The sequence below is a fragment of the Rhinolophus hipposideros genome (genome assembly GCF_964194185.1).
Source record: "Rhinolophus hipposideros genome assembly, chromosome: 20".
NCBI classification, from domain to species: Eukaryota; Metazoa; Chordata; class Mammalia; order Chiroptera; family Rhinolophidae; genus Rhinolophus; species Rhinolophus hipposideros.
This window is the reverse complement of record NC_138066.1, coordinates 42,803,492-43,380,207: the sequence shown is the minus strand read 5'-3', so window position 1 is coordinate 43,380,207 and position 576,716 is coordinate 42,803,492. Positions and strand designations below refer to the sequence as shown.

The 576,716-nt window shown below is 40.7% G+C and overlaps 2 protein-coding genes and 1 pseudogene across 9 annotated transcripts; 1 reads left to right on the top strand and 2 right to left on the bottom strand.

Moving 5' to 3' along the window:
* Window positions 1-155,741: 155,741 nt before the first annotated feature.
* Window positions 155,742-186,058, bottom strand: AXIN2 (axin 2). 3 transcript variants are annotated; one of them, XM_081028165.1, is made up of 11 exons: window positions 185,919-186,058; window positions 182,919-183,854; window positions 175,018-175,158; window positions 167,057-167,159; window positions 164,526-164,666; window positions 163,923-164,428; window positions 163,519-163,698; window positions 162,978-163,211; window positions 162,284-162,379; window positions 160,878-161,045; window positions 155,742-157,402 (listed from the first exon to the last, which is right to left on the bottom strand). In XM_081028165.1, the coding sequence occupies exons 2-11, from the start codon at window positions 183,731-183,733 to the stop codon at window positions 157,276-157,278; spliced, it is 2,511 nt and encodes an 836-aa protein (XP_080884291.1). In that variant the 5' UTR covers window positions 183,734-183,854; window positions 185,919-186,058; the 3' UTR covers window positions 155,742-157,275. The 3 variants fall into 3 exon arrangements, with proteins under 3 accessions (XP_080884291.1, XP_080884292.1, XP_080884293.1); XM_081028166.1 differs by lacking the exon at window positions 185,919-186,058 and adding an exon at window positions 185,087-185,219; XM_081028167.1 differs by lacking the exon at window positions 162,284-162,379.
* A 45,454-nt stretch (window positions 186,059-231,512) lies between these two features.
* Window positions 231,513-575,471, bottom strand: CEP112 (centrosomal protein 112). Of its 5 annotated transcripts, XM_081028160.1 has the most exons (28): window positions 575,293-575,471; window positions 568,735-568,848; window positions 566,019-566,209; window positions 564,046-564,218; window positions 540,631-540,721; window positions 538,654-538,731; window positions 528,028-528,075; window positions 527,682-527,759; window positions 511,962-512,048; window positions 510,677-510,742; window positions 507,833-507,932; window positions 504,897-505,015; window positions 499,040-499,183; window positions 489,371-489,525; window positions 488,932-489,061; window positions 488,018-488,110; window positions 486,787-486,846; window positions 479,529-479,608; window positions 443,563-443,698; window positions 429,570-429,677; window positions 413,252-413,434; window positions 370,284-370,514; window positions 319,648-319,710; window positions 313,191-313,340; window positions 273,956-274,045; window positions 236,650-236,751; window positions 232,956-233,020; window positions 231,513-232,129 (listed from the first exon to the last, which is right to left on the bottom strand). In XM_081028160.1, the coding sequence occupies exons 2-28, from the start codon at window positions 568,838-568,840 to the stop codon at window positions 232,126-232,128; spliced, it is 2,931 nt and encodes a 976-aa protein (XP_080884286.1). In that variant the 5' UTR covers window positions 568,841-568,848; window positions 575,293-575,471; the 3' UTR covers window positions 231,513-232,125. The 5 variants fall into 5 exon arrangements, with proteins under 5 accessions (XP_080884286.1, XP_080884287.1, XP_080884289.1 ...); XM_081028161.1 differs by lacking the exon at window positions 510,677-510,742; XM_081028163.1 differs by lacking the exon at window positions 510,677-510,742 and having other exon boundaries at window positions 568,778-568,848; window positions 575,293-575,361.
* LOC308489259 (heterogeneous nuclear ribonucleoprotein A1-like) lies at window positions 508,561-509,530 on the top strand (annotated as a pseudogene). The gene has a single exon. The product of its transcript is annotated as a heterogeneous nuclear ribonucleoprotein A1-like (transcript).
* Window positions 575,472-576,716: the final 1,245 nt, after the last annotated feature.

The window sequence follows — 576,716 nt, the reverse complement described above, 5'->3', positions numbered from 1 at the left end:
TGCCCAGCTGTCCTCTGAGAACGTGGATTCCATGTTCAAGCAGAGAAATGGTTCTGAATCCTTCAGGATTTGTAGACTTCATAGGGGGAAGAGTGACACGCAATGGGATGTGTGTGGAGGGGGAAAGGCAGGGTCTTGGGGACACTCTTCTATTCATCAAAAGACATTGAGCTCCTCCTAGGTGCTTGGGATTGTTCTAGGCCCTAGAGAGACACTGGGGAACAAAACAGGGGTCCTTGCCCTCAAGAGCTTACACCCCAGCAGGAGAGAAGCGATAGTTAAATGCACACACGTGTATGTGGACTACCATCCATTTCAATTAATTTATATAAAACGACAAATGGTGACAGTGCCACAAAAGAAAGAACTAGCGTGCCATAAGAGCTACACAGGGAGGGTCAGGGAGTGATTCTTTACCATGGTCTCAAAGGCTTTCAGCTTCTGTCTCCCCTCCACCCCGGACCTAAGGGAGCATGAGCTTGGAGAAGCTGGGAAGGGAGTATGAACCACTGTCATGTACTGTAGACATTATTAGAAAAGAAAAAAGCTACTTTATAAGACACAAACCCTCACCAGGGACCATCTCCCTGCCATGTCTATCTGATCTTGTTTCTTTCTTTGCTTTGGCTACTAGAAATCTCAAGCAAAAGCATGGTTCGCCTCCAGCAACAACCATGAAGGGCTTCATGATATGTCTCTTGTGAAGTAATCTCGCTCCCAGCTTTAGTTTTCTTTGCTTCTCTCATATTTCCTCTGTTTCATTTCTTTCACCTGAAATTTTAAATGTGTATTTTATCTCATTAAATATTTGTGCCCTTTTTGGTATGCTGTTTGAAATCCTTTCTGAAACCAAGTGGGGAGCATAAATACAAAACAGTGTGGACATCGATGGGGTTCAGATAAGACCTAAAAATTGACCTTGCTTTCAGTGATTCTAGCTGGGTCATGATCCAGAAGAAAAAAACGTTGCTATAAAGGACATTATTAGGATAATGGATGAGATTGGAATATAGACTGTAGATTAGATAAAAGCATTGTCTTAAATGGTACTTTCATAAATTTGATAATTTACTGTGGTTATGTAAGAGAATGTTCTTGCTCTTAGAAAATGCATGCTAAAAGAGATAAAGAGTTATGATATCTGCAAAATGGTCCAGAATTAGAGAGGAACAAATGTGTATACATGTATTATAAAATGAGAGAGAGAACAGGAAAAGAGGAAAGACTGCAATCTCAAATTTCAAAAATGAAAGCACTTGACTGTCCAAGAGATTTGCCTTGCGGTTTTGATGACAGTGGATGTCCTTTTAAAAGGGAATCAGAAATCGATTGTTTTTTGCCTTCAACGCTCTCTCTTCTTGCTTTCCATCTCCTGCACTCTCCCCCAAAGACTCCCACTCCAACAGGAATGCTAAAAGAAGACTGAAATTTGGAGTGGTTCCGAGAAGTGTTTTCGGATAATGAGGCATGGTCTGCACTTGCCTCTGGCATTGGTGTAGGTACAAAAATTTCATTTGGGTCATCAGCAAGTGTTTAAGCTTTTAAGCATTTTCTTTTGGAAGCTTTTATTAATCCACTGGAGAAACATCTCAACGTTTCTCTCCCAGCCCTGACTTCTTGTCATTTGCAATCCAACCACGTTGGACTTCTGAAGAGAGTGTTGCCACAGGAACAATCGCAGACTTTCTAGAACTGGAAATAAGCACTTTCCACTGGACCCACTGCAGCCTCTGCTTGGCTGGAAGTCATCTCCAGTGAGAGTCTTCACATCTCACTCGCACCCATGTCAGGATAGGCTTGGGTGGACAGCTCTGGAAAAGACTGGTGAGTGCCAACCTGTGACTGTTTACAAGAAAACTTGAGCAGGGTGCTCCAGATATTCTCTCCACTCTGCACTTCTATTCCTGAGGCGTCAAGATGACAAGACAAGGAAACAACCCCACTAAGAAGAGCCTTTCGTTCTGGCAATGTTCCCACTCCTTTCTCCAGAGGAACCACTGCCTTCGGACCATAAGGAAAACACCCAGTGCCTCACGGGTGGGTTCCAGTCCACTTGAAAGGACTTAGGGCTGCTTCTGGCCAAAAGAAAATGCTGCAATTGACCATACCAGCCTCTGTTGGTAGCAAGGACTCAGGGGCCTTCTTATAAGTCTGACAATTCAGTTCACAAACTTGTTGCAACACTGTTGTTAATCTTTTTTGATATCAGAGGGATTATTCATTATGAATTTGTACCAACTGGACAAACAGTTAACCAAGTTTACTATTTGGAAGTGCTGAAAACGCTGCGTGAAAAAGTTAGCTGAAAATGACCCAAACTTTTCGCCAACAATTCATGGCTCTTGCATCACGACAATGCACCAGCTCACACAGCACAGTCTGTGAGGGAGTTTTTAGCCAGTAAACAAATAACTGTATTGGAACACCCTCCCTACTCACCTGATCTGGCCCCAATGACTTCTTTGTTTACCTGAATATAAAGGAAAGATTGAAAGGAAGACATTTTGATGACATTTAGGACATCAAGGGTAATACGATGACAGCTCTGATGGCCATTCCAGAAAAAGAGTTCCAAAATTGCTTTGAAGGGTGGACTAGGCACTGGCATTGGTGCATAGATTCCCAAGGGGAGTCCTTCGAAGGTGACGGTAGTGATATTCAGCAATGAGGTACGTAGCACTTTTTCTAGCATGAGTTCGCGAACTTCATTGTCCGACCTCATATTTATCTGCCTTTCTCTTACCACTGTCCTGTTTACCTGCACTTGCTGAGTGAATAGTAGAGGTGATTCTTGGATTGTCTCTTTCTCTGTGTCTCCATGTCACAGAAAAGGCTACTGAACCTGACTTGTTTGATTGTGGGGGGTGGTCCATGGAGAAGCTGCACCATTCAATCTGCATGTCTGTGGGGAGGAGGGAGAGAGAAAACGTGGTAATTGCAGAAAGGCCTCTCCTGAATTAAAGGGTGATGTGAGTTCAGAGAAGTGACTTTCTTCATAGCACCCAGAAGTGGCACTTTGTCCCCAGAGGCCATTATTTTGCTTTTTTCCACCTCTCTTTTTTGAACCCTCTCATTCACACAGTTCAAAGTAGTTTTCGAACTGAGCTCTTTAATCCCAGCAATCACCATGTGAGGCAGCAGATGATGACAGTGATTAGCCTGGGAGTGGGGGGAAGCCAAGCCCCAGCAAAACATGGGGATTTAGCCTGGGACACACTGAGCTGAACTTGGTGCATCACTCCCCAGGTGCTCCTGGGACGCCTGGTTGGAGCAGGGCTTCCAGGGCAGCTGGAGGCACTGGAAGTGGGTAGCATGGCCCAACTGGGGCGCCAGAATCTCTCCAGTCAGGTCCAGTGATGACCATGGTCCAAAGTCAAGACTGAAAAATGGATGCCTTTCATCTTGAACTCTGCTCCATCTCCCAGCACAGTGCTTGGCTCTGCCCCTTCCCTTCCCACCCTGTCCTGATCCCCTCTTGCTGCTCTCAAACTGCCCAGGCCCTCCAGCAGGAGATACTGTGTGTGGGCCGGAGGCCCAGGGTCAAGCCCCATCCTAACACCTCCCAACTTTGATGTCTCTGGGGAGTCAAGGTATCTGACCTCTGAAAGGTGGTCCATCCTTGAACTGGACAATCTTGTTCCTCCCTTACTTTTAAACAAATCTGTGTGTACTTTCCCTGGAGTCCTTCTGTTCTCAGGCTACAAAGTAGACGTTGTGAAAGTATACAGAGGGCTAAGAGAATGACAATTGGCATTTAGGGAGGTGGTTGAAGGGATGTGTTTGGACAATCTCCCTCCCCACCCCATAACAACAACAACAGTGACCAGAACACTGGAGCAATTACGTTTACTGAGTGCTTACTCCGGGCCGGTGCCATGCTGCTCCTTCCCAAACCGTTTTAAGATAGGCTGGTGTTGTCCCATCCTACGCATCTCAATTCCCCAAATCTGCCCAAACCCTCCATCCTGAGTGAAAGGCACTTCAAAGAGCTCCCACAAAATCGTCCAGGGGCAGCTTTGTATCCATTGATTTAAAAATGTATATGTACATTTGCCAACATGTGCCTTGTTTTGTCCTGGACATTGGGAAAAAGAGGCCTGTCAGACAGACCAAGCTTCTGTGGAGTTTAGAGTGTGGATGAGGTCGTACAGATTATCTTCAATTCAGAGTGAAGAGACAGGACCCCCTGTGGGTCAGCGCGTCTGGGAGGGCTCCACTGAGGAGCTGACATTTGGGCTGAGATCTGCAAGGTCAAAGAAGCTGGGAGAAGCAGAATCCAGGTGGAGAGTACCACCAGGGCAAAGGCCCAGAGGCAGGGCACCGCCCGGCAAGTTGGAGGACCCGAAATGGGCTCAGGCCAGAGAGGCCGCATCCAGAGCTCTTGGCAGGTCGTGCAAGTTGTTGGGAGTTGTAGTTTTTTAGGGATTCTATCAGGGAGCAGAATGTTCTGGTTCACACTCTAAACGGGTGGCTCTGGCTGCTTTTGAGGGGTGTACCGCAGGGGGTGAATGGAAGCTGGTAGGCCCCTCAGGAGGATTAGGGAGGAAGCCAGTGCATCTGACACTGGGGAGAACAGAGTGTGGGGCCACAGGCTTATGGCAGAATAAATAGTAAAACCCCAGTGCGGTACTGATGCTTTGCCGAGGCCAGAGGCAGCTGACACAGGAAGGGTGAACTGCAGGAAGCCTGCTGGGATGGGACGCATCCTACCTGCATGTAACGTGATGATAAGGCCATCATCGTAGGCCCTACCCAAAGGGGTCAGCATGGACTCTGGTGTCTACCCCAGAGTCACCACCAGAAGCAGCCCCTCCAGGAGCCCAAAGACCCCCTGGACAGACGAAATAGCCAAAGGTGCCCCCTTCCTGGAGCTGCTGCAGAGTGAGACATCCCTGATTCGGCCCTGACTTGGGCCCCTGAGCTGGAGGCCTTTCTCAGTTCCTGCCCTGTGTTGGAAGGTGATTAAACCTCTCACAGAGGGGCACCACCCAAGGGGCAGAATAATGACAGCTATCAGTCGTACAGAGCTTACCACGTACCAGGTACTCTTCTAACTAAGCCCATCACACATATTTGCTCTGGTCTCATCCTCACACAACCCTATGAGGTAGGCACTATTATTACTCCCACTTTGCATTGAGGAAAATGAGGCACAGCGTGGCTAGGCCAACTTCTCCCAGGTCTGAGAGAGAGAGAGAGAGTGTCAGGGGTCCAGCCAGCATCCCACCCCACAAGGTGGGGCTGTGACATTCCTGCTGTTAAGTCGGACCCTAATCTGCCTCTCAGAAAGCTTCCTGAGGTGCCAGGAGCTCGCAGATCCTCCAAGCTCGAAGCTCTCAACAGCACTTGACAGCAGCCCAACCCTTCTCTGAACCAGGAGACCCTAGGGGCAATTCGTCCTCCAAAAATACATCGACCAGAAAATGAAGAAACTGAAAAGAGAAAAGAAAAGGCTGTGAATTCTGAGAAACCCGTAAAGCGCAATGTGCTTAACCAGGGTCCTGTGAGCATCAGAAGAGAAATGCCCGCCTCCCTAAGGGCGGGGCGGGGCCTGGCTTCCCTGGGAAGGAGGACGGCTGGGCTCTGGCTTTCGGAGGGAACCCCCCTGGTGCTTAGTGGCTGGTGCGGAGAAAGCCAAGCCCTTCTGTGGGAAAATCAAGGACGGCAGTGACCGTTCCCCTTGCCACAACAAACCTATACTTAAACATGATTAAATATGCTCTCTGCAAAGGAAATACCCCACGGTTTAGCCAAACATGGGGGCACCCTCTCTCTCCCAAGCGCTGTTATGGTGGTTTGTGTGGCGTATTGTGTTCTGAACCAGGACCAAGCCTATTAGGCCAAATTCCAAACGTTTTTTTTTCTTTTTTTCCTAGCAGCTTGGGCCTCACTGATGCCAAGGAGAAGGCCAGATGTAGAGGCTTCCTTCTTGAGCCACGCTCAACACTCAGCGCTTGGGGTGATGGTGCGCATGCCATGAACATACCTGGGGGTACGTTGTGCTGACCTCCCAGCTGGCCTTTCTGGGTCTTGGAAACATTCAAGTTCACTTCTCCAGGGAGAAACATTGAGGGGAACAGAACCTTCCCAAGTGAGAAAAGAAGAGATGTTTGTCCCTTCTTCATGTCAGGCAACTAAAAGAATTAGTAGGTGATTTGGTTAAACCAACCCCCCTGCCCCTGTGCCCCAATCCCAAGTCAGCTCAGAAAGACAACAGTTTCCAAAATGACCATTTTCCCTCTGCAGTGCAGTCGGTGCAAAGGCATTTCATTCTCTTAATTATATGGACACCCACTCACATACATAAACACCCACACATGAGATGATCTGTGTGTGTTTGCACACCCTCACACATCTGCTCCCAGAATCCTGTAATTAGTACCCCGTAAAGAACAATTCTCCATATTAGAAAACACCAGCCTAGATGCTGGGTGACTGACAAGCCAGAAAACTTAATTTCCCTCTTTGTAGGAGAGATCTTTTAAGCTACTGTTTGATCGCCTCAGCAGATTAGGCTGGCTGGCTCCGCACTGCTTTGGAGAAAAGCGTTCCTTCGACCAACACCCTCCCCTCTGACTCTCCCTACCCACCCCTTAACCGATAAGGCATCTGTAAACACTGTGAAACTCTTTCTCCAGCCTTCTTGGGTATGCCACTTTGAAGTAGAACTGCAGGAAGACCTCCGTACGAGATGAAAATGTCTTGCAAACTGATAAAGAAGCGCGGATCCAGCTGAAATCCACTCAGTAATAGGGATGAGTGAACCTGAGAAGGTTTGTTTGGATGGAAGACGGCGCTGGAAAAATGTGAGATTTGAATTCAATCAAAATGAACCTGAGCCCCAGTCTCCTACCCTCCACCCCCATCCCACAGACGGGGGTGCCCAGCCAGATACTGGGAGTGCACCCAGCCTCAGTTTCCTAGTCTTTCAATCTGATAGGACTTTTCCTCTACGTGTGGTTCTCAAACTTCCTCAGGTGCACAAATCACCTGAGAAGCCTGTCAAACGCAGACCCTGGGGTTCCACTGCCACACAGTCTTATTGGCACGGTCTCAGGTGGGACTGAGGGAACTGAATTTTCCGTAAGACCCCAGGGGTTTCTATGGCAGGTGATTAAGACCAGACTCTTAAATACACTGTTCCAGAAGCAGCAGCTGACAGTGGTGAATACCACATACGCAGGGTTGTGGTCTGGTGGTTTGTACTAGCACTGCTGGTGAAAAGATTGAACTACTGGGGTAATAGGTTGATAAATAGCCACAGCCTCTAGTTCTCTGAGTGCTGCCTTCTGCCCCAATTCCCCTCCTGGGACCTGCTGGACTCCCCTACAATTCACAAACGAAGAGTGAATGCCTGGCATGGTAGAGGGTCTCTGAGACCCTGAACCTATTGCTAAGGCCCAGTGTCTGCTCTGCTTGGCCAGGCTCTGATGGGTTGCTAAGTATCTTCACCGTTCCCATGGACAGAGGATTGCCTGGCAGGGGAAACCCAGCTCTCCGGGCTCGGTGCTCATTTCTCCTGGCTGACCACGTCCTGGACATCACTCTCTCCTGTTCGCAGCATTTTTTCCTACCCCTTTCTTGGTGTCCCTCCTATCTGCTCCTTTTCCTTGGCTGCTCCCTTGCTTTGTTCCTCCCTCCATGTTTGGTCTCCTTGTCTTGCCCAGCCCTAAATACCACCTACAGGTCAAGGGTTGCCTACGTATAGTAACCGCTCTGAAACTCCAGGCATATCCCATTGTCAACTGACATCTCCCCATGGATGTCCAAGGAGCACCCCAAACTTCACGAGGATGACACAGAGCCCCTGATGCCCTATATTCTCCCCAGCCCACCCGTCTCTTGGAACACCCCAAGCTCATTCCTGCCTCAGGACCTTTGCACTAGCTGTCTCTGTAGGTGGTCCTTTCTAAACTAATTTGCTCAAGCCAAAAGTCTAGGCGCTTTTCCCGAATTCCTCTTTTTCTCATTAACCACATCCAATCCATCAGCAAGTTCTGCCAGCCCACCTGCTAACTACCTCTATCAGTACCACGAGAGTCCAGTTCCATTGCTTGCCTACTTATTGACCTCCCTTTTCTCACACTTGCCCCCCTTGCAATTCATTGTCTATTTCCTTGCAAGGTGGTCTTATTAAAACATAATCAGATCATGTTGCCATCTTGCTTAAAGCTCTCCAATGGCTTCCGCTTGTGTTTAGAATAAGACCCAAATTCTCATCGTGGCATATGAGGCACTTACTGCTCATACCCTGGCGTGATAGCACACCGTTCTTCCTCTGGGCTGTCACAGTCCAGACTCTCTGCCCTTCCTTCCCTGCCTTGGAACACCCCAAGCTCATTCCTGCCTCAGGACCTTTGCACTAGCTGTACTGGAGGCCCAGAATGTTATTTCCCTGTGGTGAGTTTCTTCTTGTTCAGATTATAGCTTAAACATACCTTTCCTGACCTTGCAAACTAAAGTAGCTACCCAGCCACTCTTTATCACTCTGTATTGTGCTTGCCACTAGTGGATGTTTTCATTGTTTACTTGTTCACGCAGTTGTTTATTGTCTGTCTACGCACCTCTTCCTAATGAGGATGTCAGCCCGAGTGCTTTGCTTTGGGAATTTGTATCTACTGCTGTGGCTTGTTTTTTCTTTCCCAGCAGATTTTCTGACTCCTCCCTTTCTATTGAACGCTGCCACTTTCTGCTGTAGTCAAGACTCCCGTCACTATCAGCCACCCTACTGTTAATACATCCTGAGTTAGGAAAGCGGTAGGCACGCTCATAGCAACTGTGCGCAAAGTAAAAGTTAATAATTCTGAGCAAGGCAGAGACTCTAAAAATCAGAGGATGCCCATGGTTCAGTGTGATGGTTCCTAGACGCCCACTTCTGGACCAACTACATCCGAATTACTTGGGGAACATCTGAATGACACAGAATCCCACACTCTCTCCCTGGAGAACCCGTTGCACTGGGCATGGAGTGGGGTCTGAGAATCTCTATTGGTCATAAAGCAGCCCACGGCGTCCTCACACTTTGCAAGTTTGGTAACCACTAGCTTAGTGCACAGACAGGGCGTGCCTAATACATACAGACATGCAGGCCTTTACTGCCTCTTCTAGACCAGGGTTTCTTAGCCTTATCACTGCTGATATTTTGGGTTGGATAATTCTATGCTGTGAGAGGCTGGCCTGTGCAGCCCAAGATCTTTAGCAGCATTCCTGGCCTCTACGCTCTAGATGCCACAGCACCTCTTTTCCAGCTGTGACAATGAAAAATGTCCCCAGATGTTGTACAATTTTTCCTGGGTGGCAAAATCACCCCTAGTTAAGATCTACAGCTCTAGGGTTTCAGCTATGTTCCGGATAGCCAATAGGAGACTTCTGTACTCAATGGTCTAGAACATTCAGTGGCCCAAAATATACAACAACATATGTGGCCACCCGTAAGGCCAACTTCTGTTATGCCAAACGATTGTCTAAAGTAATAAGTGCACATGTGCTGGCTAATTGTGTACATAGAAACCCAGAATCGTTCTTAACTAATCAAAAAGAGATATCCTGGTCAAAGCTTATTTGAAGACCGCCATGTTTTAAAACTTGACATGACTTAACACAAAATCCTATGAGTTCCTTTGCTAAAATACTTTCAGGATATATTAGGTATAACAATAGTTTGCTACATGAAAATGCCTTTGAAAATCTTAAAAGCGTTTTAAAAGAAAGGGGACTTTTTTTTTTTTTTGCAAGGCATTAAATTGGATGTGAATATGACAGATTTCAAAGACTGTCAAAATAACGAATTTACATCATAAATGCATTGGTTTTCTTTTAAAAGGCTTTTCCACCACTCAGGAAGGCATTTAATGGTGAGCAGGTTCAAAATGTCGCCAACTCCCACTGGTACAAAAGGGAGGCAATCTCCACTAGAGTTCCTGGGCTTCAGATAATGTCTCTGCCTCTTTTCAAGTTAATAAACTGCACTCCTGTCAAATTGCAGATAAATGAAAGAGACGGCACCATTGTTTTCTCCCACATCTTGCTAAGAAAGATATCTCCCAATATTTCGGGAGGACCGGTATGCCAAAAAATAAACTTGAAATAAATCCACCCTGCCGTGACTTTACCGGATCAAAGACAATGGAATTTCCACAGAAGCACTTTTCTGAAGTTTGCAGGGGTTTAGTTCAGATAGCGGCTCATTAAGAAGCTTCTAATGCATTTGATTGTTTCAAAGTTAGCCATCTAAATTTTTAATCATGTGTGAGTTCAAGATAGTCATGGGGTTGTACCCAAACACTGCAAAGCCTTTGTATCCTAAAGAGTCATGTCAATATAATATTTTCCTGAATAATCAGCAGGTAGGCTTGGGGAGGGGGTGGCTTCAAACAGCTCCACTCTTTGATGGAGCGGTGGACAGGTTTCTGAAGTTGCCTTTTGAAAGAGAAATAAGTCTGAGCATTTTGAAACCTGGATTCCTTTCTTTTTGAGGGAGTAAGGGTGCCGCTCTCTTTTCTACTCTTTCTTTCTTTCAACAGAGATGGAAGTACTATTAATAATAGAGGGGGAAATAGAGCTTAACTGGGACCCCAGCCTCTTTAACTGGGGTCTCTTGGATGAGATGCACACTCACTTATTCAGCATGCTGGGGTTAAATTTCTTCCAATACTAACCACAGGTCAGTTTTTGTTGTTTCCTGTTCTTTGAGGACAGTCTGCTTTTCTCTCTCAAGAAACTAATATTTCATTGGGAACATGGAATGGCACGGGAGCCAGCTACACACAGTTTTGTAGTGCTCGTATAGTCCCACGGTATCAATCAGCTCCTTCCTGCTGATGGGGGGTGGGAGTTGCACTTACAATGGGCAAAAGATGAAGGAGAGGAAGGGGCTTGGTGAGACCTTGCTGCAACCATCCTGTAGAAGATAAGGCACAGCTCATCTGGATTGGAAGGTTCTTGGGAGGCCATGAAATCCATGCCTTGGCCTTGAGATAGCTTAGTCCATTCCCTATTTATTGAGCAGTTATTCTGCGCCGGTCACTATTCTAATCTCTTTAGTTGGTTTAGCACATTTAATCGTCACAACAACCCTGAGTGGAAGGTTCTTTTATTATCCCCATTTTACAGGTGAAGAAACTGAGGCACAGAGCACGTGAGTTGCAAAGCCAGGGTTGGAACCTAGGTACTCAGGCTCCAGAGCCCATGCTATAAGTATGTTCCTTGTAGCTCTATTTATAAGGGTGAAAATTTTGAAATGACTTAAAAGTCCAGAAATTAGAATATTGTTTGAACAACTTGTAGCAGACCCACGCTAAACATTTTATAACCATTACACATGACATGTGAAACAATAATTAATGACACAGAACACAATTCATACTATATAATTAAGGTAAGAAAGAAACTTAGAAAATCATATACACAAAATAAGATTTTATATTTTGGTAAATAAAAATAAACATTTGCAGAGAAACATGGGTACGGGGACTATATTAACCAACTTGGGCTGCCATAACCAAATACTACAAGACTGGGTGGCTTAAACTGTAGAAACTTATTTGCTCACAGTTCTGGAGGCTGCGAGTCCAAAATCAAGGTGCCAGCTGATTTGGTTCCTAGTGAGAACCCTCTTCTTAGATTGCAAATGTCTGCCTTCTTTCTTATTGTGCCCTCACATGGTCTTTCCTCAGAGCATATATATGGAGAGAAGGGGAGAGGGGGAGGATGGGGAAGAGAGAAAGAGCGAGGGAGGGAGGGAGAGAGGGAGAGAGGAAGAGAGGGAGGTAGGGAGGGAGACAGAGAGAGAGAGAGAGAGAGAGAGAGAGAGAGAGAGAGAGAGAGAGAGAGAAATCGATCTTCTAAGGCCACCAGTCCTATTGGATAAGTACACCATCCTTAACGATTTCTTTCTTTTTAATTTTTTAAAAATTTTCAATTATGGTTGACATTCAGTATTATTTTATATTAGTTTCAGGTATACAGCATAGTGGTTAGACATTTATATAATTCATGAAGTGATCCCCCTGACTTGTAGTACCCACCTGGCACCATACATAGTTATCACAGTATTATTGACTATATTCCCTGTGCTTTACTTTACACTCTCATGACTATTTTGTAACTACCTATTTGTATTTCTTAATCCCTTCACCTTTTTCATCCAACCCCCCCCCCCAACTCCTTTCCTATCTAGTGACCATCAGTTTGTTCTCTGTATCTATGGGTCTGTTTCGGTTTTGTTTGTTTTATTCTCTTTGGTTTCCACGTGTAAGTGAGATCATATGGTATTTGTCTTTCTCCGTCTGACCTATTCCACTTAGCATAATACCCTCTAGGTCCATCCATGCTATGGCAAATGGTAGGATTTCCTTTTTTTATGGCTGAGTAATATTCCACTATGTATATGTACCACTTCTTTAGCCAATCGTCTGATGATGAGCACTTAGGTTGCTTCCATATCTTGGCTGTTGTAAATAGCACTGCAATAAACATAGGGGTGCATATATATTTTTGAATTAGTATGTTGGATTTCTTCAGATAAATACCCAGAAGTGGAATTGCTGAGTCATACAATAGTTCTATTTGTAACTTTTTGAAGAAACTGCAAGGTGTTTTCCATAGTGGCTGCACCAATTTGCAATCCCAGCAACAGTGCACGAGGGTTCCCTTTTTTCCATTTCCTCACCAACACTCATTGTTTTCTGATTTATTGATGGTAACCACTTGGACAGGTTTATCATTGCTAAATTGGGTTTGCTAATATTTCGTTGAGGATTTTTGCATCTATGCTCATCAGGGATATCAGCCCATAATTTTCTTTTTTTGTAATGTCTTTGTCTGGTTTTGGAATCAGGGTAATGGTGGCCTTGTAGAATGAGGTTGAGAGCCTTCCTTCCTCTTGAATTTTTTGGAATAATTTGAAAAGAATAGGTGTTAATTCTTCTTTGAATATTTGGTAAAGTTCACTTGCAAGGCCGTCTGGTGCAGGACTCTAGTTTGTCGGGAGTTTATTGATTACTGATTCGATTTCATTAATAGCAATCAGTCAGTTCAGATTTACAGTTTCTTCTTTATTAGGTCTTGGAAGATTGTATATTTCTGGGAATTTATCCATTTCTTCAGATTGTCCAATTTATTGGCATATAATTGCTCATAGTATTTTCTTATAATCCTTTATATTTGTGTGGTGTCAGTTATCACTTCTCCCATTTGATTTCTGATTTTATTTATTTGGATCCTTTCTCTTTTTTTTTAAATGAGTGTGGTTATCAGTTTTGTTTATCTTTTCAAAGAACCAGCTCTTGGTTTCATTGATCTTTTGCATTTTTTTTAGACTCTGTTTTGTTTATTTCCACTGTGATCTTTATTATTTCCTTCCTTCTACTTACTTTGGGCTTTGCTTGATGTTCTTTTTTGAGTTCTTTTAAGTGTAGGGTTAGATTGTTTACTTGAGATTTTTCTTGCTTCTTGAGATAGGCCGGTATTGCTATGAATTTCCCTCTTAAGACTGTTTCCACTGTGTCCCACAGATTTTTGGTTGTGTTTTTATTTTCATTTGTCTCCAAGTATCTTTTTGTTTCTTCTTTGATCTCATTGTTAACCCATTCATTGTTTAGTAGCATGTTGTTTAGCCTTCATGGCTTTGTGTATTTTTCATGGTTTTTTCTGCAATTGATTTCCAGTTTCATACCATCGTGATCAGAAAAGATGCTTGATATGATTTCAATCTTCTTAAATTTATTGAGATTTGTTTTGTGGCTTAAAATGTAGTCTATCTTGGAAAATGTTCCATGTGCCCTTGAAAAGAATGTATATTCTGCTCGTCTGGGTTGAAATGCTCTAAACATATCAATTAAATCTATTTGGTCTAGTGCGTCCTTTAAGGCTGCTGTTTCCTTGTTGATTTTCTGTCTGGAAGATCAGTCCATTGGTATAAATGAGGTGTTCAAGTCCCCTACTATATGACTGCATTACTGTTGGTGTCTCCCTTTATGTTGGTCAATATTGGCTTTATGTATTTGGTGCTCCTATGTTGAGTACATAGATGTTTACTGGGGTTATATCTTCTTGTTGAATTGATCCCTTTATAATTATGTAATGTCTTTCTTTGTCTCTTGTTATAGCTTTTGTTTTAAAGTCTATTTTGTCTGGTGAAAGTACTGCTACCCCAGCTTTTTTGTTTGTTTCCATTTGCATGAAATATCTTTTTTCATCCCTTTACTTTCTGTGTGTGTGTGTTTTTTTTTAAATATAAATTCTCTTTTTTTTCTTTTTTTATGATTATCATTTTTTTTTAATTGGGGAAGGGGAACAGGACTTTATTGGGGAACAGTGTGTACTTCTAGGACTTTTTTCCAAGTCAAGTTGTTGTCCTTTCAGTCTCAGTTGTGGAGGGCACAGCTCAGCTCCAGGTCCAGTTGCCGTTGCTAGTTGCAGGGGGCACAGCCCACCGTCCCTTGCGGGACTCGAGGAATTGAACCGGCAACCTTGTGGTTGAGAGCCCACTGGCCCATGTGGGAATCGAACCGGCAGCCTCCGGAGTTAGGAGCATGGAGCTCCAACCGCCTGAGCCACTGGGCCGGCCCCCTGTGTGTGTCTTTTGATCTGAAGCGTGTCTCTTGTAGACAGCATATGCATGCATCTTGTTTTCTTATCCATTCATCTACCCATTCATGCTCCTTTTGATTGGAGCATTTAATCCATTTACATTTAAAGTGATTATTGATAGGTGCATAGCTATTGCCATTTTATTATTTATATTTTTGATCTTCTTTTGTTTGTTTTCCCCCTTCTTCTTCTTAAAGAACTCCTTTTGACATTTCTTGTAATACTGGTGTGGTAGTGATGAATTCCTTCTGGGAAGCTCTTTATCTCTCCTTCAAATTTAAATGATAGCCTTGCTGGGTAGAGTAATCTTGGTTGTAAGTCTTGCTTTTCATCACTTTGAATATTTTGTGCCAATCCCTTCTGGCCTGTAAAGTTTCTTTTGAAAAATCAGCTGACAATCTTATGGGAGCTCCCTTGTAAGTAACTACTGTGTTTTCCCCAAAATAAGACCCAACTGGAAAATAAGCCTTAGCATGATTTTAGTGCATCTTTTGGAGCAAAAATTAATATAAGACCCACTCTTATTACAGAAATTAATATAAGACCCAGTCGTATTTTTGGGGAAACATGCTAGTTGCTTTTCTCTTGCTGCTTTTAGGATTTTTTGTCTTTAACCTTTGATATTTTAATTATAATGTACCTTGGTGTGGGCCTGTTTGGAATCATTTTGTTTGGGACTCTGAACTTCATGGACTTGTATGTCTATTTCCTTCACCCCTTATGATTTCAATTAACATTAATTACCTCCTAAAGGCCCCATCTCTAAATACAGTCACACTGGGGGCTATGGCTTCAACAAATGAGTTTTCTAGGGGGTACAATTCAGTCCACAGCAGAGACCAAAGCGGTAAGCATAACTATATGCAAATGATGATGGTAGATGTGATTTTTAGTTTCTTTAATGTCAAAACATTTTATAATTTTTCAACTGAATTTGCTTGGTGTAATAAGATAAAAAGTATCCATAACCTTCAGACTTTTGGTTCAAGGTGGTTTTAATCCATTCTATACAGATTAGTTTTGAAGGCCTTACCTACAGCAAACAGGTTGGCCCCATCTCTCCATGTCTGGGGTTATTTTATGACAATACACAGCCTCTCTCTCTGCCCTGGAGCAACCTGAGAAGGGCCCCGATTGGAGTGCCTCCCATGACTGGCTCTCATGCAGGCCTGTGTGTGTAACTGACATTATCACTGGCCTGGGGAAAACCTGGCAGGAGCTGCACGGTGGCCAAAACCAACATAGATGGTGTCTTTTCTGCATCTCCGTTGCTTAGAAGCAGAACCAAAGTATATTAGGTAAGTGGTAACTTGAGAAACAAAGCCCAAACTAAATGTTTGGGGCTTCTTCAGAAGGACGCCAGTGAATCTACAGCATAAATATCTGGGAGGAGAAATTCACCAGACTGGAACAGCCCGAGCTTTGGGGCCAAACCGTGAGGTGTGATTTCCACACAGGAGGCCCTAGATAGAGAGTCCTCATTTACTGGTCAGTCTCCATTACCCTCACACAGAGAAGTAAGGTGTAACACAGTACCAAGGATAACCTAACACCTAACACCGTACCAAGGATAAGGTCTAGGTTTCCACATTTCTTAAAGTGTTTCTTTCTAAAGTTTAGTTTCTTCCTGATGCCAGACCTGCAGACTTGGGTTAATTTGCACAAATGAGCAGGAAGCATAAAAGCAAACTCAGGAAGGTGCCATTCATTGTCACCACAGTGCAAAGCATGATCTGAGTCAGGGGACCTGTACCCTAGTTCTCACCTGCTAGTGACTAGAGGTGCAACTTCAGGCAGGCTGTTTGGCACAACTTTCGAATGGGAATTAAAATATATGCCCTGCCTATCTTGTGGGATTATTTTGAATGCAATGTCTCTCTTGCTCACCATCGTATCCCTTGTGGCTTGTGTAGCACCGGGCAACAGGATAAATTTTTGGGGAAAGAGTCCATGGTGGTTCAGATGTGGATAGCACATCTGGCCTGCCAGATGTGGCCTGCCAAATGTGGATAGCAGTATGGGTAGCATGGCAGGAGCAAACTCTCATCAGCTCAGACACAGGGGTCCCTAAGGGTGGGCAAACACGTAAGCATAGAAGCACCTGTGACTGCTTCTGGGGAAACAAGGGGGTATGGAAGACCCCTCACGTCTTAAATTCTTTAGCACACAGTGAGTGCTCAACAAATACATTCTGAGTGATTGAATAAAGAAAAATACGAGTTAATATCTACAAAGTGGTTTTCAAAGTAGAAGGAAACTTACATGTTGTGGTAGAAACTGACCAGCATCCTACAGATGCTTTTCCACCCTGGGCCCACAGCTGGACAACCTTTCCCAGACTCTTTTGTAGGTGTGGCAATGCAGAAGCAAGAGCACCATGCCTGGCCATCAAAACAGCTGGGAATCCAGGTGTTGAAGACGCTGCAGTGATAAGATGGAAGGAGATTGGGTCCCTGCATCAGAGGAGAGCCTGTGCCCAATTAGGCAAACCTGTGTTGACTCTATGTAAGTGAGTAATACACATCTATTTTACTTGAGTCATTCAATGTTTTGGGGGTTATTTAGCATCCGGTGTTATCTTAACTAAGATACAGTCCTTGGTATAATTCACATCATCAACCTGAGAGGCTCCTAGAAGCCAAGTGATGTTGGGGAGAGAGCCCAGGTATGGTTCTGGAGTCTTGTATGCAATCCCATAGCAGAGCTGGAAGCTCACAAAAACGGAGCTCTGACACTGCAGTTCCAAATGGTCCCAATGAGGAAGCAAAGTGGGGTACGCCTAAAGAGACTAGCTGCAAAGGGGATGTCAAGAGAGCTGAGGTCCTAACGGAACACATACACCAAGATGGAAAGAAGTTTCCAAAGACAACGATATCAGAGTAGTCCAGAATTCGAAGCATAATGTCTGCCAGCTGAGACTTCTGAAAAAAAAAAAAATAGGCTGACTATGCCAGTGAATGCAAGGTTAGCCACTGAAACCAATAAAGCACATTTCAGTGGCATAACATAATGAAAGTTTGTTTCTCACTCGTGAAACAGTTCGATGAGGTGGCCTTCCACATCATGATGCTGGGATTCATGGTTTTTCCACCTTGTATCTCCACCTACAGCCAAGGGTTTGGAGCTCTCTGCTCTCAGCAGGTGGAGGTGAAGACCACTCATGTCCTGAGCTCTTTAGTCCAAAAGTGATGCTCTTCACTTCTTACACATTCCGTTGGAAAGACCTAGTCACATGGCATCCCCAAGATGCAAAGGGGGCAGGAAATGCAGTCCCTGGCAGGGCCACCCTGGCCAGATACAACCCTACACTATGAAAGGAAAGCATAAAACGTTGGTGGGTATCTTGCTGTCTCTGCGACAACATATAAAGGGCTTTTCTTGTTTTAAGTGATAGTTAAGACAAGGAGCTCAATAAAGGGGTACACAGCTGCTTTTTTAGTCAAATGATACAGTAGTTACGATGGAAAAGGGAAATAAGCCTCCTCATCTCCTCTTGCTTCTGTCTGGGAAGAGAAAAATCAGACTGAGCAGAGTAGAACAGACACTGGTAGAAAGGAATTGAAGTCCTACTTGGAACAGTTACTGACTCCAGATGGATTGACTCTCCTGGCCTAGATAGTTCTATTCCAGAGATCACAGAGGATTTGTGAAAACAATGCCAAACCAGACTTCACAGAGAGCAACAAAAGTATCTGAAACTAAAGATGAGTAAGTGTACTCCTAGTTGTCATAAAGGACAAGGTGTCTTCTACATGCTTGCTTAGGTGGATGGATTCCCAATTTCAGGTTAAGTACTAAAAAGTTTTAAAGTCAATGTTTTAGACAATTGATATGCTCTTAGAAAGGCACATAGTGATGGTTAAGAGTCAGAACAGTTTTCTGAGACCAACATAGGCCAAGCTAATCTCAATTTCATCTTCTGCAGTCTTAATCTGGTAAATCAAGGAGATGCAGTGAATTGAGTTTTATACAGCATTTGACAAGATCTCTCATAAAATCCAGGACAGACTATATGACCTGGGAGACTGTACAGTTAGGTGGATTTACAACAATTTGACAGATTATATTCAGAGGGTGTCGAAAAATATGGAGCAGGGGCTGCTAACTCAGTGCCTTGGGGAGTGAGACAGGTATATCATCAATGAGTAAGAATGGGCCAGGGGCTTGGTATTAGGGAGTAGTGGGGACAGAGACAAAATGGATAGTCTATGTCTTGCCTACTGGCTGTCATCAGTATACACATCCGGGTGGGATGTGCAGTGCACAACCTACACAACTGCACACAGCAGTTTTGGCCACACTAGCTGGTTGTTGCCATGCTGGATTGTGGACCCAGTGTTAAGATATCTTTAATCCATTAGGAGAAGCTACAAATCCAGATGTTAGCCACTGATTTAAGTTAGAAAAGAGAAAATACTATGCAGGTCAAACCAAACACATCTGCAGGCTACATTTGGCAATGTGTGACCTCTGACCGCAAGAAAGATTTCTAGTAGCACAAGCCTGTGTCCCTGGTCTGATTCTATTCTACATTTTTTTTAAAAAGATTTTATTGGGGAAGGGGAACAGGACTTTATTGGGGTAATTCCAGGACTTTTCTTCCAAGTCAAGTTGTTGTCCTTTCAGTCTTAGTTGTGGAGGGCACAGCTCAGCTCCAGGTCCAGTTGTCGTTGCTAGTTGCAGGGGGCGCAGCCCACCATCCCTTGCGGGAGTCGAACCAGCAACCTTGTGGTTGAGAGGATGCGCCCCAACCAACTGAACCATCCGGGAGGCAGCTCAGCTCAAGGTGCCGTGTTCTATCTTAGTTGCAGAGGGCGGAGCCCACCATCTCTTGCGGGACTCGAGGAGTTGAACTGGCAGCCTTGTGGTTGAGAGCTCACTGGCCCATGTGGGAATCGAACCAGCAGCCTTCGAAGTTAGGAGCATGGAGCTCTAACCGCCTGAGCCACCAGGCCGGCCCTCTATTCTACATTTTTATCAATGACTTGGACAAAGCTCTAGAAAGCATGCAGATCAAATTGGTGGTTGACCCAAAGCCAGAGGGACAGCTGGGTGACCAACTTGGGATTCTGAATAACCATAACAGATTAGGATGGGTTCTGAACTAAACAAGAAAGAGCTCTCGGAGAGACAAATGTAAGATCATGTATTTGGGTCCAAAAACTCTGCCGTACAAGTACAGGATGGCTTAATAAGAACACATGTAAGGAGAAAAAAATGCTGTAGAGTGTTAGTTGCCTGTAAATCAATACGAGGTGACAGTGTGATGTGGTTGCCAGAAAGCAGAGGCAATCTCAGATTGCATCAAAGGAAGCAAATTCTGCACAGCTCAGGCCAGTTTCATCTGGAGCTCCACCTTCAGTTCTGGGAAACAGTTGAGGAGGGGCGTGGAGAAACTAGAGCACACTTGAAGGATGTCAGCCTGGATGGTGGAAGGATTGGAAACTATTCAAACGAAGAATAGCCAAAGATGTTAGGGCTACTTCGCTTACAGAAGAGGAGGCTAGGAGATACATAATGCTGGCTTCCAACATTTGGGAAGTAGTTATGTGGATGGGGAATGATACTTGTTCCTTATGTCTAGACTAATGCCAAGGGGGAAATGGTTCAGGGAGCCAGAGTTCAGTTCCATATTCAAATATGTTCCAAACACATCTCTAGTGAGGGGAAGGACTGTCCAGAAAGGAAATTAGTCCTCCACTCACTCCACCCTTAAAGATGGAAATGTAGAAGCAGACGGTGGGAAATCTCTGGGCAGGAATAGGATGGAGGGAATTTGACCATTAATGGGTGGCCATTAGAACAGTAATAGGCACACTGAGATGGAATGCAGATAGAGGCCAGTAGGATTTAGGGTTTTCTTAGCTACTGCTGAAAATAAACAGCCACACAATAAACTTCTCTGATAGAGAGACTGGCAAGGAATAGAAAAGAAACTTACTGGGGTGGTGATGGGGGAGTCAAGGACAGTAGTGGTTTAGGAGAAATCTAAGTATTGGAGTCATTACAAAGCATAGTCTCAGCAGGACAATTCATGGTACATGGTACTGTGCTTGAAGATAGCACATGAGTGTCACAGGGGGACATGGGAACTGAATGTTAAGGTGAATTTTTAGTAATGGTTGAGAAAATACTGGGTCCCCTCTTGGTGGGTATTGTGTATCATAAACCGAGCCACTATTCCTAGATCAAAGCTTCCTTGAATTCTTAAGCCAGAACCCTCATGGATAAACTAGTTCAACCTCTTTGCTCTACAAATTGGGAAATAGATTCCCACAAAGGGAAGTGACTTGTCTAGGGTAATATAGGTGATAAATGACAAAGGCGAAACTTAAACCAGGTCTCCTCACAAGCTGTTTCCATGACTGTCATACTCAGTTTAGAAAACTTTACCCCAGCATCAACCCCACTTCGGTGACTAAAAAAGTGGTCTTGGTAGTAATTATATTAGTCTCCAGACGTGAAGTCCTCGAGAGTCTGAGAGGTTCCTATTTATTTTTCCCTTGCGTAGGTTGGTTCCAACATTTCATCATATTCTTTTTATGTCATAGATAACTCCTATCTGTGGTTGCTATGACATCTTCTTGCCAAAATGCAGGTCCAATAGGGTCCCTGGGCAGAAACTGAAACCTTCTCGGTCCATCTCTGGAGGCCAGCTCCCAAATCCCCTTTCATATTCCTTCTCTGATGGCCAGCTGGCATGACAAGGTAGGCACGCGCTGCCCAGGCTATCCACCAGCCCGTGCCTGAACACAGTCCACTGCTACAGATGCTGCCTGAGCTCTTCACTGGGCCCATAATGCATCTTGATCTCCTCAGAAGCACTGCTGAGCTGCCTTCTGAGAGAGATGCAGAGGGCAACATCCTGAGGGGAAAGGCTTACTCCATATTGAGGTACTGTTGCAGTTCACCAATTCCCCTTCAGTTTCCTTTCAGTGGCAGGAAAGGGTGATGGAGCAAAGCTCCACTGGAGAGTCTATATACCACCAGACCAAGCTCCACTACACAGAACCCTTCTCTTGGGGTCTTGGAGCTTTTATTCTGCTGAGGTAAGGCTTCCTGCAGTAGACTTGAAGTAACATCCACAGGGTTTTCCTAGCACCTCAGCAGAGATCTCATTTCCCTCCACTGCCTTTCCCCTCTGTCTCACAGCTGCTCAGGGATTTCACACTTTGATAGTTGTGGTTTTCTGAACAAGTTCTTAAGAGAACTTTCTCCATTCCAAGTTTTGGAATGTAAGCAACTCGTTCCCTTCCAGAATAGGCTTGGTCTGGGCTGTTGAGGTTCTTGGGAATACCAGGCAAGCCTAACTGAAAACACAAAGCCTGAGGGATCAACTGTCTCCCAGTGACTGGAGGAAATGGACATTTCATTGTTGCTGAAGGAGGAAGAGAACCCCTGGAGCCCAGAGTCATTCTCTATACTGTGGATCTGAGGCTGTGCTGGGAAGGATATGAGCACCTCCCAGAGCAAGAAGTGAGATGGCCTCTTGGGAGTTAGGGAACCTGAGCTACAGACTAACATCCTGCTCCTCTGCTGTGTCATCTCTCTTCTTATACCAATTGTCTTCTGGTAGAACAAAATGGGCTTCCATTGAAGACTGACTTGGTATAGACCATGACCCTAAACCTTGGTCTATCCATCAGGAACAGCCTTGGTGACCAGTGCAGTGATGCTGGCTTACAGTGAACAAGGGTGTCCCCAGGCTGAGACCAATCTCCTTTGGCCACACTTTGAAGGTGACCTTAACCTAGAGCTTGAGCATCGGAAGGGTACATCTACACCACACTCATTTTCCACACTCATGCGAGACATCTCCTTTGATTTCTATCCTTAGCACTTGGCCTGGCTCATCACTCTGTGGTTCCTGAAGTATCCCCATCTTCTGGTATTCACGGCCTTGTGCATACCAAACAGCTCACCTGAATAGAGTTGAGCCACTGCAGACATGATAGCAAGTGTGACTACTCATGTTAGTTCAAAAAAAATATATTATTGCTTGCTCTTCCCTCTAGGGGAAGCCAGCTGCCGTTCTGTGACGACCCTCAAGCAGCCTTATGGAAGGGTCCACATGGCAAGGAATGGGGGCCTTGTGCTCACATGTGAGTGAATGAGCCACTTGGAACCAGATCCTGCAGATACTGTCAAGTCTTCAGATGACTGCAGCCCCAGCCAACCTCATGAGGGAGCCTGAACCGGGTCCACCCAACTAAGCTGCTCTTGAATTCCAGACTCACAGAAATTATGAGATAATGCAGAGTCATTATTGTTTACACTGATGCATTTTGAGGTAATTTGTTATATAGCAGTAAACAACTGACACTCTATAAATGCTTGGTACGAATGAGTGAATAATGAATGGATAAATCTGACAATGCCTAGACATGACCTGATGGTCACTGCTGCCCACTTCTTCCTAAAAGAGGCAAAATGGCCATATCTTACCACAAAAACGCCTCAATCTACACAGGAAGAGGACAACCTAACATGAGTCCAACTCTACGAAAAGAATCTCATTTCCCACTAAACCCCATCAGGTAAGGGATGCTTTAGTCCTCAAAGATCACCCTAGATGCTGAAAGCCTATTCCTTCACCCCTCTGTACCACTGCACAGGACGGCTCTTTACCCCAACGGGGAAGTCCTTTCCTAATTCTTCTTCCTGATAATTTCTACTCTTATCTCATAAAATGAGAATACAAAAAAAAAATAATAATCCCAGATTGAATTTGCTTCCCTGTGAACCCCAGTTCAAGAAACCCAGAACAAAAATAAATAAATAAATAAATAAATAAATAAATAAATAAATAAATAAAAGAAAAAAAAGAAAAAAGAAAGAAAGAAAAAAAAGAAACCCAGAACAATGGAATGCCCCTGGGAAGGAATAATATACAGTCATTCAAAGGGATGTTGTAGAAGAGTAATTCACGACCAGGAGAGATGTTTATAATACACTGTTAACTGAAGAACAGCTTACAAAACAGCAAGCTAAGAGCAAACCTATTATGTAATATTTATTTTTACTCATATCAGTAAGATGCGTTATATAGTTGTATGCATACATTATATGAATAATAAAACACATTTCCATGTAACTTGGATTGAGAGAGAATACACATGAAATGCTGATGGTTCTCCTCTTTGGGTGGAGCATGATGAATAACTTCAATTTAATTTTTAAATGATCTGTATTATCCGAATTTCTACATTGATCATCTGTGCATTCCTTATAACTAGAAAACAATGAGCTTTTTGTTTTAAAAGGGAGAAGAGAGGGCACCCCTGACTTGGGGTTGACTCCTCCAGCTTGGGGAGAGACCCTGCTGGTGGGGGCTAGAAGAACAAAGGGACGCCACCACGCACAGATCCCTGGGGACCTCCTGCAGACACAGGGTGAGGGGAGCTCAGGCCTGGCCAGGCTCCCACCAGCGTGAGGAGCCTTGAGTGGCCCAAGGGCCATCATCTGGGCAGGAAGGTTAGTATCTTTTCCTTCCAACACAGCAGGACTGGGATGAAGGAGTTGTTGGGAGAGCAGGAATAAAGAGCTGGGATGAGAAAACAGGTCACAGGAAATAAACAAAGCGTTCCTGTGAAGGGGAGGCTTGCTTTGATCCTGGGATGGGCATGGGAAGGACTGGCTCTGGGAAGAATGACAGGGTTTCTGCAACATCCTCAGCCCACCATGTGCTGACACAATTACAGTCTCACTACAGCACAAATGGACAGGGGAAAGGACGCAGGAGTCCACCCACCAGCCTCACCCCAACCCACTTCCCCGCCGGACACACCACAGCTCTGTAGTGGGCTTCTAGCAATTGCACTCCACTCAGATCTTCATGGGGCTCCCACCTGACACCCCACCTTTGCACATGCTGATCCCTCTGCCTAGATTACTCTTCTCCCTCCTTTAAAAGTTACTTCAAGCACAGATATGGGAAATAAAGGAAGGTAAGTTAAAAAAAAAAGTGCAGCTCTCCATTATTCCGAGCAGAATTATCTGTTACATTTCTTTCTTTTTCTTCTTCTTCATTTTTAAATATTGTCATAAAATATACATAAAATTTATCATCTTAATTTTTTTTAAGTGTACCAAGTACATGCACGTTGCTTTGCAATTATCAGCCACATCCATTTCCAAAACTCTTTTCATTTTGCAAATCTGAAACTCTGTCCCCATTAAACACTAATTCCCGTTTGCCCTCCCCTCAGCCTCTGGCTACCACAGTTCTACTTTCTATTTCTATAAATTTGACCACTCTAGGAACCTCGTATAAGTGGAATTATACGGTGTTTTTCCTTTGTGACTGGCATATTTCACTGAGCCTAATGTCTTCAAGGTTCATCCACGTTGGAGCAGGTGTTAGAATTTCCTTCCTTTTTAAGGCTGAATAACATTCCATTGTATGTGTATTTGTTTATCTGTTCATCTGTTAATGGACATTTGGGTTGCTTCTACCTTTTAGATATGAACAAGGGTGAACTACTGTGTTACATTTTGCAGCAAATCTTACTTTGTAGTTTGTTGACATCCAGCATCCACCCCTAGCTTCATTACTAGCTTCGAACTTCGGTATTTACTCATATTTAGCATACTGGCTTCCTTTCCACAAGAGGCCTTCTCTCTTATCCAAGAGAAGTTTCGAGAAAGAGTCACTCTTAGACTTGTACCTTGCATTGACCTAAAATACACATCCCATTACAGATGTGATTAAGTTAAGGATCTAGAAATAGAGAGGTTACCCTGGATTATTTTGGAATGCCCTAAATGTAACACAGAGTCTTTATAAGAGGGAGGGAGGACTACTGGAATCAGAGAAAGAGATGGGTTGACAGAAGCAGAGGTCCAAGTGGTGTGAGGAAGGGGCCAAGGAATGCAGGTGGCCTCTAGATGCTAGTAAAGATAAGAAAATGGATTATTCCTATAGAGCCTCCAGAAGGAACCTAGACTTGCTGACACCTTGATTTTAGGATTTCTATCCTCCAGAATTATATGTTGCCATTAAGTGGTGGTAACTCGTTACAGCAGCAATAGGAAACTAATATACTTACTATATGCCAAGATTGTTCTAAGTATGCCACTCACATTTTTCCCCCTTTAATCTCTCACCACCCCAGGAGATAAGTGGTATCATTGTCCCTGTTATATAGATAGGAAATTTAAGCAGGGGTGTTAGGTGACTTACCCTAAGTCTTCTGGTTATTGCTTTAGCTAGCCAGAATCTCTCCCTTCTCCTTTTGGTAAAGTGCCCGAGGTTCTCTGAGGCAGATGATTTCTGTCCTTCACATGTACTCTCAGTGAGGTCAAGGTGTGGTCATGTGACATCAACCAGGCCAATCGCACGATATGACTCTTGAGCCAAGTGACCTAAGGACAGAGTGGTTGGAACAGAGGCATTCCAGCAGAAGCATTTTCAGAGCTGTGTCCACTGCTTCCGGCCCACCAACCCCCAATCCCACTGCAGGATGGCCCTGACTCTTGTCCCTTTTCCAAGACAGAGATAGTTTCTGTTGCCATGTACAAGGTACCATGCATCAAGACACATCTACCACATGGTATGTAACAGGCAGCTGGAGTGAGGTGCTTATATTACACTCTAGATTCCCAAATCACTGTCACAGTCAAACACAGTGGATTTTAGAGGGTGCTACCTCTTTGGCCTGATTCTGCTCTCCTGGCCTCAGCACTGATGGCCAAGGGTTAACCACATGGTCATACATGCACTTCCTCACCCCTTTTGACCAAGCAAACCCAGAGGTGACAACTAGGAAGGCCTTAAGGAGAAGCCTCAAAACTTGCTCTCCCACCCAGGCGCCAACAGAAGCCACCTGACCCCGAAAAGCCTGTAGACTTCTTTAATCCTAAGAGGTTCCATAGAGCCCTAAGCTGCGTCCTTGTCCTGGCCACACTGCATTGCACTGATGTCGTTTATCCGTCTGTTTTCCCTAGTGCACTACTGAGACACTCCTTATTCTGTTTGTGTCCCCAGCACCTAGCAGAGTGCCGAGTATGGCATCCATGCTTCCTTCATTGTAAGAGAATGAGTGAACAACTCCGGGAAGGGGATACAGTGCTTGGCTAGATATAACTGATTTCCACCCCACTCCAAGACTTCGGACCTACCTGGCTTTGCTTGGTGTTCATTGCAGCTTGTCCCAGGGAGTCGAGGTTATTCTGACCTCCAGCATTTTCCCCATGTTAGGCAGAGCTGCAAGTGGGGAGAAAATGCAAACTAACATATAGAAAGCAGACCAGCAATTGCTGGGGACAGCCAGAGAAGTGGGGTAGAGAAGCAAAAAGGATAAAATATGAAGGAGCGTGAGAAAACTTTTGGAGGTAATGGATATGTTTATTATCTTGATTGTAGTGATGATTTCACAGGTATACATTATGTTAGTGCAAAAGTCATTGCAGTATAAAAGATTGAAAATAATTGCAAAAACTGCAATTACTTTTGCACCAACCTAATATGTATGTCAAGACTTATCAAACTGTTCACTTTAAATGTGTGCAATGTATTGTATGTCAATTATACTTGAATAAGGTTCTAGGAATACTTTTATTATAATAAAAAATAAAAGAATTGCCATGGATAGTACAAAATAATAGCATATCATATCCAGAAACACATTAAAAAATAACAATAAAGACTAAATAGTAAGCCTTACTTGGCAAAAGAGTATCCTAGGCATATGTTTCTAATTATCATTAGAAAAACCTAGGTATGTAAATCAACACATTAACAGATTAAAATAGAACCATATGACCATCTCAGTATATGCAAAATAAAACATTTAATAAACACTTTAACAAACCAGAAATATAAAGGAATTCTTTTACCTAATAACCTCAAAAAATTTCATATCTAATGTAGAAACATTACAAGCTTCCCTTTAAAGTTAGAAACAACATAAAGATGGTCCCTATTACTGCTTCATGTATCTGCTTGACATTACACAGGTCATCCTAGCCAATGAAATAAGACAAGAAAAATGAATGAGAGAACAAGTTTGAAACAGAACAAAGATATAATTTTCCACATTGACAATTCATAAAAACTATTAAGGTAATTTTTAAAAGTTGATTATTTGAGTAGAAATTGCATGCTGAGTCAGATTCAGGCATCCTGGGCTGCAAACAACCCAGAGAAATAGATCTAGTTAATTTTCCGGCCACTCAGTAAAATAAGAGCAGTCGTACTAGTAACAGCTACTATTTATTAAGGGTCTACTATACCAAAAATTCTACACTCACTATTTTTAAACAAATTACATTTTATTAATCATATCATCTACCTACAATTGAACACGAAGTATGAAATATATGTAGAAGACATTTATTTAGCCTATTCACAGTACCTGAAGCTCAAACATGAAGATGTTGAAATAATTCCACCACTAAGAGTTGTCTGCAGCTAACAGGTTGGGATGCCACAGAGGATTGTAACCTTTGTAGTTATATAGGCCAAGCATTGCTCTCTTAAATATCTTTTTTTTTCTGCGTCAGAGTGTGTCTTCTTTCTTTGCATCTAATAGTGAGGGAACAAAAGCTTTCTTTAGACCTAGGAGAGTCACACTGCTTATCTCTTGGATGAGGTGTGTGATGGGTGGCAAATGCGTTAGATGGGGAAAGGCAGAGTCTTTAGAGGACAGATATTGTTTTTCATATTGACAACACTTTTGTGAGGCGTGTACTGTTATTATCTACATATTGCAGTTAAGGAAACTGAGGAACAGAGAGGATAAGTCAACGTGCCCACGGTCACACAGATGCTAAGGGATGAAAGCCAGATTTAAGCCAGGCCTGTGAGACCCTGTCCTCCAAGTTCTTTTCACCGTGCCACGCTGCATCACTACAAAAAGATGGTTACATTGCTTTAAAAAAAAAAAGACCTTCAGGTTACCATACTACACAGAGAACAGTCAGGCAGGTAATTCAAATTGGCAGATAATAAAAACTCAGTGGCTTTTGAGTCTGGCAAGATTTGAATCCTTGCTCTGCCATTTTCTACCTTTCTACGTTTAGCAAGTTTCTTAGCCTCCCTGACCCTGTTACTTCATTTATAAAGTGATAATAACAGTGATGACAATTTTACAGTGTGGTTCTGAAGATTATTCACTCATTAATTTGTTCAACAAATTCTTGTTGAACGCCTGCTGCATGACAGGTACCATAGTACTTGGGATTCATCAATGAACAGACGAGACAAACATCCTGCTGTTTTGGGGGGCCTGGATGCAATGACACCTCAGTATCAGTGAGCACACCAGCACCCAGATATTGGGTTCTAATAGTCTCCAATAAAAGGAACCAGGGAACTGTGGGAAAATGGATCTTTCTAGGGCTTGGACAGGTATTGTACAAGATGAGCCTGGTGCAGCTCGTATTGCCAGAAAGTGAAGAAGTGTTCACAAACCAAAATGATGGAAGGAAGCCTCAGGCACAGTTGGTGGGATTGCAAATTAGTGCAGCCATTATGGAAAACAATAGGGAGGTCCCTCAAACAATTAAAAATAGAACTACCTACCATATGACCTGGTAATTTCACTGCTGGGTATTTGTCTGAAGAAACCCAAAACACCAATTTGAAAAGATATATGCACCCCTATGTTCACTGCAGCATTATTTACAATAGCAAAGACAGGGAAGCAACCTAAGTGTCCATCAACAGACAAATGTTTAAAGAAGGTGTGGTCCATATATACAATATTACTCAGCTGTAAAAAAATGAAAACTTGCTATTTGCGACAACATGGGTGGACCCAGAGGGTATTATGCTAGGAGACATAAGTCAGACACAGAAAGACCAATACCATATGATTTCACTTATATATAGAAACTATAATAAACAAACAAAACAGAAACAATTCATAGGTACAGAGAACAAATTGGTGGTTGCCAAATAGGAGGGGAGTTAGGGACCTGTATGAAAAAGGTGAAGGGATAAAAAACATCTCCTGGGAAAGAAAAGAACTAAACAAAATGGAGACAAGATTTCAGACTCAGAGTTCAAAACACTGGTTATAAGGATGCTCAGTGATCTCAGGGAGAACTTCAACAAAGAGGTAGGAAACATGAAAATGGAGATAGAAAACATAAAAAAGAACCAGTCAGAAATAAAGAATACAATAACTGAAATAAAGAATACATTAGAGGGAATCAACAGTAGATTATATGAAGCAGAGGATTCTATCAGCGATTTGGAAGATAAGGTAGCAGAAAACACCAGATCAGAACAGCCAAAAGAATCCAAAAAACAAAAACAAAAACAAAAAATTAGGACAGTTGAAGGGGCCTCTGGGATAACATCAAGATGAGCCCAAAGAGGCCCACACCAAGACACATCATAATTAAAATACCAAAAGTTAAAGACAAAGAAAGACTCTTAAAAGTAGCAAGAGAAAAGCAATTAGTTACTTACAAGGGAGCTTCCATAAGACTGTCAACTGATTTCTCAACAGAAACTTTGCAGGCCAAAAGAGGTTGGTACAGAATATTCCAAGTGATGAAACGCAAGAACCTACAACCAAGATTACACTACCCAGCAAAGTTACCATTTAGAATTGAAGGGCAGATAAAGAGCTTCCCAGATAAGAAAAACATAAAGGAGTTTATCATCACCAAACAAGTATTACAAGGAATGTTAGAGGGACTTCTTTAAGATGAAAAAAAAGAGATAAAAATATGAATAATAAATGACAATAACTACATATCTATCAACAATTACTTTACATGTAAATGGATTAAATGCTCCAATCAAAAGACACAGGGTGGTTGAATAAGAAAACAAGACCCATATATATGCTACCTGTAAGAGACTCATTTCATATTAAAAGAACTTATGACTGACAAAGATGGAAAAAGATATTTCATGAAAATGGAAACAAATAAAAAACCTGGGGTAGCAATACTTACACCAGACAAAATAGACTTTAAAACAAAGGCTATAACAAGAGACAAAGAAGGACCTAGTAAGCCCACTTCTGGGTATTTATCTGAAAAAACCGAAAACTCTACTTTGAGGGGCTATGTGTATTCATATGTTCATTGTAGCATTGTTTACAATGCCTGAGATATAAAAGCAACCTGGGTGTCCCTGAATGAATGAATGGATAAAGAGGAGGTGGTACATATATACAATGGAGTATTACTTAGCCATAAATATGAATGAAATATAGCCATCTGCAACAACATGGATGGACCTAGAGGGTATTGTGCTGAGTGGAGTAAGTCAGATAGAGAAAGACAAATACCATATGATTTCACTTATAAGTGGAATCTAAAGAACAGAATGAACAAAGAAAGCAGAAACAAACTCATAGATACATGGAACATTTTGATGGTTGCCATATGGGAGGGGGTTGGTGGTGGGTGAAAAACGGGAAGGGATTAAGACGTACAAATTGGTTGTTACAAAGTAGTCATGGATGTAGAGTATAGCACAAGGAATATAGTCAATAATATTGTAATAACTATGTATGGTGTCACATGGGTGATGGGAAGGGGTTGGGGGCAGGGTGGAAAAGGTCAGGGGACTAAGAAGTACAATTTGGTAGTTAAAAAATAGTCATGGGGATATAAAGCAAAGCATAGGAATATTGTCAATAATATGGTAATAACTGTATACTGCTTAGGTGGGTACTGGACTGGTCAGGGGAATCACTTCTTAATTATATAAATGTCTAACCACTACACTGTACACATGACACTAATATAAAATTATATTGAATATCAACTGTAAAATATTAGAAAAGAGGGGAAAAGGTGAAGGGGAATAAGACGTTCAAATTTCCAGCTATAAAACAAGTCATGGGGATGTAATGTACAGCATGGGGAATATAGTCAATAATAGTGTGATAGCATGGTATGGTGACAGATGGTTGCTGGACTTATCACGGTGATCACTTCTTTAGGTATAGAAATGTTGAATAACGATGGTGTATACCTGAAACAAATATAATATTGTGTGTTAGGTATAGTTTAATAAAAATCTTAAAAAAAAAAAAAATCTCCTGTGAAAGAGGCTTATAAAAGCCCATTCCATTAGATCAGAAGGTTTGAGAAGTTCTATTTTAACGCTCCCGTTATCCAAGATAATTTTTTTTTTTAAAAAAAAAAGAATAACAACTACTTATGGAGTCCTCTTTGACATGCAGGTTGGGCATCATAATCCTCAGGAAAATCCTGCAAAGGAGATTATACTATACCCATTTTACAGGTAAAGAAACTGAGTTTCAGAGTGCTTAAGAAACTTGCTCAAAGTCACAGAACTTAGCATTAGTGCCACCAAAATCCTCCAGAGCACGAGGCAATGTCAGTCCATTTGGTTTGTTCTTAGTAGCCAAGGAGGCCCAGTGCCCCACTCTCCCTTGAAATAGGTTGGCCAGGTGCCCCCACCCCACCCCATTCCACCATATGCCAAAGAACCAAAAAGCCTCCATTTATGTGGTCCCACAGGAGGCCCGTGTTGAAAGCAAACACACACAGAGCTGATGATGGTGACTCACAACTTCTAATCCTCCTCCTAACCAGTTGCATAAACTTTTCCAACGTATTGAAGTCTTGTAGAAATAGCACTTCATGGGAAGATATCAAGGAAAATGTTCCAGAAGCTAACCGGCAGGCCTGACTCCGAGTACTCCGCCCCTTTTTGAGGTTTCTCTCTTTTTTTTTCCTTCAGCAATTCCTTTCAAAAAAAAAATTTTTTTTTTTCTCCTCACCATTGACCTTGTTAGAATTGCTAGTACTTTTTCCCCTTATACTGTAACACTTCTGTAAATGTTTTGTTCTTTGTTGTACTTCCTACACTCTTTGAGCTTGGCTGTGATGTCTGTTCAGTGGGGCTTTTCTGATCCAATTGCCCCTTGCCTGTACGTCCTCTCCCCAGGTATCAAAAAGAAGGGCAGTGGGGCCTGGAGGCCCCTCATTAGAGGGAGGCGGCTCTGCTCTCCCACCCATCACAGGCAGAGAGGGCTGAGCCGACTCTACGAATGACCAGTATTGAAAAAAAAGCTCCTGGGGTGAGAGAGAGACACAGACTGGCAGAGTCAGAAGCAGAAGGTTAAAAAAGACAAGAAAAGAAAAAAAAAAGAAAGGAAAGAAAGAAAAACTCCACAAAAGCCTTCTTTCTGACTGCCTAAGTGCCTCCCTTTCAGAACCTGGGGCTTTCCAGAAAAATGTCCTATGAAGAATAGACCATTTCATGCTGCAAAATCTTCCCTCTCAGGGCAACACCTCGGGTACTTGTTGGGTATTCGTGCCGAGAGTTCTTGGCCAAACTCAACTCTCCACTCTGGAGATGAGAGACGTCTTTTATCTCAGCAATCTCTGCCATAGTGACAAGGGGGTGGGTTGGTGGCCAGCTCCAACAGGAGCAGATCCCAGGAATTTCCCTGGGATCCACATGAGTCAGCCTCCTTGGAGAGAAGAGGGTGGGGTAGAGGGACCCTGGAGAGCGCCAGGGTGGGTCCAGGGAGTGCAGAGTTCTGGGCATAGAACTGTGGTGGTCGGTGGGGGCGCTGGCTGTCCATAAGCTCATGAGGGCTGGAACTCTACAAGGGGCATGCTTATTCTGAGTAGTGCAAGCAGCTCTGGCCTTGGGCAACAGAAGACCTGGCTCTGAGCCTCGATGACCCAGAGTGACTTTGAGCAAGCCATCCCAACTCTGTGAGCTTTATTTCCTTTTCTGTAAAATGGTGACAATTCCTTGTCTTCATTCGGCATTGAATGCATGCTTTCTTGAGCACCTCCTATGTGCTGGCTGCTAGAAATAGATATCAAGATGACAAGGTACCTACCTACAAAGACCACTCCCTCCATAGGGGAAGATAGACGCATGAACTGATAATTAAAACCCAGTGTGATGAGTGCAATAAGAAAGGTATGTATTGGGTGAGGGAATAACATGGGGCAAGCAGCGATTATTTCTTTCTTGGGAAGTCACAAAAGCTGACTGTAATCTTGAAAGCTAATTTAGGAGTTTCATAGGCAGATGGGAGAGAAAGAGAAAATGGCACTACAGGCAGAGGATATACGAGGTAGCAAAGATTACAGTCCAAATTTGAATAATCACAATAGGAATTAGATTAAGGATGCCATATTGCTCATGTTTCATTTGCTTGTAGAAACAAACGAAAATTCTCTCTGGGAGAAGATAACCATGCAAACATGAAACAAAAGAAAGATTGTATAGTTATGTTAAAACAAAGTAGATTTTAAAGGGAAAAGAACATTACTAGAGACAAAAATTTCGAATATTGAAAAAGTTTCAATTCATAAACAAATCCTATAATAATTCTAAATTTTCATGGAACAAACAGAATAACCAAAATACATAAAGTGACAATTTTCAAAACTACAAGAAAATTGGATGTTTATAGTCATAGAGGGAGATTTTCAACATATCGCTGAAGTTTACAATAAAACAGACAAATAATCAATAAGTATATAACAGATTTAAACAACATGAATAACAAATTTGACTTAATGGATAAAATGTTGGAATCAACAATTTTAATCACGTATTCTTTTCAAACATTCATTATAAAAGGGATTTAAAAATGACTGTATGCTGGGTCATAAAATAAGTCTCAATAAATTTCAAAGTATTGAAATCATATATAATAAATTCACTGACTGCAATACACTTAAGCTAGAAATCAACAACAAAACAGTAAGCAGAAAATCCACGTGTTTTTAAATTAAGCAAGATATACTTCTACGTAACCCAGAGATAAAAGAATAAATTATAATGGAAGCAAGAAAATGTTTTTAACTGAATGATAATGAAATATAATATAAAATTTGTGTCATGTAGCTGAACTGATACTTAGAGGAAGCTATATAGCCTTTGTTTTATATAATAAAAGGATGCCTGAAAATCAGTGAGCTAAGTACTAAAATTAAGAAGTTACATAAAGAACAATAAATTAACCCCCCCAAAGTAGAAGTTAATGAAACATATAGCTAAGAGCAGAAATTAATGAAATAGAAAACAAACATAAAACAGTCTCAATAAAGCCAAAAACTGATTTTTTAAAATGACTAATAAAATTGATAATTCCCTCATAAGATTAATCACATAAAAAAGAGAAGGCACAAATAACTAACATCAGGAATCAAATTTGAAGAGAACATCCTAAAGGCACTGAAGCTATAACAAAAGAAGATATTATAAAGAATTTTACACCAATAAATTTAAATGTAATGGACACAATTTTAGAAAAATTTAATTTACCAAAACTGACACTAGAAGAATTGAGAAGTGTGAATAGTCCTAACTCTACATTTTTAAAAAAATGAATTTTTTTGGTAAAAGGTTTCCACACTGAAAGATCCAGGTCTAGATGTCTTCACTAGCAAATTCTTTCAAACATTTAAGGAAGGAATAACACCAATTTGACATAGACTCCTTCAGCAAATAGGAACAATGAGATGCTTTTCAACTCAACTTATGAAGACAGAATAACCTTGATACCAAAACCTGACAAAATCTCTACAGGAAAGGAAAATTGCAGGTCATGTACCCAATGAATAAAAATGCAAATTCTAAAAACAAGGTTGGCAGACCAAATCCTGAGGCTTAAAAGGAGAATATGTCACAGTCAAGTTGAGTTTATTCCAGTAGTGTAAAGTTCAGTTAACTTTAGAAAATTAATCACGGTAATTCACAATATTAGCAGAATAAATAAGAAAAATTTTATTATTGTCTCAGTAAATGCAGAAAATGTATTTGATAAAATTTTGCAACCACTGATGGTTAAAAATAATGAAAGTCTTCATAAACTAGGATTAAAAGAGAACTCCTTATGTAAATTTACTAACAATTGTCACCCCAATAAATTTATTAAAAAAAAAAAGAAAAAGAGAACTCTTTAACCTGATAAGAAGCATTTACAAAAATCAAAACAAAACAGAACCAAAAGACCCTGTAATTTATCACAAATATCATATTTAATGGTGAAATGCTAAAATCACTCGAGTTAAAAAAAAATGGGTTCCCAGTATCAATACTTCTAGTTAAGATTATACTGGGAAACCTAAGCTGTGAAATATAACAGTATAAGGATTATTATTCACAGACAACAAAACTGTGCACGTGGAAAATCTTGAAAACTATTGATAATTTTTGCTGAAATAAATACTAAGAAAATTTAGAAAATTCTTTGACTATATAAATTCAACATACAAAAACAATTGTATTTGGTATGAACATCTACCAATTAGAAAATAAAAATTTTAAAAACAGCATTTATAATAACATATGCAATCATTAAATATTTAGGTTGGACTAAAACTAGTAAAGGAATTCAAGGTTCCTATTAGAAAGTTACAGAAGATTGTTGAGGGAAACTAAGGAGGACGTAATACATGGAGAATATACTAATTCACATATTGAAAAAGTCAACATTATAAAAATGTCAATTCTCCCCAAACTTACCACTAAATTCAATGCAATCTCAATCAAAATCTCAACAGATTTTTTTTGTGTGTGTATGTGTATATTGACAAATGTGTATGTTGACAAAATGATCCTAAATTTTATATAAACATGTGAATAGCCAAGACAATCTTGAAAAAGAATGACAAAGTGAAAATTCTTGCTCTATTTGATAAGAAGATACTAACTGTTATAATTAAGACACTGTGGTAATGTTGCAATGTTAGATAAATAGACCCAAATAACAAAATAGAGAGTCCAGAAACAGAAACAGATGACTGCATATATAAAAACTTGATTTATTATAAAGGTGACACTACAGAACAATGCAGAAAGGACAATCTTCTTGATAGAATAAAATTAATTTTGATCCTTCTTCATGCCATGTACAAAAATCAGTTTCATGAAGCTGGGCCCTTATCTTACACCATATACAAAAATAACTCAAATAGATTAAAGACCTAAACGTAAGATCTAAAACTATTAAACTTCTAGAAGAAAATGGAGAAAAGACTTCCTGACTTTGATTTGGTAGTGATTTCTTGGATATGACGCCAGAAGCACACGGAACAAAACAAAACACAAATGAGACTACCTCAAACTCAAAAACTTTTGCGCATCAAAGGAAACCATCACCAGAGTGAACAGGCAACTTAGAAATAGAGAAAAATATTTGCAAATCATATACCTGATAAATGGTTAATATCCAGAATAGAAAAACAAACAAACAAACAAACAAACAAACAAAATGACAACTCAACAACAAAAGAACAAATAACTTAATTTAAAAATAGGCAAAGGCCTTGAGAAGACACTTTTCCAAAGAAGAGAAAACAAATAGCCAACAAGCATATGAAAAGATGCTCAACATCATTAATCATTAGAAAAATGCAAATCAAAACTACAGTGAGAGATCACCTCCCACCCAGTAGGATGGTTACTGTAAAAATGAACAAACAAACAAACAAACACCAGAAAATAAATGTTGGCCAGGATGTGGAGAAACTGGAATCCTTATGCCTTGTTGGTGGGAATGTAAAACGGTGCAGCTGCTAGGAAAACAGTATGGTGATTCCTCAAAAATATTAAAAATAGAATTACCACATGATCTAGCAATTCTACTTCTGGGTATATCCAAAAGAATTCAAAGTGTGATCTCAAGGACATATTTGCATTCTCATGGTCATTACAGCATTATTCACAATAGCCATGAGATAAAAACATGTGTCCATAACACATGAATGGATGAACAAAATGTATACACACACACAATGGAATATTATTCAGCCTTAAGAAAGAAGGAAATCCTGTCACATGTTACAACATGGAAGATTAAAAAAACTATTTTTGGCCTCTAGAGTGCCTAGCTAAGTCGCTAACTAGCTAAGCAGGCCTCCTGATACATTTCTGCTCCTGTCTGCGTTGGTGACAGGTGACAGACATTTCCCAGTCCAGCCCTTTCTCTGTTCCTGAGTGATGCTGAGGACAGAGGCACCACCTCCTTCCTTCCCAGGAAGCAGGCAGGACTCCCTGAGTGAACAGTGGGGCATTCTTCTGAGGAGCCTATGTGAAAACCTGGGCTTTGGGGGGCCTGTTTTCGAGGGCCTGTGTGTGTGTGTCTGTGTGCGTGTTGGGGGACAGAGATGGAGGGGTCAGGAGGAAGCACAGTGACCTGGGCTCTGCTGTCCTTGGTGGATGGGCCGCTACATCCCACAGCCACAGAAATGAGGCCAGGTTCAGCTTCCAGCTGTCCCAGAATTTCTCAAGTGTGTAACTCCCAGACAGTATGTCTGCATGGCTGATGGGGAGGGGTCTCCACTACCATGGAGACCTCAGAGACCAGCTGAGTACCCACCCCCACTGCACATTTGGAACTGGGGGCAGGGGCATTTTTATTGTCTCATGCTTGGGAAGACTCTAACATCTGACAGAAAGAGGCGGAGAATGCTGGGTGCCCTGCACGGTGCTCGTCTGTCCTGTCTGATACCCAGTAGAGGGTGGGGCCTGGTGTCTCCTCCTACAAATGTCCTCACTGCATGCTGGGCCCTGGCCTCTGCTTTTGGGGATTTTTTTTTTTTAAATTAAAGTTTATTGGGGAGACAATTGTTAGTAAAGTTGTATAGATTTCAGGTGTACAATTCTGTGTTACATCATCTATAAATCCCGTTGTGTGTTCACCACCCAGGAGGATTTTAAACTACATCAGCAACAAGACACGCAGTGAACCCACCAGCCCCCATTTGCTGTCTCAAGGTGCAAACACAAACAGACCTGGGGCGGTCAGGCTTGTGCCCAGCTCCCACCTTTCCGCCCTGTCTCACATGCGTCTTCCAGGAACCAAGATGACATTAAAGAGGGGAGGGCATTGGCCCAGGAGGGAGGAAAACAAGGCCTTTCCTTCAAAGGGGCCGTCCCTCCCCTCTGAGATGAGCAAGTTCTTCCTGAAGGGAATCACCCCCAGAGTGATAAGGCCTCTCTGAAGGGGGGCCAGCCCCCAGTTACACTCCATCTTTGATGCTGACTCCCAGTGCTGGGAGGGCTTTGAGGCCTTCACAGGACACCCCAGCCCCAGGGTGGGAAAGTCTTTGAAGTGTCTGGTGAGGCTGAGCTTCTATGCATCAGACTTAAACATGTGGAGAGGGGAGGATGGCCCTCAGATGGGGGAGGGGCGGGGAGGAAGGAGAGACTGACAGCTCCTTGTCTGAGGCTGAGCAAGAGCCAAAGTGAACAAGGAGGCCAGAGAACCCTCTTGCAGGTCCTGGTCCCCACCTGTCACCTGCTGGGCTGAATGCCCTGACAGCTGATCCCCAAGAGCCTGGGGAGACTGAGGCTATGCTGCAGCTTCTAACCACGCCCCTTCTGCAGTCAGGGATGGAACCTGTCCCTGGGGCCCCCTGATCCCCAAAGCAGCCAGGTCTGGGCCAGGCACTGAGCATCCCTGTCTTATGAAAGAGAAAACCACTGAAGAGCTCCTTCCCAGGCCAGCCCTGACACTCAGAGTGGGAGCCAGCAGCACCGGCTCCACTTGGGCGCTGGTCAGAAATGCAGCTCACAGGCTGCTCCCCAGGCTTGCTGAGTCAGAAGGACCATTTTAACGAGATCCCCAGGGATTCAAGTGCACAGTGAAGTTTGAGGAAGGCTGTTCCACAGAAAAAATAACCAATAACCCCCTTGCCCCTCTCTGAGAAGAATAAACAATCCCTCACTGGAATAAAAATGGAGTGGGGAAGGGGGGTGATCAAAGGTGGCATTTATCACAGGACAAACACTTTCTATTTTACAAGATGCCTCAGTCCTCATAATTGTTGGTGAGTATCTTAATATGAGTGTTATGGTTTTGCAGACAAGGAAATTCATCTGAGCTTGTGTAGGGGGAGGTTTACAGATGGATAAACGAAGGCATCAGCAAGGTTATGAGACCTAATAAAGCAACAGAGATATAGGACTGGAATAGGACTGGAGCTCTTGCCTCCTCAAAGCCGAGTATGTCACCTTTCTACCTGGATGACCATTTAGTGGCCTGGCTCAGGAGAAGGACCCTGGACAGGATGGGGAGTCCAGAATCCTGAAGCTGATCTCAGTTCTGCCGGACTTGGCTGTGTCCCCTTGGGCAGGTGATTTAACCTCTCTGGGCAAGGCCAACCACAGGGTCTCACACTTTCTGCTCCCGAAATGCAGTGCCTCTTCCCTCCCCAGAAAAGTTCACCAGAGAACATTCTCTTCGTATGTTTTAGAAGGTATTCAACTTATCAAAATGCTGTTTACATCCATTCATTACGTAAAACAAGGCACTTTTTTTTTTATGGAAATGGGGATTACACTTAGGTTTTGAGTGTCATTAACAGGGAGATGACCAGCGCTAAATGCTCAAAGTAAGGTCACTCAGGAAAGGAAAGAAGTTTGGCAGGTAACCCCAGGTTTCAGCGAATGTCCTCTGACAATTAACTGCAAAATAAACAGGGAAGGGAGGGCCAAAGCCATCCTGGCTTACAGCTCCTCTTCCTCCTGCTTCTGTGACTTTGGTCTCTGTTCTGTTTTAAAATTTTAAATTTATAGACTTTATTCTGCAGAGCAGTTTTAGTTTCACGAAAAAGTGAGTGGAAACGACAAAGAATTCCCATAATACCCTCCCCCAAGTTTGCCCTATGATTGACATCTTGCACATAATGTGGTACATATGTTACAACTGATGAGCCCATATTGATAGGCTATTATTAACTAATGTCCATAGTTTCCATCAGGGTTCACTCTTGGTGGTGGACATTCTATGGGTTTGGACAAATGTATAGTTCCAGTTGGAACTGTACAGTGTGACCTCTTTTCCTCAGCAATCTACGTTTAAGATTCTCCCATGTCTTTTTGGAGCTTACTAAGCTCCTTTTTTTTTTTAGCACTGGTCCTGTGACCATCTGGTGTTGGGTAGAAGATCCTGCACGTTGGGCCAGAACCTTCCTGGGAGGCCCCCCCAGGGCCTGGCCGCACACAGCTGGACATTGCCAAGTGGGGTAAGGTGGAAGGGACAGAACAGCAGAAAGGGGGGCCAAGCTATTGCTAAAGCTCACTCAAAATGGGTAGAAGGAACTCTTGGGAGAGCCCTTTAGATGAGCTCTGGTCTCCTTCGATATGCCGCTCCCCTCCCCTCAGGTGACACTAGCCATCAGTTGAATAGATGCTGGGTGGTGACAAGGTGACCCCTTGACACCTCACTGCGCAGCCTGCTCTATTCCCTCAACTGGGCAAGGAAGGAGATTTCTAGAAGGAGAATATCTAACCTCCAACCCATCTTAAATACAGGCAGGAAAAGCCGACTGGCTGTTTCCCACTCCCTCCAACGGTAGGTTTCCCAGAGGGGCCAGACAGCCTCCTGAACACACCCAATATGTGCAGACACGGCTTGATTTCATCTGTCTACCTCCCTCGTCGGCCAGGACAAAAGTGTCACTCTGTGTCTGACACCACAGCCCGAACTGCTCTCACCCTGGCCGTCCACCGTCAGTTACTCCCAACCGTCTCGGCCTCATTTCTGGCTTTATTTTTTGCCTGGCATTATTTACCACTGCAAAATGAACAGAGTAACAAGCTTTTCACTCAGGAACAACACTCTACTGGAAGAATTCATGCGAAGTTTTGCAAAACTTGGCCACCACTGAGGTCTTGCCTCCTGAATCCTGGTGAACTTGGGCAGGGCTGGGGCTCAAAGCATTTCTACCTGATCAACTGAGGGTAGGGTATGGGGGCTGGAGAAGAAACCCAGAAGACACGGACTATCCCAAAAGAAAAAGAAGCCCTTTAAACACCATCAGATAACTCCTCCATAAAGGGGATCGTGGAGTTGTTTTTAAAGTTTACACTTAACAGTACGGTGTACCCCAGGCCTTTGTGTCTCAGGCCTCGTGTCTCTGAAGCAAAAACTACAAAGGTCTCTGATGTTTCTTCTTCCAGACTTTCCCCTCCACGATACGAACTTCTTTTAAGGCCCCCACTTTCACTGAACCCTTTCCTCTGTCTCTTTTTCTTGCTGAAGCTGCAGACATACATTACGGTAGTGTGAAAAAAGCTAATTAAACTGCAGAGCCTCGGCGGGAGGCAGGCAAGACCCCGCCAAGCACAGGGATGATTGATTTGCACTGTCACACGGCTCTGCTGGGTGTCATAACTTAGTGACAAATCAAGGATTACAGTGGCCCTGAGTAACTCTCTCCCTTTGTTGTTCGGCAGACATCAAAGCAGCCAAGCATATTAGTGTTTTTAATAAGTAGTTAAGTCAGGAGTAGCTTACAGTTTAGAATTACTTTGTGTACAACTAAAGGTGTTGGGGGACGTAATAGAAGGTAGGAAAACACCAAAAACTATTAGTTGGATAAAAAAAATAAAAGAAAATAAAACAAAAGAAAATGAAATGGAGCCTGTGCAGCAGGAGCAAGTTCTTTGCAGGGGTTTTCGGAGATATTGCTTTATTTGTCTAAGCCACACAGAGGCCTGCTGGGGCGAGGCACATCGGCTGGAAATTAGGTTTTCCCAGGTGTGCGTGTTGGGGAGCCCGGGCGTGTGGGGGGAGAGAGGTGATGACTATAAATGCTATAGTTCTGGGGGCTTTATAAACAAATGTTTCATTTTAATCAGCGCAGAAGGAGGCTGGAAAGGTCACGTAATGTGTTTGAGGATGCATGTCCTGTTCCCCAACAATTAGCATCATAAAATTGTTGGGCAACTCACCTTATCTTGAAGGTACGCATAGCTCCGAAGACAGCTGCCAGTTGACGCCCATTTTTTCTCAGGATATTTACCTTCAACAACAGAGCACAGATATGAAAATCAGAGCAAGGTGAAAAGCTGTAATTTGTTCTCACTACAATGCCACTACCACCACAGTAATGCTGATGGTTTCTCTAAGGGTAGGACTGAGCCCCTTGGAGGACACTGTTAGGGCCAGGGCTTCAATGAAACAGGATGGTCATTACACTCTGTGGGGTCTCAGTTCCCGTGGAGTGACTCCAAGCAGGTAGAGACCCCTGTATGGGAAGGAACGCTGCCATAATTGCATAGGGACTCCTACAGTGCATACGTCTCCATCAATGATGCGGTGACCCAGCCCAAGCAATATTAGAGAGGAACAAAGTCATGGCTAAGCTGTATGACTCTGAGCAAGTCTGTCCACCTCTCTGGGCCTCAGTTTCTTCATCCTGCATAACTGAAAATAATCCTTTCTTCCTCACGCACTGGGTTGTGAACACCTAATACAAGGCTGATGGGAATCGCTCACAAATTCCTAAGCGTTATGCAAACCAAACAGAAAATGGAAGCATGGAATGAAGCCATCTTCCCACATGTGTCCTTAGTTGACCTGGGTGAAGGAAGGCTGTCATGGAATCACCCAGGTGTACCCCATGACAGAAGCGCTCTCACTGAAATTCACTTTGGTCTACGTTGTGTATAAAATCCATTTTCTTTTGTGTGTGTGCATGAATCTGTGTATTCCTATTTCCATCTTCATGAGTAAAAACAAGAGAAATCATCGTAGTCGATTCGGTTTTTATTGTTATGAACTAACATGATGGAATTAGTGAGCTGGCCTGCACTGTAGGTGAGAGGGTGAGGGAGAGGGAGGTGGACATCTGCACACAGGTGGTCCCAGCGGGCAGCTGATGGAGCAGTACTCGTGGTTTGCCATGCCCCTCTGGCCGGGTTTTAGCCTGGGGAAACTGAGGAGGCTTGGAGAAACTGATGGTCTCTCAAGAAAATTCACACTGTTTGGGGAGTCAGGGTATCTATCTTGCAAGGAGGCTGTTCCTTTGGAAGACTGGACCCCAGGCCCCAGCTCTCACTTAGTGCTATGGGCAGCCCCAATGATAAGTCAGTATTTCCTTTCTTTTTAGATTGCAGGTCGTCTCCCTCCTTTTCTTTGGCGTTATCTCGGACACATTGCAATGAAGCGCATCCCAGGTTAATCTACTTGGAGTGTTCCACTCTATGATAGAAGAAGGACCACATCTTAATAAATACATCCTTCAGAGTGGGCTCCTTCTACACAGGCCCAAGTGCCTCATGTTATGTTGACTCTTATTTGTTAAAATGGCAGAATTGCTTTTTAAAAACTGATCACTTCCTTTGTAATGATTACAAAAGATGCTTTTGAGCCCACCTAGGCCTGTGTTCCCCTTCTCCAACGCCAGAGTTTCCTTCGAATAAAATCTCCTATGGAAAAGAGCTGTCTTATCTAGTAATGTTGAATCTGCTCTTAGCACTCTATACCAGCGATTTCACTCCTCCATCTACCGTGTGTCCCCGAAAATAAGACCTAGCCAGACAATCAACTCTAATGCGTCTTTTGGAGCAAAAATTAATAGAAGACCCGGTCTTATTTGACTCTAATATAAGACCAGGTCTTATATAATATATGACCCAGTCCATAATATAATATAATATAATATAATATAATATAATACTGGGTCTTCTATTAAATTTTGCTCCAAAAGATGCATTAGAGCTGATTGTCTGGCTAGGTCTTATTTTCGGGGAAACACGATATATCTGGGAGATACACTCACACGTGGACAAGATTGTTCATACAGTCCATTCACAATAGTAAAAACTGGAAAACTACTGAAATGTCCACCAGCAGCAGAAGAGACAAACAAATGGTGGCATTTTAATATAAAAAAAAAATGACACTAATCAGAGAAAATGACTGAACAACAGGTGTGGACCTGAACAAGAATTAATCTCAAAAACATAAAATATGATCAACAGCGAAATGCAAATCATAGACACAACAGCATGCATGTGGTTTGTTAATATGAAGGACAGAAACAGGCCACGATAAAGAGTACATTCGGTATATATATGTATATATGTCTGTATATACCTACAAGAAGCGGAGCACAGCATTAGGAATAGAGACAGTGGAAACGTAATGGCTCGGTGCGACGTCAGAGGGATAGTGGATGGGGGGAGGGGGATCCACACAGTGTGAGGGATATAAATGATATAAACGTCTAAGTATTACTTTGTCTTGTGCACCTGAAACTAATAAAAAAAAGAAAAAGAAAAAAGAAAAGAATACATTCGGGAGGAAGGTTGGCTCAGTTGGTTAGAGCACATGCCCTTAACAAGGTTGCTGGTTTGATTCCCATATGGGATGGTGGGCTGCGCCCCCTGCAATTAAAGATTGAAAACAGCGACTGGACTTGGAGCTGAGCTGCGCCCTCCACAACCAGACTGAAGGACAACGACTTGGAGCTCATGGGCCCTGGAGAAACACACTGTTCCCCAATAAAATTAAAGAAAAAAAATTGATACATTTATAAGTGGTTAAACTATGAAGAGAAGGAAAGAGGAGACAAGTAGGAAGGGAGGAGAGAGGGAGGAAGGACTGGAAGGAAGAGAGAATGGCGTTATTTCTGGACGGGGTTGTGTCCTCCTGGCTCAGGGAGACTCAGAGTTAGTCTGCTGTGAAAGGATGTGAAGTTTATCCAGGATCTCAGGAGTTCCTTTCTTAGCATGATCAGATGATATTTAGACATATGATTAGTAGGTACCAACACTTTACTATTGGCATATTTCTTCTATCGTCCTCTGGAGAAACAAAAGAAGGCAAAGGTAATTCACACCGGGGCTGTATTAGCTGGGGTCTTAGCTCTGACACCAGGAATGGGATGGGAGAGGACAGCAGGTGACTCAGAGGGTGGCTGGTCTGTGGCTGCCCCTCTGATGGTTAATGTGTGAATGCCAGCGTGTGACTGTGTACGTGAGAGAAGAAACACACCTGGCATCAGGGCAATTCTGAACATGAGGTCCTGGTAGATTCTATAAAGCTGACAAAGAGAGAAGAGATTCACTCGTTATTCATATTGTTCACCTTAAAAGCCACCTCCTCAGAGAGAGACTGGGGCTGGCCACCCAGTCACTCCCCAACACATCGCTCTATTTTAATTCTCTGCACTCATTAGTCTCGCATGTTTGTAGGAACTGTTTGTGTGTTTGTTTATTGCTAGTCTCTGCCACCCTGGTTCCTCACTGCTGTCCCTGCCACTGGGATATAGCTGAGTTCCCTTAACACTGAGTTAGAGTAGCCTCCTTTAAAGGCTCCCTCCATTAGGATAATATTCAGATAGCCAACATTTCAAGGTCATACTGATGAAACAACAACAACAACTTTTTCAGTTACCCAGTAAGGATGCCTAACACGTTGGTAACAGTAGTTGCCATTTGAGAAAGGGAACTAAGGAACTGAGAGACTGTATACTTTTTGTACTAGTCGAATATTTCACCAAGCACCTGTACTTCCTATACTAAAAGTTTATTTTAATTAACATTTCAGTCTCTCTCTTTCTTAATTTCCCAGAACGGCCATTTCAAACTGCCTCGCTTGAAGTCCCTGGGGCCTGACTAATGATATTTCAAGGGTTTACTTCCAAGTGTCTCTTGTGCACTTGGCATTTTGACAAAATACAGGGATGTTTTCTTGGATTTTCTTTTAATCCTCTTCATCTTCCTTTTCTCTGGTGGAGTCGGGAGAAATTCCCAGAAGAATCTTAAGAAATGATCTGTTGGTCTGTGCGCCACCAAAAGTGATAGCTGGACTTATGTTTCTGAGAACCTGTTTGCTAAAATGTTGGGGCTGACCACAGAAAGATGCACAAAACCTTTCTTCTCTGACTGCTGATGTCCTTCTGGGTTGGACCTCTGTCTCAGGGCATCCCAGCACCAGCCACCCCAGAGGGCATGAACCTTCTCCTGTCTGAACCAGGAAGAGCTTCACTCTCACAGAAGGAACCAAGTAGAGGAGATTGTCCATCATTTGTGCCAGTTGGCAGAGTTCCTCTATCAGCTAAACCAGGAAGCTCATAAAAAGACTTTATCTCTGGGTAACCCATGCCTCCCCAGTTTCCACCCGCCTGGCGCCTGGGGAAGGACAACAAAGGGGTGTCGAGAACAATGCCCGTCTGTGAAGCTGAGCCTGCACCAGCAGAGTCATGGGAACCCCAGGGGCTCAGTCCCTCCCCTCCCTTGACTTGGTGCCCAGGTGGTCAGGCGTCTTTTCTGGGGGACCAGGTGGCCCTGGTGGCCATTTGTACTCCCCTGCTTGTGATTTTACCCACATCCTTTCTAAAGTGTTACGACTCTTCTAAAAGAGCCTGATAAGTAGCCTAGTTTTCTCCTTTTATTTCTTAGACTACGCCTAGTGTCACAACGCTAGAATAACTATGCCAGTTTGTTTCTTAACATCCTTTCCCTGGACTGGGCTGAACACAATGTAATATGTGTTCATCCTATAATATGTGACATCCCGGGGTCCCTCACCTCAATCATTCTTCCCAGGGCCCCTGACCTGGGTTGAGTTCTGACTACTCTGACTACTGAGACCATTGCCCTAGAGGTAGGAGGTGGCCACATTCCCGTCTGCCCTGCCTGAGCCTCATGGCTCCTTGTAAACACCAATACTATTCAGTCATTGGTCCCACGAGAGATGGGCCTGCCAGACCCTCCAGGCAGGTGCTGTGCCCCTCTGAGCCTCCTGCCCCCTGCCCCACCACCAAGGCTCTCACTACTAGCTGAATAATTTGATATTCTTTTCTTTGCATTTCCCCATCTGCCTTTTCTTTGGTGCTTTGTCACAAACCTGAGAAATACATAGGTAACTATTTTTATTTCTCCTTTATGGATAAATTAACAGGTCCACATTTGTCTATGGTCATTATTAGTTACTAGCTGAGAGAGGACTCAAAACTTTTGACTCCTAACCTAAGGCTTTTCCTATTGTATTATCTCAGAAATACTGCATCAGGGTTTTGGTCCTATTCCATGTTACTATTTACATCACAGACTATTAGAGCTGAAAAGGACTTACGGTGTACTCATGTCCTATCCCCTCACAAGGAAAGTCAGCTCCAGGAAAGGAAGGGATTCTCAAGAATATATAGTGATGGGTGGCCAAGTTGGGATGAGTGGCTGGGCTAGTCCCCAACCTGGTCTCATTCCAGACCTTCTCTCCGTCCCCAGACCCCTGGTGCTGGGGGTCAAAGCCCTTTGTCCCTAATTTCTTTCCTTCCTTTCCTTTCTGCCTGGGTGACCAGGCAGTCCGTGGCCTCCTGGCCCTCACTTCTTTCTGCCAGGCCTTTGAAGCTGAGGAGGGTAGGCCACAGGAAGAGAGCTATAGTGCATATAGGATGGACAGACAGGATGGACATAGGAAAGAAAGAATGAGATGGGAGAGGAGGTAAGAAAAAGGGCAAGAGTCTCAGGCTCTAAGGACACAGGACCTAAGGAAAAACCCCTTGCCATTTATGCTGAGGGTGGGTTCAGTCTGGGAGAACCAATAAAAGGTGAAAAGCAAAAAAAAAAGAAAAAAAAAAGGTGCTGGTTCTGTAACATCACCACAAATTAGAACTGTGTAAGCAGAATGCTGTCACCTGGCTCTGACTACCACAGGGCTCCATGACAACACTGCATGTCATCAAGAATGTCAGACAGACCTTGTTGCACGTTATGTTTTCTGAGGACAGTTATCCATCTTCTGCCTGCACAGTCTAAGCAATATGGCCAGAGCTTCCGGGTTAGGGGGGATTTGAAAAGACCCCTATTTAAAACAAAACTAAACCCAAAACTAAAACGAACAAACAACCCCCCCCGACCACCACCACAAAACAACTGTGTCCCTGAGTTCTGCCTGTGGGTCCTTCCATTTCTGGTTTCTAATATTATTAGGTCATGCCAAGTAGCAGCCACTTCACTGAGTGAAGTTCTAAAGAAGCTGGAGCAAGGAATGAGCTGCTTACTTTAGTTCCAGACTGAGAACTGTGAGTCTCCCTAAACTGGAGGCACTGGGGACAGGGACACTGCCCAGCTGGGACAACAATGCTGCTGAACTTCTAGCTTTGGGCCTGGAGGTTGTAGGTTTAGTGGAAATATGGGCCTGGGACTTTCTGACCGCCACCCCCCTTTGATGGTGGGCGTGAAGTTAACATCCTTCCCACCTCCAGCAGCTCGTTCCCAAAGCCACCCAAGTTATTATACCGCCGAGTAAACACACAAGCTTGTTTTGCAAACACAGCTTCTAAACTGAACCTCCAGCTGTCCCTTGCCTCAGACCGAGGCCTGTAAGTTCTTCCCGAGGGAAAATCAGGAGCCACCCCATAAGCAGCCAAGTCTACTTCCCCATAGAGGGAAAAACAATGGCAACAACCTATGCATTAATAGTATACATGACATGTATATTATAAACACGCACACACATGGAGCCAAAAAATGTGTACATATTTTAAGAAAGGAAAACTGTATTAAAATTGTAATACTCGATATATACCGATACCAAAAGATGAACACAAGTCACGTTTGACTTCTGCCATGACAAGAGGTGCTCTGAGTGGTTACCATCAGCGTCCAGACACTTCTGATTATGGCGAACTGCTGCTTGAGCAACGCTGATCAAACTGCCCACTTGTATACATTTTTTAGCACCCCCAGTGTGTATGTATGTGTATATATCTATATATGTACCTATCTCAGATGAAAACACCTTAACTATTAACAGTGGCTATTTGGGGTTGATGAGACAAAACCTAATTATTTTTCTCTCTACTGTTCTTCAACTTCCAAATGTTCTATGATACATACATAGCCATTTTATGCTAAAAAAATTATGAACTAAAAATTCAGAGATGTTAAAGCCCTCAAAAGCAAATGAATTCAACCATCCTCCACAAGGACTGAGTGCGTCCTCCCTGTGCAGACAGGGTCCCTGGATGGAAGTCCTTCTCCCATGGAGGGCAGGCTCCTGCACTACCCCTGACCCAGCAACTCCACTCCTAGTTATGAACAGATGTCCTCCACTATCCAAAGTAGAACGTTCCTATAAAACCTTTTGTAAGCCGAAAAGGTGTAAAGCAAAGAAGCAATTACATTGATGTATATGGGAAAATTTCGAATGTTCCCTGCCCCCAAATTCAATGCATGCACAATGTCTGTATTCGTTCACCACGATGGAGACACTTAATTACATCCAGTTTTATGCTAAGTGTGACACCCTTATGAGCTCTCTTAGGCTTTTCTCATACTTTACGACACGTCTTACTAATGGAGATAAAGCCCAGATGGTCACAAACACAGTTCAAAGCTATGGAACTTGATGCTGAGATGCTAAGTACGGTTCCTGGGGAAGGAGCTTGGTGGGGCCACTCTCCATGCTTGGGGTGCCCACTGCCTTTGTAAGGGCTCGCCACAAAACAGACACTCAACACTGTTTTTGCAAAAGTGAAAATCCTCTTTGGATTTCTTTCAGTTAGCCAAAACAGGGACTAATGTAGGCCTTTCATAAAAGTGAAGTGATATAACGGGAACTTATGAAAAATGGGGATACCTGTACCTAAGAGACTTGAAAACCTACATCCACATAAAAGTTTGTACATGAATGCGTCTAGAACCATTATTTATGAGTCAAAAGCTGGAAACAACCTACATGCCCATCAACTGATGAATGGATAAACAAAATGTGGCCTATCCACACAAGGGGATATTATTCAGCCATAAAAAGGAATGAAGTTCTGATACATGCTACAACATGCATGAACCTGGAAACCATGAAGCTAAGCAAAAGAATCCAGACACAAAAGACCATATAACATAGGATCCATTCATACAAAATGTTCAGAATAGGGAAATGTATAGAGACAGAGAATAGGGTAGTGCTTGCCAGAAGCTGGGGGGCTGGGGATCAGGAAGATGATAGCTCAAAGTACAAGGTTTCTTTTTGAGGTGCTGAAATGTCCTCTAATGAACTGTGGCGACAATTGCACAATTGAGGATAAACTAAACGTCACTGAATTGTATACTTTAAGTGAGTGAACTGTGTGGTATATGAATGATGACTCAAGGGAGCTGTTTTTAAAAAGCTTTCGCTGCTTTATTCATAAATCAATCGATAAGTCACACTCACACACAGTCACATACAGGTGGTGTAGCAGCTCTGCGCTGGGGCAAGGGAGGAATTCAAGGTTGAACCCAGTCGCCAGGCGGCCAGGTCCACGCTCCACGCGGGAAGCAAACATCCGGCTGAGGAGTGCAGGAGTCCAGGGAGGTGTGCCAGGAAGTGGGAGCAGGCACAGGAGGTCTCTGCTGACCTCAGCAACAACCACTCAGTCAGGTGCAGGGGAAATGGCGTGGGGGAGGGGCAGGCACTCAGAGTAAACCAGAGGTTCCCACAGGTGCTGGATTCTCTTCCCACGAGAAAACAGCTCTGTTCCCTGGAGCTGTGCTGGCCCATCTTTTCTCCCTGAACTTGCCTCACCCCATGGCAGCCTGCTCTGGGGTCGTGCTCTGTGCCCTAGTTTTCTGGTGGCCTGGCTGGCTTCCCTTCGCCTTGGTTTGCTGATACAGGAAGAAGGTGAAACCCTTTGATCACCTGGATGGAGTTTTGTCTGCAAGGGTTTGCTTTATGGATTTTGAGCCCTTTACTTCGGGACATTTTAGTCCTTGAACTAAATCATAAGTCAGGGACATGAAGTCCTTTGTACCAGCAAGAAGCTGATCTTGACATGTCCTATTTTCCATTAGAGAAAAGGAACAGACGCCCTGAGCAGTGTCACTCCTGCACATGAAACCACCTCTGCACAAAGGCAGCTACCATGCGGCAAAAAGCCAAGAGTTAGAATAAAGGCAAAAACCGCTTCCTATATTCTTCATCAAATATTAACTTCTTGGAACTCCTGGTCACCTCATGAGCCTCAGTTTGCTCATCTGTATAGTGGAAACTAGCCTCCAATCTACAAGCTATTTGAAAAAGTTAAGTGAGGTGACATATAAGTAAGTTCCCAAACTCTTAATGCATCAGAAACCTCTAGTCTTACCATCATGACCCTTCTTTTGTAAGACATTTTAGATACTGTAAGCGTGCTCTCATTTGACCCTGGCTGGAAGGTATTATTGTCCCCATTTTAAAGATGAGAAACTGAAGTCAAGTCACCTACCCATAACTGTAAAGTAAATTAATAGACCTTGGGGTTAGAACCTCCTGACCTAGTGTCTCTCCCATTACGATGGGGCTTAGAGTCCAGACTGAACCATTTGAACACTCATCAGAACCAGAGTGGCAGGACCTACCCCAGACATTTCCCAGGGTGGAGCCCAAACCCGTGCCTTTTTAAGTCTCCTCTAGGTGATTCGGGTGCACACTGGAGTTTGCACATCTCTACACTCAATCAAGAAGAACTTGGAAAAAGTAAACCTAAAGGGAAAAAAAGGAAGTAACCATAAAAACTAGAGGATAAAGAAAAAAACTAGAAAACACAATCTGCTTATATCTTTTACTTATAGCTGACTTTCATGGAGTGCTTACTTTGTGTGGGGTACTGTGTTAAATGCTTTTTGTACTTTATGTTTACTTATTTGAGTCTCAGAGCCACACTGTGAGGTAGGGACCATTGTTATCCCCATTTTACAGATAAGAGAATTGAGGCTCAGGTAATTTAAATTGTTTGGCCAAAGTCACACACCTAGTCAAGAGAGCCAGGAGAGAATCTGAACCACTTTATTATGCCTTTAGAGAGGGAAATGGGCTAGGCAGGGACAGTGAAAAAGAAAAAAGGGCAAGAAAAAAAGCACCATGGAAAATCAACATGAAAAATCAACATGGAAAATCCTGCCTGGGGTGCTGGTATCACAGAAACCCATCTGGGGACTTGGCGAGTTAGAGAATGGGACTTGGGCATCTGTAAGAAAGCTCACAGTCTGTTGGTGGCAAAGCCAGCCCAAATGGTTCCCTGACAAGTGAGAGGGCACCACACACTGGATACAATGGGTTGAATGGTGCCCCCCCCCCCCCCAAAAAAAAGATATGTCCCTGTCCTAATCCCTGGAAACTGTCAATGTGACCTTATTTGGAAAAAGGGCCTTTGCAGATGTAATCAAGTTACGGATCTTGATTTGAGATCATCCTGGATGACCCAGATGGGCCCTGAATCTAACGACATGTCCTTATAAGAGAAGGACAGGACACACAGACAGGCTGGAGATGAGGCCATGTGAAGCTAGAGGCAGAGATTGGAGTGAGCAGCCACCGGCCAAGGAATGCTGACAGTCATCAGAAGCTGGAAGAGGCAAGGAAAGGAACCTCTCTTGGAGCCTCTGAAGGGAGTGTGGCCCTGCTAACACCTTGATTTTGGACTTCCGTCCTCCAGAACTGTGAGAGAATTCATTTTTGCTGTTTTAAGCCACCTGGTTTGTGGTAATTTGTTATGGTCACCTTGCGAAACCAAACATCAGGGAATTGATAGCCGATTTAATGGACACTGCTGTGTAGGTTTGCCCAGCTTCCCTTTTTCCTTTAGTTAGGTTCCATCTCCTCCCTTCCTTTAGAGACTTGCTTCCCCAACCTTCTGTTATGCACTCTGGTAACCCAATGGAAAGGCCTGTCATCCAGAACTGGCCAATCGGAGAGCCCTATCCTCTTGGCTACAGTGATTGGTCCAGGAGTGACTCATGGCACAAGCTTTCCCAATCAGAGTCCTTCCCTAGATTTTTGTATTACTGAGCAGGTGAGGGATATACTTCTCTATCCATTCGGACTAGTAAAATGGTGCACAAGGAAGCCAGGCCACTGTGGGACATGTTCCTGCTGTGCGGAGGAAGCTCATTGGAGGTAGGAATAAGGCTAACATCAGAGAGGAAATAGAAGCATGAGGCGAAGTGTGAGCGTGAGGGCATCCCGACAGTGTTTACATTTCTGGGTCCAGTTGACCCTGGGGCCAGCTCCACCATTCCTATGGTTTGTTACATGAAACAATGTTCCTGCCCAGCCCAGCTGAAGTTGAGTTCTGGCCCTCGCAACAGACAGAGCTTGGACTAACACAACAAATTTAGAGCAACTGACATTTCCCTCGGGTGGACAGGGGCATCTGGGAACAAACTTTACTGCTTTCCTTGCATCTCTTCCCTTTGGGGGAAGGTTTGAGGACAGATCAAGGAATATCGACATCACGTGTTGAAGAAAAGAAGAGAAAGAAACATGCTTGAGAAAATGGGTCTCCTTGATTCATAAACATCAGTCAGAATGTCCAAAAGACTCAATGGAGATCATTTCCAAGCAGGAGAATGTGTGTCTCTGTTTATCAGAGCCTGGAGAAGAGAAGAAAAAGTGAAGATTCAGAAAGGGAGCCAAGTTGGGGTCGGCACACGAAGCCACCTATCTGTTCAAACACTGGCCCCAGGATCACAATAACATCTGAAACTTCTTTCAGGCATTTCCTTCCCTTTCAGGTCTCTTTGGGTTTCTCAGCCCATATGTTGCTAATTGTCCATCTTTTCAAAGCTCTCCATTGCATTTAAAATCCAAATGCATCCTATTCATCACTTCTGAATTCGAGGGGGAGGAAATCACAGAGGTCAGCAGGCCTTTTAATATAGAAAATAAATGAGCAAAGCTGTGCTCAAGTGTGTGAGAGCATGTGAGCACACACATAGCTTGTTATTTCCTGCTTCGATCCACTTTTCCGCTCCCCTGTGCAAGATCACAGGAGAGACTTGGGCAGTACCTCTTAGGAAGGCTCCTCACATCTCCTTCAGGAAAGAACCTCTTCCCAAAAGTTGCCTTTTGTAGTTTACTGGGTCTGCAGACCTCAACCAAGCTAATTACTGGTCAGCACATGGTCACTTTCAACTGGTCACACCCCAGAGACCCTCTGAGGATCTGTTTTACTAGGTGTCTGTTTTTGTATGTTGCCTATTATGGTTACTTGTGTTGTGTTAGTCTCACTTGAGGCAGAGCAGACAGGAGCCCTTCCAATTAAAGCAGTGACAAAGACAAGGAGGAAGTCTGGGACACACATTCCTCTGATGGGGCTCAACAGTAAAAGGGCTCATGGAGAAACTACATTTGGTGGCTGTTATTCATCTAAAGGAAAAACGGATTTAGAGAAAGAGAGAGCATGTGGAATGAGGGTGAGCCATTGGTTTCCTTCCAGCGGAACCACTAAATTTCCAACCCGTTCCTGGTCACCTGCAGAGTTCCCAATGCAGCGGTGCATAGGCTTGGAAATACACATGGATCCTATTCCAAAAAGGTAGCTAGGAAAACAGAAAGGGTGCAAAGGTCACCGTTTCGCTAAGTAGGGCTTCTAAAAAAGAGCAAAAGAGAAAAAAATGGTGAAAACCAAAGAGTTGATGGTACTCGTCACCAAGCTAACAAATTTATTATAAACACGACTTTAATTTCAGAACCAAAAATGGGGACAAGTGGTCTTATGACTAGGAGTATACATAAAAACTGTGGGATAGAATATCTTAAATTTGACTCTCTCAGAAATTATAGTGCAGTCGTTCTCAACTGGAGGCAATTTTGCCCCCTCCCCATGCCCCCAGGGAAAGTTGGCAATGGAGACAATTTTTTATTGTCATGATTTGGGGTGGGGGAGGGGAGTGAGAGGGAGAATATGGTACTGACATCTATTAGTTAAAGGCCAGAGATACATCCTACAAAGTACAGAACAGGCTCCAACAACAAAGAATTACTCACTCTTAAGTGCCAACACGCTACTGTTGAAAAGCCCCAAATATAGGTTATATAATTGGCATACCCATCAGAACCATCCCAGGCCACTTTAACCTGTAGGCAGTATATTCCTCTTCCCTAAATTATGACTGCATTTCTCACTAAAGGTTGTGGATGCCTCCTCTCCTAATAGTAATATTTCCCCCTACAAAGTCTCCTCTCTGAAGTGACATTTCAATGATAATTCATCTCTATCTCAGCTACATCTTATTGGACCAGAGGTAGATGACTAACCCAAGAGAGGCCACTCAGATTCTTCTCCCAATAATTTATAAACAGGAGACACTCTATCAGTCAGGAAAGGATGGGACATGCCACAGTAATAAATAACTCTAAAGTCTTAGTGGATTAAAAAAAAGTTTTAATTTCTTGCTCATGGCTCATTCCTGGTATTACATGACAGCGTGGGTTGTCAGGGGTGGGGTGGGACAGAGAGTTCTCTGTTCCACAGAATCCCTCAGGCCCCAGGCTGACAGAAGTTCACCCATCTTATGACAGGTTCACTGTGATCTCCACAGGAAGTTTCAGGGTTCACCAGGCAGAAGAAACCCCAGAAGGGGTTTGCACTGGCTTTCAAATGCTTTGACTGGAAAGTGACATCTGCTCCCTTCTTCTCACAGCCCATTGGCCAGAACCAGTCATATGGCCCTACCTGATAGCAATGGTGTAGAAATGTGCAATCTACCCAGAAGAGCCCAGAAGAAGAGGAGAACCAGATATGTGTGTGCCCTAGAAACCTCACAGCCCATGCTGAGAAGCAGGGCTGAAGACCATGGAATATCAGGTCTCAGGTGAGCTCTAGAAGGACCCAGAGCTGAAGTTAGGGCAAAGCAGATCTCAGGAGAAAACAGACAAGGTCAGTGAAGAGAGTGGGTCAGGTGTGCAGAAAGAAACCAAGAGCAGGAAGCTCCTGAGGGATGTAGAAAGTAGGTGCCTTGGTCTTGGGAAACTCCCTACACCCCAAGCGACCCAGCTGTGCTCTGTTTTCATGAGAACTCTAGGTCAGTACACCAAAGCCTTGCTTGGAACTGGAGTGAATAGATTTCTGTGCCTCGCCTACCAAAAAGCTTTGACTCATGCTTGCCAGTTGTACTTGAATACGTAATTCCCTGTGAAGGTTGTGGAAGAAAGCTGGACTCTCAAATGGAGCGGCCCCAAAGATGACAAATCTCCTGGGGTGAGCATTTTAGAAGAGCCCAACTTTCCACCAGCCCTGACCTAACCTAGCCAATGACGCAGACAAGGCCCAGACAGGCAGTGGCTATTGATGTAACTTATGAGACTCACAAAGCCCATCCCTCTGTGTATGTCACCCAGTGATGCTGATGGAGGGGTTCTGAACTGTTTTGTGTCACGGAGTCCCTCTCAAAATAATGCCTTTAAATGACTTAAATATTTTTAAATGCAGAAAGTGAACTACATAGAAAGAAAACCAATTACATTGAAAAACAGTTACCAAATATTTTTAAATTGAGACTTCGTATTTACTCTATGTACTTATTATTAGTAGTACAGTAAGAAACTCTACTGACAGGTTTAATACTGACCATAATTTCTGAGTAGTGATGAACATAAATCACGCTGAAAGGTAACTGCCACAACTATAACATGATATAAAAATATCTGTTCACTTTGTAGGTAACAAAGTAACAGATACCACTAATACAACTATGGTTTGCTGCTTCCATTTATTAAAACTGAAGGATGTGCCAAATTTCCACGAGAGGTTTGTGAAAAGATATATTTTATTGTTTAGTAAAAATAAATACAACACTTTAATGTTAATGGAAATAAAAACATGTTTTTCCTAGTCAATTCTAAGACCTCTTGGTGGTTCATGAACCACAAATTGAGAGTCTCTGACCACAAGGCCCCAGACAGAACCCAACCAGGTTTTCTGAGCAGGAAAAACAGCCAGCGAAGAGGAAGCAGAAATATTTTATTATTATAGTTATTATTTTGTTATCTAAGGCTGAGTAACGAACAATGATTAATTCCCAAGGCAAATTAACTTGTCAGCTTAGTTCTTCTTACTTAGTATCACCCTGAGCATCAACAGAACAGGCAAGTTTTAAGGAAGAACTTTCAGTCTAAGAGCATACTGAATCAGGAAACAGGAGTTTGGCCCACTGGAGTGGAACAGCCAGTGCCTGAGAAAGGAGCAAGCTGGCCTCAGGAATATGGACGCATCGGAAGTGCTTCCAGAGCAAAGGGAGAAATGTCTGCCACTGCCCACTTGAGAAAAAGATCCAAAATGGTGACCACAGATGAAACTGAGGTCTGAAAAGAGGGAAAACGGAAGCCATGGTGGATGGAATTCAATGCATGGAACAAAACTCGTGGGACGGAGCCTAGGGCTACAGTCAAATCCAAGTCCTAGACTTTTTCTGTGGCTGAAGGTGCCTGAGAAAATAAAGGCTGCATATGTTTGGAGCAGAACCAAAACCATTCTGAACACGCTGCAACAGAAGAAGCAGTAGACTAAGAATGAGAAGACCTGGGTTCTGTTCTTCATTTCGCCTCTCTGACCTGCTGGGGCACACCAGCCAAGCCCTTTTATCTCTCAGAGCTTCATTTTCTCATCTCTAAAATGAGAGAGTTGGTCTCAATCAACTCATAGGCAAGCCTTTTACAATGTCAAGATCAGCCATGAGTACTCCAGTCCTATGATTCCCCATCCTGACTGCCCAGTGAAATCTCCTAGAGAGCTTTTTAAAAATGTCGATGCCTCGGTTCTATCCCCAGAGCTCAGATTTCATTGGTCTGATATGGCCTGAGCATTCTGATTTTTAAAGAGCTCCCCAAGTGATTCTAATAGGCATCCAAGGTAGAGGACTATTGTTCTAGCAAAAATGAGCTTATCAGATTGATAGGCTGGGTAGAGGACAAAGGTCAGACACCTGAGATAGAGAAAAGGAGATCTGGTTCAATAGGACCCAAGAACAAAAAGTAAGAGAGCCACATCAGGACATGGGAGGATCCAGGGAAGGCAGTAGACAAGGGGTAGGTGTGAGCAGGGAATGAGGACGTTTGGCCTGCAGCATAAGGACCAGCTCTGTCCTACTAGCTGGGTGAACTTGGGCCAGTCATTTCCCCTTTCTGAACCACATTTGTAAAATGAGCCCCACATAAATGAAAGGGAAAGAAAACCAACATGTGTAGTGAATATTCCTTCATGACACGTACTGTGCTAGGTTCCATACATATGTAATCCAACTTCCTCCTCCCACTATACTTGACAAATGAGGACACTGCCATTAGAGAGGTTAACCTCTCTATCTCTACCTCATTGAGTTACTGCAGGGCCCAAATGAGATCATGTGTCTGAGATAGGGCTGCCAGCTTTATCAGATAAAAATACAGGATGCCCAATTAAATTTGAATTTTAGATAAACAATGAATACGTTTTTCAGTGTAAGTCTGCCCCAAGTATTATTTTGACTGACAATCCATGTTTGAAACTACTTTATCAACCATGACGCCAGATACACATGTACAGTTTTATTGGGCTGTTTGGCTTCTTATTAGTAAGAAATTTTCTTTATTAGGGATATTAACCCTCTGACATGTGTCCGAAATATTTTTCCTATTTGTGTGTGTGTGTGTGTGTGTTTAACTTTGTTTATGGTGTTTGTTGTACAGAAGTTTTTAATTTGTATGTTGTCACATGTTCCAATCTTTTCCCTTATTGTTTATGGCATTTGTGCCATGCCTAGAAGTTTCCATCCAAAGATTATACAAATATGCATCCACGCTTTCTTCTAGTACTTTTATGCTTTATTTTTTATATTTAAAACATCTGGAATTTATTTGAGGGCGATGATGGGTTGTTGTTTTTTTTTCCAAGTAGCTAGCCAGTTGTCCCAATAACATTAAAAAAAATTATCTTTTTTTCTCACTCATTTGAAAATATCGTATACTGAATGCTGAGATCTACATGTGTATATTTCTGGAACCTCTAATCTGTTCCACTAGTCTTTTCTTTTCCTATGACGTGGTTTAAATCACTAATTTTATAACGTGCTTTATTTTCTGGGAAGGCTAGTTCCCCCTTGGCTTCCTTCCTTTTAAGGATTTCCTGGTTATTCTCATCTTTCTCTTCTTCCTAATGAATTTTAAGGTATTTTATCAAGTACCCAAAACTTTTGTTGAGATTTTAATTAGTGTTTTCAGAATAATTTAAAGAGAAAGGACCTCTTAATATTGTATCTGCTTATCCATAAACAAAGGATGTCTCTCCATTCAGTCACCCTCTTTATGTTCTTCAATAGAGGGTATGCAGTTTCTGCATGTAAGTTCTGCATAATTTTTATTAAACTTATTCCTGGTATTTTATTGTCCGTTGATATCAATTATATTTTCTATTTGATGATTATAGGAGTAGCAGAGAAGGAGCGAGAGATAAAGACAAATTTGATCACTGTCATAGTTTTCCCAGAGTCTGTCTTTCTGAGAGAGTGCAGAGAAGATTCAGTTCATTATGGTGATATCCGTACAGAAAATATATGTGTGCAGAGACACCAGTTTAAAAATTGGAGAGACACAAGAACCAGATACAGTTCTCCCCCACCATTCTAATTGTTTTTTTTTTTTCAGGTAATATGAGACCTGGAGCAAAAGGACCACCGCCTGTTTTCAGGAACTTTCCTATCTTGACCCCAGCAAGACCAGGCATCCCATTGGCTCTCAGGGCAAGCCCCGCCCCCTTCCTACTGATGCCTCCACTTCGGGTGTGAGGGGTCAGTGCTGTTTGGAAATTCCCTTTTTCCTCTCTGGGTGCCTTTCATGATCATCTGATTCTCTGAAGGGAGTCTGGCATCTCCCTGACACACACGTTTGCTGAAAGATCCACACTTTCAATTTTCTTGCCCATTTTCTGACTGCATACATAAAAGAGAATTGTAAATGTTTAGAAAAATCAAAGTTCTTCTTAGACACCTGCAGTGCCATCAAGTTAGTGTTCACTAATTCATGCAAAGAAGTTGATGAAATAAGGTGGAATAACCTGACCATTTTCTTGCTGAAGTTTTCCAAACTCTATTTCCTCTCATTCTTGGAATAGCTTCAAGTTCTCAAGGCAATTTGGAAGCTTGTCTGGCTAGCTTCCTGCTTTACCTGGCCTGAGGTAGAGCAGGGAGCCCACTCTGGACTCACCCCAGGTAGATGCAGGTTAGGCAAGGAAAGGCAAGGACAGCAGCCACTGCTGAGACTAGCACAGGCCAATGCTGGGGCCTGGTGCTGAGCATTTAACCAGATATGCCATCCCACCACACCACCCAACACAGGCCTTCTTGTTAGATCCTGCCTCTATTCCGCCATCCTTCTCTGCTTGTTCCCTTTCTTTAATTTAGAACCTATGGGTTCTAAACCATAGCTCTGGGTTCTAAGCCACAACTCTTCATAGTACATTCAGGGCTGAGGAGGCTTCCAGCTCTTGACAAATAGCAAACATTTAAGTGTTAATTCACACTCAGAAAATCATGAGCTGCCCTGTCATTTCCATTTTTGCAGATGGGAAAAAATAAGTGCAAGTAATCTCAAGACTATCCTAAAATAAGATACGAAAGTAGAGTTCACTTAATGATCACAAGTAGGGTCCGTCCTAGACTCATGCTCTTGGCCCTTCAGAAGGGACACTTGTTGAGTGATATGTGAAGTCTAGGACTTTAGGGTTGTGATGCCTGTCTGTGGTCCACTGGGGACCAAAAGCCATAGATTCACATTAGCTGATTGCATAATTCTCTACATGTTCTTTGGCCACTGACTTTCAAATCACCCTAAGCCAGACTGCTAGGAGAGTGGCACAGACTTCTTTGAATGCTACAAAGAATACCTTTGCCAGAAATACCTTTCCAAGAACTGAATTCAAACCTCGATTCCACATACTCTAAGAAACTGCTGGCATCCTCAACTGTAGTCTTTATTGAACATTGCTTCTGGAGACAATTATCAAGCTTTGACTGTGTGAGAATTGGGTTGGGCAGTTTGGAATATATAACAAGATCTCACCAGGACAGTAAGTTTAGAAACAGGAAAGTTAGAGAGGAGGAAATTCTGGACAAGGACTCAGCTCTCAGCTTTGGGATAATTCACCGTGCTCTTCCCTTTTTGGTCTACTTACACACCGTGCATGGATCCCAATTAAATGCAAGCTTCTTACCCTTCGACCCAGCCTATAAAAACAAGAACATCTGGGAATTCCAAGGCAGGGTGGCAGGGGAAACAACTTCATGGGCCCTCTCCCTTTCCCAACCTCGTAACCTTTTATTGCTTCACAGTTCATTGTCTCACTCTTTCCTCCACCTCCCACCACCATCCTTTTGCTCACACAGGTCCTGTGGGAAACTTCATCTGGGGAGGCATTCACGTTCTTCTGGTATGGCCACTAGACAGTGATGGTCTTAACGAAATATTAGTCCCCTATCCCCTATTCGCACCCTTCAACGTTCCCTCCTATGGCTCAATATGGAGCAATTCTGAGGCTCACCACAGCTAGAGTTTGGGCGTCCTCCCTTGATTTCTGCTTCTCATCTACTGTATATTCCCCAGAACAGTCTGAGGATGGGAGCCAGGTAGCAACAATGCAACAAGACTCTGAGACGAAAAGATAATTGAAAAATCCCAGTAAGTCCATTCCCTTTGGCCCTAAATTCACATATGGTCAGCATATTGGAAACCTTGTCCAAAAGACAAGCTTGGGACACAGGGTGGAGGTGATTTCTGCCATTAACTCAGACTACCTTTGCCCAAATAATCAGGCAGTCAGGGCGCTGCGAACCTCAGGTTCGTTACAGGTTTGACCATGTCACTAGTTTTAACCTAACCTGATGTCCCTTCCAGAAATGGTCCATACTCTAGGAGATAAAGGAGCTGTCTTCATGAGTGATTGCTTCCAGACCCAACAAAAAGAAACTCATGTGTTTGAAATGCCTGCCATTCTTCTCCATTTCACCATAAAGTAGCCAATTTAATTTTGCACAATACTGTTTGATAACAACCATGTGTGTGTGTTCTGTATTTATATACTCAGGAAAGGGACCTACTTGGTCATTGCAAGATAATTTCACAAGAAAAATGGAACCAGATGTGACTCCTTTTTATTTGGCTCTTCAAACTCAAGCAATCTAATTCCCAGGGTCAGTCTTTAGTTGGGTTTTCAGTTACCTTCCAGAAGAGGATCCTTTTACACTACAATGTGTGCTTTTCTGAGGTACTTGACAAGCAAGAGGAGGCAAAAGATTTTAGGGAGTTGGTTCTCAGCTTAGCACTTTCCAATGTTTCCAGGTAGAGATTCAGTGGAATAGAAGTTCCCTCTTTTGGAATGGAACATATCTGTCCAATAGTAGGCTTACCCACTTCAATTAAACCATTCTTCCAACTACCCAGAATATACAAGCACTTTGGGCCTGAAACACAAGGTCAAATCCTGCTCAGATGACTCATTCAAAACTCCAAAGCAAAGAAATTGGGCGGGACTGACATCAGAGAAGGGCAGACTTTTTTCTCTTTTCATCTTATTTCTTCTTTTACTTTTATTTCCATCCCAACTTGTGCCAGTAAGCCTGCCATGTACTGTGGTACAGTTTGCGCACTGCACAAAAGTGCTCGGCTAAGGGGGAGAATTGGGGCTGAAATTCAGCCCATGCCATGCTTGTTAAGCCATGTACCCTAGCATGGGGTATAGTTACCCGGAGGAAGAGACGCCTTTTTTTTTTTTTTTCTCCACAGAGGGACTAACTGCTCACCAAGTTGGCATCCCTGGGGCTGCAAAACAAACCAGAAGAGGTTTGTTTTCCTAAGAAGCTGTGTGTGCTAGTGATGCCCTCACCCTTGATAATAGCCTGAGATATGAGTATGCAGATTAGAGTATGTGTTGTCTACTCCTACCTGTGTACATTAGCACTTTTCAACAGGCCACATTCCTGTATTCTGCCCTGCCTTTGGGGGGGCCCCATGGTAAGTTTTCAGGAGAGGCTTTAGACCCAAGACAGTAGCTATGTGGCACATGTGCCATTACACTTCCCATGGCAGACATCACTATTCAATCCTGGAGTTCTTTCACACGGAGCCCAAATTGATCACACAATCCTTCTTCCCCCCAGTGGAGTTCTCTCCTCAATCTCTATCAATTGAATAAAGTTTACACACCAGAGGAAAGCCATCTGCCTCAGTTGGCTATTGCCACAATAATGTTGCATAACAAATCACCCCAGAACTCAATGGCTTAAAACAAGAATCATTTATTCTTATTCACCCTCTAAGAGGCAGCTGGGGTTTGGCTGATCTGGAGTGAATCAGGCTAGGAGTGCTTTGTTTCAAACTGTGGTCCAGCTGGGCCTGACTTCTTGCTGTGGGTTGGCTCAGGTCTGCTCAGTGTGTGTCCATTTGGGGCCCGTGCTGAAGGGTCAGTAGCTAGTTGCCCAGTGGACTCTTCTCATGTCAGGAGCAGAGCCACAAAAGGGCAAGACCAGCCACACAAGCACTTTGTTAGTCTGTGCTTGTGTCACAACCACTAACATTTCACTGGCCTAAGCAAGTAACGTGGCCAAGCCCAATGTCAAGGGGCAGAAAGGATGCTATTCCCACTCTAAGACCAAGGTGAAGAGTTGTGACCAGCATTGAAGCTACCACACCATCTCTGTCCTAAGCCAAGGGGCAAGGGTAGTGTCAAACCACAATTGGTGTGAGGTCCCCTACTTGGCTGGTGCCCCTTTAAACCACCTTCTCTAGTCAGACAATCAACCTCTAGGCTTAGGTGGGTGGATGACAGAGAGGGCTAAACTTCAGAGCCCAAAATGTGGGAATAGGGTGGTTCTTTATATAGCCTGGCCAGTGAACCTTGTGGTTAATGGTAATGAAGATGGATCTGAGACAGGTGCTTGTTCTAGGAAATATGTACACATAAACCAATGAGAGCGTCAGGTGAATTCAGGGAGCCATGGTTTCAAGGTGTGTGATTTGGAAGGAACAAGAAAGTAAAGTAGAAAGAGCAGAAGTGGTGGCAGCTTAGGACAGAAGTACTGGAAGTGAGCACGGGTGTGGAGACCTCTGCTGATCCTCAGAGGGCTTTTCATTTTCACTCATCAAAATCAAAGCCTCCCTTTAGGCCATGCCACCTTATCACCATCATCAAAGGTTTACTCAGAAAATTACAGAGCCAAGGTCCTTCCTTCTAGGAGTTCACAATCTGAGACACAGAGACAACAACTCTAGGGAGTAAAATATAAACAAAGATCCGAGACAGTGTGAAATCACACAGGTGGCAAAGGACGTTCCAACTGTAGATAAAGAAAAGCAGGGATCAATCCAGGCAGACTCCCTGGAGGAATGGGCATTCAGAAGCTCTTTATGGAAGGGAGTGCTGTCATCCTAGAACAATGGCATGACTTAATAGAGGCCATGGAAATAGACTTGGAGTATGGAGAGAGAGGGTACTGACTGCAGGATAAACTGAGGTGAGGGGAGTGGAGAGTAGGGGGGCTGCATGGAAAGGTCTGTGAGCAGTCAGTTTCATATGGCTCAATTGATGATCAATCAAGAGCTTTGCACCAATCTGACAAGAAGGCTTTAGAAGGGCTTGTAAGGATTTCTCTTTAGAAAAGTCTACCTGCCCCCACCGTTTTTAAAACTTACAATGGTGGGTGTAGAAAGAAAAGGGGTGATAGGAAGGTTTGTGACCTGAATTTACAACACACAGCCTCATCACCTCATTGCTAAGAGTGGTCACTTGCTTTAAAGACTGAGTCACTTCAGTCAGTCCCAGCCAACAATTCTAGGATTCGTTTGCCAATCAGACTATGAAGGTTTCAGCCATCCAGAAAACTGACATGGCTTCATTTTTCCACATTGTACCCGAGAGCATGTGTCCTAAAGAAACCAAGACCCTGGGGAATGCAAAGTCCCCTCCATACTGCAAGGTCCTGGCATGTTTTCTTTTGGAGAGAAGTAAAGTGTTAGTGGCAGCCAAGGGGAGGCTGAAAGAAATGTGCTCTTCCCTTTCAAGCCAGGTTAACCGAGTGTGGCTTGTAGGCAGGTCAGGCATTGATTTTTCTCTCTTCTCCAGAGAGCACTGCCATAGTTACATGGATAAAAGCCAAGGAATAAAGACAGAATTGAATGGTCCAGGTTGAAAGAAAACTTTTGAAACAGGTTAGAAGACTCCAGTCAGGGGTTGGTTTGTAGTGTGAAATGTCTGCTACCAGAGCAAGATGCCCAATGTTGTTTAGATGTGGTTGCGAGGGAGGGGGAAGTTGTATAATTATCATTCCTTCCAAAAGCTGAAAGGAAACCATTTGCTTTTGTCTTCCTTGTTTGTTCCTTGCCGCATGTACCCGCTATTCTGCAAGTCTGACTTTGAGCTTGGATTTTCTAAAGGCATTTATCGTTTTGCTTCTTGTAATGTCAAGCTCAACACAACCCACACTCAAATTTTATTGATGCTAAGGCTCCAGTCTTGCAAAGAACGGGCTCGAAATCATCACAGAGGGCCTGTCAAGGCTAGGACAGGTTGATGGCAAGAAAGCTGTGCTATCTGAATGTGTGGCAAAGAGGGTTCTACTCTGGGGGCCCCTGGGGACCATTCCTGGCAGAACTGTCTCCCAGTAGAGATCAGTCCAGCACTTCAGGGAAGGGAAATCATCTTTGGTAAAAAGAAAGTCGAGGAAAATGGTGGGATTGCCAAATAAGAAACAGTAACTGACATGCACAAATACTCTTGGAGGGCCTGTAATGCCAGGAAGCATGCTAACTAATGCGAAGAACTATATCTGATTTAGTCACTTTTCATAAGAACCCCAAGAAATAATCTTAGCAAAAGTGGGATAGGCACACTGGGTTCTCTCTCCAGGCCAAAGGACTAAGGGCTTTTAATGGGAATCAATTAGAGAAAGCGAATTCTAAGTACAAAACTTTGTGACAGCTGACACAAGCATCCCGCGTGACTTCTGGAAGAGACTTTCCAGTTACCTGGAATAGTCAAGATAAAGATCATTCTTGGACCCACCATCAATAGAGCACAGAGAGGAGGTGGTTTTCCAAAATGGCAATGGGTTGAACTGAACCACCCATGCTTCTCTATTCAGTTTGTCTCATGATAAACAGCAGCTATTTGCAAGACGAGAGATCAAGTTTAGAGATTCAGTCTGAGCAAAACTATTTGGTCCGTTTGGGTCAAGGGAACCCCTGAATGTTGGCCTCACTATCACTGTTCTCATTTGTTAACCAGCCCAGAAGCCGTTGACTCACTGCTTTAGTTTTCTTCTTCAAGGTTTTTTACTACACAAAAGGACTTCCACTTCTAGTTCTTTCGCACCAAGCTCTGTTGAGATCCCCTTTTGGAAAATGACCACTCCTTCTCAGCCCTGACTTAGTTGGAGAGACTCAGAGATCTGTACTAAGTCATGCAGGTCCCTGAATCTCAGTGTCAAGACCACCTCACCCCACAGGTCCAGCCAAGTTTTGGGGGCAAGTGAAAATTAGAGCAATGTGAGTAGCCAAATGTGAGGGGTTTGCGCTCTGAGATATACCCCTCCGGGCCACCCGCTTGGTGTGAAAAGAAAGTCATCTGTGCTCTGCAGATGCAATGTCCACATCTGCTATGTGTGTGCACCTTTCACCTGTGGCAGAAGTTGCTAAAAGCCTCTGTCCCCTGCATCCTCAGGAATAGGACCCTCGCCCCACCCCCATCCTATTTTAAGCTGGTCATGTGGCCTGAAGACTACATTGACCATCCTTCCTTGCAGTTGGCTAGGCATTAGTCAATGAGGTACAGAGAGTGGTCTGCACTAATGCTGGGGACATTCTCAAAGAAAGGAAGTATCCACTTATTTCCCCCTTTTTCTCCTTTGTGCTGGCTGGAATGCAGTACACGATGGCCAGAACTCGAGCAACACTTTTGGTCCATGAGGACAAGGGCCACACCACAGAGCAGTGGTCCTTAAAGTTTTTTATTTCAGGACCCCTTTTACACTCTTAAACATTCTTGAAGATCATCAAAAAGCTTTTACTTGTATAGGTTATACTTATTGAGATTTACAGTATTAGAAATTGAAACAGAAATACTTAAAATACAAGTGCACACAAACACATATCCCCTTAGCCTTCAGAATAGCAACATCATCACACATCACGGAACCTTGAACACTCTACTGTGTACTCACCCGTCAGAGAGAGAATGAAAAGGCAACTAGCATCTTACTATTATATAAAAAACATTTTTGATCTCACAAATCTCCTGAAAAGATCTAGGGGACCCCAAGGTCCCTAATGGATAGCAGAGCAGTGAATTACAAGGTGTTGAAGCCTTGGAAGAATTTGTGGAGCGAGTAAACACTCTATCCGACATCGACAGTCAACCTGCAGACTTTTCACGTGAGAAAAATAAAATTAAGCTTCTCCATGGTTGAAGAAGCTATTTGGGGTCTTTTGTCCCTTGTGGAGAAACCTAATCCCAAATAACACACTCTCCTTGGGGGGTTAGTGGGATGTACTCTGGGACTGCGGTCCTATTCCTCTGATTTTCCTCTCCCTCGAGGCTAAAACTAACACATGCTTTCTCAGGCAATTTGAGCGATTTTTTTTCCTTTTTCTGTGTTTTAAACTTTTATTTACTTAAGTGTGTTTTTCCAGGACCCATCAGCTCCAAGTCAAGTAGTTGTTTCAATCTAGTTGTGGAGGGCAAAGCTCACAGTGGCCCATGTGGGGACTGAACTGGCAAGCTTGTTGTTAAGAGCAGCTCTAACCAACTGAGCTAGCAACCACACCCTTGAGTGATTTTTTTTTTTTTAAAGCAACAATTTTCAGGAAGGCATTCCTCTTTCTCCTTTGTCAGTTCTTAAGCCAAAATATCATCTTCCCTTTAACCAACACAAGGAGGGGAGACATAAATGAAAAGTCTGAACCGCGGGATTCGTTTTGATTTGCAGTTGCCCTGCACTGTCAACATTGCTCCTGAATATAAAAGCACAAAGCAGGTCAGAGTTAACATTCATCGTCCCAACACCCCAGTGACACATGTATCATTATCCCCATTCTGCAGATGGGGAAGGTGAAACATGGAGGAGCTTGCCAATTATGATAATATAGTGTTTTCCATTTTCAAAGCATGCCTGTTCATTAATTGGCACATGCATTCAATAAGCCTATAAGGTATGTGTAAGTGCACTTCGTAGTCACATCCAAGCGTCCCTGAGTCCTTCATGGATCCTGAACTCCTTGACATTCTTCCATCAGCCCCTGAAGTTTGTGTCCATGGAAGAGAGAGGAGCAGGCATATGGAGACAGGGAACGGCTTCCTCAAATGAGATTGTCCAGCTGGAACCCTCTTCTCCCACTCCTGTGAGCAGCTCCTCTCTCAGAGTCTGATGTCAATTATATTCAGGGCATCTATCTCTTCCAGGATGTGTCTTACATAAAGACCCATGAATCACAGCTGCCAGGCCCAGCAAGCTTCCAGCTTCATTCTATGTCCCAGTAGAAGCCCCTTTTGAAGAAGTACTAAGATCATTCAATGGCCCATCAACCTCTCAGAAGGCACTTTAACTAGATTTGAAGGAGACTAAGAGAGGAAGAGCTATCAAGCTATTTTTACTCCTCTAATGCTGCAGGTGGTTGGGAAAATGACAATACAGTCAATTTAGGGCCCATAAAAGGGTGTCCAGAAATTGTGAGTGGCTGGAGATATGGTACCCAGTGTCATTCTCCACACTCCCTCCTCAGCCCCCGCTCTTGCCTCTGGCTCTTCTAATAAGCCAAGTTGGAATCAAACATCCAAGAGAAAAATATGCTAAACCACAATTCAAGAACAATATGTCCGTAATTAAGAAAAGATTTTTGATCCTTAAACTGAAAATCCAACACATGTTAAATGCATGGAGAAACAGACAAAAGAAAGCTGAACACTTGAAACATTTCATTTTTAAAAGTATGCAGATTTCTAAGAAAATGTCCCTGCTGTGGGTGTCTTAAATATTTGCTTCATGTTAATTGACAGTCATGTCAATGTGAGAAAAATGGTAGGAGGAATATTTCTTTGGCCAGAGCGCTCCATGCTGCTTTGTTCTTTAATACTTTTCAGTAATCATGAAAGAACAGTGACGTGTCTCTTAGTATTGAAGCATAATGGAAAGAATCAAAATTCACCAATTGCCTTACAGGCATAAGTTTGGACACAGTTCTGCTTAGAAATGGGAATGACCCAGAAGATAGTAGCAGTTTCCTTCGAATTTTAAACTCCCAGAATAGCTAACTTTAAATTAAAGATGTTCATTGACTGACGCACATAGGCGTAATTAAAAATGCTTTTCTTAAATGTCCTTTGAATTTGAGTTAAATTTTGCCAGAGCCTTTCCCTTGAACCATTTACCAACAGTACAACTTTCCTTTCCTCCCTTCTTCCTTTTCTCTTTCCTTCTCTTCTACCTTTTCTTTCTTTTTTTCCTTTTCTTTATTTCCTCTCTTCCTTCCTACATTCCTTCCTTCCTTCCTCTCTTTGCTTTCTTCTTTCCTTTTTTCTCTCTCTGTCGCTCTCCTCCCTGTCTTCCCTTTTTAAATCTTTCTCATTTTCCTTTGTCCTTCTCTCTTTGTTTCTATTATTTCTTTCTCTTCCTTTTTAAGTTTCCGTCTTTGTTTCTCTTTTCTTGCTTAATTTTCTTTAAAAAAAATTCTAGGTATGTGGGCAAAACTCTTTCCCCAAATTGGCTCCATGCAGTACTTATTCATTAACTCCAAGCTAAGAAAACAAAAAGCTTACGATCATTTTTTATTTCCAAGGCAAGAAAACGTCTTGATAGAACAAAACTTAGTAAAAATGTTAAACTTACCCCCTACTAGTGCTTTCCTTGCAAAACTGTTCTGTGCAAGTTTCCTCAAAAATCTCAGAAGCATTAAATCCTCATTAATAAAAGCCCAGTGTATTTATGGTGTCAAAGTATGTTTTAAAAAAGCCAAAAGCAACTGTTACACAAGTTGCCTCATTATCAATAATCTAGCATCATGCCTTTTATGTGTCATTTCTTTACACAATATACTATCATTGATGACTTTTAGCAAATACATTACGGTAAAGGATTACTCTCATCAGAGGCAGGCTTTGAAAAGGATATGCTAATTTCTAGGGAGCAAGAAAACATCAAAACAGTGCCAGCAAATAGCCAAGGGACTTTTATGTCTTAATATCCTTCAGAAGTGCTTTATCTTCTAGTGCAACGTGTATCATCGTATAAACAGGAAATGAAAAAGCCACAGCATCAAAGAAGCACTGGCCATGGCTGTAATTTCAGGTCAGGCTTAATAAAGGTTATCTGCAGTAAGCTAATCAAACAAAAGGGTGCATGTTTCAAACAGCCATTTGATAATTCCCATTTAAGGTGCTCTATCAAAGAGATCCCAACAATGTCTTAGGACTGTGGCTGAATCTCTGCATCTCTTTCCACCGTGACTCCCCTTCGCTGGTTGCAAGGCTGTTTTGATGTCCTCATTTTTTAGGTGATGTATGTGGAGGTGATCAGCTTATCTGAAGTTGGCCTCCTTTTATGCAGGCCTTGATTTCAAATGTACATGTATGAACACAAGAATCAAAAATGGAAGTCTGGAAAAGCACCCAGTCATTATATCCAGATCCACAGCCAAGCAAAGGCACGTTTCCCTGTCGGTAAAAATATCTGGTGCCTCCAATAGGGGAAGCCTGATCTAAGTAGAGGGTGGTTCCATTCATGACTTTGCACCAGAGTGTGAACTTGGGAGCAACCCCCAGAAATAGCCCTTCCTCTTCTTATTAGTAAGTAGTAAAGCCTTTTGAGGTTCTGGTCTAGGTGCCAAAAAATGGCTCTCAGTATTCCTGAGTTGGCAGATGACCGAGGAAAGGAATCCAATCTTGTCTCTGCTCCATACTGAACAGCCTGGTGACACGCGGACAGATGCTGCATGGGCAGACTCAGGCCCGTCCTGGGAGCCATTCTGTTGACTTAGGTGACACAGCACTACACTCTGACCCATCACCCCCACACTGACCACTCCCTCATCCAGCGCTGACTCCACCTCACACCCATCTGGGATGGGAACACTCTCAGTGTTTGCAAGTCAAATATGCCCATTCAGCTCCTCCCAGCCAGGACCATGCAGGTGCCAGATGGGCCACCTGACAAGCAGTCTGTGCGTCTTTGCCCCAGGGGAGAAGGAGTCAAGAAGGCAAAGGGCATTAGGTCTGGCTCCCCCAAGTAAGTCACTTGGATAATTCCGCCCTTCAGGCATTTCCAACAAAATTCAACATCCCATGAGTAGTTTGTCAGTTTAGTTGGCTCCATGAGGGAGTGGGGGGTGGGGGTGGGGGGTGGCGTGAGCAGGGGAGTTTCTGGCTAGAGATACTCAGTTCTGAGTGGGCCGCCCCCAGCCCATAACATCTTAGTTTCCCAGCTTTCAGCCTCACCAGCGAGGAATGCCTGCTTTTCCCAGGCCTTGACCCCAGCTCCTCTGCAGACCCCAGGGAAAAGGGAAGGGACCCTCTGGCACACTGCCTGCAACCCATCCATCTCAGCCCGTCAGCATGGCTGGGGCTGTGTCTCCCCCCGGACCCCAGCTGTTGCCATGACAGGCTGTGCAGTGGGGATCCAGGCAAGCCAGACACTGGTGGCCAGGGTGAGGAGGGTCAGTCAGCGCCATGGCTGGGGCGGTGCCATATGCCAAGGCCCACAGCTCAGGGCTGAATCAGCCAACAGTTGCCCATCGAGACCGCTACAGCTCATTGTCGAAGCAGCTGGGGGGCGGAGGGCATGTCATGCTTTCTTGAGAGATATTCTGCCTTTTTCATCTCTTCCCTAGTCCTCCGGCCCCCAACAGAGGTCTAACTATGCCCGGCCAGAGCACACCACATGGCGAGGAGCCAGGGCTACGTGAGAGCCATGTCAATGGGCTGGAGTCACAGAGTTGAGTCTCTCTGGCTCCCACAATGGTCCCACACCTGCCCCCTCCCAGGCCCAGAATCCGGACCCCACCAGCAAAACTCAAACTTGACAAATTCCCACAACACAGGCAACCCCACCCATCTGAATTCCACACCCGCCCTGTAATCTCTCCACCCTTACATTCTGTGTGTAGGAATCTGATAAAACAAAAACCCAATCACTCCCACAAACAATGCAGGCTACACCATCCATTCAGAGTAACATCAAAGGCACTAAGGACAGACAGAGCCATAAACATCAATCTCAAACCCCCAAGACCTTTATCCCTCGATCTGAACCCCCACCCATGACCAGGGAGTTCATACACATGTAGAGTGGAGATGCTGGGATGACATTCAGGACAAATGTAATTCCTATCTGTGAAAGCCAGCCATGGGAAAAGTTCAAGGGAAAACAAACTTGTCAAAGTCAATTTTTAAAGGCTTGCTTGTAACTGGAGTCAAGCTTTTAGGTTTTTTCTTTCTTACAACTTAACTTTTAACCCATAGGGAAGTTGCCTGGTTAACAGGCACGTTTGCCAGGGTTCAAGCCGCAGTACGATTATTTTTAATTTCCTTTACTCAGTGAGTATTCATGGAGGGATTTCTTTTCACACAAGCACAGAGGGATACCTAATAGAGTTTGGAACCCACCCTCTTTTACATGAATATAATACTGTCCCCCTCAAAGTGTCGTAATGGCTGTTCATCATTCTTTATGCTATATTGATTGCCACGTCAGATTTCTTTGGGGAATCAAAGTGACTCACAAGAACTTCGATAGACCAGGATTTTGGTCCAGTTCGGCCGTGTATTAGCTGTGGGAGGTTTGATTTCCTCTTCTGCTAACCTTATAGGATTGCTCTGAGGATGAAGTTATTGAGAATTATAATGGCAAGTTCATTGAGTCCTTAGTATGGACCAGGCATGGTACGAGGCGCATGAACTTTCCTTGTTTCATCCTCTCAAACATACTATAAGGTAGGTACTATTATTCCATTTTACAGATAAAGACAGTAAGGCACAGAAAGGTCAAGTACGTTGCCCAAGGTCACAGAGCTACTTAATGATGCAACTGAGATTCGAACCCAGACAACCATGCATAACTATCAAATCGTAATGTGGAAGTGAAAGTAGAAAATCTAAGCTTGCACTGTCCCATACAGTAGCCACAAGCCACATGTGTCCAGCAGACAACATTTCTGCCATTGCAGAAGTTCTGTTGGACAGTGCTGGTTAAATAGCAGTTGTCACACATTTTTAGCAGTAGAAGTTTTTTTCTAGTAACATCTTTGCATGAAACCTCAATGTATCAAGTAAACAAAAGTGCCATTTTAATGAAATGGTATTAATGTCTTTTATAGTCTAATTAATAACATTTGCTAATTACAGAGTAAGAACCATAATGTTTTATATGGTTGATTTATATGTCATTTACTTTCAAACACTTTCTTTTTTTAAGATTTTCATTAAAATACAGCTAACATACAATATTGTGTTAGTTTTCAGCATACACCATAGTTATTCAACATTTCTATACCTAAAGGAGTGACCACCATGGTAAGTCCAGCAACCATCTGACACCGTACCATGCTATCACAATATTATTGACTCTATTCCCCATGCTGTACATTACATCCCCATGACTTATTTGTGTTATACCTGGAAATTTAAACCTCTTATTCCCCTCATCTTTTTCCTCCCTTTTTAATTATTCAATTACAATTGACATTCAATATTATTTTATATTAATTTCAGGTATACAGCATAGTGGTTAGACATTTATATAATTTAAGAAGTGATCCCCCTGAGTAGTCTAGTACCCACCTGGCGGTACATATAGATATTACCACATTGTTGACTATATTCCCTATGCTTACTTTACATCCCCATAAGTATTTTGTAACTACCATGTACTTCTGAATCCCTTTACTTTTTTCATCCTGCCCCCACCCCCCTCCCATCTATCACCCTGATAAATCTAGTACCCATCTGACACCATACATAGATACTACAGTATTATTGACTTTATTCTTTATGCTATACCCTACATCCCCATGACGACTTTGTAATAATTGATTTGTACTTCTTAATCCTTTCTCCCTTTTCACCCACCCCAACCTCCCTCCCTTCTGGCAACCATCAAAATGTTCTCTGTATCTATGAGTTTATTTGTTTTGTGTTGTTCTTTAGATTCCACATATAAGCAAAATCACATTGCATCTGTCTGTCTCTGTCTGATATACTCCACTCAGGAAAAGACCCTCCAGGTCCATCCATGTCCCGCAGTTGCCAAGAACCCATTCCCTTCCTGGCCCCTGCTCTGGGCACTGCTCTGGGAATTAGGGATTATGGTAAACCAGATAGAGCTCCCCGCCCTCGGGAAGTTATATTCTGGCTTGACTATGATGGCTGCAAATGCTCTGATGGAGATTGCTTAGATTACTCCTCGTCTTCAGAAGGACGCCACACCTAGGATCTTACAAGAATTGTGTTTTCCATACCGTTGGCCCTGCATCATTCCCTCTCCCCAGCATTCTTGTCACTGAGCTCACAGAGATATCTTTTGTGCCTCAACTGAAAGCCTCGTGGCAAAGAGCCCTGCTCTCAAAGATGAGATCAAAGTCTCCAGGTAACCAAGGCAACCTGTGAGAGGAACTCTGGGATGCTGGCCTCCCCTTCTGAATCATTCTGGCTGGAGCCCAGCTGTGTGTTTCCCAAGTGGAGCCAGAATACGCCGAAGAACCTACAGAACCTTCCACTTCCCTCTTGTGACAACAGGAGGACGTATGAATACTAATAACACTTAAGCTTTTCGTGTCTCAATCATGTGGACCTCTCAAAGTGCTGGCAGATAGTAGGGGTTCTAGAATATTCTAGTGGGGCGAAGAAGCCAGGTTGCAATTGGGAAGCATCTCTCTGTAAGCATTTCGGATAAAATTGTGTTTTTTAAATGATTTGTATCTCTTAAAGAGGAACTCCCTGAGAATCCCCACGCCGCATAACACCTGTGTTTGACACTACCTGGGGGTCTCTAGAAAGAGGTAGATGTTCTCCCCATAAGAATGTGGTCCAGGGGAAGGACAAGACCATGCAGCAACGAGGCTTTAGCTACATTCTTACTACAGACAATTGGGGTGAGTCTGGGTGAATCCTTTCACTTCTCTGGACCATCATCTTTTAAAAGGGGTGGGTGGGCTGGCTTCTCTAAGGTCCTCACATGTGATTTCTACAGCACTACCTCCAAACCAGCAGATTCCACGATAGCTCTTGATAAATGTCCTATACTTCATTCATCAGAAAATGAATTAAAATGTGCACCTTTCTCACAGAAATTATATGAGTGAAAGTTGCTAATGCCCACCAAAATGCCCCTGTGGAAGTTTCTAGATACACAACATCTCAGCTGAACAAGTCAAGGACATTTTAGTTTGGTGACCTCAGAAAATTTCATATGAAAGAGGTGTTGCTGGTTCTGAACCTTGCAAGCATTAGTTGATTTTAGAATTTAATGCAAAAAAAAATAAAATAAAATACATTCACTTAGATAAATAGGTAGATAAATTCCTGTTTAACAGGAATAATATTTTTGGATATAAGTGACAGAAAACTCATATCAAGCCAGCCTAAACACCAAGCGAATTTATTTGTTCTTGTAATGAAAAGTGCAAAGGCAGTGTGGGCTTCAGGAGTGGTTTGATCCAGACATTCAAAACTCTATAAGGACTCCATTGCTTTTGTCTCAAATGTGTTTTCTCTTCTCTTTCTAATATGTTTCTGTCTTAGTTTAGGTGCCCTGAGAAGAAGACCCTAAGGCCAGAATTCTAGTGCAAATGGGAGGTTTATTTGGGAGGTGATTCCAGGAAACCCTAGTGGAAGTGTGGGGAAGTAAGAGAGAAAAGGGAAGGCAGCTACTACAGGGGGTTATCAAGCAAGTGATCGCTAAGAGCAACTGGAGCTTACTCCCACTGGAGAACTGTGGGAGGCAGTATAGAGCGCACATCTTCAAATCATCCCGCCTCAGGGGCAGGCAGGAGGGTCTGGATTCCCCTATTCCTATCAGCAGCTGCAATGGACCAAACTTCTGTGTCCTGCCTCCCTAATTCACATGTTGAAGTCCCAACCCCAGGATATAATTAGGTCATGAGAATGGAGCCCTCAAGAATGGGATTAGTGCTCTTATAAAAGGGACCCCAGAGAGCTCTCCAGCCCTCTTTCCTTTATGTGAAGACAAGAGCAGAAGTTGGCAGTCCACATCCCGAAGGACGACCTCACCTGAACCTGATTATGCCAGCGCCCTGATCTCGGACTGCCAGCCACCAGAATAGTGAGAAACACCTTTCTGTGGTTTATATTACCAGTCTATGGTAATTTGTGATAGCAGCCCAAACTGACAAGACAGGAATCACTGGTGGGGGGTAGGATTCCTTCGTGGTAAGAAAAATTCCAGAGCAGTGAAAGGCTTTGCATTCACCACCTCCTGCCCCCAGAGGAAGGGTACACCTCTGTCCCAGCATCCCTGCTACACCCGAGAGTCACTCTGATGCACTGATGGAGCTCACGCACCCAGCCCTGAACCAGCTGTGAGCCCAGGGGACGGGATGTGCCGATTGGCTTAGCCCTGTGTAGTGCTGCCCCAGCCCCCTCCGCGGTGTGGTTTTCAAACACAGGCCAAGGACTTTCAGGAAGGCACAATAATGACATAGTGCTCTGGATTAATTAGCAAACACTTGACTATTAAGCTCAAAAGCACCAGAGGTCTCCTACAGGGGTCACAAAGCAAAATGCTTGGGTGTTAGGCAGTAATGTCAGGGGTGGTAGTGGGCCAGCAAGAGGCCGCTGTGTTCCCAGGGTGCATGCCCAGCCAGAGCAACCAGACCTTATTCTCAGCCTGGGCAAGGGCTGCCATGAGAGAATGCAGGCCCAGGGATGCCAGATTTTCTGATATTTTAAGAGTAGCCAGAAATCTGGATTTTTATGTGAAATCTTCCCATCTGAAATATTGGAAACAAATTCAAAATGTTTTGCATACTGCATGGGCCAAATAATACACATCTGTGGGCCAGCTGCAACCCTGGAGTACTGGTTTGCAACCTCTGATGTGGATCCACCTCATAATTTTACAGAAGGGGAAATTGAACTGTTTCAGAGATGGTCAGTGACTTACCCAAAGTAACGCAGCTGGTCAGCGGTACAGCTGGGACGGGCACCCCGTCTTGCCACTGTGGTCTGTTATATTTTCCAACTGATTGCACTCAGGAAAGATCCACTCAGTGGCCAAGCCAAGGACGGCAAACTACAGCCAACGGGGCAAGTCTGGCTGCCTGTCTCTTTGTATAAATAAAGTTTTATTGGAATACAGCCTCACACATTTGTTTACATATTGTCCAGCTGCTTTCCATTACAATGGTAGAACTGAGCATTTGGGATGGAGACCACATGGCCCACACATCTGAAAAGATTTACTATCTGATTTTTACTGAAAAAGTTTGCTGATTCTTGCTCTGCTCTAAACCCTTGATATTTATAGATGTCATATTTCTTGTTTCAACCACTCATAAGATAGCTCAATGGTTTGAGATATCATTAAGTAATCATTAAGTAACACATCTGAATCCTACTGGCAGTGTAGCAGGTCTGGGGGTGCAGGTCCTTGGGGAGCTAGTGAGTGAGCCCAGCAGCTGAAGCTTGTCTCCTCTTGTGTGAGCTATTCCCATTAGATGATGGAAAAGGAAGACAATACCACCAGCACCATCACCAGCAGCAGCACCACCCCCACGGCCATGAGCACCTCCATCAACTTGTCTTTGTGGGTGGGACATAGTCCTGAAAGAAGAATTACGTGCAACGAAGAGGCCTAAGAATGTGAAGTTTCTCACAAGGAAATAGGAATTTTAGATAAATGGTAGCATGTTGTTGACAGCAGTGGACACACACACACCCACGCACATGCGTGCACATACACTGCTCTTTGGAAACAAGAAAATATGAAAATATGATTTGTGAAGCAATGTCACAGATCAACCCAGGCAGCACAAAATTGCACATCCAATGAATGAGACGGCGCTGATGTAGATGGAAAGGCTGCTAACCCGCAGGAGACAGCCAGGAATCCTGACTCATGCAGGAAATGTGATCTCAGGAATAGCTAAGGGCCTCTGTCAGAGGAGCCCCCATCCCCCTACTTCCATGCTTCCACCAGCATCACGCCCCAGCTTCTCTCCTCCTCGCATCTCCTCCCGGTGAGCAGGGCTGGCTGGTCTGATTAGTGAGGCTGACCGGAGGAACTGGGCGTGCTCAGTTCAGCCTCCTGGTCTCACCATGGCCACAGAGTGGCAGTGGCAGTGCATTCACACCCCTTTTCTGCCATGTGCAGGGCTCTCTGCCATGACAGGACGGGCCCAAAGCTTTGCCAGAGTCAAGATAGGTAGGAATGTCCAACTCAAGTTTGAACTGCTAGGAAGATCCTTGTGGCCGTATGCCTAGACCACTCCTTTGCGTCCAGTTTCATCATGAATGATCTCCAGCTATCTGACTTCCTCCCTCTCTCCCTCTCTCTCTTTATTTGAAACTTGGAAAAGGGAAAGAATTGTTATTTATTTGAAGCAACTGGTGGCAAAGTAGCAGTGCAGCTCTTCTTTTGTAATGCATGTCATTGGGGAATTATCTGCTATGGCTGAAGTCACATACTTGGGGATTTTGATATTTCCCACTCACATGGCAAGAAATTCCTCTTCTCACTTGGGCCCTCGCACTGTTCTAAGGAGCCGTTTAGCTAGGAAAGCAGAATAAAACGCTTGGCCCACAAGCTGCTTATCATCTACCCAAAAGTCAGTACCTGATCACTAAGTGTTCATCTAATGGATATACATTAAATAAATTATTGAACAAAACCCAGCAAAATTGTTTGGTACACTGTGGAATACGGGCTAATGTGCATAATCTCTTAAATTAAGTGGATTATGTGTCTGGCATTTGTTGTACGTGATTGAAACCCCGATGGAGCTCCTGCTACATGTCCTTTCATCAAATATTTATGTAAATAAAAGTTCTTGGGAACAAAGGAAAAGGTTCTTGGGTCCCACCAACCAAGAATTAAGACCGTCTTGCCTCCAAGGATAGGCAAAAAGGTGAACAACTAGAACATAAGACACGCTAAAAGACCCATATGTGCCTTGGACATCGCATTCTCTCCTGTTTCCAAAGGGTCGTTCTTCACTTAGCAACAAATTGCGAAAGCTCTAAGAATCCACCAGAATGCATGGGAAATATGAAGGTGAAGGTCATCCGAAGAGTTATTTCTTCTGGCCTTTCCCACTCTACACCCACCCAAGAGATAACCATTAGTCTGACCTTTATCGCCATGCATTTATTTTACCTATTCTCGAACTCCATATCAATGGAATCAAACAGTATGGAGTCTGTGTTTGGCTTTTTTCTCTCAATTGGATTCATCTATATTTTGGTGTGTAGCTGTAGTCGTTTTGTTTGTTTTGCTTATTGTGGTGTAGTGTCCCATTGTATGAATGTAGCACATTGTTTAACTTTTTCTACTATTGATGGACATTTGGGTTACTTCCAGTTTGGGGTTATTATGAGTAAAGCTGCTATGACTGTTCTTATATGTCTTTTGGTGGACGGAGCAATTTCGGTATTGGTACGGGCTGAGTTGTGCTCCACCCCAAAAATTCAAATGTTGAAGTTCTAACCCCTAGACCCTCAGGATGTGACCATATTTGGAGACAGGGTATTTATAGAGGTAATTAAGTTAAAAAGAAGTCATTATGGTCGATCCTAATCCAATATAACTGCTGCCCTTATAACAAGAGGAAATGTGAATACAGACATGAACAGAGGGTAGACAACGTGGAGATACAGGGAGAAGATAGCCATCTATAAACCAAGAAGAGAGGCCTGGAACAGATCCTTCTTTCATGGCTCTTAGAAGGAACCAAGCCAGCCAACCTTGACCTCAGACTTCTAGCTTTCAGAACTCTGAAAAAATAAATTTCTGTTGTTTAAGCCACTCAGTCTGTACTTTGTTATAGCAGTCTTTGCAAACTAAGATTGGCAGGTATCTAAAAATTGAATTGTTGGGTCATAGGCAAAAAAAAAAAAAAATATATATATATATATATATATATACATATATACATATATGTATATATATATATATGAATGATGAGCTCTGCTAAATACACACAAGTTAAATATAAAATTTAGGAGAAATTAAACACACTTTATGTTTTCCATTTTGTGTATATGTGGTTATAAATATATAGATATTTCCAGAAAGAAATAAAGGCGAATATAAATATATGATAGAAGGAAATTGATCAGAAAGTTAACAGGTTTTTCTTCTTGTTGTTTAGTTTTTAATAATTAACAGAGCTTACTTATGTAATATAGAAATATTATAGTTATTACAATTTTAATAGAGGTCATTCTGGGCAGTGGGATTATCAGTGACTTTATTTCATATTACACTGGGTTTTGTATTTTCTGATTTTTCTGCAGTAGGCAGAAGTTTCTTTTATAAGAAAAAGGAAATGTTCTGAATAATGAAAGAAGAAAAGCCTGGAAGGAAATACAGAATCATGCTATTGGCATTGAGCTCGGAAACTGGCAAATGCTACCGAGCATGGCTGGATTTATTGCTCTCTGGACTGTCTAGATTTAAGGAAGTGATGGAAAAAATGTTCATAAAGCAGGTTAAACTTAAGAGTTTGTTATTTCTATAATGGTTACCTTGTGAGTAGCATACACACACAAAATTGGGAGTTAGTATTATTGTTGCATTTTAATTTTCTGCATTTTCCACACAATAGAGTGACCATATACTACTGTTGTGGTGGGAGTGGAGGATAAAAGTTCCTTCTAAAAAATTAGCAGAAAATAAACCATAAAGCCATAAAGTTCTAGTAGAATGAGTGGCGATACCGTGTTTCCACAATGGTTGACGTATGACAGACAACAACTGATGACACACTATTTTATGTACCAGTGAGAAGGAAACACTTCCAATTGAACTCTGACCTTTCATCAGTTGTAAGATGTATGCAGATTTCAGGGATGTTCAAATTTGAAAAAAAAATGCCTCTTAGAACTGATAACATTCATGGGTAGCATCGTGCACGCTATGAAAGAAGCAGAGTGGTTTCAAAGACATGGTCCTGTGCAGGCCTGACTACCAGACTGCAGAAGAGAGGACCAGGGCTGGGAATGCAAACGCCCAGCTCAAGAGAAGGTAGCAGCTGGAAGAGTTGCTAGCTCTGACCCCCCACTCCCGGGTGGCCAAGGGGTTCCCTCTCTAGAGGACAGACACTCACTGGGCTGGGAACTGTGACGTTTAATTGGCCGATGTCTGGAGAACACTTTGAAGATGAAAAGTACCAGGTGGGTATCATCACCATACACTTCTTAAGATGATGCATGGAATAATAATAAAGGTCTCCCCACTGGGCCTTTCATCCATGGATTTCAAAGCACTTAGTGAACCTTAATTAACTCTCCCAGCACCTCTGTGAAGTAGGCATTAATAGCCTCTTGTCTTAGATGGAGAGAGAGGAAGGTAAGTGACTGGCCCAGGTCCTTGGAGAGTTAGAGACAAGTCATTCTGAAAGCATTCATTCATTAGACCCAACATGTGTTTGGTGCCTGCTCTGTGTTAGGCCTCGTGCTAAGCTTAGGGACACCCCAGCTAAAGCTGGCCAGTACTGGCTCGCAAGTGCCTCTTGTTAAATTTTCCGGAATTTTGCAAATCAGTTGTGAAACAAAGTCATTATTTAAAATTAAATTATATAAACTTATAAATAAATAAATTTGAAAACAAAGGTAAGAAAAATTCAAAACACATCACTCCTAATCATTTTACTACATTTTCCTATTATCTGTGTTCTTGAGGTTATTTACACCTATAGTATCTATAGGGTAGAAACGATACGTAATGGTGTGTGGTACTATGCTTTACCCCCAACTCCATGCTCAGTGATGTTCTCATTGGTCCCTTGAAATCGGCCTTGGTGGGAGTATTTACACCACGGCAGTTGACAACTACTACAGCCCGAGGTTTGATTGATTCTTTTCTTAACTCTCCAGACTTAAGGAAGTGGTGAAGGAAATGTTCATAATGCAGGTTAAAGTTAATAGTGTGTCATCTCTGTAACCACTGCATTGTGAATAGCACACATGCAATACATTGAGGAAATACTCTTCCAGCATTCAAAAACCCATTATCCAATTCAGCAAAGAAGTCACTCGCATCACGGACAAATGAGTGAAATTCCTACCCTATTTCCTGGAAAATAAGACCTATCTGGAAAACAAGCCCTACCATGATTTTTAAGGATGACATCCCCTGAACATAAATTTTAATGCGTCTTTTGAAGCAAAAATTAATATAAGACCTGGTCTTATTTGGGGGGAAACACATGGTACATACATCTTCATTATTTCACATTCATGTTAGTAGTTACTAACTGAAAATATCAGTCCACTTTCATGTCAGAACTACACTTTCTTCAACTGCTACTATAGGTTGGCTACAGATACAAGCTTGAAAGAAATCAATGAGAGCACTCTATGAGAATCAGTTGGCTATATAGAAAGCACAGTAAAAAGAATCTATGTCTTATTTGTAAACTGTGTGCTGCATATCAGCATAGTTTATTATTATATGTGCTTTTTTTTCCCCTGGAGATCATATTGTTAAACATTTACTAGCACACCACTGGTAGACCCATGGATGGGCAAGGCACAATCCCCAGCCTGATGGAGCTGCCAGGCAAACTGGTACTTTCAGGGTGAAGGGCTATGATGGAGTCAGAGGCTGTACTAATTTACAACCCCACCAACAGTGTATGAGGGTTTCCTTTTCTCCACATCCTTGTCAGCACTTGTTATTTGTTGATTTATTGATGATTATAATGTGTTTTTCCCCAACATTTTTTGACTCTATACTTTGTAAACCACAATTAATTTTAGATAGTAAAAAAGCATTAGAAGCATTTATTTGAGCAAAAGGAGCTGCATGCAGCCTGGGGGGACACAGATTCAGGTAGCAAATTAAACTGAGATCCACTGAGACAAAGTATGAAGTTAAGCTTCTGGACCCATCACTTATATGATAGGGGCCCTACTACTGTGTTCACATGGTCAAACATTTTGTAGAATTTACAAAGTAACATGTTTCAAGAGTAATTATAAGACGACTGCCTCTTTCCATTCTGACTTGTCCTCCATTTTACTACCCTTCATCTCCGTGAGCATTGGAGCGACCTTGGCGTTCTGGGGATCCAGACAAGAATTTGAACTGGGGATACATTTAGTTTGGGTTCTGTGGGATGTATTTATGTAGTTTGAAATCACCTCCACATATAACGAAGTCAACATTAGTTATTATAGTGGAGCGATGGTCTCCAACAAAAGGCCTACCATCCTTTGTGCCAATCCACCCAGCGTGATGAGTAGAAGTTGTGGATAGTGGAGAAGTAAGGTTTGAAATATATGGAGCGAGAAACAAGTCTATGGAAAATTCTTCCAATCATCAAATGTGTAAAATTTAAGTGGAGACTCTGATTCTCCTCAAACAGAAGCCCTCTATTTTGACTTCAGTGTCAGTCCAGTGATGTAGCTTATACAATTACAAATGCTTTTGTGTTGTTTTTTGATGGGAATTGTATGAACTAGAATGTATCAGATCCTGAGTGTGTAGGGCACGATCCTGTGGCATTACCACAAACAGGAAGTATGTGTAATTGCATGTTCGATTTGTTCCAACATTAAATAATAATCTCATTTCAATCAACCTAACAGAAAAATCCCATTATCTTTCTAATTCCTCTATTGAAAATGACATTACAAATTCATTGTAATATGAAGAAGCAATCAAAGAGTTGTGGACCCCGAGAAAAGTCATTTGATGTGAGAAGGAGTTTATCTGCTGAGCTGGACACCCCATGGTCAGTCAATGTTCCAAATTTTATGAATAATAAGAGCCATTTGCTGAAAGGGGCTCCTCACGTACTCTGTATTCTGGGAAGGACCTCAGACTGACCTTTTGGCTTCCCGAACTATGCCTCCTCTTGTTTATGCCCTCTGAGTCAACCACTGCAAAGAAAACCTGGTTTTGTCTTCCTACTAGTAGTATGAGACCTGCCCTCTCCAATCAGAACTGCACAATTTAGAGACCCCATTTACATAAAATGGACCAAATTGGGAACCTGGGTGGGAACTTTGACTGCAAATGGTGACCTCCCCTTTGTCTCAGCAGAACTCAATTTAGGTTGCTACCTGAATCTGTGTCCCCCAAGCTAAAGCTCCTTTTGCTCAAATAAATGCTTTTAATACTTTATTACAGTTTAAAATTAATTTTGTTTCACAGAGTACAGAGTCAAAATGTAGAGGGATAAAACGTTATAATCCTCAATAAATCAACAAATAGCACGTGCTGACAAGGATGTGGAGAAAAGGGAACCCTCGTACACTGTTGGCGGGGTTGTAAATTAGTGCAGCCACTATGGAAAACCGTGTGGAGGTCCTCAAAACGTTAAAAATAGAGCTGCCATATGATCTAGCAATTCCACTTCTGGGTATTTACCGAAGAAGAAGAAAAAAACACAGACACTAATTTGAAAAGATATAAGCACCCACTAAGTTCAATGCAGCATTACTAGTACTATCCAAAATATGGAAGCAAACTAGATGTGTATCAATAGATGAATGGGTAAAGAAGATGTGATACATACATACAATGGAACGTTATTCAGCAGTGAAAAAAAGAATGAAATCTTGCCATTTACGACAACATGGATGGACCTAGGCAGTATTAAGCTAAGTAAGTCAGACAGAGAAAGACAAATACCATACGATCTTATTTATATGTGGAATCTTTTAAAAAATGAATAAACGAAACAGAAACAGACCCATAGATATAGAGAACAAGCTGATAATTGCCAAAGGGGAAAGGGTGGCGGGTAGGAAAAAAAAAACCCAAACATAGAGGTTCGGTAGGGGAATTAGTTAATTTAAAAATCTGTAGTATTTGGCAGCTTTCAAAAATTTATAAATTTTTAAATTTATTTAATTCTTCTAAGTAAACATGCAGTTTTATACCTAATTTTATAGTCAGAACTTGGATTCTTTTTCTTAAAGAAGATCTCCCCAAATATGTATAAATATTAGGCACCACAACCCCCCCCAGCGCCCCCTGCTGGGGTAAACATAGGGGTCTTTTATGGGTAATGATGAGGGGTGGCTATTCCAAAGAAAACTTCTTGGGGAAGATGCTACCTACCTACCTGACCCGGAAACATTACGGATGAATGGGAATTATACAGGTAAAGAGGGAAATGAAACAACGCATTGCTGACCTGTGTCTATTTCCTCTGCGTTTCTTCGCCTCCACTTCCTTTGTTCCTCTGGTCTTCCCTGGAGGATAGGTAGGCAGACGGCGTGGTTCAACTTTTCCCGCCTGCCACAAGCCCTGCAATGCAAAGGGGGATGGTCAGTGAGTTTGCCAAGGCCAGCCAGAGACAAAAGTCAAGACCTGATTCACTAGGCAGGGCTCTCAGACACAAGGACATGCCCCACTGTGAAAACATCCCCTTAGCCTGGAAACAGAAGAATGATACCCCCACCCCCACACTGCACTCTCCATCCCCTACCCAAGTCTCTTGTTTGGGCCCCAGATTTTCTGTGATTCCCCTATTAGGAAAGCAGCATGCTGTTGAAATGTAAGGATTGCAGACCTTTACAGAAGTGCAAAGGAAGTGTGAAGAGAGCATCATGATTTTAAAAATTTCATTACGATTAAAATATACATAAATATATATATGTATGTTACATGATATATATATATACATACACGTACACATACACACACACACACACACACACACACACATATATATATATATACACACATATACAAACATAAATATTTTGTAAAACATATTCCAGATAGATTTCAGGGTACAAGTATGTGAACACAGCCCCACATCCTGACAAGCTCAACTGAGAGTTGACCTCACCAAGACCTCCTTCCAAAGACTTTCCAGAAAACTTTGTCTTCAAAGTGAAGGAGTGGAATTTTAACTTTTCAAGGAGAATAAAGCCCTCCTATGTCAGGAAAATCCCAGCTCCAACCCTGACTCATGAAAACAAGCAGCATCTCAGATAACTTCTTGCCATCCGGCCCCTTCCTGAGGCCTTGGCCACAACCCCTTCCACACACATGTCTGCATTACAGCACAGTCTTTTGGCCTTTGAGTGGGACGATAGCGTTAATCCACTGGGTCAGCCTGATTCTCCGACACCAGCTCATTTGTCAGAAGACAGACCTGTCAAGGCAGTAGTTGAAGTGGTTCAGAATGCCCCAGAAGCAGCTTTCATCTTAGAAAGCCTATTTAAAAGAAGATTTCACTCCTAACAAAGAATTCCCCACCTTAGAGCCCACCCACATCCAAGGAACACACACCACCAGTCCCAACCAGCAGAACCAAACGTCAAGCAAGAGAGGTCCAAGATCTGTGCGTTGGACAGTACACATACCTACCCAATCCTGCTTCCTCATCCTGTCACCTCCATCCCCATTCCTGCCATCCCCTTCCTCTCATAGGACTATCTTAGAAGCAACCATTTTAGATAGCATAAACTTGCTGCCTTCCTGGTCACATTTGATTGGTCAAAAGCAGGGGCCCGGTCCAGGCTGGGCTAATCACAGTCCATTCCTGAGAAATGTGACACTATGGCTGAGAAAGACAGCCAGGCTTTCTGGCGGGTGAAATTGCATATCAGCCTATGGAGCTGGGGTGGCTGCGTTGCATGTAGTCCACCATATGGGGGAAGCCAATGCGGGCGGAGAAGGATTAATGGGACCAAGACGGAAAGATGCAGGTAAGAGATATCTCAACAACATTTTCATTCTGGTTCCCGGTGGCCCTTGAGACTCATCTGCTTTCCTTCCCCTCTTGCCAGTTGGAGCTCAACTTTTATTTGGATTCCATATTATTCCCTAGCATTCTTTTAGCAAAGTTTCCTGTTTTGCTAAGCTAGTAGGGTTTTAGAAACTTAAATTACAATAGTCCAAACCATAATATCTACAGAGGATGATAAGCTGATTTTTTTTCAAAAAGCTTTACCAGGCTTCTACTTAAATGTATGGTGTGACATACACATTGTGAACACACAATTCTTGAACACTGAAGGCTAACGAGCTAGAATAGAGATCAGAATGATACGTGCACCCCAAAGACAGATAATCAGATAAAACCGAAGTACAAACCCAAAGTAAAAGGATAATTTCACACAGAGTCAGAATGATAAGTGAACTTTTAAGGCTGCCTAATCCAGCTTCCATCTGACACATTTCTACTTCCCAAAGGATTTCAATTCATTTTCAGAGCCTTATTACTATAAAAAAAAAAACTTTCTAGGTTGAACCAAAATCTGTTTTCCTGTAACTTCTAACCACTGGTCTTAATTATATACCCTGAAGCTATACAAAATAGATCAGAGTCTTCCACATGATAGCACTTGAAATATTTAACGTCAAAATACTATTATTATTATTGCTCCCATTTATTGAGCAATTACTACATGCCAACACATGGTTATCACTTTTAATCCCCACCACATACTGAGAAGGTGACAGCATTCAGAGCCTCATTTTACAAATGAGGACTCTGAGACTATGTGGGATCGAGCTGAAGGTGAAACATGAAGGGGGGACAGGTCATGAGCCAGGGTCTGATTGTCCTATGTCACTACCTTCTAGCAAGGAATCCCTAGGAGCCCAAGAATCTGAACTTATAGGCCTTCTAGGTTGTTCTGAACTTATATATGTCTTGATAGGAGGATGGAACATACCTAACAGTTTGTTGGCTTAATTTATTACTTTTAACATCTAATTATTTAGCTCCTTTGCTGTGATGTTTGGATATGTTTTCCTGTGGCTTGCACTAGCAACAACAGAGATGTTTTGCATGCCATATTGTGTAACATTTTGTAATAAGTTTTTTATGTCATCAATGCCATTAGATCTTAATTTATCTATGCTTAAATCTAATTGATGACACCTAGTATGTTTTGAGTATTTTTTGCTAAAATTCAAAATAATGGTAAATGTATTACCATATAACAGAAGTTTAAAATAAAAATAATGTCATTTATGTACAAAGCAGCTCAAAATGTTATTAAATGGTTAAATGGTCAAAACATCAGCTTTTTATTTTTTGTGGATTTTTGACATGTGGGGGGAAAAACTGGAAATCAATTAACGCAATGAAAGAGTTAGACATGTAGTACGTGGGCCTCCATTTGTACTCCTGTCCCAAGTCCTGTGAATGTTAGGAGCAAGCCTGGTGGGAAGAGTCTAAGAAGGACCATCTCTAGGTGAACAACAGCGAAACATTCTTTTCTACCTCAGACCCTTACTGTTTACTCTTCACAGTTCTATTGCCTCCAATTTCCTGTCCAGGGGTCTTTGCTTTTTATTCACATTTCCATCCCACTGTCACTGCCTTTTGCCCCTTCACTCTTGGATGCTGTAGGCCAGCATGGTTGAACTCCCAGGTCTACATGTGGGGAACCTATCAGTTTCCTACATAACAAACCACCCCAAAACATACTGGCATAAAACAACCACAATATTATCCTGACAGGATTTTGGGGCAGCAATTTGGAAATGGCACAGTGTGATGAGCTTGTCTCTACTCTCCACAAGGTCTCATGCCTCAGGTGGGAAGACTTGAAGGCCAGACATAGCTTGACTACCAGGGGCTGGAATCTTCTGAAGGAATCATCACTCACACATCTGATGGTTGATGCCTGCTGTCAGCTGGACCTCAGCTGGGCTGTTAGCCTACATGGCCTCTCTGTGTGGTCTTTCCACACGGACTAGTTTGAGCTTCCTCACAGAAAGGAGGCTGGGTTTCAAGAGTCCAAAGAGTGAGTGTTCCAAGAGAGCAAGGTGGACATACATGCATTTTTATGTACTAACCTCAGAAATCACATAGCATCACTTCTGTCACACTCTATTCCTTGAGGCAGTCACAGAGGTATTCCCAGGTTTAAGGGAGAAGACATGGGCCCCACTACTCAATGGGAGAATTGTCACAGAATAAGAAGAAAGAGCATATGGGATGGGAGATAATATTGTGATCATTTTGGGAAAGAACAATTTGCCACAGGAAAGAAAAGTAGGGTGGACAGGAAGAATACTTAAAGAGACCCTATTCTGTATCAGATACTCTCTACCAAGAGCCCCACTGACCCTACCCCATGGAAGTCCCTGTTCTGATTTTGCAGGTGAGGAAACTAAGGCTCAGAAAGGTTCAGGTGTTGGTCCAAGACCACAGAGAGAGTGATAATATACGCCTGTGGTACTCAAACTCTAGTATCATTGCTGGACACCACCCATGGAGATTTTGATTCTGTAAGTCTGGGATGGGATCTAAGAATTTGCAGCTCTAACAAGTTCCCAGACTGTACGGATGATGCTGATCCAGGGACCACACTTGGAGAACTATTGGCATATAGTTTTTGAACGCATATCTGTGTGAACTTCTATCTCATCATACAGCTTGTGGAAGAGAGCAAAGATGTTCCTCAACCCAGATAATTATTTATAAGCATCACATCTTTAAAAATTCTAAGAGAAAATGTTGCATATGCATCAAGGTAAGATTTTCTTTACTCACCCCCCCACCCCGCCACCCTTTTTTCTCTCCCTAGTCTACTCCCCGTTGGAGGTTTTTAGTAAAACAGTATAAAAGAACACAGCCCTTAGCAGCAAAAGGACCTACAAAAGGTATGCCATCAATAATAGCATAAGAAAGACACATCTAAGTTGAAGATGCTTCACTCTGAAAAACTAAAGGTGTCCTCTTCCATTAATGCTAAAGATTGGAGGTAAGAGATGTGTCTAAAACCTAAAGGATCTGATCTTGAGCCTCCTTCATGGAATGGGAAACCATGAAGAAAATCGAGAGACCCAAATAGAGAAGAGAATCCTGGAAGCAGGAGAAAAAGAAGGGGTGGTAAGTAGTCTTACAAGCTTTACCTTATTATTGCACATCTAACATTGTATTTTCTGGCCCCCTTGTTGTTGGGTGGAACCAGGTAGCTAGTTCTTGCTAATTAATCCAAGAAGAAGTGATGGGTGTTACTTCCATGCTGGAGCATTTGATTGCCAATGAGAGATCCTTCAGAGCTCTCTTTTTCCTCAGCCACAGTGTCTGATATATTCATGATGGTGGCTTCTGTATCATCGTGGAAAGCGGAACACCTGCCATCCTGTGATGGATGTGTGGAGTAAGACAGAAACATTTGCTATTTTAAGCCCCTGAGACTTAAGGGGGTGTTTGTTACTGCAGCATAAACTAGCCTTTCCTGACTGATACAGGAGAAAAGATGGAGAAGGAACACCCAGGCATCTCTCCAAGAAGCATTATGCATAGGCCAAAATGAGACTGATTAGAGAAAAAATAAGTAAATGTTTTTACCATCATCTGGCCTCTGTGAAATTTGTGACTTTCTTATAGTAAGATTCTTCTGCATTTCTTCCAGGTTTTTTGAGGCTGATCTAAGGGCTTTTGGGCTGGGTGTCCTTCTCATTCCCTACCCCCACTACCTGACTTTAACCCATTTCAGTCAGATCTGTTCCCTCTCACACGGATCTTGTCTGAAATATAACTTCGATACAAAGGTCTGTAGCCAGATTCAAGATTTAGCTTCAGGGCTGGCCCAGTGGCTCAGGCGGTTGGAGCTCCATGCTCCTGACTCCGAAGGCTGCCGATTCCCACGTGGGCCAGTGGGCTCTCAACCACAAGGTTGCCGGTTCAACTGCCGCAAGGGATGGTGGGCTGCACCCCTGGCAACTGGCAACGGCATCTGGACCTGGAGCTGAGCTGTGCCCTCCACAACTAAGACTGAAAGGACAACAACTTGGAAAAAATCCTGGAAATACACACTGTTCCCCAATAAAGTCCTGTTCCCCTTCCCCAATAAAATCTTAAAAAAAAAAAAAAAAAGAAAAAGACTCCGCTTCGAAGACTCCCTCCCCTCACTCACAACCAGCTCTGGGTCCACTCAGCAAAATACTGTCTTCTGCAGGTTGGTGTTGATGCCAGAGCGTTGTCTGTGCAATGCACTCAATATTCCCCCTCCATCACTCACTGAACATCCTTTGGAAGATGCCCGGGCCTGACAGCAGCCAGCATTCATGGCATTCCTGGAAAGTATGCCCTGCCAGGTGGGAAGAAGGGGCAGCTTTATGCTGCTTGGTTCCCAGCTCCCAGCACCACACCAGTGACCAAGGGGTTTGGTTCAGACCATTGTCTTGCCTGCTGCAAACAGAGGGCCTGAGTTCTGGCAGAAGCTGCTGATATCTAAGCCAGGATGGCAGGGGGTGGGCTGGAGCTCTCCTAGCCCTCCCTTCCCCCCATCCTACCATCTGCTTCTCAGGGCTTTGACTGATGTCTAATTTTTTAAAATGAGTTCAACAGGAAAAACAAAGCAAATTGGTGAAAAATAATGTCAAGGGTTGAAATAATTTATATTTAGAGTAATTTTTAAAAAGTATATTTTCACTATCTCTAGCTCCATGGTCCTACGTTTTTCATCAAACTTTAAAAAGAGAACAACAACAGAAGCAAACCATGACATGCCCTTAGTGCACTTGGGGTCACTCTGAGAGTCTTGTTTAGCCCCTCTACACCTTCCTATCATCATCCCAAACCCCACCCCAGGCTCCTGACAGACCTGAAGCTTCCTGTGTGAACAGTAGTCTTTGTTTTTCTTTTTAGCCTGGCTTTGAGTACGTGCCCTATGTTTGGGTTATTTCCCCTTTAAAGTTCTGCATCTTCCCAAGTTAGAAGATAGAAACTCACTTTCCCATCCTTCCCAGCAGCAAAAGTATGGTCATGTGCTCAGGTTCAGCCAATGAGAAACACCTCTATGGGACATGGTTTCAGGAGTCACTCCGAGAATCAGGCACAGCACTGAATCCACTTAACAAAGCATGTTTGTGTAAACACCTGGCTTCCAGTGGCAGAGGCTGTGTCTGCAGTAGGGTTGCAGGTTCTGCTGGCGTTGTCCTGAGGAGTGGCCAGGGTGTCCCCTAGAGCAGTGTGCCTAAGGTCATTTGGGCATTGTGTCAGGTTCCAGAGCCTCTGAATATCCTCTAGTAAATTTATTTTCTGTTCAAATGTTCCAGAGTGAGTTTTGTTGTTTGCAACTATGAATATTGATTAATATGATAGCTGACATCCAAAACGCATGCTTCCCCTTATATTGTAAGTTTCATAGCAATGAGTAAGACGTTTTTCCAGGGCTGGCCAGTTAGCTCAGTTGGTTAGAGTGTGGTGCTAATAACACCACAGTTGCCAATTCAATCCCTGCATAGGCCACTGCGAGCTGTGCCCTCCTTAAAAAAGAGAAGGAAAAAAAAGATTTGGAGAAAGACCTTTTTCCAAGGCTCTCCTGTCCTTTCCCATTTAAACAATCAAACAAACTAATGTAAACCTGCAGCTGTAGCAAGTGCTACAAAGGGGAGAAAAACAGAGTAAACAGGTGCCTTGACTTGGGAAATTTGACCCCATCAGTGAGATAGCAAAAGGCTTACTTGAGGAAATGACACTTGAGATAAAAACAATGCTACGTTGTCATCAGACTTACATTTTCCTCCTGGATACCTAAGACTACATTTCCCAAACTCTCTTGCATCGAGGTGGACCCAGGTGACTAGGTTTTGGCCAATAAAATAAAGGCAGAAATGAAGTAAGCTGTTTCTAGGCCTGGCCATCAAACATCCCCCATGCAATCTTCTACACTCTTACTTCCCCAACGGATGCCAGAGCCAGACAATGGGAAGATCCCGGATCCCTTAGTGACTGCTTCGAGGAATGACCAGGGAGAACTGATGGAAACACATCTGACTTGAATGGCAGTAAGAAACCGACTTTTATTGTGTTATGCCGCTGAGTTTTCCAGGGCTATTTGTTACTGCAGCTTAACTCATCCTACCCTAACTGATATGCAGCTGGGCAGAGAGCTGAAGAATGAATAGGGGTTAAATACATAAAGAGAGAGGAGGTGAAAGAATTCTAGGCAGAGAAAACAGGCCTATGCAAGGGCTTTGTGGTGTGTAGGAAAAGGGCAAAGAGGAGGAATTGGAAAAGGCCGATGAGGCTGGACAGAGTGAGAGGCAGGGGGTTAAGGTAAGGTGCTGAAGGCTGGCAGAGCCTACACTGTGAGTGCTACGTATCAGTCAGGTGAAGGAATTACGTCTGCAAGATTCATATTTGCTCACATTCCCACTGCCCAAATACTCTGGCTGAAGTCCTGTCTGTTTGTTTTCCAGCCAGAGACCCTGGAGTTCCTCACTGTCTGCCTTCCTCACTCCCAGATGCCGAGGGCCTTGAGAAGAAGCCGTACTTTTCCATTCTCCAGTAAGCTGTCCACATCAAAGCCCAAGAAGCCACAGGCATTTGGGGAGTCGTGGGTCAGATATTTAATTATTCTAATCTAGAAGTCTATTCTCCCCACACTGCCAAGAACAGAAAGTTCTTTTTGAAAAATAGGGTAGTTCATTGGAAGGGTTGAATCTCATCCTTGAGCCACAAAGTACTGCACTCACCTCAAGACCTCCAAAGCTTGAGAACACACAGACACCTTCCCTCACTCACAATGATGGACAAAGCAGGAGGTCTGTAGCGTTTGCTGTAGAGAGAGGTGAGGGTGGTGTTAGGTGTAAGCTATTTTTATTTTTTAAGAAAAGCCACCTTTAAAATGAGGAGATGCGAGTGGACATATATTTTTAAACAACTTTGTTGATCCGATAAAATCAGATAAAGAAATGGCTATAAAAATATTGCCTCATCTACAAAGCTCAGGATATTTTTTTCCCTTTCGCTCTTTTTTTTTTTTTTTTTTTTTTTTTTTTATCTTTGAGAAAGATAATGAAAGAGGAAGCTTGAAACCCTATTTCTATTGATGTTCGAATACACAACTGCTGGATTTAAGAACCAGAAGAGATCAAAGGGAACTGGTCCCATTTTGATAAAATTATAGCCACGCTGGCAGAGGGGGTGGGGCACATTTAGGAACTCAGAGGCAAAGAGTTGTTAACCCACCTTCATTTGCGCCAAGGACAGAAGGAAAAATGCCTGAGATTCCGAGGGATTAATTAGGAGTGTGGTTAATAACATCACAGCAGCTGTACACACACTCGGCTGATGTCTTTCTCTCGACAAAACCTTCAAGTCTCCAGTATGAGACCCATTCAAAGGAGCAATGGAAGGTGATGACTAGGTCCTAGTTCCAAAGGACAGTTCTCTGGAAATTCACCTGGCCTAGGATCATCAGATCTGTTCTTACTGGGATCTGGGGTGAGAGCTTGGGAGAATCAAATAGAGCTGGAAATACAGTGGCAGGTTAAGAAACAACACATTTCATATCAGCTTTGACCAAATCTCTTACCTGTTTTCCTCTTCAAATGGATATTTCAGTGGATTTCCCTCCTCCCTCCACCCACCAATCCAGGCAGGGGCTCCTTGCCCGACACCTGACTATCCAGTGACAAAGCTGTTGGGCAGGTATGACAAGGCAGGTGGCAACTTTTAGGAAAAACACACCTGAGTGGTCCTTGTAAATAAAAACAATCAAGGGCTACAAAAATCTAGTGCGGATATTAAGAACTAATTCTGTGTATTAAAGAGTAGAGACATAAACATTCCAGGGTGCTGCCTTAATCCTTTACTCCTGAGTCCATCCCAATCGAAAGAGCTGGAAGTTGAAAAGCCTCACCGACCATTTTCATCCTAAACTAGTCTTTGCAAGTGAAAATAAACACTTTAGATGCCACCGTTGACAATCACTTGAAGTGGATTCCACAAACACCCAATGATGTTAGCATTAGCTTAATTCAAATGTAACAAGGAAGGTGAATTAATTTCCAAAAGACTAAAAGCATAACTTAAAGCATAACTTACCCCTGTTTCTCCTCTTTAAGGGAGAGAGCAATTAAATTGTTAATAGCTCGAACTTACTTGGCTACTAAGAAATCTGTACTTTGTGCCATAGATACAGTACGCCATTTAAGTCTTATAACAACTCGGTGAAGACAGTACTTTATTATGGCCATTTTACCAATGAGGAAAACAAGCCTCAAAGAGGCTAAGTAATTGTACATAATCACTTGGCCAGTGAGGGGTAGAGCTGAGATCAGAGCTCCAGTCTGTGTGACTGCCCAACCCTGGCCTTACTCCAATCAGCAGCCCACCTTGCCTTTCAGCAATGTTACCTGCACCAATAGAAATGCCTTCCTTATACTGATGTAATCGTTCCCCTTCCTTTCTCATAAATACCCATTGCCTTTGCCTCCTAATTGGAACACTATTTGGGTGGCTGCCTGAATCAGTGCGTTCTGAATAGCTATTCTTTGATTTCAAATAAATGCTTGTTGTCTCTCACTTTGAAAGGCCTTCTAGTTTTAGGTTGACAAGAGGTAATCTAGTTTCCAATAATAGAGATACTAGTGATCCATCAGTTGGGGGAGGAGGGCAGAGTTGGCAGATGATTCTACCGTGTGTGACCTAATTCAGACCTTGAAAGTGAAACTTCACTTAAAAAAAAAAAGCCATCTTGCCCCTCATACTTAGGTTGGTCTACCTGCAGTCAAATGAATCAATGCGGAAAGCATGATTTCTAAAGCAGCAGCATATATTAGCCCAAATGTTAAACAAAACAAGCACACTCTCCTAGTGTTCTTCAAATATTGGAAAAGCATTAATAGCAAAACGTTATTTAGTGCGGTGTGTTAATAATGATAGTATTATGTGGTGACCATGCATTGTGTGCCTGCTAAATTAAATGATAGACACTGAGCTGAGTATTGTACATGTCTTCTCATCTAATCCTCACAACAACCCCACGAGGTATGCACTTTCATCCCATTTTTCAGATAAAGAATCTAAGAATCAGAAATGTGAGATCATTTGCAGAGTTCATACAACTTCTGAGCGGTAGCGTTGGGATTTGAACCCACAACATTCCAGGTTGTTTCCTCTTTACTACGACTACAGCTGCAGCTCCCATTACAGCCAGCTTCCACCCCAGTGGTTCCTCCTCCAATCCCAGTCTCGTGCACAGAATCACCATCCAGGCACCCTACCCAGAGATCGGAAAGTCTTGTCTTCTCAGCATTTGGTCCCACCCACATCTAACCCATCACCAAACCCAATCAACTCCAATTCCATTATCTCTCAGATGTGTCCCCTCCTCTCCAACCCCAATGCCTATGTTTGGATCTCCTAATAACAGATTGAAGGAATGTAAAAGAAATCTCCTACCAGTGCATTAGAGATGTTAAAACAGCATTTGTAAATGAAAAACACTTGAAGCATAGCCAGAGGATTGCCACGGGCTTAAAATCCTCTATTACAGGCAGGAGGAAGAAAAAAGGACGAATAAACTTGATTTTGGAAAGTTTAAGTCTTACCCCTACCCTCATTAAAACATACTCATACATCTCTTACGACCATGAAAATTGATACAACCATTTTGGAAAATAATTTGGTCACATATATCAAGAGCCATAAAAATGTTCATCTCCTTTGACCCAGTAATCCCACTCCGGGAATCTACCCGAGGGAAATAATTCAAAATAAGAAGAAAAAAAAGAGGTGGGGGGGAGTGCGCTAGTTATATGCAGATGTTTATTACCTCTTTGTAATATCAAGAATCTAAAAGCAAAAGAAATGTCAAATTGCAGTTGAATTGGACTGTAACTTTCAGTGTAATTAACTCAATGGTATATTAGACAGTTGCAAAAATAGTAAATGTGAGCACTGGGTAGGACCTTGGAAAAATATATAAGAAATAATGCTGAAGGAAACATATATGCTGCCTAATTACAACTACATAAGACATAAGACATTTTTACAGATGAAAAACGAAAGGGGCATTGGAGAAATGTAAATAATGTATACGATTGATTAGTAGGATTATAGATATGGCTTCTTTGATGCTTTAGAGTTGGATGAAAATATTTTCAAGCCCCTTTGAAGCAGCCTAATGAAGGGAGTGTCTCTGACTGTGTGTGAGGGACTCTAGCCCCAGACCTGTGGGGGGAGGGTTTCCTGCTGCTTTCTGTACTGCAGAAGGGAAGTGGGCCAGCTCCTCAGGCAGGGCCACTGCTGTCCCATGTCAGGGACAGCTTGCAGAGAGTGCTCGAAAGCCTCCCCATCCCGGAGATAGAACCAACTCCTATCCCCCTTAGGCAGGCAGCCCTGTGCTCTGGTCACTGAGTGCAGCCAGGTTAGGCATTGGGTAAAAAATAGAGCTTGTCCAAGGTCCAAAGAGCAAGTCACGGCTCCAGCTAAGGAGAAGAACTCAGGTCAGGGTCCTGGGGAGGCAGGTGGAGGAATAGAGAGGTGTAGCAAAGCCCCCAATGATGGCATGCAAACCTAGAAGCCATTGGGCTTGGCCTCACTGCCCACTGCCTGTCTGTAGTGGCTCAAGTTGTGATTCCAACCTTACGTGCCCAGCCAGTCAACCCCTCTGCTGAGCCCGCGCTGCCACCCTGCATGGCATGGCCCCCTTTCTTCTTTCTTTTATACCTCTCTCCTCTTTTCTCCCCTCTTGGCACCAAGGCTGTCCATGACACCCACGGGCACATCCCTCAGTGGTTCCCAGTGCTGACTGACGGTTGACTCACTAGGATGAGTCCTTACAGATGCTTTGTTGGCTCCCTCACTCTTGTCCCTAGTGAGCCATTCCGTTGGCTGGAGGCTGGACAAGACTCTCCACAGTGCCATCCACTTCATCACACACAGAATGCCCAGCGCTGCTTTCTTCTCACTGCTCACAGAAGGGACAGAGGACCAGGGCTTTGGCTGATCAGAACACAACGGGCGGGAAACCAGCCAGAGCTGCACGGTCCCTCTCTACCATCTAGGACGTCTCCCCCAAGCAACTGCCTTAGATTTTTAAACAGCATTTGTTCAGGGGACATAGGTTTTTGCCAAGGCTGGCACTGGACTCAAAGGAGTTTGAAACTGAGCAGCCCAGCATCACAATGATGGCTCATAGCCTTTCCTCTCTTGGCAGGTGTCCTCTGTGTCCACGAGATGGGCAAATCCCACCTACAGAGAAGCTCACAGAGAGGAGGCCACATTTAATTAGTAAGAAGATGGTGTTATAAACAACATTGTCTTAAGAAATGCTCTCATTACTTTCCAGCCCAAGGTAAATCAAATCAGGTCAATCCAGGATAGACTGGTAAGAACTCGCTTTAAGAAAGACCGAAATATTATGTGTACCATCACATCGTACATCAGTAGGTCCACCTAAATTCCTCAGAGCCTTCAGAAACTCAAAAGCAATTTTAAATATTCCATTTGCACTCTTCGTATAGTTGCCAGTGTTTCGGTGTTCTTCTTGTTGTTGTTGATTTAGGGCAGGATGTCGTAACCTGGGCACTGCTGCCATTTGGGGTGGCTCATTCTTTGCTGTGGGGGACTGTCCTGTGCATTGTAGGATGTTTAGCAGCACCCCTGGCCTCTACGCAATAGATGCCAGTAGCACCCCTTCAACTGTCACAACCAAAAATGTCTCCAGACATTGCCAAATGTCCCCTAGGGTGCCCAAACCATCACCCTAACGTTTGAAAACCACTGATTTAGGGAGAAGGAGAGATAAAGGAAGAGGAGGATGTTGACTAATTCAAAGTAAACTCCTGCACAGATGTTCACTTCTTCATAGAGAAACACCTTTAGGAATGGATATTGCTGGGCTTTATGTTGGAACTTAAAGTTTCCAGTGCTATAATATTGGGAAAGGAGAATGCACTCGAAAAGGCATGCGATTGGTGGTCACACAGCACATCCAAAATGTCCCTGCTTTTAACGTGTCACTTGTGGGAGCAGGGGTGCTCACACACTCGCACAGCAGACAAAGTAAGGACAATTTTTCTTTTAAGAGGAAAGAGTCATCTCATGGTTCCTTGAAATGAAGCCCCTCAGAACATTTCCATTTGTGTTTGGTGTTATTAACTTGACAGACTGCCTGGGCTGTGGAGAGGCTTAGAAGATTAATCGGAAATGAAGAAAGCATTTCTGAAATTCTTATGTATGTCAATTTTGTGTAAAGTGATACCCACCCAAATTGTTTTACCCGTGGCTTTTTCAGCTACACCTTCTGGTGAAAACACGGTTCCTAAACAAGTGATGGTGAACAATCTGAATCCTTCCCCCAGGGAATTTGGAAAATGGGCTACAATCTTCTATTTACCATGACTACAAGTCATGTCCTATTTATTTGCTATGTCCCAAGCACTGCCCTAGTGGTTTATAAATAAAAATTCATTTAATATTCATAACAATTCTATGAAATAAATACTATTGCTGTCCCCCATTTTACAGGTGGGAACACGAGAGGCATAGATAAGTTAGGTAACTTGCTCAAGTACACACAGCGCTAGGGTCAGACTCACAATACCATGTTGCTTTGGGGAATTTAAAAAACAAAACAAAACAGATGAAAAGCTATAATCAGGCTTCTTGTCCCATTTCTGTCACTTTTGATTTGCCCTTATACGGTTTGCTTAGCTTTGCTGGTCCCAGTTTCCCCGTCTATAAAAGGATGAAATTAGATCAGTGTTTCCCAAAGGATGGTGTGACTACGGGTGAAAAGAGAGATTATTTTAGGTAATATACGAATAAATAATTTTTTCAGTTATATATTTATTTTCATGTCTACGAGGTCTGACAAATTCGCGAACTTGTTGCAACGATGTTGCTACCCATTTTTGATATCAGAGGGGTTATTCATTACAAATTTGTACCAACTGGAGAAACAGTTAACCAAGTTTACTATTTGGAGGTGCTGAAAAGGCTGCGTGAAAAAGTTAGACGACCTGAACTTATGCCAACAATTCATGGCTCTTGTATCACGACAATGCACCAGCTCACACAGCACTGTCTGTGAGGGAGCTTTTAGCGAGTAAACAAATAACCATATTGGAGCACCCTCCCTACTCACCTGATCTGGCCCCCAATGACTTCTTTCTTTACCTGAAGATAAAGAAAATATTGAAAGGAAGACATTTTGATGACATTCAGGACATCAAGGGTAATATGACTACAGCTCTGATGACCATTCCAGAAAAAGAGTTCCAAAACTGCTTTGAAGGATGGACTAGGCACTGGTGTCAGTGCATAGCTTCCCAAGGGGAGTACTTCGAAGGTGACCGTAGTGATATTTAGCAATGAGATGTGTAGCACTTTTTCTAAGATGAGTTCGCGAACTTGTCACACCTCGTATTATTAAAATATATACATAATAGATGATTAACAGATGATAGATAGATAGATAGAGATATAGATGCCCCAAACCTGCAATGTAGCAGGTGGTATGGCTTGGGATGAGAACAAAGCGGATAGTAGCCCCATAGTTTAGAACCAAGTTCGGGAAATGTAATCACAAAGCTGACAAGGTAGGTCCTTGACACTCACACAGGTCCCCACCCTGCCTGAGTCAATGTGGTTGGGTGGACATGACTTGATTCCTCCATGCTAAGGTGGACTTATGACCCAGGCCTGGCCACACTGACTGTCCTGCAGATGGGCACATGAGCCAAGAGTGCCAGCAAGGCCTCCCTGTGGCTCTGATGGAACAATGGGACAGCCTGGGCAGGGCCACAGGCATCTTGCCACCACCTAATGAGGATGGAGTCAGGACAGAGACCCAGGGGGCCAGGAGATGCAACATCTGAGACTCGGAGCTGGCTGGGCAGACCCAGGTCTACCCCTGGATATTTCCGTTACCTAAGGCACATGTTTCTGCCTAGTTTGTATTTGGTTCCTGGCCCCTGAGGAGTTTCAATTACCGCAGGTATGAAACGTACTCTTGGGACTCTGTGAGCAGCTGCTATTTCCTAGTACCAGGTGGTGACAGCACTGTTTTAAAAGCCACAGCAGCTTTGGTGGGGAGAAAGGAGAGACACAGCCATTACATCTACTTCTCTCCTGGAAGTGACAGTTATATGTCTCTCTGCTTTGTGTCAAGCATCATGGGGGAGAGAAGAGAGGCAAACTTTGGTATTGACTTTCCTGAGCCTCTGTTTTCTCATCTGTAAGATGGGAAATAATATCTTCTTGGTAGTGTTGTCCTAAGGCTAAATGGCACAACACAAGCAACCTATCTGATGAAGTGTCCTGACCCAGCAAACGGTAGCGATTCCTATATTGTGCCAGTGTTTTATATAAATTATTGCATTCAATGTGATCCTTACAACAATCCTCTACTTTAAAATCATCATCCCTATTTTGCTCCAGAGAAACTGGGATTCAGAGAGGCTTGTTCATGACTAAGCGGCCAATAAGGAACAGAGCCATCACTCAAGCCAGGTCCGATACACCCAATCTAAGGCCTGGGTGCTTTGAAGGGACATTACAAGATCTGGAAGCAAGATCCCAAGGAGCCAGCCATTAGAGACACAGAGGTGAGAAGACCACCAATGGTGGCAGAGAAGGAAGACAAGATAACAAAGCAAATTCCCCCCAGAGCTTTTCTTACATCCTGCCCACCTTGGAAAGTTCCTTGGAAAATCCTAGGGCTAAGGCTTGGAGGGAAATCAGCTTTGTGGAACAAAGGTGTAGAATAATCCGGCAAAGCACCCATTCCTGCTGCATCAAGAGGAGCTGACATTAATACACGACCACAGATCCCAGATGTTGTTATGGTTGGATTACACGGACTTGGAAAGTTCGGGCATGAAATGCCTGAACGATAACAATAGAAAACAGATCAAAAGCCCAAAGAAAGAAATCAGGAGAAATGAAAAACAGAAGGAACAGCAGGGGAAGATGAAAGTGGAGAACTACAATTTGACACCAAAGTGCAGTCAGTGTTTAAGGTTTTGCTGGCAGCTGACCCATATCCAGATGAGATTTTTGCAGCATTATTGGAGGTATGAAATTACCATCTTTGAGCTGTTTTGTAGACTTCTGGGCCCTCAGGGTCAAAAGAGTTCCCTGACAGTCTCTTAGGCTCACCCTTCACTTTCAATTATCTTGGGGTAACCAATGCCAGGATCTGCACAGACCCTGTCATAGTCAGCTCCTCCGTAAAGATCAGGGAGGTTTGCAAGGTATAAGAGGGATTGAAGATACAATTCCCCTGGCCATGGTCTCATGAGTCTCATTGCCCCAAGGATCAGAACACTCCCAGTCTCTCAGTTCAGATAACAGAGAACCCAGTTAACACTGACTTTAGCAGAAGAGGGAATGTATTGGCTCAGATAACTGAAAAGTTAAAAGGTGTCTAGCTTCAGGTATGGTTTGATCCAGGAGTTCAAAAGATCACCAGGACTGTCTCTCTGTTCTACTCCATATTTGCTTTACTATCAAGCTTCATGTGGAGACACAATGGCAAATTTTAAGCCTATATCCTCCCAGGTTTGAGTTCAAAAAACATCTCTCCCAATAAGTCTCAGGAAAAAACACATAAGGACCCACTGTCTTTAATCAGGTCATATGCCCATCCTAGTGGCAAGAAGAATACGATATTCTCATTGGCCAGGCCTGAGTCACATGACTATGCATGGAATAGGGCAGCCCGGGGCCTCAGGTGGTGGAGCGCCCTGCTCCTAATGATGAAGTCCACCAGTTCGATTCCCATACTGCCGTGAGCTGCCGACCAATTACCAATGGCCGGCGACTGACTGCTTTAGCTGGGTGGAGCACAAGGCTCATAATATCAGCATGGGCTACGGAGCTGTACCCTACAACTAGACTGAGAAACAATGGCTTAAAAACCAGGGGGGTGGGGCCAATAAAAAAGGTAGTACAGTCAACTCCACCCCCGAAACGAGATTAAGAACTGAGACAAGTGTTTCCCCTGAAAAAGAGGGATCCCATCATTAGGAGAAGGTAAATGGATGCTGGAAATCAAAACCAATGGGTGTCCACTATTCCCCATCCCAGTTCTGTCCCTTGAATATGACTCCCCTTTGCCATTTTGTCCCCTCCTGTCAAACAGGAGGAAATGAGAGCATTATTACCTGGTCCCTAAATATCAATGCCATGTATCACCCACATAAGAACCACTCATTGACACCTACTTTCCCCATACAATGTCCCAGGCGGTGGGACACACAAACAGAATCCACGACCTTGTTCTGATAACCGAGAAACCCACACTCCAGTAAGGTTTAGGGGGAACACTGGCCTGCATGGAGAAATTAATCTGAAATTTCTCATGAAACAGTTGGGTTCTTTAGTTAAGTCTCTTGGGATGAGACCTGCCCTGCCCTCACCACACACCCCAAATTTTAACCAATGACTTTACTGTTAGCAACACACTTTTACATTCCTTTTTGTATTTGAGACTCCTAATAGCTCTAGGAGCTATTCCTATTTGGCATTTTATGGACACAGGAGAAAAGTGCAGAGAGGTGGTTTGACTCGCATGGTGTCTCACAGCTAATAGGTTATTATACCCAAACTTCCAATCTGCTTCCTCACCCCTATCCCGAGCCACATGAACCTACCAGATGTCAAAAACTTTGTCATTCATGCTAGATACAAAGGAAGTCAGAGGCCCAACAAGAGATTGGCCCAGGACAGAAGAGTCAGGAGCCATTTGAGGCCCATGTTGCTGTCTTGTGTTCTGTACTACTCAAGCCACATGTGAAGGCAGGAGAGAATAACTGTCGAGAAATGCACAGCCAGTTCTGGGAGCTCAGAGGAGGACACCTGGGAAGGCTTCAGGAAGGAGGCCCAGGAGAGAGAATGTGGGGTCTGTCAGGTATCAGAGTTGGGAATGGAAAAGAATGTTTCAGTGAACGGGAAGTGGAAAGTAAGGGAGTTGGGGAGGTGAGGCTGACGATTCTGAAAAGGCTGAAATGGGTGCAAAGGAGATTGGCCACTGAACCCTCTGGCTGCAGTGTAGCCGACCAGCTGTTTGCAAGTAGAGAGAGCTGTTAGGAAGCTGTAGGAGTTATCCCGGTGAAAATGGTGGTCCCTGGAGCTAAAACAGTACCACTGGAGATGAGGAGAGATACTCAGGTTGAAAACAGGTTCGGGCAGAAGATGTGCTAGGGCTGGGCTGCAGGAGGAGGGGCCAGAGAGTGGAGAGTCAGGGGTGGCATGGAGGTCCTGGCGTCAACAGATCCACTATGAGGGATGGAGAGAGGGTAGAAATGATTAGCCAATGGTCCAACCTCCGAGCTTTTAGGAGTATATTCTGAAGGGGAGTGGGGTGGGGGGGATGAAGGATGGAAACCACTGAAAGGGACCACTGGCAGCAGCAATCACCCTGTTGGTGATAATAACAAGAGCTAACGTTTATTGAGCTCTTTGGTCTGACATTGTGCTAAAGGCTTTACATGAGCTACCTAGCTCCGCAGTCCAAACAGCAGCTTATGACATAGTTATCAGGACTGTCACCTCCATTTTGGAGATGATGAGGACACATTAAGGTCAAATAACCTGTCCAAGGTGGCACAGCCGGCAGAGGGCAGAACGAGGACAGAAGCCCAGATTTGTCTGGCTCAAGGCCAGCACTTGGAAAGTTGCTTGGAAAATCCCGGGGCTAAGGCTTGGAGGATATAACACTTTATTACCATAAAGGTATTAACCCAGTTGCATTTATTAACAACTTCTTTTCGGCATTTTTGATTACCTACATATGTTTCTGTTCTTTAGAGTCTCCTTTGAACAGGTTATAACATCTTACTAGAGGTCTCTCATTAATTAATGAACAGAATATAATCTTTGACATGTCCATTTTCTATTTGCTTGACTGTCACGATTTTACCCTTTTGAAAATTATCCTTTAACAGTTGGCATGGAAAGATGTTTATGCTACAGATCGAGGATTGGCAAGCTATGGATTGTAAGCCAAATCTGGCCTGTTGCCTGTTTTTGTAAATAAAGTTTTTTGGAACACAGACAAGGCAATGGCAGAGTTGGGTAGTTGCAACAGAAACCGTATCGCGTGCAAAGCAAAATATACTTACTCTCTGGCCCTTTACAGAAAAAGTTTGCACTGATCTCTGCAATAAATGAAAAAATATCACCAGTAGAATTCAAAAAACATATTACACGTACACATATACATCGACAAAAGTCTAGGGGGCTATACAACCAAATGTGATCTAGGAATCCTTCTTGATTTCAACATCTTACCTTCATTCCCAACCAAAAATGTTTTGTATTAAAGGGAAGTCCAACCCCAGAAGGATTGTCCTAAGATATTTAATACATTATTCATTCAAAAGGTATTCATGAAGGCTACATGGTATGGTGGACTGGGAACAGGGAGACCGATTTGTCATGGTTCGCCCAGGACAGTCTCAGTTTTAAATCTGAAAGCCCCAAGAACACCCTCAGTCCCAGGAAACTGGGACAACTGGTCACCCTAACTGGAAACCAGACTTTCCTGGCTTGGATTTTAGATCTGCTGCTATGGATCACTTGGGCACCCATGAGAAGGCCATTGGCCATTGACCCTCTCTAAGCCTCACTTAGTTCAACTTCAAACATATATCGTTCCCGTTCTACAGAAGTCATTACGAGGATGAAGTGAAGTCAGCATACGAACATCTGCTAAGTAAACCATGACAGTCAACACAGAGGGTTATTATCACTTTGTCCCCAAAATAACATTACCCATTGGCTAGACTTTGTGTGATGAGATAACATAAATAGGATGAGAGAACAATTATCTAGATGGCGGTCATATAATTATAAGGTGACTACACACTTTATTGTCCACACCAGGATGGTGACTATTTTATTGTCTAAATCAGGATAGTGTTGAATGTGAAAGGGAACCTCTTAATTACAATGAGATAAAGTAGAAAAGGCAGGACTGTTCTAGGTAAACCAGCACATAGGGTCATCAGATCGAGGACCGCAAAATGACTTGGGAGCAGGGCTTCATGCGTGTGCAAACTGTGACCCCCAGAGAGCCACGTGCAAGGTTTAAGGCTCTCGTAGTCACCGTCTTAAAATTCTTAATAGCTTTTGAACAAGGGGCGCCACATTTTCATTTTGCACTGGGCCCTAGGAAATATGCAACTGGTCTTGGGAAAATCCTTCTGTGCAGCAGAGAGAAATGGTGTGACCTCCAAAACCCCTTCGAAGAGAAGGCAGCTGAGCTTCTGGGCCCCTTAGGACAAAGTTCCAGTTTCACCCCCAGCTGGTTCGGATCCCCTGGACTTAAAAATAGCGGCACTTAATGAGGTAAAGGATGGAGCCTGGGGTTCCTGAGCTGCCAAATTACCCCACTCTGCCCTACTCTGAGCAGGTGCTGGCCTGCAGCGAGGAGCCAGCCAGCACGGGCTCGGACGGAGGTGTTCCCCGGGAATGACCTCACTCCTTTTTGAACTCTGGTTTTGTCCTGGGCCAACATTTCTACATCCTGGCAGAGGCTTGGGCAACTGAACAGCTGGATGAACCCTAGAGGGTATTTGAGTGTTAGTCATGCCGCGAAGTTAAATCTACTGATCTGGCAACCCCCGGTCCCACTAATGGCTGCGAATGCCATTGACTGGGCTTTCAAGAGCTAGAACTGTAAAATCCAGTTCACTGTCGTAACAAACCAGAACAAAGCCCACTGGTGTGGCCAGAGGAGGGCAGCTGCTCAAACAGTAAATAAGAAGTGGATCCGAAACTCTGGGGTGAAAAGACAGCAAGAAGCCACCCAAAGGACAAACTGCTCTAGCCTGATTTTGGAGCTGGGGGGTGAGGGGGTTGGGGGTGGTGGAGCAATGGAGACCATCATTTTCGGGTTATACCTCCCAGGGACCCACCATTCCCATCAGTGATGACAGAGTTTCTCAACACTGGCAACGATGACAGTGGGGACTGGATGATTCTTTGTTGGGGTGACTGGTCCTATGCACTATAGGACGTTTAGCAGCCTCCCTGAGCTCTACCCACTAGATGCCAGTAGCACCCCTCCCTTCGCAGTTGTGAAAACCCCACAGTGTCCCTTGGGGAGCAAAATTACCTCCAATTGAGAAACCCTGGTTTATGGCATCAACACGTGTCTACATTAAAGGGTGACTGTGAGGCCTAGATGAGTTTATAATTGTCACTGAACCTAGAGCATGAGTATTTGCTAAACAAATGAAATCGCTGTGGCCCTGCTCAGACACTGCCCCCATGGGGACAGTGTCAGCCACGCTGCACTGCAATTACACCACGTGCCCCCGTGCCTGCGCAGCCCCCCACCTCAGCAACTCGTTCACACCTCCATTTATGGCTCTGCCACTTGCTACTAGGGCAAATGTCTTAACCTCTCTGTGTTTCGGTGTCCCTAGCTAAAAACGGAGGATAATCGTTGTATTCATCTCATGGGTTGTTTTGAAAATCAAATGTGGTCATGTAGGAAAGGCACCTGCAACAGAGGCTACCAAACAGTAAATGCTCCAGGACTAGCTAACAGGAATTATTATTACCTCCTAAAGTGCCTGGCAGGTGTTGTAAAAAACAAACAAACGTGCACACCGTGCATGGACCTGGGTGGGGTGTGTGTGAGTGTGTGTGTGTGTGTGTGTGTGTGTGTGTCTGGAAACTAGGCACTGGCCTCCAAAAACCAATCAGGAATTTTTCTCTCCTCTCCTCTCCTCCCCCCTCCTCTCCTCTCCCCTCTCCCACCCTCTCTAAATGCAGGTAGTAAGAGGATGGAAGAGCTGGGTCCTACTCTAAAATGCCTAACTCATCTTACTCTAGATGTTGCAAAGGTGACCTTGGGTGTCTTGAAGCCTCCTCTGCAGCAGATCTGCACCCCCCACCTTCATGAGGGTGGGGAGTGTGTGGGGGGGTGCCTGATAGTAGGGGGAGCAAATGTCCAGATTTTCCCAGGGGATTCTGGGAGGCAAAAATCCAGAAAGTCCTGGGCCAATCAGGATGACTTCGTCACCCTAGCTAAGAGTATGAAATTCTCTTTAGACTTCTGTCAGGAGTACAGCCCTGCCAACTAATGATTCTTCATTGTCTGAAACCCTGTTCCCAGAGGGAGACATAAAGTGGGAGACAGAGAGACCCCCGCCCTGCCATTCCCCAACTCCACTGAGAGCAAGCCCTGGTTCCCCCAGCTTCTGCAGTGAAGTGAGAACCATTCCCTGCTCCTATCCTGCTCTGCTCTGTCCCTTCCTTGTGCCATGGGGTCTGGCAGTGGTACTCTCCCCTAACTGAGGCCAGAGCCTTTCCTGGAAGGGCTGCTGCCCCAACCGCAGCCACAGCACAGGCCCTTCTGGCCCCCATGGGTGCCAAGGTTCCCTATGCTCGCTCTCTCTTCTTGAAAAGAAGTGCTGGAACCAAACCTCGGGAACTTATCAGTGTTCTTTCACCTTCTTCCAAACCTTTCAGAGAGCACAGCTGTGGCTGAGAGCAGCAATTCACATTATAATCCATGAAGGATCAGAAAGAAAACCCAATGGCGATGGTGAATCATCAGAGCCATAACCACTTCAGACCTTTGAGGGTTTGATTGCTTTTCTCTGGTCCAGAGGGGGTGTGGACCTTGGAAATCACATAGCCCTGAAATTAGCCCTGGAGGACAAACCTGGGCAAGGACACCACGTAGGATGGACCCCAAGCAATCCCCAGGGAGGCAGAGGTGAGGAAAGAGACTGAGGGACCTCTCCACAGAAGACTGTAATAAGCCTAGAATTTTACCTCATGGCACTGATACCGTGCCAAGTCTCACCCTTCCCGCTCCCCCCCACCACCCCCCCGCCGCAAAAAAAAAAAAAAAAAAAAGGGAAAGAAACCACGTCCCTTCCCAACACGCCCAGCCAGTCAGCCTAGTAAAATGATCGGGGAAGAAAACTAGACGGAGGTGGAAAGGCTGCCCAGAAATGGCTGCTTTTGTCAACTTGAATTTCTTTCCAGGTGAACACAATGTTGATAGAAAGCAAGTCTGTCTGTTCCAAGAGGGGATCCCCATAGAAGCCAGTTCCCAAATGCAGACTCTTCTACAGACAGGACTACCCAGCACCCCATCCCCAGTCTTGCAATAATTCCACAGGATAATATTTCTAACACCATCGGTGCTCACCTTCTTAAGAGAGGCTGGCTGTTTAAAAATGGCTCATTAGGCTCTTCCTGGAGGTAATTTACATCTTGTTTGAGCCTCTGCTTTTCAGGCATTTTTCTGCAGCCGCTCTGGGCTTTCTCTCTCTCTCTCTCTTTTTGTTTAACTAAATCTATTTAATACTCATCCTTATTCTCCAAAATGCCTCAGATCAGTGACTAAAACTTGAAACTAGTTTCGCCCCACCCCCTCCCCATGAAGAAATTACCTGGCCCTGATCCCTACTGATCTTTCTTGCTCTCCTCTAGTTGAAAGGTGCCTTGTGTGGGAGAATTTTAAAAATAATTACCGCCAAATACTTCAAGTGGAATTCAGATTGGAGCCCGTTGCACATTTCATGCTTTCGTGACATTCTTGTTCAGGAATCTTTTATGAAAGGTCTATTTTAAGTTGCACCTTCCAGAACCTTATTTTTGTCTCAGAAAGGAAAAGGCAGAGGCAGGAGCTGAAGTCGTCCGATTTGCCGTGAGCTTAACTTGGCTCTGGGTGAAGGCGGTGGGCTCGGAGCAGAGGGGATGCTGGCTCGGCACTGAGGCCCCACCGTTTTTTCAATTAGGCCATTTTATTCCACTAAAAACAAACCCCTGAGGATTTAAGCACACTTTCTCTCGCTCTTCCCTAGAGGTGGAGAATCTCATTTGACCTCAGGCACCAACTGCTGACCAGTCAGATTTCTCACCTTTGCCTGGGAACAGCGCTTTTGAATTCCCAACACCTCTCTGGGCCTGGAGGCTGATTCTGGGAGGCGGAGTTGTTTTTCCAGGTGTGGGGGAGGGTTTCCACGGAGCCTTTCCCACCCACTCTTGTCTGTTCATTCCACAGATTTTTTACTAACTTCTGTGAAGAAGCAGTACCCAAAACTTGGAAATAAGGCAAAGAGATTACTTCGTGCCCTTTCAAAGTCATACTGGAGCATTGTTTAAGACGCCGTCCTGTCCTAGGCTACTCCTGGACATGGACTCCGAGACAGGGAGGTGTGTGCACAGGTTTACTGGGGGTGCTCCCAGGTCACACACCTGTAAGGTGGTAAGGAAGGGAGAACTGAGCAAGGGCAAGGCTGATCTGCAGTGTGGTCCCCACTGAGGCCTCAGCCATCGCACGGAAAGCTCGGGACATGGGGTGGCCCTTCAGTGTTGTCCCAAATAGAGGCAAAGGGACCAGGTTTTATAACACCTGGGCAAGACTGCCCAGGGTAGAAAAGGGAGGATGTGTAACCTTGGGGGGGACAGTTCCTTCCATCTCAGGAATTCCCAGTGAGGGACAGAGCTGGTATCACAGTGGCTGAGGGACAGAGCTGGGCCCTGAAGAAGGAATCTGGGCAAGACCAGAGGGTGGTTCCATATGAAGTCATTTTGATGTATTTATTGTTAACCAGACTTTCGATGTTAACTTCCAGGAAACTGATAAGTTGCCAAGGAGGTTGTCTGGTAGAAAATATAGTCCCAAAAGGTTACGGTCTTATTGCCCTGTAGGACAGTAACCAGTTTTGAATTTAACTTAGCAAAGTCATTTCCAGCATTTTTTCCTTCAATGACGACATATCATTTAATCTCTCGGAGTTCACTCCTGTGACTCAGCTTTACCATCCCGCTGATTCCCTGGCTCATGAAATAAATATATCTTTGACCCACACAGGGCTGGGAGTAAGGGCTGGCAGGAGGAGCTCCTAGGGAGCCATCTTTGCCTCACCCTAGGCCTGGCCCTGCATCCATGCTCACTGTACTAATCTGAGCCATTGTTTTAATATTTTGAAAGTTAAACTCTGACACCTCTGAACACCTCCTATGCAGACAATGTTACTTCAGCCACACTCGGGGGAGCTCTGGTTATTTGTTGGGGGTCCTTACCTCACTCCAGAGTGGTTGAAGGCAAACAAGTATGTACTGTGTTCAAGGCAGTGCCTGAGACACAGCGATGAAGCTGGGAGGCTGTATGGTGAGACAGATAGGATCTAAAGCCCTGGGTTCAAATCCACTACTTACTGTATTAGCCATGTGGTCCTGGGCAATGGCTGAACCTCTCCAAGCCTCAGTTCCCACATCCTTACAATGGGCCCAGTAGCAATGACTTCCTCCGGGAGCTAACGCAGGTAAGGGGTTCTGCCCAGGAACTACCACATAATAAGGATTCAACAAACGGCAGATACTGTTACTAGCCATTCTTTTTTTTATCATGGTAAAATACACATTTATCATTTTAGCTATTTTTAAGTGGGCAGGTCTGTGGCATTAAGTACATTCACATTGTTGTACAACCATCACCACCATCCATTTCCAGAACTCTTTCATCATCCCACACTGAAACTCTGTGCCCATTAAACTTACTAACTCCCATTTCCCTCCCCTCAGCCTTTGACAATCACTGCTTTACTTCCTGTCCTCTCTGAATCTGACTACTCTAGGGACCTCATATAAGTGGATTCATATAATATTCATTCCTTTGTATCTGACTTATGTCACTTAGCCTAATGTCTCCAAGGTCCATCCATGTTGTAGCATGTGTCAGTTTTATTCCTTTTAAGGCTGAATAATACTCCACTGTACATAAAGACCACAAAAAAAGGTGTTTCCACATTTTGACTATTGTGACTTATGCTGCTATAAACACAGGTATAAATACCTGTTTGAGTCTCTGCTTTCAATTCTTTGGGGTATATATCTAGAAATAGAATCACTGGATCATATGGTAATTCAATGTTTAATTTTTTGAGGACCCGCCATACTGTTTTTCCATAGTGGCTATACCATTTTACATTCCCAAAAGCAATGCATAGGAGTTCTAAATTCTCCACGACCTCATCAACATTTGTTATTTTCTGGGGGTTTTGTTTGTTTGTTTGTTTGTTTCTATAATAGCCACCCTAATAGATATAAAGTGGTATCTCATTGTGGTTTTGATTTGCATTTCCATAATGGTTAGTTATGTTGAGTAGCTCTTCACATTCTTACTGGTCACTTGTATATCTTCTTTGGAGAAATATCTATTTGAGTCCTTTGCCTAGTTTTTAATCGGGTTGTTTGTTTTTTTGTTGTTGGGTTGCAGGAGTACTAGCTATTTTTAAGAAGAGGAAATCGAATCTGTGTCCTCCCAGCACACCTACACATTCCAGACCATGCAAAGGAGTTGGGGTGATGGGACAGATCTGAAACACGAAGCAAAAAAGTGCCATAGCAAGGCACAGACTTGCCTGGAAACCACCCCCTTGGGTAGGAGTGCAGGCCGCACTCGTAGGCAGGGTGCTCCAAACAGCCCTGAGCACATCGGGACAATGGCTTCATGAGTGCACAACACTCTAACCCAGTGAGACAAGTGGCCCCAGATGAAGCAACTCAAATACCAAGACAACTTGGCTCAGCAATGCCCACCAGAAAACGGCTTGGTCTTTGTACACCAGCCTCTGTACTGGGCTCATTGATCTTGTCTGGCAGAGAGGTTGAACTAATTGAGGCCTGCCCTCCTCACTCTACCCAGTGCCAAGGCACTGAGGGAGCCAGAGGCCAGGAATGTCTGCGCTTAAAATAGAGAAGCGGCCAAGTGCCGTGACCAAGGCTTTCCTTTGTGTTAAGTGTAGTCCCCTGATTTCTTCTAAGCCTGATGTCTTTGCGTCATGCATCTAGCTCAGTGCCTAGAACATTAGGAGGGATTCAGTAAAAGTTGTGTTGCAATTGATGGCCCTGGATGAAACCTAAGAACAGCCCAGAGTAAAGGGCTTCTGTCTTTTCTTTATAAGGGAAATCAAGGTAACCCCTTGCTGAGAATCTGATACATCTTTACAGATACCTAAAATAATTTTTTTGATGAAGCCGTGGACAAAATATTGCATCTGTTTTAGTTTGCCAGAGCTGCCATAACAAAGGATGAAGGACTGGGTGGCTTACACACTAGAAATTTATCATCTCACTGTTCTGGAGACCAGAAATCTAAGATCAATGTGTCCGCATGGTTGATTCCTTCTGAGAGCTGTGATGGAGAAATCTATTCCATATCTCTCTCTTCTGGTGATTTACTGGTAATCTTTGGCATTCCTTGGCTTCTGCTGTATCACCCTGATCTCTGCCTTCACCCTGACGTGGTGTTCTCCCTATATCTCTATGTCTTTGCATAGCCATTTCTTTGAAGGATACCAGTCATATACTCGTAGGACTAGGGGGGCCCATTCTACTCTAGTATGCCTCATCCCAACTTAATTAGTTATACTTGCAAGGACCCTATTTCCAAATAAGGTCACATTCTAAAGTACTGGAGAGTTAAGACTTCTACATATAAATTTGGGGGGACATATTTAGCCCATAATAACATCAGAGATCTACATCAGTCACCTCCTGACATTCTGAAAAGCCGCAAACTAGCAATGGTATCATTTCTTAAATAATGTTGGGAAGAGAAGGCATCCTATCATCTGGAGTAACCCAAACCTCTAGTACAGGCCTTATGGAAAAGGCAGCAGTACAGGTTTGAGGGTCAGAAAGGCCTTTCGTTAAAGCCCAGCTTTACAATTTTCTTCCTAAGTGACCTAGAACTTGTTCCTTAATCTCTCTGATGACCATTTTTCTCATTTATATAAAGGGTATGAAATGAGTCAAATGGCAGAGTTATTGAGACAAAGGAGACAAAATGTTGCTCCTAGTCTATAATAAAAGCTTAAGCACATTAGTGCAGCATAATGCTGATGGCCACCTTTTTCCATAGTAATAGAGACTCCAATTTTTAGCTGGGCATATGGCCACCCAACTTCCCCTTGCTGCTACATAAGTGTGGTCATGTGGCCAAGTTTGGAAAATGGCATCTAGGCACAAGTATCATGTTGACAGCTTTCAGGAATTATCATTAAGGGGCCCCTGGTGCATACCCTTTGCTTTTCGTCTTCATCTCATCCACCTTCCTGCTGATGATGGACATGAGGGCTGGAGCTGACCACTCAGACCATCAGGTGACATTGGGAATGGAGAGTATGCATCTGGATCAACAGGATGGAAGAGCCTAGGTCCATCAGGGCTTCCTAAAGCACAGCTCCCAGACCAGCCCTGGACCATCTGCCTCTGGAATTTTATAAGAGGGAGGAAGTAAAGGGCACTTGTTTAAGCTGCTACTACTTGAAGTCTCTTTACCTGCCACTGAATCCAATCCCAACTGAGACAGTTGGGTCTCTTCCCTGGCTCAGAATAAGTGACTGTTACATACTGGACTGAAATACATCTGTGCTGATGCTGAGAGTCCTAAGACATTCATTCATATTCACAAACTTTCACTGCTAGATTCTTCCTAGCCTCCAGGGTTGCGTGTTCCACTAGTGGACCGCAGAGGGGCTGGAACCCCTTTCTTAGAACCCATATCCCTGTGTAGGTAGTGACAAATCTGTGACGCAGAAAAAAAAACCCTTGTTACCATCTGAGCACAGCAGAACATGTTACTAAAGACCCATGGGGTAGTTTGTTCCTTTGTAGCACACTGATGGTGGGTGAGAAGTATGAAGGGAAGAAAGTAGAGAAAAAGCAAAGTGGTTTCCTGAGCCCCTGCTCATTTTGCTTTCTCTTCCAATCTCTCTGGAATAATAGGGCTATTATTCTCGAACACAGTTTATATGCATGATTAGCAATCCTGCAAGCTAGGGACACTTCTCTCACGTGGCAGATATCATTTGATGGTGTGTTCAAGGCTCACAGCTATTGGAGGAGCCACAGGGCCAGGATTTAAGTCTGCCGGGTCCTAAAGCCTAAGCTCTCCGCAAACGCCTATTCAACTGCCCAGATCCCTGTGTCCACCTTGCTGGTGGAAAAATTGTGCCACCCCAGGCCTACACTCAAGTTATTCTTTGTTGCTGTGTATGCAAGAGCCCATCACAACCCAGGGCACACGATGATTGGGGAGGTGGAGGTACAAATCCCTGCTCCCCCTCTGGGCAGCTCAGTGACCTTGGATACATTCCTTGGCCTCCTGATATTCATTTCTTCCACTTTAAACAGTAAAAACACCCATCTCAAGAGTTTCCCAAGAGGACTAAATTGGAACCAATGTGATAAGTTATGTAAAGTGTCTGGAAAATGAAGGAGCTCAACAAATATAAATAGTAACTCTCTTCTGATTAGCTTTATCTAGAAATCCTGCCTAGTAAGGAATGTGGGGACAGATATGGGGCACATTTAAAGTATCCTTCCAAATCATCACCACGCCCTTTCTGTCTCTTGCCTGGCAGCCTGGTAGAATCAATGGAGATGAGTCAGACAATCAGAAGATGAGGAGCCAGCCCTGCCTCGGCCACTTACTAACTAACCGGGTGACCTTGGGCCAAGACACATGACCTCTCTGAAGACCCAATGAGATCACACACATGAAAGAATTTTATACATTATAAAGATGGGCAAACAAAGATGGCGGCACAATGCTCAGATGCAGTCTGAGGAGAGAAGCCATCACTCCACATGTTTTCTTTTCAGAGGACAGCTGGACAAAGGCCGCCCCTCCACAAAAGACTGGGGAAGGCAGTTTGGTTAATGGTCCTTCACCCAGAGGCCAAAAGGTGAAAGGTCACGGTGGGGCCTTGTCTACCAGGGGGATTCCTGCTGCGGGGCCTGGGGGCTGGCTGCCCCTGTGAGGCCCAGAGCTACTGGCTCTCTAACCAAAGAAAGGGACACTTTGTTTTCAAGATTCTGGGGAAGCTGGGAGAGCAAGAGGAGGGTGCAAGGCTGAGGCTGCCAGTGTTTCCCTCTTGCTTTCTGACCAAATGCTGGATACTCAGCTGGAAACCCAGTTGCTCTTTCAATGACGTTTGTCGTTATGATCATTAGTTAACTTCTGCTCGAGGCTGTTTAAGTCCCAGGAGCGGGCTAGGGAAGCTTCTCACAGAATCCTCGCAACCACCTGATGTCGGTTGAACTACCAGTACATCCCCATTCAACGGATCTGGTGACTGATGTTCGAGGCGTAACCTTGCATGACTCCAGAGTCACACACAGCAATTTGTCTGAAGGTCACAAGGTTTAAAGCCAGGGCTGCCTGGTTCCACAGTCCATGCCCATACCCACCACATCACAGCCAAGGAGTGATTTCCAGAGTGGACAAAGGAAGGGTGCTCTGGGTACAGGTGTACTGCCCCTCACACCAGCCCCTCCACGTAGAGTCCTACTGGTTGGGGAGCAATGGCACATAAAGATACCGAGCTGGATGCCTGACTCGGGAGGCCTGAGGGCTGGCCACAAGCTGGCAGCAGCTAGCTGAGCACCTCATTCCTTATTTGCTGAGGACTTGTGGGGAGGAAAGGGGTCATCATCGTTTTTGGGAGCCCCCAACTTAGACCAGTGGCCACGGTAAGTCCCAGCCTTCAGAGATTCCTCCCGTCCTGGGAACCACCCAGGAGGCCAGCTCTTCTCATCCAAATGTGCCCACCAACATCCCAGGTTGCCACCTTTTCCAGGCAGAGCCACCCCCAGGCTGGGCTCAGCTGCCTTCCTAGGGGCCTGGAATTCGGCCTCTTTCCACTTCATTGCCAGTTGCCCTCTGCCTGGCAGGGCTCTTGCTCCCTCCAGGAAGGGCCTAAGAACCACCCTGAACCGAATGCTCCCAGCTGTCTTTCTCCTGAGCCGTTCAGCATTCCGGGCAGTGCAGGATCGCCAAAGCGCCCTGGCTCGCTTTGAAAGCGCTTGGGGAGCTTTTGATCCCCACCAAAAAAATTTTAAAAAGGCGTTTATTATCAGAAACTGTTTGTTCCAGGTTATACTGTCCTCAAGAGACAAAGTGAATTCTCTCTGCAGTTGAAGGGTCTTCAAAATAGAAAATCAGAGGGTAGGAGGTAGGCGCCAGCCAGAAAGCAACATCTATCACCCAGAAGGGAAGGGGGGACAATAAACCTCATGGTGGCTTCAGGGGGCCAAGAGGCCTGGTGTCAGGCACAGTGCAGAGGGTCCCCCTAATCCCAAACAAGAGGTGACAATGAGGAAGGCAGAGCCCCGTGGGCACCTCAGCCCTCCCTCCCCCTTCAGCTTTGGTGGCCATGGCTGGTCTATCCATGGTCTCCTGTTTTCACCCTTCCCCTCTCTGTCCAGCAACCTATAAGGATCTTCTCTTCGCATTTGTTTGGGGACAGGACAAGGAGACATTGCTTGTTTTCCCCTCACATTGTAAATAGAGAGAAACTGAGGGGCTTTGGAACCAAACAGACTTGGGGTTAAATTCTGCCTCTGTCACTTCGTGGAAACCTCTGGATGACCTGGGACAAGTTCCTGGTGTCCTTTGCCTCAGAGTGGTGTTGGTCACAGTAGAGTGACCAATGCAAGGCCCAGCACTGGGATAGAAGTTCAAAAGCAATGGCTGTAATTTGGGTAAGGATGATACTGCTTTTCACAGATGAAGAAACTAAAGCTCACAGAGGGTGTGACAATCCCAAGGTCACAGAGCACATTGGATGCAGAGCCCAGACCAGGCTCCAGGCTCTAGATCCCTAACCAACTTGCCAATTATTTCTTTCAACCAGCTAGACACCTCCTGTCCCCACCTGTAAAATGGGGATACAGATACTATCAATCTGCAGGGTATCTGTAGAGACACACAAGAGCAGTGTAGGTAGTGGTTGAATGTGTGAATTCAAATCCTGGGTTTAAATCCTGGCTCTCCATTTATCAACTCTGTGGTCTTGGGTAAGCTATCAACATCTGAGGGCCTGAGTTCTCCCATCTGTGAACTGAAGCTAATAAGGACACACCTCATAGGCTTGATGGGAGGATTAAATGGGATAATAGTCAATAGACATTGCTCAGTAAGCAAAACCATTATGTGTATTCTGACATCACACTGCCTAGTGGTGCCCATGCCACACAGATTTAGGCTAACCAAGCACAGGACAGATTTCCGGGAGATAGAAGGAGCTGGCTGCAGAGCGTCCCCCATCCTGACTTCACAGAAGGCTTGGTGAGATGAGGACAGGCTCTGCTGCTGGTCATTGACCAGATTGGGCTGGGAAGGGAAGGCTGAAGGGACTGGAGACTAGCCCTCCAAATCCCCTGCCACCATCAGCCAGGCATTACCGAGAAATGCCCCCTCTGCAGCTCAGTGGACTGGCAGACACACAGGCCAAGCTCTTGGGTAACCTGGTTTTGAGCAATTCTCCAAAAGGAGCGCCAAGTCCCAAAAAAGAGCCTGTCGGCTGTCTTGTTACATCCTCCGAGCTTGATCTCTGTTTTAGACATTCATTAATCATCCTCACTCTATTTTTAGACAACTCATGCCTAGCCATTAGCCAGACTCTGGACCCTCTCCAAGGCTGGACTTTGTTTTCTGATTATTTTTTTTTAAACCGTCTTTAAAAAAAAGAACTGAAGCAATTTCTTAACGCTCCCTTCAGGAGGAGGAGATATACAGAAGTCACTTCTTGGCATATCAGCAGCTTGCAAACTATGGAAAATTAGAGCTAGTTCTCTTGCTAAATTAAAACAAAATGAGTTGTCCTGATAACAGTGTGTTCATCCATCTCGATTTTGGGAGTTTTCACCCTGTTTTCTGACTGTTTGTTCAGGAGTCGGCTTTCTCTGTCAGATTGGGAAGGAACAGGGTCTTTCTTTCTTGCTATTGTCATGACTTCTGCATTTGTGTCCTGGCAACTAACATGGTGCCTGGCACCAAAGGTCTCCCTGAATGTTTATGGGGTGAATGCTCATTCTTGCCATCCCCACCCATCTTTCCTTCAGCAAGTCATGTGGCACATTGGGGTGGGCTGTGGGGGATAGAGGTTTGCCACCTCAAGTTGCTCTCTCTTCCCTCTTCTAATACAGACATCTTCTTTCCATCAGGGACCTATCCTATGGGGTTCTGATGAGGTAAACCTTGCTCAGAGTCAGACATGTGACCCAGACCCAGACAGAGTTCCCAATCTCCATGAAGATGGTTGGCGCAGGCCTGGAACTCAGAAGAGCCAGTCAGAGCACCCCCAAGACAGTGAGATAGCTGTCCAATACAATAGCCACTAGCCACATGTAGCTATTGGAATTTAAATTAATTAAAACTAAATAAAATTTAAAATTCAGTTGCTCTATCACACTGGCCACCACATTTCAAGTATTCAGCAGCCATACATGGCTAGGAGCTACTGTACTATATAGCACAGATATAAAACTGCTCTGGTATCATAGAAAGTTCTATTAGACAACACCGATTTAGATATGGCCGTGCCTGAACCAGACTCCAACAGATTGATTGATTTTGCTTAAGTTTGTTTCAGTTGAGTTTCTATCATAGAGAACCTAAACAGTCTTGACCAACACAACATAGGACTACCGTGTTTCCACGAAAACAAGACCTAGCCAGACCATCAGCTCTAATGCATCTTTTGGAGCAAAAATTAATATAAGACACAGTCTTATTTTAATATCAGACCGGGTATTATATAATATAACATAACATAACATATACAATATAATATAATACCGGGTCTTATGTTAATTTTTACTTCGAAAGACACATTAGAGCTGATGGTCCCGCTAGGACTTCTTTTCGGGGAAACACAGTGGTTATAATTCATCAAGTATTCAAAGGTGCTGAAGTTCATTCAGATGAGATTATTTATCTACCCATAGAATCATCCTGTTTCCAGACAAGCCCACATCAGTGGATCACAGAATACTGGATCTAGCAGAATCAACTAGTTTAGACTCTTGCCTTTAACAAAGCAAATCAAATCTCATTCTCATCTGCCAATTAAGTTGTTTCTATTTGTACAACAAAAGCCTAACTGCCTTCTATATGTCCTCTGGCAAGGATCCCAGGCTCACTTCTGGGGGAGTCAAATAAGAGGGACTTACTTTAAGGAACTTGAGTCAGTGAGAAGGAGAACTCCCACAAGAATCTTAAAACAGCCCCAAGTGCAAGCTTTCAAGAGACTGATGTAATAAAAATAAGAGGACCAGGACCCAAGATAACTTAAGCAACCAAGTAAGTTGTTATCTTCTGCAGGACTTTTAATGCGACTCTACCCCCATTACTAACTACCTGACTCTCAATTTCTATATCTCCAGTTCAAATGCAAAAGAAAGACAATCTGAGGGACCTAATTTAATCATCATTATCCCCGTTGGGAAAGTTCCATGCCACATCTCCCCATAGGCTACCAGCCAGCCAATGAATTTGGCTGTTCTTGGATCAGGTGCTTCCCTCTGGTCCGAGCAACTAACTGGAAGGGGTCACATGATATCAGAACAACTGACAATTCTGATCTCTCAGCAGACTGAACAGGGTAGTCGTTCTAAATGCCTAGTGTTATAATAGAAAAGAACCAGTGGTTTCAAGGTTAAACATATAGACTGTGAGGCCAGACTGGGTTCAAATTTTTGTTTTCCTGTTCATTAGCTGTTTCCTTAGACAAGCTATTTCAACTCTCAGCAGTTGGAGGTATCGTGTTTCTCCAAAAATAAGACCTAGCTGGACCATCAGCTCTAATGCATATTTTGGAGCAAAAATTAATATAAGACCTGGTCATATTTTACTGTAATATAAGACCGGGTCTTTAATATAATAATATAATATAATATAATATAATATAATATAATATAATATAATATAATATAATATAATATAATAAATATAATAAATATAATAAATATAATATAATATAATATAATATAATATAATATAATATAATATAATATAATATAATATATAATACTGGGTCTTATACTAATTTTTGCTCCAAAAGATACATTAGAGCTGATGATCTGGCTAGGTCTTATTTTCGGGGAAACATGGTAATGATAATACCTGCCTCCCTAGGTGGATTATCAGAAAGCCTGATTGCAGTAAGCACATAGTCTTTCTTAGCTATTTTCATTTCTTGCATTATATTGTTAGCTTGTTCAAGATATCGAGAGAGTTGTCCATATAGGGAAAAATATATCAAGAAGCAAGACAGCTTGTTTTCTGTTCCCCTTCTCAGTCACTAGCTAATGATAGTTCTTCAGTCTTCACATCTGGGAATTTAATGATTTTACCTGACTGAAGTTAGAAAGGTTAGACCAGATGGTCTCACCCGGATCCATCAGATTCGAGTCAGAGATTGTTTTATTTTAATTCATCCCATTTCTTCCTGTTTGATCTCCCAAGCACAGAGAAGAACCACATAAGCTCTGCACATAAAAACCTCCATTCCTGCTCCAAGCTCAGCAAACCACTCCTTCACTGGTTATCCTAGGAAGGTCAGCCCCACTATCCAAAGAGCCTGCTGCCATGTCCTGCTCACAAGTCATTGTGACAAGACCCTGTGGTAGACAGTCATCAAAATCTCTGCTCATTTCCACAGAGATACTCATAACATGCCTTATTTCTGGTTCATGACAATGACCCTGGCCGTGCTGATTGATCTAGGAATAGACATGTGACCTGACTGGGCCAATGAGGCTCCCTCTACTGGGAACTACAAATAAGAGAGAGTTTATCTCAGCAAAAACTGGAACTGGAACACAAATACTCATAAGTTAGGAGGCCGTCAGGCCCTGCCATGGAGACTAAAGAACAGACATGGCCGGTCTGTACAGAGAAAAGGGAATGAAATCAATGTCCAAGAAAAATGGAACCAGAGACCAGAGAGAAAATGAGCCTTCCCCTTCCCATTTCCAGAGCCGTTCTGAGGCATGATGAAGGTGGTAGGTTGTATTTTTCAGAATGTTTACAATGTTTCCCACCCCATCCATGCTGTCAGAACCTTGGCACTCCACCAAGAGAGTGTGTCTGTGTGAGCTTTTGTGACTGCCTCTACTACTAGAATATGGCAGAAGTGACCCGTGTGATTTGAGGCTAGGTCAGAAAAGGCAATACAGGCTTCACATGGCTCTATCTCGGGGGACACTCATCGATGGAACCCAGACACCACGCTGTGAAACACAGACCACATGAAAAGGCCCATGAGTCCTCAGCTCTGGCTGAGCAACCAGGTGATAGCCAGCTTCAATCTGCCAACCACATGAGTGCGCCATCTTGTAAGCAGATCCTCCAGGCCCTGATAAAACCAAGCCAGGTGACACCACATGAGCCAGAGATCAGACTTCCCCACTGAGCCCGATCTAAATTGCAGATTCAAGAGCAATAAATGATTATTGTTTGAAGCCACTAAGTTTTGTGGTGATTTGTTATACAGCAATAGATCACTAGAACAATGATGGTCTGTCTTCGATTTACAAAAGATACCCCTATATCCTGAGAGCAAAGCCCTCATCCTGGCTTAAGCTTGTTCATATGGGTTTGTTTGACTTGAAACTCAAGAATGAAAACGATTGACGTCCTCTTTTCCCATTTTAGACAGGCGTGTTGAAGGAATATTAATTAAGGCTGCCTCTCTGGTCTGCACCCCTCCATATGCATTCACCTAAGAGTCCTGAGTCTTTTCCATATGGATGTGTGTATTTGTGCAGCATGAATCTCGAGCTTTTTCACCCCCTTAGGAACTAGTTGAGGGACTCTGCACATAATGGACACGCCACCCCAGACATGACCCTCAGCCACACAGTAGACACAGAAGGGAAAGACTGCTTCGGTGGAGAACAATACGCCTTCTTGGCACAGGCTGCTCCCTCCAGCAGTCACTGTACAAAACTGCAGGTGCTACTCTCTAGCCACCCATCAGAAGACAAAACAAAGATCTAAAGTCTGGATGGCTTGGCTGCCTGCACCCTTAAGAGGTTAAATTCTGAACCACTGCCAGGACACTCAAGACTCCTAGGTGCCCTAAGGTTGAACTGGGTTTTCAGCCACATTAGTGACCCATCATCAGGACAGAGGTGAGAAGGGGCCAGAAAATGTTGCGGCCCATTAAGAAGTTTAAGCCTGTTGAGATGTACCCATCACATATGGTCACCACAAACCCCAGCACAACAAAACTTCTATGTCATGTAAAGACTTCCAAGCCCTGGCAAGAGCCAACATACTGCCTTCCAGTACAATCAAGGAATTTCAACAGGGACTTAATATATGTGCAGTAAGACTTGATACAGTGTCATTTCCAGGGACAAAGAAGTGTTGGCAGCAAAGAGGGAAGAATATACAGTCCTTGCTATGCATTTCTCACCAGGCTGTGGAGTAAAGACTAAAATTAAGGCCCAACATCATGTGCTGCTTTGACATCTGGGGAAACTGGGAAGGTGTTGAACAGCTTAACTGGAAGTTCCCTTCCTCACACTGCTCCCACCAATAAGGTCCCCTAGCGAAACAGCCCTCCTCCTTGAGGGGACCAGGTACAGTTCTTGCTTATTCCTGAGTAATGGGTTTCAGTTCCCTGCCAACCCCTGGAATTATTCAGATAAACCAGCCATATCCTCCCATGGGACCCAGAGCGCACCCCACCCTCTTGATACTACAAAGCTGGCCTGCCTTTCACAGACCTGGTTATTCACTCTGTGCCCAAGTGCAACCCCCACGTCGCCCTGCATAGCGTGTAGTCTCCTCCTCGGGTATGTGAGTATATGTGATAATAAGCTGCAGTTGATCTCATCTGTCAGGTGTCATGTATTCTGCCCCCGCCATAAGCCTAGGGAAAACGTCCCTCCCTCACTAATGGGATGAATAGGAGGCAATTAAAACACTGGCCTTTAAAACATGGTTCTGGGGTCTCCTCACCAGCAGCTTCGGTGGTGTTGGGAGGATCAGCTCATCTGCTTTGTTTGTCTTGGCCCTGGGCTCCAGATGCCTTGTCCTCAGTGCCCTCGTGGACAGCCCGGCCTCCACTCTTCAGAGAGCTCCACATACACCGTCACTTGCTTTCCCAGTAACTCAGGGGGTCAGGTAGGGAAATGTAATCATCAAACTTTAAATCACCTGGGGATCTTCTTAAAATGCTGGTTCTGTCTCAGTGAACCTGTGGTGGGACTAAGAGTCTGCATCTCTGCCAACTCCCGGGTGAGGCATTGGCTGGTCCTTGGACCACACTTTGAGTGGCCAGGGAGTAGGTGCATAATGATGACTCCTTCCATCATCATGATAGCTACCAGGGTTATGTAATCTTATTTAACCCCTCCAGCAACCTTATATGGTTGGCATGATTAGCCCCATTTTACAGGTTAAAAAACTGAGTCTCAGCCAGTGTAAGTAAACCGCCCAAGGTCGTACCACTAGTACATAGCAGAGCCAAAATTTGAACCCAGGTCTATCTGTCTCTAAATTCTTTGCTCTTAACTCCATCCTAAAATGCCTTATAAGCCTTTCCCATCCCTTGTCACCAAGGCAGATGGAACCGTCCCCCTCTTAGGCCCCCAGGCCAAGAACTATTTTCAAATCACCTTTTTCATCACAATTATTTGTTCACACATTGTCTTCCATGTCTTCGACTCCCCAGCACTTAGACAAATCTTGGTACATATTAGGTACTCAACCAATGTTTGAGTGACTGGGTTTCTCTTGCTCCCTCCCCACCCCCCAGGTGAGCACCGCTCTTTAAACTCAGTCTGAGACGGGTCTTACCTTCTTAAGTCAACAGGTGACCCCCTTGAGAAAAGCCGTACAAGGCTGAGCAGGAGAGTCCAGGTACAATGCCTGTGGGGTTGGGGTCGGGGGCTCTTTAATCCAGCAGGTGGCCCCCAGCCTGACTCCCCAGGGAGCCCCACCCTCTGGGAGACGTGAATGGGAGGCCATCTGGCCCAGCCCGTGCCTGCAAGCTAAAGGTAATTGTGTCTCTCAGCTGAGAACCAGTTCCCTGTTCTTTGCCAACCATTCACGGGGGAGAAATGATTAAAAAGCTGGAGAGACTGACTCATAAGGAAATGTGAAAAAAGCACGACAGTCACCAAATACGTTTAGCTTGGCTCCTACACAAAGAGGGCAATGTGATAAGGGCTCCAAGTTAGAAAGTGGCAACATGGAGGCTGGAGAATTGTGAGAGCGGGTGGCAGGGAGGGACCCCACTGGCGGGAAGGCGAAAGAGGGATGGAGGGAGATAAAACGTGGATCTGAGCTATAGAAAAAACAGTTCCTGGAGCTCAGGAGCAGCTAGCCACAGGGAGGACAGAGTTTTTAAACACGCCCCCTCACCTCTGGCTACTCCTGGTTTTGCCACCAGGAATCTGACTAAAGGTTTGTTCCCTCAGCAAACACTCCAGTGCTCACCCTGGGCCAGGCAGACATCGTAACCAGGCTTGAGCGTCACTCAGTGAAGAAAACAAAGTCCCTGCTCTCAGGCGGCTTATATTCTGTCAAGAAGAAGCAGTCCCTGCAGACTTTGCCCTGCGTATTTTCTCTTTCTAGAATGTTCTTCCTCCAGTGAACTCACTGCCGTCGTTTTATTTGGATGATACCTTCTCCATGAGGCTTCCCTTTATTATAATGTTTTTACTGACCATCTTTTTCAACATGGTCACCCACATGAAGCCCCCCGCCCACCACCACCACTATACTCCCGCTCCCTCATTCTGCTCCATTTGTTCTGTTTTCCAGAGCACTTCGCACTTTCTCACATACTATGTAATTATTTATTTGGTCTATTGTTTATAGCCTGTCTCTTCCCCTTGGAAAGGCGCAAGGCTCCCTGTTACCTGAAGCCAGGACATCTGCATAGCCACCAAGAGGACAGGACCAACCTGGAGCAAACGCTGCCTTCGTCCCCTGGCTTCAGGGCTCCTGTGTGAGAGCTGAAACACCTCTTCCTATGTTTTCCCTCCTGAGTCACCTCCTTTGGGTCTCCTTTCCTCTGGCTGTCTGTGAGCCGGGCTGGGTCCCCCACAATTGTAAGAAATAATAAATAATCGTCAGGCTAATGAGGATGGAGATGTTGTGTGGGAACTCCCTGCCACATGACAAACAACGGACTGTTGATTTATTGTGGGAAAGATGTAAACACTGGTCTCTCCCCTGAGGAGGAACACATGTTCTTAGTCATGTAGTAGCTGCTGAAAATGCCCATTGGGGGTGTTCACCCTCTACTGAGGGGCAGAGGAGGCTGAGAGGCCCAAGCTACACTGGGAGTAAGTGGTGGTTTACAAAAGGGTCCATTTCTCTTAGCCCATGAACCTAGCTACCAACGAAATGAGTCTGAATAATGAGTAGGGGTTATGTGTGAGGTCTCGGTCAAAAACTGAGGGGACTTAAATCCCAGCTGCCACTCAGTACTGCAGGAACTTAGTTAAGCTGTTTAACAATGCCAAGCCTCAGTATTCTCATGTGAAAATGGGTGAATGATCGATCATACCTTCCTCGTGGGACTGCTGTGAAGATCAGGAATGAATGTCAGTGGCTCAGCACAGAATGGGCACTTAATAAATATTGGCCGCTGCTTTTTTGCAGCACAGTTTTATGTTAGCGGCTGTGAAGGAAAGGGAAAGTGAGAACTAGAGGCTCTACCATCAGAGACTTGGAATCTGGTTGGGCAGATGAGATGGGGCCACACGGACGTGGGGAGTGCCCGGCCATGGGATCATGCTATCCCCACATCCTGATTTGGTCTTTGAGTCAGTCGGCGGCCTTCTTCAGCCGACAGTGCACGTTCCTACCACCTCAACCTCGTTTCACCCCTTGTCTGTCTTTCTCGCTCCTCTGGCGCCAGAACCACATTTGACTCACGGATTCCCCCCCTCCTGATCCAAAACTCTCACAGTGCTTTGTACTCAGCAGATCCCAACACATGTTGGTTAATGTGGAATGAGATTCCGTGGGCAGTTCATAAAAGTCACCTCAGCAAAGTGCTTCATTCTGAGGCCCCTGTAGGTGAGGGGCTTCTCCCAGCACCACGCAACTGTTTATCAGCAGAGCCAGCCCTGGCATAAGAGCCCCCTGGGGCCAGGCTTCAGCCTCTCAACCAACCTTTGAGGTCCTCAACCATGAGAGATTCCCTGTTCCTTCCTTGGCACCCAGCAACCCAAGAATGGAGGAACAAGGAGGATGGAGGGACAAGGCTTACCGTGAATGAGACCAAAGCTCAGTGGGAGAAGAACCATTGTTGTCTGAACAGAAGAGGGAATTCTAGAGAACTCCAGAAGTTCAGAGCAAGAATGAGACATTCATATCTTGTTAAATGCTAGGTTTGGCCACCCGGGCCAGGGGCTTTCCAGGGGCAAGTGGGGGCAGGGAAAGGAGACAGGAGTGTGTCTGAGAGAGGAGGCCCCAGGGGGGAGGGCTCCAGGTTCGTTCCACCCGCACTCTGTCTTTGATCTGAGAGCTCTGCCTTTATCGGTTTTATTTGTGTATTTTTCTGGGTACAATTTCCTTTGAACAAAGGGATCTGTGACTAAAAGAATGTTTGAAAGCTGCGTACTATTTCCAGTACAAGATCAAGGCAAGGAGAAATTGGGAATGGCTGGGAAAGACAGGGCAGGCTTCCAGGAGGGACAGTTAGGATTTGGACAGGGCGAGGCAGACAATAGGAATGGAGTGAGCCCCAGCCAGGTGCCTTGTGACAGCCAGGGGCCTTCTCAGATAAGGGCAGGAATCATGTTGACAATAGGGAGGATTAGGCTGGAGAGGGGACGAGATGAAATGGACCTTACACCCTTCTCCAGAAGCTGCCCAGGGTCTATTATTTGTGAAGTCCCCTGTGTAGAAGGCCCAGGCTTTAAGGTCTAGGAGAGCGATTCCCAAGACCTGGCTCTAGAACATTCTAGGTATCTCCCACCATCTTCCCCAAGTCTAGATGTAATCTGAGAAGTCACAGCAGAATCTACTGCTCAGAAATATCTTTCCTACCCCGCTGTGTCTGAGCTCCTTGCTTTAGAAATTCACGCCCCAAGGTTTCAAAGGCGTTCACCACTGTTAACATACAAACATCCACCCCAGCCGTTGTACTCTGGGGCATTCATCCCAGAGAAATGAAACTTAAGTTCATCCAAAAACCTATACCTGAATGTTCGTAGTCGATTTACTTAGTTCCAAACTGGAAACAACCCACCTGTCCTTCAGTGGGTGAACGGTTAACTGCAGTGGGTCCGTAGCGTGGAATACTACAGTGATAAAAAGGAATGACCTACTGATATGCACAACTTGGATGGATTTCAAGGCAACAAATCCAGAGTGAAAACCCCAAATCTCAAAAGGTTATATACTGTCTGGTTCCATTTATATGTCACTCTTGACATAACAAAATTATAGAGATGGAGAACAGATTACTAGTAGCCAGGAGTGGGGGGGATGGAGGGAAGGATGACAGAACAGTGCTGAATCTTGGTCGAGGGGGTCATACCCATCAACAGGTGATAAAACTGCGTCGAGCTGTGCACATACACGAATGACTGCCTGCAAAGCTGGTGAAATCTGCGTAAGCTTTACGGACTGCCCCGATGTCAATTTATTGATTTTGATATTGTCCTATAATTATGCAAGATGTTGATTGGGGAAAACCGGGGAAGGGTACACAGCACCGATGGTGGGTGTTTTGGTTTTTTTTTCCAATTTCCTCTGGGCCTATAATTATTTCAAAATATAAACTTAAACAAACACCCCCAAATATCTGCAGGAGAGGTAACAGTTGTGCTTCAATGAAGACCTTGTACATTGGTCAAATCTTTGGCAGACAGCAGAGGCAACTGGCAAGGAAAGTCCCCAGAAACTCCGCCAGTGTCTCAGCTCTGTGGGGTATGTGCCTTGGCAACAAAGCTAGAGGAATGTTACAAATTTAAAGCAAAACAAAATACCAGCAGGTTGTATTGTTAGGGTACTTTTGAAAAAGAGTGGTCCAGTGGTGTGCTGAAGCAGATGATAGCATGTCTTTTCAACTTTCTGTTTGGTGAATCATGCTGTAGCTTAAAAATCAGCCAGTGGGAGTATTTACACCACAGAAATTGGCAAATGTTACGAATCAGGTTTGTTTGTTTTCTTAATTCAGAAAGCCAGTTATGAACTATTTGCCAGCAAGGCATTGAGACTATTTGACCAGAATTCTCTTGGACATTAAGGGTGGTTATCAGTATCTAAAAAGAGGTCCTCAGGCAGGGTGTCCCAGGACTAGTTTGTGTGATACACTGAATAATGGCCCTCCAAATACATTCACATCCTAATCTCTAAAACCTGTGAATGTTACACTATATGGCAAAAAGAACTTTGCAGATATGATTAAATTAAAGAATTGTGAGATGGAGAAGTTATCCTGGATTACCTCGTGGGACTGGTGTAGTCACAAAGATCTTTATGAGGGACGTAGATGGCATCAGAATCAGAAGAGAAAGCACTGTGGTGACAGAAGCAGGTGGCAGTGATGCACTGGATGATGAAAGAAGGGTCCACCCGCCAAGAAGTGTGTGTGTGTGTCTGGTGGGGCGGGGGGGTATGAACCAAAATAGGCAAGGAAATGGATTCTTCCCTCAGAGGAACAAGAAGGAACGAGCGCTGCTAATATTGTGACTTTAGCCCATTCAATCAATTTCAGAATTTGGAACTTTTAAACCATAAGAGAATACAATGTGTCATGTTAAGCCACTGAATTTGCGGTAATTTTTTATAACAGCAATAAGAAATTAATATAGTTAGGAATGTGGTTTGCTAGTATACCAGGTCTTCTTAATCAGCATTTTTCCTAGCGATTCCCTCATAGTCACAAAATAGTTGCTGTAGCTCCAAGTGTCACACATCCTCACATAACCACACCCCAAGGTCCCTAACCTATCACCTTTATTAAGAGGGGAAAAAAGCTATCCCAGTAGCCCTCAACAAACTTTAGACATGTTTGTGTCTGAAGCCATCATTGGCAAAGGAAATAGAATTGTTGGGTTTGGCTCAACCTAATCAATATTTATCCTTTGTCCTGAGAAGGGGTTTGTGAAACAAGCATATGCCCAGTTAGGAATAGCACTGGGTCTTGGAGAGAAAGATCGGGAGACAGCCACACAGCTCAGTGATCCCTGGATGTTGTGGGGTGTTCAGGTATATGGACAGTCTTCCCCCCCAGACATAGCTTCTATCTATCCAGCACACCAAATGTGGGGTCAGGTTAGGAGAAGGTGGAGGCAGAAGGAATAACATTTACCAAGTGTGTACTGAGTGCCGGGTGCCTTCCATACCTTTTTCCGTTGTATTTTCCCTGTATCACAGAAACTCAGGGACTCAGAAAGTTCTAGCAGTTTTCCCAAGCATATACAGCCAGTCAGAAACTAAGCTGGGATCGAAACTCAGACTTTTCCAACTATCAAGTGCATAGGCTTTGCAATGACCGTGGCTTCCCACATAGGCATAAGCCTCACTGCATCTTTGCCCCGTTCCCCCCTCTCTCCCCACATTCCCACCTCCTTCCCATTGCTTCCCATCCTAAGACCTGACTTGAAGCAAGCCCCAATCTTCACCAGACTTTACCGCTTGTTGTAGAATTCCGTGACTGTGGATGCGTATGGAGCCTGCCGCTTCAAATACTTGCCCTGAACAATGGCTCCCAGTGTGGCTCATCGGCCCTCCCAACAAACCCTCACGCCCTTCCCCATCACATGTTCCTAGTACCACCTTCTAGCTGCCAATCAGAATTTGGAGGATACCTTTGTTTCTCCAGCCGAGGTTGCCCGAGCCACTCCTCACCCCGTCTCAGCTCTACTACCTGCCAAGCTGTGTATACCTTGTCAAGTGACATAACCTCTCTGAGTCTCAGGTTCTCATGCGCAAACTGGAGTGATGGGGTTATTATGAGAATTCTGAGACAAGTCAGATTGCTCATACTAAAGTATGGGATTAAGGAATGCTCAGTAAATGAAAACTCTCCCTAAATCTTAGGCATTTGCCAATAGAAAACTTTGGGAAACCAAGTTCAGCTTATGGAAAATTGTAGATAAGCACCTAAAGCCCTGAGAAAGGGCAGGCCTAGTGTGCCCACAGCACACGAGGATCTACCTCCTAGGGTCCTTCATGTACCTTACAGTCACAGGCTCCGAGAAATGGTTCTATTGTCCTCAGGCCCTGAGGAAGGGAGCAAACACAAGCTCCATGGAGAAGTGAGCCCTGAACACACACTCACAGTGATGGAATCGCCGAGGACCTAGCCCTGTCTCCCTTAGACAGGGAGCTCCACTTAATGCATCTTCATTGCGACAAAATGTCAGGTGAATTTGCTGGTGTCACGCCGTCCCTGATGGTGTTTCCCAAGGATGCTTGCTAAGGTGACTTGTGCTGGGACCCGTGGAAGGTCTGTATCTCCAACAGCTGCTTTTCATTGGATACAGCAGGTTCTCGAATAATGTCATTTCATTCAACATCATTTCATTATAGCGTTGATGTGATGCCATAGGAATTTAACTCTTGTTTATACCCACTAGCCCATGGTAAAAATCGGTCCCATATTGGCGACGGGATGTGAAGATTTATTGTCCTGTGATACCATCACCAGCAAGAAGCTTCCTACTTTGAACTACTGTCGTCCTCAAGGGTTTAACTGATGGCTGCTGCCTATTTTGTGATAAGGTACCTGCCCCTTCAGTGCTTATAAGTTAGAGGCACTGGACTGGAGCCCACACAACTACCACTTGTTAGCTATATGAACTGGCACTGGACACTAAATCCCCTGAGCCTCAGTTTCCCTTTCTGATCTGGTGCTGACACTGACTGCTCTGCCTGACTCTGGTTTACCGGAATGAGGGAAAAAGTGTCAAAATGAAAGGATTTTGTGAGCAGTCAGGCTCTGCTCCAAACTAGACCATCATCATCAGATGGTCTGCCGATCCCACACAACTGATGTTTTTACGAGTATGTTCCTGAGGATTAAGGGCAGGGGCAGAGTACACCCTTCTGATATTTTAAAAGCCACCCTCCGGAGAGACTGGTTACAAACTTAACAGGGAGACCTCAACACAGGTATAACCTGTGTGATCTAGGCATCACGTGGTCCTGGCAAATTGCTTCATGTCTCCAGACCTCAGTTTCCCCCCATGCAAAATAAAAGGGTTGGATGGGTGACCTAGTTTGTGGCTCCGACTTTCCATGACTACTGATAGACGGAGGATTTCGAGAGGCACAAACTATGACCCCAGTCTGAGCACAAGTGACTTATCCCAGCAAGCACTGTACTCCCCCTTTTGCATGTTTCAGCTCAAATATCCCGACAAGCACCTATTTTATAGGCGAAGAAAGCACTTAACTTTCCCAAGGCCACAGTTAATAAAGGACAAGGGCCAGAACTTGGGCCTGCTTGCCCCAACACCTATGCCACTTTCACTTTTGCCAAGTAACACAGATTTTCCAAATTTGCAATGAAATATTTTCATGCTGTTTTGTAGAGAAGCTAGATATAGTTTTAAAACCCTTTAGAAGGTCAAGACTGAAGTCATTGTACAGGGCGAATGGTTAATCCCCCCAACAAACAACACTCTCTATAAACTTCACCCAGAATTCAAACCTTTGGTGATAGAGGAGGAGGGGGCTTGGGGAGCACGGAACGCCCAGTGGCATCTGCCAGGTCTATGAAAGACGAAAGAGGTTGAAGAAGAAAGAATAGGGAAAAGCTTTCTTCCCCACCCCCCACCTCAAGTTAGAAAGCAGGCAGAGAGAGAGAGAGATCAAAAACTACTAAAGGTCCCTCGTGTCAACCTCTCCCTGTTTTAATTAAGCAGCGAGTCCACACACCCACCCCTACTCCTTCAAAAATGCTTTGCACACAGCAAGAGCTGCTGCACAGCGCGTTGCAGTTAAGCCTTCAAAGAACCAGCAGCCTCAGGAAATGCCAGCAGCCCACAGGTGCGGATGCGGCGGGCCCCTCCCCCTCCCCAGCACCCAGGCACAAGAGTCACAAGAGTCACAGGAGGGACCAAGAAGCGGCTAGGACACTCCCTGGATCCTCCTCCACGGGGCTGTGACCCACGGACGACTCACGGCAGACAGCGTGCGCTTTCCCTGCAGACCCAGCGACACCTGCATGCATCCATACATAGAAAACTCAAATTTCACAAAACAACACTTACCACTATTACGCGAAACGCATTCGCATTTTCTTTTTTTTTCTTCTTTTTTTTATTTATTTATTGGGGTGACAATTGTTAATGAAATTACATAATTTCAGGTGTACGATTCTGTGTTACATCATCTATAAATCCCATTGTGTGTTCACCACCCAGAGTCAGTTCTCCTTCCATCACCATATATTTGACCCCCTTTACCCTCATCACCCACCCCCCACCCCCTTACCCTCTGGTAACCACTAAACTGTTGTCTGTGTCTATGAGTTTTTGTTTCTCATTTGTTTGTCTTGTTCTTTTGTTGTTTTTGGTTTATATACCACATATCAGTGAAATCATAGGGTTCTCTGCTTTTTCTGTCTGACTTATTTCGCTTAGCATTATACTCTCAAGATCCATCCATGTTGTCACAAATGTTCCTATATTATCTTTCCTTAACGCCGAATAGTATTCCATTGTGTATATGTACCACCACTTCTTTATCCACTCATCTATCGAAGGACATGTTGGTTGTTTCCATGTCTTGGCCACCGTAAACAAAGCTGCAATGAACATTGGAGCACACGTGTCTTTATGTATAAATGATTTCAAATTCTTTGGGTAGATACCCAGAAGAGGGATTGCTGGGTCATATGGTAATTCTATTTGTAATTTTTTGAGGAACCTCCACACTGCCTTCCATAGGCATTCGCATTTTCGACTCTTTTCTTTTAAATGCGGGTTGCAGTCTTCTACATTAATTTCACCACTTAGTGATGGATTTCGAACCTCATTGTGAAAACCGAGCCCTCAGGGTGGACGCACCAGGTCCTCCAAACGAGGTCTTGGCTGCGTCTCCCGTACTCTCTCTTCTCTTTTCTCCCAAGGTCCCACGCGCCAGCAAACTCCTGAGTTTGGTGAAGTTCTTCCACCCCTCCAGGGTTTGCCCAGGCTCCTTGTTTAGCCTGGATGCCTGTGCTTCTGTCTGCTGATGTTTCCTATAATTGTGATCACCTCTCTGAAGTCTTTCCTGGATTTCTGATTCGTACCACTTGCGGTTTGCAAGTGCTTCTGTTCTCCACTGATCCCGCTAGGTGTGGTCATCTTATGGGAACCAGGTGTTAGCCCTCCACGACCTGTTCCACCTGCATGGCTATCATCCTACAAATCAGTTCCTTCAACCACATTTCTAAAAGGAAAAAAGCAAGTAGAGAGGGTGGGCAGGAGGAAGCAGCACTGGGACCTCCCCCAGGGGAGGTCCAGGTCCTAAGGAAGGAAAGTAGCATTTATTGGGTGTTATTCTTGTATCCAGGACCTTCCATGCTTACTAGGAAGAAAACAATGGTTTTCAAACCCAGCACTGACTGCAACCACCTCTGTCTCCAGGATTCATTGTGGAGGAAAGATGTTTAAGAAAACCCTAGAGCTGTCTGGATGGGCCTTCTTGGAAGAGAAAAGCAAGACCCCTCGGGTTTAAGTCAGGAAGGCAGGAATAAGGTGGAGACGTAGAAAATGGGGAGGTGTGAGGAGGAGCCAGGAGAAAGAAGAGAGGGAGGACCTGTTTCTAGGGCAGGGATATCTGACCTTGAATTTATAGAGTCCACCCAACCCCATAACCCCGACCTTCAGTAACTTGGTCAGTGACCCTTCAAGGGACAGAAGGAAGAAGGAAGATAGAGCTTCCCCGCTGTAACATGGGGATAATAATAGGACCTTTCTCATAGGGTTCTTTGAAGACACAATGGGTTAATATAAGTAAAGCACTTACGACATGACCTGTTACAGAAAAAACGTTCCATTTGTTTTATTTAACTGTCACATCAACTCTCCAAAATGATTATTATCCCCATTGCACAGATGAGAAAACGAAGGCTCAGTGGCCTCCAGAAGAATCCACTCAAAGAGAATTAGCCTTGTAGAACCCACTCAATAAAGAATGTTTTCTGAGCACCTATCACTATGGGTTTCAAAGGAGACTAAAGGTCCATCCTGTCCTGAAGACATTGATGTTTCTGGTTGGGCTGCTGAATAGAAGTTCCAAAATGGGCTTTCTAAATTCAAAAGGCAGAGAAAACCCTGGGAGAAGGAAAGTAGGAAAGGGAAAAGGAGGCTTAGGATGGTCAGGGAAAGCTTTGCTGGAGGAACCAGGTCTTGAAAGTTCTAACCAGGGTTTGTGATTAGGTGGAGAGAGAAAACTATCCAGAGCTCAGAGGCAGGGAGATGCTTGATTTACACACGCTTCCTCCACCCTCAGGCTCTGGACTAGCTGGTACTGATTACAGAAAAAAATTGCTCTGGGTCAGAGAAGGCCAAGGGACTCCTTTATCAAGAGCCTCAGATATGGACTTTTGATCTCCCAATGAGGTTACATGACCCGTCTTTGCCAGGGTGGAAAGAGGTACCCACCCCTCCATGATCAGCATTAAACATAAACATGTGAAATATACCACAGTTGGAAGCCAGTGGCCCTCAGCCTTGGTGGCACAGGAGAATCCCTGGGGAGTCCCACCTCTCCCAATCAAGTCCAAATTTTTGAGGTGGGAGCCAGGCCTGTAAATTTTAAAGCTTCTAGAGCTGCTGTGTGGTGAACACCAAATGCAAGCTTGAAACTCTGTTTCTTCGTTTGAAAAAAAAAAAAAAAAAAAAAAGAAGGAAGTGGACAGAGCCTCTCTCCAGGCAAGGAACAGAAAGCAGGAAAGAGCTGGCTTCTCCTTGTGATCTTGGTCCAAACCTCTTTTTCTCTCAGTGAGGGATTCTCCCAGCAACCTCCAAGCAACCAGCCAAGAGACGCTGCCCTGAATTCTGGGTCCTCAGCTATAGAACAAAGAACTCTTTGAGGTTTAATGAGAGGTTGCTCAGTTCTCTGTCCCCTGGGCGACTAAGATCTAGAGTGAGAGTCTGGGCTGCCCCATGTAGAACGAGCCTCAGAGTAGGGCTGCCGGGCGGGAGGAAACTAAAGGCAGCATGTCTGCTACCTCCTGCCCACACCCTGGCCCCTGAGAGAGGGCTCCGCAAAGCGAGATGCTGCAGGGAGGAAAAGCCAGCAGCTCACCCCACAGAGCTCCTGCACTTTTAGGATCTCACAGAGAACCACAGCCCTCCATCTTCATCCCTCCCTCCACTGCGGGGAAACCAGCTTAAATTTGGTTAGTGGGAATCCTTCTGTTTGTTAATGTCAAGATCTCCCAAGCCTCCTATTCCTTAACTCTGTTCCCTGGGGATGCTCTTTCAAGCAGGCAGAAATCAGCATGTCTGAAGTGGTCCTGAATCCACTTGTGATGGGGGTTTGGGAAGATAGGAAGTGAGTACTTGAAACGGTCTAGGGTCATGGGAATGAAGTGAGGGGTGATGGAGGCATTGTGCTCCACCTTTTTCACTCTGTCCAGCCTTCAGTGGCAGGAAGTGTTGAGTGGCAGTCAAGAAAAAGCTAACTCCTGTGAGCCTTAGTTTGGGACACTGTCAGTCATCTCTTCTCATTCCTGCAGTTTTAATGGCTCTCTCTTAACTGGGTTCTCTGTGTTAGCCACTGGGTATGTTCTTGTCTTTTCAGGGCCACCCTCCCTCCCCTGAACCCTACCTCTTCTCCTGCCTCCCTGGCTCTTTCAGAGTCCTTACCTCCTGCTCATGCCCTAGTCCTTCCACTCGGTTCTATCTGATGACTTCCCAGACCCAAATTGCACGGACATTTCTCCTCTTGCTCAGTATGCCAGCAGCCTTGGACAGTGCATCCACCCACAGCGTAGTTGCGGTTGTAGGGTTAAAAATGATGTTGCTTGTATGTGTACATCTGGTGCCAGTGCTCAAAGCATGTTGCTTCTCTTTCTCCCACCCCTGCTAACCCCTCTCTAGAGTTTATGGTGTTGGGTGTACCTGGGAGCCTGGCGCTGTGTGGTTCAGCAGTATCTGGAAAGGGCTAGAGGGAGAAGTGCCAGGGAGGACAAATCAACTTCTAGTCACTGGATTGAGGCCTGATGGAAGTGGCCATCCCTGACCTTCAAGGACTGCCTTCTTGGAAGACCATCATCCCTGGGTGGAGAAAGATAGAGAGTGTCCCTTCTTCATCTTTCCATAGAAGCAGTACCACCAGAAGTCGGGATGGGTAGGTCTTGAGATAGAAGTGACTTATTATGCCCCAGTTTTCCCAGTGATTACTTTAATAAGAAGGCAATCTTTTCTTTTCTTTGTCCTTTGAAGATTTTCGTTTAATTTGCAAGGGAGCTAGTAGGTCAGTTTTTCAGTTTTAAGGACATACAGCCCTGGAGGTTAGACACCCATTGAGAAAATGGACCCCCTAAAACAGGCAGGCAAAGGAAAGAGAATAACTAAATTTATCATTTGGGGAAATTTGGTAAGAGAAGCAGAAAACATATTAGTAAATAGTTATGATGAGCTCAGGTGGGGAAACATTTCTAAGCAGACACATATTAAGAACATATAGTGAGTGACAGATCTGAAGATATTTCTAATGTTAAATTTCTCTGTGAAAGAAAATAATCTCTATAGATAAAAAAATGTTGTATTTAATTACATAGGTTAAAAAAAACAGAACTTCAAAATACATAAAGCATAAACTGACAAAATTAAAGAACAAATAAAAGAAACCCACAATTAGAGATTTAAAACCTCTTTTCTCAGAATTGATAGAGCAAATAGAAAATCAGGAAAGATATAGAAAACTCAAACAATACTGTCAACCAAATTGACTTGACATTAATAAAACACTTCATTTACCATTAGTAGAATACACCTTATTTTCAAATGCACATAGAGCATTCATCATTAAGATAGATCATTTGCTATACCATAAGATAGCTATCAGTTCATATAAAAGGATTAAAACTATAGATATTTGCTGACAATAACAGAATAAAATTAAAAAAACAAATTAGAGAAAAATATCTAGAAAATCTTGAAATATTAGGAAACTAGACAACATATTTTCTAAATAGTATATGAATCAAAAAAGAAGTCAAAAGAGAAATTAGAAAACATTTTGAATTGAATAAAAACACAACATATCAAAATCGGGAAGATGTATCAAAAGCAGTGCTTAGATGCAAATGTATGGCTTTAAATGCTTATGATAGAAGAGAAGACCTAAAATCACCTTTGAAGCTCCTAACTTAAGAAACTAGCAAAAGAAGAGCAAATTACGGGCAGGCCCGGTAGCTCAGGCGGTTGGAGCTCTGTGCTCCTAACTCCGAAGGCTGCCGGTTCGATTCCCACATGGGCCAGTGGGCTCTCAACCACAAGGTTGCCAGTTCAATTCCTCGAGTCCCACTAGGGATGGTGGGCAGCGCCCCCTACAACTAAGACTGAACATGGAACCTTGAGCTGAGCTGCCGCTGAGCTCCCGGATGGCTCAGTTGGTTGGAGCACGTCCTCTCAACCACAAGGTTGCCGGTTTGACTCCCAAAAGGGATGGTGGGCTGCGCCCCCTGCAACTAGTAACACAACTGGACCTGGAGCTGAGCTGCGCCCTCCACAACTAAGACTGAAAGGACAACAACTTGAAGCTGAACGGCACTCCACAGCTAGGATTGAAAGGACAACAGCTTGACTTGGAAAAAAAATAAAAGTCCTGGAAGTACACACAGTTCCCCAGTAAAGTTCTGTTCCCCTTCCCCAATAAAATCTTAAAAAAAAAAAAGAGCAAATTAAGCAGAAGGAAATAGTGAAAATAAGAGCAGAAATCAAAGAAACAGAAAATAGACTTACAGAAAAAACTAATGAAAAAGTCAGTGAAACCAAAAACTAAATCTTAGAAAATATCAACAAAATTGTAACCCTCTAGGCAGACTAATCAAAAAAGAGAGAGAAGGGAGATCCAAGATGGCGAAGTAAACACTGTGCCTGCGTCCTTCCATGAGCACATCAAAATTACGACTAAATTATAGAACAATCAAACTAGAGAACCACCTGAAGTCTAGCTGACCAGAAGTCCTATAACCAAAAATATAAAGAAGAAGCCACATCAAGACTGGTAGGAGGGGTGGAGACCTGAAATGGGCCACAAACTTCCATGTGGCAGTTGAGAATCAGGAGGGATATCTTGGCTGTGGAGGTTCCCCCCCAGAGAACCCCATAGCCCCCCACACTAGACTCCGCAGCCTGTAGTACTGCTGCTTGGAAGAAGAGCCCCCACAACATCTGGCTGTGAAAAACAGTGGGGATTCCAACTGTTCAGCTAGGATGGAAGGCTGCAGGAAACCCAGATGTCCTCCTGAATGGCCTATGCACAGGCTCACTTGCTCGCAGGCACTCATCTTGGGATCCAGCAGAGGGATGGTGACTCGGGGGCTTCAGAGACAAGGGGGGTGGGGGAGGGAGACCGAGGAGTGCAGCTTCAGGGGGAAGATGAGAGAAAAGTCAGCATTTTCCCAGTGAGAAGTCTTTCTCCCATGCAGCTGATACGCAGGTGCCATCTTTCCTATGTTGAGCCCTCCCCCATAGGCCAAATCTGAATCTGATTGGCCTGGTGAGCTCCACTGCTCTACCCTGTTGACTCACTGAGACCCCCCCCCCACCCAACTTTTGAACCACTGGAGGCACTTTCTCCATGAGCAGCCAGCCCCTCCCAAACTGCACTCTTTCTTGGAAAATTATCAGAATCCCTGCGCCCCAGGTGGGCAGTCACTGGCTTGGGTGTGATCTGAGACTTTTGTTGAGTTGCTCCAGACTCAGCACTGGCACCAAACCAGAGTCTACATTAACCTGGTGACCACAACTCTTCCCACTAATAGTGACTCCCTGAGACCCTGCCTCACCCAACTTTCATGCCACAAAAGGATTAATCAGTGGCTGAACCTTAAGGGAACTGGCAGGTGGCAGCAAGCCTCAGGGTGTCCTTGTTTTTTTGCAGAGTTACCCCAGGCCCAGTACTGGTAGCAGCTGTTCTTGATTTGCAGCGTGGCCTCTCCCACACACCTCCAGGTTTAGCACAGGGAGCAAACAACTGTGAATAGCTTTGTAGTTCCTACCAGATAGCCCCTGGCCAGTCACAGGCACTGGAGCCCCTCCCAGGAGGCCCCAGAACCAACATACTTAGAGGTTAGCTTCAGACCACAGCAGAGCACTGTCCAATTAGCCCCACAAGTGTCACACAAAAAGGGTGGTCTCAACAAGCCCTAGAGCCTGCTGGGGCAAATCCCACTCAGTGGGGTATGCCTCTCACATAGCAGTCCATAAGCTGTGGATATGGTCAAACCCCACAGCCTGAGGGTCAGTCCCACCCACTGATGTGCCAATAGCCGTCAACGTTTAACTACTGTGTTTCCCCAAAAATAAGACCTAACTGGAAAATAAGCACTAGCATGGTTTTTCAGGATGACATCCCCTGAACATAAGCCCTAATGTATCTTTTGGAGCAAAAATTAATATAAGACCTGGTCTTATTTTCAGGGAAATACGGTATAACAGAAGAACACACACAACCCACATAAGGGACACTCCTGGAGCACCCGGCACAGGTGACCAGGGAGACTGTGCTACTGGGCCCCACAGGGCACCTACTTACATAAGGCCACCTGGCCAAGACTGGGAGACATGGCAGATCTACCTAATATATAGAAAGAAACACAGAGAGGAAACCAAAATGAGGTAACAAAGAATTGCATCCCAAATGAAAGAACAGGAGGAAAATCCAGAAAAAGAACTAAATAAAATGGAGGCAAGCAACCACCCAGAGACAGAGTTCAAAACAATGGTTGTAATGAAGCTCAAGGAACTTAGTGAGAAATTCAACAAAGAGATAGCAAGCATAGAAAAGAACCAGTCAGAAGTGGAGAATGCAATAACTGAAACGAAGAATTCACCAGAAGGAATCACCAGCAGACTAGATGAAGCAGAGGATTGAATCAGTGATTTGGAAGACAAAGTAGAAGAAAACACCCAATCGAAACAGCAAAAAGAAAAAATAATTTTAAAAAGTGAGGATAGTTTAAGAGACCTCTGAGACAACACCAAGTCTAACAAAATTTGCATCATAGGGGTACCAGAAGGAGAAGAGAGAAAGCAAGAGATTGAGAACTTATTTGAAGAAATAGAGACTGAAAACGTTCCTAACCTGGCAAAGGAAATACACATACAAGTCCAGGAAGAACAGGAAGTCCCAAACAGGATAAACCCAAACAGGCCCACACCTAGACACATTATAATTAAAATGGCACAGGTTACAGTCAAAGAGAGAATCCTAAAAATAGCAAGTTAAAGGCACTAATAGTAACTTATAAGGGAGCTCCCGTAAGACTGTCAGATGATTTATGAACAAAAGCTTTTCAGGCCAGAAAGGGTTGGCAGGAAATATTCAATGTGATAAAAAGCAAGGACCTACAACCAAGATTACTCTACCCAGCCAGGCTACCATTTAAATTTGAAGGATAGATAAAGAGCTCCCCAGACAAGAAAAAGCTAAAGGAGTTCATCACCACCAACCCAGTATTACCAGGAATGTTAGAGGGACTTCTTTAAGATGAAAAAAATGAATCAAAATTATAAATAATAAAATAGCAATAGCTACATATCTATCAACAATTACTTTCAATATAAATGGATTAAATGCTCTACTCAAAAGATATAGGAGGGCTGAATGGATAAGAAAACAAAAGTCTTACATATGCTGCCTACAAGAGACCCACTTCAGATTGAAAGAAACACACAGACAGAAAGTAAAGGGATAGAAAAAGATATTTCATGAAAATGGAAATGAAAAAAAAAAAAGCTGGGGGAGCAATATTTATACCAGAAAAAAATAGACTTTAAAACAAAAGCTATAAGAAGAGACAATGAAGGACCCAGTAATCCCACTTCAGGGTATTTATCTGAAGAAACCCAAAACGCTACTTCAAGGCGATGTGTGTGTCTATATGTTCATTGCAGCATTGTTTACAATGACCAAGATATGGAGGCAGCTTGGGTGTCTGTTGATGGAAGAATGGATAAAGAGGAGGTGGTACATATATACAATGGAATATTGCTCGGCCATGGACAGGAATGGGTTCTTGTCATCTGTGGTGGCATGGCTGGACCTGGAGGGTGTTGTGCTGAGTGGAGAATATCAGATAGAGAAAGACAGGTGAATCTGATTTCATTTGTATGTGGACTCTAACAAACAAAACAGAAACAAACTCATAGATACAGAAAACATTTTGATGGTTGCCACATGGGAGGGGAGTTGTGGATGTGGTGAAAGATGGGGAAGGGATTAAGAGGTAAAACTTGGTTGTTACAAAGTAGTTATGGGGATGTAGGGTAGAGCATAATACTGTTATAACTATGTATGGTGTCAGATGGGTACTAGATTTATTGAGGGGATAGATGGGAGTTACACTATCTGACTTCAAGGTTTATTATAAAGCTACAGTAATCAAGACGGTGTGATATTGTCATGAAGATAAATTTATCAATGGAATAGACTAAAAGTCCGGAAATAGACCCACACATATATGATCTGTTGATTTTTAAATGAGGGCAGAGCAATAATTCAACAGGGAAAGAATAGCATTTTTAAAAATGGTGCTGGAAAAACTGGATATTTATAAGAGAAAAAAAGTGAGCCTTAAATCTTACCTCACACCATAGACAAAAATGAATGCAACATCAATCATAGAGCTAAACTTTATAAAAGCTCTACATAAAAAAAAAAAATTGGAGGAAAAATAGAAAAAAAATCTTTTTGACCTTGATGTAAGCAAAGAATTTTTAGAAAAGACACAACACACTATGAAAAAAAGAAATGAATAAATTGGACTTCATCAAAATCAAAAATATCTGCTGTTCAAAGGCATCCTTAAAGAACTGAAGAAGAAAGCCACAGACTGGTAGAAAACATTTGAAATGCAAATATCTGACAACGAAGTTGTATCCGGAACATACAAAGAACACTTGTGACTCAATAATAAGAAAACAAGTGACCCCGTTTTGAAAAGAGGTAAAAGATGTGATCAAATGTTTCCCAAAACAAGAGATAGTAATGACTCACCTTTTTGTGAGCACCCAAAAAGGTGATCAAGGTCATTAGTTGTGAAAGACGTGCAGTGAGCTCTCCTACTCGGGCAGTGGAACGTTTAGAATTAAAAAGACTAATCAGACCAACTTTAGAGGTGATGTGGAATGACTGGAGCTCGCATACATTTTCATACGTTGTTAGTGGAAATATAAAATGATAAAACCACTTCGGAAAACAGTTTGGCAGTTTCTTCCAAAGTTAAAAATATACGTACATACAACCCAATGATTTCACTCCTTCAGAGAAGTGAAAACATGTGTCCATACACACTGGTAAATGGATGTTCATAACAGACTTATTCACAATGTTCCAAAAGTGAAAACAACCCACATGCCCATCCACAGGTGAATGGATAAACAAGTCACCCTGCATTCATCCAATGGATTACGACTCAGCAGTAGAAAGCAACAAACGATGTAGACACACAGCCACAGAGATGGATTCCCCCAAACTACACTGAGCGAAAGAAGCCAAACACAAAAGAGTATATACTGTGTGATTCATTTGTGTGCTATTCTGGAGTTCGCGAATGTGGCTGACTTTGCCCCCAGGGGACACTAGGAAATAGCCGTTCACATTTTAGGTTTGTCCCAAGTTGGCTTATGCCACTGGCATCTAGTGAATACAGGCTGAGATGCTGCTCAGTGTCCCACAATGCACAAATCAGCCCCCAAATCAAAGAAGTATCTGACCCCAAATGTCCATAGTGTCCACGAAGAGAAACCTGGGCTAAACTATAGTGACAGAAAGCATTACCGGTGATTGCTGCTGGCACGGGGTTGGAAAAGTGAGAGCTGATTTCAAAGGAGCACAGAAGTCAAAAAAATGTTTTATATCTTGATTGTGGTAAAAGGACGCATTTTATTTTATGCAAATTATACCTCAATAAAATTGATTTCTTTTTTAAAAATGACTCTGAATGCTACCTTGACGTTTTCATTCCCATTCATCAGGTAACTGCAAATGCATGGTTCTCACCGTAAATTATCCTGAATAAATTTCTTAGTACTGAAGATATGAGACCTGAGATACAGCAATTGGGAAACCCCTCCCATTCTACAAAATTGAGTCCATGTTTTCTAATTATAGGTTGGTGCAAAAGTAATTGCGGTTTTTGCAATCTTTAACCTTTTAAACCGCAATCACTTTTGCACCAACCTAATAGAATTTGAAGAGGGTGGAACCAGATGGAGAGCAAGAACAAAGAAGTCCCCTGGTCAGTCAGTAGTATTATAGTATTACATTACTACATGCATACATATGTGTGTATATGGACACAGACACACAGCCATTTGCCTATATGCAATTTGCATGGTGCCTGACACAAAGAAAGTATATAATAAGTGTTAAGAATCTTTGGCCCAAACCCACATCCACTGACGTTCTCATAAAGCCAAAGGGCTCTTACCTAGGGTGCAGTCTTTTGGAATCGGGAAGGGAAGGTAGCTTCTATGGGGGTCATCTCAGAAACTCTACCATTTTGGAGCCCTTTTCAGTGGTGTCCTGGAGTTAGCTCACCCCGGCTTGTGACAGCTGACCTCAGGTTTCAGTTTGAAATCAACCATAGTGGGAGCATTTACACCCTGGAAATTGGCAAATGCTATAGATCAGGGCCTGTTCCCTGGAGAGCTGGTTGTTAAACATTTGCCAGCACATTGCTGCCTCTGACTCAGAAAGAAAGGAAATTCATACTGAAAAGAGAATGCATATGGGTGTGAACATGGATGTTATGGTTTGGAATTTATGGTGTTTCCTCTTATGTCATAAAGATAGTTGCAACTGACCTGAATATCCCTCTTCTCATAAAACCAGGGGGGAAGGGCGGAGCCTGGATACATTCCATACGGTGGTGTAAAGAAAGTCATAATTGGTGGCAATGGGGCTTCAGCTTAAGCAAAACAAAATGTTTGCTTTAAAAACCTGTACCTTGTATTGGAATAAAGCTGCATGGGAGCATAGAGTGGGGTGAGATTTCAGCTGTGTCCTCAGAGTCGAGAAACTAATTTAGGGAGAGCCCGGCCACCGCCTGTGTGCCACGTGCTTTCTGATAGTTCAGGAGCCCAGGAAACAGATGTGCTAGGTGGGGGATGAGGGCTGGAGGGGGGGTGCACCCCCAAAGTGAGCTCCAGGCAGAACTGAAACATCTTGTAGGGCCTCTGGCACCTTGGCTACTTTTCTAAGTGACTAAGGCCAGGACAGAAGGAAGGAAAGGATCCCCAGACCAGAGTTTCTGGTGAGAGGTCTCTCACTTTCTGGGTGCCAGAGTGGCCCCAGAGGCAAAGTTCATTTCCTCCTGGCATGGGGAACACACAATGAGACTGACCCAGTATCCTAAGTATGGTTCCATCAATATCAGGAAAACTGAAGTCTTGGAGGTAGGAGCCATAGAGTTATGACCAGAGAGTTCTCCTAGAATTTATTTAAATCACCTTTAATCTTTTTTTCTCATTAAGGAACGGTATACGGTCACTACACAATACTGGCCCATGTTCCTGGGATTGGAAATCAGACCTGGACAGCCGAAGGCCCCTGCTGATCCCTTCTGAGGGCGATGCCAGTGACAGGCCCTTCTCCAATGAAAGGAGGAGGAAGAGAGGGAGGTGAGAACCCCACTTCCAGCAGCCAGGGCCAGACCTGGGCTCAGAATCGAGGCTACCTCCCTTGAACTCTCAGTTCCTGGGGCTCCCATGGGCCACGGGCAGGGGGTGTCATCAGCTCAGCCTCCCAGCAGAACCGGGCTGGGGGTGGTGGCGGTGGGCAACCTGCCCCCCTGGGCAGAACTAAGGGAGAAGACCTCTCTCTCTGCTGCCATCTCCCTCTGATAGTGGGATTTAAAACACTTGATCAAAAACGAAAGAAAAGGAAAGAAAGAAAGCACAAAAGCGCAAGGTGGGGGGTGTGAAACAGTAGGTAGAAATCAATGAAGCCTTTACATCTTCCACACTGAAAAAAGTCTGCATTTCTCTGTTGTCTTTGGGAACCCGCTGAATGGCTGGGAAACTGTTTTTAATAAACAAGAGTTCAAACGCGCAGGCTCCATAGCCAACAGTCACGCCTTAAACTCTAAACTTTACATGAAAACTCTCCCAGTCCCTTTGAACTCGCCTTCCCTCTCCGCCAGAGCAGTCCAGTGTTTATGCATTTTTTGAGATTGCTGGCAGGATCACGAGGCGCTTTGAATACTTTCCCTCTCTTTAGCAATCTCCTGCCTTCAGAACCCATTAATGCCCCACTCAGCAACATCAAGGTATTGCTTTGAAGTCCCTTCTGGCTACAGGCCTCTCACACTCTTTGGTTACTGTGCAATCAAATAATTAAATGGATTCTCAGGAAAAAAAAAATCATTCTTTTCCTTGGTAATTAAACACTCCAGGTTGGACAGGAGTGCTGGGTTGCCAAGGGAGAGAGGATCTATAAAGGCTCTGAGCCCAGAAGCCTTTGCTCGTGGCCCCCAGGGGAGAAAAATAATAACAAGAGAGTCAGCTCTGTCCTCACTTCCCTGATGCTCTGGCAGCTTCTCTCCCTGCTCTCCTATCTCAGGAACTCCCTTCCAGGGGGGATGGGGGCATCCCAGCCATTAGGGCCCCTTTGGGGGCAGAGGCAGGGAGGTGGGGGATACTGAGGTTGTGGGAGGGGCATCTTGGCCAAAATAAGCCTGTGAGAGGTTATAGCTGCTGGAGGGCAAGGACCAGGGCTGTCTCAATCCCAGCGTGATGATGGCCCTAATTCTGCTGGTAGGGGGAGAAGGAAGAGGACAAGTGTGTGGAGAGGATGGGGGTGGACAGAAAGGGGAGGAAAAGAGGTAGGAGGAAGGAGAAAGAAGGGGAAAAAGAGGGATGAGAAAGAAGAGGAAGAGACTGAGGCAAGGGGGAATGGAAGGAGAGGAGGATGGGGGAGAGGAGAAGAAGGGGGGCAGGAGAGACCTGAGGACTGCTTAGGCGGTGGCTGCTGGGTCAGGGCCCCCCCCCCCTTCGCATTCCATGTCTCCTCCAGGATTAGCTTCTCCCAGAACAGTCGACTCCCACCCTTAATTGGGATACAGCCCCACCTGGAAGAGGCTAAGGTCCCCTTCGCCACTTGCCCTACTTTATAGCCTCTACACTCACCTCTTCTTTCCCACCTTCTTGCCTTGGCCACAGCGGTTCCCTCCCCCAGGATTGCCCTTCCACTATTCTCCTAATGAATTCCAGAGACCCTTTCCTTCTCAGCCCAGAGTGACTTTCCTCTAGGGAGCCCAAGCAAGGTGGCCGTCCTCTGGTCTGCAGACAAGCTTTATTCAGGAAGCTTCCCACACTGAATTATAATGTCTCAACCAGTGCTTCTCTTGGGTGGGGGCCCTGTCTTCACCATCTGTGCCCCCCCAACCCCCCCATACAGGCACATAGTAGCTCTCAGTAGGTACTGGTAACATTGGTGATGAGGACATTCAGTAGAGAAGAATGAAAGTGGACTTAGGTCTTAAGAGTCACTTTGAATAAAGGCCATTATATGCCCTAAGCCTTTGGTTGTGAGAAGCTAAACATGGCATCCTCCATAACTTGAACTTGAAGCAACTCTTCATCACTCCACAGCCAGTTTCCCTCCTTAACTCTCTCCCCATTTCAGACCATGTGATGTGTGTACCTGAACATCCAGGAACTTAAGCTCTCTGACATCCAAACTGGCCTCGAGAACAGCTCTCTTCCACCCTACCCAGGGACAGGAGCTGTATTATTAGTCAGAATTCTTTTGGTTGAGTGTAACAAAAACCCAAGTCAATTTGACTTAAGGTAAAAAGACATGACAGGATTTATTGACTCAAAAGGCTGGGCTTTTGGGCAGTTGAATCTAAGGATCCAAGTGATGGCATCAGAACTTGGTCAATCTTTCTCTCTGCCCCTGTGGCTCTGAATTTTTCTTTGTTGTCTTCAACCCCAGGTGAGTGCTGTCCATGTGGTAGCCTTCAGAAGCTCCAGGATTTAGCCTACCATTTTAGAAGCCACAATAGAAAGAGAGCACCTCATTCTCAGAATTCCTAACAAAGTCCCAGGGCTAACTCTCATTGGACCAACTTAAGTCACATGCTCATCCCTGAACCAATCATGGTAGCCAAAGGTAATTGGCCAGATCATGTGCCATTTTTATAGCGGAGGGGTGTTCTCCAAAGGAAAACCAAGATGCTACTATGAGATGCTATTATCCCATGATGGGCCAGATGACCACTGCAGAAACAAACCTAACTGGTGTCATTAATGGAGGTTTTCAGGAAGATATTGCATTGTGGGGACAAAGGGTGGCGATAAACCAGGACAAGTAATGAGACCTCATTAGATGTACAAAGGTGGGTGGTGAGAAAAAAATGGAACCAGGCCAGCAGCAGACGAATCAAGAGGTAGTACCTCCTAATAGGCAGGGGACAGGAAAGAGCAGGGCAAGAATTCCAAGCCATTTCTTCTCAGTCCGGAAGTGTACTGTACAGTTCCTGGGGGAGGCAGGAGCCTATTCTGGGTCTAGCCTGTCTCCAAGGAGGAGAAGTGTGCTATGCCTCCTGTGGGAAAAAGAGATACAGGTGGAGGAATTGAGGCAGGTCTACACAGTGACCAGGGCGGTTGGCCAAAATGGCCACAAAGTCTGCTTGAGACAGTGAAAGTCTTCACACTGGTAGGGATTTATCCTCAAAATTATGAGATGCTTAGAGTATGAGCAAGAGAGTATGCTATATACTGGAAGGAAATATATCAAAATATTGTCCATTGGTATCTTTGGGTAGTAGGATGACAGGTTGGTGTCCTTGCTTTTCGTGTAATTCTATGTATTTTTCAAATTTTTTTTCATGACTCTTTTGTGGTCAGGAAAAAAATACCAATTAAAGATGAAATAAACTTCTATGTGCTCATGTCAAACACTTTACAAGACAGCCTTTTACTATCATAATCCACTCTTTCATTTAATTCATTTTCTCACCATCTCTCTGTCCCTTATTCTGGAGACCTGGCTATCCCTCAGTCTGGATAATTGGCCTCTGGCCAACTGGGAAGCAGGTGGTTGAAGCTGTCCTGCCCTTTAAAGCGAGTCTGGGAGGGGTCTCTGCCTCTCATGGCAGTGGGCGGCTGGTCTGGAAGCTGAAGCCATGGTTCCCCCTGAGCCTGGCACTGCTGAGGGAATAGGGCTCAGATGGATAGCAGCTGTGCCCCTCCCCCAGCTTGTGCCCCTCCCCCTCCTTTTACCCTCTGAGCTTTTTTGGGCAGGATGAATAAACAACAAAGGCCTGTGGCCATCTCAGGCATGCCAAGAAGTGGGTGTCATCTGGAGGACACTTTAGTCCAAAACTTTTATGTGGACAAACCATGTTGATCAGAAGACTAATTGCTTCTTGCTGTCTTCAGTCTGCCAAGGGCTTGACGATTCACAAATCATTTGTTTATACAATTGATTATTGCAAAAGACTTTACCCTTGTGGAAATCAATATCCAGGTACCCACTCCACGGCCTGGTTAGGGGTGGGAGCTGAGATTCGCTTTACTAATGAAGGTCCCTGCAAGGACAGAAATCCTTCCCTGAAAGTCAGTAAGACAGCACCACGCCAGGTGACCAGGTGGCTGATTCTTTCCCTTGGGAAAACATGGTGGAATTACCCTCACTGGCCTGTGCCAAACTCAGAATCTTAGACAGGAAGAGATTTGGACAATTCATCTGGTCAAGGATGCAGCCTCTGGGCCAGAAGACATCTCAAAACTACCGGAGGTACACTGGCTTTATATTCTCCACCTGGAAATCTTTGGAGACAGTAATTCCAGAATTTTGCCCAATAACATATTTCAGGGTTTTATGTCTTGGTAGCCAAGATAGCTTTTGAAGAGACAACTGCATGTCCTGCTTTCCACCTGTTTTACCTGCAGCCTAGAGAAAAAGGCTCAGATCCCACTTCTTCTTCAGGTGGGCAAAAACTTAGCGAACTTGGATTTTCCAGTTTGCCCCAGACTGAGTGGAAAGGAAAAGCAGAGGTGTGTGTAGTAGGGAGGACGGGATGTGCCCATGAAAAGCTGGCTTAGTCCCTCAGGTCTGTAGAGGGAGGCAGGCAGGGAGGATGTCATCACTGGTGGGCAGGGGAGTGTAGAGGTCTCATACGTGGACATGGCAAGTTTCTCCTTGAGGTGACACTTGAAGATTTTCTCTTGGAAACGTCTGTGCTTTTCTTTTTGTGTTAGGACAAACAAAATGATAGGTGCCACAATTTAACAGTCAGTAGAGAGACGCCACTCTAGTCATCTATTATAGGTGGAATCGTGTCCCCCAAAACATTAAGGTAGAGTCCTAACACCGAGTACCTTATTTGGAAATAGGGTCTTGGCAGATGTAACAAGGTTAAAATGAGGTCATTACGATGGTCCCTAATCCCATATGACTGATGTCCTTATGAAGAAACATGGGCACAGTCACAGACATGTACAAAGGAGACTGTGTGAAAAGACACCTTGTGAAGGTTGGAATCATGCCGTCAAAAGCCTAGGAATCTGGGGCCACCAGATGCTGGAAGAGGCAAGGAAGGCTCTTCCCTCTACAAGTTCCAGAGGGAGCACGCCCTGCCGATATCTTGGGTTTGGACTTCCAGCCTCCAGAATTGTGAGACAATACATTTCTGCTGTTCTAAACTCTCCTATCTGTGGGGCTTCACTATAGCTTCTCTCAAACTAACACAGAAATTGAATTAGTACAGGCTATGAGATTAGAAATTTGTTTAAGGAGTTAACAAATGGAATCGATTGAGCCTTTGGACATGACTTCCGAAAGCCTGCAGAGCTCACCTGCCGAAGGAGTGTTTGTGGGTAATGCTGCCTTAGGCATGACCCTGTTTTCAGGAAGCAGCCACCGTCACTGCATATCCATGAGCAGAGGCTGGACTCTGCAGTGGGGTGTCTGGCCATCGCTCCCAGCTCCCCACCCCTTGGTACCCAGGGAGCTGGGGACAGATGCCCATGTGGCTGTCATAAGCCCTGTTATCTCCTTGAATTTTCTGGTCCATAGACAAGAGCCAAAGGAAGACACCTCTGCCTCTCAGTGAGCAAGCCTACACGGTGGGACCCGCTTTGCATCTAGACATAAAGCAGTCTGGAGAATGTGGTGTTTAGATGTCCAGTCTCTGCCGTACAAGAAAGCACAAGTTAGAAGGGAAGAAAAGGAAGGTTGAATGGGCAATTCACAGCATACACCATAACTAGAGTGGCCAGAATAAATGTCAGATGCCCAGTGAAGTTTGAATTTCAAATACGCAGACATTTTTCTAGTAAAAGTATGGCCCAACTATTGCATGGGACAGCCTTATAATAAAAATATTATTCATTGTTTATCTGAAATTTCAATTTCACTGAGCATCCTGTATTTTAATTTGCTAAATCTGGCAACCCTAGTGGGAGAGGGTAGGAGAGAAAGCCAGCTTTCCACCCCCATGGCCATCGGGTCATTCCTCATCCTCACCATGTACAATGTCTGATACAAACAGTATGAGAGGCTCAGCGACAGGGGTTCCTAACAACATAACTTGGGCCAAAGTCCAGTTTGGGAAGAAGGAGCAAAGTCAGATGTTGGGTTAAGGACGGTGGTGTGGTCACAGGATATCTGGATGAATTTTACCTGGCACGCTCTGGATCACTCAGGGTGACTCTCTGTAAAGCTCATATACATCAAGTTCTGAGCCACAGGCCTTGTTCTCAACGTGGCTTACTCCTCAGGGGAGCAAAAAGAAAAAAAAACAGTGTAAGGGAGCATAGGCTGAGCGCCCGAGAAAGCCAGAGTCCACTGGGGTTCTGAGCAGAAAGCCTGGGGAAAGGGAGGGAGAAGCATGGGGTAAGTGTGGCTTTGCATGACACAGGTGAGAGAAAGGAGGGAGAAAGGCTGAGCAAAGTCAGGCATGAAGACTACCTGGCGGGATTGGTGGCGATAATAGCAGCTGACAAGTACAAGGCTCTTCTCATGGGCCAGGCTCTATTCTAAGAACTGTGCACACCTTAGCGACTTTCATCAGCCCAGTGAAGGACATTTATGACTATCCTCATCTTACAAAGAGGCAAACCCAGGTAGAGGGAAATTCATTGCTCAAGGCTACCCAGCTTGTAAGTGGAAATAATACCAGAAAGGCAGGCTTGGCTCAGACGGGGGAAGAGCCTTGAATATACAGGATTGAGATTTAAATGGATGGCACAGCCATGGCCTGGGTGTCAACCATGTGCAATAAGCCACTGCCAGACAGTCTGGCAGCATGTGGCCAAAGCCCTAAAAAGGACCGTGACCCAGCAAGTCTACATGAAATACCTTCCTCCTAATAATTAAAGACTCTTTAGCTTTGAATACTGACGAGGTGTTTAGCTTTAAAGATTTCATTACAATGTGACTTTAATTGCAGAATTTGGAAACTATAGAAATGTCCAACCATAACTAATCAGTTAAATAAATAATAGTTTAGCCATACATTTAAGTCATGGTGTAGAAGGATACAGAAAATATTTATTGATATTGAAATATGCCAATGACAGACATGTTATTGAGTAAAAAAAATGCAGATTGCGAAATTGTGTATACCATATGGTCCTGTGTATGTGTGTGTGTATTTTAATCTAGAAGAGTGCTGCAAAGCGTTAATAGTGGTTATCTTAATTTTAGGTAATGCTGCTATGGATAATTTTTATTTTATTTTGCTTCAAGTCCATAAATATTGAGTGACTACCAGGTGCCAACCACTATGCTGGGTGCCAACCATTATACGCAATGGTGAATAAAAGCATATTTACTCCCTGCCTCATGGAAGAATAAGTGTGCAATTAAGTAATTATTGTATGGCTACAAATTAGAATTAGCTGTAAAAGAATGGAGAAAGTTCTGTGATGGAGGTGGAGAGATTTAGGTGAGGATACCTGTGGACCTAGCTGTCAAGGAAGAACTGACATTTAAGTCACAACCTGAAGGCTGAAAAGGAGACAACCTTAGCAAGGGCTGTGGAGGGGGTGTGCCCAGCACAGGGAACAACATGTGCAAAGGCTCTGGGCAGCAGAGCACTTTAGGGGAACTAACAGGTCAGTGTGGATGGACCACAGATTATTTGTGTTTTCATAACTGGGTACTGTGGACGTGAAGGACCTCGTGCTCAGGGAACTGTTCTTTCTGTGGCAGATCCTTTCTAAAGCACTGCTCTCCCAACACACACACACACACACACACACACACACACACACACACACACACAAGTCTCTGGTTAACAGCCACATTCACCAAAATGCCTTCAAAAACTTTTGTGGTTTTGAAGTTTTTGAAGGCATTTTGGGGTGTGTGTGTGTGTGTGTGTGTGTGTGTGTGTGTGTTTAAACCAAGTCACTGCCACCCACTTTCTAGGACAAGTCATTGAGCACAGTAGAGGCTCACTCTCATATCAGATTTTTAGAAAGTGTGGTTGATAAAGTGAAATAATAGTTAAGGAAAGTGTAAATCACTTCTTTGACCCATCTAAGTAATTTGGGGAGTTTCTGTACAACCAAATACTTTGCTAATGGTAAGAAAAGAGGGACATTTTTCTTTACCAAAACAACAAGAAAAAACAACAACAATCTTACCTAATAATGCAAATAGACTAGAACATTTTCTTTGGGGTAATTGCCAATTTCCTTTGACAGCATGATTATAGTCCCAACATGTTCTGGGGTGCAGGGAGAGTAAAACAGGACCCTTTTTCTGAAACCCCACATTTCAAGCCCTTGCACCCGAACTGTCACCTTAGGTGAGAGTCCACATAGAATTTCCAAGTATTCTACAAGGACTTAATAAAGAAAAACGTAAGACATTTCGGGGCCAAAGATCAACTCTAGCTAAAGCTCTGTTTCCAGATCAAGCAGCCTGCCAGGTTGTTTGCCCACCATCTTCTTGATTCTATACCCGGAGCAAGAGAAGCAGGATACCAGAGCCCAGGTGTTGCAACAAAAAAGGGGGTGTGTGTGCGGCATTTCCACAGGCCGAGCTAGTAATACAGGTAGTGAGGATGGAGCCGTAAGCAGTCCTGAGACCCTGGCTCAGGTGCTAAGCCACCTCACTTCACCATCACGGCAATCCTCGAAAGTAAGCACCTTTTTTTATCCTCAATAGATGAGCAAACTGTGGCTCCCCAACAAGACACAGCCTGAAGTGAAATCTGAAGTGAACCCAGTCTGACTGGCTGGTTAACAGAGAAATAAGGCCAGAGCACGTGGAGTGCCTAGGAGATGAGGGCTAAGTAGGTGAATCCAATTTGAAGCTGGGGTTTACAAGGAGGAGGATTGAGGAGGACTAGGGCAGTGAGATACGCTGACGTGCACAGGTGTCACCAGGAGAGGCTGGAACTGCACAGGTCCTGGCCAGTCTGGGGGTCTGGGGTGGGTAGCTACGTCTCACCAGCTTCCAGTTGAGACCCAAGGGACTGGAGGGAGGGGAGGGTTTCTGGAAGAGCTGGGTCTTAAGTGATTTGGGCACAGGGAAGAAAGCACTCACAGTGCAGGCCATGTTTTAGCTTTCTTTTGAATCATAGATCCCTTTAAGACTCTAATAAAACTATAGTACCTCTGCTCCAAGGTGGCACAAGTGATTCCACAATGTAGGGACCGCATCCCAACAGCCCACCCACACGCCAGGTGAAGAGCACCTGATTGCTAAAACGAGAGCGGCAGAGAAACAGGCCCCCTTAGAAGAGGCACCAACACGAGTGGTCACCAGCCCAGCTTTCTCTCACAGCTGCCCACAGCACACCCCCCACCCCTGAAAGTAGTGGCACGCAGGGATTGAGCCCAGGTCTGTCTGTGCCCCAAGTCCTTGTTTCACCTCATTCTTCTCACTGGATGAATCAAAAGGTTTGAACATTAAAAGCCATTAACCTCCCATCCCCACCACACAAACACAGCAGGTCGCATCCTTTTGGATTGGAACAGTTTTGCATTCTGGAAATGGGTTTGGGATAGCCCCTGCTGTGAGCCCCCCCGTACCCCAGCCGGGAGAGGAAGGGTGCAGCAAGCTGCATCATGAGCACCAACATCAAGGAATTTTGCAGCCTGGTGTCTGACTCCCACATACCCTTACCTACTCCCCCAGCAGCCTCCCCAGATGCCTCATGACACTGCCACATTGAGACTGTCAACTTCAAGCCAGCCCCTACCCCACACAGCTAGGACGTGGCCTTAACTTTTTAACCTGTCAGCCTCACGCCAGTTTGCAGCAGGAACAAAAAGCCAACCAGATCCGCTTCACGCCCCATCTCAGGAAAACTCAGCACAAAAGAAGTCCAAGTGCCATCACAGACCCTTTATTTCTAAAACCGGTTCACCATACGACTCCTTCAAAAATGGACCTGCTCTCCCAGGTCTGAAATACAGCCTGGCACCGAGTGCTCCAGCACACGGGGAGGGTGCATTTTTATTGAGAACTACTCACCAACTTCCGAGGCCACAGGTATCAAACTGTCTACAGCTTGGCGCAGAAACCCCTTTTGTGCCCCCTTCCTGAACCACCTATCTGTTCCTGCCACCTTTCCAGCCCAGGCCCTCACTGAAGTCGCCCACTGAGGGCCAGCCAGCCACTGGGACGGTGGCTGCTTAGCACCGAGCTCGGGTTCATTGGCCTCACTGGACAGTCCAGATCCACCATGTTCTGAGAGGCTTTTCGCCCCTGAGACGCCGACTGAAACGCAAATACTCCTGGGAGGACCCCATATCAGCCCCTTATCACCTGTCCTTACCTGGCCGGATGGGAGATTCCTGCCTGGGAGGAAGAGGCTGACTGCAGATGGTAGAAAGAGGACATCAGAGGGAATGTTCCACTACAAGAAAATCCTCAGCCAGCGTCCAGGTGAAATCGTTTATTCAAAACCCCAGGCCTGGCCCATACTGGGTAAGAAGAGCTCCAGGCCCATCACAGGTGTGCTCGAGCAGGTGGGAAAGCAAACACAGGTGTTCACATACGAAAGGCTGCCTCTGCCCTGCCCCCACCCCGGAGATTCGAATACGAGGCCAAGGTTTTGAAAAATATAAAATTTTAATAAAGGCTACATCTCTTAATTACAATAATTATTGTACCAAGTAATTTTCCTTAAATGAACTCTTTATAATGCATAATTTACAGTATAAGTAGAACAAAATGCCATGGCAAAAGTCATTGAGTACAAGACTTGTAATAAAAAGGCATAAAATAGATTTATACATAAACCCCTTTCAAAAAACAAGGGAAAGCTTGAGCCCTCAATATAGGGCGACACACGGAGTGGGACACCGTGCAGGTACAGGTACTGTACTGATTCAAAGTCAAGCACTAGAGATAGTGGATTAATACTCTTTTGTCGTACGATATATACAGACATATAGTACAAGTAACAACGGCAAACAGAATGTACAGCTTAACTTAACACAAAAACCCGAACGTCAAGATGAAGGTGTCTGGAGGAAAGGGTGCTGCTAGGTCTTCCCACCACTGTTCGCTTCTTTGCAGGGCAGGGGGGTAGTTTCCAGAATGGTTCGGGTCCAAAGACTAATTTAAAAAAACACAAACAACAACTCCGAGGAATTACTTCAATCAATCACACTTTGAACCACAAGGTTCTAGGAAGCCCCGGCCTTGGTGAAGAGCTACAAGGAGATGGACAGGATGGATCTGGGGCCCCAGGGAACCCTCCTCTGCTCTGCAGTGGATCACCCCATCCAACATGATGACCCCCAAATGGCGGTGATGTTGCAACTTAAGTCAAACCTCAAGACCTTTGTGACAAAATAGAGCAGCATAGGAAAAAAAAATGCACCAATTTTTGCATGTGTCAATGGTAGGGCACCATTTGAAATAGTCTATCTTCACTTGGAGAAATGCAGGGCAGAGCATACTTCCTCTTTTAATGGAGAAAGCATTAATGCACTCTGAAGCTCAACTCCTAAGTTTAGATAGAACAATGAAAACTTCCTCTCCCCCCTTCTGTGTTTAAAGCAGCATATCCATAAACTGGGGATAGGGATAATCAATTGTTCAATAAATATCAGTAAGGATTCCTGTTCAGGTAAGCTATACACAGTTTCTCTTAGTTTATGGATTTCAGATCCCTAGGAAGTCATATATTATGTATGGCAGTCTCTCAAATAGTCAGCTTCTTCAATAGCCAAGAGTGGTCATGTTTTCAATAAATAGTTCAGGCTTTTCTTATCTCAGTACCCAGCTTGTGATTAATGAAAACCAACCTCCCCCCACCCTCCCCAAGGCCCAGTGGCCAATTCTTCCCTCGACTTTGTCTTCACTGTTGTTTTTTTCCTTCAAAAATGTTTCATCGCGGTTGCTCTCGTCTGAGATTGTTTGTGCAGGCTTCAGCCCCACAGTTCACCAAAGCCAGACCCACAAGGCTCAGTCGATCCTCTCCACTTTCCCCAGAATCCTGCCTTCATACATGGGGAGCACCGTCTCATCGTCCCAGATCTCCTCAAAAACCGCTCCACAGGCGAACTCATCGCTTGCTTTTTTGAAGTAATACCTTAAAAGGAAAACACAAAAAGCATCTTGGTAAACATGCATTTTCTACTTTAAAAGAAACTGAAGTCAACACTCAGGACTGCGGTATCTTGACAATTCTACTACAGCAGGTGTGCAGTCAACTTCCACCCTTATCGGATTCAGATGGCTACCGGGGTGGGCCGAAGGGCACAAACGTGCGGGTCGTGTGTCACTCCAGAGGAGAGCAGAGCACCCTGTGAGCTGCAGCCTGGGCGGGCTCCCCCTGCAAACAGCTCTGAGGCTGCGGTCATCAGCCCAGAACTGCAGTCACCAACACACATATCGTAAAAAGCACACTTTGCAGACCAGAGCTGCTTCTCTCGCCCGTTTCCTTTGGGGGATGGGCGGGAAGGGCAAAGCTAGCCTGGAGTTCATTTGTAGCAGCCACCGAGAAGAGGGTCCCTCAGAGAGACCCCGGACTCAGCCAGCCTGAACCTGGAGAAGCCCATGGAAGGCAGACTTCAGTTAGTTCATCCGTCTGGATGGAGGCTGACACCTCTTGTCCTTCTCACCCTCCAGGGCCCAAGTGCCAGCTCTTTCAGCGGGTCTCTGGCACAGCCATGGACCAGCCTCCGCAGGCGGCAGGCCGGCCCAATCCTGCTTCCCAGGGTGGCAGACAGCACCAGCCCCTCTTCTCCCCAGACCCCGCCTCCTCTCTCATCCACCCCCCCAGGGTCAAACACTAAGGGCCCTTCCATTATGCCTGTTGATTAAAGGGTCCTTTTATCCCACCCCAGCCTTCTTTCTTCTAAGGCTGTTTAATTGTATGGACTCAAATGACCAGTTTCTCTGACAGGCTTCTCTCAGGAGAGTCCCATTGGGAAACAATGGCTGTCCTCCCGGGCCCCTCCCAAGGAAATGAAGCGAAGTCCTCTTCCTTCCCTGTCCCCAGCAAGGAGACCCCTTGGTCAAATTAAACTTGCCCCTGCAAGCTATCATCTTCAACCAATAAAGGCCATTCACAATCCCCTAGGGGGAGAGGGACAGCCTCTTTAAAACATTTAATTGTGTCTCAGGGTTATGGTTATTTTTTCCGTTTTTTTCTTTAAAAAAAAAAAAAATTCCCCTTGGTTAGAGTTATATTTTTTTCTTTAATGAAGGCAAGCCAAATACTTTCATAGGAGATAAGGCTAAATAAAGTGAAACAGCTGGGTTTAGTCAAGGTTCTTTGTTTTTAGCATTCCTGGTCGAGCTAAAGATTCGGGGTGAATAGTGCGGCTCTAAAAGGTCAGTGGTGAAAACGCTTCATATGGAAGGGGTCAGAATATCTGAGGGAGCCTGGAGGAGATGGTGAGAAAGTGGGTAGGGGCACTGGGCACAGGAGACCCCGGATAGCAGGAAAAAGTTACATTTCCAAGTAAGAGGCTCCAATTCTGATGCCCCCTCAGTCATGCCCCTCAGTCGGGGTCACCAAGTTGGGCTTTCATGGCAAACACACAGTGACCGTTTACATAATTGCAACCTCTTCCAGAGAGGAGAGAGGCAACATTCCCTTGGTCCCACTCCCAAGACTTCAAAAGTGCTCACTGCCCTCATTTTCTCCAAGAGACGGGCTTTTCCACTGCAACGTGCTTTATGTGGCAAACTTTTCTTTCTTCTGACATCTGGCACCAATAGCGTCTGGCACGTCTGGAGGGGCTGTTCTCTTTCTGAACCCCTGCCATGGTGAGATTACTCAATGCAGCCCAGGTCCCCCATCCACAGCCCCATCCTTGCTGGGTTTTTTTTTTTTTTTACCATGGGGGGTGAGGGGGTACGAACTAAATGTTGGAGCATCACCCCTGCTGGGGGTGGGCCAGGCATGGCACCCTGTGCCCCCACCACCCAGGAGGGCTCTGGCCCCAGGGCTAGTAGAGAGAGATAAGGGGCTGGGAAGGGCTTGGCCGCAGCCTGATCCAATCAGTAAAGAATTTGAGTGTCGACCATTTGTGCAAGTCTTTATGCATTAAAGGGGAGGCCGGGGCTTCAAAGCTGGGCTTATTAAGTGTGCTGTAGAAAAAAACTCAGCCAGATGTGGCCGGAGTGGCTGAATACAGAGACACCCCTGCAGCCCCTCTGCTCAGTGCTCTGTGGCCCTTCGCCCCTGAAGGTCACCTGCAGTTCCACTCAAAGTCCAGCCAAGTCAAAGCTGAGGTCAAAATGAATCCCCGGAGGGGCACATTTGTGTAATTAGTTTCACCTTGTGTCTGTTCACGATTTTTAAAAAAGAAGGCAGCCCTGTTTCCCAATTCTTTTCATACATTTTCAGAATTGTCTCTGCCCAGGTGTAAACCAGGAAGATCTAAGCCCAGCTCCACGCCCTGCTTGTCATTCACCTACAGGGCCCCTGCCCCAGTACTTCCCCTGACACCGGAATCAGCTCCCAGGTGGAGGTGGCTGCTCAGGAAGGAACGGGTCTTGGGCCCCCGAGGTGGACTTGCCTGGGTGCCCACCATGCTAAGGGCCATTTGAGGTCTCCACTCCCATCTCCAGCTCAAGGCAGCAAAGGGTTGGTACCTTCTGGGCACGTACTGTGCTCCTCCTTAAAGTGTGCCCGGGTACCTTACTTGCCTCTCCCTTGCCCCAGCCCTGCATACTGCACCCAGGATATGGCTGGGAAGAACCCACATAGTCCCTTGGGGTGAAAGCCATCGATTGAGTAGGGAGGGGCAAGGGAACAACAAACGGCCCAGGGCTGACGCTCAGTTCTTTAATCCTCTCCAGGGCCCTGGAAGGCCAGGGCGAGCATCTCCATTGTGCGGACTAGAGGGGGACAAGTTCCCTTCCCAAGGTCCTGGCAGGAAGAGCAGCCAGCCCTGTCCACCTGGTGCCCAGCCACAGGTCCTGCCATCTCTCTGTTATGGACGAAAGAGCATTCCTTCCCATGACACATAAGACAGACTGAGGCAGAAAAGCTGAGTGAGGAGAATGCTGCCTACATTTCCAGGCAATGATCTTTACCCTTCCCTTTGCCTGCATGTGGACAGTCTCTCCTATACCCAAGCCAGAAGAGCCATCTTTCGGTCTCCTAATTGGGGGTAGGGAATGGGGTGGGGTGTTGGGGTGTGTGTATGTGTGTGTGTGTGTGCGTGCCTTTTCCTCCCCTCTCCCCATCCTCCACTCCTCTCCCTTTTAGGCACAAGATGGCCCAAGCCCAGCTCTTCTTCTGGCAAAGGCAACTGCCCCCTTTCTCCTCAGTGTCTTGTTCACCTGGAAGAAAAAGTCCGTCCAGGTCCCCACAGAGCCCTCCCTGCTGCTGCTGCCGCTGCTGCTGTTATTTCTGGTAGCGGTGAGGGGAGAGAGGAAATGAGAAGGAACCGAAGCGTCCGAGAGCCCACCCCCACGGCCTCCCCGAGAGCTTCCTAAGCCCCCTCCCGCCTGGCCCCTCCCAGGTCTGGCCAGGCCAGTGAAGTGACTGTGGCTCTTGGTTCTGAGCAAACAAACTCTGGAGCAGAAAGAAGCCACAGGACTCTTACCTATAATTTCCCTTTTTGCTGAGCTGCTCTTTAAAGTGGCCCAGGGTCAAGCTCTGAGCCTTCAGCATCCTCCTGTACGGAATTTCTTCTCCACAGAAAAAGTAAGTGACGACCAACTCGCTGGCCTGGAGCATGTGGACCCCTGCTGGTTTCTTTGGCTCTTTGTGACTGCAGATAAGACGGGACAAGTTCAGCGTTTGAAGGCAGCAAGCAAACTCTCTCTCTCTCTCTGTCTCTCCAAATACTATATCCAGAGGTAAAGTGAGGCTGTAGCTATAAGCTCAAAGGGGGCTTGGGTATGGGGCCCCTATATCACAGAGGCAGCCACCTCTGATAGGGACATAGTCCAAGCCCAGGTCGCCTGTGCGGGGCACACAAGAAGCGACACTTTCCTTGGTTGTATCAATTGCTATTGTTTTTCTCACCACCACCAAATGGGAGGACAGGGCAGTGTTTCAGGTGGGCACAAGTGGGGTGCTTGCCATGAAGATAAGAGAGGAGAAATGACCACAGAGCCATAGGGACAGTCACACCGACCAGGGTGTCCTGCGGAGACCAACTCTGAGCACCTCTGGGATGGCATGAACTCAGAATGCTGGAACCCATTCATTTTGACCTCCCCATTTATTCTGAGTTTTTGTAGAGTGGCTTAAAACCTTTTTTTAAAAAGGCACAGGCCCGTACAGCTGGTAGACTGAAGGTCAACCAATTAAAACAAAAGAGTCCAGGGTGGTGGCTTATTCAGGACTTCAAACATTGCGCATTGCTCAAGATAAAGAAGCTAAGGGGAAAAAAACTTTAATTATTTAGACCATTTTAGATCTCTGCAGCAGATTTCTTTTTAAATGCACCATCCTGTAATTAAATGAGGCCAGGCTTCTCTGGCCATTTGGCAAGAGTGTAAATTTACAAAAGGAATCACGGCACAAGTAGGGGAGATACTCTGTTTTCCCCAAGCGAAACAGCAAAGACCATCCTCTCTCCATCTCTGCAATGATGGGGAGTCATGTTCCTAATCAGTGGGACACGGAGGTTTCCAACTTGCTAACTTGCCAACTGAATGGGGACAACTTTCCCATCCAGGTCTGGGGTCGCTTTTATCTATCTGCTGCTAATGGCTTCATGTCTCAGCTTTTGACGTGTGTGTGTCCAGGAACCCTGAGCCATCCATCACTTCAGGAAGCAACACTTGAGTACAAGTCTTGATGCACTGCTCAGTGCCGGCAGGGTTTTCAAGATCCTAATTTATGGCAACATCTGTGTTTACTGTTCCTTGTCACTAACGCTAAAATCAAGGTGATTTTAGATACTAAAAAAAGTTTTCAAAACTCCTAACTGCAGATGGTGAATACCCTGAAATGCAAACCACTGGGTGGGTCTCAGCAATGCCAGGCAAAGACACTCACTCTTCTGAAGCCAGGCTTGGGCTGGAGAAGGGTGTGGTTCCTGTCTGACCAGTGGCTGAGTGATTCCTGTCCCTCTGCTGACTGGCCACGCAGCACCTGAGGACACAGCCAGAGCAAAAGATTTAGAGGTAAGCCTGCTGTCCCCAGGGCAAATGGGGGGCAGACAGAAAACTACTCTCTGTGGCCTCCTTAACAGACACACAGACCCGACTTCCGTCCATGGCGAGACCCAACCAAGCCTTGCATTAACAATGGCGCTAGGAGGCCTGGAACCTGGAAGACGACATCTTGGGAACAGCCATCCTAAGCCCCCTGGGAGCCCAGGACTGGAAACTGTCGGTCCAGGCCAAGGGCTGTAGGCCCTAGATTCCTCCTTAGTCATGGCTTCTTACACACTCATCTAACCAGCCTTAAATGATCCAGACACTTGTAAGGAATCACCGAAATTCATTCTCCTCCTTCTAGGCATGACTTGCTTAACAAAGAGATCCTGGTCAGCTTTTCAGGATGAATGGAACTAAAGCGAACAGTTTCTAGAGGTTGGGAAGGAGAATCTTATGCGGCCAGCAGCAATTCCTCCTTCCTGAGGAAAGACCGAGACCCAGCAGAAAAGACAGTCCTTCCCTCAGCAGCAGGCCTGGTCTCCGCCCCCACACCCAACCCCTGCCTTTCACCTGATGCCTCCTGCACTCACCGTTGCTTTGGGGGTCTCGACACCTCAGCCAGCCTGCGGCAGGCCTCCTCCAGCTGTGCCAGGGTGTTGGGTGGGGTCAGGGGAGGCATTGCAGGATCCTGGGTAAACGGGTGGGCACGGGGGGCCGTGCGGGGGTGCCCGCTGCTGCCCCCCCACAGGTGGTGCCGGCCAGCTCGCTCGCCCGGGGATGTGCGGGCAGACTCCACGGGGTAGGCCTTTTTTGTGCTTTGGGCACTGAACAGGGAATGAGGAGAGAGAAAAGAGAAAGAGAGGAATTAGGTTAGAAAAACTGGAAAATGTGACTTCGAGAGAAACTTCTCTGTTTTGCCTTCAGAGAGGAGAAAAAAATAACTCTACCATAACACGAACAGGGGGCGTTGCCAAAAAACATGACATTTTTGTGGTCTGCTCAGTCCAACGTTTAATATTAAGACGGCAAGAGCAAACAGTCACATTTGTTTCCGGCCAACTGCAAAAATAGCCATCCCCACAATAACCTTGGTGGTGACTGCCCGGCCCTGGTGGGGGCGACAGTGTTTACCTATGGGGCTTGGGCTTGCTCTGCCGCTCGGTCTCCAGCATCCACTGCCAGACGTCCTGAGACCTGTCTCCTTCCTCCCCGGGAAGCTGCAGCGCTCCGGCTCCTTCCCTGGCCAGCGGGGCCAGGCCCGGCTCCGTGCCTCTGCCACTGCGCCTGGGGAGGGTGCTGCCCCTGCTGCCGCTGTGGGGAGCCAAGAACCACACGGGCCCAGAGAGCCATTACTTCTCTGAGACTGTCCCCGTCGACAGATGGGCAGGTGATACGGTGACATGCACCTGCGCTGCTCCCCTCACCCCCACGGCTATGCCTCCCTCCTGGAAGTAAATGCTTGTGACCTCTGACCCCGCCTCACACCTGGTTGGATAGGAGCCCCAACAGCACAGTCCAGTCTGCCCGGCACTTACCCAAACTGCTCTGCTGGCCCAAGCTCCGGAGCCTTGGGGTGGCTTTTACATTTCGGGTAACAGTAATACTCAGGACCCCCGGGGCAGAAGCAGCGCACCCTCTGGGCGGCCTCCGCCTCAATCTCCTCCTTGGTTTTCGGGACAGCATGGTGGTGAATGTAGTGGTGGTGTACATGCTTCGTCATCTGCTTGGTCACGAAGCCCTTGGCCCCAAGGAGGGGGCAGCTGGCCGGAGAGGCTGAGGCCGGGGGCAGCTTGCCCCCCGGTGGGAGTAGGGGGTGGTACTGCAGGTGGTGGTGGTGGTCCGGGGAGCGGGAGCGGGGGCTGTAACGGCCCACACCGGGGGACTGGCAGCCGGGGGTCTTGAGGACCCTGGACAGATGGTCGTCCAGAATCGTCTGTGGGTCCTCCTCATAGCTGCCGGAGGGCAGGAGGGAAAGGGGGTGCTGGGTGGGCACCCCGTCCCGTGAGCCCAGAGCTTGCTCGGAGCCTTCCTTCTCTTCATCCTGGAAGAGAAGACAGCAGAGGGGGGCACCCCATTAGCAGGAGGGACCGTTGGCAAGGGCTGGGGGGCAGGGCCGGGCAGGGTGGAGCCAGCACTACCTCTCGGATCTGCTGTAGCCGCTCCTCCAGGTTGTGGCGGCTCTCTAGCTCCAGCTGCAGTTTCTCCAGCCTGGAGATCAGCTCGGCCGCAAAGGCGGCAGGGTCCACGGGGGTCATCTCCTTGGGCAGGCGGTGGGTTCTCTACAGGGCACGGGGAGGAAAGGGACGGGGGCGTGGTTAGCCAGCCAGGCGCACTGTAGCAGCGCTGGAGTGTCCTGGGGCCAGGGACGTGCTCGGTGGCTCCAGGTTTGGGCAGAGCTCAGTGGGCACAGCAGCCCAGGCTGCAGGGGAGCTTTATGCGCCGGCGCCGCGGCCTCATGGAGCGCCATGGTCCCCACCAGCATTTGCCTTGGGCAGGAGCAGTTGGTCGCACTCCGAGAGGCCTGGCTTGTTCTCTCTGTAGTACAACCAACCCATCAGTAGCTACTCTGAAGTAGAAAATCTTCAAAGGCTGTTGTCAAACATCAAAAAAAAAAAAAAAAAAAAAAAGGCAGCCTCTGAGGCGGGGAGGGGAGAAAGACCAACTCAAGGAATAAAAAGTAGAGTCTAAACAGAAGAGGAGTTGGAAATTAAAAAAAAAAAAAAAAAGATTGGAAGGGAGGTGGGGGGGTAGAGGAAAAGGGAGGGAAAAAGGGAGTCACACGGCCGGATCAGAAGAAGTGGTAATTTATTTCCTGGCCGCACACAGCGCACCTTTGAGGCGGTGTTGTCTCAACACTGTCCTAGATCTGCCTGCTTTTCTCCACCCCGCCTCCCGTCTCTTTGTACAGAAAATGAAGAAAGCTGCTGCGGGCTAGCAGAACACTGCTGAGTTTGGCTGCCTGAAGCTGATCTATCAAGGGAAAAGGGAACATCTCCAAATCAAGTGCAGAATATAAAAAGGCACCGAGATCGCCTGCCAACAGCAGCAAACAGAGAGAACCCCCACCGCCCCGCTTTCTGTCCTCCTCCTGTCATCTCTCCCACCCCTCCTCCTTGGTGGTTCTGCCTCTTTCCTCATTTTATTCTTGCTTTGCCCTTTTCTTTGGGGTGGGGGCAGCAAAAAGCCAACTTGCGAAGGTCAGCATTTCCCCCAGCAGATGAGCAGGCCTTGCTGCGTGAACCACTTAGCAGCACAGCCTGGTGAGGAGATGGTCCTTCTCACACAGGCTGGCTCTGTGCGGCGCCCCCCCCCCCCGCCCCCATCAAAGGGCTGCCTCGGGGAGAAAGTTGATTTGCACACCCCAGGACAAGATCATCTAATTTCCACACTTGGGCGATAGAACTTTCTGAACACACGTACACCTGACCCATCAACAGAATTTTATATCAATTCTGTTGTATTTGAGAGGTATTGTCAGAGGGGAATGCTGGAGGGTTTCCAGAAAGGCAATCTTAATATGCTAATTTTAGGACAGGGTTAGGTGTGCCCCAGACTGTGTGAGGAGCTTTCAGAGGAGGTGCACTAATGCAACAATCTGTGCACTAATGCAACACGGGATTAGCAATTCAGAGTGTTAATTTTCTAAATGCAACATAACCCATGAACCAATTGGATTCTTGGAAGTCAGCAGGAAGGATTCACAAACAGACATGCCACTCTACACTGGGCACTCTGTCCCCCTCTCTAAGCAGCAGCTTTCTTGTAACCTGGGTCTCAGCGTGTTACCAGAAGCATAGTTCCTGAAATGCAGATGGGAGGCTCTCTTGAAGACATGGGGCCATGTGCTGGCTGACCTCTAGGACATGGGAATAGAAGTAGAGGTCCCAGAAAAGTCCTTTATGCCACATGGGCCTCTCATGTCAACCGCTGGAAGAAGATGGTCATGGGAGCTTCACTTCCTAACACTTCATACTAGGTGTAGATGTAATAGCAGGTACTAAGCCAAGTTCTGGGGTTGGAAACAGACAAGATAGAATAACTGTTCCAGGGCTTCAGAAGCCAATAGGAGAAATGGCCGCATAAATAGATAAATGGATGACTGAAATGACCAAGCCATGCAGTCAACACAAGGAGAATGTCCCAGGGATGTGATTTTCCTCCCCCGGGAGGCAGAGATTCCTTAGCTTCTTCATTCATTCATTCATTCATTCATTCATTCATTCATTCAACCAGTGTCTATTAAGCATTCATTATGTGCCAGGCACCTTTCTAGTCTCTGTGAATATGGAAGTTAATAGGATAGACAAAACTCCGTGCCCTCAGGGGGCTTCCATTCTAGCAGGAACCCAATGTGTAGCAGATTATCTGCTATCATGTCCTGGTTTCTGGGAAGGAACTGCTTCGGTTTCTTTCGCATAAAGGATTTTCTTTTTTGAACTGAGAAAATGTAAAGGTTCAAGGAGGTCACCTTGAGCCCCCTGAGCTCTGCATCACATCCCAATGAACCATGGAGCAAGAATTGCCCGGTCTTCCCTTCCCTCCCGTTCCCCTGGCAGGCCCCAGCACTGCTCCTCCTACTTTCCCTGTTTCTCCCTTCCACCTCCCATCCTTCTTCTTCAAGACTCAACGTGGCCCAAATCAGCCGCCTTCCCTGGCGGAGTATACTCACCGGGAAATGAGGTAGAGACACTTGGCCATTGGCCTTCACGCTGCGATGCATTTCTCTCTGGAGCTGTTTCTTACTCCCCACACGATAAGGAGGGATTCCATCTCTAAGGGAAGGGAAAAGATAGAACCCACAGCTCACAAAGATGCTTTCAGCACTCAGGATACTCAAAAGCCACGCAGACATCCCGCCACTGGACAGGGTCACACACCCCCATGGGAGTGTCACCTGTCCCAGGTGCCATGATTGTTCCCACGGGGAAAGATCAATCTGCAGTCCAACTGCTAAACCTCCTGCCTATCCATCAGCTTTGGAAATGCTCCCTCTTGGATTTTGGATCACTGACTTGGAAAGAGCTTGGTAAGCTCAACTCTCAGGCCGTTCTCTCAGAACTGGGTTATACTCCAGCTAGCCTGGTCAGAGTGAAGGCTCCCCTACTTTACAGGTGCCCCCAGCAGGAGACTCTAAGACCCCGTTGGTCCTCCCAACAGTCCATTACCCCAAATCAGGAAACCAGGCATGGCTTGCGGAGGAACGTACTGCAGGAATAGGGCCCAGACCAACAGAGGGCTAAGCCAGGCATTAGCGAAGGCATGTGTAATTCTCCAACAGTCAACCTCCAAATTTCTTCCTTTTCTAAATCACCACAAGGGTATCTCTGGATCCCTTCCTTCCCTCAGCTCCAAACCCTACCACCCCAACTGACAAAATCTCAAAGACATACGTGACCAATGTGGGCATAAAGAGAAAGCCCCTACTATGTGGAATGTGGTGCAATTCATTCAAATATTTCAGTACCTACTGCGAACCAAACCTTGTTCTAGGCACTGGGCAAGACAGCAGTGAAGAAAGGGGGTAAAAACGCAGAGGACTGCCCTTATGAAGCTTATGAATTCTAATGGGATGGCCCAGGCAATAAGCCAAACTAAAAAAGCACAATCTATAGTATGTTAGAAGGTGGTAAGTACCATGACGAAATATGCTGCAGGAAATGGGGAGAGGGCCACTGCGGATGTGGGGGGGGGGGGGGCAGTTACAATTTCAAGGTCCTCCTACCATCTGGCGCTCACCGGCTACAGGCCATGCCAGTTGGTTCAGCTGGGTGGGGTGTATTGTCAATAAGTCCTTGCAAACATCCTCATCATATATACATATATATGTATATGTATATATACATACCTACATATGCACACACACACACACACACACACACACATATAAAAGCAAGTGGAAGAGGAAAGACTAACTGCACTGCAATTAGTCTTCACTAGACACATGAGCTGGAGTTGCTAAGACTTTCTTTTTTTTTTAAAGAAGGAATTTTGTTCTTGAAAGCCATAGAATGGTCAAGGTGAGACTCTTTTCCCATCACTGTCCCTTCTGGAGGCCACTTATTTACAAAAGCCTCAGGGTTCAAACAGTTCCATACTGAAATCATACTCGGAGGCTGTAAATATTGAAACTAGGTCTTTGGCTATTTCCCTTCCCCTGGTGTTTTGTTCATCATGGAGTAGAAGGAAGAAAAACATCCTGGCTCAGCAGCAGTGGGTGAAAACCAGCAGTGCCTAAAAACACCCCAGAGCAGCCAAGGGGTCGACCTCCAGCTCCTCATCCAAAATGGCCTAGAATAAGTCTGCTGACCGAGGCCAGAGAAGGGGGCCACTGTGGGGATGCCGGAGATCACAGCAGCTGAGAGATCAATGTGTTAGCCACACCTTACGGCTAATCACACTGAGGGTACGGGGGGGGGGGGGGGGAGAGAGGTCAGTATCTAAAGCAGGGACTTGCACACACGGGTGAGTCCTGTCCCGGAGAGAGGCTGAGAGGGGCAGAGCCGATGGGCACAGTGAATAGGCGTTAGCCAGGCAGCCAGTGCAGGTCGAGTCACCCAGGCAGTCTCCTCCTAAGGCCTGGGACTTGACCGGGCCCTTGAAAGCCAAGGATAAAAGTTCTAAGTCCAGAAAATCACCTGGAGCATATTTACCAAAACTCAATGTTTTCACCTTGGGATTGTTTACAAGACATGGGAGAAAACGGGGCTGTCATCGGCATACCTGGCTTGACCAGTAACCATATTCCACACCACACCATGTGACTGACTGCAATCCAAAGCTGCTGGCCCCCAGATACCGAGTTCCTACTGTGGGTCAGACACCTCTGACCGATAACCCAACTTCATTCTCACAAAACCCTTAATTCATCACATTGCACAGATGTCCTGGGTCACAGGCAGTACCAGTTAGAGCCAGGATCCAAATCCAAGCTGCTGTTGGACTCCAGAACAGGCATCCTTAACAGCCTACACCCCCAACCTTCTCCACTAGAGAAGCCAAGCTTCCTGACTTGTCTGAAAGTCAGGGGGCGTCATTTCCTAAGCCCCATAGTCACCTAACATTGTGAAGAGGTAAATGGGAGATTCGAGGGACCTTCTGGAAAGCCCACCCCACCCCACTTAGTACTCACTGGCTATGGGGCATGCCTGGTGGTTGCCGAAGCCCAGTGAATATCCCCATCTCTCACCGAGAATCCCTGTTGGGGAGGGGGTGGGGGGTCCCCTAGATTGGGTCTCATGCTAGTTTAACCAATTTCTGCTGCCCTGGGGCTACAAGACAGTGTCCACACCCTTCTCCTGAGCAGCAACTCTTCTGAGACTTAAGAAGAGTGGATGGAGCTGCTCCAGGACTCTTCCTGACAATCTTGGGGGGCAGTAGTCAAGCACCCTATGGACCCCACCGTGACACACGCAGGGCTTCAAGAGTCCTAGAGGAGGACCCACCCATACCCTCCAAGACTCTGTCCTCGAGTGTCCTCTAGTAGCCTTCCCGCTTTGCTCCTTTCCTCCCAGACAGAAGTCGGGGACAAGGCTTTTATACCTCTTTTTCTTTTTCCATATAATGTAGAAAGAAAAGAATTGAGGGATGTAGACATGGGGAGGGGGTGGGGCAGGGGGTGGAGCAGGTTACTGGCCGATGAAAGTCCAGAGGAACAAATGATTTTTTTAAAGCATCCCCCCAACCAATACACCCCATGCTACCCAGGGGAGATGAAGGATCCACTGCAGGAAAAGGGAGACTTTAACTTTAGGGGTTCAAAGAGGCTTGACAGGGCACCTTCAAGGAAATGTGGCTTTAATTCTCCCCCAGCCAAGGATCTTCTTCCAAAACAGCCCCTCATTCCAGAAGGGGCCCTCTCTTCTTTTTATTCAGGCTCTAACAGTGTAGGATCAGCTTCCCGGCTGCTCAGAACTGGTAGTTGAAGAGTGCCCGAGTTTCGGTCCCTATACAGTCTCCTTTCATTATAAACATTTTAGCTAACGAGCCCGCTGCCAGGCCCAGCTGTTTCTGGGGGAGCACCGGTTTTGAAGTGTGGACTCCACTTAGCTGCCATTTAAGCCGAGCCAATTAGCTTAGCCTTTTGACTCTGCAGTGCCCAGCCTAACCTGAATGTCATTTTCCGGTGGCTTTGAAATAGCAGACTCATGTGCACAGGCGCCCACTCACATTTTCATTTGGCAGCCTCTCAGAGGGCCGCCTCTGATCACAGCCAACATCAAAAGCCTGGTTTGTAAGATAAGGTAATATTTGAAGCTCACTCGGATGCTTTCCCTGGTGTCCAAAGTAAACCCATAAATAAGATATAAGGAAATACAAATAAATAAATAAAATAACCTGTGCCGCTCTCTGCGGGAAACATGAGGAAAGCATCTCGCACTGATTTTGTGACCTGCCCGCCCCCCCACGCCTGTAAGTCAGGCCGATCCTGCTTCTAAGAGCAGCTCTGCGCAAAATGAAAAGACAGAGAGACGTTTCCACGCCGTCTATACCTAGCTTTCACAGCGCCTGGCTGCTGAGAACAGAGCAAACGATCTGCTGCTTCTGAGGTTTTCAGCCCCCTCGCTTCATCCTCCCAGGCCTGATGCCCAGGAATGCCTGCTCCCCCCTCCCCAAAACCCTTCTGTCCCCAGCGCTTCCAGATTGGGGTTTAGGACTTTGTTGGGAGTCTGGCAGCTAACTTTCAAAAAAAAATGAAAATGCCATTCCTTCTGAGAATGCAGGTTTCAGAGTAATGGGCTTGTAAAACAGCCTTCTCAGAGGCCTACTAAGAAGAGCCAAATCCCAGCCATCTTTAACGGGTCTTTTTACTTAGTGGGAAAACAGAAGTCAGCAGTGGCTTTGGGCGAAGGCAATGATTTCTTTAAAGCCCCTGGCCACTCTGTTCCTCCAGGCCCTGGTGCACAGGTCCCTGGAATAACCACGCGGGGCCAGCCCTACCCAACTTCTACCCAGGCCTCTTGCACAGGCCCCTGGGACTTAATTGGTTCTGTCGCAAATGAGACGATTGCTTCCCCCAGCTTATGTCTAATGAACTCCAACCTTCTGGAGTCTATTGAAGGCTGCCTGTGACTCCTTCTCCCCCCTCCCCAACAGCATTCCCTCCCCACCTCCCAGCAGGGCAGCCAGCCCCACTCCCCAGCCCCTCACAGCCCCCCCTTGCAGCCGGAGCTGGCCATTGTGACCAGGAGACACAGCCAGGACCTTTTCATGCTTTATGGGGCGCTCCTATTCACTTGTTCAAGGAAATTTCAAAGGGGCCTGCTACCCTCTTATCCCCTCTAAGCTTCCCCGGATGAACAATGGGCTGAAAGAGATTCAGTTCGGCTTTTCATCCCCCACCCCCCCACACACACACTTTATTTCTTGCTTGGTGCTCTCATCTGCGCCAGGCCCACAATTGGCAGAGCTCTGAAGAGGGGTCTAATCCCAGCCCTGGGAATCCTGGGTGACCTGCCCGACACTGGGCAGATCACACACACCCAGAGTCAGCGGGCCAGAAATGGCCTTGCACAGCCTGGCTCTCAGGGCATGCCAAGTGTGCTGGGCAGGAGAACGGGGGTGGGGGTGGGGCCCTGGCGCCCTCCCACCTCCAGTGCCTGGCAGCTTGAGACCCACAGGAACCTCTAAGCCCAAACACACATCCCATCCAATGGGCTCTTATTCTGAAGACCCCATCGCCCCCATTATAGGCAGCATGAGGCAAACAGCCCTGGACAAACCATTCTCGGGAGAGGATGGTCCCGCGTGAAAAATGCCCTCCCAGTTGGTAGAAACACACCCAAGTAAGACCAGCGGCCACGGCGCCATCTTGGTTGGGAGAAGGCTCAGTACCACTCAACGTGGCCATCAGGAGGATCTGATCCAACACCACGAGCCCCGTCTCCCAGCCTCCCAGGTACCTTCTCTTGGTGTTGGTTTACTCATCCTGGATTACTCATCACCAAGGTAAGGCAGCTTCAACTGGGAGGAAGCCTGAGATTCTACCACTTGGGACCCAGGGGAACGTCCTGTGCCCCAAAGAGAAAGGTGCTAAATAAGTGAGGGGTCTGCCCTCTCGGCTCTGTACCAAAGGGGACCTCACTCCCAGAACAGCTGACTCGCAAAGGTAACTTCTCTGGTCCCTGGAAGTGGCTTTCCTGTGCCTCAAGTCCACAAGTTCTTTAGAAATAGGGGAGAAGGGTGGGAGTTTTAAGGTCACCTCTATAAAATTGAGGAAGCTTTTCTTCTGGGAAGGGGATAAAAGGGGATAAAAGGGGATAAAAGAAGAGGGGTGAAGTGGGAGGGTGCAGGGGAGAAGTTAGAACTTGCTCCCTCCCACCCCTCCCCCAACCCATTAAAAAAGAAGCAGTGTGAGAAATCACTAATAAAAATAAAAGAAACGCAAAGTGGCTCAAAGGTCTCATTATCAATAGGTCCTAAAAACATGTCTCACGTTGGAAATGTTGGTGCCTGGGGGGTAGGCAGAGGGCAGGGGCCTATATCTGGCCTGGATCTGAGTTCTAGCTCTAACAGGACAAGCCAGGAAGCATGGGCCATACTTCCTCATCTGGAAGTCACAAGGGACTGCCTACCTTTCTGACTGAGGCTCAAACATGTATGGGGACGGCATCCAAGTTCCCTCGTCATGAACCCAGAATACCAGCTCAATGATGGAGAGCGAAATGCAGGCAAGGACCAGAAAGCAAGCCAAAAATAGTCTCTAAGAAAACTGAAGCCTTCTAGCGTCACGGAAGTAAGCTACCTTTGATGGAGGGGATTCATTCTGTGCCCTCATTCAAGTGCAGCTTACCCTTATTTTACACATAATGCTAAGTAAGGCTCCCACACAATCCACAGAATAAGAACAGCTGAAGGACGACTGCTACTAGTAGCAAGCACACAGACAACAGGGACAAAATGACAGCAGGCAGAAAGACGAGAAAACAATAAAACCTGCTTTTCGCAAAGTGGGGGTGCCAATATATGTAGGGGCAGGCAGCCTTATACAAGCTCAGACAACACAGTATGAAAACAGATCTTGACATTAATTATTGTGACCAAGAAGTAAATTATGCCTGTCTAATATTATTCAATAAAGTCAGAGCAAAAACATATTAAGAACTATGTCCATCAAAGTATATATATACTTTTGAGTATTTGAGCATGGATATTAAAAGCCTATATGGGAAACTTACTTCTGGGGAACCCCTCATTTCTCCATGTTGGATGACAGACATATATACCCTTACTCTATTTTTACCCATGCCAAATGCTATTCTTTTATGAAAGTGGAACGTTTCACCTTAAGGATCTCTGTTTTCCTTTACAAACAAGGGAATCGGAGATAATACAAAAGCCACAGAATTTTAATCAATAGTAGAGTCCCAAACCAACCTCATCAACTTTCCTTCCAACTGGTTCCATGCCACAGGCCAAGCAACAGGACATCTGGCCAAGAGAAACCAGATAATTTCAAACAAACTGGAAGAATAGACAGTCCAGTTTTTAGGAAGGTGAAAGGAACAAACTCTAAGTTAAGTGTGCCAGAACTCAAACAGTTCAATGGCGTGCCTTTCAAAATGGTTCCCTTAGCGGGAGAAAATTCCTACTCAAAACTATTTGTGGCAAAACCTTCAAAGAACATTTCTAGAATGGTGGTTCTCAACTGGGTATTGGGCGAGAAGCTCGTGGGGAGTTTTACCCAAGTGCTGCCTCCTCCTCGGGTCTCCTAAATCAGAACTCAAAGGATGGCGGGAGATGGGCACACCCCGCCCACACACACCTACGAAACTCACACAGAATGTGAGTAGTTGCCCATCTGCCGAGATCACCATTGCATGACCTCAGATGACATACAACTCAAAGCAGGATCCTGCCTGACGGCCTGCTGACCTGGTCACAACACCATGATGACACCGAGATCACCACTGCATGACCTCAGATGACATAAAACTCAAAGCAGGATCCTGCCTGACGGCCTGCTGACCTCGTCTCAACACCATGATGAGCCACCCATCTGCACAAGACCCAACATGAGACGTGGCTTTGGAGGGAACCCCGACTTAGGAACCTGACCCAGAGCAGGCATTCCACCAATGCTTACTGAACATCCATGAAAGAACATTACACACAATGGCCCTCTAGAGAGCTCTGGTTCTGACTCCTACCTTCAATGGTTTTTCTTTCAAAAACAATGAACACCTAAACACAAACCATTCTGGTGTCATCCCATCCCCACCTGTTGGTTCTGCAAGGGGACACCTGGTTTTCAAGGGCAGCCAAGCACTTCGGCCCATAGGGACATCAGGCAAAACGACAACCAGAAGATGGGCTGTTAAAGTCAAGGAATTTGTAGATATTCATCTTAACCTTCTACCTTGCTTTAGTTTTCTTCTGTTAGGCACCATCCAACTTCCCTTTCAAGGCTTTAAACTTAACACTGTCCAGGCTACCATGTCACCTTCCTCAAACAGCAGAACAGCTCTGGCACACTCACCTCCCACCAAACAAATGGAGAGAGAGAGAGAGAGAGAGAGAAAGAGCGAGCGAGAGAGAAGTGGGATTCGGGAAGCCAGGTGAGGACGGCAGGGACTCTGGCCAGCTGGGTCACTCTGCCAACCATGTACATGAAGGGGACACCAGGATACTTACACGCTACTATCCGTCATGGACATGGAGTCATCGGTCAGTGCGTCGCTGGATATCTCACTGTCATTGGCACTGGTGGCTGGTGCAAAGACGTAGCCAGAACCTACATGGTATGGGTGAACAGGGTCGCTCCTCTTGAAGGATCTGTGGGAAGAGGACAGCAGCAGTGCATCATGGCTTCTCACCAGAAACCCAGGTAGCCAACTGCATCATCCGACAATCTGTTCAATGCTAACCTGCTGCCCGCAGCCCTGTGTTCATCTGGGTGGAAAGCAGGGGCCACAAAAGGGGTCTGCTGAGCCCTGACTCGGCCTGGGGAGAAAGCAGGCTGGGGACCTCTGCCCCCAAAGGTGGGTCTGCCAGGGGGCAGAGGACCCCAGGGGAGACAATGGAGGAAGGACCAGGACTCTGCTCTAGGAGGGGAGGCTATGGAATGAAAGAGGGGAGGAAGTCAGTGGAGATGGAGTGTCTCCCCGTCCCTGTCTGCTATCCACGCCTGCACCCGAAGATTACAATTTCAGGGCCCCAAGATAGCTTCACAATAGCCGTTAACATAGTTCTGAGATGCAAACAACTGGAGGTCTGACACAGCCTTGTCATGTCAACCTTGGGCCCAGTGAGTTAGACAGATGGGACAGAAAACCTTACGACAGACAATGCTCCCATCCCATCCCATCCCATCCCATCCTGCGCTGGGCTTGTGTGTGCCTTTCCCCCACCCAGGCCTTCCTCCCCCAGGGCTGGCTATGGCCAGCAAGAGTAAAACGAGCAGCACAGCTGTTTTAAGAGAAGGTCCAGGCCCCTCCTCCAGTGTCTCCCACCCTTTTGTTTCAGTGGCCTCTGCCTCCCCATTTTGCCCTCTTGATCTCCTCCTAGAACAACCAGTGTGCCTGTCCCCTGCTGGGGCGCATTCCTCTGTGTCACCAGCGAGGGACTTAAGTGGGGGTGGGGGGGGGGGGAGGAAAAGGCGCCACTAGAGTCTTCAGGCTGCAGGAAAGGGCCTGTAAAGCCTGAAGGGGCAGGAGGTCTATTTACAAAGACCCAGCAGACTCCACTGAGCCCAACAAGTCACACCAACAGCAAAGAAATCATTTGGAGGAGGAGGGATTGGCTGAGAAAAGAGAGCCTGCTCTATCAGGCCACTGCAGGCAACCTCTAAAGATGACCTTGAGGTTGACAGATGCAAGGGACTCATGAAAGGTCAAAGCAGCCTTCTGCATGTGCTCACCGAGCTCCTATCCCCCTACTGGGTGTTCAGCACCAGACTGGTCTCTGGTCCCCTGGCACCCACGGCCTAGTAGGGAGAGGCGTGTCACCATGACGTAGGACAACGGGACGCCACGAGGGAGTGAGACAGTGTTATCACAGGCCGACGACGGGGGGGCACACCTTTATACGCATCACCTCCTCCACCTGAGGGAGGACGAGCCCTGCGCCCATTTTACAGGTGTGTCCTACGAGTACAGCAGCCTAGCCTGGATCATAGTCTGATCTGTCTGGCTCTATCTCAACCCCCTTTTCTGTCTCCTAATACAATGACTAGCCTCCACATCTGTTAAATCCTAGAGTTAAGAGGCAAGACGAGTAGAGGGAATTCTGGGCCCGCTAACGACGGAGAGGAGGTTTTTAGCTGGGTGGCCGGGATGGCGCCCGGGGACAGGTGGGAGCAAGGTGAACCTTGATGGGTGAGCGGGAATTCAAGGAGATGCCACCCAGGACCGGGAAAGGGAAAAGCAGTTAAAAGTCTTTCCCAGTCTAGGGCCAAGGTAGTTGCGCCAGGAAGGGGCAGGGAGAGGAGGGGGCCTGAGGTTTTCCTAGCAGCACAGAGGGTGTGCCATCAGCTTGGACTGGATGGAGGGGCGGGGGTGGACAGGGAGTCCATGCCACATTTGGGTGTGAGAGCTGCAACAGGGGGAGGAGGTGGGGAGCTTTGCGGGATGGAGCTGAATGGGACGGAAAAGGTGGAAGAGCTGGTCTCTGTCTTTAAGGAGCTTGCACTCTTGTAGCTGGGGTGACAAAACAAACAAGAAAACATATTCAGAGTCACAACATTTTAGTCAGAATGAATCTTAGAAATGATCTGAGCCAATCCGCTCGGTTTAGAAATGTTAAGAAAAACCAAGAGCTACCACTGACCAAGCACTTAGTGCGGGCGGGGTCTTGTTTTCATAGCTGCTGTACAGAGCACACAGTAGGTGCTCCATGAATATCTGCTGCCCAATCATCCTGCATCATCACAACCATCCAAGGAGGTATGGAGCCCCAGCTGGGGGCCAAGAGCCTTGTGGGAGACTTCCAGGCTGGAGGCTCGGCCACATGGAACCCACATCTGGACTCCTGGAGGAGCCCGGGTGGCAGGGACCTTGATTCTGCTCTACCGAGTTAGACTGGCACACAAAGCCAGATCTTTGAAGAGTTACGCAGGTGTCGGATTGACTGGGAAATGCAAACAAGGAACAAATACCTTGGACTGAGTGAACTTGAACTGTCCCTTGAATGCTCCGGCCCTGTTCTCGTATCTATAAAGGGTGAGAAGTCTTACCACCTCCCAGGATTTGTTTATGATGATTAAATGAGGATGGTAAGTTCTTCCATCCCCACGTCCTCAATCTGGGATTCTCAGAGGATTCTCTCAGGGCTACAGAGAAGAGTGACAACAAAGGAAAGGCAGTTGGTTTTTCTGGAGAAGAGAGGGATGAGGGGATGGCTGAGTAAAAACACTCTCCTAGTTGATAAGGGAACTCAAAAAGAGAAGGATGGTTCTGTTTGTCATCAGCACTAAAAGCAGAACAAGAGGAAATGGCCTTTCTAAGTCAGACAGAGGAACACACTTCTTAATGGTCCAAGTGGAACCATGGAGGGATGGGTGCAGGTTATGTAATCGCCCAAGTCTTTAAAATAGCCCCAAGTTCCCAGCTGTCTGTTGTGTTTGGATGGGGCTACTGCTCAAAGCAAGATGGACAGGATAACTTCTTCAGGGTCCCTTCCTATCCTGAGGAACACAGTAATAAGTAAGTTCTGGAAGCCCTTGATAGGGAACAGAAATCAAGAGGTCGAGAGCTGGTACTGGTTTAGTTCCCAGCCAGCTGGGTGAGCACAGGCAAGCCATGGTCTGTACCAACGTGGGGAGGGTAGGGTGGGGGTGAGGGGGAGTTGATATCCTCCTAAAACACACACAGTTCAAACACGGCCATCTGTAAGTTCTCACATCCTCTGAAAGGGCACTGTAATTTGGGGGAATCACCGTTTAATGTTCCAAAAAGCCCCCCGCCAACAAAGACAGGGAGCTCCCGTAGCTCTTCTTCCTTCCGTGGTATTTATCACGACTTTTACACAATTACACAGCGTTGGTGTGTTTACAAGCTGAATGACTGTCTGGGCAACTAGACTGTAAGCTCCATGAGGGCAAGGGCCAGGTCTGTCCTCTTCACATATGTCTCCCCAATGCTGCACGTGACTTGGTGGCCCCATGCCAACAACCACGTGCAGCATTGGGGAGACATATGTGAAGAACGCAGCAAAACTTTTTTGAACCTCCTTAAAAGACCCGGGACCATCAAACGGGTTACTGAAGATTTTCTGTCTAAGAGGCATAGTGCAAGATCAAAACAGCCTTAAATAGCATTCAAACACTCTTTCCATCCCTTCAGTGTTGCTATCTTTGTGGTATTAACACATCAACAATGTCCCAAATATAAGGGTTAGAATTCAACCTCTACGGGGAGAAAATGACTCAAGAGACATTCCTCCCGCCCCAACAAAAAAGGCACCTAACTCAAATCCCATGTGTGCTCACAGCTTTGCACTCCTAGAACACATGGATCCCAAAATAAACTCGTCTCCCTTCGCTTCCAAAATAGAGGGCTACTGTGTGACCAGTCATTAAAAAAGGAATATACTGCTCTTAGCTCAGTTGACTGCAATAGACTATTTGGATTTTCCTACAATCATAACAGGATGAGGCAGAGGAAGGAGGAAGGGTTGTGGGGAGAGACAGAAACTCAATTTTGAAGAACCCCAAACTTTGTTGAAATCACTACATAATTTTTAAAAACTAGATTAGAGCTGTTTTCTTGTGATTACTTAAAAAAAAAAAAAAAAGGAAAGAAACTCGGCCATGCTACAGTAATTGTACCCAGATGCTTTGATTATTTCTTCAGGACTTGTGCTCCCAGCTGCTGGAAAGATTTTAAATTCCGAGGGAGCGTGGAGGCCCATGGTACAGATTTTGTACTGAGCACACTAAGTTTGCAACTTCAACATGCAAAGGACTTTCAGCTGTCAGGTAGCAGAGGTTCCTGGGAGCTTAGGGAAGGGAAATGTTTGCTGCTCCCCCACCCCTCCTAACCTATTCTTCTCTCATCTTGATGAGATGCTGTGGCCCCCGCCCCCGCCCCATGCACCAGGGCAAAACTGCCTTACAGAGGGCACAACAGAACTGACATTTGGGGCCTCCTTCTGGGTCCCCTCTCAAAACAATGTCACTTAAAAAGCATTTGCTTCTACGGCTGTGTGGCTAGGACTTTCCGAAAGCCCTCTGACAATGTACTCCCCAAGGCAATACTCTCTTCAACAAGCATTTTCTAAGGTATGATGGAGGCACTTGGACAGCATCAGGGAACTGGGCCTTGAGGAAACAGGAGAACTTTTACAAGTGTGTCTTAGCAAACTGCCTTCATCAGAGCTTCCATCCTCTAATTGTGGCCTACTGCTTCCAGCATATCTTTCCTATGGCATCATTTTCTTTGATAATTGAAGCCAAGCTTGATTCCAATGGCTTTGCACAAAAATGGGCCTCATCAGCGAGTTCTTTCAGAGAACAGAGAACGGGAGGCGCTTGGAGCCAGCAGAGGGCCATCTGCTGGGCCCGGCTTATTTTAAGTGAGACAAGAGCAGAGGGTCCAACGAGAGACAGATGAGACAGGCCTTGGGCAGGGACACACAAGGAAGGGCCAGTGCAGAAAGGGAAGGACACAGGGAGTGCTCTATGTGCCCAACACTCTTCTCCTTCCCAAAATAAACGCTGGGCTGTGCTCCTAACCCCACCGCCCCCTTCGCACACACCTAGCCACTCTGTGTGTGTGTTTGTGTGCTGGGGTTTTTACACGTGCTTCTACCAACAGGTCACTCTTGCTCTTAGTTATTTATAGAGACCATCAAAAGCCCAGGCCTCCCACTCAACCACTCGCAAACCAGAGTCCTTCCCTCTGAGGATAATTCCTGCTCTTCCGTTCCAACTATTTATATTAAACCTGACACCAAATCAGTAAGGACACAAACAAGTCATTAAAAATGAGGCTCCTTTGAGGGCCCAGGGTAAATACAGGGCTTGGAAGACTAGTCAACGCTCAGGGCACCCAGCTGCCAAGACTACTCCTCGATAGCTGATGAAGGGAGACCCTCGGCAGGACTTGTGTTTTCTGTGCCATTCATTTTACTAACTTACTAAGCCTGTCCCCTATGCTAGGTACCTTGCTTAATGATTGTATTGGGAGGAGGACACTTAAAGGCTTAAATAGGATCCGTACATTCCAAGAACAAGCTGGAAAGACAGACATAAGTTCAACAAGCAGAGAAAGTTGAGACATGGGAAGGGTGGATACTCTAAAACTTTATAATGAATATGGACCAGAACCCAAGAGTCACTCTTTGAAAGTGGAATTCTAACCTGGTTGCCCTTTTCACATACCCAATTGTTGTCAGCATTCAATTATACTAATTATAATGCTTTACATCAGTTCTAAACACTTCCCTTTGCAAAGGACTTTCATGTTTATTATTTTGATCCTAATAGCAACCTATGACATAAACAGAAGCAGTGGTGCCTACTCATTTTACAGATGGCACATGGGGTTCAGAAAGGCTTAAACCCAGGTAGTAAGAAGTGGACAAGGCTGGAACCCAGGCCTTTGAATAATTTGGGACACGTCCTACACTGGAATATCTTGCATGTTAAAAAGAAATATGGATATGGATTAAATTCTTTTTGACAATGCCCAGCTAACATACCTGGACTTCATGAAGTCAAGGTGAAATATTTCATTTCAACCCACCAGTGGGAGAAAGCACCCAAGAATATAGTATGGCAACTCAAGAGGCGGGTGAAAAGGTGCCATTTATATACCAGCAAGGCCCACAGTTCACAACCAAGAAGGCAATGACTAGAAACACAAAGGTTCTTTGGCCCTGGCCTCCAAGATCAAAAAAGCTTCACGAGAGTAATCTCCCAAAAGTTTAATCCTAGAAATACCCCAGCGGAGGCCTCTGGAAGGGGGCGGGGCACTCCTCGGCTGGGTCTCTACGGCCCACCCACGAAGGGGCGGAGTCAGAGCAGGGCCCGCCTCTGAGTGCTTGCTTACTGCTGGCATCCAAAACCACACGCGGCGCTGTTTACAAAGGTGACACTCGGGGTCCTGACCCCGGGAGACACAGAAGCCCCACTGTTAGCGGCCCCCGGACTGGAGAGCAAGGAGGCCGGCCGAGGTTTGCCCGAAGGTTCACGCGATGGAGCGGGGCCGCAGCCGCGGGCTCCCAGCGACTGCCCGGCCCCAGAGGCCATACCCACTACCTTCCTTCAGAACAACCTGAAACTATACGCTTCAAGATGCTGACACAACTCTCAGGTGATCCTCTCCTTCCTTGCAAACGCCAACAGGTTCCACTTCGGTGTAGACCAGATGTCCGAGAGCGGCTTCCAAGGCTGTAAGAGCGCCCCCTTGTGGTCGGAGAACAAGACTCAACGGTCTCGGCCATCCCCACATCACCGCTCCTAGGCTCAGTCGGACCTGGCTCCTCTGCCCCTCCTGCTGCTGCTGCTGCTGCCAGACCCCGGAGGCCTTCCCCTTCAGGAGGGGCAATCTCCAGAGACAGCCCGGGTCCCTAACACACGGAGAAATACACAATGGCTAGCAAGATAAGCCATTCAGATAGCAATCAAGGGTCCACCCCCCTTTTCTTACACGCCATCAGTTACAACCTAGAATTAAGAGGCTCATTCTCTTTTTGAACATTCAGAAGGGGAGAAAGAGAAAGAGAAAAACTCATTCTCACAGGAGGTCTGAAGTTGCCTCCAAAGGTCAAGAATCTTAAGACTTGGCCATTCTGTAAAGGACTGTTTGTCTTTGAAGCTTCAAAAAAAAGAGAAAGTACTCCAGGGCCCCAGTCCTCTGGCCAAGACCTCTGCTCCATCAGCAAAAGCAACAACATAATCAACTGAGGTCTGCCCCTTGGGCTACAAGCATTGAAAAACCTAGATTAAGACACTAGCGGACTCTAAAGCTAAGGGTCCTTCATTAGGGAAAGTCACAGGGCCTTCCCTAGTAAGGGGGTTTTCTTCCTGGGTAAATGCCTGATTCTACAAGAGACCCAACCAGCTCAGCTGTTAAGCCAGTTGCTTGCTCTTATCTTTATGTAACAGTTCAAAAGACCCCCACTTACCCCCACATCCAATGGGCACACACATTATTTCCTGTATCTCCACCACAACCCAGCTGCCTCCCTAGCCACATTAATTCCACTCTCTGCTGATTAGTGGTGAATGACCTCTTCCAAAACCGGTGCTGAGTGTATCTGGTGACTCAGCGACCAAAAGCTGCTGTCCTCTCTCTCTCTCCACCCTGAGACTGGCCCAGGATACTAAGTAACCCTCATTAATGAATATTGTTTGCCAGTGTTTGGATTTAGCACTGGAAGACTGCCGGCATCTAGTTGTGTATACATCACTTTTCCCCACTATGAACAACAAAAAGCAAGATCAAAGGGTTCACGGCCAGCAGTCCTGGCTCTCAACAGACCTTTGTCAGCCTCGGCAGCACATCCACCCAACCGTCCACCCTACTTAACTCAAAACAGCTGCAAAGTCCGTATCATGCACCACCGAGCCCACCACCCCCTGCCAGTCTCACCTGTATCCGTTTTCAACAGTTTCCGTGGACCTCACATTTGCTGTCGCCCTCAGAGTTTTGCTGGACAAGCCAACCACAGTGGGTGAAAGTTTGCACTTGAAGTCTGCACAAGTCCACTCCTCTTCTTCATTCAAGGTGGGGAGATAGCCACACACGACCTTTAGGCTCCCCAGTCCCCCGTTACTCATGTAAGCTGTGTTTTCTCCCCCACTCCTCACATATTCGAGGTATATATCAGAAGTCAAAAACATCTGGTAGGCATTTTCCTCCATCACCGACTGGATCTCAGTCTGCGCCTGGTCAAACATGATGGAATCAATCTGTTGCTTCTTGATGCCATCTCGTATGTAGGTCTTGGTGGCAGGCTTCAGCTGCTTGGAGACAATGCTGTTGTTTTCGATGTACCTTTTGTAGATCGCTTTGGCTACTCGTAAAGTTTTGGTATCCTTCAGGTTCATCTGCCTGAATCCATTGCAGGCAAACCAGAAGTCTAATGTATCCACGCATTTCTCCCTTTCCAAGAAAGTCCGGAAGAGATAAGCACCATCTTGATCTCCCAGCAAGGAGTGCAATGATTTGGTCCACCTGGTCAGAGGGGAATCCGGAGATGCACGACCCTCAGGCTCCCCCAACCCATCCTCATTCCGCCTGGCGTTGGAGGAGACAGGCATGGGTTTGGTGACCTGGCCCTTTCCCATCCCGGGCTGGCACGGTGGGGTCTCCCCTTCTTCCCCCGGAACCGGGGGTCGGGGGGCATCTTCGCGGAAGCTGCTGCTGGGGTCTGGAAGGCGAGGCACCAACACAGCGCTACTCATGGTGAGAGAGAGCTCTTCTCACTGAGTTTGGGGATTTTTTTTCTTCTTCCAGTTCCTCTCAGCAACCAGCGTGGTCTCTCTTTCTCTCTCAAGTCAGCAGGGGCTCATCTGAGCCTCCTTTCTAGAAAGAAAAGGAAGGGGGGAGGTAGGGAGAGAAAAGGGTATTGATCTAATCAAAACCAGATCTACCCAACATCAAAGCAAGAAAGTAAACAGGCTTTTCAACTCCTCAAATTCAAATCAAGCAACCCAGCTATCTGCGAGGTGCTCATCTAAGGTATCAGACGTTGCTTTTTCAAAGGCGAAATCTGAGCTCCCCGCACACTTGGGGGGTGGTGGTGGGGTAGATGGGGAAGGGGCGGGGAAGGTAAGATGGGAAAGGGAGGGTGGGAGGTGGGGGCGGAGGGGTATTCAAGGTGTGAGACGTAACCTTCCAAAAACCCACCCGCCGGGGTGCACGCAAGGCAGCCCGGCCCGCGCCTACCCGCTCCGTTCCTCTCCCCTCCCCCCCTCCCGCGATAGCATCAACTCCAAAGACGCGCAGTCCGAGCCGCAGGGCTGTGTGCAGGTGAAACCAATTTCGGTAAATTTCCCCACTCGGCTCTCGGCACAGATAACTCGAGCTCCAAACGTGCCCTTCCCCGGCATCTGGTTCCCATTCCCCCACCCACCCCTTCCCTCTCCGCTCCCCCTTCCCACTCCTTAAAAATTCAGAAGATCTTCGACCGAGAAAGAAGCCCGCCCAACGCAGGGCGGAATGGGCTCCCGGACTCCCAGTTGGAAAACGCCGACCCCCCCCCCCAGCTGTAGATGTTCCTGCGCCCCCGCCTCCCGCCAAGAATACGACAGACTCGGTCTATACCCCAGTCTTCCCGGCTCCCCCAAACCAGAAATCAACTCACTCACACCAGACTTTGATCTTCAAACTTTGCGAGAGCAGAGACTCCCCAGGATGGGCCACCCCCGTCCTCCCCGCCCCCCAACCCACCTCCCGGAGCCGTGAACCCTACAAAACCAGATCAGAAAACGTCTCACGCTACCACTGCCTGTGACAAGAATCCCAAACTCGACTGATTCAAGCCTGTCTCTTTTTTCCAAAAGAAATGTCTTATCTAACCAATAAACAAGCTTCTTACCCCAGCACGGGAAGGATCAAACTAAGGAGGGCAGGGGTGGGCCGGGGGGATGGGGCGCGACCCCAAACGAGGGGCTAGGACTCCGGGTCCATGGTGGGTGCGCGCGGCCCCCGCCCCGGGCCTAAGGCCGCCGGGCTGGGCAACTCGGCCGGCAGAGTGACCGGGCCGCCGGGAGCGCAGCGCTACCCCGGCAGGGGAGGTGGGGCGGCCCCGTTACCTGGAAGACGAAGGCGGCCCCAGGCCGGGCTCTCATCTCCGCCGAGCCCCCCCGGCCCGCCCCCCCGGTCCAAATCCGACTGAACGCAGCCAGAGCCGCAGAGCGCGGGGCAGGAGCTCCGGGAGGCGCTCGCAGGACCCCGGGCGCGGGAGGGTTCACCGCGCCGCGGCTCGCAGAGACGCCCGCAGAACAGGCACGGAAAGCAGCAGCCTAGTCCAGAAATGGCGACGCGCGGAGTTTCTGCTCTCCGCAAAAGGGGCCGGGGGCGCGGGGCCCCGGCGGGGAGGAGGGACGCGGAGGACGCGGGCGCCCCGGGCTCGGGCCGCTCCAGATCGCAGACTGAGCCTCCGCCAGCACTCCGGGCCCCTAAGCGCGGACCAGTGGCGGGGAGGGGAGGAGGGGAGGGGGAAGAGAGGCGGGAGGAGAAGATGGGGCGGGGGGAGAGCGGGGGAGGGGGCGGAGGGGAGGGCAAGCGGGGGGCGCCGCCACCCTTTCATCCCACCCTCCAAAGCCCTGCACATTCACAACCGACTCACATCCGTACCAACGATGCGCCCCTCGGGGGGGATCAGCCCCCTCTCCGCCCCCGCCGCAGCCGCCACTTGCAGAAGTCTCTACCTCGGGTCCCCCGCCACCTCACTGGGGAGGGGGCTCGCGCGCAGGGCTCCGGGGCAGCCGGGCCAAGCCCCCCGGAGCGTTGGGCGCCCGGCCCGCGGCTCTCCTCCGCGCCGGCCCCGAGCGCGCCCCGAAATAGCCGGCCTGCCAACTTCAAAGGGCCGCCCGGCACATCAAAGCGCGCGGGCCGCCCCGCCACCGCGGCCTCGGCACTCACCATTGATCCGCACGAGCGTTCCGCGGCGAGACTTCGCAGGCGCCCCGGGCAGGGCCCCGGCCCCGGCCCCCGGCTCGGCTCGCAGCGGCAGCCCCGGGCCCCCCCGGGCCGGTCCCGGCGTCGGGGAACATGGGGAGTCGCGCGGCACGGGAGGGGGGTGAAGGGAAACAATCCGGGATTAGAGCGAGATCCACCCGCAAGGGAGGGGGAAGCGGCGCGCCCCGCCGCCCCTTTTATGCAAAAGATCCGAGTGGGCCTCCGCCCCCGCCGAGGCCGCCCCCGGCCCCTCCGGCCCCCGCCCGGCCCCGCTTTCAACACAGGTCCTGTTTCCAGCAGTCACTCCGCGCACCAAATGTCCTCCGGGCGCTTCCAACAAAAACTGCGCTGTGGATTTAACTGTGCACTTCAAAGGCGCGAGCCGAGCGCATGGTCCTGAAAGGGAGGTACGCGCCGGCCGCGCCCTGGGCCGCCCCCAGTGGCCCCACCGCCCCTCCTGGGGGTCGTCCGGCTTGCACCGCCCCTCCCGGCCCTGTCTCGGCCGGGTCGGACCCCCTCCTGTCCCCGGCGCCCGCAACGCGGCTTGGCGCGACCTCGCCCCCGATCCCAAGGGGCTTTCTTTGAAGCGGCTCTGCTGGGGCCGCGCCTCCACCCCCACCTTTTACAGCGGGGCTTTCGGCGGGGGAGACGGGCGCCTCGGACTCTGGGCGGTCCCGAAATCCACGGCTATGAGGGGTTATTTTTATTTCCCGGCTCTCGGGTTATTACTGACTTGCCAGGACCTTATCAAAGCGCAGCGGGCTCCAGCCGACTCCCCCGGGCCGGGCTTGGGGAGCCAGTGATCCCGCCGCGCCAATCACAGCCGCGTTTAGCCGGCCCGCGCCGCCCGCCTTAAAGGGACAGCGCCTGGCGCCCGTCCGGGCCGGGCCCAGCCCTCCCCAGCCGCACGCTCCGCTCCGGCGTTAACCGGTCCCGAGCCTCCTCCGCCCCCTGCCAGGCCCCCGCCGCCCCAGGGGCTCTCTCAGCCTGAGTTCTGATTCTGTCTTTCAAGTCTTTCTGGCCTCTTTGCTCTCTCTTCCTCCCCCTGCCTGCCCTCGTCCTCTCCAACTCTGGAAAGCAACAGTTTATTGTAGCGTTCTGGCCGTCGCAAGAACTGCAAGCAAGCAGAATTTTTTTTTTTCTATCATCAAACACTTTTCCACCTCTACTCAAGTTTCCCTGGGAATCTGGACTTGGAGGATCTTGTAAAGGGAGTTCTAGTCCTGAGATCGGCCGGCCAAGTGTCACAGGGCGAATGCGGGCCTGGACACGGAAGGCATGTGCGTGCCTGTGCGCCCCGTGTGTGACCTGTGAGTTAGGACCGCGGAGCGTGCGTTTGTGAGTGTGCGAATGGGGTGTGAATCTGCCAGCACAGGCCTGAGTGCCGAAGATGGGATCTGAACACCTCGTTAGGAAGCACGCCTCAATTCCCTGAAGGTTCAACCCCAGCTTCCCAATCTGGCCATCAGCACCCTCCTTCCGCGCACACATCTACCGACCGTCTTTCTGTAACAACCGCATACCCAACACTCTCTTGCTAGCATCTCTCATCCTCCCATATGTTACATATTAAACAGACATGGAATGTCTTTTTTCCCCTCCACCCACAGTTTTAATGTATTGAAAACTCCTCACCCCACTGTCACCTTTGAATTCCTGCTCACATTCCCCCAATGTTTATAAGGCACAACCTTCTCTTCTCACTTAATGGAACAAGAAAATATGGCACAAACCTAGAACATTGTTTCTTTACTCATCTATCGTTATAGAATGACCCCCTCATATGACAAGCGAATAGTTCACTTTTCCTCCCTTTGTACAGGAAATGAAAGGAAGAGACCAGCAGCTTCCAAGCTATATGACTTTGGCTCTCCAAGTCGACTCACTTTTTCTCTATTTACTTTCCTGTTGAACTTAAAGGATGACAAACCCTTTTCAATGCAGAGGGACCTCTAACCTGTCATTAGGGGGTTCAGAACTTGGAAACATGCAAGAAATGTGGAAAAGAGAAGGACGACACACCACCCACGATCTGCGGGAAGAGGACCGTAGCAGGACCGTGCTCTAGGGTCTCCAGCCTATAGGGCTGTGATAACGGACTAGAGTCCTTGTTCAGCTCCTGGGTGCCAGGGTGGGTGGCATCTCCCTCCCCAACACCTGCTTCTCCGTGTCCATGGTCTGCCCCTTTGGGTTCACCTCCCCAGGAGGCCAGGCTGGCATAAAGCCAGCCATCCAGGCTGTGAAATACAGCCACCTCAGGGCAAACCGGGGAGACCAGTGAGAGTGTGGCCTGGATGACTCATCTTTGCCTTGGGACAACTGCTGGGTGTGAGGAAACTGGAAGCCAGTCCGCTTTAGGTTAGCTGATATGTGGGACCCATGGCCAAGGGCACACCCACCTCCTTGAGCCACCCCAGGAGAACCAGAAGCAAAGCTGTCCTTGTGGTTCCAGAGTTTTTAGGCCACAGAGGGTGTTATTACAGGAACAAAAGTACATACAGAGGGGGCTGAATTGCTATACAAGTGTCTACAATATAAACAACAGCAGCTTGTGTGTGTGTGTGTGTTGTGTGTGCGCGCACACACAACACACACACACACACACACATTGGGGGAGGGGAGATGGAAAAACCCAAACATCCAAAATCAAAATAAACAATGATCAGAAAGAGGAGGCTTTAAAAAAGGAAGTGGGAACTTGGTCTCCATGGGTGGTTTTTCCCCTCCCAACTGACCCTTCACTGCCCCCCAGCCAGCCCTCATCATCACGGGCTCCGCTCCCTCATTATCCCAGGGCTGCAGCAGCAAGAAGGAAGGATTGGAACGGAAGATGCAAGAATAAGGACTAATTCTGAGTAGGTCTTCTCACTAATGACCCTTCAGAACAGGTGTTTGGTTACGTTGGGCCAATGACTCCCCCTTCATCTCACTCCTTCCCCCCACTCCTCAACTTCATAGCTGGAGGTACACTGCCCAACCGTCAGGAGGCCAGGCCAAATGCGAGAGTCCAGGAGCCCTCCGGAGCCCCCAGGTCTTTGACTACTTGTTGATAATATTTCTGGAGGAGAATCCAAAGTTCTTGCTTATACCCAGCCCCTTTCTCAAGATAGCACGGTTTTCCACTTTCCCCTTCTCCCTGGCAGCAGCAATATCATGTGACTTGTTGTAATCCTGCACGGTTGCCTGGAAACTGGAAAGCAAGGTGATGGATTTCTGCACATGCTCACTCTCCCCCCTCCTTTAAAGAAAAACCTTACAGAGGATAAACAGCCCACTTTGCCTAAGTGCAGACGAGTTTAATAAAGCAGAGAGTAATTCTTCTCAGGAATTAGGTACCAGGCTGAAATCCTAAAATCCCAGTAAACAAGGACTCGGCGCTCCTGAAAGGCCTCTGGCCAGATCGCCAACCTGTAGTCAGCCCCACAAATACCCCTCTGGAGGGGAAGTCACACCAGCTGCGACTTCAGAGGAGTCCAGACCCAGGACATTGCTCACTAAGATTCAGTGACTTTGTCTTTTATTTCTTTGGAAAAGTGCCACCTTAGACAATGTACCTTTGCTTGGAGAGGGAGGTGAAGAGAGACACAGGGAACCTTTCCTAAGACTGCAGGTCACCGAAGCTCTCAGAGGCCCTGTGTGTTCACCTGTAGAGTGGAGGAAACATCCCTCAAAAGGCTGTGGTGAAGACAAGCAATAAGCTAAATGCCCAGCACAGTGCTGGAGACACGGCAGCTGCTCAAAACATGGGGGTCATTTCTGCATAGTCACCCTGTTCGCTCAACAGTCTGTTACTAGTCCTGGGAAGCAACTCCCCAGCTCCAAAGTGAAGATGCCCTCCAATTTGGAGCCACAGTCCTGGGGGCAGGGACCTACAAGCTGACCAGGAGGTGAGGTCCTGCAGAGGTGAGCACTCCACCAGCCATCTTCCCTGTAGAGAAAATCAGGGTCAGGGAGGCAATGGGGGCTGTGCCTTTTGTACCAAAAAAGAAATATGCCAGAATTTTCTAAGATGGGGGAATTAAGCAGAGAGGAGGTAAAGCGATTTTCTTCCCAAGATCCCTTCACCCATGTTGGAGCTGAGCTAGAACTTCCTCGGGGCCCTGACTCCTGGTCTATCTTCTTTTCTTCCATACCATGGTGAGGAGACCCAGGGAGAGCTGGCTAAGAGGGGCCCTGAGCACCTTCAGTCCTTGACTTCCACTGCAAGGTGAATAAATATGCTTTGGGATGCCTTTCTAAAAGAATCGCCATGGGGCTTCAGCCTGAAATTCAGCTGAAACACACTTCATTCAGCCCCTAGGAATGTATGGCCCTGAGCCCCCAGAACTGGGCTACCCTCAGCCAGATCCTGGGAGGTTCTGCCAAGGCTTTCATGGTGGCCGATGTTTCCGTGGGCATCTCAGTGAGGCTGGTCCTCCTTAGGGAGAATGGATTTTAACTGAGCCTGAGAGGAGGAAGAGAGGAAGAGAAGTGAGACTCCACTTTTGGCCCTGCTGCCTGCTTATATCCTTCCCCCTTGGCAGACGAGGGACCCAGAATGTGAAGGTGGAGATTTTGAAGCCACAAGAGAAAAAGTGAAATTCCCCTAAGAAATCCTATCCATAGAAGTGTTGGGGGAAACTTATTTGTTCATAAAATGATCATCTGTAGTATGTTAATTGTAAAGCACAGTTAAGTTAAACAATCATTGAAAACGTTTTACTTTCAGGTGCTTTTTACACTTATTATAAATGGAGCTACGAACGACTGGGTTTTTTGGCATTTCACCATTCATCATCTTGGAGTTTGGCTTTTAGGAGTTGGCCTAAGCTTGTAACCAGAAGAGACCATCAATATTAAAATGAATCCAAAAAGAGGTTCTGACGTTTGAAGTTATCACCTCTGTGGTGTCAAGCAGACACACACACACACAAATGTTGTTTTCAGAGAAGGAAGTGAGAAATAGATAGGAAAAAGAAACTCTGCAGTCAGCACTCCAACAGGCAGCATGTGAAATTTTGCTAATAAATTCTAAGCTCTGTGCATAGACATTTTTTTCCTGCTCCTGACGTATCATTTTTATCATTTTAAACAACTTCTGGAAAGTGAAGTGTTGCCAAGCTGGAAAATCAGTTCCTTTGTTCTTTTGTGTCAGTGTTTCTTGATTCGCTTTGAGCATTTCGCTGACTGAGTCCTTTCCCGGGCTAAAAGATTTGCTTGGGTGGGTCTGGCTGCTCGGCAGACTCCCAGGCTGCCCCAGAACACCTGGTCAGGTTCTGGAGTTTGCTCCCTGTTGAAGAACCTTCCCTAGGTCAAGTTTACAACGTGCTGCTTTATTCCATAACCTGCCAATGCTGTAGCGATGTCCTCATCTCATGCCCATTGGCTTCAGCACCCTCAGGTAGTATAAGATGGCTGGGAAAACCCTTTCAAGAGGAGTCTACACTTGCTGTCTACACTTCCTCCCCTCTTATGGTCTCCTCAACCCAAGATAGTCTCTTCTCCTGGAAAACCATTTTTAGCCAGGTGAAAGACAACCTAATTGTTAAGTACACGGGCCCACTTTGATTTGTACAGAGCTGGACTTACTGCAGCTCTCTTTCCTTTCCAAGGCCCTCTCATGGACCTGATAGGATTTTGTGACATGACTACCTTCCTCTCTGGCTGCCCTTCAGGACATCTCTTCCTCCTCCCCACCAAATACATGTTGCTCTTTCTCTGGGTTCTTTCCCCCTGAAATGCTTTCTCCTGTCCCCACCCATAGTGCCAGGCTCCACTCTCTAGAGACTAGGACTTCCCAGACCTATAGCCTGCCCTCTTTTCCACTCTTCGATCCTCATCTCCTCCTGAGAAAGGCTAGCCGCAGGCATCTGGAATTTAACACTCTTAAAACGGAACCTACTTTGTCCCTCATGGAGACCAGCCCTCCTCCTGTTCGGCAGTGAGCTCACCATCCCCAGCTGCCTCCGCTAGAAACCTGGGCCATGTCTTGACTCTTTCATCCCCATTCAGTCACTCAGCCCTGTTGATTCTCCCGCCTAAAAATCCTCTAAAAGCACCACCTTCTCCCCATACTCACAACCATAGTGACAGTTCTGGCTCTTGCCAGGAACAGCAAAATGCTCTAATTATTCTCCCTGCCTGCACTTAATGGCCACCTGCCCCTGGGACCCCTTCCTTACGTGTTGCTACCATAGAGAGCATTCTGTAATCTAAAATTGACTGTGTTGTTTCTGGCTTCCAGTCCTCTCCTGGGCACCATGGCCTTCAGAACAGTGTGCGAAGTGGTTGGCCCAGGCCAATCTCCAGCCCTATCTCTTTTGTGCCACCCCCCAGCCCTGCCATAAAGGGCAGTCCCACATGATGGCCCCATCTTCCATTCCTCTAGGCCTTCATTCTTTTCCACTCCCACCCTGCGTCATCCCCCTGGTCTGGGGAAGGCACCTCCCACAGCACCTGGGCTAATGAGAGTATCTTTGGGATTAAAATGTTGTGCCCAGAATGGCAGGGGCGGGGCTAATTCTTTGACTGATGATGGTCTTTGTAAAGCCATCCTCAGAAGTCCTATCAACATGAATGTAGATAGGGTGGGGATAGAGTGGAATTCCTGAATGGAATGGTCCAGAATGACTTTGGAGAAGTCTTTTTTTGTTCTTTGATGACCATTTTAACGAAGTAAGAGTATATCCCCTGAACAAACAAGGAGAAACTGTCTGCACATCAGATCTGGCTGCACACAGCTAATGGTTTTCTTAGCAACCATTAAGAAATCTTCATTGAATTGAAGATGTGTGGATCGAGCCTCATATCCTGTTACTAATGTTCTCTTGATAAATACTTTCCCCAATAGAAAAAGATGTAGCAATTGCTGAGACTGAAATCTGATCATCTCAACGAATCACCCCAACACTTAGGCTGTTAGAAAAAAAATTAAGTGTAGTAAACCCAGCTTGAGCTAACCCGGCTCTTCAGACAAGGAAGAGTCATAGAGCAAGACACCAACTTCAACAGGTGATGAAGCAAGAAGGCCAGTCTTTTAATACAATTTTCCCTCCCCCTGAACTCTGTATTTTATTTTGGCAAAATTGAATTTTATTTTTTCAAAAAGATCAATTTGTTCAATGCATTAAATCTGTCTATTGTCAAACTTTCCACACGAATCCATTAATTCACGAATCACAGAATGATAAAGACCTCGGAGGGTCAGAAAATACAGTCACAAAAGGTAAGGGGCTTCCTTCCCTCCCCCTTCTCTATTCCATGGTCAGAGAAGACCCAGAGAAAGGCGACCTAGAGGTGCGAAGGGCCAGGTGTGAGACAGCTGCCTGCTGAGTGGAGCGCGGGGGGGCGGAGGTGTCTGCTCAGAGGGTGCCTTGGAGAAGCCCCCAGCTGCAGGGCAGCTCCCAGAGGCCAAGCGCCACTCTGCCAACCAGACAGTGGGTGTGGGGCATGGGGCGTCGGATGGGCTCGAGGCCTGGCACCCACTTCGGCTTTCTCAGGCGGCCACCCACTTCGTGTAGGTCCAGCAGCTGCTTCACCCGAACTTGGCTCTTCCGTTACTGACATGACCCTCCCCACCCCCACCCGGAGCTCTGACCTTTTCCACCCCCACAAAGGCGCCTTCCTCTCCCCCCTCCAGCCACCCCCAGGGGGTCCTGCGTCTGAATTAACCAGTGAAAAGGTGTCAACCTTAAACTCTACAAGACAATGGAGGCTCCTGCATGTCCTCAGGATTGCAGCTCTGCCCAGGAAGAGGGGCCTTTTCCCCTGAGCTGGGAAGGGAAGAGGGAGGCACGTGTCCAACGCAGTGGGCACCAGGCCCCAAAGTGGACCTGCCTCTGGGGGAAGGCTAGGGGTGGGGGGGGAGAAGATACCAATAACCAGTGGCTATTTTGACACTTGTTTTGTGTAAGGCACTGGGCAGGAGAGGTCAGAGGGACTAGGAGGGCACAAGGAGGGGAAAGGGTGCTGGGGCCGTGGGCAGCTGGGAACAGGACCTGCACAGGCCCTAGGCAGGAGGAAGCTATCCCTTCTCCAGAAACCCATAGAAACTGAGAGCCAGGGAGAAAGGCAAGGTGGGGCAGAGTGGCCTTGGCCGGCTTGGCAGGGCCTTGGGAGCCATGGGACTACGTTTTCTTCATCCAAAAGTATAATTATGAGCCAGGTGAGTGTGGTGTACTGGTTAAACCTGGGAGAGTCTGTCGCTTCTTGGTGCCTCAGTTACCCCAAGAGTAAAATGGCAGGAATGGAAGTTGTGAGGATTAAACAAAGTGATAAAGTGGCTAGAACCCCATATGACAACTTGTGAGCACTCGGTGAAGAGTAGCCGTCTTGGGGAAACGCTAAGAACAACCTGATTTGGGGCCCAACCCCCCACTAAGGATGTCTGGCAAGTCTTTTGGGCGGTCTGAGACCCTCTTCCCTTAACTATAAAATAGGAATAAAATAATGCCATCGTTAAAGTGGAGTTTGAGTGGAAATGTAGCCAGTACATTTAGTTTCCGAGAGATGTCAGTGCTCAGCTTTCTGGCACAAAGGGTTTTCCCAGGACAGCGGAGGTCTGCCCTATATCTCACCTGTCTGCTGCTCACTGCTTCAACTAGGGGTAGGGGCTGCTACCAGCTGGCTTTATTGTGAGTCTCCCTCAGGAGGCACCCCCACCCCCAAGCCTTCTGAGTGGGACTTCTAGGTATCCACAGGATTGGTTCCAGGACCCCTGCGGATACCAAAACCCATGGGTGCTACAGTCCTTTGTTTAAAATGGTGTAGTATTTGCATATAACCAACCCACAGCCTCCCGTATACTTTAAAACATCTCTACATTAATGTAGTCCCCCCCATATGCACCATTTCTCTCTCCGTGGTTTCAGTTACCTGGGGTCAACCATGGCCTGAAAATATTACGTGGAAAATTCCAACAATAAACAAGTCATAAGTTTTAAATTGCACATGGTTCTGAGGAGTGTCATGAACTCTCAAGCCATCTTGCTCTGTCCCGCCCGGGAGGCGAATCATCCCTTTGACCAGTATTTCCACGCTGTCAAAATCCCCTCCCGTTGTTCACTCAGTAACCATTTCAGTGATCAGATCTCAGATGGACCGCCTCAAATAACCCTATTTTCCCTAACAATGGTCCCAAAGCACAAGAGTAGTGATGCTGGTAATTCAGATATGCCAAAGAGGAGCCCTAAAGTGCTTCCTTTACGTGAGAAGGTGAAAGTTTCAACTTAATAAGGCAAGAAAAAAATCGTATATTGAGATTGCTAAGATCTCCAATAAGAACGAAGCTATTGTATCTGTGAAATTGTGATAAAGAAATTTGTCCTACTTTTGCTGTCGCACCTCAAACTGCAAAAGCTAGGGCCACCGTTTGACAAGTCCTTAGTTGAGATGGAAAAGGCATTAAACTTTATCATAGGTATGTATGCATAGTAAAAATCCTAGCATATACACGGCCAGTACTACCTGTGGTTTCAGGCGTTCATAGGGTGGGGGGTCTTGGAACATATTCCCCTCGGATGGGGAGACGACTGCACTACTGATACCTAACACGATATAAATGCGAAGTAGTTGTTATTCTGTATTGTTTAGGGAATAAAGACAAGATAAAAGTCTGTACATGTTCATTACAGACGCAACCATTGTACGCCTGACTATGCAGTGCACGTCCGCAACAATACAAACTTTTTCTCGAATATTTTCAATTCACACTTGATTGAGTCCACAGACGCAGAGCCCATGGATACCGAGGGCAAACTGTACTCGTGAATGGCTCAGCAGTCTTTGTCTTTAGGCCCTGAACCTTTGTACAGCATCAGTAACCCCCCAGCTGGGCTGGCTCTCATCACCCCCACCTCCCACCGTCCAGGCCGTTCCCTGGGCTCCGATATGGACAGCATTGCTGTGTTTTGTGGTTCTGTTGCTCCTCCCAAGACCCCAGCAGCCCCTGTGAGGTGAGGTCAGCAGAGCCAGTGTGCTCATTCCTGACCCCTCTTATCCTCAAAACTCCCAGCAGTGCCATCTTTCTTAGAACCTTCCACAGACATTTGTGTAATTGGCAACTGATACACAACACAGCATGCTGGTTCCCTTTTTGTTTTAACACATTTTTAATGATTGAGGTGCGACTACCACACATATGCTGCCTTCCTCTTGCGCCTTTCTTTCTCTCTTTGTAAATCCTGCAAGACGCTATGTTTCATCGATTCTTTTTGGTATAGATTCCATCCCTTATTCATATTCTGTGTCGAGAAAAGTCTTGTTCGAAGAGAATCCTCAGGGCAAGTGTTACAATGACCACACGCACGTGAGGTCTTCCTGCCAGGGTGCATTTTCTGCTGCTGGCCAGGGGTTCCTGAAGAAACGGCCAGCATGTGTGAGATGCGGGTGGGTCTCACCTACCAGCTGGCCAGTGTGTGTGTCTTTGAGATACGGTTAGCTGTGATATCTTGGTGTGGCTGTAGGTGGTATCTGGTGACTCTCGTGGATGGGAGATTTAGAGGGTGACAGCGGAGTCCAGGATTAAGCTCTCCCAGCTCCTCTGCAGCCCTCTAGCCCTCCAGCACTGTGCCTTCTGAACTATGGACTCCACGCCGTCCCCCCACCCCCCCACCCGCTGTGCCCCGCACTCCTCCTGCTGTGTGTACCTGTCCTGGTTTTTCAGGGCCCTCTGGGCAGAGCCTCATCAAAAGACACTGAAGGGGTAGCGAGCCCACCTGCCTCTCCCACTGTCTGGGAAGCCAGTGCAGTGCCCTGCATCGCAGGTGTCCAGTGCTGAAAGGCAGCGGGGAGGACGGCAGGGAGGGACAAGTGAATTCACTCTAAAAGTACTCGCAGTTGGTTTGGCTGTATTGCAGGGACCGACAACTATCAGTTTTCAGATTTTAGTTCCTTCTCTGGTGAGGGAGGCTGGATGGCCTTCCTAGGGACAGTAGAACCAGCATAGGGATTCTGGGCCCTGTTTTCCTGACTCCAGATGAATGTGCGGGGGCAGGAGGGGGCAAGGGGGACATTGCTGGGTTTTCCAGCTGGATCCTCCGCTTCAGAACATGAACAGAGCTGCCAAGAGCTTTGGGCACAGAGGCCACGGACAGGTCTCCCCACTGACCCCATCTTCCCCTCGCTCTTCTGGGACATAAGCCTGCTCTATCCTTTGCTGGTCATCTGGGGGGCTGTGTCCTGACCCCTTAGCCTTGCATGGAAGCATGCTTGTCCTCCACTCCTTTAGCTTCCATGTGGGGGAGGGCTCCCAGCCCCAGAAGAGAAGACTAACCAGGGTGTGCATAGTTCTGCCTTTCTTCTTTGGGGTTGGCCTGCAAAGTGTCTCTCTTTCCCTCTGCTTCTCGAAGCCCTACCTTTCATAGAGTAGGCCCCCCAGAAGAACCAGCGTCGTCCCTCTACACCAGTGTCAAGCAGTAAGCCTGCCTCACCTGGGATACAACTCTAGGAAGCCAAGCACTGCTGATTACAGCCCTGTGCTTGCTCGGTCAGCAAGAAACTGGACGTGCATGTCCATCTGCCTGACCCATGGCTGCTCTCAGTTCAGCTCTGACTTGGGCAGGGAACAAGATGCTATTTAGGAGCCCCCACACACACACACTCACATAATGCAACACCCAGCTTAGGAGTTGTTTCCTCTATAAATGAACTCTTTGAGGTGGGCCTAACCCAGGGGCACCCAAGGCTGGGAGGAGAAAGGGACAAAGGGGGACACAGAGGCAGGAAGCCACAGTCACTTCCCTCCCACAAGTATTTTCCGCACCCTTCGGCACACAGCCTGGGCCATGCATCTTGTATATATATATAAGGTGCTAGATTGGCCTATGGATGCAGGAAACCTGACTGACACGGAGCTATTGAGATTGCCAGGACCCAGCCGTACACTTCTCTTGTATCCAGGACAATGGAATGGAGGAGGGAGTAGATGAATGAATGAATGAGAAGGAACAAACACCACATTGTGGACTTTGGAATCAGAGAGGAATCCGATTTCAGATTCTGACCCCACCACCGATGAGCTGTGACCTTGAATATGCCATATATATATACACACACACACCACACACACACACATCTTCAGAAAGGAAAAAACTATATTAAAATTGTAATGCTCGGGGTGGTCAGTTGGCTCAGTTGGTTAAAATCGTAATGCTCAATCTATACCGCTAACAAAAGATGACTACAACTCACGTGCACACGTGTTTTGGGCACCCCAATATATACTTACATATACATCTTTTTAAAGCCTCCATGTCCCCATCTATAAAATGCAGCTAAGAAGAAATAACCATGTTTAAGGGATTGCTGATGAATACTTGCTAAGCTCTCCTTTTTACATGCTTCCCATGTATCAGTCCTGGGGACTTCACAGGCCCAGGATGCTGTGGGGATCGACCAGATATCTACCAATGGCTGCTACAGTCTCTGGTGAGCAGAAAGCAGAATGACTGCCACTGCTGCCAGTCTTAGTTCCCTCCTCAGGGCACATCAGCTCCGGGAAGCTGACCCCAGAGATCTCAGGCCTGTAAGGGTGGCTCTGAGCCAAGTCAGGAATGATCCTGCCCCAGGGGAAGGTGGGTCTCTCGGACCACAACTGCCCGTGATGGCTCCCGCCTTGGCGCCTTCTTCCCTCACAAAGCATGGCACTGTCTGAACCCCTGGGGCCCAGAGTGCTGTAAAAGGGCCATAAAGACAGGGAAACTGCCATAAACCAGAGACAGAGTTGTTAGCAGTTTCCTTCCTGATAAGGGCTTCAAGGGTTCCGAGGGGACGCCTGTGATTCCCCAACCTTGGTCCTTGTGCCCTAGATATTTGAATCCTGGGTTCAGAGTCCACAGAGAGAAGATGCTTGAGAAGGAGACAACCTATGAGGGGACAAGTCGAGGGCGCATCCAGCTTGAGATGCTTGAGGAGGAAGTGCCCCTTTCTATGGGCCAGGCCCTCCGCAAGGGGTTCCAAAGGTCACTCATTTACTCCCCTGCCCAGCCACTCCTTGAGTACTACTATTACCAACCGATTTTATAGGAAACGCAGGCCTGGGGGAAGGAACTGCTACATCATTTTCAGGGCACAGTGAAAAACTCAAATGCAGGCCGCTTCATGCTACAGTTGTGAGGAATTTCAAGATGGCAATTCCACAGCATCAAACCCAGCAGGGGCTTTCTGAGCGTGGGGGCCCTGTGTGACAGCACAGATCCAATGCTCATGAAGCCAGCCCTTCTAGAGGGCTCAAGACGCTTGGTGAAGGTCACACATAGTGAGTGTGCATTGATGGGGGTGGTGTGAACACAGTGGGCGGGAAAGAACAAGCCTTGGGGTTCGTCTCTCGATTTCCCCCAGTCCTTCCATGGTGGGCACAGTGCTGCACCAGCCACAAGCAAAGGCTCAGAGAGGGTAAGTAAACAGTTCAAGGTCACCCAGTTCCCTGAGAGGTGGATTCTCCCCGATAAGGCAGTGAATTCAAGATGGGCCGTCCTCAACCTTGACTTGCTTAGACACCCCGGCTGGAAGGACCTGCCTGGTAAACATCCCTCCACAACAGATATGCGGGCTCTGCCGGCAGGAACTCACCTGCGTCAGGGCCCAGGGCTCAGGCCTACCTGTCTTTTGCCTTCTAGCAGATGGGAGTTTTCCTAAAAACCCTGGTCCAGTGTTTGCTTCCTATTCTCTGACTGACAGACCTAAATATCTGAAGGCATCCAGTCTAAGCTGCTAGTTTTAAGAATGGGAGCCGTCTAACTAAAGAGGCCTGTTATTAATTTTCCAATTGGCTAACGTGTTCTTACCAATAGAATGCATAATCGGGGAGGGTTGGTGGTGAGTGCCCCATCCTGGCTCTGGCTCCAAATCGCTCTGCACCCCGGGCCACTCTGGGCTGCCCAGGGTTCTCATCTGCACAAGCAAGGGCTCGAGGACCAGAGCCTCTGACTCCTGGACTCCGTTTTTCCCTTCTCACTGCACATCTCATTCACAGGAGGCGGCCTCATCAGATAAGAGGAGGGGAGATTTCAGCACGTACAGCTGGTACTACTGGGCCTCCCTGGAGGGGGTGGGCAGGCTGCTGCTCTCTGGTCCTTGGTCTATTCAAGAACAATAGCACAGATTCGAAGAGCTTGGGACTCATTTCTACCCTCTGTCCCTGTGGCTGCTTCCAAAGAGCCACGATTCCTCTGCCTCAGGAGAAAGGGCCAGATTCCCCAAACACTCCTGGAATCAACGAGTCTAGGAATCCATCGTGCGTATTCCTGATACTATTCTAAGCATTCTGGGTTATGCATAATCATAGTAATTTGGAAATGACATTCATGTCTCTACAGGATTAAGTAAAAGACATACATGACACAGGCAGTACATAGGAATATTATATAGCCGTTGAAAAGGTAACGGAGTTGTAAGAATATTATCGGAAGTGCTTATGATATGAAGTTAACTCCAAGAAGCAAGATGCAAAATTGTATAGAACATGTATTCACCACGTGAAATGTATAGAAAAAAAGACTTGACTAACAGATGAGGGGATTATGGATAATGTTTCTCTTGCTTTTAAAACTTGTGTTAGTGTGCTTGGGTTGCGGGCCATCGCCAGCCCCTTCCTGAGGGGCAGGCCTAGATGGTGACATTTCGCCCACCCCCTTTCTGGGCTCAGCGAATCAGGCTAGGTTTGGCCATGTCACTCATGGGCAACCCATCATAGATTGCCCCGGGTCACATGACTTGAGTAGTCAGGCCTAGAAACATGAGCTGGGCTGTTCAGCTTTTCTCTTGAGCCCGGAAATTTGATGGGAGAAACAAAGAAAAAATTGTGCTCCATGGGAGCCAAAGCTGTGGAAGGAAGGGGGCCAGAGCGAGGCTGGGGGAAAGGCCGTCATGGAGCAGAGCCTGTTGAAGTTATGAGGGAACAAGGTCCAGAAGGAGGAGCCATGTCCTGAGGACTAGAGAAGTCCCCCTTCCCCCCCAAGCCACTCATGTTCTTGCAACACACCCTCATTTTCCCTTGGGGTCAATCGAGTGGGTCTCTGGTCCTTGTAACTGAACGATATTATCTTGTATTTTCCAAAATTTCTGTGACTAGTTTATATTCCTTTTTATAAAACAATTAACCACCAAAAGTAGGGGTTCCACCCCATCTTTGGGTGACTCCATCGATTTGGAATGCCTTCCTCTAACAGGTCAGATATTTGAAAGACACTTGGTCTCACATCATCTCACCAGGGTTACAGAAGAGCTGCCTGCCATTCCAGGCCATTTGGATGTCGTCCAATCACGTGGGGGCTTTGGCATCAGACATTCCCAGCCAGGGTCTGTTGGTGGTCACCTAGACCAACAAAGCCTTGTCCCTCCCGGAAAGGTCATCTTTGAAAGCAGTGTGGCACTGCTTATTCCATGCTGACCACATTTTTAGACAACAGCCAGGGTATCTGCATTTGTGTTTGTGCCTGTGTCCTGCCTTTCACAGACGCTTACGCCCATACACCACACAAGCCAGAAGACGGACGGCCTGGAACCATCAGACAAGAAAATGGAAGAAATATATAAATAGTTTTATAGAATTTGAAGTCCATTTCCTCAGTGAGGGGGCTTTTGTTAGCGAGTCTGAACAGATAAGAGTGATAAATTTCTGGCCCTATAATCCCTGTAGCATTTCCATTCCCCCTCACAGGCTGCTCCCCTTGAAGTTTTTGTTCTCCACACTTCCTGCTATCTCAGACTCTTGGCCAGGTCTGCGGACTTGAAAGGGGTGGCAGACTGGCCTGAAATGCTCTCTCTTCCCGGGTAAAATGCACACAATCACACTCATCTATCTATCAGCTTTTGTGAACTTCCTTCCTACCTGGATGAAATGTGGCTTGCTGGGTAGAAAAGTGGGTGAGTGGGGGAAGGGAGGAAAGGTTGGCATATGGACTTTTCTCAAAGCAGCCAGGCAGGTGGTATGGCATCACATCTCCTTCCCCTCAAGCCCCCCAGTCAGAAGAAAACTGCTTGGGAGACCTCGAGCGTGGGCTCATATCCCAGTTTCACCACTTAGAATCTGTGAGGCTTGGGCAAAATTTTTTGCGCTTCCTGAGCCTTAGTTTTCTCAACTGTGAAATGGGAATAATCCATTCTGTTACAGGGAGGGTGAAATGAGAAAATGGATATAAAGGGACAGTAAGTGCCCTGTAAGAGCTCACCTCCCTTCATCTTACGGAACCCTTCCCCTCCCTCCCCCTGGCCTCCCCACAGGAAAATGTCCAAGATCCTCTGGGGAGCCTGGTGGAGACAAGGCATGCCGAACTCGGGGCAGTCACCCCAGGCCAGGCAGACAGCCATGTTTCAGACTCTTCCATGAGCAGACTGATTGCTCGCTTTGCAGACTGTGTCAACAGACAATGTTGCCCTGGCCCAGGGAAGGGTGAATGGCTGCAACCAGGTTTGGAAACATGAGTCAAACCCAATTCCAACCAGATGAGGCTGGCCTGCTTCCAACGGCCGCTTTCTATCTGAGTCCTGGCCAGGGGGAGACTTGTCCACATTCTATCCCCAGGCAGCTAGGCCTGTTTGTTCCCCCCAGTCCTTGGGTCCAGACTGACGAGCTCACCTCTCTGTTCTGGAGGCTCCATTTAGAAGGTCCACGCCATGAGTCACAGAACTCAAGGATGCAGGAACCTCCAGGAGAACCCATCCGCCCACCCTGCCAGGCCTCTGCGTGACAGACAGATGGAAGGAGCTGGGCAAAGGAGGAGACTAGGAGATGCTGTTCAACCACCAGAACAAGGGGGTTGCATGAGCCATTGACACGCCCCCCCTCCCCATCTCCCGTGGAAAAAAGAAGTGAAATATGCCATATGTAGCAGATGGACCCGAGGCAATTGGCCAGGAAGCCACTGGCTTCTCTTTGCTCGGTTAAAAATGGTGGCTGAAACAACAACAACACAACAATACACACCACCTCCACCACCCAAAAAAACCCAACCCAGCAGAGAATGCAGCATACCAGCAAAAAGTCAAGAAGGAAAGGAAATCCAAATGTTTTGAGTTTAGCTATTAAGCATAGTTTCCAGCGAGTGTACTCATGTCTTGAAATGAAACAGATGAAAGCAACATGTGTCAATGGTTGTAGGAAGGCAATAATGTCATCAACAGGAAATAAAGAAATTGAACACTGAAGCCTCGGCCCAGAACTTAACTCTTCTCCTGCCCCAATCCCAAGGCTTCCTGCATGGAAGGGAGAAAGTCTCCTGCACGGCTGGGTCTCTACGCTCAGGGGCCCTGGAGAATGCCCCTGCCAGCGAGGGCCATAGCACCAGAAAAGGACTTGCTTTGCTTGTTGAGGGCTGATGGCCTTGGAAGGATGGAAGCCCACTGGCCCTGGATCTGCCGAAGAGGAAGCCGCACAGCCTCTTGCTCTGTGAGGAGCTACAAAGCCTTGGCTGTGGGACCACAGTTAAGAGTTCCTGGCAAAGGCACCCTGGCTGTTGGCAGAGGCAGCAAAGCCAAGGCCAATGTGCTGGCATTGGAAGGGCAAGGGGCGCCACACAGGAGTCCCACAGGCCCCAGGAGGCTCTGAGCGCTGCTCCGTGGCCAGGGGTGCAGACGGAACCGGCCGGGGCCTAGGAGATCCCGTCTCACCCAGTCACCCCACTAGAGGCAGAATAAAGAAATTGCACACCACCTTCTGGCCGACCCTAGAGAACCGGGAAAAGTGGTGAGTTGGGGCTAGGAAGTGAAGCTAACATCCACGTGACTGGAGAGAGGTCAGAAGGGATCCTAGAGGCCAGTCTTCCTGCTTTCGTCTCGGATGAGCGACACTATCCAGCTTTGGGGATACCAGCTTCACTGTTGACCCTGTACATCGCATGCAAAGAGTATACAAACTTTTAAAATAAAACAGAAAAAGTGGGATAAAACAGACAAAGCGGGAGCACGGAGTGAGAGCATGTCAGTCCCATTTTAGACTTGGCCTTCACTCATGGGCCCATGGTGCCAGTCACTCCGCACTGAGGTTTGCACCTTTTACCTGCATCAGAATCCTTGGGAGGTCCAGAGCTCTGGTCTGGGACTCGGGGGGGCCAGGTTTAGGGGCCAGGGACCTAGTCCACTAATTTTCAGACTAGCCTGGACCAACATATCTTAAGAAACCAAGATGGTAGCGTTGTCATTACATGCAGATAAAATTAATGGACAGAAATGCCTTAATTTCTTCTCCCATAATTCAAACAAACAAACAAAAACTTCCAGCAGGTGTCAACGCTGGATTCCAAGATAGGTGCTTTGATATTTACTCAGAAACACATATTTGGGTTTACTGAGCCCGTGTGTATTACTTTGCTCTAGTTGCCACGGCAAAATGCCATAGACTGGATGGCTTACATGATAGAAATGTATTTCTCACAGTTCTGGGGGCTGAAAGTCCAAGATCAAAGTGGCAGCCAATTTGGTTCCAGGGGAGAGCTCTCTTCCTGGCTCACGGACATCCACCCTCAGTGTCCTCCCATGGTAGAGAGAGAGAGATCTCTGTTCTCCTCCTCTTCTTATAAGGACACTAATCCCATCCTGGGGGTCCCACCCTCATGACCTCATCTAACCTGAATTACCTCCTAAAGACCTCGTCTCCAAATGCCATCATCTTAGGGGTTCGGTGTTCAACATATGAATGTGAGGGGAACACAATCTAGTGCGTGGCCCCATGTTTCAAGGAGCATCACCAGGTTGTCCCGATCATGTCTGCAGGTGCCTGCCTGTCCTAGGCTCAGGGTCAGTGTCAGTGATGGTCAGACATAGACATCGTCCGCTAAGAGCCCTCATTATGTGAGAGATGAACACAGAGCAGACAATGTAACAGGTAACGCGAAGGGGCCAAGAAGAGATGCCCACGGGGTGTGGGGGATTAGAGGGGGCCCTGAGCCCACCCTGGATGAGATGACCAAGGGGCAGAACCAGTCCAAGGAAGCAGAGAAGGCCAACCCTGGAGGATGTCACAGCATGGACAGAGCTGAGGAGCTGGACACAGCCTTGGTAGTGGGGACAGCTCCCAGCAGGACTGTACTAGCTCACGGCACGCGAGGCAGGTGGGTGTCTGAGTGGAGACAGTGAGGCCAGATCAAGACACACCTAACGCAGGGAGTGTGGCCTTGACTTTACAGAGAAACCGTTTTAAACCAGGTAGTTGCGGAGCTATGGAATCGAGCTGCGTTTTAGGAAGCATCTTCTTGTGGGGGTGTTGGGCTGGATGTAATGAAGGGTGGGATTCAGGAAGCAGGGACCCCAGTGGGGGTCATTATAATCTAAGAGATCATGTTTGATTGAATATTTACATTTTATTTCAGCAACTGTCTTAGTCTGGGCTCCCGAGAAGCAGACCCTGAGATGGGAATTCATGTGAGTTCTTAGGAAAACATCTCAGGAAAACTCTGTGGGGGAGTAGAGAAGTGGCCCAGGGCAGGGAAGGAGGCTGGTAGGGGCGTGATGCCCAGCAGTGTCCCACAGAAAGTGACTTTGGTTCAGCCCAGAGGCAGATCCATGGAGACGGTGTAGGCCACCCCTTACTGTCATCTGGCTTGGGGACAAGAGAGCTGGAGTATTTATGCGTCAGCATCTGATAGTCACTGGTTAAGGGCTGGGCGGAGATGACAGAGGACACAGGCACTTCCTGCTGTCCGAGCTTGCAGGCAAAGTGGATTCTAGCAGTTTCCATCAGAGTGTAGGAGGGGAGCTGGGAGTGAAACGAGAAAGAAGCCGGTGCCCGAGGAGGTGAGGGGATGGAGAGCAGAGCACTGAGGGCATGTGCTATGGTCACAAGGCCCCCCAGGGGCTCCCCATGCATTGGTCTAGGAGCACTGGTGTCAGCCATGCCCGGCCAGGTATTTGTGCTTGCGAAGAACTGATAAGGTTTAAATCTAGGTCAAGGAAAGTCCAAAACAGGACCGTAGCATCAGCTCCATTTCTAAGATTCTGGGGACCTTGTGGCTCTAAAACATACCTCCCAGCTGCGAAGGGGCAGGCACATGGCAGAGGAAGGAATGTTGGCCCCACACTGACCTCATCGCTAACCATGAACCACGCTGATGGTCACAACAGGGCTTCAGAGCAAGAACTGGAGCAGGGCTTCCAGAGCCCGGGAGCTGCCCACGGGCGGCCACTGGTTATCTGGACGTCCCCATCCAGCAGTGACTCAGTGCCTTTTAACCCTGCTTCCTGAAACCAGGATGTCGCTGCCTGCCCTACACATCGCTAAGACTGTGATAGAGATACAAACGTGATTCCAGCCTGGGAATGTTCTCCAAGAAGGTTCAAGTAACTCCACTTCCGACATGGTAAGTGATGTGAACAGGGGCAGGCAGGGAGGAAAGTGACATGTATTGAACGTGCCCTGCAGGCCCGTGGCTCCCCTTGCGGGCTTCACGCAAATGACAACAGGCGCGAAGGGTAGTACTTTGACCTTCAAGAGGGTTACTGAGCGAGACCTTGGTCTGTCCCTACAAACCACAGATACCACTAAGGCGTGTGATCTCCACCCAAGTACAATTAATCAGTGAGCATCTGAGTTACCTCTTCAGGCTTCAGGATAGAGATCAAAGTCGGCCAGTCAATGAGACTTTGATAAGCCTTTAACCAGGCCCAGAGCCAGCCAGACACTCTTAGCCAGCCACATATCAACCGTGTCCTGTCCCCTCTCCAGGGCCAGACCGGGCTTTCATGGTGCTCCAGAGCCATTTAGCCCCAAAGTTAACCTCTTCCCCTTTGGAATGGAGCGAGGAAGCCATTGCCTTTCTCTTGGCAAATCAGCACCTTCTTCCCCTCCCCCCTCGGCGTCCTCTCCCTGGTAGACTCACAAGCAGAATAGATCGACTCCCTCGGAAACATCAGCTTCTCGGCCCCAGGCCCAAATGCAAAGCCTACTTGTCTCGGACCCTCAAGGTTGCAGGAAAACAATACAAAATCGAAACTATATAATATCCGAGGGGTCAGGAACACCTGTATAACCTTGCGAAGCTTCTCCATCAGGGTTTGTGCCCCATTTCACTGTGGGAACCCTGGTACCCCAGAGGTGGGCATGAGCGTGAGAGCACGTGCAGTCGATGGCCTGCTCCAGGGTGGCCAGGCTGGCCTGGGATGCTTGTGCTTACAATCACGCTCCCATTCTACTGGATGGCCAGGGAGCCTCCACCCATAGCCCTGGACCCTAAAATCCGTAAGTGCAAGGATGAGGGTCCCTCACCTTTCCATTCCCAGAAGTGCACACTAGGCAGGTGCCCAGCCCAGGTAGGTGGGTGGCCTTGACGTCTGACTAACAAGTGAGAGTATCTCATCACACACACAGATTGAGGATTTGAGAGGCAATGGGACTTGCTCAAGCTAAGCTGGTCAGTACATGGCAGAGTGTGGACTTGAACACATGTCTGTCTGACTTCAAAGTTTGGGCTTATTCCAATACACCACACATGTGTCTAAACTGAGACATCTGGGTTACAACATCATAAAAATCAAAGGTTGGCAATACTCACATTCCCAGCATCCAGTTTCACATATGGACTTGTTCTGTCCCAGAGCCCGGGATTTGTGACCCTGACCTCAGGCACAGCTTTGCTGACAAGGGGTTCTGGGTAAGAATGCAGACGGTGTCTTGGCAGCTCCCGCGGTGGGGAAGAGAGGACTTGTTAAGGATGTTTCCAGTTACCTCCAAGTTCTCTACAGGAGGATTAGGGCCGCAGTGTACCACATCTGAATTAGCAGATGACTCTTAAAGACTTTGGATTGGATTCTGGAATAAATCATCTATATCATTTCCCCCTATTGGGCGACACAATACATCATCATTTCCCAAGAACAAATCAAATGCAAAGAACTGATCCAGCAGCCCTCATTGGGATAATTCAGAGGGTGTATCACCTATATGTGAACAAAGAGCGTCTATTGTGGACCAACTGATGAGATGACGGGCCTCAAAAGGTGCTAAATCCACTCGGTCTGGCTCGCAGCCACTCCCAGCCACAGCCAGCTCCCTTCTCCGGTCAAGAAGGACCAGTACAAGAGGTGTAACTCAGAGGTGCCAGGAGGTCTCCCCAGCTCTCTGCTCTCCCCTGATTCTTCCACCTGAGGCCCAACTCTGAAAGTCCACTCCAGGACTTGGGGTTGCAGCTTGAGGTGCTGCAAACCCTTTCGCTAGGGGTGCAGTCACTGTACTTGTTGAGAAGGTTTTTACAAGGACTGGAGTGAGGGCTGCAGATGGATGGGTCGGCCATCTTCTCAGGTCTGCAGGTGACCAGTGAACACTTCAGAGTCACTCTGTGGTGAGCACTACGTCTGCTGGCCCTGGTGACGTGGGGTGTGTTTTTTGGGGTCCTTGGGGGACTCAGGTGGCTCTATGTAGAAGCCTGGGAGGAGCCGAGGGGACAGGGCCGAGGCCTGCTGGCAGTGGTGAAGGTACCCTCCCCCAGCCCCGGTCTCCCAGGAATGCAGTTGGAGAGCCCAGCCCCGAAGTCTGCAGAGAGAGGCTATAGCTGTCCTGGCAGCTGATCAAGTGTCGATCCATTTCAAAGGCCTTTTGTTAAACTTCTAACGGCCAAAAGGACAGCCTGAAGCCACGCATGGAGAATGCCTCACAATTTCAGTGACCTGGAAGGCTATCAAGCTCCCCTCCAACCTCGGAGAATGGAAACAGGAGTTGGGCAATCAGCACAATAAATCAGGATGGGTCCGAAAGGGGCCATAGTGACCAAGAAGAGGACCGCGCGCTGGCCTTGGGCATTTGCTGATGCCACATGCAGATGTGCAGAGCAGGAAGATGACTCGCAGGTTTTGGAGACAGGCTAGTCTGGGATGCTTCAAGTGTCTGTGCTCAATGCAAGTTGCCCTTGGGTGATATTCCAGTTTACCTTCCCCAGGTCTGGTCTGCTCCTCCATCATTAGCTGTGGGGGTTAGAGCTCGGCCCCTGGTCTCGGTTCTGCTACCACCATGTCGCCGGTGAGGTGATTTTGGGGCAAGTCACCTCACCTTTTTGAAATGTTATTTTCTCATTCATAAGATAGATGTCGGCCTGGTTGCCATGTCTCATTCTTACCATGAAATGCTGGGAGCACCTCAGAGGGTGCAAGGAAGGCTGAGAGAGGCCGAGGCTCGAAGGGGAGGTTGGGAGGCTCAGAGGGGGCCCCACGCCACCTCCAGAGGCCCTGGAGGGTTCAAGCCCTCCTCATACCTACTGCCCACCCCCTAGACCAGGCCCCGGGCCTCTGTGAAGCCTGCCCCAGAACAGCGGAACAGGAAGGATTTCCTTCCCTCTGAAGACCTTACGCTTTTCATGTGTCTTCATTTGATTTGAATTCTTGATTGCCATCGTGAAGAGGTGGGGGAAAAGCGGGACCTTTGATCTCCTCGCTCCCCCCACCATTTCTGGGGTCTGTGGTTTGGCAGAGAAGTTCGGGTTAGCTGCAATGGCTGCCATCCTGTGAGGGGAGTGCTCAGGCCCAAATTGATGTCAGGTTGCCGGCCAGCGCAGTGTTACCTGGGGCTTTGAAGCTCCTAATGACTCCAGACTGTCTTCTCAAGTCAGCGGCTACAAATGTTAATAAAATTAAAGCCACCTGAGAGTTCAGCCTGGCGATCCTTTGAAAGCAAGTCTGTGATGGGTTATTACCCTCAATTATCTAGTTGTCCACTCTCTTAGCTTGGGGTTAAACTCTTAACTCTTCCCTTTGAAGTCATTATCCTTTTATCTATGACTGGACCAAGGAATTTCAGGACAATAATCAATGGAAACTTCATAAGAATAGAGGAGCTGCGAGGGGAAAAGGTGTGAATATCCTTTAACTGTTGGCTGGCTGGGGAGGTTGGGGGATGTGACAGGGAAGGGACCCTGTCCCCATCTTGAAGAGGAAATAAGAAAAGGAAGGGGGGGATCCCCAATAGCAACACCCCAGTGAGCGATTTCGGATCCTCTGGAAAATAAAGAGAAAGGGGGCGAGCAGAGTGGTGGAGCCCCCTTCAAAGGGGAGAGAAAGTAATGAAGCAAAAAGACACAGTTAAAGAATGGGTTTAATTAGGGATTGGATGCCTGACATGGTGGCTGATACTGTTCAAGGGGGAAGGACCCGACTATTCGTGCGCCAGAAAACAGCTTGTTAAAGAGATTTGTCCCCAAAGAGGCTGCTGGATGGAGGGTGGGGGGGGGATGTTTCATCCCACTTCTCCCATCACAGCGCAAACTCAGAGTCAGGGATCCTCATCTTCCGGAGGAAAAAACCGCCACAACGCTCTTCTTCTATTTTCTTTCCCCCACCCCCAAGTCTTTCTGGGCTCCCAGGGGCAGCAGCTCTTTTAGGATCATTCTGTTGCCAGTCTTTGAGAGAGAGAAACAGGGGGAAGGGGGGGAAGAGAGAGAGAGAGAGAGAGAGAGAGAGAGAGAGAATGCTAACTAATGTTGGAAATGTGTGTTTCATTTCTCCTTTTCATTTAATCCCATTTGGAACGCTTGTCTACACAGAAAAGATGAAAACACAGAGGGAAGAGCCTGTTTTGCAGTTTCCCAAATCGCGCTGTAGCAAGGAGCCGTCTCCCTAACAAGAAGCAGCCCTACCCCCGTTTTCAATGTGACATTTCCAGCGTCTGCCCCTCCACCGTGCAGCCTACACCTCTCTTCCTGCCTGACACACACATGTACACACTGCCAGCTGAGGATTCGAAAGCTCACTTTTTTGCCCTTGTTACAACTCCCCCTCTCCTCATTAAAAAAAGAAATAAAATGAAAACGCGCTTTATTGTGTACAACATCTGGAAAACTCCCTGCTCCATCTGCTAGGCCCTGACAGTGTTTTCAACCGCAGAGCCAACCTCTCCTCCTGCCATGTGTCATGGAGCAGAGGGGTGGGGACCGGCCCCGAGGAGCCCAGGCACACACGCCTGCTCTTAGCCTGCCTGCGAGATGCCCAGGCCGGGCTCTCTGAACCCAGGCGTCTGCGGCCAGGTGCTCCAAGTTTAAGGGAGGCAGCTTGTGGCCCCCCACAAGCAATGGCTGTGCGTTCTGGTGTTTCTGGGGATCACTTGAGTCCAGAGCTGGGAAGAAGGGCCCACTGCTTTGAGACCTCAACATTGATGCGTATGATTTGATTTGAAATGAGCCTGTCTTGGGTTTTTATTCCAAAACGCCTCATCCTGGGTTTTTATTTCTTCTGTCTTATTTAGACACACACTCTAGCGAGCACTCAAAAAAAAAAAAAAAAAAAAAAAAAGAAAAAAAAAAGCAGCAGGTTTTGAAAAGTAGAGTGGTTTCTGTGAAAAGATCAAAATGTTTCTCAGACTTTCTCTAACGGCCTAGGGCTCTTCTCTCCCAGAGACTGAACTTTTTCTCCGAGAGAGTAATCCTTTAAAGCCTCAGCCCTCATTTCTTCTAGGTCACTCTGCCATTTCTTGGATTTAAAGGAACCAGAGGGGTCACAAATGTGGGCACGTCACTCAAATTGAGCCACAGGGCTTGGGCCCTTCTGCGTTGGGGTGGGGGGGTGAGGGTGCCGAATGGGGCCTGAGCAGGGACTTCCCAGTTGAGAGGGGCTCGTGACGCCAGAGCAGCCAAGAAGTCACCAAAATTGCGGGTCTCTGGAGCAACAGTAAAGGGTGCTGGAGGTCCTAGGCTGTGATGACCTCCGACACACTACATACATGTAAACACAGATAGTTACATGTGGGCAAGAGATGCTGCCCAGTCGGCAGTACATCTGGGCCCCATTACAGTCACGCTAAAGTTAGCTTAACGAAAAACAAACTTCTTCAAATTAAGTGCAATTATTCTAGATACATAAAAGCTGCTTTATAATGTGATTTGTACAGACCCTAGAGGAACTTGTACTTGAATTGGAGGGTTTCATTTGCATTTTTGCCAGAAGTACAACTGCTTAAACAGTTCGACTGTCAAGAAATAAAAGATTTGAAAAGCACTGTAAGCCTCAGTTGGCCCACGTTAGAAATAACGGTAATCTCTCCTGCTCACTCTAGGATTTGCCTCTTAGAGTGGTTTTCTCGTCTTTGCTCATTGGCAAGACAGGTGCTAGGGATGCTTATAGTGGGAGGGGGGGAAACTTATGGAGGACCTGAAGTTTTGTTTGTTTTTTTTTTTTAAAGAGGTTATTCTAAAATACTTTTGAAAATGTTTCTTTTAGGGTTCTCGCCTCACAAAAAGAAGACATGATATGAAGTATATTTGTAATCGTTAGTTTTGAGAAAGTCTCATCCTGGCTTTTGACTGGTAATTCTGCTGGACGGGGCTGGGCAGCGTGGCGTGTGGGGAGAGGGCCTGGCCTGGCACGAGAGGCCCTGGGATCCCAGTCTAGCATGGGGCTCTGGATGCTTGGGGGATGTGGGGTCAGGGGCTGGCTTGATTCCTTATCACCCCTTCTCCGTATTTCCCTTTGGGGTATGCCAATATTTTCCCTTTACACCTTGTCTTAAAAAAAAAAAAATGTGAGAGACATTTCTGAAGCATGAAAAAATGGACGTTCATTACCAAGTGAAGCTGAACCTGAATCACCACGAGCGTTCTCCAAAAGAGGTTACAGGCCAGAGAGAGTCTTCCTTCAGGAGCTGAGTAAAGGGACTTCCTTTTATGTCACTTTCAGAGAGAAAGACTTCATGTGTGATGAGAGGAGGTGTCAGGAACAGGTTCTATTAAAGGTGGCTTTGCTGGAGGCATGAGAAGGCCCAAAGCCAGGGACATTCTTTTTAATAAGCTTCCACCAGGCTCTGGCCTCAAAGCAGACGCAGGCCCAGGTCAGCACTCCGAGGATGGGTGGTTTCCCTTCCTCAGCCCCGTCACTCACGGGAGGGGAGGTGGGGTGCGTGTGTGCGCGTGCGTGGGTATGTGGGCACAAGGGCAGGGGAGGAGGGGGCATCCTAGAATGCTTTTCACTTTTGTGGAAGTCAAGAATGAACTTACGATCCACAGACCCCACGGTGAGTCAGATCCACCACCCTGGTAACCTGGCTTTGCAGAGTCACATTTTTTATTTAGCCTGAGTCTACGCCTCGCTGTGCTGCATACTGGATGAGGACAAGATTTCCAGGACAAGTTACCCAACCTCTCTATGCCCAGTTTCCTAGCCTGTAAGATGCGGGAAGAATGTCACCAAGAATTGTTATTCCTAGAGGCTGCAGTATCTTGGGCACCTTATAGCAGGAGTTCAGGACACTCATTTCCCCAATAACTGTGCTGTGTGCACAAAAACAATAAGAATGAATGGATTCCACTGAGCCCCAAGGCCAGAGCTCCTTGAGCCTAGGCTCTGCGTCTCTCCCTTTGTGTCCTTTGGTGGGAGCACGCTGTGGGACCGTGGGGGGCAGTAGCACGTGGTCGTGGTTGCTGCCACTGACCATTGCAGTCTTGCTGTTGAAGGTGCGAAGAGAACTACAGTAACTTTTGTTTTACAAAAGCATCACCTTACAGGATTGTGAATATTCCTGTTCTAGCGAGTGGAAGTGACAGACGGCAGGTCCAAGTTGAAGTCCATCATGAGTTAAACAGGGGCACCTACTGGTAAAGCATGGAAATGCAACCCGATTCTATTAGACACTGCCAGCAATTTGCTCAAAGGACTGAGAAGGGGAGGAAGTTCAGAGTTGTGGGGGGGAAGGGGGTGGTAAGGGGGTGGTCCTTGGCCCTAGAAGCGACAGAAGAGAAGATGAAGGTGAAAGAAACATTCTTAGGAAGAGTGAAAATGCTACCAAGTTCAAATGGCTGGCCATAGGCCACACCCGGGGACGAAGCACATTCCACAGAACCTTCCTTCCTAGGGGAATCTGACCCTATGGCCTGGATCTGCTCACCAGCAGTTCTGACGAACCTGCCTCCATCTGCCCTGGCTGCTGTGTCTGGGCTCCATGACCCATCACAAACACGTGAAATGACTGACTGGGGCATACTTGCTAATGCGGCCCAAGGAAAATGGATGGGCCAAGAGGGGCTCAAACCCATGGGCTCGATGTGTGCTCTAGTAGACCACACGAATCGGAGAGGGTCCCCTGGAGGCAGTGACTGTGGTCTTGCCATAGAAGTCAATGGGAAAACAGGATTCCCTTCTTACTGATATTTGCTGGAACCCATTCGTTTCACGCACTAGCCGTGGCCTGTGTTTTTGGGAGGAGTGGATATAGGAGGGGCAGGTCCACTTGTTTCCACTCACATCCATTGAGCACCTACTGTGTGCTGGGCACAGTGCTAAGACTGATGCCTCCTTAGAGCAGAGGGAAGGGGGTACTCCAGGCGACACATCCATTCTAGTACCCACCTTGTGTCGGGGCCCTGTGAGGGGTTCAGTCCTTCTTGTCCCTAGCTAGCCATGTAGCTGTCGCCAAGCCATTACATTCTCTGTCTCTTCGTTTCTTCTTCAGGAAAGTGAGGGAGTTGGACTAGATCACCTCCATAGTCTCTTTCAGCAAAAATACTCTAAGCATCACAATCCACATGAAAAAGAAGGTCACCGCCATCACTCTGTATAAACGCAGAGTTGCTAACGAGTGGTAATAAATTTTCTCGCTGTCTGTCATAATCATGTCCTGCCACATCATCTCCTTTCACACACACATGGTTTTCTTTCCTATCAAAAACCTGCTCGCTCCCATCAGAGTGCCTCGCCATTGTTGGTGCCATCCATCCTGGCAGGCTCCTTATTAGAACTGCCGCAACATGAAGTCCTTGATGCCATGGCTGTTCCCCCGATGCGAAGGGAAACAAGGCAGAGCCATGACAGTCCATCCAGTCTTCTCCGAGCTCCTTCGGAAGGGAGGGAGGACACTGGGCCATCTGAGGTGGAAGAATAAAGAGAGGCAGAGTTCTTTTTCTAGAACAGTTGTGTTGATGGCACGGTGGCAACTCTTCCCTGAAGTCTCAATAGCCACCCGATTGCATGCTCACATCTGGGGCCTTTTCTGGGGCCAGCTGAACGGCATATGTCTCCATATCTTTGGAGAAGATTATAAGGCATGAGTCGTAGCATCTTAACCTTTTTGTAATTATTGTTTCTCCGTTGAAATGGAAATGTCTTCCCTCTCACCCTGTTTTACTGGAGTGTTGTGTATGGTACATCTTCTGTTGTTCAAAAACAAAAACAAAAAAGACATTGTTTGGAACGGTTGGAAATATCTTTAAAGGAATAGTCAAATCACCCGTTCAACTAAATAGGAGTCAACTCCCCTAGAAGTAACTTACAAAAACTTCTTTGGAGTATGACATTTTCAAAGTAAAATTCTTTTCTTTTTTCAAAATACCACAAGCAATGCATTGAGTACAGGGAATACTACCTGCCAGACTTCAATTTTTATATTTAACCTTTCTTCTTCTTTTTTAATGTCTTGCAAAAACAGGCTTGAAACTCTTCAAACACCTTTCAGCTTGAAAGTTTGGGAAAGAGTCTTTAACCGATGAAACCTGTCAGTTCTTAGCTTCCCAGTATCCTCCCTTCCCCCTGCTCTGGTGACGGAGAAAAGTTATTCTTGCCTGTTCACCAAACAAGGTTAACGCTAATCAGACTGGGAAGGGCCAGGCACTCAGTGCTGGCTGCCGACTTTTAATGTCCAAACTACCTAAATGACGCTTAATGAACTCATAGGTTCTTAGGCCATTAGAAGTGAGAACCGCCCCCAGTTGTGGTTATGGGAGAAAAACGGTATCAAACACACCCCACTACTTTGTGTCAGGGCACATGAGCATTGCATAGAGTCAAGTTCTGCCAAAGAAATGGGAAATATATCTATATAAAGGGGAACCAGTGGCTAGTCAGTATGAGAATTGCACTTTTAAAAAGGTGCTGATAAAATACTTGTTAGAACAGGAAAATTGGATTAGCGGTAGTGTTCTGGGCATGACGTTCTCTGGGCAAAAAAAAAAAAAAAAAAAAAAAAAAAAAAAATCATCTTGTTCTAGTTTTCCCGGAGCCCAGAAACGCACTCTCGGCCCAAACACCAGCCTCCTAATGTAATTTTCTTTTTCTCTAGCATGTATTTTATTAACCCATTTTCTCATTTACTTACTCTGAATAGCTCAGTGGACAGCATCCTTCTTAGAAAGTGAAAGCCTCCTTGGAGATGCTGTGTTGAAGCAGAAATGCACACAAACTCCCAGGCCTACTGCAGCAAAGAAAAGCCCCGTCTGTAATCCTGTCTGGTGAATCCGCTCTTTCTATTCCAGCATGCCAGAGTGCTCAGGCCTTATTAAAACATGGGCCATCAAGGAATGCAGCTGGCAGCAGGCTGGCAGTTTGCAAAGTGATTAATATCTAGGTGGGGATGAAAAGCAGTTGTTCCAATCCCGGGCCCACGGCAGAGGCAGCTGCCTTCCACGGACTTGCCGCCTGGCAACAGGCCTCTGGCCTGAACACAACAGCACCGGAGCGGATGGTTTCTTGGAGGCATCAGATGCTTCTTGTCTTGGGCTCCGTATCTTAGGAGATCAGCCATGAAGGTTGAGATTCAGAACCTGAGTTCTCACCTTAGTTGTGCCACCATCTTGATATGATAAAGTTGGGCAGCCGCTTTCCTTCTCGCAGCCAACTCAGAGGGATAGTCCAGAGTGATCTCACTGTACAGGGAAGTTGTGAAGAATGCTAGGACAGCTTCCTTGGAAAAAGATGTAGAGCTACTGTCCTTATTCGAAGGCAGAGCCATAAGGTAGGGGACAGTTGTATTTCTCTCCAATTTGCCATTCAGAATTCCTGAAAAAGTCTATTCCGTTGTCTCTCTGCAGTGCTGAGGTAGGTTGGAGGTTCATGAGCTGCAGGGAAGTGAGCTGACTCAATTTAATGCAACGAACACTGAATACCTACTATATGCCCCAGTCTGTGCTGGGTGTGGGGATGATACAACGCGCACGACATCATTACTCATCAGGGAAGTGGAAAGTAAAACCACAATGAGCTGATGGTACATATGCACCAGAATGACGTAAATGAAAAAGACTGACCATACCACGTGTTGGCAAGCCTGTGAAGCAAGGGGAACTCTCATACATGTTGATAGGAGTGTAAATTTGTTCAACTACTTTGTCAGATTGTTTAGCAATATCTACGAAAGCCAAATACATGTCTGTCCTATGTCCCAATAAGTCTACTCTTGATACAGATCTAGAGGAAATGTTGCATATGTTCACCAAAAGACATGCGCACTAATATTCACAGCAGTTATGTTCCTAATAACCCCAAACCGGAAACAACTCAAATATCCATCACTAAGTTAATGGATAAATAAATTGCGGGATCGTTATACAGTGGAATACAACACAGCAATAAAGAGAAATTAACTACAAATACAATCAATAATGCAGATGAAACTCACAGATGTTTTGTTGAATAAAAGAAACCAGGCACAAGAGAACATACTATATGATTCCATTTATAGGAAGTATAACTACAAGCAAAATTAACTCTGGTAACAGAAGTCAGGCTAGTGGTTACCTCTGGTTGTGGGCACTGTCTGGGAAGGGGCACGAGAGAACCTTCTGGGGTGATGGAAATATTTAGCATCTGAAGCTGGGTGATGATTACATAAGTGTTCACATATGTAAACTTAGTCCTGCTGTACTCTTAAAATTTGTGCTCCTACTGCATGTAAATTATACTCAATAAAAATGATAAATAAAATAAAACATTTCCTAAGTGTATATTTTCACTTTTCTGACATGTTTTCTTGCTCTTCTTAACTATAAATTCTTTAGCACAAAACCGTGTCTGATGCTAATAAATATTAGGAAAAAACCCCAAATGAAAAATAGACATGTGATAAAATTGCATAGAACTGCACACACACACACACACACACACACACACACACACACACACACACACACACACACAGTGTTCTCCAAGCCAGGCTGCAGAAGCAATTAGGCAGAGAGGGAAGTAGGGGTTAAAAGATTGTTTCTGAAACAATCTGAAAGGATGCTGACATCTTTTCAGCAGTTTATAGATGATCCATTGTCTTTTGACCCCCGTGTTTCTGATGAGAAGCATTCATTTTTAACATAGTTCTCTGGTCATACTGTCTTTTTTTCTCTTGAGCTTTCAAGATTTTCTCTGTACATCTGGCTTTCAACAGTCTAGGATATACCTAAGTACAGTTTTCTTTATAGTATTTATTCTGCGTAGGATTTGCTGAGCTTCTTTGATCTGTGAGTTGATGGTTTTCACAAAATTTAGTAAATCTTCAGCCATTACTTCTTCAAATATTTTTTCTTCCTTATTCTCTCTCCTGTGCTTCTGAGATTCTAATTACACACGTTAGACCACATGTTATTACTCCAGAAATCACAAAGGCTTTGTTTATTTTTTGCAATATAGGTTCTTTTTTATTCCAATTAGATACTTTCTACTGATCTATGTTTAAGTTTACTGACCTTTCTTCATTATCTCCAATCTGCTGTCAAGCCTATCTAGTAAAATTTTCATTTCACATATACTTTCCAGTTCTAGAATTTGATTGTTTCTAAAATTCTATTTCTTGCAGCTCTCTAGACTCTGCCCCAGGCAATTCCTCCGCTGGTGATTCTCTTCTAAAATAAAATTTCTAACTTAAAAAAAAATAAAAAATAAAATAAAATTATATTTCTCATCTCAAATTCTCCATTTTAAAATTTATTATGATCATCTTTTCCTTTAAATCCTTGGACATATTTATAAAAGTTACCTTAAAGTCCTTGTCTGTTAATTCTAATGTCTGAGTCATATTGGGGTCAGTTTCTTTTGATTGCTTTTTCTTTTGATTGAGATTTTCTGTTTCATGTTCAGTAATTTTTATTATATACTAGTCATTGTGATTTAAATCTACAGTGACTAGATTTTTATCTCCCTTTGAAGACTGTAGTGAATTTTTTTCTTTTCAAGTAGACAGCTAACTTGATGGGACCCAAACTCTAAACTCGCTTTCTCTTGTGGTAGTGGTGCTGACACATTTGCTGTGCTCTTTCATCCTTCCTGCTATTCCTTCCTGCAGCTCCTTAGGGTCTCCCTACACACTGACAATTCAGGAATCAGCCAAGAATTTGAGATAAGTTCACATGCAGATTTTTGAGGCTCCCCATCCATAGCTACCTCTTTTCCTAGATTTCACCCTCAGTTTTTAGCCTCGTTGGCAGCCTCAATTATGTCTTCTGATACCTCAAAGCAATAAGTCTGTGGCTTTTGCTTGAGTTCTAGTCTCCCCATGTCATGCAGACTGGAGATTGCCCTCAGGGGAAAAACTACATAAATGTGGCTCTCAGTACACAGTTCCCTTCTATCAAAGGTTGAATACACTCCAGTGTATGCCTACTTTTGGCCACTCTCCAGTGCCTCCTAATAGTTTTTTTTTTTTAATGATTTTGTAAAGAGTTTATCATTGTTATTTTCCAGAGAGTTAGTTCAATACAAGCTTCCCTGCTATTACTAGAATAAGAACTTGATGCAATCTTTGTGGTTTTTATCCCCTAATCTTTGATACAACATCCTTTTTTGTCCAAAAGAATATGAAAACATGTAGTGTGAAGGTTATTCTATGCCCTGGAACATCTGGAGTATGTATCTGTGTGTGTGTGTGTGTGTGTGTGTGTGTGTGTGTGTGTGAGAGTGTGTGTACATGTGGAGGTAGTGTTGGCAAGGAAAATGGCATCTAAGGAGATGGCTGGCTCTACTCCTGTTTGAAATTTTCCTAAGCACCCGTAGCGGCAGGGTATGCAGGTGAACACTGGGGGTCCTTCACGACAGCCACCACATTGTCTATACTTCTGAGGCACCAGGGCCAAGAAAGCACCTTGCACAAAATCAGAAGTCAGCAAAATGTTGACCTGAACTGAATTCCTGCTCTCAAAGAGCTGATAACGTGCTCTTCAAGAAACAACAACAAAAAGCATTTCACTAAGAAACACAGAAACCTGTGGCAAATGATTCAGCCCCATTTGAAAACAGCTGTGTGGTGGGATAGACTGGGCATTAAAAACTTGACGTCTCATCTTAGCTCCACCACTAACTGGCTATGTGATACTGAATAAATCCCTTCCTGTAATTTGGTCCCAGTTTCCTCATCTTCAAATGCGTGCAGGCCTGGCCATATGACCCAGATCCTTGTCTGTGGCCATAAGCACCCGCTCTGGGGAGAACATGCATGTGTTTTGGTTCAGAGAACAAAGGGGTCCTTGCTGACATTTCTCTTTGGGGCCCTCGACTGAAGCTGCAGTATGACCTTGGCCGGAGTCTGCTTCCCTCTCATACAAGGTTCTGACATAAGGAAACTTCCGGGTGGTCAGTGGCTGCTTACCTTTAGCTTGAGATCCTCTGGGAAGGGAGCCCACTGCCCTCTCTTTGATGCATATTCATGAGGAGAAATGAATATGGCAAAAATGATGAGGGGAATCATTGGAATCTGTCTGACCTTTTCTAAAGTTCTAATCACTGGAGCAGCTGCAGTGTGGTAATAAGGAGAGTAAGAACAGTAGCACTTACTGAGTTCCTCTTGTGCTGTACTTGGCACTTCACAAAGGTGATGGGTGTGAGGAAAAGCTGAACAGACATCTCAGAATGTTCATGATCAGAACTGAGCTCCTGATTGTCCCTTCAACCTGCACCTCCTACAGGTTTCCCATCTCATTTTAGGGCAACTACCTGCTTTGGGTTGCTTAGGCCAAACATTTTGGAGCTCTCCTGAAGGCTCCCCCCACTCATTCCTCACCTGCGGGCAGCCAAATGGCCAACACAAGTAGGGCAGACACAAGTAGGGCAGAAGCAGGCTCTTCCACAACTCACAGGAAACCTCATTCCATGGTGTGGGGGTCCACGTCCATTCAACAGAAAATGCTTCAAAGCACCAAACAAGCCTTCATCTAGTGGCCAGTTTAGGCACATTTAGGGTGGGATCCCTCCTGCCTGCAGAGTTCCTTCTTCATTCTTTACAGGGGATTTTTGTAAATCTCAAGTCTGGGACTGGAAGGTCCTTTTGCCGTGGTTCTCGCCCTTCTGCCGGCTGCACATTAGAATAATCTAGGAGTTCTTAAAACGTTTGCAGGTCCCAGTCCCAACCCCAGCCCTGAGCTTTTAATTTTATTGGTCTGGGGTGGACAATAAGCCTGGGTGTGTCTTACAGTCTTCTCAGGCAATTCTAACGTGCAGGGTGAAGACCGCTGTCCACTCTCCCAGGTTAGTGGTCGGGTCTTCCTCAGACAGACCTGGGTTCGAGTCCCTGTTCCATCACAAGACTGCTTCTCCTTGAGAAATAACGTCTCAGCCTCACTTCTTCATCTGTAAAGAAGAGCTGATGACATATTTATCTAATTCACAGCCTGGTTGTGAGGATTGAGGGTGAAACATCTGTGAAAGTGGCTTGCCCTCAGAAAATAGATTATTTCCAATTAGAACTGATCCACGCGTGCATGTGTTTAGTTCAAAGTTGGCATGTTTTATGTTCGAGAGTAAACATAGCCAGTGACTAAGGTGGGGTTCAAGGAATTGTTTGGACCCCCTATTTTCAACCCATGTGCAAACTACAGAAGAGACGGGACTCCAGGCTTATTCTGAAGTAACCCCGCCTCCTGATGACTTGTGAATAGTCCAGAAGCTGCTGGCCCCCGAGGTATGATTTGCACATTATGCTATCTTGGAGGATTTTATTTCAAGAAAAACATGAGATGTAACATTTTGAATCTGTCTTCAATGGCAGGGAGACTGAAACTTGGAAAACAGGAGACTCTACTTCTTTTCCTTTTTGAGTGACATCTCAGAACCAGCAATATTTCATTCACGTTCCTCAGCTGTGTTTCTATTACCTCCAAATGGAAAATCAGAGACATCAGCAATGGCAAAGCCAAATCCTTACGTGTTTGAGTTGTTTTGAAGACCTCCAGTTTTAATAATGTCCCATTGTGAGGTTATCTGGCTGGATATCAAGGATTTGTCTGATTGCTTCACACTTTTCCCTCCCGTTGCCCAAGTATAGTTACTTATCTGCATCCTAGGATTTTGTCATAGGATCTTGGCATTACAAAGGACCTGTGAGATATCAATCAAGGGCTTGCACAATGCAATCTCTTATTCTCCCTACTGCTTCCGTGACACTGCTCCTCGAAGACCTGTAGGAAGGAGGACCCACTAGCTTCAAGGGGAAGGGTAGGCCTGCCTTGGAGGGTCACTCTAACGTTGCAACTAATGGGAAAGAAATGGATCACCAAGGGAAAAAATGGAATCCCAAAGGTAAAGACTTTCCTTATGAAGTCTAGCAATGGCTGACAATGGAAGGCAGAGCTTCCTCATGGACTGTTTTCCCACTGCCCAGAAGAGTATCTCTCTAGAGAAGCGAAAGGAAACTAGGGCCCAGAGAGCATCTGGAAGTGATGCCAGGACTCCTCTCTCGCGATTTCCACTCCATGTCTCACACTCTTGCCAAGAGTAGACTCTTGCACATGCCACACTTTGGGACCTCTGGCAAGTGTTGTTCTCCTCTGTCAGATGGTTTATGAAATTAAGCTTTGATACCTTACAGGACATTTCCAAACAGACACTGTTCCCAGGGCCACTGAGGCTAAATGTTTTAGCCTTTTTAGCTCATGAGACACATAAAATACTAAAGAAACTAGTCAATAGACATGGGCCCAAGCATGACCATCGTAACAAAAAAGCTTGGCTGATATGATCACACAGTTGAATTCATGTGTCTAATACATAATGGGGCGGTGGGGGAGGATAAGCAACAGGGAGCACAATATAGGCTTTGAAACCAAAATTTTGGGTTCTAGACTTAATTTGGCCACTCAGCAGCTGATCCAAAGATCTTAGAAAAATCACTTAACCAAATCAAATACTAGATCATAAATGTTCCTTTTTGAAGGCTTTCTTCATGGGCTGGGCTGGGTGAGTGTTCTTAACACGAGTCCGGTGGCGTAAACAGAAAATGGCAGGGGCATCTTTGCATGAACATTGTCCACTGCTCCCAGGGCCTTGGAGCTGTATCCAAACTTAGGGGCATCTCTAGAAAATAGTTACTGTGGATACAATGTGTATGAATGCTCTAGATATCCACTGAGTGTTAACTGCTGGAGGAGAGGCGATTCCATTGCTCCCTTTCATTAACTTTTCTGTAGGATTCTTTGATGCGTCTGAATAGGTTCGTAAAGCTTTCTCATGTACTTTGCCATCAAACCGACAACTTCTTTTCCAGAAGTGATGAAACACTGCTTTGGTGCTGCTGAAAATGTCTTCCTGTTCTGATGTGTTTAGGAGAGAAGTGGTTCTTTTGCCCAAACGGAGATATGAGGACTCATTGTACCTGATGAGGCTTCTACCATGCCATCGTTTTTTTGGCTATTATAAAAGAGCCTCACATTTGCTTATAACTGAGGCCTTGGTTCTGTACGTGCTTCAAATATTTTTGTGTCCTTTGAAATAGTGCTCACAATCAAATGAGTTATCTTCCTTTGGATTAAATGCTTCATTCCTAAAACTGGGGCCTTCCTCGATCCTTTTGTTGATTCAAGAATCTACACATCACATTTACTTTTCTTAGATATAGTGAAGCATGAAAATATTTTGATACTTGATGAGTTTTAAAAAATGAAATGTTGCAAAAACGATCTATTTTTTCCTAAGCTGCACATGGAGTCAGATGAATCACTACCAAGCTTGACTTTGAATGGGTAGACGGTATATCCAACTAGGTTAGGCCATAGTAAGTATGTGTTTTGGTGGTTAGTATTGGCCTTAACCAGGTTGAGAGAAGACCATAAAGCAGGGCTGGGTACCACGACAAGCTGTTAACTGTGAAGGGTTGTCTATAGCAGCCGCAGGTGGCATTTCCTCCTTTCAAGATGGCCGAAGAGATTTCTACATTGCGATGTCTATACTCGTAGCTTAAACATGCCACTCTTTTGACAATCCTATAGTCATTATTTCTTTTGCATTGATCTGGATGGTGAACTTAAGGCATACCGAGTTTAAGTGGCTAACCTAAGGGTCAAGTTAGCCAGTGTGAGAAATTGAATTTATCAACACAAGCCGTAAAGTATGGTGAACTATACTTACACAACAAAATATTTAATAACGTGCCTGAAGACACAGTCAAATTATACTTTCTCTTCTCTTTGGTCAGAAGGTATCATGTAAAATTCAACCACCCTTAGGGGCATAATCACGGACAAAACCATGATGACCAAGTCGAAATGATAGCATAAAATCTGTAGTACGAAAATGGAATTATTTAGATGGTATTAGAGTGAAGCTAGCCTGAAATACACTCCTTTGGCCCAAAGACTCCTTTCAGATAATGGTAAATGTTACTCCTAGAAATATGGAACCACTGCCAACTGCAAACTGATATCTAGAATTGGAGGAGGAAACCTGCTCTACACCATTTATCTCAGGACCATAGATGACTGTGAGCCTCCATGCCCTTCAGTTTGGACCCTCAAGGAATTTAGATCCTCTGTGCTAATCCACTGCACCCGCTGACTTCTTCCTCAAGGGCAAGTTCAATGGATGTTCCTAGTTATCCTAGGAGCACCGTGTCTCACCCTGCAACCTGCCCTCTCCTTACATCGACTTCTCTTTTGTAAGCTGTTCTTCAGCTTTCCAGACGGTGCATTCCCTCACGGTCCCCTCTTAACCTTCTTTCTTTCCTTTTCTGTTTCCCCCAAACCTTTGCCCTTTTTGGTGAAACCCTCAGCTGTCTCAGCATCAATTCTCACCCGATGTGCCTGACCGTCAAATTTCTGGGCCCTGACCCAGGTTTCCAGTTATCTGACGAAGCTCAGTGTATGTCTAAACCCAAACTCATCATTCTTCCCCTTCTCCCTATGCAAATCTGTGCCCTGCATCTTTTTAGGCTAGAAACCTTGGCCTCACATTTGTTTCTTTCTCTTCCACAGTCATCTCATTCACTCAGGTGCTGCGGTAGCTACTGAATCTTTGGCCTACTTTCCATTCACAGAGAGATGCTTCTCTCACTGGGGATTTGGTTCAATCGATAGGACTCCTGCACACATTTCCCATCTGTTTCCCTGCCTCCAGCCTCGTCTCCTCCACACTAGCCTGCCTCATGGTGTTGGTAGGCAAATGCCCAGAGCAATTTCTGATGGTGTCACTCCTATGCTCAGAACTCTTTACTTGCTCCTTATTGCTTATAAAATAAAGTCCAAACTTCTCCTCACCCCATGGAGGCGATGCAATATAGTAAAAGGTGCAAAAAGGAGTGAGTTAGAGAGATATGAGTTCCAATTTCTGCTTTCACCATATATTAGCATTGTGGCCTTGGGTAAATTTCCAAACTTCTCTTTGCTTCAGTTTCCTCAAATACAAAGAATGCTCATTTCATGAAATTATTCAGGATTGTCAGAAAATAAGAATACCCTCCATGTGGTGAATGTTTATTGCATGTTAGACTTGTTTAACGCATTATTTCATTTAATCTTTCTAATCTGGTGCTACTCTTCCATTTTCTAAGATGAGGAAACAGAGACTCAGAGAAGGTAAGCAACTGGCCCAATTCCGATCCCTCGGACTCCAAAGCCTTCACCACATGTCGAGGCCTCGCCAAGAGCTGCAGGTGGTCAGTAAACACAGCTCCCTTTGACTTCTATAATCTGACTCCAACACACCTTTTAAATCTTCTCTCACGTCACCTTTCTCGCAGCACGTTGTGATCTAGATAACCTGAACAACTTTACTGGCCATCTAGATGCCATCTAGAATGTCCTTCCCACATTTCTACCTACTCTTATTCCAACGTCCAGTTTAAATGTCACCTCCTGCTGTGAGAACAGATTTCAAAATGTTACAACTTCCTTGGAATACCCATAATAGTTGGCATTTTTGTGATACAAAGATCATGGTCTGTCTTGTATTAGTATTTTTCTTTTCTTTTCGAGATATGTCCTATTTTCCCTCATGGATCACAAGCTCATCACAGGCAAGGAGCAGGTCCCCTAATCACAGGCTCAGATGAGGCACCCAGCAAAGGTCTGCAGGATATTTAATTTTGGAGCAAATTTATTCAAGTTTTGAAGAGCTGAGTTCAATTTACCGTGTGCTTGGAGTGAAAATTCTCCTCATATGTTAGAAGTGATATCACAGAGAGAACAATAATTACAATGTGAGGTGGACATGGGGCCAATTAATCTTTCTCCTCTACCAATAAAAAGGCGGAGCGTGAGCATGACATGGTTTTAGGCAAAGTACGTAATAGCGGTGGCCAACGGTAGGTCTTCAGGTTTGCTATCTTAATTAGCCTATTAAAAAACAATTCGACACACACACTCCAAAAAAGATTGTAGGAAGGATTTTAAAAGAAAAACAATGCTCTTAACCCCACCCAATTTGCATTCTAGCAGCTTCCAAATTCACATGCCCAAATGCATCCATAAAAATACTAAAGAAAATCAGATAACACAAGTGGGAACGCAGTCAGAGAGAGGTTCCCCGACACGGTCAGAATTACCACTCAAGGCAGAAAACTGCCAGCAGATCCTTAACTCTGCGAAGGCGCAGGTGGAGACGCGCAGGTGGAGACGCGCGGAGGCAAGGCGCGAGGCTTCTCCAGGAACTCCTGCACCCGGCTTGGATAAATATTTTTATTACAAACACAGTGATATGTCATGGGCCAAATTATCAGTTCGGAAGAGGATTTCACACAGGATTGTGACACTGCAGGAGCTGGGAAAAACAAAAGTGTTCAAGGGAGAGCGGACAGGAACCGAGTTGACACCAAACTTGGAGAGAAACATGGGGGTGGATGTCAGGGAAATGACGGCTTCAGTGAGCTCGTGTGAAGCAAGACCTGGAAATGCAAATGCGCTTTTGAGAAGTCTCAGTCTATGTCAAGATATGTCTGCAAAACGTGTAGTAGTCTCAGGACGCTACCGCCCCCGGAAGGAAATGATTTCTTCTTCCAAAGGAAATGGTGTCTTTGCTACTTTTCTTTCACGCTTCCACTGTCAGGTGCTTCTTGCTGAACAGAGCTGATCTCCTGCCAAACCAACTGTTTTGATGTTTAGAAAACACACACTGATCACCAGGTTGGGTCCACCGTCCAGGGATGTGCCGCGTTCAGTAAGAATGAGAGAGTTAGCGGGTGGAATGGCAGCCAAGGCTTCCTCTGCACATTTATACCCCCACCCAGGTTCAAGTTGAGAATAGTGAGGTATGGGAGCTGAGCTAAGTGGCATAAACAGAGATAACTCAGCAGCCGTGAGAAAGCTAACGGGGCAATTAGGAGGCTGATTCGTTTGTTTATCTGGGTGATTACGCTCTACTTAGTTGAGTAGTTTTTAAGTGTTCTGTGGTTCAGGAAATTTTCCCTCACAGGCTCATCAAGTTCACATCCTTCCATGTGCCCAATATTTCCACAAAAGAAGAAAAAAATCATGCTAAGCACAGTGTATGGGTTTTGGTGGACCTTTATAATAATACACTTGCTAACATAATTACGATAAACAATGCATACCAAGCCCCACACAGAGAAGAGCTGAAAGAAACATACAACTGTGGTTGCTACCATCTTTCGAAGGAATCACAGAGGAAGGCATGGCCTTATTGAAATTTCTAACTCAGGGCTTCCCAAGCAGTGTTTCGAAATCCGTCTTTTAACTGTGATTGTAGAAATACAACATAGATTAACAGGATTTTGCAGAGGGAAGAAACAATCTAGCAATCACCTAGATTGGGGCTTTTCGAATCAGTTATTTCACAGAACTCTGTGCAATAAAATCTGGGGACCACAGAAAAACTATTCCTTGGATCAAACTGTTTAAGGAGAGATTCCAGGCTAAAGAAAGTTAGGTAGATTTCTTTACCGCACGGTGCGGCAGATTAGAGATGGCCACAGATTGTGACATTGCGGTTCTGTCTCTGACAGAGTCCAGCAGAAGTGACACTGTGCCATTGCTGAGCCCAGGCCTGCCGTGCTGGTGACTTTCATGTCTGGTCTCTTGCTGGCCTTGCCCTTGAGGGCTCTTGGCGGTGCTCTGAGTGAGCCCACCCTGGGTTTGAGCCATCAAGTGGCCTGTGACTGTCGCCCCAGCCAACATCTGACTGCCGCTGCTTGGAACCCAACTGAGAACAGCCTTGCTGAGCCTGGTCCACCCTCAGAACTGAAAGATGATAAATTCTTGTTTTTAAGCCACTAAATATGGAGGTGGTTAATGTGCTGTCTAGTAGATAGTAGGCAATCAATAACTATTTCTTACATGAGTGAATGAGTGAGGGAGTGATACAAGTGTAAATCTCCAAGAGGGGGATATGGCACGCCACATTTCCCAAATGGGACATCTGAATACTTCAAGATAAGTCATACAGAACAGGACTGATGGAATACTAGTTTGAGAACCACTGAATCGGAGGATGGAAGTGGTAGAGTTTGGGAAATATTGGTGTAGTTGTACCCCTTTATATTATAGATTAATTGTACCCCTTTATGTTATAGATTACGTTATATACATAGAAAAATGAGAAGAGAAAAAGGGAGGTGAAGAGAATTGTCTAAGGAAGCGAAGCTGACTGGTAGATTCCACTTATGAACCAATTTTCCTTTCTAGTTGAAGTCACGGAAGATGGACAAAACAGTTTCATTCATGTCACCACGTTTTTCGCTAATGAAATATATCAGGCTTCTCACTACGTAGCCCTCTCTCTGCTCCACGATCAAGTCTTTGTGTTCAACTAGCTGCTTTACATGAGGCCTCTCTTAATTGGTAGACTACCAAAGAGGGTATGAGTATTTGTTAGCCTGATGTCTAGACTAGCTCAGTTTTAGAAACAGGAGAACCTTCGGCAACATCTTGGGCCTTTGATTTTAAAACATTTGCTTGATGGAAATCTTTGCTTAAAACAGAAGTGTCTGAAAGAACGAATTTTTCAAACGAACTCATTGGTGAATGATTCAGATTTTAAAATTCCTTCAGTCTTATGTTACAAATGCCACTTCTCTTCCTCCATGTGAGATAAGAGGTAAATAAGAAGATCTGAAGTTTGATTCAGTTCTTAAGACAATCAATACAGTGACGAATGTTAATACAGGTCAAGAATTGGGATATAAATTTGTACTTTTCAAATCTATCATAGCCTATGCCACAGCTTCCTAATCAAGTCTCCATACCCAAGAACACTTCAGGAGGTGAAAAAAAAAGTTTTATCTAATTATCTTCTTTTCCTGCTTTGAATTGACCAACCATGTATCTTTTTCTGGTTTTATCAAAGGGGCTGCCAGGACAAAAGCACATCCAATTTTAAGTAAGCTTCAGTTAGCAGACTTAAAATTGATCATGCATTTTAGTTTCAGTAACTTGCAATTTCTATACCCTTTGATAATTCACTTTAAAGAACAAACTGTCTTTAATGACAAGGCTTAAAAGAAACGACCTTTCTGAACAAAATATGAAAGCTGAGAAGAGAGAGTTCTTTTAAGGAAACCATGAATTAAAATGACCTTGTGTTCTGAAAGTTTTCTCCCACCATTTTTGATGTTTTACCTTTCCTTTCCTTTTTCTCTTAGAAATAAAGCTAAAACACCATTGCCTTCTGTGGATGGTGATGCACTTCAATAAGGGGGATGTTAATTGTTAATTCAAACTCCCAGTCTCTTCTTCCTGCACTTTCTCTGCGATTCCTTTAATGAGGTTGCCCACCACTACTCTATGCATAGTCCCGTTTCTGAGGAAATCAGTGTTAATACGTGACATTACAGAATAATGCTTGAATCTGAGCTATTTCCTTTGAGTCATAGTCAATTCTTTTGTGCAAACTATGAAGCAAGGCCATCCATTCCCGGTTCCCTCTCTCTTAGTCCTTCTTGTGTCTCCATTGTACCCTGGATGGCTGCCCTCTGAGGAGTTGATTGTTGAGTGGGGAGGTTGCAAAATCAGGGGTCAGACCCCTGAAATGGCTCACTGTTTGGTGACGCAGAAATGGTGGACTCAGACCAAGCCATGACATATGCAGATGACTGACAGCTAACTTTCACGCGAACCCTTCTCCTTTCCGACCCCATAACTGGGTAGGAACGCACACCAAGAACAATGTGATCCCACAGCTTTCCTTCTGCTCAGCTTGCTCCTAATGCTTTCTCAACCATTACCTGTTGACAATTACGTGCTGAAATGTAAAAGCACAGGGTGGATGACTCAGGTGCAGCAGCCAATAGTAATGACTTGAAAGGTAACTAAATTAGGCACTTGTGATGAACAATTGATCTTCCTCCAGATAAAAGAAAGATGAAATCTTAGATGATTTCATAATAAGGCACAATGTTTATAATTTATCTCCTGAGCACTTGCCTTTTCTCTCAGTAGCCATTTATATACTCAGTGTGCAATTCAGTAAGGAATTTTAAACATACAAAGAGCAATTTTTCTTTCTTTTCCTTTATCAGAGAGAACATTCACAAAAACATTAGTGGCAGCCACGTAGACCTATCGCATACAATCAAATTGACCTAAAGTTTCAGTCCATTTACTCCCAGACGTATATGACACGCTTCTGAAGGGAAACAGGACCTGGGTAATGTCAAAGGTTCACCAGTGTTTGTAATTTCATAACCCTTGAAATAAGGAAAAGAAAGAATAGCGGGCAACTTTCCAAAACACCTACTGATATTTACTCATGGAAAACAAATATTCCTGAGTGGGAGTTCCAATTCCAGCATACAATACAATTCACAAAGTATTTTCACTTCAAGCAGCTAATAACCTTACGAATGAAATCTGTTGAGCTTCAACCTGTTTTTCACGGTCTGTAGAGAAGTACTTAAAATTAATCATGTAGCCTTAATCTTTCCCTTCCGAGTACTAAATCATCGTCTGAGTCCCAACTGTCCTCATCTGTTAGGTGGTTTGAACAGCATCTGCTACAATCTTGCTTTTTCCTGAATATTCTTTAAGCCAGGGCTATAGTTTACTGTACATGCAAGACAAACCTGATCTTTCAAAGGCCAGGGACTTATATTCCTGGAGGAGGGGTTAGGGTGAGCCTTCCCGGCAGGGTAGTGATTGTGCAGAGATGATTGAGTGTGAGTGGACAGCCAGATGCAAGGCAGGGCAGTGCGTGGGCTCACGCTGGCCCCGGCCGTGGAAGTGGCTGTAAAACCTGTTACTTCCTTATCATCTCCATGTCTCAGTTACAGTGCAGAAACGGGTAATTAATCCTTGGGCAGCAAATAGCAGAGTTGGGCGTGGGAAAGAGCAAAGAATTTTGAAGAAGTGTAAATAAATGTTTGGCCCCGTCCTTTTACAGTAAACCAGAAGATGACAGCCCCGCCCACCGCCCAGATTTTTAAAGAGTGTCTAAAAGGGCCCCCGGCACGCACCACGATGCAGGCAAAGGCACACTGAGAGTCCATCGACTGCAATTCAAAATTTCGTTGGCAAATCAGGGTTAACCAATCAGCATTTAACTGTTCACTGGTATCCAGACAGTGACTGAAACCTCCACGGTATTATAATTAAAACAACAATCATAAAAAGAGAGATCAAGAACGTAACAATAAAACCATAGCTGCTACATATAATTCTTACACTATTCTGCCTCTGGAGACCCAGGATCAGATTAGATACTAACAGGGCAAGTGCGTGGACTGGTATCAGATGACCCAGTGATTTTTTTACTCTAAATAAATGCACTAGTTATGAATTTGATCTTTGACATGACATAGGTAATTTTCCCCATAGTATAACTTGAGATTGTCTGTACTTTCTAGGGAAAAATACCATGCATATGTCATATTTATTTTAGCAAATGACTTGCAACAAAAGTAGAAAACTGACAAGTACAAAATAACACTTTAATAAAATATGAATATGAACACGAAAACAAAGTAAACATGTTAAAAAATCTGATATGATACCACAAATGTGGTTTTGATCATATGGTAAAATTTTGAGCAACTGGTAAAATTCTATACAAAAGCATTACCCAGGAATATTGCAAGAAATCATTTCCCAATATAAGGAATTCTCAGTACACACTCAGATGCCAATAAAAATTATTTCCAAATTATGAAAATCTGAAATAAAGGAATGTTAAAAAAATAACTTAGGCAGACACAAATAAAACCACCCCATTAGTGTATGAGTGATGAATGTTTTTATGACCTTAATTACATTTAAGTATCAAAAAATGCCATTGATCTCACAGTTTACTTTATCCAAATCTTCAAACCTGCTGGAAGAAGTCCACCGTGCAGCTCCGATAGCTGACTCCATCACACTGTCCTGTGTTACTTGGGAAAGTCCTCATGCAGTTACCTGAAAATCAAAAATCTCAGTTATGACTTTGACTTTCTCTAGGTTTAATGGGAATGTCAATTATAAAATATGTTTTAATTCAAGGGGAGTTGGATAGAGGTTAGAAAAGAATATTTGGTATCAAAATTTCACCATTTATGCCTATAAGGGATCAAATCTTATCTAATGAAACAACAGACTCTTTTGAAAAGTGCATGATTCACAGGGTCTTTACTTTTAACTTGATGCCAAATAAGTGGTCCGGTCTTTCACTGCACTGAAAGGAAGAAGGAGTGAATCAGAGCAGGCAAATCTATGTCTGCAGTGTCTCTGGGAAGCTTTGACAAAACTGATCCCGTGCACCCCTGAGAAGTACACACAGGGCATTGAAGTCACAGCGAGTGTTGTGACATCCCTGAGCCATTTATCTATTTGGGTCTGTAGAACATCTGTAACAGTTCCAAACCTCCAAGGGATTCAGGACTTTGAAGATGTGGGCTACCATATTAAGAATTGCATCATTTCACTATCTTAAAAGGAAGACACTGTCTCCTTAATCCTGCAATTGGGCTTCAAGACAATATCTTGTCGTGACTGTGCAGGTGAGGCCGGGACTTGCCAGGCGCCTGCGGATTCTCTCATCTCATTCTGATCATACTGACTAAGCACTGTGATTAAAAGGGGGGCGGGTGACTTCTCAAAGACAGGTTCTTTACTAAAAACAAGCCTTTACAAAAAACTGATATTATATTTAAGAATTTTAATAAAGACTTTAACGTCAGCCAGGAGACTCACAGGTGTAAAACAATACAAACTAATCAGAAGGCATACTGATCCAGGGTGGTACCTTCTGCCTTGGTAAGTGGTCAGCTCTTCTTGAAGGATGGACGCTCTCTTTTGCAGAAAATTAACCTAGAAAAGACACTGTGTATGAGAAGAGGTGACTGTGGCTTCAGTGGTAATAATGTGCAACTAGTATGGTAGGATTTTATTTAAATTCTGACGGTTCCCTAGATAAAACTCAGAGGATTTGTTGAATGTCGATGCTGTGTTTTTTACACGCGGTCACATAGCATCCCTATTGAAAACCCATCAGAGAGCACAGAATCAAGTCCAAACTCCTTACTGCTGAGCCATTTGGATCTGGCCCCAGCCTCGCTTTGGGGGTTTACCTTTCCTCACACCATCGCAGCATCACCACCTTGTGTTTCATACTCTTTTGCCTTTTGGCGCAGGTCGTTTCTCTTTTTGGAATGGTTGGCAATCTCCTATTTATCGTCCACTATTCGGTTCAAATGTCACCTCATCTATTGACTTCTTGGACTCCTCCCCAGCTGCTCACGGCTCCCACCCTAGGTAGTCATAGCGCCCTCCTCTGTACTCTTGCACTAACTCCATCATTAGCACTTCTCACATGGCCTTGTGATTGTTTGTTTTCATATCTCTCCCCCAAACCTGAGAGCTCCTTGGGGGCAGGGATGATGTTCACTCATCTCTGAATCCCCAATTTCTTTTACAGGGCTGGGCATTGGGCTGGTATCCACTAGCTGCTTAATGAATCAATGAGTGAGTGGAAAGAAAATTATTGCCTCTGCAAACCTCAGTTCTTCCTGGGGATTCCCTGAGGTTGGAGAGACAATATTTTGTAGTGGAAAAAGCCTGAGTTTGTCTGGAGTTAGGCCAACCTGGGTTCAATTCCTGGCTTGGCCTTTGTGGCTCTGGAAAAGTTACTTAAGCTCTTGTTGCCTTATCTGTGAAATGGGGTTAATGGCAGTTACTTCCCAAGGTTATGAGGATGACATGAAATAACTAATAGAAATTGCCTAGTGCAGAGCTCATAGCAGGTACCAGCCCATGCCCCGCACTCTCGAGGCTGTGAGGTGGAGGGGACTCGGTGGCTTAGCATATTCTCTTAAAGCAGACCTTTGCAACGTGGTTTGATTATTTTGAAGCATAGATTTCTATTACTATTGAAGATATCTATATCAGGTACAAATTCAAAAGCACCTTATACAACCAAATAGAAATGGTTTTGGGATAACATATACCATAGCTTGATATAATCAAGAGTCAGTGATATTTGATCATTTCAGAATTGTTTACTCTTGCCTCTTTGGTCTGAACTGAAACCATGGCAACGGTTGATTCTGCAACATAGTTATGCAAGAGAGTACAGCTGGCAGAATAGAAAATGTGCTTGCAAGGGAGGAAAGCAGAGGCTTTCTAAATGGGTAGGATCCAAGTGGTCCCCACGGTTTTGCTTATTTGTAATATCACCATGGTGGTCTTAGTCTTATCCAATTGCTCCAAGGGACAATTGATAATTTTGACAGATGGAAGGATTACACTGATTCAACTTCCCTTCCCCCACCGTGCTTTGCAACTGGAATTCCAACAATTTTCAAAAAACACAGGCACCTGTGCTTTCAAACTAAATTTGCTCACTATATGGCCTGTGACTCCTCCGTGCAGCTGCCAATTCTGAGGCCCTAACGCAGCTGGCAGCACTCTCTTTCTGGGTCAACATCCAGTCCGCGGAGGCTGAAGTGGCTTTTATTACAGTGAAATGATATGAATGATAACAGAAACCCTGCAGGTGGATATCAGATTTCTTCCTTCCTTTCTTTTTTTCTTAAAAAAAAAAAAATTCTTCTGAAGGTGCCAGGTCCTCCATAGCTGATGACCCTATGGAAGCTGGCCTACAAAGTTAATGGGTAAACCACACCTCGAAGAGAGCGTTTCATGTAAATAAAGATCACTTAACCCTTTCCAAGTTACTGCTCTCCTGTCACACTTGTTTTTGGGTAGGACTGAGCCCAGCACAACTTCTTAGCCTGCAGAAGCAATAGCCTACAGTAGTATAAGGATCGATACATTGAACATTTCATTGTCAGATAAGAGGCTTTGTATGGAGGGAAATATAAAAGGAATGGCTAAAATTTGCTCCCTGTTTGATCTTACACATTATGCATAGCTAATGTATCATCAGACTACATCATTTGTTTCAGCCGTGAATAAACTTACTGAGCACCTATTATGTGATAAGCACTGTTCATGGCACAAAGATATCCTTCCCTCATCGAGCTTTTCTATAAAAACTATGTGTTTTTTTTTTTAACATTTCTTAGACAAATGATTTGCAAATATTTTCTCCTATTCCATGGTCTCCCTTTTCAGTTTCTGAATGGCGCCTTTTGAAGTACAAAGTTTTAAATTCTGATGAAATGCAATTCACCTGTTTATTTCTTCTGCTGCTTGTGTTTTTGGTGTAGTAGCTGAAAAAAACTCTTACCTAGCCTAGACCCAAAGATTTACTCCTTCTTCTAAGAGGATTTATTCATAGAGTTTTCTTCTAAGAGTTTTATAGTTTTAGCTTTTATGTTTAGGTCTATGATCCATTTTGAGTTAACTTGTGTATAACGTGAGGAAGGGCTCCAACTCCAGTCATATGCAATGGATTACCATCCACTTACCACAGCAACATTTTACCTTTCTCTCGTTGAATTGTCTTGGATGTCAGTTGACTAAAAAATGTAAGGTTTTTGTGTTCTTTTCCTGGACTTTCAATTCTATTCCATTGATCTATATGTCTATTTTTTTTGCCCATGTCACACTGTCTTGATTATTATAGCTTTGTAGTAAGTTTTGAAGTTGGGAAGTGTGTGAATCCTCCAAATTTATTCTTATTTTTCAAAATGGTTTTTGCTATTCTGGGTCCAATCTATTGCTTTTAATCAATCTTAGCCATAAAAGCATTTTTAGAAATATGGAGGGAACATGATTGTTGTAGGAAAAAAGTATGTTTTAAATTTTTAAGTGTATTAGAAATGGGAATATACAAACTCTCAGGTTAGAGTTAAAAACCTCATTAGATTAGCAATACATGAAACATATATAAATATATATGTTCATAGAAGTATAGAGAGGAAACTTATGTTGGAAGTCTTTAAATAACTTTAAATATATAAATTTAAATCAATTTTATCTCTCATATTATATTTTATAAACTACCAAGAACTACACATTTTAGAAAGGAATATTTAACCTAATTGTTTGAATACCTTGTCGTTATTCTGCTTTGAATTTGAAATGCACCTTGTTATGTCAAACAACCACGTAAAACACACCAGAATAAAACTGCTTCCAACTTAGCCATGCTTGCAATTCTCTGTACACAGTGAGGAATCAGCAGGGTGCAAAGTAATGACATTTTGGGCCTGGTACCAAGAATAAAAGGGTGAGGCTGTATTGGAATGTAGACTGTGAATGAATACAAGTAATTATGACTGAACTTTTCAATTTCAAGGGTGCTTTTAAGAAAATCTTATGGAGACAATGAGTTTTTAAACTCATAAGAAAAAAATTCTACCCCCGCCCCCCACCATCCAGAACAAAACCCAATTCATCCTGGGCAGTAGGTTACGCTATGACATCACACCGATTTCTAGCATCAATGCAGAATAAAACTTATTTGCAAGTCTCTTTTCAGGATATACACATCGCCTTAAACTCTTGGAAAACACCTTGATTGTAGCAATTACCTGTGACTTTAGGGAGGAGATGGTGTCTTCAAGTTCTTGTCTTAGAGATGCTGGCATCAACCCTTTGAATTTTGTTTCATATTCCTGACGTATGTAAGTTATCTAAAGTGAAAATAAAAACGAAAGTTTATCTTTTTTTTTTAAACCACAGAAATGATTGTTTTGAGTTTAACAAATTTCAGAATAGTATCCATTCATGACAAAGGTGAAGTTTGTTACATGTGGTTGAAAACCACATAATAAAATAAGAGTAAACACAGTTATAGACCGAAAAAGGTACTCTGTCCTTGTGAGTCTGGGAGAGACAGTCCCTGTAACAACACTTTGTTTCCTTAATATCCTTGTTAACACAGTTTTTAGCACTGGAAAGTAAAATACCTGTTCTCTGCTCTCCTCTCATGATGTACACACTGTGCTAACCTTGTATCCTTTTCTTGAGCAGCATGTGGATTTTGATCATATTAAGCTGAAATTCGAGGACAATTTGCAGCATGTTGTTGGTTTAAGACTTTCCAAAACTGGGTAGGTACCCGGGTGCTTGATGTAATCCATACGACTATGAAGATATGAATGGAGAATCTATACTTGTCATCATGTGCTTCTCCGGTTCGTGGCTTTCCTTCTCCCTCCAGCTACAATCAGACCTGTGCTCAACAACGAATGGCCACAAGGCTGGTAAAGGAAAGGTTCATGGCTCATCTCATTCATCTCTCTAAAATCTAAAGATAGAAACAAGTGAGGAAGGTGAAAGAAAAGTCTTTGGAAGAATATGCCTAAGTAGGATGAAGAGGTGCATGCATGAATGTGAGTGTGAATGTCTTGGTGCATTTCTCTAGCTATGTCTCTTTATTTATCTTATTCCTAATTTGAGATGTGACAGAATTTAAAAATCTGTTGCATGGTGCCATGTATGACTTAACTGAATATTAAAGCTGAATTGCAGTGTATCCCATAAATGATTCAGTGAACACATCCAGAAATAAGATAATATACTATGAAAATACGTGCAACTGAGTTGTTAGACCAGTCTATGGATTTACTGAGGAGAATTTAAAATTACTGGCCTTTACTTCCTAATCTTTCTTATATTAAGCTGAATTAAGGAAGAAATGTGTTGACATAGTTCATTTTATTATCTATTAAAATCCCAGGGCAAATGTTCTAAAATTTAATTTTTCATTTTATGGCAAAGTTTTTCTTCTTTTTCTTTTTTTTCTTTCTTTCTTTTTTTTAGGTGCATTAGAATCTTGTGACTTATACCTAAAAACAGAAAAAATGAAAAATAATCTCTCCCACTGATGTACTATTTGATTTTTCCCAATTTTTCTTGTTGGACTTAAGTCCCATAATTATATCTGACAGCTGACTCAATGGAAGGCAAGTGAAAAGCAAAACACATGGTTTGTAAATCAGCCCTTAAGGGCAGTATTTATTGAGGGTTCACAGGCTACTACATTGACTACTATATTTTTCTATCACTCAACACTGGCTCTGAAATTTTGAGCTACATCTCTTTTAAAAAAGTTCTCATGTTTTCTCTATTTTGTGTAACCTTGTTTGTTTAGAATGTTTGCCCACTTGGCCTGTACATTTGAAAGACAACTTGGCTGGGTATAAAAATGCTTCAGTCCCACTGTCTTTCTATCAATACTTGAGACATTTGTTTCAATGTCTTCTGGCATTTCATGTATCTATGGTGAAGTCTGAAGCTAGGTTAAATTTTTTTCCATGTTGAGTGTGACTTTCTTTCTCTGCTTGGATGTGCATCTGATTTTCTTTTTCCTTGATTCAGTAGTTTCACTGGGATATGTTTTGGTATGAATTTTTCTGAGAAATTGTATGTGCCCTTTCTATCTTCAAATTCAATTCTTTGAAGAAAAGTTTCTTCTGTTAGAAGGATTATTTGTGTTCTATTGGTATATGTGTTCATATTATATATGAATTTATTTCTGCTTGTTTTTTTCTTCAGGAACATAGATTTTGCATGTGTAGGCTCTTCTTTGATATTTGTCCATAATTATAATTTTCTCTATTGTCTTACTTATTATTTTATACTTTCATTTTATGAGATTTCCTGATTACCATATTTGCTTGGATAGTTTCAGTTGTGATTTTTTTCTATTATTGTTTCTTTTAATATGGTTTCAATCTCTGTAATCTTTTGATTTTTGTTTACCATTTTTTCGTAAGATCTGAGAGATCACTGTTCACCTCTGTCTGTTGACTCACATAATCTTTAAACACATATCGTTTCTTTTTTCTTCTTCTCTGTTTCCCCCCAGCTTTTTTCTCGACAGAGAGATACATGAATATTTTTGTAGATGCTTTGACATTGTGAAGAACTATTTGTTATAATATAAAGAATAATTTGTCTGAACCTTCCCTGTTTCTTGGGTAATTTCCCATTTGATCTACATTCTTTATTTGCTTTTGGCTCACATTCCTTCTTTCTCTCTCAGTCTAGCAAGAATCTTATGCGAGTTCCTTTCTCTTTAAAAAAAATTAAACCTCATTTTTGAAGGGAACCAACTATTTTGCTGAATGTTGAAGTAGGGAGAGTAAGCTGGGTGGCAGACCACAGCTATGATTTGGTTTTGTTGTCTTCAACACCCTTTGACCAAATCTATTATTTCATTAGCTCTTGGGGCCTATCTCCCCTCAGTTTTTCAGTACTTTTACAGGTCAGGACCAAGAATTTAAGCCCTTTGGTTAATGCTCATAATTTTTCTTGACTCTTGCCCCCACTTCACTTTTCACACTTGATGGTCTTCCTCTATTGGAGGCTGGGCCACAGAGAGCAGAAAATTGTGTGTGTGCAAGGTTGCTTTTTGATCACCACTATTCCTTCCATCACTTTTTAAATTCAGTATGCTATATTTTCCAGCTTTTATTGAGGATCCAGGCATTTCTACTTCCGGTCTCCTCCTTTCTTCCTTGTTTTTGTGATTTTGGTGAATCTGAATGAACTTGAAATGAGTGAACCCTTAGAAAATCTGAAATTACCTCACCTATGAGTGAGACTGTCAGTTAAGAAAATATTACTACTCTGAATCCTTAACTCACATCCTGAATTTAAAAATTGTTAAACCAGCAGAATCCTGTTACTTTAATAAAGTCATAGAAAACTTTAACCAATCTGGTTTACTCTAATTTGTAAGAGGTTACTACTAGCAAACATTTATTGAGTACTTTCTATGTACCAGATACAATTATAAGTGCTGTAATAAGTGTTTAGTCCTCTGACGTCCCAGTGAGGTGAACACAGAGAGGTAAGTCATGATCTGAACTCACGTCATCTGACTCTCAAGCACATAGTCTTAGCCACTATGCTCTGCAGTTTCTCAAATAATCTTTCCAAATGCTGAAATGTTTCTTCCACCCCAAAAGGAAAAGGAATTCAGACACAACCAGTTAGAGCAGTTCCATCCACTATGCCGGTGCTTTCCCAAAAATAACAGGGGCTGGGGAAGGGAGATAGGATGCACTATTACTTCCTTCCAGATATTTAGTATTTGATTTATTTTTTTTTATAACAATAATAATAACAAGGACAACAATTAGTTTCAATATGGTTTGGTTCCCCATATTTTCCCACTGGTTTAAAATTTTAATTTATAAAAGATTTGATAAGACTATTTAAAAGAATCTATACAAGGGCAATGTACATACTGACCTAAAATAAAAATTCTACATAAGCACATATGTTAAAGTCCAGCCAGTGAAGAATATATCTAAGTTTGTCACATGGAAAATGAGAAAGAGGAAGAGTTACCTTATATTCCTTTATATCACTTTTGACTCTGCCACCATTTTTCTATCCCCAACTCTGACCCAGGACGTATTTGAGGAGAAATAATGAGGGAATGACAATATTTATCTATAGACTAATCACAAACTATTAACTGCTAAATATGCCACTCTCTTTTCTTCCTGCTTTCCCACATTTGAATTGATTTAAGCAAAGAGTTTGATGGACATTCAATGGCTTTTACTAAGGGAGATCAAAATTTTTACATGTAAATCAATTTTATTATTAGATTTGAATACTAATTTTCATTACAGTGTCCGATTATACTAGCGAGTGATGTTTATTAAATGCAGAAGAATTCAAAGACTGTCCTCATTTGAGTACTTCTGGAAAGGAATTTCCAGGACTGTTGCGGCTCATTTCCATCCTGCCTCAGCACTCCCACTGCCCTCAGAAAGCACTGTGTATGACTGTCTGCTCCCCCACATTCCTCAACCACATCACACCAAATAGACATAAACCTCCCTCTCTCCACAATGGTTACTTCTCTCTCTACTTTCCTTCATCTTCTTACCTGTAGCAAGAAAAATGAGGAAAACCAGGACACCATGACAAACAATGACATTTCTGTAATATCACAAGACTCCTGTAAGCGGAGTGGAAATGGTGTATGTATCACATGGTACCTATGTGACCAAAGATAGCTGTGTTGTGCACCATGGCAACGGACTGCCCACCTTTCCCTCTGAGGCAGAGCACTGACAATATTTCCTTTAATTTTTAAAATGGGATATGAAGACCGAGAACACCCATAACTGGAGTTCAGCATGACACTTAAGTAAAACTTATATCCCGGGTAATCAGATAAATATTCATTTGCATAAGTGAGGGTCTACAAAGTATATAGAATATGTAGTTGACTTGAACCGAGAGGGACTCTGGAGATAAAAAAAAATGACATAGAAAACAGTGAACCTTGGAAATCTGTAACTTCATTAAAAATATGAAGGGAGAATTCCAAACATATTTAGTGGTATTTTTATTTGAAAAATACTCTATCAATTAGCCATGTCAATAGGTCAAAACTATGTTGTATAATAAAACAATAAGTATGATGGAAGCGGACAGCTTTGTATAAACAACTTAGGGCTGGTACATCAAGCACAAGTTATTTTATTGTAAGCTTCAATGCACCCAACACTGAATTCACTTTTGAAGAGGAGAGAAAAGGGGAGGCCACTTACTGAGTTGTCACTGATACGTACTGTGGTTGTTTTTTTACATGTTTTTTTAAAATGGCATGCATAGTCGTTTATTATCGTATTTTAAGGTAAGAGTGCAGCAGTTGAGGAAAGCGATAGTATTGCCTAATATTACCTTACAAAGTCCAACCAAGCATTTCGGGGGTCAGTTAAGTAGATGAAAAAGGGAACTAAGTAAGAATTCTGTCGATGTTAGTGCCAGGTGGGTACTAGACTAATTGGAGGGTACTTCATAAATTATATAAATGTCTGACCACTGTGCTGTACACCTGAAACTAATATAAAATAATACTGAATGTCAACTGTAATTGGGACATAAAAAAAATTAAAAAAAAAAGAATTCTGTTGATGTTGCTCCACTTTTATGCTTTGCCACTGGGACTGTCCCAGTCCAGAATATCTGCATCTTGCACCTGGACGCGTGCCATATTGGTTTGTTGGTTTTGTTTTTGAATGGAATTTGCTTAACCTTTAAAATCAAAATCCTTTATGTGGCCGACAAGGTCCTGCAGAGTCTGGCCACTCTCTGCCTCTCACTCTCCTGTCATCCCTCGAGAGCTTCCCTCACATCCGGGACACCAGACTCGTTAGCTTTCTTTCAGTTCATTAACCAAATGCCTGGATGCCTTTTCTCACATAGGGCCTTTCTCACTTTTCTTTGATTCTTTCTTGTCCCGTGGGGTTTTCCCTCTGGATACCCCTGGACCTCTGGATACTGGAAGGCCCTGCTCTGGGGTGATTGTTGGTCCTGGTGATGAGGCTGTGTCTGGAGCAACTGCCTTCCCACGTCAGATAGGCCACAGCCCTAGCACTGGTAGGCAATGGCTTTCCTCAGTTTCCCCTCAGGAATGGGGGCTCACACCAACCTTTGCTTTCAATCTGTGACCCAGTCTCTTGTCACTCACCTGTCAAGGAGCCCTGTGTGTACTTTCAGTCCCTGCTACCCCTGGGTCTTTCCTCCCAGCTGCCTCTGCCTGCTGTTGGACTCAGACCCCATACTTGGAGTTTCAGCCTCACTCACTACTCTGGGGTTCCGTTCTGTTTCTGGGCCACACAGATGTTCATCTTGCTTTTGATACCAAATACTTCCTTTTACTTTTTCCCTCTTATATTTTTACCAATCACTGTTGAGTGTTTTGAGCGGAAGGGTGCCTCATAACATGACCTCATAGAGCCATCTTGTACAAAAGCACAGACTGTGCTGTAACCTGCTTTTTAACTTACTATAGTAAGTGGGGGGTTAAGAGCCCAGACTCTGGAGCTAAATCTGGGTTGTGCCCCTAAACTGTGGGCCCTAGGAAGGTTAACTTTTCTGTGCCTCAGTTCCTTATCAGGAAAATGGGAATCATAACTTCTCTAGGTTGTGAGTATTAGATGATTTAATACATGCAGAGGTTGTACAAGTGGCTCTCAGTAAATGATAGTTATCATTACATCATATAATGGAGATTACATGTATATATTTCATTACATGTTATGTATAATGAATTACATATTTAATTTAGCCAATCCTCTATTCTTAAAGACTTTTTGCTTTCTAATTATTTGCAAATACTATGAATCTTTATAGCAAATTATTTGCATATATTTATGATTAATTTGAGGGCTCCATTTCCACCTCTTTTTGTATTTTTTAGTATCCACTGATTAAGGACATAATAACATAGAGCTTCTATGAATACAGAGTCGATTTTAAATGAATTTGTATTTTATAATTAAAACAATCTACATACATTGAAAAACAGTAGTACCTGTTTTGGGGCCGTATTATATATCCAGCAACTGACAATGGTTGGTGTGGGTAAGGATTTTCTCAGACCCTTGCCAACAGCTCTGGCTCACAGGCGGGGAATCATTGCTCCATGCTGAAGGATTTTAAGGGAAGGAGCTCAGCTTAAAACTCCCTCTCCATCCAGCCTGGATTCCTACCAGTTAGAAATACATGGGAGGGTGAAAGGAGATTATCAGATGCTTTCACTCACTCTGGATTAGTTTACTCAGAACCCTGGCCTTCTGACACCTGGCCGAGCTGAAGGTCATAAAGCAAACTGAGCTTGATTGGTGGGTGACTGTAGGGGTAGGAGATGAGGGAGAGACAAGTAGCTTTGGAGCACAGTATATACTCTGGAGGAGGGTGAACGTGGGGAGGCACTGCAGTAGGGGGTTTGGGGTGAGTGAGAGCATAAAAAAGACACCAGGCTTCTGAAAACAGGTGCAGGGCCGGGGCACAGGGAGGGAGGGAAGTTGCTGGGAGTGATCTGATGTAACACAAACAGAAACGTGGAGGATGTTTCTGAGTGACGGGTCCTTTGTGCAGCAAAGAGGTTTTGCATGGGCTTTTGAGGGGAGTGAGTCTATATATGTAGAGCTTATAGGTTTGATTTTGGATTCCAGTGTGCTTTGAAGAATAAGACACAGAAAAAGATGGTGCAAAAAAATACTCTAGTGCAGCTGAGAAAAAATACACTGCCTTCTAAGAAATTTCATTTTTCAGTAGGGTTAAGGTATTATGTGTTGCCACAGCAACCGGCAAGAGATCCATTTTACAAAAGGTGCTCTGTAGCATTGCTTGTGTATTTGGCTCTAAAATATAAAGTGAAAAATGTAAAAGTAACCACAATTTTCTTAACCTTTAAAATGGACATTGCCCCCACTTTCTCCAAGATGGTTTTGTTTTATGGTTCTATATTTCAACTGGTGCCTCCTCAAACTCAGGTTGCAGCTCATAGAACCTGTTCCCACTCCAAGGTATTGAAAGCCTGCTGCTCGGTGGGCCTGGGCCTCCCAGGAAAGGGGGTGGCTGATTAATGAAGTACCTGTTGACCTCTATCATGGAAGGGGAACATGAACTAGTTTCTGGAAAGGGTTAGGATTTCAGGAAGGAGGAACAGTTTTGCGGTACTGTGGAGAAACTGGTGGCGTGACGATAAAGAGAATGATTTGAACCTAGCACTTTAAATAGGTGTAGATGCTCTAGGTCCAGCTTCAGATAGTTCAAAAGACTCCTGACACCAAAAAGCAGAGGTGGGTCTGGTAAGTCTACTCATAAGGACTAACACACACAGAAAACGTGGGAATTGGGTAAGACAGTCAAAGGCCAGAACATTACGAATAAACTGCGCAAATCTGTTCATGAATTAAAGATTTAAAGAAAACTGAGGTTGTGACGTGAAATAAACATTTGTGAATAAATACTAAAATTTTGGACAGCATTTGGCATATAAGCTGTATGCTTTGCCTCCTGCTGGAGATGAAAAAGCTGAAACCATGTTATAGAGCTCCTATAAACAAATGTGGCCTTCGTAGGTACTCATTTAGAATTCACAAGATATATGTAGTGGATAATTGTGAAGTTTCCCCCCAGCATTCATTCGAGAGTCTTCTAGTAACTCGAATCCACCCTTCCTCCATTCTCTGTCCCACCCAAGGTCCCAGGGCTGGAGCATGTGACGAGGTCCAGCCAATCATCACATCATATTCACCCCTCCCGTGACTGTTTGGGGCCTACGCATGTGATCCAAATTTAGGTAACCGGAATCACTGAGAGTCATGGGACACAGACTCTCATCCCCTGGACTTCACTTTGGGGGGGGGGTGTCATTCCGGGGTTGTGATAGCCATCTTGCAATTACGGAGTGAGAGCTGGACTGAGACTGAAGTCAATCCTGAAGAAAAAGACCTGAGAACTAGAGAGAAGAAAAGCTGCACCTGACGTTAGCACTGTTCCTTAGATGTTTCAGATTGGGTTGGATTTTCTGTCAAAACTAAGAGAGTCCTAATTGAAAAACATAGAATACACAACGTATTAACTTGCGTTTATGAGTTGAATCGGTTAGGCCAGTGATCAGCAGATTTTGGCCTGCAGAGCAAATCTGGCCCATTGCCTCCTTCTGTAAATAAAGTTTTATTGGAACACAGCCATGCTCATTTGTTTACACATCATCTGTGGCTGCTTCAGCATGACAACAGCAGAGCTGAGTGGTCTTGACAGAGAGCCTATGGCCTTCGTGGCCTAAAACATTGGCCGTCCAGCCCTTTACAGAAAGCTGGCTGAGCCCTGCACTGGACGGAGGGCCACGAGGTAGTGAGTGTGTTCGCTCTGCCGACTGCTGCAGCCCCAGACTTTCGCATAGTGTCTGGCATATGGTCACAACTCAATAAATATTTGCTGAGTGAAGGAATGAATCGAAACCTCAGAGCACAGGAGTGTGGTGTTAAGTCGGTCTTTGTCTTAAGATGACAGGATCTTCAGAATATCTAGAGTAAACTAATCACAGAACCTTTCCCTACACACAAAGAGCAGATTCTGTCATCACGGTGGCTATTAATAAGGAGGCCAGCTTCAAAGCTGAGAAACTCAGAGGCAAACACCAGGGCCTACAGGGCTGCTGAGATCAAAAGTGATCTCCGAGATTTACCCTGAGGGAGGGGAGTCTGTTTCATCCATGCTCTGTTCCCTGCTCTATGCTGCTTCGCCTAAACTCACTATCTGACTTTATTTATAGGGTTGTGATTTTAAATGACTCATGCTTCTCTGCTTCCCCTGAAATTAAATGCCAGCTCCTTTCTCACTTAGAATATAAACTTTTGGTGGCTATTTCTAATGTTTTCCTTCCTACTAATACCATTCCTAATATTTTTTTCACTTACATTGATATTATACGATGAACACTCCCCCTTCCTTCAAAGGAAGCCTGGTGTGAGTCTTACAGGGTTATGACCCGTGCAGCAGTTCTAGGGGCAGAGAATGAGAAAGGCTGACAGGGGATGTCTGGGAGGGACACGCTGAAGAAATTGGACATTTGGAGGGCCAAGTAACTTTATCTGAGGCAGAGGGAAACTTGTCCACTTGACTCTCTAAGGTACATCTCGGAAAGAGTTTGGAGAAGACACGTGGGGGAGGGACTGGGTGATTTCCACCTCGGTTTGCAGTTCCTGATGTTCCTTTCAGAAAGAGAGTGGATCAGCCCTTGTTTTAGCCTTCCCGAAAAGGTAGTGTAGGCCAACCGAGGACCAAAACCCCAACCAAGGGGGAAAAAAGACTCGAGGCTTTTAACTGACTTTGTTAATAAAGATGCAAGAAGATTTAGGGAGCAGTGGTGGTATTCAGTAAGGCTGGCGGGGGTTTTGGAGTCCATTGGATATTTCCTCTTTGTACACTGAAGTACGGCTGGAATACTTGGCACACAGTAAATGTCCAGTAAATATTGTCTTAATGAGTTAATGACTAAATAAATCTAAGGTTGAATAGGTGGGTGGGACCTTGAAATTATGGAGGGCAGTAAAAGACCTGCTGATAAGTTTTGATTTAATGTAGTAGGAAAATAGAGAAAGTACAGAGAAACCAACACTTATGAACACCTGATCCATGCCAGGCACGTTATTAGGGAATTGATATATAACCTTCCACATGCTGTGAGGATGCTGTTTCATCCCTAGATAGAATTTGGGAGATAGAAAGATGAGGAAACAGGCTCACATAAGTCACTGCTAGAACCAGGACTGAAACCTGACATCTAAACCTGTACGGTGACCCACATGCTATTGGAGGTGGAGGAGAGGCGAGGATTAACTTGGAAATATTATAAGGAAATCTGAGAGGAGTTAGCTTGAGATGTGGGACAGTGGGAGTGGCTGGAGTGACTGAGGAGAGTGAGGAGCTCTTGTTCTAAGGTGACAGCTATGGGACGGTCATACAGCAGACGCTGACAACTGGCTTGTAAAACATAAAAGTGAGAGAGAGGTTAAAGGAGAATTTACACCTTCAGTCGTGTGTTGAGGAAACGTGACTTTACTGTAGACAGAAGGCAATGGGCAGAGGGAGTTGGCCTGTGTGTGGCTGTGAGAAAAGATGCGATTTGCGTTCGCAGCAACTTGCTTTGAGGTGCCAAGGAGACATTCTTGAGGAAATACAGGCATGGAGTTTCTGAGAAAAGCCAGGACTAGAGACCTGAGAATCATGTGCCAAAAGAGGAAGCTGAAGCCCTGGGACTGGAAGAGCTCTCTGATGGGGGAAGGAGAGAATAGGAATGCCCCAGGAGCAAAGATCCACAAGGGGCCCCAACATTTAGGACATGAGAGAGGGAGCAGAACCAGGGAAAGGTCAGGAATGGCCAGGGAGGTGGGGCGGAAGTCAGGAGCGTGGGCGCAGGGCCTTGGGTTTCACAGGGCAGGTGAGCAGGTAGGTGTCAGGGGCTACAGAGAAGCCAAGGAAGGTGACAGCACCTCCTTCATTTGCCTGCTTGGCATCACCACGCATGAAATCGAGCCATCTACCTAGCACATGAGTCATGTGACTTTTGTGAGCAGCGATGCTACGAATAAAGAGAGTTTAAGGCGGAATTAGTTTGTTGGTAAATATGTTATTTCCTATTTTGAAGCAAAAATTATAATAGGAGGGTCCGTGTCTAACCTTCAGTTGAATATCATTTAAAATACCTGATTTAGTCAGAGATTTTTGACCTGGTTTGAGAGCATTTTTCAAGAGAGGCAAGCTATGACTGCTCTTTCTTTTCTGCATATTTAAACTCAACAATTATAAATAAGTTAAATCTTTCCCTCAAAGTACCAATTATCTCCTTATGTTTGAGAAGGCATTTCTTGCCAGATATGGCATCCCATACACAACACAAAATAGAAGCACAAAGGCGGCCATTGTCTTACTGGGGCACCCGGGATTTACTCAGGCAGCTCAATTAACACTAATGAGGATTTTGTGCATGAATCCCCTTACCTCCCAACTAATGGGAGTGGGGACCCCACAACCTCAGAGCAGAAGATTGCAAAACACCATTGTAAACGGTCACTGACTAAATTCATGAGTTGTTCACCTTTACACAGCAGAGATAAAAGGAATTTTTATCCATTTAAAAGTTGGGGAACGTGAAGTTATCCAAAGACTTCATTTAGGCTTTCTGAATGACAATGTTCAGAATCCATATCCAGCCAAGGTTCACGGGTAATTACTGTGCATAGGGCTACGGGGACTAGGAAAGTGAGTGTGAAACGGTTTTTGTCCTTGAGAAGCTTACACTTTGTGCATGAGACATGTGCAAAGGAGCTACACAAATACATAATTGAAGAATAATAGGCCAAGGATGGGAATAGGAGAGATTGATAACTTCTAAGTGGAAAAATGGAAATCTTTATAGAGGCGATGAGATTCGATGTGGTTGTTGCAGAATGAGTAGGAACTTTCTAGATGGATACGAGGGAGAAGAAATTGCTGGCTGAAGGGAGAGCAGGAAGCATATAGGTGAATGTGTGTGGGAAGCTTGGGGACTATCCAGTGGTCAGGTGTGAATGGAGGTCGTGTGGTGGGCAGGGGACAAGTGAGACAGGTGGAAACTGTGTGGTTAGGATGTTGAAGGTCATGCTTTACTCTGAAGACAAAGGGGAAAACTCAAGGTTTCTGACTGGACACTATTACATCCTACCTTCTAAAACAGGAAAACAAACCTATTGTAGCTTTCCTGCTTCAAGTGTATTCTTCACTTGATTCTCTCCATTGTTGCCCATTTCTCTAAAATACAGATCTGATCATCTTGCCCCCCACACCCACATCGTAAAAACACTTCAATGATTTTTTCCCCCTTGCCTATAGATTAAAGACAACCTCTTAGGCACCGATTATCTAAGAACCTCCTTATCGGATCTTAGCTTAACTTTCCAGGACACCTGGTGCTCCAGTAATGACTTGCATTCCACGCCCCCAATCCCATGGCATTTGTGCCTCCTGCCTTTGCACATGGTGTTCTGTGCCCCTTCGATGCCCTTCCCTTCTCCTGACCAACCGGAACACCACTCACTGTTCTCATGTAGGACCCTCGCCAGGAACGCTTTCCGCAGCCTTCATCAAGGTCACCATTCTCTCCTCTAAGATGCCTCAGGGTCTTGTGCTTCTAACAGTTATGATTGTTAGGATAATAGTCATCGTGGACTGAATGTTTCCTACATATTAGGCACCATATTGCCCCCTTTTGCATATATTATATTTCCTTTAATCTTCCCACCAATCCGTGTGGTACTTTTATGGCTATTTACATATGAAGGAATAGGCCTGCTGAGGTTCCCATTTTCTCCAGTCACACAGATAATTAGTAGCTGAGTTAAGACCCACGTCTAGGTCTTCCTTACCTCAAAGCCTCTGCTTTTACTTCATTATTGCACAATATTATAATTATTGATTTACACACTGCTTTCTCCCATTGGACTGTGGGTTCCCTCAGGGTAGGTTCTGTGTTGTACTAGAGATCAATGCTTTTTAAAAGTAGGACTACATCGTTGTGTATTTGAAGTTTGAAAACACTACATGCATTGTTTTTGTCAACATACAGGCATTTCCGCCGCCTTCTTAAGTAGGCTGGAGTTTGCGTGAAGCAGGCCATACCGACCGTGTAACTCCGGGCTCACTTAACCAGGGCTTTACTTGCTCTGGGTCAGATGGAGAAATGGGGACAGGGAGCGGCTGACTTCCCGTCTTTTAAGAGAGGCTGGGTTTCTACTTTTACAAATCAGATAAATGGGTCATACAAATACTAACTTGGGTTGGTCCACTTGGACATATGTGAAAGTAAAATTTCTGTGAGAAATGGTTAAAGTATCTTTGTTCTTAACTTAGACAAAATCAACACCACCTTATCAAAGTGTGTGGGGAGGGCAATGGTTATGTTTGATTGAGCAAGAGGTTTCCTCTTCTAATCTTTTTTTCATTACTATTTTCACTAGTGTGCTCTTCCAGGAATGTCTCAGTGTGTTTTTTATAAAACTGTTGCCCAGATCTTTCTTGAAACACATCAAACCAACAAAGGTCAAGTAAAGAGCAGAAAGATTTTGTTCTTTCAGTTGGAGACATTTCTTTAATATTAAAAATGTACTGAAATCTAGAAACATATTCTGATGATGTCTGCAAAGAATTCCTGGTAGAGAGTAAAAAGACCAAGAAAAAAGGGTGGCTGAGGGCTGTGGGATCCTCATCACGACAGCTTTTTTCTTTACTTCAGTGACAGAGAAAATTCACAACTTAAAATCAGAACATCGTGTGCTGTTATTGCAACTAATGTCATTTCTCATATTTATTGGCCCTCAAGGTAAAACATTATGGTGAAAATTTCAACCACCTCATTTACAAGTGAAAACAAACGGACAGGGTGTCTTTTCTTATTCAGATAGAATTCTAGAGGGTTTGTTTTTGCTTGATTTCCAAGAACCATTGGAGGCTGCTCACAGAAGGATCTTTCTGTGTAGCTACAGTGCCCGAGTGGGAACATAGGAACTCCACAGTAATTTCATTCCCTCTCTTTAGCTTGCTGATGTATTCGAAACTGACGTTGGCAGCAGAAAGTCTAAGATTGCTGGGATAAGGATGTTATTTTATCTTGCATTATGCTAACATTTTTTTCCAGGTTTGAGAAAATTAATCTTGCTTCCTTCTGGCCTTAGGGAGATTTTAAATACTCAGGAGAGTCCACGTCCCTGTACTAAAAGTGGCTTATGTGACCTTTGTCATGTCCAGTAATCTTGGAAATATAAGGGTTGTGGTATGGTGAAATTAAGTTACTATATAAATGTCCCTGAAGGCAAAACAAATGTTTGATGGAATGGGAACTTTGAGAAAATTCATGTGAGATTTAAAGTTTAATCTGCCCATGGTGTAGCACAATTGTGTTTCTGGATCACATGTGGTAAACGTAAGAAAGTAGGGGGCCAGTGTGACTGCCTAAGGGTTAAGTGCAAGACACCGCAGGCTGGTTAGTCTTAGGCAGTCAGGCCTTTTCAACTACCAACTCAGGATTTCTGGAGCAACCTTTACTTCTTGACTTAAACTATTCCAAGCCACTGGGATGGTGGAGCCAGGTCGGGGGGTGAGGTAGGAAACTGCTAGGATTGGTGAAATAGCCTCAGCCCCCGGCATGCCCAGAACTGGCCACGTGCATTTTGCACCAGCATTTCCCCCTTCACCTCTCCTAGTCAATGCTGAACCCCTAACAGCTTACCAGCACTAGTCTATGCGCCGTGGGGAACAAAAGGAAGAATTAAACCCTGTTGTCAAGGAGTTTACAATTGGGTTGGGAAACAAAATTAGCCCACAAACACCATATATCCAGCTATGGGGAAACTTCATATGACAGAAATTTGGGGGAAGAAAAAGATCTTTTTGGCATGGAATTGTTTGGGAAGGTCTGAGGGAGAAGGCAGGTGTTGAGCTGTGCTCCCAAAGGTGAGCAGCCACTGGCTGAACAGAAATCTGGTGCATGGACATGCCAAGGGGAGGAAAAAAGCATGAGCCAAAGCAAAAATGAGGGTGGCTGGTATGGACGCTGAGAGCCCACGCAGCTGAGAGCCTGACTGGAGATGCAGAGGAATGCTTAGAAATGATACTGGACAGTCAGTTAACCCAGAGCACAGAGAACTGTAGAAGTGTGGCAGTGAGTGGGATCTAGCTGTTTCTTTAAGCAGAGGAAAACATGATGACAGTGGCACCGAAGGAAGGTCACTCAGGGAGGAGAGGCAGGTAGACCAGCTGGAAAGAGGCTATTTCGTCCGAAGACAAGATGCTTAGAAGTCAAACAAAGATGAAAGTGGGGAGGATGGAGATGAATAGAACTGAAATGACATTCTGGAGGTAGAAGTAACAGGATGGATGGTTATAAAGTGTGACTGACGGAGAGGGCAGAGTCCAAGATAAGGTCAAGGTTTCAGGCAGAGTCTTCCTCTTATCCTGCTATTATCCTTCCTCTTATTCTGTCAGGACTCGATGTCCTCACGGATTCTTGACACCTTTGTCTTCTTGGCTCCCACCTGTCTTAGTCAGCTCGGGCTGCTCTCGCAGAATTCATAGACTGGGGGGCTTACACAATAGACATTTATTTCTCACAGTTCTGGAGGCTGGAAGTCCAAGATCAGGGTGACAGCAGGTCAGGTTCGGGGGAGAGCCCTCTTCCTGACCTGCAGCCAGCCAGCTTCTTGCTGTGTCCTCACATGGTGAAGACAGTGCGACATCTCTTCTTATTAAGGCACAAATCCCATCACGAGGGGCTATCCCATGACCTGACTAACCCCTGAAAGTCCCCATCTCCAGGTATCATCACACTGGGGCTTAGGGCTTCAACATAGGAACTCTGAGGGCACAGAAACATTTAGCTCATAGTACCACCTCAATTTTAATGATGTCCATTCCACACTATAGGCTTGTTTCATCCCCACTCTGCTGGTGTCACACTGTCTTCTGTATATTTGCAAACCCAGCCCCAACAAGCTGATGAGACAACGGAGTTAAGGACCGGAGGGACATAGCATCCGAGGCCCAGCAGCTAGAGACGGTTGGGTTTCTCTTGCTATTGCAGAGCCAGTATCTAGTGGCCTCAGGGCCCAGGGGATGGTTTGCCTCACTAACCCGGTTCCTATGTGTGAACTGCCTTCTCCCCTGCCTACTGCTCAAGGTTCCTGCTAGAATTAGAGTTCAGGGCTAAAGAAATAGGAGCCCAGGACTTCTGCAGGAGCTGTGATGGACAGAAACTTTCTCTTTTCTGCTGACTGAGCCTCGAAACACAGGCCCCGGACCTGCTAGCAGTCCTCTTACAACCACGAGGAAGATAACCTACAGGGGACGGAGCCAACAATAAGGAGACAGAGCTACAACGTGGGCAGAGAACAACTGACCTTTGGTCACCTAATTTGAGAAATTGGATTAAGCATCTCTTGACGCCAACACTACTACTCAGTTACATGAACCGAAAAATTCTTATTGCTTAAACCAGTGTGAGTTTCAACCAGTTGTTTCTAATGGATTATTTGACGGGGGCTGAGAGTCTCCGCCGAGGGCTGGGACCTTGCACTGGGCGTGCCGGATGCCTCCAACCAGCCAGTGATGTAATGACACTGCCACAGCCCGGTGACTGGACTGGATCATTCAGCACCGACATGTGCCCCAGCCTCCAAACCAACGCGCCCATCTCCCACCTCACTGTGGTCTGCACCACAAGTCTGGTCACGCAAAGCCTCCCTACTTTCAAATGAATGGGTTAGTGCCCTCAGGAGCTCTCTTGCTGACTCAACCTAGACTCGAGACACTAACGTCTTATAGAGCTGGGTCCTCTGGGCCAGACCCCCGCCCTGGGTCCTCCCCAGCACCCACTATCCTCTGCTGCTGCAGAAAGTAAGCAACACACACACACACACACACACTCACACACACACACATACATAATTCTGACACGATCAACTACAAATTTATGCTATTTAACCTCAGTGGAGCTTCTCCACTGCTAGGAAACCTTTCACTGGCCTCGGTTTTACATTGTGTGGGGGCCTTTTCCACACAACTTCTACCTTACGAGAGACCTACATACCTAGCAGCCAGTATTGCCGATGATCGGCCAATGAGTGGCCCTGGGGTGATTCAGGACCCAATGGCATGTGTGCTCGGTGACACTTCTGGTAATACCTAGAGAGCACCACAGAAAATAACTTGATTCAAAGACGAAGGGTTTAGTTATTTGCTGTACATCTTAATTGACGCAGGCCATCAAAGCACTAATTGCAGAGAGCAAGGTATAAATCAATAAAACAAGTAAATGGAAGTGATTAAAGGACGGAGCCACTTGAAAGCAAGTATTGCCCAATCTGAATATATAACCCAACTGCTTTGCCAGAGAAATTAGAATGGTTTGCCTTTGTTTTCACTGAAAAGCACTAATAAATAATGGGATGTTCAATTGATAATTAAAGAAAAAGCACCCTTCTCTTCTGAGCTTTCACCAAGTGAGGCACTATTCTCTTCAATTATTATAGTCTGGCCAGGCATATTTAAGGTAGTTGGGTTTCTTTGTACTTCCCCCCCTGCTTTATTTCAGATTTTATATGAATGAAACACGATGAGTAATTCCTTCTCTTTGGATCCTTCAGGATATTATTTAAACACTGGCATCTGGTCTAAGGGAAATTTAATGCTAAGTCAGAGGAGTATTTGAAAAATAGTTTACATCTGGTTTTGTACTACTCGTCCCTGGAAGTCCACAGTGTGAGCGGAGGAAATGAGGACATGGCTGGCGCTCAGAGCTCGGGGCTGGTGGGGCTGGTGGGGCTGGTGCCTTGGTGTAATGCATACCACAGCGTTCCCTTTTATAAAGTGAGGGATTAGTGCCACCTTCTTTGTAGCAATGTCGTGACCTCTATAATGCTTCTTAAATTGAGGACAATGATGGACCCACCAGGCCTTAACACATGATTTAAATCTGATCTGACAGTACTTAAACCCAGAAGTCCAGAAGGCTAATGGTTGAACAAGCTTGGGAAAATGTCCAGGGAACCAAATGGAGAAGCCCAGTGAATTATAGAGAGTCATCACAACTTCAGGGTAATGGGGTAGGGGAAGAAAGGGATATTTTCTGAGTCGATATATGTTATAGGATTGACTAAAACGGTGGTCCCATTCTGATGTACTAGAAAGCAAAGCAAAGCAAAACAAAACAAACCCTGAAAACGAAAAAACAGACAACCCCCCCAAACCAACTCAATAAAGCAGAGAAAAACAATAAAAAAATTTCCCGAAACTCCAAAATACTATAATCTTTTCTCTTGTACCTCCATAATTTATTACGTTAAGGATAAGCATCTTAAAAACATTCCTCCTCTCATGCAAAAAGAAAAAAAAAAGTGTTTAGGGGAGTCTCACAGAGACTAAACATTAGCAGCAGTAGTTAAACGTGGTAATTAATTTTAGGTGTATTTTAAATTTCACACATTTAGTTAGACAAAAATGGAACCAGGATTAAGATCAGTTAGAAATATTTGTACGGGCTGGCCCGGTGGCTCAGGTGGTTGGAGCTCCGTGCTCCTAACTCCGAAGGCTGCCGGTTCGATTCCCACATGGGCCAGTGGGCTCTCAACCACAAGGTTGCCGGTTCAACTCCTCTAGTCCTGCAAGAGATGGTGGGCAGCTCCCCCTGCAACTAAGATTGAACACGGCACCTTGAGCTGAGCTGCCGCTGAGCTCCCGGATGGCTCAGTTGGTTGGAGCTCGTCCTCTCAACCACAAGGTTGCCGGTTCGACTCCCACAAGGGATGGTGGGCTGTGCCCCCTGCAACTAGCAACGGCAACTGGACCTGGAGCTGAGCTGCGCCCTCCACAACTAAGACTGAAAGGACAACAACTTGACTTGGAAAAAGGTCCTGGAAGTGCACACTGTTCCTCAATAAAGTCCTGTTCCCTTTCCCCAATAAAAAAAAAATCTAAAAAAAAAAAAAAAAAAAAGAAATATTTGTACACCGAGGACAAACTTCACTTGAAGGACCACAGAACACAATCCCCAGCTGTGCGGCCAAGCTGTGCGGCCATCAGAGGACCCACCCTGGCCTGGCTGTGACAGTCGCCAGCGTCTCTGTCTCATCCCCAGGGAAGCAGCTCCTCTGGCCCCTGAGTGGGGCCGAGGCCAGGGCCCTACTGTTAGGATTTGAATCTGATCGGGGGGGTCACTCCATTCCAAAAAACTAGAAGTTGGTGACAGTTTTTATTTTTTGTTTGTAGCTTGTAAACAATTCACATACCAAAAACATCTACGCCTCGTTCTTGGGTGAATCCCCAGGGCCTGCCAGGTATGCTGAGCTGTTCAATATACACGGTGAGGACCTCGGCTCTAAGTCAGGAACTTTCTACCCACATCCAAGAGCGCTTATTACCCCAGTGACTTGTATTTCAGCATTTTTCTTTTCACAGCTCCGCTCCCCCACCTGGAAAATCCTCTGTTTGTAGTTAAGACTAAAAGTCTGTATAATTCATAACCACAAGGGCAGAGAAAACTTGAAAACCACCTGACTATATGTGGCTTTGGTGAGCAACATTCCTGGGATTACACAAGCTGAAAAGGGATCAAAGCAGCTCTGACAACAACACAAAGCTGGGCCTCCTCCTCCTTCCCTGGGATGGAAGAAGGGTTTCCTTCCTCTAGTGTTTTGTTAATGCTGAATGGTCTCTATTCTCTCAGTTCAGCACTCCTGACTCGGGTGGGAGTGGGTACCACCCTCTAGCCAAGGACTGTTTGGGAAGGCTGTTTGACTAGCAGGCCGGCACCGGGCAAAATGGACCCATGATGCTTTTCTCCTGGTCTCTTCTTTCTCTGTCCTCTCCACATCCCCTGCCCCTACCCGGGCCCCCAGAATCTTGTCCTCCTCCTCACTCTGCTCCAGTGCCCAGTATTTTCACATTTCTCACCCCTTTCACCTGGCGGAACTCTCTTTTGGTGGACACTTTGATGGGTGAACAGTTTGAAGGATAACTTGGCACTAATAAGTCTCTAATTGAAAAATAAAGTTTCGGTCCCTGATACCTGAAATCTACCGCCCCGCCCCCCTGCTCTGGCCCCATGATTTCAGTTTTCAGCAATTAGGTAGGGGAAACATATTAGGAGAGGGGCCGCTGAGCCTTCTCTCTTCACTGAAATCACATACCAGTTTGACTCTGCCTGGTAGTAAGATGAACTCTATCACTATTGCCTGTTATTAATGACTCATTGCTCTTCCCTTTCAAAGCTGTTCTGATATTGAAACCCAGCTGCTCGATCAACTATAAAATCTAGATTTAGCAGCAAGGATGTGCCAGACTGATATCCATCTGTCACCACACAGACACTAACACAGAACTTGAGTCTGAGAAAGGGTTATGACCTCAGAATAGAAATGTGGGAATCACAGCAACAAACGAGAGTGGAAGCCAATGAGTAGATATCACCGAAGAAGGGAGAATGTACAGCTGGAGGAAGTAGGAAAGAGAGGCCAGAAAACAGCGGTTACTTAGGATAAGGGGGAATGCCAAAGGCCAGATGTCAATCAATAACAGAGACTGTAAAGGTGGAATCTAAAAAGGAGAACAATAGGGTCACATGACCCACTGGGCTAGGAGCCCCTTCAGGGAAAGGTTACGTCACCCATCTGATTCTCCAGGGCTAGTGATGCCTGGCACACAGTAGGTGTACAGTAAATGTCTGCTGAGTGAGTAAGAGCCTTCTCCTGTTAAAAATAACTTGTTTCTCCCACAGTGAGGCATATCTTCTTTGAGGTTTGTCGATGCTGAAGAGGGTCTAAAACTTTGGTGTTCTGTCATTTTCAAACTGTGCTCCAATTATGCTCTACTATTGCTGCATAGATATCGTGGCCAGGATTTCCTAAAAGGCAGGATTTCAGCTCACTGTTCGGATCCTGTTAATTTCTGTATATTGTTACAACTCAGAACTTAAAAAACCCTCTTAAATTAAATTCTCAGGAAGCTTTCTATTTGCTGGCAACCTCTTTGTGTATACAAATGCAAACCCTTTTATAACTATTTGACATCAGCTTAAAAACAAAATACCAAACGTGCCAACTTTAAAACCCATCATGCATTCTTCACGTTCACCTCACCTTCCGCTAGACTGACCTGCTCCTGAATGCCACAGAAGTGGAACCGGCAACAATTACACAACGGCATTTTCATATGTGCTACAACACATTTTTGGCCAATTTCACTAAAACGGTTAGTATATGCATGAGTAAAAATTTAGCAGTTTTAAAGGTTAATGAAAACTAACTGGACACTATTTTAGAATTAGAAATCTGATCATCAGCCAACTCAGAGTCCCAACACTTATGGGACATAGGACTGGACTGTTCCTATGTCCACCGATCAAGCAGTTAAATGTCCATCTGTGCAAAGCACTGTGTGGATGCCCTGGTCGGGGAGGGACAAGATTAAGGTCAATGTAAATGATGGGGAGTCAGCCCCTATCGCTGTCCTCAAAGAAATAACTTACTATTGCAAGAAACAGATAAAAATATGAACATAATAGATAAAATATATTACTACATAAATATATAAAGAAACGTCTACTACTATTTCTAAAGGGAAATGCATTTCTCAGATATCTGTTGAGGTCGTGTGGCTGTGTAGGGGGCAGGTAAAACAAATATATGCAGCTGGTCAAAGAGGAAATACTATAAACAGGTGGCAAAAGAGAAAACAGAAGTCAGTGGGCCAGGAATCTGAAGGTCAGACCACAGGATGATGTCACAGAAAAGAGATCCCCTGACCACAGTTGAAGAGCTCCAGAGGGGGCGTTGGGGGAGTATGAATATACAGGAAGGGGAGAAGTACCCTCTGACTCCCCTAAAGGGGGGATTCTACTCCTTTGAGATGAGGATCCTGCACAGAGTCTAAGAGATCCCACGATGGTATAATATGAGTGGGCCAGGAAGTTCATTTGTGACTGATGAAAGGCCAAGTTGGAAGGGAGCGATGCTTCTATCTTCAGATAGAAGAGGACTCCAAGGCTTTCTGTTGTGTCTCTCTAACAGTTATACATTCCCTGTACCAATTCAGACAGACTCTATATCTTTGTGGTGTAAGCTGACTATGGGGCAGATATATATAGTATACCACAACGTGTGTGTGTGTTTATGTGTGTGTGTTCCTACTATAACGTATCTTCTGCCCTCAAAAGAGCCCTAGTCTAGTGGGAATGATAAAACGTGTACAAAAGTAATTATAATGAAGGTGATGGATTTAAACCCAACAAATAATAGCTATCAGAAACTCTCAGAAACCAAAACGCTTGAGTGAAACATAAGAAGCATTCCCATTAGAGACAAGTAAAAGACAAAAACACATTCTACCATTGTTACTCCTCAATATTGAGCTAAAGGCCTAGGCTATGCAATAACACAAACCAACAGGGATGGAAGACACTTAAATTACCTCTAGGAATGATATAATTGCCTACTTAGAAAAATTTAAGAAATCAACTGAAAAATCATTAGAATTAATATTGATAATAGTTCGGGTTGGTTTGATATATATAAACAAAAAAATGAATACTTTCCTAAATGTCAGCAAGAACTGTTTAGAGAATATACAGAGAAAAATCCATAAAAGGAAAAAAAATGCCACAATATACCTGAAAATAAATTTAATAAGAAATGTACAATATCTACAAAAAGATAAATTTCAACTGTTCTGAAAGACACAAAAGAAGACCTAAGGAAATGCAAAGAGATGCAAAGTTCCTGAATGGGAAGACTCAGTATTAAAAAGATGTTAATTCTTCCCAGACCAATTCATAAATTAAGTGCAATTCCATCCAATCAATGAGATTTGTGAAAATGGAAGTTGGTAAGATTATCTTAAGATTCATATGAAAGTAAAAATGCTTAAGAATAACTAAGATAATTCTTCAAAAAAGAGATGAAGAGGGGAGCCTACAGATAATATTTACCAAGTATTAATACTACAAACTCTTCTGAAGGTACTGACTTGTAATAACTGACAATCCTCACCATAGTTTTATGAGGTGGATATTATTGACCCATTTTCAAGATAGGGAAACTGAGGCAAAAAGTAAAGTAACTTGCTCAAAGTCCCATAGCAAGTACGTGGAAGTAGCAGAGCTGAGATTTGAACCCAGGCACCGTAGCTCTAGAGTTCATGCTCTTAAATACCATAACATATGACCCATGTTGGCACAGGAAATGAATGAATAGGAAAGAACACAAAGTCCTGCACAGATTTGTGTATACATGGAAATTGGGACTTTTAATGAAGGCAGCAATTCAAATAAATGGGGGAAGACTACCTCAGGCAAATGGTATCAATAACTGGCGATCTCTTTGGAAGTAGAACTAATAATGTCGTTCTCTGTTGTGGTGGTAACTAATTACCATAAATTTAGCAGCTTGAAACACCGGTGTTTATTATCTCATAGTTCTATAGGTCAGAAGCCTGAGGGAGCTCAGTGGGTTCCTCTGCTCTGGTATCCCAAGGCCAAAATCAAGGCGTTGGCTGCCGAGACTCTTATCTGGAGGTTCTGGGGGAGCACTTGCTTCTGAGCTTCTTCAGGCTGTGCGCAGAATTCAGTTCCTTGCAGCTGTAGGACTGATGTGCCCATTGACCTCCTGCCTAGAGCTGGGTGCCTCTCAGCACGCGAAGGCCTCCTGCAATCCTCCTCCTATTGTCTGCTCCAACTTTAAACCAGCGACGGTGCACTGACTCATGCTCACACCGAGAGACTCTTTCTGACCCCTTCCCTTCTGCCACATCTATTCTGCCTCCAGCCAGAGAAAGTTCTCTGCCCTTAAGTGGCCATGTGTTTAGATTGGGCTCACTACTCCGCTAATCTGAAATAAACTCCCTATTTTAAGGTCATTGATTAGTAACTTTAATTACATGTGCAAAGTCTCCTTTGCCAGGTAATGCAGATTCCAGGAATTAGAGAATGGGTATCCTTGGGGGGGAGGGGGACACAGTCTATTTACCGCAATCCTTGTCCTACACAATTTGGCTAACAAACCAATAATGAACAGAATAGGTAAGAAAATAAATTTCTGCAGATCAAATTAGAAAAAGATCAATAGAAAAAAATTAACGATGAATGTGATCAAACAATTCACAGGAATGCAAATACTGGATTTCCACTTCTAGTAAGAGAAGTTTAGATAATTCTCTCGCAAGTCTGCTTCAAAGCAGGGAACAGGGCAGAGAAGAATTATGGGGCTAAGATGCTGGAGATGATAGAAATCAAGAGAGCTAGTAAGTCTGGCACTGGGGGACATTTTTACACTGTGGCTTCTGCCAATTCTAGAGTAGTTGGTGAGAGGCTGAGAAACTGAACAGATCTTTTAACAGCCTCACACACACACACAACACAAAAAGCCATGGATACACAAATTGCAGTCTAGGGCTCATGAAAGGGGAGTGTCTGGTAAAATCCCACCCTTTGGGTGGATCCCAAAGGGCTACACCCTACAAGGAGAAGTGAATCGGAAACAGACTAGCCGGCTCTAGAACTGAAATCTAACTTCAAATCATCTCAGTCCCTGAAAATGGATTAAGGTCATTCCAGGTGGAAGTGCCACCGCCTGCCTACCTAGAAGCAAAGGTAAAGCCTCCCTGGAAAAAAGATGAATGTCATCCTAGGTCTCAAATTATTTCTATAAAGTTCCACAGAAAATATCTGGTACTTAATCAAAAATCGCCAGGTTCGCAAGAAAGCAAATTAATAAAACCACAGCTGAGAGAAACAAAAGACAAGGAAACAGGATCCATGTGAACTCTAGATAATAGTTATCAGAACTAGATTTTGAAGGAAAAAACCCCAGATAAATATGTTCAACAATAAAAAAAGATTATGAACCTTGGCGCAGAACAGGAAACTGAAAAGGAGTTAAGTAGAAAATCCAGCTCTGGAAACAAAAATAAGCAAAACTAAGAATGGGTTAAATAGCAGCTTAGACACAGCTAAGGAGAGAATAGTGAACCAGAAGCTGGTTAAAAAAAATAAATACAGAGCATCGGGAACAGAGTTAGGAGGCCTAACATACATCTTATTATAGCCCCCAAAAGAGGAGAGAGAGAGAAAATAGAAAATCTGAACACCATAACCACTAAAGAAAGTGTATCTTTCAATTGAGAATCTTCCAACAACAACAAAAAAACACCTCTAGACCCAGATGGCCTCATCTACCAAACATTTGAGAATGAAATAATATCAACATTACACATACCGCTCCAGAAAACATATAAAGAGGAAACATCCTAGTTTGTTTTATGAGGCCTACAAACTTTGATAACAAAATTTAGTGACAACATTTACAATAAAAGAAAATTATAGGCCATTCTCACTCACAAACACAGATGTAAAAATCCTACACAAAATATTAGTAAACCAAAATCCAGCAAAAGGTAAAAAGGGATAAACCATCATGATCAAAAGGGGTCTATTCCAGAAATACAATGCTGATTTAATGTTACAAAATCAATCAATGAAGTTCACTGCACTAGCAGAATAAAGGACAGAATTCACATGATTATCTCAAAAGATGGAAAAATGGCATTTAAGAAAATTGAACATCCATTTATGATTTAAAAAAGAAAAAAAGAGTCTTGGTGAGAATAGAAACTTCCTTAGTTAATGTGATAAAGGGAATCTGTACAAAAGTCAACTGTATTTCTACATGTTAGCAACAAGCTGAGAAAATGAAAAAATTAAAATAATACCATTAAAATAGCATCGTAATATGTCAACACATAAGAATAAATCTGGGCGGTGGATGGCTCAGTTGGTTAGAGCACAAGCTCTCAACAACGTTGCCGGTTCAATTCCTGCATGAGATGGTGGGCTGCGCCCCCTGCAACTAAAGATTGAAAACAGCAACTGGACTTGGAGCTGAGCTGCGCCCTCCACAACTAGACTGAAGGACAATGACTTGACTTGGAGCTGATGGGCCCTGGAGAAACACACTGTTCCCCAATATTCCCCAATAATAATGAAAAAAAAAGTGCCATTAAAAATAAAAAAATCTAACATAAGATGTGCAAGACATCTTCACATAAAATGACAAAAATATAACAGAAAAATTAAAGCGTGTTTAAACAAACAGAAGGATATACTATGTTCATGGGCTGACTAATTAGCAATAGACAAGTATAAAATGTATATAGAAAGGCAAGAGGCTACGAATTACCTATCACCAAAATGTAACCTTCACAAGGGTAAGGAGTTTTTTTACTTTTGGTTTGTACTCATGTAGATCAGAGCCAATCAAGGACCTGATATATAGTAGGTGCTCCGTAAATATTGGGTGAATGGAATTGGTATGTTGAAAGTGTCACTTACAGTTTAGAAAGCGGTCACTCTGAGCTGTCATGTAGTTACCATGGCACGCTCGGATTTACCATCGCATTTACCGTCCTCTGTCTATCAAGTCCAGCCAAGCTTCCCAGTCTTATGTGCTAAATGAAGCATTTGGGATCATTCAGTCCAGTTTCCCAACTTCCCCGCACTCTTTCTGCAAGGGCATTCATTCAAATACAACGTTAAAGATGAAGGGTGGAAGAACAAAATGAAGTGCTGCTCTGGTTCTACAGGGGGTGCCAGGCTTGCCACAACGCCTGTCAGATCACTGACATCTTTCGGCTGCTGACGTCTGCTGCCCTTTCCTTCCCACCATGCCTTGCTTCCGACTTGAGCAGGGAGAGCCCTCCACATAAGTTTGTCAAGGCCAACCCAACATGTTGCAAATTCCTCTCTTACTCCTTAAATGTCAAAAATGAGAAAATCTCCGGGCAGAGTGCTCTCTACTCCTGCTTCTCTCCTCACTCCTTCTGAATAAATCTGGGTGTAAATTTCACATACAAAACCGAACATGGATCGTGAAAAGATGTTTTCCTCTGTTATAATAATAGACGTTCCCAGAGTGAAAGTTTCCATGTCATGTCCATATGCAGTGAGCTGAGTAGGAATTAGGTCGTCTGACTCAAAATAGGCCTCATATTTCGCACAATTTTAATAATGCCAATAATGCTATACATTTCACTAGTTCTAACGTTCCCATGTGATTCAAAAAGTCATTCTTTGCACTTAAGCATTTTATAATAATATTTTTTCCAACTGGGACTGTGTCCTCTAATTCTGTAGAGAAATCCAAAAGGCTATCTACATGGAAAGTATATTCAAATGGTCTTTTAAACTTCTGAATTTTCCTTTGTATTAAAAGAAAATCACCTTTCTTTTTACATTTCTAATTTAAACTGATAAGACATCTGGTGCTTCTAAAATACCTCTGCTCTGTCATTGTTTGACAATACACAATTTCAATGGCTTCTACCTCAAAATAGCCCCTTTTCAATGGGAAAAGGAGATCTTTTCTGGCTGGACTATAGTAGAAAAGGAATTGCAAGTACGAGGCATCTTAGAATATTTGATACTCTTTTCTGAACGTGACACGCACAATAAGGAGTCATCAAACATTTCTCCCTGGTCACCATGCTGACTCACCCCCACCCTCTTTGACCGTCTCTGTTTATCTCTTCTTTTCCTTCCTCTTTCTAGCTGTTGACTAAATCCCATGATTTCAGTGTGCTTAGTCGCTGCCAGAAAAGCAAGCCTTTTTACCTTCCTGGGAGAGTACATTTGGTTAGTCAGGTTAGTACTTGGTAATTCTTCTGGTCCGCTTACTATAAAATGTGGTATAAAACACAACTTGGTTTTAAGCTTTTGTTCCTGCCTTTTTTATTTTTAAATGCCTCCATAATTTACTGATCTGGAATAAATCATTTGGATTAAATCATATTTGGATTAAAAAATAATTTTTAAAAAGACGAAAACTAAAGCCAACACTATCAAAAAAAAAAAAATCAAACCCAAAGAAGTGAGAATGTATCATCACATTACTTCATCCCAGGAGTGAAAGATGAGCTCAGGCCCGAGGCTGGCGCTGCCAGGCTCTGAACCCCGCAGCCCCTCAGAGCCCTCCAGTGGCCCTCGCCCCATCTTCATCGTCCCCCAATGTTCACTGCTGGGACGGAGAGCCACTTCAACAATGCAGAAAATGTTTTATGGAAAAACAGCTGCAGTGACGCAGTGGGTGCATTGCTGACACTTGGATTTGATATGTCAGCAAAGCGCAGGATTAAAAACATGAAGCAGGCGCTTCGGGGACGTGCCTCTCGCCTCCTCCCCCCGCACAACAACCCCTGAAGTTAAAAACAAAGAGAATCGCAAGAAAGCCTCCATGCGACATGCAACGGTGAGACACAGGGCACACTCACCCCCGAAGAGCTGCTTTCCGTTATCCTTCAAAATGGCCTTGCGATCATGTGTACAGGTTTTAGTGGTGTGGTTTTGGGTACAAATGTTTAACTTGCTTTGCCACTAAAATCTACTAGAATAACCGATTTACATGGAACATTTTGATGAGATGTATATTTTAATGAAAATACTCATGTCCCTGACACTATGCGTCAAGTGTTTTTCAGAAAACAGGCGAGTATTCCAACTATCATTGACAATAAGATGTGGCCAAAATTAAATGTGGTTAGAGCCCTCTAACAACTCAGATTTTAGAATGATGCATCATACCAGCTGTCTGGGAACAAATGTATTTTGTTGGCACGGGAACAAAAGAATTAGTCTGAATTTTGTAAATAAACTGTGGTCATTAAAATTACTTGAAACAAGCCAGAATAATAACCATTAAACATGAAAAGTCAATAAAAGTCTTTGAATTATATTTCTGTTGCAATTATTGTTCCTGTTTTCATAATGTGCTTGGGGATAAAACATAGTTTTGAGCTGTTAGTACTTTTAAATGGATTTCACTGCTAAGGCTGTGAAGTTTTAAAATCCATTATGGAAAATGGAAATTAAAGGCTTGGAAATCTGTAAAAGACCAATTCTGCCTTTCAACAACTGTCACGATTATTGCTTAATTGATTTTCTGTCTACATGGCATCTTCCTCTGTAAGACTGCCTGTGAGTATAGATTTGTTGGTTATTCTTGATGATGAGTGAGAGGGTTTAAAGATAAGCAGTGCAATCCAACGAAAGCTTGAACTATGTTGATGTTGGTTCTCCTCAAATCTGTGTTCCTCCCAGATATGTCACGAGGCATTTGTGGGAGGCAATAAACTGATAACAGTCGTAGTGGTATAAGAGGCAGAAGGAACTAAGGTATTTCCAGAGATGTCTAACATTACCCAAAAGCTACTGATACCAAAGGGACCAAATTTTATTCTTAAATGCAGGAAGCTGGGAAAGCAGCAGCAGAATGCTAAGTTTATCTGTAGGGAAAAGAAAGGACTTTGCTGGTACCCTGCCTGCTTTGGCCTCTGAGGGCATCTTGTGGAAGAGATCTGGAAGGAAAACCTGCCCTGTTTTAGAGACCAGCAAAAGGGTGGGCCGGATGGCATTTGTGACAACATGGATGAACCTGGAGGACATGATGTGAAGAGAAATGAGCCAGACAGAGAAAGAGCATCTCACTCATCTGTGGAATTAAGAAAAAAAAAAGTGGAAGTCACAGAAACAGAGAGCAGTGGTTGCCAAGGGCTGGAGGGTGGAGACGTTGGTCAAAGTGTACAAACTTTCAGTTCTACGCTAGTTCCGGGGAGTGAATGTACAGCATGGTGACCGTAGTTAATGACACTGTATTGTCTCCTTGAAACTTGCTAGGAAAGTAGATTGTAAGTAAGCTCACCACACACAAGAACAGTAACTATGTGAGGGGACACATGTGTTAATTAACTTAATTTTGGCAATCACCTCACGATGCACATCATGAAATCATCACGTTGTACGTGTTCAATGCACACAATTTTATTTGTCCATTATACTCAATAAAACTGAAAAAAACTACTGAGGGGGAGAAGAAGAGGAAAGGTGGGCTGCACGGAGAGGGTGCTGGCTCTGTGGCTTCCCTTGGTCTCCCTGGTGTATGAAGCCTTTTGGTGCTGTGATTTCTGAGGAATAGCTGAGGGCCACAGAGAAGCTGTGAGAAGGCCTAGTGACCCTACTCACCCCAGATGAACATTATAAAAGAACATCTACAGTATTTAACAAAAGTCTAATCAAGAATACATTTAGAAAAAGGCTACTTAGACTATATTTAGGAGCGGCGACATGAAGGATCTGGGGTCCCCTGAGTTTGGTGGCCCTTGGAACTCCTCCTCTCTGAACTCCCTGCAGCAGGAGACACAGTCAGCCCTCCCTCCCTTGCTCCTCCTCTTTGTCGCCTTCCCTCTCTCTTTCCTTTCTTCCTTCCATGAATTCACAGAATAACCCATGGGTCACACACTAGGCTAAATGAGGAGCTAGGAGGACAAATGTGACAGTCGCAGCTCAGGAGCCCACCCTCAGAGAGCATCCATCGCCTGCGGGAGTCTGATGGAAAGTCTCTCATGGGGTCACGGACGTGCTCTGGGAGCACTGGTGAAAGAGGGACATGTAAAGAATGGGACATGGGAAAGGTCCTGTGAAGACTCAGGGCAGCAGAGTCTTTACAGAGCAGTTCTGTTCCACAGCAAGTGCTGGTGATGCCACAAAGATGACAGATACGGTCCTCATCCTCACGGAGCTCCCAACCTAGCAGGGAACTCTCTTTGGGTACCATGGCATTAAATTCTTGTGGCTCTGCTGTATGTCTCTGACCCTTCATTGCTTTTCAGTCCTCTTCGTAGTGCCCTCCCTACTTTCTCTGCCCTTGAATATGGTCCCACCCATAGCCCTCTTATCTGTCTCTCTGCTCATCCTCGTCAATGTCATCTACACCTGTGGGTTTTGCGATATTCCCCCATCAAGATGATTCAGACATGTTTACATTTCTAGGGTTCTTTCTTCAGTTCTAGGCTCAGATTTTCAACTACCTGTCTCCAAATGAATGTCCTGGGGCTAGCATCTCAGATTCAACATCTAAAAAATAATACTATCATTGTCAACTGTTCACCAGCTTATCAATTCAAAACTGTGGTGTTATTTTTGACACAGCCTTTCTTTTGCCCTCCACGTCTTTGTGTTCTGTGAATCTGAAGTGAGTCATCACATCTATTCCTTTCTTTCTACTCCCTTTGAGGATACAGGCAGACCTCGGAGAGATGGGGGCTTGGTTCCAGACTACCGCAATCAAGCGAGGGTTGCCATAAAGAGAGACGTAATCTTTTCGCTGGTGGAGGGTCTTGCCTTCAATTGGTAAAAAATGCAACACCTGTGAAGTGCAATGAAGCAAAGCGCCATAACGGAGGGGTGCCTGGATCCAGCTCAAGCCCTCCTGACTTCTCCTGACGACTGATGTGCATTTCAGCGCTATCACCTCTGAATTTGTCTCTTTTTGTCTCTTGTTCATGTTATCTTCTGCTGCCAAATTAATCTTTCTTGCGTATAAACACACCCATGTAAAACCCAGTCAAAGAAAACAAATCCTCGATGCTGACTGGTTTTCTGACCAATGAATGAATTCTTCAGCACTGCATCCAGGGTTGGCTGCAGTGGCCAAGCACCGTGCTTGGTAAGGAGTAGAGTAGCAAAGGCTTGTTCGTTTCTCTTTTACTGGACGAAATGGATGAAGCTAACTCGCTGGTCTTAGCCTCATGTCTGCCCTCATTCTGTTCCAATGTCCTTCCTTTCTATGGGTACCGAGCTCACATGGTCCCTTCTCCTCCGTGAAGAGGGGTACCCCCACACATCGCATCTGTATTGTGTTTTACAGTGTTTGAAGTAGCTCACACACATGGTCTTGTTTAGATGTTCACATCAACCCTGTGGGAAGGTATTATCACTGACATCTCAGGAGCTGGGCATCCGGAGAGGTTAAATGACTTGCCCAAGACCACATGTCTAGTGGTGACGCAGGTGGTCCTAGAACCAGCAGTGTTTCCCCAGTAGAGCACACTCGTCCCTGAAGACTCTTCTGTGTCCCCTCCCTGTGTCTTGGTCTCTGGGACAGCTTCTGCTCCCTCCCCAAATACACACCATCACCACTGAGACTGTCTTCGCTCACTAGACTCCTAAATTCACTGATGTGTCTAGGACTTAAATATAGAGTGGGTTGCTGCAAAGCTGTGACTGAAATGTTTTAAGTAGGACGGGTTTTTTGCTATATATTTTAAGACAATTTATGGGGTACCTGTGCCTGTACAGTCCAGACCTTTAATGCCAGGACACACCAGATAAAACTCAGAACTAAAGCAGCTATCTACTCAGAAACACTGGCCCCCAACATCAAAGAGGCCGCCAGGGACAGCCTCAGGCAACGAGATGAGGTGGGAGCCCAGGTGCTGGCAGAGAGGCACTGCCCCCTCTTCTGACCCCCCAAGGACCTGGTCCCCTGGAGGGCTGCAGGCTCTGGAAACAACTGTGTCAGCGAGCTCCAGCCCTGGCTGGGGTGGTGGGCCCTGAACGTTTACCAGCGAAAGGTCCTCCCCTGTCTTCCCCATGGGGTGGTTCTATAGGTTTGTTGGTATCAAGATAAGCAGCGCATGTGGACATGTGTTCTTTCCACATCTTGTGATTCTGAGCCACTAAGCCACTTAGAAGAAAAAGACCCTCATTTAAATTCCATGCCTGATGATGTATTACACACCTGAAACCTATGTAACTTTACTAACCATTGTCATCCCAATAAACTTTAATTAAAAAAAAAGATTAAATTCCATGCTTGGAGTCATTTTATACATATCTCTGCTCTATTAGACTGTAAGCTCCTCTATAACTTACTCATCTTTGTTTCTTCCGGCACCTATCAGTGTCTAGCACAATATGCCTGTCAAAAGAAAGGAAGGTTGAGTAACAAAAGTATAACCCTGCTGAGAAATGCACAGCATTGTGTTTTATTTATTAGGAGATCTCTGAAGTATTGTGTTTTCTTAGTAATTTACTTAAAATAACCTTCTGGGAAATTGAGTGACCAATGTAATCAAAACTATTAATACTTTCAAAACTTAAGATACCCAGTTCCAACCAAGGGGGTCTGTTACATGTATACCATTATCTACATTATATTAGGTTAAAAACTGTCATTGTTTGGTGCCTCTGTGACAAATGTATGCTTTGTACAGTGTTAAGAAGACCAAGTAAAATTTTAAACTATTTCTTTCCTTCCCTCTCTTTTCTATAATTTATCAGATTGAATTATCTAAGCAAGGGCTAGCATATTACTTATCACATTGTGAATAGTGAAATTGTTTGCTCCTGAAAATAAGATTTAGTTTGACACATGCCTGAACCTGATCAATACACAACATATATCCATTTTACATAGACTTCACTCTAATGGCAAATGATACCCTGGGAGGGAGCCACCCACGTACCACTTAGGGAGGGCTGTCCTACCCTGGGTCGGCCACTACCGCCTTTCCTGATGATTCAGGTAGGGCTGTCCTACCCTGGGTCGGCCACTACCGCCTTTCCTGATGATTCAGGTAGGGCTGTCCTACCCTGGGTCGGCCACTACCGCCTTTCCTGATGATTCAGGTAGGGCTGTCCTACCCTGGGTTGGCCACTACCGCCTTTCCTGATGATTCAGTTTCCTCCACAAGGAGGAAGTGTGAACAGAGCTCTGATCTCCTCTCCTTTGCTGCGAGTATGGGATTCTTGCTCAGATGTTATCTGGAATTAGAAATTATTAACTCCTGGGAAGGATAAAAATAAGGATGATTTTTAATTACTATTTATAGATTATAGGAAAGATCATGTTTCTTCCTGTAAGCCTGCCTTAGATAGAAAATTAGTATTTTCTAATGTTATTGGAGTTATCTTGAATCTGCACTAGGAGGACATGAACTCTGTAACTGAGAAACGAGCCTCCTCTGGGCATGAGGAGTGAGAGGGGAGACTTGGTGGCACTGAGGCAAGGGGTGGGCAGCAAGGATACCACCCATCAAGACCTGATGAGAAGCAGCTTTTTGTTTTTAATTGAAAACACAACTTTTAAAATGCCTCATTCATTTTTTTGTTTTTATAGAATCAAAACACAGGAATTTTTCTGAAATGAAAAACAGAAACAATTTAAGCTTTTGCTTTTTTTAAGCAAGCAAGTTAAAAAAAGAAGCCCAGGAAATTGTCCTTTGTAATTCTGCCAGTTTCAATTTTAATCTTTTATGCAACTAGTATTGGGATAATACTATTTGGTTGAAAAGAAAGAGAAGGAAGTTTTGATAAGCTGTTTTGCACACATTTCAGTTGTGTGATTGGCTGATGTCAGGCTGGCTACTGTTACTGCAGTTGCTTTGACAGATGCAAAAAAGAAAATCACATACAACAATTTCAAGGTTTTAAATATCCTAAGTAAACTCACATATAAGCGGACCCTATATGTGACAATACTTGTGACAGTACCTGACAATACTTCTAATTACTTTTGACTACTTTTGTTAGTGCCACAAATTGAAAGGGGGCCATAGGTCAAATTTAGAGAAAAACAAAAGTTAAATTAAATGAAATTAAATAGAGATGAATAGTATTTATTAAGTGCCCATTATTTGCTCTTCAGTTTTGTTGAAACAATTGGCATTTTTTTTCTAGCTACACCCTCGTGGATCTCGTGGAAAGAACCCAACATTTCATAGTTGTAAGGATTATGAAATATTCAGCTTTACCCAGGGGTATTCCCTGACATTTCTTTGGAAAACTTGTAGCCTAATGGAAGATATCAGGAATTAGTGTAAGAAATAGTCTGAAAAGCTATTGTCACTACAAAGAAGTAAAGCAACTTTGACGATCAAAAAGAAGTCAATAAAAAAAAAAAAAAGACTGAAAGTGCTTCCTAAAGCCTTCCTATTGTTCATCAGGGATTTCTTAATTTCCCTATTCTCAATATATTATGGAATTGTCTGTGTGAAGTTTTGCCATGAAGTAGAGTGATGTCAACAAAGTTTTACCTTAAGTCATATTTTATCACAGAGTGGAGAAGCTCCAATCCTCCAAGGAGCACTGTTTTCTGCTCTTAGGAAGTTTGTCTTCTTTTAGTTACAAGCGTCCTGGACAGAAGGTGGATCTGTCCAGCTGACCTGCAGTGACAACTAAACCTATGCTGATCCCACTGAACACCATGCTGCCATCTAAGGACGCGTCTTCCTCTGTGGTCACATCTGTTATGCTTTTGTTTCCTTTGTTCTTTGTTGTTCTCTGCCCATGGAGGTGAATGCTCCTGTACCAGGTGTCTGGAACAGTATGTTTGTTTGCCTGCCATCCTTAATAAACCGAGTTTCCCTGTCACTGCTATGCAGCTTGTTTTATTTATTTTATTTAAATTTTTTTTTCTTTTTGCAGCTTATTTTTTATGAACTAGGAATACTGTAACTTAAAAACTGTCATAAAAGGAGCACAGGTTTGGAATTCAGATAAGCCTGGGTTTGAATCCACCTGTACTATTTACTAGTTCTATGACCTTGGATGAGGTACTCAACCTTTCTGGGTTTCAATGTGCCATCTGTGAAATGGGGATGATAATGCTGGCCTTCTATGCTTATTACCAGGACAAATGAACGAGCATGTGTCTCTTTCTTGTACAGTGTCTGTCACTTTGTAGGCCTTTGATAAAATGTAGTTATTTTTTATTACTAATTTTTTCATGCTAGTATTATCTTATTTTGTGATCCTATTATTGACTGTACAACACAGACCTTGTGCAATATACATACACACATACATACATATTTATGCATATCACATATATGTGTATACATGATGTGTACATATATACACATATATACATATATACATGACATGTATATCACGCAGGGTATAGGAAAGTAGGAAGGAATCATAAGAGGTCAAATCGATTCAGCAAATATTAATACTCAGCATCGATTACATGTTACGTCTGCCATTTTGTGCAGTTCCCTACCTCATGATGCTATTTGTAAACATCTCTAGAAATGAAACAAGTTTCTCTGATAGCCTTACCTCAGTGTTTACTCTTCCCACAATGTCAAAATGACCTAACCTATCATTTCTGTACTGAACTTACTATGAGACAACCAAAGTATAAACGTCTTCAATACCTGTGGCAGGTTCTGTGCATAAAGATTGGTGGCACTCAGAAGAATGTTAGCGACACTATACCCAATAGCTGGGGAAAATGCATTTATAAAAGGTTTCGTTGAGACTTGTGATCTTTATTGATGCACTGTTGACTTTCTAGTTTAAATCGTCAAAACTACCACAAAGAATAATTCACTGTAACTAGAATAACTGAATGAAAATAACCCTTTCATTTGAAAATGAAATAGATCATTAGCTATGGTCATAGCCAGATTATTCTGGTTATATTAAACTTATTAACATAATGGAAAGAAAGAAGGAAAATTAAAATTCAAAAGAGAATATGATTTATATCTCTAAGCACAATACTGCCCGTTTATTTTAACATGATGACATCGCAGACACTGTTGCCTGCATACCCACATCCATTTCCTGTCTTCCTTGGGCAGGTTATACTTCCCCTCCTGATTCCATTACCAGCGTGTAGATCTTGATTGGTCTAGGCTGGATTTGGTGTCCTCAGTTCTCCTGCCAAGAATTGGACATGCCAGGCTGAGCATGTGACCTGTTCTGGCCAATGAGATGTGAAGGGAGGTGTGTGTGTGTGTGTGTGTGTGTGTGTGTGTGTGTGTGAGGCTGGGAAAGGTCTCCTTACTCTTTAGAAGGGGACCCCCAGAAGCAGACAGTCCCTTTGTGCCTCTGGATATTGCTAGGTCTGCATGAGGTGCCTGGAACTGCTGTAGCCATCTTGGAATTGCTTTCAGGATGAAGTCAACAGAGGAGGAAGAGCCACAAGAATGTCAGAGAAGCAAGCCAGGGCCCCCAGGCTCTCTGCCCAGAGTCTGCCCTACCTACAGACTTCTGGTTTTGTGAGGTAATAAACCCCTTTGTTGTTTATGCCAACTAGGACTGGAGTTTTCTGTTACTTGCAGCCAAAGCGTCCCAGTGGAAACAGGAAATACATAAGCTCCTTGACTTGGAGAAAGTAAACAAACCAGCCAAGCGGGAGAGGGGAGTACCTGTTCTTGTGACTCCAATTCCTTGTGCTGTAGTTTTTTCTCTGCACATCTCACTTGATTAGAGCGGTTTTCCAGTTCATCTTGTAAAGCCTGAAACAGAGTAAGATAAATACATAAACGTTAAAAATTAGCACCCTTGGAAAAAAGTTTTATCACCTGAACTGGCATTAAAAAGGCCTAAGATCTTTAAGCCTGCTACTATTATTCTGAAGAGTTCAGGAAAACAAAACCAGATTTTAAATGTCAGGCCCAGCTGTTTTATACTTTAGGATTAACTAGTATAATAAAATTCCAAACTTATTAAGCAGACACATTAGCAGGTGTCAATTTATTTTATAAAAATGTCTCTTATATTCCCAGCATAGAACCGCAAGGATGCAATAAAGCACAAAGCTGTTTCTAATTAAAATAGCTCTGTCAGTATACCTGCAAGATATACCTACACTCTGAAAAGTGTTGCATCAGGTAGGAATTGTAATATTGGACCAATACGACCTTTTTCACAATTATACTACGGCAATTTGAGTAACTTAGAGTAACCTTGAAGGAATTTCTCTACTAAGTCATTGAGGATAGTGCAGAATTGAGGAACTTGTAGGAAGTGTACAGGGATGAACTCTCAGTTGCCAAGCAGCTGTTGGAAATAGAATTCAGATTAATATGGGGAACTTACAAACCACAAAGACCAATAATTACCATTGTATCAATTACTATTTTAAATAAGGAGGTGAACGAGAAAAGAAACAGGATCCATAAGCAATCCAACATACTGATAATACGTAGGAAGTTACAATGAGCAGAACACAGGAGATGATAACTGCAAAGATGGCAGACAAATTCTCAAAATGAAATTCATTCAATCAAGACTGCCGAGTTTCTGCTATATGTCAAGAACCTATCATGTGGTTCGAAAGCGCAGTGAAAGAACACAGACGAAATAGTCCCTGCTTTCATGAAGCTTATATTATATATGGGGGGCAGACAATAAGCAAACAATCAGTATAACATATGTCAGTGGTAAGTGCAGAAGAAAACTAAAGCAGGGAAGGAGGATATTTGGTGGGGGGTGAGGGGGTGGGGAGAGAGGTTGCAGTTTTAAATACATGGCCCAAGAAGGTGGCATGTTGGAGGCAGCCACAAAGACCGGTGTGGAGAGTGAGCTCAGAGGACCTAACAGGTGACGTCACAGCGGGTCACATGGAAGCCTCAGAGGACAGTTAAGAACAGTGGGTTTTATTCAGAGGGAGGTGGGAAGCTACGGGAGGGTTGTGGACAGATGCTGCTTTGGTTGCTGTGAAAAACAGACTGCTGCTGGAGGGGAGGAGGGCGACGAGGCAGGAGATATGGAACAATTTTTGGTTAAAACAAAGGCGATGCATGTCTCCTTTATTTTTTTTCTCTGCAATAAAAATAAATACTAAAAAAAAAAATCAAGGGAGTGGTTTTTTTATTTATTGTGGCAGAAACTAGATAATATATTATTACAATATCATATATGTACATATGTAATACGTGTGTATAGATAGAGATATTTGGAAGATATATTTGTATTTTCTGTATTTTGAGAAACCTAATAACCTTTAGTTTAATGTGCCGTATTGAAGACAGTTGGAAGCCCTGACGACTGAAGTACATTTCCTCAGGGAATATACTTCAAATATTTATGAGTGCCTTCTACAAACAGGAATTCAGTGTCAAGTGTGTGCCAGGCACTGAGTTGGCCTGGCACGGGCCTTGCAGACACGAAGGGGAGAGAGCCCAGAGCTTCAGCTGCTCTCCGTCTCATACAGACATGGAGATGAATTCTCTTAAACACCAGATGTAAAGCCCAGAGGAGTCCATCCTTAGCTCGCAGGATAGGTCAGGGAGCTTACACCATTGAGCAGAGCAAGCGGGGCAAAGAGAAGAGAAAATAGGCACAGAGGGAGAGAGGCAGCGGGACGTAGCGCAGACGTGTGGAATTTGAAGGCAGTGTGTTAAAATTCCAGTCCAGTGCCCTACCACTGGCCACGTGGACCTGAGCAAGCTGTTTCACCCCAGAGCCACAATTATAATATGTCCTCTCTACCAAAGATGAAATAACACCTGCTGCACAGGATTGCAGTGGGGGGTAAAAATAAAATCCACTCAGTCAACCGCTCCCGTTGTTATTGATAATAGCGACCATGATACCAGCCTGACAGTGAAGCTTCACACGGCTCAGCATGACCAGAGCCAGAAGAGGGATTGAAAGACAGCACGAAGCTCTGACACAGAATGACCGGACAACAGTGACACCATGAATTGATGGAGTGACTAGAAGCAAGTCAGAGCAGTGGGGGAAGTTTGGTTTTTGACAAATTGAAGGTGCTAGTGGGCTTTCCAAGAGGACCAGTCACGTTGGGAAGCTGGGTCTGAAGGGTAGGGAGGGGTCTCCTGCAGAGGTGCAGGCGGCTACACTTCCTTGGGGAAGTAAATACAAAGATAAGAGGTTCTGCAACCTGCCCTTTAGGGGACACCCGCACTTAAGGGCAGGCAGAGGGGACATGGCCAAGTAGGCTGGTGAGAACTCAGAGGTGTCTGAGGAGAAGTTAGTGTTACAGGAATCTAGTTAACAGAGTCTCTAAGAGGACAGGTGACAGAATGAGAGCTGATCCTTTCTCTGTACTTCCCATGGTGAGGAAACTATTAAACCTACCATATTTTATCAATATTATTGAAATAGAAGTGAAATTACATTTGCTTTTCAAAAAAGTACCACTTTTCAAATTTGCTCATAGTTTAACAAACGTGATCTTTCTAAGGTTAATCAGAGAAAGCAGTATGTCTAGAAACTACTTTTATTACCTATTAAAAATCAGCTTAAAAAATTGAAGAGAAACCAAATAATATTCCACTTTCAAAAAAGTTAATATGTACTAGATGAAAAGAAAATGACAGTTTATATTGGCAGCTGTTCCTGGTCTCATATTCTAAAAATTTATTAGACCATTAGAGCTCCAACCTCAGAACTTGACATAAGGACTATGTGAAAATGACCACAATTAATAAGTACAAGCAGGAACTTTCTTTTAAGTCGTGGCTTCTTTATTCAAAAACCTTCAAGTCTGACACACACACAAATCACAATGTTCAGTTTATTCCTGAGAAAAAGCCCAAGATAATTAAAGAACAAAATGTCCAACACTGGGTCAAAAGCTCCAAAAAAAACCCCAAACCCAACTGGAACAGTTAAACTGTTTATTCTGCAAAATTGTTCCTTGCCTCTTAGCTCTGCTGTGTTAACTTGCACCACTACTGAAAAGGCGGTTCTTTTCTTCCAATTAAACTTGCCTTTAAAAGCCACGTAAGTCAGCTTGCTGCAGGAAGCTACAATGCGCCCACTTTCAGGGTGCACCGTGTGGGTAGGGAACAAAGGCTGACACTTTCCATAAGAAAAATGTCAATGACATAATAAGCTTTATGAAAACAATGAGGCTATCCTACCCTCTTTAAAAGGAGCAGGTTATAGGATAATTTGATTGGTTTGTTTGAAATATGAAAATGCTTGAAACAAATTAAAGTGTAAAAGGTTTTACATGTTAATGGATTTTTCAGGGTGAGGAGAAGCCCTGGTAAACTAATGCACTCACTGAATGGCACCTGTGACAATACGAGAGCTTTTCTGTTGATCTGAGGAAAAAATGTGTATTACAGTCAATGCTATGCTCATAAAATTTATAAACATGATTGAAACAAGCTACTCAACCTGTAAAACCATGCACTAAGGAATTATGTGAAGTCTTATTAAAAACCAGTTTCTCTCATACTTGTGAATCAATTAAACAAATATGAAATGATGGCAGACACATGACTTAATAATGAATAAATGAAACAAAGGTTCATTTCAATTATAAAGTGGTTAAAAAGTTATTTAATAAAGGAAAACATCATTGGAAGGGGGAAATACCGTGCCATCATGATAAAAAGATGTAATCAAAATGTTCCCAGTGTACAAAGCAGATGACAGAGAGGCTTTTGGACTTAGGGTTTTAGTATGACCAGAAGTCTTTCTAGAAATTTCTGACCTTGCCTTTGGCCAACATCTCGGCCAGCTCCATGTATAGGAGGTGGGGGGTGGGTGCCCATTCTGGCAAGTGAGAGCTATGATCTTACTACCCCTTCCCAATAGGCCGTCTGAACACAAAAATTTGTTTTCAGCTCAGAACCCAGAATAGCTGTACTCCAGGTTCTTACCAGAGATATAATCTCAAACTGCCTACTCTCCCACCTTTTTTTTTTTTTAATTTTTATTGCAGAATATTGGGGAATGGTCCGTTTTTCCCAATAGGACCCATCAGCCCCAAGTCAAGTAGTTGTTTTCAATCTAGTTGTGGAGGGCACAGCTCATGGGCTTATGTGGGAATCAAACCGGCGACCTTGGTGGTATGAGCACTGCACTCTAATCAACTGAGCCAACCGACCACCCTTACTCTTCCACCTTTACCAAAACCTCAGCTGTGAGAAATTTGGAAAAATCCACTTGCACGTCAACACAGAATCAGCAGTGTAACAGTCACCCTTGTCCTGAATCACTTGCTCTGGAAACATGTCAGCAGAGCAAACTGCAGAGGCCCATTATCTTACACATTTTATGTTACTCCAACTGGAGAATCGGGCCCTCCCACTTTTGAAGAGGTTTCAAACCAGTTCTCACTGACATGAAATTTAATGTGTTTTACACAGACAGTCTGCCTCGTTCTGTGTTGCCAAGTCTAGCCTTTTCACAAACCATCACTTTTTGATGCCTATGGGCACATTTTTCTGGGCCTACCATTCATCGAGGGCAAAGGACAAATGGACCATTCCTTGTTTGGCTGCATGGCATTCTCTGAGAAGTGGGAACTTGAAGATTATATTGTTCATATATTTTAAGGGACTGCATTAAAGCGTATGTAAGCACAAAGATTGTGCATTAAAAGTTTTGCCCTATATAAATATAAAACTGGGATTCTCAAAGTCACCTTGTGATTATGGAACAAGGAAAGAGATGAGCCTCTGCTGGATGAAATGCACAAGGGGCCTTGGTAGCAGCAAGCTCTGTGGAGCTGAGGAGTTTAACAAGACAAAAAAAAAAAAAAAAAAAAAAAAAGGCAGACTATTTGTACGAAAGATGCTGCCCAAAAGAAGTCAGCCTAGCAAACTGCTGAAAATTGGGGAAGCTGGGTGATGGGTCGATGGGATTTCTGTGTACTCATCTCCTTACTTTTGTGTGTTTGAAAGTTTCCATAATAAAACGTAAAAAAAAAAATGTTTTTAAAGCTTTTCCAACTTCAAAAACATGAAGTCACCATATCCTTCCTTTCAAGAGGTTTGAATTTACTATCTTACTTCAGAGAAAACAGATGATTCATTCATCATTCAGTGGGTAGGAGGGATGTGGAAGGATTTCCCCATGTATATTTTGGACACAAAGTGAAGGAGACCACGAGTGGAATGTTCATGTTAGGACCTAAGGAGAAGATAACTGGAAAGGCGAGGCTTATTTATATTTTTATTAATATTGTAAATTTATATAATTTACATACAGTTAAATACCAGGTTTATTTTTTAATGGTAATGGTCTGTTTTTCATTTAAAACATGTAACATGATTGAAAAGGTTGTGTGTAAATAAATATCTGTTAAGATTATAAAATCTTGATACGAACCATCTTCCACTGATTGGTTTGCCCATCAAACAGAAATGACGCCTGATCTGGGAGTATGGTGAAGAGACACTACTTACCACGTTTCCCCAAAACTAAGACCAGGTCTTATATTAATTTTTGCTCCAAAAGACACATTAGGGCTTACTTACGTTCAGGGGATGTCACCCTGAAAAATCATGCTAGGGCTTTTTTTCCTGTTAGGTCTTATTTTCGGGGAAACACGATATAAATGGGAAACAAGGATGACTCTCATTTAAACCTTAAGTGCCTTTTTAAGCACGCTCACATTTGTTTAAGTAGCATTCCTTCAATTCAGTTTACAAATAATGCCGATAATATTTCATGACGATTGACACAGAAACAGCGAAGATTTTCTTCTACTACTTTTAACTGAAAGTTAAGGGAAAATTAAATAAAAGCAGTAAAATCTCACTATTTTTATGAGGACTTTTTTTAAAAAAAAGTCACATCTTAAACAACTGAGATTCTGGGATACAGCAACAAGACCAAGCATCAGATGAGGAGATATAAATCTGGGGCTAAGGAAGATGACACAATGGTGGAGAGTGACATTTTTACTGGGTGGTCTCACTAGCTATTTACAGAGGCCACTCTAGCTCCTGTTTTATTTTTAGTTTTTTAAATAGCTAAATCTACTAACAAAAGGAACAAGTCTTCTTCAACTGAAATGCCAGTCAAGATTTCTTGTAAAGTGATTTCTTCATTCAGACCTCCCCAGGATGAATAACAAACCATAAAAAAGTTTTATTTGTGATTGTACAGTAATGGAGAATGGTTCATACTATAGATCTAAAGAAAATCAGAACCATAGTTACTGCAGAAGCCACTAATGTATTTAAAACCCAATAGTATAATTTCTTTTCTTTATGGCTTACATTCAGGTTTTTAATTTTTTTTCACATTCCAAGCAAGCACCTTTTTTTTTTCTAACCCTCATAATTCAGTGTCTTGTGATGCTGGTATGAAGAAAAGGAGCTCTTTGGGGGTTTTAACCCAATACATATGTTACTCTTCACATAAAGCAAAATTCCTTTCAGGTGGAAACTTTCTAGCTGTTGCAACAAACCACATGTCTGAGAAACTGCACTCTGATACTATGACCTATTGCTCCAGTCCTTATTAGGCTACTGATTCAACATAAAAGACAGAAACACTGCACCCAATATAAAAAAGAGTCATGGTTTTTGCGAAACAATGAGAAACTTTTCACTTTTTCTCTCTTTTCTTTTCTCTCACTTACTTTCAATCCTTTAAAATTCCTAAATAACTTCCGTTAAAAGTACTAAAAATGCACTTTTAAAAAAGTTAATGTTTCCTGGTCTTAACAGAGGTTCCAGGAAAAGAAATTGTGTTATCCTAAGACTTGGATATCTGAGGAAGCTGGAATCTCCTAATGTACCTCATTAATGTTTCTCTCGTCACACAAAAGACCATCCGGACATTACCCACATCTCTTCTTAAAGTAGCCATTATAATTTCCACTCAGGAAATGCAAAGCACATTTCCCCCTCCGTCATCCAGACAGCTTCACTTGTGAACATGTTCTTATCTCGGGTGGTAGAAATCTAGGATCAAGTTCAAGAACCACAGCTAGGATTTTTCGGGATCACAGAGGAATTTCCTCATTTGGCCAGTGTGATAACCACTCACCCTGGAGCTCAGTCTGTGGAACAGAGTGTAAACTGTTAAAGCCTCACCAACCACCCCTCTTCTGCGCAAGCCCAGGGAAGACGGAGCACCCATAAGTCAGTCCTTTAAATTTCGATTTTCTTACACAGCTAATTATTCACACATGTGATGGCTTCGGCCTGCAGCCTCATTCCAATTGCCCTCCAACAAACTGAATTTCTCCTCCATTAAAACTGAAGTCAAGATTCATTTCTTCCATGAAACATTTCAAATCGAGATTGCAGAAAACTCAAATTTCTCAGCAAGTCATAGTGTCCCCATATGATAACGGATTTACATACCTCTTTGTATTATGAATTTATCTGACTATTTTCTCATTTTAGACTATGAGCTTCACAAGGGTAACACCCCCAAACCCATATTTTTAAAGTGATCTCTGAAATGCTTAGTAAAGTGTTGACACTATGAAAGTAATATTTACTGGTGACATTAACCAATTATATGAAGATCAAGTTGGCTTTTATTTAAAACAGTTAGGGTATTCCTACTAAAATTTCTCCAGATTTTCTTTTCCCCCTCCCTCAAACTACTCTCTCTGTCAGTGTCCTCATTTCCATCTCTTTTCAGATTCTAAGGAGCCAGTCACAGCTGTTGATCTCTCCCTTTCTGTTGAGCCCCTCTCAGAGTCTAAACTAGCATGCTTGTCTTTTCTAGAGACTGGTCCCCTTGCTTTACATATGTCGTAGGGGAAAGTATATGTTGAATTGGGAAGACACCGTTATTGTCCCTTTAACCCTGACTTTCCTTCATTCGATGATGATGACCACATTTCCCACGTGTTTTACTACATTACCCATATTTCTCCCCCATCCTAATTCCTTCCTCATCTGTAACCTGATTGTGGCCTCCAACACCTTATTAAACTTGTGCCCTGTGAAGTAAGCAATCACCCTTTTATCGACAATCCAATGGCCTTCTCCACGTCTTCGTTCTCCTTGATCTCTCACTGAGCACTGTACCCTCTCCTTCCAGAAACATCTTCCTTGGACACCATAGAATCCTGCTTGTCCTCCGCCTTTTTCCACAGGCTTCTTATTCATCCTCTTCCTTTTAATTGTGGGTATTTCCCAAACTAGGTTCTTATCTCTCTACCTGTCTCTCTAAGCATTGTCTCCTTTGGATAATTACTTAATCAATTACATAAATTAATAAAAGTATTTCTGTAATCTTAGCATATATCATGTACTAGGCACTGTGCCAAAAAGTACCCTCAGAAAGCATCCAATCTAATGTATATGACAAATTTACAAAGGGATGATTATAATGCCACTGAAACAGTGCTGAAGAGAAGTCTTCACAAGCATTGGGCCTGAACACAGGAGGAAAGCAACATGTGCTGGGGAAGGGCTGGAGCGAGAAGACTTGATCGAGGCAGTAATGTGTGACTGGAGAATGTTTGCCGGGGGAGAGAAGAGGGGTCCCCGCAGACTCTATCTGGAGGGAAAGGCATGAGCACACAAACCAGCAGGGTCGTTGACTGCACAGGAGGGGCGGCACGCAGATGATGCCCACTGCGCCACGCAAGGCTGCCTGGGGCTGTTTGGAAGGGCCTTGTGGGCCAGGAGGAGTGTGGAGAAGCACAAAAGGCCTAAGCTGATCGCACAAATAGTCAGGTGGCCATGCAGACAGGGGTGGCTGTAAGGCCTGCTGAAGGCGATGAAAGAGTCTTGGTAAGACACGCAGCACATCTCTGGGACAGAATGGGGGGTGTTGGATCTAGTCACAGTCTGCTCTCCCCATGCATGCCAGAAAACCAGGCCCTGGAAATTGTGCCGTGTGCCTCAGAATCATTTGTGCAAAGGCAGGCACAAGCATTTTGCCAAAGATTGGGAATCCAGAATGAGGTAAAATACATTAAATTTCCAGTAAGTGAGACATGGTTTGGACATTCTAAAAACTAAAAATAATAATTAAAATCCCCCACAGTTTTAGAGCCCGTGTAACATAAATCAGGCAGGAAAATCTGCCTTAGGAATTCACTCTGTCATAGCAGGCAGACCATGAGGAGGCCGCCGCAATATCCTGGGTGACATGAGCCTGGCTTGGACTAGCGGCGGCAGGGAGTGATGGGCCTGGGGTGCCCATGCGGGGATGGCAGCAGGGCCAGAAGGCAGAACTGCGGGGCTTGGTGACAGAATTAGTGTGCCAGGTGAGAGAGCAGGTCTACAGAATGACGATGTGGCTCCCAGCATAGGTGGCTGGGTGCTGCCATTAACTGAGGCAGGGAACACAACGGAATCAAAATATATGGAAAAGAAGAGAAAAAAATGAGTTTTCTGTGTGACAGATTCAGCGGTAATATGATACCAATGGCTTCACCATTCGAGTATGGCGCCAAAAGAGAAAGAGTAGAAGAACAAACAGTTTGGGGGCAGGAAGATCATGAGTTTGGTTTTAGAGCCATTGAGTTTGTAGCATTATCATGACACTCAGCTTTCACTGCTCAATGGGCTTGAAACACTAGTTTCAGCTAGAACTTTCCTGCTGACGATTTCCTAAAACTCATCTTCACACCCATTACCTCTCAAGTCCTCTGACCTGTCGTCTCCAATTGTTTCTCTTCTGTGCGTACACAGCTGCCTCACGGTCATCTCAAACTTATCAAGCTCAAGACCAAACTCATGATTTCCCCCTTCGACCAGCTTCCCTCCCAACTGTCCTGCTGATTGGGGACATGGCCATTGTTTTAGTCACCTAGGTTTGTATCTCAGGCCTCTGTGAGTCCTCTCTCCTTCAGTTCTCACTCTTAGTTGCCTGAATCCCTTCAATTTCTATTTGAAATGACTCTTAGCGAGGTCTTCATTTTTGCACACCAGGATTCCACACTTTTCCCATTGTGTCATCCTGCATACCACTGAAGACCATTTTTTTCTCAAAGACTTATCTTTTCATGTCATTCTCCATCTCTGAAAACACGAATGCCTGACCATCTCTTACCTCATTAAGGTTAAAATTCCTTCACCTAGTTCTGAATCGCTTCATAATCTTTCTTACTGTGCTCCACATACTTACTCAAGGTTAAGATATTAGTTCTTCCGTGTCAAGCACCATGATAGGGGCTTTAAATACTCGACTTCCTTTCACAATAACCCTTCAAGATAGAACTCCCGCCTTACAGGAAGCAGCTAAGGCTCTGAGAGGTTGCCCAAGGCTGCCCAGCTGGAAAGTCCCGAAGGCAGGAAATGGTCCCAGGTCAGCTTGGCCCTGGAGGGAGAGGTGCTGCCTGAACACCTGCCTCTTGTGCCTCTCGGCCTCCATGAGGCTCATCTCTGCAATGCTTGTGGCCTTTGTTCTTTTCTTCATTTTATCTGAACGCATCCTTCTGCCTATGTGAATGCTGCCTTCCTACAAAAGCCTCCAGGGACCCCAAATGATTTTGGTTTGGTTTTAAGATAAGTGGTCTTTATGGAACCTATGTAACTTTACTAACCATTGTCACCCCAATAAACTTGAATTTAAAAAAAAGGTAGGTAGCCTTTAATTTCATGAATTATAATGTACGAAAAGCAAGAGGAAAAATCAGTTTCTTTGTGTCACAGATTTCATAGTAACAATGATGCCAATGGCCTGTCCATTAGAATGTGGTTCAAAAAGAAGGGACTCACACAGTGTTGTGGGTTGAGGTACGTTCTCCAAAAAGACATGTTGAAGCCCTCACCCCTAGTACCTCAGAACGTGACCTTATTGGGAATAGGGTCACCACAGACGTAATCAGTTAAGATGAGGCCATCCTGGAGTAGAGAGGAACTTTAATCCAATGTGACAGAAGGGAACATTATAAGAAGAGAAGGGACACCCAGGAAGAGGTTGCCCATGATGACAAAGGCAGAGAGTGATACATTTCAAGGCCAGGGAGCACCAAGGCTTGCTGGGAAACACAGAAGCTAACAGAGGCAAGGAAAGAGTTTTCTTTCGAGTCTTCAGAGGAAGCACAGCCCTGCTGACACCTTGATTTCAGATTTCTGGCCTCCAGAACGATGAGACAATAGCTCTCTGTTGTTTTAAGCCACCCAGTACCAAGAGTATTCTCATTATGAGACAATCTGGAAAATGGCAGTAGGGGAGTTGGCACATTCCTAGATGATGAAAGAGAAAATGTCCGAGGTGTGGAGGTCGAGGGCCGTGGGTGAGTCTTTTTCCGGCACCTCCATATTCACATAGGGGATGGAAATTATATCTGCCACATAAAGTGTTTTTTCTTTTCTTTTTAACCTTAGGAGACTGTGATATCTGGAGCCAATACTTATGAAGGAAGAAGTTTAAAACTTTCCGTTTAAACCACTTAGAATGAGAGGATTTACCAAGATTCTGTTTAATGTTCAGCTGACACATTGTCAAAAACATTTATCATGCAACCTTTTGAAGTTTCTTCCACTCCCTTTTAGTTATTAAAGCTTGGATTGCAGTTAGTTATCAACAATACAGCGGACACGTGATAGTGTGTTTGTAGTCAGACTTTCGGTTTGATTTCTGAACTACTAAGCAAAATTAAATTCTCCTGATCAGAACAATGATTAGTGACCTAGATTTCATGCTGAATGCACAACACAGTTGATTTCTGAAGTCACTTCTCTATGGACGTAGAGACAATGTAAGGGATTTAGAAATTTAAGTGTTTTATAACGCTTGAAATTGTAAGAATCTTCAGATATAAGAATATGCCACTTTTAGCCAAGATGTAATTCTTTCGGTGCAAACTAGCAAATAGTGACCAATTTGAGATTTCTCTGGCAACTTAATTCCTAATATAAATTTCTTCACATTGAGAATACCTCCAGTTCACATTTTCACAAGAGGAATAAAAACTATTTATAGATAATTCAATTGGATAATATTTTTTAAGTCCATATAATGTGACAGACATCGTATAGAAAGCAAAAAGTTGGGTAAGACGCACTGACCTTTTCAGGAGCTTACACTATCATAGAAAGTACGTGATAAGGACAAAAAGCAGGAGAGCTTTTCTTCTTAAGTGTCCAATTGAGAGAACAAAAGAAAAAGGGAAGGACAGAGGAAGAAGTTCAATGACACCACAAGGAGGCAAGCAGATAAATAGAGAATGTGGGACATTCTACAAGACAAATGACTGGGTTTTTGCAAGAAGTCTACAGGATGGAATAAAGAGGCAGGGTCTGCTTAAGATTGAAAAAGACATAATATGTGTAACAACCAAATGTAATTCTTGGATCTTGTTTGGATCCTGATTCAGACAAATCCACTGTAAAATGGTATTTTATGAAACAGATAGTAGATGATACTAAGAGAGAACCGAATTTTCTTAGGTATGCCATCGGCACTATGGCTCTGTGAGACACTGTGCACTTTTTCTGAGAGGCATTCTGGAATACATGGGGTAAATACTTCAGCACAGGAAAAAGGGAAACAAGATGACATAAATGTGTCCGAATCTGGGTAACAGCCAAAGCTGGGTGAAGAGTACATAGGAGTTCAGAATACTATAAACTCTCTGCTTTGGTATGTTTGAAAGTTTTCATAATAAAATGAAAAAAAGCCCATATACAATAAAATGAAATTGGGGGTGGGGAGAGCGGGGAAAACATTGGGGGAAAAACACAAGTTGTTCAGGAAAGTCTTCAGGAAGGTAGTGGCATTTGGGAAAAATCCTGCACAGTTGCTACGATTTTGACAGGCGGAAGGTGCAGAAGGGGAAGGAACTATCTGCCAAAAAATAGCATTTGCAAAGGTAAATAAGAGAAACATGGGGGTGTACTTAGTAAAGCACATGCAGTCTATAGGAGAAGCTCCTAGCAAACGGGACAGGAAGGCAGCCCTGAGAAGAATGGTAGGGTCAGAGCACTGTGGCCTTAGATGGAGCCTGAGTTTATACTTACTTTATTGAAGAGGAGAAGAATGTGTGTGCAATGCCCAAACTCAGGAAAGGATCCACAGTCACTTCCTAGACAGCAGTAATACGTGTCTCAGGCTTAGGCACAAAACCGGACATGTTATCAGTGCTCCTACTTTCTTCCCCTATCCTCCCACCCTGTGCTCATTTGACGGTATCAACAGCCCACTATGCTCAATGGAACAATTCCTGAGGTGCTGTGAGAGAAGTCAGGGCACGAAAGATGAATATTAGGATAAAAAAGAAATACTTCTCGACCCACTTCTTTTAAGTCTCAGAGGAGATGGAGGTATTCTGTATTTGTATGTGAAGTGGACAGTAGCCTGGAGAAAATTATGTCTAATATTGGTTACATCTCAGGCAGGAGTAGCTCCAAAGCCTTCTGAAACATGGCGCAGTAAAAATGCACAAATAAAACAGAACAGGACAGGGTTACCCGCCTCACCATCCCCACTGGGTCGTTACCGCCCTCTTCTATCCAACTGGCAAGGCCCAGACAAACATGTAATTTCCGCTGTGCCATGAAACCCTTCAAAAGAGTTTTGAGCAACAAAAAAAGCCTGCTTTCTCACCAACAAATGTAAATAGTGACCAAAATAGTACTAGAAAGTAAGCTTGGTTAGAGCTGTCTGGGCCCTGCTCTAATTTTCCCTTTTGGTGAGAAGATGTGAGCAAGTCTGTGCTTTGTGTAGGTGGGTGCAGTGGGTGTCATTTGCAGGCAAGGACTGGTGGGGGCTCGGAGCTGTGCTATTGGCAGCACAGAGCTATAATGAAGCTCGTGTTCATGGCAGAAGTCACCTGTGCTAAGCTGATTTAGCTAATGCTGAACACTGGGCATTTAAACTATGAAAGGCAGACTCAAGGCACAAAATCAATGGGAAACACTTCCAAAGTAGTCTAAGAATAGTACACTGACAACCTACACCACACTATGGTTGCTGTACATCAATCATTCTTTTTCCTGTGTGTTTTTCTGGTTTCTGAGCTTCATGGTAAGGTAGGTAGATGGTATATGGCAACTGAGTATTCTGGTTGCTTTACGGAAATGCGTAATGTAAGATGTGAGTAGGGTATGGCTTTCTAGCAAGTGATCTAGGGTGTTACCAGGTGTGCATACAATTAGAACCTACTGATATAATTAAAATTATTACATAGCCTTGCTGAATTTGCTGTTTTTATTTTGGGGCACGACAAGTCCAAATCTGCAAAGAATATGAATTATATTAACTTAGAAACAAACACATAAGAAAATCTAAATATAGCCATTTAAGGAAAAGCTATGCCATCTAAAGAACAATTTAGAAGTTATTTTAAGAGCTATCCCAAATTGTGCTACACATTGGTTCCTACAAAACACACTCGGGAAATGGAAAAATTTATGAAAACAGTCAATTTCTATCCCTCAAATTCTTTAATAACTATCCTTTCTTTCCATGTCAAGTCAATTTACTTTCTTTCTTCCATAAGTTCTTCTCCAAGGAGCTAAAGAACACTTAAACTACCCCGTCTCTCTAATTTTGTCCACTCTTCATTTGTGTATGCCAGCTTCTTGGCTGCCCTTCTAAAGGAGTCTTTGAATGTCAGTTCTCTAAACCTTGAATATGTTCCTTGCCTAAATTATGCAACCATCCTCTACCTTCTCCTTTTCAAAAAGGATGTGATGTTTCCCAAGAGAATATATGTCCTTTTGAGCTCCAAATATAATCTCTCTCTCCTCCTCTCTCTCTAAATAAATGTATGGTTTATACATATACATGTATTCCTGCCCACAATGTATGTCTTTTTTTTGTTTGTTTGGTGATTCTGACTGTTATATCTAATTTACTTTGGGTTGTGATAACCCAACCGATCAAAATGTTAAAAAGTCAACAAACCAGATATTTTATACATTTTTTTTTTGTTTATATAATGTCAGCATTTTTACCACTGACTTGATAATTATTAGCCATTTCCATGAAGATGAACGTCATCTAATGGTATATACATCTGTCTGCTTACTCTTGTCCCTTTCTCTGTGGATTCAGAATATGACCCCATGCAAGCCGTCTTCCTTTCCCACCTTCCACAATTATTTGACCTCAGTGTCTTCGTTGATCAGCCACCTGCGTCCCTGGTCATCCTCTTGGTTCCTTGGTTCCTTCATTTCCTCTTCTCTGAACGCCTTCACTTCACCTCCATTTTGGCAACACACTCCACTGCTGTGTCATATGTATTCTCTTGTCATTTAGAATTGGTGCACATCTGAAATCTTAACTCAAGCAATCCCATATTCTGACTTGGCAAAGAGAATGACGTCATCAAAGATTTATATACAAGGAAACAGTGGGTATATTTAGGCAATTAAAATAATCCACTCTGGTTAATTAATGCTGAAGGTGCATGTCGTAGGGAACAGTAGAAGATGAAGGGTAGTAGATAGGTTAGTTGAGCTATTTGGTTTATGTTTCACTGGGTAGAGGGAAACAATTGCAAGCTTTTAAGTAGAGGAGTGATGATATGGTTAGGTCTGATTAGATATATAGCTGATTTATCCACGCTCAAGATACATAAAGGAGTTGGAGGAGAGGGAGAAAGGAGACTCAGAAAGAGTCTACAAGAGAGGTAATCAGCATAAATTGGATCGAAATAATGATAACAGAAAAAAAGGGTTAATATAAGTTACAGAAAAAACTGACTCTATGTAGGAAGAAACAAGGAAGCCAGAAAGGGAAAAAGTCAGCTGAGGATCTCAGTATAATTTAAGTCACACGTAGTAAGAATGGGGAGGAAATATGTTGAGTTCTAGATGCCAAGAGATCACCCATAGCGGTGTCTATTCAGTCTGGAACTTGGGGGGAAACTAAGGTTGGGGGTTCAAAGTTGTGATTCTTCTGTAGAGTAATCAGAGTTGAAATCGTAGGAGTGAAGAGTTTGCTGAGGGAGAAAGAATAGAGAAAAAAAATCCTACAGCATTGATGCAGGATTTATAATTAGGGCCCCTGAAGAGAAAAGAAGAGCCAGTGACTGCAGAAGGCATTATAAGTAGAGTGTGGAGTCTGGGGAGTCAAGGAAGGAGAGGACTTCAGGGGGATGGTGAACAGAACTGAACGCCGCCCAGGGGAATTGAGGGAGATTCATGACCGGTATCACCCTCACCATCACATCAACACAATTGCCACCACAATAACAACAATTACTACCATTATTACTACTACTACTGTTGCTAATACTAAAAATAAGTAGGAAGAAGTTGGTCATTTCTGAGAATGTTTGTAGATGTAATGCCAAATTCATTTCTTCATTCAACAAAAATTACTGAGTGCTTACTATTTGCCAAATGCTGAACTGGGCACCGGGTATAAAGCAAAGAACAAGGAATGAATGCATGGTGAGAAAGCCGAGGGAACAAGCATAATCCCACTCATGTAAGAATTTGGTGGTTGTAAGAGGTTGAGGGAGAAAGTAGTCAGGTGGGGGAGACTAGTCAGAGTCAAGTCAAAGTTTGTTTCTGGGAGAAGAATGGAACCTGAAAAAGATTATTTAACCTTTATGTGTATGAAATATCACATTATGCTAATTGTACTGTGAGATCCATCCACCATTATGACAATGTTTCTGTTCGAAAATGTGCTCCGAGTTTCCATTTGGGATACAAGGAACACATCTTTCCTGACAAAACAGCCTTGTAGTATAATCAATTCAAAATGGGTGGTAATTGTGGAAATGAGAGAGGGGATTATGAAGCTAGGAGGAGGAAAATAATTAAAGGATAAAATGCCATAAAGTTTAGGGATGGCTGGATTCTGAGGGTCTTGCTGGGAATGTGATGGGTTAAGTTACAGCACATGGAAGACTGGGAGTCATGCTATGACTGCAGGCCTAGAGTCTAGAAATTATTTCTTATTGCTATAACCTTTAAATAAAAACTGTATTTTATACCTACTGAAGCCAGGAGTCTCTAAACAATGGTGCAAATAATTCAAGCCTGAAGACATTCTCGGCTACAATAACATTTATATTCACATGGTCCATTTTATTTAACTCCCAGAAAAATGCTACTAACCTTTCTGACTTGGCTCTCATTGGGAAATATAATTTCCTCAGCAAAATAAATATGTATATCTTAGGACTTCTTACTGCATCACACTTAAAAGTCCTTGCTATGAATTTAGAAGCTCACCTTGTCCCTGGAAACAGTCTTTGAAAGGATGTAATGTGCCTCAGGCAAGTGGCTGGATGGGCAGTATACATACAGCTCATTCTTATACTCTTTAAACTATAATGACCTCACAGATATGAAAACAGGCTAGTCCCAGAAGAGAAAGAAGAACGCCAAAAAGACACCAGAAATAGAACAAAAATAAGGTTTTGAAACTTATTTGATGGTTTTCAGAAATGCCGTATTTTGACCACCATTCTTAATTTTTATCTTTTCTTTTGATTAGCAGTTTTTCCTCTCTGGCTTTTGAAACTTGGCTCTTCCTCCTGGCTCTAGGGCTTAACCTAAAGGCAGGTATTTGAAAGTACATATTCTCATTCAGTGTCCCCCAGCATAATAAGTATACTTTATAGATGTCATATAATAAATACAAAGCACTGCTTTGAAAAAAATTTTTTTTTCACAAATTCTTTTTTACAGACTCTCCCAGCTTTCAAGTTTTAATTTTCCTGCACATTATTTCTTGGAAAACGAGTAGCTAGAGAATTTGTCCCAGTGAAGGCATGGGTGGCTGAAGGTGAAAATGTTTCAAAGGGCCCCTGACTTCTTGGCCAGGAAGAGTAAGAGAAATAAAAGCATGAAAACCATTTGCTCTGTCTTATCCGACAGGCTCTTAGGTTGGCAGACATTGCAGGCATTTGCAGAAATCTCACTCTAAAAACCAAAGGGCGCCAAAAAATAAAATATTAAAAAAAATTTTTTTTGGCTTGTAAATATTGTTTTTATGACAACTTTTTTCTATTCATGTAAGACTTGACTCATCTCTTAAACTCCATACTTGACTAACCAATGCACTGGGTATAAAGGTGATTTTTGCTATATCTTAACAGGAAGTTTCATTTACTTCTTTAATTTCAATCAAATATTTACTATTTTTCCATAGAATATAATCAGTGATTAAATTTTTGAAATGCTGTCTCCCTCAACTCATCTCATTAGGAAGGAAGATAGCCTCTTTTCATGAAACCCTTATTTTAATGTCCATTTCACTAGTAGTTACACATGTACTTACAGTAAATGTCATTGATTGTTTTGGGGGGAGGATTTAGTTTACTTTTTTGGGACATATTCATTTGTGTTTATTGATAAAATAAAAGAATTGTTTGTGTCATGAATAATCTAACCTGAACAGGATGAAACAACACACTTGGATCAACCTCATAAGGAGAAAGGAAGGGTGAAGTCCAACTTTTCAGAGTTCTAGACCGTTTAGGGATTGACAACTGAGAGAGGACAGACCAGAAAATGTTCTGATCTTGGGACAAAGCCTGTAAGTATGACTGTTCTCTTAGCCCTAAAAATGTTCTCGTCTTTCCACATGAAAAATTCAGAGAAATCCTCCTAATTATCTGCCACAGAGAGATGTAGCGAGGAAAGGAAAGAAAAGGGGTGGGGGGGACTTAAGTCTGAGGACTCAGCCCGAAACACGTCATGGAGAGTTGTAAAGAATTCGGAGGCTCAGGAAGTTAAATTGCTTGTTTTGTCTGCATATGTGTTGCCACATCATGTTAAAAAAGAAAGTGCTTTCTAAAAGGAACTATTTTTTATTGTTTTATCCAGTCTGCACAAAAGTGGCCAGTAGTCCTGGGTTTATTTGGCAGTGAACACCTGCGAGCCAATGAACGCTGAGTGGTCGCAATGTCTCCGGCAGTGGGCTGGGTTCTGGGACCCGCAGTGAGTGGTTTGTTCTCACAGAACTTAGGGACCAGTAGGAGGTGCAGAGAAGTTAACAGCAATCCCTTTGTCACCTGTGTGGGTACTGCAGTGGAGAGTCAGAGGGCACAGAAGGGAATAAAGAATGGAACGTAAGCCAGTCTTACGTTACAGGAGACTGGAATGACCAAGAAGGTCTTTCTAGGGACAGACATACATAAGTTGAGACCTGTAGGCAGTAGGAGCTGAACAGGGGCAAAAGCTGAAGATGAGAGTAAGCTTGTCAAAGGAGAGGAGTTAAAAGTCAAGTAATGGTGGGAGTGTGGGCTGCAAGGAGGGGAGTGATGGGCAATGGCTGAGACTGGCTGGGCAGTCACGGACACGTGGAAGCCCTGTTAGAGCATCTGGACTGCATGCTCAGGCCCCTGGGAACCCCATGAGGTAAAGGTCACTCTGGGTGTGGTGCAGAGAAGGGATTAGAGTGGGGCAAGCCTGGGGGCGGGAGCCTGTTGAGAATCAAGAGAGAGCTGGTGTGTCCCACACTAGGGGAAGGGCCTTGAGGATGTAAGAAGAGGGAGAGCCAACGTGAAGATCAAAACTATGCAATTGGCTCTCTGGGCAGACAATACAGAGGAGGAAAGCAAGGACGAGGCCCAGGGTTCTGGGCGGGTGAAGAGTGCCATTAACTACATTTGGGAACCCAGGAGCAGAAGCAGCTGTAAGATGGTCAAGACTCTAATTTCAGTTTAGGACATGGTGAGCTTCAGGTTTCGGGAGGGCATGTTGAAATCTGTGGAGATATCTGGGAAGCTTCCAGAAAAATGTAAAATGCAGTAAGATCTGGGAGCTCTGGGCTACAGATAGAAAGCTGCCAGTTGTCAAAATCTAGGTGGTAGTGGATGAGATGGCCTACGTGAGATCTTCAAGCCTGATGAGAAAAGGAAGCCTGGCACAGCCCCTCTGAGGAGCGACAGGGTTTGAGGGCAAGAGACACAGAGGGGTCCAGAAACATGACTAGGAGGGAGCTGCCTTCCACTGAGTCAGATGCTGCAGGGGAGTCAAGCAGATAAAGACGGAGTGTCCGGCGGATTTAGCAGCCAGGACACCACTGGCAACTCAAAGAGCGGTTTCTGTGGCGTTTCTCACAGGGAAGGAAGTCAGACTGTAAAGTAATAAGAAATGAGTAGGAATGGAATATGGACGGTAATTAGAAGGAGAATGAGATCAAGAGAGATTTATTTAATATGGTTTATGTTTGTATGTATCTCAACTCTTATTGGATAAGTTCTTTTAAAAATAATTAAACAATTATATATATGAAGGACTTGAGCAGAAGATATTCCAAATATGTTTCAAGCATGAATTCATTAAATCTCACAGCAATACTGGTAAGTTTTGTTACTGCTTTCCTTTATCGAAATTAGGACACTGAGGCACAGAGGGGTTAAATAACTTGTTTGAGGTCCCAGGGTTTCTAAATGACAGTGCCAGGACTTGAACCCAGGTCCTCTGACTCTAGAATCCACGTTATTCAGTGCATACCTCTCTTTAACACAATACACGGAAGATAACCTAAGACGACACTTTGAGCCTTAGAAAAATGGAACAGTGGCAACGTTAAAAAAAATTGGGTTTCTTATAACACTGCATCGTTTGACAAAGGTTGAAAAATTACTCAAAATAATACAGAGCCTTCCATCTATTCATTCCACTGTGCTAGTGTCTTTCCAAAAATAAAGAACACTGCTGTATTGACCCCCTCGAGTTTTGCATTGATCATCTGACATCATAGAAATAGAGTCATCTGAACTAAATGCATTCTCAAAATAATTAGTTTCCTCTTGGAAAACAAATCCCTCAGCTTTCTCACAAATCAATCTTGGTGTAAGTATCTCTTCTGAAGCCCCATATCGATGAGGCTGCAATAAATCATTATTGACCAATAACATTTCCTTCTTTTGGACTGCTCTTTAAATTAGGCGAAGTGTTCAGAAAGTTGCTTTTCAAATCACGACCTCTTTTCTAACTTGGCCTTCAACATTTTGTTTCCAAGGACAACTAGTGATGATAATAATAATAATAAATCATAGCAAGCAACAAAGCCAACTACCGAAGAGAACATTGCTTAAAAGTCCACATAAGAAATGGCTTTGCTGAGGTCCTGTCTGAAAGCCAAGGGAAGTTCTGCTTGAGTGACAAGGAACCCTAGAAGACTGTGGTAGCTCACATCTATTCAAAAGTAAACATAGTGTTTCCATTCTCATGTGTGTTTGAATACATGGAGTGTGAGGGAAAGACCAGGCTTAGAAGTCTTGGGTTCCAGGCTTGGTGGGGCCAATAGCTAGCTCCATGAAAAGGATCAGGCAGTGCACCTCTGGTGGGCTCAAGATTTTAATCTGTGAAATGGGGGTCAACGATGGGGAGAATGGGAGGTCAGTGGGCCCAATCCTCTAAGATTCTTTTCAGCTCTTAGATTCTATTAATTAATGAAATAACATGGGACTATGATTTCAGCTGGTGTAAACTGAAAGAGTCACATGAATCCACGATATTTTATACTCTTCTCATTAAACTTTGTTAAGAATAAAGGACGGATGGATGAGAACATGATGTTTGAGAATAGAGAGATGGTGAGCTCGAGTGACAAATTGCCAATCAAGAAGAGAAATCAGAATCAAAACCCAGGTAGATGAAATGTGACACAACAGGATCTGATACTTATGACTGTTATTTGAAGTTATCAGAGCTCAGGACCAGTTTTAATGAAAAAGCATCCTGCCAGAAAGTATGGGTAAGACGGTAGACTTGTTAGCAAGGCTGAAATAGGGGCCACAGCAAAGTTGATCACACGGAAGCATGTCCATTGTCCAGCCTGAGAGGGATTTTAGATCAAGCATCCGTCTTTGGACTCCCCAAATAAGCATATCCACCTAGTATTTACTATAATTCTACACAGTGTGTTCCAAGAAGAACGCATGCGCAGTCAGATGGTGAACACAAACCACCTTGTGATGTTAATAATGCACTTGTTCTATATTCTAACAGGAGCCCAAATTGTTTCTATATCCTTTCCACGGTGGACATGAACTTACAACATGGGACTGTTTATCACCTATACCACGGAACAAATGAGGCCCAATTCAGAGACTTCGTAAAGAAGGACTTGCCACTACTATTATACTTAAAAACAAAATGAAATTAGATAAGCCAGCTTGGAAAATAGAGAGGAAATATATCTTTCTGGTGAATGCCAATATTTGCTAAAATTTGAAATAGTTTTTAAGCACCAGTGAAATACAACGGACCAAAATCAATCACTGGACAAAGACTGGCAGTCCAGTTGAGGTCTGGTCTGTACAGGAAGACAAGTTCATTGGCAGGCACCTGAGAAGAACCTAGTTCTCTGGATGAGGAAATGCAGGCTAGCACCGCTTTTGAATTTGGGATGAATCTGCCACTAGGAAGGGCAAGAATAGAAGATGAAAAAGAGCAATCGGGAAGAAAAGAAAAAAATCACGCTTGTTTCTAAGAATGCTGCTGCTTTGTTTTATGAACTAGTCTATTTGTTTTGGCTCCAACTGAACTCAAGAATGTTTTCTGCATATTTTACAGTGTAGTTTATAGACATCAAAGGAACAATCTCTCCTTTCATCATTATTTACACATAAAAATAATGCAATTTGTGGTGCATGTAAGATGTTACTTCTTAAAAACCTCTTGAGTCTAATTTATTAATTGCTTGAGATTTAAAGTTAAACAAGGGTGAGATGCAAATCATATGTTACTCTGAAATATTTTACCACCAAATCTTGTTTTATTAATGAGATGTTGAGCAGCCACATGAATATTTATTTAGGTGGTTAGAGGGCTTTATGAAGAATCCTGGAGCAAGTGACAGAGACATAAAAGCAAATGGTTCTGCCTCTCTTGAAAGAAATAGGGGCTGTTTCTTTGTTTTTAATTCCACTTTTTCCTCTGTCTTTCCAACATTAAAGCATTCCTGTAACCCACCAACCACCCCAGATCTCTTTTGCTCCAAATCTTTAGTTTCAGCTGCTGCTACCGCTGCTATGATAGCAATAGCCTCCCGCTGACAACCCTGGAAATAACATTTGGGTCTTTTCTGATGGCATGACAGCATCACGTTATTTTTTCCCCAATTATATACATTTGGAAAACACAATTCATATATGAAACCAAGTTTGTGTTTATTAATTTATTGATTTTGATTTAGTTCCTTAGAAATTGGGCAAAACCGTATAAATTGACTTTCTCATTATATTTCCTTATGCAACAAATCCCCTAAAAATAACACTATGTAAACGCACAATGAGCTAGGCCCATCTTAAAACTTTTCCATGATTTATAAGGCACATTTATGCAGAATCAGTTATGATAATACAACCGCTTATTCGTAGCTTCACTTTTTCCCTCACTAAGGATGTATAATAAGTTTTGGAAAATATACATTATGCATACACATATGTATATGCAGTCTATCTTTTTTTGAAAAGTATATACACACGCACACATTCATACATTCCATTTCCTTTCAAAAAATATGCCCACATCTCAACCTGTACATGTAAACACAGCATCGTATCAAATATAGTCAGAATACTTAGGATGTTGGGTATTAGATGCTGTAGTAGCGAAGATCACCTGAAACTTTCCACCAATAGACTGCCCTGCTCCAGAGGTTCTTCCTCCCATCCCCATCCAGCCCCTTCCACTCTTCCACTGTGGCCTCTCTTGCTGCCCTCAAGGCGCACCCCCTGCACCCCTATCTTTGAGCTGCATTCCTCAGGTTCCTAAATTACCCTCTAGCTCTCCTTTCCTCCTTCCCTGTCCAGACACCACTTCCTAGGCCTTCCAGTGAGATGAGCTCATGGACTGGTTAGGAAGATAGTCTCTGAATAACCATTTCACATTAGAGTGTGAATTACTTCAAGTATTATAATACTAATTTAACGCATCAAGATGTCCACATCTTAAAAGAGGAGCTTGCTAACCCAAAGGCTTAGATATCCCACTACGGATACTTGGGGGGATGTGTGTGGAGGTGTGGGGGTCCCTACTTCTTTCAACTGCGAGGTTGGTGTCGATGTGCTTAAAGCTGCCTTAACACCAACAGCAAAAAACAGGCACAGGCATAAAACCTTGCATTTAAGGAACAGAGATTATATTTTTTACCATCACCGAAGTATTTAATTTTGGGTGCCTAACACTGTGGGTGCTATGCAGAAACCAGCAGTATGAGCCGTGAAACAAGAAGACAACCAAAGACAACCACGAAGCATTCATCATAAAACTTCATGACAGAATGAGGTCCCCAGGGACTGCGGCAGGCACAGATCCTCATAGAGGAGGGAGGCAGGCCCTCGAACTGGCCTTGCTAATACCTGACAAGCGAAGGGGTGAAGAGGCTGTGGCGAGGAGGAAGGAACACAGTGTGAGGGAGGGCAGGACGTAGGTGCCCGCAGTCCCCGCGGGCGGACGTGGGAGGACCAGCCTGACTAGAACACGGTGTGCGTGTGCGCGCGGTGTGAGGCACACTGCAAAGCCTGGGTGGGTTCTGACAGCCAGGCACAAGGGCTTGGTCGTGACGAGATAAGCAATGCTCTAAATTCAATTTGGCAATGTGATATTGTGAGAATGAAAACATCATCACAAGGTATAAAATGAAAAAATAAAAAAGTCCTATTCCCCCCCAAATAACCAGCTATCCATTTTGAGACCCATTCAGGCAATTTTATTTTTAATTATTTATGTTTAAAATAATTTTAATTTTTCAATTATAGCTGACATATGATATATTAGTTTCAAGGGTACAAGACAGGGATTAGATATTTATAGAACTTATGAAGTGATTGCCCCGATAAATCTAGGAACTACCTGACACCATACATACAGAAGGTGCCAAAAAAGGCACACACATTTTGAGAAAGGAAAAAACTATTAAAATGGTAATACTCGATATATACCGAAAACAAAAGGTAAATACAAGTCACGTTTGACTTCTGCAATTACAAGAGGTGCTCAAAGTGGTTACCATCAGTGTAATTTTAATACAGTTTTTTCCTTTCTTAAAATGTGTATACAGACAATAGTTTAGTGGTTACCAGAGGGTAACGGGGGTGGGGGGAGGGAGATGAGGGTAAGGGGGTCAAATATATGGTGATGGAAGGAGAACTGACTCTGGGTGGTGAACACACAGTGGGCTTTATAGATGATGTAATACAGAATTGTACACCTGAAATCTATGTAATTTCACTAACAATTGTCACCCCAATAAATTAGAAAAAAAAAGTGTATACAAGGGGCAGCTGGATGGCTCAGTTGGTTAGAGCGCAAGCTCTGAACAACAGGGTTGCTGGTTCGATTCTCGCATGGGATGGTGGGCTACGCCCCCTGCAACTAAAGACTGAAAACAGCAACTGGACTTGGAGCTGAGCTGCGCCCTCCACAAACAGATTGAAGGACAACGGCTTGGAGCTGATGGGCCCTGGAGAAACACACTGCTCCCAATATTCCCTAATAAAAATAAATTTAAAAAAAAGAATGTGGGCCGGCCCGGTGGCTCAGGCTGTTGGAGCTCCATGCTCCTAACTCTGAAGGCTGCCGGTTCGATTCCCACATGGGCCAGTGGGCTCTCAACCCCAAGGTTGCTGGTTCAAGTCCTGCAAGGGATGGTGGCCTGCATCCCCTGCAACTAGCAATGGCAACTGGACCTGGAGCTGAGCTGTGCCCTCCACAACTAAGACTGAAAGGACAACAACTTGACTTGGAAAAAAAGTCCTGGAAGTACACACTGTTCCCCAATAAAGTCCTGTTTCCCTTCCCCAATAAAAAAAAAAATCTTAAAAAAAAAAAGAATGCAGAAAGAAACACATTTATACATTTGTTACTGGCGGGGTGGGGTGGGATGGGGGGAGATGTGAATACATTTTTTGGACACCATCTGTAGTTATTATAATATTATCAAATATAAGCTATACTTTATATCCCCGTAACTATATTTTTTTGCTATTTATAACCATGTATTTTTAAATTTTGTGTTTTTCCTCCTACATAATTTTTTTTAAGTTTTATTAAAATACAGCAGACATACAATATTAGTTCCAGGTATATAAAATAGATATTCAACACTTATATACCTAAAGAAATGATCACCATAAGTCCAGCAACCATCAGATACTGTACCACGCTATTACAATATTATTGACTAACATTCCCTATGCTGTACATTACATCTCCGTGACGTATTTGTTTTACAGGCATTTTTAAATGTATGCCACTTGCCTTCTTTTCACTTACTACATATAGGCAATCTTGTCTCATTTTCATAGAGATCTACTTCGTTCTTCTAAAATGCCCTTCTAACATTCCATTGTCTGAATGTACCATAATTTATTTTCTTCCCCAGCGTTTTGCTCAAATAACACTACAAAGATATTGTATATCCTTGCAAGTATATCCAAGGGGTCAATTCCTATTAGTAGAACTGCTGGGCCAAAAGTGGTGTGCACTTAAAATGGCCGGAGATACCACCCCTCTGCCCCACGCCCTCCAAAGAGGCTGCACTGATTTATGACCCCGGCAAAAACTATCATTCGGTAGTTTTTCAACTTCAAGATTTATGCCCATCAGGTGGCAGCCAGGCCCTTCAAAATTTCATAGTTTTGATCTACATTTCTTTATTTGGGAATGAGAAATAAGCATATTTTTCACGTTTGCTGGGTATTACTTTTTGTCGGTGAATTCTATGTTCATATCCTTTGCTCTTTTTTCCCACTGGCTTGTTAGTCTTTTCCTACTGATTTCTAAGCATTCTTTCTAAGGCAAGGGAATCAGTCAGTGATTTCAGATCTCTCTGGCAGAGTTCTTCTACTGCACTGGAGCTCAGAGACTTTTGGCAGGGCCATCAGCTGAGAGGAGGCTGTTTTAAATCAATCGCAAGTTGAAAAGGGCTCTGAATAGGGTCATATCAGAGGAATAAGAAATGCATTCTAGGGCTCTGGTGGACTTGAGATAAACTGGGATAAAGGAAAGAAAGGACAAAAATGAGCCCAAAGTTTCTAACAGGAAACAGAATGGCTGGGGTAACCCTACAGACTAGAAAGGAGAGCCAATTTGGAAGGGAAGACGATAATTCAACGCCGTAGTTACTGAGTTTGAAATAGTGCATCCTCCAAAAGAAGATGATTTACAGGCAGTGTGAGATAGAGGACCCACCAGGAATTAGGCTGAGGCTTCTGGGAATCATCTCTAGAGAAGTGACAGCTGAAGTCACAGAGGAGATGAGCTCAGCGTGGAAAGGAAAGGAGGAGGAAGGCCCAGGACACCGACCTGAGGAACACCCATGAGAAGGAAGAGAGACCAGCAAAGGAGACAAGTAAAAGAAGTATCATCTAAACCAAGAGAAGAGTGAGTTTCTAGAACAGGGGTTAGCAAACTATGGCCAGCAGGCCAAATTTGGAACCCAGCTTGTTTTTGTAAATAAAGTTTTATTGGAACACAGACATGCCCCCACTTGTTGATATATTGTCTAAGGCCATTCATACCATGAGCGATTGGGACATGGACCCTGTGCCCTGCAAAGCCTAACATATTTACTAGCCAGCCCTTGATAGAAAAAGCTCGTTCTAGAAGGAAAATTGTTGGTCAATATAGTCAAATGTTTCATGGAGTTAGGGAATGATTAGAAGTGGGGAAACAACACTGTTATTTAGAGAAATGGTTACTTTGTAAACTTTCTGTATTATATTGGAATTAGGAAAGGGTCTTTCTGGGCATATTTGGAAGAGCTGAGTCATATACACATCAGAAAAAGCAGAGCAAGCCATTGGTTGGTAGCCAGAAAGAGCAGCGAGGGGGACAGTGGAATACCATCGCTCCACCTGCCCGTTCTTACACTCTCTGTGGACAGGGCTGAGCATCTCCGTGACCACAGGCATCAGAGCGGGAGGTCAGTTTCATCAAGGAAACTGTCATAGCAGTGGTATGCTGCTGGTAAATGTTTAATAACTGCCTCTCAAAAGATACTTGTAGCAATGTGCAGTAATTTCCATGGTGCGTGCATTCCAGCGGGCAGAATGGCTGACAATGCAACAGTCGGCTCACTCAAGCCATTACAAGCTGGCACCAGCACAACAACTGGGTGTTGCAGTCACCGATGCTAAAACTGGGGGGTGGAGTACAGGAAGAGAAGAGCAGGATGTTCCATTCTTTAGGACTAAATTATGAGAGGCAAGAGATAATATCATGATAGTTAAATAGAAGCGGCAGGAACTTCAACATTGATAAATGGTGAGAGAGAGAGAGGTTGGTTAAGAATCAGCAGGAACAGAGCAGAAACCCAGCTTCTGCTAGAGAATGGGCAAACAGCCAATTAAATCAAGACATCACAAGATTATTTAATATAATGAATATACTAAATCATTATCAAGTCTTCTAAAAGTTAGGATTCTATATAATCAAGTGCTTCTGAATATGCGCGTTTATGTAAATACATATATATATATATGTATAATTATGTGTACATGCACAAGTGAATCATTCCTACACAGTACTCATTCAGTCATTTTGGCTGGTGAGGCTTAAAAACAATTGTATATTTCAGTGCTCATTATGTTCATCACACTGACTTTGAAATCGTTTCTGATTATTTAATTCTTATAATTAGTTCAGAATTATTAAAGATTAAAATACTTCCAAATAGTTATTTGTTAATTTTTCTAAATACTAAGAAAACTAAATGATGTCTGTTTGTTCCAATATTTGATTAACCAAAGCAATTCATATTTTGAACCATGCAATAATAAAATTAACTACATATAGTCATTTGTGACTTCCAAAGAGTAAAATTTAACTAGCCATTGGTGAAAGAGAATCTGTTTCCACCTGTGTTCTTTCAATCACTCTTTCAGTCAGTCATACATTCACTCATCAAACCCTAGTGATTCCCTGGTTATATACAAGACAGGATGTCGGGAGCCAAAAATAGTTTTCTTAGTGCTTGAGGGATTTTTGTCCACTGAACAAATAACCTTCAACTAGTCTTTAAATAAAAGAAAAATTTTCTAGAGAGCAGAATCGGAGGAAAGGTATGGGGTGAAATACTCTGTTCGTTTCTTCTCTGCTCACTTATTGTTTTTGCTTCTCCTTGCTCTAGGAAGCAAGGTCATAATTCACTGCCACACAGTACCCACGCTTATCTTCCAGAGCATTCTTCCTGAAAAATGGCACTTATGCTTTATGTGACTGTGACTGAATGGCTGTCTTCCTTTCTGAGTGAACAGGGAAGCCTTCTTGGGTGGGATGGAAAATACATTTCTATTCTTAGCATTATTAATTCTAATTCAGGAGGGCACAAAGAAAATGCCACTTCCCTCTGCGCCCTTAGGATGTGCATGCAGGGGAGACAAGAATTAAATAATGAACAGGTCCCAAACAAAGCCATTTGATGCTTGGCACTGAGATTTCCTTCTGTTTCTCAATGCTACTAAAACCCCACAATGAGGTTTGTAATTTTATTCTTTGGAAAATGGATTCCTGTAAGCTTTTAGCAGTGAGAATTGCCCAATCTTATGAAATATTCTTTTTTCCCCCCTCAAGCCCTTCTGGTAACACAGACCAGATTTCTAGATGTCCTACTGGCAGCCGACCTTTTCTCGTGAACTCCAGTCAGTGGCCAAGGGAGAGAAGCATCAATGCTTTCAAACCTCTTTTCTATGCCTGCAAGCAAAAATTTTACAGCGTTTCTCCTTGATATGAAATCTCTGCTTGGACATCTGGCTTCACAGCGAGGAACTTTCAATACACTAGCTTCAAAGAAAGGGCTTAGCCCTGGTGGTGCAGTGATGGCAGGAGAATGTTCCACAGTCTTTCTATAGAAGTATTTCTAACAGTTTCCCCCAGTGAACTTCTGTGAGTTGAGAAGAGAGTGCTAACTAACGTTTAGATAACTTGGCTTCAGTGTACAGCCTTTCAGGGGCCTTTCCCTGGAGCATACAAATTATGGCCTCAGATAATTTATACAAGGTGTAGGGTATTTTATTAGCAGCTGCCTAATCAGGCAAAATATACCACTGTTACCACAAGACCTAAGTTATTTTCGCATATCTGCTTATAGCATCACAAAATATTTACAAGCTTGCTGCCATCAGTAAAATAATTAAGTGACATTATTAGTTTTCAGAGCCTTGATTTATGAGGGAACATCATATATTTATTTATTCAGCATATTTCTAGCCCTTCCATTGAACCAAACATTGTGGTAAGTGCTTGCTTTTAAGAAGCTTAGAGTCTAGTTGGCGAGAAAGAGAACTCGTTGGTTAATCAAAACACAGTTCACAATCTCCTACCTGCAATCCTGATGTCCAAAGATCCTCTGAAAACTGTGAATTATTTTTGAGAGGTTGTGGTTGTGAGACAACAAAACCTGACTGATGATGAGAGGGTTTGTAGTCTCCACCTGTTCCCCTTATTGGGGATATTCATGCGTTTCCCCGTGCGTTTGTATGTGTGGGTACAGGGTGTTGTCCCACACGTCCTGGGGGATGAGGTGGAGGTACCATATCACCTTCCTAGAATCTACAGATTCTGATGTGCAGCACCCCCCCCCACCCCCCAAGGTTTTGGGTAAGCGATTGTGGACCAGCAGTAAAGTACAGTGAAAACTTCACCACAGGAATGAACACAGCTGGTGTGAGCCTCTTGTTCTGACACTTCACAGGAAAGATGACATTTAAATCTTGAGGGAAAACTTTCCTCAGAGTTCCTGGGGTCACAGAGACGGTTGAGGACTGACCGTTGATGAGGGAAAGAGAATGGCAAGATCTAGGCCAGCGGTTCTCAAAGGTTTTAACGTCTGGACCCCTTTACACTCTTAAAAATTAAAGAACCTCAAAGAGGTTTTGTTTATGTGGATTATGTATCTATTGATATCTACCATATTGGAAATGAAAACTAAGGAATATTAAAACATTTGTTTATGAATGCATTTTAAAATAACAGTAGTAAAACCATTATGTGTGAACATAGATATCCTATTTTTTAATACAAAATAATTATTTTTCAAAGCAAAAAAAATTAGTGAGAGGAGTGGCTATGTTTTACATTCTTGCACATCTTTTTAATGCCTGGCTTAACAGAAGGTGGGTGAATTCTCCTATCTGCTTCTGCATTCAATGTCCTGCAACATATTGGTTGGGCAGAGTGTAGGAAGACAATGTAGTCTCACACAGATATAATAAGTTACTGGAAGAGAGAGGGGTATTTGTAACCTTTTCAGATAATTGTCAATATTCCTTGTGACTACATTAAAACTTGACAAACTATAGCTTCTTAAAAGCTAGTTGCAACGTAGACTCTGAAACTCTATCAGGGAACTCTGTATACCGTTACAGTAAAATCTATTGGTCTCCTGTACTTTGAATGGATATTTACCCATGCATGGTTTTGTAACATCAGGTATTGGTCATTTGGAAAACAGTGGTTCAGTGAGCTATTGAATCTTCCAAATGTTGATACATTTCATTATATTCTTCCCCCTTTCTTCTCATTCACATCCTTAGCCATACATACCACTGATCTTATCAGAAAAGTTTAAGTTTTGAGAAGCTGTCAAGTTTACAATGAGGTTACAAGTTTTCCAAATTTCTAATTTTTGCTTAAAAGCTCCAATTTTATCGTTCTAGTTAGTTGTCCTTGACAAGTCAGGCTCACTTCCTTCATTTTCAAGAAAACTTATGCTGGAATCTCAAAGCTGAATAAGGATAGCTTGCCTGTCAATCATTCTTTCCAAGTGACTTGAGATCAGATCGGGTTCAAACAAATGCTGAACCGCTTTTCCTTGAGACAACCATCCTACTCCAGTATGCAGAAGTGCTTTATGTGTACTTCTTATTATATGAAAAAGATATGTTCTCCAGGGTTGAGATTGCTTCCTTTTCTTGAAGCATGACTACGAGTACGTGGTGGTGAAGAAAACAATGCCGACTGGCAGAGTTCAGAGTCAATGGCTTGTCGTACGCTAAGACACCAGCAGTTTTACCCACCTCTGCTTTTCATCAGTGCAAATGTGAACACCATGAAAAAGGCCAGTGCCATTTTCATGTGATTATGAAAATAGGTTTGACACCTGAAAAGGTGGGTCTCAGAGACCCACAGTAGTCTGAGGACACCACCTTGGTAACCGCTGGTTTAGATCATGAAGTGTTTCAGATGCCACGCTGGGAAGGGTGGCTTTATCCTGCAGCCAATGGAAAGCGACTGGTGGATTTTAAGTAGCAAACCACATGCTCTGTATTTTAGAAAGGTCACTTTATCAACGGTGCGAGGGACAGATTTAAGAGTATTGAGCTATGGGCGGTGATTCTACACAGGATAGTAATGGGCGAGGTCGGAGACGATGGAAGTCTGGCTAAGAAGGTAGGAACTAGTGACTGGAGAATAGGGTATGAGTTTGGAGGTATTCAGGCATTATTTCTAGGAATGGACCTAAGAGAGACGAGGGAGGGGAAGAATTCGTTCAAGGGGATTCCAGAATCCAACTGGAGTGACTGGGTGGGTGATGGTGGTACTTGAATTCAGATAATCAATACAAGAAGAAGAGGTTGGGCGTAAAACAAGGGTGGGAGGACGATAAATTCAGTTGAGGTATGTCTTGTTTGAGCAGCTTATGGGCTGTCCAAGTGAAAATGTGTAATAGTAATTGGAAATGTGGGTTGAGAGCTCAGAAGAAATGTCTGGGTGGAGGTGGAAATTCAAACTTCATTTGCGTGGATACTTTCATGAAGGGAGGGGATCGTATACAGAGAAAACAGAAGGGGTCTTGAGTAATGCCGGTGTTGGAATGCTGAGAGGGGTTAGAGGAGATAGGGCATGGGGATGGTGAAGAGGGTTCCAAATGGCGGATGAACCCGGTTAAGTGATGCAGGGGGTTGGGCAGTTTTTATAGACAATATGGCAGATTCAGTCATTGCTCCTAGATGTGCATGGTCTCTCCGTAGAGTGGCTCCATCATTTCCCTGCGCACTGAGGTGAATGGGGTTGAGGCTGAGGCCGCAGAGATTGTTTTACTACCAATCCGTTTGCAATCCTGTAATCCACCACGAGGAGGGAACCCCAGACAGCTATTAGTCCAAGCAGACTGTGCAGACATGTGGAGTCAGGCCTGAACCCAATCTAAAACCTGGATGCAAACCCAGCCAATCTACAGCCTGCATCTGAGCTACGCCAGTGATCTATAGACATGTTGCGAGAAAAATAAATGTTTGTTCCTATAAGTCACTGAGTTTGGGGATCGTTTCTTATGTAGCATTATTGTGGCAATAGCTGACTAACATAGATTCCTTGCTAAAGGTTACAAAGAGTCAAACAGACTTCTAAGGTCAGATGGTAGACTGAATTTCCTTCTTCTGGCACCAAACGAAGTGAGTAAATGACAGTAAGAACTAGCAGAAATGCACTAACGGTATACGTAATGATAGACATAATACAAAAAAAAAAAAAAAAGCCAAGTAAACCCTCAGCGTCTTGTGGTCAAGGAAAGAAACATGATTCTGGAGCGCACTAGAGAGTTGCACAGTGACTCAACTTCAAAATCTGCCAATGTCCCCGAATCATCATTTTGTTATCAAAACCCTGAGAATCTTCATTAATACCATCCAATTTGGAGAGAGGAAAACTGTGAGTAGCCTCATCTTTTTCCTCTTCTGATTGAGAGAAGAAGACATGGATGTGGTGGAGAAACAGGTAAGTAGCAGGGCTGTCTGTCTCTGAGGGATTGTGAGGGTGCCAGCACAGCAGAAACACCAAATCGGGATAGTGCAAAGCCCAGAGGGATGGATATGAATGACCTCTTGCGTTTACATAGTGTGAACCCTGGAACGAAGGGAGAACAGCTGGCCCAGCCAGGCTGCACACATGTCTCTACTCCAGCTCTTCCTCCCCTTCCCTCAGGTTAGAGAAAATGCGGACACACCACAAATCAATTTTTGCTTAAAGAGAGGAGAGAATCACTAAGCTTCAGTAACATTTGCTATTGATGTCTAACGTTTAGAGGTATCCTGGTTAATAACTGAACTTATCTCGGTTCATCTATTAAACTTACATGACAAAAACCCTCAGAAGAAGCAAATCATCTACACAGGGGACAAGTTAGTCTTGTCCCTCCAACCCCCCAACATTAAATGCTAGATGAGCAATGTGTACAGTTCTCATGGAAACAAATGTGATGAAGAACACTGTTCCCCTCTAACATGTCATTCAAACATAAGGGTTAATCGGCAGACATTGTTAGACAAGAAAAAACTCAGGGATGATAGTACCATGAATCTTGAAGAAACTACTTTCCCATGAAACCCAGCCAATGAAGAACCAAAGCAGAATAAAATCTTTGGGAATGAAGTTGATACGGTAAGCGTGACATCCACTAGACACAGCATGAGTGAAAAATAAAGGTTATGGTGAAAGACAAATTATAAATATCATAAACCTGGACAGTGTAAAAATAATAATACTACTCCAGGCAGAAGGTGGTGAGGAGGGGTGATGGGCCCAAGTACATTAATATACTCATAGTTCAACCAAAAATCAAATTCTGTCCAAAAGTTCAACAATTCCTTCTGTTTCACTCTAGTTTCTTTCATCTGTTGAATTTAAGCAAAATTAACTTAAATGATTTTTTTCTACACTAAATGAAAATACAGACTCTAAAGTTTTATCCCTTTTTATAAAGTCTATCTGGCTTTCCTTCTCTTTTTCCATTATATCTGAAATGATGTTCACCCTAATGCTGTGGTAGAGATTTCTGGGTGATGGGATTTGGGGTGACTTAAAGTATTTTTACCTCCCCCTCCTCATTTTCAATTATTGATGAACATATGCTATAATCCATTTTTACAAAAACAACAGAGAAGATTTTCTTTAAAAAAAAAAGATGTTTGTAAATATGCCACAATGTTAATTAACAATGTTGATCCTGAGTGGTAGGAATATAGATGTATTTTCTTCTTTCTACTATTTTGTACAGGTAAGGAATGAATGGGAGATGAAAACGGGACATTCAGCATAACCAACTGTGGTGGATTGAAGATGGCCTCATAAACTCTGCTACTGACAGGTGATGTCTGTTTCCCTCCCCGTGGTTCTGGGCTGGCCCTGGGACCTGTCTTGACCAATAGAATGTGCTGGAAGTGCCACTGTGAATCTGCCTATGGTAGCCTTAAGTGTAGTGCAGGTTTGCCTTCACTTCTTGGAACACTCTCTCTTAGGCGCCAGCTTCTATGGAAAAAGTCTGACTACCCAGAGAGCGAGGCCATATGCAGAGGGCCCGGGACCATCTTGGATGTTGCAGCCCCAGCCACGCTTCCTGCTGAATGTAACCCCATGAGCAGCTCCAGCCAATGCTACACATTGAGCAGAACCACCCAGCCCATCCCTGCCTGCATTTCTGATACAAAGAAGTATGGGCACATAACATGGTTATTGCTTTAAACCACCAAGTTTTGGAGTGGTTTGTTATGCATCAAAGACAGCTCTTTTTAGAAGCTTGACTTTGAAGGTAAAAAATACACTAATGCAGTAAGTAAGTGATAAAGAGGATTTTTTTTTTCCCCTCTCAACTCTTTAAGATAGGGTATATAGTACAGCATAAAAGAGCCACTCATAAGAATGCATTTGTTTTGACAACTCTCTCACACTCCAGGAACTCTCTTCTGTGAAAGATCTCGCTTCCTCATTTCTTAGCAAGGATCCTGCCTGCTTATTGGCCTCTGCAACTGCGTTTCTCTTAACGTCCACTGGATTCCTTTGGCTGGTGGCTCCTCCCTTTTTACCAAACAACGGTTATTGTTTCTTATTGTAAAAGTGATGTTATAATTTAAAATATAGAGCTAAGATAAAAGAATAAAGTTACCACAAATTCAACCACTCAGAGGTATCCACCAGTAAAATTTTGATACGGTTCCAGTCATTTTTCTCTTTATAGGTACTTTTATTTGCAAAAATGACCTCATATGTACAAAATGTTCTATGAACTGCATTTTCATTGAAAACTATCTTGTGAACATTTTCAATATCCTTAAATATCTCCTTCTCCAATATCATTTTCAATATTGCATAGTTTTTAGTTTATGTGCTAAAAATAAAGTATAGAAAGGAGATAGAAAATGCTGGTATTGTGGCAGCCAAGCACGATTAGAGCTCAAGAAATACTTATTGGATAAATGAATGAGTGCTGGAATGAACATCTGTTTGGCTAGCTAAAGCTCAGTGCAACTCTTTCATTGCTGCCTCAGGGCAAATTCTGGAAATGAGTCAAGGGCTAGGCACGGCTTTCAGGCCATTTAGTAGCAATAGATATAGCCAAATTATGCTCCAGAAATGTTTTATCAAGTTATAGTACGCCAGACTGGTGGCCCTGTGAGTGAGTGGATTAGTAGACTACTTCCCACGTCAACCTTTCTCTAAAGAATTACTTTAACGAAAGCCCTATGTACCCACAGAAACACTGCAAGCTCTGGCAGAGTGAATACTAGGTTTACTCTCATCTCCATTCTCCATTCCCAGCTTGAGAGCTCAGGTCCTCATCAACCCAGAAAGTGGCGTGAAGTACCTTTCACAGTTAGGAATGCACACTCTTTTTATAGAACTATTTACAAGTAATATTTAAATACAGTAATATTTAATGTTTCAAAATATTAGGTATATCGGAGCTTATTTTAATTTATATGCAGACAAACGTATTTGGCTTCAGAAAACCACATACAAGTCTCACAGTGACTGCGTCTCTTTCTCTGAGTATCTCTATCTATGCATCTGTATGTTTAAAACGCTCCAATATAATTAGAACCTCCATTTCAAACAACTGTTGCAAAAGTGCTATTACGATCAGGCCAACAGAAAAGGAGCGTGAGGACATCCAGGCTCTCTTTTGCACTTGGTCACTGACGCCCTTTCATACCCAGAACGTAGAGACTGAGGTATCGGGTGTGACAGTTAATAGCTGAGGCTTCTAACGCAAAACGACTGTGACCTGATCATGGCTCTGCCAGTTGTTTCGCAGCATGACTTTGGGCTGGTTATTTAACCTCAGAGCCTCAGTTTTCCCATTTGTAAGAGGGGGATGATAGATCCTCAGAAAGATTACTGTAAGGCTTGCATGCGATAATGGAACATTAGATGAATGAGAATATTTGGCTGAGAGCCTGGTACATAATACATGTTGAATAAATATCAGCTATTATTTCTATTATTTTGTGTGTGTGTGTGTGTGTGACATAACCTGAAAAAAAAAAGAAGGCAATGAGTGCTAATGAATTAATTATCAGTTAGTAAAAATCAAAAAATACCATTCACTTTATACATAATCTAAGTGAGTTAAGAAACTGAAATATATCTTGTCTACATTATAATTTTAATTATTTTCAGGTCCCTGTGGTACCTATGTCTTGGAGGTCATAAATATATATATTATGTGTTGGAATATATTTTATATGTATGTTTATACACAAACACACACGTACTGCCGTCTTTTAAATTCAGCTTCTATTATTTGGTGGAAATTACTTTGTTGGAAATTAGGATCAGAATGGTTTTCCCTTTCAACAGGTAAATGGATTAAAACTGCAAAAATAAATAATTAAAAATAGGCAATTACATTAATTGTACTTCTCTCAAGATTTTTTTTACTCTTTAAGAAACAATACAAGAAACTATGTGGTTATAAATTTACGTTTTCCCTTTTTGCTTCTATTGGGATTCAATTATTTATTTAAAATTTGGAAATTACCTACCACTTGGCATTTGGACATCACTGACAAAGAAATTCACTTAAAATGAAAGTTTTATAGAACTAAAAGAATTTAAAGTATTCAACTCAGTTCCTGCAAAGCAGAACAGTTATATAGATCAAGAAGTATTTCCTGTGCATTTATACATGAAAAGAGCTTCAAAGATTTCTCTAAATTACCAAAATATGAAAAGGAAGTATCTTTTTTTGTCTCACATCGAATATGGGGAGGGTGGGAGGAAGCTCACGGATGGAAATATATAGGGCAAATCTCATTAATAACAAAGTAAGTGCTCCCCTCTAAAGTGAGGAGGCTGCCTATGACGGCCTCCCTAGGTGTTGTCCATATCTTAAGGTTTTTTATTCTATTCAGTGTTATCCAGGCTTAAAGGGTACACATAAAAGTCACTTACATTAATACTAACTTTCCCAGAAATTACTGGGATGGCCTATAGAAGAGAATGATGGAGGGGTTTGACAGAAAAGGTCAGTGATAAAACACAAATGTTTCTTTTGTTTTTCTTTGCTTTGTATGATTACTCTAAACGCTTTAAGCATTGTTGTAACACAGTAAAATCACTGAAAAATAATCTTTTGCTGGGAATTCTTTAAAACTTTTTTTTGTTCTCTTTTAAATCTTATTTATAAAGGTTTCCAGATGCTTCTCCTCACAGATTAAACACAGCATGGTGTAGACACTTACAATAATATTCGCTGCTAGAAAGCCAAGAAAAAAAAAAACCCACTTTGAGATCTAACTGCCTATCACCTAAAGAATCAGAGTCCAGGGAATTTTCTGTTGCTGTTAAAGGTGTGATTCTCTGAAGCCATTTGGAAACAACCGAGGTTCTCAGCAGCAACTCATCTACCCTGTACTATGTCAAAGCACATCAAATGGTTGGCATTCCAAACCTCAAACAGGTTATTTCTCATTATGCGAATACATAATGAAAGGATGTGGGCAAAGACGAGAATGTAAATTGGAAGCTGACTTCTGAAGTTATTAACCAGCAGTCCTGGGCTAGAGCAGTCATTCTAATTTCAAGAGACAGTTCCAAAGTGGTTCTCAAGAGAGAGGACAGGGTATTTTTCAAATATTTGTTCAACGTGAATGGACGAGGCTTGCCAAAAATGACTTTTTATGCTGGCATGTGATCTCTGAGAGGGAAATCAGCCTGAGTCACTGGATACATCAAAGGTAAAGTCCGGTGAATGGAATTACTGCAGGCTGTGTGAACAAGCCAAATACCTGCATTCATCTGCCCACTGCTGGGATTCTGGCCCTCCTTTTAATTACATTAAAGCAGCTGGTACCACTGGTTACTGAAGTCTTCAGATTACCTTGATTGCTCGGTCATTATCTCTAATCAGCTGCTGTTTCTCATCTTCAAACTTCTGTGTAACATCCTGCAGCCGCCTTTCTGCAGCACGCCGCTGCTGGCTGTTTTCCTCTTTCAGAGAGGAAATGGTTGTCTGAAGTTCTGCTATGATCTAAAATGAAAACAGCATGCTATAACTTCACATTCTTCAGTGAGAGGCATCTATTTTATATGTATTTATGCTTAACAAAAGAATGGATTTGGCAAAACTCTATTCAACGAACTAAACATTTTCAATTAACATATCACACACTATAATGCATGAAATTCCACACAATAAAAGACTGTAATAAAACTGTGAGTGGTGAAGAACTGCTGAACCAAATATATTTGGAAGACATTTCCACTATAACATTCCACAATATTTACTCATCAGAAGAACATCTGTGATCTCAAAAATATGAAACACGTCAGATTTTATTTTACTGAGAAATAGACTTATTAGAATGAAAAAAGCTATTTTGCCTTTCGTAATACTTTGAACTGTAATAAGCAAAGAAAATAACAGAGTTCATTCTTCTCAGTTACCTAATTCTACACAGTGATTCTTGAGTATTCACTAATTTTTGTGCATTGGGCTAAGCACTTTAAGTTCCTATGTCATTTACTACTGGGAGACAAGCATTATTACCACCTCTCTTTTATAAATGGAAAAACAGAGGCATAGGAAGAGGTCCCACATTTGACGCTGTTGAAGATGACATCCCACCAAGGAGACAGGCAGGATTGGAATCCACAGCCAGATGAATTGCTGCACTAATTGGTGTCTCTAACTAGTCTACTTTGTTTTCCATTTAAACAAGGTTTGAGAATGAAGAGTTTATTCTGACATCGTTCCAAATAGGTTGCTTTCTTCCTAAGTGATATCTATCCATGAAAGTTATTTGGGTCCAAAAAGTGTCATTTCAGAGGTTCCTGTCATAGTCTATTTCAGAATCAGTTCTCACCATGACTTGGTTCCCTCCCAGTTCCCCAATCATCTGATGAAGGACCTTCGAATTTACTGGGCTTACTAACAGCCTTGCTTTTGCTCTGGTTTGGATGTATCCACTTCCTTTCAAATTCAATAGTGATGACTTTTTAACAGCAGGAAATGGTTGTTTCTTCTAATAAAAGAAAGAACCTGAGTCCTGGGTTGGAATCTAATTCTGTTGGTTCTATGGGATGATGGTGGTTGGTGAGAAACATTGGACAAGTTATTTATCGTTTCCGAGCTCAGTTTTTCCAACTATTATTTGATGACAACCACTGTATTTAGAGGTGAGCAAAACTAAATTACAGCACTATAAGGCAATAAATAGAAACTTCCTGGAGTCTCCCAGAAGCTAAGTCCTAGAAAAATATTAGTTGTTGCTACTGACATAAATAATAACATATTTACAATAAAATATGGAGTATTTATGCTTTTAGAAGTGAGCAAACATGCTGTAACAAAGTTTCACATTTAGATTTGTAAATAATCAAATATTAATAAAACTGAGAAATAAAGACAAAATACTTAATAGCAGTAAGTTAATATTTTTAAATGCAAACTTGAACTTTCTTCTATGGGTAGAGGAATTCATTTACTGAGAATGAAGACGTTGTCATCTGTTTTTTGAATTTTGATTAAATGTTTCCAATCTAGCATAAATTCCATTAATCCTCACAACACTTATAGGAAATAGGGAAGGTTAAATTCTTATAGTAAGTGTCAAAATCCGAGGCACAGAATAATCAACTCACTCACAGTCACAGAGCAAGAGGAGCCAGAGATAAGAAAGAGCCAGATTTCCTTGGCTCAACATGAAACTTAAGATTGGTATTTTATAAGAACACGGGGCCAAATAGTAAAAATAACTTACTCTTTTAATGACTATTGCAGTGTTTCAAGTTGATTGAATTACAGTTTTGTAGAAGTGGTGAGTTTAATTCTATAATGTGTTCTGTGTGTGTGTGTGTGTGTGTGTGTGTGTGTGTGTGTGTGAGTTCTCTGCAATTTTATCACATGTATAGATTTATATATCCACCACCACAATCATGCAATACATTTTAAAAGTACAAAGCGATTTTGTTTCTTTAAAAAATAGTAAGATTTATGGGGCGGCCAGGTTGGCTCAGTTGGTTAGAGTGTGATGCTCGTAACACCACGGTTGCGGGTTCGATCCCCGCAGGGGCCAGTGTGAGCCGCGCCCTCCACAACTAGATTGAAACAACTACTTGACTTGGAGCTGATGGGTCCTGGAAAAACACACTTAAAAAAAAAAAAGTTAAAAAAGAATCAATTTGTATAAAAATAAATAAATAAATAAAAGTAAGATTTAGATTAGCTTTATAACTGACTGAAGATAAAAATATTTTAAAGTTCTTCAAATGACCATGAGGACATGAAACAGGGATCTCTCATTTTCAGATTTATGACAATAGTACATCAAAAAGAAATCCATGCGGGTTTTTGAAGGAACTACAAGCAAAGTCCAGGATGTTCTGAGGAGAGCATCCTTGCTTTTGGGTGGAAAGTGAAACATTACATTCTTCGGGGGGATAATGAGAGTCTTTGGGGGCAATAGTGAGCATCTCTATGAGAAGTTATTTTGAAAACTTATGAAGACGATATAGGGAGGGTGTCAAAACAACTAAGGTGAAACACCTTGAATAGATAAATAGATAGACAGGGTCTCTCTCTGATGGAGAGAGAAATGGCTAAAATACGGATAATTTAAAAAAACAGATCTGAGATTTACTTTAAGGTTGAAAACTAATCATTCTAACTAGATTAATGTGCTTTGGGTAAGGAACAAAACTAGGCTGCAGATATGGAGTATAAAACAATAATTTCATCTTAGTTCAGCACACTCAACTAGGACTCAATAAATATTTAAGTAGTGGAACTATAATCATAGTACATTAAAAAATACCTGAAATATTATATTGAGATAATCCAGCCTTTTTATAGAATAATAATGTAAAAAGTTTCTGAGAGAAATGAAAACTAACCTACACAATGATAATCAAACCCCACAAGTTTTCATTGAATCATAATTAAAAACCATAAAACAAAATGCCACCATTCAATAAAATGTTTACCCTGTATTAGCTTCAGAGAAAGAACTGGATTAGAACATTTCCATATGAATATTAAAAATTAATATTTTGGGAAGGAAAAGGAGAGCAATTTGGAGCTGATGTGGTAAGCAGCCTAACTCATGAAAACTGCAATCGATACTAATTATTGTTAAGCAATTAAGACTTTGCATAAATGTTAGTGGTTGTATTAAGTCTTAAACATACCAGGATTCTAAATACAGGTTAAGATTTCACCTTTAACTCATCCTATTGTTTTTCAGGTCATAGTATAGTTTGAGATTTTTATAAAGCTCTTCTTTAAAATACGATAGACAGGGCATACTTGGGAAGGTGTGTGAACACTGCCTCATAAAATAGGTGGAAGAGTGGCTTCTCTGCACCGTTTGCATTCTGGGTGGCCACTCTGGAGAGTGACATGAAGGCTGGGGGCAAGTGGGGCATGAGGAACATGCCCAGGTGTGAGGTCTGTGGGAGCGAGCGTGGGGAGGCGGCCCTGCCAGTGGGTGGGCACTGCTGGCATTCCAGCTTTAGTATTCTCCATAACTACCTGTACTTTGACAAATGGCCACTAAGTGAGTCAGGTGAGTGGGAGAAAACCGTACTAAAATTGAAAGGCAAGGTTAATATGTAATATTAAGATAAGAAGAATAAATATGTGATTCTGATAGGATGATATTTGGGAGTGTGCCCAGAGATGAAGCAAACATGCCATCGTGAAGAACGTGAGAATCCCACGAGGGGCACAGTCCTGGGTACGACAACGGACTGGTGTACATGGTCTACTAGGTCCTAAAAGCTTGATTAAATCTTAAAGATTAAGTAACTCCCTTTAAGGGAAAAATATTTAAAATATTTTCCAAATTTAACCAGATGATCTGGGTACCAATGCATTCATTAGTAATGCATTTACCTAATTACCTTTTTTTTTAGAGAGAGATTTTTAAAAAACCTAACAAACAGTTAAGCAACTTTGTTTCTGGCATTCTCTTCAGCTTAGCTATGAGTTAGAGGTTCCAGTAAACTATCACTGGAAAACAGAAAACGTCAATTCACCGTTCTGTTTTATAATGTTCATTTTTAAATACTGTATTTCTCTGAACTGACTTGATTGTCAACCACTGATTCTCGTATTTAAAGATGAGCAAACAAAATATTATCAATGTGAGGCTGTCATCCTACCATTTACGAGAAGGATGGATTATGTTTTATGATGTCATTATACCTTTCTAAGATTTTTTTTTTTTCTTTTTTGGTGTTACACTGTCCTTTCACTTATGAAATGATGGTTATAGTACATAATACTAGTTGTTACTAATTGGTTTTTCCTCCTTCTTTTCCTCTTCCTCCTCCTTCTTCATGTTTTTACTTGTGAAAATGTTTAGCAACTCTATGCCTCTCCAAATTTTGGAGGGAGATTTTCATCAATTCTTAAATACCCAACAATAAAAAGTTAAAAATAAATAATTTCTTGCTCTTTCCATGCCTTTTTTATTTCTCACTCTCTCCTTTCCTTTCTCTGTTGCAGTTTTAACACTACTATTATAAGAGCTAACAATCATTAAGTGCTTTGCTAGGTATTAGGCTCTGTACTAAGCACTTTTTTGGCATTGTGCTACTTAATACTTAAAACTATCCTATGAAGTAAGTCTTACTCCCCCATTTTACAAATGAGGAAATTGAATTCCAGAGAAGGCAGGTAACTTGCTCAAGGTCATGTAAGTAGTAGGGCTGGTATTCAAATTCAGGTCGGCTGGACTCCAAAGCTTAGGCTTTCTTCCATACTAACTTAGATTTAATTTGCTCTAATATGAACTAATCAGGCTTCTTCATACATTCCTTTAGATAAACTTAAATACTCCTGTTTACACTCTCATTATTTAAGCATTTTTTTGTTAGTTATCTTATATCTCACTTTCGGTCTGCCTCCCCCACTTAGCATAAAGCAAAATAAGCAAAATGAAAGAGTATGCCAGCTGAGGATTTTCCATGTCTTAGTTTAAACTTTAACTTTTGGAGTATTAAGATTTCTTTTGATTATAAGAATCTTTCTTAGCGGATTAAAAGGGATATTCCCCATGTTCTTTCCTTAAGGAAGGCCTGGAATAATGGCAGTCAAGACAATCATCTTTTAAATAAACACATGACTCTTCACTCAAAGACTTTTTGCTTTCCTAATGGGATGTGGATTATATAACATACTGATGTTTTAGAAATAATTGTAGAATCAGAGACATTTCGTGATTATTCCCACCAAAGTTTTGCCATATTAAAAATGTGAGGAACTGGGCCAGGCTTGGGATAGCAAGGTTAAGAGCTTCTATTCCAAAGTCAGCTCCAGGTTGGGTCCCAGCTTAGTTATTTGCTAATTTGTGTGACCTCACTTTTCTGAGTCTTCATTTTCTCAATTGGAAAAATGGGGCCAATCATAGTTCCTAACTCCAGAGTTGTTGTGAATGAAGACTGAATGAGTCAATATGTTTAGTGCCCCATAAAATTCTTGATTTTATTATTGTTTTGTTGTGTTGCTGTTACTCCCTCCGTGTGGTAACTCATAAAATGGTACGTAAATTTCAGTTTTGTACCACATAGCACATGTACATGCAAAAAATTAAGAAAAGCTGATTTTAACAGTCATTAGTTATGATGTCCATTAAATTAAATGGCTTAAGCTATCCCCCTGTAAAATGAAAATTAGTATTTATTTATTTAGAATTACTCATACAACTAAGGAACGTTTGGGATTCCCTAAATGACACTATGGGGTGTCATTATAACAACGTGTGCAGAAAAAGCACTCTAAGCTTCATGTCAAGTAGAAACAAGCATTCAATTATTGGTCTTTTTTATCCGAAAACTATTATAGTAACAACATACAGCGAGATATGGGCGTAGGCACTTATAATTCTTCTTTTTCCCCAAAGAAGTCCACAGTTGAATGGCTAATTTAACGCAGAATATTTGTTATTTTAAATTTTGTTGTTAAGCAGTCTTTAGAAAGTGCAGCAAAATGGAATATTGCAAAGAAGCACAGATGGTATCAGACTGCTTACATCACAAATGGAAGTGTGTGTCTCCTGCCCGTGTGAAATGTGTTTCAGCTTGTTCAAGTGCACAGGCTAGTTTTACGACATCTGATTGTGCGTGCGTGTGTGTGTTAAATGGTTCAATATGCCTAAATAAAACTTTTTAAATAAATAAATATTAAAAGCATATATTATTTATCCATATACCTATCAAAATGTGATACTAATCCACGAGAAACGGAAGAGAATAAGTTTAAACCTAAAATACAAATGCTTTTATGTAGCTTTCTTTTTTGTTTGTTTTGGTTTCACTTCTTTTCACGTTCTTACCTGAGAAGATTTGGCAAGCTTCTGGGTATATTCCTTCTCAATCTGCTTCAGCCTGCTGTTGGCCTGAAAAACACACGTACATGAACACACACACACAGTGACCTGTGAGCTTGGTATCTCTTCCACATGCCTATCACCAGGCAGCTGGGACGGCTGCCAGCTGCACCGCCCTTCTGGAGCAGCCAGAAAACCACAGGGCTTGTCTTTGATCTAACGCCAACTATTCATCACTTAAAAAGCAAAAAGAAAAAGGAAAAAAAAAGATCTCTCCTGCCAATTATTAGACAAACACAGACTTCTGTGGAAAGAGAAAGGGAGAAGGAGATAACAGAAATAGACACAGCAAAAGTGTGAAGGCTCAGAAAGTAAAAATGGGGAAAGGGAGAGGAAAGAAAGAAGAAAAAGGAAAAGGAAGAGGTGGAGAGAAATTGGAGGAGGAGGAAAATGTAATACTTTTTCCCTTAATTTAAGGAGAAAAGAAATAGATTCTCCTGGAGAGAGGCACATAGGGGATTTTGGATTCACTGAGGAGAGTTGAGCCCCCACTCTGCCTAACACACTAGAACTATTTTTGGAAGTGACAAATATATCTAAATCAAACGATTTTTATATCCTGGAAGTAGGGTGGCCTTGCCAGAATAAGCCCACATTCCTTAAACTTATCCTTCGCCACTCAAGTTCCGATCCTTTGTATGTGACCTGCTTTCCCGCTCTCTGGAAGCCTTTGGGATCGTCCCTTTGTCTGTAGCGTTTGGAAGTGTCACAGTGACACGCCATAGCCTGGGCCTGTCCCCGCCGCCATTGTCTGGGCACTAAGGAGGCCTTTCAAACTGAGCTGTGTTCTTCCTCTCTAGAGAAGGTTTCAGTCATTACTTTCATAATTTCCTCTCTTTTCCCCGGGTATCTGTCTGTCTGTCTATCTGTCTCTCTCTCTCTCTGTCGTCACTCTGCAGTTCTGATTCTTGGACCTCTCAGGTTTACATCTCTCTTTCTTACTGTTTCTATTTTCCATTTCTTTGCCTTCTTTATTTTTTGTAGAGCTGTCTCAACTTTCAATTTTAAACTTTCTATATTGGACTTAAAAAAAATTCTGCCATACTATTTGTAATTTCCGAGAGTTTGTTTTTTGTTGTTGTTGTTCTCTGAATAGTATCACTACCCCCATTTTTTACAGATGAGGAAATTGAGGCACAGAGAGGTTAAGTAACTTGCCCAGCATCACACAGTTAGGAAGTGATGGAGCCAGGATTCCATCCTGAACAGTAGAGCACGGGTGCTTTACCAGCGAGAGCATATTGCATAATGCCCGTTCATATAGTCCCTATTTCTCCTGAGGTTATTAATTTCACATATACCTACACACATCTATATGTCTCTACCACACACACACACACACACACACACACACACACACACACACTTACATTTTGTGTCTGATCTCTAGAGTGTCTGTTTTTACTGAGTTCCTTTTATTTATTTGCTTTGCCAGCCTGGTTTGGTCTCTGCTTTTCACTTGAGATGCTTTCCTCAATTGTCTGGTGATCTTTGGTGTTCTTTCTTTTTTAAAGTCAGGCCCTCTAAAATGGGCAGGCTCAAGGATAGGTAGATCTCATCAAAGGGCGTCAGAAAGGGACCTGGACTTTCCCATGCCAGTGTCTGACTAAACATTCTTCTTGGACAATTTTGCCCAGAGCTGCACCCTCCACTTAACCTCCTGACTGGCAGCATAGATCTGGCTGCCAGTGTTTGCAGAAGGGCAAACCGGTGCTCAGGAGATTGACTCTTGCAGAGACCCACTGCACTCAGCTGTACCTGGATCCCTCTAATTCCATCTCTCCACAGAGCCAATCAGGGTTGGGGACAGGGGTGGACAGGGAATAAATTCATATGTGGAAACCCTAATCCCAACGTGTGGTCCTTGGAGGTGAGGTCTTTGGGAGGTAACTCGGTCAGGGCGCGGTGAAGCCCTCATCAATGGGATGAGTGCCCTTAGGAGAAGAGGCCAGAGACCTAGCGATCTTTCTGCCACGTGAGGATACAATGGGGAGCCTGCAGTCTGCAATGTGGAAGCGGCTTTCCCCACACGGCAGAACCCGACCATACTGGCACCCTAATCGCAGACTTCCAGCCTTCAGAACACTCAGAAATTAATTTCTGTTCTTGGTAAGACACCCAGTTTACGGTGCTTCATTATAGAACGCGAGCTGCTTACGACAACAGTCATGTTTTTTATGGACTTAAGTTCAAAAAGCAGTTCTTTAGAGTTTACGCCATAAATCTCTCTGCATCTATAATCCCACTGAGTACACTGGGTAGTTTTGTTTCTTCGAGAATACAAAGGGCACGTGGCTACTGTTATGTTTTCTAGTAAGCCATCAGTCCATGTTCTAGCTCTACAATTAATAAAGTCACTGTCCAGTATAGAATTAAGGCCACTCTGAACCTCTTGAGGTTTATCTGTTTTGATTCACATTCTGCCAATATTTTTTGAGATCATAAAATGCTTCATAAAGTATTTGTTGCCCATCTAATAAACACTTACAGAGCTCTTGGCATACACTGTTGTGTTTTCAAAATATTTACTCACTAGGAAATGTAAAAATGATCATGTCAATAAAGTTAATTTTCCTTAGAAAAGCTGGAGTCCGAGATGCTGGTTAGTGCAGGACAGCCTGCGTGTCAGCTGCAGGCACGCTCGTGAGCCTGTGGCTAGCCAGCCCAGAACCCCCCAAACTCAGATAAGTTCCTTTACAGCTAACTGTCCCATTCATTCATCCACTGCGGGCAATCGGGACTACGGCAGTGAACAAAACAGATGCAAATCTCCCCCTTCCTTTGTGGGACTTCTATCCTAGAGAGTAAACAAAATAACGTACAATGTGTTAGGTGGTACAAGAGTATAAAGCAGGAAAGAGAGATGAGAAGTGAGGAAACGCAGGGGGTGGTTTACACTTTTTAAAATATGGAAGTTAGGGAAGGCCTCACGGAGGATAATATGTGAACAAAGGCCTGTAGAGGATGAGGGAGCCATGGTGAAGTCTAGAGAAAGAACATCCAGGTTGACAGAGAGCTGACACCAAGGCCCTGAGGCCGGCACAGCGAGGTGGCCAGTGCGGGAGGACCAGTGAACAACGTCCCCCTTGGACGAGGGGAGGTCTGAGGGAGAACGAGCGGCCAGATCCTGCATGGTATTGTACACAACTGTGAGGAATGTGGTTTTTAGTATGAGCGATGAAGTGTCCTGAAGAGTTTTCAATACAGGAGTGACATGATTTAATGTAAGCATTCATACGATCACTCTAGCTCTTGTTTAGGGGCAAGAATAAGCAGAGAAGCCAGTTGAGAGTCTATCACAAATAATCCAGGATGGTAACAGAGGAGGTGGTGAGAAGTAGTTAAGATGTGAAAGTAGAACCAGTTGGATACACTGTATGATAAAAAGAAAGGAGTCAAGTATGACTTCAAGATTTTTGCTCCAACCAACTAGAAGGATGGAGTTGTCATCATTACCTCACATCAGAAAAACTATGGAGGTGGGGGTGGGTGGGGGGGAGATCAAGATCAAGCTCAGTTTTGAGTTTTGGACACCCTAAACTTGGAGATGCCTGCTGGACATCTGGTGTTGAAATGCATATTTAGATATTTGAATCAGGGGACTGGTCTAGGTTAGAAGCATAAATTCAGACCAGTGTCTAAATGGCATATAGAATTATGCTACTGGATGAGAACTCAAGGCATCAAGTATCTATAAAAAGAGAAGAAGTCTAAGTATACTGAGCCCTGGGCCTGCAAATGTCAGGAGGCTGGAGATGAGGAGGAAAGCAAATGATGCCCAGAGAGATAAGAAATCAGGATAATGTGGAACCTTGAAGTCAAGTAAAGAAAGTGTTTCAAAGCCTATTCAACTCCTACAACTGTGTCAAATGCTACAGAAAGGTCATGTAAAGTGAGGACTGAGAAATGACCACATGGCTTAAACATGTGGAGGACATTGGTGATTTGGATAAAAGCAATTTTGGTGGAGTAGCAAGGATGAAAGCTAGATTAGAGGGAGCTCGAGAGTGAGGAGAGGAATTGGAGCAGATACAAACAGATTGTTCAGAGCTTTGTTACAAAGGGAAGGACAGAAATGGGCTGGAAGCTGCATGGAAGTGGGTACAGAAAGAGCTGATTTGTTTGTTGTGTTTTTTGTAAGATGAGAGAACTAAGAGCATGTGTGTAGGCTGATGGGAAAGATCTGGCAGTACAGAGGGAAGAAGAGAAGATGCCAGAGATTTCCTGGAGCTATGTCCCTTAGTGAAGGACAGCGGGTGGGATCTGTAACATAAGATGGCCTTTCCTGGAAGATGCAGGTAAATCACCCTCAGCAACAGTGTTGGAAACTTCTGATTAATCCCATCTGCTCCAGAAGTAACAGGAATGATTCATCGGGGAAGCAAGAGTGAGGGTGGTAGGAAAGATTGTGGGAGGTTTGAGGTGTGAGGAAAGGATAGGAACAGTCATCTAGGAAAGTGGGCTGGAAAGTGTAGTATCAGTCCCAGGTCTTCAGGAGGCAGTCCGGTCCACTTGAAATTACCAATATTGAATTTAACGAGAGACCAGTTGGTAATTTATGAAAGCCTCTAGAACGTGTAATAGCTAAAAGGAGCAGAATCAATACTCTGGAGAATAATGAGAGTCATGGAAGAAATAGAATTAATAACAACCTTCCAGGTTTTTACTATGTATTTGAACCTAAGTCACAGCTGCCTGCATTTCTGAACTCAGATAAATCTATAAGGCTCTGGTTTAGCCTGGTTGGAAGTGTATAGCTAATTTATTATGCAAACTGTCCCCAAAACATTTTTTGAATAATTTTATTCTCAGGATGGTACTGACTGTACATTTCATTTCCAAACATAAAATTAAGTTAGGGTGAGTTATTTGAATCCAAGTCTTATTTTCATACTTGTCATTACTATAGAGAAATACAATTTTTAAACAATCATTTGCAGCACGGCCTGAACAGATGTAGAGTAACAGATGAGAAAAAAAATCACAATTTTTGAGGTGAGCAAAGTTGTTCTTTTTTGCTATTGCTGTTGTTTTAATCTCTGGCTCTTTCTCATTGTTCCCACTTATGCTTGGCCATGCCCTCCACCCTCACCTGCTTTTCTAGAGCCTCTTCCTCAGGACATTCTTCCCTGTTAAAGAGCCCACTGTATTGTGTTGGTCCATGTTCTCCACGTAATGCCTATCAAAACCTTGGGTTTAAAACCCTATTGGAAAGGAACAAACCAACGAATTTTTACAAAGGTGTCAATGGTGGTTAATCATCTCAATACGCTACCCAGGGTACTTTGTATTATATCTTAATTCAAAAAAGTCCTTCCTTCCTTCCTTTATTTTCCATTTCCTATCACTAATAGTGAAAAGTCATTCATTCTTTCCAGGAAGGTGATTTGGAGGGAAGAAAAGTAGGAGACTCCTCTAGAACACTTACATCTAAGGCAAGCCCAGATCTTATAAAAACAAATTTCTTTAAAATATAATGGCATAAGTTCCTGAATAAAATGTTTGTTTTTAGGATAAAGAAAGGATACTTCCAAGATTCTTGCAACATAGCATAAACCTCAAATTATTATACAGTCTTTTCTTCCCGAAAGCTTTATAGGAATCCACTTGAAGCTTTCTCAAACACTGTGAATACAGGGATGTTCAGCTGGTGCCAGATGTTAATACATAACTGTGTACTACCCTGCAACAAAAATATTCTGAAAATTCTTGAGACATATTTATATTTGATTTAAAATAGTTACAGAACTTTCAAACTTGAAAATATCGATTATTTTACCTCATAATAAAGGTACAAATTTGTGGAGAATGAATAAAATTCACAATTTCCGCTTAGGCCATGATGGCGCAACAGAGACCATCCCTAATCTGCTATAGTAAACAGCTGGAAAACTGGACAAGATATAAGAAACACTGTTTTAGGATGTTGGGAAACAAGAACTGGATTGTCAATCTATGGAAAGAAGGGGGAAAATAAGATAAGCCCTACCACCACTCCTTCTTCCTGGAGACACATTTTGGGCCTGACCATAGCGAAAGGGAATTGAAGCAACCATAGCAGTACTGTGAATTGAGGAGATGAAGACTGGAGTCTGGGAAGGCTGAGGCAGCTGGAATTTGTGGGGGGAAGAGCACTAGACGGGAGGGAGCGTACGGAAGTCCAGATACCAACATGGGTTCCCTTGGGTCTGTTGCTGATACTTACCTATGCACGTATAGGGTTAAGTTCTACAAGACCAAGTAAAAAGTGACTGATGAGCTTTCAGACAAACAATTCTCAAAGCTTACACAAGGCTGAGAGATATTAGAATTCTGATTAGTCAAAATGAAATCCTCATAGAACATCCAGGAAGGTCACACTTTAGTTATGGAGTTATACTCTCCTTAAGAGTAAAGACAACTTTAAATCTACTCTAACGAAGTTTGAAAACAAACTTCAAATTGATCAAACTGGTCATCTACAAGTAACTTAACTGCTTCATAAACCAAGTCCAATGTTTTTAAAAATAAGCGGAGAAAATACAGCATTCAAAAACGCAAATTTTATAATGTCCAGCATCTAATTAAAGATAACTAGACATGAGAAAGAGCAGGAATATGTGAACGATAGGCAAGACAAAAATCAGTCAAAAGTGTTAGAACCAGAAATGACAGAGATGGTAAACCCAAATATTTAAATAAAAACATGAACATAGTGAGGACAAAAATGAAAGATACTAAAAAAAAACAACTAAATAGCCTAGAACATAATAATATACTATCTGAAAGAAAAATTTCACTGGATGGGGTTAAGCACTACAGAGGAAAAGATCAGTGACCACAATATTATGTTAATATCAAAGTAGATTTGAGAACAAAGAAGCTTAGCAGAAAAAAAGAAGAATATATCATAATGATAAATGATTTCATTCATAAAAATGATATAACTATCCTAACGTGTATTATCTAATTTCATGAGTTGCAAAATACATGAGGCAAAGAGTGATAGCACTGAAAGGAAAAAGAGGAAAATCTACAAGTTACAATAAAGGAGATTTCAACCCTTTCTCTATCAGGAATTGATAGAAAGAATAGATATAAAAGTAATAAGAATACAGATGATCTGAAAAATGCTGTCAACCAACTTGACCATTAACCAAGACAGAATATTCAGGGCCATACAACAATATCGATAAATTTTAAAAAAGAATTGAAATCATACAGATTATATTCTCTGACCACACTAAAATTAAATTAGAAATCCATAATAGAAATGTGTCTGATAATCCCCAAATATTCAGAAAATAAAAAAATACACACCTAATTTCCATGAACCAGAGAAGAATTCACAAGGGCTATTTATTAGAAAGTATTTTAAAATTAATGAAAATTGAAGCATTGTGTTGGTGGAATGCCGTTAACTCAGCGGTTAGTGGAAAAATTTTAGTTTTGAATTATTTTATTAGCAAAGAAGGAAGATCTAAAATAAGTGATATAAGCTTCCCCTGAAGAAGCTTGAAAAAGAACAGCAAATGTTTAAAACAGTAAGCAGAAGAAAATAATATATGTAACAGTAGAAATCAATGGAATAGAAAACAGAAAAAGAGAGAAAATCAATGAAACCAAAACCTGGTTCTTTGAGAAGAGATCAGTAAAATGGATAAAGCTCTGGTAAGAAACAACAGAGAGAAGATGTAAATGACCAATACCAGGAATGAGAGAGGGGGCACCTCACTATCAGATCCTACAAACATTAATAGGACAATAAGGAAGTATTATGAACAACAAATTGCCAAATATTTTTTGATAATTTAGACAAAAGGTGTAAATCTTTTAAATGATACAAATTACCAAGCGTAACTCAAGGAGAAATAGAAAACTCAGAGTCTTATATCCCTGTAAGTACTACACACACACACACACACACACACACACACACACACACACACACCTCTCTATATTCAAGCCCAAGTGGTTTCACTAGTGAATTCTATCAAATATCTAAGGAAGAAATAATATCAACTCCACAGAAAGTCTTCCAGAAAACACCTCACGATAACTGGTTAAAGGAGAGAAGTTCCTCCACCAAAACATGGACTCTACCTCTTCACACCATCGAAAGCCTTACACCATTACTTCTCCCCAGTCTCCCTTCCTTTCACATGGCCAGTATTTTCTCCTCCACTGACTCCTTTCCATGTAATCACAAAAAGGCTAGTTTTACACACACACACACACAGAGCCCTTCCTGCTATGGTGTCACAAACATTTACTTTAAGTGCCTCCTCCGTGCCTGGCACTGTATGTTTACAGAGGTGAAGATTTCACGCAGTTGGGGAGGAGACAGATAAGTGAATACATAAGATACAGCCTAAGTGTCATGAAAGAGCCATGCGCGGGGGGTTATTAGGGAAAAACTACCAGATACCTCACCTCAGAGGTTTTTGTAAGGAGATGAGTATTAAAGGATAATGACGGTGATGATCATGATGATAGCAACAAAATAACTAATATTTATTTTGCTCGTGCTCTCCTGACACGTATTCTTTCAGCGCTTTACACGTATCTAACCCTCTTAAAAACTCTGTGAGATGGGCATGGTTATTATCCGTGTTCATAAATGGTGAAACTGAGAGTCAGAAAGGTTAAAAGACTTACTCAAGCTTATCAGGTAGGAATGAATAGGAATCAACTAACTGAAAAAGAAAGAGAAGAAAATTCCAGGTGAAAGAAGTAACGTGTACAAAATCTTGAAGGAGCATGGCATATTCGAGGCACCATGCTTTCCTTTCGTCACAACCACATTTCTTGAAAAGGTAATCTTTACCCTCTGCCTCCATTTTCATTTATGCATTAGTTCCAGAAATATTTACTGAGCAGCTTGGTGACTACCCATTCTTTCCTTATGACCTGAATTTGACCTGTTCCCTCCATTCAACTCATCAGTGACCCTATTGCTGTAATAAGAGGCCATTTTTATAACATTCAATATTTTTTATTGTAAAAGTAAATACAGGGTGTGGTGATGGTTGTACAAGTCTGTAAATTTATTAAAAACTCATTAAACCTCACTCTTAGAAGAATTTCACGGTATGTAAATTATACCTCAATAAAGCTGTTTTTAAAAATTATATACATGCTTAGTGTAGAAAAACAGATGTATACAGATAAAATATTTCCTGTTATCTATCACCCAGAGTAACAATGTCGACATTTTAGTGATTTTTATGTGCAGTAATACATTTGCATGTATTGCATGTATTTCTGAAGTCTTAAAACTGGTATTTTCGTCCTCTCATCAACCCTTCCCTGTTTGGCATTCAACCCTCAGTACCTCACAGGAAGGATGACACAGCAAAAGGATAGAGAAAACAAAGGAGGTCATTTTTGGCTTTTGACTATAATCTGGGCTGATGGGATTCAGGGCATAAAAGTTAATCAGTCTAAGTGGGTTTTATTCTGCCTGCTTCCCCCACTTTCTCCCCAGCTCCAGATTAGAAACAATATTTCAGGTTGGGAGAATGAGACATAGTCTGAAGTGAAGGGGAAAATGTTTACCTGCAAGTCTGACTCTGAGAAAACGCCCTGTTTCTTGCTCTGTTCTGGGACACACCTGAGGGCTGGGGAAAGTACAGAAACCCCATGCAGATCCAGGCCGGGCTAGTCTAACAGCAGAGCAGCCTGTACCCACAGGCGGGAGCAGGGGACTGCCAACGATCGGTGTGGACAACAGATGGCTCAGTGCACGCTGGGTGGGTAGGTGATGCCCAGGACACAGGATCCCGTGCCTCACCTCCACATGACAAAGCCCTTGGGCTTACGCTGTCCTGGGAGTAAATGGGAGAGATACCGAGTTCTGAGGGACTGGGAACAAATATTACATTTTTGTCATGCAGCCAAATGGTGACTCAAAACAGAAATTGAGATTAGAGTGAAATAAGCACATCTGAATTGCTGACCTTTGCTGGTATGTCGCTATTAAGGGTGAGGGTGAGACTTTGGTGGTACTTGGCTCAGATCCTAGATTTATGTGCCCGATGAGGGTACAGATATGAATAAGATGAAGTTCCTTATGTTGCATCCTAAGACTTTTGAATCTTACTCTGTGTCAAGGACAAGTTTTCAATTTCATACAATCATTACAAGGAAGGGTACTTTAATTAAATAATCCTTCTTTTCCATCATTATATATAAATCCCAACTTGAACTGAAATAAACAAAATCTTGAAAGCCAAAAGAAAAATATCCCAACTTGAGAAAATGGCAAACTAGTGTAAACAACAAAACATCTGTAAATGTCAGTGCTCCAAATTCAGTGACTCTTCAGTTTTAATTCATTTCTGGAAAATCAATTGAATCATTTTATATAGTGGCTTTACCCAGACAAAAATCTAATAATTAGGAACTTCCAAATGTTTTGTTTTTTTTTATCACTATTTATTTTGTAAAAATCCTATGGAGAACCAACCATATCTTCTATTAAAGAAGGAAAAAACTGGACAGTTTAGGAAAAGGGCTGTAGGATTGTTATCAATATCGCCATTTATTGAATATCTACTCAGTAAATATTGGTGGATCCATTCTTAGGAAAAGGGCCCATATTCCTGAATTTGGCCCTATTTTTGAATATGCTGAATCAATATTGGATATATTTTCTGTCCACACAGAGTTAATAGCTATGGCCAATACTGTGGACTAAAATAATGCATAATGGCAGATAACCTAAAAAACAACACAGGACAGTTTGATTTTCTGCTCTTACTGTAATTCACAAGGGCTAATTTTCTCACCATTGCAACATATATATTTACATGGCCAACACCCATAAATGATCACATAAGGTTTACAAGAATTTCCACCCCACTCACTGAATTAGAAAGCAAACTGTGAAACAAGCTTATGGAACTAGTTAAAGAATTAAGATCTAATCATATTTCAAAAGCTCACCCTCAGAGAAGCTCTCTGAAGCAAAGGCCACAGAAACTGAAACTCATTTATTACTTGGGCAGAAATACAAACTTTAAGAGAATGAGGGAGGAAAAAAACCTTCAGTTTGCTTAAGGGAAGAAGCAACTATTCTCTGATGTGCAAAAAAGAATTTATCATCAAAGACCAAATGTAAATGGGGTCAATTAATTTTTTTTAAGAATCTCTACCTTCTATAATATTTTATGTCTTTGCTACTATTATGCTTTTCACCAAAATCTAATGTTGCACGATTTGAAAAATGTTAAAGGAAAATGACTACTGCATTTAACAAATTTTAACATACATAATATACATTTCAAATATACTTAATATATTTACATATGAGTGGCACATTTGTTGGTATAGTGCTTCTAGGAGGCAGACAGAAGATCCATTCCAAATATGTGACTTCAGACATCAAAAAATGTTGACATTGTCCAATGATCAAATGCAGCTAATTGAATTATTGGTCAAGTAATAAACTATTTCAAATAAGCTTTGAATTTAGGAGTTAGATGTCCTCATTTGACATCCTCATAAATCATTAATATTTTACTTATTATTTTTGAAAATTTTCTACTTTTTGGCTCATTTGTATAAGAAAAAAACGTAATGAAATAATGTATTATAAAAGTTGCTATGTTATATTTGTAGGTGGTTCAATATAAAGCATTAATCTCAATACTTGACAAAAGTTTTATTTCCCCTAGTGGATAATTTGGAAGTTTAGCATAGGTACTGAGAGGACATTTTTAAGATGTAGTCATTAGGTCTTCCTAATTAAAAATGGCCTAGAGATAATCTAGTTTTTCAGGATCATCCATATTGAGATACAATTACCATGCCAATTCATTGAACACTAATATTTGAAATGTTTGACAGTCAGTATGAAGCCTCTATGAGTATAAAACATGCTCTAGCCCACATTCAGTCTGCAAACATAAGGTCTTCAGTTATAATAATAGTTTTGTTGCTGTGCTGGTGAATGTCCCATCGCCCAGACCCTCAAACCAACTCCAACCATCTTTTGCATGAACTCAAATTGCTCTGATTGGCTATTGCAACGACGACTGCCAAATGGTAAGCAGGCAAAGAGCATGAGCTTGGAAGTTAAACCTGCGTGGTGTGACCACAAGTAAATTTTTTCACTCTCCTGGGCATGACTTCATAATGTGCAGAGAACGTGGACAATCAAGATTAAACAGCACTGAGATTTAGCAATGTAGGAATGGTGGAAGTTCAAGATGGCAAGAGATCAGAGAGTTGTGAGTAAGCACTGGAATGAGGACCAGGTTCTTCAGGAGGGAGGGAACAGAGAAAATAAAAGGTAAGGCAAGAGTGATTAAAAAAAAAAGGAGAGCGAACTTGATAGACTGAGATCTTGGAGTTGAACTAGCTGAGCAATGTTGGTGTCTGAGGCATGGCTCTACTTTTTGATGGAAACAAGATAGACGTTACTTTACTACAGCTGGCTATTAGAAAAGCTACCTATCAAAATCCACCTTTTGCAGTCAACTCGAGTTAGTCTTTCTTTTTCATTCTTCCACTTTGAACCCATGAAAATAACTATTTGCCTCAGATTCTTCCCTGGGGGAGCAATTTTCTTCCTGGCATGTCTCCAAGACAGGGGTGCTCTGCTGCTTTTGCCATTGCTAATAATTTTTATTTGTAATTGTCTAAATTATACCACTGACACATACCGAAGGACATATTCTGTGTGTTTATAAAACATGATAAAGAACCCTCCTAAAATGACCATACAACTTAATATCATCTAGCATTGCAAATGCCAGTGCTTCCTCTCACCCTACTCCATCCCCATCACTAATGCAAATTAATCACTATCTTGAATTTTATTTCCCTGCTCAAAAAATGATGATATGTGTAAGGACCTTTAACAGATTATTTAGGTTTACTATTTTTTAGCCTTGTACAAACATAATCATGCTCTCTGTTGTTTCCTGAAATGTGTTGTTTCTCACACAACATTGTTCTAAGAGTTGTTCATGATATTTTCATTTTAAGCTGTGGTTCCTTCATTTTCATTGCTCCATAATATTTAATTGTGTGAACAGATCAAAATCATTCATTCTTCTGTTAATGGGCATTTGAACTTTTTAAGTTTTTTCTTCCCTGGGCCATGCTGCTGTGAACATTCCTGTACATGTCTTCTGGTGCATATTCGTGAGTTTCTAGGCATATGCTAAGGAGCTGAATTGATGGTTCATAAATCAAACGTTCAACTTTATAGGACAGTGCTGCAAACATTTTATGTTCTCACCACAGTATATAAGAGTTCTTTTTTTGGGGGGAAGGGGAACAGGAGTTTATTGGGGAACGGTGTGTACTTCCAGTACTTTTTTCCAAGTTGTTGTCCTTTCAATCTTAGTTGTGGAGGGCGCAGCTCAGCTCCATGTCCAGTTGCCATTGCTAGTTGCAGGGGGCGCAGCCCACCATCCCTTGCGGGAGTCGAGGAATTGAACTGGCAACCTTGTGGTTGAGAGGATGTGCTCCAAATAACTGAGCCATTTGGGAGCTCAGCGGGAGCTCAGCTCAAGGTGCCCTGTTCAATCTTAGTTGCAGGGGGCGCTGCCCACCATCCCTTGTGGGACTCAAGGAATTGAACTGGCAACCTTGTGGTTGAGAGCCCACTGGCCCATGTGGGAATCGAACCGGCAGCCTTCGGAGTTAGGAGCATGGAGCTCCAACTGCCTGAGCCACTGGGTTGGCCCTATAAGAGTTCTTTTTGTTCCATATTTTCAATCATACTTTGCATTGTCAGACTTCCTATTTTTAATTAACAGCTTTAGTAAGATATAATTCACATATCACAAGTTTCACACTTTTAATCTTTACATCTCAGTGGTTTTTAGTATATTCATAGTTGTACATCTATTAACACTATCAAATTCCAGAACATTTTCATCACCTCTAAAAGGAACCCTACTCTCATTAGGAGTCACTTCCCATTTTCTCCTCCCCCAAGGCATGGGCAGTCACTAATCTATGTCTCTCTGGATTTTCCTATTCTGGACATTTCATATAAATGGAGTCATACAACATGTGGCCTTTTGTGACTGGCTTCTTTCACTTAGCACATTTTCAAGGTTCATCCATGTTGTGGCATGCATTGGTACTTCATTACTTTTCATTGCCGAATAATATTCCATTGTATAGATATACCACAGTTTGTTTAACCATTCATCTGTTGTTTGAACATGTGGGTTTCCATTTTGGGGCTACTATAAATAATGCTGCTGGAAACTTTCTTGTATCAGTTTCTTTTGGAAATATATTTTCAGTTTTCATGGGTGTATGCCTAGGAGTGGAATTGCTAGGTCACGGTAACTGTATATTAAACTTTTTGAGGAACTACCAACTATTTTCCAAAGTGATTGTACCATTTTTCATTCCCACCATCAAATATGAGGGTTCTAATTTCTCCACAGCCTTGCTAAAACTTGTCATTTTCCATCTTTTTTATTATAGGCATCCTAATGGATATGAAGTGGTATCTCATTGTTGTTTTAATTTGCACTTCCTTAAAGACTAATGACACTGAGCACCTTTTCTTCATCTGAAATGATCATATGGATTCTCTTTGCTTTTAATCTGGCAATGCAGTGGATTGTATTAATTGGTTTCTAACATGAAATCATCCTTGAATTCCTGCATTAGACCCAGCTTTGTCACAATCACTTTTTATATACTGCTAGATTCCCTTTCTCCTTTTTTGTTAGGAATTGTATACTTAAAGTTAAATGTGAGATTGGTATGTAATTTTATTTTTACTGCCCCTTGGTGATTTTCATATAAATATTATACTGGCCTTGAATGGACTGGGGAATACTCCCTTCTTCTTTCCTCTGATAGATTTTGTATATTATTGAAATTTTCTGTCCCTTCCCTTGAAAGCTTGATAAGAACTTGAGCATAAAATCTGTTGGGCCTGATGTTTTCTTTGATGAAATATTTAAAACTAAATGTTCTATTTAATATCTATAGAACTATTAAGAGTTTTCTATTTCTTTTGCATTCAATCACATTTTCTGGAAAATTTTCCATTTTATCCAGATTTTCAATTGTATTGGCATAAAATTATTCATTATGTTATATTTTCAATCTTTACTGTATTTTCTCCCTTCCCTATTTGTGCCTTCTCCTTACTTTTCTGATTAGTCTTCCAGAAAGTTTGTATTTTACTAGTCTTTCAAAAGATTAAATTTTTCTTTTGCTGAATTACTAACTTTTTATTAAAACTCCCTACTTTCTTGGCATCCGTGATATCATTCTTTTCTGGTTCTCTGGGCACCTCTCTGACAATCTCTTATTGATCTTTAGCTGATTCTAAATAAGAATTGCCCCAGGCCATCTGCTCTTCCCACCTCAACCATCCTTCTAAAAATCTACTCATAGTTCTAAATCACCTTTTTATTGATGTGATCTCCAGCTCTACGTCTAGCTTCAACATGCCTTGCACCCAGATCCAGACTCATGTCCAACCACAGGCACACAACAAGCTGTCTGAACTGACCTAAATAATTTTTCCCCACGTCTGTTCCTCCTCCTTCAGTAATGACACTTTCATTTAGTCACCCAAATCAGAAACTGAGAAGAATTTCCTAGAGTCTTTCTACCTCACCCTGATAGTCCTACCTACTTTTATTTCTAGGTCCTCAACTTTTCTGTCCTGAATTTTTTAAAATTAAATTTATTGGGTTAACGTTGGTTAATAACATTATATAAGTTCCAGGTATATAATTTTATAATACATCATGTATATATTCCACTGTGTGCTCACCACTTAAAATCTAGTCTACTTCCATCACCATACGTTTGATCCATTTTACCTGCTTCATACTCCCCCCAACCCCTTTTCCCTCTGGTAACCACCATACTGTTTGTGTCTATAGGTTTGTTTTGTTTTGTTAGTATGTTGCTTTTTATCCCACACATGAGTGAAATCATATGGATCTTGTCCCTTTCCATCTGACTTATTTCACTTAGCATGATACTCTCAAGATCCATCCATGTTGTTGCAAATGGCAGTATTTCATCTGAATACTCCACTAACAGCAATGGATAGATCATCCAAACAAAAAGTCAGTTTGGAAATACCAGCCTTAAATGACACATTAAACCAAATGGACATAATCGATATTTATAGAGCTTTCCATCCCAAAATAACAGAATGTACACTCTTCTCAATTGTACAGGAACATTCTCATGGATAGACCATATGTTGGGGCACAAAAGTAGTCTCAATAAATTTAAGAAGACTGAAATCATACCAAGTATATTTTCTGACCACAATGTGTATAAAACTGGAAATTAACTATAAGAAGAAAGCTGGAAAAACCAGAAACATGTGGAGATTAAACATGTTACTGGACAACTATCGGGTCAAAGGAGAAATAAAAGAGGAGATCAAAAGATATATAGAAATAAATGAAAATGACAATGAAATGTAAAAAAATTGGGGATGCAACAAAAGCAGTACTAAGAGGAGAGTTTACAGCATTACAGGCCTACCTCAAGAAACAAAACAAAAAATCAAATAAACAATCCAACATTACACCTTAAAGAAAAAGAGAAAAAAAAAAAGAAAAAAATGAAGCCCAAAGTCAGCAGAAGAAAGAAAATAATAAAAATTAGAGCCAAATTAAATGAAATAGAGACCAAAAAGACAATAGAATAAGTTAATAAAATGAAGAACTGGTTCTTTGAAAAGATAAATAAAATTGATAAACCTCTGGCTAGACTCACTAAGGAAAAAAAAGAAAACACTCAAAATTAGAAATGAAAGAGAAGTTAAGGACATCACAGAAATACAAAGGATTATGTAAGAATACTATAAAAGGCTATATACCACCAAATTCAATAACCTAGAAGAAATGGACAAATTCTTAGAAATGTATAACCTTCCTAGACTCTCTTGAATTTTCTTTTTTAAAAGATTTTATTGGGGAAGGAGAATAGGACTTTATTGGGGAACAATGTGTACTTCCAGGCCTTTTTTCCAAGTCAAATTGTTGTCCTTTCAATCTTAGTTGTGGAGGGTGCTGTTCAGCTTCAAGTTGTTGTCCTTTCAGTCTTAGTTGTGGAGGGCGCAGCTCAGCTCCAGGTCCAGATGCCATTTCTAGTTGCAGGGGGTGCAGCCCACCATCCCTTGCGGGACTCGAGGAATCGAACTGGCAACCTTGTGGTTGAGAGCCCACTGGCCCATGTGGGAATCGAACCGGTAGCCTTCGGAGTCAGGAGCATGGAGCTCTAACCGCCCGAGCCACTGGGCCGGCCCCGACTCTCTTGAATTTTTACAATAGCCTTCTAATCGTTTGTCTCCATTCCATTCCATTCCACTCCATTCCATTCCATATTTTACTTTATTTTATTTTATTTTTGCTGTGAGATATACAGAGGGTGCCAAAAATATGTACACACATTTAAAGAAAGGAAAAGCTGTATTAAAATTGTAATACTCAATATATACCGATAACAAAAGATGAATACAAGTCATCTGTATACATTTTTTTGGCACACCTGGTATACCCACCCACCACCTTTCACCTGTGTTCTATCTGAAATGTAAATATGACACAGGAGCAGCAGGGACAGAATCCTGAACCTTTCTCTCTGCAGTCTTACCCTCTCCAGTGCTCTGCTCCTGTGAACTACAGTAAACACATGGGCTCAGGTCATTCTCTGAAAGCTCTGCTTTTGTTTTTTTCATGGTGAGGCTCTAAACTAGTGGCTCCCATCTAGGTGACCGGGATTTAGGACGTCTTGCAGCATTATCAGAAGACACAAGAAAAAGCCTGTTAGAAGAGCTGGGGGCCTACAAATGGAATCTCCATGATCTTCGGTTGACGGGTGTCTGTCCCCTTTGCCCCCATTACAGACACTGAGATTTTCGGATGGCTCAGTTTCTTTTAACGAGGCCTTTGCAGCATCTACTAAACGTCCCATCTTAGTCTAACACTTTCCTGGGGAATACACCTCATGCATGGCACTCACCAACTGGCCTTTTATTTCCTTTCAGACCAAAATCGGCACCATAGGCCATCATTCCTATATCCCAATTACGTGTTGTTCTGATCCCATTTGGAATGGGTAGGTCTTCAACGTCATATGACTTTTGGGGGTGCTTTGTTTCTGTCTGACGTCAGATCATTTTGCTATAGCATTAGTGGAAATCTTCTAGATTTCACTAGAGGGAAAAAAATCAATAAAAGGATGACAATAGGAGACTAAAAATAAAATAGGGAACCAAAATCTTGAGAAATAATTTTACAAAGCTTAAATGTCTGTTAAGAAGCTATGACATTGAAAACTATTTCCCTGAACAGGATTATGACAAAAGAAGAAAGTAGGAGAAATGACAACAGAGTGAAAGGAGAAAAATGTTCTTTGAGATTCTAAACCTACTGAGTCAGAACTGCCAGGATCTTGTTCCCATAAATCTGTATTAAAAGCTCTTTGTTTCTTTGATAATCAGTCCAACTTGGGAACAACCACTGCTCTGGCTAACTGAGGATATGACTAAGGGCACTTTCCTAAATAAAAGTATTAGAACAATAATTTCTAAAACACATAATTTCTGCTTACACTTCTGCTACATTATCTCATTTCTACTGTGATTTTTCTGTAAAAAGTGCCCAAGTTGAGATTGGCTGTTTTAAATAAATGAATATCATCAACTTTGAAAACCCCCAAAAGGGTTTCTATGGTAACACAGAGCAAAGATAATAACCACCAAGATCTAAATAATCAAAGTTGCTTAGTGATCTTAAGCTGGCTTACTTTTAATGGGTTTAAACATAGTAAAAAGCAAACAGCTCCAAGGGGTCAGTAAGTATTACTACAAGAATTTTTACCTAATTATGAGGTCCCCCCAAACACCGAATAAATATAGAACGGAATATACTGTTTAATCCTGAAAGTAATTAAAACATATAAATACAATTTTCACTGAGTCCATTACTTTCAGAAAGTAATTATTTATCTAATTCAAGTCATGCAGCTAGGTGTTAGAATTAACTTCTCTGAATTAAATACAAAAATGGAAAGTCATTTTAGGATTTGCTCCTCAATCATTTTCCACCAAATATCCAAATTCACTTCAAATTCACACAAGAACTGCAGCAGCTTCACCTAAATCAGTTTTCTACAAGTTAAACATCCCTCCTACACTCAGATGTGATTGTGGAACTACTTTGATCTTTATTCCCAAATTTATTGCTCCGTGTAATCCATGACAAAATATAATGTGATTTACTATATCTCTATATGACAGCCCAGCAGCTGACAGAACTTAATAATTCAGCGTAAGAAAAATACCTTCTGGCACTAAAATATACAGATCATAATGGGGGCTCTTTAGTATCACTTTACAATGAAACCTATATAAGCTGATCATAAGAACTTCAAAACAATTCTTTTTTTTCTCATGTATGTTTTATTTTTATTCCTTAAATGTGCTTGGTAGCTACAAGCAAGTAATTATGGAACATTTTGCTTTTGTTCTCATTAAAACAGTGTGGGACTAGTCACATGGTAATGTTCCTTTCTCAAAGGACTAAATTTCTCCATTTAATTTGATATAAGTGAAGAAACAAAACATGGAAATCTAGAAGACTCTAAAAAGGTACATTTATATTTGGTTATGATGTAGAAAAAGCTAGATTAGCTAATTATGCATTATATATATATTTTTTGTATATATATTTTGATAATTATATATATATTGATAATTATATATACATATATATATGTATGTATGTATATATAATTATCAAAATCAGGTAAAATCAAGACCTCACTTTAGAGTTGCTAGCGCTGAATTTCTCTGACATTTCCTCTCCCCAAACATGAACCTGCATCCAGGACAGGAAATGTCAGACTAGATGGTGTTTAGATCTCTTTCACCCTAAAATGCCCAAGATCCTTGAGGCTGCTTCAGGAATTTAGTAGTTTTCTTAATGTAAGTGTGATTTAATGTCTGGTTGATGTAAAATACACAAAGCCAATAGAAGAAAGTGCTTAAATCCAATCTAATTCTAGAGAGCACACAGATAAAAACAACACTCACCTGTGTGTTCTTTTAGGAGCAAGAATGAAAACTGAATGGGTTTTCAGCAGAGACGGCTCCACCCACACCCCACCTGTATATCCAGGCCCTGGGGATGGACAGGTCGGCACTTAGATCACCCAACTGCCTTGTATAGGGCCCACCCAAATTATATCCATTTTCACTCCCTGAAAAGCTGATTTCTAAACTTCAAGTAGATGATACAACTGCAAATTAATATAAATGTGTTTCTTGAAACCCTACTTCAGATCAGTGGCTTCCAAACCTCTCAGGGCATCAGAATTCTCCCACCTCCAGAGATTCCTGGTCAGCAGGTCTGTGGTGGGTACCTTACATTTCCCTTTTCAACAATCTCCCCAAGTGAGTCTGATGCTCTCTCAGAACTTAGAACCCTCCTCTGAAAATCCTTTAACTCCTGTTGCCAGTTTGCCCTCTACTTTCAAATCCTGCAGGAGGGTTTGGTGTTGCTGACAGCAACTGATATTGATGGTCTATGTATGTTATGTGTTTTGTAACCAAACAGTCAGAAAAAATACAATTTTTAGCTTTATCATATCAATTTTCCACCCTATGTGATTTAAAAAAATGTTTCTCAACTCTTGCAAAAACTTATACTCCATCTCATATATTTGTTTTTTTTCCTTTCTTGTTTTTGTCATTGAGCAACAGTTGGCAAGCTCATCTAAATGTGATTTGCTAAATATTTGGAAACCCAGCCACATTTACTTTCATTTCTTCCTTCTGACTTAGTTCATCGTGCATGGAAACTGGATGCAAAATTGAAATAAATCTCTATCCGCTAGGCTTGTTAATATATTCTGAAGTTCTACCAATTGTTCTATGGAAAAATGCCATTTGTATATTCCTGGAAATGTTGGGAAACCTACTCTTTGACTATAGGTCAATAATCCTTTTAGCTTCATTACGTTTCTCTTATTCCTAAAGTTTGATCTATATCCTTACTTACCAAAGCTTGGTACAATGGTTATGCGAAAGCACCACTCTTGATGGGACAAAAAGAATGGTCAAACGTGCTTTTCCGCGATGGTACGATGACCTTGGATATCCTCTTTGAGGCGCCCCTTTCTACCAACACCCAGTCAGGTATCCTACTTGTGGCTTATACCTCCATCCCCCCTTGACTTGCACTGCCCTAGCTCCAAACTTCCGCGTCACTTCCCAAGACAACTGTAGTCATCTTTAGTCAGCGTTCCTTTCCAACAATCACAACAGAAACGATTTCAATGTGAGATCTACATAGCGACTTCCGTCTGTTTTGTTCCCTGACGTATTGCAGGTGCACGTAAGAGCAAGGTTTTCAGCAAACATTCCACCCTTCCTAAGCACTGGGCATATAACACCCTTTCACACACATTCTCCCATTTAATCAACACATAAGCCAGGAAGCAGAGCTTTCCATCCTTATTCTCTAAATGAGGACACTGTCACTTGGTAAGCTGTCCCCGTCACAGAGCTAAGAATGGGAGCTGGGTCTGCAGCTAGACCAGTGTCACTCTGTGGCCTGTAAGGACACCACTGATGTCTCCCTACAGTGCTCCGATCCCTAAGAGTTGGTTCCTCGGTCTCAAAGGAATAGTTACTGTTTAATGAATTCTTACTACGTCCCCAGCGCTTTACAGAATGACCTCACTTAAAACTGCATGAGCGGTATTAGGGTGCCATTTTACAAATATAACCTGAGGCGCAGAGAGTAAGCACCTTGTTCAAAATTAGCAGGCTGTGCGGCAGAGATTTGGATTCCAAAAGCCCAGACCACCTCTGGTTCTCCATAAGTGCTGTATCAGAATTTTCTCCTCAAAAAGCTATCATTTTATTCTACACAAAAACCTTCAATGGCTCATAATGCACAAATAATAAAGGTCCAAACAACTAACTGGGTGAGGCATTCCATGCTCTTCACACCTTGGTCATTAGCCCCTACCCATTCCATTTGGAGTTTGCCACACTGTATCCACCCACCAAACATGTCCTGCACCTCAAAACAGTCCTTTTTTTCAAGCTGCTCCCACCAGTTAGAAAGCCTTTGCCAATTTTCCCACCCACTCTACAAGAACCCATTAGAACCACATCTCTTCCAAAAAGCTTTCCCAGATCCCTACCCTGAGAATCGTTAATTCTGCTTCTCCCCTTGATTACAAAAGCACCATGTGCCTCCATGATGGCATCTGTACAAGTTTGCCTTGCAGCAGAGGTATGTAATATGTCTGTCTTCCTTTGCTAGACTATGAATCCTCAGAGCAGGACTCGTGTTGGAATCCCCTTTATAGAGATTAGCACAGTGCTTTGTGCAAAAGCAGCCACTGCTGCCTGCTGAGCTGAACTGAAAGAATGTCCCAGAAACTCTTGGAAGAAGGATAATATACCAGTTCTAAGGTCTTCTTATTTTGCCCACATTTATTATTATGTTAAAAACCAGCCAACAATACTTTAGGAACATTAATATTTCAATTTCTTCAACACAGAAATCATATACCAAACTGTACTTAAAAACTCCCTAAGACAGATGGTTACTTGACTTATTGTGATCACTTTGTAAGGTATATAAACATTGAATAACTGCATTTTGTACATCTGAAACTCATATGTCAATTATATTTAAAAAACCCAAAATCTTATATAGATGAAAATACCAATTAAAGTAGAAACATGTAAAACGGTATAGGTACTTAACGTCGCTGTCTCAGTCACCATGCTGACAATACCTTGGCTCGCCATCTTAGTGTGTGCCATGATACTCGTCTGGATATTGTAACTGACGAACACCACCACCGCTTTCAGATCCTGTTGTCCTATGTGGTCGTTGGCTCCCGTCACGAGTGACGGGTTCTGCTGGAGCAATATGACGTTCGGGGTCATACACTTGCCACCCAAGCCCAGACACAACTGTTTTGACGCCCATCTGCAGAGAGAATGCTGAGATGCTCACTGATTGCAGTGTGAGCTTCGGGACTTAGATGTCTCATCTGGTACCCGGGGCCAACATCCGAGCCCAGCTCACTTGTTAGTGCCGGCTTACACCTGTCTGCTCAAAAAGTTTGATTTTCAGTTTGGGATGATGAAGACCCCAGCTATTCTCAGGCAAAGGCAAGTTCAGCTCAGGATTTTCCTTCGCCCAAACGACTTGCTTGTTTTTCTGCACACTTGATTCCAATGTCAGCACAGTGTTGACCTGGGGTCATGTTTTCAGTCTTGAAATATCTTTGCCTAAAAAAATCTCCAGGGGCTTCATACCATAAACTGGAATCGCTTAGGAAGGAAGGAAGAGCCAGTTCAAGGAAGACTCACTGACCTTCACTGAATCAAGTTAGTAAGTTTGCAAAAAATTAAGTCGTCTTTTAAGCACAACTGAGAGTTGGTTCCTGTGCTCACACCCTATTCAATCCAGCTGTGAAGATCTTCATCTTGAAAGCCTATCATTCTTCACTCTGAGAACCCAGAGGAAGGACCATTGTTGAAGAGAATCATGGTGGTTCTGGTCAGGGGGAGGCTGCAGATTGGTCTGAGGGTCTCTCACGCTCCTGGCCAAAGTGGGAGATGCTTACAGCTCACTTGTCTGGCACCTGTGGAGATGCCTGGGTGGTGTGTGCGCGGGGAGCCTCAGCAACGTGGTGTGCTGGGTTTGCAGAGCTCCAGTCTCACCGATTTGCCAGCACTGTGGTTCTCAACAAAATGCCCCCAGACCCTAACCCCTTGGACCTTTAGGTAGTCGTCAGCCTATGACGCCCAACAATTGAAAATCACCTCTCCAGGATATCTGGTAAAAAAGACAAACTATAAATGTATAACTTCTATTAAAAATTTGAAACTCAGTATCTTCCTAGAGACATCTGAATGAAATTTTTATCTGGGTTAGTGTGTTGCTGGGAAAGGCTTGGCTGGCCAGCTGACTTCCGAGAGTATTCAAGAACTTCTTGTGATGCCCTCCATTCGATGCAACGAACTTGTTGCATCCCCCATGGATCACAATCTGATCCCCTTTGCAGGTTCAGAAACTGAATGTTGCTGGGGCCCTGGACCCACACAGACTAAATCCATGGTAGACCTAGGTTCTAAAGGGCGTTTTCTGTTATTCTATGTGCTATCGATTATTAACTTCCATTTAGATTGGCACATAACCTTGCTCACATTCTAAACCAGCCTCTTTGCATGCTTAATACCTGTCATTTGTCACAAGCACTCATCTCTAGTACTGTTATCTCAGGACAGAAACTGGAAAAAACTTCCGAGAATTTTTACTGTATCTTGTTTGGAAAGGTTATATAGTTAATCGCTTTAGAATCAAAAGCTCCTAAAATCCTTGAAGTGCTTTTGCGATGAACAACATGACGATGGTTTTCAATTCACCCCCCAAAAAAGGCCAAATAAAAATATATGCAAATGTATCATGAACCAGATTTTGTTCTAGAGTGTTTTAGTGGGCTCTTAATCTTTTTAAATGTCAACAGCCTTCAGAATATTTAAATACAAAAGACAAAAACAAACAAAAAATCCCAAAAAGATGTGAACTAAGTAATTTACTAGCCAAACAGGCAGAAACTAAATTTTAAAATGTCGTTGACTGGTCAGAGGTATAATACACATTTTTAATACACTCAAAACAGACGAAAAAGAGCTGTTCTTCTCTACTAGGCAAAGTTTAAAGATAAGAATGCAGTATTTAATTCTATACTGTTTCTTCTCTTGTATTTTGAGGTGAAATAAAGAGAAAATGTTTTCTATGCACCATTTCCTTAAAATGTAGTTTGTTTTATTTCCCCACACTTGAAATAAAATCTGTGGCTGCCAACAGAAATCCTTAGGAATATCCACCAATAGGAAACACGTTGTTCTTGAGAGCTTAGAAGAAAAGGTTCTAATACTCCCAATACAGCTTCCAATACACTAATTTCTCCACTTCTCCCAGTCACACCTCATTATTGGTTATAACTACTTTATTGCTTGTCTCACACTCGACTCACATTTCAGAGCTAAAAATTAGGGTTTGGGCCAAAGTAAGGAATCTCAGGCCAAGGAATGTGGATTTTATTCTGGATGCAGTGGGATGCATTAGAGGTCTGGGAGCGGGAACTGGAGTGAGTAGAGCTATCACTAGGAAGGTGACTCCCCTGAGACCATAGAGAATGAACCAGAAGAGCAGAACAGATAAATGTGGCCGTAGTCAAAGAGAACCATTCTAACATTTAGCGATACTTAATAAATTTAAAAATAGTTTATATTTATTGTTTTTTTGGTTCAAGTTTTTTCAATTTATTTAAACTAAAAAACAAAACAGTTCACCCACCCATTTCTCCTACCCCCACTCCTGCATCTGAAAAGCCACCATATATTAAATACGTATTATTTAATATATCCTAGATGTAGACAAATCCACAATGACAGAAATAATGATTCTGTTTTTAACACATGTTTAACCTCAAGCTAATGGCTGCTGGCTGTTAATATTTTGAGATTATACTTTAGAACAGATGCTTACTTAACACAGATAAAAGAAATGAAACATTAAACGAAACCTCATCCAAAAGAATTTTCTACCTTTCAAAAACTTCTCAGCACGTTTTAGGAGAGTTGGGATTAATTACTTATAATTTCTAAAAATGCTTTTTTTTCCTTCTGGTTTACCTAAGCCAAAAGAAATGTTAATTTAAGTAAACACAAGAAAAACTTTGTATTTTGACTCACAAATAGTAAAAGAAATTTTCTCTGTATTATTAAAATTAGATGTACAACCTATGCTCACGACATTATTTTTGTATTCTAAATCAATGTTTTTTTAAAAGACAAATTTTAGATATTTTTCACTTCAAATATAAGAGAGTAAATATGACTATTCACTCAACATATATGTTGGGAGTACTATATAAAGTGCCAAAATTTCCTGTACAAGAGATATATAGTTTACAGCTAAACATCGGAAAAAATTCCTCAATTCACATTTCATTTCTTTTTGCCTAATAAATTCAGCATCATTTTTCATTAAGTACATTTTTGATGTCATCATAAATAATCCTGTATCTGAGTTTTATTTCCCAATTTCAGGCAGCTACCTTCTGGGTTGAATAAAAAAACAAAAAACAAAAAAACAAAAAACAAAAAAAAAGGAGATAAAAAAACATAACCCACAGTACTTTGTGAATTATTTTAAATGCACTGTATATAAGGATAAATGTATAATGTGTCAAAATTGGGTAACTTTTGAGAGTAAATGGGGTGGTAAGAATCATAGTGCAGAAACACGCAGTGGCACTTGTAGCTATGGTCATCTTAAATACGAATTATACATTCAATACGTAGTAACAGAATAATATTAAATGCTACCATCCCATGTCAGGTCCGCAGTGTATGTAGCCAAGGACATATACAAGTAATCTCTATGGAGCAGCAGGGGTCACGAACGTCCTCATCAACACCATCATTTTAATGTATTTGCTGTTACTTTGCTATTTGCACTGCTGCCATAATACCTCCCTTGCCCAGAGGTCGTGTGTGTGTTACCAGCAACAGTCCTGTGTATTACTAAGGAGCTGCCTTGAGGCCCTTGATCATGCTATTGGGTGTAAAAAATCAACAAATTGAAGGCAGTTGCCATCAGAATAAAGTGATAAGTGACAGAAGAGGGAGGAGTCAGAAGAACTATAAGAAGGAGAGAGAAGCAGAATGATAGTATAGGGCACATTTATTATAGGGAATCCTTTGTGTATGGCACCAAAATGTTCAGTGACAACTCTGGAGTTGTCAGGAAGGGTTGTTGATGTCTTCAGAATTTTTTAGTTTAAAAAAGGACAGGAATATGTTAGAGAAACAACTTTCAAAGTCGAAGTTTTGGCACATACATAGGGATTACATACATAGTTATTTGGAAACTGACAGGTGGAGCATTACATTCCTGGACAATATCTAATAAATGAGGCATTCTTGTACTTCCTATTGTTTGTCTTGAAATTATCTCTTTGAAATTCTTCTAAACAAGCACCTTATTGAAAAAATAATCGGAATTAACCCAATCTTGGTACTAGAGAATCTGATCATAGAATCTCTCAATCTTCTGTGTAAAATGAAAACTTTAAAAATCTTCATATGGAAGCTGCTTCATTCCTTTTATCACTTCAGTTATCCTGCTTCATGAAATGTTTTCCAGTTCTATGTTATTTTCATAATTTATATTATTTTCATAATTTAAGCTGCATTATGGATACATTCAAATCATATTTGATACAAAAGCAGAAAAAATGCTGGTTTTGTTCTATTATGTTTTCAGTGTCTATGTCGATTTTACTGGTTGGTGAAATAAAGGCCCAAGAATTATTCTTTTGAAAACTTTTCAGTCTAATTGGGGCATTATAGTTGAAAAAACAATAAAGATCCATCCATTTATCTATCAATGCCTCAAATTTTTACTAGATGTCTACTACATGCCAGGCACACTGTTCTAGGCATAGGAGAAACAATAATGAATAATAAGTAAATTAAATAAGTAAATTAATAACAATACATCGTAAATGAAAAGTAGGGTGAAGAATAAAGGTAGGGTACAATGATAGAAAGTGATAAGGAACTCTAACATTTAAGCAGGAACCAGCTGGTCATTGTGAGATCTGAGATCTGAGGGGGACATCCAGACAAAGGGGTAAAGTAAGTTAGAAGGCCTTAGGTAGTGACTATATATTTCATTATAGTTGACATACTATTCAGCTTCAGCTTCAGGTGTACAGCACAGTGGTCAGACATACACAATGTCCATGAAGTGGTCTCCCTAATAAGACAAGTGCCCATCTAACACTCTACAAAATCTTTAGAACATTATAGATTATATTCCCCAAATTGTCTTTCATATTCCTGAGGCAATATTGTGGGTAAAATATATATATACATTTTAAAATATATATATGTATATGTATATGTAAAAAAAATATATATATATGTATATATATATATATAATATACACACATACATATTATATAGTCACAGGATGTGGAGTACAACAGGGAATAGAGTCAATGGAACTGGAGCAGCTATATATGATGTCAGAGGGGTAGTAGATTAGGGGAGGGAGTTTATCACTTCGTGAGGGGTGTAAGTGTCTAACTATTACATTGTTTTTTATATCTGAAATTAATAAAAAAAATAATAAAGGCCTTAGGTAGGAAAAAGCTTGGCATATTTATAAATGGCAACAAAGCCACATGCCAGATCTGTGTAGTTGTGGGGAAAAGGTGTAGGTGATAAGTTGTAGAGGTGAGTGGGGGTGAGATCACATAGCACAGTTAAGAGTTTCCATTTGTTCTAATAGTAACGAGAAGCCACTGGGGGCATCCGAGCAGGGGAATATTGTGGAGAAAAGACTTAGAGCAAGCGTGAAAACAGGGAGTCCAGGTGGGAGCCCCTGTGACATTCTTGTCAAGAGCTGCTGGTGCTTTAGACTAGCGTGGTGATGGCAGGCATGATGAGAAGTGGTCTGATGTGGGATCTATTCTGAAACACTCAGAAGGACTTTCTAATAGGAAGAAGGGGGTTGAAAGAAGGAAATGAGTCCAGGATGACTCTGAGTCTGGCTGACTGACTTACAGAAGACTGGGGGAGAATCAAGAATTCTGTCTCAGAAATGGTGTGAGCTTTCTGTTAGGGAGTCAGAGCAGATGCTAGGGGAGGGGTTGGATACACCAGTCTGAGTTTGGGGGAGAAACTAGGATAAGAGATCCAGGTTGGAAGTTGTCAGTGTAGAAATGGCATTTAAAGCTGTGGGGCTGGACAAGATCAGTTAGGGAAGGAGTAAAGAAACATTAAGAGGTGTGAAGATAGGTGGGGACAGGGAAGGAGGAGCTAGGCAATTAGGAGAAACCCTTGGAGAGTGTGATGTTTCTCCCAACTGATAATGTGACTAAAGTCTATCAAAGAGGGAGCGATCAATGGTGTCAATTGAGATGATGATCATGGAGTCTTCCTGTGGAACAATACTGGATTTATAATCCGGGAAAGAATTAGTTAATCACATGAAATTATTGATAAATAACCAGTTGGACCTTAAAAAATAACTCTTACATATGGTTTAACTTAACGGTAAACCTTTGTTAAGCCACTGAGCTTTTGAGGTCAATTTGTTACCACAGTATAACTCCACATAATTTGGCATGAGTGATCAAAGAATTCTTTAAAACATTATAGCATGTTTTTATGATTTTGGAAATGATACAGTAGAGGGAACAGTGTTGATATAAGAGAAAGGATGGATAATTAAAGGAGAAAGGTCCTTTAGTAGGGTTGAGGAAGGCCGCGCACTAGTGATGGCCTTAGCCAGAGGCACTCATGTCCTTACGTGAAGTGCCATCCACTGTACAGGAGGGAAGGCAGAGTGCGTGCATACCCACACGGGGAGGGCGGGTATAGATAGGCTGAGGACGTGGTCCTCTTCTGGTGCTTTTACTTTTCCAGTGAAATACAGATCATCATCTGAGAGTCGGGAATGAACAGGCAGTGTTGGAGGTTTCAGAAGAAAAAGAGGTAATGAAATTTACCTCAGGAAATGGTCTAGTGTTTGTCCAGGGTACTGACCAATAATTCTGCTAGAAAAGGCATATAACAAGGATTCCATGAACTTCAGTGGATCTCAGATCAAGTCCAAAGTGATCAAATAAGAGCTGAAATATTAAATATTCAAGGAGACCAATCAAGGCAGAAATAAGAAAGACAGGTAAAGGAGACTTGGGAACAAAAGGTGTGGGAAATGAGGAGTTAGGAACCCAGGTCAGAGTCTAGTTGGGAATGAGGAATGTGGGCAATCGGCATGAATTGGTTCATAAAACCAATTACCTTGTGACGCAGGAGCATTTTTTGTCTTTTGTTCATGGTGACCTATTGAGCCAACAGATGCTGGATGAGCCGGTTAACGGCATGGGAAGCAAACAATTCCCAGCAGACGGTTGGAGAAAGATACACTGGAATCAGAATCTTGGTTCTGCAACTTGTAGCTGTGAACCTCTGAGCAAGCTGTTTAATTCCCCTGAGCCTCAGTATCTGCCGCTATTCTAAGGGAAGAATAGGTATGTGAAAATGCCCAGCACATGGTAGGCACACGATCAATATCTGTGCCATAGGTCCATACTGTATATGCTTGTCAGTTGTTTTAACTTGCATCACTTATTTTCAAAAATTTATTTGAACACAAGGAAATGCAACATAGAGGATCTGTGGTTTCTGACATAAAAATACAGAGAAGACAGTTACTATACTTCATGCTATTAACAATGTCAACTTTTAACAAGAATAATTCTATTAAAAAATCTTCTATTTCCCAATCAAATTGTTGGGGTGCAAATGAAAAGGGAAACTCAGATAATAAATATCTTTATCCACACCAAAGGTGCCCATTTCTCATAATAGAAAAGAGAAAGGATGAAAAGTTGAAGCTTGAAAAGACAGGAGCCATGTAAGTGAAAGGACAGAACTACATTCAGAGAGGTCATTGACATAGGGCTGCTTAGCTGCTTATGGACAGAGGAGGCCTAGCGAGAACTCGTGTCTCTCCCTGTGTGTGTGTCTCATGTTCATTCTTATGAAAGAAGAAGAGTAAGCATTCTCTCCGCAGGGAAGCCTTTCTGAGACCCAAGACCAAATTGTCCAATCTGGATGTTCTCATAGCTCCCTGTATTTCCCTTCTCAGCCCAGTCATCATGCATATTGTTACCAGGTGTATAACAGAGTAGTTCAGAGCACAGGTTCTGGACTTAAACTAAGTTTGAACCTCATCCTTCCAAATTACTGAACCTATTTAAGCCTCCACAAAGAGAGTCACAGCACTTTACTGCTGAGACGAGATGATGAGATAAGCCTTTACAACAATGTTTGACACTTGGTGCAATAAACGTTGGCCATTTTTATTACTAGTCAGTGAAGGTAATTGAGACAAAGAGGTTTAGTATCAGATGTCCAAAACACTCACGGTGTGGTGCTCCCCCCAAAATAACGTAAGATGTATACCTTGTTGGACACAGTACAATTGAAAACACATAAAATGATAAACTTTGAAAGTAGTTGTGATTATTTTTCTTGAACATTGGTAGTCCTCGTCAGGCACAGGCCTGCTCCGCATGGATTTCGGTTTCCATGATTTAGTTAGATAAACCCAGTGCCCCAACAACATAATTAAAATTTCAGTTACCACGGTACATTTTCTGTGGCAAAGGATCTGTTCAATGATTTTCTGACTTTTTAAAAGTGTATTATCTTAGTATTCAGTTATAAAAAGTTTTTATATGTACTGGATAAAAATCCTTCATATAGATACATATTTTCTCCCAAGTCAGTGGCTTGCTTTTTTATTTTCTTAAGAGTATCTTTTCAAGAGCAAAAGTTTTGATTTTGATTAAGTTTAATTTATCGGGTTTTTTTTTTGATGGCTCATATTTTGAGTCCAATGAAAGAAAACATTGCCTAAACCAGCACTAAGGTTTTCTTCTAGGGTTTTAATACATTTAGCCTTTGTGTTTAGGTCTATGATTCATTTTACACCACTTCTATGTAAGTGTGAGGCAAAAGGACCTCCAGTATAAAGTGAAATAGAAGTGGTGAAAGTGGACACTCTTGCCTTGTTCTCCATCTTAAGGGGAAACCATACAGTCTGTCACCATTAAGTATACTTTTAGCTGTAGATTCCCCCTTTTCTGGTATCTGCTCTTTACTATCATGGATGGGTGTTACACTTTGTCAAAAGCTTTTTCTGCACCTACTGTAATGACATCATGATTCTTCTTTTTTTAGTCTTTTCATATGGGGAATTACATTGATTGAATTTTGAATGTTGAACAAACTTTGAATTCCTGGGATAAAGCCTACTTGATCACGATGTGTTATTCTTTTCATGCATTATTGAATTTGATTAGTTAATATTTGGTTAAGGATTTTTGTGTGTGTCTGTAGTCTGGTTTCTTTTTTTTTTTTATATATCTTTGTCCAGAAGAGGAAAGCATTTTTCTTCTTCTAAATACTTAGAATATGTATTGAATTGATATTATTTCTCCCCTAAATGTTTGATAGAATTCACCAGTGTAATCATCTGGTTTAAAATGTACTTGTTTATCCATTCATTAAATATTCCTAGGATAATTCCATAAAGAAATTGTGGAAGCAGTTGTTTACAATTATTTCTTCCAGAGTATGCTAGCATAATTACTTGCATACAGAGATTGCCAAAAAAGTCTCTGTGAAAGCAAAAAATAAAATGTTACCTGGCTTATGTTTTTTGTCTTACCTAATTTAAAATATTTTGTGTGTTAACAGAAAATATAAGTGGTAATTTTATATGTATGTAAATACACATAAAATAATTTTGGATATAATATAAAGGCTATTTTACAAACAAATATTTTAAAGAGGATTTTACATATTAATAATAAATATAAATGTGAATATTCAGATTAACAAATGCTCTTCACTTAATTAGGTGGTTAATAAAACCACCTAAATTATAAGAATAAAACCAAAATATTACCTAACTAAAAATACGAGGTAAGCAGGGGAAGGGGAGGGGCAGCTGGATGGCTCAGCTGGTTAGAGCTGGAACTCTGAACAACAAGGTTGCCAGTTCAATTCCCACATGGGATGGTGGGCTGCGCCCCCTGCAACTAAAGATTGAAAACGGCAACTGGACTTGGAGCTGAGCTGCGCCCTCCACAACTAGATTGAAGGACAGCGACTTGGAGCTGATGGATCCTGAAGAAACACAGTTCCCCAATATTCCCAAATTAAAAAAAAAAGTAATCTCTTAAAAAAAAATATGATGAAATAGTGGCTGAAATACTTGATGTGAAGATATGTAAGGCTGAAATAACCAATAGCTATTTAACCAAAAGGATTATAAAATGATTTCCTAAATAACTTTCTTCTTTCCTTCTTTAAAGATCTGAGCAAAAATCAGACTTTCATGCTCAAGTAAGTCCCTGCTCATGTGATTGTTAAAAATCTAAGATTTCCCTGAGAATTGTCTATCAAAAACTGCTGTTTCTAGTTTCTGAATTGTAAAGATTGAGTTTATAACACTGGACATTTCTGAATTGTAAAGATTGAGTTTGTAACACTGGACATTTTTGACTTGGTTCTATGCTGAGGTATCACAAAGCGTTCACAAAACAAACGTAAATCTTCACATCTGTATTTTTGATTCAAATGCTGTCCAATTCATTGGCCATATAGGCACATTTTAAGAAGATGGTACAGGGCAGTTAAGAGTCATGCCAAAATATCACACTAACTGGAAACTTTCATAATATTTTATTTTCAGCTTATAATCTAGTAAATACAGATAATTGCAAATTGTACAGACCCTGTCAAATGTAGTCCACCTACCATGGGTGAGCTCTTCTCTAATTTCAGATGATACTATATTGGGACTATGTTATTCTCAGCTACATTTTATGGGATATAAACTAATTTGTAATTTTTAAAAATCCATGTTAAAATGTATTTTGATCTTTTATGTTCTGTCAATAGTAATAACTTTCCTTCTTTGTATCTTCCATACTTAACATATTCCCTAGTTCACACTGTAGGTTCTCAATAAATGCTTAACTTGAATATGAAGTTCAACTGCATTAAACTAGTGATGTACCAGTTTGCACAGTAATCCAGAGATTCAGAGACTAATGTGCTATCCAGTGAAAGAAGTAATTACACATTTAGTTTGCCTTCACTAAAAGTGGTTCTAAATGTGCAAATGCACTTACTTTGCATACCTCACCTAGACAGCCACTCATTTAAATATTGTGAAAAGGTTTTGAAAGCTTTATGTTAACAATAGCAAAGCCTTCATTGCAGATCAAGTCACATATTTTAAGATGTCGGAATCTTAAATATTTTTAGCTCTTTAGAAACAGAAAATTAACAAGATATAACCTAAGCAGGATGTGAATGCATTTTTCCTTCCTTACTATTCTTCTACCATGCTTAGTATTCAGTTCCAGTGGATAAAATTATCATCAGAAGCAAAACTGAAGTAGGAAATCTCTCAAGAATTACAACAAGGAAGGCAAATGCTTGGCAAACCTCAATTTTGTTAACTTTCTCCTCAAAGTTAATATTTTGAGACTATCTTATAGCAAAATATTTTGGGACAACTCTATTTAATCTTCAGATGGTTTGATACCAAATAATTTCTACTCCAGAGAAAATACTATTATTATAAGGTTTTGATTATTTAGCACATAACATTTAAATAGCAGAGATTAACTTTTTGTTAAAGTAAATAGTGTCTGGTCATTACTTGTTTTCAATCCCCAAATAATTCTACAAAGCTTATAATAGTTTGTGAGTTCTTAAGGACTTCTGGAGCTAAGGTCGACTTCTAATACATTACATCTCACTTTAATAGTCATTTGATTTTTACAAAGTTCAAGTAAAAAAAAAAATACCTATGCCTCCATTACAAGAAAATACCTTATAAAAATGTTATGCTCCTTGACAATATTATTGAAGATGTTAACCATATTACATTCTGGTTTCTTCATGAGAACCCCTAGTAAATTTTCTCTGAAGATTTCAACTCCAAGAATTTGAAGTAATGACTTAAAAAATTGTGTTGCACTGAATCGTGATCTATGAGTAACTGTGATTACATTTGGTCCTGGAAAATACAGAGTTAAACTGAAGTCCCTCCTCTGGGAGATAGACAAACCCTCCTAGCATGCTTTCTTTTTTTCCACCCACAAACTTTACTCTAGCTTCATCTTATTTTTTTCTTTTATTTCTCCCCTAAGTTTGATTCCTTATTGTAAAAAAAAAACTTGTGTTTAAAGAGTTACCTTTGACTTCCAATACGTTGTCCCCTACAGATATGAAAAAATAAAAATGAAAAATTAACATCCTCGGCATAACTTAAAGACAGAAAATGCCAAAACTTCAAAGGAATTGTAAGTAAAAAAAATAATAGTAATAATAGTAATAATTTTATAGGCAAGATTCACCAATGGATGGTAAAATTAATGGATGAAAGCCTGGGGAGAAACAGGATATCTGCATAGTCCCAAAATATTTCGTCAAGATATTTTACATACTACAAGGAGAAAAAAACATTACAGCAGAGAAACCTGGCAGATGCCACCTTATCCAAGCGATCAATGTTAATGTCACCAGTAATAAGCTATTTCACTATCACCCATCCCTTGATATAATGCACTTGAGAAAGGCACGGTATCATTTCTATAGCATCCTTGACAGAAAATGTATAACTTTAATTGAATCATGAAAAACTGTTAGACAAACCCAATGTGAGAAACATTTAACAAAATAACTAGTACTATTCAAAAGTGTCAAGGTCATGAAAGACAAGGACAGACTGAGAAACTGGCACATATTGAAGGAGACTAAAAAGACTCGACAATTAAATGTAACGTGAGATCCTGGATTGGATCCTGGAACAACAGCAAAAGATCAGTGGGAAAACTGGTGAAATTTAAATAAGGTTTGTAGTTATTTACCAATGTGAATGTAAAAAGTTTTACCAATGTTAATTTCATGGTTTCAACGACTGTCCTATGGATAGCTAAGACGCTGATGTGCGGGAAGCTGGGTGAAAGATGTATGGAAAGTCTCTGAATTATTTTGAAATTTTTTCTGTGAGTGTAAACAAAACGTTTAAAAATGACAAGTTTTAAAAAGTCATCTTCTACACTTTTTATAATTAGGATTTTCATTTTTACTGTTTGATACTCCCCCATTTTGTCCTCAGCTCTTAGTTTCCCATTTTATCCTCTCAAACCACCTCAGAAAACTCTTCACATCTAGTGCCAATTCAAATATTGTACTTCAAGGACCACCTCCTCCATAAAACAGCCTGTGATTACTACAGACCGTCTCAGATTTCCCCACCATTGTACCCTAATCTAGAATTTTATTATTCATAGTTATATAGTTTTATAAGTTCTTTTATGCTGGTATTTCTCATTATCACTGCAATAACAAAAGCTTCCAGAAAGCAGGGACCAAGTTACATTCCATGTTGTGATGAGCACTGAGTTAAGTGTACAGTAAATGCTTGTTACGTATCTGTTACCTCCTTCACCCACAGATTATTAAGGAAGCTAGAGATTTGGAAGTTCACATCACTCATTTATTCTCTTTGTGGTATTAGACACTAAATACAGAACTAAATAAACATTTAGGTATGGTGATTCTAATAATTTCTTATTCTCAAGAAGTCCCTAAAATGTATGATGCTTCCTTTAATTTAATAGTCTGGGTTAAATAAACACCATACGCCATATTAAAAAATGCAATAATTAATAGAAACATAGGCCAAAATTAGAAATCTTTAAATGCTCATGTAAAATTTGTTAAAATTCCTTGTTCAATAATAATATGAAATGTATAATAACATAAGCAACTGTCACAAATAAGAGTCAAAGACAGTGATGTTTTATGAGATATTTTCCATGACCCAGGGTTGCCTCCTTAGAGTCTACTGATCTGCTAAATTCACGCAGTGGGAACAAATGTCCATTTTCTTTGCCAAGAAAATACCATAGATGAATATTAAAAACAGTTTTGTTAGCCAAAATTCACATCTGCAGACACTTAAAAATGAAGCTTTTCTTTTTTTCAATAATAATTTGTAATACATTCTAAAAAATACAAAAAATATTAGACAATACTCTATACCTGGCTGCTTAACTGGTGTTTTAACCATAAGTACAATGATAGAGCCTGCACTATTATTAAAATTTATTAGTGTACTCTAAATTGTGGATATATGTGCATATTAATAACATTTTGGGGCATATATTTCAGGCATTATGGGTTTTTATATATATGGGGTGGGGGGAGAGTGAGAGAGAGAGTTATGAATCAGAATATAAAGTTCAAAATATACTCTAAAAATGTAATGAATTATAAGAAATAAAAATTTTAAGAGAGGAATACCATTTAAAACATGGGAGTTAAAGGGATTTTTCTACACAATTTGGGGATTCCGACATTTTAAACAAACTTCTCAACTATCAAAGTAATATTGTTTTTTTAAAAAAAGGTCATTCATTCACTGAGAATGACAACAATGGTTCTTTTTTTCACCAAATTTTTAACATGTGTGCAGGAGAAATGTATTTTGGGTCTGATCTCATTATTGTACTTGCAAAAATTTGAAACATTGAAGTAGTAGAGGCTCTTGATTCAATACAATATTTAGAAAATATGCGTAAACTATACTATTTTAAAACATTTAAAAATCATTTTGATTTTTAAAAAGAATGATTAATATGGAGAATCAAGGATAAGAATAACTTGTATCTTAAAAAGGTATTTAAAAATATCTATCACTTTGTCTATCACATGTTTGTGTACATTATTATTTTTAAAAATCATATATATGTCATAAGACACACCAAAATAAACTGGGAAATTACAAATGTTCCTGCTTCCATATCCTGTATGCATTTTCTCTGGTTGGTATGATATCATTTGACTCTCAATATGTTAGGTTTATTTTGAGAAGTCATTTTCCAAAATTCACCAGTCTGGTAATAAAATACACTACTGTAAGAAATAATATATGTTGATATATGCTGCTTTATTAAAATAAAATTAATCCCTCATAGGGAAAACTATTAAATACCATGTTTCCCTGAAAATAAGACCTAGCTGGACAATCAGCTCGAATGTGTCTTTTGGAGCAAAAATTAATATAAGAACCGGTATTATATTATATATTATATTATATTACACTACATTATATTATACCCAGTATTATATTAATTATATTATAATATATATAATATATTATATTACATTACATTATATTATATTATATAAGACTCGGTCTTATATTATAGTAAAATAAGACTGGGTCTTACATTAATTTTTGCTCCAAAAGACGCATTAGAGCTGATTGTCCAGCTAGGTCTTATTTTCGGGGAAACATGGTAACAGGTGCTTATATGATCATGTATAAATCCCAAAGAATCTACAAAAAAAATTGACCAGAACTAATAAGTGAGTTTAGAAAGGTCATAGGATACAAGACCAATATCAAAAAAATCTATTGTGCTTCTATATATTAGCAACAAACAATTGGGAACTGAAGTTAAAAATATGAACTGTTTAGGTGTGACTCTAATAAAAATAAATGCAACATTTATATGTTGAAACTATAAACACTGATGAAAGAATTTATCATCATTTAAATAAACGGCAACATATTCTATGTTCATGGGTTGAAAGACAGTATCATCAAGATTTCAATTCTCTCCAAACTGAGAAATAGATTAAACACATTTAAAAAAAAATAGATATCTTGGCAGAATTTTATGTAGACTATGTTATGCTGATTCTAAGAAAGGCAAAGGAACTACAATAGGCAAAACAATGTTGAAAAGGAAGAATAAAGTTGGACAACTCATACTACCTGTGTGGTATTGGAAAAGGGCAGCCATATATATCAATGGAACAACATGACAAAGAGTTCAGTTGCATATCACACACATACAATTTTCAACAAAGCTGCAAGGCAATTCTTTGGGGAAAGAATAGTCTTTTCAACAAATTGTACTAAAACAACTGAATCTTAATCTATACCTTGCACCATTCACAAAAAATTGACTCAAAAAAGACCACAGACCTAACTATAAAACTTAAAACTATAAAACTTCTAAAGGAAAACAGAAGAAAATCTTTGTGACCTTAAGTTGGGCAAAGATTTCTCAGATGTGACAGACACCAAAAGCCTAATCTATAAAAGAACAAATTGATAAATGTGACTTCATAAAAATTAAGAACCTCTGCTGTTTGAAAGGTACTGTTAAAAGAATGAAAAGTTGAGCCACACTGACTGTGTAAAGTGTTTGTAAATCATGTATCTTATAAAGGACTTATACCCAGAATATGTAAAGAACTTTCAAAATTCAATAACAAGAAAATAAACAATGGAGTATGAAATTGGAAAAACATTTAAATAGACACTTTGCCAAGGAAGATATTCAGATGACAAATACACATATGAAAAGATGCTCCACATTATTAGCTCTTAGAGAACTGCACATGCAATGAGATACACCTATTAGGATGGCAAAAATATATTATAAACTTGACAATATCAAGTGCTGATGAGGAGGCAGAGCAACTGGAACTCACACATTTCTGATGGGAATGTTGAATGATACAGCCACCGTGGAAAAACAGTTTGGTAATTTCTAATACAGTCAAAAAATATATTTAACATACAATTCAGCGATCCCACTCCTTGCTATTTACCCAAGTGAAATAAAAAATTTGTGTTCATACAAAACCTTTATATGAATGTTTAACAGCCCCCAAATTTCCAACTGCAGAATGGATAAACTTCGGTACATTCGTGCAACGAAATAGCATTAGCTATAAGAAAGCACAGAATACAGATACACACACCAACATGGGCGGATCTCAAATGCATTATGCTCAATGGCAATATACTGAATGATTCATTTAGTATATATTCCAGAAAAGGCAAATCTAGTCACAGAAAATAGCTGCGTTTAGCTCCAACAGGAGTTGGAGCAAGGGGAAGGAAACGGGGTTTACAACAAAGGGTCTGGAGGGATAGTTGAGGTAGTGGAACACTTCTTTATTTTGACTGTGGCGCTAGTTTGTCAAAATTTACAGAATTATACATAATCTGTATGTAACTTATATCTGGATCAAAAAAATGTTTTAAAAAGAGAAGAATGAATGAAGAGTTATAAGAGTACAGGAAAGAGCATGCTTTCTCCGGAGTTGGTGTAGGAAGGAGAAAGAAAGGGCCAAATAATAGTTTTGAGTGAGCAGGATGAGTTCTCCAGGTCTTCCAAGCAGAGAGAAAACCAAGAGTGGAGCCACAAAGGGAAAATGTCTACAGCCTAGACCTGGAAAAGGGGGTCACCAGGAATGAGCACAACACAGACTGTATTTGTGGTGGGGGGAGACACTTAAGAAAGGTAGAAGAAGATACCATTTCCTACTCATTATTATGGCTATCAGAAAAACAAAACAAACAAACTGAAAACGTGATGGTAAGGATGTGGGGAAATCGGAACCCTTGTGCATTGTTGGTAAATGTAACTGGTGCCGCAGCATGGAAAACAATAGAGTGTGTTCCTCACCAAAGTGAAAATAGAATTTATCATGTGACCCAGCAATTCCACTTCTGGGTATATACCCAAAAGAATTGAAAGCAGGAACTCAAACAGATAGTGTACACTCATATTCAAAGCAGCATTATTTAAAACAGTCCAAAGGTGGAAGCAACCCAACTGTCCACTGATGGGATGAATAAACAAAATGTATACATACAATGAAATATTATCCAGCTTAAAAAAAAAAAGTGAACTTCTGACACAAGCTACAACACAGGTAAACCTTGAAGACATTACGCTAAGTGAAACAGACCAGTCACAAAAAGACAAATATTGCTTGATTTTCCCTCATTTGATTGAAGTCAAATACACCGAGCAGTCAAGTACATAGAGATAGAATGTAGAACAGTGGTTGCCAGGGGCTGGGAGGAGAGGGAAATAGGGATTTAGTGTGGAATGGATACAGTTTAGATTTTGCAAGATAAAAATAGTTCTGGAGATGGATGGTGGTGATGGTTGCACAACACTTTAAATGTACTTAACGCCACTGAACTGTACACTACAAAATTAATTAAAATAAATAAGAAAAAAAACAAAAGGAAAGGTAGAAGAGGAAAAATGGGATTGTACAAATCCTTGGCCACAGAGCTAAAGAGCTGCAGCAACTTCACTTTGTTCTAGGCAATGGCGCCTCGTAAGATTTTAAGCAGGGGAGGGAAATGCCATTAGCTTACCACCTATCTTGTCCAGAACGTTCTGCCTGCTTCTACTCCTCCCCCACAGACTTCCAGACACCTTCCTGGGTGTTTCCCAGGGCATGGCTCTAATTTCATTTCAATGTAATCATAGGTTTGTTTGTTCCATGATCCCCGACCCATTAAAATAAATCTCTTTGAGGGAAGAGGCTGTTTTTATATTGTCAGTGCCTAATCCAGCCCAGCAATGAGATTTGTTTCTTAGAAAGATCCCAGTCAGAGGAACACAGAGGGTGTCTTTCTCTTACCTTCTTCTCTGTGAGGCTAGAGGGGCCCGTGTCTCTCAGGGGCCTCAGACTACCAGGCAGCTCTATCTCAGGGTCAGTACCATTTTTTCCTTTCATTACTGTCAGAGCTGGGGCTTGGCTTTCCTTGGGAGATGAGCGGTCTAGAGTCAGAGAGGCCCATGTGTCCTCTGGCCCCCATGAAGCTCTCCGAAGCAAAGACGTGAGCTTGAGAGCAGGCTGCAGCAAGACAAAGCTTCTCTCTGATGCTACTGAGGGCACGGCTTCCCTGCCCCGACAGAAAGATGACTTGGGCCAGGGGAGAGGGTATGAGAACCCTCCAACCTCCGAGGCAGGGGTGAGCAGGGGCTGGTGACATCACAATCACACTGCTCAGTTTCTGATGTCAGCGAGTGTAATGCCAAGGCTCAAGGGCTCGCATGTCCTTTTCTTTGTGACTCTGGTCTCTCAGGGGTAAAAAAAGGGCAGCAGGCTGAAGACCTGTAGGGCTTAGGGTGGGACACACTATAACTAGATGGTGACCTTTGCACATCACTGTTCAGCTTACAACCGGGATAGCAGCCTTTCATGCAGAGACAGAGGCTCCATGTTGAAGATGACAGAGGCATCCTACCCGCCAGCCTGGGTTCCTAAATGCCCTAGTGAAACAGAACCATTTGCTCCCACACCTGGGCCACACTAAAACCTCTGGACTGCTATGTGAGAGAGAAATAAACTGCCCAATATTATTTATACACTTATTGTGCTGGCACATGTTTAAAAGTGAAAGAGGCTGGAGGAAATGCTAAACCATACAGGACACTGGGACATTCCTGGGCAGATCAGGGTGTACAGGCACCCTAGTTATAGCAATCTATCAAGATAGTGCTGATTATTATTTCTGTTCTCACTTGTAATCATTTCAGCACGGATGAAAATACACTAAAATACATATTTTCTTTTTCATCTTATTTTCTTCAGTCTTATGAAAAAAAGAAGCACTGTCCAATAAGACTCTTACAAATTTGGCTACGAAGCTGCAGGATTAAAAGGACACACACACACTCACACACACACACAAATGCTTTTGGAACAAATACCTGCTTATTTTACTTGCTCCCAATTCTCTTCATTTGAATACCAATTTCTGAAGACGGCAAATAAACTGTTCTATTTTCAATAACTTTTGAAGCCAAATTACTATCTTTTGTTGCACTGACCTGAGAGAATTTTTCCCTTTATTCTAGGTAGAAATGTTTCCACTTAAAAAAGACCAAAAGGATAAAACCAACAACTTCTGGTGAATGGCAGGACTTGTGTTTATAATGGTGTGATTAGAACATTAGAAAGTTAGGCTAGAGGAAGACAAGGGAGGATTGATCTTGTAAACTTTATATGTTTCCTTTAAAAATAAGCAATGATTCATTTATGATTCTAAATTTTATTTTGGAATAATCTAAACATAAAATATACTGCCTTTTAATTTTCTCCAAGTACAATAATTCTCTAGTCTAGGAACACTAGACTTTGAAGTTAAGCTATTGATTCGCTCTCCCAGACTGTTAACATGCAGCAGAGACACGAGGAGAAACTGTGAGAAAGAGTCTCTGGAAACAGTGAAAGCCACTCCGCAGGAGGCAGAGCATTTCCATCCACTGTCTCTGACTCCACCTTGGCACTGAGCCCCACTCAGGTAAAACCTTGACAATGTAAATATTCAAGCATGAATGATGACAGACACTCTACTTTCTTTGCTTAATCAACAAACACCCCAGACATTATTTCAGTATTTACGTAATGAAATCACTGCGAAATAGGTGTCTCACGTCAGGATCAGGAAAAGGAGGAGTTGGGATTAATGTAAAACTGAGTCTCTAAGGAACACACAATTCCTCCTGTTACATAGGAGATACACAGACTAATATAACGAAAATATTTGGTTTGGATTGACTTGCATATATTGTCAAAATGACCAAAAAAAGTCTTAGCTTTCATATAAGATAAGACATACCTTCTTTCACCATTCAAAAAGTTTTACAACTGAGGTCATTTGGAGATAGTTGAAAAATTCTAAACCTTAATAAAGTGAATGCCAGTATCCCCTTCAAATTAGATGCACACCCAAAGTTTTCCAAGTTGTCATTTGTGCATGTTTTCCTGTTGTAAATTAATTTATTGTTATGTTTGGAGATATGATTATACGCCATTTCATCAAACTGTGGCTTATACACTCAGAGGAAAATAAAAATTTGAAGTTCATCACATAGGTGGAATGTTTTAAAAACCATACTGAATGTTGTCTGTCAATCAATTTGTATAGATCTAAACTGTTTGAGCATAACATTGAATTTTAAAATTTAAGGCTACAAAATTTCATATTTTTAGCAAAAGAAAAAGTCAGGGAAAAGATCAAAGCAAAAAGAACAGAATTGAGTTTAAAAATCCATTTTAAGCCAAAATGACAATGTCTTCATAAGTTAATATTAATCCTTTAATTATAAATTTCAAAGGTTTAAGTAGTTTCTATGACCTTAGCTTTGAATAATTATGCCATATGGAGCTTTTCTTAAATTTAAAAAAGATGCTGAATTGTTGCTCAAAGCCTTTTAATGACTTCAGGCTGGCAGAATTCCAGTATAATCCTTCAGATACCATTAAAATTAGAGACCAGAAACCCAAGCTGGTAAATGCTATGTCAATTTCATAAGAGCTTTTTACTTAGTCGAGTACAGTGTAGAAAATGTTTGATGTGTTCATATGTTTTTAAATATCAAATCATGAAGCTTAAAATTACTACTTAGAATAAAGCATTCACAAAGGAAACAATGGACAGATTACACTAAATACAAACAAATTTTGTTGTGTGTCTCATAAAATATGATGATAAAATGAAAAGGCAAATGCCAAACCATTTGCCACAAACATAAGAGTTTTCTCATTCTACATATAAAATGAATTTATATAAGGTGATGAGAAAAACATTGGGGTACTAAGAGAAGAGAAACTGACAAAGAATATGAACTCAGAAAATGAAATGTGAATAACACATCTATTATAAATGTTCAACTTCATTCTTAAAAATGCTTAAAAATAAAAGAAAACCACAATAAATTATGTTCCCTCCATAAAATGGAATATCATGAAACAATGGAAACTATAATATTATTCAAAGAATTTCAAATAACACCGGAATATTCTTAGCATAAGTTTTTTAAAAGCAAAAGACACCACTCTTCATTTAGTATGATCTCAGTCAGTTAACATGGCTATTTCACATACACGTTAAATTACTATCGGTTATCTCGGAAAGTAACGGAATTTTATACTCTTCTCTATTTTCCATATTTTCTAAAATATCTTCTGTTTCAAGATAAGTTATTGTAAATAATAGCTGAATAGATTTCTTAAACAATGGCAAATTTTAAATACCAAAGTTTTCATGAGTCTTCTGAAAATTACCCACTACCATCACTAGTTGCGTTCTTCAATTTTTTCAAAGTTCCATATTTTATGGACTTTCAATTTGGTTTGAAAAGATTTTAAAAGACTAGAAAAGCAGCTTTCACTTTGCAAATGTCCATCATTTATTCTCTTGGATTCTCTATTTCAAGAATTTGGACCTTGTGGAGGTATTGCATGTTTCTCTTAACCCAAAGCCATGGAAAATATCATCGAGGTGTAAATCGCCGCTGACAGGAGCTAGGTAGGATCTGGACTTAGGAATTCTTTTGTAACCATAACATTGTAAGTACTACTGAGACAGCACAAACCCACAGTGAATGTTACATTTAGATTATGTATTTTTATGGTGTTATTTTCCTGGTGTTATTTTCCTGTCCTCTTTGAACCTCAATTTGATACTAATAATAGAAAATTAATTTCTAAATCCCTCAATTCTGACTAGATTTTAAACTACTAACGAATATTTTCACTTTCAGATTTATTTAAACATGATAAAACATTAAACCTTTTATAAGATACAATAGGAAGAATTCAAAGTAACATGCACAAGACAGAATAGTCTAGCAACGGAATTACCTACCAGGTTATTTTAATGTTAATTCAAACTTACAGTAAGAACTCAAATGTCTAGTAATTTGTGTACCAAAAATTAAAATCACGTCTGAAAAAAAGATTTATGTTATGTATTTAATACGTGGTAAGTAATGTGGAGGAAATTACAACATCAAAAAACAAATGAGTATTTGAATATAAAAATATCTTACCTATAGTATTGATAATGGGTTAAAATCAAACTCAGATAAATCAATAACACTTTTTCATTTATGGCTGTTACCATTCATAGAGGCCATCCTGAATTTCCCAGTTCCTCATCACTCTTTCGCTCACTCACTTAACATTTTTTAACGCCTACTTTGTACCAGGCACCACATGTGATCCTGGACTGCTTTCAGGGAACCCCCAGTCCTGGTCTTCACTGCATATGAAAATTGCTAAACAACTTTTACTGGTTAAATAAAAAATTTATCAATCAGATATATAAATTACTCTTCATCTCAAGAGCTCAGCACTTGTAATTTTATCATATGGACTTGGAGGTTGGTTCATTCCCCCAACTTAACAAAAACCAAACTCCTGGGGCCGGCCCGGTGGCTCAGGCGGTTGGAGCTCCATGCTCCTAACTCTGAAGGCTGCCAGTTCGATTCCCACATGGGCCAGTGGGCTCTCAACCACAAGGTTGCTAGTTCAACTCCTCGAGTCCCACAAGGGATGGTGCAACGAAGATTGAACACGGCACCTTGAGCTGAGCTGCCACTGAGCTCCTGGATGGCTCAGTTGGTTGGAGCGCGTCCTCTCAACCATAAGGTTGCCGTTTAGACTCCCGCAAGGTATGGTGGGCTGTGCCCCCTGTAACTAGAAAACGGCAACTGGACCTGGAGCTGAGCTGCGCGCTCCACAACCAAGACTGAAAGAACAACAACTTGAAGCTGAACGGCACCCTCCACAATGAAGATTGAAAGGACAACAACTTGACTTGGAAGAAAAAGAAAGTCCTGGAAGTACACACTGTTCCCCAATAAAGTCCGGTTTCCCTTCCTCAATAAAAAAAACAAAAAAAACCCCACAAACTCCTGGCTGTAAACAACCAGTCCGGGCAGTGCCCTTGCCCCACTGCCCAGACTCTGCCTCTGCCAACGAGTCCCTGCATTCTGATTAGCCTCTCGGGCACCTCTCTCTATGTCAGTTAAAGTCATTATGCTAAAACCCCTTTCCTACCTTCTTGTATCACTTGTGTTCTCAGTTCTGTTCCGGAGCACCCCATTCTCCCAGGCTCACACACATGCTCCCTCCTCTACCTGCAGAACTCCAATTCTACCTGAGCAAATTCCTTTACACCCTCTTCCTTTCAGCTGCAGTCCAGCCATCTGCTCAGGCTGAAGCCTGGCCTGGCTGTTTCATTCTGGAAACCCCTCACTCTGAGCAGACTACTGGGATTCTTTACTAAGAATATAGATGATATCAGATATAAGCTTTTCTTGTCACAGAACTCCTTTGTACTCCTTTGTTACCAGCTCTCTTTTCTTCAATCCTCAAGAGTCATGGCTCCTGTCATTCATTTGCTTCATAAAATCTCAGTGAGCACCTACCATCAGCCGAGTTTTCTAGACACTAGCAGCACAGAAACAAACACGATAGACAAGGTCCTGCTAATGGAGCTTACATTCTAATGGGGGTAAACAGAAAGTAAACGAGGGGGGGGGCGGGGGGAATGAAAAGATGATTTCAGATAGTGAGATGAGGTATGAAGACAATGGGAAAAGGTAGGATGGTGGAGGTAGGCAAGACTTCAGATAGAGAGATGAGGAAAGGATTCTGAAGAGTGCAGAGTGGTGAGGAGGAGGATGGAGGTAGGAAAAGCACCGTGAAGAACATTCCAGGCAGCAGGGTAGCAGGTGCAAAGACCTGGAGACAGGAGAGAACAAAGCACGTCCCAGGAACAGACCTGTCTTATGATGCTGGATCCTAGTGGCCAAGAGGAGAGGGTGGGCCCGTGCTGGTAATTACATTCACACTCTCATCTCTTAGATCACAAGCTACAGTTCTTTGTGTCATTAAGCTCTTCCTCTCCACCAGTCCCTTCTCATGTATTTCAAGACATTTTCAGCCTAAAATTATATTCTCCTTAACTCCAGCTGCTCTTGCAAACTATAATACATTTTCCTTTTCGTATCAGATTTTCCAAGACCATAAAGTATTCACTAATCCCCACTTCCTCACAACTCTCTCACAGATCTTTTGCCGCCATCTTTCTGTCCACACTGTCATTTCCAGTGCCCTGTCCAAGATCATCACAGACTTCTCAGCTTCCAATCCTGTGACCTTCTCCACCCTCTTTCTTCCACCCTCATTCCTCCTGATTTTCTGTCACATTCTTGACAATCCTTTCTAAATATTCTCTTTCTTTATTTCCATGAAAATGCATTCCTCTTACCTTGATGACCCTTCTTTGACTGTTTCCTCCCCGACTTCAACCTCCACCTTCTAACAGAAGTTCTTCCTTCACCGCTATTGGTTTACTTTCTGCATTCCCCTCTTGGACAGGCCCTCTCTGTGGGTGATTCCTACAGCTGTTTTCTCTAGTCCTGCCTTCCCTTATGATTATCTACAAATGTTCCTTCGGTAGCAAGTGAACGTCGCAGCTGGGTGTAGCAATGGCCCTTCGAACTCAACATGTTTATAACTGAACTGAATTCATCTTTTTCCTCCCCAAACTAAAAACTTCTCCTTCATTTCCAATCTAGTAAGGGTTGAGTTATACTTAACTCATCCAATCAATGACATCTCTGAAATGATTCTCGAGCATGTCTCCGCTGGCCCACTGTCACTGCTATATTCTCACTACCTGCCTGCACGTCTAAGGTGCCTCAGGGACCTCTCGCCTGGATTAATCCAGTCCCCACCAACTACTTCTACTGCTATGGCATCTTGCCAACACTGACCAAGATTTTCCTAATAATCATGTGACTCTTGACACTCCATTGCTTAAAAGTCTTCAGGAGCTTCTCCCTATTCACCCAATGAAATTAAAACACTTCTCACAGCGTTGGAGACTTTCAGTGATCCCTAGCTGCCTTTCAGCCTGATCACTGAGCATGCTGCTGGATTAGCTCGGCTTTGTTTGCTCTTGCTGTTGTTATTCCTGTGACTCAGAATGCCACCTTGCATATCCTACATACTACTTATGTCTAGTTCAAGTGACAGCTCTATAGTTAATCTTCCCTGATTGCCTTGACAGAAAATAATTTTCCCCCAGTTCATACTCTACCTTGCATTACATACGTGTGTGTGTGTGTGTGTGTGTGTGTGTGTGTGTGTCTTGCAGTTGCTATTTTTTAGAATCTCCTTAAGGCAGTACCTCTTTTTCCCTTTTTTTCGGTATATCCCTACAGTGCCTGGGATAACGCCTTTGTGGGATATGGAAAATCTCCTAGAAATGTTTGCCAAATGATTTCTAATACTATTGTTTTATTATCCATAAACTGTTAATTAGTAACACATAGAAACATATACCTGAAAAATTTCATCTTTTAAAAAGGAACATTTAAAATGTGAATATATAATGCAAGAAAATCAAGGCCGAAAGTGTATGCTTTATAAGTTTAGCTTTGGTATGTCCAATTCTTAAATTGAGCTGCACTGGTGTGCCATTTGAGAACATTTACATAAAATACTTTGAACTGGTGGCAGAGATGATGGAAGCCACGGTGAGGTATGTGTAAGAGTTACCAGAAAAGATCAGTGGAACACCACTTGCACTCCCCATCAGTCTCCCTTTCATTTGCTGTTGTGAGAGGGCTAAAATGACTCCATATAGGGAAATCTCCCTAATTCCCGAAACTATCTGGTAGCATAAAACATTATCATTTTGGACTGTGTTAATGGCTTTATCACTAACATCGTCACTTGCACGTATGAAGGGAATCTCAAGTGAAACATGTCCTGAGTGGCCCAACCTGTTGCTCCTGCCATCTTCCTTTCAGCAAAGGTTAACACCATTTGTCCACTGGCTCCAGCAGGTCACCTTGGAATCACTCTTGACTGCTCACTCAGTCTCTCTCTCTCTCTCCTTCTCCCTCTCCCTCTCCCCCTCCTTTCCTCTTCCTCTCTCCCTCTCCCCATATCTGAACCCACAGGAAATCCTGTCAGCTTTTCCTTTAGAATGTCACCCAAATCTGATCAGTTTTTATACCTTCACTGCTACAGCCCAGGGCCCAAGCCTCTATCATCTCTCGTCTACATTCTTGCAATAATGTTTAAACTAGTCTCCCTCCTTCCTTCTTTGCCCTCAGTTCAGTCTATTCTCAGCACTAGCAGAGAGGTCCGATTCAAACGTGAGTCAGATCGGTCATGTTTCTGTTTAAAACGTGGCAAGCCCCCTCCACTCACGAAGAGTGAAAGGAAGACATGGTCCACCTCTGAGATTTCTTCCCTGCCTCATCATCTCTTTCTCCTCCTTCTTGATCATCGTTTCCAGCTGGCCTCCTTGTTGTTCCTCCAAGAAGCCAGGCTCCCTCCCTTTTCAGAGCCCCTTTTCCAATTTATTTCTGGGTTCAGAGCTATGCTGCCAAGGGGCTGCAATCTGACTCTCAGATAAAGTTAGATACCATTAACATAAAGTGAGCACCTGAGGATCTGACCCATGGAAAACGAATGGACTCGTGCCTAGAATGGTGGTGTACTGTTGCTCTATAAAGGTTTAACATGATGTAAAGAAGAAGAAGAAGAGAGAAAAAAATTAAACAGAACTAGAAGATTCTTAAATTACGCTTTTCAAGTTTCTTGATCCGAAGGTACAGACTAGTCTCAAGAAACTCAAGGGACAATTTACATTTATTACAATTAACAGCAGTTGACATTCACTACCTAACTGAAATATGTATAAGTTTCCAGAACATCAAAAAAAAGAATATTTGAAATTGTTCCTGGAATATAGGTCCACCCAAGATGTGCAAACATCATATTGACATTTATTTCAAAAATGTGAAATTCTAAAGAAACTTTTCTTTATCTGAAAAATCAATCTGGTAAAATATGTCATCATTTACGTTACAGTGCTATAAAAAAAACTGTAAAATCTAGAAAAGATTACTAGACAACGAGGAATGAACTGAAGTCTAGTTTTAACTTAAGGAAATTCAGGGCTCCAGCCCAAGTATGCCTAATCAGTATAATATTTGACAATATTACAAAACTGTTTTACCACAATGTGTATTTAATTACTATAGAATGGGATATTCTATAAATCCCTTCCATGAAAAGTCAAGGGAAAAGTTAGGCAACTATATTATTTTAATGGTGCCTACACATATAGCAAGATACTGAAATTGCTTGTTTGAATAGTTTATAACTTTGAAGCGTAATTCTACGTCCACTACCTTTTAGAGATTAAATATAATGGTGGCAATGGATTTCAAACGTGGGTTTCAATTGTCTATAAAAATATCCAGCTGGATTGCTCACCTTTTCCAACGTCATCTCTGTCTCGGCAGCATGAGTCTTTTTCAGCTCTATTTTCATCTTCTCTGATTCAGCCCTCAGTTTGCTGACGGCCGTCTCGTGGTCCCTCGCAGCCCTTTGCTTCTCCTCTTCGCGAAGAAGACCGAGCTCCACCAGCTGCTGCTTCCTCTGCGAGTTCACATTAATCAGCTCCTCTCTCAGCTTGTGAACTTGGGCCTCCATGTCAGCAATAACCTTGTTTTGAAAAATGGAAAAATGGTCAGACTATGAAAAGGGAAGTTGTAAAAGAATTGCAAAAGACTAGCAAACATGTAAAAATGTCCACTTCCTGTCTTCCTTCTTCCTTCCTTCTTCCTTTCCTTCCTTCTCTCATTCTCGTCCCATGCCATTTGCATTCTAGCTCAGATGTAGAATTTTACCGTATACTACGTATTTAGTTTTACTTGTTTCAAATATCTATGTAAAAGGAATATTACATGTATTATTGTGCAACCTGCTTTTTCAAGTATTCAATATTATGTTCCTGGGATTCATCTAGTACTTAGTAGTGTACTTGTTATTTTTATTTCATTGATTTCTGTTCTGAATTTTTTGACTTTCATTCTACGTTCTTCCCTTCTTCTAATTTCAAATCCCTTCTTCTAATTTCTTATTTTGGATATTTCACTCATTTATTTTTATCCATTCTTCCTTTGTGATTTATAAACCGAAGACCACAAATACCCCTCTAACTATTGCTTAAGTTTAATCTCTTAGGTTTAGATACAAATAATAATTGTTAGCATTTTGAGTACTTTACTTTGCACAAGGTGTCTCATGTAGATTATATAATCTTTGCAACAACTCAATGTAATAGATATTGTTAATATACAAGGAATACCCTTATTTTGGATTGTGGTTGGTACACCCTAGTCCAAATATTGAGCCTGCTCCCTCTCTCCACTAGATTGGAAGAGACATGAATTACAGATGGCTGGTCAAACACATTTATGTTGGAGGAGAAGGAAAAGCTTGATAATAACAACTATGAGCCCTGAAGACTGGAGGTGATAGGGTGCTCCATCTTTATCCTGTCTTTTTGTAAAAGCTGATTTAAAATAGTTGCAGGGGAGTGTGCAAGAAGACTTTATATAAAAGGCTGATTCTCACAAATCTATAGTGAAAAAGATTAATAGACGTATTGGTATCTATATACTGACATACAGCTATAGACCAGTTATTCTGAAAACCAAGTCTCTTGCATTCTACTCCTTGTTTTATGATTCTTCCCCTTTGAACTCAATACTTGGCATAAGGGAAGAAATGTTCAATTTAATGATGTTCTGAAATAGATGAGAAATTTTCTACGGGTAGAGAGACTTAGGCAGTGACAACAGTTAGGTTTCTAGAGGTCAAAACATTCTTCTATTTTATTTATTTTTTAATTTTTATTAAATTTATTGGGGTGACCTTAGTTAGTAAAATTATATAGGTTTCAAGTACAAATTTCTATAATACATCATCTATATATTGCTTGTGTGATCTTATAAAAAACACTCAGTGATATCAAGATGGTGGACTAGGATGGGCTGCTGACTTTTTTCTCAAAATTAACCATGGAGAAACCACAGGAAGCATGAATCGGAGATATTAATAATGACAACAATAAAAAGGATAACAAAGACAAATGCAGAGAAACTCCTGGGGAGGAAGAGGAAAGGTTGGCTTGAACTAGAGACTATACATGTGTTGAAGGGAAGAAGTTGCAGCCTGGGGAGAAACCCAGGAAACTGCTGTAAGAGGGGTTTGGAAGAATGCTATACTTTTTGCACTTGCCTCTTTCTTTTGTTGCCAGGGGACAACCTTATCTGTCCCTCTGCCATGTTAGGACCAAGAACCCAACATGGTGTTGCTATGAGTTGGGTCCTGCCAAGGTAAGCAAACACCTTACTGGGATGAGGAGTTGAAAAAAACAAAGGCAGATTTACTAGAATTGGGGCATTCACTCTTCCAGACTCTCCCCTCCCACTCTTTAATTTATAACTATATATAATTCACTATTTATTAGAATCTGTGATGTGGAAGCAACCATGATGAGTGACTTTCAGATAAACATTTCCTTAAGAGCATTTAGACTATAAGACCTATGCTACATATACATGTACACACACACACACGCAATAAGAGAAGACAAAATGCCATAAGAGTTCAGAAAAGGGAGAAGTTACTTTAAGCTAGGAAGGATTCTGGAAATCTGAATAAAACAGAATGTATCTGAGATGGACCTTAAGAGATAAACTGGTCCCATCTGGGGACAGGGAAAAATATATAGGACATTTCAGGTAGAAACAATGAGCCACATGGAAGAAGAAAAACAGCATTCGAGAGGAATAAGGGAAACTCAGAAAAGAGATGTGGTACAGATATTGAGGAATTCTGAATGTTAAGCTACAGAGTTTGGATTTCAAGTCACTAGAGAACCAGTGAAGATACCAAAATTGGCTGCTGAGAGAGGTATGTGGGGATAGTGGGCTAACTAACACCACTGGGTTTATACTAAGAAAGATTAATCTGGAGACTCTCATGCGATGAAATAACTAGATCCTGTATAACACACAATTTTTTCTCTTTCTTTGCTCATAGGAAGTAAGACAACATTCCACAGGGAAAAACAAAACAAATCACGTATCTAAACCTGCATGTGCCGAAAACAATATAATGAGCAGTAAGCACACTCAAAAGACAAAGTATCTTTGGGGAAAATGTCCTTCTTAGCATCGACACTTCAGGTGAAAGGAATCCGGGAGCCGAACATGATACCGTGGAGTAAGTCAGAGAGCCTGGAATAGGACTACAGGTGTTCCAGCTCAGTCGTGTTATCATCTCCCATCTGAAGCTGAAACAAATTCCCTCTGGAGAAAAGCTTCAGTGCAATGCCTCCAAGTTTTCCATAAATTAAGATAAATCAAAAATGAGCTTATATTAAAGAATTACACAGTTCAGAAAAACCCACCATTGGTAAGTTTCAACACAGACTCCCACCCGCAAGCACTTCAGATATGGGAATTATCAGATATAAAATAAACATGTATTAAATATTTAAAGAAACAAAGGATGAATTATGAAATGAATAAACCAGTAGAGATTAAGCAAAAATTCCAGATTTGAGAAAGAATAATTTCCAGCAATAAAATTTTTGTATAAAAGATAAATGAGTTAAGGCAACTTAAACAGCAGAAGCAAAAAGTGGTGAAACAGAAGAGAGACATTAGTAAATTACCCATGATGCAGCACAATAATATCAGAGGAGAAAAACTGTAAGTGAGATATTTAAAGCCATGGAAGGTAAAATAAGATTTAATATATGTCTATAGTTGCCGAAGGAGAGGAGAGAGAAGGGAAGATATGGAAGGTAAGAAAAGACAATGACCAAGAATTTTCCAGAACTGAGGAAAAGAAAGAATCTACAGAAATAGTGAGCACAACAGTTATGAAGCAGGATGAAAAAATAAAATAAAAAAACAAAAAAAGTAAAGGAAAGGGAGACAGAAAGAAAGTAAAAGAAAGAAAGAAAAGAAATCCACATCTAAATACTAGGTAATGAAATGGCAGAACACAAAAGACAAAGAAAAAAACTTAAAAGTAGACAAAGTGGGGGAGAAAAGATATATTCAGGAAATGACATCCTAGCAGCAGCAAGTACACCAAGTGCCCAGATTTTGGTTTCTAGTATATTCTCCAATAAAAGGAGCAAGTGGTCCTTGGACAAGTGACTGATTCTAGGAAACACCTAAGATGAGCCTGGACCATCTTGCTGTGCTAGAAGAAGTGCCCACTGAGAAAGACAAGGACAAAGGGCCATCAAAAGGACAAGGGGCCAACTGAAAGAGGTCCTGATGGTGGAAGCTGGAACAATTTTAGAAACAAGTATTGGACTATATACGAAAGAATAAAAAAAAAATCCATGAGTACAAACTGATATCAATTATTGAATAAATTAATAAATAGGGGAGAAGAGAACAAATCTTCCTTGTAGAATTCCCAATTACAAGAGAAGGGCATTTTACAAATTCCTAAGGGGTATTGCTCAAAACTGTCAAGGTCATCAAAAATAAGGAAAATATGACAAACAATCACAACGAAGAGGACACTAAGGAGATATAACAATTAAATGTGGTATGATATTCTGGATGGGATCTTGGAACAGAAAAAGGATATCAGATAAACACCAATGTCACTAACTTTTCACCGGCTTAACTCTAAATGATTAAAAGAAGACTTAGGAAAAGCAAAGCAGGTCCTTCGGGAGGGAATCCTAAACTCAAGTCCTTATCTAAATGTCCAGACTCTGTGTGTGAGTAGAGTTATCATACTATAAAATGCGTAAGCAGCAACTCAGAAAAACGACTTTTGTTTGTCTCACCACAGTGGGAGACATTTTCCTGTATATACTTCAGTGACTTTTAAATTCTGATTGATATTAACATATTTCCTAATAAAAAATAAATTCATTACATTTAAATAAAAATTCTTGGAAATGCTTGATAATGAAAATATTAGTCATCAAATCCTGAAGGATGAAGCCAAAGCAAATATGTAGCTTTAACATGCTATTTATGTATTTTTAAAAGGCTAATTATTAATGAAGTGGGAAACCAATTTAAGAAATTGTTAATATAGAACAATTTCTAGTAAGATTGATGAAGGAAACAAGAAATCACAAATAAACAATATATGGGATGAAAATAAAGTTATGGCAATATTATCTAGAAAAACTAGAGAATAACTAAAATAAATTAAAATAAAGTATTTTAAAAAGGACGAGCTACAGATCCATCACAGGTTACAAAGATAATACCATAAAAATATTATGCCAATAATTGAAGACCCTAGGTGAAACAGATTCCTAGGAAAATATGAAATGCAAAATGAATAAATAGAACAATTAAACAAACTAATTGAAGAAATTGAAAGAATAGTTAAAAATATTTCCACAAAGTAAACACTAAGCTCAGATAATTTTACAGGTGATTTCTAAAACAACTTCTCAAGAAATAGATTATTCCAGTCTTTTACAAACTTTTCAAAAGAATAGACAAAGATAACACACTCAAACTATTTCAGAAATTATGATAGTGATACTGAAGGATGACAGGAATAGGAAGAGAAATAAAAATTATAGGCCAACTCACTCATGAACACAGACATAAAAATCCTAAGTAAATTATTAGCAAACCAAGTCCAGTAAAGTATAAAAATAAAATACGTAATCACTAACTTGCAAAGAATACAAGGGCAGTCTAACATTTTTAAAAATCTATAAATGCCAATAAATATCAAATTTAAATGAAAAGGAAAAATCTCTAAGCTATAAAAATTTACCAAAACTGACTAGAAAAAAAGGGAAAATATGAGTCATCCTATAACCATTAGAGAAATTTAAATAGCAGTCAAAAATATTTCCAGAAATGAAATATCAAGCCCAGATGGCTTTACTGGCCAGTTCCCTCAAATATTTAAGAAACAAATAACTCACTCTGATACTAATTCTTTCAGAGGATAGAAAAAGAAGGATTATTTAGCAACTCAATTTATGAGGCTAGCACATCAATTAAAAAATATTTCAAAAAAGAAAAATTTCAGGTCAGTCTCAATAATTATTGGCAAATTGAATCCAGTGATTGGATTCAATTGGAAAGGAAATAATGTTGGTGTAATGTTATAAAATAACGTATAATATTGTTTACTTCATTACAGTAGTAAAATAAAAAGAACTTATGATTATCTCAATACACAGAAAAACATTCCATAAAATTCTGTGACAGAAACTCCTAGCAAAATAGAAATAGAAGAGACCATTCTTAACCAGATAAAAGGTATTTACCAAAAAACTAAGCAAATTTTATTCATTTTTGAGCATGAAGTTTTAAAATAGCCCTTTTAAAATCAGGAAGAAGAAAAAAATGCCTACTACCAGAACTTGTATTCATAACTGTTCTGACCAAAAATAAAAAACAAAAACAGTCTTTAATCATGGATGTTATGATTGTCCATAGAGAAAATGTGTAATGAATGTACAAATTATTAGAAATAATAAGAGAGTTTAGAAAAGTGTCTGAATAAAAGATTAATGTTAAAAAATCATTTGTAATTTTTATACATCGGCAAAAAACTATTCACAACACCATTTACAACTATGACAAACACAAGATTCTCAGAAATGTCTACCAAAAGATGTGCAAGACTAATTATAAGCCTTTCTGAAAGACATTAAAGATCTAACTAACAGCAATACATTATGGTGATGGAAAGTCTCTCCATCAGTTCTCCCCAAATTGATCTACAGCATCAATCAATGCAAGCTCAATTAAAATTTCAACAAAAGCTTTCAAGAAACTTGACAAGCTGAATTTAAAATGTACAGAGATGAACACAGCACCATGACAGTCAAAGGAGAGACAGGTGGTGTGACATTCCATACCAACATCAGGACCTAAAATAATGTCACTGAAATTAACAAGGTGTGATATCACAGAGAATAGAAAAACTTGACTAATGGAACATAACGGAGAACCTAGAAATAGACTCACATGGGTAAATGATGAACCAATGTAAAAACTATTCATTCATATGGGAAACAATGAAATCGGTTCCCTACATTATACAATAACAAGAATCAATTCTCTCCATTCCTAGGTAAATATGCAAAAGAAATACAGCATATCTCTGCACAAAAACTTACATATGAATGTTCACAGCGGCATTATTCGTAATAGCCCCAAAACAGAAACAATCAAAATGTCCATCAACGGATGAATGGACAAATAAAAGATAGTATACACAAACAATGGAATATTATTCAGTAATAAAAAGGAATGGATTACCAATACATGCTATAACCTGAATGAACCTTGAAAACACACTGAATGAAGGAAGCCAGTCACAAAAGACCACATACTGTATGATTCACTCATAAGAAATAACCAGAATAGGCAAATCTAGAGAGACAGAATTTGGATTAGTGCTTGCCTAGGACTAGACCATTGGGAGGCGAGGGAGAATGGGGAGTAACTGTTAATAGGTATGAGTTTTTTGAGAGGTGGTGATAAAACATTCTAAAATCGATTGGAGCGATAAGCTGCATAGTTCTATGAATATACTAAAACCCACTGAATTTTACATGGGTGAATTCTGTGGTATGGATAGTACATCTCAAAAAGCTATTTTTTTTTTAATCAATGCTTGGTGGATTAGAGTCCAAATGTGAAAGACAAAATTTTTAAAAATATGGGGATGGCCTTTTGACTTCCAGGTAAGAAAGGATTTCATCAACATCACTCAAAGGGCACTAACTTGAAAAGACTGATAAATTAGACTACAATATGATTAAGAACGTTCGTTCATCAAAAGACACAATAAAGGTAATAAAAAAAAGAAACCTGGAAGGGGAGATTTGCAGCATATGTAATTAACAAAAGAACAGTCTCCAGAATTTCTAAAGTATACTGATAAAGACAAACAACCCTAAAGAAAAATGGGGAAAAGGCATGACCAAGCATTTCATAAAAGGCAAAATTTTAATGGTAAACATACGAAAAGGTGCCCAACCTCATTAATCATGCCACCACTATGTTTGCAAAACATAAGAAGTCTGACAGTAACAAATGCTGGCAAGGGTGTGTATCACTGGCACTCTTACACACTACTGATATGAATGCACAATGGTAAAAACCTATTGTAAATTAATTTGACACAACCTGGAAAAGTTGAACATTTTCATAAGCTACGTCCCAACATTTTATAGAGAAACTTACTCATGTGCACCAGGCACACATCCAAGAATGTGCATAGCAGCATTTTAAAAACTGCATAACTAGAGATGGCCCAAATATTCATAACAATTGACTTCTCGTCATGCAACGGGATATTGTATCCAGCCAAGTGAATACACCAGAGCTGCACACAGGACAATGCATGAATCAGAAATAAAATATTGAGTGAAAAACGCAAATACAGATTACCTACAGTATGTAACCATTTCTATAAAGTTCAAAATCAAGCAAAAGTAAACAATATGCTATTTAGAGACATATATGTTATAAAGCTATACTGAAAATTGTTAGGTAAGTGTCAACACACAATTAAGGGAATGGTTGCCTTTGGGACAGGGATGCCAGTAGTATAGGAAAGGAAGGAACATACAGGTAGAGGCAACGATTTCAATAACGTTCTAATTCTTAACTTGGGTGGTCAATTAAGTCATGAAGCTCCTTTTGTTTGTACGCCTTAGTGCTTAAATATTATTTGACGTACTTTCTTTGTATGTATCAGACACAACATAATAAAACAATTTTTAAAAGCTGATACATAGGTTTTATGCCCAGCTGGCAGGAGAATGCTTCTAAAAAGGAAACATTTATTAAATTTGAATACAATAGTCATTTTTAATACAGTCTTTCTATTTATTATGGAAATGCAAACATCCTATGACAAATTTTCCTTTTATTATGGACATTTCATAAAGGACCTTCAATTTCAATTATGTCTTTGAAAACTACATTGCTTCACTATTCTATACTTCTGAGTATCATGTAAAAAAGTTAATTTAAAATGATATATTTTCTTTAGAACAGCATTGACAGTTCTAGAACACATTTTAATAATTTATGGTTAATATTAGGCCACCAATCTTATTCTTTTAAGTCATATAAAACTGATTAAAGTAATTTCTCTATTTTCATTATGCTGGACATGATAAATACATAGTTGGATTTAAGCTTACAGATTCAAAGAAAATGCATCATTTAAACTTTATGGTCTTTTACTCTTCTAACGTTATTTATAAATATCATATGCAATAGAATTTTCTCTTCTGTTGTAAAAAACTCCCATAGGATCTCAAGCATAAAAGAGAGTTTAACCTTGTCACAAAACATTGCTTTTGTCTCCCGAAGAAAAATGTACCAGAAATAATGACATGATTAGTGTGTTACTAACAAATTAAATACAATAACTAAACATCAATCAGTTCTGTTCTGAAGCAAGACAACTGGTGTGTATTGAATACCATGGTTCAGGCAGTAGTAGGGACAGACATTATGGATATAGGATTAAAAAGAAACAAAATGGTAGGAAGGAGGCACCAGCAGGCTGGAATTTAGACCTGTCTTAGGCAGGGTTCACAGCATGGCGAGTACCTCCTGGTGTCTTGCTTTGACGTAGGTCTCAGGTCTTTCAAGACTTTCGATCCTTGGTAGTTCATAACTATGTCAGCTATGTCAGTCGTTGATTTGTCTGCCTATCAGTACATCCATCCATCTAAACATTCACTATTTCACCGAATCATATTGTAAAGAGCTGGATGGTCTATACCTATTAATAAATCTATAGCATCCATTTCTGAAGAGTCGTGTTCTCCTTTATCCATGAAGTCTACCGAGGAGGAAGAATCCTCATAGGAAATTGTTTGGGATGGCATTTCAGGAGCAGCAGTCCAAGCTCCTGACCCCCTTCTCACTGGAAATGTCCTCCCACAGTGAACGGGCAAGGAACCTAAGAACAGAGGCGCTGACACCATTCTCCCGCCTTCCTTAGACATTCTTTGGTTGGTCATATAGGTTAGAATTATGAAGGACAGAAGCATGGAAGTGGATAACCTGGGTCAGATATTGTAACTGCTTCTTCATATAGACTTCAAGAGCAAGATGTCACTGAATTCGAACATACCTCCTTTTTTAAAAATGAATTACAGGTCAGCGTAGAGTAGAAGGGTGGAGGTATGCCTGCTAATCTCTGTTGGGTAAGGGAAGGGCAGTAAAACACTCTGTGCATCTTTATAATTTTAAGGAAGTTACACTTAAGTGCCACAGGAATGAAAACTTCACATGTGGATAAAGGTTTGAAGAAATGATCATCTAATTTCTTGGCTGGTTACGTCATGTAGAAAAGGTCCAAGTACCCCTACATATCCCTGCAGTTAAGGAGCCTTCCTAGGTATGTTTTTCATCTTTTATTCACTTGGTGCTTGCATTTTATGCCTTACAAGAAGGACTATGGCAGTTGGTCTGCATGGCTTGCATATAAGTGCAATTAATTCATTGTAAGTACCACATACAGCAAGAAATGAATGTACTGTACTGAGAAGGGCAAGTTGTCGCATATACACTTACAATACTTTAATCTTTCTTTGAAGATTTTGAAAATATTTCAGCACCATAAAATAATTCAAGGTCATTATTGTAAACATCAATTATCATTGTATAGTAATAGAAATGTATAAGGTTTAAGGGGTTGGGACTAATCTATAGTGACCAGATGTATACCCTACAAGTAATTTTGGAAAAAAAATATCCTTGCTATCTGTTATTTACTTTTATGGAGCATATACATTTAAATTCTCCTTACCTCTTTCTGTCTAGATTCTAAATAAGTAGGAGTTTATTATATAATAACTCAGCTTTATTTATTACTATATATTACTATATATTTCTATTTTAAATGTTTTATCTGAACATCCAAAATTTGTCTTCAATTTCCCTAAATATTTCTCTAAAACTTTACTGAGATCTTTGTAAAGCAAAAATATTGGGAGATAAATTTCAGTGTTGGTAGTTGCCAGTTCATGAAAGAGAAAAACTTAATCTATGGCTGGTTTTTAAAATAATTTTGAGGGAAAAAAATCCCTGATGACTAGGTGTGAAGTTACAGACTTTTGTATAAGTTATAATATATAACCCAAGTATATGATGTTTGCTATTAGTTAATATTATTACATATTTTTAGCATTAACTATATGTTATACATTTGTAAATAGATAATATTCTTTCTGTTGTATTTGGTTGTTGAGCACTTCTTACGTCCATGTTATTTTTGAAGCAAACTTCAAAACTTCTTATTCTTCTAGAACTTTCACTCCACAAAAATAAAATGTCTCATTTTATTTTATTTTTTAGTGAAAGGAATACATTGAATGAAATGTGAATATTTGACATTTTATTAAATATATAGAATTGATGTGAAAGTGGACATTCAGACGTCAAAGAAGAACAGCATATACCGGGAGTATCAAAAAAATGTATGGAAGTGGACACTTTGGTCAACGTTGCTCAAGCAGCAGTTCGCCATAATCAGAAGTGTCTGGACACTGATGGTAACAACTTTGAGTACCTCTTGTAATTGCAGAAGTCAAAGGTGACTGTATTCATTTTTTGTTATTGGTATATATTATTACATTTTTAATATTTTTTTCCTTTCTTAAAAAGTGTGTACATTTTTGGCACCCTCTGTGTATTAAAAAGCCACTTGTAGCATATATTACAAAAATACTGTCGGGCAAATAAGAAATAATGTTTTGAAAAGGTTTAACATATCAATTTACTTTATAGAGATTAAACTTATATCATGCATAAAACTCTTACATAAGATCCTATGAAATTTATCTAAAGTTAAAAAAGCCTAGTTACCATATAATTATATCCTACAACATATAATATATACCTTTTAACATATTTTGTAAATTAATGATTTCAAGTTAAGCCAAGTGTTATAGAATTATTTTAAACGTGAGGTAATATTTTGCTGTGTTTTTGAATAAAAATTTATACTTTTATAGTATTTTTATAGGGCTAAAGCTTTTAAAGTGTGTCCCCATATGCCACAGGAAAGACAGGTAGTTGTAAAAGTAAAAAAGAGACTTATTAACGGATGCAGGTAAAGTCACATAAAAGTCAGGAGAAGAAACCAGTTCTTAAGATTCTGAGGGCAGCACAGTTTCTATTTTTAACCCACTGCATCTAAGCTGCAGATAGAACTTTCTTGACTCATAATGCCTGTGTTCTACCCAATGGAAAATATTTTTTAAAACCCCTTAACTGACTGAGAGATATTTAGAACTAAGAGCCAGTGGATTTCCCTTATAATAGCAAGTCAAACTTTTCTCTGAGATCCTATATGCATGTTTGGTACGAGTATATTTAAAGTATTATACATTCATGTTTTCCAGTTCTTGTTCTACAGTTATTAGACCTAGTAATTAAAAACAAAATCATTAGCCCACCTTGTGTTTCAGTAAAAATACTTCCTCTACAACTTGTAAAGATGAGAAAAGGACTTAAATTCCCCCAAATTCCAAAAGAATAGCTTAACTCTGGAAGGAATTCAATACACAAAATTAAATGTGATCACAATGACACAATTAAATTGTATGATGAAAGAGAGGACAGAGTTTAACATGTAGAAAAGGCAAGAAAAACTTCAGTTTGGTTAAAAATGTTAGAACAATTAATATTCAGTTTTGGAATGTACTACGAAGGACTGAGCTCTAGAAAGAAAAAAATATTTTTACTTGCAAAAGAAGAGAGTACTTAGGCACAGAATTAAGAACAATAGAGAGAAAGTACAAAAGAAAAGCACTCATTAATTTACATGCCTATCTGGATAAAAAAAAGAAGTAGAACATGTAATGAGGCACACGAACTGGCAAACATTATGGCTGCATTTGTGTTGTTGTTTTTTTTTTTGTCTGTAATGACAATACTGCTAAAAATTCATCAGTGATGTTGAAATTTCTCGTTTTATTCTAGAAGAACCACCCAAGTCATCTAATTGAAAGTAGTTCTTGAGGAAAAAGACTAAAAACCCATGGCAATTTGCTTTTAGATTGTTACAATTAAAAGGGAAAAACGAAGATTCATAACACACTGACCCATTTTGGAAATTTGCAAATGAATGTCTACCACACTTAAAATGACTACGCATGAGCATGTATTTTATAGATTAAACTATACAAATAATTAACGGAAGCATAAAATGTAACTACATATACATTTTCTAGATTCACATGGAATCATGAAAGTGGAAATACTCCACTTGAGAATAAATAGCACTTTTAATAGTTTCATCTTGAGAATGCAAAATGTAAGTATTAAAAAGCCAACACAGACGTACTGTCCATAGCTCACTATGGTGCAACAGCAGGGCTGACGAGCAGGAGGACAGCACATCGGAAAATGTTATTTGCAGTGTCTAGAAACACTGAAAGCTATTTTCTTGACAGTGTTTCCAGGAGTGACAGGTAACCCAGTTGGCCTTGGAAGAAGAATAAAATTCAGGCTGAATTCATCTTCACTAGAAACCTTCTTCTACAAAGAATGACTCAGGTAATTGGAAAGCAGATTTTCAACACTCTCTTCACTTACTATACTTCTCTTTTCCAATAAAACTAAGTTTTGACCTAGGTTTTCTGCCAGTTCTATATTAGCCACTCTAGCCAAACATTCTGTACCTGCTAAGGTCACAATAGCCCAATGTTACACTGGTGCCATTCAGAAAACACTAATTATTGTGCTAACCATCATATGACTTTACTAAAGCAGGGTATTCAGAAGATTGGGCTGGTTAATTAAATGTAAGAAAATCTGGAACACTCTGAGGCACACATAGCTGACTTTTTAACAATGAGCTGATGAAAGGGAGGAAAGCCCTGCCCCCTCTGAAAGTTGAAGCTGACTCAATGACTGCTTCCATCAGAATGGACATGGCACATTCTCCCTTATTAGTACTTCTAACAGCATTTCCTTCCTACTATGTGTACTTTTTTGTGCCTTATGTGGATTTCACGCAACTAATTCTTTAAATATAGGCCAAAGCTAATACAGAAGGATCTCATGGTATGTTGTTTTAAGTCAGCATCATGTAAATACCAGGATCACATTTGTAATTTAAGTGTATAATGAAAACATATAAGTCAACAATCTTATCTAAAGGAATAAACCTTAAAAGTTATTATTTCAATGTTTTTTCCCAAGCACCGGATTATAAGTGAGGAGATCTAGTTTAATACTCCTTTCACTAATTGCATAGTGTGATTCTTGAGGGATCTAGTAAGAATTCCGAAAGAAGCTCAAGTATCCAGACTAATAAAGGAAATTCATTCTCCAGTGAGCAAGGCATTGGTGGTGAACATCTTCAGCATGGTAGCACAGTATCCTTCCCCGTCAACTTGACCTTAAAGGTCAGCTTTACTGTCCAGGTGGGCCCCCCAACATAGCTTAGGTGTCAGAACACCTTGTGTGATGTGTAGGGTACAGAGAGAGAAGGAGAGGGAGGTATCCTGTGAGGCATCCTGGAGGATTCTGACGTCAACACCACAACCTCCTAAGACTGTGCAACAACAACTTACTTTACCGTCATAACCTGTATTTTTGTACATGAACTGTTACTTGCTGATTTTAGTTCTCTATTCATAAAATGATTTCACTTAATATAAAAAGGCGTTTTGTGGACAAAGCCAATGCAAATAGAAAAAACGCAGTAACTAAATCCATGGTGATATTATTTACCTCTTCTTATAAATATATAATTGGTAATTTTTAAAGTAATTTAGCCCTTTCACTTTAAAATTACTTTCAATTATATTAACATTCTGTGGGGGTATTTTTAGCTAAGACTCTATAAGAGTGTAAAAAAGATATTATTAACTATCTTCAGTCTTTATTCAAAAGATATAAATCGTTCTATAACTGGTATACAGATATTAGAAACATGATTAATCACAATGATATAATATAAAAAAGGTTTTAAATTAATTTAGAGGACGTCGTAAGACTACCATTTTTAAGGATTCAGCTTACTAAATGCAACGTTAAACTCTTTTCAACGTTATATTCTTGCATCTGGTGAAACTAGACAGTTATGAAATCTAAGTAAAGTTATGCACCTTAGATATTCAAACAGTTACAGGCACTCTGATCCTAATTATAATACTTTAAAAACAAACTAAGGAACAAAAGCTACCTAGATCAAGATCATGAATATCAACAGATTTTTCAAAACCCATAGAAAGATGCTGTAAGTAAATTTAGAGATGAACCAAACATCATTAAATGTGTTTCAATTAGCTTAACATTTTTGATAAATATATGAATTTATTTTGTTCACTAAATACTAAAAAACATCAACTATGTTTTAAGATGGACAGTTTTGTTAACAAAAATGGTCTACACAACCTAATGCAGAGAGAGCTCTTTGAAACTATTCTGAGATTAAAAAACTCTGTCCATATAACTACCAATGACTTCCGCTAGTCAGTATTTACCAAGTTGCCAATGCCTGGTAAACTGGTAGCCTACTAGTTGCCTGCTGTACTTAACTAAGTGTACTGAACAAAGTCACCTAACAGTATATGAGAGGATGTACAAGATTATTTTCTTTTTTGTTAACCTAAAAGGTTCAGAAACTCCTTTCACCCTCTCTCTCCCATGTAACCTCAAATGCAAGCTTGCACTTGCCCACTCAACTCACTGGGTCATTCCCTGCTAAGGAAGGGTACATGCACAATGGCTCCCGCCCAAATAGATCCTGCCTCCAAGATAGGCTCATAGCCATGAACTCTGGTCACCGGCCAGACTAAACCTTTTGGTCACCTTCAATCTCTGATACTTATTTGCTTCATAATTTGGGGCTTGCATTCCTGATCCTACTATGCATGTTCCAAAAATTACGGTTACTACCTGTACCTGAAATCTGTTGTTGTGATTAGATTCTTGACTTTATGTAATTACTTTTTATCTCTTGATTCAACTACCTGGACTCATGAAATCCTTTTTTCTGACCTCTTGATCTGACTTCATTATCCTAAAGCTGACCTACTTGAACTTCTCACCTTTCTAATAATGTAACAGTCTACTTGAATGCCTAGCTACCTAGGATTCTGATCTCTCCTTCTACCATGTCCTAGAGTACTGAGATTACTAGATTTATTCTCAGACTATTTATTGAGCCATGTACCCCTGCCCCCAAAGAAACCCGCAAACCCTAAGAAAGTATTTGAATGGAAATAAATACCTGCAAAGTGTTGAAACCAAAAGACATGTTGCTATGGATACAGAACTCTATTTATGACTTCAGTTTTATTCTATGCAGTTCCAAAGCAAAGTAACCAATAAGGAGGCAGAAACTTAACTAAGAATGGGATCAAAAAAATCAGAACATACATATTACTTTTATTAGCAGAAAATTATATAAAGCGTTTTTTGTTTGTTTTTATTGTGTTTCTTTTTTCAGTAAGAGATGCCTTGAATGTGGGTATATTCCCTATAACCATTTCAAAAGTCATAAGGAAAGAGTCTTTTTACCAGTTCTGTATGATTACAGTTGAATGTATATAATAAAGTGGGTGCTTTTAACGAAAATGTTACGCATAATACAAACCACATCACTTTAGTAATCCCCTGAATTTCAATTCTAAAATTTAGAAAACCATTGTGTATGTGCATGTTTTCCATATACTTCAAAATTTTACAAGTAGCTTCACACACTTGCAATCCTCATCATAAAAATGAAGGTATTTTCATAACAAATAATAACACGGGTCTCTGAAAGATGGCAGGAAGGTATTTTTTGAATTCACAAGTCTTGTAAATAGCCCTTGGGATTGGCTCCAAGGCCCTCTAAAGGCCCTCACCTGCTCTCTGAGACAGTTAACTAAAGTCCCTTGCTCTAGAGAGAATTCACAAAAATTTTGCGCAAATGTTTAGTCCCGAGTGACTGAAGCACTTTCTTAAAAGTTTAACTAAGATCTTTCACAACCATTATTCCTTTTATTTTACAAAGAGTTGCCAGCTCAATAAAAACTATTCAATTAACATGTCAATGCTAAAGAAATCTAAAATACTATGAATAGAAAAAAAGCACGTGTTAGAGTCTTCCACATGGAGTGATTTCCCATGTATTGGTGAATTACCTATCTGAAATAATATCATTTTATTAAAGTCTGATATTTTGTTTCTCACTCTTAATTTGATTGCATCATGAAATTACACTTCAACAAGATGTTCAAGATGTACTAAGGAAGTCTTGCCTCAGTCAGGCTTCTATTTCCACCAATATTTTTTGTGCAGTTTCTATTTCTCACAGCATTCTTCTTCTAAGTTCTCCTTCCATTTAGGTTTCATATCTTCAACTCAATATGACATTGGCCACTGGACCTCGGGGGTTGTCTAATGTACTCTCCATATTGACGACACTATGCTTGTGTTCTGTTATTCACTTTGGTAATAGAGAAACGTGTCACTCTTATTTAAAGCAACTATGACCACCACTGTGGAGCATATATAAGGGTCGCCTATATGATCTGAAGTTATTCATCCTAATAGGTACTTCAATTGATCCTTACCCTTGTATTCCTAATTCTAATGGCATATACCAGGGGTGGCAAAAAATATATACACATGACTTGTATTCATCTTTTGTTGTCGGTATATATTGAGTATTACAATTTTAAGACAGTTTTTTTACTTTCTTAAAATGTGCATACACTTGTTTGGCACCCTCTGTATACCCCTTTGTTGCACCAATGACAGAAATTCCTTACTGACCATTCTCAGAAGGACATAGTAAATGAGAGTACCATAAGGTGTTTTACAGGATGCCAGACAACTGAATTCCAAAATAACAGCTACAATTTGAAAATGTCTTCTGAATATCTCCAAATTTCTCTGAAAAAAAGGCATTATGAATTTACTAGTCAGGAATTTGTCCAACCTATTCCTGAATCTGCTTCTGTGGAACACCTCAGAAAACAAAGACTAGAGTAGATGAAAATAGAAAAAATAAATTAGGGCCATTGCATTGACAAAAATTTTCTTTATAAAATTTTCTCAAGTGTTTAAAATTTTAAAGTACACATAATCAAACAATCAAATGGTATAAAAATGCTCTTAATGAAAACTTTACTGTTTGACTTCCCATATTGAATCCATTCCCCAGAGGTAGACACATTTAACTCTTTCTGTTGTGTTTTCAGCTCTGCTGATAATGACTTTCCTGCCATTATTTATTCAATAAGTTATTAATTTATTCACTACTCATTAATTTCCTACTATGACAGGTAAAGATTTACCTTCCTTAAACCATCCATATCACTTCTTCTATACTCGCTTCACCATTTTTAGTTCCTTTATTGGTCACCTTTATAACTTTTTTCCAGTTTTATTGAGAATTAATATATGACATCGTATAAGTTTAAGGTGTATAACGTAATTTGGTATGTGTATATATTTTGTAAAATGATCACCGCAATAAGTTAAGATCTATCACCACACTGTTACAACGTTCTCATGATAAAAACTTTTACGATTTACTTTCTTAGCAACCAACTTTCAAATATACAATACAGTATTGATAACTATGGTCATCATGCTACAAATCACATCGCCAGAACTTATTTTAACTGGAAATTTATATCTTTTGACCATCTTCACCCAATTCCCCCAACCCCAGTCCTCTGGCTGTGGCAAACTCCAATTTGTTCTCTGCTTTTATGAGTTTGGCTTTTAAGATTATACATATAATCAGATCATATGGTGCTTGTATTTCTCTGTCTGACTTATTTCACTTAGCATAATGCCCTCAAAGTCCATCCATGTTGTAAATGGCAGGATTTCCTTCTTTTTTTAAGGCTCAGTAGTATTCCATTTTGTATATATAACACATTTTCTTTTTTTTTTATAACACATTTTCTTAATCCACTCATCCATTGATGGACACTTAGGTAGTTTCCAAGTCCTGGCTATCGTAAATAATACTGCAATGAATTTCGAGGTACAGATATCTCTTCAAGATGGTGATTTCATTTCCTTCAGCTATATAGCCAGGAATGGAATTGATGGATCATATGGTAGTTTTATTTTTATTTATTTTTTTATGTGGAGAAAAGGAAGCTCTCTTGCCCTTTTGGTAGGAATGCATATTGATATGGCCACTATAGAAGACATTCTACATATAATGAGATCACATGGTGCTTGTATTTCTCTGTCTGACTGAAGACAGTATGGAGGTCCCCCCAAAATTAAAAATACAGCTTTCAATAAAATAAACTGTTTTCTTCCAGCAATTATGGACGGTCTCTTTTAATTCCCCACTTAATTTGATGACTACTAGTATCCCCTAACCTTCACCTAGCCTAATCATTCTCACAACCTCAAGTCTCTGAGTTTTCACTTGCTATCTGTACTTTTGTTAAGGTTGGTAACATTTATGTTGCATCTGTAACTATGAATACATTTTCTATGCTTTATATATAAATTGATTTCAAAAGGTGAAATTTAATACTAGAGTCTAATTATTGTTCAAAACACAACCAGATAAAACATATATAACTACATTTTGCTTCTGGCAGTTTTTCCTCCCCACCTTCCCAAGGCTTCTAATTAGCTTTCTTTTTTCTCCCTTGTATTTTCCGCTGTTACTGCCTCCTAACATTATTAAGAATTCTCATGGATAGTATCTAGATTCTTCTTCCCCTCACTCCACATCTGTTCTGATATGGACTGGATGTTTTCTAGACTCATTGTGCATACACTCTCTGGGACTCCCCTCTTCTCCTCTCCTGTCTGGATCCATTGTTCCTTGAATCCTTTGTATTTCTCTTTTATATTTAGTCCTTTGGTTTATGGGAGAACATCTACAAGCAACTTCCAAAGAAATGCAGGAAATAAATTTTCCGAATACTTGCATGCTTGCAATGTCTTTCGCCAACCTCATGATTGAACATTGACTTATGTATAGAAATCTGGTTTGAAAAAGAAATTTTTCCCTTTCATAGTTCTAATGAAAGCATTATTACATTTTACCATTTATTACTGGAAATATGATGCCAATCTTGTTCTTGGTAGGGGAACTGATTTTTCTCTGGAAGGTTTTAGGATCTCTCTGTTATTCCTTCTGTTCTGAAATTTAACAGTGATATGTGCAGACACAGGTCCTTTTCATTCATTATGCTGGTACCGATTAGTCTTCTCAATCTGAAGACACATCCTTCTGCTCTGTGAACTCCACTACTATTATTACACTGATGATAATTCCTCCTATGTTCTGTTTCTTGAACATCAGTTAAATATTGAGCATCCTGGCTTCACCATCCAGGTCTCACCTTTTAAAAGTATATTTCATATTCATATTTTTGTCTCTGCTTTTTGTTCTCTATTGTAGATTTTCTTGACATTAGTTTTGACAAACATTTGAAATAATTTTTAGTTTTCAGAGCCCTTTCTTATTCCTTTGATTGTTAAATTATTCCACAGCAGCCCGTTCTTTTATTAAAATAATACCGCATTTGGTATTTCAGTTTGCTTTCCTTTAATTTCCTTTTTGTTCCCTGAAGTTCCTCTGGAGTCATCTGTTTGTTTAGTCCTTCTCTTTCATGCCTCTGAGGTCTGACTCGAATGTCAGATGATCCAAGGTCGTCTGTTCATATTCAAGATCCAGGAGTTAAATGCAGAAGGGAAGCTCTGTATGTGTGTGGGGCTGGTGTTTGTAAGTTAAGGGGGTCACTGTGTTGGAGGGTGAGTAAGAGGAGATGAAGATGTTATGCTACAGATCCCTAAACGCTACAAAGCAGAAGGCTTTGCTCCAAGGCGTCATTTCCCACGCTAGCTCCCTTGTACGCTTCCCAGACAGTTCACTAACTTCCCTCAGTCTGGGAACAACGCCTAGCTTCTGGGCTCATGGTAGAGATAAATCGCCTTATTCTGTATATTGACTTTCAACGCATCCTGCTTTTAACTTCACATCTCCCTGCTGCTACCCTTCCTTCCTGGCATCTCTGAGCTCTGGGCCTCTCTTGGGTTTTATCGGGGAGACAGGCTCTTTCACAGGCTATACTATTCATCACGTGCAACCAGATGCTGGCTCTCTCAGCACTGCTTCCAGAGATGTTTCTAAGTCTCCTGTTTGCTAACGGCCACCTTTGTGTTCTCTTTGTTGTGGGAGTTTTATGACTTTGGTTATCATCTTAACGGTCTCGTGAGGGACAGGAAGCAAACTCAGGTGGTCCGATTATTCCACTTATTTTGGGCTTCTATCGGTGTGTTTCAAATAAACATGATTCAAATCTCTGAAAGCTGTTTCAATGCTGATAATGCAGAGTAGGAAAGACTGTACCGTGTAAAGAAAGATGCACTTATATTTCTGTTCCCCTTTCCCTGTCCCATTCGATTTTCGATGCTTCAGGTATCCCGCGCTATATCTCTCTGACCCACCAGACTGCAGCCCAGCTGAGGCAGGCAACTCATATGGGATTCTACCTCAGGTGGACTACGGTGTGACATAGCTTTCCACCTTGCACTTACTCCGAAGTCAGGGAAGGCCACAGAGCCCAAGTGCAGGTACAGCCAGCAAGAGCAGGAGCAGGCAGGAGGTGCAGGTGAGGCCAGGAAGTGCAGGAGCAGGTGCCCTGTAGGGGCACCGCCAATCAAAAGGATCCAGAATTCCATGGATAAATGCTCCACACTCCCATTCTTCAGTGGGACAATTCCATGGTGTGTTTTCAAAGATTACCCAGGGTCCTCAGTGGAATGGAGTCTCCTGGGCTCTCAGTAGTAACTTGATAAATAAAGCACCCTTCATATGCTTTTCAGTTATCCCCATCTCTTCACTTCCGATTTCTGGGATGCCCTCCCCAATAAATTACCTGTCTGCTAATTCTTGTATCAGGCTCTGTTTTCAAAATAACCCAAAGTACGACAATATCATGCACAATGACGCGCCTAACCATGGGCTTTGTAATGCAAAATCACAATGGAAGTGGCAGGCTGGATTTCTATTAATATGTCTAGTTACCCTTCAATGTCAATGACCATTAGTTTAAAAATTAATATACATCAAATTATTTGATGTGATACAAAATATAAATTAGCCAAGAGTTTTAACCAATATTCATTCCTTGAATGCAGTATTTTAGTCATTATAAGCACAAATATTTTTATGTTTAAGTGACTATCATGATGTATTAAGAATTCTGCTTTTAATTGACCTTTAGCGAATTTGGTGAACTGCTAATAAGTGACCTTGAGTAAAATAAAACTATTGCTGTACAAAATGAAGCCAGCCTTAGAAACAAGGAGAAGAAGAACAGGCCTATTTGGGGGGCATTCATTAACTGAGAAGAGCTTGCAGTAACTTTCTGGAGGATAGAAAGTAAACAGGACTGTACTGAGGTACTGAGGGAGGAAACAGACCATGACAGTCACAACTAATTGGGAGGCATATCTATCATAACCCTCACAAGAGGCTCTGGGCTCATGTACTACAAACATGGAAACCAGTGGGAGGTGAACATGAAACACGCTCCTGAAGGCCTGTATACAGGAGACGTGGGCTCCACCCCAACCTGCAGACTGCAGGCAATCTAGGTGAAAACCAGAAGGCTGTTCCCTAAAAAACAAAAATTGAATGAACAATATAGGGAAACCTATGGCTTCTAGTATGGAGTCTGCAACCCCAGAATAAATGAGGAATTTCAGAATTTAAAAGGCCTAGATTCTAATACCTCTTTCCATCTAAATGTCACCCCTCATCCCACAACTCACTCTGATTTCCCAGTTAGGGAGAGACACATGGAGGTGGGAGGGAAAGAACTCTATCTATATAACACATCAGCTATCTTGCAATCCTGTCTGTGGTAGGTGGAATGATGCCCTTCTCTACCCAAAGATGTCCACATACTAATCCTTCGAACCTGTGACTGTGTTACTTTACCTGGTAGAAGGGACTTTGCATCTGTGATTAAAGATCCTGAGATCCAAGATGGTCCTGGAGTGTGCATGTGGCCCAGCATAATCACAAGAGTCCTTTGTAAAAGGGAGCGCGAGCGGTCAGAGCTAAAGTGAAAGCAATGTGACAAGGGAAGAGAAAAGGCGATATGGTGGCAGGGCCATGAGCAAGAAGAATGTAGGCAGCCTCTAGAAACTATAAAAGACAAGGAAACATATTCTTCCCTGGAACCTCCAGAAGGAGCCATCCCTGTTGACAATTTGAGTGTAGTATTGTATGACTAATCTTGGATATTTCACCTTCAGAACTGTAAGATAGTAAGTTTCTGTTGTGTTAAGCCACAAAGTTTGTGCTCACTTGTTACAAGAGCCATAGGAAACGAATACACCCTTCATCTTTTGTAAATATGAATGGAAAGCAAGAATCATCAAATATAAAAAAACTAAGAGAAATAAATATTAAAGACAAATACAAATATAAACAGAAAAACCAACGCTGATGGAAAGAGATAATTCAGAGAATGGTACTAAAAAACTTTCTAATTCATAAACTTGCAGAGAGGAAAATTTATTACATCTGTAAAATGAAAACAAGATGCTCTGAAAAATAAATAGAAAAAGTACAAAAAGATCTCTTAGAGTTCAAAAATGTGATTCTTGAGCATAAAGGGAAGGAAATCTGCAAAAACACCAAGTGAGAAGACAAAATGAAAATTTGAGAAAAAAGTAAGAATCATAAAGGCTTTCTGAGGTCTTCGATCTACAGTTAGAACAAGCTTGACAGAGGCAATTAACCACCTTGTAATTCTGAGGTGTGGAGGGCTGAGGGTGGAACTCTTTCCTACCTCTCACCGCAACGCGCACAAGACGTTGACAATGCTCAATTCTGGTTAAAGAGCTTAACTTTCCTTATTCAAGGGTCAAAGTCACCCGATTGTTCCCCCTCAGAGTCTTTGCCTAATAAAGAAACAATATTTATTAATTCCACACTCTTGATCTCATTTGACAACGTCTATGATTATGGGGAAAAAATAGGAATAGGAAGTCAAAGGCTCTCTGTAGTGCAGAGAAATGCTACTTTATTATAACTGACGAATTTTTCCCCTTTGTGCTATTTTACGAGAATAGACGCAGCCAAGTTCACGCATTAACTTCAGAGGCAAAGCAGAAAAAAAGTGTGTGTGTGTGTGTGTGTGTGTGTGTGTGTGTACACGCATGTGTGTGTTTACCTATTGGCCATCAGACATAGCTTCAAACAACTATTTTATTATTTTACTCCTTAAAAGTGAATTTATGGCCTGGAAAAAAGCTAAAGAAGTTCTTGAAGATGATCTCAGACTATGTACCCTTTGCCAGCTAACTATCCTTAATTATAACATCATACTCATTGGACATGGATAAAAAGAACAAGCGATGGCTCTGTGGTACTGCAGTACATCATGACACAGTTACCACATTTGTCCCTGTGGTGGCAACACTTCAGTGGTATGCAAGTAGGATTTCTACACAGAATTCAGTTCATGTACCAAAGCACCTAGAAAGTCTCTAAGATAAAACCATACCAATCTCAATGGTTGCCAACAGAAGACAACACAATTAAAGACATTCTCTACACTGACCCCCTCTTTGAAGATTTTAACATAAATTATGGAGAGGAACATTAAACTCCGTAGGAATGTTGTTTCACCACCACAGAATCAGTAGCATAATTCACTCCTTGGCTGATTATGGCAGCTTTCAACAAAGAACTGAAAGAGGGACTTTTGTTGATTATCTTGCTGCTTCTTATGGACATGGTATCCTCTGCAGGGAGAAACTATGTGGAGATAAAATAATTTTTTTTTACTGAAAACATATTAAGGAAACAGTAATATGCTCTTCAGTTGGGAGAAAATTCCACAAGAGCAGTGCTCAAGGAGCACGCACTGCTGAAAGACAGAACTGCCCTGCCCGTTGCCCTTTCCCAGGAAGGCTTAGGTCTCCTTCTTAATGATGTGGAATGCCTCGTTATGTCTCTAACACTGCACTTACTTAGCACATTATTTTCTATTTATGTTCCTTTGTCTTTTACCTTTATGAATAAGTATGTCTTATTCATTTTTGCCTTTTCACAGAGAACTGCAGGGGAAGCCCTTTTTAGAGAGAGGTTCTAGGGAAGTCCTATTTGAGGAGTTAAAAGCGAGGCTAAGACTTAAAGAATGGGAAGAAACCAATCACACAAAGAGAGTGAAAGCCTTCCAGTTCCAATGAACAACAAAGGCCAACGTTTGAAGGCAAGCAAGAGTATGGCATATTCTAGCAACTAAAAAGAGGCCGGTGTGACTCAAGTATAGGCAGTAAGAGGAGAATTGCTGGAGAAGATGTTGGCAAGGTAACAACAGGGCCAGACCATGCTGGGTATTCTAGGCCATGCTAAGAAGTTTAGATTTTACTCTAAGTACAAGCTGGTGTACTTTAAGCAGAGGAGTTTTTCAATTCAATATACATTTTGAAACAGCGCAATATGGCTGTTAAGAAGAATAAGAGAGGAAGCGAGACTATCAGTTAGGAGACTACTCTGGAGGTCTTGGGGAGAGATGGTGGTGGCCTGGCCTAGGGCAGTGAATGGAAGTGAATGGATTCGAGACTTATTTGGGGTACTGAATAGTATTTATGAATGGAAGAAGAGAAAGGGACGCCATTCAAGAATGACTTCCAAGTTCTCGCTTGAGCATGGCATGCATAATAACGCTCTTTATAGACACAGAGACGATGGTGCATGGAGGTTTCTTTGTGAACCTGTGAAGCTTGAGGTGTTTGTGCTCCAGCTAAGAAAAGATGCCAAGGGATAGCTGGATATTTGAGTTCTGCTCTCAGATGAGAGATGGGGAGCTTGAGGTTCTTAGCACATAGTTGTTATTTAAGGCCACTGACATGTAGATGATCACGTAACAGAAGAATAAAGAGAATAAAAAAAGGGCGGGGCAGACTCCAATATTTAGCATCGAGGTAGAGGAGCCAGTGGAGAAAAAAGAAACTAGGATGAGTGGGAGAAGCAGGAGGAAAACTGGGATTCACAGGGAAGATGCAGACATACGTCAGTAGGATAGAACGAAAGAGATGTATTCAGTGATAAAAACCTAACTACATGTTTAAAAACAGTGAAAGATGGGCTGCTCAGAGTATAATAAAAAAGGGGGAAGCTAAAATTAGATTCCAGAGTGAGAAACAATGAGTTTTCAAGTTTTCAAGTAACTCAGTAAACTTATGAATCTACAAAAAACATATATAAGGACTAGGGGAAATGCATTTCCTGGTAAATCCTTTATGAAAGTGTTTTATTCCATGTTTTCTTCTAAGGAGAAAAGAGAAGAAAAAAAATTCTAGAACATAAGGTAGACCGTAAAGTGTAGTAAAGGAAATATCAAAATATTGCTCCTCTTACATCCATTTTGCTAACTTAAAACTATACATATTCAGAATTTCTTCTGAATTCTGGATATTAACTGATCGCTTAAAATAGAAATTCTATCTGAAGAGGATGAAAAAAAGTGGTGCAGAATGATCAAGTCTGTACAATTAAATGGCACCAAAGCTTCCAAGTAAATGGAAGAACAATTTGTTTTATTCTGAGCAATAGCAAATTTCTAACGTACAGCAAGTGCACGTTATCCTAGGAAACTTTTCTAATGGACTGAAAGTACTATTTATCCTGACTTACTATTAGAAAAATAAAAAGTAATCGTATTTCAGTTTGGAGTGGACTTGGATCTATGTTCTAGGTTTGTAAATATCCTCAACTACTTATCTGACGACCAATATAGTTACTTCACTATTTAGCTCAGGCTGGTATTTATCATGCAATAGTACACTGAGCAGAGAGACAAGGTTGAACTCTGCTTTCATAAATGATTCTTTCCAGATCAATAATCGGATGAGGGGAAATATTTTCATGCAAAATAAGTAATTGTTTAAAAATGGTTGTTTTCCCTTTCTACAAAAGTGGTTGGACTGATCTGATTACACTACATTACCCTGCCATGCACTTGAATACATTAACACTGCAAGAAGCATATGTAATAAAGGAGAGGATGCATTCTCAAATCCTTCTTGTCAAGTTTTAAGAGATACCAATCAACCAAACACCTCGCTAATAGTCATGAGACTGCTGTCTTAATTAGCTGGTGATATTCTGACTAAGAACCTCAGATGATGAAACTGTTTTTTGCTTGTATTGAACCAGCTTGGCCCAGACTAGCCTGTCTCGCAGTGACGTGTATATTGAATACAAATCAGACAGCACAGCTTTAAATCTGTGTTGCAGCTCTCATTTCCAATTCGAGAACTGTACTATAATCATAAGCTTCTGGTGGATGAAAGGAAATCAGCTCTCTGAATATTAGCTAATGCCACATTTGCAAGTCCTGAAGAGATCTGTGCTGTTAAAAAAAATAGATCATTTCGCGTGAACCTATATATATGAATTGCTTTGTACTGCTCAACTGATAGAAGCAATGCCTGTGCTGGGATTAAACCCTTTTCATCATAAAACCTCATCTGGTTCGGAGTCCAAGTCCATCAAACCTTTTTCCTTTAAAGTCCCGCCTTTGATTCTACATCAATTTATTCAAACCGCAGCTGGGTGGCTGAAAACGAAAGGACAGCATCATTTAAACCAACCATGTTCCCAACTTGAAAGAAGGGCTATAATTAAAAAAATGGGCATAAAAGAATGGAAATGGGATAATATTTTTTAATGGTAGTTCAAAGGCCGACAGATGTCAGAGCCTTTGAAGATGTCTGTACACTGAGCAAGAAGTTGCCATGAAAGAGCTTGCCTGAGAGGTGAAGCAGCTTTTTAATGGCTCAGAAAACCCTTGCAGACACATCCTTGTGTTTTTAATTTGTCAGAGTTTCTGCAGTATTTTCTGATTAATGACACATGATTATAACTGCATAGCAGACATATTTTTATACTTGGCTAAATGAAGAGTTTATTCCACATTCTTTCAGAACTAGATAAGAATAGGGACACTTTCCTAGGAAGTCCCAAACTGTTCTGATTGCTTCACATATTTATGCTAATTATGTGGGACTGGCCAAATTCAGAGTTACTATATGTTGCCAGCTTTTGTTCTTTAATAGTCTGATTGCTAGTAACATTGTGATTCGCATGTGGTAGTTAGAATGGGAGTCACTACAGTTTCATTCTTTTCATGTACAGGGAACAATATGTGCCTGAATAATTAATTTGCGCACCAAACCATGTCAAACCAAATTAATGTTTAAAAACATTCTGGAGCTCAATCTAAACAACCATGGGTTGCCACAGGGTTTCAGAAGAGAAGGGGTTGCTTAGGGGAAAAAAAAACCTGCAGCCATAACTACAGTTTGACATTAATGCCGACTCAAAAAGAAAGAGCTGTAATGTCATGTGTAAAATGCTGGGGGACACTTTGTTAGGATTTGGGGGAGGGACTGAGAGAGTCCCCAAACTATTTGCCCTTCTAAATAGTTCTGACATGTCAATTTGATTTGTTCTGTGAAACTACCCTCTTACTACTCATGAATGTTAACCACAAGTCACTAGTGAGTAGTAGCAAAAAAAAAAAAAAAAAAAAGGCTTTCCCACCATGGGTCTGCCTGTAATATATATTACGAGGAGGAGCAGGGGAGAGAGAGTTCACAGGCTTTGAAGTCGGACAGACTTGGGTTCAAATCCTAGCTGTTTCACTTAAGAGCTGCACAGCCTGGGTCTGTCTTCCTTTCTGTAAAAACTGAGATAACACTTACTTCCTCCCAGAAAGTACATGAAAAAGTGTCTATCAGATAACAGTGTGCTCAGTTCCCTCTCTCAAAACAAATTACAAAAATAAAACGAGGTCATTTCTGGTTGAAAATGTTTATATTTCTATAGATAACAAAATCCCATTTGAATGAAAATGATGTTGAAATTTCCCACAGTTCCAGCCCAATCGGTGTAATGATATATATTCCAGTCCAATAGCTTGTAAGTACTGCCCCCTTCCTTAGGCTGTAATCTTACATGGCCACGACTGGTCAAACCCTTATGCACACATCTGTGTGCTTCTGACAACTAATGTTTAGCCCACTCCGCCAGGACACACACAAAGGCAGCTCAGCAGATGGGGTACTAGGGCAGGGAGTGGGGTGCAGGAGAGGAAGTAACATTGGGGAAGTGGAGGGTAGGTGTATGTAGTGCCCCCTGCCCCCCCCCCCCCCGACCCAGAGAGAGTGGCCTCCAGACTCACCCTAAAGAAGTTGACCTACCCCCCCAGGTTTTCTATGAGGACGGGCATCTTGGGGTTCATTTCCCTAAGGGAGGAATGTTTCCTTTAGTGTCTCCGTGTGAAGACAGTTTGGTCCTTACTAATCCCAGGCACAACACTGAAGCAGGTGAAGGTTACCATGAGAACCGCTACCTCCCTGTCTGCACTTCCTAACACGTTTGCTTGCCCCCTCCCTCTACTCCAGATGTCGGAGGCTTTTGACTACAACTCCCGTATGGCACTCCCCCAGGAAGTTCTCTTCCTGCAATATTCCTCTTCCTTCTCCTTTAATAGTCTTTCCGCCCATCAAAATTCCCATTTCTTCAGTGTAATGGATGTCAGCGTGATGAGAGCAATTTAATCAGAAACAATTTTACAGTGTGGTGGCTATGGCAGTTATTTTCCTCTCTCCCTCAGTGCTGCTCAGCCCTTCCCTTCTGTGAAGACTTGCCTGGGCCTTCAGGCATATGCAGCCTTCTGACTGGGGGTACAGGGTACAGGACCAGGTAACAGCGATGGTGTCATGTGTGAATCTTTGTGGATTTGCTGAATGGCCTGGGGAGACTGGGAACTCTCCCGGGGGCAGGCTCTGTCTTAGGAGTTTCTGCAGACCTCCTCTGAGCACCGGGACTGTTAGGAAGGTATTCAATAAAGGAAGAATGAACAGAGATAAATGAAGGAATCCTTGGAGATGGACGAGTAGTTCCACCTTAAGAGAAATTATTTGTTCCTTTTACCTTATATTTTTCTTCATTTAAATTTTACAAGTTTCATGAATTACCCATTCAACAATTCATTCTACTGTATATATTTCTTTTGAATTTTGAAGTGGAAGAATGAGCAACCTAGTCAAGGCAGACGCATTAGATAAAGAAAAGGGCCAGCAAGAGAGAGGAGACAAGCCAGCCCAAACTCTCCTTAGAGATATTCAAGCAAGGTAACTGGGCACCCCCACCGTGGTGGTAGACTATTCTGGGGCGGGAGGTTCCTCACAGCCGAGTGACTCAGTCCGAGAATCTGAGCACTTGAGGGGAGCTTCAGAGCAGCTGATCCCCGTATCCCCAGTTGACTGAGGGCAGGCAGGCTACATATGCTCTCCCTCTGATCTCACATCCGCAAACCCTTGGCTCTTACGTAGGCCCAGGCAAAACCTGGTCCTTTTGCCTCCTTGGGTGACCCTGACAGTGGACCACTGCTTCTCTAGGGGAGCTATTAAACCTTTCTGTACCCCTGGCAAGGCTCTCTGGGGACCTGAACCCTCACTGCTCCCAGGAGTGGCAGTGGGACTGACGGCGCTGGGCGAGGCTTGTAGTTGGTCCTCCCCACATCACCATGGAAGCCTTGGTTAGTGTTGCCCGCAAATCATGCCTGACTCTGCCACTAAGTGCCTGAGTTGTTTCATTCATCTGGGCCTCACGTTTTCCATCTCGGAAACGGGCTCCCTGACCGCAAAGTCTATGTCCCGCTGCAGAATGTTGTTCTTTGGGGCGGTTGTCTGTTTATGTTGCCTGGCCACAGTTCATGTATTGAAATAAACAAACATTTCAATTTCTCACAACAATCCAGGAAGTAGGTATTATTGCTGTCCTCCCTCCTCTCCCGAAATACCACTTTCTCTTGGTTCCCTTCCTACCACTCTTGACCCACTTTCTCAGTCTTATTGTCCAGCTCCATTTCCTCCATCTTCCTTTAGGCAACGAGTGTCATCTGTTTCCTTTCTATTCCACTCCTTAGGATCCATTACCCTCCATGAGGGTGACTCTCAAATCTTTATTGCCAAAGAAGAGCTCTCTTTTGAACTCTAGTCCTATATTTCCACTTGCCTAAGTGACACTGACACCTAAATGTCCTGTGGCACATCAAAACACGACTCTGGGTCTCTTCTCTCTCCCTCGCTGTCATACCACCTTTCCTCATTGTTAGTGCCTTAACTAAGCCCTTGATCATCTCTCACTGGGATGACTCCTAACTAGTCACCAGTCTCCGATCTGTCTTCCAATTCTTAATCCTCTGCTTAAAATTCCTCAGTGACTCCTGATTATGATCTCTAAACTTTTTTATAGACACTCCTATCATAAAAATTTGGGGCAAGCAGCCCAGTATGTGCATGTATAAATCTGTAACAACACTACTATGTTAATACAAAATAGGCATTTTTGAAAGATTAAATACAAATACCCATAAATAGAAGTTCTGTGTGTTTTTTTTTTTTTGTTGTTGTTGTTCCTATATCCTAATGAGCCTACTTGGGAGAACACTGTTCTAAATAATAACCAGAAGGAATGGGAAGTGTCACAAGTAGGACACTGATGTGGAGAAATGGACAAGACAGAGATGGCAGCATATGTCGGCAGTATAAACCACACAGGGGAGACCAGGTTCAAGGAGATCCATTCCAGACTTCTGAGCATGATACAGTGTTCTCCCAGTATCGATCGAGCTACTCCTTCTGTTCAGAATGCTCTTCCTATTCTAATTTGCAGAGCAAAGTTCTACTCATTTTTAAAACTCAATGCATATGATATCTCTATTAATGCAGCTTTTGTGAAAACCTGCCCAGACCCTACGTGCCCACACCACATACATGGCTGCCACATCTTCTTTACCTGAAATCAAAGCACCTTTATCACTTTATTGTGGTGTGTGTGTGTGTGTGTGTGTGTGTGTGTGTGTGTGTGTGTCTGGAATTCTGGAAGGCCTAAAGACTGGGCCTGCTAGAGGAAGCCACAGAATATAACTGTCCGTTTCCATGCTGGTTTTGTTAGCAGTTCCTTACACATATGGCGGGGAAGGCAGGCATGTAGACAAAGTTTCCAGAGAGTTGAGAGGGGTTGGGAGGCCATTAACCTCTCTCCACACCAAAGAATGGTAAAGAAAGTATCTTAAAGGGCCCGATTGAATCGTCACACAAATCAGGTGGTATAATCGGCAAAAGTTGACCTGCGAATCAGGGCAGTTGTCCTTCTGACCAGGGCTGTTACTGTGTCTCCTTTCTGTGCAGCCTTTGATGTGTGGTAAGATGTCACCTTTGTCTATGTTAAAGGAAGGCATTCTGTGCTCCTATCTGCCCCTATCTGTATGAATCTTATTACCCGCCTTTTATGACAGATGCACCATGCCTGTTTCACCATACAAGCTGCAGGTCAGGGACTGTTCCTTTTTTAATATTCCAAGGTCTAGTGTAGTGTCTGGCACATAGCGGGAGCTCAACAGATGATACTAAATGGATGACCGAGTTTACAGATGTGGAAAATGAAGATCGGAGGCATGAAGTGGATGACTCAGGTTATAGAGCAAGGAAGTGGAGGAGACTGACCATGAACCAGCATCTCTGTCTTCACATTCGTTAAGAAATTGGTAATTGCATCCAGGTAATTGCACCCATACTTTCATTACTATGTGTATGCCAAAGACGTCCAAATTCATATTTCTGGAACCTCAACCTGCATCTCCAACTCCGGGTCTGGCATGTTTAAGATGTAGCTTAAAACTTAGCTTGGCAACTTCTGGTTTGGCTTTTATTCTCTTCTAACCACCTCATATTTAACGCCACCATCTATCTAGTTGCTCAAACCCAAACTCTAAAGGATTCTTTTTCCCCCGCACTCCCCACACCTAACCCAGGAGCAAGTCTTATTGCCTCGAAGGCCTATGTCAAACAGACACCCAGCACTGTCCACAACAGCCAGTGATCTTCTAAACCCATGAATCAGATGATGTCACCTTACTGCTTAAAAGCCTCTGTCTTCCGACCACATTTACAATCAAACCCAAACTCCTCAAAGGCCCTGCCGTGCCCAGTACCTGCCAGGCTCATGCCACACAGGCCTCTTTTCCCAGTTTTTGCACACACAGGGCCTCTGCAGCAGTTGTTCCCTCAGTCTGGCTTCTCATCAATCAGATCTTAGCTTAGATAGCTCTTCCATGGAGAGGCCTTCTCTGATGGCCAGCTAGCACAATCTCTCGGTCACTGTATCATCTCTCTCCGTTTTAATTTTCCACCTACCAGCTATTGCAATGTGATACATTCCTTGTGAGTGTGTGTGTGTGTGTGTGTGTGTGTGTGTGTGTGATCACCTGCCTTCCCCTAATTCAAGTGGAAGCCCCTTTAGAGCAGAGCACAGATCTAGCTTGTTCTTTGCTGTACCCAGAGCAGGAACCCACTTAGGGCCATAAATGCCATGCTCTATATAACTCGGGGGCAATATGCACATACATCAGGGTGTGAAAAGCACCCCCTAAAGATATGCACCCCCGCCACAGGGTCTGGCACTCAGAAAGTCTTTACCGAATAAATAAATCAAGTTGAATAAAGTCTATGTCATAAGAAAATTCCATATACATAACTCTGCCTAATTTGTACAGATAGGAAAACTTACGTGGAAATAAATTTGATTTCTGTAATATATTTTTCGAAGAATCACAATTATAAAAATATGAAAGTCACAGAATTCCATTTTGTCAGTATCAGTAGGGAACCGTGAGAGTTCAAAGAGCAAATCAGAATAGATAACAATAATTATGATTTTCTTTCCTTGTTTCTGAATTGAATGATTATTTTTTTAAGAAACAACCAACTTTATGGCAATGGCTTGTGAAGTTTCCTGCGTACCCTAGAAATGGCTAGAGAGGCAGAAGCACAAGAGTGCGTTTTCCCAGGATTCCCAAAGCCTGAACTAGCATCTGCACATCAGGATTGAGCTTGATGGGGGAGCAGGAACACACCGTACCCTTGAATTCATGGCTTTTGTCTAACAACAGCTTTGGCAGTAGTATTTGAATAAGCGAAGAACAAAAAGTTTTCAGCCCTCACACTCCACTTCTCTTGCTACATATGCCAACATCACTTTATCCAGAGCTATTATAAAAGTTGCCCAACAAGCGAGGATAACGTTTACATTACAAAAAATTAGCTTTTCAGGAAACATTTGGTGAACACATGCATTTTGTACATTAAATGACATCTTTGCAAATAACAAAATAAATAAGGTCCCACTTGACCCTAGGGATCTGGGGTTCGTTTCTTTAATAAATACTGACTGAAAGAGCAAACTTGAATGAATCACTAGTTTACTTTTAACCTTTTTAAAGACCTGCAACTTTCAAGTCCTCCCACTGGAAAATTCCCTTGTTTTGAGATAGGAAAAGGCCTGGCTGGACTGTAGGTTCCATGTTCACTGAAAGCTCCTCTAGAGCGCAGAGTGATGGCAGTGACAGTGGGGGACATACACACACACTTCAAGTCAAACGCTGCATTGCGACTGCCCCCTAACAAAGGAAGAGACGTCCAGAACCAGGATACACACTTCAGGAAACTACATTATCTGAGGAATGAACTCATCAACTCATTTTCCAATATTACTAGCAAGTCCAGGCCGTGACTTCATACCTAAGCAAAACAAATCAAAATGAACCGAAAAAAAAAATAACACACATTTTCAAATATAGTTGTGTATTGTTTCTTTCTGATTTCTTGTGATCTTTTACCAACTGCCCAGTATGAAAATATCCAAAAGTACTTGAGAGTTCAGGTAACAATTTAAAACAATTGTTAAACCAAGGGTAGAAAAATAATTTTCACTGAATCTTAATATTTGTTTTAATTTTAAAACATTATCTCAAGTTTCACAGTAATCCACCAATTTCAGTGCTTTAGGTCTCAGGCCAATTCTTATTATTGAAATGTTTCCCCCTAATGACAGTATTTTTAAAATATTTTCTTTACACAAATATTAAAGTAGTTTGCAAACGGACTATTATTTTCATGTAATGCCTTGCTCTCTTCCTCAAACAGGAGTTTGAGGTCTCCCTGACATCAATTTCTGTCATTTTTGTCATGAAAAAATGCTCAGGTGTTAAATATCTTTCGTATCATGCAACTAGGCATGATTCCAATTAGTCCTGAACGGAAGACAAAATGACAGTAATCAGGTTCAATTCGCCTGCTCTTTGAACACTAGATGATGTCATCATTTAGCCAATCATTTCTAGCCCTTGGCTTCAACCTCTCTATCACAAAAATTACCTCAAATATACAAATCAAGACATCAGGATGTCTCTTGGAGAACTGGCTGAGTCAGAAATCCAAAAATGACTTTTCTAAGACATCAAGGAAGAGTTATTCACCCAATATTTCCTCAAAGATAATTTCTGCCAACATTCTTAGTAATTACATTGAGGCCGAGGTGAAGAGAAGAGAAATATGCTAAAAATAACTGAAGGTATTTTACCTTATATCAGTGGGAATGATATTCAGCATGTGGAATAATGGTGTGTTTATCTTTAGGATATTTTACGTAGAAAATGAATTCATCTGAAAACTTTTCATTTTGACCAAAACAACTTTAGAATTAAGCCAAAACTGTATCAACATAAAGTGCTTTTGAGGATTCTAAAAGAAACACGTTTTCTAATTATTCCTTATATTTCTGTTGAGAGAGTCTCCAGGTTTGAACTTGACCTCACTTCTAAAAGGTTTTGACTAGCTGTCATGTAATAGGATCCTGACAAGGGTTCCTTCAGAGAAAAAATACTAAGATTGAAGGCCTTGAGATTTACAGATTCATTCCATAAAATGAACGGCTTACATGTTATAGTCCCAATTAGCATCTGAACGTAACATTCACCATTTTCACCAATATTAAATGCAAATTCCTAAGCAATTTTTACAGAGATTGGTACGCCCCTCTGACAGATTGTTACTCTGGGCATATCTCCTTATTTCAGTAATCATGTGAGAACCTAAAGGGAACCCAACTAAAAACCATATTTGTTTTTTCATTTTACAATTTCATTTTACATTTACAATCTGAAATTTGTGGGAAGGAATTCTATTCCAAATAAAATACTAAGAAATGCATCTCTCTTCAGAGTTGAATTTGTCTCAGAATAGAGACAAAACCATGGCTGGTGGCTTTGGAGACAGATTGAAACTACGTGGTAAACCCTGATTTGGATGTACATAGTTTGAGTTATGGGTATCAGTATTTTAAATCTAGCAATGTATTAACAACCCAAAATTGAAAATATAATGGAATTTATGCTGAATAAATGAAATTCAGAGACAACGAGCTCAGATATAAGCAGGTGTGTGGGGCAGGAATCTCTGCTACACTAACCACTAGTTAGGTAACTTTGGGCAATTTACTTAAGCTTTCTGAATCTTTTTTCATCAATAAATTGGAAATACACATGGTCATTTTCTGACCCACATAAGAAGGTCAAAACAGAGTTTCCAAATAGGAAATTTAATCCTGACAGGGTACTAGAGGTGTTGAATGAGCTAATGCAACATAAAGGACCCAGCAGAGAGCTTGGCATATGGGAAGCGTATAATAAATAGTTGTTGCTGCTGTTAAACATTCGCAAGCATAAAAATTCAGTGTTGTTCTAGAAGGTACTGCTTACTAACACTGAAATTCAAGCAGCATGATTCAAGTATGACTGCAGCAATGTTAAGCATGGTAAATCACTGAAAGAAATGCAAACTGCGATGAGAATCTCCTGGGGAACAAAGAGTACCAGTGTCTCTGTCCCATGCTAGGCAAAGACTCACATATAACCCTGTTCCTTTTTTGCACGTCCAGGTCTTTCCAAAAATCTGAAATCTTTCTCAGAAGAGGCCATGAGATAAAGAAAGAGCACTGAAATAAGATTAAGAAGCCCTGGTTTGCCAGTTCTATGATCTTGGGCAATATAATGTCCTTCAACCACAGGTTCTTTATCTGCAAACTGAAAATAATTGGATGTGGTCATCTCTTCAGATTACTTAATCTGACTCTATTATTCTTGCACACTTAGACACTTGGTAGAACTAAAAGCTTCTTGTCTGGTGGGACACACTGTATACACAGATTTGTGTCCCCTTGCAATCTCCCTAATTTTCCCCACTGCAGAGGTACCACATTATACTCCCTATTTTAAATATTTCTAGCACACAATTTTACTTCTTCAAGAACCATCTATTAAGTGTAATGAGAATAAGAGACAGATTTTTAAAAATAATCATTATTAATTGTTGCGAAGGTGCTAATTCAAAAGGAATACTTTATATGTTATTATTTGGAAGGTTTGTCTTTAAAAAGAATATTCTTTATCTAAAAGTGGACTACATGCCATAGAATGTGGTTTCCATGGCAACAGCCACATTTAAAAAATATGCACAGTGCTGAAGATACACTGTGTAATACTTCTACAAATGGATCATTCTTAGAGAAATCAATTTCCTCGTCTCAGCCTGGTTTTTGTTTTTTAAACTTAATATTATTTTCTCCACAATGAGGACCAAGTTGAATTATTTATAGTAGTTTAATTATGGGTATATATGCTACTCTTGTGCTTATAAGATGAAAATAATTATAGAATTTTAGAATTATAATGGAAAAAGAAAACTGGTGACCTACAAAAAAAGTACTTTACTTGAAAGGGCATCTTCTTATATGTTCTCCTAATTAAGTACCTAAGAAATAGTATTCTTATACATAGTAACATATATATAACAATATATACTGCTAAATTCATATGTAATAATTTTAGGCACACCACTATTGGATACTAATAAAATGAAGTCTTGCCATCAATATGAGGAGGACTTTGGTCCTACTTGGAAAATTCTGTATAACCTATGCTTTTGATATCAGAGAAACAATATTTTCCTCACAGGCTTTTAAATGTGGCTTAGTAAAGAAAACCTCCATTTATATTTTAATGTACACAGCAAGTTCTTGGGCTATCTTAAATACAGTGCTTAGATAATATTATGAAACCTCATCTAAGACACTAAATTAAAAATTGTAATCGAGGTTTTACCACCATTCCACTGAAAAAGTCTTATTTTCTTTTTGTGAAATAAAACAGTGAATTGTTAAAAATATTTTCCCACGAACTCTTCTAATATCTGACATTAAGCATTATGCACCTTGCAACAAAACCCTCTTAATACTTATAAAACCCACTTAATTCCACTGCCCTTTCCTCTAATACAAATAATGCAGTGTATCAGGGGATGAGTATCAAAGTGCTGTGTGTACACAGCTGGAAGACCAGGCAACCACTCTGATGTGACTGGGTGTGTCACTGGGGAAAAGAGGGAACACAAAGCGGTTACATTAACAGCAACCGCCTCATTACTCTGGGGGGAACTCTAATTTACAGAGTTGGCTTTATCTAACCAGTCAGTCCAGTTTGACCCAAAGAAATAAAATTATGTACTACCTCAAAACCAAGCTAATGATACTAGTGAAAAAATAATGATGGTGAAATACTATTTAGGTTATGTAGGTAGGATGTGAAACATTTTAGTACAGGCACAAATATCCTATATTTCTGGACTAAATTACCAGTTGATTTTATTATTTCTTATAATTTTCCATAGTGTAAATTCTGAGGACAAGTGAATCACATATGAAAAAGAGAGAGTAATAACATACTTGGAAATTAACATCCAGGCATTAACTATTTCCAGTCTTAGCCACGTTCCTAATTTTTATTTCCTAAAGACATTTTGTAAGGGTTTCTGGGACAGACATACAATGATAGTACTAGAATTTGCTAGTCTCATGACTTAAAATAAGCTTTCTTTTGATTCATAATATATACAAAATTGGATCTCTCAAAGCAGCTGTGTTTGTTGATTTTGAGAATGGAATTCTCAATAAATTAAAATAAAATCTGCTAACTACGTTTTGTGAAAGTAGTTAAAGAATCTAAGGTTTCCCGTCAGATTTTATTTCCAAATGTTTTAACATATAGAAAACATCATCAGTTATATTGGTCAGTGTCTTTTATACTAAGTCCCATGTCATAAATTTCTCTCAAAATTAGGAAAAAAAAATACGAACTGGTATAGTTTTTTTCATCAGATAATTAGAATTACACAATTCATCCTGTTTCCCTCTTTGCCATGGCTTCTAGGCAAGCTCAGAGCCAAAATTTGTACTTAACTCAAGGATTTTTTAAAAAATATCGATTTTTTGATGTGGTTAATATCATTTATTGCTTAATTGTTATTTTCCGTTATATCTTATCTGTTTAAACATGTGTTTATTGTAAAATTCTGCTTCAAATCCTTTTTGATAGTTGGCATATAAAGAAATTAATATCAAGTGTTTTCAATAGAAAAATGCTACCCCCCAAAAAAGCCAAAATACCATGTATAGGTTTAACAGTAGCGTTCAGAACATACATATTGTTAAATTTGTCCTTAAACAATCTTTGAAGAATGATAGTCTGCTTAATCCACTGCGCGCGCGCACACACACACACACACACACACACAACCACTCCGTTCATATAATAAATAGAGATTTTTATCTTGTTCCCAGATCCCCAAATTCATGGAAAATAATGTTGAGATATAATTTAATATTAAGAAATTAAATGAAAATTATTTTATCACATATACCTGTTTGGAATACTTAAAAAAAATAGACAAGAAGAAAAAGAGGATTTCTGAAAGTCCTACATTTTAAAATCAGTGATAAGTGCAGCCTTTTAATGTGAATTAATAAGTAAAAATCAAGATGATCTGCCCATTTATTATACAAAAATTATTCATACTAATGATTCTCAGTTTAGGCAATCAATAAAGGCACTGAGATGCCAATATCAGAAACACCTGTTTTACTATAGACAAACTCGAAGTTTCATGTATTTTCAGGTATCACTGATAACGTTCAAGTCTGTTGTATCTAATTTGCATTATACTGATGGTGGTTCACAGTAGTACCTGCTGTAGTAGGAGTACCTGCTGTACTCCTAGGTACTCTGACTCCTCAATTTGTTTGTATCTCAACAGGTCACGTAGACAGCTGTCCTAACATGGAGACACCCACTCTGGGGAAGATAACAAAGGTTCTCTGTAAATAGTCCTACAGTATTCATACATACCACTCACTTCGGCAACAAACATACACGATCAAGCAATCTCTAAGTGGTTCAGGGTCCTAAAAGAACAACTAAGGGATCAAGGAAACTATGTTCTATTTTATTTCTAATTCAAAGGGATAATTGTAGAAATTCTTTTACAGCACTGCAGTTCAAAGGCAAACCAAGAATTACATGTAGAACTACCATGTTAGAAGAAGCTTTCCTAGAATAATCATAATGAAAATATAAATTTTCTTTATATTAAAAAACATGATTAAATCAATCAAATCCTCCTCTAAAATAATTTCAATAAGAGGAATCTGAAAAATGAGCAATATTTGACAATGAGGTTGTGAATTCTATATGTCTTGATAGCTGCTGATCTGGATGCTTTTTCCTACACATTATGACCTGAAGTAGATACCAGACTAAATATCTTGTTTGAGGGTGGTAAATGTCATGTGCATTTTAGCAAATCACAGCATAAAATATCCTACCACTGAAAATCAAGGTATTATGACAGAAATATTATATATGCATAGAATAGCAAAATGCACCAACTAAAATGAAAGAAATGGTCAATTGTCCTTAGCTGCATTATTGTAGCTTATCATTTCTTTGTAAAACTGAAATTACTTGAATAATAACTAACCTGTAATAATTATATAGCATATTCACTAAAAAGGACTTCCTAGTTAATATATGATTCACCTTAGATAGGTAGCTATACTTTATAATATCAATAAGCAATATATTACATATTTGGAAGCGGCCAAAAGTAGATTTTTAGTATACTGTCTGCATTCAAGAATATGATGGAGGAAAAGCAGCAAACAAAGACATAGTATCCAAAATATTTCACTGATCCTCTTTGGTTAAACATTTCAAATAGTCCTTTTTACAAAATGGCCTCCATTGCTAAACCAGAGCAGCTAAACATGAATTGAAAATCAAACCTCTCTGAAACCAAAATAAAAAAAATTATACAACCCAATATTTAAGATACTTGTGATCTGCATCATACCACAAAACAGTGATTTGAAAAAAACTTCTATTTTTAAAAGTATATATGTTTACTTTGTATTTTTTTAAATCTGTGAATGGAACTCAGGACTTAAAAGGCATTATATATTAGATTATTTAGAACACATTCATGAAAAGATAATTTGGAAAATTTAGGACTTACCTAAAGGAAACTTTGAAATAATATTCTCAATCAATAACCACAAATAAACACAAATTATTAGCATTTTTGTATATATGATGAGATTTTTAAAAATATAACTTACTGATAGAGTTTTAAAATACAGATTCTCTACAATTAACTTAGTAAAGTTCATACAAAAAGTCATTTTCATTTTGATCAAGAATGCCTTTAGCCTGTTTCCATTGCTTACTAGCATTCCCATGACAGCAATTCCAATTGTTTCAAGAAAGGCACAAAATGTAAGAAATGTAATCCTATGTTGCAGTCCTTTGAAAAAGTCATGCTGTCCTCATACTTAATATTTCAATTAGAAGATATTCAATTAATAGCCTTACTCTACTCTCCCTGTGGCTTAATTGTACGTAATAATTCAAAAATTTCCCTTTTGTTATCATTGGATGAACCGCACCCTATACATGGCAGATACGACATATACAGAAATCACAAAGATTTCCTCTAAATTTGGACTCCACTTGTGTCTGCTCTCCACAACAGTACCAAAATAGTAGTAAGTTTTATAAATTAATGTATTTCATTGTATCAATTAGACAGGTCTACTAGGCAAACAGACCCTACACTGACTCAGAACCACATATCTTATCATAGAAGACAATGGTAAGGCTTAGCATCATCTTTGAAGGAAAATGTGAGTTTTAAAATATTCTTAAGAAATTGTATGGGCTAACAATCAAAAGATCACTGTATATTTTAAAAAGGCTCTAATGAGTCTGGGGGCAAAAATATAATACACGTTGACTGAACAGGAAGCACTTGACTATTCCAGTACTATGGCTATACTACAATGACTACCTTTTTAGTTAGCAATCCCCCATGAAACAGATTACAAATGATTTTCCTATATAAACTTATGTTATCGACAAAAAAAAACAAACCTGTGCTGAGTATATTTATATTGCCCAGTCATTATTCAAAAGTCTAAGACTCAAGGTCAAATGAAAAATAACCAATAACATCTATTCTTTGCTTTACCGCCTCCCACCCTCCATGCAAGAAATTAACATCTATTTAATCAGCAGTATTTTTATGTAGAGATAATTACAAAATTGTTCAAACACACATTATAGCAAGTAGGAGGTTTATTTCATTGTTTAAAAATTATATTATTTGGGGAGGAAGGATAACTAGGAAGAAGCTTAGGTGAGGTGTGGATAAAATGGTTAGATTTCAATGGGAAAAGAGGTCTTTAGACCTGGTATATGATATGGTTTCATCAGAAAAGAAAATTATCTTTTTATTGTTATCAATTGCTCTTCAATTTTTCTTTAATAACATTTCACAGCAATCTCTTCAAGAGGATACACTAAAGGCCTTTGATTATATATACCCTAAAGAATGTATTGTACTACAAAGATACAGGCTCAGTAAGATTTTTTTCATCTGAAATTTATAAAGATAATTTTCCATGCTGACAGTGCACATTTCATCCATAAGTTTGAAGAGTCAAATGCTACCACAGCTGGGGGTTATTCTGCCAAATGGCTTCCAACAGGGACTACAGAGATGGAGTCTAGGAGGCATGTGTATGTGCATGTAGGAAAAAGCAACAGACCTGATGGGAAATAGCCTTTCGCTGGAGTCATTTTTATCAATTACCATCTGAGTGATCTAATCAAATATAGAATCTAATGAAAAAAAGCAACACTAGGAAGGAAAAGCAAATATTAAAACAGCTGCTTGATTACCTGCAGAGATTAAAACAAAAAGCAAGGAGTGAGGCTGATATATTTCATAGGGATTTGCTAAGGCTTAGGGGAGGGGTAAGGGGCAGATACCTTAAAAAAATCCATCATGAAAGGAACTGAGACAAGATTATAAAAAAAGGGGCCAAGTTATAGCGCGCCATGGGATTTTTAATCTGGCTACCTGTGGTTTCTGTAGTTAAAGCCTGATTCATCCCTAAAACGGGGGGAGGGGGGTGGTGGTGGTGGAATAGAAGGAAGAATACAAAAAAATCACATTTATATGTCAGTTTTGCAAATGATCAAACAGCGTGCATCAACAAGAATAATAAGAAAACATTAAACGCTGATGACTTTTTAAAAATAGATACCCGTTTTATCAAATATTATTGATAATTACCTGTGAATCTCGTTTCTTGAACTCTTGAATTTGATTTTCGTGCTCCATATTGGCAGCGCGAAGCTGTTTTTCCAGGTTTTCAATTTCCCGTTCATGGTCTCGGACTAGGCTATCCTTCTCTGCGTTATGCTGCTGTAATAGGTGCGTCTTCTCCTGTTCATGCTCCAGCTTCAGCTCTACTATCTGATTGGACAATGAGGAGGACAGTTCATCAACAGAACATCCTTGTCGTCATGACAACTCATGGACAGCTTAATTTTTCTCTAATTTGTCCAAGTTAAAATTTTTATTTTTGCGTCATTATTACCTCACCCTTGAATACTCTCATTTGGGGGGTGGGGTGGGGGATCCAAATCTAATAGTCAAGACAGTTGGGCATATTCAGTAAATCCTAAAATCTGTTGACACAAATGCCTGAACATTGAAAAAAATTATGTTGAATGCCAGGTATTTCCTCCCCAAGAATTCGGGTATTACTGATCAGCAATGGTTACAAATGGTTAATAATCAGTACGCTTTGCTTTTGCTTAAATATATACACGTAAAAGCAGCAATTACATCGGTCAGTTTTCTTTATGATTTTCAAATAACAGGTCGGAGCTAAATACGCATCTGGATTATTGTATATGTAGTTGTCTTTTTAAAAATAAAATGATAAATTTCAAAGCTCTATTATCTCATTGTCAGCTACGGTATACCAACATAAACAGATGTTATGTGTTCCAGAAGGGCACCTGCTGTGCTGCAAGCTTGCGCCATGATTTCATAAAAAGCATTCTATTCTTAGGATCCTTTCCCAGTCCACTCCACACTGGAGACTGTGACCTTGGCCAGTCTTAGCCTCTCCCTGCAAGACTGAATGGCAGCCGGAGACCAAGGGCCTGGTTGCCGCAGCTTTGATACTAATCCTCCCAGACTGTGCACAATGGCACCCTACCTGGCCTGCAAACTATAGCCAGCCAGGCTGTCTTTGAAGCAGGTGATGAATAGCCAGCTTCCCCAGTGAACTCCAGGCCACACAGCTGCTAAGAACAGTCACTTGGATTTTTCTTCAGTTTTGGTGGATTTCAGGGGAAAAAACTGCTGTTATCTAGACTGTGTTGTGTTATTTTCGGCGTGAGAATCCATCTTCAAAAAAGCTAACAGTAGGAGCCTCCTCCACATCGATCTTGTTCCGTGCAATGAATCACCAGCCTACCTTATCTTAAAGCTATAGCATTCATTTCTCCAGGCACACATGCTGCACTAAATTTCAGAAGTCATTGTCTTCTGAGACTTAAAATTCTCACCCTCAACTTGCAAACTAAGAATCAAAACACAAATTAGATTTGCTTTTAAACACAGGTTTCAAAATCTTTTCTTATTGTGATTTTCCTTAGAGAACTGGGAAATCAACAATGAATTTCTGACCACTCATAAATTCATTATACTATTTAGAGAAAAGTATACAAACTCTCGAATATATACATATATCAGAACAAAATAATGTATAAAATAATATGGAAAAATTTATTTTGCATCTGAGGATGAACAGGCATTCTAGTGAATTTATGTTTATTTAAATTTTAGGAATCTTTTTTTCCATGTTATTCCACTATTAGCAATATACAGAAAAAAATAACATAAAAATGTTCTCTTATACACTACACCAAGTGTGTAAGTGTATAAAAGGGAATAAAAATTTTATTTAATTATTTAAAATAAATATGCATATTTTATTATTCTGTGGTTCACACAACTACAATGTTAATCCCAACAAAGGAGAAAATTTAAAATTTTATTGATATTATTGCATTTCTTTTTCAGGCAGCCAGTGCACGAATTATTGAGTTAGAATACTTTCAGTTCTAGGACACATTATTATTTCTACTCAGTGTGTTATGATAGCAAGCATCATTATAGCAAAATCATAAATTTTACTTAAAACCATTTAAGTATTTTATGCACTGAAAGGAAACAGAAGGAGGTGGAAAGTTTTACTGAAATCTTCTCAAAAGCCTCTGAAAAACTGGGAGAATGGATGTGACTGAAAATTGATAAAAGGCAAAATATTTTATGAAAGTCTAGGGGAAAGACACCAACTGGCCTAAAATTGAGGGAGAATTACAGATTTTCCCCAAGAAAAGACACAGGAACAGATGTCGCCGTGAGATGGTTATTGATGGTGCCACCTCGCTCTTGGCTCTATGAATAACGCACTTCCACAGCAACATGCTCTGTCTCATCTGGAGAGTTCTGACAGACTGATCAATGGTCCTGCCCATGCACAAATTTCAGTTTATTCATTTTTTGAAAATCAGGAACAGATCAAATGGATAATGGAATGTCAAGCCTAAACATTGCTGTTCATAAATTATTAGTTTTCTGTCAGGGCCTGCTGCGCGGTGATGATAATTAATGAACATATCTCAAGGATGCTGAAGCCTTTCAAGGTGAAATAGCTCAGGCTTGTTTGCTCAGTCCAACACTCCTTGGCCAACTTCAAGATGTTATGAGCCATTTCTGGTCTTTGCCTAGGTTTCCTCACTATCAGCATCTTCTGGCAGGTGTGCCTTCTCCTGATAAATGGTAGAGTCCAGAAGAAAAACCATAAGGTTCTGGAAATATCTTGAAGATTATATTTATAACCACAAAGACCATCATCAAGGTGGATCTATGTTTAAATTCAAGGTTTTAATGGTTTCTAGCCCCTTTCATGTAAGTAAATGTTAAAAGAATTCTTTGGATTTTCTGGTTTGGTCCTTCATTTGTGGGAACATCTCAAAGGTAGCATATCCTCCTTACCTTGGACTAGTAGACACTTTTGGTTAACCAACAATAAATTCTAATGGAGCTCGTGGTGACCAGAGGCGGTAAATCGTGAAAAATGTGAAGGATGTAAAAGTAGAGTGCATTCACCGGGAGGAACATTGAGTGGTCAGTGGGGTCGTGAAGTCAAGGTGATCCAGAACCTATAATATACGTTGCAGGGGAAATAGGATGTACCACCACCAAGGAACCTGCTTAACGAAGACTGGCTAAAGAGAGCCCTGTAATATAGGAGCGAAAGCTTCAAGTTCCCTAATCCAAAGCAGTGAGCTGTGGGCCAGGTAACTATACTTGTAGTGCCCACTCACAGGTATTAAAGCAGATTAATACCTGTCCCTGGCATGTTTTCCAGGGACAAAGAAAGTGATTAATCCTCTCTTGCAAGCATCTGGTAGCATTTGGCAGTCCCTTGAGATACTGAGCTTGATGGTTTGGTTGGTGGTTGGGGTTTAGGTGAGAAAACAGCTTTAGTCCCTAAAAACTACGAGGTTGACTCACATGCAACTGTTATTTTTGTAGGTCAAAACAAGAGATAGATAAGTTGTCCTGCTGCATCTACTACACTACCCATCAACATACTCTGAACGTGAAGTTCAAGAGTCAAGTTTCAAAGTTCTGAAATCTCTGAAAGCACAGCCCTCTATCACAGACTAAATCATTTCAGTTAGATGATGATGATGTTTTTACTCTAACTGATACTTCATGGAAGTACCCAAGGGCCAGAGCTCATTCCAGGCCCTGAGAAAGACCAAGGGGGAACCGCTAGGCATCCAAGTCTCCGGGGGTCTTGGAATATATACATTTTAAATCCTGGTAACAGTTTTACAGTGAGATTAGTGCTAGCAAGTATGGCCTGGACACCTTTTAATAATCTTATAAAGAAAAAGACAAAGGGGATGGAATAAATCATTCCTTGTCAGTATACAACAGGAAGAAGACTGACATATCCCAGTAATACTCTCAATGTCAGTAATTCCAAAACTATAAACATAATTTATAAAAGTGCTCGAATGCACCCAACACAGTAAAAAGGAGGAATTATGGTGCAAATACTAAAACAACCTCAAATGTAATCAAATTATAAAATCTCTACTCTACAAGCCTTGGTATAATGGGTAAAAGCCCCAGTGAATACAAATAAGAAAGTTGAACAGTTTCCAGTGATGTAGAGGCCACATTGTGTAACATTAATCTTAATCCAGGAATCTTCCCTATAACACCCTGACAGTCATTCAGCTGCTGCTGGACTGGTTTTAACAATAAGGGAATAACTGTATTCCAAGGCAACCTGTGCCTCATACTAAACATACCTGGCAATGGAATTCCTGGGTAAAAATAGCAGAGGAAGCTGAAAATTGTGAAAAGAACGAAAACAAATGTTAAAAACAAAACAAGAGAACATTCATGGGCAGCAAACAAAGAGAAAGGAATACCATCTTGGCCTTAAATTTCAAAAGGTGTAGTCAAAGAAAGAAAGAGAAGATTCCGACATGGCTTGATGAGATATACTATCATGTCCCCACCTCCCAGAGGTGTAACTGCTGAGTTGAAATAATGCTGGGGAGTATTCCCTGTTTTGGAGAGAAATAGACTGAAGATCAAGCATTCCTTTTCCCCTGTTCTGCCCAGGTAGGGAATAAAAAGGTAAATATATGGGATAGAAATGGCAGTTGGAAAAGATGAATAAAAGTGAAAAACTGGGGATGATTCTTCCTAATAGAATCATGGGCTTCAAAGCTCCCATAAAAAATTTAAAAAAAAGAAATTAAAAAAAAAAAACTCTCAAAAAGAGAGCAAATTCTGATGTAGAACATTAATAAAATGTTAAAAGAGCAGACATCAGTTTCTCTAACAAAAGTTGCTCAGAGCTCCAACTAAGTTCTCCTCCTCCATCCTTATCATAATCTTAAGCAATAGAAAAGTAAATGCAACAAAATACCCTTACCTTCAAACTGAAACTCAGAGGAAAACAGGCTGAAAATAAAGACAGAAAAGGAGCAAAAAAGAATTCACACATATTATACCAGATCAAGTAGTAGATATGGACAGAGCTGTCCACATTAAACTCAAGCAAGATTAAGGAAAAAAGTGTCTGGACAACTGTAAATTTATTATATCAGGGAAATAAAAATGATCTGAACAAAAAAGGGGGAAGTAAAGAAGGAAGAAAGACCATCACTCTGGAGAGGAGGAAAACATACCTTAAAAATCAGACACAATTATTTGTTTGGAACCACAAAAGACCCCGAATAGCCAAAGCAATATTAAAAAAAAAGAACAATACTGGAGGTATCACACTCCCTGATTTTTCCTTGTACTACAGGGCTACAATAATCAAAACAGCTTGGTATTGGCAGAAAAACAGACACATAGACCAATGGAATAGAATTGAGAACCCAGAAATAAAACCACATAAATATGGACAGATAATTTTTGACAAAGAAGCTAAAAACATACAATGGAGGAAAGACAGCCTCTTCAATAAATGGTGCTGGCAGAATTGGATAGCTACGTGCAAAAGAATGAAACTGGACTGCTATCTGTCACCATGTACCAAAATTAATTCAAAATGGATCAAAGACTTAAGCATAAGACCTGACACAATAAACTGCATTGAAGAAAACATAGGTACTAAACTTATGGACCTTGGGTTCAAAGAGCATTTTATGAATTTGACTCCAAAGGCAATGGAAGTAAAAACTAAAATAAACAAATGGGATTATATGAAACTGAAAAGCTTCTGCACAGCAAAAGAAACTATTGACAAAATAATGAGGCAACCAACTGAATGGGAGAAGATTTTCGCAAACAGTTCCTCTGATAAGGGGCTAATATCCAAAATATACAAGGAACTCATGAAACTCAACAATAAAAAAACAAACAACCCAATTGAAAAATGGACAGAGGACCTGAAGAGACATTTCTCCAAAGAAGATATACAAATGGCAAATAGACATATGAAAAAATGCTCAACATCGCTAATCATCAGAGAAATGCAAATGAAAACCACAATGAGATATCACCTCACCCCAGTCAGAATGGCTTTCATCAACAAAACAAATAGTAACAAGTGTTGGAGAGGCTGTGGAGAAAAAGGAACTCTCATACACTGTTGGTGGGAATGCAGACTGGTGCAGCCGCTATGGAAGGCAGTGTGGAGGTTCCTCAAGAAATTACGAATAGAATTACCATATGACCCAGCAATCGCTCTCCTGGGTATCTACCCCAAAAATATAAAAGCATTTCTCTATAGAGACACGTGTACGCCAATGTTCATTGCAGCTTTGTTTACGGTGGCCAAGACATGGAAACAACCAAAATGTCCTTCGATAGATGAATGGATAAAGAAGTTGTGGTACATATACACAATGGAATACTATTCGGCGTTAAGGAAAGATGATATAGGAGCATTTGTGACAACATGGATGGATCTCGAGAGAATAATGCTAAGTGAAATAAGTCAGACAGAAAAAGCAGAGAACCCTATGATTTCACTGATATGTGGTATATAAACCAAAAAGAACAAGACAAACAAATGAGAGACAAAAACTCATAGACACAGACAATAATTTAGTGGTTACCAGAGGGTAAGGGGGTGGGGGGTGGGTGATGAGGGTAAAGGGGATCAAATATATGGTGATGGAAGGAGAACTGACTCTGGGTGGTGAACACACAATGGGATTTATAGACGATGTAATACAGAATTGTACACCTGAAATCTATGTAAATTTACTAACAATTGTCACCCCAATAAAATTAATTAAAAAAAAATCAGACACAATTAGAGTGATAGGAGAATTTAAGAACATGAGTGCAATGAAAGAGAACTCAAAGACATGAAGATAAAACAACAAAACCAAAGCTCAAAATAACTCCATCACAAAATTAATTCTAAAGTAGAAACAACAATGAGCTGAATAAACATGGCTGAAAATTGAATCACTCACACAGACAAGACCTGAGATAATCATAGTAAAGACCCATGAAGGAGGCAAAGAGAAGATTATGTAGAGAGAAAACAGAAAAAAAAAATCCATGTATACACAGATATGGCATCAGAAATTGTCCCTGAAACAAATGAAGAGATGAATGTATATATCAAAAATAGTGCACTGTATACCAAGAAAAACTGATTCAGATTGAGAAAAGACTGTCTCAAGCATACTATAACTAAACTAAAACATGGAAAAACTCAAAGACTATAGAACTCAAAGCACTCTTGAAAACAATCCTTGAGAATGAAATTCAGGCAACCAAGAGCGATGACTAAAGAAGCTGTATTAAGAGCAACATTTAGTTGCCAAAAGACAGTGCAACAATGTATCCAAACCTTTAGGAAAGAAAGGATGACCAGAGTATATTATGCCCAGCTAAACTATCCTTCAAAAAATAAGGGGACATACACATATAGTGATTCTCAAGCATGCAAAAATGCAGTTAGTACAACTATATGCCCTTTAAAAAACTATTTAATGATGATATCAGTAGTCAGCAGATGAATCAAAGTAAAGGACTCAGATATGGAGTTGTGCTCAAAGTCTTGGTGGTGAACATATAACTGAGTTAGATAAAAAACAAAACAAAAAACTAACTTATATAATATGGTTATAGAACAAAATATGAATGCTACAAACTTCCAAAGTATAAATCATAATATAATGGGCAAAATAGACTGGTAGGGGTGGGTAGAAGGAAGTGTAAACATGTTAATTTTATTTTTTTTATAGTAAAGAGTAAATTAATGCTCTCAAAATGGAACCATAAAATTTAAAAATGATTCTAACCTCAATGTATTTTTAATCTTTATTTCTTACTGTTCTAAGAAATCATCTCTCATATGGAAAAGAAACATTTTCTAAACTTCAGGAATTCCTTCAGTTTCCCTTGGTTCTTTATTTCAATGAATTTCACATAAAATGAAATATGCTAATAAAAGTGGCACATATAGCATGATCCTGTTTCTAAACAATGGTTTTTGTCTATAGATCTACTTACCCTTTTATTTATCTATCACTCATAGAAATTTCTGGAATGATACTCACATAAGATTAACAATAGTCATTCCTAACGGATAAGATTTTAGCAGAATTTTTGCTTTCTTCATTGTGTGCAATTACGATGTCGAATAGCAAAAGCTCGCCTTGGGGGAATATTTACTTGTCATAGCGTTGCAAGAGACTTTATCAAGGGTCATGGTCTCCCTTCAAACACATGGGTTCTGGGTCTATTAAATGTGAACTTAGATCTGGAAACCTGATGAAAGACCACGGTGTTCCACTGAAGTGGCGAATTATCAAAAGTTCACTTCCCAGCTCTTAACTATTTTCTTGATGTTGTACAAGTAATACTCGCATTGGTCTCTGTCTCTCTTACCTGTCAGACCACCATGTTGTATTCACTATCACCACAGATCCCTGAGGAGCAAGACACCCTGCTAGCCTTGCCGCCCGTCACAGTAAGTACGTCTACCTTCCATCTGGCATTTTGGTGCCCCATCTAGAGTCTGCCATTTTGGAACCCTGCCATCCAGTTGATAGGAGACGGCCCAGTTCCACAGCAGCACTTCCTACTGTCAACCCAGGCATACAGAGGAAGCCACCAAAGAGCTGTTCCATGCTTGGTATCTCCACCCTCAGTGCATTCCTCAGCACCTTCGTGAAGGTGGTATCTTCTAGGCCCTCCCATGGGATAGGTTATCTGGTGGAAAGTAACAAAATCATTCTAATAGTCTCATTTTCCTGAGACTTTTGACTTCTTCCTCAGTACTATGCCGAGGCAGTTCTGGCATGTCCATCTTGGATCAGGATAACTGGAGTAGCAGAGAAGAACACTTCCTAGTAAAAATCACAAACTACTGTAAACGTGCTACATTTTTTTAGAAAAGAGATGAAGGTCAGTTCAATATTCTGAATAGTTATATACATCAGACTAATAATAAATAGTTCAAGGGCACTTGGCTAAAGTGCTAGCCATTGAAGGACAAACATTTTTCTATAGGGCTTGCCACACCACATAGAAGGGTTCCCTGTGAAAACATTTGCTTCTTGGTTGTGAAATTTTCTGCAACTTTTATATAGTTGATAAGACTCGTGACATTAAGAGCCACACTAAAAAACAAGTGCTTCATGCCCTGGTTTTCTCCATTTAAGAGGCAGAGACTTAGCATCTTTAGGTTAGGTCTCTGAGCAGTTTCCCATATGCATTTTCAAAACAGCATATTTGAAATGTCAAAGTAAGTTACCAAATTCTCTACAGTTCCAAAATTTAGCTCTTGTGGGACAGAGTCTATCACAAAGTTAGCACCATTTCACTAGATTTGGTGTTGTGTCCTTACTAAAAAATGTTGGAATCTTTTTCTTTTAATGGCAGCTCTATGACATAAAATGTGCTTCTGAACATTGCATTACATGAGAGATAAAATCTCCTTTAAAGATACACTTAAGGACATATACAATCTGCTCTGAGCCTTTGGAATCAGAAGAGAAATACATTTTAGCATAGAAAATACCATAATGTGGTCTGAATTTCTGAATACCTTAATAGAAAGAGGCACACACACACAAAAAAGGTAAAAAGTTGGCAGTGTGTCAAGAGCAGAAATAGAATTTGTCATTTGTGGGTGGCCATGTGGCTCCAGGATTAGATATTTGTGGCAACAAAAAGAGCCAGCCATGAAACCTGTCAATCAACCGTTCAATTTAGTCACACAAATTCTCTTTATTTAAAAGCTTAATATTACTGTACAAACTGCTATTAGAGACAGAACAAGGGTCTGCCAGCATGTTCTGCTTCTTCATTCCGTTTCCTCTCTGGTCAACCACCAACATCCGGGACAAAGGCCTGCTCAAGGACAAACTGAAGCTCAGGACAAACCGAGTGAGGGCGGAAGGCTGAGTAAGTCCAACAGTGACTACAAAGGAAAGCTGACAAAGATGATGTGCTGAAAGCAAGTGCCATTCTCTATGGGTTTCTTTCCCATTTAACACTTCAAAATACTTACCCTGCACCTGTTGGTGACGAGTGACAATAATTACCAGGAGCTTTGAAAACTTTTTGTAAAATTCGCTACATTTTCTGTGTTTTTATCTGCCAGATCTCAATTAAAACCCAGGAAGGGTTCACACAGTCAAATACTTCAAGAAGATTTTTCCTCACGGTTTAATGACAGTCAACTCACAGCACTTAAATTGAGAAAATTCATTAACTAAGAATACACCCTCTTAGAGTTCAACATTTTGGAGGAAAACATGTCTTAACTGTATATTTTAATTTATTTTTCCTTGTGTCTGTTTCCTCGAAAACACATTCAGTTTGTCTTAATCTGGTATATCACTGCGTTTGAATGAATATGAAATATAAAAATCATCCAAGTTACCCAGCTAGTATGAAATGGAGGAGGAGAAACAAATCAACTCGGTTATAAATGCCAATACTGGACTATGTCTTTACTTTCTACTTTTCCCACATCACCTACTGCACTGTTTGACAATTATTCTTTACTGTGAATGGAACACGGGGCATTCAGGAGCAATCACTACATAGACTGAAGCAGTCAGAAGAGAACTACTTCATCTTATCACCAGACTGGCTTCCCTACCTGCACAGTCTCTTTCTTTCCTACGGCTTAAATAGATGGCTGGCCCTGCTGCTATCTAAGGTACATCCTTCCACCTGTGCGCTGGATTCTGTGCCCTCTTGCCAAGTGAAGCATGATGGTCTCATAATTATCCCTTCACTCTCTGCATCATCAACATTTTCTTCTCCATCAGATCATTCTCATCAACAAACATGTTTTTACTATATTTCATTCTTTAAAACAGTCCCCTGATACATATCCGTCTAGCTAACACCCCGTTTCTCTGCTCCCCTTCCCTTCAAAATTCCTCAGAATTGTTGTTCACGTCCCATTCTCTCTCCACCCATACCATTCAGGCTTTGGTTCCCACTTTCTACTGAAACTGGTCTTGAGCAGGCAGCTAAAGACCTTGCCAAATCCAATCACAGCTCTTAGCCTCCACCGAACTCCCGTCTTGGAAACACCTGAAACAACAATTCCATATTTCCTCTTTCCTGAAACACCTGCTACACGTGGCTCATGGGAAATAACACCTCCATAGTTTCTCCTCCGACCTCACTGACTGCTCCTTCTCAGTTTGTTTTCCTGCTTCCTCAATCTCTTCCCCTTCTCTAATGGTCGGTGTGCCCCTGGGCTCAGTACGGGGACTCCCTTTTTTTTTTTTACTCACCCGTTAGTGTGTGTCATCACCATTCACCTGGTTGCTCAGCTGGAAAACCTGTAAGTTCCCTCTTTCCCTCACACTCCACTTCATATCCATTAACGAGTCCTGCCTGCAAAATACATCCCAAAGCTGCCTGCAAAATACATCCCAAAGTTGCCATCGCCCCTACCCGCCCTAGTCCAAGCCGCAGTCCCTCTGGCCAGACTACAGCAGTCGCCTCCGAACCCGCCTCCCTGCTTCTTCTCCTGCCTCCACGACAATCAGAGCTTCACTCAGCAGCTAGACAGATCTTTGTGAAGCATAAACCAGGTCTTACTCAAATGCTCCCATCGCTGCTCATCACACTCAGAATCAAATCCAAGCTCCGCATCCTAGTCTACAGAAGCTGACGTGATTGGCCTGCTGCTTGCTCGGCTCCTACCTTGTTCGCTCCATTCCAGCCACTTCCCAACCGGAAATAGTCCACTTCCTCTATCTGAAATATTCTTTTCTCACCTCAGGTTTTTGTATGGTTTCCCCCTTCACTTGATTCAGGTTTTAATTCGAATATCACTTCTTTAGGGTCCGTCACTGACAACCTTATCTAAAATATTATCTTTCACTTGTATGGTAACAACCGTATGTAAAATAGCTGCTTCACTCACAAACACCTTCTCTTGCTTTATTTCATAGCAATTGTCATCCCCTTACATTATATTTTGAGAGAGAGTGAGCATGTGTACGTGGTGGTGGTGTCTCCTCTGCCATAAGTGCAGAGACTATTTTGTTCATTGCCATATCCTAAGCATCTGGAACAGCATTTAGCACAAATGAGTTGCTCAATAAACATGTTAAATAATGAATGACTGGAAAGACATTGCTTTGATTTAAAAATTTTAAAGTATCTAGAGAATGGGAATCATCAGTTAGCCTTATCACCATCTAGGTAACATTCTCAAAATGAAGCATCCCTAAAACAAAACATATAATATACACTTAAACTATAGCTATTGAAAAGAACTGCATTCATCTTTGCTCTCTTAATTCCCACTCTGGATAATGGTGCCATTTGTTTTAACACAAATGAGAAAAGTGCCAAGCCAAAAAAGCAAACAACAACAACCTTTCACTAAGTATCAATGCTCCTTCTATGAACCCAGGCTCCCAACACTTGGTCTGGAGCCCAAGCGCCACAGCTTCACCGCCTGGGTCTCTCATTCTGGTGGTCTAATGGGCCAGGGGTCTGTCACTGTACCTGTTGCCTGTAGGACCCAGCTGTGCCTTAGAGCACGGCTGCATTCCATGGATTAGCTCGCTACAGAAAGAAAGAATTTGAAAGACTTGTAGCATCATTAGATCAGAAATTGCATTTCTCTTGATCACCACTGAGGAGCAGAGAGGCTGATATGTAGTTGAGGCCCCCAAATTATTTATTACAAATGAGAAAAGGAACGCCAAGCTAAAAGACTTGAAAAAAAGTATAATAAGGAAAGCAAGAAGAAGACAAAGAGAATAACAGGAACATACTAGATGTAGAAATCAATAAACCAGATGAAAATACCCCCACCCCTTTAGGGGGAATCCACAAATTCATGGTCATTAACCTCATCCTAGACCTCAAAACCAAAAAGAAATTTTACCAAGTTTTTCTAGTCAGATCCGGGATGCGAACACCCAAATGACTGCAAAAATTCTCATTTCCATCAGCTCTCCTGTCCATGTAATTCCTCCAGGCTCAGCAATGATCTTGCCTCCTATCTCACAAAGAAAACCCTCCAGTAGCAGTCCTCATTTTACTGCTACAGATCCACAAACTTCTGTGTATATGCCCACTCCTCCTCTTCTCACCAGGCCTGCCCCTCCCCTCCAAGGCGAATACCTCTACCTGTGCTTGGGGTCTGCCCACACACCTCCACCTTCCTGGGAACTGGACTAGTGAATGTTTTCCTTTTGTTTCCTCTGTCTCTTGCTTTCTTCTATTTCCTTTTCCAGTGTAGACTAAATAGTCTAATTTAAAAGAGATCTATGTTTTTAGGCTATTTTACCAAAAAAAAAAGCTAGATAACTAAAAACTAAAATATTTACAGAGGAAAAGTTGAGAATTACATTCTGGTTTTTAAATATTTCAACTGATCTTAAAATTTCCCACTTGCTTATTTTGTATAACTCCTGTCTTATCTTTACTACCGTCTTTGCTACCAAAATATCATACGTTTAAAATAATGGTAACATGTAAAGGATTGGCCCTTCAGTGTTTTTTATGATCAACAGTAAGTATTTATTCATTCTGAAGAATTTGACACTTGTTTATTTGTTGAACTGCATTTCCCTTTAAAGGCTTTGTAGTGAAAAGAAAAAATATAAAATATAAGATTAAAGAATGATACGATGGAATCGCCAAGAAAACTCTCCATGTTCAGGAAATCCTAGCATGCCTGGTTTGTTGTTTGTTTCCAACTTGAATGAGGTTTGTGAAAAGACAATTAGAATTGTCTTTTTGTTCCAATGGGTTATACAGGAAAGCAACAGGAAATCTTGATGAAAGCTTCGGCTTTACAGGATATTTCTGTGAGTGTTTATCCCATGTGTTTGATGTTTTATGTTTTTCTCCCCATATCTGTAAACTTTATGCCTGCATTTGGGCTAAAATACTTTAAAGTACCACTTGGCTTTTTTCACTTTGTTACAGTTCCTGGCATGATGCTTTCCATGTGGGTGGGGCTCAAAAATTAAAACGGAATAAGGAAACTGAGGCCCAGAAGGCACAAGTCATTCATTTCCTCTGGATGTCAATTTCCTCACTATAAATTTGTGAGGATTAGACCAGATAAGTGCCTCTAAAACTTTTCCACCAAAGTATCCCCAGCAGCAGTGAAAATGAATAGTACCCCCGAGGGATCTGAGGGCATAGCCTGAAGCAGCCTCTGCAAGCTGGAAGTTTCTTTGAAATGTCCTATTTTATCTTAAAAATTCATGACAACTTTGCATTTTACACAACAGGAAAGTCTATGTTTGTTTTAAAATGAGTTGTCTCAGTAGTAAAACTACTTTGCTTTCCCACAAATAAGCATGTGAACCCCACACTCCAGGAAACACGCAGGCAGCTTCACAAATACCCAGGCACTTGCTCACCTCCCGAGGGGTCACCCACGCCAGTTTGAGAAGCCTGGGTGACTAGCATCTAAATAGCCTTCCAGTGTGAAATGCTCTAACCCTTTACGATTTTAAACATTCTGAGATTTTATACTTTAGAGAAAAGTAAGACAAGATAACAGAAAAGTTGTCACACTCGCGCTTGAATGCAAGTGCAGAAGGCAACTGAGAAGGTAGGAGGGAGCCCTGAAGTCAGGAAATCCAGCTAGACAGGTAGGTAAGTAAATGAGTCAGTGGTGGAACAGAGAGGCCTACATCTGTTATGAGACACACAGAGGGGTTGTGGGGGCTGATCAGGCAAAGGAACGGAAAGTCACAGAACACTGGGTTTGAAAGGGACCTTAGCGGGAGCACAGCGTCCTGGACACACTCAAGTGGGGAACTTTCTTTCTCATAATTCAGACCACTGCATATTTGAATACTTCTTTAGGGAGGAACTACTTTGAAACCACTCAGAATACTCCTCACAGTACCATCTACTCGCAGGTCCAGTGCCTGCACCTTGGAACTCCAAGGGGAATCCTTTTAGAGTGGAGATTAAGTTCGTGGCTCAGGTTAAGGTTCTGATTCTATCACCTACTAACTTTGTGGGCCTTGGGCCAGTTACTTAACCAGATGTGCTTCAGTGCCTACAACTAAAACCTAGGGGTAATAAATAATGGTACCTGTTTCACAAGACGAGTGTAAGATGGGAAGTGGCTGAACTTATATAAAACATGTAAAAATGGTGCCTGGCCTTCATAAACACCAAGGCTGAAGATATTTCTACATGGTTGTTTACTCAACTCATTTCTTACATGTTTCTCTCTTTTGAAGGACCATCCAGATGATGAAAATATTAAAGAAGGGTCATCACCTTTTGTCTTTATAACTACTCTGCCTTTACACTATCCCTCTACAATAACTCAGGTATTTATGCCCATATTTAAAATTAAAACAACATCAACAACACAACCTTAAGGTCACATGTCACATCAGACTTCTTTTAATGCAACTCAAGTGAGCCACTAATTGCTATCATTTAGCAAAGGGAATAAAATTCAGTAATTACAACAGATTAATTAGTTTTTGATGTAGGATCCACTTAATAAGGGATGAAAAATATAATAATGAAGAAAAATTATTCAGGTTTCCAGAATGAAAAGGTTCAAATACTGTCTTTAGAAAAAATTTTCTTAACTGAGTTACTAAGATACATTTCTCCAGATGTTAAGGAAACAAGGCAAGCAGATTAGACATACAAGTGAAAATCAGTAGCCACCTTAAATATGCTAAGAATCAGCAGGAAGACATTTTTCGAAGACAGAAATAAAACCTTTTTATTAATAAATAGTGGCAGGGTACTGAGAACAAAATTCAAACTCCTATGCTGCCCCATACGTCCTAGTCATAGCCTTACTTCCCCTCCTCGTCTCCTACAGCTGGAACCTTCTTCTCTACACACCTGCTCAACAGACCTTTATTGTCGTTTTTTGTTCTCTAACACTCCCAGCTTGCTCTCATCTCAGCATCTCCGAATTTGCTCTTCCCCCAGTCTGGAATATTACTTCTCCAGAGACCTACCTCATGGCTGGCTCTTCCTGGTTTTCAGGATTCTCAGCGCGAGGGCTTCCTTGACCACCCCTCCATGCTGTAATCCCCTTCCCAACCTCCACCCAGCAAGGTCTATGCACTCACCCTCTTTTCTTCTTCGCAAATCACTCTTTGCAATTATTTCATTTTTAATTTAAGGGCTGGGTGTCCACCAAAATGTAACTCCCTGAGAAAAGAAGTCTTGCTGGTCGTGCTTACGGCTCTGCCCAGTGTTGGTAACAGTACCTGGTACGTGGCCGGTACCCCAAACTATTTCTTAAATAAGTCAAACAGGTGCTCTGACAGGAATGGAACTCAAGAATCCTAATAAATGTTTCAATCACACGTTCAGATTAACTATCAGAATATACTTCAGTGGAGAATTAAAATTCTGTTTCTGGATTTTATTGCAATAACTATTATTTTAAATATTTCAAATATATCGGTAATAACGTTTGTAGTAATATTTTCCTTGTGCAGAGATTTTGTGATACAAAGAGATATTTAAAAGGGAGATTACACATGCATTAAAACATTAAATGGTATCACCAAAATAAAAGACCAACCTGCTGTTCGTATCGTTGTTTGACATCCTCCAGCTGCCATAAATACTCCTTTGATTGCTTCTCACGAAGAGACTTGGATCTTGTGAGATCTGCTTCCACTTTTTCCATCTATAAAATTACAAAATCAAATATTAAATTCTTAGACAAAAATTATATTCCATGTTTTTGTTGTTTGTCCATTCACTAAAATGACTAACTTTAAACACCTCACCAATCGTAATGATGAATTTAAAGATGATAAGATAATAAAAGATGTATCAGTTTATTTTGGTATATTTTAACAGTTTTCGTCAGAGAAATTAAAAATTAGTATATAACCAACTAAATTCTAAAGTTATAAAAACATCGTAATGGAAATATAACTTTGAACATCCAAATATTTATTCAAGGAGATGTTAGTCATCTAGGGGTCAAAAAGCTCCTCCCACCCCAGATATTCACATGGCTTCTTTCTCAAAGTCTTAAGTTTTGTTTAGGTGTTACCTTGGTACCAAGACCTCCCTGAACCCCCTCTTTTAAATTGCAGCCCAACCCCAGGCCTCCCAGTCTCCCTTTCCTTACTTTACGGTTCCTTTTTACCATAGGACATATCACCTTCAGGCATGCTATACAAGTAACTTATTCATTAGGGGCGTTTTTACTGTCTGTCTCCCCCATTGGAATGTAACTCCATGTTGACGCAACCATTTAGCACACTGCCTGGCACATACAGAGACTCATTAAATACGAGTCAAGTGAAAAAATTTTTAAAAGATACCATGTACCGAACCTGATTTGCAATTTGCTGAATGAATAACTTTCAATATTTAATCGTGCCAGATTCTTTGTAACACATACAAAATAAATAAAATAGTGTTGAATCTAAGGTAAAACAATAAACTATGAAAAAAATATATTAGGATGGTGGAAGTAAGTGATTTCTTCTATAGATTTTTATTTGTATTAATAAATACTACTTTATACTTCAATAAAAAGAAAAGAAAATTAGATAGCATGTTATTGCCCTTGTTCTTAGCCGATGCTCTTTTTAAGTGACAAGAAGAAATATTCTTACATGTAGTAATGTAAAAGCTCTCCATTATCAGTAACATGAAAATGGCACCTTTTATTCCAGGTTGTACTGTATTTCGTGGGTATTTCTACCCCTGGCTGAATTTTGGAAAATATTTTTTCTGAGGCAATTGTCAGTTAATGTGATAACCATACTATCACTGGCTACTTTCTAGTGTTTATTATTCTGTGTCACTGATATGTTGAGATATTTCTTTTTTTCAACTTGTACACAATACCCTCTTTCAGGTTACCTTTTGGTAAGTGCTAAGGTCAGATAAAAGATGAACATTAGGGGAAATGAACCATGAAAGTGCTCCTTCACAATTTCTCACGTTATACTAAAAAACAAAGCAAAACAAAACAAAACAACCCTTCAAATGTATTTATTCGGCGTGATTAAACTTTAAGGTTCTAGGAGTGAAGATGTTCAGTGGAAAGCAGCCAGTTCCGTTGGATGAGAACAAAATGCACATTTACCCCCCAATACCGCTGTATCACAACACCTTTCAGTTGGTGGTCCTTACATGGACGTTTGGAGTATCCAGATTATGGCATTATATTTAGCACCCAAGTATTTCTTTGTAAATACCAATGGTGGCCACCCTGTTAATACTGTCATCAGCTTCCAAATCTAGTGATCAGAGTTCAAAGATTATTGGTCCAATGGTCATCCGTATTGTGGTCAAGAATAAATGTACTAAAAAATTACTAAAGGAAGCACAGTCAAGCCACTTGTTTTCTTTTGTCTCTAACTCAAGATGTGGGTCTCAAGGCTCTCTCTCCTTCAGTGCTCTTCCCATGAAACCTCAAGCAGGAGGCTCTTTAATTGGTTCCCCGCTATCTACACTCCATACACCCTAATATCGTTGGCCTTTCCCAAGCAAGCCATGGTTATCCTGGATTCTTTAGCTTTTGGCTCGTCACACTATCAGGAAAGCCCCTTCACGTTTTTCCCCATCCATCAGTCTTCAAGGTTGACTTGAGTCTCCTCTCCTTGCTGAGGTATTCTTTAAATGCAACTGACATAAATGTCCCCCTTCTCTCTATGCTCTAGAATTAACATCTCTATTTTTCTAGCACATTGTGCTTTTCTCTATAGTATGGAAGTGCTTTAAATATGAGTTTTGTTTATTCATCTAGATCATGAGCTCCCAAATAAAAGGAACTAGGACATAATTCTTTCTTTTGTTTCTGAATTACTAATTGCCTTGATATGCAGAATAAATATGTAATTAATTCTTAAGGATGAATGGAAGGGCAGGCCAAAGCAAAAGGGAAAAAAAAGACAGAAGATAAGCCAAGAAGGAAAGAACTGCTTTCTTTAGTACTTTTAAGTGAGATCTTCATGTGAAATTGATTTTTGGTTCTTATTTTACTTCAGCACAGATTGAATATTCAAAATAAATAACAATTACTTAAATATTTCAATATTAGAATATTTAAAATAAAATTAAGAGCTTTATACTCAAAGTTTATAAAAATAGAATATCTTCTATCAAAAAATAGAATTATCTTCGATAATCATGAAAACACAATTTAAAGCACATGAAAAGACGTTTTACATCAAAACATTAAGAAAAATTTAAAGTAAATAATAACTGGTATTTTAAGATAATGAAATATGTTATTTTAGATTATACTGACAGAAAATGCAAGACTCCACTCCATTCTCCTTCCACAATTTAACAAAAAAATAAATAGAAAATAAAAACGTCTTGTAAAATAGTTTGCATAGAAACACGGAGTTAGTTCCCAGTTGCCATAGATACAAAAGATTCTGCTTCATCACACATAATTCCATATTCCATCCAACTTCAAGTTTTTTGTTTTTTGTTTTTTTAAATGTTCCTTTATTGTGTAGCTCTGGCTTCCAAAAAAACAAAAAAATGTAACAGTGAAACTTGGTGGTCAAATTAGGAGCAGAAAAGGACTTGTATGCATTTCTGTGAATAGTGAATATTTAAAGCAATGTGAAAGAGAGGTTAAAAAAAACAAATTTAAAAAAAGGTGCTGAATTTTCCTTATATGGTGCCTCGGGCATTACTTTAGCTACATGTAAGAGAAAACACAAGTATCCCCAGCTTAAACAACATAGACCCTTTATGTTTTCCTCATGTAACAAAAAGTCCAGAAATAGGCTGCTACATTGGCAGTTCAAAGATGTCAGGGTTAAGGTCTCTGCAATTTAACCTTCCCATAATGGTTGCAAAATGGCTTCTGCAGCTCTAAACATCTGGGAAGGGAAGGGAAGGGCAAAGGGTGAAGGGTAAAGGGATAAGGGCCAAGGGTCCATATTAGCTGACTCAAACACCCTTTTAAGGAGCTTTCCTGCAAGTTCTTGTCAATAGCAAATTAATTATGCTGTTTGGATTTCATTCACTGGAACTACATTAAAAGGCAAGCTCCATCTGCAAGGTAAGAGACTGCAGCTTTAAAACGGGGCCTAATGCCCTAAATAAAATAGGGCTCTGTTAGTAAGAAAGTAGAAATGAACATTTGACCAACATCTGGCAGTTTCTGTCAAATATGGTCATAGTAAGTTATTGCTCTTGTTCTAGTAAAGTACTCTTGTGTTATTAATATTATAGTCTGAGTAATTTGACATGTACAATTTGTATTATATAAGCATACAATTGTAGAGAAACATACAATTCAAAATATACTTTGTTGTATTTAATACATATTTAGATAAACTATAAGAAATTGTCTTTCAAATATTTTCAAATATATAGAGATAGATAAGAGAGGACAGGTAGATAAACAGAAGTAGGCAGATAATTATTTCTATGCTTGGCTAAATATTCTCTATAGTTCTTTTGTGAGAGATTATCATTAATTGATACGACAGACAAGATGTCCGTCCTTTTCTTATTGATTTATAGCAGTACTTTATTCTGGATGTGAATTTTTTGATGACTATCAGAAGTGCAAATGTGTTCTCTCACTCTGAGGTTGCCTTTTGATTAAACAGAAGGCTGTGTGTTTTTTTTTTCATTTTAATGAAGTTAAATTTAACAATATTTGTTATGTCTTTTGTTTGCTATTTAGAAAATCTTTGCGTAGTAGTTCCAATTATCAAAATTTTCTACATTTTCTTGTAAAAGTTTTATTGTTTTCCTTTCATTGTACATCTACAATCCTAGAATTTATTTTGTGAATGGGGTAAGGTAAGGTGCAAGATGCTTTTTTTTTTTTTTTTTTTTTTTCCGTATGGCTATTCCATTGACACAGCAGCATTTATTTAAATGATCATCCTTTCCCGGGTGCATTGCAATACTTCCTTTGACAGGAACGAGATTGATCAAATATGTGAGTCTATTCTTGGTCTCTTTTCTCCGTAACATTGGTCATCCTACGCCAGACCCACACTGCATTAATTACTATGGCTTAATATTAGTCTCAGTATCTGGTAGTGTAAGTTCTCCAGTCATGTTCTTCTCCCAGATTGCCATAGCTATTCTTAGCCCTCTGTATTTTCATATACATTTTAGAATCAGCTTGTCAGTTTCCTTCCCTTTCTCTCCAAAAGCACTGCTAGCATTCTGATTTTTAGAATTGTGTTGATTCTATAGATTAATTTGGGGAGTGACATTTTTATAACACTGAGTCTTCGAATCCATTCACATGATACATGCTTCAATTTATTTAGGTCCTCCTTGGTTTCTCTCAAAAATATTTTTTAGTTTCCAAAACAGAGGGCTTACACATCTTTTGTTAGATTTAATCTTAGGTAAGTGACGCTTTCTGGTACTGTAACATCTTTTTCAAAGTTTATTTTCTATTCGTTGGTTGCTGATATATCGAAATAAAAATGAATGGTGTATCTAATCTAATGTTTACTGACCTTGCTAAATTCATTACCAATAACATTTCAACAAGTCAACATTTGAGAAATTCATACTTATACAAAGAAGCCATAATTGCAAATAAATGCATAACTCACTGGGATACCTTAGTTATCCCTCCTCTGTCATCTCTTAATGCGTATTTATTCCACTAGTTATACCACCTATTATAATCATACACTTCAATGCATTGGTCTATCACACAAGCCACAAATACGTCTTAAGATCTAAATCCCCAGAATCTACAACAATGGCTGGTATAGAGCTACTATTCATAAATATTTTATAAATAAATGGAAGGAGAAATCAAGTTGTAGAATCCTTGTCCAGTAGGTCATGAAAACAACTGAGGTATTAAAAAGTAATCATGTTGCTATTTTCACAATTGATAACCATTCAAATCAGCAAAATACAAAAAGAATGACATATTTTCTGGTTCAATGTCCTCATAGATATTTTTGGCTTATTTTTCTTCTGCAGAAGAGATTAGTCATTGATGAATATTATTAGGAAAAAAGTTTCACTTGCTATTCTATTAAGCATTTAAGGATAAAAGTTAAGATTTTTTAAATTATTCATTTCTTGGTTTGTTTGTTTAATTTTGTTTTTCAAAGCCAAATACATATATTCTTTGCATGCTGTCATTTGGAATTGCTTAATTATCACAATAGCCTCTATTGAAACATTTACCATGTTTCCCCAAAAATAAGACCTAGCCAGACAATCAGTTCTAATGTGTCTTTTGGAGCAAAAATTAATATAAGACCCAGTATCACATCATATCATATCAGATCATACCATAGCTTATCTTATATTATTATATTATAGAACTGGTCTTATAGTAAAATAAGACTGGGTCTTATATTAACTTTTGCTCCAAAAGAGGCATTAGAGCTGATTTTCCAGCTGGGTCTTATTTTCGGAGAAACACGGTAAATATAATTCTGGAATTTTACTTCTGCTACCTAATCTCATTTAGAGTTAAAATTCCAAATGTTAAAAGGGTAGAGAGATTTCTCCAGTATCATCAAAACATAACTCAGATAAAATGCTTCTATTAATATTGAATCTTTCATTTTCTACAAACTGGTCTAAAAAACTTATTTAAAATTACATGAGCCATCATGACCCTTAAAGAACAAGAGGTCAGAGGTATATAAGTCACAACGAATGGCTTATATGATGAATCTTTCCTTCTTTAAGTCTGTTTGTTATCCATCTACACTTAATAGCACAAATATATCCAGATGGCATTCTTCTTTCCTTGTAACTTGTTAATTTTTTTCATTAATTCACTAGCAACAATGTGATGATGAACTAAACGTATCATCTCTAAGAATGAAAAAAACTGCTAACCAGTTTCAATTGTATTACTAGGAGCCACATGAAACCTAACTAATCAACAGCAGTGCTTCACAATGTTTTCATGGCAAACCAGTGGGTTTTCCAAGTACAACGTTAATGACATATAGCTGATGACTGTAAAGGAAAAGGAACAGAATTGTAAGCCAGGTATTTGGGAGCAAATACCACTTAATGAGGATGGATTTTCAAGAGGAAAAAAATTAACCACAAAAGTCAAGAGGCTCGTGGGAGCCCCAGGAGAAACTAGTTAGTTAGCTGAAATTCACGTAGTCAGTTTACAAGATTAAAAAGTTTCACTTTAGAATTGCTGCCAATACTTCAAAACACAGCTGTCTTTTTCAGTCATGTTTGTTTCACAGCGAATAGGTAAGTATAAAACACTATTCCTTTTTAAAATATGATTATATACATATATACAGAGATAATTCTAACAGGGTATTAAATTTTCACAATTAAAATATGTATATTTTACACAACTGATTGCTGACAGTTAACACGTATAGTGGATTTCACCATTGGAGTAAAAATGAGATTATTTAAGCAATCTTAAATGAGGTAAAAAAAAGTTCTTCAAAGTGAAAGAAACTGTGAAGCAATATTCTAAGAGTTTAAGTCTGCTCCATTTTCTCTCATGGGCCTCATTTCTGAAACAGCAATTCACTTTCAAAAACAAACTCAAAGCTTTTATTTTTTAATTCAAATCCCATTGTCTGATGTCTGCAGCAGTTTCCAAATGGAAAAAGATGCCCTGAGCTCTGCTGGCTTTTACACAAAAGATTTTAGTAAAAAGAGAAAAGAGCAGTTCAAAACAACAGAAAAGGAAGACTGTTAATAATATAGACTATGGAAAAACTTGAAAACATCATGACTCTCTAAATAATGAATCTGCTGATCGATTTTCTTTTAGAATTTAAGAATTCCACGTTTTAATCTGGAATAGAAGACTTCTAATTTATCATGTTTTGACATATATATTTTATTCATTAGTTAAAATTTGCCCTATAAAAATTACTTGATTTGTGAATGAGTCTAACTATAAGACGTTCATTATAAATGGGGTTCCTTATTATTATACTCATAGCAAAGGTTCTTTCTCTATTTCATAAACTCAACTGCATTTGGTAAAACTATTTACTATTGAAACCACCGAAGTACATTTCTTCAACAGGAGACAATCAACAGAATATCCTGCTCATCGGTTGCCATCACTATTGTTTTTCAAGGAGCCTGGATCCAGCCTCAATCAGGTCTGGTGAGGACTGCTCACAAAGACAGGACCCAAGGGTAGGACTTGTGGGGGGAGAAAGGGGAACCCCAGAGGCATGCACCAAGTAGGATTTTTCACTGGATCATTTAACCAGTCCATAGAGATATGATACCTAGTAGGATCCTAGAATACCAAAAATACATGAACTCTCCAAGTCAAGAAGCGGGAGAGTAAAAGGGTCTGGGCAGGATTGGTAAATGAACCAGGCACATAACTGAGCAAAGATATGAGGGTGGATCAATTAAAGGATGGTTCCAGAATCAATGCCACAGATACTATCTTTCGTCCCTGGCTTTCCTTATTTTATAGCAGTCTAATTTTGTGGCTGGGTAGGGTTCTTAATTTAATGGTTTTCGAGATAACATTATCTCCAGGGCTTTTTTGACATATATTTTCTAATTAACACCACAATAAACATCCTCGGACACACATCATTTTTTTCTCGTTCTTAGGAGGGAAAGCATTAAGTGTTTCGACATTAAGTGTATTAGCTGTAAAGTTTTCATAGATGTCCTTTTAGCTAATGTTGAGTAAGTTCACTTCTAGTCCTAATTTACCAATATTTTTTTTAACCATGAATGATGTTGAACTTTTTCAAATGCTTTTTATGTCTGTAGTAAGATGATCATGCGGTTTTGTCCTTTATTAATATGTTGTACGATATTAATTGATTTTCAAATGTTGCAACAACCTTGGATTCCTGGGATAAACCCCACTTGGTCATGGTGTATAATCATTTTTAAATGTTACTGGATTCAGTTTACCAAAATTTCATTAAGAGTTTTTGTGTCTACGTGACAGATGTCACTCTGTAGTATTCTTGCAGTGTCTTTGGCTTTGCTGTTAGAGAAATACTGGCCTTATAGAATGCACTGGAAAGTGTTTCTTCACTTTTAATTTTCTGAGTTTTCTAAAAACTAAACTTAATTTTTCTTTAATATTTGAGAGACTTTCCCAGTGAAGCCATCTGGTTCTAGGCTTTTCTTTGTGAGAAAATTTTATTTGCTAATTAAATATCTTTATTATAGGGCAATTCAGATTTTTTTTTTAATCTCTTCTTGAGACAGTTTTAGTAATTTGCATCTTTCTAGGAATTTGTCCATTACACCTAAGTTGTATAATTTGTTGGGATAAAGTTTTTAAAAATCACCTTATAATTCTTTCATTTTCTGTAGGATCAATGATGTCCTCTCCTCTTTCATTTCTAACTTTGATAATTTTTCTCTTTTCACTTTTTTTAAATCAGTCAAGCTAAAAATTTGTCAATTTTGTATATCTTTTCAAAGAACCAACTTTTGCCTTCAGCGATTGTCTTTATTTTTCTGTTTTCTACTTATTTGCTTTCTGCAAACATAACAATATTATTTCCTTTCTTCTGCTTGCTTTTCTTTTCCTGGTTTCTTAAGATGAAGTTTAGGATATTGATTTGAGACCTTTCTTTTTGGATATAGATGTTTAAAGTTATAAACATTTCTCTAAGTACCGCTTTAGCTGCATTCCATAAATGTTGACATGTCATATTTTTGTTTTAATTCAATTCAAAATATTTTCAAATTTTCCATATAATATCTTCTTTGATCCAAGAGTTATTTGTGTGTTATTTAATTTCCAAATACGTGGGGACTTCCCAGATTTCTCATTGTTGTACATTTCTAATTTATTATCATTGTATGATTTTAATCCTTTTAAAACGTACTGAAAATTGTTTTGTGGCCCAGCATATGGTCTGTCCTGGAGACTATTACATGAGTGCCTGCAATCATTGGGTGGAGTGATTTAAATCACCACCCAAGTCTCAGACTCACTCCTGAGTGGCACAATACAAACAGACCCAAAACAGCAGAGCAAAGGCTTTGGAACTTAACTGGAACTGGAACCCACCACAGAAGATGAGATAGGACTTATGCTCTGAAATGAACTGGGTTGACCATCTGCTAAAACAAAAAACTCAACATTATGTAGGGGATTCTAACATTACTCAGAGAGTACACAACATACTGTACTCTTGTTTTCAGATTCTTTCAGCGGGATTTTGAGACTCTTCCATGTTTTGGGGGTATCAGTAGTTCTTTAGTTTTTATTGCTAAGTAGTATTCCATTGTACATACAGTTGACCTGGACAACACGAGTTTGAACTGTGCAGGTCCACTTAATATGTGGATTTTTTTTCCCCAGTAAATACCTGTATTGTTTTTGGTCTGTGGTTGGGCGTCCATGGGTGGAGGGCCGGCCATATGCATCGGCTATGCCTTTTAATCTAGGCGAACTTGAGCGTCTGCAGATTTCGGTATCTGCAGGGAGTCCTGAAACCAATCCCCTACAGATACCGAGGGACAATTTAAGTTTTGGAGGAGTCAAAAGTTTTATGTGGATTTTTGACTGTGGGACGGGTGGGCGCCCCTAACCCCCACATGGTTCAAGGGTCAACTGTACTACATTTTGATTGCCCTTTCAATTTTTGAGGACTATTTGGATTATTCAAGTTTTGGGCTTTGTGAATAAAGTTGCTGTCAACATATGTGTACAAGTCTTTGTCTGGATATGTCTTCATTTATTTTGGTTAAACACACAGGAATGGAATGGCTGACATATGGTCACTGTATGTTTAACTTTTTAAGAAACTGGCAGTTCTCCCACCAGCGGTTTATAAGAGCTCCATCTGACGCGGTTTATAAGAGCTCCGTCTGACTACATCTTCATTAACACTTGGCCTTGTCAACCAATCTTTACAATTTTCACCATTCGAATGAGCATGGAGCAGCATTTAACTTTGGTTTTAATTCGCACATCCCTGATGAATAATGATATTGAACATCATCTTTTTGTGTGCTTATTAGTCATTCGCATCTCTTCTTCTGTGAAGTGTCCAGATATGCTGCCTATTTTTAACTGGGCTATTTGTCTTCTTATTACTGAGTTGTAAGATTTCTTTTATATTTTAGACACAAATTCTCAGAAATATTTGTGAATCTTTTCTCTCTCTCTCTCTTTTTTTTTTGGCTTGCTTGCCTTATGTCCTTTTGTTGTTTTTCAATGGTGTTTTTGAAAGAGCAAAAGTTTTTAATTTTGGTGAAATCTAATGTATCAACTTTAATTGATTTTTAATTTCTGGTTTTACTGCATTGTGGTAAAAAATATGTGCTCTCTGTCAAGTTTTAGAAATATACTGGGTGTTTGTTTCCTTATGGTCTCCTGAGACTTATAACTGTTCTATGGGAGTAGAAATTTAATGTGTTGTATTTAAAGGGTAAAAAGTAGAAATATAGCCATTTTATAAACTGTTATTTAGAACTCCTATTTATTTGTTTTTTTCCCGGTCTGATCTGTCAACAATGGAGAAAATATATTAAAGCACACGAGGGCTATTTATATCAATTTCTTCATGTATTCCTAATATGTTTTCATATTTGATTAGTAAATACTCTTGCCTTTAGCATGTAAAAATATATCTTTTGTCCAGTTTATTGACTTGTATTGATGTTAATTTGTATGATAGTATTACATTATTTTCATCTGAATACAAGTGATGTGTTTTCATCATCTTTTTAATACAATTTTTGAGTATAACTTTTAGTTATGCCTTTTTAAAATAGCATATACATGGATTTATGTCAGCTAATCTATATATTTCTTACTAGAAAAATTTGACCTATTAATATTTATTATGACATTATATACTCTGTCTTATTTTGGACATTTTGTTGTTTCTGCTTTTGTTCCTTTGGCATATCTCCTCTCAAGTTTTGCTGTTATCTTCTCAAGATTTTTATAAGAATGTAACATCTTGTTAATTTTATTAATGCCTATGTTTATATATTTCAAAGTTATTTTAAACTATATTTCCCTAATTTTGAGAATCGTTTGAGTCTCAATTCTTTCCTGGCAGAGTTTTAGCATACTGTGCTCTTCTCACTCTCTCACTATCCACTTACTTCTTGACCTTTGTTAATATATTCTACGGATTTAAATTTAAGTTGTTATTAAATTCATGTTTTCTACTTTATATACCCTCTTTTTCAAGAGTCAATAAACATTAGCATTCTATCTTATAACTAGATTTGTAACAGTTAAATTTGCTTCTTCTTTGTTGGATTCCATTGATCTCAACTCATTCTTTAATATGATGGTTTCCCCTTGTATGAGATGTCTTTTGCTTCATCTCTGGATTGACTGATGTGCTCATATAATTTTATTCCAGAAAAAAAATAAGTGGTAAACATTATGTGAGCGCTTACTAAGAACACGGTTTTCTGTTGATTCTGCAATGAAAAACTCCTCGGTTATGTAAAAAATTGGGTCATACCCTTTATCCTTCAATACTCTGAAGGCTTACTCCAGTACTTTTCTAATTTTTTTTGCCAGTTTCATCCTGCCAAGAAACTTGTAGGATTTTCATTTTATTCTTACCTCTAGTTGAGGTTCAGTTCTTTTTCCAGAATATATCCAAGTTTCACTGCATTAATTTTATTTAATATGTGGCCCTTTCCTATAGATCATGTCTTCTTATAAAGGTACTACTTTTCTGATATTTTTTTTCATGAATTATAGAGTAGATCACTGTCAGAAGTACGCTTTCCTCTGTGACTGCTGGATACAAATGTCTTTTTCTTGTCTTACGGAATGTTTTCACAAGTCACGTTGTTTTTTCTTTTTCCTTACCCATGAATTCTGTGATCTGTTAATATTGCATCATCTGCCCCAAGAGGTGCATTTACTGAGCCAAGGGTGCCTGTTGTAGTCTCCACTTTTCTCAGAAAGTTATACTGTCAGCCTTAGCACTTTCAAACACCTCATTTTTTAGCCTTTTTAACTGCATACTTCAAACTTCTTGCCAGGGTCCCCTCCATCAATATTTTCTGAATCCCTTTAGATGTTAAGCCGATCAGCGAGTTCCCTATGCAGCTCCATTGCACATCCATTCTAGGGCCTGGGCTCTGATCATATTATAGGAAGGAGCTGGGAAGAGACACACATCCCTGTGGCAGGGATTGAAAGTCACCTTCCAGCACAAACTCCGAGCAGTAATCTAGCTTTTGCCCTAGGCAGTGAATGGCGAAACAAAGAGAATGGCATCTCAGACCCTGAGCTCAGGACCCAAATTCACACAATTCAGTATGAATGGAAATCTGAATTATGACACAGTTCCAAGCTAGTAAACCACAGGGCTCAGTCCTAAAACTTCCAGAGGAAGGTTTCTGCGACCCAGTGTGTGCTTGGGACTCCAGCTAAATATGAAGTCACAAACAAGTACTGCAACATGCTTTATAATTAAGAAAACTTGAAAATAAACTAAATACCCTTGAATAGAAGAGCTGATCAAAAAAAAAAAATATGGTACATTCATATGATAAAAATACATTCAGTATTAAAAGGATTATACTAAATCAACACGGATAGGACACAGATACATCAAATTAAATATAAAAGAAAAAACAAGACTAATACATAAAATCTGTAGTACTTATTTAACTTTAAAAAAATAGAAGCATAAAAATGCATGTAACATACATAAACATGATATATGTATAGAAAATAAAAAAACAGACTGAAATAATACACATTAAATTAGTTATAGTGGTTTTTCTCAGAAGTGGAGAGGAGAGAGTAATGTGATTAGACATGAATAACAAAGCAAATTAAAATGTCATCTGCAATGTTTTAGTTTAAGTAAACAGTGCTAACAATTGTTGATTCTTCATGATGGGTACCTTGGTGCTTGTTCCCTTTATTCTTTTACAAATTTTCTATTTTCCCTTAAAAGTAAAAGCCATACCACTTAACTTGTACAAGAACGGGAGACAGCCTCTGTCTTCCTGAACTGCCGGTTGCAAATAATTTGCTGTGACTGATCAATAAAACACTATTTATGGAACATGAACAAACACAGACATGGTTAACGTGAATCCTTGCTCTACCGACCGGGAGTGGTTGTGGGATTTTACCTGTAGGCTGATCCATGCTCAGGCTGATTACTATATTTGTAGATGCAATTTTACAATGATGATTCTGGCATTAATTTAAGGCTGAATCAAGGAATCCTGAAGGAGGAAAGAGGACCCATCTTGTCTGCATAGCTCCAGGTGGTTGTCCACCCGCCTCCCTCCACTCGCTGCCACCAGGAGCTGCTGATCAGTGCACAGCCAGCGAGCAGGACGAGCAAGGAGCCAGCACTGCGGAGACCACACGGCTCATGGCCTTTCCCTTCACACGCCCTGCTCTATGGCCCCTGTTCTTGGCCACTGGGGGCCATCTCTTCCCTTGCGGCTCTGATGGAGCTGAGTGCCCGCCTCTGCCAGGGATAATAGCCTTTTCTCATTCTGAATTCCTGACCCAAGTGTATGGCTAATTTGGTAAGACTTTTTTTTTTTTTTTAACGTAAATACTTTTCTGTCATATTTAAGATCAGAATGTACCTTCCTGCTGAGAGTGACTTTCAGAAAGGATGGCATGGTGGCCTCCTCACCTGCTCTTTCATTTCGGCGTAGACTTTCTCTGAGTTCAGCTCCACCTGCCGCTTAAACTCTTCCAGGGCAGCGTCCGCCTGCTGGGCCTGCAGCCTCTGAACTTCAGTCACACGACTCAGCTGTTCCTCTTTCTCCCTAGAGGAGTTCAGAAAAGCTTCAGAGTTAAAATATCAAAGCACTAGGCTTGAATGAAAGAACAATATTTAATCTTCTCCAAAATAAAATTCAGATTTCAATTTTTTGATCCAAATTCTGTAAAACTTCTCTTTAAAAAGTTGATAATAACATCATTTGTCCCAGGAGAAAGAGGCTACAGACATATAATATGTTCGAATGAGGGCACAACTACTTTCAAAGATTTCCCTAAGAACAAAACTGTTCAAGACATGGAAACAACCAAAGTGTCCTTCGCTAGATGAATGGATAAAGAAGTTGTGGTGTATATACATCATGGAATACTACTCTGCCGTAAGAAAAGATGAAATAGTGCCATTTGCGACAACATGGATGGATCTTGAGATTATTATGCTAAGTGAGGTAAGTCAGACAGAAAAAGTCAAGAACCATATGACTTCACTGATGTGTGGTAAATAAAACTGAAAACAGCAAAAGAACAAGACAAACAAATGAAGAAACAAAAACTTATAGACACAGACAATAGTTTAGTGGTTACCAGAGGGTAAGGGGGTAGGGATGGTAGATGAGGGTAAGAGGATCAAACATATGATGATGGAAAGAACTGACTGACTCTAGATGGTAAACACACAATGTGGTATATAGACGATGTATTACAGAATTGTACACCTGAAACCTATGTAACTTTATTAACAATTGTCACCCCAATAAACTTTAATTAAAAAAAAAAGGTATGCATCTCCATCAACTGACGAATGGATAAGTAAAATGTGGCATTTCTATACAGTGGAATATTATTCAACCTTAAAAGGGAATGAAGTTCTGATGCATGCTACAACACGGATGAAACAGAAACATTGTGCTAAGTGAAAGAAGCCAGTCACAAGAGGTCACATATTGTATGATTCTATTTCTGAGAAATCTCCAGAATAGATAAATCCATAGAGACAGAAAGTAGGTTAGTGGTTGCCAGGGGCTGAGGGGAGGGGGAATGGAGAATGATTGCTAATGCATATGATTCTTCCGGGGGGGATGTTTTGTGGGTTTTTGGTGATGAAAATGTTCTGGAATTAGATAGTTGCACATAATTGCGAATATACTAAAATTTACTAAATTGTATACTTTAAAAGAATAAAGTTTGTAGTATGTGAATTATATCTCAATTTAAAAAAAAAACCATCAATGTAGCCACAGAAATCTGTGTAATATGCATGTGTAGCTGGGTGGTAGGTGCAACAGTGCAAAATGGTGGCCTGGAATTATTCTACGGCCCTCTAGTAGACTTCCCTAAAAGAAATGATGACCATCTCAGTTTGTCATACCTTGAACTAAAATAGTAATAGTCAAAAGGGTCCAACAGAACAAGAGATACCTTCGCATGTTGATAGGAGCAACAAAATAAAAGTTTTAGGTTACAAATCCAAGAAAGTTAACGGCTAATACTTAGTTCTGGCTAGGTATGGGCACTGTGCAAAATATTTTATATGTCCTCTCTCATTTATCCTCACATAAACTTGTAAAAGAGTATTATTATATCCCTACTTCTGCAGAACAGGAAACTGGGGCTTAGAGCATATGTCCCAGGCTACACATCTAGGAACAGGTCAAGCCAGGATTCCAGTCCTGGCTGTCTGCTTGGAGAGCGCATGTGTTGGCTACTATGCTATGCTGCTTTCCTGATTTTCTAGATGCCATAATCTATGGTGTGAATGTGTCCCCCAGAATGAGATTACTACCCTTATAAAAGAGGCTCCAGAGACATCCTTTGCCGCTTTTAGTATGTGAGGGCACAGCAAGAAGGCACTAGCTATGAACCAGGAAACAGGCCTAATCAGCCCATGACATGCCAGTGTCTTGATCTTGAACTTCCCAGACTCCAGGACTGTGAGCCATAAATTTCTGTTATTTATAAGCTACCTGAACTGTGGTATTTTGGTATAGCAGCCCAAATAGATGGGGACATCGTAAGTAAGATTGACTTGGCTCATCTTCCCAAATGGGACAGTTTATACATATATAAAATATTATATTATTATTATTAACCATAATACTGAAGAATGCTAAGGAATAGCATAATTTAACTCACACAAATCAAATTTCAGAGAAACATCATAATGAGGGGAAAGACATTTCCCAAACAACTGATGCCACTGTCTTTTAAGATGTGGACAAAAAGCATTTTGAACTCTTAGGAGTTACTCAGACTTTAGTTTAAAATCCCCTGAGACACTTAGTAATTTCTAGGCTTTCCAATAAATGTAATACAAAATATCAAAATACCAAACTCCCCCCCCCCAAACTGAAAACTTTTCTCAAAGCTTGTATGGAAAAAAGATAAGTGTCACTTAGTTTCCATGTCAGCAGGACTCTCCTTCCCCTTTGTAACAAAATGTAACAACGCATATATAGAGTCCCCACCCCGTGTTAGGACATGGAGTATCTGCAAATAAACAGCTCGCTGTGTGTGGTTTGGAAGAACATACTCTGTGTCCATCTTTCCTTTATTTTTCATTGTAAGTTTCACGTGTCTATTTATCTCTTCATATCCACCCACACATCCTTCTGCCTAAAGATGACAATGATCAATACATCTCTGTGATACACTAAGCAGTTTTTCCACTGAAATCCCTTTTCTTCTGCGTACCTGTTTCACACTTGTAGCCACCATTTTAATGGCTTACAGGGTTTAATACTGTGCCCCAAGGTGTGCAAGGCCCATGAGAACAAAGCCGTCTCAGGTCACCCTGCATGCCAGGTGGAGCTCCCAGTTACTGCATTTTATGACAAGGTGGCATAGGCTTCTGAAACTTTTTTAAAGCTTTTCTTTAAGTTGTTCACTTTAGTTCACTATTTAATAGGAACCTGAATATCTTGCTGTCTTCCATTTCTCTTACATGTTGTTAAAATAAAACGTCTTCCAGGTCTTTAGTGATGCTTTTTTGCCACTTAATGTTAATAGTAGTTCACAGACAGACAATGGTGATTAATAAGTGGATGTCATACTGTAGACTGATTCAAGGGACATCATTACACAAAAGACAGCACTCTGATGGCAACAGGGAATGTTCATTTGGTCTGGTGCATTTTTACCTTTCTTACAGTATTCTGCTCAAGAAGCAAGAAGCCTTGAGTTGTATGTCAGGTTTCCCTGAGACAAACATTGATTATTTTGTTTGAATACTCAAATATTTGAATATTAAAATAGCATATAACAACAACATACATTCATATAAATTATATTGGGTACCATGGCCTACACCTAGGTCGGCAAACGTGATGGACAGCTATCACAAACGTGTGATGGACATTTGCTCTGGTGTGATGAACCCAAATGACTGGCCGGGGCAGCCTAGAATTCTCTAGTAAAAGGATTCTGAGCGCAGGAGAAAAGGCTACTGTGCTTGATGAATAAATAATGTTCCCATTGCCGGGGTTGGGTTCAGACAGTGCAAGAGCTACTTCTCTGCCTACTACAGAGACGAGATCATCCTGTGTGATTCTTTCATTGTTGAAGCCCTCCTAAAAGCACTTGGGGAAACTATTTCACCAATGGGATTTCAGTTTTTCAAAAGTTTACTTTTGCTTGCTCGGTCGGTCTACAAATAGGAAAAAAAAATACACTGAACAATATTTTAAAACTTTAAAATTTTATATATCGCATAATTTTAAATTATGTACCGTCAATTAGCCGAAGCAAAATTTTGCTAACACATTTTATAAACACACATGACTTGTGGCTGAAATATCAACTTTGTTCTATGAATATTAAAAGTGGGTTATTTTACATTTTTTGTCTCCATAAGTCACATGAGCTATTTGAACTCTTTGAATGTAATAGGATACATATTTTCTCTGTCATCTCACTCTTCCCTTCGTTTACTTAGTTCATTTACTTTATACCTACCTTCTGACCACATAAACCAAAGTCATAAGCTTTAGCCATGATCAGGTATGTATTACAGACCGTATGAAAACTACTGTTAAAATAAAACCTTGTGCAATGAGGCACATGGCTTTTCATTGATAATTTCTATCCTGATTTACAAATAGAAAATATTGTCTTATACAATAGCAGGCACAGGGCAATGGGTGAAGTCTCCCCACCAGTCTTTAGTCTGACTACACCTGCTGAGCTAATTGAGCAGTAAAGCTCCATGCTAAAGAAGGCTTTACTTAATGGAAACTGACGTTCTTGTCCAGTTAAACCATGACACAAACACGGAGGTCCCCTAAAGTTTAGGGGTCTTCTGTCTTACTATAACTAAAATGTCCATTTCAATTTAAATAGAGATGATATTCATTTTAATGAGGGATCTATTTTCATTTCTACCAAAGTACTGAAACACAAGTAAAGACTTTCAGAGTTCGAAAAAAGAGAAAAATCTGCTCCTTGCTATCGTAAGCACAGCATTCCTTTTTATGATTCTGTATAGTGTGCCCCATAAGAAACGTGACTTTGAAGGTTATTTTTTTCAGTGGAACTAGTTGTGGGGCCGAGTATAAATGCATCACTCAAATGCCTTAGAGCTGGGCCTCCATGAAGATAAAAAGGTGGGAAGAAGATTTGCTTTTCAGCTCTGATTTATTTGTAAAATGCAGTAAATTTTCCTCATCTGAGTATATAAAGCACAAAGAAAAAAGAAGCTGCATTCTTATACAACCACAAGCTAGCTCAGATTAAAGGATGTTCTGAAGTACACGATTATTTCAAAAAGGCAATAAAATGTAGGGGACTAATGGAGTACAATTTAGTATTTCTTGAGCTTTACAAGCTAACATTTATATGTACAGGCCAACCTTAATTTGAAAATCTTCCCTTTGCACATTTCTGTACCAGCACTTTTGATAATGATGGCAGAGATCCAACATATATTTATAAGGCTTCACATTACAGTATATTTCATTTGCTGCCAGCTTGGCATCTCCACTGGAAACTCCAAGAAAAACAAAACAAAACAAAAAACTTCAAACAAGTCTGAAAAACAGCTAGAAGAGGCTCCATTCCCTTCCCAGCTGAGCTGGAAAACAGACTTTTCAGCAGCTATATCATCTATGTTCATGGCTGCTGCCTGGTACTTCAACTGATTAGAGTGACTTAGTCAAAAACTGTAAGACACAGCTATGACTTAAAAGGGACTAAAAATAAAACTTTTCACTAAGCACGGTAAGTGAATAAACTTACTTCGCCTCTTCTTCACGTGACTGTCAAGACTGGTGGTCTCTACTAAATTCTTGTTAAAAAATGGTAAACACTATGGACATCTAATATCCATACAGTAAGATGGAAATTAGTATTGGTCTTAATACTGGAAAAATGATAACACTCCTGAAATTGATCCACAGACTCAACACTTTCCCTATCAAAATCTCAGGTGGCGTTTTGAAGAAATTGCCAAGCTGACCCTAAAATTCGTATGTAAATGGAAGGGACCCAGACCAGGCAAAACCACCTTGAAAAAGAACAAAGTTGGAGGAGTCATATTTCCTTACTTCAAAACTTATTACAAAGTTAGGTAATAAAAACAGCGTGCTACTGGCATAAGGACGGACATAGAAACCAACGAGGTAGGATTCAGGTTCCAGAAATAAACCCTTCCATTGATAATCAGTGGATTTTTTAGCAAGGGTGCCAAGACAATTCAATGCGGATGAATAGTTTTTACAACAAATGGTGCTGGGATGACTGGATATCCATAGGCAAAAGAATAAAGTTGGATTCCTTCCTTACAATACACAAAAATCAACTCAAGATGGGCTACAGACCTAAATTTAAAGCTAAAAATATAAAACTCTTAGCAGAAAACATAACAGTAAATCTTTGTGACCTAGAACTAAGCAAACCCTTCTTAGACATAACACCAAAAGCAGAAATGAGAAAATGAAGTATAAACGGAGTTCAGCAAATAAACGGACTTGTGCTGCTGGGGATATTCTCAAAAAGTGAAAAGAAAATCCAGAGAATGGGAGAAAATATTAGCAAATCACATATCTGAAAAGAGACTTATATCAAGAATACATAAAGAACTCTTACAAACCAATAATAAAAAGATAAAGAACACAATTTAAAAATAAGTGAAGAATCTTAATAGACATTTCTCCAAGAAGAAAACAGACCAATAAGCACATGAACAGCCACTCAGTCTCATTAGTGGTCAAGAAAATGCAAATCAAGACCACAATGAGATACCATTACACAACCTAGTCAGGCTACAATCAAAAGAGAGATAATAACGAGTGTTTGCTCTGTTTTGTTTTTATCAGGGAAACGTATATCAAAACTATAATGAGGTATCACCTCAAACCTATTAGAATGGCTATGATAAAAAAGACAAGATAACAAGTGCTGTCTAGGATGTGGAGAAAAGAGCACTGCACACTGTTGATGGGAATGTAAATTGGTGCAGCCACTATGGAAAACAGTATGAAGGTTCCTCAAACAATTCAAAATGGAACCACCATATTTTCTAGTAATTCTACTGCTGGATATATGTCCAAAGGTAACGAAATCACTATGTTGAAGGGATACCTGCACCTCCCCCCATGTTTATTGCAGCATTAGTTACAATAGCTAAAACATGAAAACAAGCTAAGTGTCTGTCAACAAACAAATGGATAAAGAAAATGTGGTGTATATAATTATATATATACAATAGAATATTATTCAGCGATAAAGAAGGAAATCTTGCCATTTGCAACAACATGGATGGACCTTATTTTACTTAAGCTAAGTAAAATAAATCAGACAGAGAAAGGCAAACACTGTATGATCTCACTTATTGGTGGAATTTAAACAACTCAAACTCAGAAAACAGATTGGTGGTTGCTGGGGGTGGGGGGGTGGGCAGGGGGTAGAGGAAATGGGTGAAGGTGTTCAAAGGGTACAAACTTCCAGTTATAAGATGAGTAAATTCTGAGGATATAATTAACACACAGTATAGTTAACAATCCTATACTGTGTATTTGAAAGTTGCTAAAAATCTTTAAAATTCTCATCACACACAAAAATTGTAATTGCAAGCATATATGATAAAGCTATACTGAAATAGTGTTAGGTAAGTGTCGACACACAATTAAGGGAATGGTTGCCTTTGGGACAGGGATGCTAGTAGTATAGGAAAGGAAGGAACATACAAGTAGAGGCAACGATTTCAATAACGTTCTAATTCTTAACTTGGGTGGTCAGTTCATGAAGCTCCTTTTGTTTGTACGCCTTAGTGCTTAAATATTATTTGACGTACTTTCTTTGTATGTATCAGACACAACATAATAAAACAATTTTTAAAAGGTGAATGCACAGGTTTTATGCCCAGGAGAATGCTTCTAAAAAGGAAAAACGTGAGGTGATGGATATTAACCAACCTTATGGTGTTCATCATTTTGCAATACATGTGTGTGTGTATATATATATATATATATATATATATATATATATATCAATTCATTACATTATACAACTTAAACTTCACAATGTTATAAGTCAATTATACCACAATAACATTGGTGGGGGGGCTGGAAAACCCACTTAAGAGGAAACATTCCATTACTCCTTGACTAAGATGCATTCGCATCTTATCATGTCTGGGTAAATTAGCCTCCTTGTTCTTACTTCATTAACTAGCTGTAAGGGGTAAAGGTGGGAAACAATGGTAGATACATTTTCAGAGGAAGATCAAAGTCATTTCTTCTATCAGTGATACCAACTCTAGTATCCTACAGAGCATTATCAGCTGATTGAGTCTGAAAGAGTACTAACGTGGTAGGTGAATAATGATTCTCCAAAGATATTCATATCCTAATCCCTGCAACCTATAGATTTGCCACCTTATTTAGCAAAAGGGATTTTGCAGGTGTGATTAAGGGAAAGAATTGAGACAGAGACATTATCCTGGATTACCTGAGTAGGCCTCAAATGTGATTACAGGTCTTTATAAAAGGGAAGCAAGAAGGTCAAAGCAGAGATAAAGCAATCCGAAAGGAAACGGTGGAGGAAAGACAATATGACGCAGGGCTACAAGCCATGGAATGAAACAGCTTCTGGAAGATGGACAAAGCAAGGAACAGATTGCTCCCTGGAGCCTCCCAAAGGAACCAGTTCTGACAGCACATTGATTTTAGGCCCTAAGTCTCACTTGGGACTTCTGATCTCCAAAACTGTATGATAACAAATTTGAATTGTTTTAAGACACTATATTTGTGGTAATTTTTTATGGCAATGATAGAAAACTAGTACAACTAAAAATACTAGTATATATTCAAAACTTAGAACATGTAAAGGGTTGTCTAAGATACTTGATATATAATACTTATACCTGTCTTAACAATGCTATATGGATTTTTTTAAAAAGTTGGGAACGGACAAACTTTTAAGTTAAACCAGGCAAAGAAAAAATTGATAGGTTAAATTTTGTCATGGTCTTTAAGCATTTAAAGTTTTTGTGTTTGCTCAGTTACTTGACTCCCTGTAAGGAATGTCAACAGGTTTAAAAGACAACCTGAAAACCAAATTATTTCTCCCCAAGGGAACATTTGCATTTAACAGTGGCAAATTTGAATGAGGAAGGGCCCTGGGTGAAGCCACCCAAAGACTGGTTACTTATTTCCAGACCTCACCCTTAGCTAAGATGCATCTGCCCAAAGAGCTAACTCTAAGTTTGTTTCAGTGCAAAGAGTCAGTACACTTATGAACCAGAACTTCTGGAGATCAATGACGGTTAAGTCTTACGAAAGAAAGACGTGAGCAAAGAAACCTTTAGTTTTCCTAAGGTAAGTTCGCAAGAGTAGAAGCCAACAACACAGAAAAGGACTGTGTGATGGGTCATGAGGAAGGAGGTGCTGTTACACGCTTCACGGAGCCCAGAGATGTAATGATGCTGAAGGAAAATGGCTTTTTATGGGAAAGTTTCGAGATCTTATAAGGAAATGATACTGCCAAACATGTCTGCACTGCTCTATGAAAGACGTGTATCAGCATTTTAAAACAGCGTGTGCATGTTATTGGTGCTGGTCCAATTCAAAATAGTGTATCAGGACAAAGTGCCATCCTGGGTCACGGAGTGGGCAGCATATACGATAATCATATAACCACTGATGCCTGAAACGCCAAATATAAATACATTTTTTGTAATATACTGGAAGATAAAAAGAGTGTTTCTAAGGACAAATAACAAAACTATGTTTAAAATGGCCATAGCAAACCTGAAAAGATTTTCTCCATTCTTCTTACTAACAGAACAATGCTTTGAGCTTACAACAGTCATTCAACCTTTCATTGACTCGTTCCTCAAACACTGGTTAAGATGCAGTATATTTTAGCCACTAACTTATACTAAGGAACAAAGCTATATAAGAAAGTTGTCCTTCTAAGAGGACCCCCATCAAGTAAAGAAAAACGATAAAGATGAATACTAAATATGAGAACAAAGTTTGAACATAGGGTCTTAACAAACAGAAGGAAAAGGTTCAGAAAGATTTCATTCTACTCCATTTAATAAAGAGACAGGCCTGCAGGAAGCAGAGCTCTATCTGAGGAATCTCCATCCACTATGGTGAATCACAACGACCTTCTCAGAGGCCCTCAGGGGTGAGTGGACTCACATACAACAACATAAAGGCAGAACAAAAAAAGCCAACAGTTCTCAGTGTCAGAACCAGAGGAACATACACCCAGCTGAAACAGGAAAGCACTGATACAACCACAGGCAAACACGCAATAAAGCTCAATGAAACGATGGGTGATCCAATGGTAAACCAGCTACTAGCAGAAAAAAGTCCTATGGAACTTGTCAGACGAGGACCTTTTATTGTCAATGATTTAGGCTTGCCCAGAGAGCCGTGCCCCACGATCAAAATCCAGTCTTAAAGAACCATGACTGCCTGAAACATGTTAGTTATGAGTAAGAATGAGGAACTCTCCTCAACTATTCAAAAATCTCTTAAGAAGATAGGATTTCGGCTAGGAGGCCCATAAATCCTTTGAAGTCAACTGGATTTGTATTATGGTTCAAAAGAACTGATCCTGGCATCAACCTTTTAGTTAGTCATCTTCTAGAAGCTGAGACAAGGATCCTGGCAGCAAAGTCTGAGATCCACTCGGTCAAAGACTGGAGAAAACTTAAAAGAAACAGTTCTTTTCTGGAAGAAACCACAATCTGGTTAAGATGAAAGAGAAGAAAGCAAAGAAAAAAATCAAACTGTAGTATAATATTATATATATATATATATATCAAACAGTAGTGTAATATTTTATATATATATATAGTGACAAATTCCAAGTGCTACAGGAAAATATAAATAGAAAGAGGCAGTGAGAGTCTGTATAAGAAGACCACTCTCAGAAGACCAGAAGATTAATGTGTAAAGTTTAAAATAAAGCAATGTAGGTAAATGTAATGAAACGTTTGAACAGTTTTAAGTTTTACATAATAATTCGGTGCTAAACTAACTTCTACCTATATGATGGGTTCATAAATAAATGAAAAGAACTCTACCTCAGCAAATAGAAAAGCAATTGAAATTTTTACGGTAAAATAAGAAAACCTTAAGAAAATGATCCTTAAATATAAAACAGCTATAGTGTAGTGAAGAAAAATTCCTTTAAAATCTTTAAATTTCAAAATAAATCCAAAATCTAATGTTACCTTTTACATTTCCTATGTTTAATAAAGTTCTGATTAAAAGTTCCATATGAAAATTGTACATCATTTATGCAAAGCTACATACATATCCACCAATATATATTGTTTTAGAGGCAGGAGATATCAGTAAAAAATAAGAAAATACACGTTCATTCAATAAAAGGACAAAGCCTAAATATTTTGAAATAGGTGCAGGACCACGTCTTGTTAGCAGGGAAAGGAAAAAGGCAGTGTGAAGTCATTCAAGCAGAATGATAAGCAAACCAAAGCCAGATCAAAGGAATAAAGAAAAAAGGCTGAAATGTGAAGCTGAAATATTTATTTCCTTCAAAAGATCATCCATGCCTTGACCCAGGGCAGTTCAATATTTCAAAGTAGCTGGAAAATATTCTCACATTCATCACTATGCAGAGTAGATCAAATTTTATTTACCAAGTATAAATGTAATATTTATCATTGAGAGTTTTCTGCTTACGATAAATGATTCCTAAATTATGTAAAATATATTTTAAAGTCACAATAGATGTTTTCCAGTACTTTTAGTGAATGATGTTGTTACAAACTCTAACATTTATAGTGTAACCGTCATTTTTAAATATCTTTGCAAATGAAGTAGAGTGAACGTTTATTGACTGCTTACAATGCTTATTAGAATGTAAGCTGTTCATATATTATTTCATTTCATTTTTTATAACTTTAAAAAGTTATTTATACTTTTTCACAAATAAAACAATAAAGTTTAGAAGAGTTAAGTGATTTGCCCAAGTTTACATAGTATATGTTGGTGCAAAAGTAATTGCGGTTTTTGCATTTATTTCTTTTATTTTTTATTTTTGCAGTTTTACACCGCAATTATTTTTGCACCACTCTAATAAATGGTAGAAGGAGAAATTAAACGAGCCCATCTGACCTCAAAATACAAAGTTGTTTCATTATATCATGCTATTTCTTTACATCTGTAAAGAAATGAAGTCTAACAATTAACTTCGCGAACTTGTTGCAACAACGTTGCTAACCTTTTTTGATATCATAGGGATAATTCATTATGTATTTTTACCAACTAGACAAACAGTTAATCATGTTTACTATTTGGAAGTGCCGAAAAGGCTGCGTGGATAAGTTAGACGACCTGAACTTTTCGCCAACAATTCATGGCTCTTGCATCACGACAATGCACCAGCTCACAGGTCACTGTCTGTGACAGTGTTTAGCCAGTAAACAAATAACTGTATTGGAGCACCCTCCCTACTCACCTGATCTGGCCCCCAATGACTTCTTTCTTTACCCGAAGATAAAGGAAATATTGAAAAGAAGACATGTTGATGATATTCAGGACATCAAGGGTAATACGACAACAGCTCTGACTGGCCATTCCAGAAAAAAAGTTCCAAAATTGCTTTGAAGCATGGACTAGGCACTGGTGTCAGTGCATAGCTTCCCAAGGGGAGAACTTCAGAGGTGACCTAGTGATATTCATCAATGAGGTATGTAGCACTTTTTCTAGAATGAGGTTGCAAACTTAATTGTCCAAACTTGTACATGAACTAGTGTAATGTCACTTGAGGGTTATATTGTCAGAGTTTTAAAGTGTATACTCTAAACTCTAAAGCAGCCACTAAAATAACAAAGCCATTAGCTATAGATAAAAGGGCAATAAAAGTGATAATAGAATTCATAAAAATTATCTGATCAAGGAAAACAAAGGCAGAAAAAATAATAAGGCAGACAATAGTCAGACAGGACAAATAGAAACAAATAGTAAGAGGCTGGATTTAAAATTAACCATATCATTAGTCACATTAAATGTAAATGGTCTAAAAATCCACATAAAAGGTAGTGATTGTCAAACTGATTGAAAAAGCAAGAGCTAACTCCATGCTGCCAATAAGGAAGACAACTTAAACAGCCTCTTCAATAAATGGTGCTGGGAGAATTGGATAGCCACGTGCAAAAGAATGAAACTGGACTGTTATCTGTCACCATGTACCAAAATTAATTCAAAATGGATCAAAGACTTAAGCATAAGACCTACACAATAAACTGCATAGAAGAAAACATAGGTACTAAACTTATGGACCTTGGGTTCAAAGAGCATTTTATGAATTTGACTCCAAAGGCAATGGAAGTAAAAGCTAAAATAAACAAATGGGACTATATGAAACTTAAAAGTTTCTGCACAGCAAAAGAAACCATCAACAAAATAAAGAGTTAACCGACTGAATGGGAGAAGATTTTTGCAAACAGTTCCTCCGATAAGGGTCTAATATCCAAAATATACAAGGAACTCATGAAACTCAACAACAAAAAAAACAAACAACCCAATTGAAAAATGGGCAGAGGACCTGAAGAGACATTTCTCCAAAGAGGACATACAAATGGCAAATAGACATATGAAAAAATGCTCAACATCACTAATCATCAGAGAAATGCAAATGAAAACCACAATGAGATATCACCTCACCCCAGTCAGAATGGCTTTCATCAATAAGACAAATAGTAACAAGTGTTGGAGAGGCTGTGGAGAAAAAGGAACCCTCATACACTGTTGGTGGGAATGCAGACTGGTGCAGCCGCTATGGAAGGCAGTGTGGAGGTTCTTCAAAAAATTACAAATAGAATTACCATATGACCCAGCAATCGCTCTCCTGGGTATCTACCCAAAGAATTTGAAATCATTTATACATAAAGACACGTGTGCTCCAATGTTCAATGCAGCTTTGTTTACGGTGGCCAAGATATGGAAACAACCAAAATGTCCTCTGATAGATGAATGGATAAAGAAGTTGTGGTATATATATACAATGGAATACTATTCGGCGGTAAGGAAAGATGATATAGGAACATTTGTGACAACATGGATGGATCTTGAAAGTATAATGCTAAGCGAAATAAGTCAGACAGAAAAAGCAGAGAACCCTATGATTTCACTGATGTGTGGTATATAAACCAAAAACAAAAGAACAAGACAAACAAATGAGAAACAAAAACTCATAGACACAGACAATAGTTTAGAGGTTACCAGAGGGTAAGGGGGGTGGGGGATGGGAGATGAGGGTAAGGGGAATCAAATATATGGTGGTGGAAGGAGAACTGACTCTGGGTGGTGAACACACATGGGATTTATAGATGATGTAATACAGAATTGTACACCTGAAATTATGTAATTTCATTAACAATTGTCAGCCCAATAAATTAAAAAAAAAAGAAAGACAACTTAAAGTGGCCAATAAAGTAAAACTAAAAGTATTTTAAAAGATATACTATACCAATACTAATCAAAAGGAAGCTGGAATGGCTATATCAATATTCAGCCCAAGAAGATTTCAGAGCAAAGAATATTGCCAACAATAAAGGTCATTACTTAATAATAAAGTACTCAATTTATCAATAGGACACAGATATTCTAAATATAAGAAGTAAAGCTAAACACATGTACAATCACAATCTGAGCTCTCAATATCACTTTCTATCAATAACTGATAGGGCAAGCAGACAGACAAGGATAAACAGGATTTGAATAATCCTATCAACCACCGCGACCTAAGTGACACTTCTAACATCCCCTCAACCATGTAGAATACATGTAAATTTTAAGAGTGCACGAAACACCAAAACACTATATACTGGAACATAAAACAATTTTCAATATATTTAAAAGGATACAAATTATGTAATGTATAGTTTCTGATCACAATGGAGTTAAATTTAAAACCTATAAAATTCAGATTTCTGGGAACCCCGCAAATAACTGGAAACTAAACAATATTATTCTATCTGACCCATGTGTCAAATACAAAATAAAATGAGAAGTTAGAAAGTATTTTGAACTTAATTAAAATGAATATGAAACACCAAAATTACAGAGATGCTGTTAAAGCTGTACTTAGGTGAAACTGAATTAAACACCTATTTACAAAATAATACACAGATTTCAAATCAATGGCATCAGCTTTCACCTTAATAAACTAGAAAAAGAGCAAATTACGTAAGTAGAAGAAACAAATTACAAAATAAGTAGAAGAATGGAAATAATAAAAATCAGAACATAAAACAATAAAGTAGGAGCAGAAAACACTACACAAAAATCAATGACACCAAAAGTTGGTTCTTTGAGATCGATAAAATTGATAAACCTTTAGACAACCGATAGGGAAAGACAGACAACAAAAATTAACAATGTTGAAAATGACAGAGGTTATGTCACTACAGATTCTATATGTATTAAAAGGACAAGAAAGCAATGTTATGAAAAGAAGAGAAAAAAGAATTTCAACCCATACTTCCTAGGATATACAAAAATAACTTAAAAATGGATCATAGTCCTAAACCTAAAACCCAAAACTATAAAACTTCCAGAAGAAAACCTTTGTGACCCGGGGTTAGGGAAAGATTTCTTAGATATAACACCAAAAGCACAATTCATAAAAGAACAAATAAATAAGTTGAACTTCCATTAAAATTAAAAACACCTGCTCTTTGAAAGAAACCATTAAAAGAATGAAAAGGAAAACCACACCCTGGGAGAAAATATTTGCAAATCATCTATCTTTTGTTAAAGGACTTACATCCAATATATACAAAGAATTCTCAAAACTTAATAATAACAACCAGGCTGGCCCATGGGTCAGGCGGTTGGAGGTCCGTGCTCCTAACTCCGAAGGCTGCCGGTTTGATTTCCACATGGGCCAGTGGGCTCTCAACCACAAGGTTGCCGGTTCAACTCCTCAAGTCCCGCAAGGGATGGTGGGCTGCACCCCCTACAACTAAGAATGAACATGGCACCTTGAGCTGAGCTGCTGCTGAGCTCCCGGATGGCTCAGTTGGTTGGAGCACGTCCTCTCAACCACAAGGTTGCCAGTTCGATTCCTCGACTCCCGCAAGGGATGGTGGGCTGTACCCCCTGCAACTAGCAACGGCAACTGGACCTGGAGCTGAGCTGCGCCCTCCACAACTAAGACTGAAAGGACAACAACTTGACTTGGAAAAAAGTCCTGGAAGTACACACTGTTCCCCAATAAAGTCCTGTTTCCCTTCCACAATAAAATCTTTAGAAAAAAAAAAAATAACAACCAATCCAGTTAAAAATAGGCTAAAGATCTGAACATTCACCAAAATAGGTATATTTATGGCAAAAAACGAACATGAAAGGTTTTTCAACATTAGTCACTAAGGAAATGCAAATTAAAACCGCAGTTAGATACTTGCACATACCTGCTACAATTGTGAAAATGAAAACACTGACCACATCAATTTTTGGCAAGGATGTGGAGGAACTAGAACTCATATATACTGGTGGTGGGAATGTAAATAGCACAACCACTTCGGAGAATTGTTTGGCAGTTTGTTAAAGAGTTAAATATACACCTACCATATGATCTAGACACTTGACTTTTAGGTTTTTATCCAAGAGAACAAAAAGCAAATGTCCACACAAAGACTTGGGCACTGGTGTTCATAGAAGCTTTGTCTACAATACCTCAAAACTGAAAACAGTCCAAATGTCCATCTACAGATATATGGATCAACAAATTAGGGTATATTGATACAATGGAATATTACTCAAAAATAAAAAGGAATGAATTACTGGTAAATGGTACAACATGGAATCTCAAAAACATTACACCAAGGAAAAAAAGTGAAACCAAAAAGTATACATAGTATATGCTTCCATTTATATAAAATTCTAAAAATTAAAATATAGGGACAGAAAGGAGATTAGTGGTTGACTGAACATGGAGAAAGCAGAAGGGTGAAGAGACATTATGCAAGGTCATGGGGAAACTTTTGGGAATAATTATATATTCACATAGACATCTTTTTTTGTGTTGGTAGTTTCACAAGTGTATACATATGTCAGAAGGTGAAAGGGGACACTTTAAATGTGTGAAATTAACTGGGGTATTTCGATTATAATTCAATTAAGCTCTTAAAATGACCCTTCGTATATGAAAACATGTTTACTCTTACTTATTGTAAGACAACTACAAATTAAAACTATACTGAGCTACTATTTATTACCTATCAGGTTTACAAAACATTTTTAAACACATTCTACTTGGGAGGCTGGGGTTCAAAAGTTATTCTAATATGTAGCCAGTAGAAATTCAATCAGTACAACCTTCACGGAGGGGAATTTGACAATATATAACCAAAATGCATGTATGTTTATCTTTTGAGCCAGTATTCCCACGCCTACAAAGTTACCCTGAATATATATTTCAAACAACACACGAATACATATCTACGAGGTTATTCATGACTGTATCATTTGTAATTGCAAATGCTAAGTCAACAACCCGGAAGCCCACAGGTAGGATATAAACTGTGATTCATCCACATGCTAGTATGCTATGGTGATGTAAATAGAATGATGACTTCCAGTTTATAATAAATGAAAAAAGCCAAGTGTGAGACAGAAACCAATGAGACATACACATCTATCTGTTCATTTGTGCAAAAACAAACACAAAAAGGATGAGCCAGAGACTGATGGGAGCACATGTCTACAGGAGAGACGAGGAATGCACAAGGAAGGACCAAAGGAATGGCAGTGAGGCAAGACTTCTCTAAATATACCTTTTAGTACAAGTCTAATTTTTGAAACTATGTTCATGTTCCATTTATTCAAAAACTAAAGAATAAAACAAACAGGGATGGGGGTCAGGAAATTCTAAAACAAAATCCAACAGGAAAAAAATCTAACAGCACTGCAAATGGTTAACAACATAATCACACTGAAAAGGAGTGAGGAAAAACCAAATTAACTTTTGAACACAATATTTGGATCATATGCTCTCAGGCTAAAGACAAAAAGAACTCAAAGAAGTATTAATCTCTAGTATTATGTTACTTTTCCACAAAGCTATGGTTTATCGATTCAAAAACCATTTCCTGGGTTGAGCAAATAACTAAACATATAATGGAAGCCAAGTTTCTCACTGTCAGAGAAGAGAATAACAAATAAGGAAAGAGGGAATAAACAGGGGGTGGGGGTCAGAACCCCTGTGGCATTTGAGTGGAACTGGAATTAGTATGATTTCATGATATTTATATACTTAGCCAGATATAGAACAGAGATAGATGTGTGTAAGTAAGCGTACAAGAACACAAGTAAATATACATATATATGCACACACGTATATGCATGTGCAGATGTACACATTCATCTGTTTCCTATTGCTGCTAGATGAGAGGGGCTAAAAGCAAATATTCTGGAAAGGAAGCACACCTTTAGGGAATTTCTAAGTGTCTAGTAAGAATTCATCCTGAAAATCATGAACTGGTACACTTGTAATTGGACCACAAGGAAAACACTACATACCGTGTTTCCCCAAAACAAGACCTAGACGGACCATCAGCTCTAATGTGTCTTTTGGAGCAAAAATTAATATATAAGACCCGGTATCATATCATATATCATATCATATCATGTCATGTCATATATTAGACCCAGCCTTATATTAAAATAAGACCAGGTCTTATGTTAATTAGTTTTGCTCCAAAAGATGCATTAGAGCTAATGGTCCAACTAGGTCTTATTTTTGCGGAAACACAGTATAAAAATTTGTAGGCTACGTAAGTTAGAATAAGGAAAGCAACTGAATTCTTTTTGGAATTATGCAGTTTTACTGAAAGTACATACAGTGAGAGTCCTAATTTGGGACTAATCTGTGATTTTAGATGTGGGATTCATGTGTGCCCTTTATTACTGAGCAGTGATAAACTGCTCAGTTTTGACTATCCCAAGTCTATTGGCGTAGGGGACAGACAATTCTCAAAGAGAACTCATCCTAAAGAAAACCAGGTAGTACCTTTTCAAGGGAGGAACACAGCCTTGAAAACACATGGTAAAAGCCTAAAATGCAGACCAGAAAGATGTGATTATCTCCGGACATGGAGAGAGAAAACCCAGATCTATATTTTTTTTCCTTCAAACAAAAAAGGACCTGAAGTAAAAATTACAAAATGCGACCCTTTGTTAAACGTGCACTTGCATGCTGAACAGGCTTTGCTCTCCTCCTACCCAACTTGGCCGATGAAGTAAGCTTACACTTCAACTCTTTCAACAGGACAACTTCTGCCAGTTTGTGTCCTGCTTTCTACCATACCCGCTCACAATGGCTGGCTTTGGGAGACACCATCGTGAATGCCCCCTTCAGCCCCTTTCCTCTCTCCAGGAATGTCATCCTCTGCTTTACACAGGCTCCTGTTGACAGTTCTGGCTGTGACCAGGTTAGTATATTTAATCCAATGCAGGCTTCCCAAGCCTTGTGTTGGCCACACACCTACACCACAATTCTGTCTACCTGAGTCTTCTATTTTTTCAAATTAATTCTGAATTTGAGAGGGAAAGGGGGTGTTATTTATTGGTCTCTAATCTCTCTGAAATGAAAAACGTTATTTTTTTTCTGAGTTTACATAAGTGTACATGAAGAATTTGTTCTTGTTGAATAAACGTTAAGTATTCCTAATAAAGCAGTATCATTAATTTTATTTTCATGAATGATTGTCCTTAAAATTTCTAAGGAATCTGTAGAAGTATGCCATTCTCATACTAATTCAGACTTCGTTAGTGATAATGTTGACAGAGGGGAAATTTATGTTTCCCCTTTTAAAATACATATAACAAACCACATAAGATTCTTTTGAAGATAAATTAAAAGAATATATTAAAATCATTTTGTTAACTATAAACCATTAAATAAAGAATTGCTATGTTTTATTACTTTATCAACTCCCCACCAAAATTATACTTATTTCACCACATTCATTGCTAACGTAAATTTTGATTGTAGTAAAACTCAAGAACCTAAATATATAAACTGCTAAAAAAAAGGGGGGGGGTTTTCAAACTGAATTCCTGAAGAAAGCATCTAACAAGCCTAAAAATCTCACGTTACAAATTAAACCTATTGTATGAATAGTGTCACAAATGCTTTGGTCCATAAGATGTCTCTTGACCATCATATTATACTGTCAGTTATTTAAAGCAGTGTGTTCTCGTGAGAAGAAATGCAGAGTTCTATGAAGACATGGCCACAAAGAAAGAATAGAATAGACATTCCCTTTTCAATTTGAAACAAGGTCACCACATATTTCGGTCCTCTTCAAGCTTTTGATTGTGCTTCTTGGAAGGTTATGTCAGTATGCTCACTGGGGCTAAGGAATGCTTACAATAAACTGGAAACTTTGACTGCTCTCCATCTAAAATGGTTTCAGATGCTCAAGCAGACTGCAGAAAAGAGAACAGATGGGTCCCCACCACCACCATTGATACTTAAGAAAGCTATTTTTCAGAAGAAAATTATATTCAGAGTTTTTAGGCACTTTCTGAAGTATAGGGATAACTTTTCTCAAGGTCACACAACTATTTGTATCAATGCAAACTGGAATACTTTTTAAACAAAACTTTAAAAAATCTTAAACAAAGCAATATAAAATTTATCAGTGCCTTCCAGTAATTTATCCATAATTTCCAACTTCAAATATAATGGTGCCAGTTGCAAGAAAAGCAAACTATTATATTCCCTTTAATTACTTAGAAAATTATTAAATTGAAATATCTTGAATATGTAATGACAGTATGTTCACATCATAGCCACAACCTGCAAAATGAAGGACTACACATTAGGGGTATGATAAAACTTTCATGATGATCTGGAACTTTCTCTACTAAACAAGGTGAATCTCCTTGGTAATAATTTCAAACTACTGCCATTCAAAACTACATGATTAGTTATAATGGAGCAAGCTAAGGAACAATTAACTTGCCAAGTAAAGAACCTGAAATGTTTCTAATTATAATCACATAGCACCCCTTTAAAAAGTAAAAGCCAAATCAAAGAATCAGACATCAAAAGGCCATTAGGTCTTTCAATATAGACCATTTCCAGACCTAGTTTATTCCACATAAAACCTCCGTTGGGGTGTTTTCATTTTTCACTAAGAATAGAGATATATGGTTCAAATTACTGACAGTTTCTTCCAAGTTCCTCGACATTTCTGTATTCCACACCTAAAATGAATACATTTTACATCAATAATAAAAATTTAGAGGATTCAAATTTTAACAAAGTCACCAACTGTGAAATTCCCCTCTTAAATTTCACATCGAACTCCAGGGACTACGATTTAGTGAAAAATAAAGGAAACTCAGTAAGGAAATAAAAGCATGTTTTCTTAAGGACGGAAAAATTTGACATTTGCTTATCTATTAGTTATTATACGCTGACAAAATCTTTCTTCCAGAAAATCAAGTCTGTTTGCTTTACTGCTAACCTCATGCTTGGACATCAACATGTTACCAGATTCATGTCCCTGAAACATTTTATTCCTTGTGGCAGGGAAATTCTCTCTTCTCCACCAGCTCATTTTCTGTCATTCCTTCAAAACCTAGTTTATTGCAGAAAAAGATTCAGGAAAGTAAGTCTTCCTCCAATGTCACTTTCATCATATGCCACTCTGCTACCAATTCTTCAACCATTCCCTTCCGTTCCCTGTGAGAAGAAGTACATCCTTCTGTCCACCTTTGGGGAGATTAGGGATCCTCCTCAATCTGGACCACCAGTCTCCTGTACTTTCTGCTCCAGCTGGGCTCATGTTCTCAGGTTTCTCCACGGGCTCATATTCTTAGGTTTCTCCATGTACACTCTATACTCTCCATCTCTACATCTAATGTTCATCCTCTTCCAAGTTCCTAGGTGACTTTTACTATATCTAAGAATAAATATATTAGGTTTATAAATCATTGTGTTCAGAATATACCTTGGGGACACTATCAGAAAGAGATTTACTTTTAAAATTAATACCAGATTGAGAGTTAGACTATACAAATTTATTACTGATGAAACTTATTTTCTGAGTCCTATGAAGAAACCAAAGTATCTGACAGCTAACAGCCAATTATTAGCTATAACTGTGAGAGTTACCATCATTGAGGATGCTTTTCTAGTATTTCAGATGTGCTATTTACTTTGGCTGTTTTTCCTTTATACTTTAACACACAGGCATAAGTCCAATGTGAAATTAATTTGAGGTTAAAGAAGCACTGCTTTTAACATGGCCAATGATTTCTACCTTCTCGCAATTATGTTTTGTTTGTAAGATCTGATTTCTTATCACTAGCATTGGCACTATTTTTCTGATTTGCAAAAAATATAATAACATATTAAAATTACAGCAGAAATGAGCTGTTCCAGCAAAAGGTGACCACACTCACAGACCGCCCGATGGCCAGCAGGTGTAATAACCTAACAATTCTATTGTAAGTCTCTTGGCATAAGGTGGTGGTTTTCTCAATCCACTCTTTCTTTTTATGATGATGATTATATACTAATGGATATAGACAGTAAAAATCTGTCAGTGTACTTTCAGCACGGATGAGCAGAGGAAAACGCATTTATGAAGCCTCGCAAAGGAGATACAGGCAAAACATCCCCAAAGTAGGGAAGAACAACTTACCCAATTTAACTGCTTGACAGCAATACCACATAAGAACACCCAACTCTCTCAGTAATAATTTTACAGTTATCAAACAATACATTAATCAACAGTTTGAATTCTGGGATAGAGTACTCCAATAGAAAAGAATATTCTTACCAAATGCCTAGAAGTCCTTTACATAATTCTCAGTGACTATACTCCTTTCGTGGGCTACATAGCAGCAGCTACAACTAATGTAAAAGAGAAATATGTACGCCACCTCCCAGAGTATCATTTTGAAGACCAATAACAGAGGCCAAATACGAGACCCAATAGCTTTCCCAGCAAGCCCCCCCCCCAGGTCTATACCACCCAAAGAACTGAAAACAGGTACTTGAATACTTGTATGTGAATGTTCATAGCAGCACTATTCACAACAGCCAAAAGCTTGTAACCCAAATTCCTGTTGACAGTTGAATGGACAAAAAAAAAAAAAAAAAAGATATGACATGATATAGACACACAATGAAATATTATTCAGCCATGAAAAGGAATGAAGTAGTGATACATGCTACAATGTGGGTGAATGTGGAAAACATGATGCTAAGTGAAAGGAGGCAGGCATAAAACGTCACATATTGTATGAGTCCATTTATATGAAACATCCAGAATAGGGAATCTACAGAGACAGAAAGCAGAGGTTCTGGGAGTGGGTGGGGAACGAACTTGTTTATTGAGTACAGAGTTTTATTCGGGGGTGATGAGAATGCTGTAGAATTAGACAGAGGTAGCAATTGCATAACACTATGAATGGACTAAATGTCACTGAGTTGTTCACTTTAAAATGGTTAACTTTATGTTTTGTGAATTTCATCTCAATTAAAAAAAAAAGACAGCAGCTGAAACTGTGGAGCAGCGTCCAACTTAAAAGGCCTACAGGGGGGACCAGGTAACAAAAACGAGAAGAGTGAGCCAAAAACAACATGCTCTGCATGTAGGTATGTTCCCAGTTTGGTTTTTATTTTATTTATTTTTTAATGTTGTTTAATTTCTTTTTTCCTTTTAGTCTTTTCTCTTCTTTTTCTGGCCAGTCTGAGACTGTATAATTTACTAACTTTTCTTCAAAGCTGGTGTTGGTGATGCTCTGCGTTGTGTTTCCAATTTCACAGATTTCTGCTCTTAGCTTTATTTTGTATATTTTCTTCATATTTACTTTGTTGTCTTTATCTAGCTTCTTGAGATAAAGGCTTAGCTCACTCCAGTCTAGATACTAGATTAGAGATACTTCATAACATTTGATGAGTAATACTTTTATTATCATTCAGTTTTAAATATTTGGAAATTTTTATTATGATTAACTTTTTAACCCTAAGTTGTTTAAAAGTACAATTTTAAGTTTCCAAACATGAGGGCTTCAAAACAAAACTGACTGCTTCTTATTTATTACTAATTTAATTGCACTGAGAACACAAAATGTGGTCTTGATGACAATGATTCTTTGAGAAGTGCTGTGACTTCCTGTATGACTTAATCTAAGCACTATCCAGTCAGCTCCAGCTACTTGCTGCCACGAGAAAAGATGGCTTGGTGTTGCCAGATATAGCATGTTTCAAGAAAAAACAGATATCTAAATTTCATGTGAAATCTCCTGATTTTAGAATGTTGACAAATAATTCAAAATTTTCAAAATATTTTGCAGGCCAAATTGAACACATGTGCAGAATGACTCAACCTCCAGCCCAGGAATTTGTAACAGCTAGTGGAAAACAGGAACTTAAAAAGGAGAACATCAAAAGGCAAGAGAAAAAGCACAAAGGCAGCAAAGATAAGAGCAGCATGTAGGAGAAAAGATAAAGAGAAAGAAATGGCTTACATGACATCCTAGGAATCAATAGAAACTGAATTTAAAAAGTGGAAAAGAATTAAAAATACTAAAATACAGTAATAAGTGCTATAAAGAAAGTTAAGGAAATAAATGGTTTGAGACAAAGATATACATTTGTAAATCACACTTATAAGGATGGTATTGAAGAACCGTTTCTAAAGCTATGGTCTTGGATTCGATTGTCTAAGGAAAGTCTCTAAAGTGAGTCGAGAATAGAATGAACATACAAAGAAGACTGAGGGGAATGAAGGAAATCAGGAGAATGTGTGTCACAAAAACTGAAGAAGAGAATGTTGTATGGAAGAGAGACGGAACAAAACACAGACTGGAGGTCACTGTGACCTTGGAAGAAGTTTTGATAATATGAGGAAAAAACCCATACTGGATTGGGCTGAAAATGGAAATGGTAGATGAGGAAATGAAGGCAGTAAGTAAAATAACTAAAGAAATCTGAGCATAAAAGCAAAGAGGGAGAAAGATCCCGGATGAAGGTTGGGGGAAGGGTTGAGGTTGAGAAAGGATTTTTTAAGATGGATACCTACTTTTGTCTAAATGTTAAAAGGACCAGTGCAGTTGAGGATAACAAGGGGTCTTGAATCAGACTGCACCATGGAGAAACATGCAATAATTAAAAGCGAAGAATTGGTGGAAAGGTTGGTATGAAGGACACGCCTTGTAAGTTAACAGAATACAACAAAGTAAGGATTTAAAACAATGACATTAATAAAATTAGAAACAGTATTTTCCTTTGGAGTGGAAAGAACAGAAATAGGAACAACGTTACATATAATTAGTGACAGGTGACTGGAGAGGAGGAGGAGGTGAGGACAAAGTGATGACCAGGGCTTCCTTAGATCGTCCATGAACAAATAGTGTCAGGAATAAAAGAAAATAGAGATAAAAGCTCAGAAGGAGTTGGCTGTGGTCTACTATATTAATAAAGCATGTACCAATGGTGTGAAAAATCAAAGAACACTCATGGCAACAGAGAATATGATGATTTTTCTGGAGTTAAAAAAAAATTGGGGAGATCTGAGTCAGTCTTTGATTCACTTATTAATTTTGCAGAAACTTATCAGTGTTACACTGCTCAGGAGGTCACACAGCTCCACAAGGCTCACTATTCTCCTGAAACAGAGGCAAAAGACCACAAAGCAAGCTGAGATCAAGGACATTTTTCAAATCAAGTTTCGAGGTCCTGGGAAGGTCACCGTGTATTTAGATTTTAGTCACATATACTAATTTATAATCAAATCTACAGCAAATCACAATGATTGATTCCAAAAATGATGCCGACTTACCATAAATTCTTTTCATTATGCAATGATAGAAAGGATGGGAGTGTACATATTACATTTCAAAAAGAATTCTATCAAAAAAATAAGTTAAGAACAGTTCTATCTTCATATAAAAAAATGACACCTGGCTAGTATCTTCTGAATAGCCTCTCTCAAGTGCTCACTAAAAATACCTAGAAAGAGAATGAAGAAATAAATGATGCGAGGGGAAATCCCAATAACAACAAGAACTGAGATAAACAAACAACACAACACAATGGAAAAAAACCTGGGAGGAAAATACAAAGCAAATAGAAGTGAACTGAAAACACACACACACACACACACACACACACACACACACACACACACACACACAGAGGTCCACCTGACATCAAGTGCCATTTGTTCTCAGGAAATAGAACCTGAGAAAAAGGAGGTAGAAAAACACCTCCTTCTTCCCTCAGGTCAAAGATTCTGTGTCTAAAACAATAAAAAAATTTTCATAGCTGGGGTTCTTCCACATAACAGGAAACACAGAACAAAATCTGTTGATGTTTTATACAGATCCACTCAGAGCCTGTAAGTCCCAGGGGACATCTGGATTGAGAGTAAAGGAGAGTAAAGCTCTGACAGTAGGTACTATATAGAGGGAGCCGCACTGCCACAGCTGAAGTAATATAGGTGGATAAAAAAATAGGAAGACACTTACGCTTAAAATATACTGAGAAATATAGGATTCACATTCATTTAGAAAAACAGAGATTCACCATATAGGTTATGAAAAAGTATCTCATCAGTAAAGCAAAGTTTCTATAGGTGATGTCTTCCTAGAAACTTGGAACTTCACTGGCAGGTGACATACAATGTTTCTATCCAGCTGCAAGTTTTCGAAAGAATATAAATATTCTACAAGTCCACATGGAGAAGAGACAGGACAATCCACACCCAAAATACATAGTTCACTAATGTCAGATGGTATCTACAAGAGTGCACACACAGTAGAGGTTCAATAAGTGTCTGTTAAATAAATACAACATCAAAATTGGACAAAATTTTATTTTGTTCAAGATTGAGTAACAAGGTAGAAAAGTAGCAACTGAAGTCTAAAAGTTATTGCAAAACCTGGGAATAGAAACCAAGAAAAAGAAACATTCCAGATACACAGAAGAAAAACCTACTATTAAAATTATCTAATGTAATATCCAGAGGAAAACACCGGGAAAACTGTGAGGTATCTAAATGATGGAATACAGTCTCTAAGAAATAGGGGGTAAAGTCTTAAGAATTATTTAAGATAAAAAGAATACAATAAGATTACAATGAGGAGTGATTAAGCTTAAGAAAGGATAAAAAACAGAAAATTTAGAGCAGAATAAAAATTCGTAATGGATGTGGAAAAGAGCAGAAATGCAAATGCAGAAAATCAGTGATGGTATAAGCCATCTTCAACATATACTCAGAGGATAAAAAAACACAGATGAAAAGAAAGAAAATTAGAAATATGAACAAATGATAAAAGAGACAAGAAAGGATATGGAAAGAGAACACTAACCAATGTAAAACAAATAATTCAGTAACAAAGTTGAATAAAGATTCTGGAGTGTAACAGGCAGATATTAGGGCAGAGGTAAAGGCATGAGATTTACAAAATATATGGTACTTGAAGCTAAAGAGCTTGATGAGATCACTTAACAAGTGTAAACACAGAAGAACAAAATAAAGAAGGATCGAGCCTGGGGAACTCTGAAACATGGAACCCTGATAGAAAAGGACGACTCAGGTCAAAGTAGATTGAAAAGGAGCATCCAGTTAGGTAGAAAACTGTCAGAAGGTCCTGGTACCGTGGAAGCATGGAAATGAAAGAGTTTCAGGAAAAAGAAAAAGAACTCCGAATTAGAGGGCGTAGACCAAGGTGGAGACTCACAGGAGGCCCCTCCTCCCACAGACACACTGAATGTGTACTTGCAGTAATCAACTCTAAAAAAACAATCCAGAAACTAGCTGATTAACTCCTATACATCACTTGGGTCTGAGTAGAAGCCAATGGGCATAAGGTGCCTATCAAAAACCGTCAACCAAAAATTACACATTGTGGTCAAGGTGTTCCTTTTGCATAAGGATCCATCCCCACACTCACCATGATATTCAATATTTTACTGGAAATCTAGCCAGTGCAGAAAGGTGAGGTTGGTGATGGAGAAAACAAAAATTGAAAAGGAAACAAATAAATTATTTACTGATTATTTAATTGTCATTATCCACACAGCAGATCCAAGATAATTTACAGGCAAACTTTGAAAATAAATACAGCAAAATTGCTAGAAAAAAAAAAAAGTATTTCTGTTCAGCTGGATCCATCAGTTTGAAAATGCAATTGTAAACATTTATTACAAGACATTAAATAGACAAATTAATGGAGAATTATTTATGGAAGAGAGAAACTGGTACAGTAAAAATTTTTAATTCTACTTAATCTATACAAATAATGCAAAAGAACAACAAAAAAAATCCCAACAAAATCTTTAGTAAAACCTTATTCTAAAATTGAAAAAGAACAACAAATGGCTAAAGAAAAATATGGAGATAAAGAACAGAGTGTGAGGTTTCAGGTCTTACATTTAAGTCTTTAATCCATTTTGAACTTACTCATGTATATGGTGTAAGAAGGTGGATCAGCTTCACTGTTTTGCATGTATCTGGCGAATTTTCCCAGCACCATTTATTAAATAGACTGTCTTTACTCCAATGTAAATTCTTGCCTCCATTATCATAGATTAAATGACCATATAGGCATGAATTTATTTCTGGGCTTTCTATTCTGTTCCATTGATCTATGTGTCTGTTTTTATGCCAATACCATGCTGTTTTAATTACTATAGTTTTGTAGTATGATTTGATGTCAGGTAGCATGATACTTCCCACTTTGTTCTTATTTCTCAAGATTGCCGTGGCTATTCGGGGTCTTTTATGGTTCCATATAAATTTTAGGATTATATGTTCTAGTTCTGCGAAAAATGTCATTGGTAATTTGATAGGGATTGTGTTGAATCTATATATTGCCTTAGGTAGTATGGACATATTAACTATATAGTAATTCTTCCTATCCATGAGCATGGTATATGTTTCCATTTATTTGTATCTTGTTTAATTTCTCTCTTCAATGTCATATAATTTTCTGAGTACAGGTCTTTTCCTTCCTTGGTTAAATTTATTCCTACATATTTTATTGTTTTTGAAGCAATAGTAAATGGAACTGTCTTCCTAATTTCTACTTCTGATAGTTTGTCATTGGTGTATACAAATGCAACTGATTTCTGAATATTAATTTTGTATCCTGCTACTTTACTAAATTTATTTATCAGTTCTAATAGCTTTTTGGTAGTCTTTGGGATTCTCTCTATATAGTATCATGTCATCTGCATAAAATGACAGTTTTACTTCCTCCTTTCCAATTTGGATGCCTTTTATTTCTTTTTCTTGTCTGATTGCTGTGGCTAAAACTTCCAGCACTATGTTGAATAAAAGTGGTGAAAGTGAGCAACCTTGTCTTGTTCCTGATCTTAGGAATTCGCTTTTACCTTTTCCCCATTGAGTATGATGCTAACTGTGGGTTTATCATATATGGCCTTTATTATGTTGAAATATGATCCCTCTATTCCCACTTTGCTCAAAGTTTTTATAATAAATGGATGCTCAATTTTGTCAAATGCTTTTTCTGCATCTATTGATATGACCATATGATTTTTATTTTTCATTTTGTTAAAGTGGTGTATGACATTAATTGATTTGCAGACATTGAACCAACCTTGCATACCAAAAAATGAATCTCACTTGGTCGTGGTGTATGATCTTTTTAACATATTGCTGAATGAGGTTTGCTAATATTTTGTTGAGGACTTTTGCATCTATGTTCTTTAGGGATATCAGCCTATAGTTTTGTGGGGTTTTTTTTTGTAATGTCTTTGATTTGGTGATCAGGGAAATAGTAGCCTCGTAAAATGAGCTTGAGAGCTTTCCCTCTTTCTGGATATTTTTGGAATAGTTTGAGGAGAATAGGTGATAATTCTTTTTTGAATGTTTGGTAAAATTCACCTGTGAAGCCATCTGGTCCAGAGTTTTTGTTTGTTGCCAGCTTGTTGATTATTGATTCAATTTCATTGGTAGTCATCAGTCTGTTTAGATTTTCTGTTTCTTCTTGATTCAGCCTTAGAAGATTGTACGCTTCTAGAAATTTATCCATTTCTTCCAGATTGTCTAATTTGTTGGTGTATAGTTGCTTGTAGCATTTTCAGTGAGGTGGTAGATTGGGGGGGGGCATTATCACTTTGTGAGGAGTATAAATGTCTAACTATTAGATTATTTTGTACATCTGAAACTATAAAAATAAATTTAAAGAAATGTAAGGTGAGAAAAAATAGAGTGTGAGGGGAAATAAAAGAGTGTGAAAAGTGCTCTCACTCTACAACAGCTCAGGATTTAGTATGTATTCAGAGTAACTAAAATGACATAACAGTAAACAGCTCTATTAAAATGTGACCAAAAGCTATTTTAATTTTGTGTTCTGTGATTTTCCAATTTTCTATGGCAAATATGTACTAGTTTTATAACAAAAATAAAGCTAAAGAATACATACTTTGAAAAGTTTTCACACTGAACAATGTCAGTATCCAGAGTTCACCCTCCACAGATCCCTGAATAGGTTTATTTTAACATAAACCCTCTACTAAATAGCAGAGAAAAAGCATTCCTCTGTTAGATTAGCCTAGAACTTAAATGGCAGTGACAAATAATACATTTTCTTAATAACTCAACTATAATATAATCTATCAATTTCTGCTTACATTTAATCCTACTTTGATATAAATAATCTAATCCTAGTTACATAAAATCTAAACTGATTCCATATGTGTCAAATAATTTCTTCTTGCTCCCCAACTCTGCACAGCATCTCGGTTGTTAGAGGGAACATTATAAGCAGATATGACTATCTGCCACCTTTGATGGAATACTACATTATAAATTGTATCTGCTCTTAACTTTTGTAACAATAGAAACAGAAAAAAATACACTGAAAATTTACAAACTCAATTAATCTTTAAACTCATTACATTATTGGTTAAAGCTAACACCACAGATTTTTAAATAAGTATTATAAATTATAGTCTACTTTTACAGTGTAGTAGAATAGCTTTTGTAATTAATTATCCAAGAAAACTTTTTAAAAGTACAAATCTGTTTTCTAAAGAAAATAAAATTTCTGTAAAAATGTTTTCACTCACTTATCAGGAACAAAAATATTGAGATTAACTATTCAAGTTTCCAGGCTTCCTTCTAGCGTCTTTCTACATAGCCCTTAGTGCACTTTATCCCCCCATTTTAAAGTATACATCACTATTAATTCCTGGAGATATTTTCACCAATCTTACAAACAAAATGACCAAGCCACAGTTCCTCACTATATAAAACTAAATTTAGAATTATAGTAGTTAGCTCCACTTTAAAATTCCTACAGAAGACTGATTTAACCTAGCTCACCCTTTCTACCAAAATTCAAAATTCAAGCTCCTGGGTAAACTGAAAGGTTATCTGCTTTTAATGCAACTTCATCCAAATTTTTGCAGTAAGCAATGTTCCACTAAAAAACAAACCTATTGGGTATCCGATGGACATGCGTCTTATTTGGGAGACCACCTCAGAGATAATGTGGATGCCTGATCATGGCATTGTACACCAGAAGCTAAACATTAATGAATGCCAACTATAATTTTATATATATAATGTGATGCCTGGGTGTGAAGTCGGAGGGATAATGGATGGGGGGGGGGGTTCACAGCGTGAGGGATATAAATGATGAACGTCTAAGTATTACCTTGTCTTGTACACCTGAAACTAATAAAAAATAAATAAATAAATAAATAAAACAAACAAAAAAACAAATAGGAAACAAATTCAGGATACATATGTGTATGTATCTTTTATAATATAATAATATGTATCATTTTATGTTCCTTTTTCTAATTTTCCATATTTTAAAAAAATTCTGTAATAAACATACTTTATTTTTACAATTGAAAAAACAAAACCTAATCAGAATGTAATCCACGCCTTTGAATAATCACAAGATTTTTTAGTATTCCATTTAAGTCTTCTTTTAAGATTAGTTTCTAGCAAATGAAAGTACAAAAACACTGTCACTGTAACTTTGCAGTTTTATTATCTTTACTCTAAGGCATTCTTATTTGAAGATGAATCCGTTCCCACTAATATTATAAATGTTGATTTATAACAGTAAACAAGCCACCAAAGATAAGTGAAAGAGATTTAAAAGAACCTTATAGGAAAGCTTTTCCACTTGTGTTTAAAAATATAACTATTTAAAAATATAACTTCAGGGGTAAATAATCTGTTTTCCACTGTAATGTGAGATTACAAATACTATGTATATCGAGGACCAAAAAAAAAAAAAAAACAACTTGTTTTTAAAAGCTGTATGTCACTTTACTGGAAAAATAAAACCCCTAACTATTTTATAAATTCACTCACTTTAAACAAAACTATAAAGCGGGCAAAGACGAGGTGCTGCTAATTGTTGTATAAATAAATAATTTTATAAAATGACTTTCAATAAAGATGGTGAACATTTGCTGAATGTCACTAACATAAGAGTTGTTTTCAAAACAGGTTAAATAAAATATAATTCAAGGACATTCTGAATTACTTAGAAAACATCAAGAATTTTTTTCTGATAATTCTGTAGGCAACTGAAATTGTATTTGTAAAGTTCATGGTATATGAAAATATGATTACACCTAAGAAAATAGTCACTAATAACAGAAATCGTTATTGGTGGAAGCAATATAAAAAACTCAAGAATATGGTAAAAATAAGCCCTTAAGAAATTTTCACACTTTTTCCTTATTTGGAATACCTGCTCAATTTGTTTATAATCACCCATTCACCAACTAGCAGGTCCATGAATCAGATCACTTATGTCTTAACTCCTCCTAAACAAATAAAGTTGATATAACGACTGTGTTCTCAGAACTAGAGGTTCAAAATCATACCAGGGTGAAGTAAAAGTGAGGAAAGGCCTCTAATATTTCTTCCCTTTGGTCCCTAACCAACTTGAATCCCCATTCACCTCAGCTGGTTCTCTGATAATGCCACTGAGCAGTCTAAAGGCTTATCTTTCCCACACGTGTCTCACTTAGTACAAATTAAAAATTGAATAGAGGTATATAGCTAACAGAAATGGGTATGTGTTTGCCAAAAGAAACATAATAAGAATGTTCATCACAGCACTATTAATAATAATCCAAAACTAGAAAATGCCCAAATGGATACTGACAGTAGGATGGGTAAACACAGTGTCATTTGTTCACTTTGAAATACTATTCAACAAATGAGAATGAATAAACTATAATGAGAATAAACTATAATGATGTGTAACAATATATCTCACAAACCTAAATGTTGAGCAAAAGAAGCTCATTTCTCTCTTGCCCTATCCAGAGCACTGAAACTTGAGCTGCATGACGAGGGGGTGGGAAGAGGCTACGGGAGTCTCAAAAGGGCTTTAAAAGGACACAGATCCTACCAACTGCATCGTGGACTCCATCAAGAGGCCTGCCCAGGAGCCGCTGGGAATGCCCTACCCACAGACCCCCACCCCGGCCCACAGCCACCCCAGCACTCTGTGCACCTTACCCATGTACCCTCTTCCCTGCAGTCAGCTCCCTGTGTGTGCTCCCAATGGCAGCTGTGAGAGTGACTGTTAGCAGATGGCTAGTGAGAAAGTGCAGAAAGCAGCCCAAATCTGAGGGCCGGGGAGAGACCACAAACTTGAGCTTTAGCACCACTTTTGTTAAAACAAAAAAGAGTCTGCCAGCATTTGGCCTGATATGTTGCAGGATCAAGAAAAGGCATACAATGAATTATTGCCATTTCAGAAGGAAAAGACAGGGAAAAGGGAGTAGGAAGCTTATTTAATTTAACAATATCTGAACTATGGAAAACAGTATGGAGGATCCTCAAAAAATTAAAAATAGATGATATGATATGATATATGATATCACATGACATGATATGATATGACATGATATGATATGGTGATCTAGCAATTCTACTTTCTGGGAATATAATCCAAAGAAACAAAACACTAACTAAAAATGATATCTGCACTCCTATATTCACTGCAGCATTATTTACAACAGCAAAGACATGGAAGCAACCTAAGAGTCCATTAATGGATGAATGGATAAAGAAGTTGTGGCATGCATATACATAATGGAATATTACTCAGCCATAAAAAATGAGGAAAGCTGCCATTTGTGACAACATTGACGGACCGTGAGAGCATTATGCTAGGTGAAGTCAGTCAGACAGAGAAAGGCAAGTGCTATATGGTCTGATATCCTGTACTACAGATTCAACACACAGAGAAGAAATAAGCTCTTATAGAGTGGATGAAAGAATGATTAAATAAATGAATACCACCACATTCTAAAAGTGAGATTTTTCACCTTTGTGTATATATTTTATTCAAGATAACAAATTTTTAAATCAAGGCAAATTCCTATATCATATAGCTGTCTTTTAGAAGAATGGGATTATCTTTGGACCAACTTAGTCTAACTCTGTTCTTAGATTCAAAAGCCGTAGCACCCCCCCAACCCCCAAACACACACCCAAGAATATTTTCCTTTGGGAAAATAGCCAGCTTGTGCTGTTTACTTGGACGTTCAGGCCACACAATAACTTACTCTGCTTTCAGACCAGATGACTCTTGCTCTACCAGGTGCTATATATTATTAGGAACATAGAGACATTTAGTCAAAATGAAGACATCATCTACACAGGGCATGGGAGAAACAGACCTACAGGGGAACTTTACTAAAATCTAAAACAGCTTTTATAACTCCAGGTAAAACTTGATATTTTTTGGTAAAGACTTTTAAACCCTTAGAGAGTGTTACTTGGCTCAGTTAGTGCTTATGCTGTATGTAGAAAACTACAATGGTTTCAAGGTTCTTTCATCATCGATCAGTGACCGTTAGAAAAATAAACTCCAATATCCCAGTGAAAAAAATCGTTCTGATTCCCAGTACTTAATCTCTACTACTTGAAATACCTCAAATGTCTAGTCTGAACTATAAAATCTTTAAGAACAGCATTATGTCTTCAGCTTTATCTTCTAAGCCTTCTATTTCTTTTAGTATGACACTGTAGGTACTCAACAAATATTTGTTGATTCACTGTTATTTAAAGGATTACTCTTCCTTTAGAGATATAAAGTGCAAATCAACAAACCAATGAAAAAAAGTATAAAGAAATTGCAAAAGAACAGAGACAAAGTAGAACAAAAGAGAAACAAAAGTTCAGTGAATTGATTAGATAAGAAAAGTTGTTAACATTTTAGAAAGGAAAAACAAATTAATAAGGAATAAAGGGAGGGCATAGCATACATAAAGCAAGAATGCAACTTGTCATTAGTCAAGTTGGAGTTATTTGACATAGTGTCTAACGAATATTATAGCCCTCTTCTGATTCCATCTAATTCACATGTGATAATATGAACAAATAAGCAGTAAGTCCTTGCATAGATAAAAACTTGAGAGACCATAGGACATACATTATTTCACCATGTTCTATTCAGCAATTCAGCCAACACATTTTACTAAGAAGAAGTGAGGGACAGGGAATGATTATGAAATCTTCCCAGATAGGATCTGATACTAAGTTTGTTTGATCCTGGGTGTTCTTCTTAGGCCTTCTTGTAACTTATTCCTGTTTGTAGGTTTGGGGAAGCAAGAAAACTGGAATTAGCTGAATCTCTGGGAGTTGGCTAGATACACTGAGCTCACTAAGGTTCCCTTCTTAAATCACGTTCTTGGGTCAGGTACCCTGTTGACCTTTCTACCATTAGAGTTCTTATCACTCTGTAGTATAATTGCCAAAGTGTTGAATATTTTTCCAACCAAACGATAAGGTCCCCTGGAAAGGGACTACATACACATTGCCTGACACCTGGTGGGAACTCAGTACTTACTGACTAAACCAATGATTTCTACCTAAAAATTGTAAGATAAAACTGAGTAATAAGTAGGGCCTAATCAACTTAGTAAATGAATGAAGAAAACAAATAAAATCTAACACTTTAACATGTATGTTTAAGTATGACACCATGAGACAACACCTCTCTTAAACGATGCCCGTATAGTATTCCATTTTCAAATATAACTGCAACATGTCATTACCCACATTTCTCAAAAAAAAAAAATCTACAGAGGAATTTCTAAATGTTCTAAGACCTAAATCTTACCATTTAAAAAAATGTTTTCATTTAAGAAGACAGCATCTGAAACTTCAAAGTCCTATTTTCTTACATTCCTATCACTTAAAAACAGCTGAACTAATTTTTCCTTTTTTAAAAAAATGTACTGGCTAGTAATAAAATGCTGAAAATAGAGATTCATGATGGAAAACTGACTCAAACTAAACTATAGCAAAGCTATAATTAAAATATGATGTTTAGGTTCTAGCTACTTAATTTGGCTCACAGTTAAAAATAAAAGTATTTTCTAAATTAAATGTATTACAATTGTACTCACTTTAAAGCTTCCTCCAATTTATGGATTTTCTTTTGAGCATCTTCTTTTTCTTTATCAAGTTCACTCTGCAAGTCATGAACCTGCCATGACAAAACATGTAATATTTACTAGAAGATTCAAACACAAACAATGAAACAGCAATCTTAAGTCATTTTAATATAAAATTATATATATATATATATATATTTCAAGATAGAGACTTAGTTAACCATCATCATTTACCATATACTTATTTCAATACTATACTTGCAACACCAATTTTCTGGTCAAAGTTAAGAACTGTTTAAATCTCCTTGTCTGTGGATCCCCTGTAAACTGGTAAGTAAAAAATTCAAAAAGGGATCAATCACTTTTGAATTTTTGAAAAAAATTACATTTCGCCAAAAAGGAATCTTATGAGATTCGGGAAAATACAGTAAATAATGTGTCTATATTTCCGAACACATACAGGTTATGATGAAATAGTCTTCTCTCTTCCGCGGTTGGGAATGATTCCTATAAACATTTACTAAGTTTGGGAGGGCCCTCCACTGCCACCATGAGTATCTGCTTCCTGAACTAAATGTGGCATCCTTTGAGTAGGCAGGACCACAGCATGAATAACAAATAAAAATTTTGCTTCACAGAAAACTGTTGATATGCAAATACAGGTAAGCATACCCAATGTGGACTTTATATGGATCTAAAATTAGAAAAAGGAAACTGGTCCAGCTGGAGGGTAAAGGAGGAGCAAAACAAGCAGTCATGGTTCCCCATACATGGCAACTGAGGGTGCAGCACCAACTGGAAGGTACGAAAACTCGAGTTACTCTGTGGGGTGGGGATACCAGCTACACATCTGCTGGCAACCCAGGTGAGGCTGAAAGTGCAACTGTTGGGTACGGGGGGTGGGAGAGGGATGACAAGAACAAAACCAACAAAACACACACACAAGGCGCGCACACGCACGCACGCACATGCATGCAACACAAACCTTTTCAAACACTGCATCGGTGCTAGCCAAAAATACTTGTAGTTAGCTATTTATGTTAGTTTGGATGGACTTTGTTAATTAAAAACACCTATGTTCTTTGACCTTTTCCTTTTATAATTCTTTTGTATTTTTCCCTTGGTGTTTCAATAAAATATAAATACAACTCGATAGATAGACAGACAGACAGACAGACAGACAGACAGATAGATGAAATGTCCGCATGTAAACTGAAAGGAGTGAGAGTAGAGAGGAAATTTTCCATGAGAATGTCAAAAGGTTTCTGGTTGATATGACAGCAATCATCAAAGTGGAAGAACAAAAATGAGAACAAAGAGAAACATACAGGATGGCGGGGAGGGAGGACTATCAGAAGAATATTTAAATAGTAAAATAAAATGCCTCAGAAATACCCACCTTATTAGGAAGAGAAAGAGCAACTAACTTGTCTTGCAAATTTTTGCCACTTCATTTACTTTACTTTACATGTAGTTGGTCCACATAGTTGTTTTAAACAGTTTTACCCTTACATCCCGTCTAAGAATTTTTTTCTGACACGTGCATTGTTTTATATCATGTGCACAATAAACATTTACAGTCATCACTGTTTTGGTTAATTTGGGCAATCACCACAACTCCTTCATTATTCTTGGGTATTTTTGTTGTTTTGTTTTGATTTGTTTTTTTGCTTATCCTTAGTTTTAGTCAAGTACATCCAGTAACTTTGCATTCAGAAAGACAGTCTGAGTGATATATCCCTGAAGTCTTGCAGATCCAAGAATGTCATTCTGCTGCCTTCACACACAAAGAAAAATGTGTATACGATCCTTGTGTCATAACATGTGGACTAAAAATAGACTATATGTGACTGTATTGTTCTATGACGTTCAGATCTGAACTATGAAATCTAAAGTCACCACTGACTTTGCTTTCCTCTCACCCTGGCCTGGATAAGACCATTTTCTTTGTATTGCAAACCAAATGTTTTTAAATCTCTTTTTATGGATTTTTATCTGATACAGGGTGGATCTTGTAAAATTTGCACACATAGACCTACAGAAAAGTTTTCTCATATCGTTTAATTATTTTTGCATTAATTTACTCTGGATCCCCCCCTTCAGGAATTTCAATTGTTGCACACTGGGTTTCTATTTCTTGCCTTAATATCTTTCTCCTTCTCAGTTGTTTTTATTCTTTGCCCTTTTCTTTTGCAGTCCAAAAGGTAACGGTTTGTCCTTCAAATAACTGATTTAATTCTTCACCTGATTTAATTCTTTACAACATCTGTTTGACTCCTCCTAACCAGCTTCTACGTGGATTTTAAATCTGCTAGTGCGTTTTAGGTTCCTTACAATCCTTTGTATGCCAATTACCTCCATTTTCACTTCATCCTTCTTTCCTTATGATATTGGTTCCTCTTTCATAGACATGATATTTTCTGGTATGCTAATGATGAGTTTTTTGATGTTTTCTTTTGGAATAATACGTTTTCAGAAGAAACTCCTTTCTCTGAGTCTTCTCTGTAGTGCTCCCATTCCTTTGCACTTCATCATTTTTCCACAGACCCATGTGCTTTTTTTCTCCTGCTCATTCTTGGAGAGTATATTATCTGTTTGGATTTGGTCCTTGGCAAAAGATCCAGGGGGCATAACCTTGCTTCTATTACATGTCTTCCAGTGTGGTCTCCTCCCCAGAGCTGCTGCTAAAATTCAGTTCCCAGGAAATCCCCAGGAGGGTTTGGGGATTTCTACTGAGGAGGCGTTTTTCTCCACACCCACGGCCTACTTCTCTGGTCGTCAATACATTACGTACATGGAAAACGAACAAGGAGCCACTATCAGAGTGACTGATGAGTCAACAGTATTTTACATACTGGGACCCTGCCTCCAATGTGCTGTGCAACCAGGGGTTTCCCCTGTATTTCCTGCTCAATTTCTTTCTTTTTTTTTTCTCTGGGACTCAGAACTCTCTGCATGAAAGCATAACTGAGATTTACCCCTTTAAGTAAAAACTTCAAAAAATTAGCCATTTTTGAGAAAAATCTATCCTATCAAAAATTACTTGGCGTTTATGAGTGTAAGCTCTGGAGTCAGACTGCATGGGTTTGTATACCTACTCCTTCCCAAGTTACTTAACACTTAGTGCCTCAGCTGCCTCGTCCAAAAAATGGCGTTAAGAGTGAGCATATCAAAAAACTGGGGTTGAGTTAACAACTTACGCCATGGAAAAGCTCTTAGAACAGTATTGGTAACATAATAATGCTCGGCAACTGTTTAAAAATTAACATCATTACCTTCTTACAGTAAATACTCTATTCACAAACATTCTCTTGAAAACTCAAGGTCATTATGAACATCCAATCACAGTATGCCACAATACAGTAATTCCCTTCGATGGACTGTTTGCCCTTTCTGAAAATGGCCCCTGAACGGCTAAGAATGCTGAGTTTTGTTAAGTGCCGTGTATCACTCATGATTCACTCCTAACCTCTGCCAAGTTTTCAGCTGCCACTTGCTGATGCTTGGTCAGCGTGCTTACTCAAGCACTTCAATCTAATAATTTATGCTTCTAAAACTATTAGGGCCATTTCTAATGAGTAGTGGGACTGAGTGGAGAATGAGACCTCCCTCTGAGTTACGCATGTCAATGCACAGACTTTGGAGCTGGGGGTTCCTTAAAGCTCGAAGCAGTTTCTCATTTATTTTTATACCCCCAGCATCCAACACAGTACATGACCACACTAGAATAGTCAGTAAATACTGTTCTGGATTTGTTTGTTTGTTTGTTCTTAATTGAATATACCTAAGAGCCTTTGGATTGTATTTCTAGTTTTTGCCTATATTTCAGATTGTTGTGGGTAATAGAAATGATGCTATTGTCAACCTTTCCTTTTTACTGTACTTACGGCAGTGGGGAATGAGGCTTGAACTAATTTTCTTTCCCCACTATATATTGTTAATACCAAAACTAAATTTTAATAATTTAAGTAATAAATATGAATAATGGGGGAAAAACAGAGTCAAAGATAAGTTTTAAATGTAAGATTCAAGTAGCTATATGCACCATCATTGAACATTATTAAATGTATATTTTACTCCCTTTCATCCTAAGAATTTAAGTAATCGAGAAAAGAGTACCTGCATACATAAGGAAGGGATTTTGCGATATATAAGGAAATACATAACTGTGGCAGACATGGCATAGCAAAGAGCTGACGCCCCACAACTGGTTGGGAGCTCTACTCTGCGTCTCAGTGTTCTAACCGCGACTGTTGAATAGGAAAAATGGGGAACCTGGACGCAGGACTTGCACAAATCATTTCACTGCACACATTCAGTTTTTAAAACTTCACTCCAGGCACATGCCTTCCTAAAGAAAATCACACCAGTGGTAGTTGGAAAGCACCATACAATACACGTAAAGCTGTGGAAATTTTCAATTGTTTTCAACCTATTTCAAAGAATTATTTATGAATGCTAAGCACTGGAATAACTATTTTCAGTGGTTTTGAACTCCATCACACTTTATTATCTCACTCGTTAGTTACATGAGAATTATTATAAGTAGATATTTCAATTCTAGCATGTTTTTGAATATACATGCTTAACATCTGTGTCATGGACTTCTTTGGGTAAACACCTCCATCTTTTACTCTCTGGTGCCTGTTTGGAAAACAAGCAATAGGTTATATTTCTAGGAGGCAGGTGTTTCCTTGCTAGTAAAATCATTTAGCCTAACCATTTCCTGATTTAACAGATTAGGAGACTTCATCAAACAATGACATTTAGTTTTACTACCTATTATTTGTTTGATGTTCAAAGATCTTAAGAGCAGGCAATAGCCACTAGAGATCAATAAAGACCATTAGATAATGTGTGTACTTAAATTAGGACAGCATCTGATGCTGTTTCTCTTACCTCAAAGACAAGTTAGACTCTCTCATGCTGCTTGCTTATTGGCATGAGGAAATAATGTCATTCAGATGGTATTTCCTCCTCCTGAACAGATATTCAGAACTAAGTTTTATACCCAAAGTTATTGAATGTACACACCTGTAATGCTGCCTAACAAAGAAAAGCCCTACACATCCCATTTCACTATCCAGTTACACAGTCCAGGGCTATGGAAGATTTATGTCAGCTCTTTGAGCAGTCAAAAAGGGTATTCCCTGAGGGGGGTACAAGGCATCAAATCTTCAAGGACTGAGATCACAGCAGGTTTAATAAAGAAAGAAGAACAGATGTCAATTTAAAAGGGGGAGATTATGGAATTAATTGTAAAACAAAAAGGGACATGCTGAGCAACGTTTTCTTCCAATGTAAATAATGCTGGAACATATGCAATACGAACAAATATGCTTATTTTTCTTTTAAAGGTGGCTATTATTTTACACGTGTCTTATTTACACTGAAAACAATTAACACACTTTAGTTAAATTACTAAAAGCTAGGCCAATTGATACCTCATGGAAAGGGAAAGGCTGTAGTCATGACGCCTAACAGAAAGGAGGTAGGTCTGTTCCTTGAAGTGAAACAGAATAGGAATGGTTGGAAGGTTACTGGATAAGGATGAACTGAGCTCTAGCACTTTGTCTTGTGTGTGTCCTCAGGCAGAAGGGCTGATGCACAAACCTTAGTTCACCTAGTGAGTAAGACAGACAACAAGAAAAGGAGAAAGACTGTCTTTCCAGCTCTATCACTGTATCTAACAGTCCTTAGCAAGACTTAAAGAAGTTTGGACTAGAAACACATTCTTTTGAAAATAGCTAGTGTATGCCTTTCCCCTGCTACCAGCCCTCTCTGTCTCACAGGTACACAGATATCATCTCTCCGGAAGATGGCTGACCTTAGAGCGTAAGGCCGGGAGCAGGAGGCCAGGAAGGTGTTCCTTAATGGACGGGAAGCCAGATATCTGCCCAAAGAATGAACAATGGACTAAAAAGTACACCCAGAGGATATGGCTCCCTTATACGGTGGGCAGTGAGGCTTATCATAACGCCTGGTCTCCTTTTGGTAAATAAAATATTTATGAAGCTACTTGGCTCAACAGTAGAAACTGAAAAAAAATTCTTTAGCTTAGTAAGAGCAATATTTCCCTCTCTTGTTCAGATATCATTTTGTAGACAAAATATATTTAAAATCTTGCATTGAGCTGTATTCAAATTGCAGCAAAAACAAACAAAAAAACTTTATCAACAAGAAAATTTATTATAATTTTAAAGAGTACATATTCAGATCAACACACGTCAGTAGAAATATTCACTTTTCCAAATGACAGAAACATTCTTTTTCCTAGATACTAAGTCCGGAACAGCAGAATCTACCACATCTAATTCATGCTGTACCCCTCTCCCCAATCCCAGTACCTAGTATGGTACTTTGCCCCATGAAAGCATTTAATGAATATCTGCTGAGTGACTCTATGGGTAGATAAGATGTGATTACAGTTTTTTAAGAATTTTGTGCTGTAAAACCTGTTTCATTTCAGTTTGCATGTATTTGTAATTAGTTGAAGTGTTAACCTTTTTTGCACTTTTTTGTTATGTGTATATTTTACAAATGGATTAATTTGGCAAATGTTAGAATAGGAAATAATTACAAAAGCAGCAACAAAAATCTGCTATTTCAACTACTCTTTTACTTCCTATGTTATATAGCAAACAAGAAATTCAAAACTGAAGTTTAAAAGTTACAAACATATAGAATTCTGCACTTGATCACAGATATCTGCCTAAAGAATGAACAATGATCTAAAAAGTACACCCAGAGGAGGTGGTGTTAGCAGTGTGTCTATGAGTTATTACTGAGAACAGGAACACCAGCTTATGTCAGTAGAAACATTCACTATTCTAAGTGACAAGAAACAATTATTAATCAATTTTTTAGTAGACAACTCTTTCATTGTTTTATCTTCTTGGTTAAATATTTAGAGTTCTTATTACACACGACACAACAGAATACAAAATAACTTCCATCAATCGTATCATATTTTTAAACTGGTAGAAAGAATTTCACAGTGTTATTATGAGAGGTTAACATATATACCCTTTGTTTATTAAATATAACATACAAGTGGTGCTTTAATGTTGATATAATTAAAAATAGACCTGAAGGAGCTGTTTATAAATATAAAAATAAAAAAGCAAAATTTGATTAGTGGTTAGCTGAAATAAACAAAATAAATTATTATTTAATGGCTAGAATGCATGGTTTTATAAGAATCAATCTCATTCTTAACTGCCTCATTTGCTATTTAAAATGTATTATAGATTCCCACAAAATATATTACCTTTTTTTCATAGGTGCGTTTTAAATGACTTTTCTCCATTTGAAACTTACTTTCTTGATCCTGTGAATGATAAATACTTATTTTTGTTACACGTAAAATTGCTACTAGAGTCAATATATTAGTAATCAAATGAAATAAATCAATCTACTTGACGACAAACTTTAAGTTTTGCATATTAGTAAGAGTACTCAACCTCTACAAATAGAAACATGATTAGCTTTATTTTAGAGGCCATAAAACCTTAGTTATATGAAGATGTTACTACTCTCAAAAGTAGGTACTTTACAGTGAAGAGAAACTTTCTGACCCCTAGGATTAGATTACTTAAAAATGACCAACTGAATCAATATGGGAATAATGAATTTGAGGTTGTATCAAATACCCGTCTGTGGTACTTTTCGACCATGAGGGAAAAGGAGAGATCTGAAAGATGTAAGAGAGAGAGAGAAATTATGAAGACTGGCAGATAATGTAAAGGGAGAAAATTATTCTTAGCACCTACAGGGTACTATGCTAAGTGAAGTTGGTCAGAGAAAGACAAATACCATCTGATTTCACTGATATGCAGAATCTAAAAAACAAAACAAATAAACAAACAAAACAAAACAGAAAAACTCATAGATACGGGAAATAAACTGGTGGTTACCAGAGGGGGAAGAAGTTGGAGGGTAGGTGAAATAGATGAAGGAGATTAGGAGGTACTACAAACTTCTAGTTATAAAATAAATAAGTAATGGGGATGACATAATGTACAGCAGGGAATATGTTCAATAACATTGTAATAACTTTGTATGGTTGGCAACAGATGGTAACTAGACTTATTGTAGGGATCATTTCCTAATGTGTATGTATGTGTATATGTATATATATATATATATAAATATCAAATCACTATGATGTACATCTGAATAGGATATCATGTCAATTATATGTCTAAAAATAAATTTTAAAAAATAATATATTTAAATAAGGTTTACTTTTAAAATTAATCTCAAAAAAGAAATTATTAAAATTTAAAGTAGTATTTATTTTCTATATCCCGTTAAAATCTACTTTCATTAAAAGAAGCAAAGTAAATATGATGAAAAAATGATACAATGCAATAAAAGAATCAGAAATGGCTACTTACATTTCTAAGGGTTTTTTTTTTTTAACTCTTATTTGTACATGTAAGTCAAGAAAAGGAAAGGTGAGTTTTAGCCATTGTTCTGTGTAAAAATACAAGACTCACCTTTAGTTGTTGCTTTCTTTGGAGTTCTGATTCCTGTAATTGCTGTTTTAATTCAGAGATATTCTGTTCTAATTCTTTCATCATACCAGATGCCTAGAAGGATATTAATAATAATAAAAAAAACAGAATACTGATTTTTGTATCATTCTACAACTTCTGGTTGAATAAATTTACCTTTTTCCCCCTTAAGGTTCAATCAAAATTAAAAAGATCTGTAATCTGAATGGGAAAAAAAATTTTTTTAAGTAAAAATAATCTTTCAAAGTAAAAATATAAATGAAATTATGTACAATATTTAAAGTTATGTAAATATAATACTAATGTACAAATAGTAAGTTTACAAAAAGCTTTTTAAATTGTAATTTTAAAACCAAATCCACTGGAACGTTTAATTCATGAAACATCACATAATTGACCACCTTAGAATAGCAGCTATGGGATTGTCTTTGCAGAAAATGTCAATCCTCAGACACAAAGTGTGTGGGTACCAGTGGAGTGTCTATGGGCTCACATATGTGTATATGGCTACAGGAAAACTAAAACACAACCAAGATGAATAATAATTAATTAATAAATAATAATAATAATAATGTGTATAGTTACACTAAAAATGTATTATTAACACAAGTGAACATTTCAGATTTTTATGTTTCCTCCTTTAAAAACTGTGGTACTAAAAAGGGTTAACTTATTATCGCAGAATTCAGTTCATTAAATATTTATGTTATGTGATATATTATACATTTATCACTTTAAGTATTTTAAATACCAATAAAATGACTTCAGTTATTTGAAGGGTACAGCAAAGGAAACACTAATTGCCAATGCTAACTAGCCTCCACATGGGTCTCCACTGGCTATAATCTGAGTCAAGTAAATAACTACTTTGTGTGGACAAATCTACCAGCATATACCTTAGAAGCTGAAAGAGCATGTTCCTGTTTCAGAAGGTTCATATCAGCATCATATTTGGTTTGTAGCAGTTTCATATTTTGCTCATAATCATTTATAAGACGATCTTTCTCTTTCTGTAGTGTGTTGCGCCTAAAAGCAGTAGTAAGAGAATAAACTATATTTCCAGTATTTTTAGAATCAATCCTTAGAATGGAATTTTTTAGTCAACTAAACCCAAATGCATTATCTTTCAATATATCAAATAAGCATCTACATTTTTATCAACATTATACTTCTTTTAAATGGGACTTAAAAAATAAACAAGTGATAGTATTTACGTTGGACACCTCCCAAGGTTAATTAATGCACAAGATATGATTAATGTTGGCAGCAGATATTTTACAGTTAATATCAGTATTCTATAGCCACACCTGAGCGATATCTGACTTCAGACAATACCTTGCCTTTACTTCTTGTAATTCACTACACGTTATCTGGTAACATCTCTCAAGTTCCAATTTTTCTTGAATTAATTTCTGCTTCTGTAAATTACTGTTCTCTGCTTCTCCAGTCAGCTGTTGGACACGGGACTCCAGTTCTTTGACCATCTTGTTCTAGAAGAATAGGTCATGGTTAAAATAGCCTCTGACTGACTTTGTAACACTCAGTATCACTAAGTAGCCTGAAAAAATATATATACTGTATTAGAGATGAGAATATAAAAACCAAATACATCATAAACCATAATAATAAAAATGAAACCAATCTCTAAATTATCCAATTTTTTTTTTAAAAGAATGCTTTCTACTATAAAAGAGGACCATCGTGTTCATATGGGGGTGAGGAAAATCCGGGGCCTGTAAGTCAGAAGTATCTTGTAGTGAGGTGATGGAAGCAGAGAAATAGAGAGGTCCTGGCATTTGAAAAGACCATACCTAACCACACACAAGTCAATTATCCTATAAATTATACTGAAAATACTTGCCAATAAAATCACTGAACCAGTCATTGAGGAACCATTCACTGATCACTAGAAATATTCCAATGTCTCAAAATACACAAAATTTTAATTTACAAAAAGAGAAAGGTGGCAGATTTCACTGGACAAAGACTAGCCAGTTTAATGACAATAATTACCATGGTTCTCAAATGAATTGTTAAAAGAATTTAATTAGCAAACATGATCAATTAGAATCATCATTAACAAAAGGTTATGATAGATTAACCCAATTTATTTTGAAAGGGTAAATAAATTAGTAAGTAATGGAGATGAGAGGATAAAATGAATATACATGAATTTCTAAAATTTGTAAAAGGCATTTATTTTATAAAGTTTCCCTTGATACCTCAGTGGACCAGATAGAGAAATCTAAACTGGAAGGTCCTATGATTAGGGAATTAGTAACCAAGTCAACAAAAGTACAACAAAGGTATTAATTCAAGAGTGAGCTAGCTAGAGGTTCAGTGTGGGGATTAAGACAGCCCTACTCTTAAAATTTTTTATCAGTTATATAAATGAAGGAATTAACATCAACATTGTAAAAAAGATTCAAATAAATCAAAACCACAAAAGAATCTGTAACAGAAAATATCTTGAATGTCAAAAACAATGGCTATAATAATTTACCAAATTAAATGAGAATATATGTAAAATTCTTCTGTACTTAAACACCCAAAACGTCATGGACAACCAACATTTTTTGATGAAGAAGATAACAGCCAGCACAGAATTTGATCTAAGATGTCACTGACCACAAACCTGCTGTATTCCATTATATTGCCTCGAAGGCTATGATCTTCTGCTCATGGGATTAACATAGAATGAATCTGCTCAAATACCTGAGGCAGACATATTATTTCGAAACAAGGCTTTATAGAAGAAAGCTAAAATGTAACACTGGAATACTTGAGGTCTCTTTCTTTGCCTCTCAAATTATTATTGTTGTTGGTAACTCTACCCAATGTAAGATTTTTTTTAAATTCTGTAATTGTCAGGTTGTAATGTTTTGCTAGGATAATTTATGATAATAAAGGGCAGGATCTTGAAAGTCTATTCATTTCTCAGGCCCTTTACTAAGAACACTCATTACAAGAGAAATGAGACTCGTGAACATGATATATAATCTGTTAGGGGAACAGAGCTGTAGCAATAACTTATTACCACAAAATGTCTCCTAAATATCCTATTAAAATAAAGACGGCTCATTACCCAATGATTTCTTAAATATACACCATAATTAGCTTAAATTAAATCAAAAGTCATCAGTTTTAAAACATGACAAAAATAACTTTTAAGACATCAGTTTTAAAATGTAAAACTTGAATGCTCTAAAAATAAAATCTCAAAATCTCCCTCTCTCATTCTCTCTCTCTTTCTCTCTTTCTCTCTCTAATAGGTAGTAGCAATGTGACTGGGGTATTATATGATTACCTTCTGGCTCTTGCATTTCAAACTGCATTGAATAACTTTAATCTTTTCTTTGTTTTGTTTTTTATAAAATCAGCACTATAATGGTGACTAACGATTAAATAATCTCATGCAACAATATTAATATATAGTCTTTCTCTCATTTAAACCAATTAAACTGTCCATCCTGAATGTTATCACGGGATGATTTTTCTAATTCAACAAGATTGTTTTACCTTTTAATAACAATTCTTACTCTAGTATCATACAAATATGAAGAGGAGACTCCCAATTACTTCGTCAATAACAGAAATAAAAAGAACAGTCCCACTCCCCCAGTATGCAAAGCTGGTTCAACATTTGAAAATCAATTAAAGTAAATCATCCCATCTACGGGCCTCTGCATTAAGATCTATATTTATCAAACAGACACTTTTATATATCTGATACAACTTTCTGATTCAAGAAGCAAATATGACATTATTCATTTCATTATTTACTTATTTTTATTATTTATTTTTAAAGTATTTTCTTAATCCTCATTGTGTCTTACGCAAAATAAAGTAGGCATAAGGCGTATAAAAGAAATGTATAAAATTGCAAACAACAAAGGAACAAGACAAACAAATGAAGAAACAAAAACTCATAGACACAGACAATAGTTTCGTGGTTACCAGAGGGTAAGGGGGGAGGAGGGGTAGATGAGGGTAAAAGGGATCAAACATATGGTGATGGAAGGAGAACAGACTCTACGTGGTAAACACACAATGTGATACATAGATGATGTAATACAGAATTGTACACCTGAAACTTATGTAACTTTACTAACAATTGTTACCCCAATAAACTTTAATTTAAAAAACACACAAAAAAATAGAAATTTAAAACTTCTAACATCAAAGGAAAACCTAAAGACATAGGCATATACAAAATACCTAAAGGACAACAACAATACTTGGCCAGGATAATCTTTTTTTAATGGAATACAAAGAACTGAGGGGATACAAAATAGTGGAGGTCTCAAAATGAGGTAAAAAGTTTTTCAAAAAAAAAAAAGATAGAGAATCACATTTTCAGGCTGTAACAGACAGTGTAGAAGGGGAAGGAGTTCAGGGGTATGTAACAACAGCACCGAGGAAGGAACAAGTAACTGTACAGTTTATCACAAACAGATTACCTTGGGGGCAGACACTGTCTTCCCACATTGTGAACTCAGAGGTAGCACTCGGAAGACGAGATTGGAGTTCTTGAGGGGACATGGGGTGTAAGCAGTAGTTATAAGAGGCATTGGATTAATAATTCAAGTTTTGATCAGGGGGAAATGGGACCAATTACATTTGTGAGATACGGAACAAGAGGAGACAGGGCGAGCAACTGGCAGGTTACTGGAAGAGCCCAGAATGAGGCAACAATGGCCTGAACTCAGGTGGTAGCTGTGGAAACAGAAGGGAAGAGAGCAGGTCCAAGAAAATTTTCAGAGAAGTGTATGATAAAGTAAAACACTAAACGAAGGAGATGAGAAGGGCAAAAATCATAAATCTTCCAGGTTCAAAATCTAATACGCCACGAGAACTGGCACACTGGGGAATTAACAGAAAGTTTAGTAAAGGGTTTTATTTTGGTAGCAAATATAGACATGCTTTTCAACAAGCTAAGTATTGGGAAACTGTAAACTATGCAATGGGCCTTCAATTATATAACCAATACACAGAATGAGAAATGTAGGAGTTTTACATACAAACTTTGTTTGAAATTCTCTAGGAGTCAAAAATTAGGAAGAGTGAGTATTCGCCAACTATTTGGAATCCAAAGTTTAAACCCTATGGCAAAAGGAACAATATATTTTATTTCATAAACTTCTTGAAATATATATACAAAAAGATGCACAAATCTTAGGTACGTGTTTCCCCAAAAGTAAGACCTAGCCGGACCATAAGCTCTAATTCACCTTTTGGAGCAAAATATAAGACCCAGTCTTATTTTACTATCATATAAGACCTGGTCTTATATAATAATATAATACAATATAGTATAATATAATACTGGATCTTGTATCAATTTTTGCTTGAAAAGATACATTAGAGTTGACTGTCCGGCTAGGTCTTATTTTTGGGGAAATAGAGTATATATTCTGATATTTTTTTACAAATTGAAAACACCCACAAAACACCCATATGTTTACATTACCAGCTTCTCTGAAGTCATCCTCTACACAAAGTAGCCACTACTGGGACTTCCATCACAAAAAATTAACTTTGCCTTTTGTTGAATTTTCTATAAATGAAATCATAGAGATTTACTCTTTGGTATCCAGCTTTGTCATGTATATTATATGTCTGTGAAATTCACCCATGCCATGGCGTCTAACAGTAGTTTAAACTTCTTCAAGGCTATATACAGTATTGTATTGGGCAAATATACCTAAAATAATTTGTCCATTTTACTGACGGGTTGTTTTCCATGTTTAGATGTTAAAAATAATGTTGCTCCGAACATTTTAATACATGTTTTATAGTACATGTATGCACTTATTTCTTTTGGTTGTACTTCCTGCAGAGAAATTGCTAAATGATAACTGATTTGAAACTATGTCCATGCAAAAACCTACAAGTGAATGTTTATAACAGCTTTATTCATAAGTGCAAAAACTGGACACAATCAAGATGTACTTCTTCAGAAAGTAAATGGATAAACAAACTATGGCACATCTATATAGTTGAATATTATTCAGCAATAAAAAACAAATGAGTCAGCAAGTCACAGGAGACATGGGGAAACCTTAAATGTATAATTGCTTAATGAAAGAAGCCAGTCTGAAAAGGCTATATACTGTATGATTCCAAGTACATATTTTGGAAAATATAAAACTATGCAGTTAGTACAAAAGATCAGTGGTCGCCAGGAATTTTAGGGAGAGGGGCAGGGGATAAACAGGGTGAAGCTCGGGTGATTTTTAGGACAGTGAAAATATTAGGTGTGACACTATAAGGATAGATTACAGGACAAGATGCATTTGTCAAAATCCATGGAATTTTAAAACACGAAGAATGAACCTAATTTTATGCAAATTAAAAAAAATCATTTAGAAGTTGGGGGGAATCCCAGCATGCAGACTGTGAAATGCAGACTGTGACAAGAAAGTCTATTTATATTACAAATACATGATAAAATCTCATTGAGGGGATGGGTTGGTGGAGTGGGGGGGGGAGGAATGTGATGACCCAAGCAATTTTGAAATGAGTGGCATCTCTAAGACGAAAGGCGAAAGGAACTGCACATAAGCACTGTCCTCTAGTTGACAAAGTTGGTTCCCATGGAGGTGTCGTTAAGTACGATACAGGTATACATGTATACTGGAATTGAACAATTTTAAGTAAGTGGATGAAAGATGATGGAAGCCAAGTTTCCACTGTTGGATTGAGAATTTACAGATACGCAAGTGAAGGCGGCTGGACTAATCCATGCAGCAATGGATTAGAGTTATAGACGTCAGTAAGAAATTATGTTTAGCTTAATATAGACACAGATGGTTACATACAGAAATGTTTATAGATATGCATATATATACACGTTATAATACAAATGTATGCCCCTGCTTTGTCTGGTGAGAAGGCGTAAAAGAAGTGACACACCAGCAGTAATGAGCAACATACCTAGCACACATACCTTGGTTTCTAATATCGTTCTCCATATAATCCACATTGATGGGGGGGTATGTCAAAGGCATACAGGAGCCCACTGAAAAAGCTCCCAATAGCCAAAGCGAAAACAATCTGAGCAGCAAAATGAAGTAGTATTGGATTATAACCCAGAGTACAAAATAAAAAATATCCATGAGTCCATACTGATATAAATAAATGATTGAATAAATTACTAAACGAGGGAGAAGAGACAAATCTCCCATGTAGAAAACCTCCAAACAATATAAGTAGGAACTCCACCCTCATGCATGGAAAGCGTAACTCCCCACTTCTTAAGCATGGGCTGTAACTTTCTTCCAGAAGAAACAGGGGAAAGTGGGGAGTAACTTTACTGTGGAGTAACTTTACATACTACTTCAGTCAGGTGATCAAGGTTAATATCAACGTGCTGAGTCATTAGTGGTTCGTACTATTGATGTGATGTGATGAGAATAGCCTTTTCCTTTTGTGATCTGACTGCCTTAACCCCAGTCTAATCATGAAAAAAACATGAGACAAAATCTAATAGAGGGGAATTCTACAACAGGCCTGGCCAGAATCCTTCAAAACGGTCAAGGTCATGAAATACAAGGGAAACCTGAGAAACTGTGACATCCAAGAGGAGTCTTAAGGAGACATGACAACTAAATGTAATGTTGTATCCAGGATGAGATCCTGGAGAAAAAAGGAGAAAAGACATTCGGTAAAAGCTAAAGAAAGCTGAATAAACTATGGATTTCAATTAATAATCAATCATGTCTCAATCTTCATGCATTTATTGTAACAAGTACACCAAAATAATGCAAGATGTTTCTGAGAGGGGAAATTGGGTGTGAAGTATATGGGAATTCTCTGTACTATCTTCTCAAACTTTCTGCAAATCTAAAACTATTCTAAAAAATAAAGTCTATTTTTTTTAAATGGTCATCTAGTTCAAAATGATGAACTGGTGCTATTTGGGAGTTTCTTCTTTATAATCATGACGTTGGCAGAAGAAATGCTGGTGGCAACTATAATATGACAAATCCTAGCTATCTCAGAGAGTAACTAAGCTGCTTTATGGATTATTGCACACCACTACTACCCGTAATAGTTAATAACAGCTAACAAAGTATTTCAGGCCCCTAAGGCTCTTCGGTACTCATTAAAATTGGGGCTCTTCACCTCAATACAGGTCCATGAATAGAATTCAGAGTGTCAGGGAGTTTGAATGGAAAAAAAGAGCTCTCTTTATTTTTACTCCCCTGACTTTCAGCATTTCCTTTCAGTTATGAACAACAAACCAAGGTAGGATTAGCAATAACCATGACTAACAGAAATCACAGCTATTTTTATAGCCCATTTATGGTGTTCCATAATCACTAAATATTGTTTACTCTCATCGTTATTCATAAATCACATTAGTTATTAGGCCCACTGGTAAATTTTGATATTTATTGCATTCATTTAGAAACATATATAGTCCTTTATCAGGACTTTGATTTATTAATGTTTTGACAAGTTTAACCCATAAAATTTCTTTTCTTTGTAATTTTAGATATTTTATTAAATTTAAAAACATTATCTGAGGACTGCATAGCCTTCACAAAATTGCCAGCAGGATCCATGGTACAGAAAACCATAAAGAATCCCACTAACAAAGCCTAAAATTTCAATAAAACCACCCACAGACTTTAGTGTATCTAAACCCTGATATGGATAGAGCCCTATATTTTACAGCCTTCACTTCCCCCAAGCATCTAATAATTTTCTATAATTTTCATATTTATAAGTTCTAACATTGTTTTTAAAATCCAGTGTTTACATGTTTTAACTATGAGTTTCACACAAGAAAATCTCTGCCATTACCAAAAGACATAAATCTAATAATCTGTACCAGTATCTGCTTACAACAAACGGCACTGAAACGAGATTCAACAAAAGAAGGGAAAAGCCTGAAAGAACAACACAACAGACAAACTAATTCTCAGTGACAGTCTCGTCTTTCATCTTAAGCCATGCCTTGAACTCTACCTTGTTTAATTATTAAGTCAGGAGCTGCTCAGCAAGATCTGTCTAGTTTTGATGATTCTTAAATTCAATCTTGGTGACAGACTCTGTCCATTTTTCTTTATATTTACTATTATCTAATGACAAGGTCTGAATACTAATTTTGAAATTCAACTTTCATTAAAAATAGAATGAAGTTTTTCTGACAGTGACCTCTTGGCTCCAAAGTATCACTTTTCTTTACATCCCAAATTTATAAAAATTAAAGATTCCACTGTGAAAGACATTGCTCTCTTCATAACATTTAATTAATAATACATAACAATGCATTAAACATTTTAGGCAATCAATGTTTCACAAACTTCAAGTTTAAAATTACTGAATATATTCAATTCACATTTGCGAAAATATCAGATGTTGAGATGACAAAAATTCATTTCCCATATAAATTTGGGTTTTGTTCATGACTTTGAATATCATGATGCTATTATCCAGAAAATAAACTCTTGATGTATTTCCCCCGTACTACCTCCAGCCTTCTCTGTCTCACTGAATTGCCAGTTCTTGCCTCTGGACTGATACCCACATCCAGGCCGCCCACCTCTCCTGCCTGACCTACTGCAACAGCCTTCTGATTGGTCTCCCTGCTCCCACTCCTCCCCCCTACAGTTTGTTCTCCACATAGAACCAAACAGATACAAACCACTGTGGATCTTGCTTCCCTTTTATTTTTACCCTGTGAGATAGACCGGAAAGCTGGTTGTGGGGCATAGCCAGGAGTGCAGTTTCCAGGCTCTCGGCCTCACGTGGAAAGGTGCTCACTCGGGTAGTAAATGGCCATCAACTGTGATTGAATGGCCATCAGCTGTGGCTAGTTGGCCGTCAGCTGTAACCAGTGAGCCACTGGCCATTAATATAACTGCCGTGGCTACGCTAGCAGAAAATGGGGGCTAGCAAGGGCGGATTGCGGATTGCGGATTGCAGATTGCAGATTGCAGAGAGGCGGACTGCCCTATCTGTGGCTCCGTGGGTGTTCCTTTTTGGCCTCACCATATCCTGTGTTCTTGTGCGGGGAGCGGGACCAGAGACCACGCATGACACCCTGCATGACACTGGTCTAGGGGTCTCTCAGATATGCCTGGGTCACTGACTCTTGTTCAAATTCCACCGCTTTAAATTCAAGGAAATTCTTGGACCATGCCAGGCTGGGCGGGGTGGGCTGAGTGGTAAATGACGACTGACTCCATGCCTAGGATGTAAGGCTCTCCCATTCTATGAGGTCATCGCATCTGAGGAACAGACTGACGAGCTACACCTGCCTCATATGTGAGCAGCGCTGGTCCACAGGCCCACCACCTCCTGGTTCCAGGCTTATGTATTTTCAGAAGTCAGCTGAGCTTCTAAAAAGCTGAAGACATTCACTCCCTCAGGCCTATCCTCTTCAACTAGGAGCTCTCTGACGAGGTGCCTTAGGGAATCCTCCATCTTTGGGCAAGTTTCTGGTCTCTCCGCAGCGTGCTGTGGTGTCTCCTGCTGTGGTGTCTCCTCCTGCGTCCTCACAGGAAGGGAATTTCCAGGGTTTAACCCTGTGATACCTGTGTCTGGTCCTTCAGTCAACATGAATCTACTAAGATCACGTGAGTTAGGGTGGTCACACTACTCCTATCTCCCATTTGATTTCCTTCATGCTAGTGTTAAATATTTTCAGAAAAACAATCAAGTCTTCCATTTAAAAGGATGAAACAAACAAAGAGGAAGAAAGAAAATAAATTATCTCTAGACTGAAAGTCAGTGAAAAAACAAGAAGAAAGATTTGTAAAGGCTTCTGGGAGTTAAAAAAAAATTGGCATCAAACAGTCCAGAGTGAAATCCCACAGCTACTTCAAGAGACTGTCCATTGTCACATATAAATCTGTTATCAGGTGGGAAGTAAAGCGATTTCTTTCAATTCTACATCACATTTATGCACCGCACACATCAGAGAAGCATGGGGACATGGAGATTGAGAGGGTAGCTTCTAAAAATGGCAAGAAAAGAATTAAAAAGACTTACTGTGGACTGCGTCTGTGCCATGTATTCACCTTCCATTTTATTCAGACGTACATTTGTATCCTCCAGCAATTCCTGAATATTTTCAGTGTGTCGCTTTTGAAGATCAAACTTTTCCTTTTCCATTTCTGCTACAGCATTGTGGAGCTACACAATGAAATCAAGAATTGATTCTTTCATTACTATTATAAAATAGGCTATTTTGCAATTCAGAAAAAGTGTTTTCCTATACTTATTTAGACGCTGACTCTAACAATAAAAGACATAAAATTCATAAATAAACATTCAAAGTAAGGATATCGTATAAAGAACATGATTAAGAAAGTATTTTTTTCTTTACTTTCCTGTATTGAAAACTGTTAATGGGTAAACAAATATTAAAGGAAATTATCCACCTCGGGTAGAAATAGTAAATAAATCAGATAATACAATGTCTCAACTAAACAACACTAGTATTAGCCTGAAATCAGAAAATAAAAATCTTTATAATATAGTTGTTGGTTAGAAATATTACCTCACTATCTGTATTTTCGTATTATTTGCATGAAATTTTGAACAAGAGTAATGTTAAAAATTCTTTCTCCTTCATCCTACCCCCAACAAGAAAGTATTTTTATCCATTCTCATAATCTATACAAAAGTAGACATAAAAGATGTCATTTATAAATCACATTTTAAGGGGATCATTCTGCTGCTGTGTTGAAAATACTTCCTACCTGGTATTATAGTCAGTCTTATGCTACATTCTAGAATCTATAAATGTTTTGCAGATAACTCTGATCAAGTTTACCTCTGAACCCTTCACAATAAATGGTTAAAAATGAAAAAAAAAAAGATGTCATTTATAAATCAAACACAGAAAGAATTCTCTAAGGAGAACTGTATACTATTTGTCCTCATGTATGCAGGTCTTCCTTTATAAAGATTATGCTCTAACTAGGTAACTAAGGTAAAAACAAAACAAAACAAGGTTCAATGGACAGCTTCCAAAGGGAGTTGCAAGTCTTTGCTCCCGGCCTGTGAGCACTCCTTCCCTTATCTGCAGTGGAGTGGGATTCTGAGTCTAACTCCTATCTGTACATCCAACCCAGGTTCACTCAATAGCTGGGGAGGGCAGGAGTCCAAAACAGTCTAGAAGATGTATTTGATTTCCCATTCATGAACAGGAGAGAGAGAACAAGCGTATGACGCGCATAGACTCTTATTTGACTAGGATGGTACTGAAGGTACAGGGAAAAACCCTGAGAGATGGTGGAAACTAGAGGCAGAATGCAGGCAATTGTTACGCTAATTATTGTAAGGGTCCTAAGAACTTGTCGTCTAGTGTCCAGCAGAACAGGAAGAGTGAGGATGGCTCGGTAATAGCTACACAGAAGAACCTTGGGTTTCACAAATTTAACATATGCAGTTTTGAGTCCTTGTATATGGTCCCCCCCAAATCCCTGCTATGTTGTGTTTGTATTTTTGCCAAAGCACACATTGTAAACTAGTGTTATGTCAGTATTCAGAAGCCAGTCACTTAGCTGGTACATAAATGTAGCCAAGCCCAGAGCACCTACATTTCAGTGCTGCTTCATCGCTGTCAACCGACATGCATAGTAACTCTGCTAAAGGGATCTAAACACGTCAAGTGGAATTTTGTGGTTATATTTGTGTTGCAGTGGTTTCTTCATGTTTGTGTTCTCCCAAAGTCCTTTGACTGATGCCTACTGAATGGCGAAGGCCTACTGTATTTAGTAGTCCATGAATACTTAGTGGTTTCTCAGGTGTACCCCACAATGGCTTTATAAAGTGACTGTTGATGTTGGAGGGGTGTCTCTAAGGAAGTCTGAATCATTTAAAATTCATCCTGAGAATTTACAGTTGAGACTACAGGGGTAAAAATGACACTGGCAAAAACAAGTGTGCTGTAACTTGGCTGATTCATTTGAGGATTATACAGGTGTGTCTGGTCTAATAACCTGACTGGAGATGACAATATTTATATATTCATCCAACAAACTGTATTAATATCTAGCATGTACCAGGTGCATAGTAGACATTAATGGTCTTGGCCTGGGGAGGCTTTAAAGAGCAAGCATTCCCGAGGGATAAACTGTTCTAGCAGCAAATATTCTTAAGATTGCTATAAAGCACAAATGTTGCTAGGATTTATTAAGTTATATGGAGGCTATCATGGCCCTGATAATGAGGAGTTCTATAAAGTCCCACCGAGATTTTTTAGCCAGGGTCTAGTGACGGATACAGGGAATGCAAAAGGTCTTCCCAGCATCCTCCATATCGGTCTTTAGCTTAGACTTTGGACCATGTAGTTGCCTCATGCCAGAGGAGGCCAAGAGGAACTAGGAATCTGTCCAAATAGAAGGAAAAGTATTATAAAAGTATTGTAAGAATTAATGGTGCAGCCATTTTGGAAAACAGTCGGGCAGTTCCTGGAAATGATAAACACAGAATTACCATCTAACCCAGAAACCCCACTCCTAGGCATACACCTGTGAAATAATAAAACATGTATGTGTTATTCTCTGCCCGATTCCTGGCATAGAGCTACTAAAACCCTCGTAATTTCCTAGGTGATAGGAGCACTACGAGCAATATTTGTTCTAATATTTGGTCTTTGACCCTGGTTTCTGACACAGGAAATCCCTTGGAATTTCCTGGGTGACAGGAGTGTCTTTTGCTCTAATGAAGCAACTGTTGGCAAGTTCCTGGATGAGGGCGGGTCGCCAGAAAGACCAACCAGGATTATAAGCCTGAAACTTTCAGCCCCATCGCTCATTCTCTGGGAGAGGTGAGGGCCTGAAGATTAAGTTTATGATAGATCATGCCTATGTAATGGAACCTTATAGAAATCACAAACATACGGGGCTTGGAGAGCTTGTGGGATGGTGAACACATGGGAGTGCTGGGAGAGTGGTGTGCCAGCAGAGGGCATGGAAGCTCTGTGCCCCTTCCTACATCCCTCGATCTGTGTACCTCTTCATCTGTGTCTATTATTACATCCTTTATAATAAAGTGGTGAACATCAGTAAGTGTTGCCCTAAATTCTGTGAGCAATTCCAGCAAACCATAGAACCCAAGGAGGGGTTCATGGGAACTCCTATTTATAGCCACTTGGACAGAAGTACAGGGACTTTCAATTGACATCTGATGGGGAAGTCTCATGAGGTGGAGCCCTTAATCTGTGGAATCTGACACTAAGTCTAGGTAAATACATAATGTTAAAATTTAACTGAATTATAGGACATCCAGCTTGTGTCAAAGAGAATTGCCTGATGTGTGGAAAATCCATACATCTGGTATCAGAAGTACTAATGAATGCGTGAGTAAAGGAAACACACAGTGTTTTCTCCTATATAATAGCCTAGAGAAATAAAAAAAATATGTCCACACAAAACCTTGTACACAACTTTTCATCACTACATTATTCATGATATCCAAAAAGTGGAATCAACTCAAATGTCCATCAACTGAGGAATGGATAAACAGAATGTATCCATACAATGAAATATTATTCGGCCATATACTGATTGAACTATTGATTCAGGCTAAAACACGGGTGAAACTTAACAACTTCATAGTTAGTGAAAGCAGTCACAAAATGCCATGTACTGTATGATTCTATAGGCAAAACTATAGAGACAGAAAGTGGATCAGCGGTTGCAAGAGGCTGGAGGAAGGGGAAATGCTACGTGACTGCTAATGGATACAAGGTTTCTTTCTGGGGTGACAGAAATGTCCCAGAAATTATATAGTGGTGATGGCTCTACAACTTTGTGGATATACTGAAAACCACTGAATCGTACACTTTAAGAGGGTGGATTTTATGGTGTATGAATCATAACTCAATTTTTTATAAACTCCCTCAGATTAGAAACAGCATGGTATAGTCATCAGATAGCTGGGAAAAGTTTTGGACAGCTAGTACAAAAGTATTAAGAAAGGGAGTAGCATTGGGACAAAAGGTGAGGCTTGCAAGATCACCAGTCTTAATCATGATGAGGCTTGTAAACCCTCAGGGCAATCGGGAACCACTGCAGCGATTTAAACACAGCGGTGAGGTAAACCAGATGTGTGCTTTGGACAGATCGTCAGCGTGGGGCATGGAACCAAGAGGGGCAGAGTCCAGATCCAGCACAACTAGGCAAGAGGCGAGAGTCTCTGGAAATTCAAATGAATTGAAGACAAATAGAACAAACAACTTGGCAAGTGATTAAATGTAGGATGTGAGGCACAATAGAAGAATGAGCAGCTGGGTAGATGGCAATACCACAGGGAAGAGGGGGAAAAGGGAATAACCTTAGGACGTGACTGTTTCAGCAACAAAGAAAGAAGATGGAATTTGGGAAGAATGATGAAATTTAGATCAAGGAGAAATCTTAAATAGGTAGTTGAATAACTGGGACTTAAAGTGAGCTATGTAGGATGGAAATTTCTACTAGAGAGTACACACACACACACACACACACACACACACCACACCATGTCAAACTGTCTGTATACATATCTAATAATTTTTGAAGGAATGACTGCCTACGTCACGAAGTAAATCTATCATCTGCTTATTAATTTTTGATACCTATCCTATTTACACCTGGTTATCATTTCTGCCCAAATTTCCATGCAATTGTACTTCACAAAAACGAACTTCTATCATGCTTGCAGTGTTTTCACACCCACTAATTATTGTGTAACTGTAAGAAAACTCTAAGAAAGATTTACTAGTGCAGCTAAAAGAATAAAATGTACCCCTGTACGTGGCAGAAGGCAGAAGGCCTTTCTCTTCAGATACCTGACAACTTAAACTGGGAAATCAGGAACTAGGGAATTCAGACAAAGACAGGAAGGGGGCCTGCTGTGTACACAATATACCTGCAGCAAGCACCCAAAACAGCCAAATTTCTAGAAAATATAAAATCAAATGTGAGAAAGAGAAAAACCACATCAATTAACAAAATAAAACTAGAAAAGAGCTAACTTTACCCATCTTAATATGTCTGCAGGGACCTTCCCAGACTGGTCCTGAAGCTGTCATCACCAACACATTTCGGACCAACAGTGTCTGCTTGGGAAGGCATTTGTAACTTTCAGTAAAATATTTCGAACCCAGACTAATTGAAAGAATATCAGTATGAGTTAAGTGAAGATCTTTATGATACATTACTTCAAAAGAAATAACATATTTCTTTGAAATACATATTATAATTTGAACTAATGGCAAAGGGCTCCTAAGTGAAAGTACTATATGACTATGTGAGACTCCTGCATGACAAGTATTTTTATTACATGACTCTTGGCGCTATTAAATTATAAGAAAATATCTTTCTTAATTAAATTAAAAGCTCCTCCAAGGATAACCCATCCACTACTGATTTTGTTTATGTCAAAAACAAGTTTATACTATAAATACTGTATTATCTGAAATTTCAGGAAAGAAATGATCTAATGGCCTAACTCCAAAATTTTAAAAGTTCAATTTCTAAAAATTATCCTACTGTTATTTCCCACATACTTTGCTTAAAAATCTATTGGCTTAGGACTTGCATGTGAAAACAAAAAAATCTATTGGCTGTGACAAAAAAAAAATTCAGAACAATAATTGAATTTAAATATTAGTCAAAAGTAAATTTCCTAAATGCAAGCTATTTTATAAACCTAAATTACGCTCATAGAAGAAAATATACCAAAACATGAATAATAGCTATTTCTAGATGGTTGGTCTAGAACTACAAGTTACTTTATTTACTTTGTTCATACTTTTCTGTATATTCTGTGAACATTCATTATTTTTATAATTAACATGTTATTTAGAAGCATAAACCTTTATTTTTTTATTACTGTTTTATTTTATGTAGCCTACCTTTTTTTCCCAATCATTATTCAGAGATTCTGCACTTTGTTCGCATATCTTTTTCAGCTCTGCAATCTGGTTTTCTTTAGTCTCTCTGATAACTTGACAGTCACGTATAAGGGTCTGAACTGTCAAAAATTATGAAAAACACAGTTAAACCAATTCTAGTTCCCACATAAGAGTCTGAAGATAAGAAATACACAGAGTACCAGCGAGGAGATCATTCCATTCTTCACCAAGTCTTCTCAATTCTCTCTTCTAAAATACCGTATTCTTTCCTCTTTTTCTCCGTTTCTACCACCACAGCCGTGGTTGAATCCACCATTCCTCACGCCCTAGACAATTTTAAAACTTCTAACATAGAAAACAGATCCTCATGATCTGGCTGCTTTCTGGCCTTATCTTTGCCATTGTCATATTTTTAACTTGTAAACACACCAGCCTACCTGCAGATTCCTGAGGCCGTATTCTTTCTTATATCACAGCATACATATGATCATTTATCTACCTGGAGAGCCCTTCCCTCCCCAGTTGAAAATCCCTACTCATTCTTAGTCTCAATTCAAGTGTCACCTTCTTTATGAGCCATTCACCAATCAGATTCCTCCTCTTATAGGGACAGAAAGAAACTCTTCTGTATTCTTAGGGATCCTCATATATTTCTCCATTAAGGCACTTATTACGTTGTGTGTTATAATGGCTTACTTGCCTATTTCCTGAGGAGAAAGATGTTTCCACTTTGTATCTACAGAGCATAACAGTGCCACACAGGCAAGTGCTCAAAAAGATATATACTGAACAAACAGATAAAGGAACCTATCATTTCAACATATCGTTGATCCTACGTACTTTAAAATCATTGTCAAGGTTTATGTTACTAAAACAAAATATGCTTTAAATTATACGAAATATTTCCCTCATAAATCCCTTTTTTACATTTCCACCTTTTTTAAATGACTTAAACTGTCACTGATTTTAGTGAAAATTTGTTTAATATATTCATGTCATCCAGATGGTAAAATAAATCCAGTTGTATGTTTGCTCGAATGTAATAATTTTTTTAGCTTACTGAATATGTTCTTATTCACTTACTACAAGATAGCAAAATTTAATTCTATAGCTATGTATGGTGATAGATGTTAACTGGCCTTATTGTGGTGATCATTTCACAATATGTACAAGTATTGAATCACAGTGTTGTACATCCGAAACTAACATGGCTGTCAATTATGCCTCAAAAAGGATAGCATATTTTTCATAAACATTTACATAGAAAGTTCTTTCACTCTTATATCTCAACTATGCAACAAATGAGGGGAAAGGAGAAGAATCCAAGTTAACCTAATGCGAGTCTTTATAATATTTTACTTCAACAATCTCAAAATTAAACTAAGATCTCAAAAAGCCTAAGAAATACTATTTTAAAACCTTTAGCATATTTAAATTGCCTGGCTAAAATCAGGATAAGAAACAAACACCTACAAATAAATTGAAAATATTTTTGTAGCCACTGATATTTGGAGAAAGAATCGGATCAAATTTCTAACCAACATTTAAGACTGGAAATAAACCTAAAAATAGCGATTTCATTAGTTAATTTATATATGTAACTGTCATCCTAAGTTTCAAGGGCATTACCATTTCCTCAGATACACTGAGGTTGGGTGATTTGTGAGAGAGCCAGGAAGTTCTATATGGAAACTCCTAAATGAAAACCTTCTCTCCTCTTTCCTCTTACTGGTCGCCTAGATCTTATCATTCACCAAATCCTTCAAAATTTCTTCTTCAGTTCCATTCTCACTACTCCCACTGCCATCATTCAGATATTCTGGGTCCTTATCATGTAAAATTACAGAAGCATAGAAACATAAACTCTTTGAGTTGGAAGGGTCTTTATGTATTATTTATTCCAACCTCACCATTTTATAATGAGTAAGCCAAGGCCCAGCGACTTCCTGACATCATGTAGCAGACACTGAATAGCAGGGCTGGGATTTGAGCCTGTGTTTTCTAGTAAGTTGGATGTTCTCTCCCACGCTATTCTACCTCTGACTGTTGTAACAGACTGGGAACTGGCCTCACCATGATGGCATACCCACCGTTAGTTACAAGGCCACTCTTGAAACTTGAGGTCCTAAAACTCACCTCTCAAAAATCTGACTCTCCAGATTGAAACGTCTAAATCTGAATTTCAAGGGCATGCTTAAGTCATAGCCGGTCACTTACCTTTTTCAATATCTCTTAATGTAAAGGATATCTACTCTAGCTAAATGGTTTTGCAGCATCCTTCCCCAAACTTACCAATATGAGCATTCCTATTGTAGTATCTAGAAACTTTTAAAAGTTCTTTTCTCCAAAAACGTTTTCAATACTCTCTAATGGCTGCCTGTGGCATTTAGATATTTTGGCCTACAATCATAGTCAATGTAACACTCGATCATATGCTTTCTTTTCCTTTTTAATAAAAGTGTAAATGGGGAATACTTTTAAAATGTATTTAAAAAGTACATTTAAATACACTGTATTTCTGTCGACCACAATACTAACATATACTATAAGGCATAAAGTAGATAATATAATGAATTTTATTAGATCACAAGAAGTAATTTCCCTAGACTTCTTTGTGAAAGCCAGTAAATTCTAACTCTATGACTGACCCATGGCAGCCCAATAAGGAGGCAGAGTTAAGAAAAGAGAATAACAGTGACAGACTCTTCCAACTCCTTAACCAAACTAAACACCACTGCTGCCACCGCCGCCACCACACACACACACAGTTTTTCCCCATTCATATAAAAGCTCACAGAAACACATCCACTGATGGAAACCCACGTAAACACTCCCATCTCACACTACAAAAGGTCAGAAATAAAATTTTACTTTATATAACCACTAAAATAAAATGGAAATGTTATTAAAAGATTTATGTAACAATATAACATCACCTTTCACTTCAAGTTTTCTAATAGTCTCCTCCGTTTCATTTTGTTTCTTTTTGTATAAAGTTTTCAATTCTTCTATTTCATTATTCTTTCTTTCTAAAATCTGCAAATGAATTTAAAATCGTTTAGTATACTATGTTGTTTTACATATAGAACTCATAATTTTTAAATAACCACAGTATTTTTTTGCAAGTCCAGCTCAGCAAATCCCATAAAAGATGTGAAAATTATATTTTAGTGCATTGAGAAAATAGTAAATATGCTAGAATAATTGATTACTGAGAGATACATTATCTGCTTTGGATTTTCATGTATCAATCTCTAAGGAGACTATAAATAATAAATTAGGTGATTCTCTAAAATATAACTCAGAGATTAAACTGTCATAAAGTAGCAGAGAGAAGTCATCAAAATTTGACACGTGGGGATAGTACAATTCACCTCCCCACTGGAAAAGAACATCTTCAGATGAGCATATCTCTGAATCCTCCCACTAGTGTCCTTCCATTATTTTCAAGCACGATAACAAGAATTCCCAGATACAGGGGAAGATGAGATGTAATAAGCTTCTTTTATATCTAGCTCTGCTACTGTGAATCAGAAAAATCATTTCACAATATGTCAAAGTTGCATGAATATTTTACATCATGAATTTATACTGTGTCAGCTTTCTTTCTGTCAGTGGATGCTGCCGAGTAAGCATCGTTAAAGTCTCCCCTCCTGCAGTTGTCATGTCTAAGTCAGAGTCTCCGAAAGAGCCCGAACAGCTGCGGAAGCTCTGCATTGGAGGGCTGAGCTTTGAAACAACCCATGAGAATCTGAGGAGCCATTCTGAGCAATGGGGAACCTCAAAGACTGTGGTGCGGAGAGATCCAAACACCACGCTCCAGAGGCTTTGGGTTTGTCACGTGTGCCACCGTGCAGGGGGTGGGTGCAGCCAAGAAGGCAAGGCCACAGAAGATGGGTAAAAGAGCTGTGGGACCAATGAGGGCTGTCTCGAGAGAAGATTCTCAAAGCCTGGTGCCCACTTCACTGTGAAAAAGATTTTGGTTGGTGGTATTAAAGATGATACTGAAGAATATCACCTAAGAGATAATTCTGAACAGTGTGGGAAAACTGAACTGATTGAAATCATGACTGACCGAGGTGGTGGCAAGAAGGAAGGTTTTGCTTTGATGACCATGATCCTGTAGACAAGATTGTCATTCAGAAATACCATCGTGTGAATGGCCATGACTGTGACGTAAGGAAAGCCCTATCTAAGCAAGAGATGACTAGTGCTTCATCCAGCCAAAGAGGTCGAAGTGGTTCTGGAAACTTGGGTGGGGGTCAAGGAGGTGGTTTTAGTGGGAACGACAACTTTGGTCATGGAGGAAACTTCAGTGGTCGAGGTGGCTTTGGTGGCAGGCGTGGTGGGGGAGGGTATGATGACAGTACGGACGGCAATAATGGATTTGGTAATGATGGAAGCAATTTTGGAGGTGGTGGAAGCTACAATGATTTTGGCAATTACAACAATCAATCTTCAAATTTTGGACCCTGAAAGAAGGAAACTTTGGAGCCAGAAACTCTGGTCCCTATGGCGGTAGAGGCCAATACTTTGCCAAACCACAAAACCAAGGGGGCTATGGCGATTCCAGCAGCAGCAGTAGCTCTGGCAGCGGCAGAAGGTATTCATTACTGCCAGGAAACAAAGCTTAGCAGGAGAGGAGAGCCAGAGAAGTGACAGGGAAGCTCCAGGTTACAACAGATTTGTGAGTTCAGCCAAGCACAGTGGTGGCAGGGCCTAGCTGCTACAAAGAAGACACATTTTAGACAATACTCATGTGTATGGGCAAAAAACTCAAGGACTGTATTTGTGACTAATTGTATAACAGGTCATTTTAGTTTCTGTTCTGTGGAAAGTGTAAACCATTCCAACAAAGGGTCTTAATGTAGGTTTTTTGGTGTGTTTTTTTTTTGCACCCCTACTTTGATTGCTAAATATAATTGTCTGATCATGACACCGAATAAATGTGTCTTTTTAAAAAATATTTATATTGTGTCAGAAGTTTTCAAATTAATCATTTAATAAAATTTAATCATGATCATTATATACTTCTAAATATATCTACACTCAAAAACAAACAAACGAAAAACTAGAGAAATAACCAAAATGTAAGAAAGTTAGTAAATTGAAAAAAATGTGCTAACCAAATAGGAAAAAGAAAACCAAATTGAGACGAGAGTAGGAATAGCCACTTTTCTTACGGTTGAGGTATATTTCCTATACATCCAAAGTTAGCTAAAAAAAATTATTCACCAGTGTCTAGTTAGACTATTTCTTAGTGTTTTTATTATCAGCATTTTACTTTATCTTTCATTGTTTTAGTCCCACCTGTAAGAATGGTTGGTAAATAGGAAAAGGAATTAGTTTGATCCTAACATCCATAAGGAAGAAAAAAAAGGAAAATAATGTAAATTGATAAAACACTGAATTTTGTCCTCCCCAATTCCTGATACATAGAAAACGCCATACAAGCAACAAAAAGATGAATACAGTGGTACCTCGGTTTTCGAACGTCTCCATTGATGAACATTTCAGTTTACGAACACCGTAAATTTTATGGATCTATGGTATCATAAGATAGTAAAATTCATGCTACATTTGGAGTTTTAGGGGTTGATTTTAAAGGTCAGGAACGAATTAATCCATCTTGCATTACTTTCTATAAGGAAACCGTGCTTCGGTTTCCGAACGTTTCAGAACTCAAACAGTCTTCCGGAACGGATTATGTTCAAAAACTGAGGTACCACTGTATACCTTCCAAATATGACATAAGGTCAAAGATTTTATTTATATTTTACCTGACATTTCAAACTAGTTGCATCGCCTCCTTTTTTCATGCAGAATTTATTTAAAAAGAAAAATTCCTGGAAAGGATTTCATTATTAAATGTTTTTCTTAGAATAGATCTTTGTAACAGACAAATCAAGAAGCCTATTTCAAAACCTATTACCATGATTTTTCCAAATATATTTTTATATTCATTTATCTTATACATCAATAGATTCTGTTTCATTTGGACATATGTTATATTGAAATTTTATCACTGAATCTCTAACATAGTTATGATAGAGAACTATTTTTATCTAACCAATTTAAACTAGGGTAAAATTCCAATAAGCGCAGAAAGTAATATGTGCCCTTAAAATTTTAATGGGAAAGAGGAAAAGAGAAAGAAAAGGATTAAATATTTTTTTTCTTTCTAGTTTTCAATCAGTGGTGTCCTTCTTGTTGCTTTGAAAAAAGGTGAGCCAAATATGCACCTGACAAAATATTAATATATTTTAATTTTTAAGAAAGCTCAGATATGTAATGCGTGGCCTCAACTCCCTGCCTCCATTTGTGTCACTTAGTTTTGTGAAGCAGAATCATCAGCTTAATTTTAAACAATAAATGTTAAGTTTATAGATGTATATAATATATATACATTTATTTCCTAAATCATTAAGAAATATATATATTTATTTTATATTAGTATAATATATATATTTTCCTAAATCATTTAGTAATAATTTAAGAAAATTATCTAAAATATAGTATCAATTCCATATAAGATAACCACAAATAGATGATTTCTGTTGTTCCCATTAAGAAGAAAAATTAATTTTATTGAAAAATACCGACTGAAACATTGGAAAGCATAAATATCAACGAGATAATTTAAAAAGCCTACGTTGTCAGTGGTAACATGCAGTCTACACCAAACAGAACTAAGTCCAAGAGTTCTTTTAAAAAAAAATTTTTTTAATCGTCAGAAAATGGAAAAAATATGAGGCCAAAACAAACTCTAGTATTTCCAGTTGCTATCTTATTTCAGCTTTTATGAAAGATAACAGATAAAAGACTATCAGGTCATCCTTCAAAGAATAGATGAAGAAGAACTAAAAGGTAATGTAAATTGTAAGGAGTTACATAAACATGTATGTTTAGCAAATAAAGTTTAAGATCAACTTTTGCTGGGATATTAACTTAGAAAATCACTATTATAACATAGACTATAATAATTTAGCAAATAGCATATATAACAAGACCTAGAATATTTCAAGTATGCAATTTTAATAAAAGAATAAATGGTATATATCCTACCTTCTGAACATCAGCATCATGTTTCTGTTGAAGTTTAAGCTTCTCTTCGTGACATTTAGCTTCTATCACTTTTGTTTTCATGTCCAACTGGAAGGAAAATATTTTAAAGGTGTTAATAATTTACTTTACCCTTTGCAAAAATACATAATTAAATTAAAATAATTCACTATATAAAACAGACTATCATTTTCCCCTTTTACTCTATAGCCAAAGGTCTAGAAATCACATACATATACCAATATGTTGGTCACATTCTTTGATTACTTCCAAGCTAATTAAAAATCTTCCAAATAAATTTCACTTGATAGGTAAAACTGATAGTACCAAATACAAATTTATCAATTATCCCAGCCCCCACAATAAGTCACTGTAAAGTAAAATTTTGCTAAATCTACTCAGTATTTTAGCATTTGTTTGTATTTTCTATTTGAGTAAGTCTCTATACAACCTTTTTACTTTTTTCTTTTCTCACATCTTTATGGTTCTTTAAAAATACTCTTTTAACCTATGTGATAGTTTGAGAATGAATATCTATAAATATGGCATATTACCGATAAATGCCATCTCTCTTAACAGATTTTCCAGTTCTCTGTCCTGGAATCATAGACCCCCATCTCCTTCAAGGTAGTGACTCCTTTTGAGCATTGAAATAACTTCTATTCTCACATCAATATCTAATGTACCAGTGTTCTGAGCAAAGCCAGCAAAAATGTAACCAATATTTGTTGATAGCAATAAGTGCATCTTAGAACTAAAAGAATAGTAGTGAGAGGTTTTAAGAACAACCTAAAATTGGTCATCTCAAATGTAAAAGTACTTGCCCACCTGACTCCAGCTATGCCTTACGTTGGGGTCTGACAAGCCTCATTTCTAACTCGAATTCTAATCCCTATGTACTAACTGCTGTGATTTGGGGCAAGTTAACATCTTGAGATTCTATTTCTTCTTCTGCCAATTAAAGATCATTATCCTTACTTCAATGAACTGTGAAACTTACAGACAATGGTATCATTTAAGTAACTATTCTTAGTACAATGTTTGGCACAAAGTAGGTATACAAAAATATTAGCCTACAGCCTTCAGGAAAATTTTCTTTTAAAATATTAAAAATATACTGTCAAGACATTTTCTTGAAAATTTTAAAAATATACTTTATATTTTTCAATTACAGTTTCAAATAAACAATGAATTTGAACTTCAGATAAACATGCATGACCACATCAACATATCAAAATGAAATATAAAAACTTTAAAAACAAAAGTTAACGTAACACAAATTCATGATTTTTAAATATTATGAGTGGTGGACAGAGAGGCAGCCATCCATTACCAGGCAAAAGGAAAAACTGAATGTTTCTATTGCCTTGCCTCTAAATAACATGATACTTCTTCATTTTAGCTGAAAGGGGCTGGGTAACCTAAGGCCATGTGAAGATCCTTAACAGAAGCATTTTGGGTATCTATTGAAAAGGAATCAAACTTAAAAATTAACATGACAAAGCTGCGAAAATATGGGATACATAATTTATTACCTTACCGGTCCATAATACCTTCTAAAGAGCTTGTCTTGCCCTAAGCTTCTGAGGGTCAGCCCTAAACCACATAACTGTTGCTATAACCCAAGCCACCACCTCCCACCTTCTCCACCTCAATCTTAGTTGACCAAGATTGGGAATAAACACCAGACACATGCTTAAGTCATCCATTAACTACAGAATACTCATTCAGATTATTCTTAAGAAAGAGAATCTGAATGAAGGTAGCAACTTAGCTACTTTGGGGAACAAACCCAAACTCTAAAAGGGAAGCAACCAAGAGAAAGCATATGAATCCAGTCTACAGACGAAAGCAAAGCAAATACACAAACAGAGCAAAGTCTAGAAACCACACAGCATCTGAAATATGAAATAAGCAAACTCAGGCTCCAAGTCTCCAAGACACTAGGTGTACTTGAATTCAAAAAGATTTTTTCATTCCTTTTGATCTTAGTTAGCTTGATGGATCTCTGTTCTTGCAACGAAAGAGATTTATCTAAATTCTATTGTGCTGGTATAACATTCTACTTTGGTATAATGTTAAACTGAAAGAAAAGTTGCAATAACAGCACAAGAAGCTCCCGTATGTCCTTTACCCAGATTCACCATTTGTTCATATTTTACCTACGTCTGGTGCTTTATCATTTTACAGCCGTATGTACGTATCTATACGTACAAACTATTTTACGAACTATTTTTGAGAAAGTTAGAGACAGCATGCCCCTTTATCCCTAAACACTTTAGTGTATATTTCCTTAAAACAAAGACACCGTCTTTCACAACCAGAGAGGTTATCAAAACCAGGAAATGTAATATTAACACAATAATATTATCTAATGCACTGTCTATGGTCAAGTTTTATCAATTATCACAACAATGGCATTTACAGCTATTCTTTCCCCCAGTCCAGGCTCCAATTCAGGATCACGCAACTGCCTTCAGTTGTCCTATCAACTAGATCCCCTTTAATCTGGAACAGCCTTTCTTTGTGTTTCTTGACCTTGACATTTTTGAAGAGTACGGCCAGTTATCAAATGTCCCTCAGTTGGGATTTGTCTGATGTTTCCTCATGATTAGACTTATTAGATTTGGGCAAGAATGACACGAAAGTCATGTTGTGTCCTTTTTCATTCCATCTTATTAGAAAGAGGTTCGTTTGTCCCAATATTGTTAATATAAGGTTTGATAACTTGGTGATGATAGTGAACACGAAGTTATAAGTGTAGAATTAAAAAGGGAGTTTCTCTACTGCCATCCTTTTAAAAAAGCAGTAGCATCTCTTCTCTGTAAATGCTTACCTGACAGCACAGAATAGCCCTACATTTCTGCCCTGTACTCCAGGGCATGACTCACGAAACATCATCATGATTAGAATACAGAAAGAACCTTACTAGTATAGCATATAAAGACAATGCAGGATCAAGGATATAGATATAAATATATGTATCCATATGTATGCATCTATATACACATACATATATGTATATGCGAAAGACAGTCAACAGCCTTGCTTAACTTAGTTTTAATACAAAAGGCTGAAATTAAGACTAAATATAACACTTCTAATTTGTTTGACCTGCAAGTAACTGACTCCACACAACATAAAGTTTTCTTTAACTGAGCTCAGAACATGCACTATTGATTTCAAACTTAAAAAGCACGGAGATCCACTTCAGGTTATAATGGAGTAACCAGTCTGGAACTCACCTTCCGCTGTTCACAACCATGAAAGAGGATAAAACATAAGAGGTAACTGTTCTCACGTATTAGGAATCAGGCAGTCAGTACTGTCATCCCCACAAGCTGAGCCCCACTATTGTTCCAGCTCTGCACGGAAACAACCGAGTCCAGGTATATCCCTGCAGCCCTACTGGACTGAGAAGGTGAAGGTAAGAGTTCAGGGCAGTTGAAGAAGCTGGCATCTTAAGTATAGGGCGTTAGGGAGGTGGGCACTGCCCAGCAGGATTCCCTCCCATCCTTGACCATGGGCTGGGATGTGTGTGCATTTGGTGCACTGGGTGAATAACAAAGCATGGCTGCTACAAGGTAGAAAATCTAACCGACACGACAGATTTAACAGCGCTGGGAGATACCGAAGGCTCAGCAGCAAGAGTGGAGGCACCTTCTAATAACTTGTGAATATCTGGTATCCAGATAATCTACCGTAAAGGCCACGCCTCAGGTCTACCCTAAACCTGCCCACCAAAGCTTAAAAGCAAGCCTTAGTAAAGTCCTCCGAAGAGACTGAGTTTGTAGATGTGAGCCCACGATGTTGGAAGAGTTTGGTTTTCCACAGATCTGCAAACCTCATCCTCTCGTCTTCAGCGTTTTGCACTGTGATCGTCGTCTCTCTCTCCCTGGCTTTCGTGACCATGTGCTCCTTGGGTCCTCCTCTCATTCTCAGGAATGTTTCTCTCTCTCCTTTGCATTGTCCAGTTCTTCTACTCTCTAAAGGTGGCATTCTCCCAGTCACCTCCACTACGTGTAAACATCTGCCTTTCGTGGTTTTATCTGGATTTAACTCTAATCTCCCATGGAGACGAATCTGAATTCTCCAATTCAGAACTCATGTCCTTTCTACGTTCCAACCGCCTGCTACACAGCTCCAGCTGGATGTTCCTCTTGTACATTCAATTCAACAATCAGTAAAATAACAGTGCCTACAATATACCAGCAAGTCCCTTATCTGGGACTCCTTACCCTCAACCCAGTGAGCCACCACTTCCACCCCAGTGTGCAGCGCCTCGTCTCAGGCCCACCAGAACCAGCCGAGCAGAGGTCCTCACTCACCTTCCCTCAGCTGTTCCACAGCCTCTTCCCTAATCACTCGTCTGCCTCCCTACTAATCCATTTGTGTTTCTAGAGCACAGCTATGAAAATGTCACCCTCTGGTCAAACTTCAGTAGCTTCCTGTGCCTTGGCGTGGCAGCCACCTACATTTCTGAATTTACCACACTCTCTTACATTTCTTTTCCTTAGACACCGGCCAAGCGGCCTACGAGCTCCAGCTAAACACATACTCTGGTTTCCGACCACTTCCATGTCTTCTCTGCCTATTCAAATCTCACACAGGCTTCAATCTTGGGTTCAAATGTCACTTCCATGACATCTTCCCTCAAGCTTCCCAGACAAATGCAGTTTTTCCTTCTTCAATAGACCTCATAACACTTATTCAATATTGCCCTAGAATTAGTGTGCACTCTACTTTCTTTCCTTCTGTCCTGGAACTGAAATTTAAGTTTTAAGGGACGTTCTCACAATGTTTACTGAATGAAATAATTAAATTTGGAATCACATTTGTATTCCCTTTGTACTGTACATATGTACACATGTACATGTATGTTAAAATTAAGTTTTAGAATCTAGACAAATGAATAACTGAGTCTAAATTATGGAACCTTCCATGTCAGGCTAAGGCAGAGGGAGCCACTAAGGAGTAAGAGCAGAGAAGCCTTCTTAGAGCAGTGCATAAGGAAAGTGAGTACTCTCTAATTCCATTTCTAAAATCACCATTGTTCAACTTGTTCTTCTCTATCAATCTTTTAATGTTAAAGAGGTTTAGTTTTCTAACTGAAATACCCCTCTAGGCCATTTGCCCCCATCAAAAACATTTTATGGTGAGAATCAGTTGGGATCAATGGAAAGAGGAAAGTCTTACCTCATTTGACCAAGTCCCTAGGCAATATGACCAGAAGATATACTCAGACAATTACTTAAACCACCCCAGGGCTAAACCACCCACTTCTAGAAAAAGAAGTAGACAGCCATCAAGAGAGTGAGCCGACTCCACAGGAATAAAAGGCAGGTATGACAAGCCATTCTAAGGATAACCTACTGCTAAAGCAAAGAACTGAAATTGGATAGCTTCACTTTCTAGGGGGCATGCCCGCAAGCTATTTTAAAGAGAATTTCTGAAATTTCTACTTAGAAAGACCTTCAGAAATTTTATTTACAAAGTCCACTGGGCCCCAACTTCTCTGAAGTATTCCCTTCAAAGACTAATTCTGATGTTGGACATTCCGACCAAATGAATAAATCTGATGAATGAGCTCACTTAGTATATAAGAATTTCCTTGGGTTTAAAAATACCCTACTTGCAGGATAACTAGTTAAATTTTAGGACAATTACCAATGGCATTTACTCAACTGAATATGCACAAACTTTAAATTAAGGGTTGTTTGTTTTTAAAGGAACACTTACCAATCTATTCATTCAGGTATTCAACAGTCACTCCTACAGAAGAGCAGATTTCTTATTCAAAATGCTACTTCTTACTATTAACAGTTTTGCATGTGTAAATTGTTTAACATTTGATAGTGAATTGGCAGAATACCAGAATACAATAGCATAAAAACCATTAATGTGTTTGTAAGGAAAAAAATCTATTAAAGTTACTTAGGTAACATCTACACATTTTAAAATATCAAGGAACTCCTTCTAATGTTATTTCAAAACTTTAATATTGATTAACTACCTCTATCATGTCCAAAGGAACAAATTCTACAAAAAAGCAATATTTTGATGTAGATTAACTACATCAAATAACTACAAATTTTAAGTTTTTGATAAAGTATTAAATGCAGGCATCGTAATTTACTGAAAATTTTTTGTTTGCCTTTATTTACTGTAACCATGTAGCAATTAAACTGTACAGCATAAAAGGTCAAAAACATTACTGATGTCAAACATCTGTACTGTCCAGCAATTTCCAAAGCATTATCAGCAGTACAACTGAATGATGTATTTTCTTAACGGCTTTTTCTACATCTCAACAACCATCACGGCAAATTGCAGAAGAAGTGATTCATAAAATAATCATTACTCAACTTACTCAGATACCTAATTGTTATAAACATCTTTTCAGAGAATTCTGTTAGTTACCAGTCAGAGAAAAATCATATGTTAGTAATTAAGATTCTTCCCGATTAATGTCTCCAGTGTATCCTATTCTCAAAAAGTTAATTTGTAATATTTCACAATGCCAACTGCTATTCATTGTGCTTATTTATAAACATAGCAGCAAAAAAAATAAATAAATAAATAACAAAGCATCTCTCTTGTTATCTTGTCCCTGGGGCTTAGAGAAGTACAAAATTTTCCTAAATAATAATTTCTAGTCTCCTCAGAACTCATCACATTAAGAGAAGAAGTGATATTTAAACATACATAGTGCATGCTGGTATTTTTTCTCATTGTTAAATTTTATTATATATCATATGCAAACATAATTTATATGAACTATAAACAATTAGATTATTACTGAGTTTTTATGTATTTTGTTTAGTTTCTCTGTACTTGTTGCTATTCATTTCCTTTTTTATTTAAATCTTTCCCTCTCTCCCCCGTTTCTTCCCACATCAACACCTACAGGGGTATTCCATAATAACAATTGAGTATATACTGTTTTCATATCTTCTGCCATGCTCACAGAATCATATACCAATATGAGCAAGAATGCCTACATCAGTATGGGGTTTTGTGGCACACTGCTAGTCCCCACATACCTATTTCCCTCATCTCTCTTTGGGGCCCCACGACCACCACTAAACACGGGCAGGCCACATGGCTGTATCATATGAGGCTGCATGTGATCATGTGACTAGTTATGGTCAAGGAGGATAATATGACAGAAATGATTCCAGCAACTTTGATTGGACATCTTTAAAAATGAAGCGGCTATCTCTCCATGCTCTCTTTCTTTCTGAAGGATGGCGTTTAAAGGTAAGGGAGCAACTGACACCTCACACCCAGGGACTGAAGCCAGACGCGAGGGATGGTTGGGCTTCCCCACTAGCCTGGGTCCCCAATGATATCACTGAGCAGAGCATTCTCCACACACCCTGCGTTGTTATATAAGAGCTAAATAAATTCTCTTCTTCAAACCACTATACCCTTGGCAATATGTGATTTTTTTTTATTATAAGTGTAATGAGGAGGAAAAAAAATTATTCAATATTCCCTTAAGGAACATTCACTTTATTTTCAGTGCTTTCCCACTACAGACAGACCTCCCAAAACATTCTCATACATGTACCCTACACAATAGAACTTTGATTTCTATGTATAGATTATCAGAAGACATGCAGGAGAGTCAATGGTGGATATATCTTAACAGATTTTTGCCATCTATTAAAGGTAGATTCACATTTCCACCAGAAAAGCAGATATATCATTACTACTTTAATTTGCATTTCCTTGAAAACTATTGTATCTTAGACCCTTTTCACAAGTTTTTGGGCCATCTGAATAGTTTTTCTGTGAAATACCCTTTCACAATTTCATCCATGTTTTGTCTGTCAATCAGTAATAACTCCTGGTATGTTACACATATTAACACACAGTCTGTCCAAATATTTTCCCCAAATCTATTATTTTTCTATTGACCTTGTTTGTTATATATTTTACCATAAAAATCTTTTTTTGCACTTAAGTTAAATATTTCTATCATTTCTAGTTTCTGGATTTGAGGATTAGAAAGATCATCCAAAGCCTAGATTATTTTTTTTTGCAAGATTTTTGTGTTGTTTTGAAACTTTTTGATTGACTATTTGTAGGTTAAGTTTTCAGTACACCCAGAATTTGTTTTTGTTTTGTGTTTAGAGGATGAAGACCTAATTTTATTTTCTTCCAGATAAATGAAAGGTTACACAAGCATCATGTATTAAAAACAGTCTTCTCTCAATATATTGATAATAAACTTTGTTATAAAATTTCTATTTTTACTGGGATTCAACTTTTTTTTCTTGTAATGTTCGTTTGATTTTGGTGTTAGGATCTCTCCCATAAAATGAGTTGAAAAGCATTATCTTTTCCTTTACTATCTCAAAGAATCTGTAATATTGGAATTAGTTCTTCCTTAAATGTTTCCTTACACAAATATGTAGTTGTAAAGGGAAAGAGCATTTTAGTATTTTTTAAGAATAATTATAGATATTCTTCTTAAGTAAAACAGCACTCACAAGTGCTAGAGTTTTTAAATTGCTTTCATTGTGGAATCTGAAACATTTCGTATTCTGTCACCATTAAGTTCTGTTGGTCTGTCTTGAACTTGGAATGGATCTTTTACTCAGGCATGATTTTATGACATCATGCATTACTCATTTGGAAAATATCAGTTCAATGAATTATGTGGCTTTCCGAACACTGAAAATTTCATTGCACAATACGAAAACTTCACATTGGTTAATATCACCACTGATCTCATCAGAAAATTCTTAGTATTAGAAAGCTCTCAAGCTCACAGTGACTGATACAAGTTTTCCAAAATTCTAATTTTAATTAAGAGGTCAAATGTTATCTTTAGCAACAAACATTATCGGTTGTTTTGCATTTTGTTCATTTTTCACAAAACGTCTGCCAAATATCCAAGTCTGAATAACCATAATTTATCAGCTGGTCATTCTTTCAAATAAAAATGGGACTCCACAAAAACAGCAGCAACTGCAGTTCATAACTGAACGAATCACACAAGTGTGTTTACTCTAGGCAGCCATCGTACTTTGATAGGCAGCGTAAGTTCTTTATGCCAAGTTCCAGCTCATCACTCAGATATCAAGAAGATAAATATTTGAGGAGAAAGATTTAATAAAATTAGTAATTGTACTGCTTACTTCACCAAGGACATTCTTAAGTAAAACTGGTAGTTTTTCCCCGGCGAGCATGTGGCAGTAAAGAACATAATGACTGCCAGTACAATTTAGTGCCACTGCCTTGATTTGGGCCAAGATATAGTTTTTTCAGCGTTGTGTCTGCAACATCAATGTAAATGTCAATACAGTAAAAAATAATAACATTTAAATATTATTACAAAAATAATTTTGAACTCATAGACCTCATGAAAGAGTCTTGGGGATTGTGGGGTTCACGGGCCACACTTTGGGAACTACTACCCTAGAGCACTCTTGCACATGTGTGTCGGGATACATGTATAACATTTTTCATAGGATTATTGTTTGTAAAAGCCGAAAATTAGAATAGATTCATCCACAAAATGGCATGAAATTATGGCAGATTCATTTAATAGAAAGCAATGCAGATGAACCTACTATAACTATCTGGCATATCAAGGATAAATGCCACCAATATACTATTAGAAGCAAGACACAAAAGAATCTATAAAGTTCAGTTCTATTTATATGAAGTTCAAAATCTACTGAAATAAAAATATTTTCATTTTTAAGGATGCAAACATTGGTGGTAAATCAACTTTAAAAACAAAGAAGGGAAATGATCCTCAGAAAAATCAGGATAGTAGTTTTTTTTCCAGGAAGATTGAAGAGGCTATGATTGGGAAGGGCCAGATAGCAGCTTCTGGGATGTTGGCAACGATCTAATCCTTGTCTGAGTGTTGTTTACAATGGTATTCCTTGAAATAATTATTTATTCTATTTCCTGAGGCTGTGTGTATCTGAATGCTATCTTCATAACAAATGTTTTAAAATATCAGTTCTTTCATTCTTGCCATTATATCAATGACTGGATTTCATGATCTTGGATTTATTTAAATTCTACCTTTAACTAGCAGATTCACAATGGGAAAAAAAAAAAAGAAGCCTAATTGGCATTAACTGTAAGAAAGAAGCAACATCCCTTTTTAGGCAATAGTGGAAGCATTCAATGGGGTGGAGGTGAGGTTCACCGGAAATTTTTCATTTTATTTCACGAAAGAGCATTTTCTACCATCTGCTCTGAAAACGGACGGTTGCTCTGAAAATTAAGCTCCCTTCACTGTGTTGTCTCTTGCTTCATTTTCAGTGACAACAGTTTTCCAAATGTCTTAATCTATGCCAAAAATCTTTTTAAGGATATTGAAAAACAACAACAACAAACACCCATTGCTTGATGGTGCTCACTGTCACACAATACTGTGATGCGGATATCACAGGAAATGTGCTAGCAATTACAAAGACAAACAAGTCCAAGTATGTTTGGGAATGATAGGCTGAAGTTAAAATAAAGGATCACTGTCACTGAACATATGTTTTCCCACAAAGCCCAAAATAAACTGAAAGTCTAAAGAACATCTTAAAATATTTTATAGATGTAGTTTTTGCTACCAAAATAAAACTACTACAATTCATTAACTCTTATAAAATAATACTGCCAATATTATTCATTTAACATCTACATATTTTCCACACAATTATGAATTTAAAATGGTAGTTGTGTTTGATAAAGTTTGATTTCTAAAGGTCAATCAAGTATTTTAGGACTCTAAAATTTCAACAGAATTAAGTCCTCCACTCTTTCATGACAGATGAACTCTGTAATCTGTATAAAATTGCTTATCACTCAGTTCTCTCCATACTTACTGTATTCTTTAACTTAAGAATTTCGACCTCCAAAATTCTTATTTTTATTTTATAACATTAAGAATTGAGTAACCTAGATTACTATCACTACTCACAGCAAAAACCTCTGAAATGAATCTAAAATTTAAATATAAAAGTAAGATTTTAAAAGAGACAAAAATTTGAGTTCATTTTTTTCATAATCTTGGAAGAGGAAACGCTTTTCTAAGTATGATACAAAAACCAAAAGCCACAGAAAAAAAGATTAATAAATCCAACTATTTAAAAGAAAACTTCTATACATTAAAAAAAAAAGACAGAAATAAATCAAATGACATATAGAGAAAAATACTTACAAGATGTATTACAAAGATGGGAATTCCCTAACATATAAATTGCTCTTAGGAATCACAATGAAGACAATGGAAATATGGAAATATGAAAAACTGTAAGACAGCTCACAAAGTGAAAGTAAACATAAACAGACAAAAATGTTTATTCTAACTTATAATAAAGGAAATATATATCAAAACAAGATGCTATCTTTCTTCTCTCAGACAATCAAACATGTTTATAATTCAGTATTAGTGAAATGGGAAAACAGGCTTTCTCATACTATACTGGTGTAAGTACAAATAGACATAACCTTGTTTAATAGCTTTAATGAGATATAGATAATTCACATACCATAATATTCACCCATTTAAAGTATACAATTCAGTGGTTTTTAGTAAATCAGAGAATTATGCAACTATCACACAACCTAATTTTAGAACGTTTTCATCACTCGAAACAGGAACTCTCATAATCCATTACCTATCACTTCCCGTTCTCTCCCGTGCTTGCATTCCTAGACATACAGACCCTTATTTTAGGGGCAACCTGTCAATATCAATCAAAAATTTTAATGTGCAAACTTGTGACTGAACAATTACACGTCACAGAATTTATCATATAATAATAAACATATAATACACGAAGATATACACGGGGAAGTTGTTGAAACACTTTGTTATAGCAAAGTACTCTACACAATCTGTATCCTTCAATAGGAAACTGTATTAATAAAATGTGTATATCAATAAAATGAAATACAAAGCAACTATTTAAAAGAATGAAGCCACATTTCTGATATAGAAAAATCATCAGCATATACATTTAAGTTAAAAAATCAAACAGTAGATAGTGTATGATCTATGGTCTCATTTTATTTAAAAAATGCAATATTCCTAAAAAATTTTAAAGAAAACACACATTAAATTTTTAGGTTGAGAAAATAAAAGTTAAATATTTCATTTAATATTCAACATTTCAATTTAAATAACGTTAACTCACTTGAAATAATGCCATTTATTATTTTTAAAACACCACCCGGCAACAACAAAATGTTTTTAAATGACAACACGTACAATACGCATCAGGGTTGTCTTATGTAGACAAGATTCTACTAAATTTCAAAACAGAAAAGCATTTATCCTCATGTCCAAAAGTAAATGTTTACTAAAAGTGACACAGGCAAGTAGACACAAGATTATCCTTCTAAAGAATAATGATGCATATCACAACATAATTATGCATTTAAATTTAGGGGGAAAAATCCAAGTTAGAAAAATATCTTTGGAAAAGAGACAAAAATAACAAAGCAATATAATTAGTATTTAATATTTAAAAAATGAAAATATTTTTAAAATTTTGTTCTAAAACTTAAGAAATTTTTAAGACAAATATTTGCTCTGTATTAAAAATACAAACAGTATTTCTGTATTTTCAAAGGCAACCTAAACTGCAACTTGTCTCTGCTTTTAAATGGCTCTTGATGACCTTTGCTTTTTTATTTTCATTCTTATTTTTGCACATAATAAATTCTTGACTTGTACCTCCTAGTAACATACAATTTTCAATAGGCTTCCAAGTATTAGTTTTTATTCTAGAAGTTAAATTGTTTATGATACAAAACTTATAAAATTCATCCTTTCAATTTTATCAGGTAAGAAAAAATTCATTACCCTAAAGAAATATTTAGAGAGGTATATAAAGATAGAGATAGAAGGATATTATTTATGCTAGTGAAAATTATAAGCAATTTCAATACCCAACAATAGGGATTAACAGTTTAGTGGTTACCGGAGGGTAAGGGGGCAGAGGGGTGGTAGATGAGGGTAAAAGGGATCAAAATATATGGTGATGGAAGGAGAACTGACTCTACACGGTGAACACACCATGTGATATATTGGTGGCGTATTACAGAATTGTACACCTGAAACCTAAGTAACTATACTAACAATTGTCACCCAAATAAAGTTTAACTAAAAAAATTAACCGGGAATATCTCCATAATATGAAATATAATATAGCCATTAAAAATAGATGCTGAGGAACAATACTTAAAAGTATGAAAAATACTCAAGATATACAAAACAATATGTACAATATCATCTCACTTTTCTAAAGAAAATATGTTTATAGAACACAATAAAAAAACTAAAAGATAATACAATGACATTTACCATTGTTTTTATTTCTAGGTTTTGATTTTATAGGTGATTTTATTTCCTTCTTTACATACGTCTATAATTTCCAAAATTTCTTCAATAGAAATCTAAATAAATTATTTTACAATTATAAATACTGCTTTAAAAGAAAGATGAAACAAAGATAGTTCTCACATTGGGACAACTCAGCATATACTTTCAAATATTTTACGATAAAAATTTTTTTTTCCATAATATGATATATAGGTGAAGTATTACAGAATTATACAACTTAAATGTATGTAACTTTGTTATCAATTGTCACCCTCATAAAATTTAATTTAAAAAAAAGAAAATTTTGTTTCAAAAAAGTCAGATATGACTATGTGATGGCATAAAGGGTTATTTAGCCAAAATATACACTGAATATATTTTAAGATATGGAGTAAGTTGATGTTTACATGCAAACTTCTCAATGATGCCAAAATATTTTTACAGCATGCCAAAAAGAAAAACAAAAACATAAGAGTGTGGAAAAATAAAGACACACACATTTAAAAATGAATCTCTGATGCAATACATGATAACTGTAAATATTTATCTTTCAACACATATGTGGGTAGTACTGGTTTGTTCACCCCTCACCTAAGTTGTCGTCATAAAGATATTATTTCATGAAAGACCAAAAAAATTTCCAAAAGCCACCACTTCCTTTCAATTATTTCAATTATTCTATGGTAAGCAGCCTCAACAGTAAGAAATAGTACAAAGCAAAAGTAAAAGAAAAAATGGTTGGATAAAACTTGGAATGACTTGTAAAAATAATTAATGACAATTTTTAAAAAGAAAGATATTCATAACAAAAGCTCAAAAGACAGTACATCTGAATATAACAAATATTATACTCAAAATAGTAAGTATTATCCTCAAGAGTTTTAAAAAATCTAATTTCTTTTTATTTCAACAGTTTTTTGCTTGTTTGTTTATTTTTTTAATACTAGGATTGCACTATTGCACTAAGGGAAAAAAATGTTGCATGCCTTAAATTAGAGCTACGAAACGACAGGCAGAATACTACTGAGACCAGCAGGATTAATTCTACCAGATGGAAATTTCAAAGAAAAAATAGCCCACCTCCTCCATTATCAACAAAAATAAACTTACATACTCATGATATTGTTTGGAATATCTAAGGAAAAATATCAATGTCTTTTGTGATATTTTATAAATAGGATGGTAAGAAAACCATTATATTGAAAATAACCATAGTGAAATTAAATTTTAGACATTCTTAGAAGCATGAAAGAAAAAAATGAAAGATAAAATTATTTAAATAAATTTATTAGAAACATTCATCTAAGTCCAATAACATTGTTCACATTTGCACATTTAAAGAGTGTATTACAATTTACAAGTTACATCTATTTCATTATTCTTATTTGATTTGGGTAACAACCCTGTGAGGTCAACAATTATCCTCTCTTTAAACAAAAACTAAACTGATATTCTTAACTTCCCTGGGTCATATGACTAGAGAATGGTAACAACAGGTTAAGGACACAGTTTTTCAGGTTCCTCATCTAACAACATTCTGTCATACCACACAGATGGTCAAAGTGTTTCATTGGCATCACAAGCAAAAATAAAAATAATAATAATGACTTCTAAATTTCCCAGAATTAAATCTTTAAGAAAAAAAAATAAAGCAAATTAGGCTTTGTTCAATGACTACTACACGTGAAGCATATAGGTACATACAGGCTACATAATCTTCATATTAGTCCTGTAAAGCAGATGTCTCCCTCGTTGGATGAGGAAATAGGCTCAGAGAGGATAAGTACCTGCCTATTTTCACACAACTAATAAATAGAATTTAAATCCATGTATTCTTGACTCCAAAGCCTGTGCTTACCCAATAAACAATAGTGCCTTTTTAATAATTCTACTTTCAAATGACCAAAGAAAGTTAGTATATTAATTCATATATCAGCTATAGTATAGCTTAATTTAGCAGATCAAATAATAAAAATAGTAAGAATAATGAAACTAGAAGGATACATAGCAAATAAGTTGCGATAAAGGGAGGACAGATTTCACTGAGGTCAAAGATACTGCTTCTAAAAACTGCCATTTCCCCTGGCCCCTGATAATCATGAATTGATAGGAAGTCAGCAAGTCAGGAAATAGTCTCTCAGCACACCCTGCGCAGTAGGCAGAGAACTCGGACACACAAAATACAAGTCGAGCACTAAAAACATAGAAAGACAAACCCTGCCTACCCTGTACCATCACTTTATATTTGTAGCAAAGACACCCTCTTTCTACCATGCATCATTATTCTAAGTAGGACCTGAAAACTTAGATTACACAAAATATAAAAATAGTGCTAATAATTAGATACATCAGAAATATCTCAATCCTACCTCTTTCTCATGCATTCGAGAGAGTAAGTGATCCTCATGGAAACTGCTGGATTTTCTCAGGCTGAATTTCGGAGTCATCTGTTGAATGAGTAAGAGTTATCCAACACTTTTTCAGGCCCGGTTTATCCTTAACCAAAAAATAAACTTCTAAATTGTCCGAAGTTCATGCCAAAATAATACCAACATTGGAGGGAAAAAAATGATTTATTCACATCCAAGTGATAGAATTAATAAGACTATTACGCTTCATAATGTGGGCCTGCATTACTTTCTGTAAATAACTTATAAGATTATTTTATTTAAAAATATCTGTCCATAGGAAAAGTCCAATGGAATTCTTACCTACCAGAGAGACTGGAATAGGCTTCTGTCTCAGGTACCGAGGATTTTCTATCTGAAAATTTAAAAGTAAAATAAGGTCTTACTATTTTTTGACTTTTAATTATTATTTGATGAAATATAGAATTAAGCTGCTATATAAAAATGTTTTCTATACGTCTTAGTAGTTGCTTTTTCTTAGAAACTAGGTATTGCGTAATACATTTTAGTGGCCCTAAACGCCTTTGCATACAGAAATGTGCCTTCATGATCCGCTCCCAGCCTCACTTGCCCAGGCTCATCCCCATTACTCCTCTCCTCACATTCATACTCCCAGGATGACCTACATCACCAGAACAGGACAGGTCTTCTTACGCCTCTCTACCTCTACGCATGACTGTGTCCAGCCCATCTCCCCGCATTAGCACACACCTATTCATCTTCCAAGTCTCACTTTAATCACTATACTCCTAGGCAGATGTGATGTATGAATCCTTCCAGATACCTCCACAATAGCAACTGGAATACAAAATTCCTTTGGAACTCCTCCTGTATTTACCTCTCAGGCTCAACTATCCCCCAACATGCCCCATATTTCAACGACACCGAACAACTTGTTTTACCTTGAAAGCATGACAGTCTCCTATATCTGAGTCTTTGCAACCTGTGAAATCATTCTCCTAACATCTTCTTGTGGTTAACTTATTCAAGACTCTCAGTTCAGGAATCATCTCCCCCAGGAAATTTAGTTAAGTTCCTACTATCCGGTAGTACGCTGGGGATTTGTTCCCTTTTATGACCTAACATGTATCTTCTGCAAAAGAGTAAGGACTCTAAGCACAAACTATGATTGTGTTGTAACCCATCTATCTCCTAGCATGCATCACAGGGCCTGGCAGGTAGTGGGTGCCCAACAAATATCCATTAGGAAGGGAGGGAGAGGGAAAGCAAAAGGGAGAAGAAAGGGAGAAAGGGAGGGATCGAGGAAGAAAGAAGAAATGGAGGGAGCAAGGGAGGGAGGAGGGTGGAAAAAACTGGACCTGATCCCACCCTCTTATCAGCTCCTAAAGTATCCTGTGTCTCTCATAGCTCTTATATTTTAAGTGTTTATCAGTATGTCTCCACATCTGTCTTTAAGGAACAATGAGTGCAAGCACAGGACTTCCCAATTTTGTATTCCTGGTACCTGGCACAATACCTAACCCATAGAAGACTTTCAACAAAATATTTATTAAATTAATGTACTGTATAATAAATGAGAAACACTGATTGTTATCCCAACTATTTCATTCACAGATGATCTGAATAAAAAAGAATTATCATGGCATTCTAATATCTCGACATACTAAACTTACAATTTACTACATGGATAATATCAAAATATACAAGAATATAAATATAAGACTAACCATAACTCCAACACAGGGTAGTGGTTCATACCCTGAAGTATACCATACAAACAACTGACTATCTTTTTCAAATATACGTTATCGAGCTCCATTCCTCCAAAACCCCATTGTGTTTTCAAAAAACTCCTCAAAAGATTTCTTACAGTTAATAATTATGGAAGATAAACAATCCATACCCAATTTGACAATAAAGTTAAAGATTAATAAAGAATCAATTAATCAAATAACATAGAGGAAATACAATTAAAAATAGAATTCATTCAAGTTTAAAAAATTAAAACCCTCTATAGCAACAGATAGATTCTGAAGAGTGTTTTAGCACCTAGATTAGGAGAAATTTACAAGATAATTTTCTTTCACCTGGGGACTGGTCCCCACATTTGCCTGGATTTAAATTTCTCTCCCCATCCTTCAAAACCCATACAGATCAACAAAGAGAGCAAAGAAACATATCCATCACCCATGCCGACTTCATAACAAAGATTACTGAAATCCTCTAGTAACACTTAAGTGGCCAAAGAAAAATCACATCTGTAGAATTACCTCCTAAAACAAACCAGAGTGACAGCATGGAAAAAAAAGGATCCTAGTACTTCAGGGTCCTAGTGGTGGGAGAATGTAAGCGTCATCAAACAGTGACCCGTAGAAGTAGAGTGGGTGGTACGAAAAAACCTAATGGATCAAAGCGCTAGGGCAGGGAAGTCAACAGAAGGGCATGGTTAAATGTGAAGAACCAGAAAGTCTTGGGAAGGAACCCCTTCTGTGGCAGAGAGAGGCCCCTTGGAAGGAAGGTTATCCATGATGAAGGGAAAGAAAAAAGGAAATGAAGAATAGGGTCCTACAGAAACAAGACAGAATCAAAGAATCTGAAGATGAGAGGCCAAAATGACAACCACAAAAGGCACCATTTGTTAAACAACCTGAAAAATTAATACAAGACCCGGTATTATATTATAATTATATATTATATATATATATATAATTTATGTTATGTTCTGTTCTGTATGTTATGTGTTATGTGATGTGATATGATATATTATAGCAAACTAAGACCTGGTCTTATGCAAGACCGGGGCTTATAGTAAAATAATACTGGGTATTATACTACATTATATTATATAAGACCCGCTCTTATATTAAAATAAGACCAGTTCTTATATTAATTTTTGCTCCAAAAGACGCATTAGAGCTGACTGTCTGGCTAGGTCTTATTTTCGGGGAAACACAGTAAGAATCAAAGGAAGCGACCCAAACCACCCCTCCCATACAGGCACTGGCTATTGCTTGTTCAGAAAAATCTTAACACAATTAATCATGAACAAAGAAAAAAGAGTCCATAAAAATTTACTATAAAAATAGAAAACAAAAATCAAAACCTGTACAGTAATACAGTCCACCTTCTGACTCCGCGCCCTCTAGCAGTCGGATTCATCAGGATTGTCTGCAACCCGCTCAGCGCAGGCCACTCTCTGCAGGTCAGTATTGGATGGTATTTATATTCTACCACCACTAGGACATTATGTATTCAAATATAACTTTTAAATAATTTCAGGAAGTGTATAAAGAGCGGTACAAATAAAGTCAAAAAAGTAGAAAGATGTTAAACAGGAGCTGCCCAAATAAGAGCTTGGCAATGTTCCCAGATGCCCAATCATGTGTAAAGGTAAACAGTATTTCTGTAAATTAGCAAAAATCATCCAGAAAAAAAAAGATGATTTTATGTATATATGTGTGTGTGTGTGTATATATATACACGTATATATATATATATATATATATATATATATATATATATATATATATATACATACATACACAAATGCCAAAAAAATGTATACACATTTTAAGAAAGGAAAACTGTATTAAAATTGTAATACTCAGTATATACGGATAACAAAAGATGAGTACAAGTCACCTTTGATTTCTGCAATGACAAGAGGTGCTCAAAGTGGTTCCCATCAGCGTCCAGACACTTCTGATCACGGAGAACTACTGCAACGTTGACCAAAGTGTCCACTTGCATACATTTTTTTGGCATCCCTGGTATAATTTCTAAATATATAATATATAATTATATATATATATATATATATATATATATATACACATATATAGATATATATAAAATAATTCCTAAAAGTAAACCTAAGAAAATATACATAAGCCCTTTATGCAGAAAACAGTTAAGCTTTTTTGAAACACATTAAGACTTAAATAGAAAGTGAAACCATGTTTTTGGGTAGTCTCAATATTGTAAAAATGTCAATTTTCCAACTAAATTTATCCAAACCAAAATCTCAATAGGGTTTTTGGAAAACCAAGCTCATTATAAATACATAATTTCTGAAGAAAACACTCAAGGTGGGGTGACTTACAGAGACATAATAAAACTATAGTAATGAAGTTAAGTCAATAGAACGAACTAGAAAGTACCAGAAACTCAAATATATATGATTTATGAAAGATCTAGCATTGCAAATTTTTGAGAAAATAAGGATGTGTTCAATCTGTGGAAGAAAATAAGATCAGATCCCTTCCTTGCACCATATACATAATAAATTCCCAATGGATTAAATACTTATCATTAAAAGCAGAATTATAAAAACTTTCAGAAGACAATTTAGAAGAATGACTTTATGGCCTTGGAATAGAGATGATTTCTTAAACAAGAAACATTTAAAAAGCATAAACAAAAAGAAATTAATAAATTTGAGCACTTTAAGAACTTCTCTCCAAAAAGATACCACAAATAAACTAAAATGACAAACCATAAATTGGGAGATGTTTGCATAAATAATTAGTCTCTAAAATGTGTAAAGAAGGCCTTTAAAAATCAAAACAACACCCATTTGAAAAATATGGGAAAAACGTGAGACACATCTCATTGATGAAGAAATTTGAATTTCTAATAAACATCTGAAAATCTGCTTGATCTGTTTAGAAATAAGAAAAATGTAAAGCAATACCACAATGAGATAGTATTTTACAGCCACCAGATTGGCATACATTAAAAATTTGACAATAAAAGTGTTCCAGATGTGAAGCAATATTGGTGGGTGTATGAATTAGTACATTTACTACAGAAAATATTTATTAATAATAATAACAAAATCCACTTAATATCACACCAGATTAAGAGGCATGTTCTTTAGCAAATAACACTGTACGATATATACACAGCTTTTTGAAAAACAGAGGCAGCAAATTTCCAGCAGGCAGCAAACTGCACTCAATAAATATTTATTGTCTGAAGGCATATGTAAGAAAAGTAAATAACCATTCTCTATTTTTGAATGGAGAAAACGAGCATAGAAAGTAAGTTCTTCAAACATACATGCAAATCTGAAAATACATAAAACTCTAATTCATGAAACAAAATTGAATATAAGGGGGAAAATAAAGGGAGAAGGAAACAGAGAATTCTCAAAGATGCTCGAGCTCTAATTACGCTTAAGATTTAAAACCAAAAGCCAAGAAAACCATTTGGGTCTTATTTTTACCCAGCTCTACATTTATAAACAGGGTACAAAATATTGGTTTAGTTCATTACAATGTAGCCTTTTGACAATACAAAAGTAACTCCTCTTTCATCCTCTTCATCTTTAAAAGCCATTAAACACAGAAGTTAAGGAGTCATTCTGTTATCATAAATGTCCTTCCTCAAGTAGACCAAAAAAAAAAAAAAAAGGTCTATTCTAATATTTAAAAGCAACAGTGAACATTATAAACAAGCATAAATCTTCTGTTGTTACTCATTTATTGAGTTATTCATATATTGCTTTTGTCTTGTAACTACTTTTAATATGTAAGGAAAATTATTCATAGTAAAGCATGTTCTTGAGTCTACTTGGGGGAAATAAGCAATCTATTTTCTGATTTCATAACAACAGCCAGATGTGCTTTGAAGTTAAATGTTCCCACTTTGTAATCCACAAGTAACATGGACTTGAAACAATCTGTAAACAGTCTTAACATTTACTTTTTTCATGCCTCTTTTAGAAAACTTCTTGTTCTCTCGTAATACCTCAAAAAAGAATACCACAATAAAGAAATGTCCAAAATGGAAAATAAAAAGGACTTATGTAAAACATTAAAGTCTAACAAAATATACAGAAAACAAAGCCAAAAATAATTAAGTTCCAATAACATGAATAAATCACATAACTGAACAATTTACTGTTTAAGAAGCAAATACAATCATAGTAATAAAATAGATAATAATTTAAACTATACATAAATACAGACATCTGAATGCTCTCGATTAAAAACTGGCTTTTGACATTTTATTTTAGTGTTTAGTGCTTTAGTTTAGTGCTTTAGCAGATTTGTTTGTTTGGTTACAAAGGGTTCTGTCAGTTTGTTTCTTCAAATTACTCAGGATTTGTTCAAACTCACCAAATATCCTCTTATAGACTAATGTTGATCAAATAGAGATGGTCTCTGGTTCCAGAAAAATAGAAAGACATTTTATCTGATATTTTAGCTGTCTTTGAGAAAAGGACATGATTATGCAATATATTACTAGCAACACAACTAAATATTTTTAAGTCATAGCATCAGAGAAACTGCCAAAACTTTCTCTATAGCATAAAATAAGTTCAGTCCTCAAGATTAAATCAATTATGCTCTAAAATAATGTTTTAAAGTCAATATTTTAGAATTTGAAAAATGTTTTTCCACAGAAATAATACTACAAATGGAGGCTCATTCATTGGTTTACTCACAACATTTCAACAAACATTTAATGAGCACAAATAAAATACAAAAATAAAGACAAGGTCCATTCATTGCACAAGGAAGAGCAAATAAGCCAGAGGAACAGAATGGAAACAAACATGTACTGTCAATTGATTTGAGACAAATAAAAATGTATTGCAGTAGGAAAAGAATAGTATTTTCAATAAATGGGAATGTCACCTGGACATACGAGTATATGGGACAAAAACAAATCTTAACCCCATATCTTACAACATATACCACACGACCTCCAGATGGTATGTGGATCTAAGTAGAAAAAGTAAAATAATAGAATTCCTAGAACAAAACATAGGAGAACATCTTTAGGACCTTAGTTAAAGATCTTAAACAGGACACAAAAATAGCACTAAATATAAAGTGAAAAAAATGAGAAAGTGAATGCATTAAAATTTTAAATTTCTATTCATCAAAGTCACCAAAAAGAGAACAAAGGAAAGCAACAAAGTGGAAGAAAGTACTTATAGTACTATATTCCAAGAGGACTCGACCAGAATGGCTACAAAGCTCTTACATTTCAATCAGAAAAACACTGACAACCCAACAGAAAAATTGGCAAAATCTTAAGTATTAGGTTGGTGAAAGGTAAATGTGGTTTAAAAGGTTAAAAATAAATGCAAAAACCGCAATTACTTTTGCTCCAGCCTAACAGCTCTTCATTCTAAGAGGCTACCCAAACTGTCAATCAGCATATCAAAAAGCAGGTAACTTTATTAGTCATTAGGAAAACACGTGTTATAACTACACAAAGCAAGGTCACTAACCACTCTCAGGAATGGCTACATTTTTTTTTTTATGGCTTAGGTACATTTTAATGGCTACATTTTTTAATAAAAACAATTAACTGACAATACCAAATACTGAAGAGAAAGTAGAGGAACAGGAACTGGCACACACTGCTGATGAGGACACAAATTGGCACAATCACTTTAGAAAATTGTTTGGCAGTATCTACTAAATCAATTAGCGTTTTGCTGCATTACAAATCACCAAAACTTCACGGCTTCAAACTACAACCATTTGATTTAGCTAGCATTTCTACGTGTCCACAGCTTGGGCAGCTCATCTGTTGCAACAGCTTGTCTCACCGGAATTTCCTCATGTGTCTGCTGCACTCGAGTGACAGCTGCCCTTGGGTGATGGGTGAGAACCTTTTTCAGGAGGCCACAGTGAGAAGACAGACCACAGTGAGTAGAACAGCCAGGCTTCCCACAGTCCTCACAGGAGAGCAGAGCCTCCCCCGCTGCTAATGGCTTGCAGGTGCCCTCTTGCCTTCAGTGGGGAGGTTACCTGGGTCCTGACCTCCCTGATGGGTCCTGATGTCCAGGTGGGGCCCACTGACTCTGGGGTGCCATCCACCCTCTGAAGCTCCCCAAGGGATCAGGGGAAGACTCACTCAGGCTGACCACACCCGCTCCTTCGCCCCAAGTCCTGTCCTGAGAGCTCTCCCACACCCAGATCCTGTTCTTTCGGGCTCTGCTTCCAGGAACCTAAGGGATCTACTCAGAGTCCTTACTGTCATTTGCTGCTGGTGGGGGTGAGGCTCTGCAGTCAGCACGTGGGCCCAGAGTGGGAACTGACAAGTGACCGGGATGGAAGGCCCAAGAAAGGCTTTCCCCTGACCCCTCACCCCCATCCTCAGAAAAAAGGAAAAAAAGATTTATATAAAGAGAGTTATGCACAAAATGTACATAAAATATATTAACAAAGCAAGAAAGCACCCCCAAAACTAAAGGTTAAAAAGGTTAAAGGGAAAAGGAAAAATAATACAGGAGGAAAATTTGATTGATAGGTTTGGTAAGTAAATTTCTACTTGAATTAAGTATTTTTAGAAAAAAATATGAACACACTGGAAAAAAAGGAAAGAAATATTTTGGGGGGGGCAGGAAATGCATTTTTTAACAAAAGTTGGAAAATTCAAATTCCAGAACATCCGAATGAAGGTGTGGGCAGACATGCCAGCCATATAAAAATTAGTACAGAGGACAAAAATTAACCAGCTATTGACTTGTCATTCAGAGGAAGAAAGTAAAACAGGTTCATGGTACATCTGCATACAAACTAAAATCAAAGCAAAATCTAAGCTTTTTAATACACTGGATACTTCAATGACTCTATGGTGCTCAGGAGATATAGTTCAGCACAATTAATGCATATATGTTATATATATGTAAAAATGCAAGACATATATTTTACACTGTTAGTGCATTCTTTGAACAATAAAAATGTGAAACAAAACTGTAGGCAGGCCTCGTTTTAAGGCATCACCTCAAAATATTTTAGATGTTTTATTTTATTATACAAATGAAAAATTTAATCCTCTGAACAGTGAAACAGTCGTGAAAAGTACTCTATGTGCTAAGAAATGGACATCAGAAGTTTCAAATGGCTAAGGGAAGTTTAAAAGGATAGCCCAGAATTTTGTTTTTCACTTTGATACTGCTTTCTGGCAAAAAGAATTTGTCTTTTTCAAGGATTTCCTGTGTTTTTCTCCCACGCTGGTAACTTAGGCAACTTCCCCAACACCTTCAAATAAGAAAATGTTTTCCTTTTGACTTACTATTCCCCTCTCGTGATCAATTCCATTTCTCTCTTCTCTTTCACTGACACACTCCCAAAATGACCAAGAGGTTCACATTGCTTTAAATTCTTACCATTGCCCTACCTTCAAATCATGGCCATGGCACGAGCCAGGTGTCCTTAGCTTGTGACGTCCACCCGGCCCTCCTCACTCCGAACTCTCTGAAAGTCTAGAGCTGGTCCAGGCTCTGGGTGTAGTTACCACCTCTAATAGTGTGACTATGCAACAGGACTCCAGCCCTTGAGTCTCATGAAGGCCAGACCTTGAACTCCCCAATTAATCTTACCATCTCTTCAAACTCCACCAGTCTCAAGTAAAACTTTTACCCTCTAAAATGGATTCCCCCATCGGACAATCAGTTAACTGACAGAGAGCCAACATTCTCATTTCCCAGAAGCAAATCTTTAGGTGTCCTTCTGTTCAGCCTCCCCATCAGTCACTAAGCATTCTTCACTCTGCAATGTTTTTCCTTCCTAACGTTTGCATATTCACAGAAATCATACCCATGTGGAGGCCACTACAAACACCTAAAAGATGATTGGTTCCCTTGCTCTAGTTTCACTCTCATCCAATATAACTTTCATAATGCCACCAAGTCAATTTTCCTAAAGCACTGCATTCATTAGAGAGCATTACTAGTAGGAAGGGTTTGTTAAAAATAACAGTCTCCAATGTCAGTGAAGAAGTGAGACATAGACAATTCCACATACTGCTGGTTGGAACGTAAATTGGTATGCACACCTTCTGGATCTAAGAAAGCAACCAAATATGCATAAAGAGACTCTTCTAAGAAATTTTATTGCAGTATTACTTATATTAGCAACAAACTGGGAGCAACCTAAATGTTCAAAAATAGCAGAATGCTTAAATAAGTTACGGAACATGCCTCCAAAAGAAAAATTGCTACCGTTAAGATTCATGTTTATACAACTATTATAAACTTAAACCAAATTTAAAATAGCACATAATAAATTAGTATTTAAATAGGACCCCAATTTTATAAGTACACACAGAAAACAAAGGAGGGAAAATGCGTATAACAAAATGTTAACACAACTCTCAGTATTACAATTTTAAAGCATAGTTTATTCCTCTGATTTTCTTTATTTTTCAAATATTCAAATTACAAATTATTTTTATAATAACATAGTGTGATAAAAGTTGTGTTAAACCCCTTTTCATTTCTTCAAAGCATTTAAACAGCATGTATATAAAGTATAACGTAGAGGGAAAAAATAAAGCTCCAGGGCTCACTATTGCCTAAAATCTAAAAGCTAAACTTCTCGGTTTAGCATTCAAGGCTCCCATACGATTCAGCCTGATTACTGCCCTCTAATTCCCTACATACACCCCAAAGATCCAGTCATGACAGTTGACTTAGATCACACCTTTCTTCATGCCTATTTCTGCCTTGAATTCCTAGCTCCCCTCCTCTTCACCTATCCAAGTACACTCATGCCCACCAGCCTTCGTACCTGAAAGCTGCTGTCCATGACAGCGGCTCCTCCGTGAAGTCAGCTCCTCCAGGAAGTCTCCCTGAGATTTTGTTTAACTCAAATGGCCTTGCTTCTCCAACTCCTCCCTCCTTTCGCCTCCCCTCCACCTCAGTATTCTTTCTAACACATTTTGGTATTTCATCATATACCATCTTAAATTATTATTTAACTATGTGTATAGCTCTTATTTCACCAAAACCAAGGCAGCTTGTCGAGGGCAGGGGCTGTTTTATGCTTCTTTGGGATGTTATTTCTCTTTTCTATATTCAAAGTCTTCTCAGTGCTACCACAGTACTAAATGTCTAACATCCAATAATATTCACCGAATAGAATTAAATTAGTTCAGATGTTTTCCAAATACAATACGATTCTGACACATCAATATACATACATAAAACAAATACTGTTTTTACCCCAAGATTCCAACTATTAAGGCGGGCTTCGATGTCGCTGTCATCCAAAGAATCAGCAGACTTTTTCAAATGAACTTCCTGAAATATAAAAGAGAAAAGGAAGAAAGGATGGAGAAAAGAAAGAAGGAGGGAAGAAAAAAAAGACAAAAGGAAGGAGGGAAAAAAAGAGAGAAGGAAGAAGGGAGGTAGGGAAGGGGAGAAAGGAGAGAAGAGGGAGGAAAAGAGAAAAAAAAAAGGAAGAAAGGAAAGGAAAAGATGGACACAATATATGTCATTCAGAGTAATGACAGTTTTGTGTGCTTTTTTGGTAATGCTATATCGCCCTCAGAGGAAAGGATTATGTTACAACTGAGCTAGTTCTCAATTCTAAGTAATGACTGTTTATTATAACTGCTTAGGGCTATGAGATGCCTTCACAATATATTCACACAGTAACAAGACCTCAAAAAAAAAAACACATCAAAAGAATATTTTAAAAATTAATCCAGACTCTTCTCTTTAAGTTCTTTTACAAAAAGTTTTAATTGTGGTATACCACAGTAGCTTTAAAAGGGGGGTGGGAGAACACTTTAAAAGATGAATTATTTACTCCCATTAAAATTAGTTAACAGGAAAGTTTGTGTTGATGTCCAAGAAGCTCTTTGTTCTTAAATTAATTCTCATTCATACACTGAATATAAAGAGAAAGAAGCTTTGAATTCACATCATGAAAACACAATTATGGTGATTCTTTACTTTAAAAAAATTAAAATTCCACGCTTTCCCCTCCCAGATAATTTATTATATTACACATTTATCAAACCAGATTAAAATTATAATTAACTGAGGACAACCTAAGATCTGTACTCAGAAATGAACAATGATCTGAAAGCCCTAAAAATTTAGGAAAGTAAGTCTGTGTAAAATAATAATGTATATTCTACAGTAGAGCCAAAAATATTTTATTTTGAAATTAAGTTTGTTGGTACAGCATTTTCACACATTTAGAAAACCTCATTACTAACAAACAAATTTATTTACCTATGGCCATTTAAATTATCTGAAGTGATAAAAACCACACTAATATGTTCTTCATATTTTACTGAGTCTCCAAATTTCTATTGAACAAAATGTTTATTACATATGCTATATTAAAATTCACTATAGCTTCTACGTTGGTCCTCTGCTTTTTGTGTGTTTTTTTTTTTTTTGGTCTGTGTGTGTGTGAATAAGAACATCTTAAGAAAATGTACTTGCCCTGTTTATTTTGAGTAAATGTAATGGTTGATAACAAATCCACAAATATTCAAAATGTTCTATCCTCTATATTAAAATATTTTCAAAGTTCCAAACTAACTGGGGAAAATGCAAGGAGTTATGGTTAGAACAACATGGGCTAAACAGTCACGCATCACTCGTGACCCCCTGTAACTAAAAGTCTTGTCACCCAAGACAAGCCAGAGTTACGCTACAAAGACTTTCTTAGGAGGCAGGCAGTCTTTTCCTCTACAAAACTAGCTGGAATGCTCACTGGCACCTGTTCGACCCAAGTCTATGGTAAGCAATTAGCTGTGAGAGGTCTTTGTATTTCAAGATATAGTTCACTTTCACCAGAAAAGCAGTGCTCCCGATTTCATTACAAGTTGATCCCAATTTGTTAAGTTTATGACAACTGGGTGTCTCATCATTTTTATGCATATACTGAGTTAAAGAGAAAAGGAAAAAATAACTGAAAAACAGAGCTTTCCAAAGTTATTCTCCGATGCACAGCAAAAATAATAGGCTGATTAACATGATGCCTCGAACTTATTGAGAAAGCAGAAAGAACACTGTGGAATATACCAAATACACCATTTCCTTGACATTGGAATGTTCACCAAAACTTCCAGACTTTATTCAGTGCTTTTAAGTAATCACTGAAACTTTGACAATATGAAACTAAAAATGTGTGAAATTATTTTAAAACAACAAACAAACAAAAGTAGAATCTGATCTTACACAACTCTTTGGGGTAATATTTTGTCCATCTTCTCTGTAGGTTGGACTCATTGAATGTAATCTCGTTTGGAGCTTCACAGTGTATTGTTCCCTGCCAACAGACCAAAATAGTAACAATCAGAATTTGGGGAATTTGGAGGACACAAGGGTATTCGAATCTAGGATTACCAATTTTTTTCTTTTGGAAATGAGATGATTATTTATAGTAACAATGATGCTTCAATAGTAAAGAAAACATCTAAATAATAACAACTTGAATCTTTCACATTTTACTTCATTTAAATTATAGATAAAATGTCACCTACATGCCACATACTTGCTTACAAACGAATGCTTTTTGTAAGTGGAACTACAATAAACTATATGTATTTAAATCTTTTCTCCTCCTTTCCTCTTTTCCCACATGCAGGAAGAGAAGAAAAAAAAATGAAGCATATATTCTCAGAGAAGATAATTGTTTTAACATGTTAGCACGTTTTGTTGAATTCGTGTTCCACATCAAGACGAAGTCTTAAAATATATAAAATAACAAAACTTTCATGTAGCTGAAAGTTTAAATGAATTTAAAACCTTGTCGGAAACCACAGATAAATCAGTATTAAATTTTAAAATGTGCCATATGAATTCAGGTTAAAATGTGATAAGTACAACATAAGTGTGAAAATAGTTTAAGCTTCCAAATGAATTTGAACAAAAAGACTTTTCTCCAATATAAAACAGTATAAAAATACCATTCTCAATATTCTACCTTAGCCTGGAGTATCTCATGTATTTTTATCCAAGTTAGTTCAATGAACGTTCCAAGAGTACAAATATCTATTTTCTGAACAGCTGCTTCAAGATACATGAAATGGAAACTTACCATTATGTAATGAATTAAAGTCACTAACTTTTCAACCACAAGCCATGTTAGAATTTCCTTCACAAATTGTGAGCCGTACTTATTCCCAAAAGACAAAATAGTAATTCAAAAAGATTAAAATGAATGTGTTTTTTTGTAGTAACACTGATAGACTCGTTACTAAATAATTTAGAATCTCTGGAAAAACTTTTTAAAGAGAGCAATAGGTTTTTTATACCGCTACTCAATATCCCAGATAGCCAAATACTTAAAAACAAATGAGAAAAATAGACAAAGTAATATTTTGGGAATAAACTCATCTGTCAATATGCTAGAACTGATATAAGCATTTAAAACTCGGAATGTGGGAAGAGGCAACCTGATATGTCATACTAAGCAGTGGCCTGTTCTTCTTTAAGAATAGATTAAACAATCATAAAAGAAGCTATACTTAAAAATTTAAAAATGCTTAAATATTAAAAGTAATTCTCATAGAAAATATTAATAAAAAAGAGGACTGAAACATTTATTGATTTATTACACAGGGTGCATACATTAAACAACACTTGTAGCTGTCCTCTGTACCAATCTACCTCTTTCCCATCACAATAAAATTTCAAAATAAGTTATTGGATCCATGTCCTAACCTGCCATATATTTTTCAATCAACTACAATCTGACTTCACTCATCTTGAAAGTGCTGTAAGTAAAGTCATCAATATTCTTCTAGTTGCTCAAGCAAATGAGCTGTCATCTGTCCTCTCCCTAGTTGATTTCACTACATAGGGACAGTTTTTAAAGATGCCACATCATTAGTTCTGTAGAACCATCTTCCTTGGTTCTCATTTGATCCTTCAGAAATCTCCTTCACAGTAACCTTCACTAGTTTTTCTTTCTCTGCCCATCCCATACATTCTATAATCCCAGGGTTCTGTGTCTGACCGTAGTTATTTCTTTTTTACACGCTTTCCCTAGACAATTCAATATACTATTAGTTTTTCAAATAGTAAAGGAAAGCTTTGATTACCAAATACACATCTCCAGCACAAATTGTTCTTTTGGCCTCAAATACAAGTTGCATAGCCCTACCTCCAACTCAACATGTCCCAAACTGAATTCATTACGTTTCCCCTAGAACATGCTCCAATGTGGAGCTCCAATGTAAAGCAGAGGCATTGCTGAAGCCAGCTTCCCGTGAAGGCAGTTGAGCCAACTAAAGAAGGTCGGTTTCGCTGCTAAAATCTGGCCTGCCCAAGAAACACAGGCCATTAGGCGCAGAAGTTTCATTTCTTGCCACTGAAAGCATCTCCAGCTGAAAATACATTTAACTAGAACTCTACGTTAGGTTCCAAGACAGCTCAAAGTCACAGTGATGGGGCTGGAGGTGAGGGTAAACAGTGAGACAGAGGGTAGAAGGCAAAGCTCAACATCGTGAGCGTTCTTATGAAGAGTAACAGGCTGCCTGCCACAGAAAAGGACAAGTCGTGGTGCATGTAGACAGCCTACAATTACACAGGGGATGTGATTCCAGTGGGCTCAGGATCATGGTACTTGGGCCAATCAGGAGAGAAGGACTGTGGCTCCATTAATTTCACGGTGCCGAAACTAACACAGAAAGAAAAGCTTCAGCACATTATAAAATTCCCTGACATGCAAATGCCTTTTTTTCCTCTGGAGGAGTAAAACTATAGGAAATATAGATTTTTTTTTTTGCCTTTTACTTTTTCCTAATGCTAAAGTATTTCTAATGCTAAAGTATTTCAACAGGAATCCAGAACCATTCTCTCGGCATCTCTGTTGATTCCAAATACTAGAGAAATATAGACTTGTCCCTGTAAAGAGAAAGAGATAAGCAATGACACATATGATAAGATTTAATAGCCTAAAGGAAGACCAATCAAATGTCTTCCTGCAAAAGAAACTTACTGCATACAAAAAAGAAAGGAAACTTCTAAAATGTATTTTGGTGTTTTTAATGTGATTCCAGTGAGCATTTCAGATGTAAAGAGGAAATGAACAATCTGTGATCATAAAAATGTGCTTACAAATGAAAAACATGATTACCAAATTTTAAATACATAATGGAAGAGAACAGTGTAAAACCAAATCAGCGAATTAGAAAACTAGTTCAAGAAATATTCTAAGAACACAAAGAAACAAATAAAGGGATGGACATGATAAACGAAAATTCAAGAGATAAGGAAGATAGATTCAAAATCTCTAACACCGAAATATGAATTCCAGAGTAAACAAAACAGGAACTTGGGAAATAACAATTAAAGATACAACAGTGACAAGACTGCATCAGAGAAGAGCCTAAAAGAATAACCGATGGCTCCACTTTTAGCTAGAACAAACATGCAATGTCATGAAAAGGATGAAAACTGAAGGTCTGCCAGGCTCTGGGAGATAGCAGGAAGTGTGACTCTGGAGAAGTAGGAGGGAATCAAAGTTCCCCAAAGGAAAGGAACTGAGTCAAACTCACCAAGAAACCAGAGGCCAGGACGGAGTTCCTTGCTCTTGAAAGGAATCTGGTGATCATTTCTGAAAGCTATGGCTTATAAGAAACTGTACACAGAGGAAAAAGGCAAAGGACACAAACAAAGCCTCAAAAGCAAGGAATCAGAGTCGCTTCCAGTGAAAGGGACACAGGGTTCAAAATGAAAAGAGGTATTTGAGTCCCCAGATTCCTACAAACAGGAAGCAGGCTGAGAAAACTACTCAGCTTAAAACAAATCATTTCTTTAGTAAAAGATAATCCAAAGGGAAAGGCCCAGAGCCCTGAACACTCCCAGGAAGCAGCACTAAGCCCTGACCAAGAAACAGGCAACGGATTAGATACCTGGCTAGATTTCAGAATTGCTATCAAATTGTCATTGTTATGTGTCTCCCATTTTCCCTGATTTTGAATGGAAGTTCTCCAATCCCTCTTTCACCACTGTGTGTTGGCTCTGTGTGTGTGCGCATGTGTGTGTGTGTTGGGGGAGGGAGGTCAGATAATTTACTCCTTTAGTTTACAGGTTTAGATTGGAAGAAGCCATACCAAGGAGGCCTCAGCTACACCTGGATATGACTTTTATTAAGTTTACTGAGATATAATTTATTTACAATAAAACTGCATCCCTTTAAAATGCAGTTTCACAAGTTTTGACAAATGCATATACCTGTGTAATCATCACATTAAAGATATAGATTCTTTCCATCCCACCCAACAGTTCTCTTGAGTTCCCCTGGAATCAATCTACTCCCTCCTGCAAACCCAAGCAACCTGATTTCGCAGAATCTCAACTATATGGAATCCAACAGTTTGTGCATTTTTATGTCTGGCTTCTTTAACTGAGGAAAATGTTTCTGAGATTTAGCCATGTTGCACACATCTCAAGTTCATTCCTTTTTATGGCTAGTAGGATTCCTTATATGGATGAACCATAATTTGCTTTTTTATTCACATGCTGGACATTTAGATCATCTCCCCATTTGGGCTATTATGAATAAATCTCCTATGAACATTCAAATTCCAATATTTATGTGGACATACATTTTCATTTCTCTTGACTACAAACACCTACGAGTAATCAGAATCATGGGATTATATGGTAAGTTGTCTTAAACTTTGTAAGAAATTGGCAAATTGGTCTTCTCAGTCTTTATCGTTTTAGCTATTTTAATGGGTGTGTACTGGTATTGCATTATGCTTTATAATTTGCATTTCCCTAATAAAGAATGATGTTGACCATCTTTTCAATGTGTATAATAGCCACTTATGTACTTTTTTTTGTAAAACGTCTATAAAATCTTTTGCATATTAATTGGGTTGTTGTCTACATTTTCTTGAGTTGTAAGAGTTCTTCACATATTCTAGACACAAGTCCTTTGTCAGATATCTGTATTTAGAATATTTTCTCCCATTCTCTGCCTTGCCAAGTAATTTTTCAAAGGGTGTCTTTCAAAGATAAAGGTTTCATTTTGAGAGTCCAGTGTATAAGTTTTTTCCCTTGATCGTTTGTGTTTTTTTATATCCTATGTTAGAAATCTTTGCCTACTACAAGGTCACAAACATTTTTCTGTCGTCTTCTGGAAGTTCTATAGTTCTTAGCATTTCCATTTAGGCCTACAACCCATTTCATTTTTTCCCATGAGGATATCCAGTTTTTCCAACAAAATTTGATGAAAAGACCTTCCTTTCCTCACTTAATTCCATTGTCATCTTTGTGGAAAATCAATTGACCATACATGTGGAGACCTATTTCTAGAATTTCTATTCTATTTCATAGGTCTATCTATCTATCCTTTCACTAACACTGCTATCTTTATTACTACAGCTTTCATTCTAAAACTCAGGAATACTAATTCCTCTTTCTTTTCATTTTTTTGTAATTGCTTTAGTTTCTTCATGAATAACTTAAATCAGGCTGAGGACGTATCGTTCTATTCCTAATTTGCTGAGAGGTTTTATCATGGGTGGATGTTGCATTTTGTTAAAAGCTTTTTCTGCATATATTGAGATGATCACATGATTTTTCGTTCTTAAACTATTTATACAATGAAATACATAGATTTCAAGTGCCAGCCAACTTCTTATTCCCAGAATAAGCCCATTTATTCATAATATCCTTTTTATATTTTCTGAATACAGTTTGCTAATTATGAATTTTTAAATTTATGTTCATGAGGAAATGTTGGTACATAGTTTTATGATCTTGTAATGTTTTGTCTTCTTTTATAAACAATGAAATACTGACTTAAAAAACTGAATTGGGAAGCATTCCCTGATTTTTCTATTTCATGGAAAAAATTCATGAAGGATATAATTTTTCTTCCATAAAAGCCTAATAGAATTCACCAAGAATGCCATCTGGGCTTGGAGATTTATTTGTGAGAAGGTGGTTAATTACAAATTAAATTTCTTTGGTAGGTATAGGGTCACTTAGATTTCCCATTTTTCCTTGAATCAGTATTGTTTTTTGTGTCTTTCAAAAAATGTGTCTATTTCTTCAAAGTTTTCATTGGTATAAAGTCATTTATAATATTCTCTTGTTATATTCTTTTTTTAATTTATTGGGATGACAATTGTTAGTAAAGTTACATAGATTTCAGGTGTACAATTCTGTATTATATCATCTATAAATCCCATTGTGCGTTCACCACCCAGAGTCAGTTCTCCTTCTATCACCATATATTTGAGCCCCCTTACCCTCATCTCCCTCCCCCCACTCCCCTTACCCTCTGGTAACCACTAAACTATTGTCTGTGTCTATAATTTTTTGTTTCTCATTTGTTTGTCTTGTTCTTTTGTTGTTTTTGGTTTATATACCACATATCAGTGAAATCATATGGTTCTCTGCTTTTTCTGTCTTATTTCACTTAAAATTATATTCTCAAGATCCATCCATGTTGTCACAAATGTTCCTATATCATCTTTCCTTAATGCTGAATAGTATTCCATTGTGTATATACCACAACTTCTTTATCCATTCATCTATCGAAGGACACTTCGGTTGTTTCCATGTCTTGGCCACCGTAAACAAAGCTGCAATGAACATTGGAGCACATGTGTCTTTATGGATAAATGTTTTCAGATTTTTTTGGGTAGATACCCAGGAGAGGGATTGCTGGGTCATATGGTAATTCTATTCGTAATTTTTTGAGGAACCTACACACCTCCTTCCATAACAGCTGCACCAGTCTGCATTCCCACCAACAGTGTATGAGGGTTCCTTTTTCTCCACAGCCTCTCCAACACTTGTTACTATTTGTCTTGTTGATGAAAGCCATTCTGACTGGGATGAGGTGATATCTCATTGTGGTTTTCATTTGCATTTCTCTGATGATTAGTGATGTTGAGCATTTCTTCATAAGTTTATTTGCCATTTGTAAATCCTCTTTGGAGAAATGTCTCTTCAGGTCGTCTGCCCATTTTTCAGTTGGGTTGTTTGTTTTTCTGTTGTTGAGTTTCATGAGTTCCTTGTATATTTTGGATATAAGCCCCTTATCGGAAGCACTGTTTGCAAAAATCTTCTCCCATTCAGTCGTTGCCTCTTTATTTTGTCGATGGTTTCTTTTGCTGTGCAGAAGCTTTTAAGTTTCATATAGTCCCATTTGTTTATTTTAGCTTTTACTTCCATTGCCTTTGGAGTCAAATTCATAAAATGCTCTTTGAACCCAAGGTCCATAAGTTTAGTACCTATGTTTTCTTCTATGCAGTTTATTATGTCTTATGCTTAAGTCTTTGCTCCATTTTGAATTAATTTTGGTACATGGTGACAGATAACAGTCCAGTTTCATTCTTTTGCACGTGGCTATCCAATTCTCCCAGCACCATTTATTGAAGAAGCTGTCTTTCCTCCATTGTATGTTTTTAGCTTCTTTGTCAAAAATTGTCTGTCCATATTTATGGGGTTTTATTTCTGGGTTCTCAATTCTATTCTATTGGTCTATGTGTCTGTTTTTCTGCGAATACCATGCTGTTTTGATTATTGTAGCCCTGTAGTACAAGCTAAAGTCAGGGAGTGCAATACCTCCAGTATTGTTCTTTTTTCTTAAGATTGTTTTCGCTATTCGGGGTCTTTTGTGGTTCCAAACAAATCTGATGATTTTTTGTTCTATTTCTTTAAAAAATGCCATTGGGATTTTGATGGGGATTGCATTAAATCTGTATATTACTTTGGGTAATATGGCCATTTTAACTATGTTGATTCTTCCAATCCATGAGCACGGAATGCCTTTCCATTTCTTTGTGTCTTCTTCAATTTCTTTCAAAAATGTTTCATAGTTTTCAGCATATAGGTCCTTCACATCCTTGGTTAAGTTGATTCCTCGGTATTTTATTCTTTTTGCTGCAATTGTAAAGGGAATTGTTTTTTGTATTTCTTTTTCTGAGATTTAATTGTTAGTATATAGAAATGCAATGGACTTTTGTACGTTGATTTTGTAGCCAGCAACTTCACTGTTGATTGTTTCTAACAGCTTTTTGGTGGAGTCTTTAGGGTTTTCTATATATAGCATCATGTCATCTGCAAAGAGTGATAATTTAACTTCTTCATTCCCAATTTGGATGCCTTTTCTTTCTTTCTCTTGCCTGATTGCTCTGGCAAGGACTTCCAACACTATGTTGAAGAGCAGAGGTGATAGGGGACAGCCCTATCGTGTTCCTGAACGTAGAGCAAAGGGCTTCTGTTTTTCACTATTAATTATGAGATTAGCTGAGGGCTTGTCATATATGGCCTTTATTATGTTAAGGTATTTTCCCTCTATACCTATTTTATTAAGTGTTTTAATCATAAATGGATGTTGTATCTTGTCAAATGCTTTTTCTGCATCAATTGACATAATCGTATGATTTCTGTCCTTTATTTTGTTTATGTGATGTATCACATTGATGGATTTGAGGATGTTGAATCATCCTTGTGCCCGGGGATGAACCCCGCTTGGTCGTGATGAATCATCTTTTGAATGCATTGTTATATTCGATTTGCTAGAATTTTGTTTAGGATTTTTGTATCTGTATTCATCAGAAATATTGGTCTGTAGTTTTCTTTTTTTGTGTTGTCCTTACCAGGTTTTGCTATCAGGGTAATGTTGGCCTCATAAAATGAGTTAGGGAGTACTGTCTCTTCTTCAATTTTTTGGAAGAGTTTGAGTAAGATTGGTATTAGATCCTGTTTGAAGGTTTGGTAGAATTCACTAGTGAAGCCATCTGATTCCGGACTTTTGCTTTTGGGAAAGTTTTGGGTGACTGATTCAATTTCGTTACTGGTGATTGGTCTGTTTAGATTTTCCAATTCTTCATGGGTCAGCCTTGGAAAGCTATATGTTTCTAAGAACTTGTCCATTTCTTCTAGGTTATTGAATTTGGTGGCATATAGTCCTTCATAGTATTCTTGCATGATCCTTTGTATTTCTGTGGTGTCCGTGATAACTTCCCCTTTTTCACTTCTGATTTTGTTAATTAGTGTCTTCTCTCTTTTTATCTTAGGTTAGCCAAGGGTTTGTCAACTTTGTTAATCTTTTCAAAGAACCAGCTCTTTGTCACATTAATTTTTTCTATTGTCTTTCTGTTCTCTATTTCATTTAGTTCTCCTCTGATTTTTGTTATTTCCTTTCTTCTGCTGACCTTGGGTTTCATTTGTTCTTCTTTTTCTAGTTCTTTAAGGTGTAAGATGAGGTTATTTATTTGAGATTTTTCTTGTTTCTTGAGATAGGCCTGTAATGATATAAATTTCCCTCTTAAAACTGCTTTCGCTGCATCCCAAAAATTTTGGTAGGATGTATTTTCATTGTCATTTATTTCCATGTATCTTTTGATCTCTCCTCTAATTTCTTCTTTGACCCAGTCGTTCTTTAAAACAATGTTGTTTAATCTCCATGTATTTGTGTTTTTTCCTGCTTTTTTTTTGCAGTTGATATCCAATTTCAAAGCCTTGTGATCAGAGAACATGCTTGGTATTATTTCAATATTCTTAAATTTGCTGAGGCTGCTTTTATGTCCCAATATATGGTCTATCCTTGAGAATGTTCCATGTACACTAGAAAACAATGTATAGTCTGATATTTTAGGATAAAGTGCTCTATATATGTCAATTATGTCCATTTCATCTAATGTGTCATTTAAGGCTGCTATTTCGTTATTTATTTTCTGTTTTGATGATCTATCCATAGCTGTCAATGATGTATTTAAGTCCCCTAGTATAATTGTGTTTTGGTCAATTTCTCCCTTTAGTTCTGGTTGTAGTTGGTTGGTATATTTCGGTGCTCCCTGATTGGGGGCATAAATATTGATGACTGTTATGTCTTCTTATTGTATAGTCCCCTTTACCATTATGAAATGTCCATCTTTGTCTCTTGTTATCTTTTTCACCCTGAAGTCTATTTCATCTGATATCATTATGGCTACACCTCATTTTCTCTGGGTACCATTTGCTTGGAGTGCCAATTTCCACCCTTTCACTTTGAGTCTATGCTTGTCCTTGTAGCTGAGATGTGTCTCTTGGAGACAGCATATGGTTGGGTTTAGTTTTTTGATCCAGTCTGCTACTCTGTGCCTTTTTATTGGTGAGTTCAGTCCATTTACATTTAGGGTGATTATTGATACGTGAGGATTTCCTGTCATTCTATCTTTAGTGTTCCGGTAAAGCTGTGTCTCCATTGTTTCTTTGCCTTTTTGTTGTTGTCTATTATTTCTGTGTGGTGGTATTCTATGATGTTTCCCTCTGTTTCTTCTTTTATTACAGTATACATTTCAGTTCAGGATTTTTTTTGAGTGGTTACCCATAAGTTTATGTAAAAGAAAGTTTGATATTTAGAGTATTCCATTTTCTTCAGCACGCTTACTTTCTCCATTCCCATATTCTGGTTCAGGTCTTTACTCTCCCCCTTTTTATGTTTCGGTTGCCACAAATTGTCCCTGTTGATGGTGGTTGAATAGCCTCCTTTAGTATTTCTTGTAGTGCAGGTCGTGTATTAGAAAATTCCCTCAGCTTCTGTATGTCTGGAAAGGTCTTTATTCTTGGATATATTATTTTTGGCTTATAATTTCTCTCTTTCAATAGTATGAATATTTGGTTCCACTCCCTCCTGGCTTGTAGAGTTTCTGCTGAAAAATCTGATGATAATCTAATGGGCTTTCCTTTGTAGGTTACCGTCTTCTTTTCCCTGGCTGCCTTGAGGATTCTTTCCTTGTCGTTGATTTTAGACAGCTTCACTACAATGTGCCTTGGAGAAGGCCTGTTGGGATTGAGGTAATTAGGTGTTCTATTTGCTTCTTGGATTCGAGGATCCAGTTCTGTCCACAAGTTTGGGAAGTTCTCATCAACAATTTGTTTGAATATATTCTCTGTTCCCTTCTCTCTTTCTTCTCCTTCTGGTATGCCCATTATTCTTATATTGCTCTTTCTGATAGAGTCAGAAAGTTCTTGTAGAGTTCTTTCATTTCTTTTAAGTCTCAAGTCTCTTTCTTCTTCCATCTGTGTAATTTCCAGGTTTCTATCTTCAATGTCACTGATTCTTTCCTCCATCTGGTCAACTCTACTACCTAAGCTGGTTATTTCATTCTTAATTTCTTCTATTGAGTTCTTAATCTCCAGAAATTCCATTTGGTTCTTTTTTAAACTTTCAATCTCTTTCGTAAAATGCTCATGTTGTTCTTTGATTGCGTTTCTGAGTTCATTAAATTGCCTTTCTGTGTTTTCTTGTATCTCATTGAGGTTTTTCACAACTGCAATCTTGAATTCTCTGTCATTTAAGTCACATATTTCTATATCTTTAAGTTCATTTTCTGGAGACTTTTCACTTTCTTTCTGAGCTGTCTTGTTGCCTTGGTTATTCATGGCAATTACTGATTTATTATTTCTCTTCCTAGACATCTACAGGAGTGGCTTCTGCAACAGGTTGATAGGAAGAGGTCTTTCTTTTGTTTTCCAATACTTGTTTGTATGTTTTATTTTCTCTCTGACTGCAGCCTTTTTTTTCCTCTCTCACACAGTAGTGCTGTTTTCTCTGCACTATTCCAGCTTCTCACACAATGGGGGGATTACCTGGGAGATGGGCTTCTCCTCTGTTAACAGTTCGCCTGGGTCATAGGGCGCCAAGTCCCTTTGGGGATGCGGAGAGCTTTTGAAGTTCCAAAGCTCTTTCTGCACCAGATTCAGAGCCTGTGTGTTTCAGCAGTTCTGTTTACTCCTGCAGGGATCCGCCCAGATAGGTGGGGCCAGGGGCGGTGAGTTGTGAGAGGTGGCCCAGAGCAATGGCGGCGACTACCACTACAGCCGGTCCCATTTCCACAGCTCCCTCTCCTTTGCCGGAACTAGTTGGGCTGCGAATCTGTGTCTGCGGTCCACAGTTCTCAGAACAGCAAATATTCTGTTCTTTTGATCTGACACTGCTACTGTTCTGCTTCTAGCACCGGGCAGGTGGGGGCGGGGCGAGCTCTGGGAGGGTATGTAGGGAGCGGCTAGTCTCAGTGCCTATGGCTTCCGTTCTCTGCTCAGCAGTGAGGGTTTAAACCACTGTTTTCGTCCTTCTTCCCTCAATCTTTTCTGCAAGGTCTCTGCAATGAACGTTGGAGTCAGCCGTGTTATATGCTGCCCCCTCAGCCCTGTGGGCCATAAGTGGAGCCCTAGCAGTCCGAGTTCTTCCCTTTCCCGCAGCTGCGGTAGTTCCAGGATGCAGGGAGCTCGGAGCACTGAGCTAGGTCTACGTCCTGTGCCTGCGCGGCTCCGTCTCCGCACATCTCCCTTCCCTCCTCCCCAGCTTACGCTTCCCTCCTCCCACCTTTTAGGCGAATTCAGTAGTGGGCCTGTTCGTCTTGCCTGTCTGCTGTGCAGGGAGTCCTTTGTGGAGTTATTGTTGTTCAATTAGTTGTAAATTCCAGGGGAGCTTTACAGAGGCTCACCTCACACCACCATTTTGATGACATCCCTCTTGTTATATTCTTAATGTCTGTAGGATTTGTGTGGAGCCTCCTCTTTCATTCATTCCTGATATTGCTAATTTGTGTTTTCTTTCTCTTATTATTTTTTATTTTTAGTTTTAGCAAAATACACATAAAATTTACCATCTTAACCGTTTTTAATGTACAGGTCAGTGGTTTTAAGTACATTCACAGTGTTGTGCAACCATCACCACCATCTATCTCTGAACTTCTCCATCTTCAGAAACTGACACTCGATACCCCTTAAACAATTAATTCCCTATTCCTCTCTCCTCCCAGACCCTGGGAACCACCATTCTTCTTTCTATGAATCTGACTACTCTAGGTACCTCATATAAGTGCAGTAATACAGTATTTGTCTTTTTGTGGCTGGCTTATTTCCCTTAGCATAGTATCTTCAAGGTTCATCCATGTAGCATGTGTGAGAATTTCCTTCCATTTTAAGAATCAATAATATTCCATTTTATGTACATACCACATTGTGTTAGGCCATTCATCTATTGATGTACATTTTGGATGCTTTCATCTTTTGGCTATTGAGAATAATGATGTTATGTACATGGGTGTACAAATATCTGTATGAGTCTCAATTCTTTTGGATACCCAGAAGTGGAATTGCTAGGTTATTTGGTAATTCTATTTTATTTATTTTATTTATTTTTTTGAGGAACTGTAATACTATTTTCCTTAGCGGCGATGCCATTTACATTCCCACCAACAGTGCACAAGAATTCCAATTTTTCCACATCCTCGCCAACACTTGCTTTGTTTTTTTTCTAATAGTGACCATCCAAATAGGTGTAAGGTGGTATCTCATTATGGTTCTGAGCTGCATTTCCAGAATGATTAGTGATGTTTAGCATCTTTTCATGTGCTTATTGGCTACTTGTATATCTTCTTTGAAGAAACATCTATTCAAGTTCTTTGTCTATTTTTTGATTGGGTTATTTGTTTTTGTTGTTGAATTGGAGGATTCTTTATACTGTGTTTCCCCAAAAAATAAGACCTAGCCAGACCATCAGCTCTAACGTGTCTTTTGGAGCAAAAATTAATATAGGACCCAGTCTTATTTTAATATAAGACCAGGTCTTTGTAATATAATAATGTAACATAACATAATATAATATAATATATTATAATATAATATCCAGTCTTATATTAATTTTTGCTCCAAAAGACGCATTAGAGCTGATGGCCCACTAGGTCTTATTTTCGGGAAAACATGGTATATTCTGGATATTAATAACTCTTACTCAGATATATGATTTGCAAATATTTTATGCCATTCCATGGGTTGCCTTTCTATGCCCTTCGATAAAAAAGGTTTTTAATTTTGATGTAGTCCAATTTATCTATTTTTTCTTTTGCTGTCTGTGCTGTTGTCATATCCAGTGAATTATTGCCAAATCTATTCCCTTGAACCTTTTCCCCTATATTTTCAAGCTTCACACTTAAGATTTGCGTGTCTTGATGTATGTACATTATCCTTGATTTTAAATTTTTACCACAAAACAATGAACTCTAGCTACATTTATCAACATGGATGAATCTGAAAAATATGAAAGAAGCAAGTATCAAAATAATATATATGATATGATTCCACTTATATAAAGTTAAAAAAAAGGAAGCAAAGAAATGATTAACACAAAATACAGAACAATGGTCCTCTCAGGAAAAGGGAAGTGGAGCCAACAGAACACCAAAGATCTCCTGGAGTATCGTAATATGCTATTTCTTGCCCAGGTTAAGAGTACAGGGATGTAAGTAATTGTTCCTTAAACTGTACCTGTGCATTTTCATACACTTTTTTACGTGTGCTATGTGTTACAGGTGTAAAACACTGTAAGAGAAATACAACGACTGCATTAGAATTTATTAGACAACTAAAATGAGAACTGACTTTATATTTCACGTCTTTGCATTCATCTGAGCAGCAGGTAATACTGTTTATACCATCTGCAGGATAAGTCTCCTTAAGGTATTGCTAAATATCAATGAAACATAAAAATAAATAGCAACAAACAATAATGCTGTAAACTATCAAATAAAACTAAAAAGAAAATGAAAATACTTCCAATGATCCACAACATATTGATTTTAATTTTTCAAAGGGATCTTTATTAAGAATAAAAAAACTAAATTTCAAAAAATGAGAAGTTTGACAAAACTAAAATATAACCAGAGATTCATAAACATCTTAAGACTGCATATTTTCCCCATTTCCTACTTTAAAATAACACATTTGATTTTAAAGATTAAAAATAAAAACCATCTTTAGAAGTCACACATTTAAATCAACGTTTGTTAATATCTCTGGCTTAATAGTACAAGACTTAGAGAGTATTTTAATTCCCTTAAAATTAAATTTTGCAATACACTTATAAGCTTACTGTCATCCCTTTTTGTTTATTAAAAGAACAATCAAAATTTAACTAAAAAAAAAACTTGCTTGTGAAATAAAAAGATGCTATTACAAAGCCCCACACATTAAAAAACCTTTAAGAAAGAAAAAGTGACTAAATGTGTCAAAAATTTGAGTCACTGGGGGGAAAAAAAGCTTAAAAGAAATGCCAGGCCATTGTTTTCAAAGCTATTCCATCTCAGTTACAATTTGTTGCCACTTGGCCTTTCCTGGGTAAATACCTAAGAACAATATTTAATTAGCATTTAATGTTGAAAATTAACTAGTAGCTAAGTGTTTTATGAGTGTGTGAAAGGTTATGTTTTATTGATACCCCAAGAAATAGTTTTCATTCCTTGGTTAGTCTTATTTCTAGAGCTCAAGGTTAATTTAAGTATCTACCTAACAAATGTCCACTGAATCAAAAATATCAAATTAATCAGACTTATACCATATTAAGTGTTCTACCCAAACACAATCACAAAAACAATTATTTTTTCTTTTGGAAAGATTTGCTAGAGAGAGCGCTTCTGAAACCTGAGACTGACTAGTAGAAAAGCCACTAGAAGTTGGCCCTGGATGATCACCGTCATCCAGTGAGAGCACAGAATAAAGGTCTCCCCTGGAGCACAGACAGTTTATGAGCATAATACCCAACTCATAGTCCCGATCCCCAGTCCACTTCCCCAGCTGGCCAGCAGCTCTTTGTCTCCTAGGTCAAGTTTCCCAATGGCCCAACAGACGACCCAGGTCTTGAACAAGCCCAATAAGGGAACTGCTACTTGCATACAGCTATTTAAATTAATTCAAATTTAAAATTCAGTTCCTCAGTCACCCTAGCCACACTTTAAGTGCTCAATAGTCATATGTCAATAGTAGCTACCATAGTGTACAACACAGCTACAGAACATTTCCACCACTGCAGAAAGTTCTATTGGATAATGCTGCTGTAGAATATATCTTTGCCCAAACAATAGGGCTATTCTTAATAAAGTGAATGTACTTTTTGCAAATAATATTAAGGGTGTTTTACCATGTGTAACCCTAACCACAGTCATTGATGCCAAAGGACATCAAGAATCCCTGGGAAGAGGTACTGAAAGGCTTCCCCATAAAGTTACCCAACAACTTAGGAGCGAACAGGAGCCATTTCTAGTGCTAGTGTCACTTACATATAAAAATGGAGTTTAACAAGGTAAAATGTTTCTATTGTAGGTTTTTGAATATCTAGACTAAAAATTGTAATCAATATTTTTAAAGTGAAAAATGTTTTTCACATAGATCCAGACTCAATCACAGGTACATTTTCATTATACTTGGGCACCATCTGCTGGCCAAGTTAGTAAACTGGACAAGGAAAGGAAAAGCTACATGTACTGGGAGACATTTTTAAAGGACACACACAGGCCCAGCTTTTTGCTGCAAGGCATTCCTGGAAAACCACATCATAAAGCGGATCGCTGTAAAGCAAATCATATTTTCCATAAGGGCAGGGCTATAATTAGGTTCTTCATTCCAAACTAAAATCTAGCATCAAATAACTCATGGAAAGATCTCATTAAAGTAAGATGGGAAAATTATAGTCCTCTATAATCATTTAAAACAGGATCATTATTCTCCGAGTCCTTTTGTATAGGTGTGAACACATTTATTGTTTAGAGGACACAACATAAATTAAAAGATAAAGCTTTAATTTATATAAAGTTAACCTAAATCTAATATAGTAAGAGTAATATAAAATAAATACTAATTCTGTTTGCACACTCCTACAATTTTTAAGTAATCTGGATGAATTCTATAAAATGGCATCTAAAGAAATCCAAACTAATGCCTTCTTCATCAGTAAAGTCCTCTAATATAAGCAGAATTAACGTGTATCATCCACTGCAAAGTAGTGTTTAAAGGTCAGGGTTGATTCAACTTTACTCCTCTTCACCCACTCTTAACCAAAATTTCCAGTAAAAAATAATAAATGCTACAAAATAATTCTTTTTCATCTTTCCATATCCCAAAACTTAATTGCACTTTGGTGATAAGCTACCAGACCACATCATACTTCACTGAAGCATCACAAAAATAATTACAAATTATTAAAAAGAAGCTTCAAAACATTTTTCACAGAATTGTAAGACAAGAATACAACCTAGTATCTTTGTGCTCTGTCCTTGGGAAAATGCACAAAAAGAATAGAGATGACATGAACTGAAGTCTAAATATTACTTAGGCAGCTTCTAATACATGATGTGGCAAAATGCAAAAAAAAAGGAAAAAAAAGGGCCAGCCACAGTGTCTTCCTTCTGTCCTGGAAAAAAGGACTTGCTAACTTATCTAAATAAAGATTCCTTCAAAGCCTCTTTTAAATAATACTATAACAACTCGTTATTCTGAGAGTGTTCAGGATTCAGACTTACAATCATAACTTTCTGCATAGACATTTATTTTTCTCAGGAACACAAAATGATTTCTATAACTCAAAATAATTAACAGCCAATGGATTTTAAAATAATGCCGCTTGGGAGGATTATATAATTAGAAAAGCAAAAGAATGGTCAAACAATCTACCAGGCAAACCCCTGTGTGCACTATTAAAATAACAATCACTATACCACTGATGATGGTGGAACAACAGCTAATACTTTCACAAGACTGTATCTCCATTTTACAAAAGACGAAACTGGAGTTTAGGGAAATTACGTGACTTGCCTGAGGACACATGATTGCCCAGTGTCAGAAGTGAAACCTGAACAAAGGCAAATGCCTCATTTCAGTTCAACCTAGAAATAACCAAGAACAAAGGCAGAGTCACCCTGGATTGCTGATGCAGCTCAAGTAGGGGAAAATGGATTAAAGGAAAATTTCCATATTTGCTGCATAAAGAACTCTTGCCTACATGGTATACTGGAAAAAACCTGGGGTCTGAAACCATAAAGACCTGGGCCCATCACCGGGACAGCTGCTTGACCTTACTGAACCTGTTACCTCATCTATAAATACAAAGAGCAATCATGTCAACCTCACAGAATTGCAAAGGAGATGTTATCAGATAACTTATAAAAGATTTCTAGAATAGCATCTAGCGTACAGTAGGTGCTCAATAAATGGTACAACTTGCGGTAATTGGGTTTCTGTTTTAGTAGATTAGAAATAAGTGGAATACACAAATAGAGTATTGGGATATTTTCATTCTTATGTTTAAGTATGTATATTTACATACGGTTAAATTTATTAACGTGCATAAATCACTAATTTTAACGATGTGTAGGCCTACACATTTTAACAGTATGGTGTTCTGAAGGGTAAATTGACTGTATCTATCAAAACACAAGTGCGTGATTATTAAAAATAACATAGATACATGTATAAAAAAGTTTTTAACTTTCCACACCAGGCTAGTCCCAATCCCTAAAGGTAAAACAGGTTTGTATATGGAACCCAGAAATATGCCATGCACATGTACACATCGTGTATCCACATGGTGTCTTTAAAATACACACGCTCACACACAAATGGAAGCTGACTATACTTTCATGTTCTTCCGAACTTTATAAAAAGTATCTTAGAGATCCCTCCATACTAGCCCATATAGACTTCTGTCACCATTGCACAAGATGTTGAACCTACTAATAATCCCAATAGTTCATGTACTAAATTCGTCAATGTGTCTAGCTACTGAAATAGCAATTCCTTTTCTGGGAATCAATAATAGCCCAAAACATATGTAGGTGCATAATGCTATATGTATTAAAATGTTAACTAAGATTCTTTATAACAATAAAGAACTGAAAGCAACAGACAGGTTGAATTACAGTAAATCCACACTATGGGTTATTACCTGCAATTAAAAAGATGACACAGACCACACAGGTTTAAGACACAGTTAAGTGACAAAAGAGCAAGTCTCAGAACAGTACATATAGTATAAGCCAATTTACAAATTTTTAATTACATATGCGGAGGTGTGGGGGTGTGTCTGTTGTAGAATACATACCAAATTGTTGATGACTATTCCCTCTTGTTAGGAAAGTGGAATAAGGAGAACATGGAGAGGAGGACTAGAGTTTTCACTCTACATAGTTCTACACTGAGGTTTTATGACAAGCATGTATTACACATAGATTGCACACTTTTCTAAAACGAGAATGAAAAGTGTATTAGTCATCTATTGCTACACAGAAAATTACCACAAACTGAACAGCTTTAAACAACACACACATATTTTTTCAGCGTTTCTGTGGGTCAGAAGTACAGGCACAGCAGAGCTGGGTCCTCTGCTTAGGGCCACACAAGGGTGCAATCATGGTTTGCCCAGAGCTGGGTTTTCATCTGGAGGGTGAACTAGGGAAGGATCCGCTTTCCCTGCTCACATGGTTGTCAGCAGCCTTCAGTTCCTTATGGCTAAGTATTCATGGCAGCTCACTTCTTTGAAGCCAGCAAGGAAATAACAGCAAGACACTAGAACCAGTCAGCTAGCAGGACAGAGTCTTATACACCGTAATATAATCATGGAAGTGATATCCCACCACCATTGCCATATCCTACTAGTCAGAAGCAAGTCACAGGTCCTACCATACTCAAGGGGAAGGGATTATACAAGATGAACACCCAGAGGAGGGTCATGGGGCCACTGAAAGTCTACCTACCACAGAGACAATTGAGGTCTTTACCAGATCTCAATGGTATGCTTCTGAAAGATGACCGAGAAGTGATACAAACGGATGTGGTTATAGAGCTAAATGAAATTAACCAAACTGTACAGGATGAGAGCTAAGTCTATGGTCTCATTAGAAACATTTCACATTTTGTAAAAACATGCTCCAAACTCAAATATAATTCAAATATTTCATTGTCTAGAAAATAAGCAGGTCTTTCATGTAAAAAAGCAACAATAGATCTCTGAAATAGCAATGAATTTGGAAAGTGGTTTTTCTAAAAGAAAACATGGCTAATAACATAAACTTAAACCAAGAAATATGAAAAAGGAAAGCAAAGAATAAAACTGGAACAGAACTAGCTACATGTTGAAGCTGACGTGAATCGCTAAGTTTACTAGTGTAGAAGGTGTATTTGGTGGGAAAAGGAAAGCATGATAATAAGCCTAACAGGATGTAACCTCATAATACTTCTAAGGTATTTAGAACCAGGCTACACACCATATCCTCCCCACAGGAAGAATAAAGGCAAAGGAAAGGTGCCATCTCTACTGAATAGGGAGTCCTAACACAGAGGCTTCAAAAGGACTCTGCATCTTTAATAATATAAAAAGGCTAGGACACAAACGGCATAATCTAAAATGCCATTAGAAATACTTCACATACAAAAAGGTCTAAGTAAAGCAGGATTTTATAAAGTGATCAAAAAAGAAACACTAAGAAGGAAAATCTTTTAAGATTAAAGGGGTTTTTCAAAGGACAAGTTGAAGTGGTTGTAAAATTTATGAGGCAGCATTAAACTTCAGTTCTAAGTAACAATAAATTATTCACTATAAAAATATACATGTGTCAAGTATTATAAGCCTCTTAAACTTTTTAAAACAATTTCTTGCAGAACTGATTAGATGTATTAGGTCAACACCAGCAGATACTAACTTTTTCATTAGCACAGTATGACCAGTCAGACTAAAGGAGCAATGTTGCAAATATGAAGACAGACCATCATTAGACTTCACCACTTCTGTTCTGAACTCACAAATCATGTATTTGGCATTAAAATCAGTTTTACTGCCTTTAGCTAAAGGCAATGTTAGTTTCAGTTGCTAAATGCCTCCATGTATATAAAATTTCACATATCTGTTGATTAATGTACATGCAGATTAAAATTTTAAATCAAATTGAGAAACCTGTAAGAAAATGTACACTGCACTGTTTTGTTTTGGCAGTCCTGACTGTAAGCCGTTAGTCTTACTGATATTCCTACACTTCACCAGGAAGATATTTATGTCTTTTCCAGCTCCTTCATCATCTTTATATTCCTTACGGTGTGTGAAGGGCATCTCTATATCCCATATCTATGCTTCTCCTAACTTATTGTATAATTTATCCTTCCCGCCACTTTCTCTACAAGTTTTTCAAGCAATCCTTGTGGGCCACTCTCTCTGCCACAATATACCTATCACAAAGTTTTGCGTGTGGTTAAATTAAATGTGTGGCAGTGCCTAACACAACCCAGGCCTTCAATCACGCATGCACTCACCAAATAGAAATGCTTATGGAGTTCCTAAGCTTCCTGCGCAGGGCTAGGCACTGGAAATACAATGCAAACAGGAAAAACAGCTCCTGTTCATGAAGTTTACAATCTAGCAAAGAGGACAGAAACAGAACCTTTGCACGTGTGACCAGTGCAACCAAGAGTAACTTTGGTGTAAATAACAGGGTCACCCAAACAGACCTGGGCTGTCAGGAAAGGCTGTGTGAAGTTGAGATCTGAAGAATGACTGGGACCAAAGGACTGCCGGCTTTTCCCATTAATTACTTATTATATAACTGATAATGCCTCATATTCAAGTGATTTGCATTAAAAATGTCATTTTATTATAGCTGAGCAACAAAGAGAAATAAGTTACTAAACTTGTGGAGATTTTACTATGGTTCCATTTTCCAGAAAAATCACTAATACTTGAAGAATATTCTGTGTTTTCTCAAAGTTTATCCTCTGTTATAAGGAAGAAAATGTCCATTCACATGGACTCCCTGAAGATCTCGCCTATTTCGTATCCTGAATCCCACTCTTACACACACCTCAATCTTTGTGAATACTTCCACAACTACACGTAACTACTTTATTGAAATTATCCATGTACTTGTCTTATCTCTCTTCCCTATTCACTTAAAACAATGGTTACATGTCAAATGCCTACAGGACTTAAACAAGTAACAAATGAGTGATTATGCTGCCAGATATAGGGGTATTCTTCACGTCTACAAAGATATAGTCTCTCTCTCCTCTCCTGAATCATAGGATCCCCCTTCATTTATCTTTCTTCTTTCTACTTTTGACAGAATATAAAAATGGAAAAACAAATACTTCATCTCCTCTTAACCCTACTTAAAAAACAACAAAAAAAACCACTCAATAATAGATGCAACTGACCTCAAACTCACTGTCAGGATGAGCAGGGCAGGATGAAGGCATGCCGCATTAAGCGGATAACTATTACTTAGCTCCAACTTACGGCTATCTTCTGGAAAGATTGCTAGGTCTCCACTTTTGAAAATAAGCCAGAAATTTAAGTTTTCATATGAAATTCTCTAGTTGTTAATTTTGACAACTCATTCAAAAATTTTTAAAGACATTATGTAAGCTAAACAAAAATCTATACATATGATCCATCCAGTCCAGGAAGACCAGCAATTTTCAACCTCTGGTCTAAGCTCCAAGATACAGGAAACTACTTTAGTTTACCTTTGCACTGTAAACTCCAGATTCATCACCCCCAGAAAGGAGCCCACCATTTAGCTGGACACCCAACAAATGTTTTGGCAAACACCTGATAGATTTTGCAGTTAAACCAAGGACTGTATTTTAATTTGTATACAGACCACAATCTCTTTACACTTCCATTTTCCTGCTTATAAAGCTAACAAAAATTCCACAATTACATCTCTTCTACTTTTAAATCGCCTATGAATGAGAAAATAAGTTATTTTACACCACCTCCTACTGACTCATCAATTCATTTCTTTTTACTCTTCTAAATGTGTCTTTAATTATATCACCTCTTCCCGTTTTGCCTCTCCATTTTAATTTGTTTCCCCTTTCTAATAAAAACAATTTCATATGGACTGGATCTCTTGCTTTGTGTTCATCTGTTCTTTTCCACCATAATACCTGAAGTGTGAAAAACATATAACCAAACTACATCAACTATGAAGACATTTCAAATTACTAATAACATTTCTGTATCTGATTAAGGAATAAACCAAAAACATATAGTAGAAAAGAAAGAGCATAGTGTTAACCAAATCAAATTCGAAATATGAAAATTACCCAGAGAATGGTGAGGAGTGAAGTGAAACATAATACACGTCAAATGACGCTGTCCAACATTTTAACATTTCAGGTAACAATGCCAAAGGTAAAACTCAAAATTTGACAAGCATCCAATTTAAATCTATCCCTACTAGAGACCAAAAGCTATACTACAACAATAATCATCTTTTTGTATATTTCAAAAATTCAGAAGTTTATTTTTATTACACTAAAAATACTACTTAAGCGTAGTACTCTACTAAGAAAACACAGTTTAATGAGGTTAATGTTTACTTTATTAAATCAAAACAAATATTGTTCAATGAGGGATAAAAGAGAGAAATTCAAGCGTAAGTTTCAAGATGGATAAAGGATATTATATTTTGTTAAGCCATTGGTAATGTTATTAATTCATGTTTGTCATAAAGAAAAACAGAGAACTGTGTTCTTTAGATTCTGAGGCTCCACTTTCCAAGCAATAGTATATACGTATATACATATATATATATAATTATGTTACATTTTTAGCCATTTTTTAGATATCTATTTTTACATATATGTTACATATATAATATGTTATATATTATATACAGTAAATGAAAAACTAAAACTCGTTTTAGCCACCTAACATTGCTTCACAGCCCTAAACTTTAACAAAAATGTAAAGTAAACCAACTACTTACCATAAATAAAAAACAACAAGGAAAAATGAAATGTATAAACCAGTTTCAAAGACAAGCTATGATGAAACACATTTGAAATCCTATTTTGATAGCATACCTGTGGACATCAGTTGGTGAATGTACCAAAGAGTCATTGTCTCCAGAAGAAAGTTTCCATGATTCATTTAATTTGTGTTCACTTGTCCCCAGCTCACCCATTACCCAGTCTGGTAATCCTTCTGGGCTTGAAACTTTTGCTCGTGCTGGATTTGGTTCATCAAAATAGATGGACTGATTTTTAAAAATTAGAAAAATTATTCTTTCAAAATGTACTATAATGAAATAATTAGTTAAGATCTCTATCAAGTGTCAAGTTTAGTAGCAACCTTTCAAATAGTCAACTTAAATTCAATTACATAGAAATATTTTTTAAAGTACATTAAATGTACAATGAATTATGAAATATTAAAACACATTAAAGGAACAACATATTTACATTTTAGTTGTGCTCTGCTATATAAGAAATCTGATAAACAAAATTACATAACAGATAAATCTGGTAAGCATTTGTATTAAAAAGGAACGTTAACTTTATGAAAAGATAAATGGAAAGTTCTTTTTAAATCGTGCTCTCTTATTCCTTTCTGTGATCATTAACTACTCTGTATTTTAAGATTAACTACTCCCTCAAAATAAAAAAAACAATCAGTGGACAGAGAAACCACAATCAATGAAAATCAGAAATAAAAATTAGGAATCCCCTGATAAGGTGGAAACAACAGACCTAGGCTTTAGTTCTGGCCACACCACAAACTGGCTGAAAAATCCAAGGCAGGTCTCTAGGCCTTCTCATTATTATTATTTGTAAAACAAAGCCCTTTCCTGTGATTCTATAAAATTGAGTGTGAATGGGAAAACATAATACAATATACTCATATCTTAACATCTAAATGTGTTTCAGAAAATGTTCCATCTTTAGTCATTAAAAAGAATGACATTGGCCCTTTTATTCCTCTGCAAGGGAGCCAGGCTTCACGACACATTTCTGAAGAAAATTCTGCATTAATTGGATACTCCTGCAACAATTCTCCCAAATTCTACACAAAAATCTTCAAGGGATTGTTCTCCAGCAAGGGGTGACACATGACCCTCTATCCCAGATCAGACATGCAAAGCAATTCCTTTTTAAACGACAAAGTCACTCCAATGTTTAATCAAGTATCAAGTCAAGTAACTACTATCCCAAAGACTACCAATTTTAAGCAAAATGTATGGCTCTTCTTTAACATACAGTTGGTAACAGTAATAAAACTTGTGGCATTCTGACATGGGTAATATAAGTTATAGTCTAGTTGTGCAGCATGTCTCTTGAATGAATTTTGGTTTAAGTTAACGGCTGAAATACAGAAAAACCTTAAAATACATAAGAAGATTTTTTGCAGTTCATTTTTTAAAAAATACACAGACGTTCTGACAGCAAGTAGCAATACCTAGGATTCCAGTCAGATTTCTCAAGTACTCAAACACCACATAAACCAAGACATATTTCATGGTGACAAGGACCAAGGCAGTGACAATTCATCAACCAAGCATAATTATAACTGCTTTTGTAACAAACCTGATTTTGAAAATGGAATTAAATGAAGTATGGGCAATCACTCCTGAACTTTCACTTACTGTTGTCATTTTATTACAGTAGAAAGGAACGTTAGAAGACACTCAATCCAACCTCTCACAAATTTTTAAATATGAAAGAGTTTAATAACTTTTATGAATGTATTGACATATATAAAATATTATTATTATAAACAGTGAATATTAGTGGACATTTAAGATTCAATCTTTAAAAATTCACTTTAAGTTGTTTAGAAATATCGTAGAATACTGTGTGATGACTAAATCACACAGGCCAATATCTTATTCTGATTTCCATTCAAGGTAGAAAAATTTGAATCAGAGAGAAAAAAACACATTAAACAAATATATTGTCTAGAACTTGTAGCTTACTAATATGACAATTCCCAAAAGGGAAGATGAATTGACACTTTTAAAGAAACTGAACTAACCCATCCTTTGGTCAATGACACCTACCATGTAGGACGGTAGAGTTCTTAGTGTCCCTGGTTCAGGTCGGTGTATAAAGGGGCCTTCAATCACTCCTCGCTTAAGCATGTGCAGTAACAGTTTTGCATACAGGTTCCGATTCTTCCTGCCCATTAGTCCTGTACCTGTTCCTGAAGGCTCACACAGTTTTTTAATCCAAAGTGCACACCTCTGCCGTTCTAGAAACATATAAGAACTGTTAGAGACTTGATTTCTCAGCAAGTAAACACTAAAGACCTATGAAAATCTGCTTTTGTCTAAAGTAGGGGTCTAGACAAAAAGGGTCACACAGTAAACATGTTAGGCTCTGCAGGCCATATGATCTCTGGCACAACGACTCAACTCTGCCACTGTAACACGAAGTCACCACACACCAAATGTAAACAAACGGGCATGGCTGTTTTCTCATAAAACTTTACCAAAAAGACGCAAGCTGGATTTGGCCCAGAGGGTACAGCTTGCCAACTTCTATCTAGAGTTTATCAGTTAATTAGTGATCAGGCAAGACAAATGCAAAGAAGTATTTTCTTAAAAATAAAATATCTGGATAAATGTCAAATTTCTGAGATAAAACTTGCTATAAAAACATCTCTAAAATAATATCGGTCGTGTTGAAAACATCTTTCTGTAATTCTCATTATTCAAACTAAGAGGGATAAAATGCAGTCTTATTTAAGCAGTTTAAACTTAATCTAAAATTAAATCTCAAATGTTTTATTTATTAAAGCTGATAATTTTCAGGGATTTGTAGTTGATTTATTTAGGGTTTTCTTTTAATCTCTCTAAAAATAATTAAGGAAAATTTTATATGTAATTTCATAAAATAATTATCCCTTTAAAAACAACCTAAAAAATATAGCACAGCTTAATCCACATATAATAACTTATTGACTATCTTATCTTGCTATGACACAGAATTGTTTTTGGCCTCATGAAAACTATTTTGGCACTAATCTTTTATCAGTCTAACTCGATTTGAGGATTATATATCTAACACAAATCATAAGCCTGCTTTAATCTCTTAGTTCTTAATGGTCATATTCATTTATTGTTTTACCTACAAAAATCACTGGGGCCAATTTATCACTTTGCTCATCCCAGATTTATCACTATAGGTATGTGAACTAGCCCCGAAAAAAATGTTTGTATTTTTAGCTTTGAAATGATATAATCAGAAAGCAAACATCATGAAACATTGGGTATACTCTGAGCAAAAAGAAAGTACAAACATGAAACTGATAAACCTAAGTAAACAGTTTTCAAACTACGTATTTTCTATATGCTGGACAGCAAACTGAAATCTACATAATTTTGGAATGGCCAGAATTCAGTACAACTTGGGTAATAAAAAGAATTCATTGCTCTACTTAAAATGATGTGAGAAAAAAACTATTCTCAAAAGTAGTATCTAGCTATAAGAAGATGTATAGAAAGTTGTTATGAATGTTCAGGTTCTTGATTGGGGAGTGAGTTCCCAAGCATTCACTAAGAATTAATTAAATAAAAGGGGGTCAGCGATGTACAATGACAATGCATCATGAAACAAAGATTATAATTAATCAAATTCTATGTGCCTAAACTCCATTTTAAAAAAAGATGAAATATGAGGATACTTTGATTCGAAATTCATTTATAATGTGAGATTTTAATAAATATTTTTCTAATCAGCAGATCTAAAACAAAAGAAAAAAAGGAAGTGAATATCCAAACATGACTGACACAATATAGAAATGTCATTAAATACTAATTCAAAAAATCGTGAACGAGCTGCAGAATATGAAATAATCATTTTGAAGAATAGCAGAGGAAGAAACATTACAGTCTGATGAGGCAAGAGGACAGAGGAAGAGGCGTGGTGGGAAGACCATGCCAAGCCACTCTGGACTGGGAAAGGGAGCAGGCCTGGAACATACACTACACTCCCTTCTCCCAACGCAGCTCCCTGGAATAAATATCTAATATTGAGTTGGTTCCTCATTTTGAATAGAGAGTTCACTCAGACACCTCAGGGAAATAGGAAACTTGGACAGGGTAAAAGTCAGTGTCTTGGCCCCACTCCAAACGTTTCACTCAAAAGCTACCAAATCAGATTTACCTATACAGCCAGTCTTATGCCTAGTATGACTTAGAGAATCTTCAATGGCACCTCAAACTCGTTCCAATTGCTCCCTATGCCTTAAATTATTTGAAAATTCTTTGACTTGAGACAAACACTCTTTTTCCATAATCAGAGATAACGGGCCAGGAATTGGAGACAAGACAGCAACAAAAATTCATCCGCACTTGATTTTATTCAGCCAACCGGTAAGCATACAAGACCAATAACTTCTTTTCCACTTTGATAAACAAACGGATCAGAGCAGGTGGACAGTAGGCTCCTGAAAGAGGAAATATTTCCATGGTAGTGGGGAAAAGATGCAGGCAGAAAGAATTGTAGCTAACTTTAGAGAGCCATGTGCTTTAAGCTCACGACTTATGAGAAGTGGTATCACAATAAGATCCTTCCACGGTTTAGTAGGACATTATCACTAAATTTCTATTTACCCTCGAAAAGCTCAAAGTGAACATTCCTACATCAGGTTAAGATGAAAAATTGGTATTAAAAGAATTCAGCGTTATTTCCATTTTGATAATTCATTGGTATGATGAAATGATATAAAGAAAAAAATTAATCTTAAGAATCTATTTTCAAACATAATCTTACCTGACCTATGGGGTAATTTTAAAACAAAGGGCTTCATATCTACCACAAAGTGATCAAATTCCGCATCCAGTTTCTCCCATTTTTCTTCTTCACTTCCCATTTCCATAATGCAGTCTGTAAAAGATTTAAAATTAAAATATTAAGGATCTGTATGCTGAAAACTAAAAAACTCTAATGAGAGAAATCATAGAAAGCTCATTAGCATTAACTATCAATTGTCCCCAAATTGATCTATAGATTTCATGGAATTCCAGTCAAAACCCCAGCAGTACTCTTCATATATATATTTATATACAAAGTTTTTGTATATTTTATATATACAAAATATATATTTATGTTTATAAATATATACATTTATATAAAAAAATAGAAAATTTATATTTTAGAAAGTTAAAGGAACTAGAATAGCAAAAACAATTCTGAAAAAGAAGAACAAAGTTAGAAGACTCATTACCCAATTTTAAGATTACCAAAACTCTCTAGTAGTCAAGATAATGCAGTATTGGTGAAAGGATAAAACACGTAGACCAATGGAACAGACTAGAGAGTCCAGAAATTGGCCAAAACAAATATGGACAACTGATTGCCGACAAAGGTACAATTCATGGAAAATGACAGTTTTTATAGCAAAGTATGCTGTAACAACTGGATATCCACATGCAAAAAAAAAATTAAACCTCCACCTAAACTTCATACTGTATACAAAAATTAACTCAAAATAAATCACAGAACTAAGTGTAAAATGTAAAATTATAAAACTCTTAGAAGAAAACATAGAAAACAATCTTGACGACCTTGGAAAAGACAAAGATTTATTAGATACAACACAAACAGCACTACCCATATAAGAAAAAATTGATACGTTACACTTTACCAAAATAAGAAACTTTTGCTTAGCAAAGGACTCTGTTAAGGGACTGGGGGGAAAAAAGCTACAGTCTCTAAGAAAATATATGTGCATCATGTATTTCACAAAGGACTTATATCAAAAACATACAGAGAACTCTCAAAACTGTAAGAAAACGACCCAATAAAAATAATCAGCCAAAAAATTAATGCCTTTACCAAAGATTTACAGGTGACAGATAAGCACATGAGAAGATGCTCAACATTATTAGTCATTGGGGAAATGCAAATTAAAACCTCAAGGAGATATCACTACACACCTAGTAGGACATCTAAAACAGAAAACGCAAACAATATCAAGTGCAGGTGAGAACACAGAACAGGAACTCCCAGGCACTGCTGGCAGGAATGTAAAATGGTGCAACCACTCTGGAAAACAGGTTAGCAGTTTCTTACACAGTTAAACATACACTTACCACGTAACCCAGAAATCCCACTCTTAGGTATTCATCCAAGTGAAACAAAATCTACATTTACACAAAGATCTGAATGTAATATTTATAGCAGCTTTTTTCTTCTGTAATTACTAAACACTGGAAACAACCCAAATGTCCCTCACCAGAGAATGGAGAAACAAACTGTGGTATAAACACACAATGAAACAGTACTCAGCAACAGAAAAGACACACATAACAACATGAACAAACTTCAAACTTATTATGCTTGGTAAAAGAAGCCATTCTCGAAAGGCTACATACTGTATGAATCCATCTGTATGACATTCTAGAAAAGACAGAAAAATATGAGCATAGGAAACAGATCACTGGTTCACAGAGGTTAGCAGTGGGGGTAGATGTGAATACAAAGAGGTGCATAAGGACATTATTTGGGGTGTTGGAACTGTTCTGCATATTGTCTGTGGAGGAGGTTCTAAGACCCTATTCTATGCATGTGGAAACACTCCCAGAACTGTAGCAAGATAATGATTTTAACTCCATGCAAAGTTAAACTTTTTAATTTCCCACAAAAAACTTAAAATGTTGGTCCTTGTATTTCTCCCTAATTAACAAGAAAAACACAGTAGAAAGGGGGTGAATCCCAAACATCAGAAACATAGGTTTTGACAAAATTCCTTCAGTTACAAATATACTCACACTCAACAGTTCCTTTAAGTTATGAAATACGTGTCTTGGTAGCGACGTGGAAAACCTCCACATTAGTGTAAGGCCCTCAATTTGTCATTTAATCAATATACAAATAACATATTTGGAAAAAAGCTCTGTTCTGCTTCATAGGCCACCTTGCTCCCCAGACTGCCCTCCCTCTGCTAAACAAGCTTTTAATATCTACCACCGTATCCTCCGTCTTATTGTCAACTGCCTTTGCACAGAAGGTTCTCTGTGCTGTCTGTAAACCCTAACCTTCCCTGGCTGACCCGACTGCCCTCACAGTCCAGAAGTGAACCAAGGTTTCTAGTCCTCTCTCAGGTACCGCATGTGCTCTCTGGAGTCTTTCGGTCTCTCCCCAGAACCTTGCCCAGGAAGGAAAATAGTTGCTGAGATCCACATGGCTTCCCAACCACTGCTCTTCAACCTCAAAAGCTCCTCTTCTGAGGCTCCCACTGTCTGACAATAAATACCTCTCACTCTCTGTGCTCGTCACCGCCACCTCCCAAAACCCTTCTGTCTGATCACAGCCTCTTATCCTCTTACACTCTCTCCTTCTTATTCCACTCAACCTTCTCTTTACACTCGGCAACACTGCGATCCCTTGACACCCTCCATCATTCCCCAGGTAAGCGTTTGCTGGAGAAAAATGGCAGTGCCTTGTAGTCAGATGGCTTCCAAACCTGCCTGAATCCTCAGGAATCTTACTATTTCCTACTCCGCAAAGCAGCCTTTAACCTTTTACCGGACATCTGAAAGCCTCTGAAAGCGCTCCTGCCTCCCTTCACTCTCAATTTTAACACTCTCCTCTCCTGCTTCATGGCAAAACCCATGGTCAGATAGTGACGTTCCAAAATGCTATTCCCTCCGCCTCTCAACTTAGCTCTTAGAGAACACACCCTTACCTCCATTGTTTCAGTATGAACTCTCCTCCTAATGCCAGTATCTCCATCGTCTATCAACTACGTCCTCACTATGTCCAACTTTCCATCCCACTGACTCCTTCCCTTCCACTGTTCCCATTTTCTAAACCCTCATAAACCAATGTGTCAACAAATACTCAGAAATGTCTCCAGCCTGTATCTCTATTCTAGCTGCCACTGTCTCAGGGAAAGCCCCTCCAACCACTTCCATACACTACTGTAACAGCCTACTTGAGTCCTCACTGGTTCTGGAGTAAGTTTCCTGAGTACAAAGCTAAGCATATACTTAAAAACCTCTCCTGCCTGCCTGCTGCAACAGGATGCTGTCTAAACCCAAAGCGAGGCCCACAAGTGCCTTTGCCTTTTGCGCCCGTCTCTCAGCCCTCCCTAGGCACACACTCCGCCTAACTACAGCAACCCAACAATGACCACTTCACCACCAATGACTCCTCGTCGTTCTTCAAACACTCCAGGTCCTCATGATTCCACATCCTTTTCACAGGCTATTCCCTCTGTCTGGAGTCAGGCCACTCAAATGTCCCTTCTGAGTAAAGCTCGCCCCGCTTCTCCTAGACTCATTGTTGCTCCATTTTCTGTGTACACTGAAGCTTTCAGTGTACAGTTTCAGTGTACACTCACATCTGTGTAGCACCATTTTTCACACTATTTTTTTACACATCTGTGATTATTCACATGTCTTCTACCATCTACGAGTGCTCCTAGAAGGCGGGAACCATGACTTACACACCTTATTAGGTAGCCAACACATGCATGGTATATATGAGAAGCTCAAGAGCTGGTATGTAAATAAATGCTAATGATGGGATTAATGTCCCACTTTTACACGACTAGTCATTTGTTTGCTTGTTTGTTTGTTGTTTAAAATCCTGTTCTGAACACCAAATAGGTCTTCTAGAAAAGAAATATTATATCCCCTTTAATCTATGTACCTAGACTGATGACCCTACCTTCTGCGTTACAGAAGAAACACATCAGCAAATTCAAGACCTGGTTAAGATAAATTTTACTTAAATGCTTTTTCTGATTGGTTAGTTGGTTTGGGTGTGCTTGTTTGATTTTGTTTGGCATTCCTCCAATAACTAATTGCATTCCTCCATAACTTCATCAGTGTGTATTTGATAGCAGAAGGCTATGATACCACTCTGCATGCTAGATCATAAAGCTGAAAAGCAACTATTCAAATGGGTGAGCAAACAAATGGCAACTCATAAACACAGAATTTTAAGCACAGCTCTGACACAGAAGTGTACTCCCAGGCTTAAACAGTACGCTGCCCAGGTACTCAAACATTTACCTGAGAGCACCCATAGCTAGGGCTAAAGCAAAAAAGATTCCGACTAATCACTAATAATGACTCAATAAATCCTTTGACACAGATAGGAGATGGTAGTGTTTAATGCTAAAGGAAGCCAAAATTCAGTTAAAAGACTCACCCAAAGTCATGACATTAAGCACAAAGCTCAGATTAATTTCTGAAATCCCTAGCTCTCAGATACAGTATATCTAATCACTTGTCCATTTGCCTATAAATCAGCAATATCTCCAACTAATAACAAGTATTTTGAAAAGTAGAAAGGCAATCAGAATTGCTATAGGAACATGCAATACTAGAGTATACATTTTTTAAAAAACACAATAGTCAATGTGATATTTGGTAAAAGCTAAAAATCTGCTTCTCCTTATCCCTTGTTTATTCTTCAACAAAATAATGAAATGCAAAAAGCCAAAAAACAATTATGAATAAATTACCATTTCAAACTTTCAAGGAATTCTTGCTACACAAATTACATCTTATAAATAAATTATATCTACTTAGTTCCAGCTAATCAAAGTTTTATTACTATTTATTAGAATTGCAGATTTAAATTATTAAATTGAAAAATAAGTAAAGGTATATATTTGACTTAGGCTAAAAGTACTTAGAGTGTGCCTACTAGTCACATAAATTACTTCAACAGCAAAAACAAAAAAGTACATGGGGTGACGCTTGCTTATAGTTATAATCTACATTTGGATCACGTCTTATATTTAACCCACTGGCACTGTCTTTTTTTTAAACGTGTTTCTATGCGGACGTCTACAAAATGGGCTAAGACCTACTTACGGTGCTCAGCTGCCATAGGAATCAACAAAGCCTAAGCAAGTCACAAATACTGAAAACCCTTGGGAACAGGCAGCCGCACTGCTGAACAAAGAAAACACCTCCCAGGGCGGAAGGGTGGCTCAGTTGGTTAGACCTGGGCTCTCAACCACAAGGCTGCCAGTGCGACTCCCACAAGAGATGGTGGGCTGTGCCTCCTGCAACTAAGACAACAACTTGAAGCTGAACTGCGCCCTCCACCACTAAGATTGAAAGGACAACTTGACTTGGAAAAAGTCCTGGAAGTACACACTGTTCCCCAATAAAGGTACAAATAAAGATACAAAAAAAAATACACCTCACATAGATAATGCCCCTTGCCAAACAGTAAACATGTACCTGAAAGCCGTGGGAAACCAATGTTGTGGAATCAAACTATATTGTAAATACACGGTGGTGCATTAAAGAAAACTTGGAACAAGTAGTTCAGCCCCTCGAAAGGTTTTCCAGGTGCACGTTTACCTGGCTTACAGACGTGCACGTGCGGACAGTTCCCAGCGCACTGGCCCCGCCTTCCCTGATTGCGCCAGGAGCACGCTGTGTGCTTTACAAACGGATCCCTCATCGCTGTAGGAGACAGACCGTTTTGTGCCCATTTCACAGAGGAGGAAACTGAGGCTGGGGGGGGTTAAGTAACTGACCTATGGCCCCACGGAAAGTGACAGCTGGGCCACAACGCTGCACAGATGACCGTCCGCCCCACTCCGCAGCACCACTAGGGAGAGGCACGTGTCATGCCACTTGCTTTCTCTGCTTTATTTTTCCTCATCTTTCAATAGTAAGGACAAGTAATAAACGAAGCCGCACGATGACCAGAGGAGTTGCTCTTCGTACGAAGCTGCTCTCTTGAACGTGTTGAACAACGCACTCGGCAACAGCCGTGGCCCCCAGCACTCGGCGATGCCAGGCCGGGGGCTCCCCCGCGGGCTGCCGCGAGCTCTGTTCCCACAAAGGAACCAGCACGCCGGGGCTGCCCTCAGTCCCGCGGCGCCGGTCCTGTTTCGGGAGGAAACTGACGCCTCCGGCGTGCGGCGTCCAGAAGTCACTTCCCGGCCCGAGAGGGGACACGTCGCCCCCGGCCCGGGGCGGCGGCCTGCGAGGCCCGCGAGGCCGGGGCCGACCCCACAGTGTCCCGCACACGGATTTCCCGGCCCCGGCGGGAAACGCCCAGGTCCGCCGCCTGGACCCCCCCCCAAGGGGCCCGTTCCCCACCCTCGCCTCGGAGCCTGCCCACTCCGTGCCCGAGCCGGATGTCACTCTGCAAGTGGAACCCACAGCGGGCGGCGCCGAGACCCCCACGCTCGGCGCGCGCCCCTCAGGCCTGGAGAACTGGCCCGGGGCCTGCGGGGCTACGCCCCTCCCGGAAGGAGCCGGCACGGGCGGGGCGACCCCCACCCCACGCAAAATTCCACCCGCGAACCCGGGGATAGGGGCGGAGACGTAAATTCCGAAAAACAAGAACCTTGCGCCGCCGCCGCCAAACGGTTTCAAATCCTTGCCTGCCGCCGCCGCCGCCGCCGCCCAGGAGTCTGGGGGCGGGGATTTCCGCGCTCGCATTCCCCGCCCCCTTCCCCACCCCTCAGGCCGCGTCCCGCGCGCCGAGCCGTTGCCATGACAACGGTTTGGCGCTACCGCTGTGGCAGCCCTCAAGTCAGAGGCGGGGACTTCCGTGAGCGCGTTTCCCCGCCGGCGCGTGCGCGACACCGTTGCCATGGCGACGTTAGGGTCCGCGCCGCGGGCTCCAGGCTCGCCTTCCAGCCTGGCTTCTCCGAGGCCTGTGTCAGGCCAACCGAGGATTGCAGGAAAATCAGACCTATAATATATATCAAGATTGCTGCTCTCGAGCATTCCGCGTGGAGAGGAGCTTGTGAACACTTTAGGGGCTGTGGAGGAAGAACAGGCAAAGAGCAAAGACTATGGGATGTCTGGAGGATGTTCACCGAAGGGTGTGGCCATCATTTAGACAGATTTCAGAGTTGAATGAGTCTAAAACCATGAGAATTTAACTGCCTGGTGTCTTTCTCACAACCGAGGGGCGAATGAGGGGTTCAGTAGAGAAGATGAGCATTACTTTTATTTTTACATCAGAACTGAGGTCTGAAAAAACTGACCCCAAATTTTGAACATGCTGCAATTTAAATAAAAAGTCTTCGTGTTTACCAGTTTTGTGTAGAATAGCAAGATCTTGTGGAAAATGTAATTTTGCTGCGCCCAGGAAGTCTCAACCATCTCAGGAAGAGTCTCCACATCTGCATTGCTATATTGCAGTCTTCTTTGGTCTTCTGTCACACTTCTGGAAGAAATCAGGACTATGTTTTTTAAATACACAGGCAGAAACATTTAAATTGTAAAAACACTTAAATGAAATTCAGTTTACTACTGTTTTTCATCTAATTTCACAGCAGGATTCCTTCTGCTGTGAGAACAGAAGTCTTTGCAATACACTAAGTGTGATGCCAAATCTAACATAAGCACAGCTTGAAGCATCTTTTCACTTTTCCATAAAGAAAATAGAGGATTCATTCACTTGTAACTAGCTACTTTCAAGCTTCCAGAGGGAAGTCATAGTCTTTCCAAGGTACTATTTCAAACCCATCCCACTGGAGGTAGAAACCAACAGTTCTTCATTGTTTCAGTGACAAATCGTGAGGGCTAAGGGAAAGAAAAGGTATGAAATGCTTCTATGAATGCTTTTAAGAAAGCAGATTTGAACGTGTTTATAGTTAAAGAATGGTACAGATCATTTGCACTGAGAATCAGGGAAAACCCACACATGCAATTGCAGGAATTTGACCACTCAGTGAAAAGGTTCAAAATGTATATAACCACAATGCTGGAAGAACATGAAATGTTTGACAAATGATGTCTAAATTAACATGAGCAGAA

Bases quoted from the DNA above. Each gene is read 5' to 3' on its own strand.
- AXIN2 (XM_081028165.1), bottom strand. From the start codon at position 183,733: ATGAGTAGCGCTGTGTTGGTGCCTCGCCTTCCAGACCCCAGCAGCAGC. The intron at 163,699-163,922 runs GTAAGTGCCGGG...GGCTCCCCACAG, and splicing joins GGGCCAGCAGAGCAGTTTGG to CGGCAGCAGGGGCAGCACCC. The intron at 163,212-163,518 runs GTAAACACTGTC...TTCCCTGTTCAG, and splicing joins AGCAAGCCCAAGCCCCATAG to TGCCCAAAGCACAAAAAAGG.
- CEP112 (XM_081028160.1), bottom strand. From the start codon at position 568,840: ATGGAAATGGGAAGTGAAGAAGAAAAATGGGAGAAACTGGATGCGGAA. The intron at 538,732-540,630 runs GTAAGATCAGAT...TTTATATTTCAG, and splicing joins ATATTACCCCAAAGAGTTGT to GAAGTTCATTTGAAAAAGTC. The intron at 233,021-236,649 runs GTAATTGCTACA...TGTCTTTTCTAG, and splicing joins TCTCCTCCCTAAAGTCACAG to GTTAATTTTCTGCAAAAGAG.